The sequence below is a fragment of the Emys orbicularis genome, chromosome 1 (assembly GCF_028017835.1).
Source record: "Emys orbicularis isolate rEmyOrb1 chromosome 1, rEmyOrb1.hap1, whole genome shotgun sequence".
Classification (NCBI taxonomy): domain Eukaryota; kingdom Metazoa; phylum Chordata; order Testudines; family Emydidae; genus Emys; species Emys orbicularis.
In genome coordinates this window covers 305079504-305656219 of record NC_088683.1, presented here as the reverse complement: position 1 = coordinate 305656219, position 576716 = coordinate 305079504, and the positions used below count along the sequence as shown (strand labels likewise).

The following is a 576716-nucleotide window of genomic DNA, read 5'->3' as shown; positions in this document are numbered from 1 at the left end:
TGTGGGGGATAATCCTGAGTAAGCAGCATATAGGACTGAGAGGAGCAGTCATGGAGGAAGAGACAGGGAAAAGAGTAAGAAGGAACAACAGCATATTGAAATATACCAGCTTCTTGGAGATGCTCTGTGCTAACTCAGTCATAACGACGATTCCCTTGGCCTCTACATAGCCTTAGCCAAGGATACAGTTACCACCACATAACAACGTACATGTTTAAGCAATCACAACCTCTTGATGTCTATATGACTTGTATCTGAAGCTCTGTGTACTATCTCTCTGCAGCATATTCTTTCTTGCTTGCTTGCTTTCAGAGTTCTAAAATGCAACTTTAGGCAATCATCCTGTACTCTGGGTGCCTATTAAAATCACACTGTAATGCAAAATAGACTGCCCATAAATCTATTCACCCTCTCAGGTTTAGGAAAGAGAGAAAAGATAAATAGCTAATAAATAAATATGCACATGTCCTGCTGTTTGCAACTACCAATTCCCAACCAGTGCATTTCAATTCAGCCAATGAGTCTCCATTAGCCACAAGCTCTTTGTGAGGATGCCAGGCACAACCAATAGCCCAGCTAAATTTAGATAGTCTTTGAGAGCAGGTGATGGATTGATATAAGTAGGTCTGCTCCTCCAAACTCCACAAGGAGCAGTACAAAGCCACCTCCCACTGTTACTAACAATTTTTCTTCTCTCTAGTTCAGAGTTGCAGCCACTCTCTCGCAGTAAGAATAACTTCTCCCAACCTTCTTCACTGCACAGGATAAACTTAGCCTATCAGAAAACTAGAATCAATCTTATGTGATTTGACAGGTCACAACCAATCATTCCAGTTTGAACTATTTTAATGCAATGCAAACAAATCTGCCACTGAATTTTCAGTTCTCTAAGCAGCAAACAAACATTAGTATAAAAGTGAGTTGAAATTTTCTGAAATTTCAGAATATTGCTCTAATTTGATCAGAATTATGAAGTCAAATCCTGACAAAAAATATTTTACTGTAAATATTTTGCCCTACTACTTTTGAAACATGAACTATATTAAATCAGCAAAATACTAAAAGTGGAGTTGTCAGCTGATATGCTCTAAACGTTGATCACAATTTTAGGCATATCTTTCAGTTCAGATTTTTTAAAAATTAGCCAAAACTGTCACAAGTTGGTTCCAAAGTATGTTGCTTTAAAAATAATCTCTCTATACAACAGATGCATTTTATGGGATTAATTAAAATGTAACAGTACTTTTGAAATGTAAACCCTTTTGTAAAATGAGTATTATGAATTACTTCCTACAGAAATCCTGGTAGTTTTAAATATTTATACCTAAATGCAAAAACATACAGGCTCTCATACATACAAAAGTGAACAGCCAGTGGAATCACTTCCTATTTTGTTAACTATGGGGAAAAAACGGTACCTGGTATATGTGTTCAGTAATGACATGCATATAGCTTGGGATCTTGGAACAGTACCAATTTCAGCATCTTCCCTTTCTAGATGAGATCTGACCAACAAAAGAGCAGCATATCATGCCAAAAGAACAGCTCCTCACAATGGGACTTATCTTCTTATGTAATTGGTATGTTCACAGCAAAACCAAATAAGGCAATAGGCTCTGGGTAGAAAGTTTTCAGCTGATAATTCAAAGTACAAGCAAGCCATGTGGGACATATAGGGATCTATGGATCACACACAAAGAGTCCAGTCTGTTTTATCAAAGGTTGAGTGAAAGGACATTTGGAGAAAGGAGTGGATGGGGGAAAAGACCTAGAAAGTTCCAGCACAAACAGTTCTTTCTTTTAAAAAGAAAGTGGAAAAATCGAGGACAGCAAAGAGAGAAAGAGAATAGCAGTACTAACCTCTCACAATGGAGCGCCTAGTCTAGCTAAGTAATCTTACCACAGTAAAGGATTATAAAGTATCTGACAAATGAGTCAAATTAAAACCCTAGCTCTGCCCATCTGCAACCCTCACAGCTGAGAATGGAAAAGGACTGAAAATTGACCTCACCAAGTTTTAGTTTGCTTCCTGTCTCCATCTGCTGGTAGATCATATTACCTACGTTATGTGCTAAAATATTTGGCTGCTGGAAAACTGGAAATTAGATTTTTAAACTCATTTAAACCCTTCAAATGTTATGAAGTCACACAATGTAGGAGAGGTTCAGTTTCATCACTTTTCTTCTCAGCAGTTAGAAACTTTAGCGTCATAAGACGACTGACAAGACTATAAAAACATCTCGGCTCCCCGTCTGTAAACGTGTGCCACTTCCACTAGCATGAATGGAATTACAGTTGAAGGGTGATGAGAGAATAAACCCATTAAAGTTTCATCTTTAGAACCACAGTCAACATCACTTTAAATAGAAGAGGCAAAAATCCATGACTAAAACTGTAATGAATACATGGGGCCTCCAAACATTTCATTTAATCGCATGTAATGATGAGTTAGTTTTAAACCTGTAACGCAGGGGTCGGCAACCTTTGGCACGCGGCTCGCCAGGGTAAGCACCCTGGCAGTCTGGGCCGGTTTGTTTACCTGCCGCGTCGGCAGGTTCGGCCGATCGCGGCTCCCACTGGCCGCGGTTCGCCGTCCCAGGCCAATAGGGGCTACAGGAAGCAGCGCGGGCAAGGGATGTGCTGGCTGCGGCTTCCTGACGCCCCATTGGCCTGGGACGGCGAACCGCGGTCAGTGGGAGCCGCAATCGGCCGGACCTGCCGACGCGACAGGTAAACAAACTGGCCCGGCCTGCCAGGGTGCTTACCCTGGCGAGCCGCATGCCAGAGGTTGCCGACCCCTGATGTAACGGATGTTACTGGTATTTCCTTTGGCATTAATCAACCCTTTTTACCTTGCCAATTTTACTCTGTTTTTATCATTCCATTTAGACACAAAATTCTTTAAAAGAAAATCTCTAGTCTTTAACTCTGAATTAGGAGATGTTCATTAACAAATAGGAACTTTATAGGTAACAATGATGTTCAGTTATTAGTAAAAGCAATATATTTCCACACCCACAAAGTAATAACTGGGGTAAGGCCACCCCTTCTTCCCTTCCTGCTTCACTGTCACTACAGAACTAAACAACAAAGATAGAGTATTCTGGTCACTGGCTGCACCCATGTTGCTTAGCACATCCACACACATTTTTTCAGGATCAAGCATACCTAATTACAAACTTGTTCACTTCTTGGCTGTTCATGACTGTGTTAAATAAAACCTGGATTCATTTCATTCTTTAAAAGAGAATCTATTTTTGTCATAAGCACGTCTATAATTAACACAGCCTTCAATCATCCTTGAAGGTTAAGTGAGGACACTAAAAAAGAAAAGAAAAGAAAATCAATACACATTCACCCAACCACGGTGGGTCATTGAAAAAAAATCAGCTTGCCTTTAGCTTTCAGTTGCCAATGAAAATGTTAAGTTACTGTTCTCCAATAAACCTACTTCAAGTCAAACTAATGAAAAGCACTTTACAGGGACAATTATGGAATTTGGAAATAAATATAAAGCTAAGTAATTTATACCTAACTTCAACATATAACTACAATTCACATACATTTCAGCTTGTCTCTCAAGCCAAATTCAGTACATTTCCTATCATGGTAATAGGGTTTGTTCAATATTCCTTAATTAAAGGTGAACTGCAAGCAGGGTAGGATTTTTTGTTTGTCTTTTAAATATAAAAGAAACTTGTCCAAAGAAAACCAAATACGGTACTGATTTACAACAAGGTTGTCTGACAAAAATATACTGCCTCTGGCTTCTTGGGAGTCAGCACCTGGGTACATTGATGAACTGATGAATCCAAATTGAGGTTGAAAATAAAAAACAGCCTCCCATCTTAGTTTCTTTACAAATACCACCAAACAGTGGTAAAGCCTTTGGAAAGGCTGAGCACATAATTAGCCCCATGCATTCTTCTCCATGGGTAACACAGGGCCAGAGGTGAAAGTTAGTATAGTGGCAGACTGCAAAAAACCTCCATTACTCCATTACTAAGCAACTTATCTGATACAAGTCTAAAATTGAAAGGAAAAAAAAAAAAGCCTCTTTTGTGCATCCACAAAGAAAACAAGAGGCTTTTTTTTCAATTTTAGACTTGTATCAGAGAAGTTGCTTAGTCAATGACCCGAGATTTTTAAGTGCACATCCACAACTTGTTCATCAGCCAATAAGTAACTGAGTTGTCAGTTTTATTATCCAGACCAGGGTTTCTGGTTGTACCCAATGTAAGTTTGTTTGACAAGTGGCATTGCCTCCTTCTTTGGTTATGCTTATGAAAAAGTATTTGTTTTCAAATAGGAAAACTAATTAGTAGGTGCCTCAATCCCTTCCCACCTCCTCTCTGCAAACACATAGGACAGGGAAAGTTTTTGTGAGTACTTGCTGCTAAAATACCAACAGCACATCACTGCCTTGGCCTCCTATAACTCTCAGGGGAGATGTGGGTTCTCTAGGATGAATCCCCTTCCATTTCAGTGGGGCTTGGGAAGGGAAGAGGGAGAGGAAAATGTAACCCCTCTTCCCTCAAAAACAGAAAAATTTAAAGGAAACTGCAATGGAAATTCTTTATCTTCCTGTTCCCTCTACACAAAAAAACTACGTGTGAGGGGAAATTTGGCTGTAACACATTATATAGGGTTCAGCTTTGTTTGGGGCTCGAAGGGGCTGTTGTGGCAGAGGCTAATCAAAAAAATATTACAATTTTATTAATCTTTATTTACTACGGATATAATTGGTTTCCTTTGTTAATTAAAAATTAAAATATGCTCTAATGTAAAATTTAAGAATACACATAGAATAGATTTAGGGCCAGATTCCTCAACCCCAGGTTTCCTTTTTGCCAATAAATGTAAGAGTGAGCAAAAACTATGTATGCAGTTATTTATGCCTACAAAACTACAGGCACAAAGAGATGAACTAGGCTAACACCATGCTTCTGAAAATCAGGACCTCAAAAATATATTGCCTTAACAGATTGTTTTGATAGAGTCTCATGAATAATATCATTTGCAAATAAAATATCATTCCTGACTAAGCATAACTACTTGGCAAAATTCATTAAATTTTTTAACCCACTTATCATCTGTTTTTCATTTCTGAAGTACACAGTTTCATCCTCTTTTGTAACATTAAACCAAGAAAATTGCCAGTGGCAAAATAAACATAATGTTTCATGTAAGGTTTCCAAGATTCTGGTGGGAGTTCTGCACATAAAAAGTATTCTTGTACTCTGGGTTACAACATTCGGCTATTTAAATATTAAAACAGTGATGTAAACCACATTAGTAAACAAAACAAACCTTTTCAAGTAAGTTTATTTTTAGAACAAGTCCTAGTATTCTCAATTCAGCAGCATTTTCTGAACAGTGTTTTTCCCTTAAGATTTCTGACTGCCAAGGCTCTATAATCTACTCGGTGGTGGGAAGTGAACTTTTGTAGACAGAATATAGACAATTTAAAGGGCACCATACAACATTTCCAAAGGGGCAACCAAAAGGATTGTGAATGTCATGTATTAGTGTTTAACAGTGTTCAATTTAAGATTAAATCTAAAACTTTGCATTTTTAACATCATGAAAAGCTTGACTATCAGGAGTCTCTTCCAAAAGTTTATATGATAAATGTTAACGGATAAAAACAAAGAAACCTAATTAGTTCACAACGCAACAGAACACAGCTCCATTATTACAGTAATGATGATAATGTGAGTTCAACTTATTCAGCAGACTGATTCCAGCCTGAGCTGGACTGTACTGTCATATCTCTATGTGGAAAAAACCTCAAAAGCTGGTTATTTTGGGGGGAAAAAAATATTTCTGGATAACAGCCAGTAATACAGGGCTATGTCAAACTGATAGAACCTTACATTTCTAAGCACCATTGTCACAGGAAATAGAGGTCAAGGTTAAAATGTGACCTGTTGTGGGAAGATATGGTTAATCTCAGGCTTTATGTGGAACAAATTTGTCTTTTAAAAAATATTGCTAAGAATGGGGGTCAGATGATACTTATTTAGTAAGGAAAAAATAACCACTTGTATTTTCCTCTCGCTCCACACTTACATGAATGAGGCTGTATGCAGCTCTTTCACACACATTCTTTCAACATATCAGTTAGAAGTGAGGACTAGTTTTCATAGAATCGTAAAACTATAGGGTTAGAAGGGACGGCAGGGGTCATCTAGTCTACCCCCCTGCCAAGATGCAGGATTTGTTGTGTCTAAACCATCCAAGACTGATAGCTATCCACCCTCTTTTTGAAAACCTCCAGTGAGGGCTTCCATGACCTCCTGAGGCAATCTGTTTCATTGTCCTACTGTTCTTACAATTAGAAAGTTTTTCCTGAGATTTTATCTAAATCTGCTATGCTGTAATTTGAACCCATTGCCTCTTGTCCTGCCCTCTGTGGCAAGAGAAAACAACTTTTCTCCGTTGAACTTTGTTACTCAACAACATCTTGTAAACAATACCAAGGAAACATTGTTCATTCCATTAATGATTGAGCGAAGGCTCTACTATAGATTTCTTGGAAACAATATTTCTCTCATTGTCACCCAAAACACCTGCTGACAACAGACAGCAGGAATGTTATAACAATTAAAAATCTCTAATACTTAATACAGCACCTGCCATCAGTAGAACTGAAAACCCTTTAGAGCATTTATAGAATTAGTTACAATGAGCCTGTAAAACAGGCAAGTATTAGCCCTATTGCATTTTACGAATGAGAACACTGAAGCCTATAGGGCGTTCCTTGCACAAGGCCATAGAGGAAACCTGGCAGTCAGGAACTGAACACAGATCCCATGATTCCTAGTCCAATGTTTCAATAAAAACCTCCCCTGATGAACACAGCTTCTGTGCTGCTCATAGCTCCCACTTCTCCATGTGTGTATGTGAGTACACAAGCATGAACACAACAGGATCCAGTAAAATGGATCATAATTACATTTATGCTACAGTTGCAAAAAAGTGCAATATTTATAAATATTCCAAAATAAAAACCAATCTGTAACTAAAATGCAGATGTGCCTCCTCAGTGGCAAAATTCTGATCAATAAGAGAACATTAAGGACATTACTATTAAGGCCAAGTGGACAATCAGAAAGTGCCGAAGGCAAAAGAAAAGTGTCTGGTAGCCCATCTAATGGTCATGGGTCACATATCCATGGTGATTAAATTGATATGCAGAATTTTTATCTGCAGCAGCAAAGAAGGGGGTGGTTGTACTGGTTAAAATATGAATAAACCTACACAAAGAATCCTACGCATAAAAATAGGTAAGTTAGGACACACTGAGAGACTCAGAGAAAGCAGTTTATTAATTATTGTTATATTTTTTCTGTTTGTGGGTACATAAAAAATGGAATTTGAACATGGAGAGATCGGGTCTCTGATGCACAAATGAGAAAGGAAATACAAACAGAGTCTAAACTCACATTTAGCTAAATGTTCAAATACATTACTGATTACCTTAACCCAACTGCCTAATATAAAAATAACTGAAAACACGGCATCAGTAAAAATCCAGCGTATTTAACAAGAACAGCATGAAGATCCCCTAACCAAAAATACATGATCAAAGATGGGAATAGATTTCAAAAGCAGCAATATGGACGTACAACATAAAAGAGTCACGTCATAGGAAAATGTCTAATATTTGATGATGAAAATAGCTCTCTTTTCCCACACAGTAACCCCATACTAGGTCACATACCCATATGCATGCATAGCATCTACATAGCAGGGTGAAAAATAGCAACAGACTGTTCCTTCATCATAGGTCACGATAATTGGTAGACTAATGAGGACAGGGGCCTATGACAGGAATGAGAATTTAAGAAACAGACACAACACATGCTCAAGGGCAGCATTTAAGTTAATGACAGGCACATTTCAAACTCTAAGACTGGAAAGTGCTTTTAAAAAAAAAAAAAAAAAAGCATGTGTGCACACGCACAGCCTCCTTAAACATGAGACATTTGAGTAACTACAATCACCTGAAGAACAGCTCTGTGCAGCTCGAAAGCTTGTCTCATTCACCAGCAGAAGTTGGTACACTAAGGGATATTGCCTTACGCACCTTGTCTCTCTCATATCCTGGGACCAACATGGCTACAAAAACACTGCAAACAACAATCACTTTTGTAAGTGTTCTTTCAAATAGGACCACGTTAACACGAACTTAAGTTTGTGCCAACAGCGTTCACACAGGGCAGTTAGCTCACAACACTTTGGTGGGCTCTGCAATTCACACCCCATAGTCCACAAGGTGGTGCAGCATAGACAAGCCGTAAGTGGTGTTTAAATGTGTGTTCCTTAAAATATATTATTTAACACATTTTTAAAATACACCTCTACCCCGATATAACGCGACCAGATATAACACGAATTCGGATATAACGCGGTAAAGCAGCGCTCCAGGGGGGCGGGGCTGCGCACTCCGGCGGATCAAAGCAAGTTCGATATAACGCGGTTTCACCTATAACACGGTAAGATTTTTTGGCTCCCGAGGACAGCGTTATATCAGGGTAGAGGTGTATATCTTTTTTTCCCCTTGTTTAGACAGTGCTGTGTTTGAAAAACACCTATCACATTTTGGATTTTTCCACAGATTAATGAACAAAAACCAATCACCACCCCATTAGAGGCCTGACCATAAGAGGTGCTGGACATCCTCCACAGGATAATGGAAAGAGAGTACTTAACACTTTGTAGAAGCACTCAGCACTTTGCAGGCCCTGGCCTGTGTCTACTATCTTGTGCCACTTTAGATATCTTGTTTTAATCTTAAAGGGAAAGGACAAAACTGGAACTGAACCATTACTCACAACTCTGACTGAATCTTTGAGAGGTTCTAAGAAGTCTGGTTGATCTCTGTTGTCTTTGTCTTCACGTTCTTACACCTCTGCACATCATGGTTTCAGCCAGGACAGTGTTTCAAACCCAGAACTGGCAGTGTGGTTCTAAGCTCTCCTAACCTAAGAAAGGCTATTCAAGCAGAAAAAAAACGAGAAGTCCTTGTGGCACCTTAGAAACTAACAAATTTATTTGGGCATAAGCTTTCGTGCGCTAGAACCCACTTCATCAGATACATGGAGTGGAAAATACAGTAGCAGGTATATATACACATATATATACACATACACATACAAACATGAAAAGATGGGAGTTGCCTTACCAAGTGGGGTGTCAGTCTAACGAGACAATTCAATTAACAGTAGAATACCAAGGGAGGAAAAATCACTTTTGTAGTGGTAATGAGGGTGGCCCATTTCAAACAGTTAATAAGAAGGTGTGAGTAACAGTAGGGGGAAATTAGTATGGGGAAATTAGTTTTTGTAATGACCCATCCACTCCCAGGCTTTATTCAGGCCTAATTTGATGGTGTCCAGTTTGCAAATTAATTCCAGTTCTGCAGTTTCACGCTGGAGTCTGTTTTTGAATTTTTTTGTTGAAGAATTGCCACTTTTAAGTCTGTTATTGAGTGACCAGGGAGACTGAAGTGTTCTCCTACTGGTTTGTGAATGTTATAATTCCTGATGTCAGATTTGTGTCCATTTATTCTTTTGCGTAGAGACTGTCCAGTTTGGCCAATGTACATGGCAGAGGGGCATTGCTGGCACATGATGGCATATATCACATTGGTAGATGTGCCCCTGATAGTGTGGCTGATGTGGTTAGGTCCTATGATGGTGTCCCTTGAATAGATATGTGGACAGAGTTGGCACTGGGATTTGTTGCAGGGTTTGGTTCCTGGGTCAGTGTTTTTGTTGTATGTTGTGTAGTTGCTGGTGCAGTGTTTCTAATGTGGCCTTAGCGGTATCCATAGGGCCGGCAGTGTCGCCATCTGGAGTGCCTCGCTCATGCATCGGTATATTAGGTGCCGCCGGCCCTAAACCCTCTCAGTTCCTTCTTGCCGGCAACTACGACAGAGGGCATTAGGACGGGTAAAGGAATGTACATGAGCAACATATCTTGAAGAACAACAGTTACGAAAGGTAGGTAACCATTTTTTCTTCTCTGAGTGCTTGCTCATGTCAATTCCATTCTAGGTAACTCCACAAGCAGTATCCTTGGAGGTAGGCTTGGAGTTCAGTTCACGGTCGTGCAGCTTTCAATACTGCTCCGCCGAAGCCAGCATCATCCCAGGCCTGCTGGGTAATCATGTAGTGGGACGTGAAAGTGTGGACAGATTACCAGGGAGCGGCCCTGCAGATATCCTGGATCAGCACCTGGACCAGGAAAGCTGCAGATGAGGCTTGCACCCTAGTAGAATGGGTGGTGACAATCCCCAGTGGAGGCACCTTTGCCTCTTCATAGCAGAAACAGATGCAGGCGGTGATCCATTATGAAATTCTTTGGGCAGATATCGGACAGCCCTTCAATCTCTTTGCCACCGCAATGAACAGCTGCGTCGACTAATGGAATGCCTTAGTTCTTTTGAGGCAGAAGGCTAACGCTCTCCTGACATCCAGAGAGTGCAATCTACACTTCTCATCTGATTTAGGAGATTTCAGAACGAAGACCAGTAAGAGTATGTCCTGGCTGGCATGAAACTGTGAAACTACCTTAGGCAGAAAGGCCAAGTGCAGCTGCAGCTGGACCTTGTCCTTGTAGAACACTGTGTAGGATGGCTCCGAGATAAGTGCCCTAATCTCAGAAATCCTCCAGGCAGATGTTATTGCTACCAGGAACGAGACCTTCCACAAGAGTAGAAGGAGAGAACAGGACGCCAATTATTCGAAGGGGGAGCCGGGGAGCCTTGACAGTACGAGATTTAAGACCCATGGAGGGACTTTGTCATGGACGTGAGGGTCGAGTTGCCCCAGACCTTTTAGAAATCGGACCATCGTGTCATGATCGAAGACTGACCTACCCTGGAATGGAGGATGGAAGGCCGAAATAGCGGCCAAGTGGACCTTGATAGATGAAAGAGACAGACCTTGGAGCTTGAGATGCAGAAGGTAGTTCAGGATCGATTGCAGCGAGGCCTGCTCGGGCTAAATATCTTGGTCCGATGCCCAGCACATGAACCACTTCCATTTGGCAAGATAGGTCACCCTGGTGGAGGATTTTCTGCTGCCCAACAGGACTTGTTGGACAGAAGCCGAGCATTCCTGCTCCTCCGCATTTAAACATGCAGCAGCTAAGCTGTCAGGTGCAGCGCTGCCAAGTTGGGGTGCAGAAGACTGCTGTGGTTCTGGGACAGCAGGTCCAGCCACAGTGGCAGCTGTGGCAGGGCAGCCACCAAGAGGTCCAGCAGTGTGCCAAACCAGTGCTGGTGCAGCCAAGCTGGAGCTATGAGGATTACCTTCGCCCTATCCTGTTTGATTTTCATGAGGACTCTGTGGATTAATGGCACTAGTGGGATGGCATACAACAGAGCCCCCAACCACAGGAGCACCATGCCGGTTGAAAGGGGCACAGGCAGTTGAGGAAAGAATAGGAGGGTGGATCCTGTAATCTGACTGGGGTGCCATCCTCGAGCGCACTCTCAAAATGCCTGCCTCTGGCCCTCATGGTGTCTCGAAGGGCCGGGTTGAACACATGAGTGAGAGGACGAGAAGCATCGTCATTTATACCCTTTGTCTCTGTCCTTTCTCCTGTAGGCACCTTGCCGAAGAGGCCCCCAGGATCTAGGAGTAGGAGAAGGCCGGAACTGCTTTCTGGCCTACTGCTGAATGTGGATGCCCAGTAAGTGTAGGGTGGCATGAGAGTCTTTAAGGCCATGCAGCCTTGCGTATGTCAGCTCAGAGAAGAGCCCCGTGCCCTCAAATGGGAGGTCCTGAATGGTGGACTGTATCTCTTGGGATAAACCCAAGGTTTGCAGCCAAGAGCTGCACCTCATTAGCACCACCAAGGCAACAATTCTGACAGCCGAGTCTGTAGCATCCCAGGCCATCTGTAGGGCGCCCCTTGCTACTGCTTTGCCCTCCTCCAGGATCGTGGCAAATTCTTGGGAGAGGTCCTGGGAGAGGACCTCCTTGAACTTGCCAAGGGAGTCCCACAGATTGAAATTGTACCTGCCCAACAAGGCCTGGTGGTTGGACATAAGTAACTGTAGACTGGGCACTGAGTAAATTTTCCTGCCAAAAATTTTCCACCCTACAGTTCCTGCCAAATTTGTCTTCTTTATTCTTAGGCATGTTGCTCACTTGGCCCTGCCTATCCCTTTCATTGGCTGCGGACACAACCAGCGACCCAGCTGGTGAGTGAGTGTAGAGATACTCAAGCCCTTTTACAGGGACATAATACTTCCTTTCCACCCGTTTAGAATTGGGCAGAATGGATGAGGGGGTCTGCCACAACACTTTAGCGATTTTGAGGGCCCCTGGGTGGACTGGCAGCGCGACCCAAGCTGGAGTAGCAGCCGATATTACATTAAAAAGGTCATCCGACTGCTCTGCCAACACTTTATCCTCCGAGTTTAGATTGGAAGCCACCCTCTTGAGGAGAGCCTGGTGCTGCGTAAAGTCATCAGGAGAGCTGCTAGTCTGGGAAGGGCCTGCCACCGCTTCATCCAGCACCAAAGACAATGAGGGCATCACAAAGGGAGGGGTTGGTTCACCTTCTCCTTCTGAGGATGGCTCCCTTGGCGTCAGCACCTGCTGTGCTACCCGTGTCAGATTCCGCACCGTGCTCCAAGCCTGGTGGGGATGGTTTGTCCAAGGCGGCCAGGGAGGAGTGGTGAGAGTATGGCACTGGCATCCTGGGCATGCCCCAAGGGTTCCAACAAGGCCATTGTGCCGGCCACTGGCCCGGCTGCCATAGGTGACATGCCGGTCTCCAGAGCCGCCAGAGATCTATGCTTCCTTGACAAAAGGCTGAACTCGGACCAGTCACTTTCCGGGGACCAGAGTGGGACCATGGAAGCCTGCGGGTACGTCTTCACTACCCGCCATATTGGCAGGTAGCAATTGATTTATCCGGGATCGATATATCGCGTCTCGTTAAAACGCGATATATCGATCCCCAAACACGCTCACCGTCGACTCCGGAACTCCACCAGAGTGAGCGGCGGTAGCGCAGTCAACGGGGGAGCCACGACCATCGATCCCGCGCCGTCTGGACCCCAGGTAATTCGATCCAAGATACTTCGACTTCAGCTACGCTATTCGCATAGCTGAAGTTGCGTATCTTGGATCGATTCCCCCCCCCCCCCCAGTGTAGACCAGCCCTGTGTGTCTGCCGGCTTACTCTTAGCACCAGAGACTGATGCCTGGAGGGTGGGTACCGGCGCCTTTGCACAGAGCGGTACTGGGACAATGAAGACCGGTGCCCATGATGGTGAACGGTCTTGCACCAGTGGGGACCAATGCATGGAGGATCATCTAGATTATAGGGACCTGCACCGGGGTGATCACTGGCAAGAGGCTGGTCAGTACTGGGAATGCAGAGACCAGTGCGTCGATTCCGGTGTCCCATGCCGCAGAGAGGGAAATCGCGAGCATGGTGCCAGAGACCTGGGTAGTCTGGCCGGTGACCGAGGTTGCAAGGACAGGGTCCTAGGTCATGAGGATGTGGAATTACACCTGTGTTCTGGAGACCGGCAATGATCCACCGCCCTTTGGGGTGGCCCCATAGCCGGCTTGCCCTTGCGTTGCAGGGCCTTAGCCACATCCAGCGCCAGGCGCGGAATATGCAGCACCAGCAGGCCTTTAGCCATCTGGGCAGCCTCAGGCATCAAAGGCCCCAGTAGGAGCCGGGGTCCCCTACTGCTCCCAAGAGTTGAAGGCAGATCCCTGGTTGGGCTGGGGGTCTGACCGAAGCGGCACCCCCTTGCAGCTCCTATAGGCACCTGGTCTGAACTGGGTCTTTTGCCCAGAGCTCTCTTCCCCTTTTTGGATGGCGCCGGGGAGCTTCTTTGTTTCTTTGTCTGATTTTTGGTCACCGTCAAGGGGGAACAGTGCCAGGGGGAACCCGGTGCCAGTGGGGCGCTCTGCCCCGACACCGAGGTGCTGGGCATGAAGACCGATTGAGAAGGTTCTGACGCCGGATGAAGTGCAGCCTCCATGAGGAGGGCTTTCAGGCAGATGTCCCGCTCTTCCTGGGTTCTCGGACGAAAGTTCTTACAACAAATCCTGCACTTCTCCTTTGTGGGACTCTCCCAAGCACTTCAAATAGGTACTATGGGGGTCACTAACAGGCAAAGGCCTGTTGCATGACTAACACAGTTTGAAGCCTGGGGAACGGGGCATGCCCTGCCCCAGGGCAAAGTCCCTGCCAGGACTCTAATTACTAAACTAATACCTAACACGTAACACTTAATGACTGAGAACTATATCTGAGAACTATATACAAAGAAGACAGTCAATGGGCTGTTAGAAAAACTGCTAACACTCTTGCAAGGCAAGATAAGGCACTCCGACCAACCCTCAAGGGCGGTAAGAAGGAACTGAGAGGGTGTAGGGCTTGCGGCGCCTAATATACTGATGGATGAGCGCGGCACTCCAGAGGGCACCACTGCCGGCACTACAGATATCGCTAAGGCAGAAATCTCCAACGACTATGCACGTAGGCGCGCACACCTAGAATGGAATCAACATGAGCAAGCACTTGAAGAAGAAGCCTGTTTCTATTTTCAGGCTGAAACAGTGAAAATCCTATTCTGTGGGCACATCTAGACCATGGATTCCTGAATACATTCACATTAGCATCTGAACTTGTGGATGCCTATCTGCAATTTTGAGGAGTCACCCACCACTAATCTGTCTGACTCTATCACTTAACCAAATACCATCAAGCAGCAGCAATAAAAGCAAAAATAGCTTTTTAAATCATTATTTTTGGCTTGAAATGCTTTATTCAACATTTGCTGGCTTTCTATAGTAAGCTAAACTAGTACTCTAGTTTAAGCACTCCACAGCCCACAAAATGTTTAAGCCTATTTTAAATTTCAGATAATTTGGGTGGTTGAAGTTATGGAAAGAGGAAGTTAGTTTAAAAACAAAACTACAACGAAATAAAAAAATAACTTTCTACTAGGATAATATTCCAATATCAAAACTTTGGATAATACATGCTTCCAACAGTGACCAAGGCACCTATTAGCAGATAATGGGTTGTGTTGTATTTAAGATAGTGCATCTTTGTCCTATCACATCATATATGTTATACACCCAGATACTATGGCGATGAGCATAGTATAAAAACCCATATAGATAAACAATCCTGAGTAGATCTGCAAAACCTTTAAAAGGATATTCTTCCTAGCTTGAGTTCTCAAGAAGCGACAGCCTTTTCTTTCTTTTTATATTCATGTAGTACTCCCAAAAATAGGTACAGCAGTTTATCATGTAAGGGCCCAATCCAGTTCCCACTGACAACAAAGGAACTCTCTCATTGACTTCAGTGGGAGTAGGATTGGGCTCCCAACAAAGCTAACAATTCAGCTTCTCTCCTAAGCAACCCTTTTCATCCCAGGCACTATAAGGTCTGCAGCTGAGTTTTTTGTTTTGTTTTGTTTTTCTTTTCTTTTTTTTCATTCTTACTTGAACTATAAAAACAACAAGCCTTTTCTGTGCATGCTTCCAACCAAAAAGTGGGCACATTTGACTTAGATGCAAATTTCAGGGTACTCCAGAACTTTATGCTAACACAGATAAACATAAAGAGTGAATTGTCATTTACAGTAGTGTTTTTCCCCCATCTGTTTCCTACCGTATCTTAGATCAGTCCACAAACATGGTTTGGCACATCTCATTTCCTCATCACCTAAAGTCAAAATGCTTTTTTTATTATGAAAAACAATATCACAGAATAAAAAACATATATCCTTCTACAGTATTTTAGGTTCGGCATTGCTGACTCAGAGAACATTACCAGCATGTTTTCTTTGGCAACATACTGACTTGGGATTCACATTAAAGTGTTGGATTCTACAGAGTCTAACGAAAGAGGAGGTATTGTACATTAGACTAACCAAGAAGCTTTAATTTAAAAAAATGCTAAGCTTATGTCCTATTTATTATGCTTTCTTAAAATAAATGAATGCAAAAACCCAGCAGTATCATGTAAGTAAGCAACTTACAGCTATGGTATTGGCTATTTAGAAATACTCATTTCTACTGAGACAGATATGAGAGGATACAAAAAGTCCCTTTTTAATAGTCATCCTCATAATAAAATGCCGAACATTAAGGCGATTATATATCAGCATTATTACCCACTATATTGTTACACAGTTAACACTTTTGTTGGGGGGGGGAAAGAAAGAAAGAAAATCCACAGCATTGAACTAGAAATAGTACCCTTTAATGTTGTGCATAGTTTTGGCTTTCATTTACACAAAATATAAATAAATTGACTTGGGCTGTCGATTAATCGCAGTTAAATCACGCGATTAACTCAAAAAAAATGAATTGCGATTAATCGCAGTTTTAATGGCACTGATAAGCAATAGAATACCAATTGAAATTTATTAAACATTTTGGATGTTTTTCTACATTTTCAAATATATTCAATTACAACACAGAATACAAAGTGTACAGTGCTCACTTTATATTATTATTTTTTTACAAATATTTGCATTGTAAAAATGATAAAAGAAATAGTATTTTTCAGTTCACCTCATACAAGTACTGTAGTGCAATTTCTCTGTTGTGAAAGTGCAACTTACAAATGTAGGTTTTTTGTTACATAACTGCACTCAAAAACAAAACAAGCCCACTCAGTCCTACTTCTTGTTCAGCCAATTGCTAAGACAAACAAGTTTGTTTACATTTGCAGGAGATAATGTTGCCCACTTCTTATTTACAATATCAGCATAAAGTGAGAACAGGCGTTCACATGGGACTTTTGTAGCCAGGTATTTACATGCCACATATGCTAAACATATGTATGTCCCTTCAGGCTTCACCCACCAATCCAGAGGACATGCTTCCATGCTGATGACGCTCATTCAAAAATAATGTGTTAATTAAAGTTGTGACTGAACTCCTTGGGGGACAATTGTATTTCTCCGGCTCTGTTATACCCGCATTCTGCCATATATTTCATGTTATAGCAGTCTCAGATGATGACTCAGCACATATTGTTTGTTTTAAGAACGCTTTTGCTGCAGATTTGACAAAACATAAATGAGATTTCTAAAGACAGCTACAGCACTTGACCCAAGGTTTAAGAATCTGAAGTGCCTTCCAAAATCTGAGAGGGACGAGGTGTAGAGCATGCTTTCAGAAGTCTTAAAAGAGCAACAGTCTGATGCAGAAACTACAGAACCCAAACCACCAAGAAGGAAAATCGACCTTCTGCTGGTGGCACCTGACTCAGATGATGAAAATTAACATGTGTCGGTCCGCACTGCTTTGGATTGTTATCAAGCAGAACCCGTCATCAGCATGGACACATGTCCTCTGGAATGGTGGTTGAAGCATAAAGGGACATATGAATCTTTAGCGCATCTGGCATGTAAATATCTTGCAATGCCAGCTACAACAGTGCCAAGAGAACACCTGTTCTCAATTTCAGGTGACATTGTGAACAAGAAGCGGCCAGCATTGTCTCCTGCAAATTGTAAACAAACTTGTTTGTCTGAGTGATTGGCTGAACAAGAAATAGGACTAAGTGGACTTGTAGGCTCTAAAGTTTTACATTGTTTTATTTTTAAATGTAATTTTTTTGTACATAATTCTATATTTGTAAGTTCAACTTTCATGATAAAGAGATTGCACTACAGTACTTGTATGAGGTGAACTGAAAAAATACTATTTCTTTTGGGTTTTTTTACAGTGCAAATACTTGTAAACAAAAATAAATATAAAGTGAGCACTGTACTCTTTGTATTCTGTGTTGTAATTGAAATCAATATATTTCAAAATGTAGAAAACATCCAAAAATATTTAAATAAATGGTATTCTATTATTAACACTGCAATTAATCGCATAATTAATTTTTTTAATCACTTGACAGCCCTAAAATTGACATATTTATGGAAAAATTATCCTCACGAGAAGCACTTCAGATCTGAGATGCCATAAGAATCTCAAGTGTTGACATGTTATGTTATTAGCCTTAAACAAAAACATCTAAATTAATGCACAATCAGTTGCAAGTGAGAACAACAGACCTTCTACATCTACATCTCATTTCCTTAATCAATGGTGCAAAATTTCTGAGAGTCATTGCTCAAAATTCTGCTTATGATAACAAACATTGTGTGCACAAAAATATTAGGGTAAATTTAGATATTGATCACCAATGTGTCATCAGTTTTCCAATGATATTACCAGGCGCCCTTTAGATACAGATCATGGTACCAATGAGTAGGGGTACATTGGTCAGGTCATCTGAAACTCACTGTTAGATACTAGGGAGCCTATTGCTGACTGGCCTTGGGTTGCAATTAGTGTCACACTGTCTGACCATGTTTGTAAAGTTGATGGGGGCAGTTCGTTGTAGTATGAGCTGTTTTTTTATGGTCTTCATGTTTGTTTTCCTCTCTACTGTCTTCAGCGCACTCCTAAATTATTCATTTTCTTATTTTGTAGTGACTGACATATGAAGATTTAGGGCGGACAATTATTGTACCTAAGCAACAGGAGCTCATAGGCGATACACTAGCCCGCCTGATCATAGGACAGTGAAATGGCTCCTGGATCTACCACCCCTTTTTAGAGAAAATCTTTCATTGGGGTGAGAGGTAAGGAATGCAGAGGTAACTCTCTTCTGGGGACTGGCAGGGGTGGCGGAGGAGGGAAGGAGAGGGAACAGGGCTGGATGTGGGGTAGAAAGGGAGGGGGCAGGGCTTGAGCCAACAGAGAGGAGTAAGGTGTAGGGTGGAAAAGGCATCCCCCTCCAGGGCGGTAGGGGAAGCAGGGCTGGGTGTGGGGAAGAAAGGGAGGGGTAGACCAGTTCAGATATAAAGATCTGGGGCTTGATTCCTGTGACGGTTCTTACTGTGAGTCACTTTGTTACCCCCCTGCCTCCAATGAGAGGGGGGGCCGCTTGTGATTAACTGGGTGTCAGCTTGGGGGGAGGGATAGCTCAGTGGTTTGAGCATTGGCCTGCTAAACCCAGGGTTGTGAGTTCAATCCTTGAGGGGGCCACTTAGGGATCTGGGGCAAAAATCAGTACTTGGTCCTGCTAGTGAAGGCAGGGGGCTGGACTCGATGACCTTTCAAGGTCCCTTCCAGTTCTAGGAGATGGGATATCTCCATTAATTATTAATTATTATTATTATTATTATTCCTGACACTACCAGCCAGTTAGCCACCCAAACACTCTCCTCAGGGCTCTGCCAGCCCTCACACTGCCTTACAGGTTAAGCATAGGTTGACCCCAGTCCCATTTCCCGTTTGAAATGTTCCCCTATAGTGTCCAGGCCTTTATCTACTGAACACTCACAGAAATACCAGGTTTCCTGTCCCCAGTTTGTTTGAATGAACTCAGGATCCGCTCCTTGTATAACACCACAGCACTGAGATATATTTATAGTGAAAACAACAATAAGTTTATTATCAATGATTCAAGAGACAGTAAGGAAAATGGAAACAAATGCCTAGCTATAGGGTAACTGGACAAGTGGGGCCACACCCCAAACTAAAGAGACTTGTAGGAAGTAGCCACAGGAAAGCCGGTCTTGATCCCCCCTGCTGGGAGGGAGACCCATCTCCCCCTGACCTACACAGGGCCCTGGGCTGGGACCCAGTGGAGAGGGAGGGCCCGGGTCCCCCATCATCCCTTCTGGCCTACCAGCTGAAAGACCAGCGATCTAGCCACTAGGTCATGCACAGAAAACCCTAACACAGTTTCATTGACCAGTTCTGTAGCAGGGCAGTCGCCCCGCTCTGGCTAGGAAAGGGTTAAAAGCCGGCTCTTGGAGAGGGCTGGGGTTGAAAGCAGCCAAGGGAGGCTGATTGGGTAGGCAGCTGCAGGTGTGGCCACACCCAATTAGGGTCCAGCTGGCCCTGATAAAAGGGCTGGGAGCTAGGCAGAGGGAGTCTCACTCCAGAGGTGGAGTGGGAAGGACCTGGCTGCTGGCTAGAGAAGGATATCTCAAACAGAGTAGTGCTGGGAAAGGACAGGCAGAGCTGGGGAGCTCTGGTCAGGCAAGTCGCCAGGCTAAAAGGGCCCGTGGTGGTACTGAGGCTGCAGCGGTGCAGCCAGGCCAGGAAAATGCAGCAGGTCCAAACCCCCTTGCCAATGATGAGCGGCCATTTCAGACTACAGTTTGCCCCTGAGAAAAAGGGCTAGATGAAGACTGGCAGTCGGTCACTGAGGCAAGGTGGGCTTTGGGGAATTGGGGTTCCCCAGGGAGGGGAGGATCCCATAGTGTGGGGACACTGCTGTGGGGCAGTACCCCAGAGAAGGGCACCGCGGGCCAGGACGGATGTGTGGCCTGAACTAAAAAAGTGGTACTAGAAAAAGGGAGAAGCAGGTGGCAGCAAGGGAGACACTGGCCAGCAGGAGGCGCTCAGCAGGAGGCGCTCAGAAGCTGGAAGAGCTAATTCCCATACCAACCAGCAGGAGGCACCGCACCGGTGAGTGCTCCACCGTGCTACAAGTTCTGAGAGGTATTCCGTGTCAAAGGGTACGTCTTCACTACCCGCCGTATCAGCGGGTAGCAATTGATTTATCCGGGATCGATATATCGCATCTCGTTAAGACACGATATATCGATCCCCAAACACGCTCACCGTTGACTCCGGAACTCCACCAGAGCGAGCGGCAGTAGCGCAGTCGACGGGGGAGCCGCGGCCGTCGATCCCGCGCCGTCTGGACCCCAGGTAATTCGATCCAAGATACTTCGACTTCAGCTACGCTATTCGCGTAGCTGAAGTTGCGTATCTTGGATTGATCCCCCCCCCAGTGTAGACCAGCCCAAAGAAAGCATAAAGGTTCTGTTAGGAGACGCACACAAGTAAGCATTGGAGGACAGCATCACTGATAGAGTAGACTGAAAGCAGAAAAGGACAGGACTATGCTATAAAGGGCCTTGAAGGTAAGGATCATAGAATATCAGGGTTGGAAGGGACCTCAGGAGGTCATCTAGTCCAACCCCCTGCTCAAAGCAGGACCAATTCCCAACTAAATCATCCCAGCCAGGGCTTTGTCAAGCCGGGCCTTAAAAACCTCCAAGGAAGGAGACTCAACCACCTCCCTAGGTAACGCATTCCAGTGCTTCACCACCCTCCTAGTGAAATAGTGTTTCCTAATATCCAACCTAGACCTCCCCCACTGCAACTTGAGACCATTGCTCCTTGTTCTGTCATCTGCTACCATTGAGAACAGCCGAGTTCCATCCTCTTTGAAACCCCCCTTCAGGTAGTTGAAGGCTGCTATCAAATCCCCCCTCATTCTTCTCTTCTGGAGACTAAACAATCCCAGTTCGCTCAGCCTCTCCTCATAAGTCATGCGCTCCAGACCCCTAATCATTTTTGTTGCTCTCTGCTGGACTCTTTCCAATTTTTCCACATCCTTCTTGTAGTGTGGGGCCCAAAACTGGACACAGTACTCCAGATGAGGCCTCACCAATGTCGAATAAAGGGGAACGATCACGTCCCTCGATCTGCTGGCAATGCCCCTACTTATACAGCCCAAAATGCCGTTAGCCTTCTTGGCAACAAGAGCACACTGTTGACTCATATCCAGCTTCTCGTCCACTGTGACCCCTAGGTCCTTTTCTGCAGAACTGCTACCTAGCCATTCAGTCCCTAGTCTGTAGCAGTGCATGGGATTCTTCCGTCCTAAGTGCAGGACTCTGCACTTGTCCTTGTTGAACCTCATGAGGTTTCTTTTGGCCCAATCCTCTAATTTGTCTAGGTCCCTCTGTATCCGATCCCTACCCTCTAGTGTATCTACCATGCCTCCTAGTTTAGTGTCATCGGCAAACTTGCTGAGAGTGCAGTCCACACCATCCTCCAGATCATTAATAAAGATATTAAACAAAACCGGCCCCAGGACCGACCCTTGGGGCACTCCGCTTGAAACTGGCTGCCAACTAGACATGGAGCCATTGATCACTACCCGTTGAGCTTGTATTTAATGTGGTGTATAAGTAGAAGCCTGTGAAGGGATTTTAAAAAAGGGTGATATGGTCTGAATGATGGGGCAGAAACTATGCTATTCAAAACACTACTTAGTAGCATTTTATATGCTTCTTCCTATAAAACATCAAACCCATTCCCTATAGCATCTGTGGCAGAGGGCCAATTATTGGACAATGTTGTTTCTTGCAAAAAAGAAGAAGTACACGGCCTTCCCTTTCCCATCTCTTCATGTGTTTCTATAGAAATTGCCTTCCATATAAACAGCAGCATTCAGTAATACATGAAAAAACAAATAAGGTATGTAAACTTGCACCTACAGAACATTTTCTTTCTGTAGAAATTTAAATACAGTATAAAAAGATCCATTGCATATAGAATAGCATTAATAGTTTACCCCTTCTTCAGCATGAAACCACCAAAGCCCTTCTTTGTCTATCCTGGTCTCCTTTAAATAGCATAGTGGATTTATAGTTGTGGAATATAGGGTCAGTGTCTACTTGGTAGATTTGCTGCATATATAATGAATGCATTCCTCCTCAATTGATGAGTCTGTGACTTTTAGCAGGCAAGAGAAGCAGTTTTCTGCTTAAACCTGGGCCCACCTATGAAGGAAGAGGCAATGGGGCTAAGCTGTTAACATTTGGACTGGGATGAGATAGGTCAAATGAACACAACCCCCTTGTGTCAGGTGAGGCCTTGTTATGACTTGTCTATTCTGCTAGTTAAATAAAATACCTTTTGCTAGTAAAATTGTGGCCCTTCAATCTCAACTAAGCACTATCCACCACCAATTAAGCTTTCAAGTAGTGTAAACTATGAATGGTATTTCTAAGGTGCTTTTATAATTTTACATGGCATGTGTTTCACATACTATACGTCTGGTTTCTGTTGCCAAATGTTTACTTTTTATTGGAAACCACTGGAGCATTGTAAATGTATGGCAACCAGCTATAATTAAACAGTTTAGTTAAAAAGATAATTTCTCACTTTAAGAATAAGGAGGCCAGTATGGATTGAATTTCAAAGAAGTTTTAAATATTGTAAAAAGCCAGCAGATGGCACCTAAATGCAAGCAGCCAAGTCCTGGAGGATCAACAGCCTAGAGGGGCAAGAAGCCGGAGGATTCCATGACAGCCAGGAGGAACCAGGGGGCAGGAGTGTGTGCGCACACATGGGACCTCTGTGGAAAGAAGAAAGACTGTTTTTCCCTGAGTGCGGGTGTGCGTGAGCCCAGGGAAAAGGGCTGTGATGAACACTGCTAGCCTGGGACTTGTGGTAAGCACTTCGATCTGAGGATTGCATGTGTCCCAAGGGCAGGTGAAGGCCAAGAAGCTGAGGAACAGCACCCCACCAGGCTGGAGGTCCAGAATGAGCAGTCACCAAAGGAGCAATGAACTTCAGCAGCCTAGGGCAGCACCGTTTTATGTGTACATCTGGTGGCATTAAAGGCCTCAGGTTGGGGATAAAGGTTTTGGGCACCTCTGGAGGTGGGGGAAGGAATTGTGCTACTGGTTCACGGTCTCACTGTTCTTATTGTATTCCCTTAGTTTCCCATCCCTATTGCAGCCCTTTGGTCTGAACTTATTCCCTTGCCTCATATTCTTTTATATAAATGGTTACAAACTCTGTGTAACTGGGTTATATCTCAGGAGCTCCCATACCCATGTCAGCTAAGGGTGCAAATGCCCAACCTGGAGAGGAATAGGTGCAGGCTCGCACGCTTTACTCCAAGTGGTTGGAAGAGCTGGCTCAGTTTGACTCCCAGATTGTACATTGCCCAGGGAAGCAACACCAGAATTCCGATGCCTTGTCCTGGAGGCCTGATTTAGGAGAAAATGAACCGGAGGTGGAGGTGTGCCATTCTCTAAGGGTGGGGTGGGGAATGTCAATCAAGTTTGTAATGCTCAGAGATACAGAAAAGGTCAGTGGGTCAATAGACTGGCATAGGAGCCAGCAGAAAGATACTGATATAGAGAAATTTATAAGATGTGAAAAAAACTGGTAGCAGTGAGTTCCAAGAGGAAATTCAGCATCATCCTCACCTGAAAAGGTATCTGACTGTGGATGGCAACCAGCTATAGTTATACAGTTTAGGTAAAAGGATTTGGTAATTTCTCACTTAAACAGGGAGGCCAGCTCCCATTCCAATATGGTTGGCGTTTGAAAGAGGCTTTAAATATAAATCCCCCTCTGAAATCAAGTAAAACTGAGAACTTGATAAGAATGGATCTTTTAATTGACATGTGCCCAAGGGGCAAATATAAATCATAGTGTCATTGATACAATATGAGTATTTATTACTAATGTGTGAACTCTCATAATTACTGTTCACAGATTTTGAATTAGATAAAATTGGTAAAATATTACTTAGGTTTTGAATATGGGTGCTTTATCTTACAGTGATGTCACACACACAAGATGGTTTTTGGAGACACTCTCACGCATGACAGAATTACCAACTTGAGATTTCTGCGGGAATTATGAAATTGTAGCACTACATCACTCGATATAATACACAATTGGGGTGAACAGGAGAGGTTTGCAAACATTGTTAGTTCCACAAATTTGGGGGTGGGGGGAGCGGGGAGAGGGGTTTTTAGCATCATAGTAAGATCTGTCGGCAAAATGTGTTTTGCTTTTTCTGGTTTGTTTTGGGATAGACATGACAAAACGTTATCCTTTACTAACATTTGCTCTCACAAGAAAAGCAGAGAATTACAGAAAATCTGCAATTATTTCAATCAAGACTCCATTGATGCCAACTGGCAAAGGGTTTGTTGTTCTGCAACAGCAACTTCTATGAGGCCTGACAAACTCACTACACCAAATAGGTTGCTGTCCTAGTATTTATCTATAAAGAATATCATGTGGGATCTTAAATGAAAGCCAGGATCATGCTGGTTATTAATATAGTTTGTATCAAGGAGTAGCTTCCCACCCCCCAAAAAGGTAAAGAATTGATTTTGCCAGATACAGCAAAGTATATTCCTGTCTGCCTAGGTTCATATGGAGAATAAGCATTGTAAATCAAACAAAATGGGAGCTACACTTGCATGTCAAGTCAACAAGAGGATGTGAAGACAACCTGGAGCCAGCACACCAAAGAACAAACAACAGGGGGGCATCTTTATTCTGAGGTCAAAACAATGAATTTTTGGAAATATAAAAAAAAGCTGAAAGCCATTGTGGTATCCATTTACTGAGGAAACTCCCTGTAGGGTGTAGGAATATTCCTGAAAACTTGGATCCTGGTTTTGACTGAAAACCAGCAGCTTTGTCAACGACTGAATCCTTGGGAGAAAATTTACTTTATAAAATAGGAAGTGTAACCATTAATAAGTGTAGAGCTGTGTCATAAACAGATAGTTAAGGGTTAATGCCTCTTTTACCTGTAAAGGGTTAAGAAGTTCACCTAGCCTAGCTGACACCTGACCAGAGGAACCAATGGGAGGACCAGATGGTTCAAAGGGAAGGAGGAAAGTTCCCTTTGTCAAAAAAGTTTCACTTTGGACCGGAGTGGGAAAGCTCCAGAATTCAGCCTCTTATTAAGTAGTGAGTATTAGTGAAGGAAATAAATAGGTTTAGGTTTATTTCTTTGTAACCTGTCTTGTGCAATTAGAGGAATAGTCAAATTGGGTATTTTGGGGTATTTTTTTTTTGTGTAACTAAGGGTTTGCCCAGGGGAACATCCTCTGTGTTTGGAATCTGTTGTCTGTGAGAGTAGCTGGTATGCTAATCTCTCCCAGAGGGTTTTCTTTTACCTTTCTTTTCTTTAATTAAAAGCCTTTTCTTAATACCTGATTGATTTTTCCTTGTTTTTAGATCCAAGGGGGTTGGATCTGGATCCACCAGGAGTTGGTGGGAGAAAGGAGGGGGGATGGTTAATTTCTCCTTGTTCTAAGATCCAAGGGGTTTGGATCTGTATTCACCAGGGAATTGGTGAAGAGTCTCCCAAGCTACCCAGGGAAGGGAATTAGCACTTTGGGAGTGGTGGCAGCGGACCACATCTAAGCTGGTAGTTAAGCTTAGAAGTTTCATGCAGGCCCCCACATTTGTACCCTAAAGTTCAGAGTGGGGAAGCAGCCTTGACAAGCTGGGATTGCATTTTTTGTTTTGTTTTATCCGTTTCCACCCCTTATCCTTTCTCAGTATCTTTTAAATCATAAGAACGGCCAAACTGGGTCAGACCAAAGGTCCATCTAGCCCAGTATCCTGTCTTCTGACAGTGGCCAATGCCAGATGCTTCAGAGGGAATGAACAGAACAGGCAATCATCAAGTGTTCTATCCTGTCTCCCATTCCCAGATTTGGCAAACAGAGGCTAAGGACACCATCCCTGTCCATCCTGACTAATAGCCATTGATGGATCTATCCCCCATGAACTTATCTAGTTCTTTTTTGAACCCTGTTATAGTCTTGCCCTTCACAACATTCTCTGGCAAAGAGTTCCACAGGTTATTTTAATCTTTGAAAATAAACTTTTTGTTGCTTTCACTCTAAATATATTTAGTGCTGTAATGTTATAAAGGACCTGATCCTGAGTTGCACTAGTCAAGCTGCATGTACACTGTAACTGATAGTTACTGTAAGAGTCCTGTGATGGGGCTGGATACTGCAGTGAGTGTTGCGAGAATTCGGGGGTTATTATTACGCACACAAAGCAGAGTAATTATTCCAGAATCAACATCACTTTTATTCTGAAATAGTGTCAGCATGGGGAGCTACTCTGGAATATCTATTGCAGATGAGCTATGCTGGTCAATTTTCCCATGTAGACATGGCCTAAGAGAGTTAATAAGAAAATATAGACAGTTATGTCCTTAATATGCTGAGAACACTCAGCTTTATATAGCCTTTCCATCTAACCCTGAATGGGAGAAAATGGCAAGTGTTTACAAGAATGAAGCTCAATCAAGATAAAATCAAAGTACTCTCTGTGGGAAGCAACTGAGGCCAACAATTTCAGGAGCGACTACTGATTGTGGATGCCCAACCTGAGCTGCCTTAAAGGTACTCAATTTTCATAGAGTGACTTCTCAACACTTTCTGAAAATCGGGCCCTTCAATGTGATCTACATTGAGCAGATAAAAGCTGAGGTACTCAATCACTAGTTACTCTTGAAAGAACTGGTGAAATTACCTTGGTACCCTTGGCTAGGGGTGTGCAGCTGCCATTTACTATTTACAGTATTGCAGCTTAGGAGCCTTGTTAGCATCCAGGAGCATCCCTGGATTTCCAAGAGCATTTTTTCCATCTGTATCTGGCAAGACAATTGTGACGGTTACTTGTAGAAGTAGAGCTTGCTACCATCATCCATGTCTTTGCCATTTCAAGACCACACTATTGGAGAGGTCTGCTTGAGGCTACATCTTGACACAGCTCAAAAACTTAAGCTATGGGAGTATGAAAATTTCAGTGTTTAGCAGTGCCCAAGTGAAACCAATTAAAAGAAAGAGTTAGTCAGTTTATGGCCAGTCTATGGATTTGAAATTATTTGTTTCAAATTCAATTAAACTACCAACATCTCCATTTTCAAATATTTGGCTGTTATTACCCTTTATACATATACTTCTGAGTGAAACTATTTTAGGGATATTTATCCTAGCTAAAAATAAATGAGCATTTACTTCTCAGCAATGTCAACCTCTAATTAAAACCAGTTCTCTGGCCAGACATTACACTAAAAAGAAAAAGCCTCTAGTAACAAAATTGTCATTGTTAAAGCAGAGCTGTTCATAAGCAATTATACCTTGTCTACTCTAACAGTTAATCTAACCTCTTCAGTGACACCCAGTTATTTTTGCACTGAACATCCTGATACAAACCAATAATTATGGCCCTCACTTGCTATCTCCACTGACATTGATTTCCAGACTATAAAGACATAGGCACATAAGCTCATAACCTTAAGGATCATTAAGGTGTTATTTTTTTGAAATATGACATTTATTTCCGAAATGGTTTGACCATTCATTAACAAACATTTAAATCTTCTCCATGCTTGTATTTATTCTGCCATTTTAATAACTGCTACTAATAGACTGATACCAGCAATAGGAGACCTTTCCATTGTAAGTGTCATCTTTTCACTTGCAGTAAGTCATTTAAAAAAATAAATAAGTACCATAATGTATAAACCACAACAAAGGTACAACTTATTAGCTCCTAACTTGTTTTCTCCAAGGAGTACTGGGCTGTTTCTCACTAGAGAAAGGGGGCAGCACAAAATTGCCAATCAGGGGTTGTAGAGGTACGGACTACAGCCCCTCCCACCCTAAATTTACTTGTAGAATAGGTCATGTTACAAACAAGCATTAAAATCACCTTAAACTAAACTACTGTAACTACTTACATTTCCATTATTATACACACATTTAGAAGTAGAATGCTAACACAAAATTGGAAAAGACTGAAAGACACAGATCAGAAGAAATTAACAGTTAAGAAAGGTTTCCCTCTTTATTGTAGTACAGTAGAACCTAAGAGTTATGAAAACCTCGGGAATGGAGATTGTCACTACTCTAAACAAAACGTTATGGTTGTTCTTTCAAAAGTTTACAACTGACTGTTGACTTAATACAGCTTTGAAACTTCACTATGCAGAAGAAAAATGCTGCTTTTAACCATCTTAATCTAAATGAAACAAACACAGAAACAGTTTCCTTTCTTTTTTAAAAACTTTCTCTTTATTTTTGTAGTAGTTTACATTGAACACAGTACTGTTCTGTACTGTATTTGCTTTTTTCTTTTTGGGTCTCTGCTACTGCTGCCTGATTGCGTACTTCGGGTTCCAAATGAGGTGTGTGGTTGACCGATCAGTTCGTAACTCTAGTGTTCATAATTCTGAGGTTCTACTGTATGTCTGTCTATCTCCAAAATAGGGATGAATTTAGCTGTGAGTTATTAATAGGGAAGGCAAAAATAGACAACCCTGTATTTTTAAAGAAACAAAGATGGGTAAATTATGTATACTATTACTTTAAATGAGACTCCATAGGCTGGAAGACATTTCTCACAACAGCTGCATCAGAGGATGCTTGCAATAGACTTTCTAATGTTTAGCAAAGGTGTAAATGCCAACAAGTAGCAGCTTTGCAGATCAGCTTGAAATGAAACATTAAATTATTTCTGCTTATGATGCTTACGTTGCTCTGGTCTTGGATTCTTATTGACTATACACGTTTGTGAAATTCAGGCTTTTAGCCAGCTACCTAAAGACCTCTTCAAAAACACATATTTTAATGCTTCCTGATATCTGACACTATGACATGATTTTTCCAATGTGAACTAGGATTTCCTCTGCACTGTGGAAAAGAGAGAGTTGATTTTAGGACAATGAACTGTGACAAAGTTGTTTAACTGCCTTGATCTGACACACGGTGAAAAATGGAGCCTAAAAGTTCATCAAGCTCCTACCTCTTAAATTTTCCTAGCCAGTGTAATGGCTATAAGGAATGTCACTTTGGTGGTTAAGATGTATAGACATGGATCATCAGCTCTAAATAAGGCAAATGGAAGAAGCTGAAGGACCCATATGAAATCATGGAGGACATATTGTCACATTTTGGGGATTTAGCATAAGTTGCAGCAGTAGGTCAATCTAATCAAACTGGCTAGATGACTTACTGAGGTCCCTTCCAGTCCTACGCTTCTTCAATTCTATGATTCACTGCTCTTAAAAATGCATCTAAAAGTAATATGAATGGGCTCAAGCAGTCTCCCTTATCTCCTCCCTCACATACTTAAAAGTCCTTTTGACAGGTTTTCCCCATCATCTGATAAAGAAGGCAGAAAACTCCAATTAGAGTCATGCTTTGGACCTGTGGGGTGATTGACTGATTACATCCCACTCAGAGGGGGCAGAGCTAGGTAACATTTAAGGCTTATACGAGCCTGAGGGAACTCAGTAGAGGAGAGAATGCAGAGAAGGCAGAACTCCCCTGCAAGGAGAGAATCACAGAGAGCAAGACAGGCTCTTGTGAGGGAAGTCCTGAGGGAAGAATGACAGCCAACTTGGCAATCTTGATGTAGCCCTGTGAAAGGGCAGAGGACCTTCTTGTTTACCATTGATTGGATCTTATTATCTTGGCCTTTTGATACCCTGAAAGGAAACAAGACTGGAGAAGTGTCTTGGCCAAAGGACTAAGTCACAGAGTGCAAAGGCAAAGGACAAGCTGGTGCAGGACAGCAGAAGCAGCCAAAGGGAGTGCTAGAGGGGCAGATCCGTATAACGCCAACTTCTTATGCAAGGAGGCACTTTTACCAGGAGTAGAGACTGCTACAGTCCTTAACTCTTCTTCCTTTGCAAACAAAACTGATGCTCTAGGCCTGGGGTGGCCAACCTGTGCCTGAGAAGGACCCAGAATTTGCCAATGTACATTGCCAGAGAGCCACAGTATTATGTCAGCAGTCCCCATCAGCTCCCCCGCCACGCCTACCAGCTGCCCCGCTGATCAGTGCCTCCCCTCCATCCCTGTGCCTCACGCAGCATGCAGGAGGCTCTGGGAGGCAAAGAGAAGAGCGAGGGCACGGCAGGCTTGGGAAAGGGGGTGGGAAGGGACAGGGCCTTGGGGGAAGCGGGAGCAGGGCCTGAGGCAGAGGTTGAACAGTGGGCATTGGAAAGTTGCACCTGTAGCTCCAGCCCCGGAGTCGGAGCCTATGCAAGGAGCCACATATTAACTTCTGAAGACAGGGCCGGCTCTGGCTTTTTTGCCGCCCCAGGCAAAAAAGCCGCCCCCCGCCCCCGCCGGGGAGCGCGGCAGGGGAGGGCACCGAGCCCGGCCGCGGGCCCGCTCTCCCCGACCAGCCGGAGCGCCGGGAGGAGGGCGGAGAGCCCAGCCGGGGCTCCGCTCTCCCCGGCGGCCAGAGCGCCAGGGGGAGGGCGGCGAGCCCGCCGCGGCTCCGCTCTCCCCGGCAGCCAGAGCGCCGGGGGAAGGGCGGCGAGCCCGGCCAGGGCTCCGCTCTCCCCGGCGGCCAGAGCACCGGGAGGAGGGCGGTGAGCCCGGCCGGGGCTCCGCTCTCCCCGGCGGCCAGAGCACCGCGGGGAGGGCGGCAAGCCCAGTCGCGGCCCTGCTCTCGGGCCGGAGCACCGCGCCACCCCAAGCACATGCTTGGTGGGCTGGTGCCTGGAGCCGGCCCTGTCTGAAGAGCCGCATGCGGCTCCAGAGCCACAGGTTGGTCACCCCTGCTCTAGGCAGAGCTGCAAATGTTGCATCTAAGCAATGTTTCTTTAGTTTGTCTCCCATTATATACTGCTGTCTTGTCAACAAACTTCAGAACGATACATTTTCTATTAGAAATTTTTCCATTAATTCATTTTAAAAAAGAGATTGCAATTAGGGTTACCATCCGTCCGGGTTTCCCCGGATATGTCCGGCTTTTTCAGCTTTAAATGGCCGTCTGGGGGGGATTTCTAATAAAGTAGAAATGTCCGGGAATTCCCCCTTCCCCTCATGCAGAGTGCGGCGCAGCTGATTGGACGGCTGGGCCTGATTGAAAGCCGCTCGCAGCCACTGGGGCCTCTAGCAGCCAGAGCCCCTCCCCCTCCCCCACTCCCTCCTCCCCCACAGAGCAGCGTCACAGTGTTTGGCTGCACGTGGAGCTCGCATGTCTCCCTCGGCGTGGTGGGGGGGGGGCAGGCAAGGGACAGGGAACGGGGGGTTCGATTGGTCAGGGGTTCGGGGGGGCTGTCAGGAGAAGGGGGTGTAGAGAGCGGTTGGGGCAGGCAGGGGACAGGGAACGGGGGGTTAGATTGGTCGGGGGTTCGGGGAGGGCTGTCGGGAGAAGGGGGTGTAGAGAGCGGTTGGGGCAGTCGGGACAGGGAGCAGGGAGACTTAGATAGGGGGTGGGGTCCTGGGGGCAGTTAGGGTGGGGGGGGGTCTCAGGAGAGGGCAGTCAGGGGACAGGTAGGGGGTAGGGGAATTCTGAGGGGGGCGGGAAGTGGGAGGGGCGGGGCTAGGGCGGCACCCCGTGTCCTTTTTTTTGATTGTTGAAATATGGTAACCCTATTGCAATAGTCTTTATCAATGATTTAAAAAAAAACCACCTTCACACATTTGAAAACAAAGTCGATGGAACAGACTGCGACCAGTTAATTTTTTCTGTGACAGCCTGTTACATAGGGATAATGAGGAAGGAATGGAAATGAAGAATCTCTCTAGACCAGGGGTCAGCAACCTTTCAGAAGTGATGTGCCGAGTCTTCATTTATTCACTATAATTTAAGGTTTTGCGTGCCAGTAATACATTTTAACATTTTTAGAAGGTCTCTTTCTATAAGTCTATAATATATAACTAAACTATTGTTGTATGTAAAGTAAATAAGGTTTTTAAAATGTTTAAGAAGCTTCATTTAAAATTAAATTAAAATGCAGAGCCGCCTGGACTGGTGGCCAGGACCCGGGCAGTGTGAGTGCCACTGAAAATCAGCTTGCGTGCCGCCTTCAGCATGCGTGCCATAGGTTGCCTACCCCTGCTCTAGACAAAGGAAATCTCTAGGGCATAACCTTGGTATGTGTGGAGGATATGTATTCCACTAGCATCTTTTTTTATATTAATCTGGTCACTGCACTCCAAGATTTTGAACTATTTTATTCCCTTAATTGTTTTCTGGTCTCCTTCCCCACATCTACATTTTTGTAGTTTGCTGAGTCCCTTTTAGTGACCAAATTTTCACTGAAAAAAAGGATTACAGCAACCAGGAAAATGAAAGTAGGTCAGAGGCAGCAGTGATGGGGGCGGGGACAGCAAAAGGACTTGAGGGGGAAAAGGTGAATGGTTCTCTCGATTCCTCTTATAACGAGGATCTATTATATTGTTTGATTAAAGTGCCCTGATCAAGTTGTATTAAAGTTTTAAGACAAATTTAAAATGACAAAAAAAACAAAAACAAAAAAACAAGGAAACCCAGACACATGAAGAGAGCATTCTTCCATCAATGCAGTTTCAGGATACTGAATGATCTCTATTATAATAATCAATCCATTGTGCTCACAATTTTAGTCTTTCTGACAACAAAAATAAGGTGCCAAGTTTCACTCAAGGGCCCCGATTCTGCAATTGGGTCTGTACGGGCAAATCCTGCACTGATGGAGTGCCTCGCTGACTTCAATGGGGTTCCATGCAGGCGCAAGGATCCAAATGCAGAAATTTGATTGCAGGATCAGGGCCTCAGTGAAATATTAAAGCACAATTTAAATTAAAGGTTATGACATTTATATTAATGAGGTAAATGATTCGTTATTTTCCTAAATGCAACACTATTTTTTAGAAACTGATTAAAAAGACAGAAAAAACTAACTAGATCATCAAATACCATCCCTACTACAAACCCATGATACGGACTCCAACAATAAAAGGCATTCTCTTAAATAGATTAAACTGATAATTACTCTAAATCTCCACAAATATAAAAATAACCAGGTCATCAGTTTATAACTGGGAGTTGTTTTGTGAATTCTCATCCCAACTCAAATTCTGAGCTAGCAAAAGCCTTTTATGCTATTTCTGCTGTGCTTTTTCCTTAAAACAGGTGAGGTCTTGTTCTCCAAATAAACAGAAGATAAGAGAACCGATTAAACATTCACCATATTGTACATACCCTGTTAAATCAACTTGCATAAGGGATACTGTGGTAAATGCACATGAACTTTCCTTTGTTCTTAAAGCTCTCTAGGAACAACAACAACAAAAATACAAGAGTACACACAGACAGCAGAGTTATAAACAGGGATTTTTATTTCTAATAGAGTTATTGCCAGGATTTATGGTAAAGTTTTAGCTGAAACAAGCAGCTAAGCCTCGTGCAGCTGAACTCGACTTTTAGCCTTAACGTAGAACTGACAAGAAGAGGTGTGATATGGTACAAGATTGACCATAAGAGTCATGTAAAACAACATTTTTAATTAGGCTATACAGCATTCCATTTAAAAAATCTGACCACTTTTTCCACACACATTAATACTGGAAACCAAAAGTCCTAGTTACATGATCAGCATCACTCATGCAAGTATTACTATTATTCAGTAGCACCCGAGATATGCTAAACACTTTCAAAACACACAGAAACAGGAGCAAAACCAAACACAAATGTTCACTTATTTTGGCTTTATTTTTACTTCTACCTATATAATATTACATACCAAAACAGCTAAATTGAACGAATGGTATTTTGAGTGCTTGCCTTTGCAACCTGAAGTTAGGAAATGCCAGACTTCAGAATGCTCGTGCCACTTTAATTCAGCCCCCTTGCGCATATACATTTTGATTGTCTTTTAATTACATAATCACATACAGTAGAACCTCAGAGATATGAACACCAGAGTTACAGTCTGAGTGGTCAACCGGACACCATGTGAAATCGGAAGTAACCAATCAGGAAACAGCAAAGACCAAAAAACCAAAAGAAAAGCAAATACTGTACTGTGCCTGTATTGCATCTGGGCTGCCTGTCCCCACCCTGGGGTCTGTGCTGCTTTCACCCCTCCTTTCCCCAGTGAGGGGGACACGCTGCTTACAAACTCATGCCTGTGCTGAGTATGGAGATCACTTGCTGCTGAAACCTGGCCTGGGGTGTGAGGTGCTGGATCTGGAGCCCGAACTGCACTTTGTTCAGAGTTACGGACAACCTCCATTCCCAAGGTGTCTAACTCTGAGGTTCTACTGTACTATTTTCTCCACTGGACCCATTCCTCATTCAGTGCACAAGGTGGATGGTGCTCCACGAATGAGGCAGCTGTTTAATATTAGTTTTTATCCTCATCATGCAGTGTGCCTTATTTACTGCACATCATCCAAACCATGTACTGAACACAGAATTGTTCGTTTCCTAATGATCTATTCTAAGGTGCTCATCACGATAGAATCTGAGTGGCTTAAAAACACTAATTTTATCTGCATTTCTCCCCTGTGAGGTATTATTCTTCCCATTTTACAGATGAGGACAAAGAGACTTGCCTGAGGGGGTCTCAGTGAATCAATGACAGAGCCAGGATCAGACCTCGAGATATGACCTCTGGCTGCCCATCCCTGTGCTCATACCTCCAGAACACATGCCTTACTGCCAGAGCAGCCGAGCATTCACTGTTCCCACTGACTTTCGCTGAAGCTGCAAGTGCTCAGATCAGGACTCAGGTGTCTCAAGTTGGGCACCAAGAAAATGGGGGACACACAGTTAGTGCCTCCCTACCAAAATTTTACTTTAAGTGATTGGTTCAGCATCACACAGGAAGCCTCTGGCAGAGGCAGGAATAAACTGAGTTCTCTGCGTGGCATTCATCTGCCTTATCCACAAGAACATACTTTTCCTTCCTGCAATCCCCTTCCTCATTCTCTACACATCTGCCTACCTCTACAATGAAGGAAGCAAAGTTCCTACAGACAAGAGCCTCAATGACTACACAACCATAATTCATTCCCAAAGTAGCATCCATCCTTTGTTATCCCAGAGGACTGAAGGGCTACTGGGGCCGTTTAGTGAGTCAGAGAGATGGTTGTTGCGGAGCGCGCAGCCTGGCACTTCACACCTCATCCCTATTCTCCTCCCCAGCTTTTGGGCTGCCTCCTCCCAGAGTTCCCAGTGGTGCAGTGGGACAGCAGCACAGGACCAGCCTTAGATCAGAATGTGCATGTTCGGTCATAATTTTGACAAACTGCCAGAATGTTGCTGACAACATACCTTAAAGAAGGAAAATGTCTATTTTCAATAGTTTACCGTATATAGTCGATCATAAGCCGGTTTGTTTATAAGCCAACCTCCCGCCCCCCAAGATGGATAAGTAAAAATGGAAAATGTTTATAACCCGTTCATAAGCCGACCCTATAATTCAGGGGTCAGCAAACTTTGGCTCCCGGGCCATCAGGATAAGCTACTGGTGGGCCGAGATGGTTTGTTTACCTCAAGCGTCCGCAGGCACGGAGGTAAACCTAAGTAAACAAAGTGTCCCGGCGCACCAGCTGTTTACCCTGACGGGCCGGGACAGCAACTGGTGGGGAAATTTTTTTGAGGGGAGACCCCACCACTAGCCCGGGACCCCCACACTCTCCCCATCCCATCCCTTCCCACCTTATCTGGGGAGGGCCAGGGGAGGATGTCTCTGACCTGGCTGGAGCTGCTCCAGCAGGCTGGGCAGCGCGGCCGCAGCATGTTCCAGCGGGCTGGGCTGGGCGGTATGGCCGCAGCATGCTCCGGTGGGCTGGGCGGCGTGGACACAGCCTGCTCTGGGGGGCGGGGCCAAGCGGCATGGCTGCAGCCAGCCCCGGAGCTGCAGCTGCTTCGGAGGCTGGGGGGAGAGCAGCATGGCCAGAAACGGAGAGATTCTGGCCCCGCCTCTTCCCTTCTGTCTCTGCTGCCTCTCCTTGCTCCCTCTGTTGCGGGGAGGGGCTGTGTCCCACCTCTCTCTATATATACCTGTGCACCTTCTCTGGTGCTTCCCTTTTTTACTAAAAAAATTCGGCTTATGAACGAGTATATACGGTATATCTCAGCTAAACCTGAGTGGAATTGCGTAGGACAAGATGACAATTCTCTGGTCCCGCATGTCTCCCTGCTGAATTGCAAAGGCCTGTTCCAAATAATGGAGTTGACTGAGCTTTTTTTTTTTTTTAAGTTACATGATTCTTTTATAATGAAAAGTGTTAGGCAAAGTGAATATCAGAGTTGCTACTAGCTCCCCCTATAATAAAAGAATAACTATCCAAGACTCTTGGCATCCTTGACAAATTAAAAATGCAGTTCAACAGCAGGCGGCGGCAGCAGCAATCAAAGGCCAGACAATGCATAGATCTCAATCCCACCACAGTGAATTGGGTGCTCTAGCACCTATGCAGCACCCACCTCAGTCCTCCTCCACTTCCACAGACCTTATCCAATTAAGGTAATACACAGTGAGGCTGTATTCCCTTTGCCACAGGGCCCCTCATCTAGGGCAGCCATTACCCAGAAGCAAGAGGGAGCTGCCGGGGTCAGAACTAGTGTGGGGGCAGACTCCCACAGCCTTTACTCCCAGAGGCAACCCCTGCCTTTACCCTCAATGATACATGGAGATAAACTTTTCAAGGGAATCTTTGTGAGGATTTCCAGGGAGAATGTCCTTTTATGAAGCTTTACACGCTGTGGGGGAGGGTCAATGACCCCAAAAGAACATTTTTTCCCACAGTTTACAACTCTCAAATGTCTCCATTCAGCTCCTCAAAACCCTAACCCGACACAAACCTCAGCCATCTTCATGCCCAAATAGAGGCCTACACATTTGGACTACTTGGAATCCTAATTACTTCAAATGAGTGAATAATTCAGGATATAGTGCATCTGTCACATTAGCCTCTTAGTACTCATTAAATAACCACAAACAGATTGAGATTTCCTCAAATATTTTATATTTAATTTATTCACTAGGGAGTTTTTTTGGGGGGAGAAGGATTAAATCTATGGATTAATTGTACTTTGCTGTGAGAATTCAATATAATCTTTATTAGGTTTTTCTGTAACAACCATCAGTGTAGGTAAAAGCACTGACCAGGTCGCATGCCGACAGCTAGACTAGACTCCTCATCACCTTTTTCCAGTTCTAAAAATTTCTCCTAGGTCTGCAGAGTCACTGTTTGCTTTGGTTTTTAAAAAAGCACTCCAGCAATGGAGTTAGCAAAAAAAGGTGAGTCAAGCAGCTGCTTCAAAATCATTCGCATGTTGGCTCAGTCCAATCTCCTCTTGTAGCATGTGCCAAAAACCAATTCCCTTGACCAAGAAAAACTTGTTTATATTCTCATGGAATCCTTCCTGGTTATTAGCAGCAGATGTGTCCCACAGAACTGCAACTAATTTGGCGAGTCTTCCATAGAAGTCAGGCTCTAATGTAGCTATGTCTTGATCCATTAATGGCTTGGAAAATCATGCCCAGGACCTTCATTTGTTACCAGAAATGAACTAAAACAACACAGGACACAGAGCATAGGGGTGATGTGCTCTCACTGGCTAGTACTGCTGAAAAGACAGGCTGCTGGATTCTACACAAGATGGAGCCCTCTCTAACCCAAATACAATACACTACAGTAATCCAGTCTATAGTGGTATATCTTCACTGCAGAGTTAACCCCAGCTCTTACTCTTACCCTAACCTGGCTCCCCTCCACACACACAACCCAAGACTGGTGGTGCTTTCAATCCAAACTAGCTGGTCCATCTTTGGGTATAGACTAAAGCCCACGTGCTGCTTTCACTCAGGCGGGAAACCCGCCCACTTTGCAAGGAGGATGTAGACTAAACCACTCAAGTGCAGATAGTCTTCCAGTGCTTCCCACAATTCCCCCCATATATCCAGACAGACAAAACTTCTCCCACAATTCACTGGGAAAAATCATGGAGTGACACAGCCTACTGCAGCACTAAAAAACAAGAGATACGCCCCTGAAATTCCTACGACACACACAGGTGAATGCAGCACCGGTGAGGACACAGCAACTCAGATATGGCTTTGCAGTGTGGCTACTCGTCCCCAGGCTAGGCTAACCCTGAAGGACAAACACACAGATGACCGTGGCCAGAACCTCCTCTGGAAGGAAGGAGTGAAGTCTACTAAAAGAAGATGAACTTGGAAGAATCTGTTTCTCACTTCTGTTATTGCCTTAATCAGTTCCTCCCTACTTCTAAAACAGCTAGAACATGGCTTCTTCTCTGACTGGAATCTCTGTTTTGTGAATCATAAAGTTATATTCTGTGTAACTGGAATATCTGTGATTATACATATTTGGCTTTTGTTACCCAGAGTTAAAAATCCCTTATGAATACAGTATGATTCTTGGTTTCCCAGTATCGTCAGAGTTTTCATTCATACTTTCCACAAGCTCCAGAGGATTGTAACCAAAACCAATCGTCATTTCTGCTTTGTCTTTCAACCCAAAGATTTCACCAGCACACATCTCTGCTCTTAACTTTCTGGCATTGTAAATACTTTTTACATCAATATCTCTTCCCTCCTTTTTCTCTTCCTGTTTCTCCTGTACAGATTGTACCTCTCTCGGCTGACATTCTTGTGGGGATCACCACCACCAGTTTTCAGTATCACACCCTAGAAGAGAATTGCCATAGTTTAGTGAGAAACATGGACTGAGAAGGCAGTGTTTGGATCTGTATTGGATTTGAGCTAGATTTTAGGTTAGAGGATGAAACCAAGCTAGGGTTTGAGTTGTGATCAAGACCATGCTGAAACTTCATCTTGAATGTTGGAAATCACATTATATCAACTGTTCTTGCAAGATTTTGTGTGCATCTGAACTGAAAAATAGGCCTGATTTTGTATCAGATCCAGAGACTGGAAATTCAAAATTCTTCCTAACGTTCAATGAGCTTGAAAAAAAAGGTTCTGGTTTTATCAATTGCTAAGATACACTTTCGTTGTTCATGGTTATTTTTCATACTCCTTGCACTTTTGTATATACACTTTAGTACATCAATCAACTTATTCCTTATTCCGAATTAATCCATTTTATGTCTTGCTACATTTTAATTAAATGAAAGCTCCCCTTTCCCTACCTAGTTTAAAAGCAGCATTAACATGTCCCACTAGTTCAAAATCCAAAAAGTCAGTACTTATTCTAAGTCGAGACCATAAAATCCAAACTAGGGTTACCATATTTTAAAAAAAACAAAAAGAGGACACTCCACGGGGCCCCAGCCCCGCCCCAACTCCGCCCCTTCCCCGTCCCGGCCCCACCCCAACTCCGCCCCTTCCCCAAAGTCCCCGCCCCAACTCCACCCCCTCCCCTGAACGCTACGCCCCCCTACTCCTCCCCCTCCCCTGCTTCCCGCGAATCAAATGTTCGCGGGAAGCCTGAAACAGGCAGGCAGCAGGTAAGCTGGGGCTGGGGCGAGGGGGCGCGGCCCAGTCCGGCCCCCCCAGCCGAGCAGCTCTGGCCCTGGCATCTCCGGCCCGCCTCGGGCCCTGGGACGCCGGCCCCGGTTCCAGCCGAGTGGTTCCAGCCCGCCCCGGCGGCTCCGGCCCCGGCGACTCCAGCTCAGCTCGGGCCCCGGGGCACCGGCCCCGGCCGAGCGGTGCCGGCCGGCAGCCGAGCACCCCCAACCCCCAACTATGATTCTATGAACCCCGGTCCCAGCGGCTCCGGCCCGGCTCGGGCCCCAGTTCCGGCCGAGCGGCTCCGGCCTGGCCCCGGCCGAGCGGCTGAGCACCCCGAGCCCCGGTCCCAGCGGCTCCGGCCCGGCTCGGCTCCGGCCCTGGTTCCGGCTGAGCGGCGCCGGCCGAGTACCCCCAGCCCCGGTCCCAGCAGCTCCGGCCTGGCTCGGCTCGGGCCCCGGTTCCAGCCAAGCAGCTCCTGGCCGAGCACCGCCGGCCCCAGCGGCTCCGGCTCCGGCCCCAGCCCGGATCCAAGCCCCACGACCCCTCCCTATTTTCCCGGACATGCCCGGCTTTCTGGAATTTCCTCCCAGACGGGGATTTGAGGACCAAAAAGCCGGACATGTCCGGGAAAATCCGGACGTATGGTAACCCTAATCCAAACCAACTATTCCTCATACTCAGATTCTAGGAAAATTCTTTTATGAAAGTTCTTAAGTATTAAACATGCTTGTAAGCAGCTGAAGTACTGCACATATATAGCTTAGCAGTCAGATCCTACTAGACTATTCACACCTGCAGTTGCATGTTAACTACGGGAAGTACAGATCTATCCAATAAGACAGTGCTATAGTGGTCCTGATAATTACAACACGTAGCCAAAGGCTCATCCTGGGTTCACAAGATACAGAACATAGCTATTAAGGGGACTAAATTGTACCTGTATCTTCAGACACAGTGTTTTATATTTTACATGCTCAGGTTAAAAAAAAAATCATCTTAAAAACATTAAAATAAAGTTAGAGCTTCCTAATGTTGTCAAAAGGCTTATAATTAACAGATTCAGAAGAACTATTGGAAATATCAAGTAAACTTTGATCAACTATAGAAAAGAATAGGTTTTAATTGTTCTCTTTTTTCTGTTTAAATATTATAAAATGAGCCGAGAGACCACTCTGAGAGGTTGATGAAGATTCCAATCTGTTAATTGTGAAACCACATCCATATAATTTAGAACCGATTGCAAAATGGTAGAATATTACTATTATAAGTGTAATGCCCTTCAGAATATCAAATATTCCTTCTGCCAGAGACAGATGGCCTTTAATCGTGTGCTTCAGTTCACCCAAGGCATGTCCATAAGATACCTCAACCTTCAAATAACCCTCACAAACTATATACTGGACACATGGTTATGTGACAGAAAGATGAGATATCCTGGTGCCCAATCTGAAAGAGAGGTTAATAAATATGTATACCAGCAAAAAACAGCTGTTAATTTGGGAAAATCAAATATAACAGGATGTTTCAAATGTAGTGTTTGTGCCTTAAAGTAAATCACTGAAACATTAAAGCAGAACTTTAAAAATAGTCATATTTATCATTCTAGGATTTACATTTTCATGTCATTCCATGTTTATAACAAGCAGATTCTATACCCAAACAACAAGCTGACATCATTTCTTATTTTATACCATGTATATCAGAGTTGATCGCTAAAAACAAGATGACCTGGCAGCATTACTGAGCAGAAATGACAGGAAGAGGAAGGACTAGAAAAAACTATTTTAATAGATTTGTTGGGCAATTTAAGTTATACTTTTCCTAAGAGAAATTAACATTCATACTGCATTAATTACCTTCTTCCACTATGCTACTGGTTGCTAAGCAACAGCATCTGTCGCTATACAGTCCACCAAAAAAAGCAGACACAAAACACTATGTAGTAGAACACTAAGAAACAGAACACTTAAGTGTTGTGCTCAAAGGTTATTTTCAACCTGGAGAAAGCAATGTAATTTTAATGTAGTATACATGTAAGATTCAAAATCTGAAATTCAAACAGGAACGAGTTCAGGCCAAAATTTTCTGACATATTCCTAACTTTGTGCACTTCAGCTTTTGAGTGTCTAAGATGAGATATTTCAAGCCTGATTTTCATGAGTGTTGCATACCCACAGATCCCATCAATTTACGGTGAAAATAGGTGTAATCAGTAGCTGGGAGGGGGAATACTCAAGCAGTAATTGCACCAAGGGGAGCACCCAAAAACTGAGGTACACAAAACTAGTTGACACTTCTGAAAATTTTGGCCTCAGCTTTTACTGACAAATGTATAAAGGCTTAGTATATGGCATGTTCAAGCCATATCAACTTCAATGAATAAGGGTAATTACACAGCAGTTGTCAAATAAGAGCCTGGTTTTGACTCCCAGTAGGGGACGGAGAAACTGGCTTTCAAGATAATTAAGTTACACCCAACACTAAACTGAAATGAATTAAAATTAAACCGGATGACTAGTTTTACCTGTCTTGTTTGTCACTTATCCAGAGAAAGGAGATATGTAAAGGATATCTGAAAATTTCAAGAAGGAAAGCCACATGCTTCCTTCCTCTCTCTCTTCCTCCCAGGGCCTTGATGACTTTCCTACTAGAGAGGCAGATCTCTGGAGGTCTCAAACAGAAATGGGTTGTTATCCCATAGTGCAGGGATCGGCAACCTTTGGCCCACGGCCCATCAGGGAAATCTGCTGGCGGGCCGGGATGGTTTGTTTACCTGCAGCATCCACAGGTTCGGCCGATCGCAGCTCCCACTGGCCGCGGTTCGCCGTTCCAGGCCAATGGGGGCTGCGGGAAGCCACGGCCAGCACATTCCTCAGTCCGCGCCACTTCCCGCAGCCCCCAATGGGAGCTGTGATCGGCCAAACCTGCAGACGCGGCAAGTAAACAAACCGTCCCGACCCGCCAGCGGATTTTCCTGACGGACCGCGTGCCAAAGGTTGCTGATCCCTGCCATAGTGCCTCAGCAAAGGAGTGTGTGTTCAAACATCATTCACCTACCGCAAGGTCAGAAAGCTGAGAGGAAGGGGGACTGGCCAGTTACACAGTTACAGGATCCCAACCAAAGAAAGTGCAGGTGTTGGGAAAGGATTACAGGAAGGCAAACAAATTCCAGGGTAGATTGTTAGCAGGAGCAATATTACTGCGAGCTGCCATGGTTACTAAGAGTATTGACCAGGTTGTATAGAGACATAAACCATATCCACTAACTTGTGACAAAGTTATTTAAAAGTTGCAGTCTGGACGGGGCCTTTAGAACCAACATTCAGGGCCAAACAGTGTTATTTTTTCCCTTTTTTGAAGCTGAAACATGGATCACGCTACATTTTCCAAAAAAAATTCAAATGTTTTTGTGCTAACGGGTGAAAAAAATTGTGTACAGCTGCTGCCAGGCAACCACACCCACAATCATAGTAGTCTTTGTATGTATCAGCATATCTGCCTTTAAGACTTCATACACTGTCTGAGAACAATATTATGTCCACCATCCTTTTAGCTGAGAACAACACAATTTGTATTAATCACTTAAGGGGATTTGTTGGTTGTGAACAGATACTAATTCTAGAGGTCCAGATACTGACCATGGTGCATTCCCAGGTCATGTTTGGAATAACAGAGCAATTAAAAAAAAAAATCAAACCCTGTTACTAGCTGTATGGTGCCACATGCCATTATAATCCCCAACCAATATACATATCATGCCTTTTCCCCGTTTGTCTGGACATTCCCCTTCTCTGAAATGATGAGCCTGGAAAAAAGGAGTCCGAGTACTCTGTCTCCCACCAATAAGTGCGCCAACGACCAATGAGTGGTTCACAGATCACAGCTTGGGAACTTCCAATATAGAATATTGAATCTAAAACAAGAATCACCACCTCACTGTTAAGAATTTAAAGGCACATACTCTATTTTGAATTTTACATGTTGTTCACTGGCGCCTCTACACCACTCAAGATTCTCCCCAAACTCCTGCATCCCATTTCTTCAATCTGCAGTTAGACAGAAAAGGTATCAAAATGTACCTGTAGGAACAATTACAATACAATGGAAATTCAAATTGAAAATCACTTACAAACTGTGAGAACAAAGCTCTCTGGTTCTACATTTTCCTTACACTCCCTTCTTTTTCGTCAAAGACCTCTGTCTCATGCAAATATGCTGGTTTTACTTCAGGTGCCTCAACACTATTCACCTAAATTTCTTCACCAAGAACTTCATCAGGCTCAGAAAAGTGTATGAATAAGGGAGGAGAAGGAAGAAAGCAAGAAGAGCTAGTACAGAATCAGGTCATGTCAACCTATATGCTTCTGCAGCTCTCCAGCACAACGGTGTCTAAGCACTTGACAAGCATTAAGGTACTTATTTTCATCACATCACTGTAGGATAGGGAAGTTTTTTGTTTTTTTATCCTGATTTTACAGATGGGGAAAAGAAGCTGGTTTATTAGTGTGTTTTTTATGTTTATTGTTTTTAAGATTGATAAGTATTGGCACCTATTTTACTTATTCTTCTCAGAATATAGTCAAGTGGAGAATATGTGGATGCAATATAAGTTTATAGGAGGTGCTACTATACTATACAGCTGTGTTCATGCTCTGACTGAATAAGCAAATAGTTTTGATAATCTGTGTACTTACAGTTTAAATTTTAAATAAATCCTATTAGATATAATATATCCCAATGAACATATCCCATACAATATATATTCTTTCATTAGGTTATTGGGGTTTTTTTCTATAATATAGGGATTAACTTTTGCGAAATGTTTTAAATCTGTCATGTACAAGTTGGAAGTGCTTCATAGAACATTAAGGGCACACTCTCTATTCTGTTGTAAATAACAAGCATTGCTCAAAATAGGCTTCTGGAGGAAACAGAGGTGAACATTAACATTTGTTGAAAGACTGTTGTTTTTTCCCCAATGTACCTCAGAAAAAGAGTTATACTCACACAAAAGATACATACAGACTCCAGAAGCACTGGATGATTATATTGTCAAGATTCTGGAATTGAGGAAGTACATTGAAATATAACATACGTGTTTCCAATATCTTGAATTCTGTATTGCTAAAGTTATTTCACTCCCCAGATTCCCATATTATTTTGGGTGGAGATTTTAACCTCGTTATTACTTGAGTAATACAAAGGAGGGCAAGTTAAATCATGCTTTCTGTAAAGATTTCAATCTTTGGAATCAACAAAGCAGAAAGATTGTACTTTTTCCCCCCCCTTCCCACACAATTAATTTTCTACAAATGATTGTTTATTTTTAACTTCCTGGTATACTGCATATCTGTCAGAACTTGTTCAGCTATAACAACCAACATTGTTATGTCAGGTCACTTCATTCTCTCTCACACACCCATACCACCTTCCCTCCCCTTTAACAAAATGGATCTGGATTTTTTTTTTTTATTATTAATATTTTTTGCTGGAGACTTCGACATTCTTTTTTCTCTCTCTGTGATCCAATGTTCAAATAACTTAGTTTGTCTCAATAAGAGCTCTTCTATCTGATTGAAAAAAAATCCAAAAAAAAGTAACTACTAGAACTGAGTAAATACAGCAAAACATATATGCAAACATTTGGACCAAAAACTAAAATGTTTTTGGTCTCAAGAACATCTGTGGAAAGCAAAAGACTTAGTCTGGGAGCACATGTAATTCCGTGGGCAAGTTAATGATAGAAAGGCAAAGGTGGTCATTTGATTCATAAATATCTAAACGTCACCCTCTGCGGTATGGCAAGGGGACTTGCTGGTCTCTCCAGCTCCCAGTCCTCCAGTTGGTGAATAATAGAATTTCATTGGAAATGGGTTGTGTTGGATATCATTCAAAAGCCCTTTCTCCCATGAACACAATGATATCAAACATGACAAACCTAGAACAATTATGTATATATGCAAGGAAATGTTTAAAAATCATCTTTTTAAATTATACTTTAACATGGGTCTGTCAAACATGCAGCCCTCACAAAGTTAAATAGTGGCCCTCAACCAACAGTACTGTGTTATCTGTTAATGCTCAGAACATGATACCTGATTCATTTTTTAAATGTTACAATTACTATAAATGGAAGGAGTGTGTCAAGGGCAGGTTTATACATTTTGCTGCTGCGCACTTCAACTTCCTTGAAGATACAGCAGATGGCAAAGGTATTCTTCATACTACTGTTATGAACGGCTATCAGGAGCATATTAATGGGGACCAGTTCCCGCCTCAAGTGCTGTCTGGATCAGCAAAGAACATTTCCTTGAAGGAGCGTCCTGATTTCATGGCTCACTTACTTTCCTACCAATGTCCAAAAATATGGAAGCCAAGAAATCCAGTTTTCAGTGAAGCAGCAGTTAAATTGACTATAACAGAGCTTTCTATATTCACTAGCCCTGTCCTCACTTGTGCAAAAGTGGGATGCACTCCAGAGGTGAAAAATCACTCAGTACGGCTTCAGTTGAAGAGCTAGAAGACGGACCATCAAATGATCCAAACACCGAGGACATATCATACTATACTATTTCATGAGAAATGTAGTTCCAACATAATCAGCCTTTAACTCGGTACTACACAAAGTGCCAGAGCAAATTACCTGGGTATGCATCGTGACAATCATACCTGCTAGCCCCACTGATCACTGAGGTCAATTAACATTTCTTATGCAGTTGAAATGCATGAACATATACATCTGCGGAACTGAATCAAAATGTGTTGCAACACTAGATAGGCCTGTTCAACAGCTAATAATGTCCATGATGATCTTCGTGGACATTATACTCTGTGTCCTGGCGAACTACACATATTCTTCACAGCAATATGTGCAATTGGCTCCTTTGTTCATGGCACTGTTATCCCTGAGATCTGGGGGATTTTGTACAGTGACAGTACTGTGAACCAGATTCTTGCAGAGAAAAAGTTGTGACATGCTATAGATGCACACACCAGGGGTGAAAGTAGAAATAGGGACTTACCGGTACAGGGCTGGGTTGGGGCCGGCTCTGACCCCCGGAAGGGGAGGGGCCTCGGGCGGAAGGGGCGGGGATGAGGGGGGTCAGAGCCAGCCCCGGCTCGCCCTGTACCGGTAAGTGCCCTCCCCCTCCCCCGCTGGGGTAGCAGCGGCAGCTGGGGGCTCCGGCAGCAGTTTAAAGAACCCAGGGCTCGGCCACTGCTACCGCCCCGGGCCCTTTAAACTGCTGCCGGAGCCCCCGGCTGCCACTGCTATCCCAGGGCTCTGGCAGCAGGGCTCCGGGGGCTATTTAAAGGGCCCGGGGCTCCCCTGCCTCTACCGCTCTGGGCCCTTTAAATAGCCGCCGGAGCCCTGCTGCTGGAGCCCTGGGGTAGCAGCAGCGGGGTTCCAGGGGCTATTTAAAGGGCCAGGGCTCCCGCTGCCTCTACTGCCCTGGGCCCTTTAAATAGCCGCCGGAGCCCTGGGGTAGCTGGGAGCCCCAGGCCCTTTAAATTGCCGCCTGGGGAAGCCGGGGCGTACCGGCTTACTTTCACCTCTGGCGCACACCCAAACACTCATTGCCTTTCAACAATACTACCTAGACGTCGTCTTTGAAAAACACACTCGTGTTTTAAGTCATCTCCTAAAGGGTACAGGACTTGCAAGATAATTGCCACATATCCGCATGTTTTCCAAGAAGCAGACAAATGGAGAAGAATTACCACCACCAAGGAATGCAGTTATACCTGCTATAAAGGGCAAATTATCAAGCAATGGAATGGCTCCAGGATGATCAAGCACATCCAAAACAATGCTCCCCTATAGGGCATGGATAGGTCTTGGAGGATGGACTGATTTCACAAGTTATGTGTCAATCAATCATTCAGCTAATCAAATGCATGTATGCAAAGAACAGATGCTCACCATCCTGCAAATGTTTGGCCAGCAGCCTGCCTTGTACAGAGATGTGCAAGTGCAGTGCGGGCAATGGTCAGTGTGAAAACATGTCTACCGCTGGTGCCCTCGATTGAGATAACACTGATGAGGACTTTGATGAATAAATGTTTTCAGTCCTACATATGAAAGCTAGCTTCCCCAGGATTACCAAAAATCAGTGTCGTTTTTATGTAAGCAATGCATCCATATTAAAGTATAATTTTAAACAAAGTTGATTTTAAACATTTTCTTGAATATATATCTACATAATTGTTCTAGGTTTGTAATGTTTGGTACTAATGGTTCATGGTAGAAAAGGCTTTCAAATGATACCCAACTCAACCCATTCCAGACAAAACTGTATTATCAAAATTTCCATCGATAAGAGGACCTGGAGCTGGGGGGGCAGCAAGTCCCCGCTGCCATGCCTCAGAGGATGACACCACTGAAATTACGATTCTGTACATTTTTACAAGCCAAATGGCCCCTCCCTTACCTTTCTATCACTAATTCACCCCCAAAAGGAGATTTTACTACATTATGCTCCCAGACTAGCTAGCGAATATTCAGCCTTGCTCAAGTGTTTGCATTGCCATCTTGAAATCTCAAATTTCCCTGCTGTTTACAAAAGTTTCAGTCATGCAATCGGATAGGTTAAATTTAAGATATTAGTTGGGCTGGGACCTGCCTCTCTGGGATATTGTCACAGCTGTCATCAGGGATGGGACTGTTGTAATAGTTGGCGCCTAACAGGCCTACCCCAATTGTGAGCTCAACTGTGGGGAAAGTGGAACATTTTATAAACATGTATCCAATCAGCTATGTTAATGGGAAAAGGTACAAAAGGGAGACACACTGAATTAGCCCCCCAAAAAAGCCTACTCATATAACTCAAGGACTGTGTTAAGACCATGTCTGGTAAATAAAAGAAGTGGGGGACCGAAATTATGGACCAAAATTGGTATGTCGGAAATTAAGACTAACTGGTAGACAAAATAATAAAAGGATGAGATATTTTGAGGTCCGTAAAGAGACAGTTTAGGAAGAAATCATTACATTAGTTAATTAGATGGCTGGTTCAGAAATGGGTGAACTGCTTCACCATCATAGCTGCCATTCCCACCCCCACTATCTCCTGGGACTCCCGGATCCACCATGACTCCCCATTTGGCTTTCATTGTCCTGTCTCTGAGATATGTCCTGACCAAACCAGATCACATGGAAAGAGACACAGATGACATCACCACCTCTACTGGATCCAGCTAAATCTCAAATACTACCAAAGATGCAAGATGTGGGTTCCTGATACAGAGTCCTTTTCTTTTTCCCACCCTATTGCTCCTCTTTCTTCTATCTCTTTTTGTCTTCTGTTTAATAAGAATCTGGCTTAGCCAGCCAAAGCCATCTTGTTTGCAACACCACTGTAAGCCTGTGACCAGAAGGGCAGCCTAAAGTAATCTCCTAAACAACTTCACTCTGGTAAAAGTTTGCCAGGTCTCAGAGTGGCTGATGAAACCATGCACTGTTCCCGTGTCTCTCCAATGGTGAGGCTGCAAGAAAGAGTCAGCTCTTGGCAGGGGGCTCAGGGCTTCTGCCCCGCAGGATCACTGGGACTCAGCACTTTAGACCTGGCGAGGAGCGCTGGGACTCGGGGCTTCAGCCCTGTGGCTCTGCTCCTGGTTTCAGCCTCTCAGGGGGCGCCAAGGCTCAGGGCCTTAGCTACAGGGGGAGAGCTGGGGCTGAAACCAATGCTCCCCTCATACCTAAAGCCCTGAGCTCCAGCATCCCCCATGGGGCTGAAACCAACAATGGAGCCATAGGCCTGAAGCCCCGAACCCCAGCATCTCCCACAAGGCTGAAGCCCCAAGACCCAGTGCTCCCACCCTGTGTCTGCAGCTCCAAGCCCCTGGGGCTGAAGCCACAACTGTTAGCCCCAAGGCAGTACAGTATTCGCTGCTGTCTGATTGAGGACTTCTGGTTCCACAGGGTGTCCAGTAAGTCCATAACTCTGGTGTTCATATCTTTGAGGTTCTACTGTACTACTTTGATCGGGTTTAGCCCAAATTTGTTGATGTTATGGACATTGTCATAACTATAAAGGGAAGAGTAAAGCCCTCCTGTGAACAATACTATAAAATCCCTCCTTGCCAGAGACTCCAAAATCCTTTTACCTGTAAAGGGTTAAGAAGCTCAGGTAACCTGGCTGACACCTGACCCAAAGGACCAATAAGGGGACAAGATACTTTCAAATCTTGGTGGGGGGAAGGCTTTTGTTTGTGCTCTTTGTTTTGGTGGTTGTTCGCTCTTGGGACTAAGAGGGACCAGACATCAATCCAGGCTCTCCAAATCTCTCTGAACAAGTCTCTCATATTTCAACTTGTAAGTAAACAGTCAGGCAAGGCGTGTTAGTTTTATCTTTGTTTTCTCAACTTGTAAATGTACCTTTTACTAGGGTGTTTACCTCTGTTTGCTGTAACTTTGAACCTAAGGCTAGAGGGGGGTCCTCTGGGTTCTTTAAGTTTGATTACCCTGTAAAGTTATTTCCCATCCTGATTTTACAGAGATGATTTTTACCTTTTTCTTTAATTAAAAGCCTTCTTTTTAAGAACCTGATTGATTTTTCCTTGTTTTTAGATCCAAGGGGGTTGGATCTTGATCCACCAGGAGTTGGTGGAAGAAAGGAGGGGGGATGGTTAATTTCTCCTTGTTTTAAGATCCAAGGGGTTTGGATCTGTATTCACCAGGGAATTGGTGAAGAGTCTCTCAAGGCTATCCAGGGAAGGGAATTAGCACATTGGGAGTGGTGGCAGCGGACCAGATCTAAGCTGGTAGTTAAGCTTAGAAGTTTTCATGCAGGCCCCCACATCTGTACCCTAAAGTTCAGAGTGGGGAAGCAGCCTTGACAGACATGCTGCAAGGTCCATCTATTGACCCCAGCTTTTGGGAGAGAGGACATGGTAAATGTTGCTATTTGCAGTGAGGAAGTGTTTATTTGGTTTTTATTGGGTTTCTCGATAGTCATTTTCTGGTTTTGTGGTGAGGAATTGTTAATTTCTAAGATATGAAAAGAGATCTACATCTTAAGTTAGTCATTATTCCATCCTTCTCACACGCTGTTGACACATAGGGTGGAAACCAGTCTCTTCCATCCCCTTCTGCCATTAGCTGCTGTTTCCATCTGCATTGTTGTGTTGAGATCAACTATTCTGCCCTTCCTGATAAGGGTTCTTAAGGTTTCTCTTGAGTGCCATCATTGCCTCACACTAGTTGGTTTCCACTTGACAGTGTCAGGATTCCATCATAGGCAGTCAGAACCAAGGACCAGAGCAGGGGCAAACCTGAGGCAGGGAGTAGTGAAGCAGTGCATAGTCAGGTTCCAGGCCAAGGTCAATATCAGGGGTCAGAGTCAGGTTTTAGGGTCCAAATCAGAAGGTAAAGTCCAAATCAAGCCGAGGCCGAAGCCAGGAGTTCAAGAGCAAAGAATGGTTGTGGCAACTATAGGAAGTCCACACTGTTGTCTGGATGCTTCCTGGAATGCACCATAGGTTTAAATAGGGCAGGGAGCCAATTAGGGGCCATAGAGCTGCTGCCTGTCAGACCACTTGAGATGGGACGTCCCATGGTCTATGTCCAAAACAGGTTGTGGGCAGGGGAGTGCAAGCTTGTTACAGCTGCTGCTAAGTGACACCATGGTGATGTCAGCTAACTAGCAGCTCTGCAGGCCCAAGTTCTAGACCAGCTGGGCCTTACAGACAGCTTCATGTTGGAGTGTGCACGCTGGCATCTGGAGTACATGCTCCAAATACATCCAACATGTCCGTCTAATTCTAGTGGAGACAAGCTGCAGGTTAGTGATTCTTTGGATCTCTTTTGTTGGTGATAAAGTCTCTCCAATCAATGCCAGAATCTTACACAGGCACTTATTTTCAAAGGCGTCTAGTTTTCTAACATTTTTTCATATCATTTTTACAGATATCCAGCTCTCACAGCCTTAAGGAAATTCTCAGGGTTTTTTTGGTACAGTGTATCTTTGATTTCCATACATTGTTGAGTTTAGTGAATGCTGTGGATGCCTTTCCTCTCCTTTGATGTCACATGTTTCTTGAGGTCACTGTTGGCTAGTATGGTGCTTACCAGATAAATGAATTGTTCTACTTTCTTGATGTTTTTGCCCTCTAATATGATGTCTGGGTTTCAAGGATGTTTGTTTTGGCATAACTGATTTACAGCCTTGCTTGGCCAGCTGTTTTTGCTACGGTGCCTGTCTTTGTTTATAGCTTTTCAGGGGTATCACTCAATTGTGCAATATCATTGGCAAAGTCCCATCTTCTAGGCATTTGCCCTCAACCTATACTATACCAATGTTTGTGTTGCCAATACACTCCTCCTTTATCTAGTTTATGGTAATGCCAAAACAACAGCAGAGAAGAATACAGCCCTGTTTCATGCACATCTTAAATTAGGCACTTTTACAATATATATATAATAAAATCAAAATAACTAACATAAGTTATGTTTGCTCTAGTTTTCTTCCACACAGCTGGCAGAAGGCATATGCCCATATCCCTTCAGTTTGCTTTGTCTGCAAAATCATTAACTATTTCATTAAGTTACCAGCTGTTCTCAAAGGGCATGGAGGACACTTGAGAACCACAGAGAATAAATTGCCCAACTATGCTATTATTACTTGCATCTAATCCCAAATCCTGTATTCTACCAATAACAATCAAGTGACTTAGGTTTATTTGCTCAACAAATCCAAATGATTGCTCTGCTCCAGGCTGTGTGCACTTCATTTCTGCGTTAGCACCTTTCTCTGTTATTCTACACTTTGTTCATGACCCCTTCTCCTTACTTCTCCTTCCCTAAAGTCCCCTCCAATTTTGGAGTTGGACTGTTCTGTGTTCCCCAATTTACACCTAAGGTTTGTATTTTAAAAAGTGGCATCTGTCCTTCAATTTAGTGTAACAATACCGCTTCATGAAACAAACCTGCAGCATGCTCAAAGGAAGTTTTCTGTAAGCTTTATTTGGATGAAAACGTGTAAGTTATTTGTTACTATTTTTAGCTATTTTGCCATAGTTTAAAGTTTACTTCCTTAAATAGCAATCTGGATGTTTATCTACATGTAGCTACAATCTTAGGGATCACAGATGAAAACAAAGCCTATTCTCCATTTCATATGGATTACTATCTTAAAACTGCATTCCCCTTAAATAGGATCAGCTATAGTTCAGAAGTATTGAAAAACAACTTCACAAAGCAAAACCATGTGTCTTTATCTGCTTATTTTTATTAAGATGTGCTGCTCTTGCTGATTTTTTAATACGAAACTAACTTCCTGAGTTTTAGAGACAGGCTGTTGAGAATTACGGAGTGGCAGCATCAATTCTAATTAAGATTGCCACTGAATTTCTACTACAAGACTTATTCTGGTCCCTCTGCACTGCAATTGAAATAAATAAAAACTAGAATCAAAATTGATCCAGGTAAAGGGCAAAATTTTTCTAACAATTTTTATGTGCATTTAACAATAGGTTCTCAAGTTAATACAGAGATCAGGGCTAAAAATATATATATATTTTTGGCCACTTTGGAGCAAACGAAAGGAAAGAAAAAGAAACACCACAGGAAGAACAAGAGGGAGAGAGATAAAACTTACTTTACTGGATTCAATAGGTTGAAATCTAGTGTTAGCAGGGCCAAAGTTTAGTGGATTAAACTCAAATTATGAAGATTTTAAACAGTAATTTCAGAAGAGCTTGTCACTTCCTGAAAGCTCACACAACCGCTGGGGATCGAAGTATTTATCTGAAAAAACAATAGTGTCCAGATATCTTCCTTGAAAAATAAACTTGGTATAAAATAATTCCTGGGGAGGTTCCATCTCTTTTCCTGGTACAGCATAAATGGGTGGGATAGTAAATTTAGAAGAGATAATGAGGTAAAATATAGGGCAAATGAGTGAGGAAAGATGGAAGTGAAAGAGGATGGAGATTCAGGGTGTAATCCACAATCTATTGACTTCAATGGGCTTTGGATCAAGCCTAAAAGGGGAGGGGAGAATGGAAAGAACAGAGGATGAGACATGAGAAACAAATTTACATGTAACAAAAAGGAGAGAGAAAAAGGCAAACAGAAGGAAAAATACATAAGAATCAAAAAGATGAGACTTAGGGAGTAAACAATTTTATTGTAGTATAGGAAGTTTTGTGCCAAAATACTACATAAAGCACACAAACATATTTGCTACAGATGTCTAGGGACATGACTGCATAGGAGGAAGGGGCTTGCAAAACCTACGTTTAAATGAAGGATGAGTACAGGAACTTTGTTCTTATAGGGATGCATCCACACTAGGAAAAAGATGTGTTCTTAGCTTGTATTAACACATGGCTAACACAAGATAAAATTCTAGTGAAGGAAAGTTTGTAGTTTTCACGTGTTAGGTGGTCAAGGTAAATGTGTTAGCTAACACAAGATAAGAACATACCTTTTCTCCTAGTGAAATAAGGCTATGGACAGGACAGGAGATATATAAGACCAGAGCAGCTTGTTTTGGTAGCTTTGGTGCACATTTGGGATTTTAATAAAACCAAAAAGTTGTTTAGCCTGTTAGACACATTCTATATATGCGGACTATAAAAATCTTAATACCTAAAATACTGGAAACTGCATCAATTATCCAGGCAGCAAAGACCAAGCTCTAAGTTTATTTGCTGTATTTACATCAATACCAAACCTAGATCTTTATAAGGTCTTAATGTCAAGGGATATGCTCCTAAACCCGTATACTGCAAACAGACATGCATACTTTTTTTGCCTGTCTCTTTCAGATACAATTCTTCTCCTTTCACTACTCACTTCCGTACAGTGTATCCGAACATGACAAAATGATACTATGCTTCATCACTACACAGGAGACTTTGAGCAACCTGATGATGACTCTCTTATTTTGATCACCCATCCTTAAATACCAGACTTCTCCACTCGTCTAACATGAGCGCTATATATTCCTCTTATGCTGCCCATACCTTCTAGAACGGGGTGGGCAAACTACAGCATCTGGCACTTCAGACTTTTTAATCTGGCCCTCAAGCTCTTGCCAGGGAGCGGGGTCTGGGGCTTGCCCCGCTCCACATGTGCCGTGGCTCCGCGCGGCTCCCGGAAGCAGTAGCATGTGCCCCCTCCGGCTCCTACACGTAGGGGCAACCAGGGGGATCCCACCCCAAGCGCCATCCCCGCAGCTCCCATTAGCCACCCTCCGAACCCCTCCCACCCTCGGTCCCACACTCCTGCACCCCAGAGCCCACCCCCCCAGCCAGAGCCCTCACCCCCCCACCTCAACACCCTGCCCCAGACCAGAGCCCCCTCCTGTCCCCTAAACTACTCATTTCTGCCCCCACCTGAGCCCACACCCCAGTCGGAGCCCTCACCCCAACCCCCACTTTCATGAGTATTCATGGCCCGCCATACAATTTCCATACCCAGATGTGGCCCTCGGGCCAAAAAGTTTGCCCACCCCTGTTCTAGAATATCCTCACTGTCCCATATAAATCCTTGACTCTTTTTATAATTGTGGTTTCAGAGTAGCAGCCGTGTTAGTCTGTATCCTCAAAAATAACAGGAGTACTTGTGGCACCTTAGAGACTAACAAATTTATTAGAGCATAAGCTTTCGTGGGCTACAACCCACTTCTTCGGATGCATCCGAAGAAGTGGGTTGTAGCCCACGAAAGCTTATGCTCTAATAAATTTGTTAGTCTCTAAGGTGCCACAAGTACTCCTGTTATTTTTATAATTGTGATGATTTGGGGAAATCTATGTACAATTTACAAATTCTGTTAGAGATTATGAATTCTCTGTATGTTTAAACTCTTATGATTAACTTCACTGTATCCACCACGCCTCATACTCCTTGCAGTAAGGAGACAAAGAGGGGTGTCTTTCTGAACAGGACCTTTGTTAAAGACTGACCCCTGGCTAGATCTTGCCCAAACAGAACAATGGGATGGCTGCATCCTAAGTGAAACCAGTTTTCTCCAGTTATCTATGGATACCTAAAGTTTTAAGGAGTGGAAAACCCCCGGAAGAAAACAAAAATCAGATGATGTCAGAGCAGGGGTTAAAAACACAAAGGCTGTGAAGTCGAAGAGGGACTCACCAAGAGATTCAAAGGGGAAGATTGCCTGAGCAAGAGGGGGCCTGTTGACTGTGGGAGTAGCCAAGGCTAAAAGGAAGCTGCAATAGCAAAGTTACATAGTTATGATTGAGCATTCAACCAATTCTGTGCTTCTGTGCCTCTCTATTTTTTCAGACATTTATACCTTTCCACTAAAATCATCATTTGAATGCAAATATCTTAAGCTTGTTCTCTGTCCAAATGAGACATTATTATTATTATTATTATTTTTAAATGATGGTGGTGATATACAAAACATTTAAAATAGACCTTGTTCTTCAGGCGTTAGAGTGCAGACTATAATAAAAGATGTCAGTAAGTCAAGAATACAAGATACTGAAGACATAAGTACAATATTATGTTAAAATATGTCATTTATTCTAGAATCCAGTTACATTTTAAAGGATAAATAATATAATGTAAATAATAAAGTAGAATGGAAGAAAGCAAATATGAATTCAAGAGGCAGCCATTAGCAACTTAGCACATATATAGTGCGTTGAAAACAAAGTGTTGAACATGTATTAACTAATTAATCTAATTAGTACTGCATATTACTAACCATCTAGAGACAAAGTAATTGCCTCTCTGATACTGAGCAAAAGAACTGGTATACAAAGTAGATCAAGCATCAAGTTTTATTTGCGTAGAAGATACCAACTCGTCAGTCTTTTGAATCAATAACTTCAAACAGGATCTAGATCTCAGAAGTAAACTGTTCTCACAAGAACTAGCTGATCACATTAAAAAAAAATCTCATATCATAATTAAGAAAATGGACATATAGAAAGACCAATACAAATTGCTGAGCCAGGTTTCATCACACATTTCACATTGCATTCATCCACCAGATTATTTTTCACTATCTATTTAAGGTTCTTATTCAACCCTCATCCCTATAGTGTCTGAGCACCTCCATCACCAACATAGGATCACAAATATAATTCCTCCACAAGTATATTCTGCATCCTTTACAATGCTGACAGACCCAGTTCTCACACCAACAAGCTGCTGAGACTCTCCATAGCAAATCTTACAACTGGCTGGATTTTGGAAGGTTTTAACTCTTGCGGGGGGTGGGGGGGGAAAGAGTGTGGGGGGGGAGAGAGAAGCAAGAACTTCTGTAGAGCAGCATAATTTTAATGCTAATAGTGACAATGCAGTGAATGAGTTTTAGTGCAGCAAAACAGATCAGACACTTAAACAACAAAAAGGAGGACAGTGACATGAAAAAATGAGTGAGTCAAAAGAAACAGTAATAAAAACCAAGGAGAAAAACTTTAATGTTCAGGAGAGGAAGGATGAAAAACAAAATATGAAAGCCAGGTTGGGTAACTGAAACCTCTCTACCTGAACAGAAAAAAAAAAAAGCCAGAAATAAAGGGAAAAAAGACAAGAGAGGCTAAGGGAAAAATACAGTACTAAAATTCTGTCAGGCACTCTGATGGACTAAACCAATGTTAATATAGCAGTGGATTTAAAATATTTTAAAATTATATTTTAAAACATATATAAAATCCAAAAAAGACTAAGAACAAAAATGTAAACAGATGCAAGACCAAAAAGAAAATAAATATTGAAAAAAAAAAAACAGCTTTATTTTCTCCTGAAAGTGATCACTAAGCAATGGAAGAAAAGCAGCAGGAAATAGTGTCAGAAAAGAAAAACAGTTATAGAAAAGAAACTGAAAGAGGTGGTAACTGTTTTGAACAAGTGATCTTACTGAACACAAATTGAGTTGCTCATTTTTAACATAATTAAAAGCATGCTATTATTTTAAAATGCTGTTATGTCTAAGTTGCTTATGATTTTTCCTGAAGAAAGCTCTATTGCAAGAATTCATGACAAATAACAACATACATATCTTAAATGGTATTACACAAAAAAATCTGTTTTAATTCATTAAGCTGTGTAATATTTTATACAATACCTACTGCTTCACAGAATTTGAAGAGCCGGCTAACCCAAGTCTTTTACAGGATCACAAATAAATCTCAGCAACACTGCCCTGGACAAACGTGATAAAAAAGAGACCTTAAATTTGTAGTGTGGTTTCACTCTCTCTATATTCTAATATTTCCCTACCCCCAGTTATATTTATTGCTTCAATGTAATCTAATATTGGTAGAATACATCTGATTGGCTAAACTGAACAGCTGGACTAACAATAAAGTGTTTCTTTATAAAGCAATATTTTGAGCTTCAAGTTTAAGATACCTCACGAGCATACAACCTGCTTGGGGGGGGGGGGAATCCACTAATTACCAGTAAATATTGAATTACAAATTTTTGCATTTTTTTTCATATTTTTAAACATCTGCACCTGCCTACTAGCATCATGAGGTTCTAACTGCTTTCAGTTAATTTCAGACTAACAACAACCAGAGCAGCCGCTCACGGTGTTCCTCCTGCTTTCCCACCTCAGCTGTTCTCCTTGCCCCTGGAGAGTCAGGGAAGAAGTAGGGGCTGAATAAAGGGAGGGTAGCACACAGTACCCAATGCTGCCTCCTATCTCCCAGTTGGCACTAGCCTGTACCCCCACTTAATGCCTGCCTGCAGTGAGTATCTGGGGCTGTCCAATTCTCTCCTGTACCTCACTTCAAGACTGGGACATGGAGGACACAGGAGGACATGGGTGCAGACAAGAGGCACAGGTGAACACAGAAGGGGATGGACACAGTGATAAGGGGAGACAAAAATGGGAAGGCACTGAAACAGGCGGGGAAGAGCCACAGGGGGAAATTGGAAGATACAAACTGGGACAAGAGGAGATTGGAACTTTTGCTAACATCCTCAGACCCCTAAAGGAAACCAAAGGTCCCTGCCTCCCAGAGAGAGCTTAAGAGTTCACATTGAGCAGCTAACACCTGGCAACTTGCCTTATAATTAATTAATTAATTAATGGAGATATCCCATCTCCTAGAACTGGAAGGGACCTTGAAAGGTCATCAAGTCCAGCCCCCTGCCCTCACTAGCAGGACCAAGTACTGATTTTGCCCCAGATCCCTAAGTGGCCCCCTCAAGGATTGAACTCGCTGGGTTTAGCAGGCCAATGCTCAAACCACTGAGCTATCCCTCCCCCCTCCCTTCCACCCCCACCCCCGCTCCTCCCTCCTGTCCTCTCTCTCCTTTGCTCCTTCTCTCCCCCCCCTTCCCTGTTGCAGACTCTCTACCAACCAGCAGCAGCGTTTTGCCTGCAGCAGGACCTGATGCTCATCCATATTAAACCATCTGAGCCCTTGTCTCCACTAGAGTCCTCAAATGTTTTTGCCAATACATTTTAAAAAACACACCATTTATCCTAGTCTAGACAACCCCACCACCGCTCTGGGGTTCCGGCTGCTGCTCTGTTGCCAGCCGGGGTCCCGGCTGCCAGCCCCACTCAGCACCCGCTGCCGTCCTGGGGACCCCTGGCAGCGGGCTGAGCAGGCCGGCGGCTGAGACTCCGGCTGGCAGGAGCTGGCGGCTGGAACCCCAGAGTGGCGGCGGACTGAGCGCTCAGCCCGCTGCTGGCCTGCGGTTCCATTCACTCAGCCGGCAGCGGGCTGAGCGGGGCCGGCAGGGGGCTGAGTGGCTCAGTCCGCTGCCAGTCTGGGGTGCTGGCAGCACTCAGCCTGCTGCCGGTCTGGGGTTCCGGCTGCTGGCCCCTTGCCAGTCGGGGTCCTAGCCACCAGCCCCGCTCAGCCCGCTGGCTGTCTGAGTGAATGGAACCCCAGGCTGGCAGCGGGCTGAGTGGTGCCAGCGGCCAGGACCTCAAACCAGCAGCAAACTGAGCTGCTCATCCCGCCACCAGCCCCGCTCAGCCTACTCAGCCCAGACCAGCAGCGGGGCTGAGCAGGGACTGGGATCCTTGTCTGGGGTTCCATTCACCCAGACCAGCAGCGGGCTGAGCGGGGCCGGTGGCTGGGACCTTGACTGGCAAGGGGCCAGCAGCGGACTGAGCCACTCAGCCCCCCGCCGGCCCCGCTCAGCCCGCTGCCGGCTGAATGAATGGAACCCCAGACCAGCAGCGGGCTGAGCAGGGCTAGGGGCTGGAACCCCAGACAAGGATCCCAGGCAAGGATCACACTAAATTGATAAGATCTGCATTTTAATTTTATTTTAAATGGAGCTTCTTAAATATTTTAAAAACTTTACTTTAAATACAACAATAGTTTATTTATATAATATAGACATAGAGAGAGACCTTCTACAAACGTTAAAATGTAATACTGGCACGCGAAACCTTAAATTACAGTGAACTTGGCACACCACTTCTGAAAGGTTGCCGAACCCTGGACTAAGTAATTTCCTAATAAAGTATAATCTGTTGTATTATCTCTTTTCAGCATTTAGTCAAGGAACCGCGACAGCCTTTGCTCTAACAAAATTACTCTGATTTATTACAAATAGAAATTAAAGTTAAAATATCTCAAGCATCGAATCATATTGAGATGATAAACTCTTCCCCTATTTGGGGGCATCAAATTAAACTGCTTATGAAATAATATATAAAAGCCATTTAACCTAATGTGAAAGTTAGCCCCACACTGAAATCTTGTGTAAGTTCAATCCTCTGATAATTGACTTAGTGAATTACCGCTCCATGTCCTTAGTTATTTGGATCCATACTTTCAATAAAACCATTAACTAAGCAAATCACAAAACATTCACATTTTGTCCTTTTACCTGACAAGTTTTTAAACTGGAAAAACTGCCCTATTATTAACAGCTTCTCACAGGGTGGAAACTAGCATCAGCAAGAGGAGGGGCAGGGAACACTGCAGACCAGCTCTGGTTTGGACAGTGGCAGAAACCTGATCTTATGAACACTGGACAAAGGTGTTTGTGGATGAATAGTTTTCTTATTATTCAACCAGATAGCTATCTTGCTCAGGTTCTTATTCAACCTGATATTCTATAATGACTATCATTATCAGATTATTCTAAAAGATGGGAAAGAGTTGAAGGAAGTCAAGCAGTATATTTTCTTTTCTTTTTCTTAAATGCCAGGCAACTGGGCCACCCAGACCACCCCAGCACATTTCTGCCACATTACACGTGAAGGGTAGAATGTCCCTCAGAATCTCTAGCAAGCATGAAAACTAAATTACAGGGTAAAAAAGTGGCAATGCTACAAAAATCTCTAGCGTCTAGAGAAGACAGCTGAGATCAAGACCCCAACTCTATACTCCTTGCAACAGATAAACCCCTTATCAACTTCAGTGGGAGCTTTTCTTCCTCATGGGAGTATGGAATCAAACTCTGTGTCAGGGAAAGTTATCCACACTTGAATGTCAAGTGTTTAAAGCAGAGATCTACCTAGATAAAACTAAGTGATAAAGTACATCTATATAAGAAAAAAACAGGTGAAGTAATTGAGTGTGGGGTTCACAACTACAGGAAACTGAAGAATTTGGAAGGCCAGGAAGGAGCACGGAGTATTTGGGTGCTTGGGGTTGAAACGGGAATAGAGCATGACGAGGTTCATGGGACTTGATAAATTCTTAAACTAAACCAGGGGTAGGTAACCTATGGCACGCGTGCCAAAGGCAGCACGCGAGCTGTTTTTCAGTGGCACTCATGCTGCCCGGGTCCTGGCCACCGGTCCGAAGGGCTCTGCATTTTAATTTAATTTTAAAATGAAGCTTCTTAAACATTTTAAAAACCTTATTTACTTTACATACAATAGTTTAGTTATATATTATAGACTTAAAGAGACCTTCTAAAAATGTTAAAATGTATGACTTGCATGCGAAACCTTAAATTAGAGTGAATAAATGAAGACTCGGCACACCACTTCTGAAAGGTTGCCGACCCCTGAATTAAACCATCAAAGAAATCCAATGTACCCTATGTCAAACTCAGGAGTGACTTTATGCTGTGGTTTATGTTTTGCTGTTAATTTAATTTAACAATAAAAACACCAGGAAAGGGAAAGTTATGAACTTCAATCAAGTGTGTGCGCTTAGGATAAAACTTAAGACACTTCACAATATGAATGCTAGATTTTCACCTACTATCACAGTGATACCTGCAGACATGTTTACATACATTTCCAGCAAAGTAATTTTGTAACCAATATATAAAGGGAATACTTTTCAGACTTAATCTGTTTTTACACTGACAGGAATTATGTTCCTATTCTAAGCATGAAGGTTTAAAAAAAGGCTTCAGACAAGACATCTAATGTATTTGCTTGTATTATATGAGGTTTCTTAAAGGCACAGAAGCTGAATTTTGTAAACCTTTACACTGTATACCTTAACAGGAGTATAAATTCTTACTAAAAAAGAGAAGTTAATATGAACCAGTCAGAACACACCATATTTAATGTAACATTGAGGGGTTCAGAACAATTGTCCAGTGATTCACGATGAAATGCTACGTGGGTGTGAAACTTAATTGATCTGACCTACCACAGTTGAAGTCGTTCACATTGGAAAACCTGGAGAAAATAGATTTGATACCTAAAAGCAAAAAGTTACTTCAGCAGCTGCTTCAAATATTTTTCCATATTCTTGATAATGAAGTAGATGAAAACCTGTCTATTACTACTGTTTTCAGCAGAATTAATGGTTTTTTAAAGCATTTTTCTCTATTTGTACTGACTTATATTTTCACAGTTGTGGGAAATTGGGGCAGGGGGGCAGTCAGACAATAACTATTTAATGACTGCAGACACTGAGATTCAAAAAGTTAAAGCTTTCTAACCTTGAAAACAAATTGTCAACCTCACGTCAAAATATACAGAGAAAATATCCTTAAATCAAACTCTAATAAATTCTCAAGCAACATTTTTCTTATTTTGCCTACCTATAAATAGATTACCATCTACAGAAATATTTTTTGTCAGTTTGTGTAAAGTGAAATTGGTATTTACTGACATTTACTGATAAAAATCTAATCCTTCCAAGCCTAATTATTACCAGACACTTGTCCAGATGCATCTGCTATATCTCACTTCTGAAGTTTATTAGTTTGTGAGTTTTCATTAGGCAGACCCAGGAGTAACAATGTAAATGGGACGTGTTCATTAGCAGCTATGAACAAAATATACACTAACTCAGTGTTACAGCACATAAAATTAATACAATTTAGGAAAGCAGTTTCAGTTAATAGATGATCAAATATTTAAAATTTCATTAAGTTGTTTCCAGAGTCAGTCAGACAAAAAACAGAGACAAAAATCAGTCAGTCTTAATTATCTTTCTTTTAGATCTTTCAGATCAGATAGTCTGCTCTACTGATAAATTAATTCATTGCATTGATGTTGCTCTTACAGATGAGCAGAATTACCGTGGATCACTAATTATGGGTATATACAATTCTTCTGAAAACCGATATGTGGCAAACTGTTCAAACTCTGTTCAATAACCACCACCTTAAAAAACAGAATTTGAAGAAATAAACAGACTGTAAATATTAAAATATCAAAGTCTTACTGTAAGATCATTCTTGGGTTTATAATTGTAGGGTTCCATCCTCTCCCAGTTCACATTGCCGTGTACCTTGCAAAAATCTGCACACAACTATTTGCCAGTGTGTATTGTTAATTGGAATAGATGGTTAAGGGTTAAAAACTGGAATCTGCTTTATGCTAAATGCACCTGATGTAACAAAACTCATTACTTGTAATGTATAAAAATTTGAAAGCACAAGAAAGTAAGGAAATATACATGGGGACTCCCATACTACTGGGATTCTGGTGTATCAATTCAAAATACAGCACTAAATACAAAACAAAGTACATTATTTCTTGATTCATTATTTTTGACACCGCAAAACCGTAGCTGGGTTCTTCTGCTGAAACACACTATTAGCAGGTGTTGGAATTGAGCCCTGATAACTCACTGGAGCATGTGCAGCTCATTAACCTACCCTGGATATAAGGGAGGTGGAAGAGGCTCCTCTGGTCAGAAGAAGCTGAAATCTGGGGCTGAGCAGTCCTAAGGATAAACCCTAGGAAGTGTCATATGCTGGAGTTTGTTTAGTTAATTTGTTAATAAATCAAACCCCAGGAATTTTTGAATCTACAGAGCATGTGTTCATTGTTTCCGAGCAGGATAGGAATTCAATTTAAAAAAAGCTAAGGAAATCACAGACAATATTTTTTGCGATGCAACAAAGAAAAAGCTGACTGACACCCCTTTTCCCCCACGAACAGGAGAATAGTGTAAAACTACAAAAATACTGGGAAAATATACAACGCTCTGTGAAAGAACTACTGAAATGAAAATTCTCTACTGGATCCAGGGGCAGTTCTCTTGAGTATCCTTACTGACAACAATTCTACTACTTCTCAAACAGGCATTTCTGCCTTTTTTTTTTTTCCGTTTGTTTGTTGGTTTTTGTTCAGCTGTGTGTATGTGTGTGTCACATGACAATGGAACTCAAAAAAGACCCCAAAACATATGTGAATTGATTTCAAAAGTTTCACAAAGTACCAACAATGAAGAACTGTTTTATAGGCTGAGAAATAACAAGACCTTTCAAAAAGGATGTTGAATACTTGGTCTAGATACAATGGTGTAAAATAGGCTATTTCATTCTATTCCCTATGTTTGTGAAATCAAAGTTCTACTAGATGTAGCAGAGATCCGTGATATACTTTGCATACTCATTTCAATAAAGAAGTGTTGTTTTTTTAAAACTGTAGACTGGAACAATCCTCAGAGACCTAGCAAAGATAAAGAGGCCACATCCTCTTACCCTACGCTAACTACACTAATGGTTCCAGGCAAAATCTTTAAGTCTTTGTGCACATTTTGTCCAGAAAGAACTCCTATTTATATCATTAATTGAAGTCAATGGGAGTTTTTATGAACAAGGATTAAAGCTCCATGATTTGAGCCACTGAGGAAGATCAATTTCACTTCCAATCAATCCTTCAGTGAGAGACTTTACAGAAATACTGGCACATCTTCGCTTTCCCTCTGACAAGAACTCTCCTCTCTCTGTGCAACAGTTCAACAAGGTATGAGTTAGCAGCTATTATGATGAAGCAGAAGAGCTTTCTTTTGTTTCTCCAATGCCCAGGTCATAGGTTCACAAGAATTGTGTGTGCCAAATACCATTTCCATTTGACTGTTTCCCCCTCCCGCACTCCCTCATCACCACTGCTAAAGTTTCCTTCCTTCCTGCTGCAGGCTTCTTCTTTCATAAGTTATCAGATACCCATGGAAATCTGTGTGTTAATGAGAAGGAGGTGGATTCTCAGTGTAATAATTGTAGTTAATGACTGGTCACTGATTCACTAGAACTTTACTGCTGGGGGAATTCTGCACCACTGCGCATGCACAGAATTTATGTCCCCCACAGATTTCTTTGCTTCCCACAGAAAAATGACTGTCTGATGGGGAAGCAAAGGAAAGCCACAAGAGCGGTCATGCAACCCTTCCCCGCAGTATGTTTCAGGTGCCCAGGACAGCCAGCAGAGAGGTAAATCACTGTGGGGCAGGAGGAGGGCCTGGAGAAGATCCGACTAGTGGCTCCTACCCTGTGCTGGGCTCAGCTGCTAGTCCTCCCCAGCCCAGCCGGGATGGATGGGACTTCCTCTTCCCCTGTATGGCATCTGGGGCCGTGTCAGACCCATCCCCAGATTTCTCCCCCAGCTGTGGGAAGCTCTGCAAATTCCCACAGCGTGCTTCCTACACCCATCTTTCCTCAGCTGCAGGGGGAGGGATCTCTGTACAGGGAGCTGCTCTCCCATCCACCCAACCTCCATGCATGCAGACCCCTTCATACCCAGACCCTCTGGCCGAGCCTCACCCTCACACCCTTCCAGAATGCCCCCCCTGACCAATCCCACTCCCCCTGCACCTGGACCACCCCTACGAGCCACCCGCACCACCACCCAAACGAGCCCTAACCAGCTGCATATGGATCCCCACGCCACTGAGCCCCACTCCCCCAGCATCTGGACCCCCCACACACACCAAGACCACCCTGCCAAGCTCTATCCTCCCCACACCCAGACCCCCCTGCTGAGCCCCAACCACCTTCACGTGGACCCCCCTGCAGAGTCCCATTATCATTGCACCCAGAACCCTCCAACAAGCCCCTGTGCATCCAGATCTGCCCCACACCCAGATCCCCCACTGAGCTGCCTGCACCCAGATTTCCCCACACAGAGCCCTCTCAACCCACACCTGGATCCCCCCACACTAAGCCCCTCCACTTGGATCCTGCCTTGTTGAGCATGCCTGCCCATACCTGATGCACCTGACATGGAGGGGCAGGTCCCTGGGGTGTTTCTGGGGCAGGCCCGGTCCTTACGCTATGTCAGGGTTGGGTGCAGCCTCACTGCTGAGTCCATGTCCTGGGGTGGGGAGCTGCACAGTGATCTCCCACCTCTGCGCAGCCAGTGGCTTGTGCTCCCCACTGCCATGCTGTAGCCTCCACATTTATTTGACAAATAAAATTTGCAGAATTTTAAAATATTGTGTGCAGAATTTTTAATTTTTTGGCACAGAATGCCCTCAGGAGTAGATCTTCTGTTCCATGGTATTTTGGTGGTGTGCATTCACCTGGAAAGATGTTTTAGAATTTGACTGGAACTCATTAACTTCCTGGATTATTATGGTTGCTTCCTTTTGACTAGAAAGTGGGAGACTTCTGATCTCAGCCTGGAAGATGGGTTGGTAAATCCTAGATTGATGTAAGCAATATGAAGTCTGCAAATCAGGTTCAGGATATGACTGGATATGTGTGGAGGTGAAAGTACCTGTGAGAAACAGGGTAAAAAGCGTGGAGAGTAGGTTTTAGGTCACTATAGCAAAGGTGTTGTCAATATGGGTGTTGACGTCTCCCAGAACGATAAATCTTGGGAACTTAATTATCACACCAGACAACTTCTCAGTTAATTCCACTAGGAGATTTTTGCTGTTTAACAGCCTATACATTTGCAGGCTGTATCTGATGAATTTGTCCTTGGATTCAGATTTTTACCATCTCTCAATTTCCCATGCCTCTTCATCTTATTCCTTCCACTGTTAAATTTACGACAACTGAATGTTTTAAACAACATAGGCCAGATTTTCAAGAGAGCTTAGCACTATCCACTCCCATTTAGGCACCAAAATGTCACCAAATTGGAGTTGCTGGGTCCTGAGCAGTTCTGATAATCTGGCAGATATTTATTTGAACCACTATTTGCTATACCACATACTATGTTCTACGTTTTAGGATGTTTGTACAGTTTGTGAAAGATGCTATATAAATTTGAATTGCACTAAGTACAATGTCTTATAAAACTTTGTTTTCCAGGACTATTTTATTTTACAAAGACATTTATACAAAAAGTACAGTACTACTTTACTAAGAAATAATCTGTAAATTTTTATGTATTCATGGAAACTTTAGTAATGTTATATAAGTGAAGTGAATTATGTAATTACACACTGCTCCTTAACATCTCAGGACCTAACAGAATAAATGTTTATATTACTTACTTCATACAAATGTCAACACTGAAGTTAGTCCATGAAGATAAAATCAACTTCTTTAATATCCTATTTTCTCTGCACTTACACTTAAAGCTGTAACGCGATTATGGAATAGGACTAAACTTTTGTACTTTTATCCTCTCAAATGCACATGGATGTCTCTTAAGCACGTGCTGAGACACCAATATACCTCTGATGTTTCACTTAAACTCTACTCTTACTTTTAAAACTTTTTGGTACTAAAACTGAAACACTATAAACTTGACAGAACTTAATATTTACGGGTTGAAGAAATTGAATATGCTTTAGCAACTTGCAAAAACTTTTCTACCAAACGTTCCATTAGGAAGGTAAAAATTCATATTCTTCTGAAAAGTTAAGAGGCACAGACATTCCCAGTTGTTGTCATGGGTACAACTGCGGAGAAAAATGTCATTGTGTCCCTACAGATAAATGCATATGCCAAATGCTCAGAATATATTGTGGGTAAAACCACAGATGTTCAACATTTTCACATTAAAGAGGAGTTTCCTCTCTAAATATATATGAATACAAAGTTATTTTTAAGTAAAAAGGTTGTGGCATGAAAAAAAGAACAGACCAGGCGGTTTTTAAAAAAAAGTTGGCACTTTCATAGTTCATGATGTAATGGAGGAAAAAATATTATGGAACAATAGTATGAGTAAAGGATCGTCAAACCAACTTTGAGTTGTCTGGGTTTTGTCAGTCCATATACAAATGTGATGTTTAACTACACTGTAATTCTACTTCATAGGGTGGTGGTGGATATTTTTTTTTTTTTTTAAACTCAGATTGTAAAATGTTTAGGCCAATGAGTTGCTGACCGTGATGGGGTCTCTAGATATTACTGCAATACAAATAACTGTAAAGCTGTAAATACTTGCAGTATGTAGGCATTTTTATTTGGAGGAGAAGTAAGGTAAGTTGAATCACTCCCTACTCTTCCTTCCTCTCCACAGAGGTGCTCACTGCAAAGACAGATTTAAAAAAATTTGAGGAGATCCAAACATGAGGCATTTTTCCTCATGCCCTTTTCCCACAACCCGACTGTTAGGTATAGGAGGAAATAAGTTGTCTACACTCCCCATAGGTCCCTTTCTGCCTTAAGTAGGGTTACAATACGTCCGGATTTTCCCGGACATGTCCGGATTTTTGGTCCTCAAATCCCCGTCCGGGGGGAATTGCCAAAAAGCCGAACATGTCCGGGAAAATGCTGGCATCCCTGCCCCAGTCCCCTGCTTACCTGAGCGGCTCCGGCAGGCTGCGAGCTGCAGGAGGATTTCCCGCTGTGGCGGCGGCTGCTGCTGCTCCCCCCAGACACCTCAGCTCTGGGGGGAGCAGCAGCCGCCGCCACAGGGAATCCGCCTGCAGCTCCCCCCAGACACCTCAGCTCTGTGCAGCTGAAGAGCGGAGCTGCCCGAGCGCTACCGGATTCACGGTTTGCCGGGCAGCCCCCAGACCTCCAGATCCTGCGTCCCCGGCCGGGCGCTTCCCCTCCCGGGCTCTGGCTGCGCTGGGGAAATGCCCGGCCGGGGGCGCAGCGGGTCTGGAGGTCTGGGGGCTGCCCGGCAAACCGTGAAGCCGGTAGTGCTCGGGCAGCTGTTTCGCGTGGCTGGGAGGGAGGAGAGGGAATGCGGGGCGCTCAGGGGAGGGGGCGGAGACTTTGGGGAAGGGGCGGAGTTGGGGCGGGGCCAGGGCGGGGAAGGGGCGGAGACTTTGGGGAAGGGGCGGGGTTGGAGCGGGGCCGGGGCAGGGCCATGGCCCCGTGGAGTGTCCTCTTTTTTTAAAACCTTAAATATGGTAACCCTACCTTAAGTTTTGCTACACATTAGTTGCAACAACAGTGCTAAACGGAGTTCTTGGTATGAACCAGGTGGGGGAAGGCAGAGACTGTCCTAGCACAGAGAGACATTTAAGCTCCTTCTACCAGTAATGAACTAGGGACCAAACATTTTCTCTCCAAACATGTTACCACTACTATAAGTGCAAGCAGAACTAAAGGCACCCCGCTCACCTCAGTGGGCTCCTAATACAATATTCATGTGTTAACTCAATAAAACATCCTTCTTTAGAAGGAAGAACTGAGTTTCAAGCCAATCCACAACCCAACCATAATAAAAACACCATAACAGAGGCTCAAACTACACGTATACCCCAAATTTAACAACAACAAAAACAGTCAGAGGACCAAAAAAAGTCAGTTTAATTTTGCTCATTACACCAAAGTCAAAATAGATAGAATTGCCTACATTTCTAGAAGTTTGATTAAAAAATTCGTACTTTTTTCCTAACTGAAACAAAGAAGATATAAACCTCATACTTCAGGGCAAAAGGCAGATGCTAACAGTTGGGGATTAAGAAGAAACTTACCTTATGGCCAGTTATTCCATAAATGGGCACCACAGAGTTTCTGGCACATTTCTCTGAAGTTGTCAGATAGGATACTGAACTGGAAGGCCAATGTTGTGTTCCTAGGAATACTATATACATAATTTTCACTTTACATATTATGGAATTTATGCTTCTTACACATTTGTTCAATAATATGCTGTATAAGCAATACTTCTAATTACTGCAGCAATTTACATTCTAAAGGTTATCTTTTAAACCAGAAGAACCAGAAGCCTTTTTTGTAAATGAGTTAATAGTTTCTGCAGAAAATGATGTGACTGTGTGGAAAAAGGTGTTAGAACTCCCAAGTTGAAAGTGGCTGCTTTACATGATACATTGAACACATATACAATGCCTTCTGGGTTTTTTTTAATGTTTTATTGCTTATCCATTATTGTTATAAGGAAAATATGTTTTAGATTGTTATGATAGGGGAATAAAAATGATTGAGCTACTTAGTTTAAAATGTTTTACATTCTATTGTTTTTCTAAAACAGGTTGGTAGAATTTTGTATGTGAATTTCATTGTACACCAAATCAGGATACCAGGGCATAGTGATGTGTCCTGGTATGGTAAAGTTTCAATAGCCGCACACTTGGCTTGGATAAGTATTACTGCCTGTTGTAAAAGTGCTAGATAGGTAATAGGGTCAGAATTCTGTGCTAAAGCAGAACACCTGCTTTGCCTATTTGCACATCAGTACTTGGAATGCCCTTCCCTCTCTGTTAGCTTTGGGATCTTATCAAAATCTTTTAACACCTGTATGTGCTCTCAGAGTTCTTTTATAAAGTGTATCTGTAATTAACTAAAATTAACATTCCAATAACTTAACCATAGTACAGTGTGTACAGATCCAAAAGGTGTGCTGGGCAGTATTAAGTGTTCAGTTGATATCTTTACTTATCGGGGTAGGGCTTTACATTATTGTGCTCTTCTAAGCCCACCCGTATTTCCGATTCATTGTAAGCTGGAGAATCTTTTTCTGCCTGAGGGACGACTGCCTCTATGCTGAGCAAGGCCTTTTGCTCCATCCAGGGAGCCAGTCTTTTTTTCTGCTTTTGGCTCATTGGAGATCTTAGGGTGAGAACATAGGAACAGCCATACTGGGTCAGACCAATGGTCCATTGAGCCCAGTATCCTGTCGCCTGACAATGGCCAGTGCCAGATGCTTCATAGGGAGTGAACAGAAAAGGGCAATTTACTGAGTGGTCTACTCTCTGTCGTCCAGTCCCAGCTCCTGGCAGTCAGAGGTCTAAGGGTACCCAGAGCATGGGGTTGCGTCCCTGACCATCTTGGCTAATAGCCATTAATAGACCTATCCACCATGAATTTATCTAATTATTTTCTGAACCCAGTTATAATTTTGGCCTTCACAACATCCCCTGGCAAGGAGTTCCACCGGTTGACTGCGTTGTGTGGAGAAGTACTTATGTTTGTTTTAGACCTTCTGCCTGTTAATTTCATTGGGTGACCCCTGGTTCGTGTGTTAGGTAAATGGGTAAATAACACTTCCATATTCACTTTTTTTTTTTTTGACACCATTCGTGATTTCGTAGACCTCTATCATATCTCCCCTCAGTCATCTCTTTCCTAAGCTGAACAGTTTCTCCTCATATGGAAGCTGTTCCATATTCCTAATCATTTTGTCGCCCTTCTCTGTACTTTTTTCAATTCTCATAACTTTTTTGAGATGGGATGACCAGAATTGCACTCAGTATTTAAGGTGTGGGTGTACCACGGATTTATATAGTGGCATTATGACACTTTCTGTCATCTTATCTATCCCTTTTCTAATGGTTCCTAACTTTCTGTGAGCTTTTTGACTGCTACTGCACATTGAACAGATGTTTTCAGAGAACTATTCACGATGACTCTAAGATCTCTGTTTTGAATGGTAACATAATTTAGATCCCAGCATTTTGTATGTATAGTTGGGATAACATTTTCTAATGTGCATTTTTCAACGTTGAGTTTCATCAGCAAGTGGAATATGAAGGAGCAGATGAGCCCACAGAAAATCCAGAAAAGAAATTTGAGGTTGAATTTTTTAATTTGTGATGGATAAAGCAATATCTGCCGTTGATTAAAGGTTTAATACCTTACGAGCACATCATGAAGAGTTTGGATTTTTGTATGACATAACTAAATTCAACAAAATAGGAAAACAAGAGCATCTAATGACAAAGTGCAAGAACCTAGAGAACCTCCTGAAGCACGGTGATAGTTTTGATTTAAATGGACTTGAACTGTACAAAGAATTGAGTACATTGTCATCAATGTTGACACATGCAAAATCGATGATGGACATTTTACAGTTTATTCATACCAGCAAACTTGTTGACATATATCCTAATGTGTACATTGCCTCTAGTATTCTACTGACAATTCCTGTAACAGTAGCATCAGGGGAACGGAGTTTCTCAAAACTAAAGCTCATTAAAACTATCTCCGCTCTACAATGAGTCAGGAACGCTTGACTGGTCTTGCTATTCTTGCAGTCAAACAAGACATCACTTTGTCTTTGTCATTTGATGACATTATTAATGATTTTGCAGCCAAAAAAGCCAGAAAGATTGCTTTTAATTAAAAACATATCCTTGTTTCAATACCTCTTCATAGAAATTTCCAATAAAATGTTGACAAATTTAAAAAAAATTATTTGCATCATTCTGTCAATAAATCAGAACTTTTTCTATAGCACTACTTCTTTAGTGCAAGTACAGTGCATCAACTTTATAGTGTGCTTAATTAGTTTAAACTGGTTTTAATACAGTGTATGTGGCAAGTTTTCCAACACTGTAAACTTATGTTTGTGTTGCTAAGAGCAAGTCGGGCATAGGGGCACCAGTTTAATAATACTGCATAGGGCACCGTAAATCCTAAGGACGGCCCTGCTCACACCAAAGACAATGCTGACAACCAATTCTCTAGTAAACTAACTAAAGATTTATCAGCTAAAACAAGAAATGAATTATTGAGAGGTTAAAACAGGTAAAATACATTAGACAGGTGAGTTAAAGTTTGTAAGTAAAAAATGATAGCAGAGATGTAGTAATCTCTCAGTTTCCCAAAAACTTTTCAGGGAACCCAGATGTTTCTGGGGATCTCCATTTTGCATTTGGTATCTTCCCTGTAAGAGTCCAAAACAGTCAGAGATACAGGACCATTCCTTAAATCAATATTTATAGCTTCTTCTCCAGAAAACAATCTGAACAGTGTCTTCACTCAAGTGGGTTCGAGGAGTAGGAAATGCAGACTATCTGTGAATTTCCATTGTTGAACACAATGGCCCTTGATTTGAAGTTGGCGGATCTTTTTCATTTACATTTCCAAGGCTCCAATTGCATTTGATGGGTAATTTAATTACAAGGATATACACAATGTAATAGCAAACAATAATCTTTCCTGATTGGTTTACAATCTTGATTGGTTTACAATCAAGTACATTCTTCACCTTAACACTAGCACACACACTTAATATCAGGTTAACTAGTTACAGGGATATGCATAATGAAATGCAATAGAAATCAACAGGTTACAGATAAGTGAAGACAATACCATTAACATTTCTTTTGAACTAAGCTAACACACAAGTGAATTGGCCTGATTACACTACAATACTTTTTGACACTTCATTAGCATATGAATGAATTAGCCTGCAGACCTGTCCTGAGCTGGCACCAGGGTAGACAGCATCACACCCTACACTGCAGTTTGCTGTAACTGTGGTGTTCAAATTGCACTGTACCCATGAGTGCATCTCTCTATATATATATCCTGCATTGCTAAGCCCACAAGTTTCCAAGAACAGTCAGCACGTCTGTCCCCATCCTATTCCCAGGATGTTGGTATTTCATGTTGTGCTGTTTCCCTTGCCTTCTATGAACCTAACAAAAAGGACAGATCCCTCACTCTCACAGACCTTGGGAGACAGGCCAGTCCTCACTTACAGACAGCCCCCCAACCTGAAGCAAATACTCACCAGCAACCACACACCACACAACAAAAACACTAACCCAGGAACCAAACCCTGCTACAAACCCCGGTGCCAACTCTGTCCACATATCTATTCAAGGGACACCATCACAGGACCTAACCACATCAGCCACACCATCAGGGGCTGGTTCACCTGCACATCCAGCAATGTGATATATGCCATCATGTGCCAGCAATGCCCCTCTGCCATGTACATTGGCCAAACCGGACAGTCTCTACGCAAAAGAATAAATGGACACAAATCTGACATCAGGAATCTCTCTGGTCACTCAACAACAGACCTAAAAGTGGCAAATCTTGAACAAAAAAACTTCAAAAACAGACTCCAACATGAAGATGCAGAACTGGAATTAATTTGCAAACTAGATACCATCAGATTAGGCCTTAATAAAGACTGGGAGTGGTTGGGTCATTACAAAACCTAAACTTAATTTCCCCAATACTAATTTCTTCCTACTGTTACTCACATCTTCTTGTCAACTGTCTGTAATGGGCCATTCTCTTACCACCTCAAAAGTTATTTTTCCTCCGTTGGTATCCTGCTGTTAATTGATTTATCTCATTAGACTGACCTCACATTTGGTAAAGCAACCCCTATCCTTTCATGTATTTATACCTGCTCCTGTATTTTTCACTCCATGCATCCGATGAAGTGGGTTCTAGCCCACGAAAGCTTATGCCCAAATAAATTTGTTAGTCTCTAAGGTGCCACAAGGACTCCTCGTTGTTTATACTCCCCTGAAGTACTCAGGTTGCTGCTTGCATAGGCTATAATTCAGCGCAGATCACTAGGTTTTTCATACTGAGGGAGATTATAATGACTAACAAAATTAACTCTTGATTGCTTTGAAATGGGTTTTCACTCTAATATCAGCTCCTAAAGATACAAGTCCTTGGCTCAGTCCAGAATGAGTTTTTATAGCCAAATTATAAATCCCTAAGACTAGATGTTTGTAATAGAAATGTTAAGATGGTCTTTAAAAGAACAGGAGTACTTGTGGGACATTAGAGACTAACAAATTTATTTGAGCATAAGTTTTCGTGGGCTACAGCCCACTTCATCACAAAAGCTTATGCTCAAATAAATTTGTTAGTCTCTAATGTCCCACAAGTACTCCTGTTCTGTTTGCGGATACAGACTAACACGGCTGCTACTCTGAAACCTTTAAAAGAATAGTAAAAATGGTACTAGTATAATAAGTGATGTACTGCCAGGATACTGCCTGAACTACAGGCTTAGCCCTTGGTCCTAAATCTTAAAATTAAAAGGAACATTGCTGAGGATGTGAATACCCTCATTGCTGAGACATACAGTACATAAAAAGGAGTGAAGAGTTATGACAACAAGGAATTCTCTAACTGACAGCACACACAGAATTTCCCATGTAAGCTCCATTCTCTAGGGTAAAATTCAAGTGCTGCACTCAATCAGATTTAAGAGGTTGTTTAAAAAAAAAGAGAGAGAGAGACTAATTAGCACTATATTGTTAAGTGGTGTGTGACTTGCAGCCCTTCTACCTTAAAATAAAGTACTTTTGCAATTAAAACAAAAGCCATCATTAAATGTAACATGTCAGAACCCTTTTCTTTATTTATACCTCTGAGATGAATAATCATTTTGTACATTGCAGCTACCTAGGGGGAAAAAGCTCTACTGCAAATGTTTCTAAGACAGCAGTATTACATCCCTGTATGTATTCTCCAAATTTATTCATTTTATTTTAATCAAAACACAACAAAAACAATATGTATTTTTCTGCAGGTTTCAGGCATAATTTTTTCTATATTCTAGTCTAGACCATGCATAAATTACATCACATCTGCCTCCTCAATAAGGGAAGATGTAAAGATCATTTCCTGATCATTACAAAACTCTGCACACATCAAAATCTAGGCTTTTGGTATTACTTAACACCTTGGGGTTGACAGCTGGAGTCTGTATTTCTCCACTGCCATATGTTGTAGTAAAATGGATTAGTGATATTAGCAGCAACTCCAGACCCACCAACTTCAAGGTGGTTTAAGGTCAAATAAAAGCAAAGAGCAGGCTTAGGATCTGAGAGAAGGCAGACCTAATTGCAAGACTTCCTAACAGTTTGAGAAATGTTTTATTACAGCCTACATGAAAGACACAGCACTTAAAGGGAAGAAAATTAAGACGGAAATAGACAGAGTGATAAGTGTTAATGGGGAAAAATGCACCCACACACTACTGCACAGCTCCATGCTTTTGTGAAAGCTTAACAGGTTACCAAAAGAACCCAATCAAGAATGCCATCTAGCTTCTTTTTGGAGTTCTTACAGGAGGAGCTACTATTTTCTGTTCACCACAGAATGAAAGGATTCAAGGTAGGTAAGATGAGAGTAAATGGCACTGAAAAATTAAAAACAAGGAGACCCTTTAAGATCCCATCTACACTATGGTTGTGATTTTCAAGGGAACAGAAGGAAATTCAGTACCTAACTCCCTTCAGCTCCTTTGAAAATCCCAACCTACAAGTCTAACTATAACAGCATGCAACTGTCTGACATAAAAAGCATTACTGGAATGGGGATCATATTACAATATGGGTTTTTGATTGTAGTTTGAACAGAATAAGTTTATGGACCTTTCCCAGGACATAACAGGATTCCCTAGCACTGTCTTATAATCATGCCGTCTTATCTGTAGCACAAACAAACACTTATGTCAGAACAGTGACCCCTTATCAAGTAAGAACTGTGCAGTGGCACTCTAAAGGGGAAATGGTACATAAGAAGTGGTCATTCTGTGTCACTGTACTGTATTATATGAGTCTGTGGGTGGAGATGCTGATCTGCTAAAGATGTCTACTGGGGGCTCCCAGGAGCCCTTTATTAAAATTGTGCCACCAAATGGAAGAGAAAGTTAAAGTGATTACCCTCCCTCTGACGGAGTAGCCCAGTCTTTCATTACTGCTAAATCATCCCTATCAGGGATCATTTATACCTAGGAAATACCAAAGTATTTCCTTTGAAATAAATGAGACTGCAGAAGCTGTTTTTCAGAAAAGTGGCAAACATTCACACAGATGATATCTCCTGGGGGAGGACATCTCCCTACATCACTTATAAAATCTTTATTCTACAACAAATCTTTATCCCAACTCCTTTCTCTTCAAATTACTAATTAAGCTGTGTGTTATGCTATTGATAATACAATATATTTTTCAAGAATAAAGTATAGTTGTTGTTAGCACAAGTCAACATAATATGAGTTGTTTGCTGCCTCCTTCCTTGGTTGTGGTTATTGAAAGTATTTAATTCTAATGGGAAAAATATAGATTCCCCAAGCACTCCCCCCTCCTTTCTATCAGCACTCCGGCTTATCACAGGCTAAGTGGGTAATTTTATGTTTTATTTTAAGTAAGAGCTCTATATTATTAAATTATTGGCAGTACATCATTGTGCTGAAAGAGGATGGGAGAGGATTAGAATCCATGCTACAAATTCTTTTTTTTATTTCAAGTTTTCCTCTTAGTGACAGATTTACTTCTCCAAGAATCCCCCCATGTTTGCCTCTTTTTTCAATACAATATAAATTATTCTTTACGTTTTGTTTTATATATACACACACATACCAAAAGCATTTAATTACAGTCCACTTTATACAAAAAGTGTGATAATCACAAACCTACACTCAGTCATGATATTTGGAATGAAGTTGATATTGCAACAATTTGATCACAATTTCTAGAAAAACATCTTTCTCCATCAATAATGCATTCACCTAGATTTTTTTTTTTAAGCTCAATGAGACTACTCACTTGTATAAAGTTAAGAGTGTTGTGTAAGTGTTTGCAGGTTTAGGGTCTAAACTAGTAACATTTACTTTAAAATTAAAAAAATTAAAGGAAAGACAAAAACGTCAAATCAGTATGATGTATTCTGGAACACAATAGCTTAGATAACTTTGAAGTCATGAATTACTGTATCCAACTGACACAGAGTGACAACAGCTACGATCCAGTGATTATATAGAGAGTAGAAAAGACAGCACAGGAAGAAGAGAAAGTATTAGATGGTAAAAATGAAAAGAACAGAAGGATCTAGGAAAGAACTAGGGAAAACAAAGTTGTGGGGGGGCGGACAAACCCTGCTTAAGATCACTTCAGAAACCTATTAGCAAAGCAGTATCAGGCCACAGCCATTTTATCAGGTTCCGGCCTGGTTCACTGTTGTTGATTTTGACTGCTTTCAATGGAGATTTGAGAAAGTGTTAAAATCACTTGTAGGCTTTTTAAATAAGAAAAAATATGAACTACGTGGGAAAGAGAAATTATGACAAATGGTTTGGTTTGTAGCAGAAGGTGATGAAACAGAAAATCAGAAATCTCTGCAAGGAATTTTAGCAAGAAGCAACATTTTCTTGTAAGGTCAGTGTTATAACCTAAGAAGCAAACCTCCACTGAGATAAACTTCACTGCTCCATGGAAATCATACTTAAAACAACATGATAAGGACAGGAACAACAAACTATTTGAGAAAAGGAGTTTTAGTGGCATAAAAGAAGGAATGGGATTCAGCTCTCTTTGTGCTGCTATAAGAAAAATCAAATACACTTGGGACCAAAAGCGTTGAATAACATTCCTGATATTGCGAAAGAACAAGGACAAATTGTTATGATATAGCAGTCACAGACATGGAATATTGGCTTCTGATAGACTTAGAAGAGCTCAAAATATTTTTAAGAGTATAAGATTAAGAGGAGAAACCTGCCTGCTAGCAGACAACACACAAAAAGGATTCCAACTACAGTACTGTTAACAGTTTTAAATTTTGCATGGTCACACACTTTGCTCTCTGAAATTTTACAGATCACTGAAACATACATGCTTGGTGCCCTGACCTTGCAAAACACTTACTTATGTGAGTATTCAGGATCAGAGCTTATTTTTATATTGCCTAATGCAAAAAAGAAAAAGTTTATTTATTTATTTTTTAAAAATCACAGCTGTTAAGAACAGCATTCTGGGCGGACATCTAGCGAACAGGGGCAGTAAACAGGAAAGTTTTAAGAGGGAGTTCTCCAGGTGAAGGAGATCCCTAAGTGACCCTTGGGGTGAATTTGTTGTCTGTAACTGTGTTACTGCTTCATTGAAGTTTATAGTGTGGTCTGTTAGGGGACTGTGTGCTGAGCCTAATGGCCAGCTAGGCAAGGCAGAGAGCTTCCTAACGAGGCTCTAGCCTGCCATCCTTTGATCCCTAATCCCTTTAGGATCCCTTGATGAGGGGGTTCAGCTAACTCATGGAGAAGAGGGGTTTAAAAAGCCAGCTCGTAAGCAACCACAAAAGCTAGTGAACTGGAGCGGCAAACAGAGGAATTTTGGGAGTTTAGAGTGGGAGAGCCAGATACACCTACTAAACATTCTCTAAACTTAGGGCAATAACCCCACCAATGGAAAAACGACACACACAAAGAAAAAACAAAAAAACCCTTCAGGAGTAGAAAAATAATGCAGGCAGAAGTCCAGCAGCAGAGTTGGGGCACTCCATTTTACTGCACTGAATGCAGCATGTATGATTACCTGCCTTGTGGGCAGGTGGCGTATGTGTGCATCCGGTGCAAGCAACTCATGGTTCTCAGAGACAGAGATGGGTCTCTCAAGCCAGGGGGACTGAACTGGAGGAGCTAAGGGAGACAGAGAAGTACACAGATGAGACTTTCTGGGACACAGGAGAGCTGTCCCACTCCCACTCTGAGCGCTGAGGAGGATGAAAGTCTCAGGGAAGGAGAACATCCAACTGGAGCAGAGGGAAATTATCCCATAGTTGGGACCCTCCTTCCAGATGATGTTGTGGTATCCTCTTGCACTGAGGATACCCTTCCAGGGGAGGGAACCCCAATTATTAGGAAGAGACAGGTAATGGTAACAGGGGATTCAGTTGTTACAAATATGGATAGTTGGGTTTGTGATGACCGGGAGAATTGCATGGTGAATTGCCTGCTGGGTGTGAAGGCTGAGAACCTTTTAAGACATTTAGATACACTTATGTGCAGTGCTGGGAGGAGTGGTGGTTGTGGTTCATGAAGGCAGCAATTGCATAGGGAAAGGCAGGACAGAATTCCTGGAGGCCAAATTTAGGCTGCTAGGTAAGAGATTGTGCTAGGTAAGAGATTGAAGTCCAGGGCCTCCATGGTAGCATTCTCTGAAATGCTTCCAGTTCCACTCACAGTGCCAGTTTGACAGGCAGAACCGCAAGATATCAAGGTATGAATGAGACAGTGGTTTTTGGAGAAGGGATTTAGGTTTATTAGGAACTGGGGAATCTTTTGGGAAAGGTGGAGCCTATACAGGAAGGATGGATTCCACCCAACCCAAAACAGAACCAGATTGCTGGCATGTAAAGTTAAAAAGGTCATATAAAAGTTTTTAAACTAAGGGTTGGGGGAAAGCCACCACGTGCGGAGGAGCACATGGTTCGGACAGACACATCCTTTAGGGGAGGATTTGTTAAAAGGGATACTCTATATCCTAGTAAAGAGGAGAGGATAGAAGTTGATAAAGTACAGGTAGGAACTGAAGAGAAACAATTAAACAAAAAAAATCCCTTTCAATTACAGCATATGAAGGCAGACAACTAAATATTGACAAATTTTATAAGTGCTTGTATATAAATACAGTAAGTCTAAATACTAAGATGGGTGAGCTTGAGTGCCTGATATTAAATGAGGATATTGATATAATAGGCATTACAGAAACTTGAGGGAATGATGATAATCAATAGGACACGGTAATACCAGGGTACAAAATACTGTAGACTTGTGTTTAACCGAGCCTCCATTATCTGGATTTCCATGTTAACCACATTGGGGCTGACAGCCCGGGCGGTAGGGCTCCAGCTCTCAGCCCCAGTTTCATTAATATGTCTGAAGCGCGAGCCCTGCCACCCGGGGCTGACAGCCTGAGTCCCACCGCCCAGGGCTGAAGCTCTGTGCCCGTTCTCCGGATTATCTGATCAGGCCCCGGTCCCAAGACGGGGTTCCACTGTATATAGAAATGACAGAGTAGGTCATCTTCTGGAGGGAGTGGCACTATATGTGAAAAAAGCATAGAGTCAAATATAGTAAAAATCTTAAATGAATCAAACAGTACCATACAATCTCTATGGATAGAAATTCCATGCTTGAACAATAACAGTATTGCAGTAGGAATATACTACCGACCACCTGACCAGGATGGTGATGTGATTGTGAAATGCTCAGGGAGATTAGAGAGGCTACAAAAAACAGAAAACTGAATAGCTAATAGTTTAATAATGGGGTATTTCAACAATCCCCATATTGACTGGGAACATGTCACCTAAGGACAGGATGCAGAAATAAAATCTCTAGACATCATTAATGACTATTCTTGGAGTAGGTAGTCCTGAAACCCACGCAGGGAGAAGCAATTCTTGATTTAGTTTTAAGTGGTGCACAGGATCTGATCCAAGAGGTTAATACAGCAGAACCACTGGGTAATAGTGACCATAATGTAATTACATTTACTATCCCTGTAGGGGGAAAAATACCAAAGAAAACCCACTATAGTAGCATATAATTCCATACAGGGGAACTACACAAAAATTAGGAGGCTAGTTAAATGGATATTAAAGGGAATAGTCACAAGAGTGAAATGCCTGCTATCTGCATGGAAACTTTTTTAAAAACACCATAATAGACGTTTAAACCAAATATATACCCCAAATTTTAAAAAACAGTAAGAGGACCAAAAAAAATATTACCAGGGCTAGGAGTAAAAGAGATGGCTAGACACACAAAGAAATCAGGGCTTTGGAGCGGAGCCCGGAGCTGGAGCGCGGACCAGTAGGTTTTTGCCCAGAGCCGGAGCGGAGAGGAGCAATTCAAAAATTTGATTGCTCCAAATCCCTGAAAGAAATCTTAAAAATTGGAATTCAAATCCTACTGAAGAAATAAAAAGGAACACACTTCATTTGCCAGAGTTTAATAGTATACCTAGACAGGCCAAAAAACAAACAATTGGAAAAGCAACTAGCAAAAGACACAAACTAGCAAACAAAAATTTGTTTAAGTACTTCAGAAGCAGAAAACCTGCCAAACAATTAGTGGGACCACTGAACAATCAACATGCTAAATGAGCATGAAAGGAACACACAACCATTGTGGAGAAGCTAAATTAATTCTTTGCATTGGTCTTCACTGCAGAGGATGAGAGAGAGATTGCCACACCGGAGCCATTCTTTTTAGGTGAAAATCAGAGGAACTGTCCCAGACTCAGGTGTCAGTAAAGGAGATTTGGGAACAAATTGATAAGTTATACATTAATAAGTCACCAGGACCAGATGGTATTCACCAAAGAGTTCTGAAGGAATTCAAATACAAAATTGCAGAACTACTAATTGTGGTATTAACCTAACACTTAAATGAGCCTGTGTACCAGAACACTGTTGGATAGCTAATGTAATGCCAATTTAAGAAAAGAAAAGCAAAGCAAAGAAAAGACAAGACTCCGGAGGCAATCCTGGCAATTACAGGTCAGCTTGACTGAAGCTTGACTTCAGTACCAGGCAAACTGGCTGAAATCACATAAAAGAACAGAATAATCAGACACATAGATGAACACGATATGTTGGGGGAAGAGTCAACATGGCTTTTGTAAAGGGAAATCATGCTTCACCAATCTGTTAGAATTCTTTGAGGAGGTTCAAAAACATGTGAACAAGGATAATCCAGTGGATATAGTATACTTTGACTTTCAGAAAGCCTTTGACAAGGTCTCTCAACAAAAGCTTTTAAGCAAAGTAAACAGTCAGAGGATAAGAGGGAAAGTCCTCTGATGGATCAGTAACTGGTTCAGATATAGGAAATAAAGGGTAGGAATAAATGGTCCACGTTCACATGGAGAGAGGTAAATAGCAGGGTCCCCCAAGGATCTGGACTGGTCCCCCAATTCAACATATTCATAAATGATCTGGAAAAAGGGGTAGACAGTGAGGTGGCAAAGTATGCAGACAATACTAAACTTCTCAAGATAGTTAAGTCCTAAGCTGACTGTGAAGAGTTACAGAGGGATCTCACAAAACTGGGGACTGGGCAAAAAGATGGCAATGTGACTCAACACTGAAAAATGCACATTGGAAAATGTTATCCCAACTATACATACAAAATGCTGGGATCTAAATTATGTTACCACTCAAAACAGAGATCTTAGAGTCATCGTGAATAGTTCTCTGAAAATATCTGTTCAATGTGCAGAAGCAGTCAAAAAGCTCACAGAAAGTCAGGAACCATTAGAAAAGGGATAGATAAGAAGACAGAAAATGTCATAATGCCACTGTATAAATCCATGGTACACCCACACCTTAAATACTACATGCAATTCTGGTCATTCCATCTCAAAAAAGTTATAATAGAATTGAAAAAAGTACAGAGAAGGGCAATAAAAATGATTAGGGGTATTGAACAGCTTCCATACGAGGAGAAATTTAAAAAAGACTGGGACTGTTCAGCTTGGACAAGAGACAACTGAGGGGAGATATGATAGCAGTCTAGAAGATCATGAATGGTGTTAAGAAAGTAAATAAGTGCTCTTTACCCTTCACGTCACACATGAACCAGGAGGTTTAAAACAAGCATAAGGACATTATTCTTCCAAGCCTCCAGCATAAGGAAGTACTTCTCTATACAACTCAGTCAACTTGTGGTACTCATTGCCAGGGATGCTGCGAAGGCCAAAGGTATAACTGGGTTCCAACAAGAATGAGATAAGTTCATGGAGGATAGGTCCATCAATGGCTATTAGCAAAGATGGTCAAGGATGGAACCCCATGGTCTGGGAGTACCTAAACATCTGACTGCTAGGAGCTGGGACTGGATGACAGGGTGGATCACTCAATAAATTGTCCTGTTTTGCTCACTCACTCCAAAGACAGGATACTAAGCTAGATGGACCATTGGTCTGACCCAGTATGGCCGTTCTTATCTTGCTCACTTACCTCTACAAGGAATACCCTCCATCAACGGGACTGTAAGGCCCGCTGTCCTCCTTAAGACCCACTTCTATCAAAATACAAGAAACTGGCCAGCTGATCATGGCTACTTAGAATAGCAATGGGAATAGCTGATATTAAAAAAATAATTTAATTTTCTATTCCCTTTCCCTACCTTTATCTGTTGCTTGTCTTCCTAGGGCTAGAGTGTGGTCTAGGGTCGTGCAGTCGCACAGGGACATAAGGAGGGTAAGATTACACTCCTGTACAAAAGCTGCCTACCCAGGCCTCGGCTCCAGGTATGCAAGGGTGAATGGGTACTAGTCACACGCTACTCCCAAGAAATAGGTGGGCAGAGCATAGGCACATTTCCTTTCCCTGCTCCTGGAACAGCACAGCTACACATCACTGCATACACAGTATAGAGTACAGAAGCACAATATAACCTCTAGAGCAGTGGTTCTTAATCTGGGGTGCACGCTCTCCCTGGAGGTGCAAGATGCCCTTTCTGGGGGTGCGAGACATGCCAGATTTTTTTAGAAGGTAAATCATCGAAAACACAAATTAAGCACAGGCACGTAAGTACAACTACTTTGTTTCATCAAACCAATGTATTTATTAACATTATACATTTTTTTAACGATTACTGTAATATACAAACAAAAAATAGATCTAGGTTTAAGGGGTGCAAGAACATATTTTTTAGGTTTAAGGGGTATGCGAGAACATACTTTGATTTTTGATAAGGGGTGCGAGAATATATTTTGAGAACCAAAGGGGTGCAGGCTGCAGTAAAGGTTAAGAACCACTGCTCTAGAGGTTAACCTCTTTGAGACAGGGGACAGTATCTTGCGTGGCTATAGCTCCTAGACAGATTATGAGCACTACTATAATGCTAATAATAAATTCATAATAAAATAAAGGGGCTACAAAATTCTAAGCAGGGGATCCAGTACAGGGAGAAATCCTTTCATTGCATTTTAAAAGATAAAACCTGAAATAGACAGGAAATAGTGTCTTGCTATAAAACACCTTAAGTCCAATGTTCATTCATGACACAAAGAACAGGCAGCAGTCAATCAAGCTTCGTGAAGAAAGCTTCTTAACTTCAGTTATTTCCTGCAAACGTACATTATATTGTAATGGAGACTTCTATATTGTATGCAGTGTCTGCTCAGACAAATTCACTCCTGGGGAAAAATCAAATTTAACAATATAAAAGAGCAATAGGTCTGACGACTATGAAGGTTAAGTCTGTTTATTCTGCCTTTAATGAGAAGCTGTGTGAACTATAAAAATTCATTTTTGTTTCCTTAAAAGCTCTGGTTTAACCTGAAATGTTTGCTCTTCTTTGCTGACCCAAGTGACTCATTTCTCTGTTAACCTTCTATTGCAGATCTCTACCCAGCCTTCATTCCCGACAGAATTCATATATTAGAATACTGAAAATTAACACACAAAAGAAATTAACAATGTATGTAACAATTGGTACATCATAAACTTCCATTAATGCAACCCTTGCCTTCCATACCCTGGTCTTCCTAGTATGCTTTTGCTATCCTTTGTTGCATTATATCTAATTTTAATTGTCAGTTCCTTAGGAGAGAGACCTGTTAATGTTTGTCCGTAAAGCACAAACATAGTGCTGTGTGAATAGTCAAGTAATAATAAATGGTTACAATACTTCAGCAGCAGTAAGGAAGAGGTTTATTTAGCTTCCAGCGTAACAGTTTCACAATGATCAGTCTGAAATAGGTCAGTATTGATGATGCAGAAGAGAGTAGAGTTGCCTAGCACACATCACACAACAGTAGGGTGTGTCACCACGCAGGAGACAGCAACCACAAGTACCCAGGATTCCTCCAAATCTACATCCTCAACAGCCCTCCTTGAGCCCAGTCCCCTTCTCTCTCTGTGCAAGTTACCACACGAACCCTCACAGAGCAGCAGCCAGGAAAGAGTGGGGGGATGTCAGGATGCACAAGTTACTAAGAGAGATTCAAAACAAGTACAGGTGTGGCTGTGTGCATCTATCTCCTCCATGATCAACATTAGATGCATAAGTGGAAGGAGGAATTTCTCCCTGATGGGCAGCTGGGACTAACAACTGGCTACAATGACCCATTCAGACTTCCTCAGCTAAACCAGGGAAATCCCATCCTCCTCATTGCAGCCTTGTCTACACTACAAAATTAAGTCGATCTAAGTTAGGTTGACATACAGCCACCACGGTAATTACTATGATTTTTCATGTCTACACTACCCTCCTTCTGCCAGTGGTGTGTATCCTCACTGGCAGCACTTGCACCAACTGAAGCGGGGCAGTGGTGGGTGGCTGACAGCCTGAACTGGAGCTCCACCACTGGGGGCTGACAGCTCGGGGCAGGGAGGCTCCAGCTGTTAGCCCCGCGCAGGGCTGACAGCCAACAGGCGATGTAAGTAACACAGTATCTACATGGACACTGCGTCGTCCTAACTACATCGACCTAAGCACTACGCCTCTTGCAGAGGTGGAGTTATTAGGTCGATGTAGTGAGCGACTTACATCGGCGGGAGCAACATTGCAGTGTAGACACTCACAGAGTTAGGTTGATGTAAGGCAGCTCTGTCATGTAAACCAGGCCAGAGATTTGGGGTAGGCACTGCCCCCGCTGTTGTTCCTGAGTACAACCACAGCCGTAAGTGATGTCAGTGAGACAGTCACAAAATGAGCAGCTGGGATTAAGCAACCATGTAACAGTACGTAGCTATCCAATGTGGCCTGTAACCCCTTTGGATCTAGTTAAATCTCCAGAGATGTGGAACTTAAGGTATGGCTACACTTAAAAAGTTACAGCAGCACAGCTGCACCACTGAAGCCGGGCCACTGTAGTGCTTCAGCATAGACACGATCTACACCAATGGGAGCTGCACCACTGAAGCCGGGCTTCAGCGTTCTCCTGTAGCAGTATGTAATTCACCTCCCCGAGAGACACTAGCTAGGTCGACAGAAGAATTAAATCGACATAATTTTCTAGTGTAGACCAGGCCTTAGTCAGGTCATCTCAGCACAGAAGCATGCTAGATCTGCAAGATTACATGAGTACAGAGCATTGTTTTACAGGAGTTTCACTCATTCCTTTCAGGGAGGACCCACAGGATTGTGATGTGTACATCCTCTCAAAGCGTTTTCCTGTGTAGTCCTGGAGGGGGAGTAAGGGGGGGTTAACTTCCCATTGAACAAGTATGGAATCTCACAACCTCACAAAAACTAAATACTTAGTTTCAAATACCCATTAAGGTTACTAAGTGACAATAATGCACATCATTAATGCACAATATCTCTCACATCATTTACAAAACCCAAACACTTAAAAGCAGAGAAATGAATAGCTAAGGACATCATAAAGGCCACTACACACAATAAACATTTTTCTCATTAAATATAAAGTAATGTCTATTTCATCACAACACAACAATGTTAAAATCTCCAACAATCCCTGTAGGAGAGTTATGTTACTTTGGCTGCAGTATTTACCTAAATATTTTCTTTTTAAAAGAATACTGCTGAACAGTAACATTTATCAAATGACAATAAACTTATTTGAAAAATACATTATTCAAATAAAATAGCAAATATAAGTACTGTAACAGAGAAAAGCATAAGTATATACGTATGTGGACTTGTTGATCATCTTTTATGATCCTGATCCAGCAAAAGCACTTAAGCATGTGCATCACTCTAAGAATGTGATAAATATCATAAACATCAATTGGACTACTAACATGCTTAAATTTCAGCACATGATTAAGTGGTTTGTGGGATCAGGGCCTATGTTTCTTTTTTTAAGTATCTTGTGTAGTGTTTATATTTTGAGCTTACCAATGAAATAACAGCTATTTTGGGCCACCATTATGGTTGCTGCATTGTGATGAAACACATGCTTTATAAGAATAATATTCCTGTTTATCATGTGTGCAGTGTAAGACATACATGCCACGACTATGTGTTTGCTTGCCCTTAGTTTCTTGGCTTTAGTAACAATATGATAGCTAACTAAATTGTTGTCAATCAGCAACCACAATTGTTAGGGAGGTTTTTTAAATGAAGTTTTGGTTTTGAAATGTCCCTTTTTGGGAGGGAGGGGTGGAGGGTAAGGGGGGGATGTAATTTCCCCCCTTTTCCACAGGAAAAGATAGAAAGTTGTTTTTTAAATAAGTGAGATTGTCAGGTCACCAAATTATTAAACTGGGGGGGAGAGCGGGGAGAAGCAGACCCAGCCATGTTAATAATTTCTGAGGAAGCCAATCTCATTCATTACACACTTAACAAGATATGTATGTTCACCATACAGCTGAGCAAATAACACATGCAGGCACAGCACAGCCTATCCTCACTCCAAATACTAGTATGAAACAGTAAGCAAATCACAGAAAAGTAGACTAGAATCCAGTTCTCTTGATTCTAAATCCAATGCCAATTCCATGGGTCCATCCTGCCACGTCACTGAACCTCTCTCTGCCTTAATTACCATCAGATAACGTTAATACGGTTTTGCATTTACACAGTGCTGCTTCAAATCATATTTGGGGCTGCAGTCATTTAGTATGCCAATACCCTACTCTACATGACTTTCTCATTGAGCTCAGACTCTGCAGTCTCCATGCTATACATGCCTGGCTGAGATAGAATTCTGGATGAAAGCTAACTGTATGAAGCTTAGTCCAGACAAAATGGAGGTGATGCTGACAGATGGATGGATGCAGAAACCATAAGGAACGGGCAGTGTCTGCAATTTATCCCTTAAATGAGGAGTTATGCTCAGCCTCCATTTCAGAGGTTCATAATGATCTTATTGAAACCATCACCATTCCTAAGTCAAGTGACATTTTTTGTCTAGGGTGCTTTCTATCATCCTCAGCTAGCCTAGACAATCCTAGCCTTCCATTCTTATATAAACCTCATCACAGTAATCTATGCTCTGGTTACTTCCAGGACAGACTACTGTCATACTATGCATTCTACTATAGGCTACTATTGAAAACTACTTGGCTGTTCCAGCTAGTGCATAATGAAATGTGGCAGTCTGATGTGAGCAAATTAAACCTATGCTCTGCACTAGCTTCCTATTCACCGCTGGAAACAATTCAAGATGTTGATGGATTATCTATAAAGCCTTAAATGGATTGAGACCCAGCTGTTTCCTAGAGCATTCCATCCCTGTGCCTTGGCATGGCAGTTACAGTATACTCTTGCCATCTGGGGCTAGGGTTGGACACTTGAATTTGATGGTATAAGATATTTTTGTTAGAGGCTCTTTCTTCAGGAATACATTCCTTCTTGCACTCCATCAAAGCCAGAGTTTGCTGATCTTTAGGTCATACTGCAAGATAAACATGTTCAGTCTGACTCTTTAGCCAGAAGGGCATTCAGTAAGCAGAGGGGAAAGGTAGGAAGCAGTCTAGTCTTGAGGTCTTATTGTATGGCCATTAGGTATTATTTATTTTAATTATAATTAATAAAACATTCCATTCATAAAACACCATCAATTATTCTTACATGGAGTGCAAACACTTCCTAGTCACACCCATCTGAACTAACAAATAGCATTTGCTAAAACCCAGAAAAACTTAGAAGACGTTAATTTTAAATGTCAGTTTTCAAAGAAGCTTTAAACAATCTTCATTAGTCAAACAAACATAAGCCTTAACATTTAAATTTTCATTCCACAATTAAAAGGAAAACACATTGCAAGGCTAATAATTTGTTAGACCTTGTCGATTTTTCCCCTCCATATATATTACTACAAATTGCATTCAACTAATTGGAATTATCCTGATTTAAATAACTTGGCCAGGAAAGCTGTTTAAAGCATGTAAAGTGTTCCTTAAACCAGCACACAGGAATACTGAACTATAATAATGTGAGTCATATCACTCAATATTTAAAAGGCAGCACACCAATATACAAAGTAGGACCAAGAAAAAAAAAAAAGAAAGCTACAGTTTTGCCTTAAGGATATATTTACCAATTATGTTTCAGCAAATGCTGTCTTCCTCTTGGAAACAATCAACACATAAATAATAGATTATAACAACAATAAATATTAGAGATAAAGCCTTGAAAGATTTGTGGAAAAGACTTTCACATATAGACAGGCTATACAAACTTGTCTGCAGAGTTCTGTGGAAGTTTTACACGAGTGCATAAAACTGGGTAAAGATTCTCTTGACCTTTGTTCCCCAACCCCTTTAAAAAAAATTGATTCAGAAAGCAATAAAAAGAAAATTTCTCACACTAATCTAGATAAATGTTTGATTATCTTGCCTTTCTTCACATCTGTAGCTCACCAGCCAGCAGGAAACAGTTTCATTTCTGTTATTTTTCTAACCAAAATAGTATCAGCCCTTTCAAGAAAATATACTCCTCAAAAAACACCAAAAGCAATTAGTCTCTTTCAAGAACTACTTGTAGCTATCTACCATAGATTGTATAAGCACCTCCCTTTCCTCCCCCACTTCTGATATGCAGCGAGAAGCAGCATAAGTTTTGCCAATGTATATATGACCAAAAAAACCTCAATAGATTTCATTTCAGCTATACGAACATATATTACAAATTGAAGTGGCAATGACCACTATTCTTAAAATAGCATAACTTTTCCATTCTAACTGCACTCTCTCCTATGCTCCATGCTCAATAGCTCATAACTTTCTGAAACTGTCATGTTTTGGACTAAAATTTTCCAAGAGTGATTTTTTTCTGGAAAATTGTGTAATGTGGTTCAGTAATATAATTATGAGCAGAGTGGAGAAACAGTGCACTATTCCAATTATAAAAATAATTATTCTACCCTTTTGTGAACAAGGCTACAACTGAAACATCCTAAAGTGAAAAGCTGATTTTGAATTTACAGAACAGCCCCCAATGACAAGAGCTGCTTGAACTGAAAACTGAGTTTGAGACTTTGAAAAAAATCTCATTCTCAATAAGTTTCAGAAACATTCAGCTAAGGAGGATTGGGCTGTGCATGCCTGCATAACTAACTTAGTTGTGTAGTGAAAACGACACTGCTGGTACACATGGGTTGAGGCAAGCACTTCCGAGGCTCATTCCCTGTAGAGTCTGCAGACAGTGTCAGGCCAAAGAAATTAAGGAGGACCACTGCGCACTTTCTAACTTTAAATCTGCCCCTTGTGAATATGCATGACGATATAATTTAAAGATGCTACACGTGTTTCTATTATTGAAAAATAAATTGTCAGTTACTTTGAATTTGAGAATTAATATATGGTCATACGGACAACCGTAACACATACGCAAAGGGAACTAAGTTAAAGTTAGATTTGACACCTTAACATTCTCATGACAGTTTTTTGTACAGAAAATAATATTGTTTTGTCAAATTACCATTGGGCTTTCAACTGGTCAGCTGGTATCCAAGTCTGAAACTGCCAAATAAACCCTAGACAAAACAGACTACAGAAGAGAAAATAATATTCACTGAAATCTAATATTAATACTGTCATCAGCCACTTACTAGAGAGAAACCTATACCAGAAGCAAACAGCAACTGACTAAAGAGACTTAGAACTATGAAGCATGTGGTAGATTTTAAAGCATTTCTGAAAGTTCAGTTTCATAAATGGTTGGTGTTACATACTGAAGACAATAAAAATACAGTGTCAGTTTAATTATTTTATTTGTATAGCCCTATAATGATTGCTGACATTTCAAAAGCAAATGAGGAGCTTAGAAAAAGTATGATAATTCTAACAATAACTTTTATCGTTAAACTAAATAACAATGCAGTATCATGCTGACTTAACACATCCCAATTTCAGAACATCTACTTCTGTAAGTACAACAGTACTTGTGTAAAAGCAGCAGCAGAAATATTTGGTGTAGGGGGGAAAGGAAGAGACAGTCCACAGGACAAGGCAAGTTTATTTACCCCACTCCATTTTTATTTCTGTATGTGACATTGCACTCTATATGATTTTATGAAAGTATGCTGATGAGTGTGAATATAATGTAACTAAAATATGCTTCATGAAAAAGGTCTCTTGTAAGGTATCATTACAAAGCTTATAATCTACTGAGTGTGGTCATCCTATTTGTATAAATGCATCACTCTTGTATCTGAAACTAGAAATATGAAATATAACTCTGAGGGCCTACTGTAATTATTCAAAGTGTGGGCCATTAATGGTGGTTTGGAATCTTGATGGCGCCCATCAACCAGGACAATTGACTGTGGATGGCTCTGTTTGCAGGCAGGCCTTCCCGTGAGTCAGGCTGGGAGGAATGAAGGCTTGGGATCTTACAGTGACATGTGATCATGTCACCTGAACTGGAATCCATCTTTAACTTGGTGTTTTTCCATTGAGAAGGAGGGGTGGGAACCCAGAGGGACAAAGGATTCCCACCTTATGCAAAAGATATATAAGGAGGTGGAACAGAACAAAGGGGGCGGCCATCATGAGAAATCCCCTAGCTACCGCCTGAGCTGGAACAAGGGCTGTACCAGGGGAAAGGATTGTGCCCGGACTAGGAAGGTGTCCAGTCTGTGAAAGAAACTTATTGAAACATCTCTGAGAGTGAGATTTTATCTGTATTCAGTTTTATTACTGTACTAGGCTTAGACTTGCGTGCTCTAGTTTATTTTGCTTGATAATTCACTTTGTTCTGTCTGTTACTACTTGGAACCACTTAAATCCTACTTTCCATATTTAATAAAATCACTTTGTACTTATTAATTAACCCAGAGTATGTATTAATACCTGGGGGGGGGGGGCAAACAGCTGTGAATACCTCTCTATCAGTGTTATAGAGGGCGAACAATTTATGAGTTTACCCTGTATAAGCTTTATACAGGGTAAAACGGATTTATTTGGGGTTTGGACCCCATTGGGAGTTGGGCATCTGAGTGTTAAAGCCAGGAACACTTCTTAAGTTGCTTTCAGTTAAGTCTGCAGCTTTGGGGCATGTGGTTCAGACCCTGGGTCTGTGTTGGAGCAGACGGGCATTTCTGGCTCAACAAGTCAGGGTCCTGGAGTCCCAAGCTGGCAGGGAAAGCAGGAGCAGAAGTAGTCTTGGCACATTAGTTGGCAGTTCCCAAGGGGGTTTCTGTGATCCAACCCGTCACACTGTAGTTGCCTGCATTTTCACTAGAGTACATCTGATTCATCCCACAATAAACCATAGGCTAGAAAAACAACCGCACATCTGAGGAGCAAGGTCAGCTACAGAAGATACAAATCCTGCTCCTCATTAACCAAGTGGGTAACTACACTCATCTATCTAATCTGCTTCAAAGTGTTTCAGGGACCATTTCCCTGAGACAGGCAAACTTTTTAAAAATGTATCAGCTCTAAATTGAAACCTCTTTTCCCAGATAGGCTTCAATTCTTAAGAGCTGAAACAAGACCGTTACAGTTTTCTTAGATTGTAGTTTGCTCTTCACTAAACCCAGTTGTATTTTAAAGTGACTAGAACCAAACTGATTATGATAGGCGGATTTTTGGAACTGCTGCCTCAAACAGCTGGACTAAGCTACCTGTTCTGTTTAGGTAGGTACTGTCTACTTTCAAGAAACTTTTGAACTATCATCTTGAACGGAACTGAAATAGTATGCCACATTTAGTGTAAATAAGGACAGAATTTGGCCTTTGGACTGCAGAGTGTTTTCTGCTATTTTAGGTTAATTGTCTTGCATATAATATTGTTGGTACAGTACTGAGCATGCAGCTATAAAACTGTATAGCTGCTGTTTCTCAAGAGCCCTCATGAAAAGGAGATGCGTATTTTATAAGGTTATCCCAGTGAGCAACATTTTAAATATTAAATGTGTACTTCCTCATTCACAGTGAGGAAAAAAAAGTGAGGGAACTCACGTTACTTATGAATTTATTGCAATTCCCTCTATTTGGGACTGCAGCTGAAGACCTCTCAAACTTCAGATGATGCAGAATGTGGCAAACTTTATTTAGTGGCATTTTCTTCAGAGAGTATATTACACCTGTGCACCATAGTAAGCAGCAGCTTCCAGAGTAAAGATGCTGATTTTAACTTATAAGAACACTAAATGATTTGGGTTCTGGATAACTTATAGACTTTTTCTCTCTTTGCATGATACCCTGGCAGTGGACAGCAAGGTGCTTAAGCGAACAGCTCCCAAGTTTAAGAAAAGAGGATGCTTTCCCAAAGGATATTTTCAGTCTTCAACTTGCTCTCTCCACCTCTGTTTGTCAGAGTCCAAATTTGTTTGCTTTCCAGCCTTCTGGAGGGTACAAAGGATAATTGAGATTCACTGACAGAATTTTGATATGGACAATGGTCCTATTTGTACCATGGACGTGCCCTTAGAGTGTGGACAGGTGGTTTATTGTTAAGCTTGAAACTTTAGCCATCCAAGCCGAACTGACATGTAATACCACATTACTAAATTCACATCCAAATAAAATAGCTAAGTTACTTAAAGAGCTGATCCTGTCACTCTTACACATGTTGAGTAGTAACGTAGGGTGAAAGTAATACCATTGAAACTTGTGGAGAAAATGCTACTCCACATAAGTAAGTGGGGCAAAATTGGACCTTCAATAAATAATGCTGCAGCAGAAGTCTTAATTGAGGAGCAGTGCATAACTGAACAGTCTAATGAGGTCTTCAAAGGCAGTTTTCTTTCTTTTCATTTCCCATTTCATTTTTCTTTAGTCAAGTAAACAAGCTTTTTGTATTTAACTCAGGAGAAGAGCTGAAGTTTAGCGGTTCACTTTGAGCACTGCCAGTTTTAGAAATGACAAAATATATGTTTATGAAAGGAGCAAGACAGGCAGTCCTATTAAGATAAACACATTTGATTAACGCTATGATATACACAACATTAAAAAAATCCCCTACTGAATGATTACCATATGGTGGTTCTTTGCAGATGGAGTTTTCACTAGTGATCAACTGTACCAAAACATCTAAAAATAAAGTTGTCCTAAACTAAAACAAAAACAATTACCAGCAGAGGCTTTTGCATTCTAAGCTAAGGAATCAATACAAGCTGCAGAAATGTTTCAAGAAACTATGTAAACAAACACTTGAGAAAAATAGCAGTGTTAAACTATATTGCCCCACAAATTTGAACAATAAATGTAATATACCTGTTTGGGTCTCTTTCAAAAGACTATTCTTAGCTGCCAGAGGAACCCAATCAATTTAAGTAAAACCTTGGCCTACAAACACACTCACTGAGTAAGTGAATCTTAACAAATCTAATTTCAATGAAAGGGACTAGCTGAGTCAAAGAGCAGTCCCTTGGTGTTCTTTGCTCCAGTGGTTTCATGTAACCACTGATCACCAACCACTACAATAGCAAACATACAACACCCTTAAACTAAATGGGAGTTGTCTATCTAAATATAGCTACTTTTAAATAATGCATCATGAGTTATAAAATAAAGTGCTAGTGGAGTATTTATTACAACTCTTTTCTTTAACAAAGGTATATCACTTTTAAGTAGGTGGAGAGTTATTTATATTCTGGTTTGCATATTATCAGTGTCAGTTGTAACAGATTAAGCAAGAATCTAGATTTCCTAAACGCACACTACACAACAGTTATATCAGTAGTTAGTTTTTCCTATACAAATCTGATTCACACACACACACAAAAGGAACAAAAGATGCAAGCTAAGTTTAGAAAAAGTGACAATTCATTAGGTGTCTTTTTAGCATGCAAGACAATAGGAGACTTGTGCAATCTTATTTTTCACAGAACTGATTCTATCACATTCATATACTCCATAACATCTCTTTTTGTGATTATAAAACCTTTTCAGAGCTGCTTGAAAATTAACAAACACATTTAACATTGCAATATTAAAAAGAAGTGTTACACATTGTTACTTTTTAAATATTTTGAAGATAGTCACATGCAAGAGATGTCAAGACTGAATTTTTTTGTACGGTTTTAAGTTTAAAGAATATGAAATATTTGTCAAAAACAAAATGTTAAGTAATGCTTTGCTACAAGAATTTCCCCCAATGGGGAAAGTACAGATCTGTAATACTAAAACTGACTTTTAGTAACCAAAAGGGAATGTCACCCTATCTTCTTAACAGGGGATTCCTGAGTAAAATTTCTTTCTACCCTAAACTGTTGTATAGTGTTACTCTATGCTGATAAACAGTTGATGCTTTTCACCTGGAGGTGGCTGTACTTAATCTTTTACTAAAGTGAAATCCATATTCTGCCACTGATCCTCAAACTGCCAACAATAAGGAGAGTTCTGCAGAGAAAACAACAGTGAATGACCTGTTGTATAAACAATGTGGGCCTGCAGAGTCGTTTTGACCCTAAAAACTGACTCTATGATTGCTCAGTAGTACAATGTCTTTACTGACTTCACTACATCCATAGAAACGTTAACTTCGATGGGGCACTGGGCAGGCAGGCAGTTTCTCTGTGCAGATCCAGTTGCACGATCTGGGCATAGTTGTAAAGTGTTTTGAGAGCCTCCTGAGTAGGAAAGTATTTATCACTGGTTATCTAGAGCCTCAAGAGCAATCTTATCTGCATTCGTTTTACAGGAAAGGTGTGAAGTCGATAAGAATGAGAAAGTAAGCAATTCCCACCTGGGTGACTTTAAAGCCCTCAGACAGCCAGAAAACTTTCCCTTAGGCATTAACATTAAATTTTGACAGCTATTTTTAAGTATTCACGCCTAACCGGAGGAATGGATAGACGTTTCCTTCCATATTTCCAGCGTGGGCTTCAAGCGGAAATCATGTTTCCTTCGTGGCACTCCTGCTTTCAAAGAGGAATCGTACGTGCCCTTGTGGGCTTCAAAACTTGTGCCTGTACTTGGCCATAGGTAAGGCGCTGGTCATTGGGGCTAGCGAGCTCCCCACGAGCTGGGACACACACTGGACCCAGCCCTGCCTGGCATTCTCCCAGCGCTGAGGCCGCTCAACCGGGAGCCCGAGGGACATGCAATGGAGAGTGAATGGAGACAGCTCCGGGGCTGGGCTTCGGCCAAGGAAGAGGCGCTGGGCTGGCTGGCTGGCTGCTGCCCCTCTCTGCCCGGGACGCAGCGGGCAGGCTGCGAGCTTTGCAAGCAACTCGCCCCAAGCCCGGTTGCTCAGCCCCCTGCAGGCGGGGACAGAGGCGGGCGCCCCAGCTGGAGGGAGGCAAGAGGAGACCCCAGGCACCGGCGCGCTGTGCGGGGCTGAGGAGGGACGCGGCAGTCTCTCCGGCTCCAACAGGCAGAAGCTCCCCGAGTGTCCCGGGGACCGTCCCGCCCGGCCCGGCTCTTACCTTGCTGCGGATCTGGCCCGAGGTGGACACTTTCCGGATGAGTTTCTGGGGGCCCTCGTGCTCCCCCTCGCTGTCCGAGGACTCGTCTCCCGCCGCCGCCGTTCCCACCGCCGGGGGCTGGGGCTGCTGCTGGATCCCGGCTCCGCTCATCCTCGCCTCGGCCCCGGCCATCTTCTCGGACTCCTGCCGAGAGAGAGCACACGAGTTCGGCTCAGCCCGGGCTGCCGCTCCCCTCCCCGGGCAGGAGGCGGCGCAGGGGGGAGGAGGAGGCGGCGGCGGGGACAAGCCGAGGAGGAGCCCGCAGCCAGCGCTGGAGGAGCGGCCCGCCCGGCCGCCATCTTCCGCCGCCTCCCCCTGTGCTCCGCGGCCGGGGCAGGGCCGCGCTATCGGCTCCCACCTGAGGGGGGGGCGGCCGCTGCCCCCGGGAGAGCGGCGGGGACACGCTCCCCATTGAGCCGGATCCCCCTGCTCCGGCGGCGCCCGCTCAGAGCAACAGGCTGGACACCGCACCCGGGGCGGTCAGGATCCAGCCCGGGACGCTGCCTCAGGTCGGAGCTGGGGGAGCATCGATCCCCTCGGAACCGGGCCCCGCGACTTTGTCTGGCTGGCTCTGGAGCCGCTGCGGGGGGCTGTGTGTTCCCCTCCCCTGCTCGCTGCCCAGCCGCCCTCTGTGCAACTTGCCGCGCTACTCGGCTGTACAAAGGGACCTATGGCCGAAGGGGGGCAGCCGCAGGAGCCACGGCGTGCCTGGCCGCCGGGCGCTGCAGGCTGGGGGCGTGCAGGATGAGTGCATGCCCCCCGGCCAACACAAACACACACCAAACGCGGGCCAGTCCCACCAAGGCAGGCGCAGAAGCTTTAGGGTTCGCTGCTGGAGTCTCAGCTGCTGGCTTTACTCTCGCAGCCACACTCTGACCGCTGTGTGGGGATGCTGAGCCGCTGGCAAGCCGGGGTGCTGATGATGGAAACCATGCACGTGGTGTTATTACTACTTCAAGCTTGTTGCACCCCCAGTTCCAGCACCACTGCTGGTAAGAAGTCTAGTCTGTTCCCCTAGAAGTCAATGGCTATGTCTTCATTGCACCGCCAAACTTTTTAATCTGGATGTAAAATGTTAGTGGATCAATGTACAGGTAGTTCTCCATGTAGCTAGTGGGGGTAGAACCCAGGTGGGGGGTGTAGTGTTGACTTCAACTAGCTACACTGAGGTAAAAAATACCGTGCCCCTTGTCTCCACTAGGATTTTACATCAAGATAGCTATCTCTGGATTTAAAAAACAACACCACACCTTTATTGTAGTGAAGACAAAGTCAGTGACCTCAGTGATAGTGGGACCAGCATGGCCTAGCAGTAAGATAAACACTGTCTATCTGAAGGCTTGTCTACATTACAAAGTTTTGCTGCTTCAGAGCCACAGACTTCCTCTATTGTGTATCACAATAAAAGTGCTTTGCACAGGTATAACTTGTTCTGGTTCAGGAAGCATAATAATCTGTCCCAGCATAAAGCACATTTATACTGGCATAACTCCATATGCAGTGGGGTTTATAATGGCATAATATATAGGTGTGTTTTTTTAAATCACACTCCAACCAACATAGTCACGTTGATATAATTTTCTAGTGTAATGTAGACCTGCCCTAAGGATTTATACTATCACCCATCTCTGTAGAATCTGAGCCCCTTCAATGTAATATCAATTAGCAATAGTGAAGTCACTAGTGGATTTTATGGAGGTTTTTTTGTTTTTTCTCCCTTTTTGAGGTCTAAAAGATTGTTTGGGATTGGGTTATGTGTATGTAGAAAGCCTTTAAAAATAAGACACTATTTTGCTCTAGATGAGAAAGACCTTTGTTGCATTGGTTCAGTTTAAAGTTTGAACCTTAGCTTGTAAGCTGTTTGGGGCAGAGACTTTTTGTTCTTTGTTCAGTTCCTAGCACAGTGAGGTCCTGGCCCATGATTGGGACTTCTAACTGCTGCCACAATACAAACAATAAATAACAGGACACCACTAGTATCTTTTGTTTTTCTCCCACGTGTCTGAAACATTACACATCTGCAAGGACAGGCTTACAGTTATTTTCTCGTATTGTCTGTCCATCTCCCTAATGACCATTTTTGTTGTTTTCTCCATTTGCATCTTTTGCTTATTGTCACTCTTTTAGTCTCATGTTCTGCAGCTCAAACTTTTGTGACACACTGCCAGAGTGTTTCAGGTGTGAGAATCTTAAAAAAAAAAAAAAAAAAAAAAAAAAATCCTTGTGGCCTGTTGGTTTATAATCAGTGTATATGGATAAGTATTTTAATCACAGAAACATTTAAGAAAACATTTAAGAAAAACACACAGATGTTTGTCAGTGTGTGTATTTAACATAAGGCAAAGAAATATATATTCCATCCACAATTCCATTCATGTTTTTAGAAAGGAATCTGAAATCCCTAATATGTCACAGGAACAAAATGGAAACCACAGTTTAGGCCCTGCTCCTACAGATACTTATTTATGTCTTTAATTTCACTTACTTGAGGAGTCCCACTGATTTCACAGTATTTGCAGAATCGGGGCCTTAGTTTCATGTTGTTGTGTCAGGCACTTAAAGTCAGATGCTGCCACCCTTGCTCATGCCTTACTCTACTGGAAATATTTTAAAGGAATTTGCACATTATTTTCTGTGTCATTCATTCGAACAGTTATCTTTAGGGGCCAAATCCTGCCATAAGCACCACTTCACAGATATGATAACTACCTGTAATACAGCAGTTTTCATCCTAGCTTAATTGCCTTTGATTGTGGGTAACAAAAGAAGCTAATGGATGAATATGCCGATGTTTAATTCTTCTCCAAAGGGGAACTTATGTGAGTCTCCTTTTCTATAAACCTATGATATAATGAGATGACAAACTGCAACAAATCCTGACTCATTTACAAATACTTGATATACTTTAGGAATGTGTATTCAAACTGAATATTTGTGTGTGTGTTTGGTTAATATTGTTAAAACTAAGGTGACCTTACATGCAACTATATCCTGATCTTATAAACACTTGCTACTACATTAGTGTGCTACTACATTAGTGCTTACCACTGTGAATTGTTGAATTTAAGTCAGTGGAATATCTCACACTGGTAAGCACTACACTGAAGTTATTGGGACAACGCACGTGAGTAAGGTGGACAGGCTTTGGTCCCATATTTGCGAGTATGAAGCCTGATCATGCAAATATTTGTGAATATGAATATTATTTATTTATTTGTATTACAGGTTTGGGGTCCGATTGTGTTGAGTTCTGTACAGAACAAAAAATAAATGACATTTCTTGCTACAAAGAGTTCACAAATGGACTTCTGCTGCCATGTGGTGCAACACTGCAAGATTAGTGTCTACACAGAGCCAAGACATGACAGAAAAAAAGGCACATTAAGACCCCAAGTATGTTACAGGGTTGCATATTAACTAAGTGTACAATTCTGAGGTTGTATATTATAACTCAATGGGATTACACAGTTGGGTATAGTTACTCACCTGAATAAGTGTTTGGAAAAGCACGCCCTAGATATTTTTTTTCTAAAGCAGCATTTAGTTGCATGTAATTTAGACCCTGATCCTGCAAATACTTAGGTGATTAAAGTTAAGCATATGTGTAAATGTTTCCAGGATCAAGACCTCACATTGGAATTTTTACATTTTTAAATGAATAGCATCAATATTTTCCAGATCAGAATACTAATCTAATTTTCTTTTTCAAACCAGTTTTACTTTTTAGAGAGTCAGTGACTAATTTAAAAATACATATTGAATTTGATAAAATATTGGATCATGTAGCAATTGATTTTAAATATATTTTACCATATTATATATTAAACTTACAATATTAGATATTTTTAAGTTAAAAACCCCACTTCTGTCACATATCTAGAACCTGTGAGTAGTGGACCCTAGACCACGGGCAAGGGAACTACAAATTTAACTAGACAACTAACAGCTTCTTGCAGCCAGCCAAATGCAAAGTTATACATCTAGGAACAAGAAATGCAATCCATACCTACAGAACACATGGAGACTGTACTCTGCAAACCAGTGACTCTGAAAAGGATTTAGGGGTCATACTGGACAAGCAACTGAACATAAGTGCCTAGTGCGATGTGGCAAAAATGGCTCATGCAAGAGTTGAATGTATAAATGGGAGTAGTGAGGTGGAGCAGGAAGGTGTTAGCTCTGTATATGTGATTGATGAGACTGATACAGGAATACTGCATCCTGTTCCGGTGTCCACATTTTAAAGGATGTTGAAAAAATGAGAAAGGGGCAGAAAAAAGGATGTGGGGCTGGTGAAAATGCCTTTTAGGGAGAGACTTAAGGAGCTCAATCTGTTGAGCGTATCAGAAAGAAGATTGAGAGATTACTCGATTATGGTGTCTAAGAACCTTCATGGGGAAAAAATACTCCAGGGATCTTTAACCCATTAGAGAAAGGCATAATAAGAGCCAATGGCAGGAAGCTGAAGCCAGACAAATGCTATGAATTTATGAAACCCCAAGTAATTGGATGAAGTGCAGGAGGGCTAGGAAAACAGCCAGTGTGCAGGAATACAGTGTAGCTCCCCAGTGGCTGCTACACCACCCTTTGAGCTTGCGCAATAGTCCTAGATGCTCCTTGTACTGTGTAGGAATTGCTAGATGTGCTTAAATATGGATCTCATGATTCCTCCTGAGGGCTGTCCCCACTGCCATCCTTCACTCTACAGAGCCAATGCAAGACTCTGCCGTAGCAGCTACAGGCCTTCAGTTCTGAACAGGGCCATGGCCCTTCCCAAAAGAATGATTTGTATCTCCTAATGAAGATTTCAGCTTTACAAAATTGGAATGCTGGGGAAAGAGCTACATTGTTGGGGGGTGTTCTGTGCTAATATTTTATTATCTTAGTAGCAACAGTCTAGATCTGTCCAAGTGGCTGGATATGGCCCATAATTACAGATCATTCATAATATGGTTTCTTCAGAGTTTTTAATGGAAGTTTGTGTGATAATATGCTCTATATTCTGCAATTAGTTAATGTTTGTAGAGTGCTTTGAAGGTGAATAAAGTTGTGTAAGTGCTAAATCACTCTGAACTGTTCATTTATATGAATGTAAAAAGTTCTTATTGTAAAAGTACATATTGTGCCTGTACAGAGTCAATTTATAAAATATCAATGTTTCTACAGGTTCTACTTTAGAAAGGCGCTAATCTACGTAATCATGGCCACAGTCCTCACACAGGGAAAACTGCCAATGATATTTTCCTCATTGAGGACAACAGGTTCAGGCTCTCATCTTGCTAAACTACTACAATTATACCTTTGTTATTATACTTTATCTTATAACTTAATCAAACTGATTTAAGTCAGATTTGGTATAAGAAATTCTTTCCCAAGTTGAGATTTATACATCATGGTATAGCCAACAGTGAATTTGACTGTTAACTACAGTAGAATGAATGGTAACACTAACTGACTTTGCTGTCAGTTGAATTTGGTTCATGGTGCACATAGGTGAGACATTTATATGTACTTACATATGCAGCTATTATATAATATTTGGATATGTTTTTATTCTTGCTTTTTGTTTAACGTGTTTTTATATTTCATATTATTTTTAATAGTTGTAAACATTTTAATCAGAACTAAAGCAGATGAAGATTGGTGGAAAGAATAAAGTAAAATGTGAACATTTCAGTGCAGATCCTCAAGTGGTGAAATCTAGCATAGTCCCATTGAAGTCAATGTTGTTATAACAGTTTTCACCAGCTGAAGTTCTGCCCCTTCATATTCAAGGAACCCCAAAGTGCTGGACAAATCATCATCTTTTTTTAAACACTGAGATTTTAGCTGTACAGCTTTTAATATTGTCAGTAGGAACAGCATGACTGAAACCCATTTGCAATAACAGCATTAGATATTATAATTTGCTGTGAGAAAAAACAAGATTTGATCACAGAAACATGAGCAAAAAGTTCCAGCTCCCGTGTTGATTCTCGTGTTTTTGGGCAAGTCACCTGGCTACAGAAATTTTATCACCATGGTGGCTGTATTTCAGTGGTGACTGAGATGGCTCCATAAGTACAGGCTACAAAAGCCTATCAGTATACTTCTAGATGAAGAGCTATAGAATATCATGAAAAAGGCAATATTAGCCAAGACAAAGGGATTATTTTGAAAAGTACCAGTACTTTTGATCAGATAGAAGATCAAATCTACACATCATAAGTGGCCAGCATTAAGAGCCAATAACTGAGTCTAGACTCTTTAAAGTGTTACCAACCATGTGTAACACACATTGTATATATTTCTAATTTAAATACACACATAAATTGGCTGATCCTTCAGGCCTAACACAGACAAAACTATTGAATCTCTGCATGAGGACTGGGCTTCACAATCTTATGTATTACTTCTACATATTTGAAATTACTAAGGGCCTGATCCAGCTCTGCCTGAAGTCAGTGGGAGTTTTCCCCTTGTAAAAGTGAGCCCTAAATACAGAAAATAATTGCATGGAAGTTTGAAATTTTACACATATACATCCCAGATTTTAGAAGCAGGTGAACTTGTGTTTTCTGTTCCATGCCCATTTTTGGTAGTTTACAGAGAAGTAATATAGGAATAGCCATTCCATGTAACTGCGGACAACTTGAACGGGTATTAATATACACAGTTCTGGAAACTGCAATAAATGAAGTAGTTTCCCCTATAATGTTTGTCCCTCTCTATGGTTTTTCAGGGTCTGTGTACTTCCTAATTTTCCCTGCTGCAGTTTCCTCTATGAAATTATTTTGTTTCTTAAATAAAAAGTCAGCTGCAATAATAATGATGTGGCTCTTGCTGCAAAGATGTAACCGGCTAAAACAAAACAAAAAAAATTTGTTCTACAGAGGAGACATTAAATGTTACCTAGAGGTACAGGGGCAAATCTTGCCCATAATGAGGGGGGTGATTGAGAGCAGATTTGTTTCTTGTTTATTCAAGCCACTGGATGTGAGAAGGAAGGAAATGTGCCTCAATCCTTCAGCCAGAAATGACGCTAGGATTTCCAACCTGTGGGACTGAATTTGCTTTGTGTTCTGAGTTTTGGCTGAGTTTTAGATGGTGGCCTTCAATGTAAATACTACAGTTTAATAAAGTAACACATTAAATGGGAATCAGATTCGCCGTTTTCCTCTCATGGTGTCTAATCTCTTTGGAAGGCTTCCTTTCACATTTATTTAATCGGTTCGGTGTCAGCAACGTGTTATTGAAAAATGAATGCAGCTGTTTTCGCTATCAAAGCTGCTTCTCAAGTAGGGAATGGGTCGGGGGGGCGGGGGGTGGCACTGAACTTTCAAACAATACAGACAGAAAACATCCAGGAGTTAAGGGCAAAGAACTATAGAGCAACTGAACAAAGGTAAGGTTGACGAATCTTAACTGCTAGTATTTTAATTTAATTCACTATGGGTGTCTTCAAAGAGAGACAGTGTAAGACTACTACACTCTTGAAAATGCAAATGCAGAAACAACCAGCCAAAATATTATCCTGGGCCATCTGTACAAAACCGACAATAAAACAAAGTGAAATTTGCACATGCGGCTGGGGGTGAAGCTAAACCCCGGGCGGTGGAGACAGCAAGCAGGGGAGAGGAGAGCACGGGGCTGACACTTCAGCTTGGAAAGAAATCACACAGCCCTTCAGACACTAACTCATAATCAGATACAGCATAGCCTTGTATTTCATCCATTTCAAGTACAGTATCAGGTCAATATGTCAGAGAGAACACAGCCTCAGCAGCCTGAGATCGTATTAAATCCCACAAGTGACTTACCCACAGGCTATTTTTATCCTTCACTGCACGTTGTGCGTGTGTGTGTGTTTGCACAATACAGAAAGGCTCAGCAACGGAATCTGGTAACATTTCAGAGGGAAAATTGATATAATCTAGTGGCTATATAGGTGGCATGATTTCCTTTGATTGAAAGGGGAGACTAGGATTTGCCTAAACAAACCGACAAGCCCTCACTCAGCAGCTTGCCTCAAGTTTGTGTCATATCCTCATTTCATGTTTAACCAAATAAATTTGCCGTCAGCAAGGAAAGGCCCCATCCCTCTGAATGTTTTGCTAAGAGAATAGTTAAACCAAAGACATAAACAGCAATTTATTTCGATTAGAGGAATGATCTTCCTTTGAAATATGTGGAGAGATTCAGATTGTTTTCAGGACATAACCCCCCATATCAGAACACTGGTTCTCTCCCCTCCGTCTTTCCCTGCAAAAAAAAAACTGTTTACTACAGAGGGGATCATCTTATTTCCTTCCCCTTCCCCCTCCAGCAAAGTTGTACACTAGCCTTCCGAGCTGAGCCCAGGATTCCCACCAAACCAATTAAACTAAAACAGCAAAATAACTCCACTTCCCACGGAAGACAAGACCAAGAACAAACCAAACAGACATTATGGGGCACTAATAATAGCGGGGAGAGCGAGAGACCGCAGACAAGCTCTGGTGAGTGGGAAGAAGTGAAGGGGAAACTGATAAGGCGGAATGAGGACAACACAAACCCTTGGCTAAACAATAGCGGCAGGCAGGCGAGAAGGAAATGCCTGTGCAGTGCAGAGCGTGCATGTACCTACCAGTTCCTCCCAGGCAGGGCTGCGGGTGCTATAGGAAGGGTGCCCATGCTGCTCCATCACCCCCCACAGCAGGGCTCTCTCCTCCAGGCTGGGGAGAGCGGAGAAGACAGGGCACCGCCGGCTGCTGCTGTTGCTGCTTCTCCTGCTGCAGCTTGTGGCAATTAACCAGCTTTGCTGTTCTCTCTCCCGCCCCTGCACCGCGCTCCCTTCCTCCTCCTTCACCCGTCTCTTTTCACTCAGCCTCCTCCTCCTCCCCCGTCCTGTTTCTCTCCCCCTCTCCCACGGGCACGGCGCGCAGATCCCTCTCTCCAGGGACCCGGGGCTGCAGCTGCCTCGCAGCCCACATGACCCTCCTGTCATCCCATATATGGTGTTGAACCAATAGCGGCAGCTTTTGCAGTCACTGCCGCCTCAGGATCGGAGCCAGCGGGAGCTGCAGCGAGCGGCTTCCCCTGCTCCCCTTAGGGCTCTGGAGCACGAGCAGCTCGCTGTGGCACCGAGTCCCCCCGCCCCCTTCTAGGCTCCCCCGGGGAAAGGTGCTGGCAGCGCAGGGAGTTGGGTCAGCGACTCCCGATAACTGCTTACAATGAAAACTGCGCCTCCGTTCTGCTAAACTGGTGCCTGCTGTGACCTACATACATCGCCGGGTTTCCAGCGTGGAGCCTAACCCCCTGCTCCCCTTGAAGTCAGGAGGGGTTCGGCTACTGACTTCAGTAGCGCCAGGATCCGGGCTTCAGACCGTGCCCCGGCGCTTGGTTTGTATCCCCTCTCCTCTTTTGCGCCCAGCAGGTGTCAATTAACCACCCAGCCCCCAGTGGCACGGTCCGATTAATCTGCTGTCTGCCGCCCCGTGTTCCCGCTCGCTGCCACACACGCAGCACGGCACTACATTACCACATGCACCAGGGAGTACACGCAATCGCATTTGACATAAACAGGTTTAAAAATCGTATATGGGCTGTATTCCATTTTTCAGTGTGGGTACGGTCCAGCCGCCTGCTCCCGCCCTTTTGTTTCCTTCTCGAGGGTGCTGCAAGGCTAGCCCACTCCGTGTAGACTAGAGCGCTCCGGAATCATGTTGGGCTTGTAATTTTTAATTCCCGAAGAGCGTTGCTCCTTCTCCCTCCCGCAGAGCGCTGTCTTCTTGACCTAACGATGGAGCACGTTTCCGGAGCGGAGTCTGAACCGCAACAGGATCAGTCTGTACACACCCAGGCGGCCAGGCCTGCTTTAACACGAGCAAGTCAGATTGGTTGCTGCCTGTCGAGAAAGGTAAATGTGAAGGAAAGAGCGGGAGCTTCCAAATGCTCACATCACACAGCTCCTGTCTCAAGTACTTGATCGCAGGCTCCCTGCTAAATCGGGAACCTCTGGAGTTCTAGCTTCACAGTGAAGAACTCCAGTTGATGGATGGAGCCAAGATCCCGAGGGGGGAAACTTTGTCTTTAGGTCTCTAACCTCCGTCTCCGATGGTCTGGAGGCACTGCCAACGGTCCATCTTTAGTGGCTCTCGACACCCGCTGACTATCCCCACAGGTCTCCTGCAGGACGAAGTGTGGCTGGGTTGATTTCAAAAGAGTCCCGGGGAGGGTGTGTGCGCACATGTACACCCCTGTGTGCTTTTCATTTCCTGAGGCCAACCTTCCTTGTGGCGACTGGTAGGATTTCTTTGCTCTCCATCAAGCCCTTTATTAACGCACGCTGTGTATACTTTAGACTTCTCAGTTTACTAAGTTACCGGAACACCCTTGAACCACAGCCAATGTATTAAAACTGCTTCAAGTGGATGTTGTTGTGCCTCTTTATGAGCCTCAACACGTGTACTCTTTTGCCTCTGCCAGTTGCTGGAGAATTGGCAAAGTGTCTACAAGACAGATGGGAAGGCTTGGCACATTTGAAAGGCTGCATTTACAGAAAGACAGATTAAACACATGAAACTCGAAGAATTGTTGACGACAGCTAAAAACAATACTTCCACCATCTTACACGTACCTGTCCTTTCTGTATTCCTTTTCATTCGAGCGTGCCAGGACATGCCCTTTTGAATCTGAAGCAATGAAATCGGACTTTTTAAAATAATGTCAATATCACCTATTCGAAAAACTCCAACAATCAGAACAGGACTTACTATTTCTAAACTATAGTTGCCCTTCAAAAGAAACAGGGGGTGGGAATTTGTCTTTATGATGATACTTCAAAAGATAATCATTTTTACAAAAACTATCTTAATGTTTAAAACCTTTCCTTTGATGCTAACATTTTGGGAAACTACTATCTGATCTCTAGTTTTACCATTTTGTAAAATGTATTGAGAGTTTACAGAGACCCTACCCCATGTAGAGCCTTCTGTAACCAGAAAAGGGAGAAGACCTAGAGGACTAATCTACACGTGCGTTTTTGGATTTTAGTTAAATTGATGCAGTCTCATAATGTGGACCAGTTCTATTTGCACAGAGGCATTTATAGGAGTATAGCTTGTTTTGGTAACTGGTATAACTGCATCCACTCTAGGAGGTTGCACCAATTTAATGAAATTGGTTTTTCTATTGATTTGTTAAATCAATACAAAAACTATGTAGACAAGCCCAGAGACCCCATGAAGACCATCTACCATGAACTTCGCTATTGCCAATCTATATTATGTGGAAGGTACTCAGTTACTATATGGATGGGTGGCAGTATAAAACCCTAAGTGGGTGATAGATCAGGTCTTTCAGGTGTAGGATTCAACCTATTTTACCATCTTTTATTATGGTTTCAGCCTGTTTCATGGCATAGAGACAGATCTGCTCAAAGCAATGGATGGTCTTCTAGCAATGGATAAGGAAGCTATTCTTCTTGATAGTAGTAGATCTATCAGCAATCTGTTGATAGACAGGTGGTGGTGGGACTGTACCCCTGGTGGGAATAGACAAACTGCTCTCCAGTGGTTCCTCTTGTTATTGGAGGGGAAGACTCAAAAGGTGATGATGGGTGATTGCTCATCATTGCCTAAGAGTCTTGTGTGTGAGGGCCAACGAGCTTCTCTCTTGTCCCTCCTGTTGCTCATGTAGATAAGGTGCTGCTAGGAGATGTGATCGTATGAAGGGCGTCTTTACTAAGATACTAACTTTACACTGATGTTACTCAGCTCACCTCTTTTACTGGTGATCTACAGTAGGTTCTGACATGCCCATTGTTTGCACTTTTTGTCATCTGGTCTTCTTTGGCCTTGTCTACACTAGGCTTTTATGACAAAAGTGTCACACCATTGCTACCAACTAGTAGTAGCAACAGTAGGTGTGCTAGTGTAGAAAAACTGTCCCCCTGCTCTCCTTAGAAGACTGTTCCAGACCCTCACTCCTCTGATGGTTAGAAATCTTCACCTAATTTCAAGCCTAAACTTGTTAATGGCCAGTTTATATCCATTTGTTCTTGTGTCCACATTGTTGCTTAACTTAAATAACTCCGGTGTAGAGATGGTTTTGATGGAGTCTTGCCAAGACAGTGTGCATATGATGGTTGTGGAGGTCTTGATTCTGGAGAAAATTAGGATGTTATCCAGATAAATGATGAAAAATTGGATCAACGTGTCCCTAAAGATGTGAAGATGATGAAATGCTGGAAGATTGCCGGGGCATTGCACAACCCAAATAGCATGGCTAAATACTCAAAATGGAAATACCTGGTATGGAAGGCAATCTCCATTTGTCTGCTTCCTGAATCCTCACCAGGTGATAATCTTCACAGAAGTCCAACTTTGTGAAGACCTGGTAGAGCGGAGTCTTTCAAACAGCTCATCAATAAGTGGTAACAGATACCAGTTTCGGATTGTGAGCTTGTTCAGAGCTGGGTAGTCCACAAATGAAGGAAGGAGCCATCTTTCTTTACCACAAAGCAGATTGGGGCCCCCACTAGTGATCAGGAGGTGCAAATGAACCCCTTCTTCAGGTTTTCCTCAAGATAACTCTGGAGTTCCTGTAGTTTGGGTTTGGAGAGGGAGTAAATGGGAATCTCTGTCCCCGGCTGGAGGTTGATGGGGCAGTCAGCTTCAGTGAGGTGGTAGGGTGTTGGCTTTCTTTTTGTCAAACACAACAACATACTGTTGAGATTTAAGAGGAATAGGGAAGTCCTGGGGATTGTCAGGGTCACCTTTGAATCCTCTCTTTGTGCCTCTGAATTCTTTAGAGGGCCAAGTAAGCCACAAAGGGTTGCTGGTCCTGGGTTGGCTCTTGGGAAACAGGACTGTCTGTGAGACGGGCAGTCAAAGTGTATCGTGCCCGACCGCCAGTGGATGTGCGGATCACGGGTGACAAGCCAAGGGATGCCAAGGACAACTGATGAATGCGATGCACAAATTAGCTCAAACTGGATGACTGCTCAGTGACCTCAAAGGGTAGTTACCTCTAAGGGAGCTGTCTGGTAGATGACTAGTCCTGACAAAAGGATCTATGGAATCCACTAAGTCAGGAGAGGGGCGCCAACCCAGCCTGGCTGGACACCCCCAATTGGGGCTGAAGCTTGGTGTTTCCCGACCAGAGCACAGTTGTACCTTGGTGGGGCAGCTTGATGCAAAGTGTCCTGATTCTCTGCAATATAGGCATAGGTCTGATGCCTGACATCAATTCTTCTCCATGTCAGAGAGCTGGGCTGGACCTGATTGGCTTGCATGGGTTTGGGTAACAGAGGAGGGACAAGTTTTCCAGGAGCAGAGACTCCCAAGCCAGTGTCTTCCCAGTAAGCAGGCTAATAATCAACCCCACTGATCAGTATGACCATGGGCACAGAAGAAATAGGAATTGACACTGATTTAGAAACCCTCAACATGTGTCATGATCACCAATGAACTTGTCAGGCAGAGGGAACTTGCACTTGTGGAATGTGGGGGTCAGAGCTGAAGGCAGCGCGGCTTGAGCTTGCAGAACTGCATTCTGCACCTGCAGTGGGACAACCCTCTGCTCTATGGCAACTCTATGGCTCCCACTATCTCTGTCAGAGAGATATTGGCCTTTGAAGATCAATGTATGCTATATCATCTCTAGTCCCCTTATTGTTTGTGTTGGGGCTGCTCAAACTGTCAGTGACTGTTACAAGGGCATTCATTCCTTGTTGGAGTAGAAGTCAAGCCTTTTGATCAGGACAGGAGTTGGTAGCCAGGAATCAGAGCTCAGGGTCAGAACTGGAGTCAGTGGCCAGATGCTAGAGCCAAGAGTCAGAGCCACAGTCAGAGGTCAGGAATTGGAGCCAAGTGTCAGAACTGGGTTACCTGGAGTAAGGCAAGGCTGGAGTCAAAGCAAGACCAGGGGCTGGGTCCAAGGTAGAAGCAGGGCTGGAACAAAGCGGGAGTAAGGCTGGGAACAAGCAGGTGCAGGAGCTATCGCAGCCATGGGTGAATGCTTTGAGTTGTCACTGAACTACTGCTGCTGCTGGGCTTAAGAGCTGGTCTGCTGACCCTTCCAACCAATCAAGCAATGTAGCCAATCAGGCAGCTACAGGCCAACTGTGCTTGGTAGATTGCCCAGAGACTGGCTCTGCTGCAGGCCCTGATTCCTGGCACACTTTTAGGAAGAAAAAAAAAAACCTTTGCCCAGGTAGCGAGGATCAGGTCACCGGATCAGGCTTTTCCAAGCTTGCTGGTCCAATGCTCACTCCATATCCTCTCCGTCCTCCCATACGCAGTCTAGCCACCATTTTCTTGTCTATCCTCTTGTTCTCTGCTCATGAGAAAAAAATCAAAGGAACAAATACAAAATGGAGAATAACTGGCTAAGTGATAGTACTACAGACAAGGATCTAGGAGGTCTATTGGATCCCAAATGTAATATGAGTCAACAATGTGATGCAGTTGCAAAAAAGGCTAATATCCTAGGTTGTATTAACAGGAGTGTCATATGTGTCATATGTAAGACACAGGAGGTCCCACTCTGCTTGGCAATGGTGAGGCTTCAGCTGGAGTACTGTGTCCAGCTTTGAGCACCCTACTTTAGGAATGATGTGGACAAACTGGAGAGAATCGAGAGGGAAGCAACAAAAATGATACAAGGTTTAGAAAACCTGACCGATGAAGAAAGGTTAAATAAACTGGGCATGTTTAGTCTTGAAAAAAGAAGACTGAGGGAGGACCTAATAGCAGTCTTCAAACATGTGAAGGGCTGCTCCAAATATGTGAAGGCCTCTATAAAGAGGATCGTAATCAATTGTTCTCCATAGCTACTAAAGGTAGAACAAGATGTAATTGTCCATTTGTCGTAATCTGCAGTAAGGGACATTTGGGTATGTCTACACTGGCAGAGTTACAGCGCCAGGAGTTACAGCGCCGCTCAGAGAGCGCTGAAGGGAAACCGCTGTTGTGTGTTCACAATGTCAGCTGCCTGCGCAATAGCGTGTTCACACTTATGGCACTTGCAGCGGTATTCGAAGCAGTGCACTCTGGGCAGCTATCCCACAGGACACCTCTTCTTCTTCTGCCGCTAAGAGTTGTGGGAAGGCAGAGGGAGTCACGGGGCATCCTGGGTACTGTCCCAATGCCCTGTGATTCATTGCTTCACTTCCCAGCAATCCCTATGCTTCCGTCCACATTTTTTGGTGCCATCTTTCAACGGTTTGTGTACTGCATGCTCTGCTCTGCCTCTTCAGTCTGAAGGAATGGATCCCGCACTGTTGACCAATATGCTGCTCGCTCTCACTAACACATCACGAGTGGCAGTGGAGTTATTCCTTAAACCACTGTTTCCCAAACATGGGACGCCGCTTGTGTAGGGAAAGCCCCTGGTGGGCCAGGCCGGTTTGTTTACCTGCCGCGTCTGCAGGTCCGGCCAATCACGGCTCCCACTGGCCGTGGTTCGCTGCTCCCACCGGCTGTGGTTCGTTACTCCAGGCCAATGGGAGCTACTGGAAGCGGCGGCCAGTACGTCCCTCAGCCTGCGCCACTTCCAGCAGCTCCCATTGGCTTGGAGCAGCAAACCGCGGCCAGTGGGAGACACGATTGGCCAGACTTGCGGACGTGGCAGGTAAACAAACCGGCCCGGCCCTGCCAGAGGCTTTCCCTACACAAGCGGCGTCCCAAGTTTGGGAAACACTGCCTTAAACCAAAAAGGCAAGAGCAGTTTGACATTGATCTCGCCATGCATAGTAGCTACAACAAAAGATTGCTTGTGGCATTCTCGCAGGTGCTGACCACAGTGGAACGCCACTTTTGGGCTCGGGAAACAAGCACTGAGTGGTGGGATCACATCATCATGCACATCTGGGATGATGAGCAGTGGCTGCAGAACTTTCGGATGAGGAAAGCCACATTCATGGGATCATGTGATGAGCTCACCCCAGCCCTGCAGTGCAAGGACATGAGAATGAGAGCTGCCCTGCCATTGGAGAAGCGCGTGGCGATTGCACTGTGGAAGCTGGCTACTCCAGACTGCTACCGATCGGTCGCTAACCAGTTTGAAGTGGGAAAGTCAACCGTTGGACTTGTGTTGACAGAAGTGTGCAGGACCAAAAGACCATGACTCTGGCCAACGTGCGTGACATTGTGGATGGCTTTGCACAAATGGGCTTCCCTAACTGTGGAGGGGTGATAGATGGCACTCATATTCAATTCTGGCACCAGACCACCTAGCCACCAAGTACATTAATCGGAAGGGGTATTTCTCTATCGTTCTCCAGGCGCTTGTGGATCACTGTGGACATTTCACGGACATTAACGCAGGCTGGTCCAGAAAGGTGCATGACACACACATCTTTTGGAACACTGGCCTGTTCAGGAAGCTGCAAGCAGGGACTTTCTTCCAGGACCAGAAGATCACCGTAGGGGAAGTCGAAATGCCCATTGTGATCCTGGGAAACCCTGCCTATCCCTTAATGCTGTGGCTTATGAAACCATACATGGGGCACCTCGACAGCAGCAAGAAGCGGTTCAACAACAGGCTGAGCTAGTGCAGAATGACTGTTGAGTGTGCTTTTGGCCATTTAAAGGCCCGCTGGTGCTGCCTATATGGGAAGCTGGACCTGGCTGATGACAATATTCCTATGCTTATAGCTGCGTGCTGTACACTCCATAATATTTGTGAAGGGAAGGGTGAAAGCTTCACTCAAGGCTGGACCGCTGAGGCTCAGCGCCTGGAGGCTGAATTTGAACAGCCAGAGACCAGGGCTATTACAGGGGCACAGCGTGGGGCCATAAGTATCAGGGGTGCCTTGAGGCAGCAATTTGAAGCTGAAAGCCACTAATATTTATTGCTATGCTCAGGAATGCAGTGCTTATAATGCTAGGAGGTGATTGTGATTGGTGCAGATGATGCACTATGAAGGTTTAAGAAAATTGCCTGTTGCTTTGCAGGGCTCTATTTGCTTTCAAGTAATGTAATAAAGATTGCTTTCAAACCAAACAATTATTTTATTAAAAAACAACAACTGGAGGAGAAAGACAAACACAAAAACACATCAGCACTGAAGGGGATAGAGAAAGGGAGGGTCCCAGGAGGAGGTGGGGTCCTGAGACAATTAAAGATTTGTGTATGTTCAGGCAGGGCCGGATTTAAGCCGATTCGGCCGATTCCCCGGAATGGGGCCCCGCACCTAAGAGGGCCCCGCAACGTCCGGGGCTGCCGGCGGAGCGAAAAAAAAAAAAAAAAAGCCACGTCCTGCTTCTCCCCCCTCCCTCCAGCACCTGCGCCGCCATACAGCTGATCAGCACAAGCCTGGGAGGGAGGAGTGAGGAGGAGGAATGCGGCGTGCTTGGGGAAGAGGCGGGGCCAGGGCAGGGATTTGGGGAGGGATCCAATGGGGCAGGGAGGGGGCGGAGTTGGGGGGGGCACGAGACAATTCGCATCCCGGCGTGGGGCCCCGCACCTGCTAAAGCTGGCCCTGTGTTCAGGTATCATATCCAAACTTCTCCTTTGGAGTACAGCGCAGCAGGTACTGTATTTCAGCAGGGCTAAACTGCAGAGGGACGGGTGTTGAGTGCAGTGGGTACTGGGAGTCTGCAGAACTGGACTGTGAGGGTGAGGAGTGGAATGCAACAGGTACAGACTGGAGCCAGAAGGTTAATAAGAGTGTGTTGGCGGTGTCTGGGGGGCGCATGGGAAAGAGTTTTGCAACAGCGGCTGCAGGGGAAGGAGGGTGGGCATGGAGCTGCTGGGTTTGCAGTGCTAGTAGCTCCTGGAGCGTGTCCACTTGGCACTCCATAACCTTTAAGAGACGCTCCGTGGCCTCATTCTAGTGTGCCGCATTCTCCCTTTGGTCCCTCTTCTCACTGTCCCGCCACTCCTTCAATTCTTGTTTTTCAGCCATGGAGTGCATCATGACATCACACAGAAAGTCCTCTTTAGTTCTTCGAGGCCAATTTCTAATTCTGCGCAGACGTTCAGCCGGCGATAACAAAGAAGGACGATGGGCTCCCAAGGTCATATTTGTGAAGCCAAAATGCAACATTTTACAGAAGCAGTTTTGTTTGCAACACACAGACCACTGATTCAGTGATTTAAAACACAGCCACTATTCACATACCTATCAGTAACTGGCTGACCACAGGCAAGCACACATGAACCCCCAAACCCCCCAAATGGTGAGTAACCGCAGGGGCAGGGGAAATCAGTGTTCCAGGACCGTACTTACACTGGGCATGTGGCACTTGGGGAGAGCCAGCACTGTAGTGGGGGGGACTTATAATCATTACTGTCCCCACATTTTCCACAGGCTGTGTTCATTATGGAAGACATCTCTCTGCTGAGGGTGAGCAGGGAATCAAGGGAGGGTCTTCTCCAAGACTGCGGCTTCCGCCCTGGCCCTTATGCGGCTCACCTGTGTGTGCAGCAATGGTTCCCCCCCAGCCCCACCATGACGGCAGAGTGGCATGGGAAAGTTACCCTTAATGGGGCAAGAAACAAAGTAGCTCTGCCAAAGAACCTGCGGCAGTGGATTGCCCAGTATCTCCATGAGAGTTTCGTGGAGGTCTCTGAGGCAGATTCCCGTCAAGTGAGGGAGTCAATCAACACCCTGTTCCGCTGCTCAGACTAGGCATGTGGTGATATGCGCATCATACAGATACAAGCCTGCTTTCTGCAACCCTCATGCCCCCAACAACTTGCTTCAGCGATTACCCAAATCAAAGCCACTGACTGGGGGCCTCCTCTTCTGTTTGTGCTTCTCCAAGCTCCGACAGCTGTGACTGGCTGGCTTCCTCCAGGGTAGAGAAGAGCTTCTGGCCGCATGCATCTCTGACCTCCGAGTTGTCCTCCGCCTCTGGGTCCCCCTCCCACTCCACATCCTCATCCAAGATTTCCTCCTCCTGGCTCGGTCCACTCTCGATTAGCACGTGAGCCACCGAAGTATCCACAGTGGCCTTTGCAGTGGAGGTGGGGTCGCCACCAAGTATCGCATCCAGCTCTTTGTAGAACCGGCAGCTTGTGGGCACAGCACCGGAGTGGCGGTTTGCCTCCCGCGCCTTGTGGTAGGCGTTCCACAGCTCCTTCACTTTGACCCTGCACTGCAGTGTGTCCCGGTCATGGCCCCTTTCTGTCATGCATCATGAAATCTGTCCGTAGATATCATAATTCCTATGGCTGGAGGGCAGCTGGGACTGGACAGCCTCCTCTCCCCAAATGCTGATGAGGTCCAGCTGCTCTGCATTGCTCCAAGCGGGGGATCACCTGGTGCATGGAGCAGGCTTGGCCATCTGGAAAGATGCGCTGAGACCACAGCACGTGTCACCAAGCAAACAGGAAGGGGACTTTCAAAATTCCCAAGGTATTTAAGGGGTAGGCCTTACGGTTGGTCACCTGAGGGCAGGGCAGTAGAGTTCAAACCGATGACCAGAGAGGCAAGGACAGGCATTGTGGGACACGTCCCGGAGGCCAATAGCAGCGCTGTAGTCAACCAGGGTGTGTACACTGGCACCAGTGTGCTGTAGCCCTGGCGCAGAAAGCTCTACGCCTCTCGTTGGGGTGGTTTTTTTACAGCGCTGCAACTGCACAGTTTCTGCGCACTAAGTGGCTCGGCAGTGTGTACACCTCGGGAGTTACACCGCAGAAAGCTGCTTTACTGCGCAGAAACTTGCCAGTGTAGACAAGGCCTCAGATTAGATTTAGCAATAACTTTCTAACCATAAGGCTAGTTAAGCACTGGAATAGGCTTCCAGGGGAAGGTGTGGTATCCCCATCACTGGAGGTTTTTAAGAACAGGTTAGACAAAATCCTGTCAGGGATAATACTAGGTATACAACACAGAGGGCTGGACTTGATGACCTTCTAAGGTCCCTTCAAGTCCTACATTTCTATGATTTTATGACTTGGCCCCTAATGTGCAGATGACAACCCCTGCACTACATATTCAAAGAACATATTCCATTTTTTATATTGGTTTATGTTTCTTCCTGTTATAAACATCTATCTATTATAGCATTGGTGTGTACTAATTTTCCTCAGTCTATGCCAACCTGTTTCTTCTTTCTTCTTGGTATCTGGCACATAGTAACATATGCCCATTTCAAACAAATTCTTTACATACAGATTTCTCTTCAAGGAGATGTTACTGTTCATCCACCATTTTGTATATATGCCAGTTGGCTTTTCTTTTGTGTTTATAATTCTACATAACATTTTGAAATAGGGCTTAATCAACATGTTAATTAGGTCGTTCCTGCCAGAGCCCAGGGAAAGCCAGAATCAGAGCCAGGAATTGAAGCTGGGAGTAGGAGCCAGGGTCAGTGTAACAGAGCACTTCACTGCTCGTTCCAAAAATCAGTCAGAGACCGCTTAATATGCAAGCACCAGTACCTTTTATTCCTTATGTCAGTTCCCACCACTGTTTATATACAGTACATTCCAGCCAGCTCCCTGGGAGACAGCTAGCTTCTTCAGCCAGCTGGGAACTACAGCCACAGACTCCTCCCTTTCCTGTCCCCCCCCTGCTTCCTTCCTGCCGGCCAGCTTTCTATAGCCTCCTGGCTAACAAGGCCCGCAGGTGTTTTTCTTTAGGCCCTTTGGCGAGCCACACCCAGCCAGTACCAATTAATACCCCTTAATGGGAGCTGGGCTAACAGGGGCCTGGCCAGAACCCTGATACAGTCAGATATCAACTGCCCGAGCCAAGGGTCAAGACAGAGTCAGAACTAGGACTGGTAACTGATGGACAGAAGCAAGGCATAAGGGCAGGAACTGGAGGAGAGGAAAGAATCAGACAAAGAGCAGGAGCACTGTGGGAAGTAGGAGCAAAGGCAGGGGCAAGGCAGGAATCAGGAACTGACTTGGGTGCAGCATGCAGGGTCTAATACAGCAGCAGAGGAATCACCTAGTTGCTCAAACAACTTGCTATGCCTCCTTCTGGCTTATATAGCATGGTTGGACCAATCGGTGGAGCTGGGTGATCCTCCAATCAGGGCTCCTGTGGGTGGTGTCTTGGCTGAGGTTAGTCCTGTTAGCTTCTCGGGCTGTCAGTTTTCACTAGATATTGCGTGGTGGCCAAGATGCAACAGCTGTCTAAGCATTCTGTAGCCTGGGTTTTAGCCCTCGGATGTCACAACCAGCTCATTGTAAACCACAACAGTAGGCTGTAAAAATGATTGATCTGCAAGAATGAAGAGCATCCTCAGTCAACTAGTTGTATAATTTTAGAAACCATAAGGGTAAACTGGTTGGTGGTTGGGTCACACTGATTATATCATTTTCACAGAGTTGAAAGGGGGCATTATACCACAGAAACCCTTCTAAATTATAATGGGAAAGAAAATTCCATCAAAGCACCAATACATGTATTGGCACATCCTTTGACTATAACAATAAAGGAAGGGAAAACCAGTCATGGGTGATTGATTGGTAAGAGGAGCTGTTTTGGAGATACTGAGAAGTAATGCACTCAGAAATTAACAGTGCAAATTAAAATGTAGGTAGTGTATGAAGCAGGGATTTAAAGCCATTAGGCTAGATATTGTTCTCAGAATCAGTGGTGAAACTCGGGATTCACACCACTGACTTTCATGGATTTACTCCAGCCTCACACCAGTGCAAGTGAGATCAGGATCCAGCTCATTGTTTTACATTTTAAAATTCCAGAGTGAATTTTGAAAAGAGTCTTCAGGGCATGGAACAGATAAGCCATTTCTGTATAAAGGAGTGTTACTTTCTGATCTTCCAAATCTTCCAAGGCTTGTCTCACAAAATCTTAAACCTTTATAAAGAGCCATTGTCTGACCCAGGAAGCTCTTAGTGCCAACTGGCAAGGGGCACGGAGAGGGTGCATAGGGGTTACAGGCATAGGCACCGACTCCATGGGTGCTCCAGCCCTGGAGCACCCACGGAAAAAAAATTCTGGGTGCTTGGCACCCACCGGCAGCCATCTCCCCTTCCCCCCCACCAGTGCTTCCTGCCCACTATGATCAGCTGGTCCGCAGCATGAAGGAGGAGCTCGGGGGGGAGGGGAGCAATGGGGATGGGGTGTGCTTGGAGGAGGGGGCGGAACAGGGCATGAAGAGACGAGGTGGGGGCATAGCAGGGGCAGGAAGAGACGGGGCAGGGGCAGAGCAGGGGTGGGAGGAGGCAGGGTGGGAGTGGGAGCTTGGGGGTGGGGTGGGGGACAGGGCCTGGAGTGGAGCAGGGGGTTGAGCAGCCCCAGGGCCTGGAGGAAACTGGCACCTGTGGTTACAGGAATCTCCTGACTCTGCTCACCAAAAGAGTGTCATGTGAGGTCTTGAATAAAAGCCTGTGTCACTCTCATAATCAAGATAATTGTGAAATGCATGTACAGATACTATGTAAGACGTTATATAAATATACTGAAAATATGTTCTTAATGTCTGTGTCTGGGGGGGGTTGGTCACCAGCAAAGGTGAAAAACAGGCTCTGTCAGAGAAGAGATGTTTGTCTTTCCATCTGTTTACAAGTAAATTGGGTATTGTCTCATTCACAGTGGGTCTCCTGTCACCAATCTGAATGCAAATGAAGGGTTGTAAGAATTTCAGAAAGAAACTAAGGGCTTGTCTACACTGGCAATTAACAGCCCTGCAACTTTCTCGCTCAGGGTGTGAAAAAACACCCCCCTGAGCACAGCAAGTTGCGGCGCTGTAAAGCACCAGTGTAAACAGTGTCCCAGCGCTGGGAGCTACTCCCCTTGCTGGAGGTGGTTTTTTTAGAGCGCTGGGAGAGCGGAGAGCTCCCAGCGCTGTGCCGCAACCCTCCAAGCATGTTAAAGCGCTGCTGCAGCAGTGCCTTACCATTCCCAGTGTAGACTAGCCCTAAGAGCATGTCTACATTACAAAATTAAGTTGACTTAAGTTAGGTCGACCTATAGCCACCACAGTAATTCGTGGCCACACTATGTTCCTGTCGGCGGTGCGCGTCCTCACCAGGAGTGCTTGCACTGATTTAAGTGGGGCATTGTGGTGCACTGACAGTTGGAGCCCTGCTGCCTTAGGCTGTCAGCCCTGGGATGAGCGGGGCTGCGGCCATCAGCTCCAGGGCGGGCAGGGCTCTGGCTGTCAGTAGCAGCAACAGGAGATGTTGCTCTGTCAGAGAAGAGATGTTTGCAATGCAGTGTCTACACGGACACTGTGTTGACCTAACTACATTGACCTAATTGCTACGCCTCTTGTGGAGGTGGAGTAATTAGGTCGGTGTAGCGGATGAATAGCAAAAATCCTCAACTGCTGGACACTAGATGAGGAGGGCTCTGAGTTACCACAGAGAATTCTTTCCCAGGTATCTGTGTGGTGGGTCTTGCCCACATGCTCAGAGTCACCATGTTTGGGGTTGGGAAGGAATTATCCCCTGGGTCAGATTGACAGAGACCCTGGGTGGTTTTCGCCTGCCTCTGCAGCCTGGGGCACTGCAGGTTTAAACTAGTGTAAATGGTGAATTCTCTGTAACTTGACGTCTTTAAGCCACAATTTGAGGATGTCAGTAATTTAGCCAATGGTTAGGAGTCTATTTCAGGAGTGGTTGAGGTTCTGTGGCCTGCAATGTGCAGGAGGTCAGACTAGATGATCACAATGGCCCCTTCTGTTCTGACTTTAAAGTCTATGAGTTAAATCGATAGAAGGAACATTGTAGTGTAGACGCTTACACAGTTAGCTCACCATAAGCTGCCTTATGTAGACCTAACTCTGTAGTGTAGACCAGGCCTACCAGAAAGAGAAAACAGCAGAGGGAGAGAACCTTATCTTAAGGTGCACTTCAAAGGTATGCTATATTTGGGGGGCAGAGAAGACACCCAGGCACCCTTCTCTGCAGAAGTCAACAGGCAGCGAGTTTGCTTAATGAAAAAGAAGTCTCGACCAGGCTTGGTTGAAAACACTGGAAAGAACTTTGGGTGAGATAAGTTTCTTTAGACTGGAGGTTAACCTGTTAGTTAATTTAGTCTCTAGAAAGTGTGTTATGATTTTGTTTTTTATGTAAGCATTTGTTTCCAATATTCTTACTCACTATCACTTGAATCTCTATTCTTTGATAATAAACTTATCCTTGTTCTTACTGTAAGCAGGGTTTAAATAAACTCTCCCTGACAGGGCAGGTGGGAGGTCCAGGGCTCCCCATAGCAGCCCTGGCTCCCTGAGCAGCTCTTACCACAGCCCTGCTCTGCCTTCTGGCCTCACCACGGGGTCGGGCTTCAGGGGGAAGAGGAGGAGCAAGGGGCGGGGCCCTGTGGTGAGGCGAGGGGCTAAGGCCCACATCAGCCCCCCACCAGGAAGAGGCTGGTGCCACTAGTATGGGCTGTGATTCGTGGCAGTGGAGCTGATTACCCTATCAGCTCCCTCACTGCTCTGCGCAGCTCCTGCCACCGCCACTCTGCCCATGTTAAAAGGTGGGTGTGCATGACCCTCCTGCTTTTAAAAGTGGGGGGTGTGACACTGCATCCTATATTCTTCACAGTGATATTAATATGATATAATTATATCATAATTCTGATGTATTTTATTCAAGATAAGGCATACGAGATGTCATTGGAAAGGTTATGATTTGCCAAATATGATTATCCTATTTGCATGCATGTATCATTTTTCTATCTGAAGTTAGGAATATTGACTATGTATCTATATTTCAAATGTGTTTATACCTGGGGAATGCACACTAGAGAAGATGCTTTCATTCTAGATAGCTGGCTGGGAAGGGCCCGTTCAGGTTAATGAGCCATTAGAGAGAACAGTACGCCTTAGGAGAAACTTATCTCCTACCTGGGGAGCCTTCCTGAGCATGCTATAGAAAGCCTCCGAGTAATGGCTGCTGTGACACTACAGGGACAAGTGACCACGTCACCTGGTGCTGGACTCCATCTTGGGATGTCAGCATTTTTCCACTGACTGGCATGGGAACCAAGCTTTGAAACAAAGGGTTCATGCCCTATGCAAAAGCTATATAAAGCAGGGGAGTGACATCATCGTGGTTCTTCACTGACTCCCCCACCCAAGAAGACTCCTGGAAACACCTGAGGAACAAAGACTGAACTGGAGGGAAGTGCTGGATCCAGGCTAAAGGGATTTTTAGCCTGTGAATGGAACACTGGGGACTCCAAGCTGTAAGCAAGTGCAGCTTGCCCCTTAAGAATCTGCAGCCTGCTTGTGTCATCATTTAGGGTGAGAATTTGCTATTCATATCTGATCTATGTAGTATATTAAGCTTAGTTTGCGGTTTTTGTTTATTTGCTAAGTAATCTGCTTTGATCTGTTTGTTATCCCTTATAATCACTTAAAATCTATCTTTTGTAGTTAATAAACTTGTTTTTGTTTTATCTAAAATCAGTGAGTGGGTGTCATAACTCGGGGCACAAAGCTGTTGCATATTCCTCTCCATATTCCTCTTGAGGGAAGGGACGAATTTCATGAGCTTACGCTGTACAATTCCCTGTGCAGCGCAAGACAATATAATTTTGGGATTACACTCCAGAGGGGGTACATGCCTAGGAATGGGGAGTACCGTAGCTGGAGCCTTCCCATGCAGGGGCTGGTCAGAGCATCTGCATATAACTGCAGCTGGGTGTGTCCCTACCTGTATGTGTGCTGGTGAAAGTGCGGGGTAGAGCCTAGAGAGGGCTTGGCAGCTTGTCACAGCAGTACAGTGTAAAAGGGAGCCCAGGCTGATGGGTCAGGGGTCTCAGTAGTACCCCAGTTCCAGGTGGCACTGTGGGGGGAACCAGTCACATGGGGCCATGGCCCCCCTGGCCCTCCCAGTTTCTGCACCCCTGACCACAATGCCAGCCTTTTGCTTCCTGAAATCTCCTGCCTCATTCACTACACACCAGGAGTGATGGAAGCTATTTAAAAGTGTGGGGGGGGGGCATGGGTGCCCATACCATAGCCCTGCCCCCTGCACTGCCCTTTTCCCCAGAGGCCCTGGCCCTGCGCCGCCTCTTCTCCCCAAGACCCCAGCCCACGCTTGCTCCTCTCTGCCCCCTCCCCCCTGTTGCTCACCCTTAAAAGTGATGGGGCCATGGCCCCCTGTCCTCCCCTGTTCCGGCGCCCCGCTACACACCTTCCAACTTCTGTAGTCAACAGGTCTGACAGACAACAACTTCATTCACTAGACTCCTGATTTATTTCCTATTTGTTCATGCTGACTCATCCCAAGCTCAGCATGGCTCTCTCCCTTTTTGCACTTGCTCCAGTGGCTCTGGCAGGTTCCAGTTGTTCCTGGCAGGGCCGGCTCCAGGCACCAGCTTACCAAGCAGGTGCTTGGGGCAGCCACTTCGGAGAGGGGCGGCACGTCCAGCTGTTCGGAGGCAATTCGGCGGACGTCCCTCACTCCTACTCGGAGCGGAGGACCTCCCGCCGAATTGCCGCCGCAGATCACGATCGCGGCTTTTTTTGTTTGTTTGTTTGTTTGTTTTTGTTTTGTTTGGCTGCTTGGGGCAGCCAAAACCCTGGAGCTGGCCCTGGTTCCTGGTATGTGGACTGGAGTCTTTAGAATGTTTCAGAGATTTTGTCAGGCTGCCAAATGTTTCCTGAGGAACACAAGTGAGAGAAAGGAAGTAGTGATTGTTAACACTTTGCAACTCAGCTAAGGGCTTGTCCACATTGAAAGTTATGCCACTATAAAGGTAGAGTATGAATTTAAACTGCTCTAGTTACACCAGTATGACTCCCTATGTTGACTCTTATTCCAGAGTTCCTTTTTCCGGTTTACCTTATTTGGAAGTGGTTTAAACTAAGATGAAAAAAAATCCACAGTTATTCTGGAGTAAGAGTATTCTCATGGGGAGTTACACAGGTATAACTATAGTGGTGTAATTAAATGCTATAACTGGAAAAAAATCTGTATAGATGAGCCCTGTATCTGAACAGAGTTTCATTGGACAAAGAAGAGATGCTTCTGTAACTTGAAAAGACTCTCCCCGCTGAGTATCAAAGGCATGCTGAAAACAATAAATGTGTTAATGCTTCTCAAACAAAAGATCAGAAGAATCCTTAATAATTAAGTGTTTGAGGACCTAAATCTAAGGGTCACTCCCAGCTCCCCCTATAATACACAAATCATATCTCTCATGGTTGCTGTATGTTGAAATCCTTGATTCAGACTTCAGCAGTATCAACATACATGCCTGTGGCACGTCCAGGCAGCAGTGGATTATTTCCCCAAGGGAAGTATATGACTTCACTTCCTTGTGTGCCTAAACTCCTTGATTAAATCCTTGTCCCACTGTCCATGCCCCACTTGATTACTCAGTAGTGAACTCCAGTGTATTGACCATAGGGAGAGGCAGTTCTTCCCCCAAATCCCATTTCTGTGATTTTTTCCATTAGTTAAATTGGCTCTTCTCTGTGCCATGTTGCAGTGGGACTCATATAATTCCAAATCCTTGTAAAATAGAAAAACCTCTGTTTCATGAATCCACAAAATCAAAAGTTTAAAAATGTCAGAAGAACTACTGCTAAAATTAAGATACAGATTCATTAATCATTGTGTCTTAAGACAATGAGAAAGTTTTCCATTTTTCCATCAAGAGAATTACAAAGAATTTCTAACTTACCCATGGGATTCCTCTTATTCCTATGAGCCAATAATGTGGTCTGTTTTGTATAGATTACAAAATGTTCAGGAATAAACATGTTAAGGACATGCAGTACTTCCCCTTCAAATATATATATTTTTCTTTAGGAAAGACAAAAACTGCCAGACTCACTTAAGAAACCAAGCTCTATCCCTTACAGCAGCCCTTAGGCATTCTGTAGCAGTTATAGAAATCCTTCTGACTCACCTGTTTGGCCTTTGGAAGAGTTCAGAAAATCTTACTAATATCTTCCAGGGTGGAGAGGAGGAGACAAGTCCTAACAGGCTTTCCTAAATCCAATGCTTTAGAAGGAGCATAGGTTCCTCAGAGCAGACAGGGGAAGTTTTGCTCACCTTGGCTTGAATCAGACAGGGTATTCATTTTACCTAATCTTACAAACTCTCCAAACATGGCTTTGCCTAAGCCCATCTCAAGCGCTCAGCAGCCATACTAATTTTAAAAAAGTCTTTTTCAGAAGCAAATTGTTTACCATGGTGTGACACTATGCTCCATATTCTTTATGAAAATATGCTTATAATATGGATATGACATAACCAAGATATATTTTATGCAAGATGGCTCTTGTAAGGTATCATTGGAAAGGTTATGATTTACTGAATGTGATTATCCAATTTGTATGCATGTATCATTTCTGTATCTAAAGTTAGGAATATGGACTGTGTAACCATTACAACTGGATGTGTATTGGGAAGACACCCACCAGACAACAGGCCATCAGATTTGATGAGCCATCAGGAAGGGGAAACAAAACCAAGAAGATACTAATCTCTCTCCCTCCTGGGAGGCGTCCGGGGATGTAACTGTGACACTGCTAGGTCAAGTGGTCTTGTCACCTGATACTAAACATTATCTGGGACTTCTTGTAACTTTCCACTGAGAGGGGACGGGGGTCAATTTTGGGAAACAAAAGGATTCCCGCCTTATGTAAATTCTATTTAAGGGTGGGGAGGAAGGCAAACAGGACTCCTCCTCTCCATGGCCTGTCTGCTTAAGAAGAAAGACTGCAAAAGACACATGAAGGGAAAGCAAGGGGGGAGTCCAGATTGAGACAGGGGTCCAGTCTGAAAAGAAATATAACTGGAACTCTGAACCACAGAAACTTTACAACCTGCCTAAAATAACATTTGGGGTAAGAAATCACATTTTGTAACCTTTTTCTTAAGTATAGTGAGCTTAGCTTGCGTAAAAGCAGCAAAGAGTCCTGTGGCACCTTACAGACTAACAGACGTATTGGAGCATACCCGAAGAAGTGGGTATTCACCCACGAAAGCTCATGCTCCAATATGTCTGTTAGTCTATAAGGTGCCACAGGACTCTTTGCTGCTTTTACAGATCCAGACTAACACAGCTACCCCTTTGATAGCTTGCGTAGTTTGTTTTACTTGCTCAGTGATCTTCTTTGGATATGTGTGTTATCTCTTATATTCACTTAAAATTCACCTTTTGTAGTTGTTAAACTTATTTCTTGTTTATAATATAAACCTGGTTGCACAACTCACAATTGGGTGTGGGGTAAGAGGCTGTGCATGCCTTCCTCCACATTGAGGGGGGAGGCAGATTTCATAATATATCTTTTGGGCTTCACCCCAAGGGAGGTGGACACCTAAGTGTTGGGGGCAAGTCCCTTAAGCTGAGCCTTCACAGAACTGATCTCAGTGTCTGTTTCGTTCTGCAGTTTGGTGTGGCCCTGCCTGTGTGTGTGCTGGAGGAAGCTTAATAGAATAGCCAGCAAGACAGGTAAAAAGGGTATCCCAGGCTGGCATAATAGACAGGCTCAGTGGTATCTCAGTACATCAGGTGGCATCCTAAGCAGGGCAACCCATCGCACCTGGGACCCAACATTTCTGCTTACTTGAAACTGACTTAGAAGAATATGTCCCCCTTTCAGTGAAATTGTCTAAGGTAAGATGATTATCCATGTGTGTCTGTAGTCTGCACCTTGCTGAGGAGAAACTTCAGGGGCCCTTAATAATCATAAACGACAGGGATGACATTGGCTACTTGCTTGATCATTTAGCCCTTAGCCTGCTTACACCGCTCCCATTCAAATCAACATGATTATTACATGTGGAAGGATTAGAAGTTCAGGAATCTCTAATTGGAGGAGGGACTGCAACTTTTCTACATTAAAAGGACCATACCAACTCAAGTGTTATTCAATAAACTAAGGATGAACCTATAGTGAGTAGTGTATCTGACACTTCATTACACCCCATGCTCCCTTTCTCACAGCAGAATCTTCAGAGGCTTGGATACCTCATCAGCCAAGACAACCTTAGGAATGCAGCTACCCCCTCTACACCTGGCCAGCTCTTCTAGCTGGTGTAGAGGGGAGAAAAGGGCCACGGCCTCATCTCCTCCTGTGATAGGGTGCTGACCCCATACAAGGCAGAGCAGGTTGTTAGGATAATTAACCTGATAGCCCACACCTTGGGCCACCCAGGGACTGAAAGCCTAATTGATGATGAAACCCATAGCTGACCCTGTATAAAGTCAGCAAGCTGAGACCAGAAAAGGGCTGTAGGGGAAGTAGTCTGCAATCACTTCCTGGGACAAGGGAGGTGTGTTTGGGGCTACCTCATCTGGCAAAAACCCAAGAAAGGAGGAGTCTACACTTACTCCCTGGGAGGCAAGAGTTTGGGCTGGTAAACCCAAATGAGGGGGCCAGACAATAGAGAAGGAAAGTAGGAAGGAGTCCAGAGAAACAACAACAGGGTCTGGGAGCAAGCAGTCCATAGTTGCTAGACATAGGGCTTCTGGGCTGGAATCAGGAATAGTGGATGGACCCAGTTTTCCCCTGCCAGTCAGTTGGGAAGTAGCATAGGACCTGGCCTTGGAGCAGAAGACTGTCTGGAACAACATGTGGACAGCTGACCCAGTGGGACTTTGATAGCCCAGAAAGGGAGGAGTATATAGTGACCTGGCTGGAGGGCTGAGTCACGAAAAGGAAGCACTGTGAATTCTGTAGAGCGAGGAGAGATACAGTGTGAGCAAGCCATCAGAAGCGGGGAGTGTCAGACCTGAGCGGAGCTAACCCCTAGACACAGTCACAAGAAGGTGCCCAGTGGTGAGTGAATCCTGTGACAACCATTTTATGCCCTGAGGGGTGCATGGAGAGGTGGGTCCCAGCACTCAGGGAAATACATGGTTTGTCTATACTGCAATTAAACACCTACAGCTGGCCCATGTCAGCTGATTCATGCTGTGAGATTGTAAAATGGCGGTGTAGACATTCAGGCTCAGGCTGGAACGTGGGCTCTGGGACCTCCCCTCTCCCCTCCCCCATGGGGATGTCTACACTGCCATTTTACAGCCCTGTAGCCCAAGTCTGCTGACATGGGCCATCCATGGCTGCTTAACTGCAGTGTAGACCTACCCACAGGGGTTACCCAGCTGCTGTGCATAGCCAGGGAGGACTTGAATCCTTTTCACCCTTCCTGTGCATCTGCCCAATAGTCAGGCACTAGCTGGCCCTCTGCATGTTTCTTTTTCTTCCATGTAGCCTGTCATTTTAGATTCACAAGAGCAAAGAAGTCTGTGTCTGAGTAGCTGAGAGGATGCCTGGCTGGTGCATGAAATTCTTGAACTGGATTTGTCTGTTACTTAGTGATTGGGAAGTGGCAGCAATGAGAAGTTATGGAGTGGTGAGACTGAATAACAGAAGAGAGATGACATTTTACAGCAGTAAATCAGGATTTATGAGGCTAGTTATAGTGAAGGGAAGATGGAAAGCTGCACTAATGAGAGAATGGAAAGGGTGAGTAACATCCATCATTCTGCCTATTCATATTGTGGTAGGTGCTACTTTTTACATTCCTTTACTTAACTTTTTCATACAGAAAGAACAGCAAAAAAAACTGTTTTTTCTTCAGTACAGTTCCTTTATATAATGACTCAGCTACAAGATTTATACATTTACATGCCAAATATATAAATGAATACAAAGTAGAAAAAATAAATAAGTAAAAATGCAAGACATTAGTGCTCTTACAATTACTGGGTTAAACGTAACACTGGTGTAACTCCATTTAGGTCAACAGTTGAAATTAGCCATTATACACTGATTAATATACTATGGTATTGTACTATGCTTTTGGGGGAGTTTTAAAAGGAAAGTTAACTAGATCAGGGACAATGATTAGATTTTTTTTTTTTTAAAAACCTTTAAATAAAATCTAAACAAACGTCTAAGTGAAATTTAAAATTCACTGAAAAAAAGAAAAGATGCAGCATGTTGGACATAGAAGCAAAAAGCAAAACATTTGGAGAAAGCTGGGAGGATGGTTGAGAAAAATGCAACAAAAACTGAATATGAATGAGCCTGCAAGTCACAAAGTAAACAAGCCAAGTTATTATGAATGCTTTATTTTTGTAAGCCTGGAGGAGACTAAAGAGTTACACAGAACAGTATAGGCATGCTTGTCTGATGGGTAAATAATGAGAAAATCCAAGCTTCCTTATGAAGTAATCACCAAACCTATCACCTTTTCTGTTCCTTTAGGCTTTGCCTCATGTTCACCCTGACCACACCTGGAATCCACATGGCAGCTTTTGGGGTAGTTGCCACACTTCTGAATGAAAGACTAGAATAGATACAATTCTTATTTTCTCTTCCCTTGAGAACATTTTATTGCTGGGGGCACAGTTAACCTGGGTCTGCAGGGCACCCTCTAATGTCTTGTAGGTGTAGAATGGCCCTAGGCCATTGAGAACTAAGATTTCTTTGCTAGACAAGTTTGACCGTGACTGTCGAAAGTTCCATCGGGTTTTTTAAACCAGTGTCCTCTCCTGTTCGTGTTTCACCGTTAGAGTTATCCCACAGACTGGTCCAGGGTGAGACTTATCAGTCTGCTAACTGGAGAGGCATTGACCTGGGCCTCTCCGCTTTTGGAGAAATCTAGTTCCCGGACTTTGTCTAAGCCATGGCAGTGATTTCTGATGACCTGAGTCATACATATATGGCAGAAGCTGCACTCCAAGCACTGAGGCAGGGATGCCAGCTGGTTGCTAATTATGCCACAGAATTTCAGTGCTTGGTGGCAGACATTGAATGGAATGAGGCCATGCAGTGCTATCACTTCCAACTTGGTTTAAACAATGAGATCAAAGATGAGCTGGCATGGGTGGAACCCCTGACTGGGCTGGACGCCTTAATCAACCCAAGTATCAAGATTGACAATTGCCATTTAGAACACAGTCAAGAAAGGAGGATGGTTTCCTGACCCATGCCTATGTTGATGGAACCTGCCAGACAACCTCCTTTGTCCAGCCAACAACCTGAACTGATGTAGCTTGGCACGGCCCCACCTCTTCAATGCAGAGAAGAACCGATGTTGGGTGTCTGGTCTATATCTGTATTACAGGGAACCTGGACATTTTGCCTTGAGCTCTCCTGCCAAGGCTTGATCCACATCTTGGTCAGGAAACACCAGGCCCTAGCCCTGACAGGGGAGTCTGAGCTGGGATGGCATTTCTTTCCTTGCTCTCACCTGCAGCACCCTCACTTTACCAATGGTAGTCTGGCAGCATCTAACCAGCACCTGACATACATTCAGATTCTGCTTGGCTCTGGTACTCTTCCATGTCAGAGTCAACTGAGGCACTAGTGAACTTTGGCACTTCCAGTAATTTTATGGACTTAGAATTCACTTGAGTGAAGAAGATCGCAACACATTGCAAGGCTTTCTCTGATTTGAAAGAGTCCACTAATGGATCCCTTTCCTTATCAGGCCCAATCATGCGAGAGACTGTGTCCTTGGAGTTCAGTTCAGTTAGGTCTGCACCCCGCATTTCCCAGTTATTCTTGGCATCACCTGGCTCACCACTCATGATCCATGCATCCTATGAGGTGCATGCATGGTGCATTTTAGTTCTCCATATTATCAGTCTTGTCTCCCTGAACACAGTTCCAGGTTGGAGGTTCTCTGTAGTTCAACCTTGCATAAGCCGTGTGTGCCTAGGGATTCAGGGATGGAGGAGGCGAGTGCAAGAGCACTCTTATTAGCTACCACAGCCCTCCTAGCAGGCTTGGTGATCCCAGTGAAATACCAAGACTGTGCAGATGTTCTCAGTAAGAAGGCTGAGATCTTGCCACCTCATCATCACTGTGACTGTCCCATTGACCTCCAGTCTGGTGCCAAGTTTCCCTTGAGGAGTATCTGCTCCCATCCTCTCAGTGTCCTGAACAGAGCTTGGGTGGGCAGAGCAGTGATGGTTAGACCAGGAGTCAGAACCAAGGGGCAGGAGTCCAAGAGCAAACTGAAGGCAAGTCCATCACTACAGGTGGCGAGGGTGTCCACTTTGTTGCACAGACACTTCCTGGAACTCCTCTTGAGCTTAAACAGGGTCCCTGGACCTGTCAGGGGCCACAAGGGAAGCTGTCGGTTCAGCCTTCTGAGGTGGTACTTCCTGTGGCATTTACCTCCACAGGATCTAGTGGTAATGCATGCAACCCTACGATGGCTGCCAGGTAGTGACAGTGGAGGTGTTGGCCACCCCAGAGACCTGGGTTCCAGGCCTGTCCCCACGGAACCTCGGACTTGGAACCTGAGTTACAGGTGCTCCAAGACTATCTCTGAGACACCCTGAAAAAGGGGTTCATTTGTCCCTCCACAACCTCAGTGGGGGCCCTGATTTTCTTTGTGGCTAAGACAGACAGCTTCCTGTATCGTTGTGTGGATTACAAGGTAACTATCTGGAATAGGTACTCCCATCAATGAGCTCTTCTAGAGACTTTGCTCCACTAAAGTCTTCACTAAGCTCAACCTCCATGTGGCCTATAATTTGGTCTGGATTTAGGAAAGGAATGAGTGGAAGACTGCATTCTGCACTCAAAAATGAGCACTTTCAAGCACGTGGTGATTCCCTTTGGGATGTGCAACACTCCTGTGACCTTCTAACACTATTAATGATATCTTTGGGGGACATGCAGGATCAGTTCATTATCATATCTTGACAATATCTTCATTTTTTTCTAGAACCACACCCTTCATGACCAACATGTGAGCCACATCTTGCAGAGGCTCCACTAGAACCACCTCTATGCAATATTCAAGAAATATAAATTTGGATCAGAACACGATCCAGTTCTTTGGATATATTGTTTTCCCCCGAGGGCCTAATTATGGATCTGTGCAAGGTAAATGCCATCTATGACTGGACAGCTCTGAAAGATGCATGAGGGGTACAGCGATTTCTGGAGTTTCCCAACTTTTACTAGACATTCAGAGGGTTTTCCTATCTGGTAGTCCTGATGATGGCAATTCTTTGGAAGGGAGTCCAATTCATCTGATCCTTGAAGGCCCAGTACACTTTTGACCAACTATAAACGGCTTTTACCATGATGTCCATCCTCATCCATCACAATCTCACCAAGTCATTTACTTCACCATTAGAGCAGTATTATCTCAGCAAATGACCAACTTCAACTGTGTGTTTCTTTTATTCCCATAAATTGACCCTGGCAGAGAGAAACTATGATATGTGGGGAAAAAAACTTTAAGCAATCAAGGGCAGCTGAAGAATGGTGTCACCTGCTGGAAGGAGTCCAGTTCAGGTTCTTAAAGATCACAAAAAACTAGAGTATTTCCACACAGCCAGACGCCTCAATCAGCATCAGATCTATTGGTCCCTCTTTTTTGCCCAATTCAAATCATGGTGACCAACCACCTGGGAGCAAGAAACGAAAAAAGCAGATGCACTGTCTCACAAGGAGGAATGTCAAACATGGCACTGAACTTTTTTCCACAATTCTTATTCCATCTTTAATGGAACAGCAGACCGCAGTCTGTCCTCCATTCTGTCCCTGTTACCTCATTATCCATTTTCACCTGGATCCATCTTACCTTGAGTAATGCAGATACCCAGCCTGGCTCTGACTTCTGGCTGGAGGACAGGATCCTCTACTCTGGCCCACACATGGTATTGGCACATATGGTTACCTCAAGCTCACCCAAAGAAGCCAGATCTGGGGGTCCCTAGAAGGTGCCCTGGTGGGAGTGGGTACTGTCAGGAATGAGGGCCTGCAGGTGAGACAGGACCTACCTAACTGAGTCTCTAACCAGACTAATAAGCATGCCTGATTGGCCTACCCGCCTGATTGGCTGAAGGGATCCAGCAGGTATGCTCTCTAGACCAGCAGCAGCAGATTTCCAGCTGTTCAACACTTACACTCACAGCTGGAGTGGCCTTGTTTGGTGAATGTGGTAGGTGTAATAATCCATGATCTACATACATCCAGTAACCACCCCAAACACACCAAGAAATCTGTTATCTACAACCAGCGCTCAGATACCACAGGAGGAGAAAGTCCAGGATATACACCTTAACACACTCAAGACCACCTGCACCAAACAAGGACACTCAACCAGAGAAGTAGATCACATCATGGAATGAGCCACTCAAATACCACAAGAGAACCTGCTTCAATACAGAAATCAACTCCCCTCTGACCGCCCACCCCTAGTTGTCACCTATCACCCCACTGTGGAACCCATATGGAGAATCAAACAACTACAACCCATACTCAAGGGGGATCCCATCCTGAAAGAAATCTTTCCTGAACCCCCTCTTCTGGCCTTCAAACAATCTCCAAGCTCATCAGAAGCGAGCTCCCCACAGACCAGACACACCAACTCACAGAGGCACCAGACCTTGCCAGAACAACAGATGCAAAACCTATAGAGACATGTACACTGCTACAACACTCCCCACAACACACCTTTCAAGATCCATGGATCCTCCACATGCCTATCACAACATGAGGTGTACCTCATCCAGTGCACTGACAGCCCCAATATAACTTTGTGGGTGAAACCAGGCAATCCCTACACTCTTGAATGAACTCTCACAGGAAAATGATAAAAGACAAAAACACCTGTTTACATCACCTGTGGGAGAACACTTTTCATACAGCGATCACTCTATATCTGACCTATCAGTCCTCATCCTCAAAGGAAACCTGCACAACACTTTCAAAAGTCAAGTCTGGGAACTTAAATTCATAACTTTGCTAGACACTAAAAATCATGGACTGAATAGAGACACTGGCATTATGGCTTATTACAACATCTATAATCCACTAACAGTCCCGCACCAACTTCTTCTCCTCCCCCTCCTATGATGGGAGGGATGTTAATGGGCTACTTCACTTTGAATGGCCCTTGAAATGTGTTAACTACTTATGCTAAACAATCTGTTCCATCTTGTATTTAGCAGTGACACTCCGAGTAAGGCTGTCTACACTACAAAATTAAATCGACTTAAATTATGTTGACGTACAGCCACTGCTGTAATTGAACCGCTGTTGCATAGAATCATAGGACTGGAAGGGAGCTTGAGAGATTATCTAGTCCAGTCCCCTGCACTCATGGTAGGACTATATTATCTAAGCCATTCCTGACAGGTGTTTGTCTAACCTGCTCTTAAAAATCTCCAATAATGGAGATCCCACAACCTCCCAAGGCAATTTATTCCAGTCCATGTCCACACTAAGCTCCTTGTGTCGGTGGAGCGCATCCATGCTAGCAGCTCTTGCATTGACAGAGAGAGCAGTGCACTGGGGATAGCTCTCCCACTGTGCAACTGTCCGCAGGGTGTTTTGGGAAGGATTTGCAATGCCTCATGGGAGTAGGTTCAGCATCACATGATGCAGGTTTCTCAATCCATCATTCCATGGGCATCCTACTAGGTTTCCAACTGCTTTTCACCTACCCTGGTAACCTGCGAGCCAGGTATCTCTGTCAGAAAGCATGGATCCTGCATTGCTCTTCAGTATTGTGCTATGTGTTATGAACACAAGGGCATTGAGTTCAGTTTGAGGAGCTCAACAGAGGGGCTATTCTGCTGAGGGAGGCCTTGAAGGAGCATTTTAACACTGAGCCCCAGTAACGTGGATTGCTGTAGTCTGCTGAGCCTGGCATTGTTTGTTTGCACCATGCTATGAACATTGCAATGATTGCTGTGTGAGCCAGACTATAACAATGCACATGCGCCTATTTCTATTGTCTTGAATGTTAGCAGCAGCCACTATATGATGGAGAATAATAAAGATAAATTCAGTTTCCATAAGTAGATTTTTATTCCACACCCATGCAGATATACCTATGTAATGCTGAGGTAAACTTCATACATGCAGGGGAAAGTATCTTTAAAGAGGAGGTAACAGGGAATTCACAAGCACATACATCAACAAGGTTCTCACAGCTGGGTGTGTATACATCTGTCATTGTGTTTAATCTCCCACAGGGTGGACTGCCTTGGATACTGCTGCGGTATCTGCTACTACTGCTGTGGTGTCTGTTTTTACTTCTCCAGGGAAAGTTTGAATTTTATTTATTTTATTATTGAATTTTATTTCCTTAAAACCATGCCTTCTTTTCCCAGAGCCTGAGGCTAAGTATCCTGACCCACTACCTGACAGCTCCCCCCATATACCATCACCCTGACCCCAGCCCCCTTCCTGTAGAAGTGGCCTATCTGCAGCCCCACACCAGAGCAACAGTTTTTCCTTCCACTATGCCTGCCACAGCTCTCTGACTTTTACATGGCATTGCTGCATGTCCCTGTGACGTTGTGCAGTCTATATGGTTTTATAAAAACTTGATAATAAGTCAATATAATGTAACTGGGATAGTTTTAGAGAAAATACGGTAATAAGTGAATATAACGTAACTGGGATATGCTTCATGCAAAAGGTCTCTTGTAAGGTATCATTACAAAGCTTATAATCTACTGAGTATGATCACCTGATTTGTATAAATGTACCACTCTTGTATCTAAAACTAGAAATATAAAATGTAACTCTGAGGGCCTATTGTAATTATGTAAAGTGTGGGCCATTAATGATGGTTTGGAATCTTGATGACTCCCATTAACCAGGACCATTGTCTGCAGATGGTTGTGTTTACCTGTTAGTCTTCCTGTATATGTGTGTGCTGGCAAGTGGGCAATGAAGTCTTGCAGTGACATGTGATCATGTCACCTGAACTGGAATCCATCTTTAACCTGGTGCTTTTCCAGTGAGGGGGGGTGGAAACCCAGAGGGACAATGGGTTCCCGCCTTATGCAAAAGATATATAAAGGGGTGGAACAGAACAAAGGGGAGGGAGAAGCCATCATGAAGAATCCCCTAGCTATCACCGAAGCTGGAACAAGAGCTGTACCAGGGGAAAGAATTGTGCCCAGGCCTGGAAGGTGTCCAGTCTGAGAAAAAACTTACTGAAGCATCTCTGAGGGTGAGATTATCTGTATTCAGTTTGATTAGACATAGATTTGCGCATTTTATTTTATTTTGCTTGGTGACTTACTTTGTTCTGTCTGTTACTACTTGGAACCACTTAAATCCTACTGTCTGTATTTAATAAAATCACTTTTTATTTAGTAATTTACTCAGAGTGTGTATTAATACCTGGGGGAGCAAACAACTGTGCATATCTCTCTATCAGTGTTATAGAGGGCGAACAATTTATGAGTTTGCCCTGCATAAGCTTTATGCAGGGTAAAACGGATTTATTTGGGTTTAGACCCCATTGGGAGTTGAGCATCTGAGTGCTAAAGACAAGCACACTACTGTAAGCTGTTTTCAGGTAAACTTGCAGCTTTGGGGCAAGTGATTCAGACCCTGGGTCTGTGCTGGAGCAGACGGGAGTGTCTAATTCAGCAAGACAGGGTGCTGGAGTCCTGAGCTGGCAGGGAAAACAGAAGCAGGGGTAGTCTTGGCACATCAGGTGGCAGCTCCCAAGGGGGTTTCTGTGATCAAACCCGTCACAGTCCCTATCACAGCTCTTCTCCTCCATGCCCTGAGCAAGTTCCTGCGGCTGTAGTGCAGCTGTGCCTGCACAGTCTCCTCTCCCCACAGACCCAGGAGATCCATCACCTCCTGTGTAGTCCAGGCAGTACGTTTGCTGCTTGGAGCTGGCATGATCACCTGGGCAGTTGCTATGAGAGCTCTCCATGCCAAGCAAACAGGAAGAGCAATTTCAAAACTTCCTGGGGCTTTAAAAGGGGAGGGGTGCATGCCTGTATACCTGGCTGCAGGGCAGCAGAATTCAAACTGCTGACCAGAGCAGTCAGGATGGGCATTGTGGGACATGTTCTGGAGGGCACTTAGGGTGACATAAGCAATGCAGTGTTTAGACTGACACTGTGTCACTCTAGCTATGTCATCCTAAGCTAATAATAATATATGGAGATATACCTATCTCATAGAGCTGGAAGGGACCCTAAAGGGTCATTGAGTCCAGCCCCCTGCCTTCACTAGAAGGACCAAGTACTGATTTTGCCCCAGAGCCCTAAGTGGTCCCCTCAAGGATTGAGCTCACAACCCTGGGTTTAGCAGGCCAATGCTCAAACCACTGAGCTATCCCTCCCCCATAAAGCTCTATGCTTCTTGTCAAGGTGGTTTTATTACATTGGCGTAACAGGAGAATTAAATTGGTGGGAGGAGCATTGTATACCTCCACAGTTAGGTTGACATAAGCTGCCTTATGTTGATTGAACTTTGTAGTGTAGACACGGTTTCCCAGACCTGAAAAAGAGCTCTGTGGATGTCATTCCTTCTAAAGTAATTAACTCCTGTGTTACTATGTATCAAAACAGTGTCACAAACTATTTTGTATTATCTAGTGCTTTGTCTGAGCAAGCCTTCCTTTTTTAAAAGAACTCCTACAATATTAATTAACCTCCTCCCTGAAGAGAGTCTGAGCAAAGTTTCTGATGGAGCAAGTTTTAACATTAAGTTCTCTCTCACTCCTGATCTTATTTTTTGATTCAAACATTTGTACTATTTATAAAAATTGATCTCTCAGTTATAAAGCTAACATAAAATTCTAATCAGCTAGTAAATCAGACTGTCCCACCTCGGCAATGATGAAAAATAGACAGAATCTGAGGACTGCCACATTGCTCTCTCAAATTCTCTGACTTTTTTATACCTATTCACATGGTCTTAGGAAAACAAAATGCTGCTTTCAATTTTTGGTTTGATAAAAATAGCTTCATTGCTAAAGTTTCCATGATGTTCACAAAGCTGCACTCCTAATCTGCTGACCTTTTGAACTGTGTTCAATTTGCTTGGCATATCAAATAGTTCAGTACATCCCTAATAATTACTTAAAAAGAAAAGACTTTAAAAGGTGAAAACCCTTTTGAAGAGAACATTTTTCAAGAGATAAGATGCTTTACCCAATTGGAAGAATAAAAGAACAACCTAAATACATTTATTCTGCATGACTGCAGCATTTTGTCTTTGTTCACATCTTTTCTGCTAGATTTGACATACCTATAAATAAGACTGTGGGTCTGGTTTTTCTGCAACCTATTATGCATCAATGTGATACAAAAATATCTTTTGAATGTTAAGATTTAATGTAGGTGGTACAATCTATGTTTCATTTTGCATTGTTATTTTTAATTTAATCAAGATTTTTAAAAGCAGCATTGCTACTGGTGAAATACACAAATGTAAAACAATCTGCCTCCATGATGTTTTTCATTTCACTTCAAAGAGAGACTTTAAAATTAAAGTCAATAATCACATACGTATAACTGTCCCAAATATTAGGTTAGGTCTGTGACCCTAAGTGTCCCTCAATGCCTACTGGCCAAGGGTTCACTATCATAGTGCAGCAACTCCTATCAGGCCTGACCAGGCCAGCTGACGGGGGGCGGGGGAAGGGGCAATTGCCCAGGGGCCCCCAGCCGCCGCCGCCAGCAGCTCAGCGGGGCTAAGGCAGGCTTCCTGCCTGCCCTCACTCAACACCGCTCCCGGAAGTGGCCGGCACATCCCTGCAGCCCTGGGAAGGGGGTCTTCGCGTGCTGCCCCTGCCCCAAGCGCCGACTCCACAGCTCCCATTAGCTGGGAACTGCAGCCAATGGGAGCTGTGGGGGCGGTGCTTGTGGGTAGCAGTGCACGGAGACCCCCTGGGCCCACTGCCTAGGAGCCGCTGCCAAAGGGGTGTGTCAGTCGCTTTCGGGAGCTGCCCGAGGTAAGCGCTGACCACCTGACCCCCTCCTACACCCGTCCTGCGTGATTAGACAGTTGGCACCCCTACCTGGCGGGCATCTTGAAGCCCTGGCCATGCCAGAAGAGCACAGCCGGCAGCTTGCTGGGCACCAGCCAGCGCAGGCGAAGCACCGCCCAAATGTCAGGTGGACCGCATGCACGTGGGCGCAGCTTGTGCGTGCGTGGGGGCCCATTGACTGTTCTGCCCTGGGGTCTGGAATTGCTGTCGGCGGACCTGGGCCTGACAAACTCCCTATAGCTAATACACTGCTGTCATGTCACGTAAGTTTTCACATAAAAACTTCACACTAATATCATTAAAGCATTAATGTCATTAAGAAATTATGTATTAACACTATATCAAGAATATGGTGTAGACAAGTCCTTAGTAATTTCTGTGAGTGTCCAGTGACAGGGGCTGGATGCTGCAGGGCAAAGCTTTTCAAGGGGGTTCAGAAATGAATATGCACCAAGTGTTACCTACAAGACCAAGCAAGGGCTGGCAGAGTCCTGACGCATTTGTTGGGCTAGCTAACAGATACACAATTTAGCAGCTGAGGCAGGGGAGTAACAAGTTGATTTACAGTTCTGGACACCCTGAGAATTAGTTAACATACTTCAATAAAACTTAATATACATATAATAAAATGTGGTTTAAAAATTCTACTTTACAGTACGGTCATTCTTTTGTTACCCAAAAGAATAAATGTGCTTGAAAAATGAAGCAGCACGGAGAACTGGCAGATAAATGTTTAATATAGAGCTGGAGTAGATTCTGAAGTAGAAGTCAGGTTATTAGAGGGTAAATGTATCACAGTGATGATTGGTTCACAATCTACATGGACAGTGATTTACAGCCAAATAGTTTATATGACACTCTGACCTCAGATGAGCTATGTAGTAACATTGGCTTTGGTTACTTTAGGCTACTGACCAACAACTTCACTCCATCTGTAACTACAATGCTGGAAGGAGGTTCAGAAAGGTAAAATGAGACATAGGAAAAAAAGAGGTTGCTTAAAGTTGGATTCATAAGCAGAGAAATATTTGTAGAATTAAGAGATCATTAAGTAGTGTGACAAAGTTTTGTCCTTGACTCCGTGGGTCCTGCGTTTCCTGAAGGATTTTTGCTAGCCTCAGAGGCTCACTGTGACCCTCCACATAGCCCTTCTCTCTCTAGAGGCAAGGGTCACAGTCTACTGAGCCATTTTCATCATAAGCCAGCAAGGGAGGTGAGGAGAAACAACCCTCCCTCACACAGTCTCTGTTGTCTCCCAGTATCAGTGATTAATCAGGGAGTGGAGGGAGGAGCCCAGGCCCGCCCTCTACTCTGGGCTCCAGCCCAGGGACCCTAAACTTAGCAGCTATGAAAGCTGACTTTTTGGAAATAGGTCATGTACAATTCCCTGGGCTGCTTCCCCACAGCAGCCCCCACTCAATATCTTCTTCAAAATTACCTCAGGGCCTCCTTCCTTGCACCTGATATGGATTCGTACTACTTCATTCCTCCAACAGCACAGCTCCCTCCTATAGCTCCTGACACCCACACCACACTGACTAACTGAGAGGCTTTTAACTAGTTCCAGCCAGTCATTGATTGGCTTCAGGTGTCCCAATCAATCTAGCTGTCTCTCCTGCCTTCTAGAAGAATCTTAATTGGCCCCAGGTGTCTTGATTAACCTGCAAAAATAACAGGAGTACTTGTGGCACCTTAGAGACTAACAAATTTATTAGAGCATAAGCTTTCGTGGGCTACAACCCACTTCTTCGGATGCATATAGAGTGAACCATAACTATATGCATCCGAAGAAGTGGGTTGTAGCCCACGAAAGCTTATGCTCTAATAAATTTGTTAGTCTCTAAGGTGCCACAAGTACTCCTGTTATTTTTGCGGATACAGACTAACACGGCTGCTACTCTGAAACCTTGATTAACCTGGAGCAACTGCCATTTCGTTACCATGGTACCAGGGATTTGTTTAGCCTGGGGCTAACATACCTGTTCCTCACTACTTTACTGTAGCCATCTGGCCTTGCCCCATCACAGTAGTATTTATTAATGAACGTACCGAGGAACAGAGTGTCAGTTCTAGAATGCTTATTTTGTTAGTTTTGAGCCTTGTCAGCCACGTCAGTATAAAACTAAGTGGGGTTTAGAGAAGCGACAGGAATAGATTAAGGAATTTCACAGCCTTTTCTAACTGAACCTTAAAGAAGATGCCAGGTACTTGTTAAACTTTTGGAATAAAGTACTAAGGAAATATTTCAAAAATCACCCTCCCCCCCCGCAGCCATGGGTGAAACCTTGAACTTAAAGGCACCTGTATAGTTTAGGTGGGCCCTAGTCCTGCAAACAATTGTGTATATGATTAACTTTAATACCATAAGTAGTCCTATTGAAATCCTCTTCTATTTTCAGTTGGACATAATATTCTTCTTCATTTCCTGTTCTAAAACTATTGGATAGTGTTGCAATGTTGAACAGCCTCTTTGTTCCCCTCCAGAAATAGCAGCATTTCATTACTGATTGAAATTATTGCAATAGGTTGGACAAATATATATTGAATGCTAAACTTGAGTACCTATCAAGATAGATAATTATATATTCATGTATACACTACACTATCTCCTTGTCTTCCCTCCAGTCAGTAGGGACTGGATTTTCTTTGTTTGGGTTTTGTATTGCTCTTTAATGACCTGAATCAATCAGGAGCTTGATTTTACATCTCATCTGACAGAGTTTACTTCAGCAGCACTGAACACCATGTGGTAGTATTGGGTTAGTATGCACTCACAAGGAAGAATGCCTCCTACTGAAATACAGATACCAGCTCCTGTAGACTCTGGGTTTTTCTTAACTGTCTTCCACCCAAATGCTGATGAGGTCCAATTCTCCTTAGCCTGTGAGAGCAGACAAGGTAGAAGTCGCATGGGATGCAGTTTTTAAAGTATATATACGCCAAAATATTTTGTACAAATAGAGAATGACAGCTTAATTGAATATGAAGTGGGGAAGTATGCTAGAATTATTAAAACTTAGTTCTCATCCATGCTCTGAATGTCTCTAGCCTCTGTCTTCCAGAAGCTGGGAGTGGATGACAGGCAACCATCAAGTGATCCATCATCCCCTGTTCTGTTCATTCCCTCTGAAGCACCTGCCATTGGCCACAGGATACTGGGCTAGATGGACCGTTGGTCTGACCTAGTACGGCTGTTCTTATGTCCTTCTGCATCTAAAGTAATTATAAGAGATGAGTTGATATGCTTCTTCAAGTGTTCCTGGCAGCTTGTACAAGATGCTGTAACTAGTTACCAATACCACTGAAATTACTGGCAAAAGTATTTATTCTTAAAAATTGCATTGATTTCACCATATATCTGGTATATCAGAATATTTCATTCTCTAACCCCTTTAATTTGAAATCTCCAGTTTTTCTTAATTTACCCACATTCTTCCAATAAAACATCGTTCATATTTTATAATTAAAAAAGCAAAAACATACACAAATACCCTTTGAATAGAAAAATTCCTCCGAGCTCTATAAATATCCAGTAAGTTTTTGGAATGTATTGGTAACAACTTTGTTTCAGAAGGAGGAGGAAGTAACCAGGGAGGACTTCATTGTCACTAACGGAGGAATTGGTTGTTAATCTGAAGGTTGAAGGCTGTTTGGATGAGAGTGGTCATGAGAGGATAGATTTCATGATTCTAAAGAAAGGAAGAAATGAAAGGAGCAGAGTAAGGACAAATAACTTCAAAAAAGCAGACTAACAAATTCAGAGAACTGGTAGGTGAGGTCCCATGGGAAGAAAATCTAAAGAAACAAGAAGTTCAGGAGAACTGACAGTTTCTCAAATAGATAATATTAAACGTAAAACAGCAAGCTATCCCAAGGTGAAGGAAAAATAAGAAGAACAGTGAGATGCCGATATGGCTCCATCAGGTGAACTGAAAAAAAAAATGGAAGAGTGGGAACATAGATAAGTGATCTCTCTCCTGCCATCCAGCTCCACACTCTGACAAACAGAGGCTAGGGACACCATTCCTTACCCATCCTGGCTAGTAGCCATTAATGGACTTAACCTCCATGAATTTCTAGTTCTCTTTTAAACCCTGTTATAGTCCTAGCCTTCACAACCTCCTCAGGCAAGGAGTTCCACAGGTTGACTGTGCGCTGTGTGAAGAAGAACTTCCTTTTATTTGTTTTAAACCTGCTGCCCATTAATTTCATTTGGTGGCCCCTAGTTCTTATATTATGGGAACAAGTAAATAACTTTTCCTTATTCACTTTCTCCACACCACTCATGATTTTATATACCTTGTCATAACTATAAAGGGAAGGGTAACAACCCTCCTGTGTACAATACTATAAAATCCCTCCTGGCCAGAGGCACCAAAATCCTTTTACCTGTAAAGGGTTAAGAAGCTCTGGTAACCTGGCTGACACCTGACCCAAAGGACCAATAAGGGGACAAGATACTTTCAAATCTTGGGGGGGGGGAAAGTCTTTTGTTCGTACTCTTTGTTTTGGTGGGTGTTGGCTCTTGGGACTAAGAGGGACCGGACATCAATCCATGCTCTCCAAATCTTTCTGAACAAGTCTCTCATATTTCAAACTTGTAAGTAATAGCCAGGCAAGGCGTATTAGTTTATCTTTGTTTTTCTCAACTTGCGAATGTTCCCTTTGCTAGAGGGAGGTATCCCTGTTTTGCTGTAACTTTGAAACTAAGGCTAGAGGGGGTTCCTCTGGGCTCTTTGAATCTGATTACCCTGTAAAGTTATTTTCCATCCTGATTTTACAGAGATGATTTTTACCTTTTCTTTTTAATAAAATCCTTCTTTTAAGAACCTGACTGATTTTTCCATTGTCCAAAGACCCAGGGGGTTGGGTCTTTGATCACTTTGTAACTAATTGGTTAGGATATTATTCTCAAGCCTCCCCAGGAAAGGGGGTGTAAGGGCTTGGGGGGATATTTTGGGGGAAGAGGAACTCCAAGTGGTCCTTTCCCTGTTTCTTGCTAAATCACTTGGTGGTGGCAGCGTACCAGGTTTTAACCTGAGCTGGTAGAAATAAGCTTAGGGGGCTTTCATGCGGGTCCCCACATCTGTACCCTAGAGTTCAGAGTGGGGAAGGAACCCTGACATACCTCTATCATATCCACCTTAGTGTCCTCTTTTCCAAGCTGAAAAGTCCTAGCCTCTTTAATCTCTCCTCATATGGGACCCGTTCCAAAACCCTAATCATTTTAGTTGCTCTTCTCTGAACCTTTTCTAATGCCAGTATATCTTTTTTGAGATGAGGAGACCGCATCTGTACGCAGTATTCAAGATGTGGGCGTACCATGGATTTATATAAGGGTAATAAGATATTCTCTATCTTATTCTCTATCCCTTTTTGAATGATTCCTAACATCCCGTTTGCTTTTTTGACTGCCGCTGCACACTGCATGGATGTCTTCAGAGAACTATCCATGATGACTCCAAGATCTCTTTCCTGATTAGGGCCAGGCCGGTTTACCTGCCGCGTCTGCAGGTTCGGCCGATCACGGCTCCCACTGGCCGCGGTTCACCATCCCAGGCCAATGGGGGCTGTGGGAAACGGCGTGGACCGAGGGATGTGCTGGCCGCGGCTTCTCGCAGCCCCCATTGGCCTGAAATTGCGAACCACGGCCAGTGGGAGCCGTGATTGGCCGAACCTGCGAACGCGGCAGGTAAACAAACCAGCCCGGCCCGCCAGGTGGCTTACCCTGGCGGGCCGCATGCCAAAGGTTGCAGATCCCTGATTTAGTTTCTCCGCAATGACTTTATCGTCTTTAAGTGCTCCTTTTGTATCTCGATCGTCCAGGGGCCCCACTGGTTGTTTAGCAGGCTTCCTGCTTCTGATGTACTTAAAAAACATTTTGTTATTACCTTTTGAGTTTTTGGCTAGCTGTTCTTCAAACTCCTTTTTGGCTTTTCTTATTACATTTTTACACTTAATTTGGCAGTGTTTATGCTCCTTTCTATTTATCTCACTAGGATCTGACTTCCACCTTTTTAAAAGATGACTTTTTATCTCTCACTGCTTCTTTTACATGGTTGTTAAGCCACAGGTGGCTCTTTTTTAGTTCTTTTACTGTGTTTTTTAATTTGGGGTATACATTTAAGTTGGGCCTCTATTATGGTGTCTTTGAAAAGTGTCCATGCAGTTTGCAGGGATTTCACTCTAGTCACTGTACCTTTTAATTTCTGTTTAACTAACCTCCTCATTTTTGCATAGTTCCCCTTTCTGAAATTAAATGCCACAGTGTTGGGCTGTTGAGGTGTTCTTCCCACCACAGGAATGTTATTATATTATGGTCACTATTTCCAAGCGGTTCTGTTATAGTTACCTCTTGGACCAGATCCTGCGCTCCACTCAGAACTAAATTGAGAATTGCCTCTCCCCTTCTGGGTTCCTGTACCAGCTGCTCCAAAAAGCAGTCATTTAAAGTATCGAGAAATTTTGTCTCTGCATTTCGTCCTGAGGTGACATGTGCCCAGTCAATATGAGGATAATTGAAATCCCCCACTATTATTGAGTTCTTAATTTTGATAGCCTCTCTATTCTCCCTTAGCATTTCATAGTCACTATCACTGTCCTGGTCAGGTGGTCGATAATAGATCCTTACTGTTATATTCTTATTAGAGCATGGAATTACTATCCATAGAGATTCTATGGAACATGTGGATTCATTTAAGATTTTTACTTCATTTGATTCTACATTTTCTTTCACATATAGTGCCACTCCCCTCCCCCCTACACGACCTGTTCTGTCCTTCCGATATATTTTGTACCCCGGAATGATTGTGTCCCATTGATTGTCCTCACTCCATCGGGTTCTGTGATGCCAATTATATCAATATCCTCCTTTATCACAAGGCACTCTAGTTCACCCATCTTATTATTTAGACCTTCTAGCATTTGTGTACAAGCACTTAAAAAACTTATCACTGTTTATTTGTCTGCCCTTTTCTGATGTATCAGATTCTTTTTTATGTGAATGATTCTCGCCTGATCTGGCCCATAGTTTATCCTATTCCATCCTCTCCTCCTGACTATAATCTGGAGATTCTCTATCATTAGACTCTCCCCTAAGAGAAGTCTCTGTCCGATCCACATGCTCCACTGCAGCAGTCGGCTTTCCCCCATCTCCTAGTTTAAAAACTGCTCTACAACCTTTTTAATGTTTAGTGCCAGCAGTCTGATTCCACTTTGGTTTAGGTGGAGCCCATCCTTCCTGTATAGGCTCCCCCTATCCCCAAAGTTTCCCCAGTTCCTAATAAATCTAAATCCCTCCTCCCTACACTATCGTCTCATCCACGCATTGAGACTCTGAAGCTCTGCCTGCCTACCTGGCCCTGCGCGTGGAACTGGAAGCATTTCTGAGAATGCCACCATAGAGGTCCTGGATTTCAGTCTCTTCCCTAGCAGCCTAAATTTGGCCTCCAGGAAGTCTCTCCTACCCTTCCCTATGTCATTGGTACCTACTTGTACCACGACCACTGGCTCCTCCCCAGCACTACACATAAGTCTATCTAGATGCCTCGAGAGATCGGCAACCTTCGCACCAGGCAGGCAAGTCACCATACGGTTCTCCTGGTCATCACAAACCCAGCTATCTATGTATCTAATGATCGAATCTCCCATTACTAACACCTGCCTTTCCCTAATGACTGGAGTTCCTCCCCCAGAGAGGTAACCTCAGTGTGAGAGGATACCCCAACATCATCTGGAAGGAGGGGCCCAACTATGGGAAGGTTTCCTTCTGCTCCCGTTGACTGCTCTCCTTCCCTGAGCCTTTCATCCTCCTTAACAGTGCAGGGGCTGTCTGACCAGAGCTGGGACAAATCTACAGTGTCTCGGAAAGCCTCATCAACATACCTCTCTGCCTCCCTTGGCTCCTCCAGTTCTGCCACCCTGGCCTTCAAAGCCCGTATGCGGTCTCTGAGGGCCAGGAGCTCCTTGCACCGAATGCACACATACGCCACCCGCCCACAGGGCAGGTAATCATACATGCTACACTGAGCGCAATAAACAGGATAGCCCTCACTCTGCTGCTGGGCTTCTGCCTGCATTCTCTCCTACAGCTACCTAGGTTAATGATAGGGTTTTTGTCAAAATCAAGAAGTTTTGATTATGGTTTAGTTTAAAGGTTTTAAAGAATGGCAAGTGTCCCTCGCCCCCTTCCCACTCCCCTTCCAAATTCCCTCTCAAAACTTGCTGTTAGCCGTCCCTGTTAATAGATAAACTGTTAAAGATGAGAACAAAAGAACAGCATAAACATGTAGGGACAAAATCAAAAAGGTTAAGGTGCAAAATGAATTACACCTAACAAGGGACATAAAAGGCAATAAGAAGAGGCTCTATTAGGACTAAAAGAAAGACAAAGCATAGGTCCTCTACTTACCAAGGAAGGAAAGCTAAGAATAGAGGACATCAAGAAGGCTGAGGTGTTTAATGCCTCTTTTGCTTTGGTCTTCACTAAAAAGGTTAATTGTGAATATATACTTAACACAAACAATATTAACAATTGGGAAGGAACACAAGCCAAAACAGGGAAAGAACAAGTTAGAGTATTTAGATAAATTAGATGTATTCATGTCAGCAGAGTCTGATGATATTCACCATAGGGTACCCAAATCTTGGAATTGTTAATTATGTTTGAGAACTCATGGAGGACAGGTAAGGTCTCAGAGGACTGGAGAAAGGCAAACATGGTACTTATCTTTAAAAGGGGGGAAAACAGGAGCTGGGGAATTATAGGCTAGTTAGCCTCATTTTGATACCTGGAAAGATCTGGAACAAATTATTAAGCAATCAATTTGTAAGAGAACAGAGTTATAAGCAATAGCCAACATTGATTTGTCAAGAATAAAACATGCCAAAGCAACCAAATTTCTTTTTTCTTTTTTTTTTTTGACAGACTTACTGGTGAGGTGGATGGGGGGATATCTTGATTTCAGGAAGGCTTTTAACAGAATCTAACAAGACATTCTCATAAGCAAACCAGGGAAATGTGGTCTAGATGAAATTACTATATGGTGGGTGCAAAACTGGTTGATAGACCATACTCAGAATAGTTATAAATAGTTTGCTGTCAAACTAGGGGAACATATCTAGTGGGGTCTTGCAAGGATCTGTCCTGAGTCCAATACTTGTCAATATTTGTATTAATGACTTGGATAATGGAGTGGAGAGTATGCTGTGGATGTCACCAAACTGGGAGCACTTTGGAGGACAGAATTAGAATTCAGAGCAGCCTTGACCATTTGGACAATTGGTCTGAAATCAACAGGATGCAATTTAATAAAGACAAGTACTACATTTAGGAAGAAAAAAATGGGGAATAACTGGCTAGACAGTTATAGTGCTGAAAAGCATCTGTGGGTTGTAGTGAATCACAGGGGGCCATGGATCAGTGTTCACATTGCATTCCCCACCAGTACCTGGCCCAAGAGGGGGAGCTAATGATCCAACTAACTATAAGGATAGTTAAGCACTGGAATAGGCTTCCAAGGGAGGTTGTAGAATCCCTATCATGGAGGTTTTTATGAACCAGTTAGACAAACACCTGTCAAGGATGGTCATAGTATACTTGGTTCTGCTTCAGAGCAGGGAGCTTGACTCAATGACCTCTACAGGTTCCTTGCAGCCCTACATTTCCATGAATTAGTTGATTCGTTAATTAACTGAGTTAATTTGAATATTGAGCTGCCTTCCCTTAACTGCTCATTTCCATATTTATAAGTACATAGGTCTTTATTTAAAAAAACAAACCCTAATATTTCATTATGTATGTTCATAGCAGTAAACTTAAAGTCAATGGAAGTTTTGTCATTAACTACAATCAGGCCAGGATTACACCCAGTATTGTTTTTGAGTGTTACTTTCTTATTATGTTGATCAACTTGTCCGGTACCCATAGCTTCTAGCAATATTCCACAGGGTCTTCAATGGCACTACTCATCAGGGTGGACTGGTTTAAATCAAAGTGATGGTCAAGATGGTCCTTTTGACCTTAAAGTCTATGAGTCTAAATCACCAATTTCAGTCCTGATTTAAATCAACAAGCAGGAAACCTTGATTTAAGTCACTGATTCTAATCTCCTTTTGCATTTGTATCTTTTATTTATTTTCCTAAATAAATCTTTGATTCTTATTGGTTGGTAAACATTAAAACATGTTGATTTGCAACTAGATATAACCCTTACACTCAATTTGGGCTTCTTTTTGCTAACCAGAAGATACACATTTATATAACAATTATACAGCTTAACTGACATTTATTCAGATTCTTAATATTTACACTTTTATTACACTAGTGGTGAAAAATTAGTTTCTCCCTTAATAGATTATTATTAATTTTTGCTTTTGATTTGTTTCAAGCTCTACTTGGATGGAAATTAATATTCAATTAATGCACATATAACTTTTTTTTAGTTAAATAAAAGTACTTTACGTGTGCTGGATACATAAGAGAAGAGCTTATTAAAATATGTTTTACATTTAAAACTAACTGATTTATTAAACAAAGTATTAGTTATAGTTAATGAATGGACTGATTATTTTTGGTCACCACTGTCCTTCAGGATTTTAGAACTAGCAGCTCTCTTCTCAACCCTAGTTTTTATTCATAGATTCTAAGACAAAAATAAGCGTCCCTGCTTTTTCAACTCCCAGTTGATTTCTTAACTTTGAATGAACTGTCATTGAACTCAGCTAGTCAAATGAACTGAAGTGAAGAAAATTTTCTCTGTGCACCTGCAGAAGAGGCTACTATTGACAAAAGCTGGCTTAGCACTTCAACAAACTACTTCAAAGTGCTTAGCCAGTGACTTCCATCAGTTCTGTGGTTTGACTTTTTAAAAAACTTTGGCAGTAAACATGCTAATTAATATTTAAAAAAAATTAATTTAAATGATTTTAAGAGATTACAGTAAGTTTGTTGTAACAAAGGTTGTCAAATATATTTAAAATAAACTTTCAAGTTATTTTTAAAAATAAACCTGTATTTAAATAAAAAAACCCTGTTAAAAAAAAATCAATGATTTTAATCCACCCTGCTACTCGCAGTAGTAAAGATAGGCAAGTGAGTATATGCATGCTGGATCAGGGCCTTATTTTTAAATCTTCATTTTTTTCACCTCAAAATCCTCTAATTGCCAGTTATTTTCCATTTTTCTTAGACTTGAACCACTAGAATCACTGTCAGTGCTTAATACCATAAACCTACCAATACAGAATGCCTTGTTTTTCATAGCTTAGCCAAAATATAAAATACAATAGGGGAAATCTATTCAGCATTTGATTTGTGCTATCTTCTTCAATAAGCTTGTATTCCTATAGGGCCTAGCCCTGTAAGGTACTGAGCACTATCAACTTCCATTGACTTCAAAGGCAGCTAAGAGCATTCAACACCTGTCAGAGGCACAGAGACTATCTGGCAGGATAATGCCCTTTGAGCACAGTTCTGTCAGCAGCAACTTACTCCATGAGCAATATCATGGGTTTAATTGGAACTACTCACAGAGTAAGGTATTACTCAGGGTGAGTAATAGTGGAAGAATTGGGCACTTATAAAACAAAATGAATTGGTTCTAGCAAAAATCTATATACAAATTACAATTAAACAGTTACAAAAATTCCCGAGCAAATTAAGTTACAAAATCAAATATTTTACAAATATCCTCAGCAGTATCCAGAGTTGTGTACCAGCGGCAGAGATTATAACGCTGGTTTGAAAAGTTCACAATATTGTATCTAAAACTGCTCCAAACTTTGCTTCTAAACAAAATATATTTTTACATTACTTTAGCATTTGCTTTTTACACTACTTTTCAAGATACTAAATTCAGTCAGAATGTGTCCCTCTTTTCAACCAAGTATTTGCAACTGTGTTCTGCAGCTTTGAGATGAGACTAACATTTGGTTTTACAGATAGCATAGTTTAAATCAATATCAATCATAAAATAATCATATCTTTACAACACCTCCACAAATAATCAGAATAATGACATTTTACCTAAAAAGATTAGGGTACCTGTAGATTCAAAGGAGACATAACTCACTATGTGAGTATCCTGAGGGCAATCCTGTTCTCCACCAAGCCAGAAAGGAGGGAATGAACAAGAGAATTCATTTTAGAGAACTATGATTTAAATTATGCCTTACACATAAATCTAGGGTTTAACAGGATACAAGACCCAAAGCTCAACTACTTAATATTTCTGTATGCAAAGTAAACATAGCTGAGAATCTTAAGTATGAATGTTTGTGGACCATTAACTCAGTATATGAAGGAGCAATACAGATAATTAGAGAATGGAAATCTGTAGCATCCTTTAAATATAGCTTTTTTTCTCTCAAACACAAGAAAGCCCTGTTGTAATAACTGGATCTACAAATGTACCCTGATTGTGAGCTCAACTGTAAAAAGTGTGTAAAAGCTTATAAAATGTCATAATAACCTATAGTAACAAATGTTGATGGGAAAAGTATGAAAGAGACAAAAATCTATATTCGTCTAAACAAAAAGGGGACTATGTTAAAATCATGCTTGGTAACAACAGAATATGTGGAACCCACTAAAATTAACAAAGCATAGTTGGTGTATCAGATATTAGGCCTAATTGGTGGACTAAGGGATGGGCTATTCCATTCACCATTCTCCTTTTGGGTCCTTAAAGAAACAAACTTGGCGGGAAAATATGAGAAGAACAAAGTGAGGCTAGTAGAGCAAGCCTCATCATCATGGCTGCCATCCCCACCATTTTCTGGGATCCTAGACCTTCTTTGTCCTAATTCTGTGGGATGTGCTGACTAGACTGGGCCAGAGAGAGGGATCCAGATGACTCAAATTAATCTCTGCACATCAGAGAATTCTGGTTGATCATCTGAGCAGACATTAAACAGCAAGGATGATAGCACTGAACCATGGGGCAATCCATTCCACTAAGTACACCTTTGACTTTTCTGACCATCCATCTTAACGAAGAAACAAAATAAATTTAAACATCTGTGTAAGTGCTTGCAAGATCAGAGCTAAAGCCCAATTCTGCAGAGACTTGTACAGGTGTTTAAACTTTATGCACCATACGTGCAGTTCAGCTGCTCACAGTGAGTAAAGTTAAGCGCATGTGTAAATCTTTCCTGGATCAAGACCCAAGCCTTTATGTTGATTTCTTGTTCTATTCATGGTGCAGTTTCAATACTGACCTTAATTTTAAAGCCCTGAATGATATGATACCCAGACTTATCTCTTCACTGAAGATCAGCTGGGAGTATTTTGCTGTCACTTTTTGTGGTTAAACACTTTGGGGCTGATGGCAGAAGCTGCTCACTGGAGGAGGTCTCTCTGTGGAATTTGCTTCCGTGGGTGGTCAATTAGATTTGAAGCTTAGCAAGCCTCAGAGGATGGAAATAAAATATTTTCATTTGTTTTAGCTTATGTCCAATTTTTAGGTGTAGTTTTTTTCCTCATTTTTATTTTGCTTAATTTTATTCCTTAAATAAGAACAGCAATATCTAATCTAGGTTATTTTTTCATAATTTATTTACAGCAGTGAGGTTGCATGGGGTGTAAAAAAAGAGTAGAATTTCAACCTCTGTCTAACATTTGTCTCATAAATAAGTGTCTCACTGCTAAAGCTGATGCCCTTAAAAATCAATTAAAAAACCCCCAAACCTTATTTCTTCTGCAGGAAATCTTTTTTATACCACTGATTCTCAAAAATTCTTAAAAGCAGTAATATCAAAATACAGCATTCAGACAAATCTGACACCTTTATAGTAACAGTAAGTGTTAGCAAAAGGGGGTCACTCCCCTCTTCAGTGCCTCCATGTGTTCGGGTGTAGTGCTGCAGTCCTTTTCCTGCTCCTAGTACCCCCTGTAGGTTGTAAACCACACTGGGCAGGTCCATAGTGGCTTGGCCTCTGACCACTTCACACAGTCAAAATGAACCTCTTCCTGGGTAGCAAACAGTCAAAAAAATAGACAGTCTATCTGTCCCCTCCTGGGTCTTCAGCCCCAGCTCTGGGCCCTTCGTTTGGGCTTCCAAACAAGCTCTGTCCCCTTCTTGGGGCTTAGGTGAGGCATGCCCCCTCTGCTCTTAGGTTTACACCACTTTGCCAGTTGGGGAACCCAGGCCCACCCACCCAGGCTCCAACCCAGAGACCATATTACCAGCAGCAACATACTGCTCAATTTAATTCAATGCTACTACTTCCCTGGGCTTCTTCCCATCTGACCTCTTTATCTTCACCCTCAGCTAAGGGCCAAAGTTCTCAGATCCCTCTCTCCCTGCAAACCCAGCTATGCAAGTGTAGCCAGAGATAAACCCTGGCTTAGGGTGACCAGATGTCCTGATTTTATAGGGACAGTCCTGATTTTTGGGTCTTTTTCTTATATAGGCTCCTATTACCCCCCACCCCATCCCGATTTTTCACATTTGCTGTCTGGTCACCCTACCCTGGCTAATCCTCAGGCTCCTGTAAATAGATTTCTTTCTTTCTTTCTTCTTTCCAGTACCCAGCACACCCTCTATACTGGGGACTGTGAGGAGGACCAGTATAAAGCCATTACACTAGCTCTCCTCCATCCAGTGAGCCTGTCCATTTTTTGATCCCTTACACCACTGTGGTGTTCAGACACCCAACATAAAATGTTTCACATCCTTGCTCCTCATATTATTTGTTCTTTAATAGTAAATTTCCAAACATTATTTTCTGCTCACATTTTTCTCTCTAGTTTTGCTTCTCTCTCTTCCCATTTATTTCATGTATTTTGACACAATCCAAGAAAACAACAGATGGCAACTTCATTCAAGTGGGTGTTATCCACAAGGGACTGAATCGAGCTCTTGTATTCCAATAACATCCTGTCTTTCATGTTAAATGTTTCAGAGGCACCAATTCTGACTCTCTTGTATGTCTCCCGGTAAAAGGACCTGCTCCAAAGCCCACTGAAGTCAATGAAAAGATCATTCCCTAACTGAACAAAATTTTGGGAAAAAGAGAGAAACACGCCTCAAAATCAAACTCAAGCTTAGAAGATTTGGCTCCGGTGTTTCTTATGCACAATGCATTCTAGGGTGTAATTATAAGAGACAATTTCTAGATACATTGAAAATACAGTCCATAAAACCAGCAAAACAAACTGAAAATGCTGTGAGAAAAATGGAGGAGTGGGAAGTTAGGCTCTCTCCTACAAAATGTGGTTGGCAGAATTAAAAAACTGGCAAAAGTTGTTCTAGAATGCAGGAAAGAGCAGTTAGTTACACCAGCAATCTTGCTGAGTCCTGCCACCTACTTTTACTTGTTCTGTTATATAGGAGCTTCAGCTGCCAATAAGGCCTAGAAGCTGGGGGCAGAGGCGTAGCGAGCGCCCTCCGTACCCTCCGACCGGAGGGGGCCCCACAAGGAAGGGGGCCCCTAAAAGTGGCAAAAAAATGTAAGGTATAACTAGGTAAGTGACATTTATTGACGCTATTGCACAATCCATGTCGGTTTTACTGACAAAACCATGAAGTCATTATGATACATCATAATGCTATTGGCTACATCAGTTGTCTGTCGGTCAGTTTCAAATTTTAGTTGGACCCATTCAAAGAATGTGTATTTGCGTTCATAATGGCGGTCGGCGGATAAATGTTATTAATTTAGTTGTTTAATTTTTTATCGTTTGAAACTATTCTTTTCCAACGCAGAAGCGTGCTTTGTGATGTCTAAGAGAACGTATAAGAGCGGAGCTAGTAAATGAAAGGCAGCAAAAGATGCCGAGAAGGAACTTGAGAAAATTCCAAAGTTGTCAACGTATTTTGCGCTGCAATCCAACGTACAGGTACAGGCACATGAAATGGACAGCGCTAGCAGCGACGAATCGTATCCAGAAGTATCCAGAAGTGCTTCAAGTGAGGTCGAAGGTGAAGCCAGTCGTTCTACCAAACAAACTGTGACAGATATTCCAGCTGCTGCCGGGAAAGAAGTATCTGAATCTGAACCACTGACTGATGATCCAGGAGATTGGCCGTCTATAATATTGGACAGGCAAGTGTGTGACATTGTTGCACGTGGCCCACCGCAGCAGAATGAAAGTTACGAATTTCCATTTAACGAGGAAAGACGGAGGTTCACAAGTACTCATTTCTATCGAACCATGGCAAATGGCGAGAAAATAAGACGTTCATGGTTAATGTACTCAGTTCAGAAAGATGCCATTTTTTGTTTTTGTTGTAAATTATTTGGCACTGGCGACATACCGCTACGTCGTGGAACATCTGCTTGGAAAGCACTGTCAAAAAGACTTCAGCAGCATGAAACAGGCAAAGGTCATCAAGACTGTATGGTGAAATGGTTTGACCTTCGGTCAGGCATAGTAAACCGTACATCTATTGACCAACTCGAATTGCAGGCTTTTCTGAAAGAAAGAGATTTCTGGAGAAATGTTGTCAAACGCATGGTTGATGTCGTTATTTTCTTGTCCGAAAGAAACTTGGCATTTCGAGGAAGTAATGAAAAGCTCGGCGATCCTTCGAATGGCAACTTTTTGGGACTGTTTGAATTGCTTGCAAAGTATGATACTGTCCTCAGCGAACTTTTACAGAGGATTAAGAAGGCAGAGACACATGTTCAGTACCTCAGTCCACAGATCGAAAACAAGCTGATTCAACTTGTTGCCAGTAACATTCAAGAGGCCAACATAGCGCAGCTTAAAAAAGCAAAATATTATTCAGTTATTTTGGACTGTACTCCCGACGTGTCACATGAAGAACAGATGTCTGTGGTGTTACGCTTTGTTGAATGCAACGGTGAAGATGGCGTCAATATTCGTGAAGCGTTTGTTGGTTTTCTTAATGTTCATGATACAACTGGCGAGGGCTTATTGGAAGCGTTTCTTGAAAAGGCAAACAACTTAGGAATAGACATTGCTGACATGAGAGGCCAAGCTTATGATAACGGCGCAAATATGAGAGGAAAGAATAAAGGAGTTCAAGCCCGCATGCTAGAAATAAATGACCGTGCCTTGTATGTACCATGTGGAGCTCACACTTGGAATCTTGTGATCTCAGACGCGGCAAACTCATCGAAATATGCCGTTGACTTTTTTGGTCTGATTAACAGAATATACGTTATCTTTTCTTCTTCACCTTCACGTTGGGATATACTTCAAGAACATATGCCAATATCTGTTAAAGGGTTATCGGACACTCATTGGGAGTTGAGAATTGATGCTGTGAAGCCATTGCGTTATCATCTTGAAGAATTGTGCAATGCTTTGTCATCTTTGCGAGAATATGCGCTCGAAAAGAAAGATGGCAATACAGCAACAGAAGCCGGTGCGCTTTTAGACCATGTTACTACGTGGCCTTTTGTTCTGACTGTGTACACGTGGTACGATATACTATTTCACGTCAATAAAACCAGCAAATTAATTCAGTCACCAGATGTGTCAATTGACATACTGCAGGCAGAAGTCGGTGCTACAAAGAAGTTTTTGGAAGACTATCGAAATACAGGATATATCTCTGTGGTCACAAATGCACGTGAAATAGCAGAGCATATGGGTATTGAGCAGGTGTTTCCAGAAACCAGGGTGCGACGTAAGAAGAGAATGTTTGATTACGAATGTGCTGATGATTCGAGTCGTCTTTCTGCAGAAGAAAAATTCAAATCGCAGTTCTTTCTTGTTCTCACTGATCAGGCCATATCTTCTGTTTCGTCGCGATTTGACCAACTCGTGGAGTGGTATAAGTTGTTTGGATTTCTGTACAACGCTAACAGCCTGAAGCAGTGTCACAGAGAAAATGAACTGGAGAATCACAGCAAAAATTTTGAAAGAAAAATGGGAGACATTGATGCCAACGAACTCATAATGGAATTGAATCCTTTTATTTATGTCATCGAGAAAGAGAGAGGACTTGTCACGGCAAACAATTTTTTAACGTACATATACAAGAACAGCCTTCAGGAGATATATCCGAATCTTTGCATTTGCATCAGAATTCTTCTGACCACACCAGTTACTGTCGCTGGTGCTGAAAGGAGCTTCAGCAGAATGAAACTGATCAAGAATATCCTGCGCTCAACATGACAGATGACAGGCTTTCTGCGCTTGCAGTTATCTCAATCGAAAACAAGATTGCCAGATCTCTGGACTATGACGCATTGATTAACCAATTTGCGGAGAACAAGGCTCGAAAGAAGCGCTTTGCGTAAATACGGAATACATGTACACTGTAGGCCTATGTATACATAATATGAACCCTGTATATTGTATAAAATAAATACCGCATTCCAGTTTCTGCATTGTAAGGGGCCCCGCCCGGACATATGTTCTTTGTTGCCACGGAGGGGGCCACGTTCTTTGTTGCTACGGCCCTGGCTGGGGGATAGGTGCTGTAGAAATGCTTATAAATAGACAGGTTGGTCTCTCTCTACCTAGCAGGGCAGAAGGCCACCCATCCATCCTCCGAATATATTACCTGGGCAGGAAAAAGGGGAAAAGACTGCCTGTCCATCACTACAAAAGACCATCTCACTGTGATGGAAGAGTGGGCTACATATACCTTGGGGCAAATGTGGTAACAGGCCATGGAACTGTTAAGGAGAAATATGATCAACAAAGTGCAAAAGTTTACCTCAGGATATGGATGAAGGTTTTAGCTTTTTTTTTTATTTGCTTGAACTGTTTAGCCTATGTCTGACTCTGCTGCGTAGAACACTACATTTAATCTGATTAATACCTGCTGGTTAGCTAAGGAGCACACCCACTACAAATCATGCCAAAACACAGAAGAACATTGATTGGTTGGGTCTGAAGGTTGATGGGTTTATTGCTAAAGCATGGGGGAAGCACAGTCCTGTGGCGAAGGCACTGGCTAGAACTCTGATCTGTGCTGAAGCCACCAGGCGTCAAAAGATATGTGCAGCTAAGTATCATCAGTAAAAAAGTGGTAGTGAGGTGAGAGTACCCCCTCAGCAAATAAAGCACTTGAAACAAAATCTCCTCTATATTTAGACAAGCCAGAAACAGGTCTTTGAAAAACCATGGCCTGGTCAATCTTGTATAAAGTGAAATAAAAGATTGCTAAACAGCTGTTTGGAATTCCATATAGGCATAAAACAATCTGCAATTCTTCTATAAATAAAATGTTTTGCACTACACTTTTCTCTTGATAGTAAACTATTTACTACACTGGGAGCTGAAATGATGGCTCTTTCCCATGAACTTCTTAATAATCACAAACTATTCCAGGGCTGAGGAACAGTTTTTTAAAATATTTTTTTTTAATAGGAGCTGAATTATTTCTGCCTGAACTAATATATTTAGCAAGAAACTTGATATAATGAAATGTATCTCTCTTTTCTAATAGTGATAAGCAGGTAAGATGATAAGCAAACTATAGTAGTAAATAAATCAGTATTTTTGATGTTAAGGTTTGCTCTGGCTAGAAACTGATCTCCATGCACCCTTCTGTGTCTTTTTTCCTCATTCTTTGTGATCCTGATGTAAGCATGGTCTGCTGAATTCTTCCCTGACAGCCAGGGACGGCTCCAGGCACCAGCTTGCCAAGCAGGTGCTAGGGGCGGCCACTCCGGAGAGGGGCGGCAGGTCCAGCTATTCGGCGGCAATTCGGCGGACGGTCCCTCACTCCCGCTTGGAGCGAAGGACCTTCCGCCGAATTGCCGCCGCAGATCGCGATCGCAGCTTTTTTTTTTTTTTTTTTGGCTGCTTGGGGCGGCCAAAACCCTGGAGCCGGCCCTGCTGACAGCTAGCTGGGAGGGGAGAGACTTCAAGAGTAAACTGTATTAACATGAACACACATACTGTGCTAAGATATCCAGCAGATAGAGCGGTGTGTTGCTCCAAAGTGATCAGCTTTAGCTGGTGTTGGATTACAAATCACCTTAGTACTGAATGCACAGGTAGTGAAATGCTGTTACCAGTGTTGGCATTATTGTGAATAAAGGGGAGCAGAACTGTGCTTAACCTGTCCCAAATGAGGGGGTCACCCTCAGCTGAAAGAACCTCGTTAAACCAGGGGCTTGAATACCAGAGCCCTGTGGAAGTAAAAGGAGTGGGGACAGATATCCCAGCCAGGAGATGTGTGGCCCCTCCCCAAGGGTCCTGTCCCAGACTAGTTTAACCTGTTCCTCCCCACTGTTCAAAGAAAGAGCTAAATAGGCTTCATTAGGAGCCTTTTTGTTATTTTAAAATGCTCAGTCAGAACTGAAATCAGTTGTAGTGGGGTAGTGTTTCTGCCCTGCCGTGCTAAAAGCTGACAATTACTAAGAGACTGATGTGCAGAGGTCACAGCAGAGAGGCAGGTAGCAGCAGAAGGTGATTGAGAGCTGGCTGGCAAGGCAGTGATCAGAACGAGCAGCTGGCAAGGCAGCAAGGAACTGTGGCTGGCAGGACGGCCAGCGGAGAGACGCAGCGGCTGGCAGGACGGCCAGCGGAGAGGAGCAGCGGCTGGCAGGACAGCCAGCAGAGAGATGCAGCGGCTGGAAGGATGGCCAGCGGAGAGACGCAGCGGCTGGCAGGATGGCCAGCGGAGAGGAGCAGCGGCTGGCAGGACAGCCAGCAGAGAGATGCAGCGGCTGGAAGGATGGCCAGCGGAGAGACGCAGCGGCTGGCAGGATGGCCAGCGGAGAGGAGCAGCAGCTGGCAGGACAGCCAGCAGAGAGACGCAGCAGCTGGCAGGATGGCCAGCGGAGAGGAGCAGCGGCTGGCGGGGCGGCTAAGTGACGAGGAGCAGCGGCTGGCGGGGCGGCCAGCCAAAGCAAGTGCTCAGATGCTGGAGCAAGCAAGGTGCCTTCTTCCCTGGGTGTGAGGTGAACTCACACAGATGTGCCTCTGAACCCCGGGGTCCTCTCTGACCATGGATGACCACTGTGAGTGGGGTATGGTGAGGGAGCAGAGAGGGGCACAGAAAAGGAACTGTTGGTTGTAGGACTCAAGAACATGAAGAGGAAGACACTGCCCCACACACTCTGGGGTGGGTGTCCTGCTCACAGTTCTATGATTATGAATCCTGCTTGTGGCATTTTCCCTAATTAATGTTGGGTGACTTCCCTCCTTTCATTAAAAGTTTATTTTCTACACTCAGACTCTGTGCTTGCGAGTGGGGATTATTGCCTCTCAGAGGCGTCCAAGGGTGGTGTGTAATTTTCCCAGGTTACTGGGTGGGAGCTCGAGCCGGTTCTGTGTTGTGTCAATGGAAAGGAAGCCCTAGATATTTAACCCAGCCCTGGTTGCTGCTGTCTCCACTTGGCAGAAGGGTTACACGAATGCAGCCATTTACACTTTGTCGCTCTCCTTCTTAGATTGTCTGTGACAGAGTGAACCCCTGCTGGAGGCCTTGCCGTCCTATTACACCTAGCCCGGGGAGAGGAGCAGTGAATTTGGGTCCACCAGGCCTGCCTAGAAAGGCTGCACAAAAGTAGCCAATCAGAGCCCAGCAGGCTTAGCTAAAATGAGCTGCAGGGCCATAGCAGCTCATTTCCTGGCTGGAAATAAGAGGGGTGAAGATGGGTGCACCTATCTGTCCAAATGTGCTCCAAGCACTGTATGTACTGGACCTGGGAGAGAGAACCTGAGATTCTGAACCCTAAGTGTTAAGGGGACTGTTGGCCACTTACTAAAACTTAGTGGGGGGGACTTTTGGTTGGCTAGCTCCCAGTACCAAAAGAAAGGGGAAGACTCGATGGGAAATCAGGACCCTGAGACTGACAGTTCCCAGGGACAATGGGGAGAGGCTAATGATTCAGGTCAGCCTGATTGACAGGGTGGGCAGGCTAATGAGGGAGTCAGGAGGTCAGGGGGTTCCATCCTCCGTATGAGCTGGAACTGCCTGGGCCAGAGTGGGGCTGAGCTGAGCTGAGCTGGGGAGCAGAGCTGCGCCAGTTAGAGAGAACCAGAGAAGAATCCCAGGGAACAGGTCAGTGCTGGGAGCAGAGCCACAGAAGCAGCCCAGAGAGACCTGTGCTGGGAGGAGAGCTGCAGCAACCAGAACCAGAGGGGCCAGAAAAGCAGCCCAGAGCAGCAGCAGTGTTGGGACTGGAGCTGGAGCAGTCCGGAGCCAGGTGTGGTGAGTAGCTTGGGAGAGTGAGGGGGGACTCTGAGCAGCGGGCCCAGCTCAGGGAGACTTGGAGGGGGATCATAATCCTGATGCTGAGAAGAAGGGTCTTGCCACCTAGCGCCTAAAGGTGTGGCCACTGGCAGAGCAAGTGTCTGACTCGCAGCATCCCAGCAGCACAGCCAGGGCCTGGGCAGGAGACCTGGGACGTGTGAGGAACAGACTGTGCACTTCCCTTACATCCCAGAGACTGCTGTTTGCGATGTCCCCGTGCCACAGAGCAGGGTTATGTGTTTTCCTTTAACCTTTCCCATTTTTCCTTATTTATCTTAAACTGATTGCTGTTTAATCAATTGTATTTGCTTGAACTATATGTAATGATCAGTGGGTCAGGGAAGCATCCAGAGCAGAGCGAACACCCTGGAGTGGGGACACCCTAGCTCCTGTTCTAAGTGACCACAACAAGGGTGGGGATTGAGCCCCCCATGAATCCTGGGCCCAGCCTTGTTTGGGTTATGAGGACTCTGCCAAACAGGAAAGTTGAAGGGGAGCTCTCGAGGTCACGCAGGCCTCTGGGTAAAGGAAGTGGGAGCGAGGACTCCGATCCTTTTGCTAGCCCATTTCACCAGGGTAATTTATAAGCCAGAAACGTTCCCCACAATAGCGGGACCATTCCCCCACTTACATAAGGTAACAGGTAAAGGGATCAGGTGAGAAGAGGCCCAGGGAACACAGCAGCAACTAACTGAAGGGAGCTGTATGTGGCTGCTGTTTATATGGTCCCTGGATTGGAACCCAGAGTAGTGGGTGGGTCTGGGTTCCCCCATGGGCTGCTAGTAAACTGGCCTAAGCCCTGAGAAGGGGACAGGGCTCCTTTAGAAGCCCAAGCAAAGGGCTGGATTTATAGGGCCCAGAGATGGGGCTGGTGACCCTGGTGAGGGCAGACAGTCTGGTGAACTCTTTGCTACCCCAGAAGGGGTTCATTTTTGACTGTCTGACTTGGCTGGAGGGCTGAGCCACTGAAGACTTACCTAGTGAGATTGGCAACCTGGGGTGTATGTGCCAGGAATGGAAAAAGATTGCAATACCACACTCAACTGCCAGGAGGTGAGCACCCCTGTGACACTGCTGCTATAGCTATACAGTCATAAAACACTGGCTAAGTGTGTTTTGTCTGCCACTTGGTTGGACAGAAGATAAGAGTGTACTTCTCCTAATAGCTGATACAATTATTCTATTAACTCAAGTGGTAGAGCCCTGTTCTCTGCTACTAAAGGTCCTAGGTTCAATTGTCACTTGACAACTTGTATCAGGAGTCATTAAACACGCATCTCTGATTCATTGCTAAACAAATCTATGGCTTTGTATCAGTTTATTTCAGTTACATGTCTAAAACATATTCATTTGGGTAAAGGAGTATACCCAGGCATGACTCTGTCCTTATTTCCCATTTTAATTCACGCTTCCCGTTTGTCTCCACTGTCTGTAATAATAGAAAAATCATTTACCCTGAACTTTCCTACCCATGCTTCAAGTTCAACTCTAATGAAAACCTCATTCATGGTTACATTTTTATTTTATTGCCTCTGTGACAGTGTCAAGGGCTAGCACTCTGGCCACTATTAATACTGATTAGGTTCCCCCTGGAGAAGGCCTAATTGGACAGGTGTACCCGATTACCTGGACAGATAGGGGGCTAATGAGTCAATAAGCCAATCAGCCCATTAACAGGAAAGCTGTATAAAAGCTGAGTAGAGACACCTCACTCTTCTCCTTTTGGTGAAGGGGTTAGAAAACTGAGATACAGTGTAAAGGTGTGGAAATACTAATGTGCATCAGTGGAGGGATTAAAACACTGTGAATAAACTAGATGGCAGCGTTCACAGGCAAGAAGGCCTCAGAGCACTCTGTCTGTGGAAGAAGTGGGGGTGTGGCATGATGCCCCAACACAGCCCCAAGTTTCAACTGTCCAGATTCCAGTGTGTGCAGAATGTTCCTGATGCTCCTTTTCACGCTACCCTATTTCCAAACATCTCTTCTGTCTCCCTGTTCAGTGCAGAAACTGGATCAAAATGGATGACTCTGTGCCAGTTCCATAAAGCAAACATCAAGGTGATCCAGGAAGAGAGTTAGAAACTGTGGTGGAACAAAGCAGACTTTAAGCTGTCCCTAAGGGGTATTTCTGAGTGGCCAGAGCTGGCAGAGAGTTTATGCACTCCTATGTGAGTGGGATTTTGGGGGCCTAGGCCTATCTGAGTACCTGAAGGAAAAGTGACAATACAGTTCACTCTGGTTTTAGTGTTCCAATCTAATTTGGAGGATGATATGAATTTGATGATAAAAGGCTTGGGAATTCTTTCCAGCACACTTACTATTTGTATTGTTGTAGTGCTTAAGGGCCACAGTCATGGTTCAGGGCCCCACTGTACTAGGCATTGTACAAACCATAACAAAAAGCAGCTCACAATCTAAGTTCAGTACACGCAACAGGTGAATAGAACAAACAGAGAGTACAAGGAAACAATGAAACAATACTAGGCAGCCTGATAAGTAGTGGTCAAAGAATACCAGCTGCCTAACTATGATTAAGTTTTTCTTTTTTCTTTTCTTTTTTTTGGTAGTCATCTTGGCAGAGGAGAGTTTAAAGGTATACAAAGTGGATTTGAAGGAGGACAATGATTTGGCCATTGTTTACAGGTATCTCTTGCCATGTATAAGAGGCACACCTCCTATTTCTGTGAATGCGTTCAAATTCCGCCCCTATTTCTCTTTCCTTTATTGCTAATGTCGGATGGATACCACCATCCTATTTGGTCACGATATAGATTTTTGGGATAGTTAAATAATTAGATGCACAACTAAACTAGGAATCAGATCTATACGGCTGAGCATACAACATTTGCCTGTGGAGTGACAGCAGGGCCATTTGTTCCCTGTTCAGCTAGCCGCCACCCTCTCCTTATTTCAAAAGCCTCCTTAAAGCCCTCTTCTTCCACATGGCTCAAAGCGAGTTAACATTAAATAAATAATCAATACATGTATTGGAATTAGGAGATGCACACACCAAAACTAAGTAACTGATCTTATCACTGTAATTCTTGTCCTCCCTGACACTTCCTTTGTGTGTTATGCATTCATTGTGTCACATGGCCCAATCCCACTAACAAACATAAGAGTAACTTCACTCATGTGAGTACTCCTATGGATATCAAGGGGTCAGTTAGTAGTGCGTGAACTTGCACAGTCAAGCTCTTAGACCTCTGAGGGCAAAAGCCTGTGCTACTTGCTTTGTAATGCTCTTAGTACATTTTAAGTGCTGTATAAATAACAGTCAGACCTTTAATTCTACCATCACCCGAAGCCAATGCCAGAGATGGAGAAAGGAATTGTAAAGGGAAAGAATAACATCCCAGGTATAGATGAAAGCTCTATAATCCCACTTAGGCTATCTTAAGGAACATTAATCGGTTTAACGTATTAAGACAGTGAAAGCAATCCCCTTGGTCAGGATAGTGAGAGAAAACCTAAGACACTGTGCTGGGTCACTCCCTGTGGTAAGAACAAAAATAAATAAATATCTTTTTCAATTTTACAAATATATTCACATCAATTCGGGGAGGTGTGACAGGGTATACCAGACCCTTTGAGGCCCTCTGGAAGGCCCTGCAGTCCTGCCACACCCTGTCCCAGAGAGGAGCAGAAGAGAAGTCCTCCAAGCAGCCTAGAGTGGTTGTGGGGAAGCAGCCAATGAGGGAGGTCACAGGGAATTGCCAATCTGGAGCCAGCAGGTTCACATAAAAGTTGCTGCAGGGCCAAAGTCACTCAGTTCATTGCTAGAGCTAGAGGAGTGTACCTGGCTGGCTGAGGGAGCTATGGGACCTTGGACAGAGCAGTGCTGGCAGAGACCGGGGGAGAGGCGGGGTGGCGGCATCATCATCATGAGAAGGATCTTCACGCTGACTGCTGGGAGTCAACCAGAACAAGGCCCTGAGATAAGGGTGAAGAATGTGTTGAGGCTGTGGGGAAATGGCCCAGGGAAGTGTAGAAGCGATGCAGTTTAGTTAAAGGGATGTGGCAGATGGCTGCTATCTACAAGGTCCCTGGGCTGGGACCTGGAGTAGTAGATAGGGCTGGGTTCCCCTCCCCTTCTCCATGTTAGCCACTGGGGAAGTGGCCTGGACCTTGATGCACCCCAAAAGGGGAACTGAATTCTTTTAGTGGCCCAGTTGAGGAGCTGGGGCCAGAAAGGCCCAGATAGTGAGGACATTGCCTCCAGGGGAGAAACTCTGGAGTAGGGCTTGATACCAGGGCCAGGGCCGGCTCTAGGCACCAGCAAAACAAGCTGGTGCTTGGGGCGGCACATTTTTAGGGGCGGCATGGCCGGCGCCAGAATGCCGCCCCTGAAAATGTGCCCCGGCCGCCCTAGCTCACCTCCGCTGCTGCCGCCGCTCGTGCGCCACAGCGCGCGAAACAGCTGATTCGCGCGCCGCTGCTCCTCCTCCCTCCCAGGCTCTCAAACCTGGAAGGGAGGGGGAGATCCCGAGCGGCCGCGGCGTGCGAAACAGCTGATTCGCGCGCCGCTGCTCCTCCTCCCTCCCAGGCTTGAGAGCCTGGGAGGGAGGGGGAGACTCCGAGCGGCCGCGGCGCGTGCACCGCTTCTCCCCCTCCCTCCTAGGCTTGAGAGCCTGGGGGGAGGAGGCAGGGCTGGGGATTTGGGGAAGGGGCGGAGTTGAGGCGGGGCCGGGGGGTGGGGTAAGAAAAAAACGAGGGGGGTGTGTGGCCAAAATTGATTTTGCTTGGGGCGGCAAAAATCCTAGAGCCGGCCCTGACCAGGGCTGAGACCATTGATAGACTGTGGGACTACTTAAGGACCTAAGCCCAAGGAGGGCTACAGGGAGAGAAAGTGCAGGCACACACACTCTGCTAAGAGGGTGCTCACTAGATGTGAGTGCCAACCTGTTACAGGAAGGAATCTTGATTTGAGAAATCTGTAAATGTCATGGATATTCAAAGCCAATTCTGGTTTAAATGTTAAAAAAACAGAACAAAACAAGCAATCCAACCCTGAATGTAAAACCATCTGTGCTAACCCTTCTGTGTGCTGCCTCAATCAAACTTCCTTTGCAATGAAAACTTGCACATTGTTTCACTTGTCATAAAATTGACTCTTCCTTGATGGATTATCTGATTAAAATTATATAGTGAGCTACTGTACATTGTAGAAAAAGGGTGAAAGGAACCTGCATGTTCAAAGATCCTGAACTTCAGACTAAACCAAAAAAGTGGTGGTGTTGTTTTTATTTATTTAAACATTCCATGCACCTTCTTTTAGAAGCTGCCCTCAGTTAGTTACAGTAATATTACTAACTTTCAGTTTACATTGTTTCACCTGAACATAACGAAGCAGAAAAAATAAGTACAGAAATAATCCAAATGAGTATGGTTTGTCTTTGCTTAGTTAGTGAATGAGAGTGCTGTATTAATCAAAATATTGAGGGAATTTTAATCAACTCAGTTTCCCCTGAGGTGCTGTATTAAATACTCTTTATCCAGAAAGAGTGCAGATTGTACTTGGCTCCAGTGATGGACTTTACAAGAGTTGAATTTCAAATATGTTCAAGGTCTCTCTTTAGAAGCAAATCCTGGCATGTCCTCATAGGGTTCCCCCCCATTTTTCAAAGATAATTAATTCGTAGTCTATTTTGTAAATGCAGGTTTAATTAATTTTCAGTTTAAATTCCTGGAAAAAATACACCCCCCACTTCAAATGGCCCTGCTCTCGTTAATTTATATTCAGTGCAAAAGAATACATGAATACAACATTGTTTGGGATTTCAAACACCTGGAAATTCAGAGCAAATTTAACTCCACCCGTTTGTGCATGCCTACTATAAGAAGATTTGTACATTCCAAGTTCATGTAGATATGTCATATAGACTGTAATGGCTCTTCCTGCAGGTGACAGAGCAAGAGGCACAAGTTTGTTTCTTTTATTTTATTTGGAGTGACAGGATTGAGGGGTTAGGCAGCGGAGTATGAACTCTCTTCTGCTTTGTAATGCCGACCAGGAAACACATGCTAAAGGGGTTCTCATCAGCTACTCCCTAAAGCAGGGGTCGGCAACCTTTCAGAAGTGGTGTGCCGAGTCTTCATTTATTCACTCTAATTTATGGTTTCGGGTGCCAGTCATACATTTTAACGTTTTTAGAAGGTCTCTTTCTATAAGTCTATAATATATAACTAAACTATTGTTGTATGTAAAGTAAATAAGTTTTTTAAAATGTTTAAGAAGCTTCATTTAAAAAAAAAATTAAAATGCAGACCGGTGGCCAGGACCCGGGCAGTGTGACTGCCACTGAAAAACAGCTTGCGTGCCGCCTTTGGCATGCGTGCCGCAGGTTGCCTACCCCTGCCCTAAAGCAAGGACTCTGGATATTACATTGCCTAAATGGAAGTTGGGTGTTCACCTAACCCTCCATCCTGGGCTAATTTTTTTTTACCATGTGTCACCAGCAGCACTACCCTGTGGCCAGCTAGGAGGGCTGACAATTTTTAATGAAATTAATGCCTGTAGAGAGGCAAGCGTTCAGGAATAATACAATACATATTCTCTTCCTCTGGGTTTGTGTAACCTCCATATTGCTCTCAGGCCTACTGGCCTATGTTGCAAATTCTAAGGCTAAACCAAAACTAAGTTTTGTACATTGCTCTTCTCTATTAGCTCCTCCACTACCTTTTTAAATGTTAAATTACCTTTGTGACACTTCATCCTGTATCAATGGGATCAGGATTAAGCCCATATTCAAAAAACACCATATTCACTGAATACATTTTATTGAAGCATCTTTCCAATCTGCATCTGTTCTCAGTGACTAATAGCTTTTCTTGTGACTTTTATTCTATCTTAAGCAACTTTCACATTATGAAAGCAGTTAAATCCCTTTCCTCACCTGCCACAAGTACAGTAGTTTAATCTTTTGTTAACTGCAGCACAGCTGTTACACTAACAGCTTTACAGGCACCTTTGTGGCTGCCTTGTCAGCTTGTTATTCACTTAACTGGGCAAAGAACCCAAATATTAGTATCACACAAATGTTGTGGCAAGAAGCTTAAAAAAACAAGACTGCTGCTAAACCATATCTCCGAGCTCACTAGCAAAATTTAAGATGGTATTCAATGAGCATAATGATGGAATCAAATGTATATAGGAGATTACTGACACTATATTAAAGTAACTAGACTCATTTCTAAAAATGTCCAAAAAACATGAAGAAAGGAAAGAAGCCAACGGAATTATATAATTCATCTCTAAAATAATTCTATTGTATGAAATGTGTATTCAAGAATCACAAAACACCCACTTAAACAAATGCTTAAAGGTTTACAAGGACTGTGATCCAGCTCCCACTGAAGTTAATGGAAATCTTACCACTTTGCCACTGAAAGCAGTGGGAGCAAGACTAGGCCTCAGAACCACTAAGATCTGGTAGCAAACTTCAAGACATCTCACTTAATCTGCTAGGAAGTATTTCTCAAGATGTTGTTCTGTACAGCTGCACCCAGACTAAATTTATATACAATAAACTACATTAAAATAGCATTAAAGTTGCAAGTCAAGCACTCAAAAGTTAGTAAATGCCACAATTAAGGTTGTCCATTCAACCCCTTGTGCCTATGCATTATAATGGCCTTTCATTACATGATCACATACTCTTCTTTCCCCTCCCCCAGTTCCTAACTCTGATTTAATGCACAGGATGGGCGGTACTCACTTCAGTGCATAGCCATATGCCTTATTTACTGCACACTATTCAAACCCCACTGAATTGTTAGTTTCCTCAGGGACTTTTCTATGGTGCTCAACACGACAGAATCTGAGTGCTTCAAAAACCATATTTTTATTTTATTTTCACAGCAACCCTGTGAGGGAAAGCAGTAAAATTATTCCAATTTTACAGCTGGAGAACTAACAAAAATTAATGTCAAACGTAACCTAATTTTGGATGCCCAAGGTGAGATGCTGAGGACTTGATTTTTTTCAGCATACTTACCATTTTATAGCACTCTGTGTTCAAAGCACAGCTCTCGTTGCCTTCAGGTGCAGAAGTAGTGAGCACTCCCTGCTACAACTCAAACCCTATGGTATCAAGTTAGGCACCCAGAAAATGAGGAATACTCAATTAGTGGCCACCTGGAAAAAGGTCTATGTAAATGACTTGCCAAGCATCCCACAGGAAGAGGCAGTGATAGATGCCTCCCAGGAAAACTGGATTCTGACTGCCTAAAGCACAAGTCCCTCCTTTTTCTCCCTGAAATCTGCTGCCTCATTCACTATCCACCTGCCATCCCTTGCAACAAATGAGGCAGGAGTCCTACAGCCTCATTAATTACAAAGCCCTGATTTATTCCTTGAGCATGGTCCATCCTATGCACTGAATGAGGCATGGCTCCTTTGTAAAAGCAGTGAGTGATTGTGTAATTAAACTGTCATAATAGATGTGACAAAGGGTGCCAAATTAAGAATACGCAGGAAAACTTAATTCTGGGATTTCCTAGATTTTGCAACCTTAACATTTTCATCTAGCGTTTTATATGTAGTTTCTGAAATTCAAAACAAACAGGGTGGAAAAAAACAAATTCCATGATGCTGAATCATGTTGACTCCCACCTGGTTCATCACTGGAGTTAGAATCTTTAGATCAACATCACAGTCCTCTGCCACTTGCACTAATAGAGTAAGTGATAGCAGTAGTAGGTTGTCATCCTCTCTGTGGACAAGTCACTAGAGTGAGCTGAGGCACCCTCTTTGCCAGTAGGTTTCACAGCTATTTGATGACAGCAGAGGACTGTTGAGACTCGGGAATCCTTAGTTCTGTTCCAGGTTCTGAGGGGAGTGTATTCTAGTGGTTACAGACGCTTCTGCTTCTGTCCCCCCACACCTGTCCTTGCCTTGTTTCCTTAATCCCCCAGGCCTCTACATCCCAGAGCCCCACTACCTTGGATCCACATCCTTGTTTCTAACCCCATTCCCTCTTGGACCTTTGTCCCAGTACCTCACCCCCAAGTCAGTTCCTCACTCCTCTGCATTCCACTCAGCCTGCTTGCTTCCTCCTCCTTACTGCCTGGGCACCAGCAGAACACAAGAGACAGGCTCCCTTCTCTGTTACTGTGCCAGCTGCCACAGTGGCCCCTGGCCGCTAGGAGGAGCAACTGCAGGGAAAATCTTGCTCAGCCCCTGCAGTCCTGGACTGGAGTATGCGAAGACTTGGAAGGATTAGATTTTTAACGGTAAATGTCGGTAAACATCTATTTCACCATATACACCAACAGATAAAGTATTTCCATAGAAAATTATCAAAATTTACAGGTAGGCAAAACAAGATAAATGCAGCTTAAGACCTTTAGTTTAGGCATATTTACTTTGTATTTTGACATGTGACAACTTGTTTGTTATAAAACTTTAACTCTTTGAATCTCAGCACCTGTCATTAAATAATTGTCTGACTGCCCAGCAATTTCACACAACTGAAAATTTAAATCAATAAAAATAAAATGCTTAAACCCTATAATTTTGCTGTAAAAATTTAAATTGATAAATGTTTATTTTTAAGTGATTAAAAATAAAAAATTCTGCCAAGCCTAAGTATGCTCAGTTTTTAATGGCAAAAAAAGCACATTAACACAGAGTTATGGTTGCTTGGTGGTATGTCATCCCCTTGCAGAACGCTGAGTTGAGCAAAACTCAAATTTCTGAAAACCAGGAAATGAACAATTAAGGTTGCCCGTGTAACCTTAACTCTTTCAGCAATGCCCCACAAGGTAAGTCCCATTTACACACATACCTTTTCTCTGCTATCCCCACAGTTGCTGAAATGTACAAGCTCTTTACTTCCTACAGTCCATTCACTCTCATCCACAGGATTCCATCTAACACTACAATTGTACATTTCTTAAATACCATTCCCGATTTGGGACTCTTAAAGATTTAGTGGGTCCAATGCACTATGTTGGGTAAAACTTGCCAGAGTGAGACCATTTTGACCTGTTTCACATCAATAGTTTAAGCTCTAGCTCTGAGCAAAAAACAAAACCCCAATTAATCAAAGCTAGAAACTTTTTGAAAAATGGCTCTCTTTTCAGGGCTTTTATCTCTACAACCCCTACATCAAATGACCCCAAATGGGTTATGGGTCACTAACCCTATGTTATTTCTGCCTGAAGCACACCAAATTTCAAAAGAATACAACTAATCATGTTGACTTTAAAGGTTGACCTTTAAGTCCTCTAAACAGAAGTTGTGATGCAACCTTAACTACAGTGGCACTGCTATGCTACTGTAATACAGACAATTGTTAGAGGATTTAACTACCAAAAACTCTAACAAATCTCTATTGACCACGTGAAAAGTATGATTTTCAGAGGCTCATAACTCAGTCAAATTTAAGCAGACTTTCACAAGGGTAGCAAAAAACACTCCTGCCATTAAGATAAATCCTCTGCCAAATTTCAAATCCTTGCTCAAAAGCATTGAGGCATTAGAACTTATTAATGTTCAGTGATCTCTAATGGTCCCATGTATTGGTGATGTAACTTGGCCACAGGCTGGGGGGGGGACAAGAGATTTTTGAATTGATCTCCAGATCTTGTCCCCAATAGCTAGTTTAGGTGTGGCTTGATGGCCTTTATCTGAATACTTCTTGTAGAGCTTTTTAGCTGCTTATAGGTGTTCTATGAGCTCTTGTACATAATGCAGATGGGTGACCAGGTCCACTGCTGGAGTGACCGAGGAGCTCGTAGGCAGCCCTGTGTGGAAGTGAGGGTGGAAACATTGGCATAAAACAGGCTCTGCTGAGAGGAGGCCTGGATCATGTTGCTATAAGCAAATTTGGCATATGGGAGCAAGGAGATCCAGTCATCCTGGTGGTAATTCAGAAGCACTGCAGGTACTGTTGGATAATCTGGTTCACTTGCTCTGACTGTTGGTTGGTCTGTGGATGATATACAGAGGAAGTAAGGCATTCTGTACCCAAGAGTTAAAACAGTTCTTGCCAGAAGAAGGAGATAAACTATGAGCCTCAGTCCAACAATGCCCCACAGTAGTAGTCCATAGAGCCGGAACACAGGTTCGTGAAAGAGACCAGTGGCTTCCAGGGTGGCAGGAACCATGATAGAGGGGAATAAAGTGTGCTATCTTGGTCAAGAGATCAACAGTGACCAACACAACTATACATCCACAGGAGCAGAGTAGTTCTATTATGAAATACAGGGACATAGTAGATCAAGGCTAAGAAAGGGTGGGTAGGAGCTGAAGAAGACAGAATGCCCTTTCATGTCTTGGAACACAGATCACAGGAGTCAATGTATTTCCTGACATAGGAGTGTATATCTGGCCACCAGAAATTTTGCAAAACCAAGTTCCTGGTTTTAGTTTGGCCAAAATGGCAGCGATCTAGGAGTCATGACTTAATCCAAGAGCTTTGCGTCTCAGCTGGCCGAATGGAACATAAATGCAGTCTCCATGGTAGAGAATTCCATCCTACAACCAAAACTCTGAACCAATCTGCCTACATCACTCAAGGTCTCGCAGGTCTCGCAGGTCTGATGACAAAGTGCTTATGAGGCAGAATTGAATGAGTGACATTAGGTCCCTGTCTGCTGTTCCAAGAGTGAAGTTGGATGGCTAAGGATGGCTGAACGTGGTGTTGTGCATGACTCAGCAAGTTCATCCCTGCAGAACAGGCATCTGCCTTCCTGTTTCTTGCACCTGGGCAGTATGTAACAATTAAATCAAATTGGGTGAAGAAAATAGACCAACGGGTCTGGCACTGGTTTAGGTTTTGGGCTGTACAAAGGTATGCCAGGTTTTTGTAGTCTGTAAGGATCTGAACTGGAAATTGGGCTCCTTCAAGGAGACGATGCCATTCCTCCAAGCCTCCTTGTCTCAGATGTCATAGTTCCACTCACCCAGGCTGTTTTCTGGAGTAGAAGGCATAATGGTGGACTTGGTTACAGGGTCCTACTTATTGGGAGAAGACAGTTCCTATAGTGAAGTTTGATGCATTGGCCTCATGACGAAAACCTTGTTAGGGTCAGGATGGACAAGGAGGGGAGCAGTAGTAAAAGTCTTCTTCAGCTGGTTAAAGGCAGATTAGGTCTCTGGACCAGATAAATTGTCTCCCCTTTCAAAGGAGTGCTGTAATGAGAGCTACCAGGTGGGAAAGCCTCTTGATGAAATGCCAATAGAAGTTGGCAAAACTCAGTTATGATTTTACCCCATGCATGTCACTTGGAGCAGACCACTAAGAGATGGCAGACACTTTGTGGGGTTCCATAGTTAACCCACCTGGGGATAATATACACCCAAGGAACTTGAACATGCTATGATCAAATTTGAATTTCTCTAATTTACCATAGAGGTGGCTCTGGTTAAGCCTCTCCAGAACAAGGTGTACATGTTGATTATGAAGGACCTGGTTCTCAGAAAAAGATGTCATCTAGATAGATCACTAGAAACTGGTCAAACATGTCCCTAAATGTGTTGTTGATAAAGTGCTGAAAGGTTGTGGGAGCATTATATAGCCCAAAGGGCATCATTAGGTATATGAAATGCTTGTCCTGGGTGTGGAATGCCATCTTCCATTTATCCCCTGCCAAGCTATGGAATAGGTTGTAGGCCCCACAAAGGTCCAGCTTGGTGAAAATCCTTGTGGAATGAAGTCTCTCAAAGCTCATTAATGAGGCAAAGGGTATCTGTTCCAAGCTTGATAGTCCATGCAAGGGCACAGGGAGCCATCCTTCTTAGACACAAAGAAAATGGGTTCCTGCTGGGGAGCTGGATAGGCAGATTGGATTAATCTCTTTTTTAGATTCTATCCAACACAGGCTCCAAGATGGAGTAAATGCTGCCAAATGAAATATGGGCCCCTGGCTGGAGGTCTATGTGGCAGTCACAGCAATGATGGGGTGGCAGGGAGAGGAGGGGGGAAGTATGTCTGACTTCCTCTTGCCATAAATATCTGCAAGGTACTGGTGTTTTACCAACCTTGTTTGGGTAGCCAATATCTGGGGTTTCACAGTCCATCCCTGCTGTTCTGGTGCCCCCAGAGGGGCAGTGTGTCCTTGGGGTTGAACTGCGCATTGCTTCTAATTTGAACCCAAGTTTGAGGAGGCAGGACTGTTTGTGGCAGAATGATGAGCAGAACTGAACCTTGCCAGCCTTCCAGAGGATATATAGGTCACGGGTGGAAAGACAGGTGACCTTGAGGATGACCAGCGAATGTGGGGAATGTACCAGATCGAACTGAAGGGTTTCATGGTGTCCCTGAAGAGGTGATTTGTAAGCTTGCCATCTCACACATGACAGAATTCCAAGAGAGGAGAGATCTGTCAATGGATTCAACCAGGTGAGAGAGAGAGCCTTGTACTGCATCTGAATTCTGTGACCAGAGCAAAATCTGAGTCCATAAAACAACTGGATGCACCAGAGTCTATTAGTGCTGTCAAGTTGACCTCTGACATGGCCGAATGTCTCAAAGTAGAAGGTTGATTGGCTGCTGCTAGGGTACTGGTGGACAGGTGCGGAGGCCATTTGCAGTCTTGAGGGGAAGATGCCGAGCCCCCTCTATTTCCTGACTGAGGTGCAGACCACCTCTTCCTGTTCAGCAATAGGCCAGAAGTTGGCCTGATGTCCAGCATCACAGAGACAAGGCCAGGCTATGTCACCTTTCATGGGTTTGGTATGTGTGCATGTGGAGAAGGTTACTGGAGGTCAGCAGACCAGGGTTGGGGGAGCAGGTATGGGTTGAGTGGTTCTTTCTTTCCTGGTGATCTGATAGCCAGTCATCAATCTTAATACATGGGTTAATAAATGCATCCAGGCTGATTGGGGATTATATTTGTGATAGCTCGTCCATGGTGTCATCATTCAAGCTGAGCTGGAAGTGGTAGCACTGAGCAGATTCATCCATTTGATGTCCACCACAAAGGTGCTGAAAACCTGCAGCATAGCTGGCTACCAGCCAGGGTCCAGAGTGTGGCCTCAGTTGTGCACGTATTGTACAGGTCATCAAAAGATTACTGATATGGCATGGACAAACTCCTCAAACTGATCCAGGAGAGGATGAGGCTAGGAGCAGGGCAGGCATAGGAGAGATCACAGCTGCAGGCACATAAGTTGAGCAGCCAGGGGCCAGTGGTTACTGTTTGACCACTCTGGCCGATAAGACAAAGAAACTTATCAGGCAGCCCTAATGTGGCTCAGCTGTGCTCACAGGCAGTCTGAGACCAGGCAGGTGTAACTGCAAGTCCTCATTCCTGACAGGCAGCTCCCATCTAGCATACTGGCTTTTTGTGGATTGCATTCTTAGGTGCCTGTCTCTTCAAATTCACCGTATAGGCTGCCTATGTGCCCAACCCAGGCTTTGTTGATAGCAATGTTGTTCCTGTGATTTTTCTAGGTGTCTAAAAGTTAGGCATTGCTATGCTGAGCGTCATAGCACTTAAATCCCTATGTATCCAGACCATATTGATCACTATCCTACTGATCAGCTTGCATTGTCAAGACTATATGTGTAATGAAAGGGCTAGGACCTGATCCTGCAATAACTTCCATGCAGGTAGAGTCCTGAATCTACATGGAACCCTACAGAAGCTAATGGGAGCCTGCTGGCATGAAAGCTGTTGCAGCTAATCCTAGACACTTATTTAAAATAAATAAATAAAAAATTGGCTTGACATTTCTAGGTCTCCCAAACTGGGAGAGTCATACCAGAACAATGGGGTTTGTAGTCCCCAAAAGGCTGGCTCTAGCCATGACCCTGACCATGTGGAATAAGCATGGCTTCTGTGGGGACCAAATTGAGAGAAAGCATGCAATGGAACTCTTTCTATTCCCTACACACTTATACCACCTTTTGGTGCCATCCACATACTTATGGAAAGTGGAACACTGGAACTAAAATGTTCAGAAAGAAGTTTTGTGTTTACAATGACTTCCATTAACTATATTTAGCTGCTAGGAAATGACCAGTGTAATAAATTAAAAAGCATCATTCTGCAATCACCAGAAAAGACAAAAGGAAAAAAACAAAATACCTTGTTATTACCTTGTGTGCTTAAAAAAAAAATCACAGTATTTATGCCTGCAATAAAATTATCTTCAAAGCAGGCATTTCCAAGCAATCAGATACTGGCTAGGTAAACCTCAACTCTTCCAGTCAGCCATCAATTGCCAAGAAACTCCTGACCTAGATGTCAGTATTGCTTAAAATTTGATAATGTTCTTAGTTACTTAACTGTTCAATTTAGATAAAGGGAATAAAAAAAATATCTAAAAAATTCTGAGCAAACACCAAGAAACAATTTTACGTAGTGAATGTTTGCTTCTTGAGTAAAGGCCTAGTACAAAGAGTTAAACAAACCCTCAACTAATTAGGAGACAATTACATGCTATTCTGGGGAGCAATAATATGCTAAAATACTTTTTGTGGTAGAATAAATAGCTTGATTTTTAACCCTAGATTAAAGCATGAAGTAAAAAAAAAAAAAAAAAAAAAAGTAAGGCCATGTAACGCCATATAGAACTTAAGAAAAGAGAAACACTAGAGATGGTTACTTGTATCTAAGGGGTTGTCTAAACAGAGCAGTAAAGACTGGGGGAGGTGTAATTTCCAAAGCACACTAAGGCTACATCCTCACTACGGGGGGGGGGTCGATTTAAGATACGCAAATTCAGCTACGCGAATAGCGTAGCTGAATTCGACGTATCAGATCCGACTTACCCTGTTGTGAGGACGGCGGCAAAATCGACTGCCGCGGCTCCCAGTCGACGGCACTTACACCCACCTCCGCTGGTGGAGTAAGCGCATCGATTCGGGGATCGATTGTCGCGTCCTGACGAGACGCGATAAGTCGATCCCCAAGAGATTGATTTCTACCCGCCGATTCAGGCGGGTAGTGTAGACCTAGCCTAAGGTGTTGCACATTAATTGGTCCATGTAGACCCTGCTGGTACTACAGTAGTACCTCAGAGTTACAATCTGACCAGTCAACCACACACCTCATTTGGAACTGGAAGTATGCAACCAGGAAGCAGCAGAGAAAGGGTGGGGGAGGGAAAAGGTGAAAATACAGTATTGTATTAAATGTAAACAACTTAAAAAAAAGGAAAGCGGCATTTTTCTTCTGCATAGTAAAGTTTCAAAGTTGTATTAAGTTAATATTCAGTTGTAAACTTTTGAAAGAACAACCATAATGTTTTGTTCATAGTTACAAACATTTTAGAGTTACGAACAACCTGCATTCCTGAGGTGTTCATAACTCTGAGGACATTCAACTGTAAACGTTTCCTAGTGTGCTTTAAAATAGTTCTTATTGAATCAGCGCTAAAGTACACTAGGGAACATTCCAAAAAGATTACTCATTGCAGTATATACTGTAGAGAGAGAACCCCTGATTTTTGGACATCTACAAACTCGAATTAAAAAAAACCAGAATGAAATTAATAAACTCAAAAAAAAAAAAAAAAAAAGCCCTATAGATCATAACAAAATGGATTTCCTTTTCCATCTTCTGTATATGGCTTTGAAAGATCCTCTATACAAAAGATTACTAGCAAGTAAAGGGTTATTTATCTTTGCATATATGGCAGATGGATCAATCAGAACATCAGGTGTTAAATCCTGGCTTCATTGAAGTCAATTAAAGTTTTGCCATTGACTTCAGTGCAGCCAGGATTTTTCATCCCAAGTGTCTGCTCTCTTTATTGAGTGCTAGAATTGACTGGGAACAGGTCAAAGATGATATATTGTTCTTTACAGCTTGCACCTGTATCTAATTAATTTAGTCTGGAGATACAGCTGTGCAGCAAAGTAGCTGACAGCTACTAGAGAGAACAGTCTGGAAGCTGTCAGAGAGCTGCTGTTTGATCTCTCACTCTTTGGAATATCTTTTCTCTGTTTAAAAAGAGTAAAGCATTTTGTTAAGAATCTTCAAGTTCCAAACAGGAATGTATTAGTCTGTTAAGTCTAGGAAATGAAACTATGAAATATGTTTGTTCCTGGTGTTAAATCATCTGTGGAAAACCACCCTGAGCATCTGCTCAATCCTTCCACTCCATCACAGGAGAGAACTACTTAAGGAGTCATTCTTCTAACAGAAGAGGAATGATTGAGTGCAATGTATAGAAAGTAATACAGATGTAGAGCTAAGTCAGTTGTGATTAGCCAGGAAGCAGAAGGAATGCTAAAGCAATAAAAGAAAAAGATTTATAACTACACACAACCACTGTCGCCATGAATGTAAAGAAATCTCCTGCTCAAAGGTCATTGGATAATAGTGTGTTGTCATAGTATTCATGGTAGTTGCATTCAGCTTTCTATTATATACATTTTTCTTTGAAACTTTCCATGTTTCTTCTTAGCCCAAAGATGGCTTTTTTTAATCTGAGCAGTTTTGAAGATACAAAAATGGAAAAATATATACTTCCGAGCTTAAAAAAGACTTTTTTTTATATACACAACTCAAATGACTGAACTTTAAACTTCAAACTTTACAGGTATACATACACAATTAACAATGGGTCTTGTACATTCACAGTATGAAACAGTTGCCATTCTTTACTGCAGTAGCGTCACACAGTTTTATAGTTGTGCATCTTAATTGTTTCCTGCTCTACAGGGTGGTTTATTATCTGTATTAGTTATGCCCAGATCCCTCTTACCAAGGTCAAGTCCTTTTGTACAATTACAGGTGGTAGAGACCACCTCTTAACAAAGCTGATAATCTCAGGTTCTGATTCTGCAAGCGTTTTTACATGTGCTAAACTTTATAAACATGAGTAGTCCCATTGTTACCTCTCTTCCTTGGCCTTTTAGTATACTCTCCCAAGCCTTCCACTCACCTCCATATCATTATCAACACTCATGGCCTGTGCCTTGTTGTGTGTCCTGGGCTCTGGAGCTATCCTCTTATAGGTGGTTGTGCCCCTGCCTATCCCACTCCCCAATTGAACTGTGTTTGTATAATGGCATATTCTACTTCAGGAATAATTCATGTCTTCTTAGCTTCTCCAGGACCTGATGATGGTTTCAGAGATTCATAAATTTCTCTAAAATTAACTCTTAAATCTTCCAAATATATTTAAATATGAGTTTTAATTGAGGCAAGCTGAATAGAACTTGCACTTTCTAAACCAGGCCAGTTTTGAAATGCAACATTCCAAGAACCTTAGACTTTTTTGAAAGTGTAAAACCTGTTAGTATGCAAACTCCTGTACAGAAGAATGTAAGAATTAAGGACACCACGGGAATGGAGGTTGTCCATAAATCTGAAATGTTCATAACTCTGAACAGACCACAGTTCAGGCTCCAGATCCAGCAGCTGACACTCCAGGCCAGGTTTCAGCAGCAGCTGAGCTCCCTATTCAGTACTGGCATGATCGTGCAAGCTTGTCCCCCTCCTGGGTGTGTGTGTGTGTGTGTGTGAATACAAAACGGTGCATCCCCCTCCTGGTGGGGAAGAAGGGGTGAAAGGAGTGCTGCTTCTGCTTTACTGGCTCTGGCTGTCTTGGGCTGGAGCCCCAGCATTTTGCTGTAATTGGCTGCCCCACATGTGGGGGTGGGGACAGGCAACCCAGATGTGCCTATCTTTAAGCTGCAATACAGACACAGTACAGTATTTGCACTTCTTTTTGTCTCTGCTGCTGACTGTTTACTCCTGGTTTTACATGGTATCCAATTGACTAATCAGTCTGTAACTCTGGTATTCATATCTTTGAGGTTCTACTGTATGTGCAAAAGGTCTCAGCTGAGCAATCTAAAATTTTGGGTAAATTCTTCTTTGGCTATAGAAAGAGAAGGAATTTCAGCACTGAAACTTTTTTATTTTAAAGTTGGGGTTTGGGGCAAGAGATCACATCAAATCACACTTACAAGGGCAAACTAGTTAAAACTACCTATGGAGTCATAGCTTCATAATATACAGATACACAACATAAATGACTGCTTCTCGAAACCCACAAGGGGTGAGGCAATTCTTGATTTAGTTCTAAGTAGAGCACAGAATCTGGTCCAAGAGGTGAATGTATCTGAACTGCTCAGTAATAGCAATCATCATGTAATTTAACATTCTTGAAGGGCAAAAAATACCCAAGAATCCCACCACAGTAGCATTTAACTTCAAAAAAGGGGAATTACACAAAAATGAGGAAGCTAGTTAATGAGAAATTTAAAGGAATGGCCCGGCAGGTGAAATGCCTGCAAATGGAGACTATTAAAAAACTCTGTAATAGAAGCTCAAACTAAATGTATATCCCAAATTAAAAAAAGGACACCGTGGTTAAACAGCAGAATAAAATAGGTGTTTAGAGGCCAAAAGGCATCCTTGAAACAGTGGAAGTCAAATCCTACTGAGGAAAATAGACGAGAGCGTAAACTGTGGCAAGTCAAGCGTAAAAGTATAAGAAGACAGGCCAAGAAAGAATTTGAAGAGCAATGAGCTACAGAGACACAAATTAAAAAGCAACTGGTTTTTTTTTTTTAAGTACATCAGAAGCAGGAAGCCTGTCAACCCGGCTCTGGAGCCACTGGACGAGCGAAGTGCGAAAGGAGCACTCAAAGAAGTGCATTGGTCTTCCTGCAGAGGGTGAGGGGAGATCCTGAATTTGTCACCTAAAAATAATGGGTCAGGTATGGGGAACTGTTCCAGACTGAGGTGTCAACAGATAAACAGTAATAAGTCAACAGAAACAGATGATATTCACAAAAGAATTGTGAAGAAATTCAGATATGAAATTGCAGAACTATTAACGGTGGTATGTAATGTATCAGTCTCTGTACCAGATGACTGGAGGATAGCCAATGTAATGCCTATTTTTACAAAAGGCTCCAGAGGGAATCCTGGCAATTAGAGGCTAGTAAGCCTAACTTCATTACCAGGCAGATTGGTTGAAAATATAGTAAAAAACAGAATGATCAGACACACAGATGAACATGATACATTGGGGAAGAATGAGCATGGCTTTTGTAAAGGGAAATCACGCCCCACCTATCTATTAGAATTCTTTGAGGGGGGGGTCAATAAGCATGTGGACAAGTGTGATCCCCTTGATATAATGTAGTTGGACTTGCAAAAAGCCTTTGACAAGGTTCCTTACCAAAGGCTCGTAAGCGAAGTAGGCAATAATTGGATAAAAGGGACAGTCCTCTCATGGATTAATAACTGGTTCAAAGATAGGAAATAAAGGGTAGGAATAAATGGGTAGTTTTTGCAATGGAATGGGTAAATAGTGGGGTCCCCCAGGACCTGGAGTGGCAGCTGTGCTCTTCAACATATTCATAAATGATCTGGAAAAGGGGTTAACGAGTGAGGTGGCAAGTTTGCAGACCATACAAAATTACTCATGATAAGTCTAAAGCTGACTATAAAGAGTTACAAAAGGATCTCTACAAAGCTGGGTGACTGGATGATAAAATGGTGGATGAAATTCAATGTTGATAAATGCAAACTAATGCACACTGGAAAACAAAATCGCACTATAGTTACAAAATGATGGGGTCTAAATGAGCTGTTACCACTCAAGAAAGAGATCTTGGAGACATCCTGGATAGTTCTCTGAAATCAGCCACTCAAGGTGCAGTGGCAGACAGAAAAAGTTAACAATGGCAAGAACCATTAGGAAAGTGATAGATAACAAAACAAAACATTGTAATGCCACTATATCATTATATCAATGTTCCCTCACCTTGAATACTGTGTGTAGTTTCGGTCACTCCATCTCAAAAAAGATATATTAGAATTGGAAAGGGCATAGAGAAGGCAACAAAAATGATTAAGAGGAGGGAACAGATTCCATACAAGAAGCGATTAAAAAGACTGGGACTGTTCATCTTAGAAAAGAGATGACTAAGGGCAATATGATAGAGGTCTATGAAATCATGAATGATAGGGAGAAAGCAAATAGAGAAATACTATTTATCCCCTCATGTAACTCAAGAACAATGAAATTAATAGGCAGCAGGTTTAAATAAAAAAAAGGAAGTATTTCTTCACAGAACCCATAGTCAACCTGGGAAACTCATTGCCATAGGTTGCTGTGAAGGCCAAAAGTATAACGTTTCAAAAAAGAATTAAGATAAGTTCATGAATGATAGATCCATCAATGACTGTTAACCAAGATGGTCAGGAATACAATCCCATGCTCTGGGTGACCCTAAAACTCCAACTGCCAGAAGCTGGGAGTGGACAACAGGGGATGGATCACTCAAAATTGCCCTAGTTTGTTCATTCCCTCTGAAGCATCTGTCAGAGACAGCATACAGGGCTAGATGAACCATTGATCTGTCCCAGTATGACTTTTCTTATGTCCAGTGAGGAAGTTCATGTTGCTTTGAGATCTTGAGCTTTTGCATTTCCTGATTTTTAATGTCTTTAAATTTGCAAACTTAACATTATCTGTACATAGTGTTTTGCATGTAATATCTAAACATTGTCTGTACATGAAGTGCATGAGGAATCATAACTATATTCATCCACACACACTGCATTCTAAGTGAATAAATGACAAAGGATAGTCAAACAGAATTAGGTTTATTTTTAAATAAAAAATCATCCAGTACAAAAGTGGAGGTGGTTCAAGGTTTGCCTTTTTGCTCCCAAGACCAGAGGCTTGAACTTCAGATTAGGAACATAACTAGATAGACTATCCTCACAAACTAAAGAAAGGAATAATACATAGATACAGGAAGGCAGAAAAGTGAGACATGCATGTTAAGTTACAAGAAGGCAGAAAAGAAAAAATACTCCAATGACTAGACGCTCTTGTTCATAAAAGAAATTAGGTCACTGAGGGCTTTTATCTAGGGGAAGAGAATAGAGTGGAAAGATGGGGTGGGGGTGCTAGGTTACAGAGAGATAAAATGAGGCTAACATCCGTGAGCCTGAAGCAACAGTGGAGCTACACTTTTTTTAGTCTTTGCAGGAAAGATAATTTAATTTATATAACACTCTTCCTTCAGAAGGATCTCATGGATTAATAGAAATTAAAAATGGAGAAAATCTTTTAGGCATCATCTCACTGTACTGTTCCCATCTCACTGGGTGTTCCTTATAGTTTAATTTCTAGTATATTTTAAATATCTCCAATGATGGGCTGTCTCAGGTTCACTTGTACTAGAAAACAAGCCCACCTTAATTTTACAACAACATATTGATATTTAACTCAAGATAGCCATTGGGATTTTAAACACTGAAAAGCAATTCTTCACTGACTCAACCAAAAAGGTATAGTCAGAGTGAGGCCCAGGATGAGGCCAGGCCTCTTGGGTTAAGATGGGGGACGTGCTTCCTCCCTTATCCCAGCCCCACCCAGAACTGGACCCTAGAAGAAGCAGCCAGCCCTTTTCATCTTACCTGCTGGGCTGTGATTGACTACTATGGAAATGGGGGCATTGTAAGAACCAAGGTAGATATTTTCATATTTAGTTATTTTATCTCTTTCCTCATAAATTAGTCATTTCTGGCCATATTCATTTGGGCCCCAATCCTGCATTTTGCAGAGCCTGTGTGGAGCCTGATTGCCTGCACACAGTAAATTGCAGGATTAAGGCTTTTGGTCTTCTCCAAATTCCCACCAGTGAGTTCTTCTCTGGTGATGCAATACATGCAAATGGATGCAACATCACACAAACTGTATGCCTCTATGCTCTGTCATGTCTCTGCAACCCAAAATTACATTGACCTTTCTTGGTGTCATATAGAATTGCAAAAATCACCTCTAATTTGCTATCCACAATCATCCCAAAGCCTGTTTTGGCATCACCGATTTCCAGGATTCTGGTCTCTCATCAAAAATGTTTCTGATTATTTTTCTCAAGGAATATTAGCTTATATATGCCCCAGTTGTATCTCATTTTATTGTTTTCTGTCCATATTTTTAACCTCTCTTGGACCCTGTCAAGGCTGTATCCCTACTTTGAACTTTAGGGTACAAATGTAGGGGCCTGCATGAAAACTGCTAAGCTTATCTACCAGCTTAGCTCTGGTCCCGCTGCCACCATTCTCGATGGATTCCCTCCCTGGGAAGCCTTGAGAAACCTTTCACCAATTCCCTGGTGAATACAGATCCAAACTCCTTGGATTTTTAAACAAGGAGAAATTGACCCTTCCCCCCTCCTTCCTTTCACCAACTCCTGGTGAATACAGATCCAAACCCCCTTTGGATCTTAAAACAAGGAGAAATCAATCAGGTTTTTTTAAAAAGAAGGCTTTTAATTAAAGCAAAAGGTAAAAATCATCTCTGCAAAATCAGTATGGAAAATAACTTTACAGGGTAATCAAACTTAAAGAGCTCAGAGGAATCCCCTCTGTCTTAGGTTCAAAGTATAGCAAACAAGATAAGCACTCTGGTAAAAGGTACATTTACAAGTTGAGAAAACAAAGTAAATCTAAGACGCCTTGCCTGGCTTTTACTTACAATTTTGAAATAAGAGAGACTTGTTTAGAAAGATGGGGAGAACCTGGATTGATGTCTGGTCCCTCTCAGTCCCAAGAGCGAACAACCCCTTAAACAAAGGACACACACAAAAGCCTTTCCCCCCCCAAGATTTGAAAGTATCTTGTCCCCTTATTGGTCCTCTGGGTCAGGTGTCAGCCAGGTTACCCGAGCTTCTTAACCCTTTACAGGTAAAAGGATTTTAGAGTCTCTGACCAGGAGGGACTTTAGTACTGTACACAGTATGGCTGTCACCCTTCCCTTTATAGTTATGACACGCCCCCCAAATCACAGATAGTGTTGGACGTTCGGTTCCACACTGGCTGTGATTTCTTCCTGGAGTTCTAGGAGAAAACAGAGTTAACAAGACACATGTACCTTTAGACATACTACTGATTATATAAAAACTAACAATATGTTTCATTACAAGAACAATTGTTAACCAGTTAACTCTGGGAAACTTTCCCGGGAGAGTGCATCAGCCACTTTGTTAGAAGCTCCCGAAATGTGTTGTATTTCAAAATCAAAATCTTGGAGAGCTAAACTCCACCGAAGAAGTTTTTTGTTATTCCCCTTGGCGGTATGAAGCCACTGTAGCGCAGCATGGTCTGTTTGTAGTTGGAAGCGCCGTCCCCAAACATATGGGCGTAGCTTTTCCAGCGCGTACACAATGGCGTAGCATTCCTTTTCGCTGATTGACCAGTGGCTTTCCCTCTCAGACAGTTTCTTGCTGAGAAACACGACAGGATGGAATTCTTGATCTGGTCCTTCCTGCATTAAAACTGCTCCCACGCCTCGCTCGGAAGCATCTGTGGTTACTAGGAACGGTTTGTCAAAGTCTGGGGCCCTTAGCACAGGGTCAGACATGAGTGTTGCCTTAAGCTGGTTAAAGGCCTTTTGACACTTATCAGTCCACTGAACTGCATTTGGCTGTTTCTTTCTGGTTAGGTCTGTCAGCGGGGCGGCGATTTGGCTGTAGTGTGGTACAAATCGCCTATAATATCCGGCCAAGCCTAAGAAGGATTGGACCTGTTTCTTTGACTTTGGAACCGGCCACTTTTGGATAGCATCCACTTTGGCCTGTAGGGGATTTATAGTTCCTTGACCCACCTGGTGCCCCAGGTACGTCACTCTGTTTTGGCCTATTTGACACTTTTTAGCCTTAACAGTTAGTCCTGCCTGCCGGATGCGCTCGAAGACTTTTTTCAGGTGCTCCAGGTGTTCTGTCCATGAATCAGAAAAAATGGCCACATCATCGAGGTAGGCAACTGCAGATTCTCCCAATCCTGCTAGGAGACCATCTACAAGTCTTTGGAAGGTGGCGGGTGCATTTCGCAACCCGAAAGGGAGTACATTGAATTCATACACCCCTGCCTGGGTGACGAAGACTGACCTTTCCTTAGCGGGTTCATCTAGTGGTACTTGCCAGTACCCTTTGGTTAAGTCTAAAGTAGAGATGAATTGGGCATGTCCCAATTTTTCCAATAGCTCATCTGTGCATGGCATTGGATAGTTGTCAGGACGAGTTACAGCATTTAGCTTACGGTAGTCCACGCAAAAGCGTATTTCCCCATCTGGTTTGGGAACTAGAACCACTGGAGATGCCCATGCACTGGTAGAGGGGCGGATTATACCCATCTGTAGCATGTCCTGGATCTCCCTTTGTATAGCCGCTTGGGCATGAGGTGACTCCCGGTAGGGTGGGGTTCTAATTGGGTGAGCATTACCTGTGTCAATGGAGTGGTATGCCCGTTCGGTCCGCCCTGGAGTGGCTGAGAAAATCGGTGCAAAGCTTGTGCACAGCTCCTTTATCTGCTGTCGCTGCAGACGTCCCAGGGTCGTGGAGAGGTTCACCTCTTCCACGCCACCATTCCTTTTTCCTTCATAGTAGACACCTGCAGGCCACTCCGCGTCATCAGTTTCCTGGGCTGTAAACTGGCAAACGTTTAATTCTCTAGAATAAAAGGGCTTAAGAGAATTAACATGGTATACCTTAGGCTTTATGTTGGAGGTGGGGGAGGCTATGAGATAGTTAACAGCTCCTAGGCGCTCCTGGACCGTGAATGGTCCTTCCCACGACGCTTCCATTTTATGGGCCTGGAGCGCCTTTAAGACCATGACTTGGTCTCCTACTTTGAAGGACCGTTCTCTGGAATGTTTATCATACCAGGCCTTTTGCTCTTCCTGAGCATCCTTTAGGTTTTCTTTAGCAAGGGCTAAAGAGTGTCGGAGGGTGTTTTGTAGGTTGCTTACAAAGTCTAGAATGTTAGTTCCTGGAGAAGGCGTAAACCCCTCCCATTGCTGCTTCACCAACTGTAATGGCCCCTTAACCTCGCGGCCATACACAAGTTCAAATGGTGAAAACCCTAAACTGGGATGTGGTACAGCCCTGTAGGCAAAAAGCAACTGCTGCAACACTAGGTCCCAATCATTGGAGTGTTCATTTACGAATTTACGTATCATGGCCCCCAAAGTTCCATTAAACCTCTCCACCAGACCATTGGTTTGATGGTGATGAGGGGTGGCAACCAAGTGATTCACCCCATGAGCTTTCCACAGGTTTTTCATGTTCCCTGCCAGGAAATTAGTTCCCAAATCTGTAAGTATGTCGGAGGGCCACCCTACCCTGGCAAAAATGTCTGCTAATGCCTGGCACACACTTTTAGTCTTGGTGTTGCTTAAGGGTACAGCTTCCGGCCATCGGGTAGCAAAATCCATGAAAGTCAGTACGTACTGCTTTCCTCTGGGTGTCTTCTTTGGGAAAGGACCCAGAATATCCACAGCTACTCGCTGAAATGGGACCTCAATTATGGGTAGTGGCTGGAGAGGGGCTTTAACCTGGTCTTGGGGCTTTCCCACTCGTTGGCACACCTCACAAGACCGGACATAATTAGCAACGTCCTTGCCCATTCCCTCCCAGTGGAAGGACTTCCCCAACCGGTCTTTGGTTCTGTTCACCCCAGAATGGCCACTGGGATGATCATGGGCTAAGCTCAAGAGTTTTACCCGATACTTAGTGGGAACTACCAGCTGTCTTTGAGGATGCCAGTCTTCTTGGTGCCCACCAGAAAGAGTCTCCTTGTATAAAAGTCCTTTTTCTACAACAAACCGGGATCGGTTAGAAGAGCTGAGAGGCGGTGGGGTGCTCCGTGCCGCTGCCCAAGCTTTTTGAAGGCTGTCATCTGCTTCCTGCTCGGCCTGGAACTGTTCCCTTGATGCTGGAGACATCAGTTCCTCCTTGGACTGTGGACTGGGGCTTGGTCCCTCTGGAAGCGATGCAGGTGCTGGGGCTTTTTCCATTGACTGTGAACCGCTGTCCGCTGGTGCACTATGTGGTATTTCAGGCTCTGGCTGAGCCTCTTGGGTAGGGTTATCTGCTGCTTCCGCCAGTTTAGGCTCGCTGGTGCCCTCTGGCATTGGAGTTGTAGACGGGGTTGCAAGCGCTGGACTCAGTGCTGGCAATGGTTCTGGTGCTGGTTGCGTTGCCAGTTCCGGTTCTGGGACTGGCTTTGGCTGGGTCTCTGGGATTGGATCCACTACGGCTGTTGCAGTCGTTGGCAGGGAATCCGGTTCCACCACCTGGTTTTGGGTCTCCGGTAACACAGACGGGGCTCTGGTGAACAGCTCAGGAACAGGGATGGGGGTGAAAGCTTGCTTAGCCTGGCTGCGGGTGACTATTCCCACCCTCTTGGCTAGCTTCACATGGTTGGCCAAGTCTTCCCCCAGCAGCATGGGAATGGGATAATTGTCATAGACTGCAAAAGTCCACATTCCTGACCAGCCCTTGTACTGGACATGCAACTGGGCTGTAGGCAAGGTTACAGACTGTGACACGAAGGGTTGAATTGTCACTGTAGCCTCAGGGTTGATGAGTTTGGGGTCCACTAGGGATTGGTGGATAGTTGACACTTGTGCCCCAGTGTCCCTCCAAGCGATAACCTTCTTTCCGCCCACTCTCAAGGTTTCCCTTCGCTCCGAGGGTATGAGAGAGGCATCTGGGTCTGGGGTTCTTTGGTGTGATTGGGGTGTAATGAACTGTAATCGGTTGGGGTTCTTGGGGCAGTGAGCCTTTATATGCCCCAGTTCATTACATTTAAAACATCGCCCTGCTAAGGTATCACCGGGGCGATGTTGGTTGATGGAGACTGGTGTGGTGGGGTGAGAAGGCATCTGGGGTTTCCCTTGGGATGTGGGTGGGGCCTTGGGTTGTCCCCGGTGATAAGGTTTTGTTTCGGTTTGCCCCTTCTGATATTTGCTCCAACTGCTACTAGCTTTTTTCTTTTCTGTCACCTCCACCCATTTGGCTCCAATCTCCCCCGCCTCGGTTACAGCTTTGGGCTTCCCATCTAGGATGTACCTTTCTATTTCCTCAGGAACACCCTCTAAAAACTGCTCCATTTTTACTAGGGAAAGCAGATCTTCCAGAGATTTAACATTTGCTCCTGATACCCAGGCATCACAATTTTTGTCAATGTGGTAGGCATGCCGGGTAAAAGACACATCTGGTTTCCACCTTAGGGCTCTGAACCGCCGACGGGCATGCTCGGGTGTTAGCCCCATTCTGAGTCTGGCCTTGTTTTTAAAAAGTTCATAACTGTTCATGTGTTCCTTAGGCATTTCAGCCGCCACTTCTGCTAAGGGTCCACTGAGCTGTGGCCTCAGCTCTACCATGTACTGGGTTGGAGGGATGTCGTATCCAAGGCAGGCCCTTTCAAAATTTTCTAAGAAGGCCTCAGTATCATCGCCTGCCTTGTAGGTGGGGAATTTCCTGGGATGGGAAGTGGTACTTGGAGAGGAATTGTTAGGATGGTCTGATGCATCCTGCTTAGCACTTGCTGCTTCCAGTTCATGCTTCCTTTCTTTTTCTCTCGCCTCCTCTTTGGCTTTTTTCAGCTCCATCTCTCTCTTGTGGGCCTCCTCTTTGGCTTTCTCCTCTCTTTCATGGGCCTCCTGTTTGGCTTTTTCTTCTCTTTCATGGGCCTCCTGTTTGGCTTTTTCCTCGAGTTTTTTAATTTGAAGTAGTCTCTGATGTTTTTTCTCATTTTCTTCTGCTTCTAGTCTGGCCAGTTCTAGTTTGCTAGCTGCTTCACTGGTAGTCATTTTCCTGGTTTTCTTGTGCTGGGTCTCACCCTCTGCAGTTGACTGAAACTGGGATGTATTTAGCTCAGGCTCCTGCTGAGTGCTGCTGAGTTAACAGAGAGTTTCTAACTAGCTACTTCCGAGGATGTAAAAAAGAAAAAAAAACACAATTCAGCTTGTAAATTATCTTTACCAGTTGTTTGCTCATTAATTGAACCCTTCTCTTAACAAAGGACCTTGTTAAAAAAACTTAACACCTCTGCCTTCAGGCAAGGAGAGATAAGATATGCATCTACCTGCAGCTCTGCTCTCCAAGCAGCTAGAAGGGAAAAAAAATCTCTTACTGGCTTTTGGGTTTAAAACGATCCCACCGCTGTGCCACCATGTCAAGGCTGTATCCCTACTTTGAACTTTAGGGTACAAATGTAGGGGCCTGCATGAAAACTGCTAAGCTTATCTACCAGCTTAGCTCTGGTCCCGCTGCCACCATTCTCGATGGATTCCCTCCCTGGGAAGCCTTGAGAAACCTTTCACCAATTCCCTGGTGAATACAGATCCAAACTCCTTGGATTTTTAAACAAGGAGAAATTGACCCTTCCCCCCTCCTTCCTTTCACCAACTCCTGGTGAATACAGATCCAAACCCCTTTTGGATCTTAAAACAAGGAGAAATCAATCAGGTTTTTTTAAAAAGAAGGCTTTTAATTAAAGCAAAAGGTAAAAATCATCTCTGCAAAATCAGTATGGAAAATAACTTTACAGGGTAATCAAACTTAAAGAGCTCAGAGGAATCCCCTCTGTCTTAGGTTCAAAGTATAGCAAACAAGATAAGCACTCTGGTAAAAGGTACATTTACAAGTTGAGAAAACAAAGTAAATCTAAGACGCCTTGCCTGGCTTTTACTTACAATTTTGAAATAAGAGAGACTTGTTTAGAAAGATGGGGAGAACCTGGATTGATGTCTGGTCCCTCTCAGTCCCAAGAGCGAACAACCCCTTAAACAAAGGACACACACAAAAGCCTTTCCCCCCCCAAGATTTGAAAGTATCTTGTCCCCTTATTGGTCCTCTGGGTCAGGTGTCAGCCAGGTTACCCGAGCTTCTTAACCCTTTACAGGTAAAAGGATTTTAGAGTCTCTGACCAGGAGGGACTTTAGTACTGTACACAGTATGGCTGTCACCCTTCCCTTTATAGTTATGACAGACCCTTTGTCCTTTTATCCTTCTGCTGGTCTCCTTGAGACCTTTTCTACTCCTGGGGGAATTCTGCGTCACTGCATGGGCGCAGAATTCACGTCCCCTGCAGATTTCTTTGCTTCCCTGCAGAAAAAATGACTTTCTGATGGGGAAGCAAAGGGAAGCCACAAGAGCGGTCATATGCCTCTCCCCAGCAGCACGGGTGCATTGTTTTGGGCTTTTGGAATAGCTGGTGGAGAGGTAAATCACTGTGTGCGGGAGGGGCTGCTGATGCCCTGGCTGGTGGCTTCTGCCCTGAGCCAGGCTCAGCTGCTAGTCCCAGCTGGGCTGGGGAGGACAGGACTTGCTCTTCCCCTGCAAAGGAGCGGCTGGGTCAGACCCACTCCCAAAAACCTCCCCTGGCTGCAGGAAGCTGTGCATCTCCCTCCTCCTCCTCCCCCCGCTTCTTGTCCCCATTGCTCCTCAGCTGTGGAGGGAGGAGTCACTGTACGAGGAGCTGCCCCACCCCTGATGTATGGATCCCCCATACCCAGCCTCCCCCGCTAAGCCTCACCCCCTGCACCCAGAACCCCTCCCTGAGACACCCACACCCAAACCCCACCCTGCCAAGCTCAACTCCCTGCACCTGGAGCCTCACTGCTGAGCCCCCCCCACACCTCCACCCCTGCATTCAAAATCCCTGAACCCCCTGCACTCAAACTCCCACCCCAATGAGCCCCACTGTACCTGGACAACCCCCCCACACCTAGACCCATCCCCCCACACCAACACCCCCCGAGTCCCAACCACCTTCACCTGAACCCCCCCCTTGCACATTGCCCCTGGACCTGGAACCCCCCAACGAGACCCTGTGCATCCAGATCCTCCCCACACCCAGATCCCATCCCCACTGAGCCCCAACCAGTTGCACCCTGACACCCACCCCAGCAAGCACCCACCCCACTCCCCCCAACACCCAGATCCCTGCCCACTGTGCCCCCCATACCCAGTCCCCTCTGTTAACCTCAACCACCTTCCCCTGGATCTCCTGCAGAGTCCCATTGCCTCTGCACCCAGAACCCCCCAATGAACCCCTGTGCACCCAGACTCCCCCACTGAGCTGCCCAGATTGCCCCACACAGAACCTTCTCCCCCCACAACGGCAACCCCCACACTAAGCCCCTCCTAAGCTGGGATGAGCCTGCCTGCCTACACCTCGTGTACCTGGTGTCGAGGGGCAGGGCCAGACCCCAGGGGTGTTTTGGGGGCAAGCCTGGCCCTTGTGCTGTGTCAGGGTCAGGTGCAGCCTCACCACTGAGTTCATGCCCCTGCACTTGGAATCCCCCAATGAGCCCCTGTGCGAGGGGGACTGCAGGGTGATCTCCCACCTCCATGCAGCCAGTGGCTTGTGCTCCCCACTGCCATGCTGGAGCCTCCAAATTTATTTATTGACAAATAAAATTTGCAGAATTTTAAACTATGTGCAGAATTTTTATTTTTTTGGTGGAGTATTTCTGTTCCCTTCTTTGACACGTTGTCCCCTCATATACTTTACTCTGGTTCCTATTAATCTTATCTCACTTTCTGGGGTCCCTGTTTCAATTAGCTCCTCAGAGACATGCATTGCTGTCACTATGCCTTCTCCGGAACTTCCCCATTCTCCCTAGCTGTCATCCGAGCTCAGTACTGTACTGCATCCCTTTTCCTGCTAGTGGAACATCACCCCAAACTTTCTTCTTGCGGTTTGAACAGAAGTGGAGCGGGAAACATATCGCTACTATACATATACACTTGTACTGATACAGAAAAGCGAATGATAGCCCCCCAAGTGTATTGTGACTCCAGGAGGCACAGAGGCCAACAGCTGTCAGTAGCTCCAATTCACAACCCAGCATTTCAGCACAGGTTAGATACTCGTCAAGGCTACAGTGCAATTGAACTGTGCAGTTCACTGACGGGTGGTTGAAGGCTGATCCTGGCGCTGTCACACTCATAGAGCGACCCCCACCCCCTCTGTCCTACAGAGAGAAGCGGAGACTGTGGCACCCACAGAACAAAATCCCCCTGTGCCCATCCCCCCGCAACCTCTCCCCCCACAGGGCAGGGGAGAGACGGACCCGCTTGGGGCAGGTTCACTCGGTCCCTGCCTCTCGGGGCCCGGGCCTGCTCCCATGGAAGCTGATGGCGGAGCGCTGGGACCCGGGGCAAACGAGATCACAACCACCCGCCAGGGCGGCTCCCAGCGCCGCGCTCCCTCCCCGGGCAGCCCGAGCCCGGCCGGCACCAGTTTCCGGTGGGACGCTGTGCCTCGGCGTTTCCCTTCCCCCCGGCCTGCCGCTTCCCCAATCCCCGCCTGCCCGGTGCGCGTCTCCGGCCCGGCCTCCCCATGCAGTCCCGGCTTCTGTGCTTCAGCGGCGGCCCCGCAGCGCGGAGAGTCCGGCTCATTCTGCAGCAGGTGGTGCGGGGCCGCCTGGCTGCGGAGAGGCAGCTGCAGCCGGAGGTCAGGGCGCTGCACGGCCCGGGAGCCGCCGCAGGTAACTCCCCTCCCCCCCACGGGTTAATGGGGCTGTGACTCCCACCCCAAACACTAGTCACTTCTACACCCCCGTCAGCTCCCAGTGCCCCCAAACTCCAGCCCCCCATCAGCTCCCAGGGACTCCAAACGCCAGCCCCCTCCACGCCCCCGATCCAACCATCAGCCCCACCGTCTCCAAATTCCAGCCCCCTCCACACCCCACTGCCTGCAAAGCCAACTACCATCAGCCCCCACTGTCCCTAAACTCCAGCCCCCTCCACTCCCAAACTCCATTGCTCCACACCCCACCATCAGTCCCCACTGCCCCCAAACTCCAGCCCCTTCCATCCCCATCAGCCCCCACTGCCTGCAAAGCCAACTACCATCAGCCCCCACTGTCCCTAAACTCCAGTCTCCTCAACCCCCAAACTCCATTGCTCCACATCCCACCATCAGCCCCTACTGCCCCCAAATCCAATCACCATCAGCTTTCACTGTCCCCAAACTCCAGTCCCCTCCATGCCCCCATCAGCTCCCACTGACCCCAAATCCCAGCTCAACCATAAACCCAAATTCTAGTCCCCCCCCATTCACCAATATCGCCTCACTACCCCATATCCAACCACCATCAGCCTCTAATGCTGCCTTTACACCTCACTATCAATCCCCATTACCCCCAAATCCAAGCCCCCAAATCTAATCCGCACCAGACCCTGCTGCTCCCAAAACCCAATCTCACCTGTCCAGATCCAGTTCTAATTCCCTCCCTGCCTCCCTCATCCCCAAAGGCTCCATGATTTTAACCTCCTCTAGTCTTAATCTCCTCTCCTCCTCACACACTAGTGGTATCTTCCATCTCATGCTAGGTGCGTTGGGTTTTGTTTTGGTGGATTTTACTTTAAAAATTTCTCAGGGTCTTGTATCCCTTTTTCCTGTCTGGAAAGTCCAAAACAAAAGTAACTGGGGAATAGGAGCAGGATAGTTCCCTGCTCCTCTCCATCTAAACTCCACTGGGTGTAATAGGCTTTGTAGTAAAGTTGGGAGATGTTGACACATTTTAGGGCAACAATTCACCATTTTTTCCATTCTGAGAAGCACCTCACGAGAGAAAAGGCTCCAAAACACTTGCCTTGTCTGTCCATTGCTTGTGTTTCAAAATGCTTCATTTTATGGATCATCAGGAAGACTCTGCAGCCTATATATAGTTTGAGAACCACTCCTCTGGGACAGAGTAGTGATACTTGTATTGTTACATTGCATAGGATTGCCACTTTACAAAGGCAGAACCCCACTAAATTCAGGGGTCCGATGATACTGATCTATTTGCAGGATTGGACTTGTCTGTAGAATATACTCCTCCTACCTTGAGGCAATTTTACAGGTTTAAAAAATGGTCTCAGAACCTGTATATGTTCCCTTAAGCAGCACTATTAGGACATACAATTGACCTTGGTCCTGCATATATTGGGTGAGTGGGACCGTGTTCCTTGAACAATCCCAGAGTATCTTATAATGATGTTCAAAACATGTGACAACCTTGCACAAATTAGAACTGGCTCTTAAAACAATGACATACACCAACAGTAGGTGACTTTTTTCTGGATGTGTGCCAAAGGAATCACAATTCCTAAATATAGAATGAATAATGACCAAGTATGAATTATGGAGCTAGAATCCTTTTGAGAGGTCCTGATGGTCTCTTAAATTTATGTACTTGTTTTAATTCTTACTTACAGCACTATTACTCAGTTTTGCTGCCAGATAATGAGACAATCAGTCAAACAGGTTTGAGTTAATCAAGGAAGGAGCTAGTTTGAGGAATGAATATAATGAGGTCTTATAATATTCAGAGGATGTTTGAATAGGAAAAAATGTATAAAAATGAGATTGAAAAGATTGGGATTTTTTTACCGTAGAAAGGAAATGCATAAGAGGGGGGCGTGATAAAAATTATATAAGTAATAGTATCGAGAAGGTAGATCAGGAGCTTTAGTTCTCCCATCTCATAACTCAAGAACAAGAAGGCGTTCAATTAAATTAAAAGGTGGAAAATTCAAAACTGATAAAAGGAGGTACTTTTTCTCCCCTTGCATAATTAGACTGTGAAACTTTTTAACCCAGTGCACAATTAGATTACAAAACTCTGTGCCACAGGATAACATTGAGGTCAAGAATTGAGAGAAATTCAAAGAGAGATGGGATATGTCTATGGATAACTCCGTTCTTGTTATCAAAATTAATGATGATAATGTTGGAAGGAATAGTAAGCCTTGTGCCTCAGGGTTTGCACGTCCTCTGAAGCCACTGTCAGAGACCGGCTACTGGACTAGATGGATTTTGGAGCTCATTCAGTAAGGCAATTCTTATGTTCCTATGAATTGTGAGGTCTTGATATTAGGAATACTATTTATTGCCCATTCTCCTCCAGTGGACTCCATTCTCCTTAGGTCCTCCTCACATCCTCTTGCAGGACCCAGGTCTCCTATACCTTTGACAACTTCGGGTGTGCAGTCGGGTAACTTGCTCCTCCTCTTTTGCAACAATGGGTACTTTTGTTACCTTCTCCATGGGCTTTCAGGGGGCTGCCCCCACTAGGAGGCTTCTTGATATAGTGTTTCCTCTCTTCCCCTATGCAAAAAGAGATTTTTGGGAAGGGCTGGAAGCTGCAGCCAGCTAGGTAAGCAACAGTCAGTCTGGCTCCCTGATTGCCTGAAGCTGAGACACATCCCAGATTCTGGTGTGGCGGTAGCTCCTCAGTATTGAAACAGAATGGTTGCCGGTCACAGTTTTGTAAAATGTGAAGTGGGGGCACCCACCTCCCCCTAACTTCCTTTGCAATAGGGAGTAGAGGCCTCCTGGCACCTTATGAAGAGCTGTGGAAGAACAGACGAAGGCAGCCAGTGACAGAGAGTTATGAAGAGTGGGGTGGGGAAGTCATAGAATTATGGGAAGAGAAAAGGGGTTACTAAAGCTTCATGGAAACACTTGTGAGAGATTTGCACTTGTGCAGCTCAAATCGGAGATCCTATTTTTTTCTGATTGTTATTTGATTTCTTGAATAAAGTCCAAGAGTTGGTCCATTTGAGAATTTTTATATTCAGGTTGCATGTTCCAAGCCAGTAGAGTATAACAGTCTGTTACTTTTCTTCAGTGAAGTGGTGGTGATGAAAATTTTTAAAAAATTGTATTTACTTTGTTGGCTGAGCTTATGAACAATGAAGTGTGCAGCCTTTTAGTTGGCTGAGCGAAGTGAGGCCTACACTCAATTCGATGGCATTTCTCTGCTTGTGTGTCTGGGCATAAGTCTTGAACACCACAGCCGATCAATTCCAAAATTGCAGGATATGTTCTACACAAAAATGGGAAGAATCCTGTTGATTTTTGGTGAAAACCAGAAATGGGTGGGAGGGAGACAGAGCTCTTGGTATTTGGTTAGCACACCCACAGCTTTAACCACATATGTTGTTGTCTAGAGAGTTTTAAAAAAATGGCTGCCATCAACTTTTTCTTTTAACGCCTTCCAGTGTAACAACACACCCCATCTCAGCTCTGCCCATCGTTCCAAAAGTGTTTAAAATGTTGACAGCCTGAATGACTTATATCCCAGACAGAGAGAAAAGAAATAATTTTATAAATTCCAAATTAGGGGGGAAATGGAGGGCAGCAAGGACCCCCTTGTGTGTGTAAGGAGGTTGGCAACCCTCTAGATGTAAGCAGGCTAAGACGAGCAGTCACAAGGAAAATGGGGAAGACTGTGAGTTCCTGGCATATGGTGAAAGGGAGAATTTTTTGGGGTGCATACAGAGCCTTAGGCATGAGGATGGGAGTAGGGGAATTGCAGGGAGTCTCTGAAATAGAGGAGGAGGGTGGCACACAGGGAGTTTGTGGGGAAAATTGCAGGGATGCTTGTGTGTACAGTGAGCTCAGACCATGCAAGCTACAAAGTGTGCCACTCTGTTTTATATGACTTTTGGAGGATTAGGATATAAGACAGGCTACATCTACCCTGCACTTTCGTCGGTAAAACTTTTGTTGGTCAAGGGTGTGAAAAAACACACCCCGACCGACAAAAGTTTTACCAAGGAAAAGCGCTGCTGTGGACAGTGCTTTGTTGGCGGGAGATGCTCTCCTGCTGACAAAGCTACCACCCCTCATTGAGGGTGGTTTTATTTTGTCAGCAGGAGACCTCTCCTGCCGACAAAGAGCGGCTACACTGCATACTTTACAGGGCACAGCTGTGCTGCTGTAAGGTGTGCAGTGTAGACATAGCCATGCACTGCTCAGCAGACTATTAACGCTTAATAAACATGATTCTTGGTCATTCTCTTTGAGTAAAATTCAGTACAGGCTGTGAGATTCAAAATCTGGTAATTGTTTTAAATTTAACTTCTAATATTTAGTAAATATTTAATTATAGCCACGGTTGTTTGTGGGTTTGTTTTGCAAATATTTTTTGGGTTAATACATAAACCTTGTCCTGAAGTTGAACTTGTTTAGCCAATTCAAGCACTCTGCAAGGACTCTTATTAAAAGTCACATAGGAATTGCCAGGGTGAATTTTGAAGGGTGTTTCAACTAGTTTTCAATAAAAGGAAGTTCTTTTTAATAAGTCTTTTTGATTTTCAGACATGGTTTATTTTCTTTTATTGTGTCACTGAAAATATACTAATGATCAATTATGCTTGATGTTTAAGCTAATTTAAAAATAGGCTGACAGCTTGGATATTCTACTTTGAACAAACTGTACTTTGAAAACCTTATTTTAGTATTGAAACACTAAGTTAATTTTACATATTACAGTACAGTACTGACAAGCCGGACAGCTTAGCACTGATAAAGCACACTAGTGGAAAGTGCCAACTACCTAATTGGTGAACAGGACAATTCTTAAGTGTTCAGCCCAGGATATCATCCTTTTTGAGCCAGAACATTTTTGGCCATTAAATTCATGTTTACTGGAAAAACAAAGCAGCTGGCATATACTCCCTCCACATCACTAAGATTCAGAGAATTCCCTCTCAATTGGGGGCCTCAGAGAACACAGCTGAAGGCCACTCATTTTTTGGTAGGAATTAATATTTTTGATAAAAATCTCTTGTAGCCAATTTACACAACACATTGTAAATACAGGGCAAAACTAAGGTATACACAATAAGTACAAAGTTTAATTATCCTAGTGTTAAAAATATTTAAACTGATTTATCACAAGAGGTGTACAGTATATTAATTGAGCATTGTCAATCATTGCATACTAACAGTGCATACTATTTTCACAAATTGCCAAGATGTATAATGCTTTCAAATTATAAAAAGCTCTGCTTTATGCTGGTTTCTTTAATCCCATAAATGATTATTAGGTGTCCAGGGAAGATTCCAATGCAGAAATAATATGCTCAGAAAGGGGGAGAAAAAGGAGTATAACAGTACTTGTTAGTTCTCCAAGAGAAGACACTTGATGTTTTGAAGCTCAGCTTGCTTTATCATTGGCTTTGTAATCAATCCTAGGGTAAATACAAATATATATTGTCTTTATTGACATTGTAGACTTTAACTAGTGAAGAAAATCATTAGTCCATAGCAGGTCACAGAAGAAAATCAAGCCTTAGCCAAAAAACATCAGAACTTCTCTGGTTCTAACACAGCTAATGTTGATTGGAAATTACATTATGTATTATGAAAACATTAGATGCTGAAAGTCAGCACTGTGTTTCCTTTAGGGTGACCAGATGTCCCGATTTTATAGGGACAGTCCCGATTTTTGGGTCTTTTTCTTATATAGGCTCCTATTACCCCCCCACCTCCTGTCCTGATTTTTCACACTTGCTGTCTGGTCACTCTATTTTCCTTAGAGGGAAATGCGGCACCACATATTTTGTCCAGAAGAGTATTGGTTCTCACTTGAAGAAATGTTGCTAACTAAGGCAGGAGACTTTTTTGAAACGTTAGTAGAATTTCAACGTAAATACCCTTATTTGCTAACAAGTAACCCCCAACTCTGCAGACTGTTTAATGCAGTGGATATAGAGCTAACTTAATCAGTTAACCCAAAAAAAGGAAGCAGCGGAACAAACTTTTGCTTGTGATACTGTTTTCCTGGAACACGTAAATAAAAAAACAAAACAAAACACCCCTAGTACTCCCAAGACCACAGTTATCCTTCAGATGTGTATAGAATAGGCCTGCGAGCATGAATACATTTATAACTAAAGACTACAATGCACAAGCCAAAATGCAAGCACAGAACTATTTAAATAAGTGTAAAATCATGCATTTAACTCAAAATACATGCTTGCTGTACTTTGTAATAATTTATTAAAAAAGGCTGAGGAAAAGGAAAAAACAAATTCTTAATAACAATACCATTACCCTTTTCAAGCTTAAATTGGATCTCTAAGGATGAGTTGCCATTCTCTCTGCTACATGTCCTTTTGTAAAGGTGTTTTGTAAATGACATCAGTTGGAAGCATTTATTTTCCTTTCCTTCTCTTTATCATGAAATGAGGATCTAAAAATATATATACAGATGTAATTTAGCTGTTGAACTTTTCTCAAACAGATGTGGTATAATCACACAGAAATTAGTGTTAGCAGTGCATAACACCACAGTTTTAATGTGTTTGTGCTATTAGTTGAAGAGAGAAGATGAATATTTTATAAAAGACTGAATTATAGATATTTTGAGATCACTTTTTCAGTATGGTAATCATATAATTTCAGACCTAAAGAGTCCAAAAGAGAGAATTCTTAACCACCCAATAAGAATGCATTTCAAACCTCCCAGTGTCTCATTAGGGTCCCGATCCTGCAAAGACTGACATATGTGCTTGGAATTATTTATATGCATAATGTTACCGACCTCAGTGGGACTGCTCACAGTGAGTAAGGTTATATACATGTGTACATCCTTGCAGATAAGAGTCTAAAATTAGAGGGGATTCTTTGTTTTAAAATGGCCATTTTAAATTAATTTTATTTCTTTTGTTTTTCATGATGTGTTATTTCACCATAAAAAGTAGCTAATAGAAAAATGTAGGAAAAACTATTTTCACTACTTTTTTTTAAATTGTGATTAAGATATAATCCAGTGTTTCTCAAACTTTTGTATTGGTGACCTCTTTCACACAGCAAACCTATGTGTGCGACCCCCCCTTATAAATTAAAAACACTTTTTTTGTATTTAACACTGTTATAAATGCTGGAGGCAAAGTGGGGTTTGGGGGTGGAGGCTAACAGCTCGTGACCCCCCATGTAACAACCTTGTGACCCCCTGATGGGTCACGACCACCAGTTTGAGAATCCCTGATATAATCTATTTATCTGTCTTTATATATATGACTCATACCATTGTTGTGTATGAGAGTATGTCTACACTACGGAGACCATACTGGCATAGTTATGTTGCCGTAGCTATGCCAGCATAACCCCACAGTGTAGATGCAGCCTATTGCAATGTAAGGGCTTTTTCTGTCCGTTTAGGAACGCCACCTCTCTGAATGATGATAGCAAGGTCAACAGAAGCATTCTTCTGTTGGCATAGGTTGGGATAGCTGTCAGTCAGGTTTGTGGATTTTCCACATCCCTGAGCAATGTGAACTATGTGAATCTAAATTATAAGTGTAGATCAGGCCTTTGTATCTCACAATTTTTAAAAATAGATATAACAATAGCTCTTTATTCACCACTTGTAGGAAAAATAATTTGATGGGGTGGAAAAAATATCAAAGTAATATATGAGCTTTTAAATAAGATGTAAATCTAGGTCTCCAATCCTGTGATTGTGATCCATGTGGGTGGACAGCTGCATGAAATTCTGTTATCATGTGGGGTTAGGCATGGGCTTGATAGTCTGACTGATAGACCTAATTCTTAGCCACTTCTGATCATATGAAGAACCTATGATCAGCCTCGTCTACACTTAAAACTTAGGTCAACATATGTATGGCACTCCGGGGTGTGAAAAATCTAAACTCCAGACTACCCCAGCTATGCTAACCCCAAACCGCCATGTTGTGGCAGTTAGGTCAACAGAAGAATGCTATTTACTGTCACTTGGGTAGGTGGAGTTCCTACAGCAATGGAAGACCCCCTTCCGAAACGGTAGTCTGTGTCTGCACTATGGGGTTATACTATGGCTGCAGTAGCAACCATAGTGTAAGACATGGATTTTGTCACTTCTTGTAGGAATAGGGGTGTATTAAATGTGTTATCCACTCTAAATTGCAGTTCTAGAAAAATAGAGGGTGTTAGTTTCCATGGGTTGTCACATTTTTATTAGCTAAATTATCTCAAGATAAGCAAATATCTTTATTTAGAAGCTCACTTTCCAACAGTTCTGCGGTGTCTGAGTGAAAGTTAAAAATTGCACAGCTTTAGGAAAGTGCTACTGAGCTATTGTGTTAAGGTTCAGTTTTAAACTAGCACTCCCTCCCCCCCAAAGCTGTCTGTTCAGCTGTGGTTTTCAGGACTTCATCTGTGCTCATTCTAGGGTCTGGTCTACACTAGGAATTTACATCGGTATAGGTATGTCTCTCAGGCGTGTGAAAAATGCAGACCCGAGAGATGTAGCTATATCGACCTAACCCCCGGTGTAGATAGTGCTAGGTCGACGGCACAATTCTTCCGTCAACCTAGCTACTGCCTCTCGGGGAGGCGGATTACCTATAGCGATGGGAGAATCCCTCCCATTGGCCTAGGTAGTGTCTACACCAGGGGTCGGCAACGTTCGGCACGCGGCTCGCCAGGGTAAGCACCCTGGCGGGCCGGGCCAGTTTTATTTACCTGCTGACGCTGCAGGTTCGGCCGATCGCGGCCCCCACTGGCCGCGGTTCGCCGTCCCGGGCCAATGGGGGCGGCGAGAAGCGGTGCGGGCGAGGGATGTGCTGGCCGCGGCTTCTCGCCGCCCCCATTGGCCCGGGACGGCGAACCGCGGCCAGTGGGGGCCGCGATCGGCCGAACCTGCCGCGTCAGCAGGTAAATAAAACTGGCCCGGCCCGCCAGGGTGCTTACCCTGGCGAGCCGCGTGCCGAACGTTGCCGACCCCTGGTCTACACTGAAGCGCTACAGTGACACAAATGTGCCATTGTAGTATTTTAACTCCGTTTTGATGGGGGTAGTATAAGGAGAGGGAAAGTTTGGAATTCTCATAATATAGGTTTGTAATTTTTAAAAAAACGTGTGTCAATAGACAGAACCCTAGTAATATACTTGATGATGTTAGAAGGACAGGTGAGGTCCCTTTGTATATGTACCATAGAGATAAGCATGATAGAAGAACCTAGACTAGAGTTGCACACTGTGGTGTTTCTGTAGGCTGAACTCATTGCACACACCAGAAGCTCCTTGCGTTCCTCCATTTCCCCACAATTTGTAATTTGTAAAATTATTTATTTTCTTTCTGTCTGGGCGATAAGTCATTCAGGGCATCTTCATTTTAAATTCCATTGCGATCATGAGCAGAGCTGAGATGGGGAGGAGGATGTAACCTGGACAATGTTAATGGATGTCATCAACTGATTCTTTTTACAGAGCTGGCTAAATCTGATATGTTTTCTAAACAGATGCCAGGAGCTCTGTATGTCCCCTACTTCCACCTTCCTGTTTTCCCCAAATGGGCACTGTATGGGCCTGATTTTAATGGAATTTCAGGCTTTTCTGATTTTCTGATTTACATTAAAATCAATAGGCTCTGCACTTTGATACCTGGAACAGTCCATGACAGGATGTGGTTTTCAGAATATATCATGTTACAGAAAGACAGACAAACGGAGAAATGCCATCGAGTTGAGTGTAAGGCCTTGCTTTGCTTGGTGAATAGGTAGCCTAAAAAACTGCTGTAGTTTCTATTGTATGCAGTGTAGTTGTAGCTGTGTCAGTTCCAGGATATTAGAGAGACAAGGTGGTCGAAGTAATGTCTTTTATTGGACCAACTTCTGTTGGTGAGAAAATGGTCAAATAAAAGTAGTTTCTGTTGTGATCCTAAAGCTTATAGTGTCTTATTTTTGTATACAAAAAACATCAAAAATAGAAGGGAAGTTGCTTTGGTTTTGGTTTTCTTTCTTTCTTTTTTTTTTACTTGTCTGCTCTTTGTCTGGTATAACACATCTTGTCCTTTCAGCCCATGTCTCATTCCTTCTGTATTTTGAACGAATCATGTGTATAGGGGAGAGAGACAGTATGTTTACAACTTGAATGTAAATAATTTAAGCTATAAGCTAATTAGTCATATACACTTGTTTTGTCGCTCGTTGGCTGGAGGAAGGCGAGAAAACAAATTGACACTAAATTCCTGAGGCAGACAATCAGACAAATCTGTTTTAAGAGGAATTTTAGCATTTAAGAAGATGACCTGAAGAAGGGGGTTGTGGAGCTTCAGGCAAGCAGTGGACCCCTCGGGACACTTGCTGAAATTTCAGATGTCTTCCAGCCTGCTCAGGATCCTACTTGGATCCAGCCTGCTCAGCCCTTCATTATCACCCCAGTGAGCAAGAGACATTAGAGCTGCAGACACATAAGGGGAGTGGGAGGGGAGCTTTGGTGTAGTTTTCAGCCCTAAAGTGCTGGCTTACTACATTTTTTTGCAGCCTACGGAGAGAGTAAGTTTTAAAGGGATCCTGAGCTTAAAGGTACAATGACCATCAACTAGCCACAGGGAAAGACTGACCTATTATATTGATGTAAGTGGAGTTACTGTAGGAAACACTGCATACGTTGTTTGTCGATACAGTGCTTCTTGTAGACTGTTAAAGGGTATTAAATAATGAATGTTAGATTTGTTCAAGCATTTCTTAGGAGCCAGGATTCAGGAAACAGCAAGAGGAATATGGTATTAAAATACAGTAGGATGAAAGGATGCTACAAAATATTATAATTCAGACACATTACATTACTATTGATCCAGAAATGAAGAGTGTAAGGAGAAGTAGCTAATGTGGTTTTTTGAGGGATTGGCCAAGGACTGGAAGTTGATATTAAAATACAAATCTGTACTGGAAATGGAAAATTGACAAGTGCAACTTAACAAGAATACAGCCAATTAAGGGGTGCTGGGAAAAGATAAAGGCAGCAAAGTTGGAGAATGAGCTAATGCTAGTTGAGAGAGTCAAGGGGAATAATTAGGGTTTTAGAATTTATCAGGGAAAACTTGTAAGGCCTGAGAGAAGTCCATTAATAAGGACTAGTTTATGGGTTTGCCACAGACCCTGGGTAAATGGCAGTACAACAAGGTGTTGCCCAAGGAGAACCTCGGGTGTCACAAAATGGTCCCTAATTCCTCTCTTGCTCCAAGGAGGAAGTAATCTGTGCCAGCTCTATACCTGGTCCAAATACTTTCCCCTCTATGCTAGCTCAGCTGTGCTCACTGTGAATTTTTGGGGGTATAAGAGGTATAGTGAAGGCTTCACCCACTTCCCTTCCCACACACCTGTGCAAGAACAGGAGAAGTGGCTCTGTGGAGTCTGCTCTCATTCGTCCATGCTGTGATATTTTTATGTCTCCTAATTCCGCTGCATACTGTGGTCCCTAATGGGGCTTAAAATAAGGAAGGATGTGTCTGTATCAAATAGGCACAAAATATCTGAAGTAGTGAACTTTTTAAAATGTTTAAAAAAAAAAAAACACCTCCTAAAAATACTGTTTGAACTAGAAAAAGGTTGGTGAGAAAAATCACCTGGTCAAAAAAGGAGGAGAAAGACCCTCTAAAATAATCATAGATAAGGGATACTTGAAAACCCTGAATATATACAATCCATGTCAGACATTTTACATACATGTTAAAATAATGAGCTAACACATTTAGCTCTGTAGCCTCTTGTGAGCTGCTGAAAACAGGGAGCTGTGACCAGGATCCTTTTGAAGCACATGGGCTGAGCTGGGGATTCATGAGAGGGTTCTGGGTGCTAGCTCTGACTTGCAGGCCATATATTTGCCACCCCAATCTCTCAGAAAAATATAACCGTAAACTAAGCTACCAATTCTAAAACTTCACAAGAGCTGATAGGACTTAGTGTTTTGCGACATCTTAGGAAGACACCAGATTCTGCAGGTGTGCAACCATTGAGTTGATGGGGCACTGATTGAAATGAATGGGTCAATTTTCACAGCTCAGAGGTATTGTTTCAGGCTGTCTACATACTCCGGAAAATCACCACTCCATTAAGTTATGCTCATGTCACATTTTCAAGGTTCTGCAGTCATGAGGGCTAGAAGATTAATTTTTAAAAGATGAAAGCTCAGATTCTGTAGCACAGCTCTGTGGCGAAGAGTGAATTCCATAGCTGTGGAATACAGAGGGCCCTGGCTATAACAACAACGAAAGTACACTCTATGGAAGTGTTTCTTAAACCAAAAATATCCTGGTGCTTGAACCATTGGAAAGTGTTAGATGCTAATACATTAATAGTTCTGAAACTCAGCAGAGGCTGTTCCCTGAATGTGCAGTCATACCCTTCTTCACTTTTAGGCCTCCAGTGTCAGCATTATTGCAAGCACATGTATGCTTTTTAAAAAGTGTACAGTATATTTTAATATTTCTTCTTTTTTTTTTAGGGGATACTGTTACTATTGGAGATGTGTCATTTAAACTCAAAACGCCAAAGAGCCCAGAACTTGTGCCACTGAACTACAGTAAGAAACCTCTTTCCTTTGGCTAGTGAATGTATAATGTGTCTGGAATATTGGAGCCCAGTCCTACAAACCCTTACTCTCACGCAAGCAATATGTCTTAACTTATCCTTCAATATTTTAAAGAAGAAATATATTTTTTAGAGGGAGGCTGATTAAAATTGTAATGGGCATTCACCCTCCCCTGCCATTCCCCTTGAGAGAGAAGCTGGGGGAATGAGAATGGAAATGCTTTTTGTGGTGGGCCTGTTGCTGGTGCTAGGCGAGGCAGGCACTGCTGTGGTAGGACTGTGGTTGCATTAAAGTTGTTTGGATTTTTAGATAATATGGTCTTACCTCATTCCTTCAGATACTCCTGATGTTACAGTACTTTCAGGATAAGTTACTTACGTTCATTACTGTTAATACCTTAGATTAGTGTTTCTCAATCTTCTGAGGTTGGCAATCCCTTTATTTGAAGTAAAACATTTTCACAACACTTTTACACATTTACTGTAAAAGTCAAAGTACAAATGTATTGGTAACAATAAACCTATATAATTTAACTGTGTATATGAATAGAGAGGTTGATAGAGTGGATTTGACCTTGAAGGGTAAGGGTGTGTAGGGAGCAGGGAAGTGAGATTTCTTTGCTTTAGCTTGTAATAACTCTCAATGCCTTGTGACCCACCAACTGAGAAATACTGCTTTACATCATTTAAAATTCCTAAATATCCGATTTTACTTTACACCATTTGTGCTGTACTTTTACTTCTGCATTTCACCCAATTTTAACAATGAAAATGCACTAGTCCATTTCACTTTTGTTTAGTCAGTTTTCTCATGCACTAACACAAATGCTCTCATTTCAATAAGAACAAATTACAACATTTTAATTCTATTAGGTTTGGTAAATCTGTATGGGTATGTATTTATTTTCTGTAATCTAAATTTGAGGCCTGAATTATTGGATAGTGTCTCTTAGTTTTTGGCATAGAATCATAGAACTGGAAGGGACCTCGAGAGGTCATCTAGTCCAGTCCCCTGCATTCAAGGCAGGACTAAGGAGACCATCCCTGACAGCTGTTTGTCCAGCCTGCTCTTAAAAATCCCCAGTGATGGAGATTCCACAACCTTCCTAGGCAATTTATTCCAGTGCTTAACCATTCTGACATGTAGGAAGTTTTTCCTAATGTCCAACCTAAACTGCCCTTGCTGCAATTTAAGCCCATTGCTTCTTGTCCTATCCTCAGAGGTTAAGAAGAACAATTTTTCTCCCTCCTCCTTGAAAACTGTTATCATGTCTCCTCTCAGTCTTCTCCTCTCCAGACTAAACAAGCCCAGTTTTTTCAAGCTTCCTTCATAGGTCATGTTTTCTAGACCTTTAATCATTTTTGTTTCTCTTCTCTGGACTTTCTCCAATTTTCCACATCTTTCCTGAAATGTGGTGCCCAGAACTGGACACAATACTCCAGCTGAGGCCTAATTAGCGCAGAGTAGAGCGGAAGAATTACTTCTTGTGTCTTGCTTACAATACTCCTGCTAATACATCCCAGAGTGATATTTGCTTTTTTTGCAACAGTGTTACACTGTTGACTCATATTTACCTTGTGATCCACTATGACCCCCAGATCCCTTTCCGCAGTACTTCTTCCTAGGCAGTCATTTCCCATTTGGTATGTGTGCAACTGATTGTTCCTTCCTAAGTGGAGTACTGTGCATTGGTCCTTATTGAATTTCATCCTATTTACTTCAGACCATTTCTCCAGTTCGTCCAGATAATTTTGAATTTTAATCCTATCTTACAAAACACTTGCAACCCCTCCCAGGTTGGTATCGTCTGCAAACTTTATAAGTGTACTCTCTATGCCATTATCTAAATCATTGATGAAGATATTGAACAGAACCAGACCCAGAACCGATCCCTGTGGGACCCCACTCGTTATGCCCTTCCAGCATGACTATGAACCACTGATGACTACTTTCTGGGAATGGTTTTCCAACCAGTTATGCACCCACCTTATAGTAGCGCCATCTAGTTTGTTTATGAGAAGGTCATGCGAGACAGTATCAAAAGCCTTACTAAAGTCAAGATATACCACATCTACTGCTTCCCCCCTATCCACAAGGCTTGTTACTCTGTCAAAGAAAGCTCTCAGGTTGGTTTGACACGATTTGGTCTTGACAAATCCGTGCTGACTGTTACTTATCACCTCATTATCTTATAGGTGTTTGCACATTGATTGCTTAATTATTTGCTCCATTATCTTTCCGGGTACAGAAGTTAAGCTGACTGGTCTGTAATTCCCCGGGTTGTCCTTATTTCCCTTTTATAGATGGGCACTATATTTGCCCTTTTCCAGTCTTCTGGAATGTCTCCCGTCTTCTATGACTTTTCAAAGATAATTGCTAATGGCTCAGATATATCTTCAGTCAGCTCCTTGAATATATTAGGATGCATTTCATCAGGCTCTGGTGATTTGAAGACATCTAACTTATCTAAGTAATTTTTGACTTGTTCTTTCCCTATTTTAGACTCTGATCCTACCTCATTTTTACTGGCATTCACTATGTTAGACGTCCAATCGCTACCAACCTTCTTGGTGAAAACCGAAACAAAGAAGTCATTAAGCACCTCTGCCATTTCCACATTTTCTGTTATTGTCTTTCCCCCCTGATTGAGTAACGGGCCTACTCTGTTCTTGGTCTTCCTCTTGCTTCTAATTTATTTGTAGAATGTTTTCTTGTTACCCTTTATGTCCCTAGCTAGTTTGATCTCATTTTGTGCCTTGGCCATTCTAATTTTGTCCCTACATACTTGTTCATATTCATCCTTTGTAATTTGACCGAGTTTCCACTTTTTGTAGGACTCTTTTTTGAGTTTTACATCACTGAAGATCTCCTGGTTAAGGCAGGGTGGTCTCTTGCCATACTTCCTATCTTTCCTACGCAGTGGGGTAGTTTGCTCTTATGCCCTTAATAATGTCTCTTTGAAAAACTGCAAACTGTCTTCAATTGTTTTTCCCCTTAGACTTGCTTCCCATGGGATTTTACCTACCAACTCCCTGAGTTTGCTAAAGTCTGCCTTCTTGAAATCCATTGTCTTTATTGTGCTGTTCTCCCTCCTACCATTCCTTAGAATCGTGAACTCTACCATTCCATGATCACTTTCACCCAAGTTGCCTTCCACTTTCAAATTCTCAACCAGTTCTTCCCTATTTGTCAAAATCAAATCTAGAACAGCTTACCCCCCAGTAGCGTTCTCCACCTTCTGAAATAAAAAATGGTCTCCAATACATTCCAAGAACTTGTTGGATAATCTGTGCCCTGCTGTGTTATGTTCCCAACAGATGTCTGGGTAGTTGAAGTCCCCCATCACCACCAGCTCCTGTGCTTTGGATGATTTTGTTAGTAGTTTAAAAAAAGAGGACAAAATATGAGGACATATGGTTAAGTTACAAGATTTGCTAAACATGTGAGCAAGACATACCAGCCAGATATCTAAGAAAGAGGATTCTCTGTACTATCTCAGAGCACTGGTCCACCCTGTCTGGTATCCTGTCTCCAGCTGTGGCTAAGCCCTGATGCTTCAGGGAAAACAACACCCTCGAATACTTTTGGCATATGGTGCATCAGGAAAAAAAATTCCATCCTGACCCACACAGATGACTGGCTGAATCCCTGAAGCGTGAGATTTGATTATAGCCATTGTCTTAATGCAGAGATGCAAGTGTTATGAGCATGTCGAGGACATATAGAACTTCCTGTTTTCTCCATGGTCCATGAAGGGAAGGAATGAACAGGGGGTTCAAAAACCTCCCAGGGACCACCACCACTATCCAATCTGACCCTCCTCCCCAACATACGGGCCACAAAATTTCTCCTAGAAACTGGATTAAGGCATGTCTTTTAGAAAGAGATCTCATCTCATTGTAAAGACTCCAAGTGATGGTGAGCCCCCCACCTCCCCAGTAAGCTGTTTCAATATTTTATCACCCTTACTTCTAGGAAATTGCATCTTATTTTGTGGTTGAATTTATCTAACTTCAATTTCCAACAACTGGAACTTGGTAGGCCTTTGTCAGCACGATTGAAAAGCCCTGTACTATGAGATCTCTTCAATATGTAAGTATCTATAGACAATGATCAAGTCATCTCTCAGTCTTCGTCCTTGATAAGATGAATAGGTTGAGTCCTAAAGCCTCACCTCATAAGGCTGTTTTTTCAGCTCCTCTGTCATTTTTGTGGTCATCACTTCAACTCTCTTCAGTATTTCTGTCGGAAGACAGGATACTAGGATAGATGGACCTTTGGTCTGACCCAGCATGGCTGTTCTTATGTTTTTATTTCCACATCCTTCTTCACGTGCGGACAGCAGAACTGGACACAGTATTCTAATAGGCCCTGAAACTAGCACAGTCTTCCCCAAGGTTCCCCAGCGGCTGTTGCTTCTTCCCCCAGAGTCCCACCGAAGGTGTTTAGCCTTCTGGTTTACAGTTTACCTTTTCAGGGGAACACCGTGCAGAAAGCCACCAGACACCCAGACGAATACACAATTTTAAAACAGCACTACTCATTACTTAAGTAGCATGATAGATACCCAGATCTATACAAAATAATAAATACACCTCTATGTATTTCCCTGCCTCAGATTCCTCACCAATCTGGAGACTTGTTGGACTTGGGCAGAGCCCTGTGAGGTGTCCAGTATTTTTGCCTGCAGCTCATGGCTTCTCTTCAAAATCATGGAGCCTTTTCTAGCCCCACTAGCCTTCTCTAACCTTGACTGGTCCTGCAGTTAACACCCTCTCCCCACGACGAAAACCTGCCTAAACTTCCTGTGCCTCTTTCCAAAATACTCTGTTTTAAGTTTCTTATAATTTTGCTATACTTAAACTGTTTGCGCTGAAATTTTCCAAGCCAGGTGTCCACCTAAGACTGATTTTGTGTGTGTGTAAGTTTCAGCTATAATGGTTCAGCAATTTTCAAGAACAAGGCTAGGGAAAAACAAGTTATTTGCCCAAGTTAAAAAAATTCTTACGAGTATTTAGTTCAGGCACCTCTCTGGGATAATGTAGTCAGATTTGGCAAATTTATAAGCCTCTGAAAAATCCCAGTTCACACATGCTCAGTACTGAGCCTGTTCCTTCCTCTCGCAACTCCTACACACTGTTAGAGTTTGGCTGCTAAATTCACTGAAGATTCTATTTGTATTGAACGTGTTCCATCCCCATGTAACTCCTACACGCTGACTGGACATGCTCTAACCCATGGCTGTAGAGGCTGAGCAGGACTTCTGCTGCAATCGCTCCTCCTGACAGCAAGGGCCACTGGATATGGGGCACACAAACGTTCTTTAGGACATGGGGCAAAATCTGAAACTGAGGCCCCCAGTCCTTCCAAAAACATTACCACTCAGGGGAGGTTGATGGAGAGGCTGGAAAGCGAGCCTGCACTGTGCTCATCCCACAGCAACAGCTCTTGTCCTGGGTTTGGCCCAGCAGACCCTCCATTTTGACAGAGGGGCCACCAGGCCAAATTCCAGTTAGTGGTGTTGCAACCCAGTGCACGTTGTTGTAGTGCCATGCAGGTTTGGCCTGGTGGCCCCTCTGTCACAATGGAGGGGCCACTGGGTGCATATTTCAGTAAGGGGTTCCTGCGTGATGCTAGGCAAATCAAGTAAACCAAAATTTTCACAGAGGTCACTGAGTTCTTCATTTTCTGGGTGCCCAACTTGAGCTGAGCACTCAACTGCAACTGAGGTTAATGGGAGCTGTGCACTGAACATATAAAGTGTTATAAAATGTAAGTACTCTGCATAATCGGGCCCTAAGCTTCTGAAGTTAAGCACCCAAAATTAGATGACACTTTTGAAAATGTTGGTCTGAATTTCTCTGCATTAGTTCCCCATGTGTAAAATAAGGACAATAATATCACCTTACCTCAGACAGGGTTTGAAGATAAATTCATTAATGTTTGTAAAGAACTAAATCCTGAAATGAAAACACCATAGAAAAGTCCCTAGACAAGTATAATTCTGTGTTCAGGATGTAGGCTTTGCATGGTGTATAGTAAATAATGCGTGGGGGACACACACTGAAGGGTGAGGACAAAAAATAAATATTGAATGGCTACTTATTCAGTGAGTACCATCCATCCTGAGGACTGATTGCACATGGATAAAATAGTACATTACCATGTAATTAATAACAGCATTATATGCATATGCACCCTCATTTTGGTATTTTCTAATTTGTGTGTGGTTGACTTTGCAACCTTAACATTCTTTTAATGTAATTTTCTTGTACGCAGTATATATTGTAAAATCAGATTACCCGAAAAAGACTTTCCACATATTGGATTTTAAATTATTATAATTTAGTATTCGTAAATACAACTGTAAGTCTCTGTCCAGTGGATGAGCATCTTGCGGATGAATAGCATACAGAAACCATGAGTTGAACTTTCTGTAGCAGTATTCTATTAATAAATTAAAGTATTCTTATATGGTCCCCTCTATTTACTTCACAATATAGTATAAGTAAAGCAGTAATTCCTACTGATGTTGACTGCAAAACAGAGCCATCTTGTAGCATTGATCTTTAAACAGAATTCCCTATTGAAGCTAACTAACAATTCTGCTTAAAAAGTCTGTGACATTACTAGGCCCATAAATGATTAATATGTGTGTGTTAATAGTGGGATTTACAGCAATAACTGCACTTAAAGTAACATAAGCTGTGTTTTTCAGGTAGTCATACATTTCTGAAACTTTCAGCTTGCAGGCTGAAATTGTCAAGGCTTTTTTCTGCTCAGGGTTTGTTTATTTGGTAGTTTGAGCAAAAATTGTTCAGCCACCAGTGTTTAGGAGGAGAGTGAGGAAAAGTTATACTTCCTCCTTTAAATAGGATTCCCAAAATCACAAGGAAGTTGCAAAAAAATGTTGACCAGTTTAGAAATAAATAGTTGGATTAGAAATATCAGAAAGCAGATACTGATGTGTCAGAAGAAGAGGTGGTGGAGCAAACTGATAATTTAAAAAACATGAAATCCATAACAGTGGTTTACATCTAAGAATTTTGAAGGAGCTTAAGCATGAAATGGCCAATCTGCCTACACAACTATGCAATTTCTCTTTTAAAAATAGCCACTGTTCTTTTTCAAGTAGTGTCCCTGTAGTTGCTCCACTTCAGGTGTGCATGTGCCCTTTGCCTTTGGTCAGAGATTTTTAGTAGCAGTGCTTGTGCCCTACACATCCTCTTCATGTCCCATGTCAAGACTATATAGGGCTGTGCATGTTAAAAACCCATAGTTCCTTCTCAACCACCTTCGTCCAGTGACAGAATTTAGTGTGTGGCTGTTTTTCTTTTTAGCATTAGAATATAGTATATAGTGTTAGTTCTTTAGTTAGTTTATAGGCTACTTAGCAGTTTATAGTTGTTGGAATTGTTGTTCCCGTTTTCTTTTTTCCTCCTAAAAAAGAAAAAAAAATGTTTCTCCCCTATTCAAGGGTCAATTTTCTTTTCTTGTGTCTGGGATGCTGGGTTCCCTGGGTTTTGAAATGTGCCTCTCCTGCCAAGTCAGGCATTGCTTGGGAAACTTGAATATCCCCTACAAGTGGAAGATTTACACTTCTCTTAAGGGAAGTTCCCATAAAAACAGGAAAATTAAGTACAGGCTATTAATGATGGAGCAAACCTTAAGACTGGCTTCAGGCCCAGGTACGGAGAACCCCCCTGTACAGGAACCCCCCAGTTCTGTTAGTGCCCCGTCTACTTTAAGATCATGGTCACCGAGAGCTTCCACGTGAAGGCAGCATTGAGACCCCGGTCTTCGAAACTCTCTGTGAGTGAGGTTACCACATAACAGCTCCATCAGTTCTGAACTTTCCACTCAAAGACTAAGGAAGGAGATAAGAGGAGCAGGACTAAGAGTTCCTCCTCAAAGAAGATCCAGTCCCTGGAGACTTCAGTCTCTGAAAGGAGTGCTGTTGAGGCTCTGACTACTTCAGGTACGGTAAAGCACTCTAAGATTTTCTCTCAGTTCTATATCTTGGCAGTAAAAGAATGGTACCAAAGATGACTACTACTATCATCAGAGCCCACAATAGCAAGAAAAACAGCCTCTTCGGACTCTGTGGTGCCATCGGTGTTTTCATCGGTGCTTCAGACAGCAACATCAGGAGCCTATATCAAGTTCTATCATGTTCCTGGTGTCTCAAGAGTTCCGGTGCCCTAAAGTTCTCATGGTACCGAACAAGCCTGCTTGTGACTTCCAGACACCTCTTAGTACCGAGATCTGCTGTGTCTCCAAGTGCGCATTTTGTATTGAAACGTACTGCTTTATAAACTTCTACCATTCAGGGAGAAGGTTTGTCACCCCCTTTACAATATATGGAGGAGCACTCAGACTCAGACTTAGCTTTCTGTTCAAGGGTCTCCAGTTTATTCGAGGAGATGTTATTCCCCTCTGCAGATGAAAGAGAGGCAGCATAGAAGACCTCTGCCTGTTAATTCTTGGGAAGACCAGTGATGGCTACCTTCCTCCATGCCTCATGGTCCTCCTCATTGGCTTTATTGGAGCCCATTGATAATGTACTGCAAGTAGTTTTGAGGGGCTCTACTTGTGGTCTCCTTAGTTTTACACTATACCACTGTGCATGACTGCTTGATTAAGCTCAGCCACCCTTCCTTGCCTCCCAATGCCTGGCTATTCAGCTCAGACTCCATGTCCCTCCTTTATCCTTTTCATAGTCTCAGAAGGCAGTGGGGTGATGGCCCAGTGGGCTGGGATTGCTGGAGGTTTTCCTAGATGATTGTCAAGGGCTCCTTGGCACACTCAACCAATCATAGCCTGTCTGTGTGTTGGGCTGCACCTTCTCTGGCTCTAAGGATATTTTGACTGAGGCGGAAGGAGCAGCCTCCTTCCTCCATCTTTAGTCTCTCCTGGGGAAGGAGCCAAAGGGCAATTCAAGTTCTTCTGATATCGCAAGGTTTTCCCTCTGACCCCACCCATGCACTGTAGGCAGGGCTCAGGGTAAGCCATCATCCTTTTCTCTTGAATGTTCTATTGCATGTTATTGCTGAATGTATCCTGACTAACCATTGCATTTTCTTTTCTGTTTTTGCCAAGGCAGTTTGGGTTTCTACGTGATCTAGTATGTTATGTTGCTCCTTTGGGAGTGGATGTTATCTTGTTGGGGGTAAATTTCTTTGCCTGCCTGCATAAAGATGGTAGATATGAAGGAAAATGTATCTTCCAGAATTATGGAATTCACTGTAGCTGGAACAGAGAGACTTACCAGGAGAGACTGCCTGGAGTCTCTTTCAGTGGTGGCTTTCACCCTTTCTGTGGGGGCAGGGTTGGTACACGCTGCAAATCCAAGCATTAGTGGGCTGGATTGTATCTTTGGCTGGGTAACCATTTTGATTTTGACATCTGCCATTTAGGAAGAACAAGCAGCGACAGCCACCCTTTGCTGCAAAGACTGTATTTGAAGTGTTTTGGAGGATTCTCGGGCTCAGGCTTGACTGCTTAATTTATAAGCAATGCATGCACATTTTGTAAGGTGTTGGCCTGCTTCTCAAATAATACAATATAATATCATACACTTTCTTTCCACCAGCCTAGATACACAAGCGTAGCAACTTGTAATACTGTGTACTATTCCGTGTGTGCCTGATGGTTTTTTAGTGTATAACTTAGAGTATACTGCAAACTGTTCTTTTACAACATCTTACAGACTCAAAATAAAAATATAGTGCCAGATCCTCAGCTGGTGTTAATCAGCTTACCTCCATTGAAGCCAATAGAGCTACACTGAATAATAGTGAACATTTTGTGGCATATATATGCAATCTAACTTTAAACTAGTTTGCCTCAACCCCTAAATTTCACCTTAAAAAAAGGTTTACTATTGGCCATAAAATAAATGTATAGTACTTCTATGATGGTGATAAATAAGAGAATATAACCATATAAAAAGTGTAAGTCAATATAGATATACTGGGTCATTGTGACAATGAAAATAGAGTAAGTACACAACAAATAATATAAGGTAGATGCACTTGTGCAGTATAAGTTGCTAAAGGAAGTGTAGAAAAAATGTGATCACCTAATTATGGACTGAACTATAATGCATAGGTACAAGGAGGAGAGGAGAGGTTGTATATACAATCATAATTTCCTGAATTATTGAGTGCTCAACTGTGTAATTTAAACATAGTTAATATATAGAGTATATGTATCGAGAGGATCAATGATGTATAGAAGTTAAATTTTAGTATAAAATAATCTCTGGAAAAACAAGAGAGGTAGTGTCATGAGAAACTATCTAGGAGCATACTTTCCTTGATGACTTTTCAGCATTTATTTGAAACATATTGCTTCTGACTGATTTTAGAAATAGTCAATGTACTGACTTTTGGTACTTTACAAAATTTATTTTAACTGATAGAACTTTAACCTGCATGCTAACTGAATGATTTGGAAGGAGTAAGCAAAGAAACATTTTCCCAGCTGCTGGCTACTAAATATGTCAGTAAGGAATTCTGCCTATGGTGTCATTATCCCTAAAAAGGGAAATTATGAAATTTTGTAGGAATTTAAAAACCAGTATTTCTGGATATTAATACTCCAGGGTAAATATTACGACCAGGAGAACATAAGTGCACTGGAGTACATTAAATCCGTGGGGGAATGCCCCAGAGCCTTTAGAATTTTCTTGTATGCTGTACAACATTTATGTTCTGTTCTACATGACAGTTTGTTTTGCAGATGTTGCTGTACATTCTTAAATCTTGTTTCTATTTCTGGCACTGCTTTTAAGTCTGACCCAAGTTTTTTCTTGAGGCCATCCTAAAAATAGAACTGGCTACACGTATTACTGTGAAATACACCAGAGGCATTCACAGTCACGCTGCATGACAGCTGCCTTAGCCATGCTTTTAATGCATGATTTGTGAAATCGAAGAGTTCAGTTTTACAGCAAGATTTCCTACCTACTTAAAATGTTATCATATATGGATATTGTAACCCTCTTATTGAAGAGCAGTCATAATAAAAACGCACAAGGGACAAGTTAATAAAAGAGGTTAAAGGACGTAATTAATGCCTTTCAAGGATGGTCTGCATCTTACAATTTTTAGGATAGGTTTATTTATTAAAACAATTTTACATTTGTGGTTATATTTTTAAAAGCAAATATTTGTTCAGCAATTATAAATAACAATCTCTTGGTAGTGCAGTCTTTCTGATTTGCTGCATGAGCCCTCTCTTCTTGAACTATGTGTTATAATGAAGCTTTTTTTAATTTCCCAAAGACTCTCTCAGAAAGTTTCACACTATTAAGAACATAAGACCAGCCATACTGGGTCAGACCAAAGGTCCACCTAGCCCAATATCCTGTCTTCCAACAGTGGCCAATGCCAGGTGCTTCAGAGAGAATCATCAAGTGATCCATCTCCTGTCGCCCATTCTCAGCTTCCGGCAAACAGAGGGTAGAGATGCCATTTCTGCCCATCCTGGCTAATAGCCATTGATGGACCTATCCTCCGTGAATTTATCTAGTTCTCTTTTGAACCCTATTATAGTCTTGGCCTTCATAACATCCTCTGGCAAAGAGTTCCTCAGGTTGACAGTGCGTTGTGTAAAGAAATACTTCCTTTTGTTTGTTTTAAACCTGCTGCCGATTAATTTCATTTGGTGACCCCTAGTTCTTGTGTTATGAGAAGGAGTAAATAACACTTCCTTATTTACTTTCTCCACACCAGTCATGATTTTATAGACCTCTATCATATCCCCCCTTAGTCGTCTCTTTTCCAAGCTCAAAAGTCCCAGTCTTTTTAATCTGCCCTCATATGGAAGCTGTTCCATACCCCTAATCATTTTTGTTGCCCTTTCCTCTACCTTTTCCAATTCCAATATATCTTTTTTGAGATGGGGTGACCACATCTGCACTCAGTTTTCAAGATGTGGGCGTACCGTGGATTTATTGAGAGTCACTATGATTTTTTTTGTCTTCTTACCTATCCCTTTCTTAATGATTCCCAACATTCTGTTATTCTCCGTGGGGAATTTATTTTTCAGAATTCCACTGTGTGTATGTGTTATGTATGCAATGCATATTGAATTTGAAGAAAATGTTTTTCCAGCATAGATATGTTTGTATGGTGACACCAGATGGAATAAACAACATGTTATCATTTATGTGTCCATAAATAATCTGTTGTTTAAAAGCACTTACTTGAATTGTCTGTTCCCTTTGGTTGTTAATACAAATGTGTACATTGTTTTAAACAATTTGTGCTTAGGGCCCAATATTGTTCCCATTGAAATCAATGACGGGAATCTGGTCAACTTCAGTGGAAGCAGGATCAAGCCTTTAGTGGTTTTCCTGGATGGCAGGTCAAAATATCCAGCTTAAAATGTTGAAGTTTTTTATTCTGCACTGAGAACCTTATTTGAACAACATGCAATAGTTTTGTATGCTGCATTGTAGTGTACCTGTCAAGGCTGTATCCTCACTTTGAACTTTAGGGTACAAGTGTGGGGGCCTGCATGAAGACTTCTAAGCTTAACTACCAGCTTAGATCTGGTCCGCTGCCACCATTTCCCACAAGCTAATTCCCTTCCCTGGGAAGCTTTGAGAAACCTTTCACCAATTCCCTGGTGAATACAGATCCAAACCCCTTGGATCTTAAAACAAGGAGAAATTGACCCTTCCCCCCTCCTTCCTTTCACCAACTCCTGGTGAATACAGATCCAACTCCCTTGGATCTAAAAACAAGGAAAAATCAATCAGGTTCTTAAAAAGAAGGCTTTTAATTAAAGAAAAAGGTAAAAATCATCTCTGTAAAATCAGTGTGGAAAATAACTTTACAGGGTAATCAAACTTAAAGAGCTCAGAGGACCCCCCTCTAGTCTCAGGTTCAGAGTACAGCAAACAAAGATAAACACTCTAGTAAAAGGTACATTTACAAGTTGATAAAACAAAGTAAAACTAAGACGCCTTGCCTGGCTTTTTACTTACAAGTTTGAAATATGAGAGACTTGTTTAGAAAGATGGGGAGAACCTGGATTGATGTCTGGTCCCTCTCAGTCCCAAGAGCGAACAACCCCTTAAACAAAGAGCACAAACAAAAGCCTTTCCCCCCCCCCCCAAGATTTGAAAGTATCTTGTCCCCTTATTGGTCCTTTGGGTCAGGTGTCAGCCAGGTTACCCGAGCTTCTTAACCCTTTACAGGTAAAAGGATTTTGGAGTCTCTGGCCAGGAGGGATTTTATAGTACTGTACACAGGAGAGCTGTTACCCTTCCCTTTATAGTTATGACAGTACCCTCCCCACCCGAATACTTGAAACAGATGCTTTTCATACAAGAAATGTGATTAACTTTAAAGTTGAATTCAAATGCTTTTAAAATGAATAGTGTGACAGACCCAGACCAGTGGGGTACAGGAGTCTGGTAGAGGGCAAATATACTGGTCACTGGATGAGTTGTTTTCTGTTCCCTAAGTGACCAGAGCAGGGGCTGCACTAGAGTAATCAGGAACCTGCTAGAACCAGTTAAGGCAGGCAGGCTAATAGGACACCTGGAGCCAATTAAGAAGAAGCTTCTAGAATCAATTAAGGCAGGCTAATCAGGGCACCTGGGTTTTAAAAAGGAGGTCACTTCAGTTTGTGGCGAGAGTGTGAGGAGCTGGGAGCAAGAGGCGCAAGGAGCTGAGAGTGAGAGGGTGTGCTGCTGGAGGACTGAGGAGCACCAGCGTTATCAGACACCAGGAGAAAGGTCCTGTGGTGAGAATAAGGAAGGTGTTTGGAGGAGGCCATGGGGAAGTAGCCCAGGGAGTTGTAGCTGTCATGCAGCTGTTACAGGAGGCACTATAGACAGCTGCAGTCCACAGGGCCCTGGGCTGGAACCCGGAGTAGAGGGCGGGCCCGGGTTCCCCCCGAACCTCCCAATTGACCTGGACTGTGGGTTCTTCCAGAGGGGAAGGTCTCTGGGCTGTTCCCCAACCCACATGGTGAATCTCTGAGGCAAGAAAATCCGCCAATAAGCACAGGACCCACCAAGATAGAGGAGGAACTTTGTCACAATAGGTACAAAACGCTATCTTTAGGGCAAGAGATGATTAGCAGAATATCTAGGTAAGCTGAAATGATAAATAATTTGTATCTATTTTTAATTTATTGCATTTATTTAGATTAATAAAACATATGCTCATCTTGTGCTCTGGGTGTGCATATAGAATTAATTTTTCATAACAATATCAAAATGGCTGGATCATCCCCCCAGCCAGTAAATACACATAAAATATAATAAATAAAAAATGAAAGCCAGACATTAGAAAATCACTTTGTATATTACTTATCTTTCAAGATCTGATTTCTTTGTTTCTTCTGCAAGGCTTTGGTACATCACTAGCATCTGAAATTGTCTAAGGGATATCCCTCTGAAGCTTTAGGCCAGAGATCGGCAACCTTTGGCATGTGGCCCATCAGGGAAATCCGCTGAGCCTTTGCAGGTTTGACTGTTCGCAGCTCCCACTGGCTGCGGTTCACTGTCCCAGGTAAATGGGGGCTGCGGGAAGTGGCACGGGCCGATGGATGTGTTGGCCGCCGCCGCTTCCTGCCGCCCCCATTGGCCTGGAACAGTGAACCGTGGCCAGTGTGAGCTGCGATCGGCTGAACCTGTGGACGCTGCAGGTAAACAAACTGTCCCAGCCCGCCTGCGGATTTCCCTGATGGGCTACGCGTGCCAAATGTTGCCGATCCCTGCTTTAGGTCCTGATTCTGCAAAGACTTTCACACAGCAATTATCTCAGAGGACAGCAGATAGCTCTATTCTGTGCCTCTTACTGGGCCTGCATAGAAAAAAAGTGGTCCTATGTATTAGTTCCTGCTTCTTACTGACCGTACAGTCTAGTTTAGTTAGTACCCATTACGCCTCTGGTGTTTAGAGCAGTGACGGAGCTCCTCCACTCATGTCTGTTTCTGGCAAGTCTTTCAATGGTTCCCCAGATGTGCCCCAGATTTTTCAGCTCAGCTTCACCATGTTGTTTTTGGGCGGCCTCATTTTTGCTTGCCTTCAGGTGTCCATCTTATTGCTATTCTGTTGATGGAATCAGTTTCCATCTGAAAAACATGGCCAATCCATCTCCAACGCCTCCTGGTAATGATAGTGCTCATATCTTCTTGGTAGCACTGTGTGAATAAATCTTGGTTTGAGATTGTTCTGGGCCAAAAGATAGGGAGGATTTTTCTGAGGCGGATTGTATGGAATGAAGATAGTGTGTACAGCCTAATATCTTTTTAAGTCAAGGGAGATGTGGTAACCCTTAGATTTTTCCAGAGCTCTTACTGCTTCACATCCTGTTTTTTCAGAATGTTTGATTCCTTGTTCTCTTTGAGGGCCCACTCTGAATTCATGGTTCAGCTTAACCATCTGGCTCAGACCACGCCCTTCCTTAAAAACTCGGCAATCTACAAGAATCGTCTGCCTCCATGGATGGAGACAGTGGAACCTGTGTGAAAAAAGTTATCCCAGTTGGATATGTGACAGTCTTTCCACATTTTGGGAGCTTGTATAAGGACAACATGAAGTCTTCGGTGTGTTCAGTGTCAGACTCCCAAGTGCTAAAGGCCCTGGGAGGAATCCTTGCTTCATTGAAAGTCAATGGCTGAATTCTCATTGACTTCAGTGGGGCTAGGATTTCACCCACTGCCTTGGAAGGTCCTCTCTGATTAGAAGGAAAAGGTGAAAGAACTTTGTTCATCCCTGCCTTATTTCTGTGTTCCTTCATTGCCTCTTCTAAACACTCTCACAGTCTGCCGCAATGGCATGTCACAGAGGAAACATATGCTGTACCTAATGGCTAATTATTTTGTATGACTCAGTGCCAGTAGCTTTCCCAACACTTAGGATCCTAGGGGAGTTCTTTAGTGGCATGCGGGAGATAAAGAATAGGCTAACTTTTATATTGCTTTTGCCTTGGAAGCTAATTTGGGAGTATGCTGAGGTGAGAATTGGATGTGCTGTGGAAGGCACAAAATCTTCTGTGACAGTTTCTGTCTACAAGAGAGATTGACTGGTATAGTCGGTGGTGGTATAACCATTCATAGAAACCATTTGCTTTTGAACGTATTTTTGTTTTTTGTTTTTAATTTTATCAAATGTTTTGGGCACTTTTTTTGTTCACAAGTCCATTACTATCTCTAGTAATGTATTGTAAGCAGATTTATGACTGTTTGATAAAAGGCTGCTGCAAAACATATAGGAAGAATGAAAATAAGACACAGAAGAATCTTGTTAATTTTTATTTATGATTGGGAAATCTATTCCGAATTACCAAATTTTGCATATCAGAGAGTAAGCATAAACACACAAATCAAAAACTATATCAATTGTATCGATTTATGCTTTGAGCAGTATACTGGAATGTAAATTAACAGGATAAGTAGTATTTTTCTGGTATACTTCCATCCCTGACTACAGCAACTCTAATGTAGAGCCAGTGGATCTGCTTTGAGTCTGTTAACTTTCAGTCTCTCTTTGGAGACAGCATATTATAGAAGACTGAAGTACTAAGATTTGACTATACTTAGAATTTTTAACTCTGCGTAGCCACTTATCTGTATTATAGTAGATTAAAATGTATAGAAGAATTTGATTAAAAAAAACCCTAGCAAATTAGACCTTATTTGTCACTACAACTTAAGCTACTTGATCTGGTGCAAACATTTATTAAATATCATTTTGTATGAAAGCAATGACCTATAGGCTAGATAAGTCCTGTTTCTCTACTAACAGTAATAATTAATTTATTATTACAGTAGTCAAGACTGGGGCCACATTGTGTAAGGTACTGAACCAAACTCATAATAAGAGACAGTCCCTGCCCTGAAGAGTTTAAAAGCTGATTTGAGACAAACTGTGACATGAATTTAACAAACAAATGAATGGATTGAGGCAGTGAGAATGAGGGTATGTAGGGTAGATATGTGGTTACAGAGACTATGTGCACAATTAGCTGCTTTTGAGTTATTCAACTTTGGATTAATTTATTTATGTATTCAATTTTAAAGTCTAAATAAACAAGGAGTACGATGTCAGTAATCCCTACTGGCCATCAACCTCATTTAATAGTATTTGTTTAAAGCTGCATAATTTAGACTAGAGTTAATTTTTTTTTTTCTTTCTTACAGTGTCAGACAATTTGGCCCAATCTGTAGTCCAACATCTAAGATGGATAATGCAAAAAGATCTTTTGGGGCAAGATGTTTTTCTTATAGGGCCCCCTGGACCCCTTCGACGCTCTATTGCCATGCAGTACCTGGTACATTTTAAAACTTTGTTTATATTAATGGAGAATTGAAGTAGTTAAGATTATTTAGTTGTTATTGTGTGTCTGTGTGTGGCTGTGCGCGTGCATGTGTGTGTATATGTGTGTGTGTGTATGTATTCTATTACTTGTTGAATTGTAAAAGGTAATATTAGAAAAGCTTATATGACTTGTTACTTAGTTGCCAAAGAACTTAATTCCATGCACATGCTTTTCAAAGTTTGATTTTTATTTTACAATGAATAAAAAGTACAAACATTTAAGTGAATATGTTTTTTGCTTAATCAATTAAACATTACTAAGAAAAAACAGTGGAAAAAGTGTTATCATATGTGATCACAAATGGAAAAATAGTCTATTCTTTGTATTTCATACCTTTCAGAATCAAGATCTCTGCATACTGTGTTAGAATCATAAAATATCATAGAATATCAGGGTTGGACAGTGAGCCACACTGCTTCCTCCGTGGAAAAACTGAGGGAAGGGGTTGAGGGAAGGAATACTCTGAGGTTTCCCTTGCAGATTTTCCTCATAGTGTTTAGATAGAGGTGTGCATTTATTTTTATCCCTCTGTCCCCCGGGGAAAAGGAGGAAGTGTGGCACCCACCCACTGGACCTAAAAGATCTGCTGGAGGTCTTGTGACTGCACCATGTGTGAGGTTTCCTGCCCACCCCACTATGATCCATGGGTGTGTGGCTTCACCCATTAGCTTTGAAATCTACCACAATGTGCCTTTTTGTGCTTCCTCATGTTGTATAAAGAAAGCCTGCCTGCATTTTCCTTGCCATATATTTGTTGTTTGTTTGTTTTTTTACATTAGAAATGCAAATTGCATCTGTCCTGGGAGATTGTATGGACCATGAGAGAACTGGAATCATTATAACTTACTAGATGTTAAGGAAATGAAATGTAATTAAATGGCAGTTATACATAAGAACAGCTATACTGGGTCAAAACAAAGGTCCATCTAGCTCAGTATCCTGTCTTCCAACTGGATAAGATTGCGTAAAAATCTTTTATGTTTGTGTGATCGGTTGCCCCCCTTCGAGATGCCACCTGATGTGCTGAGATACCACTGAACTTGCCTGTTCTGCCAGCCAGTGCACCCTTTTTACCTGTCTTGCTGAGCCAGGATATTAAGCCTCCTCCAGCACATACACAGGCAGGGCCACACCCAACTGCAGAACGACACAGACCCTGAGATCAGCTCTGAGGACCCAGCTTAAAGGACTTGCCCCAGCACTCAGGTGTCCACCTCCCTTGAGGTGCAGACCCAAAGGTATATTATGAAATCCGTCTCCTCCCTCAATGTGGAGGAAGGTATGCACAGCCTCTTCCCCCCTCTCTACCCCACCAGTTATGAATTTCACAAACTGGGTTATATTATAAACAAGAAATAAGTTTATTAACTATAAAAGGCAGATTTTAAGTGGTTAAAGGGGTAGCAAACAAAACAAAGCAGATTAATAAGCAAATAAAACAAAACATGCAAACTAAGCTTGTTTCACTAAAGAAATTGGTTACAAATTGTAATTTCTCACCCTAGATATTGTTACAGGTAGAAAGTCTTGAAAGGCAGCTGCACTGGCCTGCAGCTTGAGACTTCAGGTATTTCCACTCACAGACTGGACACCCACCCAGCCTGGGTTCAACCCTTCTCCCCTCAGTTCCATTCTTGCTTCTAGGTGGTATTCAGTATCTCTTTGGGTGGGGAGGCAGAGGAGAACCACGATGATGTCACTCCCCTGCCTTATATAGCTCTTGTGTATGTCAGAAACCCTTTGTCTCCCAGTGGAAGAACACTGGAATTCCCAGGGGTGGGTCCAGTACCAGGTGACTCAGACCCATGTCTCTGCAGGGCTGTGGCAGCCATTACTCGTAGGCTGTCGGGAGTGTCCACAGGAAGACTAAGCTCTTTCACAGCCCATTGTCATCGCTAATGGGCCATTAGCCCTGTCTGGCTTTTCCATTGTTGTACCTGAAGGACTAGTTGGGGGTGACACCCAAAGTAACACATTTAAAATACAGATACATAGTCAATAATCCTAACTTCAGATACAGAAGTGATACAGGCATACAATTGGATAATCACATTCAGTAAATCATAACCTTTCCAATGATATCTTACATGAGCCATCTTGCAAAAAGTATATCTCAGTTATGTCATATTCATATCCTAAGCATATTTTCATAAATAATATGGAGTGAAACATCACAGCTTGGTTTGCTTACAAATGTTCAAATGAACTGTTTGGGAAGAAAGTTCTGGTAAAGATGCAACACACTTTCAGCTAAGAACTGAGAGCATTCTTGGTATGTAGATCTGAGTCCCCACTGAGGCCTACAGAAGAACAGGAGACCCGCCAGGCTTGACATTCTTGCTATTTCTAAGGTTAAAAAAAACCAAGTAGGATACAAACATAAGGGGGGGACATTCAAACCTATTTCATAAAACAGGAAAATGGCACAAACCCATTTTTTCCCTCTTATAGAGGTAATCCTGTTAATTTCCAGATTTAAAACTTCAGTTATTAATGTAAATAATAAATACCATAGTACCCAGGAGCCCAGTCATGGATTCGGACCCCATTGTGCTAGGTGCTGTATAAACATAGAACAAAAAAACAGTCCTTGCTCCAAAAAGCTTACAGAAAATAACAGCATGATTCAGTAGGAGAAAAATGTAGTTCTTCAACATACTCACAAGGATGTTTAAACTCAGTGGTTATTTTTCTGAGTAACAATATTAACATCACTGAACAGAAGCAGGGTGGGAACTTATAAGACTCCTATTGAACTTAATAGGAAATGTGTGAATTTTTGCTTATGTGGCTCATTGGTTTTTAGTGGCCACTACAAGAAAGTCAACTTGGAGATAAAGCATTTTACAGAGCTCAGCTGTTCAGGTTAGAGAATTTATAGCTGGTTGTTATGATTTTTAGAACAGGTTTGGGGAGTATAAAAAATTTATTGAGCAAAAATTCAAACTATTATGTGTGAGGAAGAAACACACTGTAAACATCTTAAAGCTAAGAGATATTAAATTTTTGTTCAGAGTTACTTTAAATGACTGTGCTGCAGCCTAGGGCTCTATAATAATTTCTCACTTCTGCCCACAGGAGCTGACCAAACGAGAGGTTGAGTATATTGCACTATCAAGGGACACCACAGAAACGGATCTGAAACAGCGCAGAGAGATCCGAGCTGGGACTGCTTTTTATATTGATCAGGCAAGTTGCTATCACATCCCAAACTTCTTACCGTTTACAGCTAGTCCAAAGGAAATTGCAGTCTGAAAAATCAAAAAGAAATGCATTTGAAGTTGTAAATTAGGATTCTAGAAATATTGATTTAAGATGCTTTTTTCTATAGACAGAAAGGCTTATGTAGTTCACTTGATTTTGGTGCCTTTGAAAATGCTTCATCACTGAGGCCTTGTCTACATTACCACGGTAAGTTGACCCAAGTTATACTACTCCAGTTAAGTGAATAATATAACTGAAGTTGATGTACCTTAGGTTGGCTTACAGCGGTGTCTACACTGTGCTGTGTCGATGGGAGATGCTCTCCCGCCAACTTACCTTACTCTTCTCAGGAAGAAAGAGTACCGGAGTCGACCGGAGAACGCTCTGTGATCGATTTAGCGGATCTTCTCTAGATGCACACCGCTGCATTGATTGCAGCAGTGCCGATCTACCGATAAGTGTAGACATGGCTTGAGACCCTAAATTAGCAAAGTACTTAAGCACTGAATTTTAGTGGCACTGCTAATATGCTTAAAAGTTACACACATGCTTAAGTACCACATTTCAGGCCTTAAAGAGAAATGAGATGAACTTATTGGTACATGGATACATGAATTTTAAATAGAACTATGTTCATTAGGAGCATGAATTTAGATACTGATGTTCTACCTACAATAATGAAGCTTTTGTAACCTAAACTTTAATTGATGGTAAGTAAATGTATGTGCCGTGTTACTGTGTATAAAACCATAACACATCTAATGACCTTTTAGTAATAAAAATATTATACTCCTCGCACAGGTGCATTAAATCTTAATTTATATTTATAAAGTGCTTTTGAGTTTCTCAGATGTAAGGTGCTATATAAATGCAAAACATTATAGAAGCCAGACACTAGTTTTCTGTAGTTTGTGTGATCCACGAAGTATGGATTGTTTCAAAATAGAGGAGGCTTTATGTAGGCTGTCTTGAAATATACCCCAAAAGGAAGATATAAAATAATGTATACAATAGACTTTGGATTTGAATTACTTCCATTGGCACAGCTGAGCCAGAGTTGAGATGCACCCCTGGGGGCAAGATTATAGTAGATTCCATCAGCAATACCAGGAGGGATGAGCTGGAGTGTCGATGAGAAGCATAGTCAGGAAAGTAACAAATACTTCCCTCATGGATTGTATTTTCTAAATGGGCAACCAACCTAATTTTCAATTACTGAGGGACAATCTCCACTCATTGATATATTTCGCTTTCCACAATCAAATCTCTGTAGAACTTTTCATGAGTGAGGCACCCGAGTATTCGGATTCTAATATCTAAACTGTATTGTTAAATCTATTCACCTAAATTTGGGTTATTGCTGATTATGTATTCTATGTATCATATGACTTTTAAAAACTAACTTTACATTTGTGGATAATCTAAGTACAAATACTCTTTTCCCAACCTATGTATTATATAATTATTTTAACATTAGCTTTAATAACATTTTTAATTCTATTCTATTTAAGGCCTCGTCTACACTAAAAAGTTAGGTCGAAGGAAGCTGCCTTAAGTCGACCTGTTAATGTATGTGTCAACACTACCGGGTCCTTTACGTCGACCTAAGTCGCCTCTAATGTCGACTTCTGTAATCTATCTCTGCGAGAGGCATAGCGCTTAATTCGATTTTCCTTGGTTGACTGCGAGGTAGTGCAGATGCAGTGTTGTGTAATTCGACTTAATGGGACTCCAGGTGATGTCACACAGTGCTCATCTGTGACCGCTCTGGAGATCATTCTCAACTCTGCTGCACTGCAGCCAGGTACACAGGAAACAGCCCCGGCCCTGCTAAGGCCCCGGGAATTTTTGATTTCCCATTTCCTGTTTGATCAGCATTGGGAGCATGCCAGCTTGAGCACAGCTGATCATGGAGACTACATGTCCCAAATGCGCTCCAGCCTGGTCTGCACAGGAGATGGTGGATCTCATCACTGTGTGGGGAGAAGAGTCTGTGCAGGCAGAACTCCGATCCAGCAGAAGAGACGTTGACATCTATGCAAAGATTGCTCATGGAATGGGGGAGAAGGGCTACACGAGGGACATACAGCAGTGCTGTGTGAAAATAAAAGAACTTCGCCAAGCGTACCAGAAGGCAAGGGAGATGAACAGTTATTCTGGTGCTGAATCCCACACATGCCGGTTCTACAACGAGCTGCATGTGATTCTCGGGTGACCCTAGCAGCAGCCCCACAAGCAACGTGGACACCTCACAGGTGTGTGAGTCTAGGGACAACAAGGAGGACGATACGGTGGATGAGGAAGAGGAGGAGGAGGAGGAGAATGGGAGGTAGGCGAGTGCTGGATCCATTCTCCCCGAGAGCCAGGAAATATTTTTAACCCGGGAGCTCTGTGGGTCGCAGGACATCACGGTGGCCAACCATGATGCAGGGGAAGTTACCTCTGGTGAGTATACAGGTACAATCAAAGTTCAGTTAAACTTTAGTGGGCTCACACATTCAGTGGTATGGCAGGTTTACCGTGAAGAAAAAGGGAGGTGCTGTGGCTCTCTGCTTACAAGAGGCCGCTCCAGCTACACAGAGGGTGGCACCTGGAAAAGACTATTTATGTGAACTGGAATAGCCCGGGAACCCTCCATGGATATCTCTAGGAAACTTTCATGGAGGTACTCTGCAATCCTTTGCACAAGGTTTCTGGGCAGGGGAGTCTTTGTTTCTTCCACCATGGTAAGACACTTTCCCACACAACTCCTGAATTAATTCTGTTGGCATCATTGTGGTACACAGCATAAGGACCGGGTCTGTATCCAGACGCTTGCAGCATCCCCTTCCTTTCTGCCCTTGTTACCCTTAGGAGACAGATATCACATAGGGTTGCCTAGGGGAAATGGGGGAAGTTCTCAGTAAAAGTGCTCTTACAAGAAAAAAAAGGGCATGTAGCACTCCCCCCCCACACACATTCCGGATCGCCAAACCATGCGGCCGCTAATGTGCCTTTACTGTGCTCAGCATGGATCGGCAAGTAGTTTAAAGTAGCTGATAGGGGACTGGGGCCCCACATGAGAGATTCCGCAATTTGGGAGTGAAAACGTTCCCCCTCCCCACCCCGTTAGTAAACAGCTTCTCTTGGTGCTATGGGGAAAGGCCATTGTTCATCTAGCTACCTCTGCTCCTGAGATTAGCCTGCCATAAACTTAATGAAAAGTGCGGTCACCCATTACCCAGGGGGGCCTACTCACCATGGCTGGAGCAGCAAAACAGCACAGTGAATGGTTACGGATTCTGATTATGTTATGGCTTGCACCTACTATAATAATTTTTTTTTTTTTTTTTTATGAAAATGGCCTTGCTATGGAAACATTTTATTAATGTACAATGGCTCTGTCAGGGTTCCTTCCCCTCTCTGAACTCTGGGGTACAGGTGTGGGGACCTGCACGAAAGACCCCCTAAGCTTATTTTTACCAGCTTAGGTTAAAACTTTCCCAAGGCACAATTTCCACCTTGTTCTTGAACAGTATGCTGCCACCACCAAGTGATTTAGACAAAGAATCAGGGAAAGGACCACTTGGAGTCCTATTCCCCCAAAATATTCCCCCAAGCCCTGCACCCCCTTTCCTGGGGAAGGCTTGAGAATAATATTCTCACCAGTTGGTACAGGTGAACACAGACCCAAACCCTTGGATCTTAAGAACAATGAAAAATCAATCGGGTTCAATTTTAATTAAAGAAAAGGTAAAAGAATCACCTCTGTAAAATCAGGATGGTAAGTACTTTACAGAATAACAAAAGATTCAAAAACACAGAGGATTTCCCCTCTAGGCAAAACTTTAAAGTTACAAAAACAGCGATACAAAACTTTAAAGTTACAAAAACAACCTCCCTCTTAGCACAGGGAAAATTCACAAGCTAAAACAAAAGATAATCTAACGCATTTCTTTGCTATTACTAACTATTTCTGCAGTACTAGATGCTTAGTCCAGATATGCTTAAGGAGATGTATTTTTCCTGTCCTGGTTCCTTACTGACTCGCAGAGAACGAAAACAAAAACACAAACAAAAACCTTCCCCCACAGATTTGAAAGTATCTTCTCCCCTTATTGGTCCTTTTCGTCAGGTGCCAACCAGGTTATCTGAGCTTCTTAACCCTTTACAGGGTAAAGAGGGATTTTATGCTACCCTTAGCTGTATGTTATGACAGGCTCCTTTATTTTTTCCTCTGACTGACAGCTGGAAATGTGTCCTTTGGCGTGTCATCAATACCTGAAAGCAGACTTTCGCTGATTAGAAGGACGAGAAAGAGAATGTGGGAGGACATGTTCACCGAGATAATGAATGCCTCCGGGACAGCTGAGACAGAGCTGAGAGCGTGGAGGATTTCACTGTCCGAGAAGTTAGACATGGACATGGAGAGCAGGAAAATTTCCAATGAGCAAGAGCATGTGGCGCAGGATGAGATGCTTCGGATTATGAGGGACCAAGCAGACATATTGAGGCGTCTGGTTGAACTGCAGGAACAGTAGCAGGAGGGTAGAGTCCCTCTGCAGACCCTGGTGGACAGCCAGCCAGCATCGCCTGGCACAGAATCACCCTCCCCCATGTGTTCCCTGAGGCGTGGCCGAAAAGTCCATTATCCCTTTCACTTAACTCAGGTGGAGGATACAAGGAACAGAAGGTGCCCATTCACAGACCTTTGATGGTCTGGAATGTGGTATTATGTTACACAGCTGAAAATGTTTCTCCTGTTTCAACTTTACAACCCCTTTTCCCCAAGGTTACCTTTATTTTCTGTTCTCCCTTTTTACTTATGTTTGTTAAATAAAGTAAATGGATTTGAGAAATAAATGTTCTTTATTGAGTAAAAGCAGTGGGCTTGGGTGGGGGGACAGTGATACATGGGCAGTGATACAAGGCAGGTGAAGATTTGGGAAAGCACAATGCAGACAAGCAGCTCACATTACTGTGATTCATTATTGAAACGGCTTTTCAAAGCCTTGCGGATACGCAGCACCCCTTGCTGTGCTCTTCTTATTGCCTTGATCTCTGGCTGCTCAAAAATGGCTGCAATCTGTCTCAACTGCCCACCCCTGCGGAAAATTTCCCCCCCCTTTTTTTCACAGATATTATGGAGCACACAGCAAGCAGCTATAACCATGGGGATGTTCTCTTCACTAAGGTCCAACCTTATTAGTAGACTTCTCCAGCGCCCTTTCAAACGACCAAAGGCACATTCAGCCACTATTCTGCACTCGCTGAGCCTATAGTTGAACCGTTCCTTGCTGCTGTCCAGATGGCCAGCTTATGGCTTCATGAGTCATGGCAGCACGGGGTAGGCTGGGTCCCCCAGGATAACTACAAGCATCTCAATGTCGTCGATGTTCATTTTGTGGTCTGGAAAGAAAGTTCCGGATTCAGTCTGTTCAAAAAGTTCAGCTTTTTGAACAGACCCGAGTTCCTAAAAATGCATGCGTCATGAATCTTTCCCACCCATCCTACGTTGATGTCGGTGAAACGTCCCCTGTGATCCACCAGAGCTTGCAATACCATTGAAAAGTATCCATTTCAGTTTATGTACTCTTTGGCAAGGTGATCTGGTGCCAAGATGGGGATATGCGTGCCATCTATCGCCCCACTGCAATTAGGAAACCCCATCACAGCAAAACCATCCACTATGTCCTGCACATTTCCCAGACTCATTACCCTTCATAGCAGAAGTCGATTAATGGCCCTGCACACTTGGAGCACAGCAGCTCCCACGGTTGATTTACCTACTCCAAATTGATTCCCCACTGGCCGGTAACTGTCTGGCGTTGCAAGCTTCCAAATAGCGATCGCCACTCGCTTCTCCACTGTCAGAGCAGCTCTCATTTTTGTGTTGCTGAACTGCAGGGCAGGGGAAAGCTCTGCACAAAATTCCTGGAAGGTGGCCTTCCACATTCGAACGTTCTGCAGCCACTGCTCGTCATTCCATACCTGCAAAACAATGCAATCTCACACTCTGCATGTTTCTCGGGACCAGAGACGGCATTCAACAGAGTGCAGGTGCCAGCAGCAACTGTGAATTGTTTTTTTCAAATGCTTGCAGCAGGGCTGCTTGCAGGACATTTCTGTGTTCCATGCGGCAGACCCTACTTTGGGTCTGGAAATACTGCAGGAGAAGGTGTGAGGTGTTTGAGATGCTTACAGCAAGAGTGCACTGAAGAGGCTCCATGCTTCTGGGGTTGTGGCGTACGCGGGATGGTTTTAAGGTGCGAAAATCACTGGCTTGTTTGCCATTGAGCACAGTGCATCATGAGGTGCCGATGCATTGTTCCCATTCTCCCTCGCGACAATGTTTTGGTCCCATGAGGCATTGCACAAACTTCCCAAAACACATTGTGGCAAGTTGCACTTCGGCATAGGTACCCACGATGCACTGCTAGTGAGGACACACTCCATTGAGACAGTGTGTGTGGCCACACCATGCTCAATCGACTTAATTAATTCGGAGGCTCGAGGTTGAATTAGATAAAGTCGACTTAATTTTGTAGTGTAGACAAGCCCAGAGTTCTTACACAAGGCCCATCACCATGGTATCTGAGTGCCTACTGCTTATGACCCCCTGGAAAATGGAGAGCAGCTTTAAATTCTGAACATTAGGGAAGCCTGTAGCCTGAATTCTGTTGGTGGAATAAAGCCCTGTGTATTTCTCAGCTGCTGAAGATAAGTGAGGCTCTGCGTAGCACAGCTCATGCCATAATGACATCACTGAACACTGACATTTTTCAACATTTAGTACTACAATCTTATATTGTAACTAAATACTGTACTGTAACTAACGCTGGCATGCTGTTACCAGAAATTATTTTAAAATAGTGAATCAGGATTAGGCTCCATGATCACTGAACTACAAAAGTTTGCCGAACTTCTGTCTGTAGACTGTTGATAAGATAATGTTCTTATTTATAGCTCTAAGTTTATATATGTGTGTATATATATATATATAGAGAGAGAGAGAGAGAGAGAGAGAGAATAAATACTGTAAACTGACATCTTAGTTGTTTTGGAAGCATACATATTTGAATGTAGTCATTTTACATGGCGTATCTGAGTATGAGGTTCTAATCTTAAATGTAATTTTTTTAAATATAGGTTTGAGAGATCTTAATGGATCAGAAATAGTAAACTTAACCGCATATTTTTATTATGAAACAATGGGTTGAATATTTTTGAAAATTATGGTATCTATGGGTGCATTTAGGAATGGATATTTTTGACGGGTGAAAAAGTATTTACTTTTGGACAGGTAAATTACTTCAAAAGCTGAGACAAGTAAGCTATGGTGAAATTATGGAAAACCTCAAATTATGTGTTATACTTAATTTCTGTTTTAAATTGTGTAAAATAAAAAAAATTATAATGGGTTAATGACCACCTACTTGGCTTCTGTCAGGTAATGAGAGTCAAGTATTGTTTTCTTGTCTTTGCCATGGCCATTAATTTCTCTATTCAGTCATTAAATGACTGTTACAAGCCTCCAGAAATGCCATTATTGCTGTTATGAAGACAATTAAGTATCCTCTTGACCTTCTGTAATTTATTACATGTGTTAATTATGTTGCATGTAAAGTAATTAGTCTGAATTTTTTTGTATTACTTAAACATTCAAATGGCCTCTTCTTCATATTTGGTTGTTTTTATAGATAGAGGAGCTGGTCTCCAGAGAATTTTTGTACCGCTTAAACTATATCTGTTTAGAACCTGTCAGGGCATACTGCCTTCTTGGTGCCCCCTCACGGTCAGGGGTGGCTTTGCAACATCCTGCCTCAGTTTTTCCCTTCCAGGGGCTCCTTACCTAAACTCCACACACAGGAGTACCATCCAGTACCATCCCTCCTTGGAGGTCTGTTTTATTAATAAAACCGTTCAAAATAAAGTTCTCAAATCCATTCATTTACCCTGTTATTAGGTCACGCTCAGGCCTCTTTTGCCTATATTCTCACTTGTCTGTAGTCTCATTCCCAAGTTCAATTTTTTTCTGATGGAGCCTACTTGCTCTCAGCAGCCTTTGTACTCCCGTCTGGTCTCCCTTAGCATCCCCCCCCCTGGAACTTTCTGCTGCTCTTTATGGGATTGGGAACCAGCTGATCCCTGCTCAGGTATGTGTCCTTAGTACTAAGGTTGCTAGCCGCAGGCCTTTAGCCCTTACAAAAACAATATAGTTAAATCAGTGCAACACCTTAAGCTATGGCTAGGTCTACACTACCCGCCTGAATCGGCGGGTAGAAATCGACCTCTCGGGGATTGAATTATCGCGTCTCGTCGGGATGCGACAATCGATCCCCGAATCGATGCTCTTACTCCACCAGCGGAGGTGGGAGTAAGCGCTGTCGACGGGAAGCCGCGGAGGTCAATTTTGCCACCGTCCTTACAGCGGGGTAAGTCGGCTGCGATACGTCGAATTCAGCTATGCTATTCGCATAGCTGAATTTGCGTATCTTAAATCGACACCCCCCCCCCCCCGTAGTGAAGACCTGCCCTAAGTCTACACTACCATGGTAAGTCAACCTATGCTACGCAACTCCAGCTACGTGAATAACGTAGCTGGAGTCGACATATCTTAGGTTGAGTTACCACAGGGTCTACACCGCGGGGAGTCGATGGGAGAAACTCTCCCATCGACTTACCTTACTCTTCTCATTGGGGGTAGAGTACAGGGGTCGACTGGAGAGCGATCTGGTGTCGATTTGGCGGGTCTTCACTAGACCCACTAAATTGACTACCGGTGGATCGATCTCAGATCGTCGATCCCGGCTGCAATGTAGACCTGCCCTAAGCGTGGATGCAGTTAAACTGGTATGAAGTTGCTGATACAAGTATAGATTATTTTTGTAAATTTACAGGATTTAGGTCTAATTTTTTGTCTGTGTGTGTGATTGCACTGTTCCCATTCTTATTTGTCTTTTTACATGTCACATACCAAAGAGCAATATATACATCAACTTAAATTTGCATCTAATGCAAATCATTAACAGTGACCTCATATGCTTTGGTATCAATTATTGTATCCCAAAGAAACTATACGAAAAGAATGTTGAAGTCTCATTCACCTCAGTTGAAACTATGGGTGTCATTCCTTTTGCAAATGAGAAACTAGGTCTGCCTCACATGGGGGGCCCAGAAATAAAAGGACTTTACTGTTTTTTAAAAATTCGCTATTTAAATTTTGTCCACAGAGCAGTTGTCCATTTTGTGTGTGCAAATACATAGCCATTAAAGTCTGGTACATGTGCAAAATATGGGAGCACAGTATTTTTAATACACAAGTTTTGTATCCCTATGGTGCATCTTTATGAAGCACCTGAATCATAAGCTGAAAAATAAAATATTTGCAGTGTTCTGATTGCCTAGGCAGCAGAAAGATTTTCTACCATAGGTTGCAAGATTTATTGTAATAATCAGTTAATTGTCAAAAATGACAGCTAAGCTATCCTGTCTAGAAAATGAATGTGACAAGAAGTCCCTGAAGATAGCACCACATAGAACTGAGTTTGGTTTCTGTTAATCAGAAGAGATCAGAAAGCTAATTAAGAAAATGAAATGAGACATGGAGTTAATTACATGAAAGAGTTGAGATGATTGCATTTGTTTGAGTGCAAATAGCACAAAAGTACTATGTACTGCAATAAAAGGAGTTGGGCAAGAACAACCCAATTTCTTGAAATTCTTGGTTAAGGATGCAAATTGTTTCTCTCCTCTATCTGCCATTTAATTATGAATTAGTTGCTATGCCAGTGCCTGCCTGTAGCTCCTCGCTAAATCTTCATTACTTTAACTAATTTGGGACTCTGACTAAATCTGGATAATATTGTATGATATACTCTAGATTCTCTGCCATCACCTAAAATTTGAGTCATAGCAATATTGTTAAAATCAAAACCATAACCTTTCAAGTTATACTCCTAGCCCTTTTTTCTTTTGGGGCTCATAGTTCACATGTACATTATTTTGATGTTCAAAAAGGGTAAAATTCACACAGCTGCACATAGCTTATGCACACCCTTCCACAGACGAGCCTCATGAAGGAGCTGTACTACGGGTGGAGTAACAGAGGGACTATCTTGTAATCCTTGTGGACTGTCCCTCAAATGAAAGCATTTTTTTACCTAAGAGTCTGATCCTACTCTGCCACTTGCAGGCGAAGACCCTAAAATTATTGGCATATTTTGTAACAGGGAGAAAGGACTATACCTATAACCACCGTTTTCATTTTTCAGTATTCAAATATAGATTTATTTTTCTCATATGTGTCCTGCTTTCTATGTTTAATGCAAATTTTCTGAACTATTAATGACACCTTAGTAACCATTTGGTTTTTGCTGCGATTAGTTGCTTCCCTCCATGGCTAAGCAGTAGGAGTTGTAGAGTCAGTGAGAGCTAATGCTGCTTTTGAGTAGTGGTGATGCTGAAGATACGTTTGATTTTCTTCTGGCTATAAATTATTTCATACATCCCTAACCTCTTCCAACAAGGATACCACCCATCTGGTAGGGTGGAACCTAGAAGACTTATTTAAAGATATTGGTTAAAATTTGTTATGTGTTAACTAGGCAGCACAGGAAAACTGTTTATTATAGGTACTGAAAGAAAGAGTTCAGTTTAACTTGCTCAGATATGAACATTGGAATGAAAAGAGAACAGTCAGTGATCAAATAGAAAAATAAAAAAAGGAAGAGAACATGGACTCTTTTAACAATCAACTAAGTGCATGAAAATAAACTCCAGCAGCTGTTACATTAACCTCATGGGAGAGGTTTATTTTAACTTATTTTATTTCAGTCCAACTCTACGTACATGTTAAGAACCTTGTATCATAAATATATAATTATATATTCTGCATCTTTAAGGTTTAGCAAAGGCAGTGTACATAAAACTGTGCACCTTGAATGGTAATATAGTTTGTGTATATCATTAAAATAAAATTTTATGCTAAGAAATTACCACTTGAATGATGCATTAGTGTTTATGAAGAACTTGCTTAAGTAATTATGAAAATGCTTTTGGTAAACTTTGCTCAGCCATTCTAGATTTTGGAATGTGGATTTTTCTGCTTTCTTACAAAATTATTAATGTTATAATAAATATTTGGCTGCTTACATGCTATATTTATCAACTAAAGTATTACAGCATTGTAAATTCTACCCAAGAATGTTTGGATTAGCAACAAAAACAAACCAATTTTAAAACTATATACCAATACATTTTTGCCTTTTTTTTATGCCTAGCTTATTAAAAGTTAGAAGCAAACCAATCTGAGTATGTGCAAATGATGCTGTTGGCTGGACAAGACTGCAGGTCTTTTTAAAAATTAATAAAAATCTAGATTCACCTGGATTGTCTTGTATTATTTTTACTTCCATAATTTTCACCATTGTAATGCTACAAATTGTAACACAACCTCTGTGGCAAAATAAATTTAGGGTAGAAATCGTGAGATTCAATTTTAACTGCTAAAAGAAAAGAAAGGAATTCAATTTTACTTTCCATCAACCACATTTCAGCTTCTTTTTTATGCTGGGCTCAATTTATGACCTATATAGTTGTGATCAGTCAGTTTGGCTAAGTAATAGACAAGTTCTCTGAATAATTTTTCAGTTTTGTTCTTGTGTGTTTCCAGGGTTTTTGGCTTGTTTTTCATTAGATCAAAACAGGTTACCGTTGAGACTGACAGTAGTATGATCCTCTTGTAATCTGTCAAATTATTCCAAGCCATCCCTCAGTTGCTTTTGTATGTCTAATGCCTGTGTCAGGTTTCAGAGTAGCAGCCGTGTTAGTCTGTATCCGCAAAAAGAACAGGCTGTAGCCCACGAAAGCTTATGCTCTAATAAATTTGTTAGTCTCTAAGGTGCCACAAGTACTCCTGTTCTTAATCCCTGTGTAGAATTCTTGATATGCTTTGAGCAAAGTCCTCCTTGTCCTCAGTGCAAATGTCAATATATTTATTGTTGTTGGATGCAAGTGTAGAGATGCACAGTCTTCCGGACAATTCCATTAAGCCTTCTTGGGAAGCTTTCAATTAACATAGGGTTGATTCTGATTGTGGAAAAATGTTGAAGAGGTGGTGAAGGTGTTGAACAGAGACTTAAATGATCATTCATGCTATATTTCAATGTCGTTGATTTGTTCTGAAAAATTTTCACGTGCTCCAAAATTCTGCTATTCCACTTCAATAGACAAAAGTTTCATTCAATGGAGAATCTGAAGAAATCTGTTTTGTGTCGATTATGGGAAGAGCCTGTCTCTATCTTGCCACTTAACAACTTTGGATAATGTTTACACATTTGACTTTAAAGGAAGTATATATTATTATTACTTCAGTTCATTTACTCATTTGTTTCCCACTAAAGAATCATCCATTTGCAGTATTGCTTAGTACCTTTCCCATTGTAACTACAGCAAATGTGAAACAATCACCTGGTAAATTCAATGCTTTTGAAGACTCAAAAATAAGATGAGTTATCCAGTTTTATTTAGAATCATTTTATCAGATGCCTTCCTCATCTTTCAGGTATTTATAATTACTAATATATTCTCATAAACTAAGGATTTACAGATTCTTGTAGTTGTCTTACTTTGTATTGGTCATTTGGTGATGCACAAAATTGTGTGATTATAGGAAAGACTGTAAAATAATTTTTTCTGGGATTTTTGAATTTAGGAATTCATGGCTTTAATATTAACATTATTTTTTCAGTTGTGGAATGGACTGTAATAAGCAATATTCATAACATATTTGCTCTATAAGCCATTACCTGCCAAATAACATTTTATTAAAGGTTTTTGTTTTCGGACAACAAATCAGCCTATTTTAACTGCTGAATCTTTACAGCGTATATCCCCCAGGGCAGGTATCCAGGTAACCATGCTGTCATTGCTTCTGGGCACAGGTGGGTGGTTGGGAGGAAAGAGCTTATTTCTATCTGATGAGCAAAATAGTCCGTAGCTACAGCTACAATAAACTAGAGACAGACATTTCACAAATTCCCCTCTCCCTTTTAACAAGAACAAATATTCAAAATCAGGATTATCAAGGTGATTTGTTGCATAATTTCAAAACCTGTTGATTGATATTTTATTTTGAACATGTTGAACAAATATTACAATGAGCCTTGGTTGGAGGCTGAGAAACCACAACAATCTCTGTATTTTTATTATATAACTAAGAAGACAGTTTCGTGCAAACATTTTAAAAAAGATCTTCAGAGAGAGATTTCAAACTTTTTCTGTCCCTCTCTCCTCCCCCATTTATTTTTGTCAATTTTTTTTTTTTTTTTTTTTGGAAACTAAAATACATATCCTGATGCAGAGAAAACTGAAATAGTGGATGTTTTTCACTGTATCTAGTTTATTGAAAAGACTCTAGTTGTGAGCCATCAGAATGTATAAACATTTTTTTTCAAAGGAAGATTTATAGCTGTTTTGCTTTCAGGAGCAACCTACATTGGATATAATGTTAATACTACTTTCCATGAGTTCTCTAGAGGTAGATAAATGCCGTGTGCATATTTCATAGGATTTTGGAGAGTGATTTCTAATATTTCATAGCTGTACTGTAGAAATCCATAGAGAGCATAATCAGATGAATATCATAGTGATAAAATTAAGACCTACATATTATGGTGATGGGTGCATTATAAATAATTTTCATGGATGGTGAAAGAAATTGGCTATAGACAAAATAATTTAAAAATAAATAAAATTGTAATCAGGACTTTGGAGCAGAGCCAAGAGCTGGAGAATGGACCAGTAGGTTTTTGCCCAGAGCCGGAGCGGAGCAATTCAAAAATTTGATTGCTCCAAATCCCTGATTGTAATAAATGATAAGCAAAAGAAGATATAGCAATAATATTTGGAAAGATATTATATACAGCGAAATGTATTTTTAAGGCAAAATCTTAAATAATTTGTCATGTCCAGGAGAACGGGTTATAAACAGAGTTTTAATTAATTGTTAAAATTTGGTCCTTCAGACTCATTTTCAACTAAAAAAAAAAAGTTAATGTAGGAAAATATGTTTCTTATGTATTAAAATTCTGATCATACTATGCATAATTTACTCAATAAAGAACATTTCCTCCAAGTTAGTGAGAGAGACTTTGCACTGATGTTGGTAGGACATAAATTCTGCAAATCTACATCCACAGTATGTGTGTCTTAACTAAGGCAAAAAGATACTATGGATACTCAAAATATTTTGAAACTATAATGAGCAGTTTGTGTATTTCCCCTAGTAAAACTCAGTCATAAAGTCTTTATAGCTTTATAGTATGCAAATCCTACTAAGTTGGCAAATTAGTAGTTTGTTGAAGTTTATTCTGGCTTTCTCCACACTTCCTATTTACACAAAGTAGGAGTGTTTTGCTCATGCAAGCTCTTGGATTGATAACTTTGGAGACTAAAGTTTTCTATTAAGCTAGTTGGAGCATTTTATTGACTTGATCGATGATCTCCCTAAACAAGAATGTCAAAGTAATTTTCCTTTGATACAAGAATTGTATAGTTGGGGATGGAGGGTAGGAGATAGGACATTTTATGCTACGTGTTTGAAATAGTGGTATGACAGGGATGTTGTTTTAAAAACATTTTTTGCTCTGAGTCAACAGAATAAAACTAATTTTGAAATCTTTTGCTTTTGGAAGGAATTAATTTATGTCCACCCAGAGATTCATTTTAAGGGAAGATAACATGAGGGCTGCTTGTTATTAGATTCCTCAGATGTTTATTTTGAAGCTAGATATTCAATCAGAAGTTTCTGTAGAATTTATTTGCAGGTGCAAGAGAAGTGGATCTGATTTGGAGGCAGGTACCAGGATATTCAGGTTGCCTTTCTCTTCTAAGTCACTGGCTTGAATCCAGTTTATAGAGGATAGTATTCAGGAGTCCTGAGCATCTGATGATTCTTTAACCTTTGTGAAATGAGCCTGTGGCCTCTGTCCATTTGCTAGTGGACACATATCACAAAATCACTGTCACAATTGACTCACTATTTGCAGTCTTATCAGAAAAGCCAAGGATTTAAACAGAAATGATCTTCCACACTGTCTTTAGAAGTGCCTCTGCCAAAACAGGTTTTAGACATGCTATTTTACTAGTGATATGGGAAGCTTGCTTGTGCTGTATCTCTGCTGTGCATAAACAGAACTAAGGTAAGGGGTTCAAAGTCTTCTCAGGTTGGAATTCCCTGTGCCTCTTGTGAGGGACCTGCATTTGATTGTCATCATATCCACAGTGCTACACACCGTGTGTGGATGCATCTCACTTGGTTTTGGTCCATTCTCTCTCCCTGTCTTATTTTTGTTCTTTTTTCCTTTTCATCTCAATTCTCTGTGTTTTTGTGAGTTTTGCTTTCCATTTTTCATTCTTATTTTTGTTCTTTGTGCTTCTTCCTCCTAATAACTTTTTCCTAGTTCTCTTCATCTGAGTCTTTCTGACCCAGTTCTTGGCCTCCCTCCCTTTCTTCCAGCTGCAAACTCTTCTGGTTTTAAATTTTCCCAACTTTCCCTCCTAGTTGTTTCCTTATTTCCTCTCTTTTCCTCCTCCTTCCCTTCATTCTCTTCCAGTTCCCCCCTCTCCCTTTTCTCCTAGTCCACTTTGCGTGCTATCCTCTTCCTCTCACTTCAGCTCCCAGCCCTTGCTTTGCTCTTCCTTTATTTCCCTCTCTTATTTAACAATGCTAGGAGGACATGAGGTGCTCCTGTAGGGGTTTAGAAGAGACATGCTGGGAAGGGACTTTGGTAATTTTTCCTTTGCAGCTATGTCCTTATGTAAAAGTGCTTTAAGGAAACTTCTGCTAGATGCCTTAATGTAGGTGTTTTAATGGAGTTACATTGGTGTAAAACTCTTTGATCTGGTGCCTTAAGAGGCTGCCTATGCCTAAATCAAGCCCTGTTGCTACCTTCTAAACATGTGTGATGAGCCACCCCATTGTGTAAATCAGTTATTTGTAAATAGTCTAGTATTAGAATTCAGGAATCTTCTACAGGATGGTAATTGTGAATATTTGGGTATGAAGTACTGTAAGTTTATAGGGACTAAGATGATGGGCAATGAGGAGGTTGCATGTAATTACTGGCACTAGGGCTCAGTTTTGACCATTGGCTCAAATTATGCACTATAAATCAACACCCAATGATAAACAATCCTCCAAACTAAACTACGATGAAATCTAGATAAGAGAACATCATTATGAGGCAGCCTTCAGTTTCAGAAAAAGCTCCAAAACATCCCCAAATGTTTTGAATATAATTTTGCTCTACGTTTAGTAGCAGCCTATTTCAGTTAACTTAACAGTTTTTTTAAAGTATCAGAGGGGTAGCCGTGTTAGTCTGAATCTGTAAAAAGCAACAGAGGGTCCTGTGGCACCTTTAAGACTAACAGAAGTATTGGAGAATAAGCTTTCATGGGTGAATGCATTACTTGCGTCTCATGAAGTGGGCATTCACCCACGAAAGCTTATGCTCCAATAATTCTGTTCGTCTTAAAGGTGCCACAGGACCCTCTGTAGTTTTTTTAAAGTAACTTGTTATTGTTTTAAAGTAATACTGGGCTTGATTCATCATGGCACTTCAGTTTTACTGTGGGATGAACAAAGAACCTTTGGTCTTAATGGAGTTACATTGGTGTAAAACTGGAGTAGCAAAGTAGTGATGTAGTTACACAGTCATAAAACTGGTGATTCAGTTTGTAAACTTCTGTAGGATTATTATAAACATAATACTGAACTTTTATACTTTTTTTTTTTTTTTTTTTTTACTTTTAAATACCTTTGTTCCAGAATTGTTGGGTGTGCTAAAAGTAAATGAAAAATATAGGGAAAAAATCAAAAAGCATAAATCAAAAGAAGTAAATATTCATTGGCACATGTGAATACCTAATATCCAATATTCACTATGTATATTTAAAAAATAAATGACAGCAAAAGGATTTTACATCTTACTACACTGATACAAAGGCACTCAAAATATCTTTAAGTAACTGATTTTGTTGGTCCCTTGAGTAGTTGCTTAAGATATATTTCATTGAAGCAACATTTCACTGCCCAGCTCAGTAGACAGGCCTGCTAGGTGTGGTTCTCTGTCCCCTTCTATGGGCAGTTAACCCAGCTAGAGATTAATGAGCCTTAGCTAAGCGCCATGTGGCTTTTAGCTTATGCAGCAGAGGCTCATACTTCAGAGGTCCCAGGTTTGATCCCGCCCGGCGACAACCAGGTCTGTCAGCATTACAGTAAGAGGTGGTTTGAGTCTTGTCGCCGTGTGCTTGATTGTTGCTTATGTGCTTTAAGGGCCTGAACCTACCACTCTGGCGTATGCAAAGTAGTCATTTACTACACTGATTTCAATGGGACTACTTGCGTTCAGTGAGGTACCACCCAATGTGAGTGTCAGAATTGTGACTTTCCTTCACTTCGACTCAATAAAGGAATACTTTGTGAACATGGAACAAGTTAACCATATTTGGAGTTTTTATTGTTTTAACTTTTAATATTTAGTTTTACATTCTGTGCTTGAAATATCAGATTTTTAACAAAAATATATTGCACAAAAAATTTCCAGTGTTTGTTTTGATGCTGTTTTGTTTCCTGGATTAAATAGTTTTTTAGATAAACAACTACGATAACTAATTCTTTCTACAGAAAAATGTGTTCAATTTAATTGTTATATAAGGGTAAGATCCTCCAAATGCTTCCCAATGGAAATAGTACTTACTACCATGCTAAGTCCCATTGACTCAGATTACTTAAGCATTGATGTGTGCAGGATTAAGCCCTTCATTTTCAGTTGGATTTCATGTGCTATATTATGCTGTATATGTCACTTAATGTTGTTGTTTTTGTTGAAAAAGTGTGCAGTCCGTGCAGCTACAGAAGGCAGAATCCTTGTGTTGGAGGGTTTGGAGAAGGCAGAGCGGAATGTCTTGCCTGTGTTAAACAATTTGTTGGAAAACAGAGAAATGCAGCTTGAAGATGGGCGCTTTCTTATGTCTGCAGAACGTTATGACAAGCTGCTACAGGTACAGGAAAGCATTATGTTGTTTTGAATTTTTGTCTGTTTTTGACAGAGAAGTGATCCTATTAACAATATAAGAGCTGTCCTGAGATAAACAGGGTACATCCCATGGAGGTGTTTCCACCTGTGTGAGGATGTGACTCAAGATGATAGCTGGCTAAGTGAAGGTCATGGGTGAAATCAGCCACTCCGTCATTTAAAAATAATTTTAAAAAATGTCTCCTGAATGTCCTTTATTCTCATAGAGAGAGACTGGTTACTAATTCTGAAGTGAATTCTGCTTACTTCAAGCAAATGCATGCTATTCTGATTCACGAAGAAAAACATTTAGAAAGCCCTCTAAAAATCAATGAATGTCTGAAAACAAATGATTAAGGGATGCAATGCATTCCTTGCTGCCATATAATCCTTCACTCAAAGGTGAAAGTAAGCCGGTATGGGCTGGTTCGGCCTACCGGTAAGAAAGTGGCTGCTGGTATGGGCTGGTACACAGCTGACATTAAAGCGCTGCTGTGGCAGGGCTTTAAGCACTGTACTGGCAGGGCTGCTGATCGGGGGGGAGGGGGGGCAAAAGGAGCAGCGGCCCTGGGGCTCCCTTTAAAGCGGCATCTGAGCCCCGGGCGGCATGGGCTGGGCAGTGCTGAAGGGCTGGCTGGGGGAATCTGGCCCCAGCCCCGCCCCTTCCACTCGAGGCCCCGCCCCTTCCAGGGGCCCAGAGCCGCCCCCACCTCCACCTTGCCCAGGACCCTGGCCGCCCTGCATACCGGTAAGCCCTTTAAGTTACTGTCACCCCTGCCTTCACTCATCCTATAATTTGCAAAAATATGTGCAAAAGGCCAATATAAATTACAGGGAGATTATTGGAAATTGATCCCTTGAATAGGAAATGGGATTTTATAATTTCCAACTGATGAATTTGAGCTTTGGTACATTTTTTCAAGTTTTATGAGGCAAAGTTAAGTTTGAGCAGGTTGTTTGCCAGTCCTTTGTACTCTACTTCCATGCCCATGGTTTCCTGTCCCATACCCTGTCAATTTCCTACCATCCACCTGACTCTGACCTATCCATATTTCTTCATATTATATCTACCCCCATCAGCCAGATGAGCAGTAGCTTGTCAGTTTATAATCATTTTTAAATAATTTTAGACTTTTTGGTCTGCATATTTCTGAAACACCTCTGTATGAACAGGGCCAGTCTGTAACTCCAGGGGACAGAAAAGCTGAGGTGGGAAATACAAACAAAACATTATAGCTTCTCATGTAGAGGTGCACATACCTCTGTACGAAGCGTGTTTCCACCAGGCGTAACGTACAGGGAGTTAGAACTGGGGCTTTCTTCTACCAGGTTCAAAAAACCCAACAAACAAGAAATAGCTTAAGCTTGCTTAAAGCAAAGTAGGGAAAAATACAACCCTTCATTTCAAGTCTCGTAAGTAGTGTGTATAGTTCATTGGCTTCTCAATTCTTCATTGCTTCCTGTCCCTGTAGCATGGCCAAACTGGGCAAGTATTCTGTTCTTTCTTTTCCCCTCAGCATTTCAACTGCTCCTTTTTCTAACCCTGTCTTAGTGTGGGATATCAATTATTATGAGCTAATACAAGTTAGAAAAGTTAACTTCAGATCAATTTGAAAAACGTGACTTTAAATGTCCTTATTCTAATCTTTACTAAACTTCCCATAAAACTTCAGTGCTGAGATGGAACCTCATCAGGCTCAGCCTTACATGAGTCATAGGAAGGAAAATCGCAAATAGAGCTCTGTGAATAATTGATTTTTCAGTTCGCTGGCCAAACCAAAAAGTTGAAAAGAATAATTTCGGATCAATCTGAAACAAAAAATTTTTGGTCCCTTCAGCAAAACAGGAAAAAAAATTCAGGTCTAGCAAAATTTTCTGTTGCACCAAAATGTTTAATGTAGATTTGGGGTGTTTTTAACTGCCTTTTTAAATAAAAGGAAAGGCAATTTGGGAACACCATTCACAAAACCACCACAGGATGAAGAGATGGTGTCTTTGCCCTGATACTATATAGTTCTATGGTTAGAGCACTCACCTGGGATGTAGGAAACCCAGGTTTAAGTCCCCACTCTGTCTGATTCAGAGCAACATCTTTAACTTGGGTCCTTCCACTTTGCAGGTGTGTGTCCTAACCACCAGGCTATAGGGTATTCCAGAGTGAGTCTCGCCCAGTTTCTTCTGTTGAAGCTGTTTCACTTTGTATTAAATAATTAAATATTCATGGGGCCAGAGAGAGAGAGAGAGAGAATGGTGGTTAGGGGACTCACCTGGGAGGGGGAGTCCTGGGTTCCAGTCCCTGCTCCAATGACTATTTAAGTATTTTACACAAAGTGGAACAGCTTCAATAGGAGAGATTGAGAGAGGGCTATTCCAGAATACCATATATGGTTATGGTATTCATCAGGGACAGGGGAGATCTAAGTTCAGGTCCCTGTTCTGAATCATGCAGAGCAGGGCCTTGAATCTGGTCTTCAGCATTCCAGGTGACTGCTCTAACCACGAGGCAATAAGGCGTAAGAGGGCCCCCACCCCAAACTCCTTCTCCTTCAGTTTCATGAAACTACCTTGAAAATATTTTGGCAGAAACTATTTGGCAGATTTGTGTTGAATTCATGAATAGTTTCAGTTGACCTAAAACTGCATTTTTCAACAAATAAACTTTGTCCAAAATTTTTGCGCCCTACTCCAACTTAAATACACCCACGCTCCTACATATTATTGCACAACATTGCCCACTGAGCCATTAAATACTGTAACTCATTTCTGAGACATTTGTGGTTGGTGGTTATGCCTTTTTTCGCTTTTAGAGTAGTTCTGATCCATTCCAGTCTGTTTCGGTTAGGAGAGGTAACTTATGAAAATGTAATTAACATATTGAAGTACAACATGTGGTTATTTATCATAGCTACATTTAAGGAGGAGACATGAAAACTGACCTTAAATTCAAATAGGAATTGATTGAGATTGTGCAGTACGTTTTTTGTACCTTGCTAATGATAAAATGGCTCTAAATTGGCCCCTTAGGTATACTGCTAATGTTATCTGATTTGAATAAATCTCACAGTGATACTAAATCTAATATTGTTGTTTTGTTGTTTGGGGAATATTGTATTACATAAGTTATGGCTCATTTTCTGTTCTTCTATGTGAATCATTATTCTGGCATTGGGTCTGCACGAAGTAGTCATGTACAATTTCAAGCAAGACTTGATTGTAATGTGGGAAGACTGCAGAACTGTCTAATTTGTCCGCGATGAGTCTTTTCCTGGCAACGTGATTGAAATATACAATATGAAATAGATATTCTCTTCAGAAAAGAGTACAGTGATAAACCTGTATTGTTATTACTTGTGGTAGAGCATATTATATACAAACAAAATGTTCTCTTATTCAGAGGAGCATCCCTTCATTATAGTTAAAAAAAACCCAAACTTGCTAAAGTTAGACTTTTAATTCTATAGAAGAAAATACATAACACAGTTTCATTGTTTTTTCTCTTCTTTATATAGAGAAAGATATTTGTAACTCTAATTCATAGCTTCCAAACTTCGAGCATCTGTGGAAATCCATCATTAGTTTGCCTGAAGGCTGAACTCAGTGAATCATATTTCAGCCAACCTTACCTTAGAAAGCCTCGATTATATGATCTACCAATTGAATACCTTAAATCAAGATGGAACATTTCATCCTGGCCCCTCTGTGTTAAAGACGAGGGAAGTGGAAGACCACTCTTTTAATCCCTCCCCTATAGGTCTTCAGTCTGTAGCTCAGGCATCAGGGCCTTCATTAAAAGATGTCATTGCATTCTAATTATTACTTTATTTTAATTGATCCAGGAACATACTAAAACTGAGTTAGATGCATGGAAGATTGTTCGAGTAAGTGAAGATTTTCGTGTGATAGCACTGGGCCTTCCAGTACCTAGATATTCTGGTAACCCATTGGACCCTCCTCTTCGTTCTAGATTTCAAGCAAGAGATGTTTATCATCTACCCTTTAAGGTAAGTGCAATTGTAGATCAATTAGAGCTTGTTTACAGAGCAGGACAAATTGACATTTTAATCTTGTATTTTACATATTATACATTCAAAAATTAATCATTGAACATGAATAAAACATGTTGACCCTTTTTTGGGATGGAGTCCTATTGATGCCCAGTAATTACTTAAAAGAAAGAGATAATCTCCAAAGGATAAGTTCATGGAGGATAGGTCCATCAATGACTGTTAGCCAGGGTGGGCAGGACTGAAAACCATACTCTGAAGTGTCCCTAGCTTCTGTTTGCCAACAGGGGATGGATCACCTGTTCTGTTCATTCCCTCTGAAGCACCTGGCACTGGCCACTGTTGGAAGATAGGATGCTGGGATAGATGGACCATAGGTCTAACCCATAGGTCTGACCCATGGCTGTTCTGATGTTTTTATTTTGTAACTAAAATTAATTTCAATAAAACAATATAATCCTAAAACAAAGATATGCTAACCTTTTTTTTTCTTTTAGAAAATTAATTGTGTGTGCCAAGACCAGGCTCTTTGCTACAAAAGGCTCTGTGTCTAATTAGATGAGAAATAGAAAACATCTTGCACAATATGCACTGTGATCCATGGTATAACCAGAAATTAATTTGATATGTGATGCTATGTTCTATTTTCAGGACCATCTTAAGCTATTATACTCAGTTGGATCAAATGTTTCTGCACAGAGGTAAATTTTCATAATTACAAAAAAGTAATGTTGAGCGGCTAAATGTTATGTCCTGTCAGGAATGTTTGCTATTTGACCAGAACTGAGTGAATTTTTAGTAAGTATGGGAATATGTTTAAACAGTTTTTCATATATAATTACAGTTTTCATATTGTGAGTCCTTAATTCTTTATAACTTTATTAGATAAAATTTACTTGTATTCAGAAGTTGCTTCAACATCTTAAGCTGTGTTTAGCTTCATAGGGCTTAAAATTTTAAAGTATGTTTTGCAAGTATAAAACATTACAATTTCTTGTTTATTTTCCAGAATCTCTCAGCTCTTGTCTTTTGCTACAACTCTCTGCTCCCAGGAATCTTCTATGCTGGGACTTCCAGATTTTCCTTTAGACAGTTTGTCAGCTGCAGTTCAGATTCTGGTATGTGCACGTAACTGTGAAGTGAAATTTTAAAAGTGAGGAATTTCCTCAGATACAATTTGAACGGTTCATATCTTATTACAGTGTCTTTGGAACTACTAGATTAATAACACTAAAAAAATGTGTCTCTCTCTTAATTGGATCTCTTTGGACACATCCTTAATTGGATCTCTTTGGGCACCATAACGTCTGCAGTGATCCAGATGTAAGATCAGGAGCTAAATTAGTATGAATCATGAGACAAGAAAGATTTCAGCAGAGCTTCGTGTATCTTGGTGTATTGAACAATGATTAGATTCAGTGAATTCATTAGGTGTTAACCAGTTAGGATTAGGATTAACCAGTTGATTTAGAATTGATTTAGGTGTGTTTATTTGGGGGGGAGGAATTTGTGACAATTTCTCTCAAAGAAACTGACTTATTGATACCACATAAAAACTACGAAGTGATAAACACAGAAATTAGACCAATTTATAGTATGCTTTAGGAAGGGAATATATGTTGGATTTTTAAATACATTATAGCATTTTATTCTTCTAGCGCTGTAGTGAAAATGACTTTTAAATGAATGTCAGACTGCTTCCAAAATAGTGGAAATAAAATGTTCCCTCAGCTATTTATCTGACCTGAGGGGTGAAGGAAGAATTTTATTTTATGTTAAAAAATGTAGTGTGTTATCATTGTGTGCCAGTTTCTGGTCTATTTATAGCTTCCTAAACCAGGTTCTCAACTTTTTCCATACTGTGGCTCTGTTCACCTCTGGGACCTTGGGTTCCTCCCCTCATCTGGCTGGGACCATTAACCATTTAGCAATATGGGAAAGGCAAGGTGGTTGCTTGCGCACCACCTCCCAACACATGTTTGCAAGCTCCTGCAGGGCCACGACTCCCAGACTAAAAACCCCTGTCTGAAACAGAAGGCTTTTTCTAGTGTGGAGTGATGAGGAGGCTAATCTCATCTGTGCCATTGTAATTATGTTCTCTTCGAGATATTGTAGGCAAAGTATATGGTGTCCCTTACACAAAGAGCTTTTTAAATGCAATAAAGCTAAGTGAATGGCTGATCACCTGAGCAGTACATTTTACCTAGAATGTGCTCAAATGGATGATTTTTACTACATCCATTTATAATGCTCCAGATTCAAGGAGCATCACTGAATAACAAAATGAGTTGAGTTACATATTTCAAAAAAATATTCTTGTGCCAGGATAGTTCATTGCTGTTTTGCCCATATACATTGGGGATATGTGCAAACAAAAGGAACTAGAGAATTTTGAGTGAAAAATCTATTTTGTTTTATTTAGGGCTTGATTATGCAACCATTATTCACCTTGGTGAGCACTTAAACAAGTAGTTCTTCGAGTGCTTGCTCATGCCAATTCCAAGTGAGTGTTCATGCACAGTCGTTGGAAGGTTTTTGCCCTAGCGGTACCCGTCGGGTTGGCTGTGGAGTCTCTTGGAGTCGCGCCTTCATGGCAGTGTACGTAGGTCTCTGCCTACCCGCTGCCTCTTCAGTTCCTTCTTACCGCCCGTGACGGTCATTGGAGCTGCTTCTTCTCTCTTGCTACGGGAAGCGATCCTCTAGTGATCTTTCTCTTTGTACCTGTAAATAGTTAACTTAGTATTAGTTAGTGTTTCAAGTAGTTTTTATAGTTGGTTAGATAAGTTTCTGTTAGGGTTTCCCCACACTGCATTCTTTCCCTCCTGGGGACTCTCTCTTGGGGACGCTCTCCAGACCGACAGGTGCAAGATCTGCAAAGGCTTCCGCCCAAGATCCGAAAAGGAGAGAGATTTTAGGTTAAAACTACTCATCATGGAGTCAGCTCTCTGTCCCCAGCCGGCACAGCCTGCGTCAGACCCAAAGTCCAGCACTTCTATGCGGAGCGCACCAGCTTTGGTGAGAGAGATTGTGGTGCCGAAAAAGACTCTGGGTCCAGAGACCCCTGGCACTGCCACTCCCTGGCACTGAAGAACTCCACTGTGGCTACCCGGCACCGCTTGCACTCTCCAGTGCCGCACAAGAAGCAGAAGAGAGCCAAGAGGGGGCGTTCGCTCACAATTAGAGCAGTGGAGCATGAAAGCGATAGCGGAGTGCATCCCGCGCCTGGACACTCAGCCCCTGCTCCGGCTAAACCGGTACCATCAACTCTGGCCTTGCAGAGAGATCTGTTGAGTCTGGTACTGGTGGACTCCCCTGTGCGGGATAGTTTGGTCAAGGATCTGGATCTTCCGTCCACCCCAGACATATTCGAGGCGGCCAGGGACTTCATAGCTATGACAGCTCAGCAGGCACCAGCACTGCAAACAAGCGCCGTGCCATCCAAGGGCAAACCAGCCATAATGCAGCACCGATCGCCCTCCCCTCGACACCACTTCCCGGCACCACCCCATTTGGCACCCCTGTGGTCACCGAGATCGGACTAGATGACCTCCTGAGGTCCCTTCCAACCCTAATATTCTATGATCGTAGTCATTTGGACTCAGAGCCAGAGTCGTATGTCTCAAAATGTAGTCGGCAATGTTACTCCCACTTAGAGGATAGGGTTCATTGGAGCTCTCCTAGACTCAGGTCAAGCCAAAGCATTCCTTCCAGAATCGCGTTTTTTGACCATGGGCACCATCATAGAGGGCTTACAATGATACCCCACTGCTATGGCACGAAATTGCCTGAAGCTGCTCAGTCATATGGCTGCTTGTACATATGCATTTCAGCACGCGAGACTGCGGCTCCGATCTCTTCAGGCCTGGCTAGCCTCAGTATACAGGCCAAACCGAGACCGCCTAGACAAGATAGTCACTCTTCCTTCTCCAGTTATTGAGTCCCTCCTGTGGTGGCAAGCGGTGTGTGCAGGAGTACCCTTCTCCAGGCTCCAATCCTTGCTGTCTCTAGTCACGGATGCATCGGCGATGGGATGGGGAATGCACCTTGGACGACTCAGGACTCAAGGTCTCTGGTCCCAGGCAGAACTTTCACTGCACATCAATGTCAGGGAGCTAAGAGCGGTTCGCCTTGCTTGCCAGACATTCCAAACCCATCTGGAGGGCAGATGTGTATCGGTATTGAGCGACAATACAACAGCGATATTCTATATAAATAGATAGGGTGGTGCTCGCTCCTCTCCCCTGTGCCAGGAAGCCTTCAAACTGTGGGACTTCTGCATTGCCTACTCAATACATCTAGAGGCATCGTACCTTCCAGGCTCTCAGAACGAGCTGGCCGATCATCTCAGCAGGTCCTTTCACAATCACAAGTGGTCACTCCGACCGGATGTCGTGATCAACATCTTCCAACGATGGGGATTTCCCCGGATAGAGTTGTTCGCAACAAGGCACAACAGGACATGTCAGCAGTTCTGTCCCTTCCTGAATCAAAGCTTGGGCTCGCTTGCAGATGCTTTTCTTCTCCCTTGGAAGGATCACCTGCTGTCTGCATTCAAGCCCTTCCTGCTTGTACACATGGTCCTGCTAATGGTCAGAAGAGAGGGTGCATCAATGATCTTAATAGCATTAGCATGGCCATGTCAGCACTGGTTCACCACACTCCTAGACCTGTCGGTGGACATGCCCATAACTCTGCCACTGATCCCGGACTTGATCACACAGGACCATGGCCAGCTCCAGCATCCTAATCTAGAGTCTCTCCCCCTCACAGTGTAGAAACTCCATGGCTAAACCCCTTGGAGCTCACATGCTCACACCCTGTTAGGATGGTTCTCCTTGGCAGCAGGAAACCATCCACTAGAGCCACTTATTTGGCTAAGTGGAAGAGATTCTCTATTTGGTCATTACAAAAGGACACTCCACCTTTGCAGTCATTGATTCCCTTTATCCTGGACTATTTATTACACCTGAAACAGCAGGGCCTGTCAGTGTCATCAGTAAAGGTGCACCATCTCAGTTTTCCATTCGGGTTCGGCTGGCTGGTTGGTTTTCGGCAACCCTATGGTTTGCCGCTTTCTCAAAGGACTAGATAGACTGTACCCTCAAGTAAGATCGCCAATCCTCCCAGGGATCTCAACCTGGTACTCTCAAGACTGATGGATCCTCCCTTTGAGCTCTCTTGTCTACCTTTCCTGGAAAGTAGCGTTCTTGGTGGCTATAACTTCAGCCAGGAGGGTGTCTGAGTTTAAGGCCTTAACTTCTGAGCCCCCGTACATGGTCTTGTATAAGGACAAGGTGCAGTTGCAGCCACACCCAGCTTTTCTCCCAAAGGTAGTTTCACAATTCTACGCGAACTAGGACATATTTCTTCCAGTATTCTTTCCTAAGCTGCATGCTAGCCACCAGGAGCGAATACTCCACTCCTTGGCTGTCAGGTGAGCGTTAGCCTTTTACATCAAAAGAATCAAGCCTTTTTGGAAATCAATGCAACTCTTAATTGCGGAGCAGATGAAGAGGCTTCCAGTGTCATCTCAAAGAATCTACTCCAGCAAGAAGGAACTGAAGAGGTGGCGGGTCGGCAGGGACCTATATACACTGCCACGAAGGTGCGACTCCAGGGGCTCCACAGCCGACCCGTTGGGTACCATTATGGAAAAAACTTTCTGACGACTGTGAATGCGGCACACACACCTACTTGAAATGGACATGAGCAACATATCTCGAAGAACAACAGTTACGAGAACGTAAGCAACCGTTTTTTTCATTCATCTGTGTAAGAGTTGCACAATCTAACACTTAATTATGTAGAATGCCAACTGTAGAGCAGGTAAATTGAGCAGTGATTGGGATTTGAATTTTCTGGAGTTTCTTTTTCTCCCATTGAAGAATATACATATATAATACCTTTTGTGATTCCCAATGACATTCATAGCTATGATCAGCTTTTTATTTCTTTTTACTTTACTACCATAACTCAGTTATTTATTGGCTTGCCTAGTACAAAAACAAAAAAACAAAAACAGGGAAACAGAGACATATCAGTTATTACTCACACTTAGTAATCAAATTCTTTTAGACTGCTAATACAATTTATTTTTTCTGCAAATAATTGGAAGTAAAGTGTAGTAATTTTTAGTAACCTATTTCTAAGCTAAACAATATTAACTGAACTATTCAGTAATTGAATTATGAAGTAAAATGTGTACAGTGTAATGGAATCAATATTTAATTATTATAAATTGCTCTGAATGGCTAAACCATGCTGCAGATTTCTGTAATACAGATATTTATTTATTACTTCAACGAAACTACCCATTGCATTGCATTTCTTTGCTCGGAGATATTTAGAAAATATATGTAAGCATGATTTATAATATATTATAGTGTGCCATACACATAATGATTCAAGTAAGTGCAGCAGTCGCAGTAAAACACGGCTTAATTTATAAATATCTTGTAGGGAGGGCGAAAGAACCGTTTTAGTCCCAAGTACCTAATAGCCAATATTGCCTAAACTTAAATGTCATAGCTGAGTTTCCTCATAAAAAAACCTTGCTTTACTACAGTTATGGCTGCTGTTAGTTTTAGTTCCTTTTTGAGAAGTGATTAAAAAGTATACCCTTAAGGACCGCAAAACATTAGAATTTAACAATGTTAACATTTTGTAACCAGTAACTCTTCTTGAGAAGTCCTACCATCACTGTATACAAAGTTAAGTCTCTACGCCCAAGAAAAGCAGATTGCAGGTATCAGAAGTGACAGAAATGGGCCAGATCTCTCGACTTGCATATGAAAATGGATCTAAATAGAAAATTGAAGATAAAAGAGAAGTGTGAAGGGGCAAAGTGTCACATTGGTTTCAGCATTAAAATGTTTCTAAACTGCGTCCACTTTTAATAAATCTTGTCTTGCATGTGAGTCTTCTCTGTTCTTTTTATAGTTTCACACTCCTATCTACTTTTATGGGAAAGTGTCTTTCTGCAGTTTAGTGGCATCAATCTCCAGTAATTTTTATTGATCTCGCTAAAGTAGTTCTGTTGTTGCCTTGTATTCTAAATGATTATCCTCCTGTCGGCCTTCAACATGCTGCAGCGAAAATGTCTCTTCCTTTCCTGATGCTTTAATTGTTGCCCTACTGGCTTCCTGTGTTTCCACACAAAGTTCATACTCCTCCTCACTGTCAAGACTGTGTTGCATCGCTCTTGTCTCTATTTTTGACTTTTTTTCCTATTACACCTTCTTTTATGTTTTATTCTTTGCCAATCCTTGCCTGCTTTCGCCCAATCTTTCACCTCTTTCTCCCACTCATATCTTCATTCCTTTCATGTTACCTCCGATACTTGAAACAGCCTCACTGTCTAGTGGGCCTCACCACATTGCTCTCTTCCTAAAAGTGCCTTTTGTCTTCCCTCCCACCATTTATGACTTAAGTAAAAAACAAACAACCCCCCCAACCTAGTAAATATTTATATTCTATCAATTCTGTTGAAATCCAGTCAAATTCTGTTAAGATCCAATTACAAGATGCATGCCTAACCTCTACAATGTATATTGATGTAACTGGTGCATCTAGACCCTCCTTCTCACTTTGTCTAACCTGGATTATAAACTCTTGGAAGCTGAGATTTGTCTTTTTAGCACCATTCACACCTATAGTGCAGCAGAAACAACAAAAACAAAATCTTATCTGCTCACAGACTGTCCAAGTGTACTGAATTTCTTGGTTACAGCACTTTTTAAAAAACATACCAGATTCTGACCACTGGCAGTCTGCAGTGGAGGCCAGTATATGCAATAAGCAACTGCAACACTCTTTACTTCTCCCTGATGTCTTCCAAGACCTCAAGGGAGTCAAGTAGCGCAGAGCACCAGAAGGAAAGACAGCAGCTGTCATATCTTGAAACTACCCTGCCTCCTCTGCATGATGTTAGAAATCAACAGCTGGTGGCTCATTCTTCAGTTCATATCGAGATTCTTTAGATTCTGCAGTTTCAACAATTGATCCTTCCCTCCACCATCAGAAAAGAACATGAGACCCAGTGGGGTGGAGGTGGGGAGGTAGGCAAGACAGCTATTGGGGAAGCATGGATGAAGTGTCCCTGGTTTTGTCTCAAAAGCTGAACGGTGCACTTGTTTGTTATCATTCCTCTTTTGCAGTTGTCAGTATAATGTGTTCCAGGTTAATGGATAATGGAATTAATCTTTCCTGTATTTTTATTTCTAATTAGGATTCCTTCCCTATGATGTCAGTCCAGCATATAATCAAATGGCTTTACCCTTATAATGTTCTACTAGGAAAGGAAGGCAGGACTGCAGTAGAAGATGCATTAAAAGTGAGTACTGTGCATTTTATATACAAATCCCAGAGAGCAGTGAGTTACTACAATAGCCCCACTAAATTATAAGAAGACACCGAAGCAATGCTAATTATTTAAATAATATATGTTAATGCCGATATTAAAAAAAAGTTTTTGAACAATACCTTCATGAACCAACAGATTTCATTAGATGATGAGTGTTTTATATCTTCTAGTGAATTTAGGCCACAGTTCACAGGTTCTTAAACACATGTATAACTTTAACAATGTATTAGTCCCATTGATACAATGTAACTACTCACATGTTTAAAGTGAGGCATGTGCTTAAGTGCCTTACTGAATCGGGGCCTTAGAGAGAAGATATTCATGAGGTAGGTCTTTGTCACTAAAATGGAAAATAATAATTTTCTAAAATTCATAAACGTCTTATAAAATTAATTGTAATTAAATTATTTCACATGAAAAATATTGAGTGTCTCATGATAATTCTACTAGTTTGTTTATCTTTATGGGCATTTGTGTCTGTTAAACCTTCAGTTAATCTATAGAGCTTTCTGAAATAATGCTGAACAAAAACCATCAAACGGGAAAAAAAAAAAAAAAAAAAGAGAAAATGCTTATTTTATCTCTCTTCTTTTCCCTGCCCACCTTCTCATCCCTCCAGCATTTTCATAGATTCATAGTCTTTTTCAGAGTCATTAGTTCCAGATAGAATTTCCCATCTTGTAAGTATGCCCTACATTCTTTTTTACTTTACATTTGGCCATATTGAAAGGCTTATTGTTTGCTTGTACCCAGTTTATTAAGCAATACAGAATCTGTCCTCTTCATTATTTACCACTCCCCCAATCTTCGTTTAATCTACCAACTTTATCAGTAATGATTTTGTTTTCTTCTGGGTCATTGATAAAAATATTAAAGAGCATAGGGCTGAGAATCAATCCCTGCAGAACTCAGCTAGAAACATACCCGCTCAGTGATGTTTGTCATTGACTGTTACATTTTGATGACATAAATCTGTTATCCAGATTTTGATAAATTTGCTGTGTGCCATATTGATTTTGTATTGTTCTAAGTTTTAATCAAAGTGTTGTGTGGTACCAACACAAATGCCCTACAGAAATCTAGTTGCATTGCATCAGCACTGTTACCTTTATCACTCAAACTTGTAATTTCATCAGAGAGTATCAAGATTGTTTGACAAGATCTATTTTCCATAAACACATGTGGTTGGCATTAATTATATTACCCTTTTTTAATTCTTTATTAATTGAGTCCTGTATCAGGTGTTCCATTATTTTGCCCAGGTTCAGTGTCCGGCTGACAGGCCTATAATTACCTGGGTCATTCCATTTGCCCTTTTTGGCACAACATTTTCCCAGTCATCTGGAACTTCCCCAGTTTTCCAAGATCTATTTAAATCAATATTAACTGTTCAGAGAGGTCCTTGGAGAGGTCTTTTAAAACCCTTGGGTATAAGTAATGTGTACCTCTTGACTTTAAAATGTCTTAATTTTTAATAGTGGGTATTTAATATCCTGCTTAGTTAATGCTGGAATGGAAAGTATTTCATCATAGGATATGCATACATCATCTGGCTTTTTCCCATATATGGAACAGAAATATTTATTGAACACGTTTGTCTTTTCTGCATTATTATTGACCATTTTACCCTTTCCATCTCATAATGGACCAATACCATTAGGGTACTTTTGCCCTGATACACTAAAAAAACATTTCTTATTGTCCTTAGCTCTGTTAGTTGTAGATATTTCCTTGTGTCCTTTTGCTTCCTTTATCAATTTCTACAATTTCTAGGTTTAATTTATATTCATTGCTATCAACCTCTCCTTTCTTCCACCTTTTAAATTTATTTATTGCTTCTTTCATGTCCCTAAGCCAGTCTGGTTTTTAACCTGCATAGTGTTCTTCCTCAGTTGTGTTTTTTTGGGAATTCAGTAAAATGTATTTCAACATCTCTCAGTTAACAGTTATATTTTTTCTGTTTAAATTCTCCCAGCTGATTTGGCTCATAATTGTTTCCAGCTTTGTGAAACTGGTCCTTTTAAAAGTGCCCCGTATAGATATTACTGGTTGGAACTTTATTGTGTTTGCACATAACAAATATAGTTAAATCATGATCACTTGCACCAAAGCAACCATTAACTTTTAATTCTAAGATCATTTCCTCTTTATCTGACAAGATGAGGTCTAATATAGAATTCCTTTTATATTAGATGCAATGCTTTGTGAGTTAGGTAATTGTCATTTATACTACTTAGAAATTCCAAAGACGTTTTACTGTTAGCAGCTTAAGACTTCCGGTTGAGTCGGGCAGGAAATGGTTTTTTCCTGTTTCTAATTGGGACAAAAAGTCAATCTTGGACATTTTTGTGAACTGAAAAATCCAGGAAAAAAATAATTAATTCAGATCAATCAGAATGTTTCAGTTTTGGCCATTTTTATTTTTTATTATAATTAGCTTAGATTTTGATACAGAAATTCATTTCAAACTGGAAGACTGGAATTTTTCATGTATAAAATGTCAAAACATTCTGAAACTATTTTCAACATTTTTTCGAGTCAAGAAATTCATTGAAACTGACCATTTACTGTGAAAAGTTTTGGTTTCTATTAACCTATTCGCTGATGAAAAGAAATTTCATTGAAAAATTCCCTACCAGCTCTAACCTCCAGCATTGTTACTCAGATTGAAGTCACACACGATAATGCTTTTTCCCCCCCTTAAACATTATATAGGTAGGTCCTTAAGGAGTCGGTTACCTTATTCTTGAATGTGATTTGGGGGTGTGTACCCATTTTGAGCTTCATCTGTTACATAGTCAGTATTCTCTTTAATTTCAATAAATTTTTTGAGTAATGATTGAAACTTTAAGGAGTCTGGTGATTGAAACTTTAATATATTCATGGCCAATCCTTTCTTTATGTTGTGATTTTTAATTTATGCTGTTGGCACCCAGAGCATTAGATAGCAATCTATAGTTGTATTTGAGAAATGTGAAGAAATAAAACGTTTCCTTCCCTTGTTATAATTGTACCTGGAAATGATGCTGTAATTATAAGAGTTTGTCAGCATTGCATGTGGAAATAGCTTTGGACCTGATCCAAAGTCTATTGAACTCAATGGGAGTCTTTTTGTTTACTTCAGTTAACTTTGCATCAGGGTCTCTAACTTGCCAATTAAAATCTTAGTTCAAGATGAAACTCAGAATGCACATTCTCAGCTTTTTTCTGTTGTTCTTCCAATGTTTAGTGATGGTTGAAATTGGTTCAGCTGTTAAAATAAAAATAGAATTGTTGGCAGTTTTGCACTAAAGTACACTTATGCTTTTTTTTAAAAAAGTTCACGTTTAAACATGAAAAATTTGTAGTCTTTTAGTCCAGAATGTGAATCTATGAGAGTGAAGAGCCAAAGTATGTGTCTGATTATGTTACAAAAAATAATTGTGTTTCGAACCTTAATTTACAATGCTATGGTATCTTGTACAAATAAAGATACATCAATTTTATTCTTTGAAACACAGTTTTAATAAAAGCAATCGAATGCACCTAAAATAATGTGAAGCTTACTTTAATGTTTTCGAGAGACAAAGTGTGTGAAGTAATACCTTTTACTGGATCAACTTCTAGTGGTGAGAGAGTTTAGCTTACATAGAGCTCGAAAGCTTGTCTCTCTCACCATGGAAGTTAGTCCAATAAAAGATATTACACAACATGGCTACAACAACACTGCATCAAATGTTTTCATCACAGCAGCAATCTTCATTATCTGAATTACCAGACAGATATTTATCATGATATTTGAACTCTGAACCTTCATAACCTAGTTCCTACGGAATATCCTTTCACCTGCATGGAACATGAGGCTATGGCCAAGATGGCCAGCCAAATTTAAGATGCTCTGGAACCAATTTTTTAAAAATGAGTTAGGGTCCTTTTTGCTTCTTGATTATGTAGAAAAAAGACCAAAAATCATTTCCCAAATAAGTGTGGGTTAGGTTTTTTACTTGTTTTTTACCTCCGAAATAGCAGGTTTTATGGGAGGACTTTTTGGGGAGTCTTAGGCCTGGTCTACATTAGGAAGTTAAGTCAGTTTAATTACTTCTGTCAGGGATATGAAAAATCCACACCTCATTGTGGCTTAGTTAAGCTGACCTAAGTCCCTGGTGGAATCATTCCGTCAGCCTGGCTATTGCCTCTTGGGAAGGTGGATTAACTACAGCGATGGGAGAATCCATCCCATCAGCATAGGTAGCATCTACATTAAAGCCTTACAGTGGCACAGCTGTGTTGCTGTAGTATTTTAAGTGTAGACAAGTCTTTGGATATATGTGGCGAACGCTCACACCTTTATTGAAGTGTGTGTTTGTGCGCGTGCGTGTTGAATCTTTCACATGGACATATCCTCTCTTGGAAGTGTTCATTAGGCACTAGAGTTAAAGAGGTGTTAAGAAAAAAACAAACCGTAGTTTAAAAAATCTGACTCAAAATCCCTTGCTCTCTATTACTTAGCTTTCACTCCTGCATACAGTGTAGAGTGATGGAGGGCAGAGGTGGTGGTAAAATGGGCAAAAAGGCAATATTTTTTCCTTGGCCTATTAAAGGCTATATAATAAAAGTGTCTTGTGTGCTGGGAGCCCTCAACTTTCATTACACACAAGGCTGTTAAACTAAATAAGCATCTTAACTTGATGCATATTTTTTTTTAAGCTGGATGTTTCTAATACCCAAGTGGTCATAATAGTCCTCAAAGATAAATGGTGTGGGAACATAAGTGCTGGAGGCTTGGAGCTTTATTTCAGTCTGTCTGACTTCAAAATCAACAAGTCAGCAGTGGGAAGTTATATCGTTAGGGCTATCTTGCAATCAGAATATCCTAGATTTTTTTTTATTTAGAAAAGAAACTTTAAAATCTATATAACAGAAAATTCTATACGAAGATCTGGAATTCATGGATTTTTCAGAATTCACGGATTTCTGTTGTCCCATCTCATGACTTAGTTTAATTTGTTTGACAAGAGGAGCAGCAAGCTAATAGTTGAATAGAGAACACTTAGGGTACGTCTACACTACGAGGGTAGTTCGATTTCACTTAAATCGAATATGTGGAATCGATATTGCAAAGTCGAACGTGTGTGTCCACACTAAAGACAGTAATTCGACTTTGTGAGTCCACACTAACGGGGAAAGCGTCGACATTGGAAGCGGTACACTGTGGGCAGCTATCCCACAGTTCCCGCAGTCCCCGCTGCCCATTGGAATTCTGGGTCGAGCCGCCAATGCCTTCTGGGTAAAAAAAATGTGTCGAGGGTGCTTTTGGGTAATTGTCGTCATCCGTCCGTCACTACCGCCCTCCCTCCCTCCCTGAAAGCGCCGGCGGGAAATCAGTTCGCGCACTTTTCTGGTCAGTGACAGCGCGGACGCCACAGCACTGCGAGCATGGATCCCGCTGCGACCATCGCTGCAGTTGTGGCCGTTGTCAACGCCTCGCAGCTTATCATCCACCTTTACCAGAGGCAGATGCAGATAAACCAGGCGAGGAGGCTACGGCACCGCGGTGAGGGCCTGAAGTCTGAGAGTAGCACAGGCCTGTCAGAAAGCACGGGACCCAGCGCCGAGGACATCACGGTGACAATGGGTCATGTGGATGTTGTGGAACGGCGATTCTGGGCACGGGAAACAAGCACGGACTGGTGGGACCGCATAGTGCTGCAGGTCTGGGATGAATCCCAGTGGCTGCGAAACTTTCGCATGCGGAAGGGGACTTTCCTTGAACTTTGTGAGTTGCTGTCCCCTGCCCTGAAGCGCAATGACACCCGGATGCGAGCAGCCCTGACTGTCCAGAAGCGAGTGGCCATAGCCCTCTGGAAGCTTGCAACGCCAGACAGCTACCGGTCAGTCGCGAACCACTTTGGCGTGGGCAAATCTACCGTGGGGGTTGTTGTGATGCAAGTAGCCAACGCAATCGTTAAGGTACTGCTCTCAAAGGTAGTGACCCTGGGAAACGTGGAGGTCATCATAGATGGGGCTATAGATGGAACTCACATCCCTATCCTGGGACCGGACCACCAGGCCAGCCAGTACATCAACCGAAAGGGCTACTTTTCAATGGTGCTGCAAGCACTGGTGGACCACAGGGGACGTTTTACCAACATCAACGTTGGATGGCCGGGCAAGGTTCATGACGCTCGCGTCTTCAGGAACTCTGGTCTGTTTAGACGGCTGCAGGAAGGTATTTACTTCCCGGACCACAAAATAACTCTTGGGGATGTGGAGATGCCTACAGTGATCCTCGGGGACCCAGCCTACCTGCTAATGCCCTGGCTCATGAAGCCCTATACTGGCACCCTGGACACTGAAAAAGAACTGTTCAACTACCGGCTGAGCAAGTGCAGAATGGTGGTGGAGTGTGCTTTTGGCCGTCTCAAGGGGAGATGGAGAAGCTTACTGACTCGCTGTGATCTCAGCGAAACCAATATCCCCATTGTTATAGCAACTTGCTGTGTGCTCCACAATCTCTGTGAGAGCAAGGGGGAGACCTTTATGGCGGGGTGGGAGGTTGAGGCAAATAGCCTGGCTTCTGATTACGCCCAGCCAGACAGCCGGGCGATTAGAAGAGCCCAGCGGGACGCGCTGTGCATCCGGGAGGCTTTGAAAGCTAGGTTCCAGAGTGAGCACGGTTACCAGTGACTTTTCAGTTTGTGTACAGAGAAGCTGAACCTGCCCCCGTTTCTTTACCCAGTTAATGTTGACTATCCTCTCCAGTTACATACCCCCTTCACCCCCTTCCAAAAAAATAAAATCAGTTTTATTTTGTTAATGAACCTCGTTGTCTTTATTACTGTTTTTGCGGGAATGTTTGAAACCTGGGACGCAGACTGTGGTGGGGAGCGGGTGTAGTGTACTGATGCAAATGATGCTTCTAAACTCCAGGAATGACAGGATTCGCAGTGGCGGACTGGTTGTTTCAACGGAGCCTGCCAGCCCTCCTGAGCGGGACTGCGTGTATGTGGGGGCTATGTGACTTTATGGCAGGGGGAGGAGGGTTACAGATCCCCTGCTGCGTGGCTCTGTGATCCAGGAAAAGGACCGCTGCATAAGATCTGTAACTGCCCTCCCCCGCCACAAAGTCACAGAGCAAACCCCTCTCCCCCCCCCCCCCCACAGAACATGAAAACCACCTCCCAGACTGACCAGGGTAACTAGTCACTGCACTGTGTATGTGCCCTGCTGCTGGACCTGCCCCCGCCTCTGTACCCTGCTAAAGGTGACTGTCCTGTCGAATTACCAAGCCCCTTCCCCCCCTTCAGACAGACTCTCCTCCAAAAGAACATGATGGAAACAGTAATGAACAGAAACGTATTTTTTATTAACAACCACACATGAAACTGGGGGGTGAAACTTGGACGGGGGCTTGGGTGAGGCGGGAAGGAAAGGACTTTTCAAATTTTGGGGAATGACAGCCTTCTGGTGCTTGAGCAGTCTGCAGGGGTGGAGTGAGAGTTTTCACGGACTCTGCCGCCCCTCCTCCTTTGGACTTTGGGCGAGGGGGGTATGGGACTTGGTGGCGGGGGAGGGCGGTTACTGATAGACTGCAGCGGGGCTCTGTCCTCCTGCCTCCGTTCCTGCAGAACATCAACAAGGCGCCGGAGCGTGTCCGTTTGCTCCCTCATAAGTCCAAGCAGCGTTTGAGTCGCCTGCTGGTCTTCCTGCCGCCACCTCTCCTCATGTTCCATGTGTGTCCGGTGCATTTGGGACAAATTCTCCCTCCACTGGTTCTGCTGTGCTGCCTGGGCTCGGGAGCAGCCCATTAGTTCTGAGAACATGTCCTCTCATGTCTTCTTCTTCCTCCGCCTAATCTGCGCTAGCCTCTGGGAGTGTGATGCCAGGCTGGGTTGGGAGACAGTCGCAGATGTGGCTGTGGGAATGAGAAAAAGGTAGTGAATTCCTCCGAAAGATAAATGTAGTTGTGAACAAAGAACATAGTCTTTCTCTGTGAACAAGACCATGCACCGCACCTATCACATGCGCACTCAGGACAAGGTCGAATTTTCGGACCTCGCCTTCAGTGCCTGGGGTCTTGCACTGCCGATCTGGGAAGCGGGGCAGGACACCGGAATTTCTGTAGCAGGCAGACATGGTAAGCCGTAGACTTGTGGCTGCTTAAAACTTTAATAGTAGCACTGGCCTCTTTTCACATTGAAAGCAATGCCAGTCTCTGCTGCCAGCAATCGGCCAAGCATGAACTCTGGCCCTGTCCCACCCCCTCGCGGCTGTCCCAGGGAAAGATCCCTGTATGCTGCCCCTCTCCCGCCTCCACCGCGTGGCTGTAAACTGGCGGTTACAGTTCTGTAAAGGAACGGGCAAGCAGTCCCAATACTAACAGTCCCCTACCTAATTCAAAGCAGGTCATCATGAGCGACATCACAATCATGAGGATCTCAGACAGCGATAAAGAACGAATGCTTCGGGAAAGCCTGCAAAGTCCAGGGCGTATGCCGCCATGCTGTGCAAGGCTATGATCCCGGAGTACTTGAGGATCTCCTGGCGCGGAAACGTCTCCTACTTCGGAGGACCCAATAAGGCCGCTCTCCCCAGGAACCTGATGCACAGGCTTTCCAATTACCTCCAGGAGAGCTTCCTCGAGATGTCCCTGGAGGATTGCAGCTCTATCCACGGACATATAGACCGCATTTTAATATAGCTGCACTGGCAGGGACTAAAGAGTGGAGCGGCTTGGGCAGCAGAATCATGCAAAACCGGACATTGTTAGATTTTTTTTAAATAGTTGGGACTGAATAGTTAAGCGCCTAGGGCAAACAAATCATGAAAAACACATTGTTGTTATTGTTAATATTCCAGTTCTGTTAAAAATAAATGTTTAGATGTTTAAAACACTTACTGCTTGATCCTTCCCCTGAATCTGTGTCCGGGTTAACGGCTGGGGACGGTTGGTAGGGGATCTCTGTAAGGGTGATGAAGAGATCCTGGCTGTCGGGGAAATCAGCTTGGTAAGCGCTGTTGACTGCCTCGTCCTCCTCATCTCCTTCCTCATCTTCCCCGTCCGCTAACATGTCCGAGGAACCGGCCGTGGACAATATCCCATCCTCAGAGTCCACGGTCAGTGGTGGGGTAGTGGTGGCGGCCGCACCTAGGATGGAATGCAGTGCCTCGTAGAAACGGGATGTGTGGGGCTGGGATCCGGATCGTCCGTTTGCCTCTTTGGTCTTCTGGTAGCCTTGTCTCAGCTCCTTGATTTTCACGCGGCACTGCGTTGCATCCCGGCTGTATCCTCTCTCTGCCATGGCTTTAGAGATCTTCTCATAGATCTTTGCATTCCGTCTTTTGGAGCGCAGCTCGGAAAGCACGGACTCATCGCCCCACACAGCGATGAGATCCAAGACTTCCCGATCAGTCCATGCTGGGGCCCTCTTTCTATTCTGGGATTGCACGGCCATCTCTGCTGGAGAGCTCTGCATCGTTGCCAGTGCTGCTGAGCTCGCCACGCTGTCCAAACAGGAAATGAGATTCAAACTGGCCAGACAGGAAAAGGAATTCAAATTTTCCCGGGGCTTTTCCTGTGTGGCTGGTCAGAGCATCCGAGCTCGGACTGCTGTCCAGAGCGTCAACAGAGTGGTGCACTGTGGGATAGCTCCCGGAGCTATTAGCGTCGATTTCCATCCACACCAATCCTAATTCGATATGGCCATGTCGAATTTAGCGCTACTCCCCTCGTTGGGGAGGAGTACAGAAGTCGAATTTAAGAGACCTCTATGTCGAACTAAATAGCCTCATGGTGTGGACGGGTGCAGGGTTAATTCGATGTAACGGCGCTAAATTCGACATAAACGCCTAGTGTAGACCAGGCCTCAGTAGATACATACTGATGTTAGCATCTTACAAGGTCCATTTTAACTTTTCCAGTATTAAGGTTCTTACAGCAAATGGATATTGAACTTCAGAAGAAATTAGTCTTGCATCAATTTCTGCCATGTTTTTAGTGGAAACATTTAAAAACACAGCACTATATTAAATAATTACTACTTTCTCAATTTTTACAGCGTTTTGAGCTCCAGGATTCAGAAAGCCCTTTGCTTCCCAGTAGGATTAAAAAAGTGGAACAAATACATGGAAGCAAGACCTTACAGGCTGATGTAACTGTCCAGATTGCTGAAAAAGAAGTGAAATTCCAGGTAATGATTTACAGGTTCAACAAGCTATATCGGGGTGGGCAAACTGGGAATAGAAATTGTATGGCGGGCCACGAATGCTCACAAAATTGTGGTTGGGGTGTGGGAGGGGGTGTGGGCTCTGGTTGGGGGTGTGGGCTTCGGGGTGGGGCTAGAAATGAGGAGTTCAGAGTGCGGGAGGGGACGCTAGGTTGGGGCAGGGGAGTGGGGTGCGGGGGGGGTCAGGGTTCTGGCTGGGGGTGCTGGCTCTGAAGTGGGGCTAGGTATAACGGGTTTGGGGTGCAGGAGGGTGCTCTGGGCTGGTATCGAAGGGTTCAGAGGGCAGGAGGGGGATCAGGGCTGGGGCAGGGGGTTGGGGCGCGGGGAGAGGCTCAGGGGTGCAGGCTCTGGGCGGCACTCAAAGGCTCCTGGAAGCACTGGCATTTCCCTTCTCTGGCTCCTACGTAGCTCTGCATGCTGCCCCGTCCGCAGGCACCGCCCCTGCAGCTCCCATTGGCTGAGGTTACCGGCCATGGGAGCTGCAGGGGCAGTGCTTGAGGCGGGGGCAGTGTGCAGAGCAGAGGCCTCTGGCTGCCCCTACATGTAGGAGCCGGAGCGGGGCCATGCGGCTGCTTCCGGGAGCCACGTGGAGTGGCCCCTGACCCTGCTCCCCGGTTGGGGTGCTGGAGCAGGGCAAGCCCCAGACCCTGCTCCCTAGCGGGAGCTCAAGAGTTAGATTAAAATGGCTTGCGGGCCGTATCCTGCCCACGGGCTGTAGTTTTCCCACCCCGAGCTATATTCTTGGTTTCATATCACTACTGCAAATTTGTTACGCTACTTTCTGTTGACTCTCACCTACATTTAATGCTCAAAGTTGATAAGGAATTTGACTGAGAGCCTCAATGAATATCCACTTTTTATGGTAATTTTTTAGCAAATGTCATTAATGAACTGGAGAGTATTCGATTATGGAAAAGTAAGGCTTTATTTTCAGGTAACTCGTGCAGTTTTCTATGTGGTTATTTTTTCAGCAACATGATCTATTTATTTCATCAATTACTAAAGTGTTGGTGGAAAAGTACTTTCTTGATTCGTTATTTTGGGTTGTGCCATGGAATAACATAATACAAAGCATATGTGATGCTCTTGGGGGTATCTTCTATATAGTTACGTTTTTCTGAAAGAATCATTTTTTTCACTATATCTTTAAATAAAAACAATAGTAGTTTCTTTCCTTTTGTCCACCACATCAAATAAAATGTGCTTAGTAACATTATTCCAATACAGGATGTTGAATCAGAAAACGGAGCAAAAGTCTTCATATTAATCACATCAAATACAGTTAGTCTGAATTTCTTCCTGTGAAGCTTATGGTCTGTTGGGTGGAGAAATAAGGCATTTTTTAAGAAACGCATGTTGATCTGAGTTTAAAGTAGGGGTTGAATTCAGTGAGACTGAGGTATCTGTGTAATAGAGGAGAGTTAGTAGGAGGCAGAGAGAGATCTGAGTCACACTGGGGAGGGATGACTTCAGAGAGTTTGTACGATGGAAGTGAAGAAGGAGGTTGGAGAGCAGGAGCAAATTGGGTAGAAGCTGATTGGAGAGCTGCTCTGAAGGAAATAGTTAGCTTCATTAGGCACTGTGGTGAACTGAGAGTTGATTGAGGAGTTTCTCTGAGGAATGAATGGCCTCTTTGGGAACAAGGGTAGAGGAGGAATTTGAGGGGAAGCAGTGACCAGTGTGAGTGGGGAAAGAGCAACAGAATGTAGTAGTTTAAGCAGGGGTTAAACTGGAGGAAAAACAAGTGTTTCTATTCTGCAAAGCTCTGCCCACTTATAACACCAGAGTGAGATTTCCCTCCAAGTGGATTGTTCATATCTTCACCATAGATCATTTCTCCTCTTTCTTACCCCCAATCTGCAATAAATGATTACAGGGCTCACTTCGTAATTGGGTTTCAGCGTTAATACCCTATTGAGGTGAGTCAGAGTCCTCGCAGGACTATTGATTCATGTTGCCTGCAAACCAAATCCAAAACCGTTGCGTTAATTTACATTTGATTCCTATTTCATGGCAGATTTATTTATTTATTTATTTATTTATTTTGCAACCACAAGCCATAAAGGCGATTTTTTTTTTAAAAAAGATTTAGATTCTGGAGCACAAGAATGCAGTCACCAGTGAAATGTTACAGGGTTACTGACCCAGTGTAAACCAATCTGCCCCCAAGCCTAAACCACTTTCATATAACTTGTTTATCTTTTGTCTCCTTGTAGGTCCCAGCTGGGACTAGACCATTAAAACTGTGTTCTGGATCAGACACTTTCATAAAGACTTCCAGCCATAAGCAGCTGTTGGCAGAAATGATGCAGTCACATATGGTTAAGGATATGTGTTTGATAGGCGGAAAAGTAAGAACTGTAAATTTCTTTTCCTTTTTTTCCCCTTCTTGCAAGATATTTTGAATCTAATTCCTTAATTTTTATTTCATTTTATTTTTTACTTTATAGGGCTGTGGCAAAACAGTTATTGCTAAGGAGTTTGCCAATATGTTAGGATACAACATAGAGCCTGTCATGCTGTATCAGGTAAAGTAAATTATACAGTGGTGCGTATGCCTTACAAATGGTCTGAAACATGAAATACATAGGTTACAGATGAAAGAAACTAGATGGAATCTCTGTGTAAGTTACAGCCTTTGAAAAATCATTCATCTAAGGAAAGAAGCAAAAGTAATATAAGAATGAAAGGAAAGTAGTTCTTGAGATACTTTGCTCACTTGCTGTCAGAATACTGAGCTGGAGAGTCTCTTCCAATTTGCAAGACTACATAGAGAGATTATTATATAGAGTGTAGTATGAAAATCTAAGGTAGGTTACTATGTGTATAGGGCCGGATGCTAATTCCCATGAAGTCAGTAGCACAGCTCCCACTGACTTCACGCTCTTAGTAGAGATAGGAAGAGAGAACTTAAGTGAGTGGAGTGTAAGGAGATTTGTTCAATAAAGTAAATTATGATATTCCTTAGTTGCAAAGAGCTGACAGCTGGTGCTGTGAATTAGCATAACTTAGTGTTATGCTTTCTTTCTAGTCTTTGGATGTTGTTCTCCTAAGTGTGTTTCCTGCCTTTGGGTCTAAATGGTGGCCAGTTGTTTTGTCATATTTAGAGGCCCTGGCAGACCTTTTCACCTTCCTTTTTTTTTGTCCGTCTGTATGCTATACAATTGTGAAATGGAATTCTCCACCATCTACATTTTTGTATTCTGGAAGGCAGCTTCTTTATTGTGCTGAAAATGCATAATTGCTTTTATGTTTTGATGAGCTTCTTTTTTGTGTTACTTTTTATGTTCTATATACTTTGGGGGGAATTCTGCGATACTACACATGTGTAGAATTCATGTCCCGGGTAGAATTTTTTTTTCTCTGCAGAAAATACATTCTGGTGGAGAGGTGCTGCAGTTATGCCTTTTGCCCACCAGGGGCGGCTGTGTCGCCAGAACAAAGAACAGCCGCACCCGGGTGGGATCAGCCCCAGCGGCAGGTAGGGAAGAGAAGCAGCTGGGTTCCTCACAGCACCCTGCTTGTAGGGCCAGTTCAGGAGGCATGGGATATGGGGGGTGTCAAGGCTGTATCCCCACTTTGAACTTTAGGGTACAAATGTAGGGGCCTGCATGAAAACTTCTAAGCTTATCTACCAGCTTAGCTGTGGTCCGCTGCCACCGTCTCAAGAATTCCCTCCCTGGGAAGCCTTGAGAAACCTTTCACCAATTCCCTGGTGAATACAGATCCAAACTCCTTGGATCTTAAACAAGGAGAAATTGACCCTTCCCCCCTCCTTCCTTTCACCAACTCCTGGTGAATACAGATCCAAACCCCCTTTGGATCTTAAAACAAGGAGAAATCAATCAGGTTCTTAAAAAGAAGGCTTTTAATTAAAGAAAAAGGTAAAAATCATCTCTGTAAAATCAGTATGGAAAATAACTTTACAGGGTAATCAAACTTAAAGAGCTCAGAGGAACCCCCTCTGTCTTAGGTTCAAAGTATAGCAAACAAGATAAGCACTCTAGTAAAAGGTACATTTACAAGTTGATAAAACAAAGTAAAACTAAGACGCCTTGCCTGGCTTTTTACTTACAATTTTGAAATAAGAGAGACTTGTTTAGAAAGATGGGGAGAACCTGGATTGATGTCTGGTCCCTCTCAGTCCCACGAGCGAACAACCCCTTAAAACAAAGAGCACACACAAAAGCCTTCCCCCCCCCAAGATTTGAAAGTATCTTGTCCCCTTATTGGTCCTCTGGGTCAGGTGTCAGCCAGGTTACCCGAGCTTCTTAACCCTTTACAGGTAAAAGGATTTTGGAATCTCTGGCCAGGAGGGATTTTAGTACTGTATACAGGAGAGCTGTTACCCTTCCCTTTATAGTTATGACAGGGGGGATGGACAGCATGGGGTTCATGGGATTGCTGGGGGGTCACAGACTGGGGTTCACAAGGGCTAATTGGAGGGGGACAGACTGGGAGTGGGGTTGTGGGGACATGGGGGAGGGGGTAGCTGTGTGGGGATTCAGGGACACATGGGGATGGGGGAGGGGCGCAGGGACATATGGGAACAGGGGCAGATGTGCCTGACAATGAGAGAGGCTAGGGATCAGTCAGGGTCTGCATGGGGGAGGCTCCCTAACAACCCCTCCCCCCTAAAACCTCCAAAACTTCCATACTTCTCCCACTCACACCCAACAACCCTCCAAGTTCACACCCCAGCTCCTTCCCAACAATTACTTCCCTCTCCCTCAGCTCCTCCGTTATCCTTGACTCTCCCAAGCATTTGCACTGCCTCTGAGTGGTGTAGGAAATGCGTTTATGTATTGTAGTTTAAATGAATTATTACTCAGAGTTCTGTATTAATAGGCCTAGTAAGGAATCTATTTGTCAAAAAACATTTTCTGAATCTTTTTTGTTGTCTGTATTGTTACAAGAACAGGAGTACTTGTGGCACCTTAGAGACTAACAAATTTATTAGAGCATAAGCTGTTCATGCTCTCTGTATGTGTGTATATATATCTCCTCAATATATGTTTCACTCTATATGCATCCGAAGAAGTGGGTTGTAGCCCACGTAAGCTTATGCTCTAATAAATTTGTTAGTCTCTAAGGTGCCACAAGTACTCCTATTCTTTTTGCGGATACAGACTAACACGGCTGCTACTCTGAAACCTGTATTGTTACAGACATACTTGCTGACAGGTGTTTTGAAATAAATTACCAAAATAATTGAAACCGGCATGACTATATTGTGTTGTTTTTGACAAAATATGCAGAATTTTGGAGCATTTTAAAATATTGTGCACAGAATTTTTAATTTTTTGGCACATAATTCCCCCAGGAGTATGTTTCTTTGTTCAGATTCCATAATCTTCTCATATTGTCTTACATATTTACTTTAAACCACTACTATTTGATTTTTGTCATGATTCTTGTTGTTTAAGGTTTATATTAAATATAATACAGATCCCAGTCGGGATTGGGGCTCTGTTGTGGTGGGTTCTAGAAAAACACATTCAAAGATACGGTACCTCACTCTCAGAGCTTAGAATCTAAGATGAGAAGTGACTTATGAAGTGTAGGGGAAGGGAGTAGAGAAAGATTAATCAAATATATACAATTTTTATAGAAATTTACATTTTTTCATTGTAAATAGATAATGTAAGTGCCACTCTCTCTTTCAGTCCATCAGCCTAGCCATCATTAATTGACTGATTACCTATGTGTTGTGTCAGAGGTGGGTCTTGAGGAGAGATTTGGAGAACAAGATTGACGATTTACAGAGCAGTTCAGGGAAGGGATGGAAAAAGGTACAGAGACATTTTTGCAAGAAGCTGACAAATGGATGGCTTTGTTGGTTGACTGTAGGAGGCATGGGACAATGATCTCACTACACGTTAAGCAGTGTCTGGCTTGCAGGAAAAGGTGTTTGGCCAATTTAAGGGGTAGAGAGCCAGACTGACTAGCTGCGATAGCGTTAGACCGGGTCATGATGGGAACACTGACCCATTCCCCCTGCCAGGTGGCCAGAAGAGAGGAGGGAACAATGCAGGTCCGTACCGGTGCAGGAAAAGCACACCTTTACCTGGACCATGCAAAGCAGCACCCACCGTCCCTCCTGTGAATGTAGTTAAATATCAGGTTTTGTCATGATTTGCTGCAGGTATTATGTTAGTTGCTTTTTTCTTGGGGGGCTGAGAAAGGCTTTTTCTCTCACCGTCAGATTGGCCAAGACAAGGTATGGGGTGGGTTTTGCCTTCTCTATAGCAGGTTGGGGACTTAGTTAGGGCAAACATGAAACGGGGATTGCAACTAAGATGTTGCAACTCATTATGTCAATGCAAGGTGGATTTAGTGCAAGTACTTGCTGCAATTTAAGCCCATTGCTTCTTGTCCTATCCTCAGAGATTAAAAGAACAATTTTTCCACCCTCCTCCTTGTAACAACTTTTTATGTACTAGAAAATTGTTATCATGTCCCCCATGGCCTTCTTGTCTCCAGACTAAACAAACCAAAGTTTTTCAATCTTCCCTTATCAGTCATGTTTTCTAGACCTTTAATAATTTTTATTGCTCTCGTCTGGACTATTGCTCCAATTTGTACACATCTTTCCTGAAATGTGGTTCCCAAAACTGGACACAATACTCCAGTTAAGGCCTTATCAGGGTGGAGTAGAGTGGAAGATTTACTTCTTGTGTCTTGCTTACAACACTCCTGCTGATACATCCCTGAATTATGTTAGCTTTTTTTTTTTTTTGGCAACAGTGTTACACTGTTGACTCATATTTAGGCCTGGTCTACACTACCCCCCAAATTCGAACTAAGGTACGCAACTTCAGCTACGTGAATAACGTAGCTGAAGTCGACATACCTTAGTTCGAACTTACCGCGGTTCAGACACGGTCCACACGCGGCAGGCAGGCTCCCCGTCGACTCCGCGGTACTCCTCTCGCCGAGCTGGAGTACCGCAGTCGACGGCGAGCGCTTCCGGGATTGATTTATCGCGTCCAGACCAGACGCGATAAATCGAACCCAGAACTTCGATTCCCAGCCGCCAAACTAGCGGCTGGGTGTAGACCTGGCCTTAGCTTGTGATCCACTATAACCCCAGATGTCTTTCTGTAGTACTGCTTCCTAGACTCATTTCTCTTTTATCTTCATCCCCTTCATCTCCAACATTCAACAGAGTGCTGGGCAGCCAGCAACAGTCACTCTTCTTTGTCACAGGGACAGTATTGCCAACATCAAGTAGTCAAAAACCATGAATCAGGCCCCCAAAACCATGAGATTGGCTTAAAAATCATGATATGTTAACAGAAAAGATGGACTTTTTATTTGTTTTCTGGTTTTTGAGCGTTTAAAGTTCATGTTTTCAAGTTTCTTTCTGCAGCCATGAGGGCTAGAGATTTTTTTTTTTTAAGGAAGCTGAGATTCTCATAATCATGTGGCTAAAAGAGTTGGGGCTTTAAGAAGAATGTCAAATATCACAAGACTCTTCATAACATAGAGGTAGTTGGCTGTGATAGCAGGTGATAGCAATAGTGGCAGCTTGTATGGAGGTGAAGGGAGTGAGGGTGAGAAGGGACTTTTGAGCTTACATAGGGCTGTCAAAGTTGGTCAATATAGGAGGGCCCATCCACAATATTCCTTCCCAGAAGTGTTCTGCCTCTGCAGTAGCCATGTGTGGCAGTTTCTGAGGTCCTACTTTTTACCTACCACTGTTGCTTCTTGCTGGGGATCCCAGCAGTACCTTTTCCTTGTCTTCTCTCATTCTCTTTATCTTCATTCAGTTTTTCTCCTTCCTTTATCTCTGCATCTCTCTCTCTCTCTCTCTTTTTCCCTTCAGTACAGAGTGCCTGAGCCTCTGGCTAGGGAGTTGCTGCAGCTGGATTCCAGATGGTAGGTTGTAAGAGACTCCTGCCAGTGTAACAAGCATGGGGGCAGTTTTTTTCCCTCCCTCAGTGGATGGACCCAAATGTGTTTCTTGCTCACAGGCCCCCAACCCCATCATGGCCCTGCTTGAGCTTGGTGAAGAGGAGAGCCAATGACCTGCCAAGTGTCCCCCGTGGGAATGGAGGGGAGGAGGTGGGAGAAAAGGTCTCAGTAGTGTCTAACTTAAATTCTCTTTTCAAATGACAGTGAAATAAAAAGAAAGAGATTTTTTATCTTATTCCAGAAATAATAAATCTCTCTTTAAATTGCTAAATTATAGTCAGCAAATCTCAAATTACAAACAGTAATTTAAAAAAGAATATTTACTCCTGTTAGAATGGATATATGTGTTATTACATCCTGAAATCTGACTATGTATTCTCAAATAGCTCTCTATTTGAGCACATTTGGTAAAGTAAAGAATCATTAGACAAGTAAATATTATTATAAAAAAGAAAAAGCAGCTCACGCAAACCCTGTCTGAAGCTGAAATCTGGCATATCTCTGCCTACGGACCATACTTAAATTTTAGATCTTTAACATAGAAAGGTTGACAGGAACATATTTGGAAAAATTGCAAATCCACAGCTGATGTCTGTTCTGAGTCTGACAAGTTATTCCCTGGTCACCATCTTTTGTCATTTTCTGTCACATAATTTTGCAGGATAGAAAATGGCTGTGGGGTATTTCTCAGTGTTAAGGTTTGATTCCCCGTCCCCGCACTGTATTTTTTCTTGTCTATAAAAATAGGCCTTAAATAAAAGAATATGAAAAATATATCTTCCTTCAGAAGGAAGGTATTCAGAATCATCTGAAGGGCTCTGCTTTGAATGAGACACAAGTCAAAATCAACCTGTGGCACATCAACATCTTCAGGGCATTCCATATCTTCAAGGCATTCCATATGTTCAGGCATGCCAGTAAAGGAAATGTGATGGGAGAAGACTTCCAGCACTGACCAATATCTGAATAAAACTAAAAACACTAAACTCTATAGAAAAACATTTCCTGACTAAATATTTTTCTACAAAATACTATTAGTTTAGTTCTATTCACATTTATATGTGAACATTTAAGTGATGAATAGATCAACTTGTCTCTTCCAGTATTTACCTCAGGATTAGATGATGAGGTTCAAACTCCTCTGAAGATAGTTATTGTGCACATTATTTCCCCTTCCTGTACAATTCTTCACTTTCAATGGGCTTATCTAGTATATACTTCCCAGGGGATTGGTCTTCTTTCTCTGCAGGATGGCTCAGAGTTTGATACGAGAACAGGTTGAGAATTTCAGCTAACTGGCAACAAAGGAATATGTGCTCTTTGGGGCTTGACAAATGAACCCACGCATGACAGATGAACCCTTGTTATATACGAAGGGAAATCTTCATTATTTGTGTACACAGTGTCAGGATATTTACTCATCACCAGTATAGGAAGCCAGTTGGTCTTGGAAACTTAGAAATATGGCTACAAATACCAATGATTCAGGCAAAACATTTTCCAGGCCCCATCTCTAGCCTGTATGGATCTGCAGAAAGGCAGCTAAGGACTTCCCATTTGGGAGCCCATGACAGATAAAGCTGAAAATGAGCTCAGTCACTTAATAAGATAGCTAAAACTTTCACTTTCAAAAGGGTATCTGTGATGCCTACACAAAAGGGCCTGATCCAACTCCCACAGAAGTGAATGGGAGGCTTTCCATTGATTTCAGTGGGAGTAGATCAGATTCTAAGGAAAGAGAGTTTGCAAAGACATTTCTTTGACTTTTTGGAATTATAAAGCTATATTTAAGTGATATTAATAAGGTAAACACATGACAATTTTTAAACTTGTTATTCAGTATATATATATATATATATATGGCCTCCCAGAATAGAGACATATTTATTTTCTGTATAAAATAATTTTTAAAATATATACTAATGTTTTTATATAACATCAACAATTTTATTATAGAAATAACATAAAATCAAGACAAGATTAATGTAAAGGATCAGAACCATTAAAACACAAATTGTATCTAATCTTTCCAAGCCTAATTATAAGTACATCTCCAAAATATGTATCCAGTTTTTGCTGGAAATTACTAAGAACTTATAAACTAAAAACTAAAAGTAGGAAATATCTGGTTTCTACAAAAAAATTAAACTTATGATATTAAGTAATTAGCATTGTATATCAATATATGCAATAATTTAATCTGATACTAGAACAAATATTAACTACATGCATTAATTCAATAACTAGGCAATATAGAGTTTAATAACTCTATCATATCTAGTTTCGCCTTTTTGGGTCAGGAAAAAAAGTCTTTGTGGCTTCTTTAAGAGGCCAAAATCTCTTATGATAATCCTAATCCTAAAATTCAATAAATTTTTGTGTCTTCAGAGTCAGTTATAATTTAGCAAGTAATAATATAGGCACAGAAATATGCAATGAAGTAAATTCAGCTGAAGAAATAACATGTTCCCCCCCCTTCAGGTTTAACTAAGTAGCCTTCAGGAAAATGTTCTGGGAAGAAATGAAATTTCCCATATTTTATTTCCTAAAATATCTCCAGAAAGAGAGCGCGCAAAAAAAAAAAAAAAAAGAGAGTGGGGGTAGGGGGAGCATGTTTTTACTTAGTAACCTTTGCATGGCTCCCAAGGATCTAATGAAAATGACAAGTATTATGTCCCTTACATCTCACTCCCCTTTAGCAACTATGGCAATAGAAGCCATCCCACTTAGCCAGTTCCCATTGCTTCGCCAACAGTGATCATTTTCTTAGCAATTTAGAGGCTAGAGACTCTAGGTTTCTTACTTTTGATGCCAAGTTGGACTCTCATTCTGCTAAGATTTCTCAAACAGAAAATAGGAATGAAGTAATAGAGAAAATTTTGAGATCACATAACAACAAATGGCTGGTTTAGTGAAAGACACACCTTAGTTTTAAAAAAAAAAGTATTAATATGCTTATAAAGGATAATTATTTTCTGAAAAAAAATCAAAATGAGAATTGTGTTAAAGCTACTACTATTTGAATATTAGATTTTTCTGGAACATCTGCAGGAGAGGAATGTTGTTTTTTGTTGTTGTTTTTTAAAGTAATTTAGACTAGTGTTTCCCAAACTGTTGTCCCCAGGAAAGAGCTGGCTGGTCATATGGTACTTAGGCTGCTGCTTCTCCTCATTTCCAGTTGCTTAAGTGCATTCAGAGAGAACTAAAAATAAATTAAATACTTTCCTAAAATTACTTTCCCATGTAAGCAATTGCTGTAGTTGCTACAGGGATTTTATGCAATCAGAAATGGGAGAAAAGGTGGTACATGAGAACAAAATGGGAGAGGAAGGCCTCCATGAGACAATCTCTGCATTAAAAGACAGTTTATGTAAAATTTTGGGAATCGCTGCTTTAGATTATTTGGATCCTCCTCTTTTGATATAAAAGGTTTTCCAAATCCTTAATGAAAATCTTTCTATTTGACATTCACACTATAAGAGTAGTTATCAAATCACTTTTAGACAGAGAAAGAGTAATTAAGCAAGTATGAAGAATAAATTGAAATATTTGGTGTAAAATAAAACAAAAAAACCCCCAAAGAATTAACCTCCTTAAAACACAATGAAAGCTTGAGTCCAAAGGGACATAAGTCCAAAGGGAAACGGAATAACCTTTCTGTCTTATAACTGAATCAGGCTTTACAAGGACTTGGCTCAAAACAGAATTTTTTTTTTAAATGCAGTTGTTTTTCAACTTCAGAGTATGACAATATGAAATATATTACTAGTATAATATTTAAATAAGTAATCAAGGTTAAATAAATATTAATAAAAAATCTTTGGACAAAAAACCAATAACTTTAACCACAGCACAGAAATTGAATAATTGAGAGAATTGGTAACAAGATAGTTTTTCATCTCTACATAACCAGATCAAATCCAATTCAAGTCATTTAGAATATGATGTGAAGTTTGATTTTATTTCTGAATTATACTTTATTGCATTCTGCTCTTCTGATTTTCTATCTTCAGCAAATTTAGGTTTTCCATTTGGGCTATTGGTATCTGTCTTTGTTTGCTTTCAATGTTAGTCTTAGCTTAATGAATTCATACTATGCACAGTTAATTTCATTCCCAAAGAGGAGTCAGGTATAAAGTGAAATTTAATTTAATTTTGAATTATAATACATTTTCCTGTGCAGCATTTATTAACTACAGAATGTATAGAGAATTTCTGAAATAAGTGGCAGTTCAAGGGCACAGAAACATTTTTGGTATATTTTCCTTTGTTTTGATAAAGATATGTTTCTCATTCTATGTGTAGACTGAGTATTTCAGTAGTAAAGCAAAATGGTGAATAAGTACAACAGTAAAAAGATGTGTTGTTTTTATGGTACTAACGGTGAAACCTTAAGTTACATATCAGTGGAAGCATCGAAGGAACAAGACTTTGTCCTGTTACTTTAAGACTGTTAATGAAATGCAGAAAGAGGAAATGATCCAGGCTATATGATGTAATTTATTCTATTTTTATTGTTTAAAGTTCAAAGGATTTACCATTGTAAGAAGAATGTATGCAAAAGCTGCAACTGCAGCAACAGATATTTTTCCCACCTCTGATTTTTAGGCCAAATGCTGTTCACTGCAAACAACCAAACAGGGTGGATTTGATTTAAATCATGATCTAAATCACTAGTCAAGAAGACTAGATTTAATCATGGATTTCTACATAAAAGTGCATTCTTGTTGGTTGTTACCAAATGTAGTAAGAGGAGGCCCTGAGATATAAACCTTGGTATCAGAGGCCTGGTATGAGGCCTAAGGCCTGAACTAAAGAAATGGTCAAGACTTTGCTAACATAAAGCAAAGTTAAGCTGTGACCCAGAGGCAGGCCCTGCTCACAGAAGCTGGCAAGGAAAGGGCTGATGCTGCAGAAAGATACATACCTAAAAAGTACTGAACACTAGATATCAGAACACTCCAATACTGGAACATTCCACAGATAACATGGAACAGGCCGACCCATCCCAATGACAGGGGCAAAAGGGTAAAATGATGGATAGAGTTGTTTTGATCGAACCAACATGTACAAGGTGAGAGGTGGCACCTTACTACGTAGAGGGGTTGTACCTTGCTACGTAGAGGGGTTGCACCTCAATACGTCAGGAGTGATGTGTAACTTGTTTGTACCTGTGTATAAGAATGTATCCCTGGGATGGTGTCTTTGTCCGGCCGAGGGGGCAGTGGAAAGTCCCGCCACTGACTGAGCCGGGTCCATTGCCAAGAGGCACTTTCTCGTAGTATGCCCGGTAGACTAAGTAATCTACGGGGAACTGCAATTGTGTCCAAGGTCGCAATAAACCTAGTCAACATGACTTTGCATCTTACTAGACTCTGTGGTTATTGGGGGTTCTCTTCGGGTCTGCTGTGTCAGCTATCTGCGCAGAGCTGGGGCAGCACACAGAGGGAACAGACGCACGCAGCCGAGTGATATCAACATAGGAGAAAGCAGAGCACCACACCGGTAGCATCTGACAACACTTTACAAGAGCAGGTTTACTATAACTTTTAAAAGCTCTGCGCAGATAGCTGACACAGCTGGAGCCCGGGAGGGGAAGCGCCCAGCCGGGGGCGCAGGGTCTGGAGGCTGCCCGGCAAACCATGAAGCCGGTAGCGCTCGGGCTTCGGGCAGCCCCTATGCCTCCGGACCCTGCGCCCCCGGCCGGGCACTTCTCCTCCCCGGCTCCAGCTGCTCTGCTCCTCCCCGGACTCAGACTTCGGCTCTGTTTAAGAGCCAAGCTGCCTGAGCCAGTGCTACCGGCTTCGGGCAGCCCCCCTTGCCTCCGGACCCCAGCCGCCGGCCGGGCACTTCTCCTCCCCGGCTCCAGCTGCTCTGCTCCGGCGGCGCAGGGTCCGGAGGCAAGGGGGGCTGCCCGAAGCCGGTAGCGCTGGCTCGGGCAGCTTGGCTCTTAAACAGAGCCGAAGTCTGAGTCCGGGGAGGAGCAGAGCAGCTGGAGCCGGGGAGGAGAAGTGCCCGGCCGGCGGCTGGGGTCCGGAGGCAAGGGGGCTGCCCGAAGCCGGTAGCGCTGGCTCGGGCAGCTTGGCTCTTAAACAGAGCCGAAGTCTGAGTCCGGGGAGGAGCAGAGCAGCTGCGGGAGAGGAAGTGCCCGGCCGGTATTTTTCCCGGACATGTTCGGCTTTTTGGCAATTCCCCCCGGACGGGGGTTTGATTGCCGAAAAGCCGGACATGTCCGGGAAAAACCGGACGTATGGTAACCCTAATATATTATGTATTTATTTATTTTAAAACATTTTTGCTGTTAACAAGCATGTTATCTCTGGAGACACAAATCCACAGTTGGAGAACTGCAAAACTACGCATCTCTGATGGTATCTTCTAGACTGAACACTGAGTCCCATTGGGTAGATAGAAAGATTAACCTAAATAATCTATACAGAAGCCCCTGGAACCCCATAAGATTGGGTCCCTAATCCATGAACTGTTGGAACTCATTTACAAAACTCTTCTTAAACATTACATGAATATATTGTCTCATACTATAGAATTAGAATTTATAATCCCTATTCCATGATGAGAGATATTTGAGCTATCATGTATCTTAATTAAAACTATCTTTAGATAGGTTTTTCCTCAAAAAGCATTTTGTCAAAAACATCCAATTTAAATAAAAAAAATCATTGATTTTTATCCACTCTTCAACCAAAGTTAGGGGGCTATGCCCTGGTTAGATCATCTGCATTGAAAGTGCAGGAGGAAGGAATTCATCTTCCAGGCAACATGGTGGCCACTGCAATTTCCTCTATCGCAATGGGGAGCATCTCCTATGAGGGAACACCCAAAGAATATATATATGTGGTGACTGATATGCTGGCCCCCTCCTCTGATTTGCTGTTGCGTTGTCTACAAAAGTACCTTCTATGCTGAGGTGCAGAAAGTCCATATGGAACTCTACTCCATTTTGTATGGGGGCTCCTGGTCCCTCTATTGCTTTACCCTCTCTTCCCCCCTTAAATATCTCAGTTGTATTTTATTTTGCTGGATCTTAGAAATTAATAGAATTTTTTACCTGTGTTTCATTCACATCAGTGAAATCAGTATCTGATTTAATTATAGTTTCTGCAGAGTCTTACAGCTGAGTGACTTCAGTTGATGCCAGGTGACAATTGCTGTTCCCTTCTATACTCAAAGCTTTGTAGTTCTCAAATACACGTATTGCATACAACAAAAATTCCATTTAAAATGCTTTTAAAAGTTTCCCTTTTGTTGGAGTATTGAAAAGGCAATGTTAATGTGTGTAGAAACTAAAATTTTATTTAAAACACTCTGTATGTATACATCTAGAGTTCTGTGGGAAAGTGGTCAAAGATTTCTTGCCTAAATCTATTTGGGTATTTGCCCCTTAAAAAAAACAAAATACAGTACTTGCCAATGAAATCAAGCTCTGATAGATCAGTATAATATAGTTTAAATTAGGGCAGTCAACTCATGTGATTAACTCAAAACAATTAGCGGTAATCGCGATTGATCGCAGTTTTAATCGCACTGTTAAACAATAGAATACCAATTTAAATTTATTAAATATTTTTGGATGTTTTTCTACATTTTCGAATATATTGATTTCTTTTACAACACAGTATACAAAGTAGACAGCACTCACTTTATATATTTTTTTATTATAAATATTTGCACTGTAAAAATGGCAAACAAAAGAAATAGTATTTTTCAATTCACCTAATACAAGTACTATAGTGCAATCTCTTTATGGTGAAAATGCAACTTACAAATGTAGATATTTTTTGTTACATAACTGCACTCAAAAATAAAACAATGCAAAACTTAAGAGCCTACAAGTCCACCACTGCAAGGTATTTCCATGCCAGATATGCTAAACATTCATATGCCCCTTCATGCTTCGGCCGACATTCCAGAGGACATACTTCCATGCTGATGATGCTCGTTAACTAAATAATGCATTCATTAAATTAGTGGCTGAACTCCTTGGGGGAGAATTGTATGTCTCCTACTGTGTTTTACCCACATTCTGCCATATATTTCATATTATAGCAGTCTCGGATGATGACCCAGCACATGTTGTTTCTTTTAACAACACTTTCAATGCAGATTTGACAAAACACAAAGAAGGTACCAATGTGAGATTTCTAAAGCTAGCTACAACACGCGACTCAAGGTTTAAGAATCTGAAGTGCCTTCCAAAATCTGAGCAGGACAAGGTGTAGAGCATGTTTTCAGAAGTTTTAAAAGAGCAACACTCCGATGTGGAAACTACAGAACCCGAACCACCAAAAAAGAAAAACTACCTTCTGCTGATGGCATCTGACTCAGATGATGAAAATGAACATGCGTCGGTCCACACTGCTTTGGACGATTATCAAGCAGAACCTGTTATCAGCATGGACGCATGTCCTCTGGAATGGTGGTTGAAGCATGAAGGGACATATGAATCTTTAGTGCATCTGGCACATAAATATCCTGCGATGCCAGTTACAACAGTGCCATGTGAACGCCTGTTCTCACTTTCAGGTGACATTGTAAACAAGAAGCGGGAAGCATTATCTCCTGCAAATGTAACCAGACTTGTTTGTCTGAGTGATTGGCTGAATGAGAAGCAGGACTGAGTGGACTTGTAGGATCTAAAGTTTTACATTGTTTTTGTTTTTGAATGCAGTTATATTTTGGACATAATTCTACATTTGTAAGTTCAACTTTCATGATAAAGAGATTGCACTACAGTACTTGTGTTAGGTGAACTAACTATTACTAACTACTGTTATTTTTGTTCTTTACAGTCAAATATTTGTAATAAAAATAAATATAAAGTGAGCACTGTACATTTTATATTCTGTGTTGTAATTGAAATCAATATATTTGAAAATGTAGAAAATATCCAAAACTCTTTACGTAAATGGTATTCTATTATTATTTAACAGCGCGATTAATCGTGATTAATTTTTTAAATCATTTGACAATCCTAGTTTAAATGCATTCTTTTGATGATTGTTACTCACAGGATATGACAGCTCGAGATTTGGTGCAGCAAAGGTATACTCTTCCAAATGGAGATACTGCTTGGAGACCATCTCCACTTGTTACTGCTGCCTTGGATGGGAAGCTTGTTATTCTTGATGGTATTCATCGCGTCAACTCTGGCACCCTAGCTGTACTACAAAGGTTGGTATGGGAGCCCTGTTAAGCAGAGTGCTTGAGACTTGTTTATTCAGGACGTTCATGCTCAGAAACTGTGTCCTGTTCGCAAATACACAGCTGTGCAACTCCAGGTATATTGTAAAATTGCAGTCAAGGTATTGGATTTTTACAGAATACATTATGTTGGGATAATGATATAGGGATACAGATATTCAGAGCAGAAGCAAGCCCTGAGTGTGTTATGTAAACTTTTATTAATATTGGAAATTGCAGCTGTTTGTTCATGCTGTACTTCTAACTAAATTAGAAAATGTATTTGTTTCTATCCTAGTCAAAACTATGAGGCCTAAACATTAATAAGTTAACATTTATTAAGTAGTAAAGACATTATAAATAGTATTTGAAAATGCATTCCGCTTCTAAACGACTGATTAATTATACTCACTCTGAAAAATGCTTTCTTGGAATTGTTTAGTAAATTGATTAAAGGGATCTGAAAAAGGGGGTGAACAGTGAGGTGGCAAAATTTGCAATGATACAAAATTACTCAAGGCAGTTAAGTCCAAATCTGAGTGATAGAGTTACAAAGGGATCTCACTAAACTGGGTGACTGGATGACGAAATGACAGATGAAATTCAGTGTTGCTAAATGCAAAGTAATACACATTGGAAAATATAATCCCAGCTATACAAACAAAATGATGGAATCTAACTTGGCTGTTACCACTCAAGAAAGAGATCTTGGAGTCATTGTGGAGAGTTCTCTGAAAACATCTGCTCAATGTGCACTGGCAGTAAAAAAGCTAACAGAATGTTAGGAACCATTAGGGAAGGGATAGATAATAAGTCAGAACATATTATAATGCCACTATATATCTCCATCGTACACCCACACCTTGAATACAGTGTGCAGTTCTTGTCACCCCATCTCAAAAAAGATATATTAGAATTGGAAAAGGTGCAGAGAAGGGCAACAAAAATGTTTATGGGGATAGAACAGCTTCCATATTAGGACATATTAAAAAGACTGGGACTATTCAGCTTAGAAAAGAGATGACTGGGGGAGCATATGATAGAAGTCTATAAAATCATGAATGGTATGGAGAAAGTGTCTAGGGAAGTGTTTTCCCCTTCACATAATACACGGACTAGGAGTCACCCAATGGAAATTAATGGGCAACAAGTTTAAAACAAACAAAAGGCAGTATTTCTTCATCCAACGCACAGTCAACCTATGGAACTCACTGCCAAGGGATGTTGTGAAGACCAAAAGTATACTCAGTTAAAAAAAGAATTGGATGAATTCATGGAGGATAGGTCCATCAATGGCTATTAGTCAGGGATACAACTCCATGCTCTGGGTTTCCCTAAACCTGTGCCAGAAGCATCTGACACTAGCCACTGTCAGAGACAAGATACTGAGCTATATAGATCATTAGTCTGACCCAGTATGGCCATTCTTATGTTCTTATGAATTAAAAACAAAAATCCTAAAAGTTACACATAATAATGTAAACTGTATTATTAGTTAATAATTACTACTCATATAAAGCCAGATTTTGACACTTGTGTTCATGTTGAATAGTAATACCCTTCTCCATGAGTGATCACGTTAATGGGGCCACTTGTGAAGGAAAGTGATAATCAGGAGTAAGGAGGTATCAGAATCTGCACCATAATAAGGAGCCCAAAACTGCCTGTAGGAATGAAAATTTTCTTTTTACTTGGAACAAGTAAAAATATCACTTTTGAATATACATATCTTCAGTTCTTTTTGGTTTGCACCTCATAAAATCTTATCATGTTTTAAGTTTTATTCCAAATAAGACTTTCATCATTGTGCTTACATATTTGATATAAACATATGACAGCATTTGTAGTGCATAAACTATAAAATTCAGTTAACATCTGAACTTTCTGAAAACCTAATAATCTCTTCTGATCTTCAGTTTTTTATTAGATACCAAGGTGATCCTTGCATTAAACATAGCTAGCCCATTTTTTTTTCAAACTGTATTTGTACTGTAATATGTAATTAGGAAGATGGCAGTTTCAAATTACTATTGGTCAAACCCTGTTAGTTTCACTATAATTTGATAAATATGAAAAGTGTTTCCTTTGCTTTCTGTTCCTCTTAATTTTTTCTTTGACTGAAGCGATCTGAAAAAGAAAAACCGTAGGTTTGTGCTCTTTTTTGCTTCTTTATGATTTGTTGTACAAAGACCCGAATAGTTTTTCTCTCTCTCTCTTTTCACACCTCCAAAAATATTCTGCTTGTCTTGTTTTTTTGTAGGAATAACAGGAATGCCAAGTCTTGTCTTCCCTTTTTTGTTGTTGGTGCACCTCTTGGATGACTCAGAAATGTGTATAGGGAGTTATTAGATACAAGGTGGGTGCGGTAGTATCTTTTATTGAACAGAATTCTGTTAGTGAGAGAGACAAGCTTTTGAGTCATACAGAGCTCTTCTTCAGGTCTGTGTGGCTCGAAAGCTTGTATCTCTCACCAACAGAAGTTGGTCCAATAAAAGATATTACCTCACCCACCTTGTCTCTCTAATATCCTGGGGCTGACATGGCTATACAACTACACTGCAAATAGGGAGATTTGTCAGCCCATTGCTAACGGGGAAGTGGTGTTGAATCCTTAGCACAACGAGCTTTTCACCCAAGTTTTGTAGTTACATAGCTGTTAGCAAAACCAACAGTCTAAATAAAAATAATTTCCTCTCTTTCAACTAGGTTTCACTTCCCTGGTACCTGTGCTGTCATACTCCCTGTTAGTTCTCCTTTCATCCAAAAAGTGTTTGAAGTAGACCAGACCTGAAGTTCTGATATAAAAACTTAAGCAGAACCCCATCTATAAGAATAAACAGACTTGCAAAGACCTTTCATGCCTTCTTCACACATTACAAAAAAAGCAGGACAAGGTAGTGCAGGGCCAGGGATAAGTCCATTTTTTTCTCTTGTGCATTTTGTTCACCTCTGATTCTTTTCATTTTCACTAACAGAATATATATCAGTTAAGATGACTCCTAAAATGTATTGCTTCTAGGAGCAAAATAGGAGTACCGCACTGTGTACCAGTCGGACAAAAATATTCTGAATTTCACGCCATACACAGTGAGAGTATAATAGAAAATCTTCATGTATGGTCTGCAGTGGTTTGTTTATTTCTGGAAAAAAAAATCTGTCATAAATGGTGTTATGTACTGTACTTACTGAAAATAAGTTCTTTCTTGAGCTTGCCATTTAACTGGCATTTTTCTCATCATAAGGTCCTTCACTGAAAGCTATAGGTCTCAACTTTTGTTAATAACTCAGGCATTGAAATTAAGAGTTCTTGGATGGAATTCCTCATTAAAGTAACATTGGTTGAGATAACTATAAAAACTAAGACAATTAAATACTAGATTTTTGTTCTCTTTTGAATTACCGAATAGGCTAATCCATGACAGAGAACTGACTCTTTATGATGGCACCCGATTACTAAGAGAAGATAGGTATCAAAGTTTAAAAGACGAACTGCAGCTCTCCGATAAGGAACTACAACAGAGGTAATTTGTTAGACACTAACATGGTATGCAAAGTAGTTTGTATGTGATTCAGGTTGTAAAGAGTTTTCTATTTTATTGCTTGCTGTTACTAAGGTTTCTTGCAAGATGCTTGCTTTTTAAATCAGTAATAGAATCTGTTTTTAATACTGCTATCCTCAGTACTTTTTGTGTTAGCATGAGAAGAAAAATCTTAAAAGAGAATATTAGAGCAGAAACATTAAAATATCCTAGCTGAGAGAGATTAAAGAAACAATATAAATACATAAAAGTTTAGACACATAGGGTATGTCTAAACAGCAAAGAAAAATCTGCAGCTGGCCCATGCCAGCCAACTCCGGCTCACGGAGCTCGGGCTGCAGAGCTGTATTATTGCTGTGTAGACTTCCAGGCTTAGGTTGGAGCCCTAGAGTCTAGGTCCATGTGGGGTAGGAAGGTCCCAGAGTTTGGGTTCCAGCCCAAGCCCAAAAGTCTACACAGCAGTGAAACACCCCCGCTGTCTGAGCACTGTGATTCCAAGTTGGCTGGCACGGGCCAGGTGCAGGTTATTTTTTGCTGTGTAGACATACCCATAGATGCACTGCATTGTTTTGAAGCATTTTATTAAGAGACATTGAGAGTTAAACAAAAAAAAAGTTGAATATTATAATTATTTCTTTCAATAGATTAGCTAGAAAGCTGGTATGTAATTTAGAATTAACATGAGGCAGGAAATCCTAAGGATGGGCTGGGGCCTGTCATGCTTATTCTTCTTGCTTTTTCACTTCCAGTTGTCTGCTAGAAATTTTCTCTGTGTTGAAATATTTCAAGTCCTTTGATGGCCAGACAGATACACAGTCATTGTACTGACTGATTTCAGTTAATGGCCAAGATTCTATTTTATGTTACTCAAAACAAATATAATCTAATATGTAATACTATCTTTCATAAATTCTGAAGAGATGAAACTGTTATTCTTAGATGACACATCAGTTTAAATAATGTGGGTTTTATACTTATTATATTGTGATAAATAACAATATATTGTTTTACAGCGACCAAGAGCAATAGCTGATTTTTACAATATACAAGGCATTATGGATTGCCTGTAATTAGAACAGAGTCTTGTGTGTAGCAGGAGAACACACATTAGGGATTGTATATCAACTATATAATGGGTACAATTGTATGGGTCTTTTGTATAATATAATATTTGGATTCTGAAGTAAAATACAAAAAATCTTCTGTTCTTCTCTATATTTCCTTATAACTTTTACCTCAATGACTCTTGGTAGTAAATTAGGTGAAATAAAACACCTCTTCAAGGCAAGTTGATACTACTTTTCTTGGTTATCCAATTAGACTCTGTACTATATGAATGTTAAAACTGAATTCCTATTTTTAATAAAACCTGTTTGACCAGTTGATATAAGACATGGGAGAACAGACTCCAACCAGTGATCCAAAACTTTTGCAAAAATTCTCAAATCCAAATTAATTGGGGAGATTGGATGATATGGGGCAAATTCCTTAGGGTTTTCCCTTTTTAAGAATGAAAAGAAAAGGCATTTTTAGAGGAATTGTAGAAGGTATCCTCTTCTAAAGAAGCAAGAAACGTTTGAACAAATCTTTCAAGTGATCTTTTCATCTGTAAAAGGATTAATAGCAAAGTAAACATGATGGGAAAGGTTATACCTGCTTTCTTTTAGTTACTTTAATTAACTATTAACATATTTTTGAAATCTGGGCACCTATTCAATAATAAGAACACAGATGCCCACCCAGAGTAAATCTGTAGTATTTTAGATACTTTATAACCCAACACTTAATAAAAATTTCCAAAGCTGATAAGATGGTTCTTCTGACAGAATAACAACTGCTTTATTTTAACATCACTTTATTTTATTTATTTTTGGAGGAGAAGGGAGAATTACACAGGCGTTGTTATGACCCAGAGAAATTACATGTGTTCCTGAGAGTCAAACATTTTTAATTAAGAAGGGTAGAATTTGAGGGATTGAGTGGAGTGGTGGCATGTTATTTGTTTAGGTTACAAAAATCAAATGAGATAATATTACAATATTACTTCTGGTTTTGCAGGCTAAAAATAATAGTTTTATTCTTGAATTAAAATTTTTGGAGGATGTATGTTAAAGCTGATAACTTCTCTGAGAGCTAATAAAATTTATTTCTGACTCAAAAGATCTTACACGTGCTGTCAGTTACATTTTCACTTGATGTTCCACCACGTTACTACTTCCATAGTCTGCATTAATTTTTTTAAACAAGGATTACGTGCTGCGCGGGTGGGTGGGATGACTCTGTCAGACATGACAAGAGCTCAAGAAGCTGATTTGCGGTTATGGGGATGGAGGATACTCATTGGCCAGTTGAAGGCCTTTTATCTATGAGCTAGCTAGCTGCCTGCATTGAAAATTGTTTCCACTGGCCTTCTCTTTAGCCAGTTGTGCGGTGTTATTATTCAACAGTCCAGGTACAATGGCATCCAGTCACATGGGGAAATTTTATTTTGTAGATTATGGATAATGGAGGAAGAAATCTATGCTGGTGATGAGGAAGGGACTTAAAAAGACCCTCTACGTATAGAGAAATTGTTGCTGCACAGTTTTAGCTATTAATAGAATTGTATGATTCACTATGTTGAACTAGTTCTGAGTGAAGAAATGCAATCACTTAAAATTGATTCAGAATGTATACGCAGGCTTTCTGTGTAGAATTTTCCTACGTAATCATTTGCTGAGGCAGATAGTGTGAAGGTGGCATTCCATAACTATAAATACAGTTGGCAGACATAGGGCAAAGCACTAGTTTCTCTATGAAACAGTATTTTAACCTGTTTGGATGGTTTTGTTTGTTTTGTTTTTAGACTTTTCCACATATTAAACATTTAGTATAGTAAACAGAAAGGCAGCTATTAGAGAAAAATATAGAAATGTTTATATAATCAGATTTGCTTCAAAAGCTGAAAGGAGCCGATTATAATGCATGGGTGGGTATTCTTAACACCCTTAAGGCAGTGAATTACTGTCCATGTGACTAGGCTAAAAGAGAGCATATACAGCATATGAGACAAATATAAGCAATGTTGCAGAAGGTGAATTTTGTAGACAATAGAAGCTCCAATATTGTTAAATTTTAACTGAATATATTCACCACCCTTTAGTTCTGAGTTGTTTATTTTCACTTATTTTTATTTGTTCATTCAGTTTTAGTGTATTTGAACATATACTAAAGCAGTTAGTTAATTTAAAAAACCCAATAATCCAAGCCAGTGTGTTATACATTGCAGAAAAGTAAAAAGGAAACAGATGCTTGATAACTTTTTATTCTGGCAGGGATACGTGATGGAATATTTGAAAAGATGCAGCATAGTTTTTCCCTTTAATTTAAATATATGTCCTCTATCTTAAGCCCCTTTAAATTATAGTTGTATAGTTAAATTTATGTTGTCAATACATGAACTACAGAATTATTTCATATGCAAACACCTAACCTTCTGACACATAATTATATTCTCGTGTGGCGATACGCTTTTGATCACCACTTATACATTCGTTCTCATTTTGATTGCAGTATTAAATGATGGTTTGTGAAACTGTAGAAGAGGAAAAGACAAATAAATGAAAAATTTATGTGAGGCAGCAAGGGAATGCTATTTGTGTGCCAAAGACAAGAAATCAGTCTTTAGCATTGTACTGGTGGGACTGCATTCTCTACTCAAGCTTCAGTGAGGTTATTTTCTGTAAGGACTTATCCACACTTACAGAGGGATCAACGATCGATGCATTGGCGGTCGATTTAGTGGGTCTAGTGAAGACTCCTGTACTCCACTGGATTGAGAACAGTAGGGGGAGTCGATGGGAGACGCTCTTCTGTTGACATCTCGTAGTGTGGACCCCGCGGTAAGTAGGTCTAAGCTACGTTGATTTGAGTTATGCTATTCACGTAACTCAAATTGCGTAGCTTAGATCGAATTTCCCCTGTAGTGTAGACAAGGCCTAAGATTCTTCTTACCCCTTGGTGGAGAGAAATAGGGTCTCATGATCTCCCCTACTTGTCTGACCTACAGATTGAACAGGCAAGAGGAAAGAATGAAGATGTCTGGTACTCATCATTAATAAAGTATTGCAAATCCCTCCAGTAAGTTTTATTCTAGGTTTTAGTGTGTTAGGCTTTGGGGTTACTTACATGGCTTCTGTCTGCAGAGTGATCAAACATGGCATACACTTAATGAATATAGCTCCACAAAGAAACAGTGGCTATGATGATTTAGAGCAACCTTTGGCACGCGGCTCACCAGGGTAAGCACCTGGCGGGCCGGGCCAGTTTGTTTACCTGCTGCGTCTGCAGGTTCGACAGATTGCGACTTCCACTGGCCGCGGTTCACCGTCCCAGGCCAATGGGAGCTGCGGGAAGCGGCGCGGGCTGAGGGATGTGCTGCAGGGTACTGAACAACCTCATCTCCAGTTGACGTTGGATGGAGGATTCTCTCCAGCTTGCAGGATTAAGCCCTTTTAAAAATAATAATTAAATATTTGGCTTTACATTTTCAAGAGATTGAACAAACATTAATCCAAACAACACCTTGTGAAGCAGATGAATGTTGTTCCCATTTACAAACTGGGAAACTGAAACAGATGTTGCACCAGGCCACAGAGCAAATGATGAAGAGGAGAATATACAAGTAAAGTGCTCAGTAGATTGGTTAATGAGAACAAAAAGAGAAATGCATTTGTAAATAGCTTTCCAAAGTGCAGTAGCTTTTAATGTTAGAAAGCTTTCTTTTTTAATGTTAGAATAGCTGGTTTATTAAAAGTTCCTTTGCCAGGGAAATTTTCTATTTGTAAGTTACTAAAATATGCAATTCTAAAAATTCAAAGATTTTTTTGGAATACTATTGCTGGTAGCTAATTCAGAAATAATGGATTAAATCCTCAGATGTACTCTTTATCCCTGAGAGGAGTGGGGGGCAATGGGTGTGCTGTTTGTGTCTCCCCACTCTTGATCTTTGGCTCATCTGGGGGCTTGTTTTTCAGAACAGCTCAAAACTGTGCCTAACTGGCTATTCCCATAAGGGGGATTGCCATAGTGCACTGTGCTCTGGCTGTGTTACCCATCTCATCCACTCCCTACCACATTAATGCATGGCACTGGGGGAATCCCCAGCTGAGGAAATCTGACTGAGTTTTGGATCCTTTATGACACAGAAGCATTGTGAAAGGGCCAGGGCCAGGAGTGAGCTAAATGTATGTTTAATATTTTTATTACTAATGAAAAGAAGAGGTTAATCGAAAATTAAACATTCCTTCTCCTATCTTCAAAACAGATTCTCCTATAATAAGGTTGGTCACTGTTCCCTGACCTTTTCTGTGCGTAGAGATAATGAAATACCCATTGGTTCCTATTTCACATGATGCTTTCAGACGTTTCTTTCTATTTTTATCAACCAGGGTGTAGCTTCTGGGCTTATGACTTTAGGCTGAGAGTAACCGATGCCACCCACTTTGTTTGCTTTGATTTGGGAGTTTGATACAGCACAGCATATTCAGTGAACAGTTTTTCAAAGGTGTTCCCTGTATATGCTGTGCTGTATCAGAATCCTTGTTGTATATACCAGATCTGCCTGCTAAGCTATACATTGTGTAATTTAAATGGAAGGGTCAAATTCTATCTTCGGTTACCCTCTTTACACCCATAATTTCCCCCCCAAAATAACCAAAGATGGAATTTGGCCCAAAATATTCTAATTTCAAACAGAATTATGTGCAAAATAGCATATGAAAATAGGCAGGATAAATATAAATGATTGCATTACAATTTTCTCATTTTTGAATACTAAATTATTTGTCTGGAATTATAATTGAGGTGCTGAGTAAATATTGCATGCCATATTGCAACATCCAACTAATTTACATCTGAATTGCTATTATTTACTTGTATAAATAGTTGCACCTGGAGACCCCAAGTGAAATCAGGGTCACATTGTGCTAGGCACTGTATAGAAACATATTAAAAGAAAATCCCTGCCCTAAAGATCTTATAATCTAAATAGAAAAGAGAGACAATGGATGGGAGATAGTATCATCCCCATTTTACAGATGGGGATCTGAGACACAGACAGTTTTAACTGATTTGCTCAAAGTCACACACAAAGTCAGTCTGTGACAGAGATGAGAATTAAACCCAGATCCTCCCTAAGTTCCAGTCTAGTGCCGTAACTACAAAATTATCTTTCCTGTCTGTCTAATTGAGTAGAAGAAGTTACCCATTGTTGATGCTTCAAAAGATATTGTTGCCTCCCAGATCTGCCTTTTAGTAATACTGTTTTAGGTGATACTCTTGGAGAATGTTTCAAAACCATCACATTTGTAAATTTTGTGTATTTCATACATACAAAAGAGTAAACAAACGGTAGCGTGGTTAATGCTATTTGCTCAACTTGAAGCATGCAGGTAATGCTGTAGATGAAGCCAAAACTTGGGTAACGTTGTAGGCATTACAACTTATGAGAGATATATTTAGTTTTTTACATTGCTAGTTACATTATGCAATTTTTGTCAGCTTTGATTTTTTTTATGTTGCATTGCGAATGTCCTGAAATTGTGGCTGTGGCTTAATACAATAATTCACTTGATTGATTGATTGTACCTCAGGTGGAGTTTGTAAGTTCAGATTTGTTACTTGCTGCTTCGACCAGGTAATGCATTTAAAAAAATATTTTCTTGCAGGTCCATCTTTCCTATCCATTCCTCATTCAGAATAGTTGCCCTGGCAGAGCCTCCTGTCATAGGAAGTAGCACAAAGCAATGGTTGGGCCCAGAGTTTTTAACTCTGTTTCTGTTCCATAATGTTAAGTCTTTCACCAGGAATGAAGAAATTCAAGTTATTAAAGAAATGGTAAGCACTTGCAATGCTTTGGCCGTTATTAATATTGGTTTCTATTTAAAATGCTGAATATGATTACGAACTGGAATATTTTAATATACAATAGATACTCCTTTTTCTTATATGATGTGAAATCCTTTCACACAGCATAAGTGACTCCTTGATTTTTAAGTCTAGGGTATCTTCTACTGTAATTAGTATAAATTCATCTTGGTAATTTTCTATTACCATATATCAGGGGTGGCCAACCTGAGCCTGAGAAGGAGCCAGAATTTACCAAAGTACATTGCCAAAGAGCCACAGTAATACGTCAGCAGCCCCCCATCAGCTCCCCTGCTCCCAGCGCCTCCTGCCAATGGGCAGCCGCGCTGATCAGTGCCTCCCCATCCCTCCCCGCATCTCCCGATGAGCTGTTTTGTGCAGAGGGCTCGGGGGCTCAGGGGGAGGAGCAAGGGCACTGCAGGCTCAGGGGAGGGGGTGGGAAAGGGTGGAGCGGGGGCAGGGCCTGCGGCAGAGCCAGGGGTTGAGCAGTGAGCACCGCTGGCATATTGGAAAGTTGGCACCTGTAGCTCCAACCCTGGAGTCGGTGCCTATACAAGGAGCCGCATATTAACTTCTGAAGAGCCACAGGTTGGCCACCCCTGCCGTATATTCTTATATTTTGTGACACAATTATTCCTTTTTGGTTATTTGAAATAAATGTATATGCACTACATATATGCAGGCTGTGTTTATGTAGGTGCATACGCGTGTGTCTATATAAATTACATATGCATACATAAACATGAAATATATATCAAATACTTTTTTTGTCTTTCAAACAGATTCCAAATGTGCCCACGGTTGCGGTGGAACAGTTGTTATCATTAACACACAAGCTTCGGGAGACAAATGACCCCACAGTGAGTCTAGTTTTTCAGATTTGCATTCTACGTGTCATTATATGTGTAGCTGTTTTCAGAGTCAGGGTTTTATCTCTGCACAAGAAAGGAATTATTTTCTCCAGCAATGTGAGGATGCTTCCTATTTCCTTAGGTTCTTGCCTTATGCTGACCTATCTTGACCAGTGGAGGCTGGATTAGGCTCATTCTGGAGCCAATCCCTTCACTTCTTGGAAGTGGCCACAGGAGCAGAGTGTGCTGCCAGCACAGTATTCTTAGACTCTGCTTGAATGGGATTTGAGAAACCAGCCCTGGAAATCAAACACTGGTTTCTTGTGTTATATACATGTGGCAACTTTTTTATTTTTAATAAACTCATTTAGGACCTGATTAAGCAAAGCATTGAGGCATGTACATAATTTTAAGCATGTGTGCTCAAATTCTAGTGAAGTCATGTAGTATTACATGTACATTGTAGTCAGTATAACTTAAGCAAATGCATAAAATAGGAATGGGACTTAAAAGCACGTGCTGAAGTGTTTTATTGAATAGGGATGGACTAAAGAATGTGCTTAAGTTGTTTGCTGAATTATTTAAAATTGCCTCCCCTTAATAATTACTGTTATGTGTAATACAATATTTTAGTACTGTAATTTTAAATTTGATACCTGCATTTGTTTTGGGATTACTTGGGCAGGAGGACTATCTAGCAATTAGAAAATACAGACAGGGAGGTAGAGAGATGGGGAAAAGAGGAAAGGACTCAGAACTGTTAGTAGTGTTACTATAGTAGGCAGTTCTACTAAAGCAGTAATGTAAAAAAAAAATTACTACTGGCACAAAAACTGCAGAACTCTTTTAAAACTGATACAGTCAAGACTCAGTTTTAAAAATTAATTTCAATGACAGCTAACATAGTGTATTGATGTTTTTCTTTTTGCAAAAAAAAAGTTTAAAATATTTTTATTGGCGTCACCCAGCATAAGTGTATAGATGTGCACGTGTAACTTGTGTTAGGTTAGGTTATACACAGAAATCTACTTTCCTCAACTCTCAGGAGTTTAGCACCAGTAATAGTTTTCCACCATATTACTGTTTAGATTTGATTGGCTGCATTTCAGGAAGAAATAAAGTGCACTGTCCACATCTTAGCGGACAGCAATTTTGTTTCACATGAGATGAAGTATTTGTAGTCCATTAGTAACCCAGGACGACGTTAGAGATCAGTCTTTTAAAATCAGCAGATCTGGATAATTTCCACCCAAGAGTCCTAAAAAAGGTGACAGAGGAGATCTCTGGTCTGCTATTATTCATTTTTAATAACTCTTGGAATGCTGAGGAAATTCCCCAAGACTGGAAAAATGTTAATGTTGGGCCAATATTCAAACAGGGCAAGTGGGATGACCTGGGTAAGTATAGGCAAAATAATGGAAAAGCTGATACAGAATTCAGTTAATAAAGAACTGAAGGATGGGATTATAATTAGGGGCAGTCAACATGGTTTTATGGAAAAATAGGCCTGTCAGAAAAAGCTCATTTCATTCTTTGATGAGATTACAACTTTGATTAAGTAAAGTGCGGAGAGGTAATATACTTAGATTTTTTTGTCAGGCATTTGAGTTAATACCGTATGACGTTTTGATTTAAAAATTAGCATTATACAATGTCAATAAAGCAAACACTAAATGGATTAAGAACTGGCTAACTGACAGGTCTCAAAAAAAGGAGTTGTCAGTGGGGGAATCATCACTGAATAGAAGCCTGTCTAGTGGGGTTCCTTTGGGGTCGGTACTAAGCCCACAGCTACTCAGTTTTTTTACCAGTGATCTGGAAGTAAATATAAAATTTGTGGATGGTAACGAAGATTGGTGGAATGATAAATAAGGATGAAGACAAGGTGGTCATCCAGAATGTTGTGAATTGCTTGGCTAGCTGGGCCCATTCAAACAAAATACATTTAATATAGCTAGGGCTTTACCAAATTCATGGCCATGAAAAATGCTTCACGGACCTTGAAATCTGGTCTTTTGTGTGCTTTTACCCTATACTATACAGATTTCATGGGGGAGACCTGCATTTCTCAAATTGGGGGTCATGACCCAAAATAGAGTTGTGGGGGCTCACAAGGTTATTTTAGGGGGGTCGTGATATTGCCACCCTTACTTCCGCACTGCCTTCAGAGCTGGGCAGCTGGAGAGCGGCGGCTGCTGACTGAGGGCCCAGCCCTGCAGGCAATAGTGCAGAGGTTAAGGGTGGCAATACCATACCATGCCATCCTTACTTCTGTGCTGCTGACTTCAGAGCTGGGTGGCTGGCCAGTGGCGGCTGCTGACTGATGGCCCAGCTCTGCAGGCAGCAGTGCAGAAGTAAGGATGGCATGGTATGGTATTGCCACCCTTAAGGTTAAGGGTGGCAATACCATATCATGCCATTCTTACTTCTGCGCTGTTGCTGGCAGCGGCTCTGCCTCCAGAGCTGGGCTCTCGGCCGGCAGCCACCGCTTTCCAGCTGCCCAGCTCTAAAGGCAGTGCTGCCAGCTGCAGCAGTGCTGAAGTAAGGGTAGCAGTACCAGAACCCCCCTAACAATAACCTTGCGATCCCGCCACAACTCCTTTTTGGGTCAGGACCCTACAATTACAACACCGTGAAATTTCAGATTTAAATAGCTGAATTAATGAAATTTATGATTTTTAAAATCTTATGACTGTGAAATTGACCAGAATGGATTGTGAATTTGGTAGGGCCCTAAATATAGGCAAGTGCAAAGTTATTTATCTAGGAACAAGGAATGCAGGCCATACCTACAGATTGGGGGATTACATGCTGTATCGTAGGGATCATAGTGGACAAGTGACTCAACATGAGCTCCCAGTGTGATGCTGTGGCAAAAAGAGCTAATGCCATCTGTTGATATGCAAACAAAGGAGTGAGTAGGAGTGGAGAAGTGATTTTTACCTCTATATATGGCATTGGTGAGACCGATAGTAGACTAGTGCCTACAGTTCTGGTGTCCACATTTTTAAAAGGATATTTAAAAGTTAGGGTACAGAGAAGCTTTTCAAAAGACATTTGACAACCTGCACAGACATACGTTGTGGAATAGTCTTTAGTCCAATGGAATACCAGCTAAAGTTGTCAGTGCGGAGATAAAGGAAGAAGGAGGCACGCGTCAGGACCCTAATTGGGCCCTGGGTGATCACTACTTCCCACCACCCAACACAGATGTAATAAGGTTGAGTAGTGTCCGTATAAAAAAAATTAAAACTACTGATTATTCCTGAGAAAAGGTTTTTAATCACTTTAGACTATAAAAGCAACACAGACAAAATAAGAAAAGCAAGAATAAAGACCAACACTGAATAAGAATTAATATAAATGGCAAGTTATACTGAAGACAAGCACAAGTATATGTAAAGTTATTATTCATCAGCTACTTACTACTATTCTTAACACTATAGTATCGATACAGACTTGAGATCAAATCAGCTCAAGCAACCAGACTTCTTTACTCCATAAACTTACCGTGCATTCATCCGAAAATATGTTATCCTTCAGTCGGCCGTTTTCCGCACTGGCCAGGTATGGAGAGTCAAGAAGTGCACGTCCCTTCGGTTCAGGGGGTGTGGGTCAGATTTCCCTTATGGCCGAAACACTCACACAATCCCATGCCTTCGTACTTTTTATCTGATCTGTCGGCAGTGTTTTAAAACAGACCAACCAATTAGGGTCGGCCAAATCTTTAATGTGGTTAGATTGTATAATTTAGGCTTATTTATCTTCTTGTAGCCAGTTATTTTATAGATTATTTTACCACATAGGAGTCAGCATAGATTGTTATCTGGTTGCAGCGCATTTTGACCACAAGTTTTAGCTTGCTTCTTGCTTTTTACCTCTGCAAAGCGTGCCCTTTTTACTTCTGGAAAGCTTGCCCTTTTTACCTATGCAAAGCAGAAGTTTGAGGCCTAACATCAACAATATCTTTGTTCATTTCAAGTTTGGCAATACTTTTTGTTCACAGATTAATCACAGTCAGCATCATCAAGGCCATATACAGAGATGAGAAGTGCTCTGTTAGGTTGACAGGTTTCAGAGTGGTAGCTGTGTTAGTCTGTATCAGCAAAAACAACGAGGAGTCCTTGTGCCACTTTCAGATATGTTATTGAGTAACCAGGGAGATTGAAGTGTTCTCCTACTGGTTTCTGAATGTCCATGCATCTGATGAAGTGGGTTCTAGCCCACGAAAGCTTATGTCCAAATAAATATGTTAGACTCTAAGGTGCCACAAGGACTCCTCGTTGTTTCTGTTAGGGTGAACAACCAGACAACAGAGTGGTTCAGTGTGGATACAGGTGTGAAACAGGGCTGCATTTTATCTCCGCTGTTTGACATTTCCATAGACTGGATAGTGAAGAAGTTTATTAACAAGACAAACAGAGGAATGGAATGGGTAGATGGCAAATGCTTAGAAGACCTGGACTTCGTTGATGATATTGTGCTACTGAGTGACACCTCAAAAAAGTTACATACAAAGACAGACAACCTGCCAGCAACAGCAGACCTAGCAGGCTCAGAATTAGTTGTGCTAAAACAAACGTCTCTGAAACTCATACCTCAAGCGGTAACATCACATTAGAAGGCAAAAATATCAAGTGAGTAGAAAAGTTCATCAACTTGGGCAGCACCTGTCACAGTTCAGGGCAGTTGCACCTGTATTTCCCCCCTGTGATCCAGCAAGGTTCCCCTAGTTTCCCAGCACCTCAACCATCACCTCTCTTGGCTGGAGACCTGCATCTCTCTCCCTCCTAACCAAGATTTTTCCAGACTTCACAATTCCCTGCCTACACTGTGAGTTCCCCAGCAAGACAAACTGCCTAAGCAAGTCTGCTTTGCTTTCTCCTCAGAAGCTATAAACAGCGTAATTGCCAACAGTTATAGTTTCCACACAGCCCTTTCTACACAAGCATATTTATTCTTATGGTGATAGAATTACAGAGCAAACATATTAAAAATAATAAAAGAACCTACACACATTCTAATAACTTAGGCGGGATCTCCTCTATTCCCCCAGCTCCAGCAAGGGCTATCGCAGGTGATTAGTCCTTCAAATCCCACCTAGGGGCTTTTCCATGGTTGCAAGTTCAAAACAGGTGTTAGCTTAGAACAAGTACATAGCCTGCACCAATCAACCTGTTTCTTTGTACATCTTGTGCCTTTGATCTTGCCCTCATGTAATAGGTGATTGGAAGACAGTGCTCTCTCCTCAGGGTATATCTTCAAAAGGCTGGGATTTTGCATATCTGGGTGGTGGTACATTTGCATTTACTCCCCCCTAGAGATTTCTTGGGAAACCCACTTAATTTTGTTTGTCCCAAAAGTTCATTCATGTCTGGCACATGGTTTAAAATAGTCCTTTGAAGCTCATAACACTTCCCAGGGTTTAAGTTGGTCATTGGGTACATCCCTCCCCCCCAACCCACCCACCCAGACATTACATAAACTTTGCATTTTTAATATAATGAAATCCAAAGATATATAACCTTAACACAATAAGGGTTTTCAAATTTATTGCAGGAAATTGCCGTATCTGTCTCAGTAACTTACTGGCCAATGGAGAGCTCAAAAAGGAAGTGACATCAAGGATAGGAAAGGCATTCACAGCATGTACTAAACTTAACAATGTAGGGAAATCAAATATATATATATATCATCAAAACAAAACTGAGAATTTTCAGTTCAAACATAATCTCATTGATAACATACAGCTGTGAGAGTTGGAGATCTACTAAAACTAGACACCTTCAAAAATAAGTGCCTAAGAAAGATTCTGGCCATTGGTTGAAAAGATTTCATTACAAAGCGATCTGAGAAATCACAGACCAGCAGCTTGTTTCCACCACGATCAGCTGGACATATTTGGGGCATGTACTCCAGATGCCAGCACACAGACTCCCATATGAAACTGTCAAGTGGAAACCAAGTGGTGTGAGGAAATGAGTACCCCCAAGAGAAACCATGAAGAAGAACTCTTAGGGAGGGCAGAACAGTTAATCTCAACACCAGAGAGCATATGGAAGCAGTGGCACATTACATAGAGGAGTGGAAGAGACTAGTTTCCATCAGGGGGGCCAACATCGGTGCAGGAGGGATGGAGTGGACTCTAATGAATTACTGAGAAGAGCCACAAAAATGATTTGAGGGCTGGAGAAAATCCCTTATGGTGTGAGACTTAGAGCTCAATTTATTTAGCTTATTAGAAAGAAGATTGAGAGGTGACTTGATTAGTGTAGAAGTACATTCCTGGGAGAAAATACTGGGTACTAAAGTGCCCTTTAGTTTAGCAGAGAAAGGCATAGCAAGAACCAGTGACTGGAAGCTGAAAGCCAGACACATTCAAATTGGAAATGTGACACACTTTTTTAACTATGCAGATGATTAAGCACTGGAAAAAATTACCAAGGGAAGTGGTGGATTCTCCATCTGTTGATATCTGCTAATTAAGACTAGATGCCTTTCTGGAAATTATGCTTTAACCAAACACAACTAAGGCTTTAGTCAAACACAAGTAATTAGACTCAGTAGTTGGTAATTGGATGCAACTTAATGGCCTGTGATATACAGGAGGTCAGACTGGATGATATAATGGTCCTTTCTGGCCCTAAACTGTATGAATCTATGAATGAATAAAAGCAGGTGAATGCCGATTCTTATTTATGGCATATTGGTATTTACGTGGTTCTTTTACAATATATATTACAAAAGGGAATGTGTTCATTTGTAAAGTGTTTGGTGTCTGAACAGAGTGATTAAAAAAAGGGTCTCTCTCACATCCATAGCATTCTGAAATATACAGAGAAAGTGTATGCTATCAGACAAATGATTCACTGTGGGAAGATACCTGCAGAGCAGTATGATGTGAGATGTGCATATATGTATATAAAATAATCATACACATCACAGGTTAGGATATATATATATATATAATATAAATAGCTTGCCTGTGCTGTGCATTGAAATGTGTGTTTCCGGTCAGTGGTTCCTTTTATTACTTTCTAATTATCAAAATGAAACATTTTGATTGACCCAAACCAAATTATTTTTTGGACTTTTGGTTCATGAAAATTTTTGAGATTTTTCATTTTTCATTTCAATTCGAGATGGGAAAAAATTCTGAAATCTCAAAAATTTTAACATGACAGGAAAACCTTTTCCTGCCTATCTCTACTATTTAATTAACAGTGACTGACACTTTTTGTAAATGGTCTCAGCAGAGACTCAAGAATGAATGGGCTTGGCTCTTGAACTGTTATCTTGCTTCTACAGGTGGCCTCAGTCAAGCAGAGTTTAGAAATATTGGTAGGACGGTTTGGAGAAGCTTGTATTTTTGTCACCCATGCTATGTAGTTATTTTGTGGATTCATAAATTAGGCCAGAGGATACCATTATGATCATCTAATCTTTACTGTTGCATAACACAGGACGCAGAATTTCACCTGATAACTTGTGGTTGAACAAAAAGATTTATTTTAGAAAGATCTTCAGTTTTGATCTAAAGACTTCAATTTGTTCCAATAGTTAATTTACCCTCATTATAAAATTTTTATCTTATTTCTAATGTGAATTTTTCTGACATCAACTGTTAAACCCTTTCAGACATTATTGTGTCTTTGCTGCTAGATTCAAGAACCCAATAGTAGTTTGGTCACCATAGCTACTTCTGTCAGGGTCTGAAAAAACTACATCCCTGACCAGCATAGCTGTGCTGACCCAGCCCAACATAGATGCAGCTATGTTGGTGGGAGAATGCTTCTGTCAACATGATGACAGGTTTCAGAGTAGCAGCCGTGTTAGTCTGTATCCGCAAAAATAACAGGAGTACTTGTGGCACCTTAGAGACTAACAAATTTATTAGAGCATAAGCTTTCGTGGGCTACAACCCACTTCTTCGGATGCATATAGAGTGAACCATATATTGAGGAGATATATATATACACACATACAGAGAGCATGAACAGGTGGGAGTTGTCTTACCAACTCTGAGAGGCCAATTAAGTAAGAGAAAAAAAACTTTTGAAGTGATAATCAAGATGGTTCAGTACAGACAGTTTGATAAGAAGCAAGTGTGAAAATACTTACAAGGGGAGATAGATTCAATGTTTGTAATGGCTCAGCCATTCCCAATCCCTATTTAGCCCTGAGTTGATTGTGTCTAGTTTGCATATCAATTCCAGCTCAGCAGTCTCTCGTTGGAGTCTGTTTTTGAAGTTTTTCTGTTTTAAGATAGCCACCCGCAGGTCTGTCAAAGAATGGCCAGACAGGTTAAAGTGTTCTCCCACTGGTTTTTGAGTATTATGATTCCTGATGTCAGATTTGTGTCCATTAATTCTTTTGCGTAGAGACTGTCCGGTTTGGCCAATGTACATGGCAGAGGGGCATTGCTGGCACATGATGGCATATATCACATTGGTAGATGTGCAGGTGAACGAGCCACTGATGGTATAGCTGATGTGATTAGGCCCTATGATGGTGTCACTTGAATAGATATGTGGACAGAGTTGGCATCGGGCTTTGTTACAAGGATAGGTTCCTGGGTCAGTGTTTTTGTTCAGTGATGTGTGGTTGCTGGTGAGTATTTGCTTTAGGTTGGGGGGTTGTCTGTAAGCGAGGACAGGTCTGTCTCCCAAGATCTGTGAGAGTAAAGGATCATCTTTCAGGATAGGTTGTAGATCTCTGATGATGCGCTGGAGAGGTTTTAGTTGGGGGCTGAAGGTGACAGCTAGTGGTGTTCTGTTATTTTCTTTGTTGGCCCTGTCTTGTAGGAGGTGACTTCTGGGTACTCGTCTGGCTCTGTCAATCTGTTTTTTCACTTCAGCAGGTGGGTATTGTAGTTTTAAGAATGCTTGATAGAGATCTTGTAGGTGCTTGTCTCTATCTGAGGGATTGGAGCAAATGCGGTTATATCTGGCCACTATGGACGTAGAAGCCCTCTACACCAATATTCCACACACAGATGGACTACAAGCTATCAGGAACAGTATCCCCGATAATGTCACAGCTAACCTGGTGGCTGAACTCTGTGACTTTGTCCTCACCCACAACTATTTCACATTTGGGGACAATATATACCTTCAAGTCAGCGGCACTGCTATGGGTACCCGCATGGCCCCGCAGTATGCCAACATTTTTATGGCTGACTTAGAACAACGCTTCCTTAGCTCTCGTCCCCTAACGCCCCTACTCTACTTGCGATACATTGATGACATCTTCATCATCTGGACCCATGGAAAAGAAGCCCTTGAGGAATTCCACCATGATTTCAATAATTTCCATCCCACCATCAACCTCAGCCTAGATCAATCCACACAAGCGGTCCATTTCCTGGACACTACTGTGCTAATAAGCGATGGTCACATAAATACCACCCTGTACCGGAAACCTACTGACCGCTACACTTACCTACATGCCTCCAGCTTCCATCCAGGACACACCACACGATCCATTGTCTACAGCCAAGCTCTAAGATATAACCGCATTTGCTCCAATCCCTCAGATAGAGACAAGCACCTACAAGATCTCTATCAAGCATTCTTAAAACTACAATACCCACCTGCTGAAGTGAAAAAACAGATTGACAGAGCCAGACGAGTACCCAGAAGTCACCTCCTACAAGACAGGGCCAACAAAGAAAATAACAGAACACCACTAGCTGTCACCTTCAGCCCCCAGCTAAAACCTCTCCAGCGCATCATCAGAGATCTACAACCTATCCTGAAAGATGATCCTTTACTCTCACAGATCTTGGGAGACAGACCTGTCCTCGCTTACAGACAACCCCCCAACCTAAAGCAAATACTCACCAGCAACCACACATCACTGAACAAAAACACTGACCCAGGAACCTATCCTTGTAACAAAGCCCGATGCCAACTCTGTCCACATATCTATTCAAGTGACACCATCATAGGGCCTAATCACATCAGCTATACCATCAGTGGCTCGTTCACCTGCACATCTACCAATGTGATATATGCCATCATGTGCCAGCAATGCCCCTCTGCCATGTACATTGGCCAAACCGGACAGTCTCTACGCAAAAGAATTAATGGACACAAATCTGACATCAGGAATCATAATACTCAAAAACCAGTGGGAGAACACTTTAACCTGTCTGGCCATTCTTTGACAGACCTGCGGGTGGCTATCTTAAAACAGAAAAACTTCAAAAACAGACTCCAACGAGAGACTGCTGAGCTGGAATTGATATGCAAACTAGACACAATCAACTCAGGGCTAAATAGGGATTGGGAATGGCTGAGCCATTACAAACATTGAATCTATCTCCCCTTGTAAGTATTTTCACACTTGCTTCTTATCAAACTGTCTGTACTGAACCATCTTGATTATCACTTCAAAAGTTTTTTTTCTCTTACTTAATTGGCCTCTCAGAGTTGGTAAGACAACTCCCACCTGTTCATGCTCTCTGTATGTGTGTGTATATATATCTCCTCAATATATGGTTCACTCTATATGCATCCGAAGAAGTGGGTTGTAGCCCACGAAAGCTTATGCTCTAATAAATTTGTTAGTCTCTAAGGTGCCACAAGTACTCCTGTTATTTCTGTCAACATAGCTGCTGTTGTTTGCAGAGGTGGTATTTCTGCATCAATGAAAAAACTTCTGCCATTGGTATAGGCTGTGTCTACATTAGGGGATTATGCCATTATGGATAATGCTATTATTATACATTATAGATTATACCTGCACTAACATAGCTATGCCAGTATATTCTCCATTAGGGTGACCAGATCAGCAGTCCAAAATATCGGGACTGGGGGGGGGGGGGGGGCAGGGGGAAAAAAGGGGGGGCGGAGCAAAAAAAGGGGGGGCGGAGCAAAAAAAAAAAGGCGTTTAAAAGGGGCCGGGGGCATTAGCAGGCCCCGGCCCCGCGCGCTGACCTCTCCGCGGAGCCTCCCGCCCCCCGGCCCGCCACGGGCATATGCGGCACGCGGTGGATCCGGGCGGGGGCAGCACGGAGCGGGTGGGCGGCAGGGGCCGAATCCCCGCTGCTGCCAGGGAGCCCCGCGCCTCTCCCGCCCGCTCGCAGCTGCGGCTCCTTCCCGGCAGGACGCGCCTCCCGCCGCCCCGGCCACATGCGGCGCGCGTCCCCCGCGCCTACTCTTCCTCCCGCCGGGAAGGAGCAGCTGGACGTGTGCCGCATGTGGCCGGGGGGTGCATCCTGCCGGGAAGGAGCCGCAGCCGCGAGCGGGAAGGAGAGGCACAGGGCTCCCTGGCAGCAGCAGGGATTCGGCCCACGCCGCCCAACCGGCCCCCGCCCGCTCCGCGCTGCCCCCGCCCGGACCCACCGCGCTACCCCGCGGGCTGCAGGGATGGAGCAGCCTCCAGGCTCTGCTCCCGGTCCCGGGTGCAGCGGCCCGGGCAGGAGCCCTCTGTCGTGGCGGGGGGCTCAAAGCTGAGCCCCCGTCTCCCTCCCTTGCCAGCCCCCCTTTGCCCGCCGGGTGCCCGGGTGCCGGAGCTGACTCACCAGCTCCAGGATCCAGGCACCGCCGCCGCCACCCCCTCCCTCCCAGGCTTGCGCCGCCATGCTGCAAGCCTGGGAGGGAGGAGGAATGCTATGTGGTTGGGGAAGAGGCGGGGCCAGGGCGGGGATTTGGGGAGGGAGCCAATGGGGGAAGGGGGGGGTGGAGCCGGGGTGGGGGGGCGGAGCCGGGGCGGAGCGCAACATTTCTTTTTTGTCCAGTGTCCCGACCAAACATCGGTCGGGATGCAGGACAAAGAAGCAAAAATCGGGACAGTCCCGATAAAATCGGGACGTCTGGTCACCCTATTCTCCATAGACATACCCTCAGATGAATCAGATACCTTCTTCCTGTGTAATTACAGATTGCAATCAAGTAGTCTCTTAAAGAGTAATCTCTCTTTGATAAATTAAATAGATTGAGCTCCTTTAGTGCTCATTATAAGGCACATTTTCCAGACTGTGAATCATTTTGATAGCTCTTCTTTCAATCGTCTCCAACTTTCAATATGTGGACACCAGAACATAAGAACAGCCATACTGGGTCAGACCAAAGGTGCATCTAGCCCAGTATCCTGTCTTCCGACAGTGGCCAATACCAGGTGGTTCAGAGGGAATGAACAGAACAGGTAATCAACAAGTGATCCAGCCCCTGTTGCCCATTCCTAGCTTCTGGCAAACAGATGCTATGGACACCATCCCTGCCCATACTGGCTAATAGCCGTTGATGGACCTATCCTCCATGAATTTATTTAATTCTTTTTTGAACCCTGTTATAGTCTTGGCCTTCATTACATCCTCTGGCAAAGAGTTCCACAGATTGTTCCACAAATACTTCCTCCTGTTTTAAACCTGCTGCCTATTAATTTCATTTGGTGACCCCTAGTTCTTGTGTAATGAGAAGGAGTAAATAACACTTCCTATTTACTTTCTCCACACCAGTCATGATTTTATAGATCTCGATTGTATTCCCCCTTAATTTTCTCTTTTCCAAGCTGAAAACTCCAGTCTTCTAAATCTCTCCTCATATGGAAGCTGGTCCATACCCCTAATAATGTTTGATGCCCTTTTCTGTACCTTTTCCAATTCCAATCTATCTTTTTTGAGATGGGGTGACCAGATCTGCACGCATACATACTGTGGGCATACAATGGATTTATATAGAGGCAATATCATATTTTCTGTCTTATTATCTATTCCCTCCCAAATGATTCCCAACATTCTGTTCGCTTTTTTGACTGCTGCTGCCCATTGAGTGGATGTTTTCAGAAAACTATCTACAATGAATCCAAGATCTCTTTCTTGAGTGGTAACAGCTAATTTAGATCCCATCGTTTTATAAGTATAGTTGGGATTATGTTTTCCAATGTGCATTACTTTGCATTTATCAACATTGAATTTCATCTGCCATTTTGTTGCCCAGTCACCCAGTTTTTGTGAGTGTTCCAGTAATGTCTGCACAGTACTGTATAAGTAGGTAATACAGTCTCCCTATTCTTGCCCATTATTCCCTTGTTTATACATCCAAGGATCATGCTAGCTCTTTTTGCTAGAGCATCACATGGGGAGCTCATATTCAGCTGGTAATAAATAGAAGACTTCAATTTCCAGGATGTCAATTCTGTTACAAATGCTAAATTCATTTAAAAATAACGGACGCGAGATGATCTGAAATCAGGATACTGTATCTCTAATATATGCAGAGGCATGTCATATATGTTGAGGCGCTGCCATAAACTACTGCAGGAAACTTTCAAATAAATCAGCTTTAACATAAATAATTTAATTTTCACTTGTTTTTCTTTTTGCTGTAATTCCTAATAATAATAATAATTAATAATAAATAATATAATGTTAACACAACTTATATAGCACACATCTGTTTTATCAAATACATTTTTCTTCCTGTTGGCTCATTCAGTGAAATCATAATGCTGACATTTTGATGACACAATGATTTCCATGGTAGTAGATTCCTGCCACAAACACAGAATTCTGACTTCTGAAGGATTAAGCAGTACAAACTGGGATATGAGGACGAAAGCACCTGTTTAAGACCAAAATTTTGAAATAATTGCTTTCAATGTAAATAGTTTTTTTCCACGTTTGTTCTGGTTTAAATCCAAGAGGACTATTAATAAAATTACCTTTTATTTTTGGCAGGCACAGTCACTGGCATCATCTTTGTCCACACGACAGCTATTACGAATTTGTCGTCGGCTATCACAGTATCCAGATGAAAGTCTCTACCATGCTGTCAATAAAGCCTGTCTTTCCAGGTAGCCATACTAATTTTACTGTGAAAGTTTAAGGCTCTGTGAAACAATTGCTAATATGCTAAAAAGATGGTTTAATTTTTTTAAAGGAGTTAGACATTAAAAGTAGAAGTGCTACTATTCCAATCCTCCCTAATCAAAGAATGTTAGATTTCACTTCTATGGAATTCCCAGATTTCAAACATTATTTGAAACAAATCATTCAGCACTTCTTTCTAATCTGTGTGTGTGTGGCATATGATTAATGACTTAATAGAAATAGGTCTTCAGAACTAATGATTGTCAAAAGTGTGATGCTGTCTCAAAAAAGATAAAATATTACTCAGGGTTGTATTAATGGAATACAATGTGGTTAGGTGTCAGTTAAAGGTTTGTATTTAGTTTTAGGCATTGCATTTTTAAAAAAAAGTTGTAGACAACTTAGATTTTGCAAAGGAAGGCAACAGCAATTATGAAAAGTTCTGAAAATATGAGTGACGAAAGTCTAAGGGCCAAATTCTCCAAGGTACTGAGAATCTTCAGCTGTCGAAGCCCAGGGCCTGTATGATCTGGGATCAGTCACAGCTGAAGGATCTTGCTCCCATTAACTGTGGAAGGAACAAGGTCATCGTCCCCCCCAGCATCCTAACTCATTCGTCATTATAGCTTCTTCACTGGAATCCCACATAACAATGTAGTGCTTTAAAATGAGCATTTATATTAATATAATTTTTGGTCTGAATTTTAGATTAAGTCTAAAGAATACGTGGCGGCTACAACTTTCTGTATGTTGTGATTGTATTTTTTTTTTACCCATATAACTTTGGAATTAGGAGTTATTGATGTGGGGGGAGGAAATCGGACAGTTTCCAGTAGCACGAGGTCCCATTTCCTTTGCTAAGCACAGATAGAGTAGGTGAGGAGTTGGAAACTGTCAGTGGGGGACAGGAATTGACATTATTTAGGCATGGTCAGGGTGAAGTGTCACATTGATTTTGGAAGACAAAAAGAACCCTGAGCAAAGTAAAAACTGACCTTTTTTCCCCCCCTCCTTGGTTTAGGTTTTTGCCAAATCTTGCAAGATCAGCTTTACATAAAAATCTGCTGGATTCAGGGATTGAGATAAACCCAGATGATATTAGGAAACAAGAGGAGAAGGATTATAGTTGTAAGATTCTGTCACCTTTTGTTTTTTATTTTTCATGAACATTACTCAATTGTTTGAACACAAAAAGATGTATTAAATGTTCCCTTAATTAAGTGTGCCCTGCTTTAGATACATTCTTTAGCAAGACAACAGCTAAGGGATGTATCTGTATTTCTCTACATACGTTCTCTAAATTTTCTTCCTAAATTTAAGTGATTCTTTATCGTAGCCTGGCCCATGGAATTTTGTGTGTGACTGTTACATTTTTAAGTCTCCCAGATCAATGGGGTCCTTGTTCACTTTGCTTTATTGGGTCACTTTGCTGCTTTCCTCCATTAGCATTCTTGTTGTCCAGGCTTACAATTTTTGTGTGATTGAGTCTTCCAGATCTTTCTTCATTGCAGCACATCCTCCACCTCCCCAGTACTCTGTGCTTCCTCTTTAATATGACCCAAAAAAGCTCTTTTCGTTCATTATTGTGTTTACCCCCAATTTACTCCTCTCTATCCTCCGGCCTTCCTGCTTCCATCTTTTTTTCCTCACACTCAGCTTCATGTTTTCTGTCATGTATCACACAGTCTGTCACTTCCTGTCCACTAAATCCTTCTTTTCAACTTATTTCATTTCCTTACAGCCTCACCAGTACTCTCTTTGCTGTTCTTCTCCTGCACAGTTGTTGAGAGTTTTGTTTTCTGTGTGTTTCTTGTCTGTTTTCATTGCTAGATCTTTAAAACAGGGGACATGTCTTAACATATATTTGGAAAATGCTGTACCAGTAAAAATGTCTACAGCTACTGTATCTAGTAATGCAGGCTCTCTTCAGTTTCAAAACATATGTGGTATAAATTGGTGCCAAGTAATAACTTCATATAGGTAGGATAGTTTGAATTATAGTAATATGACTTAGAGAGTCATTCCATTGCATACAAAGTTTAATTTTTTTGCAAAACTGACACTAATATGCAAACTTTATATTGCTTTATAAATCTGATTGAACCTGATTCATTAACAATGTGCAACATTAGAACTACCAAAAATACAGCAGATTTAGTAAATTAATGTTCACATTACCAGCAGTTTTGTAACTCTGCCATTTGCAAAACCATAGCAGAGTTAAACTAAACTAAAAATAAAAACAAACAATGGAGAGCAGTTTCTCAGTATTACAGTTCAGGTTTATCGAACCCAACAGGATGTCTGAATAGAGGAAAAGGGCAAGCATCTGTGGGAGGCAGAGTTGACTATCTGGAACTGCTGTGTTGTAGCATAACTACTTGTAGCAGACTATTGTGGTTAGCCAGTATAGTGGTTTTAATTATTTTTCTCTCCAAACTACTTCTGAAGGTTTTCCCAACATATGCAAATGTAGCCACTTTTCATTGACGTTTTAAATGTGCCTATTTTTTGTTATTAACCCATTTGTATAAAATGTGCTGAATGGAGAAACCAGCAGTGACTTTATCTTGCCTAAAGTGTAAAGGAAGTAACTGGCATGCTGTTTCTCCAAGAGGTGAGTGCAGTCAAACAGTTTTAAAGGCACTCAATGATTAGAGGAAGGGAGTACCAAGTTAAGGCTTCAGCCAAAGCAGCTGTCACAATTTGCAATGTTCTTTCTGATACTTATCCCCCTAACATCACCAATTTGTCACACATTGTAATGGAACTCATTTTAAGCCTTAGGGCTTTATGCTATTCCTTTTCTGTCCTCTTTCTTCTGAAAGCTTTGCTGTACCCATAAATTGCAACAAATGTATGTATTATCTCATTACCAGTATTCTTGACCACACATCTGCAAATCAGTGTTGTAAGTAATTCCTTGTTTTTCATAAAATGTATAGGTGAAATACATAATGGGTTTCTGAGGATTGGCTCTGCCACTATGCCTGTTTATAACCCCAATGAGAAAATGAAAGTGCCTGATGTTCTGTTTTATGAGAACACACAGGTAAGTGCACTTCTCTGACCCTACAGATGCAATAGAGTTTGTTAAACACCGTAGTAAAGTTTTTTTTAAAGAGCATGTTTGTGAAGTGGTTGCATCAGGCTGCAACAGTGATCCTTGAAAAATTGTAATCTTGTTGGTAAGTTTGGTGCTCATTTCAGATGACTAGAGATCAAGCTTCTTAACCATCCCTTTGTGAAGAGATTATAAAAATCTTGTAGAACATTCATAAAAAATAACGAACAACTATTGAACCTGGATTTTGTTTATAGTGAATCAATAAAATACTGTGTTGAGAGGTTTTATTATTGCAGCTTGCCTAAGTCACTATTGTTATAGGTAAACAGTTCCTTTCTAAGATCCTATTTTTAGAAGTTTATAACTTGAAGTTTTGCAGCTTGCAGTACACAATTTAGATTAGGAATTACTCATATACATTTTTAAAATCCAAAACAATTGAATTTTTGAAAACCTATCACTGTTCATAGTAATTTTATTTGTAACACTTTAATACACAAACAATATGCTTATTAACAGCATACTGAGCCGAATCATAGACTGATGCACTCCTGTTTAAATAATATTCAGTTATTATTCTAAAATGGAATCTCTAGAGTGCAGAAATACAACAAAAGTCGCTGCAGCATACAATTTCCCTCCAGTTATGTAGTCTATGCACTCTCATTGGTTCTGAGTGTCTAATTTGCATAATCACTGTACAGTATTCTTAATAACTGTATTATGTGCAAATCCCAGGATTCTAATTGGCTGACAGACATCTTGAGCTAATCAGAGTGCAAGAATTGCTCAAGAACTATGCTGTATATATGCAAATCTCTAATATGGCTACTAATGGTTAAAATCTCTGCTCTGTACTCACAATTATCATGCTATTTGGTGTTAATAGAAATGTTACTTCACCCTCTCACATTGTTCAGCTGACGTAGAGAAATTCCAAAATGTATATGAAGGGAAAGAGAATAAGAAAAATAACAGAAAGCAAAGAAGTGGGTCTGTGAACATGCTATGAAAGGGGAAGTGTTCTAGCAAAGGCAGGTCCACTGCTCTTCACTAGAGACGGTAGGTTTCTGGTCACCACAGCACTGAAGTGTCAGTTGTCAGTCCAGGGCATGCTTAGCCATAGGACCTGCCCACTGAGTGAATCTCAAGAATGCTTTGCCTTTCATAGGCAGCACAGGCAGCTAGAGCACTCCTGTGAAGTGTTTGCCTATTAGTGCTAGCTTTTAGAGCCTGGCAGGGCCTCTTCCTTAGGGAGTTTCCTTTCCTTCATTTTTTCATATCCTTTTCTTTCTTTCCCCCCTCATTTGCTGGTCCTCCACAGAGCAGAGAGTGCAGCCTCCACTGCGTGGGCCCTGCGGGCAATGTGAATTTGTGAGAATCTTCTTAATTTTCCCTAGAAAAATTCGATGTTTGAGGTTTTGTTCTGTGCTGTCATTTCAGTAAAGTACTTTAACTTTGGGACTCTCACAGATGAAATCCTAAACCCTAGAATAATGCCCTTGTGCTACTCTTTCCATCTTCTTGTTTAAGGAGACAGTAATTGCAGTGATTGCAAATTGAAAGCACTGCAAAAATCGGAACCTGACCTATGTTAGAATATTATTTATTTGCTTTGTTTAGGCGTCGCATTTTTGTTAAACATGTTGGCTAAAGGAAATTGCCCCAGATCTATCAACAATAGCACTGTGTGTTTGATTCTTCCTAAAAAACGGTCAGAAAGTAGCATATTGCCAACTAAAAATTAGTTTTCTTCTTTAGTCCTGCATTGCCAGCTCCCACCCCAGTGTGACACACTAAAGTTCTCTGATGATGATTTCACAACCATAAAAATCTGCTGGAGAATGAAACTGGCCTATGGGTAATAAAGCGATTATTATTGTGTGGTGTCATTAAAAACCCAGCATTTCGTTATGCACACTCGCCCCCAAAACATTTCATGTTCCAGTGGGGTTTCAGCATTGCTGTGAAATCACAGCATGCTGCAACTGAAGATGTAGTACCAAAGCGGGAGCCAGCTATCTAAACTGGGCTGCATATTGTGAGACTCAAAAGAAGAACAATGATTTTTAGATATGTGCTAAATGCCCCAATTAGCCTAGCTATTGGGGGGCATTGAATATGTATTGACAAAGCCAGTGGAATTTTGACATTTCCATTTGCAAATCTCTTATATGAACACGACATGATTGTAAATGTTCTCTGTATATCTTACTACAATACTATCTTGGACCCTTTTGCTAGGAAAATTAGACAATTTCTAATGAGTACTTGCATTTATTGTGCAAAAATAGTTGTTTGATGGAAACAACTTGAGCACAGTTACTTATACAATTTAGGATTTGTTTATTTACATGACGAAATGTGAGGAAGTACTCCCATGTTTTTAGCAATTAACTCAGAAAATGTAATGGACGTGGCTTGCTGGGATACATGATATTAAATCTAGACTAAAACTAATCTGGTCAGCTGTAAATTTACAGTGTATATGTATGCAAGAAAATAAAGTAATTTGCCTTGAAGCTTTCTCCCCTACTCCTCAAAAATTATGGTGCATTCGATAGTCTTTTGACCTGGGTAGTTAGGATTTTGCAATATTAAGCTTTGATTATAAGCCTCATTAAAATATTGCCTTTTGTTATGGTCTAGAGCAGGGGTCGGCAACGTTCGGCACGCGGCTCGCCAGGGTAAGCACCCTGGCGGGCCGGGCCAGTTTATTTACCTGCTGACGCGGCAGTTTCGGCCGATCGCAGCCCCCACTCGCTGCGGTTCGCCGTCCCGGGCCAATGGGGGCGGCGGGAAGCGGCGCGGGCTGAGGGATGTGCTGGCTGCGGCTTCCCGCCGCCCCCATTGGCCCAGGATGGCGAACCGCGGCCAGTGGGGGCCGCGATTGGCCGAACCTGGCGTCAGCAGGTAAATAAACTGGCCCGGCCTGCTAGGGTGCTTACCCTGGCGAGCCGCGTGCCGAACGTTGCCGACCCCTGGTCTAGAGCGATTTGGAAAATCAAAACAGCTTTTGCAGTGTTATAAATTGAATATTTCCATATACTCAGTAATAATGCAGGAGTTACTGATTTCAAGAAGCAAATACCAGTGATGAGATGATGCTGAAAGAAAATATAGTATTATGTTACATTTATGTAAAGACAGTCATTCCTTTTTCTGAGTACCCTGTCTGACCTACTTACAGATGACCTATTTTCACTAGATACAGAGGATACACAAGATTTTGATGCTAGTAAAGCAGCCTGCATTTTTCATGTTATCAAGGTCCTTAGATAATTGCATTATTTTTATTTGCAACAAATCTATTTGTTTGGAGCAAGTTTAGGTTGATTTTTGTTTTCAAGTACATTACTAATTGTACATGTTAGAATGTTTTATAACATTTAGTTAGTATTAAATATATCACAAGTATTTTAACAGTGACTTTGATTAGTCAGTCTAATTCCGAGATTGTGAGAAATGCAGTATGGCCACACACTTTTGATTTGGGATGGATTTTCTTTCTTTTTCTTGAAAATAAACTAATTGCAATAGGAACTTGTATTTGAGATGAAGTCAGAGTTAACTAGTATTAGAGATCAATGTCTCACCTCCAAGTGATATAAATGTGTGTAATTATAAACATATTGGATCAAATTCATTTCTTGACTTCAGTGGATGTGTACCAGAGACAAATTTGACCATTGGGACTTTTCTTCACATCATATAAAAAAATGTTCTTATTAGTTCTTGATTATTGTAGTTTGCTGTAATCTATTGCAATATTATTATTGTAATAACTTGAGTGTGCATCCTGTTTTATGTGGTGGTAATATTTTGAGCTGAAGAAATTTTGAGGTCTATAGCAAATAAGCCCTCATCCCCACAACATAGTTAATACCAGGTCAACAGGAAGCACTCTCAAATTATTTATTTATTTATTTGAAAATGTAAAGTATGTATTCAGATATTAAATGAAAGACGATAAAAACCAACCTGCTAAATGTTAAATTGTTTCTAATAATAATAATAATATAAATACATACCTTGGAGTTTATACATACAATGCAATTTATACCTTCAAGTCAGCGGGACTGCTATGGGTACCCGCATGGCCCCACAGTATGCCAACATTTTTATGGCTGACTTAGAACAACACTTCCTCAGCTCTCATCCCCTAACGCCCCTACTCTACTTGTGCTACATTGATGACATCTTCAACATCTGGACCCGTGGGAAGGAGGCCCTTGAGGAATTCCACCAGGATTTCAACAATTTCCATCCCACCATCAACCTCAGCCTGGACCAGTCCACACAAGAGATCCACTTCCTAGACACTACAGTGCTAATAAGTGATGGTCACGTAAACACCACCCTATACTGGAAACCTACTGACCGCTATACTTACCTACATGCCTCCAGCTTTCATCTAGACCACATCACACGATCCATTGTCTACAGCCAAGCTCAATCGAATTTCTCCAATCCCTCAGACAGAGATCCTGTAGGTGTTTGTCTCTATCAAGCATTCTTAAAACTACAGTACCCACCTGGTGAAGTGAAGAAACAGATTGATAGAGCCAGAAGTGTACCCAGAAGTCACCTACTACAAGACAGGCCCAACAAAGAAAGTAACACAACACCACTAGCTGTCACCTACAGCCCCCAACTAAAACCTCTCCAGCACATCATCAAGGATCTACAACCTATCCTGAAGGACGATCCCTCACTCTCACAGACCTTGGGAGACAGGCCAGTCCTCGCTTACAGACAGCCCCCCCAGCCTGAAGCAAATACTCACCAGCAACTACACACCACACAACAAAAACACCAACCCAGGAACCAAACCCTGCAACAAACCCCATTGCCAACTCTGTCCACATATATATTCAAGGGACACCATCGTAGGACTTAACCACATCAGCTACACCATCAGGGGCTCTTTCACCTGCACACCTACCAATGTGATATATGCCATCATGTGCCAGCAATGCCCCTCTGCCATGTACATTGGCCAAACCGGACAGTCTCTACGCAAAAGAATAAATGGACACAGATCTGACATCAGGAATTATAACATTCAAAAACCAGTAAGAGAACACTTCAATTTCCCTGGTCACTCAATAACGGACTTAAAAGTGGCAATTCTTGAACAAAAAAACTTCAAAAACAGACTCCAACGAGAAACTGCAGAACTGGAATTAATTTTCAAACTGGACACCATCAAATTAGTCCTGAATAAAGACTGAGAGTGGATGGATCATTACAAAAACTAATTTCCCCATACTAATTTTCCCCTACTGTTACTCACACCTTCTTGTCAACTGTTTGAAATAGGCCACCCTCATTACCACTACAAAAGTGATTTTTCCTCCCTTGGTATTCTGCTGTTAATTGAATTGTCTCGTTAGCACTGACCCCCGCTTGGTAAGGCAACTCCCATCTTTTCATGTACTGTGTATATATGCCTGCTACTGTATTTTCCACTCCATGCATCTGATGAAGTGGGTTTTAGGCCATGAAAGCTTATGCTCAGATAAATTTGTTAGTCTCTAAGGTGCCACAAGGACTCCTTGTTGTTTTTGCTGATACAGAGTAACATGGCTATCGCTCTGAAATTTGTGAAAAGTGTTTACCACAGGTGATAGGTTGTTTTTGTCTTTTATCATTTTCCTGTGTGAGTTCATTCAAGAATATCGTTTCACCCACACAGCTGTTATTGGGGCATTTAGTTCACTGGATGAGGCACACCACATGTTGTGATAGGCATGTGCCGGATCCATGGATCTTGAAAGGTGTATTGTTGGTGGAGATATGTCTGCAGGTTTTGCATCTGTTCTGCCAGAGTCTGGTGTGCCTTGAGTCGGTGTGTCCTGGTCTATGGGGAGCTTGCTTATGATGATGAGTTTGGAGAGGTTTGGGGGGGGGGTGTTTGAAGGCCAGAAGAGGGGGTTCAGGAAAGATTTCTTTCAGGATGCAGTCCACATAGAGTGCGGGTTGTACTTGTTTAATGATACCCTGTATGGATTCCAGTGTGGAGTGGTATGTGACAACTAGGGGTGTGCGGGTAGCAGGGGTTTTATTTCTGTATTGAAGCAAGTTCTCTTGGGGTATTTGGGTGGCTCATTCCATGATGCAGTCTACATACATACAGTCTTTATATCAGTCCTTGCACTGTGGCTGACAAATATTAGCCCACCAGACTAAAAGGAAATTCATTCTGAACAGTTATTGAGAAATATAGAAATCAGACACCTAACGCCAGTCAGAGTGCAGGATAGTATATCAATGGAGTTAAAAACTGTTTCAGTTACTGAATAGATTCCCTCTGCTCTGATTGAGACAATTCTATTTCATTAAAATACCAAATAAATAGATATAGATAAATAGATAAGGGTTCTTGTGAAAAATACTTTAAGTAATAATCTTGCATTTATTTTGTGTGTATAAGCACAGTATTTAAAATTCTTGTTTTCTTTGTCTCTAGCATATGATGGTGATGGAGGATATGCTAAAAGACTTTTTGCTGGGAGAACACCTTCTTCTAGTTGGCAACCAGGTAAGTTAAAACATATATCTCTTTACAATATGTGAACCAAATTCACCATTGGTATAAGCAAATGAAACTCTCTTTTGCTTCATTGAAGTTGCATCTATTGTGCCATTGATAAATCTTCAGTTTCATGTGCCTACATCTGAGAATGTTATTGGAATCTAATTTTAGAATAAGTAAATAACTACAGAGAAATCTAAACCTAAAAAGACAAATATACTAGTATTGTACATATATAGCCTTATTTGAAAGGTACCTTAAATTACTTCTGTGCAGCAACATAGAAAACTGATTGTATATCAGATTCAGTCACTTCATGTGTTCTTAAGAGTTGTTAAGGACTCTTTCTTTTTGTCTGGTTAATTCTGCTCAGAATTCAGGATGTGTTTCGTTTTTTGTGTCCATAAAACACAGCTTGTTATCACTGCCACCACAGAAGTTTAAGTAACAAGAGGCTAGATATTAGGAATTAATCCAGTTGACATATTAAAAATTTTTTTTAAAGCAGCCACATTAAGATAAGCCTGCTTTCGTGCCATGTATGCTATTACTTTCCCATTCAAGGTGCCAAGGTTTTCATCCTGTGCTTGCTTGCAAACGTTGTAATTAAAAAAAAAAAAAACCTATCCTTTTCTGTTCATTTATCTTAAGTTAAAAGTTTGAGTCTCGGGATCCACAAAACATTCTTTATCACTTCATAGCAAAGGCAGAGTAGTCATGTTTTAGATCTTATCTGTCCTATAGTCTTGTTCAGATTATTCACTGGTTCACATAACTGAAGTTTCAGAGTAGATGGCCAGACTCTCATGTACTCTAAAGTCAATTTATACCACTTTGCTTGACTAAACACACTGACCGTGATGTACAGTGCACTTACGCAGTTCTCTGCCTGCATACACTGTCTGTAATGCAGTCTGTACCACTGTGCAGCACAGCAGGTAGCATAATGGAGAAAAGGGGCATGGCCAGAAGGAAATGGGGTGGTTGTGTGGGTATTCCCAAAATTATGGGTATCCTCTTCATTAATGTGCCCGTAAAGAGGACAGAAAACCACAGCATGAGTTAAAGCAGTTAAGCCGCTGTATGTGACTGAGGAGTGGGACTCAGAGATGCACTGGAGAACATTCCACACCAGCCCTGCTCACCAGTGCTATTCCTTGTTCGTGACCGCCAGACACACGTGCTCCCTGCTCCCTCCAGGCCTTTCATTTTCCCACTCCAGTGTAGTTTTCATTGCTGAAAATTTTCAAATCAAAGTTGCTGTTTCTGAGCCTGTGGTGGCTGCCCGCCTCTTGCTGAAAATTGACAACACTTTTATCACCAATAGAAATCATAAGCCAATTTCTATCCTGCTTGTATGCTCATTTAACTGGCATAAAAAGCGATTTTTAAAATAAAAATGTAATGTTTAAAAGCATACCTTCTCCTTTAAACAGTTATTAATGTAATATTTACAAGCATACCTTCTCCTTTAAACAGTTATCTTTTAAACAGGTATACCTAGACTTTAGTAAGGCATTTGATATGGTCTCGCATGATATTCTTATCGATAAACTAGGCAAATACAATTTAGATGGGGCTACTATAAGGTGGGTGCATAACTGGCTGGATAACCGTACTCAGAGAGTTGTTGTTAATGGTTCCTAATCCTGTTGGAAAGGCATAACGAGTGGGGTTCCGCAGGGGTCTGTTTTGGGACCGGCTCTGTTCAATATCTTCATTAACGACTTAGATATTGGCATAGAAAGTACGCTTATTACGTTTGCGGATGATACCAAACTGGGAGGGATTGCAACTGCTTTGGAGGACAGGGTCATAATTCAAAATGATCTGGACAAATTGGAGAAATGGTCTGAGTTAAACAGGATGAAGTTTAACAAAGACAAATGCAAAGTGCTCCACTTAGGAAGGAAAAATCAGATTCACACATACAGAATGGGAAGAGACTGTCTAGGGAGGAGTACAGCAGAAAGGGATCTAGGGGTTATAGTGGACCACAAGCTAAATATGAGTCAACAGTGTGATGCTGTTGCAAAAAAAGCAAACATGATTCTGGGATGTATTAACAGGTGTGTTGTGAGCAAGACACGAGAAGTCATTCTTCCGCTCTACTCTGCTCTGGTTAGGCCTCAGCTGGAGTATTGTGTCCAGACCTGATTAAAGGTCTTGAGAACATGACCTATGAAGGAAGGCTGAAAGAATTGGGTTTGTTTAGTTTGAAAAAGAGAAGACTGAGAAGGGGACATGATAGCAGTTTTCAGGTATCTAAAAGGGTGTCATAAGGAGGAGGGAGAAAACTTGTTCACCTTAGCCTCTAAGGATAGAACAAGAAGCAATGGGCTTAAACTGCAGCAAGGGAGGTTTAGGTTGGACATTAGGAAAAAGTTCCTAACTGTCAGGGTGGTTAAACACTGGAATAAATTGCCTAGGGAGGTTGTGGAATCTCCATCTCTGGAGATATTTAAGAGTAGGTTAGATAAATGTCTATCAGGGATGGTCTAGACAGTATTTGGTCCTGCCATGCGGGCAGGGGACTGGACTCGATGACCTCTCGAGGTCCCTTCCAGTCCTAGAATCTATGAATCTATTATTAAAGCAGGATGGAAAATGGCTTGGTACATTTTATACTGGACTTTCATAATGCTAATGTTCACTTTTCAGCAAGCAGCAGGATGGTGATGACCAGCAGGAGGCTCAGAAATGCTAAACGTAGTTTAAATGATTTCTAAATACAGTTAGCAATTTCAACATTTTGAATTTCCTCAATTCACATTTGGACTTTAGGATTTGCTAGTTAACTTTTGTACACTGGGTCTACTATTATTATTTTCTCCTCAGAAATGCTAGGCACCTTGCATATCTATAAGATAGGTTAAATAAATTAATGGAGATATCCTATCTCCTAGAACTGGAAGGGACCTTGAAAGGTCATCAAGTCCAGCCCCCTGCCTTCACTAGCAGGACCAAGTACTGATTTTTGCCCCAGATCCCTAAGTGGCCCCCTCAAGGATTGAACTCACAACCCTGGGTTTAGCAGGCCAATGCTCAAACCACTGAGCTGTCCCTGACCTAAAGAGTGTGCAATCTAAATAAACAACTTATAGACAAAAGAGGAGGAGGGTAAAAGGTACAACGTGTTTTAAAGATGTAGCATACTCTAAAAGTGCTAAATATCATTGTTAATAATTTAAACGAAGGCCATCACAAGCTCACTTGGTAGCAATTTCTATTTCTCTTGCACTTAGTGAGAATTGCAAAGTAAGCCAGCAGTAAGTAGGTAGTTCAAAAATGTATTAATGGTTTTAAAAATGTAACTGCCTGTAGAAAAAATACAGTAATTTGTCTTCCCTATGAAACTAGTATTGGCATCCAGCCTTATGCAAGGCCTTACTTTAGCTGATGGAGATATGAACTTAGATTACTTGAAAAATTATGCTCTTACTAGAAATAAATTTTAGTGTGAGGAAATTAATAAAACAAATGATTGACTCTTTCTTTAAGGTATTTCAAAGGCCGTGTTCTATAGAAAACTTGACCACGTTTCCTTCAAAGATAATATTCTTCTTCCAATCTAATTACATACACACTTGTGGAGAAACCAGGAGTACCACAATAGCATGCAACACTGAACAAAACTCAGAATATCAAATGTATATTGTTTACCTGTTTTGTGGAGTGTGACAGGGTGCTGAGCAGAAAGACTGCAGAATCAGCCCCCTGCCATGCCAGCCCAATTTAAGTGAATAAAGTGGAGCTGGCTGGAAAGAACCTGCCCTAATTGGGAAATAAGACTCAGCTGCCAGCCCAATTAGCCCAGGGCTATATAAGAGGCTGGGAAGAAGGAAGCCTGGGTGGTGGGATGGAGGAGAGCAGGCAGGGAGAAAGCCCTTCCCTCCTGGGTTCAGACACAAGGAACCCAGAGCTGTGTACACTGTATGGTGAGAAGGTGGTGGGAACACAGACTTGTAAATAAAAGCACCAGTAGTTTCAGAACCAGAGGGTCTCTGAGTGACTTTATCTGAGCCTAGCAGAGGCAGGAGCCAGAAGGGCCAGCTGCGCTCTGCTACATGGAGCAATGTAGAGGACTTTTTTTTTTTTTTTTTTTTTTTCCCCCCTTCAATCTATTGCCTGTGAAGGTGGGCAGCTTCCTTTACAAAGGAAGAATGTACCACCTCAAAGAAGGCCTTGCCATTAACATAAAGATGTGCTGTATAGTTCAGGTGTGCTATATTTCTCTCAGAATAGAAGTAATGTACTAATGCTTGCTTTTCTCAGATATTTTTATTTGGCTTAGTCAAAACTTCAATACAACTGTTATTTATTCATCCTGATTTGCATATTTCTGTATTTTTGATTAATGCATATTTTTAAGCTTATATAGTGGAAATATTTCATACACAAGTGCTATGCAGATATCTCTGAAAAGAAGAACTAATGTATTCTTCTAGTGCTTCTGATAAACTGATTAGTCATGGTCCTTGTGGGCGGTGATGTTAAATCTGGCCGATCCATGGGGGCAAATTACATGAGATTGCAGAAATTATTTGTTACCCCAATCTGCCCATAGAACAACCCAATATTTTCAGCATTTTTATATGAAGTGTGTAGTTAAATTGCTCATTACTCTAGATATCAGTGTGTATATAAGAAAGAGAGCTTAATTCTTGACTCTTTAGTACAAGACTCAAGGAGTGTGGCTTTATGCCATCCTTATGCTCCTTGATCTCCACAGCTACCACCGGCTTGTTTCAGGGTTGTTCTAACTTGGATCCACTGGTAACTTCTCCTAAGAGGCTGTTCCAACATGCAGCAGTATTTCTTTTCCCTGCCCCTGTCTCCCACACATTCTTTATACCAGGGGTTCTCAAACTGGGTGTCGGGACCCCTCAGGGGGTCACAAGGTTATTACATGGGGGGTTGCGAGCTGGCATCCTCCACCCCAAATCCCGCTTTGCCTCCAGCATTTATAATGGTGTTAAATATGTAAAAAGCATTTTTAATTTCTAAGGGGGGGTCGCACACACAGGCTTGCTATGTGAAAGGGGTCACCAGTACAAAAGTTTGAGAACCACTGCTTTATACCATGGAGGCCAGGTTAGGGTTGTGTAGAGCTAGCTATGCTGGCTCTTTGTCAGTTAGGATTTCCTCAAGAAGTTAGTTAAGCTGGCGTTAGTGGTCTCTTGATGGCACAAAGAAGCCTTATAATGGGCCTGGATCTGTCCCAAGTGTTTAATTAAATCATTCCCTCTTGCTGGAATGTTGTTCTTAATAATAACAATAATTTACACTTACATGAAGCTTTTGCATCCAAAGAGCTGATTTACAAACACTGTGTTAATCACTGAAGGACTCTGGTGAGATATTCCCATTTTATAGATATGAAAATCTGAGGCAGACAGAGGTGGTGACTTGTCACAGTGCGAGTCTGTGGGAGAGCCAGCAATAGAATGAAAGAGCTTTGACTCTGATTCCCTAACCATTTTTGCCAAGCATTTTGTGTGGTACACAGCAAATTGTGTGGTACACCACAATATCTGTGCAGGCACATACTGTACTCCTTCAAGCAGCTAAGTTTAAAAGTTGACCAACCTTAACATTTTAATAATAGTTACGAACTGGTGAGGAATGCCTATTTCTAAATATTATATGCATATTTTTAAAATACATCATTCTCACTGGACTTAAAATAAAGCTACAACAAAAAAGGGACTGTATTTGATGAAACACACACAAAAAAAAGTCTAAGATGAAATCCTGGCTCCGCTGGAGTCAATGGCAAAACTCCCATTGGCTTCAAGGGGCAGGATTTCACCGGTAGTGGTGTTAGCACTACTCACTCCATTCCTTGGTGCTTTACAGCACCCATTTAGCATCTGAACATTCTTTCGGAAGCTAGGCATATTCTTACTCTCATCATTGGCAATGATAGCTTAGAAAGAAGTAAACAAAAGGCAGCCATGTGGTCCTCTATTTCATTAGAGAGATGAGGGGAAAAAACATTATTTAGTAGTTGGGAAATATCTAAATTGTGCGTGTGTGAGTTCCTAAGACAGTATTACAAACACACAGACAAACCACGCTCTCTTTCTCAATACAGATGAAAGCCAAAAAATCTTTCTTCTTCTAGTAGAGTATCCAGTTTGTTTGATATTTGATATGTTCTGTACTGAGTCCGTATTTTGATCTGTCTCTCTGCAGCTTGGTTTTTGCCACAGTTGGCTCGAGTCCCATTCTGCAGAGAATTAGGCATGGAATCTACTTGGGATTGGCACACGATACTGACTAACCATCTGCCATAGTTTTTGAAGGTCTTTTAAAAAAGTGCATTATGCAGTTCTGCCTCTGTGTAGCTGTGCTGAAACTAGGTGGAACATTTCAGTGTATCAGCCCATTTATGCTTTTAAAAATCTTACAGCTGCAGTAACAGCAGCGTATGGAGGTGTACCCATCTCCATATGTGATATTACAGGTTTCCAGCTATGTTCTATTTCTACCTGATAAAAGGTGTGTTCTTTGACTTTGTAGAAGAACTTATGATTTCGCTATATTATGTCTTGTTCCAAATACTAGAGAATTTAAAAAGTCCTATAATTCTTCAAGCATGTGATTACAGGATACTGGCAATTATTGAAAATAAAAATACCAGTAATACGAAGCATATCTTACCATCACATTTGTATATAAAGGTTTGACTCCATTGGGAAATTCTGATGTCAAGAAATCATGAAAAACTTGACTTATTTATGTAGTATAACCTAAAGCGTGAAATATAGAGATATCATAGAAATGTAGAGGTGGAAGGGACTGTGAAAAGTCATCAAGTCCAGCCCCCTGCTCTGAGGAAAGACCAAGTAAACCTAGACCATCCCTAACAGAGGATTGTCTAACCTGTTTTTAAAATTGTGGGGAATCCCCCAATGCTGGGGATTCCACAACCACCCTTGGAAACCTGTTCCAGAGCTTCACTACCCTTAGTTAGATTTTCCTAATATCGGACCTAAATCTCCCTGGCTGCAGGTAAGCCCATTACTTCTTGTCCTATTTTCAGTGGACATGGAGAACAATTGATCACAGTCCTCTTTATAACAGCCCTTAACATATCAGTTGTCTTTTCTCAAGTCTAAGCATGCCCAGTTTTTTAACCTTTCCTCATAGGTCAAGATTTTTTAAACCAGTCATCTTTTTTGTTGCTTTGTTCTGGACTCTTTGCAGGTTGTCCACATCTTTCCTCAAGCGTGATACCCAACATTGGACACAGTACTCCATCTGAGGCCTCACCAGTGCCAAATAGAGCAGGACCTTTTACCTCCAGTGTCTTACATAGGACACTCCTATTAATACACCCCAGGAAGATATTAACCTTTTTCACAACAGCATCACATTGTTGATTCATATTCAATTTGTGATGTACAATAATCCTTGCATCCTTTTCAGAAACCTCACCCTTTATTCCTCATTTTGTAGCTGTGCATTTGATTTTTCCTTCCTAATTGAAGTACTTTGCATTTGTCTTTATTGAATTTCAACTTATTGATTTCAGAACAATTCTCCAATATGTCAAGGTCCTTTTGAATTCTAATCCTGTTCCATTCCTTTATCCAAGTCATTCAGAAAACATTGACTAGTGCCAGACCCAGGACTGATCCCTGCAGGACCCCATTATATATATCCTCCCAGTTTGACAGCAAACCATTGATAACTACTCTTTGAGTATGGTCTTTCAACCAGTTTCATACTCCGCTCACTGTAAGAATACATTGTGGTTCTATTTGGTCACCAGCTTTTTTTTTTTTTTCTCTGTTCTCTCTTGGCAACCTTATATGCTTCCATGATTTCAACTGCTACATTTATGTGAATGATTCTCAAATCTACTTTTCTACTTCTTTGCTCAGTCTTCCATTTTCAGTTGTCTCTTGAAGTGTCTTAGATGTCTCATCACAATGTCCATATTTTCCAAAATTGTAAACTTATCGTTCCTCCTGATTTCTTTCCTTTGTTTCTTTTCTCTGGCTGACAACTCTATCATCTTTCCCATCTATCAATCTTGCAACCACTGTGCTATGGTCTGCATAAGAGAGGAATTGTTTCACCCTCTGAGTGATAACTTTCTCCATCTATCACTGGCCTCCACTGTTGTCTGATAGTCCAAGAGAAACAATGGATCAGCATGAGCCATAACTTCAGTTTGTGGACTTTTGCCACTGATTTCAGTAGAACAGGGTTAGAAAATATTGTACATGACATTGAACAAAAGGCAATGCTCTAACCCCAGCCAATTGCTCCTAGATGTTTCCCCTGACTACCAAGTTTACTACTTTGTATATGTATTTAGTGTAAGCCCACCATCCGCACCCCTACTGTACTTCTGTCAAATGCTGGGAAATTAAAGGGACTAGAATACTAGAAATTAGTTAAGGAGATGTAGATTTCAGTCATCCAAATACTGGTAACACTATTAGATAAAGTATGGTTGTAGATTATATTGGCATTCTCCTTTGCTTTGGGTACTACATGTTAGTCTGCTCTGTTATTAAACCAATTGCGCTGAATATGAAATAAAAACTACAAAACTAATAATCATATTTCTAAGAGGGAATGTACAACTGGTAATATGAAAACTGCTGCACATGTATTTCTATACAGCTATTACGTGTGTGTAATGCTCCCTCATTCTCCCGGTCGGAGGCAAGCCACTCAGGCTAGTCCTGTGGGGTCAGGACCAGAGTCCGTAAGACAGGCAAAAGCCCCAATAGGGCTGCGCGGTAAATAGTCAATACCAGGCTTTAGCCTGGACTGGGGTAGCTCAAGTAGTCAGCCCTTAACTACAGCCTATCAGGGCTGGCTGGGGCCTGGGCAGAGCTCAGGCAGACAGCAAACACACAGCCTCTAAGGGCTGGCTGGGGCAGAGCTCAGGCAGACAGCAAACACACAGCCTCTAAGGGTTTGGCTTTAGCCTGAGTGGAACTCAGGCAGCCAGCAAACAAAGAGTCTTTTTGGGGTTGGCTTTGGCCTGGGCGGAGCTCAGGCCGCCAGCAAACAAACAGTCTCTAAAGGTGAGTGGCAAGGGAGCTCCTGTCTTGGGCTAGAGCCTCCTTGCATCGTGTAAGGGGTCAGCCGCACCGGGTGGGGTAGCAGGGGGACGCGGGCCCACCCTACTCCACCGCGTCCCAGCCCAGGGCCCTGACAGGGGCAGGATTGGCTGCCCCTGTGTCGGCGGGGATCCAGCCGCAACACGCCGACTGAGCCACGCCGGGCTCTGCAGCCGGCTGCTCCATGGCTGCCCCTGGGCTACTTCCTGCCTCCCTGGGGTTTGGTACCTGTGGCCTCCAGGCCTCTTCCGGCTCTTTAGGGTAAACTGCAGTGGGTACTCCGGGCCAGTCGTCGTCCAGGTCTGGGCATTGGGAACAGCCAGGCGCAGACTCCTCTCGGGGCCTCTGGAGAACAGGCCAGGCGTCGTCCTCCGTTGCAGGCTCTCCCCCAACTGTGCTGCAGAGCCGGCCTCTTATACTTCCGGCCACGCCCTGGTACTTCTGGCGAGGGGGGCAGGGAGATACAAAATATGCAGTTACAAAGAATATCACTTCTCTTTTTCAAACTAAACATTGGTGTAAACCTAATATAGTATTGTAATTGCGATCAAAACTTTTGTATCTTGTGAGAGATTTTACTAGATTGTAAAGGAATTCTGACCTTATTCTCTCGACAATTCTTGGATATTAAAGTACTCTTCTTTGTCTGTAATGTTTTTAATATACATTATTTCAGGGCGTGGGGAAAAACAAGATTGTTGACCGATTCCTTCACCTGTTAAATAGACCCAGAGAATATTTACAGCTGCATAGGTAAGAATGTCACTTTACATGATTTGTTTGTTTCAATGTCATCTTTATTTTCACTGCTGAGCTTTTAGATGTTTACATCTCATATTCCTGAAGTTTTATTTATTATTGTTTATTATTTGTATTACTGAGTGCCATAGTTAGATCGATCTAACTCCTGGAGTAGATGCAGCTATGCTGACAGAAGAATTTTTCCCTGGACCTAGTTGCCGCCTCTTGGAAAGATGGATTAACTACATTGACGGAAAAACCCCTCCCGTCAATGTAGGAAGCGTTCACACTATGCTGCTGCAGCAGCACAGTTGCAGCGCTGTAGCAGTTGTAATGTAAGCATGCTGTAAGCTCCATTTTCAAAAGCATCTAATCCTGTTGACTTCCAATGGGACTGAGGGCTTATCTACACAAACATTTAGTTCTCAACAAGCTGGTATGTGAATCTACCCCATACTAGCCTGCCACATACTAAGGGTATGTCTACACCACAGCGGCTACAGTGGTATAGCTATGGCGCTGCAGCTGTGTCACTGTATTGTAGATACGTCCTACATTGATGGAAGGGATTTTTCCATCAGTGTAGGTAATCCAGCTCTCTGAGATGCTGTAGCTAGGTCGTTGGAAGAACTATTCAGTTGACGTAGCTGCATCTACAGTGCGAGATAGGTTGACCTAACTAAATTGCACAGGGTTAAAAAATGTTCACATGGCTGACCAATGTAGCTAGGTCAGTCTAATACTTATTTGTATTAAGTGTCTGTGTAGACCACGGCTCAGCAACCTTTGGCACGTGGCCCGTCAGGGATATCTGCTGGTGGGCCGGGACGGTTTGTTTACCTGCAGCCTCCACAGGTTCGGCTGATCGCAGCTTCCACTGGCCACGGTTCACCATTCCAGGCCATAGGGGGCTGCGGGAAGCGGTGAGGGCCGAGGGATGTGCTGGCCGCCGCATCCCGCAGCCCCCATTGGCCTGGAATGGTGAACCGCAGCCAGTGGGAGCTGCGAGCCACTGAACCTGTGGATGCTGCAGGTAAACAAACCGTCCCGGCCCGCCAGTCGATTTTCCTGAAGGGCCGTGTGCCAAAAGTTGCCGATCCGTGGTGACCCTGCTGACGCGCATTAACTGTTCATTAATGCTCTTTGATCTAGTCCTGTTTGAAATGGGATTTATGTAGTTTAACTAATCAATCTCAAATTCATACCTTTTATTAATTTAGATTAACTTTCCTGCATGTCCCCATGTAGACAAACTAAGACATTTTTTGAAAATTTTACTTTCAGTAAATAGTACGGGGGAAATAGAAAAAAAAATAAAGTGTAACTGTAGTAGGTCCTATTATAAGATATAAATATACATTATGAAAGATTCCCCCAACTCTTTTCTCAGCAAATGGGTACCTATCCAGCTAAAAATGCGGTTGAAATATTCTTTTTTGTTTCATTGGTACAATATCAAAAGGAGTTCTAATGATCTACCCAATATACATATCCAAAAGTTAATTTACATGGTGTAAATTGAATTTTGAGGGATTATTTAAATGATAGAATATCTATTATTCGAGCATCAGAGGACACTTTCATAATCAGAGTCGGTGAGCTGATACCATGAGTAATTTTGAAGTCACATTTCATAAATAGATTTGTACATGATAATGATGAGGGGAACTGAAAGGCGGAATAAGTAGGATCCCTTCTGACATTTGGATGTATTTGTATTAATCCGGATTCACATGCAAGGGGTAATACAAATAAATCATAAATCATTCTTCCTAGACTTTCTTACCATTCTTAGCTGACTTTTCTTACTTTCCTGAGTGTCATCTTTACATTTTATGTATTTTTTGTTCTCAGACACTAAAATTGGTACTCACAACATTATGGGGAAACAGATACAGTTAATAGGGAAGAACCTCCAAAACATGTTTGACTAACAAAATATCACTTACATTTCCTTCAGTGTAAGTTATTTCCTGTATTTCAAATGTATTTTAATGCCTCATAACAAGTATACACATAAATAATCACATTTATTTATAATTAGAAATGAAATTCTAATTAAAGACAGCTTCTAGGGGCTGTTGTATAACACATCAATGAAACCATACATTTAAAGTACATAAATCTCATAACCTCAGTATGGCAGTGTAACAGGGTGGCTCACCCTTTAATGGCTGGCAGGCTGGAGCTACTCTGATTACAGAATGAGTCACACCTGGGAGAAATCAAGGTGATTGCCCTATAAAAAACAGGGCAGGGCTGCAATGAAGGGGAGGGGCTCAAGAAATTATAAAGAACTAACAGAGTATGAAGGCCTCCTCCGTGGAAGTCCCCAAGACCAAAGGAGCTGTGACAGAGGAGCCCAGGAGGCTCCTGTGGGGAAACTTGAATGGAGTTTGGGCCTAGAAGAACTGGGAAGATGGACTGTGAGAACAGACTGGGAGAGAAAGAGCTGCAGCTGTGAGAGAAGACAGCAGAATGAAGTATGGACTGTTGTGTGGTGATGGACTGTATTTTGGGACCCTGAGAATTGTTAAGAACTGCTGCTGCTATTAAACCAGCCCCAGGGAGGGGGTGTTATTATCCACAGTAAAGCTCGTGTGCAGTTATTAAAGGACCTGCAAGAAGGGGCTAAATGGGACAGGGTGCCTGCAAAGTTACTCTGGCCATGAAGGTGCTCTCAGTCAATGGCTACCCCATTACAATCAGACATACAACCTCTGGCTTTGAACTCATAAAATAAGTATGGCTGGGCTAAGTATGGGAGACCTCCAAGGAAAAAAATTATTTGCAGTTAGTGGTGAATATAGTAAGTGGCACTCTTCCTTCTAAGGCAGTATTGAGACATTAAGGACCCCATGGCATTTTTCTTTACGAGACTGGGAAGTGTGTAGAATACTGGCCAAATTGTTATTTGGATAATTACATTCTGCCTATAGTTCCAGTTGCGTATTTTATTTTTTTACTCGCTGTCCTAAACTGTTTTGTAGTGTTGTTTGGTGCTGGTTAACGGTTGTCACATTTCTCTCTAGAAGAGATTATACTTAAGTTAATGGTGAACTGATTCTTATATAGAGATTAAAAATCCACTGGTAAAGTTAATACGGAACTTTGAGATCCCTCTAGATGAAAGGCACTATATAAATGTAAATTCATAGTCAAGTATTTAACATTTTTTTAAAATTATAAACTGTTGGTAGTAGTATTGTTCTTTTAATAGTCTTTGTCTTATCCCTTTTGACATTGCTAACTTTTATGGTCGGTTATATTAGTAGTATAAAAAATTGCCATCACGTGAAGAGAAATGAAATATTGTGTATTAAAAAAAATTGAAGCCAAAGTTAGTAGAATGAATGACTCTAAAAGTGCAGTTTTATTTAAATGGGGGTTCTGTGTGTGGAAAAGCCTTCGTTGGTTTGAAGAAAAATTGATGTGACATTACTTATTTAAAAATTACAAAGCCTTTCATGGCAAAGAGATTTTGCAATGGAAAAAAAATTAAAGCTTTTCAGAAGACTCAAGGAAAAAACGTGCATTGTTAGACTATAAAACCCTTCTTGGCACTGATGAAAGTAACAGATAAGAGTAAGCTCCCAGCTGCTACACAAAAACAGCATAAGAAGGTACCATCAAGTTCAGTTGGCTGGCTCCCTTGATGTAATAAAATGGAAAAGAGTCATTTTGCTTCTCTTCTTCTATCACGTTAGATGCTAATTATATATGGAGAAAGGCTTTTGCTGGAGTACAAATATCTTCTGTCTATTATTTAATAATTTGGTTCTGCATCTCTTAGTTTTAAATATATTTCCACTATCAAGCTGCTTTTTAGAGTTCACTTGAGACACTGATTCTTTCTGAAGAAGAGCTTTGTGTAAGCTCGAAAGCTTGTCTCAGGACTATTTAGAAAAGCTGGATGAGCACAAGTCTATGGGGCCCGATGCGCTGCATCCGAGGGTGCTAAAGGAGTTGGCGGATGTGATTGCAGAGCCATTGGCCATTATCTTTGAAAACTCACGGCGATTGCAGGAGGTGCCGGAAAAAGGCTAATGTAAGTGCCCATCTTTAAAAAAAGGAAGGAGGAGGATCCGGGGAACTACAGGCCAGTCAGCCTCACCTCAGTCCCTGGAAAAATCATGGCGCAGATCCTCAAGGAATCAATTCTGAAGAGAGGAAAGTAGTGATCAGGAACAGTCAGCATGGATTCACCAAGGGCAAGTCATGCCTGACTAACCTAATTGCCTTCTATGACGAGATAACTGGCTCTGTGGATGAGGGGAAAGCAGTGGACATGTTATTCCTTGACTTTAGCAAAGCTTTTGACACAGTCTCCCACAGTATTCTTGCCACCAAGTTAAAGAAGTATGGGCTGGATAAATGGACTATAAGGTGGATAGAAAGCTGGCTAGATCGTTGGGCTCAACGGGTAGTGATCAATGGCTCCATGTCTAGTTGGCAGCCGGTATGAAGCGGAGTGCCCCAAGGGTTGGTCCTGGGGCCGGTTTTGTTCAATATCTTCATTAATGATCTAGAGGATGGTGTAGACTGCACCCTCAGCAAGTTTGCAGATGACACTAAACTGGGAGGAATGGTAGATATGCTGGAGAGTAGGGATAGGATACAGAGGGACCTAGACAAATTAGAGGATTGGGCCAAAAGAAATCTGATGAGGTTCAGCAAGGACAAGTGCAGAGTCTTGCACTTAGGACGGAAAAATCCCATGCACTGCTACAGACTAGGGACCGAATGGCTAGGCAGCAGTTCTGCAGAAAAGGACCTAGGGGTTACAGTGGACGAGAAGCTGGATATGAGTCGACAGTGTGCCCTAGAAGGCTAACGGCATTTTGGGCTGTATAAGTAGGGGCATTGCCAGCAGATCGAGGGACGTGATCATTCCCCTCTATTTGACATTGGTGAGGCCTCATCTGGAGTACTGTGTCCAGTTTTGGGCCCCACACTACAAGAAGGATGTGGAAAAATTGGAAAGAGTCCAACGGAGGGCAACAAAAATGATTGGGGGCTGAGGCACATGAGTTATGAGAGGCTGAGGGAACTGGGATTGTTTAGTCTGCAGAAGAGAAGAATGAGAGGGGATTTGATAGCTTCTTTCAAGTACCTGAAAGGGGCTTCCAAAGAGGATAGATCTAGACTGTTCTCAGTGGTAGCAGATGACAGAACAAGGAGAAAGGTTGTCAAGTTGTAGTGGGGGAGGCTTAGGTTGGATATTAGGAAAAACCTTTTCATTAGGAGGGTGGTGAAGCACTGGAATGGGTTACCTAGGGAGGTGGTGGAATCTCCTTCCTTAGAAGTTTTTAAGGTCAGGCTTGACAAAGCCCTGGCTGGGATGATTTAGTTGGGGATTGGTCCCGCTTTGAGCAGGGGGTTGGACTAGATGACCTTCTGAGGTCCCTTCCAACCTTGATATTCTATGATTCTATTCTAAAGTTGAGTGGAGGCGATAAAGCCTATCAAACACCAAATTGGGAAGATAGATGAAGCCAGAGTTGCCATTATGGAGGATAATGCTATGACAGGAACTGTTTGTGGGAGAACAGTGGCAGAGAGAAATGGAATCACCAGAAACATACGTAACTTCAAATTTTTGTGTGGCTTAGTGTTGTGGCATGACATACTGTTTGAAATAAATGTTGTAAGCAAGAGACTGCAAGGTGTCGACCTTGATATATCTGGAGCAATGGAACAACTGGACAAAGCCAAGTCATACCTACAGTCTTACTGGTCAGATAAGGGATTTCAAAATGTTCTGAAGAGTGCACAGAAGTTGGCAGAGGAACTTCACACTGAAGCTATTTTCTCACCCATTCAAGAATACAAGAGTCACCGAAGAAGAAGACATTTTGATTACGAGGCACGGGATCATCCCAGAAGAGACTGCAAACAACAATTCAAAGTTGAATTCTTTAACCAGGTGCTAGATTGTGCAATACAGTCAGTTGAAGAACGTTTCATGCAGCTCAAGGAACACAGCAGTGTATTTGGGATGTTGTATGATATTCCAAAACTCCTCACTATACTTGAAGAAGACCTACACCAGCAATGCAGGGCACTAGAGACAGTGTTGACACATGATGACATGTGCGATATTGATGCAAGTGATTTAGGTGATGAACTGAAAGCCCTTTCAAGATACATTTCAGCAGGATCAACTCTAAAGGCTGTTCTGGAATATATGTGCACAAATAAGATGACCACCCTCTTTCCAAATACCTTTGTTGCTCTATGCATACTTCTAACACTTCCTGTATCAGTTGCCAGTGGAGAACGCAGCTTCTCCAAGCTGAAGTTAATAAAAACACATCTATGCTCCACAATGACACAGGAGAGGCTGGTTGGCCTTTCAACCATCTCAATAGAGCATGAGCTGGCCCAGACTGTGGACCTTCAGGAAGCAGTTCAAATCTTTGCAACTAAGAAGGCACGGAAAGCACCACTTTGATTATTCAAACAGATAAAAATGCCAGTGTTTACTATGCAGACAAGAAAAGTAACATTTGCTTTTGAGGCGTTTGAAAGTTAAGTGTTGCTTAAAAATTTTGAACAAGGCATTTTAAGTTGGTGGGTAGCAGAGCAGTACCATGAGAGGAGTAGAACAGGAGCAAGGCAGAATTGAGACCTTTCAAAGTTTTGGCCCAAGCAAGGGGGTATGGAGGTGTCATTTGAGCTCCCCGCCTCAGATGCCAAAAAGTTTTTCAAATCTAGCAAACCAGGAATTCTGGATTTCTGTTAAAGAAGGGTACGAAGAATTCAGTGATGAATGGAAGCACACTTTCATAGCTACGTTTTCAGTAATAGATTCAACCAAATTGAGCAACTATGCAATTTGAAACCGGTCCATTCTTCTCACTAAAATCTTTGGCTGTGTCTGACCATGCCAGAATATCCATATTTCCAAAGTATAGTTTTAAAAACCCATTTTAGATCAGATTATAGGAGTAAAGAAACTCTATGTAGTTGAATATAGTTGCAAAACCATAGAAACCCTGGTGTTCCTCTTTTATCTACTGTCTTGAACTCTTGAATATAGTATCCTGAGTCATGAAAAAAAAAAAAAAAAAGGGTGAGAGGTATATGGTTTTGGGGAGACACCACGTTTTAAAATATCTGTAGGCTTGGAAGCATTAGATTTGTCAGTAAGTGTCTATAAACATCGATTTCACCATACATACCCTAATTGTTGAAAAAATATGTCTTTTGATAATCAAAATTTACAGGTAGGAAGAGTAAGAAAAATGCTGCTTGAGAACTTAGAGTGTCTGGCTGTCTGTCTTGAGAGAACTCTCCCTAAAAATATCTTCCTGGAAAATTGAAATGAGTCAGTACCCAGAAAGGGGGGGGGGGGGGGCTCTGAAAATCCTAGCTACTTCATGCTCTTGCCTTTAGTTTGGGACATAGTTGTTCTCTATACTCCCCTCTGGAAGGCTGTCTTTGAGAATATAGACTACTGTACCTTTTCATGGAACTAGAGGTTGTAGAATCCCTCTCTCCCTCCCTCCTTTTAACTGAATAGAAATATAGAAGCAGGTTTAGTCAGGGTGCTCCTTTAACTAACCATATTAAGATTTCAGTTCATTCTTTGCTATCTATTAACTGAAATTTCAAAAAACTTCTTTCTCCTTTTCCCCCACTGTTTGTGTGTGGATGTGCTAAGGTGCATAGTGGCTTTGCTGGTAAATGATTTAACATAGTATATTTGTCACTGGTAACAAAATACCAATATTAGATGGATATAGCAATGTTAGGTATTTGGAAGACGTTCTTACTATTATTTAAAATGACTTTCACTGCTTTGTTGCTGGCCTTCCCTATTTTTGAAGGGTTGTTTTTTTTTTGGCTGAGAATCTACACTGCTACTACTGCAACTCCCTGTCATAGCTAATATATTTGTTTTAGGGATTGATGATTAAAGGGATGATATTAATTCCTGTTTTGAAAAGCTATACTGTGTTTTGTGCCTTTTCCACTTCACTGATAAACTGCTGAAGTATGCCAATTTTAAAAAGAAGAGACTGACTTGACACACATGCTGTCTTTTTCAAAATAAACATAATTATTTTGAGATCTTTAACAATCAGATGAATGTGGGGGGGAGCTTTTGGTGTCCCTACAAGCAACACTTAGTATAAATTGTGTGTTAATCTTTTGATGTTAATTTTCTTTCCCCTCTTTACAGATCACATAATCATTATAAATCTAATTATCTGCGTTCCCAGTTGGGGTAATTTAAAATTACCCTTTAAGCTTTGACTTCAGATTTTTTTTAAATTTTAAATTAAAAAGTTGATTTAAGAAAGAAGAGCTTTAGTGGTCCAAGACAGCTTATATAGTAGAATTAAGATATAGCTGTTCTTGCAAGCTGATGTTTGATGGGCATCTTTCTCTTACCGGGGTAGTTAGAATCTAGGACAGCAGGGAACACTTTAAATGGCAAAATATATCTGCATGTTTACTTGAGTTTGGCAGGTCTGTCCATTTTACAAGTACTGTTGGTGAGAGAAACAAGCTTCCAAGCCACAAAGAGCAGCTCAGTGGGGCTTGAAAGCTTGTCTCTCTCACCAATAGATGTTGGCCCAATAAAATATACTACGTCACCTATCTTCTCTCTTCTTCTCCTGGGACCAACATGGCTACAACTACATTGAATTTTTCAGGTAATCAATCACAGAAAAAACATTTTTGTACTAATGTCCCTGAGAATTTCTTAAATTGTTCTCTTACAGAGTTTTAGGTTTTGGGTTCAGTTATATACATTTATAGACAATTATGCCAAAGTGAGGAAGAAATGTTAAGTGACAATATTATACTTGATGTACCAGTTGAAAGTGTCATTGTTGCTGTAATCTATGCAGACAAAGAATAAATATCTGTTCTTTGTTATGAATTTGAGTAGTAGAAATGCATGTCTAAACTATTATTATATTTGTTCATGCATCACTGAACAAAATAGCCTAAAACTGTGCTTTATTCTTTGAACAATTTATGAGATGGGAAATAAACATTAACAATAGTACCTTTGTGATATAAATTTCTCTTCATTTCTCTTCACTGCATTGAAGCAGTGACTATCATGTGACTGTTATTTCCATTTTTGTGTACGTTTTCAGTCATTGTAATGTTGCAGTGTAAGACTTGCAAGCATTCGTCCAAGCTTATGTTTTCGATTCCCATCACTAGCCTTTCATAAACTGTCTGACTGACTGGCACTGAAATTGGCAGATTCCAGCTGCTAGAGAGATTATTTACCTTGTTAGAAGCTGAATTCGGCTTGAATTTGCTGCTGTTTGGCAGTCATGGAGAAATACAATTAGGATAGAAAGGCAGAGATATTCACTTTCCTCTCAAGTTGATCTAAGTGTTTCCAGCTGTTCACTGTGTGAAACATGTTCTTACACACAGTGTGGGAGTTGTAGAAGGACATCTCCCTCATTGAGGAGTTAGCAATTAGGGTGAGATGATTTCATTATAATTTAATAAAAAAATGGCAGGGAGGGGATATATAATTTCCCCATTTGAAGATGGCACATTGATTGGAAAGGTTAATTTGACATATAGTTTCTATGGGCTTGTGTAAGAGGAGCCGACTCACCCCTGCGGCGCCTCCTGCTGGTCGTCCAGGGAATTAGCTCTCTAGCCTCTGGAGCGCCCTCTGCAGGCCGGTGATCCACCTGTCCTCTCCTTCCCGGCTCCTGTGTCCCTCCCAGGACCCCGGTGCCTCTTGCTTTGGGTGCTGCCCCCTGGCAGTACCCACATGCTAGGTCTCCCCTCCCAGGGGAACCCCCCACCCACTATCCCCACCTTGCCTCAGCACTAGGCCACTGCCAGTCACCAACTAGCCCCCGTTCCCTGGGGCAGACTGCAGTATAGGCCACTCATCACTGGCAAGGAGGGTTTGGACCTGCTGCCTTGGCCTAGCCCTGGGCTGCCCTCTACAACCCCCAGTACCCCTTGGCCTTCCACTAGGCCGCAGCCTGGGGCTATCCAGGCTGGAGCTCCCCAGCTCCTCAGCCTGTCCCCAGCCCTGCTCCACTCAGGTACGCTATCCCTAGCTTGCTGCAGCCAGGCCCTTCTCTCTCTGCACTCAGAGAGAGACTGCTGAGCTTCTGGCTGCCCTGGCCTTTAAAGGGCCAGCTGAGTCTGTTTGGGGCGTGGCCCCAGCTGCAGCCACTTCCCCCAATCAGCTCAGCCTAAAAGCTGCTTTCTCCAGCCACAGCCCCCTCTGGACCGGAGCGGGGTTACCACCCCGCTACAGCTTGGTTCTGCCACCTTCCTCATGCTGAGTTGTACCTTTTATAGCACAAGTAGTTCTGCTGATGCCAAACAAGTAAAATGTGTTGCTGAAATAGTGATAATAGCCTGGCTGAGGAATCTTAGGGATATAATTATAAGTGCACACAGAGAACGGGGTTAAGGTCACACAGGCTCCAGAGCATCAACTTCCCAGAGAAGACAGCAATCGGGGGACACTAAACACAAGAATGGAGTAGCTTAGCCCTCAGCAATTAGACAACTCAAAACAGTCCCTGACCTAATAAATATTTCTCCAACCTCGGTCACCCCAGAATGACTTATTTGTGTTCAGCTGAAATACAACGATGAGACTATTATTAATCATGAAAGCAGACCAAAATACACTGGAAGGAACATACATTCTGCCTCAATAAATGGCCGAATCAGGTCCTCTGCTTTCTCCCCTTTCACTACTAGGAAATGTGATTTGAAAGATAAAAAAGGAAGAAACAGTGGTCAATCTCATCACCTCCAGCTGGAGAGGAGGCAGCTGTCTGAGAGGCCTCCCTTCCATCTTCCTAGCAGGCTGGATCTTGAATCACATGGCCTGTTCCTGTATCTAAATTTAGTCTACCTGAGCCTAATAATTTGACGGTTGAGCAGTAGATCCTAAATGATAAGGGATAATTTCCCAAAGAGATTCTCCTAACATTCCACCCTCTCAGCCTACACAAGGATTTGGACAAAATTCTCCTGCTGTTTTCAAGATAAAAGGATTAACCCTAGTGAAACCAGATGTTTGTTCTGGATTCCTTACAACATACCCTCAACCTCTGACTCTCCCATCTCAGTTAAACAGTGTCATATGCTTATTTTTCTGTTAGCTGAATGTAAGCCAATTATAAAAGGGATCAGAGCTTGTTCAAACACTTCCCTGGTAATGTCCGAGGTGGAAAATACATCAGCCGCTACAGAAGAAATCTAAAGCTGTCACCTGGACACCATCAATGCTTCTATAAAGCATTACTAGCTTGACATTCATTCCTCTGTGGAAACATCATTCAGCAAGAAGGTGCTCAGAATACACGAATAATACCAGTTCTAGGGAAGAGGGAACATTATTCTTTTGTCCTACTTCTCTCTCTCTTTCCCTCCTCCTCCTCAACTAATTTTTCCTTACATTGCATATGTCTCAGAATGGGGAAGAGGTCAGGATCCAGAATGGAAAATTTGTTACTGAGGCTAGGTCTACACTACAGCGGGGGTCCGACCTAAGATACGCAACTTCAGCTACGTGAATACCGTAGCTGAAGTTGCGTATTTTAGGTCGGCTTACCTAGCGGTGAGGACGCGGGAAAGTCGACCGCTGCCGCGCTGCCGCCGACTCCGCTGCCGCCTCCTGCCGAGGTGGATTTCCGGAGTCGACGGCAGAGCGATCAGGGATCGATTTTACCGCGTCTTCACTAGACGCGGTAAGCCGATCCCCGATAAACCGATTGCTACCCGCCGGATCGGCGGGTAGTGAAGACAAAGCCTCAGTGATACCCCGTCTGGGACTGATCTCTCCCCATAGCCTTGCCCACTCAAGTTAAGTCTTTTACGTGGCTCCTTCAGGTTCCATTCCTATAGTTTAATATTAAACAGTAATTCCTTATTCATCTATTAATAAGGATTTAGCATTTCCAAACAGCTGTAGAAATATTCATCTGGAGCGAGGGTGGAAGGAATGTGGCTAAGCCACAGACCTGATGAACAAATCTGTACTGCCCCCGATATTTGCAGTAAGAGAGGATCAACCCAGTAGTCTTGCAGTGGGGGAAGAAGTTAGTCCCAGAAAGTAACAAATTTTCCACTTATTTTCAAATAAGTTGCTTAGAGGACTTAATATCTTGGGGAAATTGGAAATTTGGAGACTTTCTCTAGTTGACTGATTTGAATTATGATCCAGATTGGTAATGATGACCAATATGGTTGGTGACCTGTGTGAAATAGGTAGTCATTTTGTTCCAGTCCTTTGGTGGCCTGTTTGAGATAAGTAGTGATTTTGATCCAGTCCCTTAGTGAAGGAGTCACTGCATTTAAAAAAGGCAATATTGCATTTAGCACTAATTGGCGCCCTGGTTAGTCTCAGTGCTTAAATTGCCAGCAGGATTGAATGGGCATGGTAATTGCATTAATTAAGGTAATTAAATATACCCTAGCAAGAATCTCTTTTTTCCAAAATAGATTATTTTTGTAAGACTTACATAGTTTTAAAGAAAATGGTCAGAGAGTCAGCAGAGGGATTACCTCTTTTCTTCTAACCAGTACTTGATCAAACAATCTGTTCAATAAGTGCTTCTGCTAGTGGGATTTTCCAAGGTCTTACAGCTACTCCACTGGATGCTAGGAATCAAAATCAGGATTGTAACTAATTGCGACAAGTTAGTGTTGAACAAATGTGTAAACTCCAGAAAAAAATCAATCTGGGCTAAACAAAGCACCAGCAGCAATGCTTAGCTACCAGAAGGAAAACATGTCTAGGCAAAACTCAGTGGGATGGAGTAAGGAAAAAAATGTCCACAAGAGTTTTGGAGACACTGTCATGAACCCAGCAGCATCATGATCGAGAAGAGCTGATGGGTTTTTCTTTTTGTAGAGGCAAAAATAAGCCAGTAGGAAATGACACTACATCATTTCAGTTTCTGCTTTTAATAGGACAGAACTAATTGTCTCAGTTAAACAGGATGACAATTTATTAGACCATTTTTCTCACCTGCTCCTATGTTCCCACTTCCTTGCTTCTGTGCGGAACGTGATGAGGCTGCAAGGCTCCGTTGCTCATGTCTCTGTGAGAGCCTGGCTAATGTTGAGAGGTACTAATTAGTAAACATCAACTAGGGAAACTGCGAGTTTAGCTCATTTGATGTGAGGAGTGAAATTCTGCAACCTGGTGACAGGAATGCCAGTTATTCATAGTTTTAGCTTTAAAAAATCTAGTCAGCGATGTTGAGAAGTCTCAAATATAGCATACAGTAGAACCTCAGAGTTACGAACACCTTGGGAATGGAGGTTGTTCATAACGCTGAACTAAACATTATAGTTGTTCTTTCAAAAGTTTACAACTGAACATTGACTTAATACAGCTTTGAAATTTTACTATGCAGAAGAAAAATGCTGCTTTCCCTTTATTCTTTTTAGTAGTTTATATTTAACACAGCACTGTACTTTTTGTTGTTTGGTTTTTTGTTTTGTTTTGTTTTTTGGTCTCTGCTGCTGCCTGATTGTGTATTTCTGGTTCCAAATGAGGTGTGTGGTGGACTGGTCAGTTTGTAACTCTGGTGTTTTTAACTAAGGTTCGACTGTAGTCACTTAATGTGTATGTCTCTACCTTAATGTAGTTAAGTACAAGATGGAGATTTTCTGAAAGACTTGAGTCAGTTTTGTATATGTTTTCTGTCATGTAATCCACATTAAATTTATTGAAGAAAAGTGGAAATTATTGAAGCCTAACTGCATATTTTATGTTTATGAAATGAAAGACTAATGCCAGCAGACTGACAGGTTGTTAATATCTACTGCACCTGGTATGCTAAGAAAATATTGGATTTTGGCATACTGGATTTGGTTATACTGATCTGCGGGACAGGAGGGAAATCACTAGAATTAATTCTGGGCTATGCCAGACATTTAGCTTTCCTGATTAACTGCAAGTCCCCAAAATACTTTTTGAAAATATTGCGAAAAGGGAAGGAATGGAGAATAGCCAGGGAATTGAGAAGAGGTTTGGAAATTGCTTTGTGGCTATCCTGGGTACTTTCTAATGCCATGCAAACTATCTTTCTTCAGATTTACTTTTTTTATCAGGAGATACTGGAATGTGTTATGTACATGCTATAACTCCTGCATGCCAGTAGGAACAATTCTACAATTATTTTAGAATCATAGAATCATAGAACTGGAAGGGACCTCAAGAGGTCATCTAGTTCAGTCCCCTACACTCAAGGCAGAACTAAGTATTATCTAGACCATCCTGGACAGATGTTTGTCCAACCTGCTCTTAAAAATCCCCAATGATGGAGATTCCACAACCTCCCTAGGCAATTTATTCGAGTTCTTAACCACTCTGACAGTTAGGAAGTTTTTCCTAATGTCCAACCTAAACCACTCTTGCTGCAATTTAAGCCCATTGCTTCCTGTCCTATCTCAGAGGTTAAGAAGAACAATTTTTCTCCCTCCTCCTTGTAACAACCTTTTATGTACTTGAAAACTGTTATCATGGCCCCTCTCAGTCTTCTCTTCTCCAGACTAAACAAATCCAATTTTTTCAATCTTTCCTCATAGGTCATGTTTTCTAGACCTTCAGTCATTTTTGTTGCTCTTCTCTGGACTTTCTCCAATTTTCCACATCTTTCCTGAAATGTGGTGCTCAGAACTGGACACCAGTTGAGGCCTAATCAGCGCGGCATAGAGCGGAAGAATTACTTCTCGTGTCTTGCTTACAATACTCCTGCTAATGCAGTCCAGAATGATATTTGCTTTTTTTGCAACAGCATTACATTGTTGACTCATATTTACATTGTGATCCACTATGACCCCCAGATCCTTTTCCGCAGTACTCCTTCCTAGGCTGTCATTTCCCATTTTGTATTTGTGCAACTGATTGTTCCTTCCTAAGTGGAGTACTTTGCATTTGACCTTATTGAATTTCATCCTATTTACTTCAGACCATTTCTCCAGTTTGTCCAGATCATTTTGAATTTTAATTCTATCCTCCAAAGTACTTGCAATCCCTCCCAGCTTGGTATCATCTGCAAACTTTATAAGTGTACTCTCTATGCCATTACCTAAATCATTGATGAAAATATTGAACAGAACCGATCCCTGCGGAACCCCACTCGTTATGCCCTTCCAGCATGACTGTGAACCACTGATAACTACTCTCTGGGAACGATTTTCCAACCAGTTATGCACCCATCTTATAGTAGCTCCATCTAGGTTGTATTTCCCTAGTTCGTTTATGAGAAGGTCATGCGAGACAGTATCAAAAGCCTTACTAAAGTCAAGTTATACCACATCTACCACTTCCCCCCTATCTACAAGGGTTGTTTCCCTGTCAAAGAAAGCTCTCAGGTTGGTTTGACATGATTTGTTCTTGACAAATCCATGCTGACTGTTATTTATCACTTTATTATCTTCTAGGTGTTTGCAAATTGATTTAAGTATTTGCTCCATTATCTTTCCGGGTACAGAAGTTAAGCTGACTGGTCTGTAATTCCCTGGGTTGTCCTTATTTCTCTTTTTATAGATGGGCACTATATTTGTCCTTTTCCAGTCTTCTGTAATGTCTCCCGTCTTCCATGACTTTTCAAAGATAATTGCTAATGGCTCAGATATCTCCTCAGTCAGCTCCTTGAGTATTCTACGATGCATTTCATCAGGCCCTGGTGAATTGAAGACATCTAACTTGTCTAAGTAATTTTTGACTTGTTCTTTCCCTATTTTAGACTCTGATCCTACCTCATTTTCACTCTGATCCTACCTCATTCACTATGTTAGACGTCCAATCGCCACCAACCTTCTTCTTATTTCACTTTGGAATTACTTGGTGGCACCTCTGCCATTTCCACATTTTCTGTTATTATCTTTCCCCCCTCGTTGAGTAACGGGCCTACTCTGACCTTGGTCTTCCTCTTGCTTCTAAATGTTTTCTACATTTTGCAGGCTCCCTGATGATTAAAACATTTCTGCCCTATGTCACCTGATTCTGTTTCCTCCCACTACTTTCAGTGTTGATTTCCTTGTCTTCACTAGAAAATTAAACTGAAAATTATGTTGTTATGAGGAGTTGTGTTAATTAGCATGACATAAAGCATGATTTGAGCACTCTGTAGATGGGGACCATTTTTTAATATATCAGATGATGTTTCAAACTGGAGCCATATGATTAACTACAACCAGCTGATACACTGTTCTTATTTACACTGATTGCACTTATTGGTCTCTTGTCTTTCCTCTTTTCCAGTTCTGCCCATACCCTCTTATGCCCATTCATAATACCACTGTATATCTCCCCACCTCTTTTGTCTTTGCAGTGGTTCCCACTCCTTTTTTATGAAGGTCAGACTTCAAAGCCTTCTGTAACCGCCTCCCCTGTGCCTCATGTTTTGTCCAGGCTTTCCTCCTGATTGCTCAATTTGTCTCCTGTTCCCGTGGTGCTCCCATATTTGTGCCTTTGTTGTGTACCCTTTTATGCTTTGAACAGTCCTGTTAGTATATAAGTATCTTCCCTTTTATCCTTCAAACAACTCATGAAAACTCATTTAATTGATCACTGGATGTGTGTGTTCTAGTCCTTGACTGGCATGGTTTACGTGTCATAAAATGCTTGTACCCTTAAGGCACTATGGGTTTGGACTAAAGATTATAACTTCAATGGATTTATGCCAAATTACAGCATCTGGGAATTTGGCCTATATCACAAGTAATCGGTGATCAACCAAGGAAATATTATGGAAACCTTTTATTCTTTGAAGTTGTTGCTGCATCTAGTATTGATTTCTCTGTGCAAGACAGAAATGGGTTAAGGTAGTAGGAAAGTGATGTTTCATGTTACGTTTATCTGTAAAAAAATACCCCGCTGCAAAGATTTAATTAGCAGTTTGTGTTTTTATTATGGTCTTGCTTGGGGTTTTTTGTTTTGTTTTTAGCAGAGACCTTAGGGCAGATCAATTATGATCTTTGTTAAATAAGGCAGTAGTTGTTGGGGATAGAAATGCTACTGACAGATTTGGATGTTAACTACTTCCAGATTTAAGCTATAATTGGATGCTTTCCATTTTACAGTTTACTACAAACAATGCTATATTTGATTTCCTGTGTCTATGAAGCCTATCTGAGTTCTTGCTGGTTTTTACAAATGTGTTACAAAATCTGAAGATAAATCTAAGGTTGAAGTTTTGAGTGACGAATAAACTTAGGTTAAGCAAATAATTCTGGTTCAGTAGATGGCTATGAAGGTGAGCGTGATTTTTGTTAAATCAGATCTCAAAATAAGGTTTGTGGTTTAATCAGATAAAGAGATATTGTGTTTGACCTTCCTGAACTACAACCTGTTCTTCATTTGCTACACATTTAGTTTTAATTGAAGTCGATTGTACTAACTGAAATTAAAGGGTATACTCTCCACACATTTTCATCAGACTGTTTTAAAAAAAACCTCCCTAAATGTATGTGATTTTGGAAAGAAAGGAACACTAAACATTAAAAAGCAAAAAACAACAACTAACTTTAGCACTTTATGATACAATGATGTATCAAGTGCTAGTAAATAGTTATTCCATCTGGTGCAGTTCAGATAGTAAAAATTGAAAAATGAACTATTTTCTGGTCAGAACTATTTTTTTCTAATCTCACTTCCTCTTGGAGATAGTAGTATGGAGCAGGGCAATTAAAATATTAACTGGACTTCACTTTGACACTGCTAAGCAGTTTGCTTTATCTGATTGGATTTCTTTGACATTTGGAAATGTTTTTCCTGAAAATTATAGTTTAAAACATGCATGCTTTACCCAGAACTAGTGGTAGCACGTTTCACTTCCATATGGGAGAGGTGGGGTTCAGTGTTTAGATTTCTCACTTCCCAGGTTCAAAGGGGCAAGGAATTGCTATGAAAACCTTGAGTGAGGAAGAGAGATTGCTAAACAGTAACTTCTCTGACCAATTAGGGATCATGGCAATGGTCTCTCTAATCATCCTCAGTACACTTCTTCTTATGGGTCTTAGAAAGTGGAGTGGAAAAGTCAGGCTCTCTGGGGCACCCAGGCACCTACCACTTTGGTACCTCATGAAGTTTAAAAATAAAATTACTCTTCGTACATGACATCACTATGTTACTCAACCCTGTACATTGGTTCCATGAGTTTCTGTACTCTGGTGCATAATGGTTTGTGGGCTTTTCATTTATCGTTGCTTTTCCTGTTACAGGAGAGAAAATTCTGCAGTATTGCTCCCAAATAGGGCTTTCAATTTTATTTTTTTTCCTTTTAGTTTATGACTAAAAGTCAGTTTTATTTTGTTTCTAATTGCATTTTTTTAAATCTCAGGGATACCACTGTACAGAGCCTTACTCTGCAGCCTTCCGTTACAGATGGCCGTATTACATATGAAGACTCACCACTGGTCAGTATTTAAATTATATTTGTAGATTTGAAAATCTATTTTCATTTATAAAACAATGTTAAAAAATATATTGGAGGCTCCACAAAGGCCAAGGAATAATGGTTATAACATTCTTATCCCTGTGGTCTGGGTACTGTAAACTTTCATGAGAATATTATAATTCAGCAACAGAATCAAATATGGCAAGACATTATTGGCAGTATTGGACAACTTCTTATTGTTTATTTCACGTACATTTTGTGTGTCACAAGCCAATCAGTGTAGTATTCTGGGATCTTGGTGTATCTGATATGCAGAAGGAGCATATTATTTATTTCATTTTGGAATTACTTGATGCACTGAAATTTTCCGATGTTTCCCTTCCAGTTTCTAAACACACATCCTACATACCCAGTGACTCAGCCTCCTGACACCTGTGCCCCACTCCCTATGCCCTTTACTGCCTTCTGCTCCATCCTCCCAAGCAATCAGGACCCAGACTGCTTATGTTAGCTACAGTTTTCATCACACCTCACCTCCAATCAGCAGAATCTGGTCCTGCCGAACCTCCCCATCTCCCTCCCAGCTGCAGCACCCCCTTCCGCCTGGTTCTGCTTTAACAGTATCACTCTTGTCTGTCACGGCAGCTTCACCTCACCCTCACCCCAGAGCAGTGGCATCTCTTCATCCTCTTCTAGCATTCCTTCTTCATTTCAGTATCACCTGCTGCCCTTCCTCCATACACGCCAATGCATTGCATGTTGGCAAAGCCTTTTCCATGTGTGCACAAACAACCACCATTCATGCACAGGCACATGGTGTGCGCATATGCAAGAGAATCTGTTTCTGCATGTCATGCCATTCACAGAGTTCGGGTTCTGGTATGATAGATGAGGCCTTCTCTCCCAGCAGCATTTGCCCACACATCCACTCCATTAGCTAGACAGAATTCAGAGGTAGTCTTCAATAATATATATGTTAAAAAAAATTTTTTACATGGGAGCCTGTAGTTAGACTTCCAAGTCCATATTCACACACCAAGATCAGTAGTTTAATTTTTCAAAATGCTGAACACTCAACAGTTTCCATTGACTTTCTGTTGGAAGAACACTGGAAGTTAGTGAGAGTTGCCGAGAGTTCAGCTCTTGAAAATCAGGCCACTGATTTAGGTGCCTGAACATGGATTTAGGAGTCTAACTTTAGGCATCCAATTTTTAAAATCTTGGCTGTAATTAAGGCTACGTTTTAGGCATGGGTATTTTTAGTAAAAGTCATGCACGGGTCATGGGCGTAAACAAAAATTCACGGCCCATGACCTGCCCACGACTTGTACTATATACCCCTGACTAAATCAGGCGCTCTGGGGCAGAGGGCAGCCCTGGGGTGCCACGGGTGCTCGGGGGGGCAGCCCAGGACCCCCACTGGTGCTGGGGGGACAGCGGTGCTGGCAGGCTCTCTACCACGCTCCGCGCGGCTCCCCGGAAATAGCGACATGTCTCTCGGCTCCTAGGTGGAGGCGTGGCCATGGGGGCTCTGCACGCTGCCCCTGCCCTGAGCACTGGCTCCGCAGCCACCATCGGCCAGGAAACGTGGCCAATGGGAGCTGCGGGGGTGGCGCTTACGGGTGGAGGCTGCCAAGGGAGGGACATGTTGCCATTTCCAAGGAGGTCCATGAGGTAAGCGCTGCCCAGAGCCTGCAACCCAGAGCCTGCACCCCGACCCCCCTCCCGTGCCCCAACCCCCTGCCCCAGCCTTGAGCCCCCTCCCACACCCAAACTCCTGCTGCTGGGGGGGGGGTGCCTGAGCAGCGGCCGGTGCGGCTCCCTAGGGGCTGCCCCAGCTGCTCAGGTGGCCCTTGCGCCAGTCGCACTGTCCACTGCAGAAGTCACGGAGGTCCCAGAAAGTCACGGAGTCCACGTCTTCTGTGATCTCCATCACAGATTCACAGCCTTAGGTGTAATATATAACTTACCTATTTTTAATTAAAAAATACAAAGGAAAACAAAGCTGGGGTTCATACACAAGACTAAAATGTGTTTTATTTCAATTCATTGTGTTTGTGTATACACATACATATAGCTACATATGTGTGATTGTGCATGCACGCGTATACATATTTAAACAGAAGTAAATCTGCAATAGTCAATTCTCAGTAAACTATACAGGATTGGGGCTTATTAAAGGAGTATTGTAGTACTTTTCTCAGAGGTTTGCTTCCATTCTGATGACGGGTTCGGCTCAATAATGATCCAAAGCAGTGCAGACTGACGCACATTCATTTTCATCATCTGAGTCAGATGCCATCAACAGAAGGTTGATTTTCTTTTTTGGTGGTTCAGGGTCTGTAGTTTGTGCATCGCCGTGTTGCTCTTTTAAGACTTCTGACAACACGTTCCACATCTCATCCCTCTCAGATTTTGGAAGGCACTTCAGGTTCTTAAACCTTGGGTTGAGTGCTGTATCTATTCCTAGAAATCTCATGTTGGTACCTTCTTTGTGTTTTGTCAAATCTGCAGCAAAAGTGTTCTTAAATCGAACAACATGTGCTGGGTGGTTATCTGAGACTGCCTCAACACAAAATATATGGCAGAATGCGAGTAAAACAGCAGGAGACATACAATTATCCCCCAAGGAGTTCAGTCACAAATTTAATTAATGCATTATTTTTTTTAATGCATGTCATCAGCATGGAAGCATGTCCTCTGGAATAGTGGCCAAAGCATGAAGGGGCATATGAATGTTTAGCATATCTGGCATGTAAATATCTTGCAGTGCTGGCTACAAACGTGCCATGTGAATGCCTGTTCTCACTTTCAGGTGACACTGTAAATAAGAAAGTGGGCAGCATTATCTCCAGTAAATGTAAACAAACTTGTTTCTCTGAGTGATTGGCTGAACAAGAAGTAGGACTGAATGGACTTGTAGGCTCTAATGCAGGGGTCGTCACCTTTCAGAAGTGGTGTGCCGAGTCTTCATTTATTCACTCTAATTTAAGGTTTCGCGTGCCAGTAATACATTTTAACGTTTTTAGAAGGTCTCTTTCTAGAAATCTATAATATATAACTAAACTATTGTTGTATGTAAAGTAAATAAGATTTTTAAAATGTTTAAGAAGCTTCATTTAAAATTAAATTAAAATGCAGAGCCCTCCGGACCGGTGGCCAGGACCTGGGCAGTGTGAGTGCCACTGCAGATCAGCTCGTGTGCCACCCCTGCTCTAAAGTTTTACATTGTTTTGTTTTGAATGCAGTTATGTAGCAAAAAAAATCTACATTTGTAACTTACACTTTCATGATAAAGAGATTGCACTACTGTACTTGCATGAGGTGAATTGAAAAATGTTATTTCTTTTGTTTACCTTTTTACAGTGCAAATATTTGTAATAAAAATAATACAACAAAGTGAGCACTGTACACTTTGTAGTCTGTGTTATAATTGAAATCAATATATTTGAAAATGTAGAAAAACATCCACAAATATTTATAATAAATTTCAATTGGTATTCTGTTATTATTTAACAGTGCGATTAAAACTGCAATTAATCATGATTAATTTTTTTAATAGTGATTAATCTTTTTGAGTTAATCACATGAGTTAACTATGATTAATTGACAGCCCTACTGAAAACACACATTTTTGGTATTAACCGTGCCCATTTCTTTCATCAGTTTTTTAAGCAACAATTTATTAATGCTTTAATATTATATTAGTAATCACTTACTGTCTGTTAGTTTTTCTATATTAACTTATAGAGGGCAAATGCAAAATGTTACTACAAGAAACTGAGAAATCAATATTGCAGTGTGTGTGTGTGTGTGTATGTGTATTTTATATATATATATATATATATATATATATATATATATATATATATATGACATTTCATTTCTTCTGTCTTCTAGGTGAAATCAGTCAAGTTGGGGCATATTCTGGTTATCGATGAGGCAGACAAAGCACCTACAAATGTTACCTGTATTTTAAAAACGCTTGTGGAAAGTGGAGAAATGGTTCTGTCGGATGGAAGGCGCCTTGTTGCCAGTAAGTTGCTTTTATAGTCCATGGTAAAACATAGTATGTTTCCATATTCCAGCAATTTCATTTGTTAAGCCATAACTACAAAAGAGTCTAGTGGTCGAAAAAATGTTTGCTGTGCAAACGTTAGCAATTAGAGTTTTAAGTGTGGTACTTCTCTACAGAGAGACTCCGTAAACATGCCCATGAGACACCTCGTTAGTGTTTCAGTTATTATTGTCATGGAAAAGTTGTTATTTTACATGGGAAAAAGGGGTTTTTACTAACTGGCAACCCTCTCGGCTGGGGATTCAAAAATCAAGTTGAGCTCTGTCTTCATCACTTCCAGTAATAAGGATGCATTTGACCAAATTGTGCTCTTGGTTACATCTGTGCAGTCCTATTGCTCAGAACGTATTTTGGCCTGCCAGATCTGTATCTTAGGTTTTGGATCCCAGGTTGAATTTTTTCAGGGCTGGCAGTTAGCAAAAATCTTTGTGTGTTTTTTGTTGCTGTTGCTGTTTTACTTGTAAGCTGAGAAAATTTCATCATTGGAATTTCATCGAGTGGAAATCATTGGAGGAAAAAACTGAAACATTGGAATTTTTACAGTTACTTTTCAGAGCAGAGCTGTGCTTGAAGTGCATCTTCACTGTTAGTCAATACAATGCTATATGTGTGATGAAAATAGAGGTGGTGTTTTTCTTTTAAACAGATTAGGAGCACAGATTTAAGTGTGAATGAAGTAATTATTCAGTATTCAAGTGATATAATACTAGAATTATGCTGGGTGACCACAAATCTCTAGGGTGTCATTTAAAAGAAATAGTATCGAGTTGTTTAAATTAATATCCTGGTTGTGTAATTGTGAGAGGTTTCCCTGTGGTACCAATGAAGATATGCTTCCAGAGAGCAGGTGGAGAAGCCCAGCCTGAGCCAGTTTGCACATTCTCTGCACACGTGGCTCTGGCTTCTCACAGATTCCCGGGGGTCTTCAAGTTTGTTGACAGCGTTTTCTGTAGGAGGGCAAGCCTCAGATCTCTTTCCCTGCCTCACACAGGGCAATGTGTGGAAATCTCCACAAGGGGTGTTTCTTATGGATATATCTTGTGCTATCAACCTTATCAAGTTTTACTGAAGGCATAAGTTGTTCTGGTCCTGAGATATTCAATGCATCGTTGAGCTTGGAACGATTATTCCTCTAGGTTTATGAAACAAAATAATTATAGTGCCTAGAGCTCTCATAGTGGAGCAACATGCTGATAAAGACTTCGGTGTTTTTTTGAAGATGTACAGATTTCTATTGTTTGGCTCATAAATGGCAAAACTAAAACATTTTTTAACAATCTGTTTTCCAGATCCTGCTAATGTAGATGGGAGAGAAAATGTAATAGTAATTCATCCTGATTTTAGAATGGTAGTTCTAGCAAATAGACCCGGATTTCCCTTTTTGGGAAATGATTTTTTTGGCACACTAGGTAAGTGATTTGTATTAAATGGGAGCACCGTAAATCAGGTATATTTAATGGTATTGTGTGTGGGAGAACATTAGCTTTCTTTCTTTTACTTGATCTCATGGTGAGAGGAAGAGTGGGGTGGTTGGGGTGGGGAGAGGATCCCTAAATCTGTTACTTCCGGGTCCAAGGCAGGACGCTCATTGCCTCAGACATGACCCTGTTTGGGATGGACATCTGTTCAGCAAAAAAGTAAGTTCCACATAGGTCCTGTGGGCAAGGGTAATCCAAGGTCCTTCCGGGAAAGTGGTCTTGAAGCGCAAATGTTTTGCAGCCCTAATGGGGTGTCTGTGTTGTAGACCTGTTCTCAGTGAAATTCACCCAGCAACACTGGCCCAGGATGTCTTTACTATTCCATAGAACTTCCCCATGGTTAAATATTTCCTCTCCTCTTGCTCACATGGAGACTCCTAAAGAAAACTGCATTTAGTCATAATTGCCCTGGACTAGCCAAAGCTTAGTTCTACCTTTTAATGCTATTTCCAGGGGTCAAAACCCCTCTGCTTTCATGTCAAGGTCATCTTCAGCAGGGCCCAGTAATGACCCTACATCCCTATGCTCTAAGCCTCTTAGGTTTGAATCAGAGCACTCCTGAAAGAACTTATCTTTCTCCACTATTCATTTAGCTCCCTGATGCCTTGAGTGAGTTATAAAAGTGATCCTCCTCAGGTTTTGTGATCTTCTGTTCAAGCATCCTGTAAGACTGTATCGTGTCCCCAGCCCACGAAGAATCGACACTTTTATTTCCCAAATATAAGCAAAAAGAACAAAACAGTTCTTGAGCACACCATGAGCTCCTGGGGACATTCCCCTTTGCCTTTGTCTCTCCTGCTTCAAGGCCTATGGCAGGATTCTCCTGTACTCCTTTAACAGAGCACCTCCTAAGGCTTTCTTCTTGGAGGCTCTTTTTCCCTCCAATAGGTTCCCACTGCCTGTGCCTGCTCCTGCTCCCTGAGCAATCCCCCTTCCATACTGAGAGCCTGGCTCATTTTAGCCCTGGGGTGCCCCACTCTCATAATTGGTCCAACTGGGAGCATCTGTTTTAGCACAGGGGAGCTGAACTTCCTTCATTTCCAGGACCCAGACACCCTGTGACACTTCTTCAGTCAGACAATTTGTGCTGCTTCTTCTTGAAGTTGGTTTCTGGCTATTGATCTCCTTAGCCAAGACAATGGTAAAGCTCTCCATACTTTCCCACAACTGTGCGTATTGGTTCTTCATAGTAACAAGTTGGTCCTTTACACATGTCCTAGTTTTTGCCAACATTTTGCCCCCTTTTCACCTAGGCAAGATACACTTCCCTTCTGATTTTCCCAGTTCTGAACCAGGAATGGAAAACACCTTGTCTCTTTGACTTCAGAACCATGTTCACGGTGCAGTTAGATTAGAAGCAGGGAAATAAATCCCCTTTTTTCCCCGTTCTCTTCAAGAGTTCAAGGGAAGACTTCCAGATGTTCAGTTATGCAATGGCCAAATGGATCAGGTATGGTTTCCATAGGCCTTCAGAAATTATCTGTGTACTGAAATTTACTGTCCGGTCCACCTCCTTGACTGAGGGGAGGTGGTAATGGACAAGTTTTGCAAAGCTACCTCCTCTGGTCTAAACAGGCATTTGTGGAGACAGCACTTATCTGCAGAGTGCTTAGAGCAGGACTTCATGAAGAAGTTCTCCTTTCCAGGGAACTACAGTGACGGGTCAGAGGTTCCTGTTCCATCTTTTTTTTTGGGGGGGGGGGGGGGCAACCTTGCCTTCAGGCATTTCTAATTCAGCCTTCAGTCTCTTTATTCAGGAAGAGTGACTTAAGAATTTTGTATTTAAAGAGGTGACTAGTGATTTTTGAATGCCTCGTTTTTGTGTGACCAGCATGAGATGACTTCAAGTGGCCTGATTTTTCAGTGGGTTGGTCCTCAGTACTTTCTGAAGGCTTTCAGGGTTTTTCAACTATACTAGGTGGATACTAAGATCTAAGTATTATTAGTACACTGTCTTTTTATTAAGGCTTAAATGCATGCTATATATATTTTTTATTTTAGGGGACATTTTTAGCTGCCATGCAGTTGATAATCCCAAACCACAGTCAGAACTGGCTATGCTTAGACAGTATGGACCGGATGTTCCTGAGCCAATCCTTCAGAAACTGGTGGCTGCTTTTGGAGAACTGAGGAGCTTGGCTGACCAAGGAATTATTAACTATCCTTATTCAACCAGAGAAGTTGTAAATATAGTAAAACATTTACAGGTACAATATGCATTATCTTGAATTCAAAAGAATGCAATAAATTAAATGAACAGTAATGCAATATACTCTTTGAAAAACCTTCAAGTGTTGTAGATAAAGATTTTTTTTTAAATAAGTAATAAATCAAATTTGTGGATGGAAGGATTTGTCCAATAACTGCTTTTTAGAAAGGGTAACAATATCTAGATGCTCAGATAGCACGGTGATAGGGGTCTTATATGTATGTTGGTAATTAGATCTTTGTTAACATTTATTCATAAGTGTGTACAATGCATACAGTACATTTTTATCTTTCATTATGTTCTTTGTGTGTGTGAGAGAGAAAGTGAACCTATTATGCATTGTTGATATTGGTCTTTCTGATAGAATTCCCTGCGCTTTTATAAGAATAACATAACTTAATAATTTACACTTTTGCCTGCTGTTTCGTTTTTGATTTACATTTCCTTTATGGGAAATTGAACACTGTTGCTTAAGAATAATAGATCAAAAATCATATTGTATTGTCAAAATTGTACATGAATATGTCCTTGGCAAATAGTTGCTCATGTACCTTGATTGCCTCACACAGTCAAAGTGCAATATCCTGAATTCTGATTAAATAATAAAGTTAAAAGGTTAAAGTTAGGTTTTGATTTGTGCTAATAGAAGAATAGCTTTATAACTTGAAGAATATTTGCTGCTTATTTGAATACGGAATGTTTGTATTTTCTACTATTTATAATCTGTGATGTAGGTAATTTAATTATTATAGTGCTATTTCTTAGATTTAAGATCTTAGTGTTAAATTTATATTTCTTACAAATATTGTTGTAATAATTATTTTAATATAATATCTGTTATTGTAAGTTCTTTGGCAAAAGTACCATTGCTACCTGTATGTTCATACAGCACAATGGGGCTGCATGGTGGTGGGCTCAGAGAGGGAGGGGTGTCAAATTTGTGTGTGTGACACTAAGATGGTATGAGTGAGAAATAGTATATTTTTTTTTTAATTACAATGATACTTATTCCTAGTAATTCTAGATTTCTGGAGCAGGGACTTTGTCATTCTGCAGTTTTAGTTGTGCCTAAGACAATAGTTCTTGAATGCAGATGTGGCCTTTGGGTGCTACCGTAATATCAATACAGCATAATAACACTGATAATTTGAATGTTTATGAAGTAATAACTATCCTGGGCTGAATGAGCTACAGGTCTGAAAGCTGAGGTGTTCCCACCAAATAAGAAAGGGGAATACTTTATTGGCCAGGTCATAGTGATTTATCAGATTAATAGAAATGAGTATTATGTTATTAATAATATTAATAAATTAAAACAAATAATCAGATTTTAAATGAAAGAGAAAAAACGGCCAAACTGCTGAAAGGCAGATTTGTTTAGAATTAAAACTACCCTTTTGGTTCTTCCTTCCTAATGCCACACCCCCAAATAATCTGTAATTAGAATATATGTTGTAATGTCAGATGTCACCAAATGACAATGTTATACCACCTTATAAGTTATTTTTCGTAGTCCACAATAAGTGTACAATATTTGAAGAAACACTGCTTTGTTAGTTTTCTGATAGAGGTTGTTTGGGGAAAGCTGTGGCAAACAGTATGAGAGTTGGTTCTCTTCCTCAGTTTCCCTCACTGGAGTCAATTAGTGCAGAGTTACTTTCTGGGAACAGGGTATTGGTGTGTGGGCTGAGATTTCCGAAAGAGGCCTGTGTGCCTTTTGTGCCCACTTCTGTAGAAAGACTAATGTATGTAGTGTAAATAAACAAGTTGCACTGATTAAATATGCAGATTGCATCACTGAGTTCTCCTTCAATGCAAACCGATCTCCAAGGCCCTCACATCTGCTACTGCTTAGCAGAGAGCCGACAGGTTACAGTAAATTGTGTTTCAAAACTGACAAGTAAAGAAGGGGGTGGGATTAACCTAATGTAAACAATTAGTGTAAACAAAAATATAATAGTTATTCTGGAGTAAGGACCTTGCCAGCCTTCAGGGAGGGAAGGGTGAGGAGGAAAGGAAGGAGGGAAATGAGTCAATGAACAATGCTGGCCTGCAGGAAGGAAAGAGGTAATTTAGTCATATGGTTAAACAATTTCCTTTACAGCAGTTACACAGCCTCACTTTCTTTGTACTCATGTTTTTGTTTTCTTTCATGTAATTTTGGAATTTTTTTGCTTCTGCAGAAAGGGGTTAGAACAGGGTCGGGCAAGCTTTTTGGCCTGAGGGCCTCATCGGGTTTCAGAAATTGTGTGGAGGGCCGGTTAGGGGAGGGGGTCATGGCCCGGCTCCCACCTCCTATCTGCCGCCCCCCCCCCGGGACTCCTGCCCCACCTAACTCCTGTTCCCTGATGCCCCCTGCCCCATTCACACACACACCCCCCCGCTCCCTGTCCCCTGACCGCCCCTGGATCCCTGCCGCCCCATCCAACCCCTCCTCTCATTCCTGACGGCCCCCCCGGACCTCTGCCCCATCCAACCACCCCTTCTCCCTGTCCTCTGACTGCCCCCGGAACCTCTTCCCCTGACTGCCCCCTGCTGCCCCATCCAACCCCCCCTCCTTCCTGACTGCCCCCCGGGGATCCCTGCCCCCATTCAAGCCCCTATTTCCCCCCCCCCCCAACTGCCCTAACCCCTAACCACACCCCCGCCCCCTGACCACCACCCCGAACTCCCCTGCCCTCTCTCCAACCCCCTGCCCCGCTCCCCCGCTCTGTGTCCCCTTACCACGCTGCCTGGATCACCGATGACTGGCGGTGCTACAGCTGCGCCGCCCGGCTGGAGCCGGACCACGTCACCACCGCCACCACGGAGCACAGAGCACAGAGCACCAGGTCAGGCCAGGTTCTGCAGCTGCGCTGCCGCAGGAGCTCACAGCCCCGCCGGCATTGCGCCGGCAGCAGGGCGAGCAAGCTGAGGCTGCAGGAGAGGGGGGACAGCAAGGGAGGGGCCGGGGAGGAGCCTCCCGGGCCAAGAGCTCAGGGGCCAGGCAGGACGCTCACCGTAGTTTGCCCACCCCGGGTTAGAAGCTAAGGCAATATCTTTGTTTTTGGCAGAAAACCTGAAAATTTTGAGTGTATGAATCAGAAGTAATAGTACAAGTGATTATTCAAATCTCTGCATTCTGACTGTCAGCCAATCAAAGTACAGCGATATGCATACTCTGTCATTATGGAGACATAATCCTATAGAGATTATGAAAATAAGTCACCCACAACCAGTCATAATACAGGGATTGCAGAATTGAGGGAAACTGTTAAGCTGTGTTCCAATAACAGTTCAGCATCTCTGAGAAAACTCATGCTGAGAAAATCATTTCAGTAAAATGTTTTAGATTGAATAATAGAGTACAGTGTTAATAGGTTGCTACTGTGCTTGCTGTTTCTTCAAAAAAGTAGTTTTAGCAAAGTATTTGGTAAGATGTCAAGCTACATGGAATCTATATGCTGACGTGAACAGAAAATCCATCTAATCTTCTTTATTTTTGGGAATGGCCATGGGAGTGGTTTAAAGTAGATTACAATAGTACCTGTATTCACATTTCACATAAGCTTAGATTCACATAAAGTACTTTTTTTTTCAGCCATACTATGTAATGACTTTAAGCATAAAATATATCCAGTATGAAGCTGCTAAAAGCAAAAACTGTTTTTGTTTTCAAAAATAACCAGAAATCTAGGAGTAAAATGTTAAAGTACTCCAAGACATTCATAGAAGTGTTACTTGTAATGGAAAGACTCAGTGAATGAGAACTGGATGTACTGATGGGGAATCAATATTTTGTCTGCTAATCTGGTTTTAAAAATCAATATCAAGTAAATGATTTTTAAAGACAGACAAAGTTTGTGCTTCAAGTAAACTGTCAGTTCCATTTTTTGATAAACAGTTTTCTAGCCAGATATTAAAAAATTGCTGAATTTGTACCTTTTGAAGCAATAGAGCTCAATTTTTAAAAATGTAGTTAAGTGACGAACCTATTGACAAGTTCTCTAGTTCAGAACAGTTTTTGTGAAAGTGAGGATCATCTGCCTCTAAAGAAATAAAGTTCATATAATATAATATTGGTACAGGAAGCACAGAGATATCAGTTTCAGTGACGTGAGGGATGTATGTCAGAAGAAACAAAATAGTTCAAAAGAGAATAAAGAGACTATTGGGTGGCTGGATAACGTTTGAGTCAATTTATTAAAGCTTTTGCAGTTTCCTCTGTAAGCTACATGAAACAATAAATGTAGAGCAAGTGAGGCTAATCATTATCCTCTAGCGTATTCAAATACTGTAAGTTACTAATTAAATTGGTGAAAGCTTGTTGGTTACACTTTGTAATAGAGGGGAAGAATGTAAGTTATTACTAAGAAATGCTATATAACCATAACTATTCATCATTATTACTGTTTTATTATTCAAAATATACTCACTCTGTGTACTGTTAATTACATGATAATTTGCTTTACTTTTGCAGAAATTCTAAAGTTCAAGATATATCACACCATGTTTTTCAGTTACATTTGTAGTGTATACAAGTACAGATAAGTTCTATTTCCTACAGTATCTATTAAATATATCTTGCAGAATATAGAAGTTGTCCAAGTATAATTTTGTTGCAGGCAGGATGGTTTTATGTGCTAAGTAGTAACAATATAAATAGATATTTGTGCTTTTAATTTTGGATAGTGTGTGCAGTGGATCTGCCTGATATACATCATGATAAATGCATAGATTATTTTCTGTGCAATATATTTATTTTGATTCCAGGATAGTGAAATTATTTAGTGCTATAAGTCTTATTTGTAGAAAGGAGTTTAGTAGTTCAGAAATGTCAATTAACTTTTTCAACAGGGATTTTATCTAAAATGTTTCAACCAACTTAACTTAGAACATTTATCAGAGGACTTTTTTATATCTTATTCAGTAAGGAATAGCCACATTAAATGCGTTGGGGGCAGCTAGAGAATGACTTGTACAATCCCGCAAATAATTAGCTAAGTAATAATGCAACCTTTTCTATAGATTCCAGATATGCAAAATTTGTAGGACATATTCCTGCAATAGGTGTATGTACACCTCTCCCCCGATATAATGCAACCCGATATAACACGAATTCGAATATAACGCGGTAAAGCAGTGCTGCGGGGGGGCGGGGCTGCGCACTCCGGCGGATCAAAGCAAGTTCGATATAACGTGGTTTCACCTATAACGCGGTAAGATTTTTTGGCTTCCGAGGACAGCGTTATATCGGGGTAGAGGTGTATTATATATATGAGTGCTGTAGTATTCTGTGGTACACACATGAAAGGGCTTGTCTATACGGCGATTTAGTGCGCAGCAAGCAAGCCAGGGTGTGAATGTAGAGTGCACTAGCTTTTCATGCACTGACTGATCATGTGGACCCTGCCACCATTCAGTAAAAATTCCATCGTGTGCTTTGATGTACCACTGTTTCAAACAGGAGTATGTCAAAGTGCGCTATGGAACTTTTAGCATACAGTAGCAGGGTCCACACAGTCGGTTAGTGTGTGGCGTGCCAGTGTGCTGTATTTTCACACTGTGGCTTGCCACACACTAGATCACCAGGTAGAAAAACCCAAAGAATGAAATGATATACAGCTACCGCTACCTCTGCTACTAACGACATCCTCATCTACCATAATATATAGTTGGGTTTAGATATTGTATGCATAATGTGCATGTTATTTTAGAAACTGGAGATTTCAGGAAGCATGGGAAAGCATTGAATGCCTGGATTTTGAGTAAGATGATGATTGGGACGACTGACCAAAACATTAATGAGAATTTTTGGTGTGGGGGGTTATTCTAATATTTGTACATACTTAGTTTGAATCTTTTTAAAAAATTTATTTAAACATTTGTTTTAAAATTATCTCCCAGATTTCTACAGTTACTAAAATATGATCTGCACTAGTAATGTGGCTATGGCAGTCATTTGGGGCCAGACTGTGAACCCCTTATTCCACTGGTCTGCGGTTACTTGCACAATTGAGACTCTTATGCGAGTAATTGCTACCAAATAAGACTGATGGGTTCACAATATGCCCCTTGGGAATTTTTTGTCCCTGAAAACACTTATGCATGTGCTTAACTTGACTACTATGAGTAGTCTCACAATGGTGGTAAGGTTAAACGTGCATACGTGTTTGTAGGAATGGGGCCATGGTCACTTAAGGATGGGTGAGATGGGGTTTACAAACCCCATACTGAGCATAGACAAAAGGAAGAGGAGAGTCGTCCCTGCTGACAGGCTATCAGGCTGCTCGCACCCCTGCCCAGCTGCCAGAATTGCCAGTCGTGAAGGTATGCACCCGAATCTGTGACCGATAAAGAAAACAAGCCCAGCTATAAAGGAGGGAGAACAGAGAGGGAAAAGGGAGGCAGAAAGGCCTGCGATAGCAGAGGGGGCAACAGCCCCATGCCAGGCTGCCTCTAAGGAACTGATAAGGAGACCAAAGAAAACTGCAAGCCTAGTTTAAGTTAAGAATTCATGGACTGGTCAAATTGAAAGGGACCACTTAGGAGAAAGCTGGGACCCCTAGAGAGACAGCACCCAGAACAGCCAACAATGGGATTTTCAAAAAGTGTTCAGTGCTGGCATGCCTCAGCTCCCACCAACTTCAGTGGGAGCTGTGATAGGCCAGCACTGAAAACTTTTGCAACTCCCATCCTAAATTAACTTTATTATTCATTCTTTTATTTTTTAAAGTATGTACTTTATAAGTTGCCAATAGTTTGCTAAGCATTTTACAGACATGTAAGAAGATAAGGTCCCTGCCTCAAAGATCATACAATCTAAATAGATAATATATAAAGAAAGCATGAGAGATGCAACAAAAAGCAAAGCAATAGGGCAGTGAAGTTTAGCATGCATCTTGTTACTTCTGCAATTTTTGTTAGTTGTTTCTGTTGTATTCTATCTAGCAACTCTATGAAGATGACTACTAGAGCTCAGTATTTAGATGTAGGAATCAGATGTTTTGTTTAATTTAAACAGAAGTTGTCTTTCCGGGAAATAAATATACCATTTGTTTTATTGCTTCATGACAAATAAGCATAACTTTTCTCTCTCAACTGGCTTTAGCAGTTTAACAATACAGACTAACTACAATATAAAATATTTTACTACGTGCAATAACTTAGATGTGTGTAATATGATACATGTTGGGGTTTTGTTTCTGTGCAGAAATTTCCAACTGAAGGACTTGCAAATGTGGTTCGAAATGTGTTTGACTTTGACTCCTACAACAATGAAATGCGTGACACTTTGATCAGCACTTTGCACAAACATGGGATACCGATTGGAGCAAAACCTACCAGTATACAGCTGGCCAAGGAGTAAGGCTAACCTAATGTATATTAAGAACACTTATCTGTGTCAGCCATTTTTCTCTTTCTTTTATTTTGCTGCTAATTGATTAACAACACCCTGGGATACTTGAAGCTAAATACTTGAAGTTTTGGTTTCTGCAATAATGGACAATTATATTTTACCAATAAATTTAGTAGTTATAAATTACTAATTTTTCATCTCTATTTAATGTCCATGTAAATGTTAATAGTATGAAAAACAGATACAAACAAATAAAGGGAAATATTTGTTTCTTTCTCCGTCTGTGTTTTTTTTATTGAATTACTACAGATCTTTTCCTATTTGCCATTAAACTCAGAAGCAAAACAAATCCCTTTGTCTTCAATGGGAGCAAGAAATGGTCCTTAATCCTTAGCTCTATAAAAATACATCATCATAGCATGTCAGAGCACTTAGGCAGGCAACAAGAAGGATTTTAAAATATGCTTATTTCCAGATCCCAATTATTGTTTAATAATCATGGCCATTGACTGAACTTGTTATACTATGTACTATTTGAGAGCTCAGAAAAAAAATAGCCATTTTTAAAATAAAAACCTAAATTGTAAAATCACAGCTGATTTAGCTCATACTTTGCACTTCACATGGATGCCTGTCTTTTTCTGCCTTCTGATAATATGTTATTTGATAAATAAACATAATTAACATTTTTATTTTTATTTTTTAAACTTCCTCTGAGATGTTTTGAAAAATCTAATATATCTTTTAAGGAATCTCAGAAAAAACAAACCATTAAACCAGTCAAGTAACTGTTTATGGAGAAACAAATATTTCCCTTTTATAATAAAGCAAAGGATGGGTTATGGAAAATTCAGTTTTACATAGGATTATACTACTTTTATGTTTGCTTAGAAGCAGCTGAATTGACTCCACTGACAAAATGTCTTTATCGGTTGTCAGTGTGTAGATTTCTCCTGCAGGAGCACCACTATAATCATGCCTAGCAACCTACATAGATGTTTTGAAGAAGACAGGCAGTCTAATGACTATGGCATAATTTTTCCTCTGGATGTCTGAGGAATCACGTGTCTGAGGAACTCAATGCCTGAGTAACTACCATATGCATCAAGATGACAATATACCCCTAAAACTGGTGCCACAATCTCCATAATTTACTTGCTAAAAATCAGTTGCTGAATTCTGTTTGAAGGACTATAAAGTGGGTCTGAGTTAGAATGATAGTTTATATTTGATAAGTTGGCATTTTATTTAATTTAAATAAGGATTTTAGAAAAATAAATATATGGTTTGTTTTTATTGGCTATGGTCTTACAAGGCCAATTGTTTTTATTGGCCTTATGCTAACGAGGCCAATTCAAGTAAGCACTGACCCCCCCCCACACACACTTGGTAAGGCAACTCCCTTCTTTTCATGTGCTGTATATATATACTGCTTACTGTATTTTTCACTCCATGCATCTGATGAAGTGGGTTTTAGCCCACGAAAGCTTATGCCCAAATAAATTTGTTAGTCTCTAAGGTGCCACAAGGACTCCTCGTTGTTTTTGCTGATACTGACTAACACGACTACCACTCTGAAACCTGTTGATGCATTGTTTCACTGGTACAGGAATTCTACTGCATATGTTAATATATTTGATACAACAGTTTGTGAATATTTTATTTTATTTTATTTTAATATACTGAGCTTTTCATATTTAGCAGAGGTGAATCTTTGTATTTGTTCCATATCACTTTATCCAAAAGACATCTACAAGCAGGAATTATTTAATCTACCACTGAACCAGAGTGGAATGTGATAGCTGTTATTTATCTATGTAGGAACAAAAGCATGCTAGGCACACGAACAACACACAGGGGTATTACACAGCAGTTTAGGACAAGAAACACAGAAGAAGACTGTATCCAGTTAAACTTCAGGTTGAATTTAGGTGGGCAGAATGTAGTTGTCCATTCTGGAATTTTTGCTTGGACTCTAGAATGAATATGCCTATTCTTGTGAAAAGGGTTAGGAGATCATTAATGGCCAGTAAAAAGGGATTCCTGCAATATGAGTTGTTTTATGGAAGGGATCAGTGTAGCCTACAGAATCTCACTCAATGTCTCCAAAGGTAAATGAATTATAATAGATCCATGCTCCATGATTTCAGGCTTTGGCATGAGATTTTGGAGCAGGTTGTCAAGCTTAAAAGAACCAAGAACCCTCAGAGAAATCAGTTGTGTTCAGAGGCCAGCAAACAAAATTATAAACCTCCAAAAGCCATTTCTCCACAAGAGAGGCTGACTAGGTAATCACAGATACTTTTGAGGAAATGCATCTAACTAAACAATACTGTAAGATGGGGAAAATTCAGTGTGATTCTCCAGTTGGTTATCAGTTGCCCATACAATATTTTTCTTAGCTAATTTAACTGCAGATGTTTTTTTCATTCACATATATCTTATATTTTTAAATTGTACTAAGCTATTTTCCTCGATAATATACTTTGCGTTTCTTAACAGCCCTTAATTCAGTGATCTCAGTATACTTTCACAAACATTAACTAATCAATTTACAATATCCTTGTTAAATAGTTATATATAAAAGATCACTTCACATGCCACTGAGAGTCAATCACTTCTGCAGCAGTTGTTCAGGACAAGAAGCGAAGGAAACTATCATAGTTAATTGAAACCGCCAGGAAAACATAAGACCTGAGATGGAATTTGGCCAGGACACCAGATTAACTCTACTAAATTCACAAATGCTGTGAGGTCTTTAACTGTTCTGGACATTTGTTCACCATTCTAGACATTTGTTCACGACTGACACAGAGGCTACTTACCGAGTCATCAGCATCACATCTTGTAGCATATTTGTTCTTTGGAGCTTGCTCCTGTCCAAGTACTGAGTAATAGGACTCTCTGTACTTTGAGATCTTGTCTGATAACAGTAGAACAGTAAGCATGAGTGTCATGTGTTACTTTGAAAAGTTATTTTTTGTACATTTTCTGTTTTTGCCTTTTTTATCATATCTTCTCTAGATTTCCAATTTTCCAAGCCAGAAAATACATCGCCCATTCCCATTTTAAAATCATCTGAACCTTTTTCTAATTGAGCTGGTTTGAAAATATCTCTGTGAGGTTAATCTGTGGCCAGATAATAGATTATGGGCATGTCCTGGCTCCCAGGATCCTGTGAGTTAGCTGAGGTTTTTTTTGGTATTGCCTGTCAAGTAAGGAGTGGGAGAGTATAACTCCGTTCTCTCTGCTCCCCTCTATTTAAGTCAGGGTATCTTTATGAATTTTACAATATCTTTTGATAAGCTTAGTGTTGTAGAATTGATGTTTATAAAGATGAGATGACTTACCTACCTATCCTGTTCTTGGAAGGTAGTGATTATAATTGGTCCCCACTCACCCACGCACACTGGAAAGCTATTGTTTTTATCTATTAGTTTTCCTTTTGATTGATATCTGATGCAGCTGGAGGCTGTGTACGAAATAACACACATCAGGTTGTGCACTGTTCATCAGATCTCCACACACCTTAGGTATGCTGAGGCCCATGCAGCAGTAGAGTGCCTCAGTTCACATTCACTACTTGTGCACACCATGGAGTGTATTATTACACCTAAAATTGGGGGAAAGCAGTTTGTAGGAATTTAAATATCATACATGTAATATTTAAGCCCCACCCTGCCAGAAAGCACTCCGTTGTCAGTTCTAACTCTAGGAAATTACTACATTGAGCTCTGTGGTGTTTACATGAAATAGGACTGAATAAAGAGAGACTGAAGCCCTCTGAATTTAGTCCTGACATAATTTAAAACAAACAGCTGGTGTGAGGATATCTTGCACATCTTCCTTTTTCTTCTTTACTGCATACCTTGTTCCCCATTCCTTCCCTCTCCTGCTATTGGTGAGTGGGTCTTCAGTTGCTAAGCTGCTGCTTCTGTTAACTTGTCTTGTTATTGTGATCCATTCCTCAGCAGTTCCCTCCCTGCTTTGTGTATCACTGAGCTGATCTGTGGTAGTGAAAACGTAAAGAGCTGGGTAGGGCTGTGCAACGGGGACTGTATGGAGAGACAGGGTGACAGTGACTTCCTTCAAGCCCTATTCTTCTCTGTTGAGTGACTGGTCAGGCTGTTCCCATAAGGGGAAGGAGGAGAAAGGAAAGATGGGAAGAACCATTTAATTTTTAGTCTTCACTCATCAAGTTGGAGGCAAGGGCAACTTCAAGCTGCTTGAATTTTTTAATGTCTCTTTTTTTTCCTTTGTGTCTCACAGATAAGAAATAGGAAGGTCATTAAACTGAAATCTTAAATGATACAAATAAGACTTTAATCAAAAGTTGTTTGTTTGAAGTGCCATGATCTGGTTAGCAAAGAACATAAGAACAGCCATACTGGGTCAGACCAAAGGTCCATCTGGCCCAGTATACTGTCTTCTGACAGTGGCCAATGCCAGATGCCTCAGAGGGAATGAACAGAACAGGTAATCATCAAGTGATCTATCCCCTGTTGCCCATTCCCAGTTTCTGGCGCAAACAGGCTAGGAGTATCATCCCTCCCCATCATGGCTAATAGCCATTGATGGACCTATCCTCAATGAATTGATCTAGTTTTTTTTTTAACCCTGTTACAGTCTTGGCCTTCACAGCATCCTCTGGCAAAGAGTTCCACAGGTTGACTGTGCACTGTGTGAAGAAATACTTCCTTTTGTTTTAAGCCTGCTGTCTAGTACTTTCAGTTGGTGACCCCTAGTTCTCGTGTTATGAAACATTCCATCCCACCTTTGATTCACAAGACTGTGAGTTCCCCAATTTGTTAGTCGCCTTTTATAACTCCTGCCTGAGTTATAAAAGGTATATATCAGTTATAAAAAGTATATATCAGTTCTGATAGCTACCTTCAGAAAACACAAATTACAAGTAACTTGATTCCTATAAACTTAGTCTCTTCATTTTTAGTGGACTCAAAAACTCCATTTATATTTTGCCTCTAGATAATTATTTTCTGACAAATTCTCCCATTAGACTACTGTACATGAAGAAAATCAAACTAAATAACAATTTTGTGTAGAATTTTGTGTAGAATCACCATGTTGACTAAAGGTTTTGGGCCAATCTCCTCCTCTTCACAAAGACATTACTTACATAACCGCCTCATACTCAGTAGTGAATCCTGGATCTAGAGCCCTCAGGGTAAAATAGTCAAAAAGTAACAATTTAAACAAAATGGATCTAAAGGATCTGACAGGTTGATTGTCAATCAAAGAACTGATACGGAAATAATTCAGTGGAATTGACTGTTAGGTGTTGGTCCTTCTTCCATATGATGTCACATTAGGGGTCTCTAGAGACATAAAAACAAACAAGCTTTAGCTTTTGATGAAGAGTGTGAATAAGAGTTCTTGTTTGATACTGTAGATTATCATTCCAGAGAATGAAGGAGTTTGTGTAGAACTTTCTTTCTACATCTTAAACTCACAAGTTCCAACTACCTCTCACACCTTTGCCAGTCACTCAGTGATAAGAATGGCCATACTGGATCAATGCAATTGTCCATCTAGCCCAGTATCCTGTCTTCTGACAGTAGGCAATGCCAGGTGCCCCAAAGGGAATGAACAGAACAGGTAATCATCAAGTGATCCATCCCCTGTCGCCCATTCCCAGCTTCTGGCAAACAGAGGCTAGGGACACTTCAAAGCATGATTTTGCATCCCTGCCCGTCCTGGCTAATAGCTATTGATGGACCTATCCTCCATGAATTTATCTAGTTCTTTTTTTAACCCTGTTATTGTCTCCTCTGGCAAGGAGTTCCACAGGTTGACCGTGCATTGTATGTAAATACTTCCTTTTCTTTGTTTTAAGACAGCTGCCTATTAATTTCATTTGCGGGACCCCTAGATCTTGTGTTATGAAAAGGCATAAATAATACTTCCTTATTTACTTTCTCCACACATGTCATGATTTTATAGACCTCTAGTCGTCTCTTTTCCAAGCTGAAAAGTCCAAGTCTTTTTAATCTCTCCTCATAAGGAAATTGTTCCATACCCCAATCATTTTCGTTGCCCTTTTCTGAACCTTTTCCAATTCCAATCTATCTTTTTTGAGATGGGGCAATCAGGTCTGCACGCAATATTCAAATGTGGGCTTACCATGGATTTATATAGAGGCAGTATGATATTTTCTGTCTTATTATCTATCCCTTTCTTAATGATTCCCAACATTCTGTTTGCTTTTTTGACTGCAACTGCACATTGAGTGGATGTTTTCAGAGAACTATCCACAATAACTTCAAGATCTTTCTTGAGTGGTAACATCTAATTTAGACCCCATCATTTTACCTGTATAGTTAGGATTATGTTTTCCAATGTGCATTACTTTGCATTTATCAACATTGAATTTCATCTGCCATTTTTGTTGCCCAGTCATCCAGTTTTGTGGGATCCCTTTGTAGCTCTTCACAGTCTGCTTTGGATTTAACTATCTTGAGTAGTTTTGTATCATCTGCAAATTTTGCCATCTCACTGTTACCCCTTTTTCCACATCATTTATGAATATGTTGAATAGGACTGGACCCAGTACAGACTGTTGGGGGACACCACTATTTACCTTTCTCCATTCTGAAAACTGACAGTTTATTCCTACCTTTTGTTTCCTATCTTTTAACCAGTCACCGATCCATGAGAGGACCTTCCCTCCTATCTCATGACTGCTTACTTTGCTTAAGAGCCTTCGGTGAGGGACCTTGTCAAAGGCTTTCTGAAAATCTAAGTACACTATATCCACTGGATCCCCCTTGTCCACATGCTTGTTGACCCCCTCAAAGAATTCTAGTAGGTTGGTGAGGTATGATTTCCCTTTACAAATGCCATGTTGACTCTTCTACAACAAATCAAAGGGACTAAACCAGTCAGAACTTGGGAAGAGAATAAAACCTCAAGAATTTAGGAGAAAGGTGAACTTATTCCCCTTAGTGGAAAAGAAAAGAAAAAAAGGCACTATTAACAAAGCAAAGCTCCAACAAGACATCATAAAGACACTATAATAGAGGCTCAATTGAATGTATACCCCAAATTAGAAAACATAGTAAGGGAACCAAAAAAGTGCCACCGTGGCTAAACAACAAAGTAAAAGAATCAGCAAGAGGCAAAAATGCATCCTTTAAAATGTGGAAGTTAAATCCTAGTGAGGAAAATAGAAAGGAGCATATGGTATGACAAGTGAAGTGTAAAAATATAATTAGGAAAGCCAAAAAAGAATTTGAAGAACACCTAGCCAAAGACTACCTCATATCTCACCAGTGTACTAGAATTCATTTTTAGGAAGTGTGGAAATAGAGGATTTATAAACTCATGATATTTTCATGAATTGTCTACATCTCAGATTTAAAACAAAGGCTCTAATCTTTGACATTTTCTTCAGGACATGACCCAATTTCAAACGGGTCTGGTATATCTCTCAATTGATAAGTTCTAATTGCCTCTCAAAAGGAGCATGTAGCTTTTCCAAAGACTGGAGAAAATTGTAAAATTTCATAAATAGTCATAATTATTAGTAGGTTCATCGATCTATAGTGCACTACACGTGAGAGTTATGTGTAAGGAGTTCAAAACTAAAATCTAAGTCCTTGTGAAGTTGATGCTACTGTACCCACAGAGAAATTTAAATTCATGTACTTCCTTCATAACCCCCCAAAAATGGATCAAACTCAGGCTTTGCCAGAAAATCATTTTGAAATCCAAAACAAAACTCTTAGTGTGAAATTTACTTTCATTAATAAAACCAACATGTCATTCTAGTAACTGACTCTATACTCCTCTATGCATAAATGCATCTATCTTCGGGTTATATTGCATTAAAGAGTATACCCTGAATAACTGTTAATGATTGGATTGGATGTCATAACCTGAGCTGTGTTATACTTGCATTTCTTTTGGGTCTGACTTAATTTTGACTCCTGACGTGGGAGAAAACTGGCCAGACTGGTTAGGAAACAGATGAAAAAGGTTTAGACACTGTGAACAGATTCATTCAAAAATATTAATCTTTTCCAGTCAATGTTAAAAACAGACCTCACACTGCAAATAATTAAACAAGGGGAAATTGAAGATAGGAAGCAATTACAAGAAATATAGTTCTCAAACCTTGGTATTGACTGATGTTGTAAATAGGTGTAGGGTCATAAAAACTGTCTTCTCAGAGCTGGTTAACTAGGGAATTAAACGTAATGGAAAACACCGCCTGTCAAGCTAGTTTAAATTCAGCCCAGATTGCATCACCAAAAGTCATTACCATTTTATGGCTGAACATTGAACTATGTGAAATGCTTTGGTGGTTTCAATCCATTTCCTAATTCAATATCACAAAACCTATCATTGGCAACTTTATTGAGAGTCTCAGCAAATGGACCGAGGACTGAATCGGTATGGAGACTGAACTACTCTCTCACCCCAAAAGGTGGCCCTTCCAGGTTGATTGAGGTACATGGGCAGAACAATTATTAGAATATTTTAATTTATTTTTCTTGTGCTATTCAGAAAGATTAGCAAATATAATTGTTCATTCCTAAATGGAATAGAGAGAGAGATTAGAGGGGTGCTCAGACCTAGGGTTTTGATTTGGGCCCCCTCTCTGCCCAAAATATCTAAAAGAAACAAACCTCCTTTAATTTAACAGAGCCTATTATTTTTAAAGAATTCTGATTGTAGGAACAGACACAGACAAATAGAACACGAGAGATCAAGCACAGACAACAGTCTTGGAGAACTTACTTAAAATAGACTTCAGAGATGTATTTTTAGAAGGAGGGAGAGGGTTGTCTTCTATTCTCATGCCAAGTTTTGTAGTTGTGCAATAACGTAAGAGGTTTAAATAGTGTTTAGAAATATCTTGCACACGCTCTCAACTTTCTTACTCTAGAAGCAAATTAAATACATGCTACATGCCAACTAGTTCCAAATAAGAGAGATCAAAAGGAAATGTTCTGATACTGTGTCTTAGCATATCAGTTCATTGGTTTTAATGTAATTATTCTGCATTAACAAAACTTTAAATAATTTTATTAGTAGTTGCACATCACTTGAGAGAGAGTAGAGGAAGAACAAAAATGTGTACTATATTCTATGAAATTACTTTATCATATACCAATATTTTCAGTTATTACAGAAATTATCTTTTACAGTGGCCCACATGTTTTCTTCCTGAATGAAAAACAAATGGAAAAAAAATGAGGTCAAGAACATCATTCAAGTTTAGGCAAATTAACCCCGTCTTTTCTGTAGGATTGGCAAGGGTTGTGTTGTGAGCAGGTGACCATGAAAAGTGGAGTCTAAGCATCCATGGGAAACCCTACACCTGCCATATAGATACCCTTAACAGGGCATACAGAAGGACCATCCTTCTGCACTTTCTTGTGATACATAAGAACGGACATACTGGGTCAGACCAAAGGTCCATTCTAGCCCAATATCCTGGCTTCCGACAGTGGCCAATGCCAGGTGCCCCAGAAGGAATGAACAGAACAGGTAATCATCAAGTGATCCATGCCCTGTCGCTCATTCCCAGCTTCTGGCAAACAGAGGCTAGTTTTGGCAGCATAGGCAATTAGCATATGGTCATTGTCTGTACTGTGTGACCCATCCACTGGGTGTCAGAGAACATACAACAGCAATTAATGCTCCTTCTTGCAGCAATAAACTGATGCAACATTTACTGTACTCATTATGCAGTTTTCCTAGAGGAACATATCACTCAGAAGAGCACCTCCCACTCATTCTGGCATCCTCTTTGAATTGAGTTAAGCTGATCAAGAGAGCACTGAATATGCTTCGCTACATAGCTCAGACAATACAGACTTTTAAAGCTTTTCAGAGCACGGTCTTTTAGATCCCGAGATTACTTGTGTTTCAGAAAATTTTAATTTTTGCCATTTAAAAAAAATTGAATGTTTCAGCAAGGGAGCATTTTCAACAAGAAAATCTTTAAAATAGCCTCTTAGAAAAACTCTATGGTTAAATGACATATCCCTTATTCATTGCAAATTAACAGGGATAAATGTTTCTTTGTTCATATGTTGTTTGACAGGCTACCCTTGCCAGACCATAAATTTATGGGCTACTGGAGAATCAATCAATCAGGGAACGCACGGCGGAAACTACTTTGTCCAACAGAAACTCATCAGTTAAATATAAAGGTTTGTATCTTTTTTAATGCTTAAAAATATTGATTACCGGTAGTCATTTTTTCTTTACAGCAATAAATCATCACCCAGATTATGATTTAATAAATGTTCTTACATTTTACATATTATAAATGTCACTCATTTCCTGCAGAAAGAAGAATCTGAGTTGATTTTTGTAATGAAATAAATACTGTTAATTGTACAGATTAAAAAAGTAGACTATTTTGTGTTTCACACTGCCAGCTGAGTTGCTGTGGGGTCCTATCTTGTGAGCCCTCCATATGCAGGACATATACTGAAAGGAGTACTGGGGACGGGGGAGGGAGGAGGGTGGACTTTGCAGGGTTGAGTTCAAAAGCTCTTGCAGAGTTCTTGCTATGAAGGTGACAATGCCATTTTTAGAGAAGCCCGGAAACAGGCAAGGATACATGGGGAGGTCCAGTTTCAGTCCCCAGATCACAACTCATCTGGATGAGATATAAAATGGGAAGGAGCCTGTTTTCCAGTTTCATTTCACATGCAGCTGAATTCTTCTGAAATTTTCTCTCTCTCAAATCTGAATCTGAACCTTTGGTCTGATTTGGCCTCCAGCCTAAACCTAATCCACATCCTCTACAAACCCAATGTCTTGTCCTGTCTTTATTATTACTTGAGTGGTGGTGGGGAAACTGTTAGTGTAATGTTGTTTGATATTTTAAACCTTCCATAATCAAGAAATTCGGTATTGTTTCCTTGCACAAATGCACTGTGCGCCAGTCTTTCATTATTGATCTAAAACACTCCAGGCAATGTGACCTCTCCTCCATGAGATTAAGGATCATGGTTCCATACTAAGTTCCATGGAGTCCCCCATGACTAGATGGATGTAATAGTTGAAATACGTAGCCTCAAGGGTGGGCGACAGCCTGGCTTGTATATTTAGGAGGAAAATGGTGTCAGGATCTTCAGGGCTCCAGGTCGGATGCAGAGGGCTTATAGAAAAAGCAATCTGGTTCCTTCCCAAATATAAGCCTTCCTCTTTTGTTTATAATGCTTGGTCTGGCATTTAGTGTTAAAAGCAATAGAAATCTTTAGGAAAACTCCTAGCGTTTATAAAGGTTGGTGAGTGAAATAAAATACCTAGTCCTCATGGTTATCATTTTCTTTTAGGGTCCAGTATATTTAAATGTTCAGGGATTTCCACTGGAACGGCATGAAGCAAGGTCCCTCAGTTTCACAGAAGAACTTGCTTTTTGGACACTGCCTTTGAATGAGGTTAACTTAGTCTGTGATGTTGCTGTAGCAGAAGGTACAGTAAAATATTTGTAATTTTTGTAATGATCCCCATTATTGTATGATATAAATTACACTGGAGATAATGAGGAATTGGACAGATGAGATCATAGCTGTTCATTAATAGTCAGTACTATGTAGTTTGTATTCCCTTTTTTTGAAATATGCAAGAGCAATATCATATTTTTGTAATTGCAATAAAAAAGAAACTACAAATTCTGTGCTGAGTGTACGCGCAGTAACACAGAGAATGCATTTCTGGGAACCTTCACTGCATGAGATATAGAAAAAATATTGCTTGCTTTTCTCTTCTTTATATTTAACTTTTTTTTTAAGTCAAAAAAGACAAAATGCAAAAACAATCAATCATGAAAGGGGAGTATAATTCCATTAAAACATATTGGTGATAATGTAAACTATGAAGGAAATTTGGCTCTAAAAGGAAATATAGATGCGTAATTCAAAGTGTTCCTAATTTTTATATTATATAATAGATTGTTTCAAAATTAATTTTAAAAAGTCTTTGCCTTTCCCTAATTAAAACCAGTTCTAATGCAAGACTTGTAGCATGCAAAGTTCTGTGCTTTCTTTTTGGTGCTTATGCTGATAAGTGCCCTTTCTTATTGAATCAATCCTGCCTTATTTAACTACATTATATATATAGATATGTGTCCCAATGCGCATCACATCATTATTGATACTTGTGACCATTACTTATGGTATATTATAAAATGTAATAAATTTTGTGGCTGTAATTTATTTTACATTGTAAATACATTAAAATTATGCAAACTGACAACGCTGCCTTTTTCTGATTGTGGCTTCACTTTCTAAGCATGTTCACAATTTTTTGATGACACTAATAGAAATTGCAGTTTTAATTTGATGCTCAGAAACGTCTAAAGTGAGTCAGTTGTAGTGTTTCTCTCGCCACATGAAACTTCCTTCCTCTTGTCTATAATTATTAAATGACCTGGTGTTTTAGTTCCAGAGAGTGGACACATTTTTAAAAAGTCTGTATCTGAAAACTTTTACTATAGTTTTCTCTTTCTTAGAAACTTTTCTTTTTTATAAGTAAACTTGCGTATGCTGTACAAGTTTCCGGTTATAAGGATTCATATAACACGAATCTTTAGCAGTTGATTTGGATGGCAAACCAGCTTTATGTCTTGAACTTCTACTCAAATATCTTTTGGAATATTTGTGGGAGGGAGTTACTAGTCAGTGTGAAGCCGGTAACAACTTGTCTGTTAAAAGTTTAGTTTACATATAGGCCACATCGCATCCTTGATTTATGTACAAAATTCCCTTTGTCATCATGGGAATGCTGCCGTAGGTTAAGAGTAGCATATAGTCCTACATGGATTGATTGATTGATATATGTGCCATAATAGGATAAACTTATTTTAAATTTGTTGCTGTATTCCCACAATAGCATCATTCAGTTTTCAGTTAATCTGATGGTTAACATGATTTTGGATCATGACAGAGTCTTTTACTTTCATTAATTTTGCCTTATTTTCCTATTTCAGAAGATGAGACTGAAAATATGCTCTATGTGGCTACATGCAATCCAGTTTCCTTATATTTCATGAATGTATCTAGTAAAAATGGATACTTTGTGGATTGTTATGACATCTTCCCAAGAACGGCTGGCAGCATATGGCAACCCTTTGTGACTGTGGCACCTCTAGGAAATCCACTCAAAGGGCAAGTGATTCTTCATGAAGAGCAGGTAAAATAAATAAATAGATATCCTCCTGTTTCATGTTTCATTGTGAGGAAAGTAGTACAGCAAGAGTAGGATCCCTGTGGTTCCTCAATCTCTGTAGGTTGTGAGATACTTTGGGATAAATATGCATACTTCTGGATACTTAGTCTAATTGCACAATAAACCTTTAGAGAGGGTCTCTCAGCTCTACTTTTTCTTGCGGTGTTTAGGCTGATTTACTGTATGTTTTTATGTACCTTTGCATTATTAATGCTGAGATTTGCCTGTTTATCCTGTTAGTGGTAAACGTACACTGAGAACTATTGGAGGGGGGAAAGGGAGATTATGATTTGAGTTTGGAAGTCTCAAATTAGCGGAGGAAACGTATTAAGTCTCAACTCCCCTATTTTAGCTGTGTATTCAAATCCAAGCCCTGCTCATCCCTGTTCTAGTTTTTGAACTTTTAATAAAAAATAAATGCCTTCTGAATCACAATTGTTCATGCCACCATTCTTTTTTTTTAATTAAGTATCATGATGTTTCCCTTTCCATAGCATGAGTTTTGTGGGAACACAAAACTGAGAGTAGGATGGATGGGTAAAACAAGATGGTGGTGTAAACCACATTGTAGAGATGGATTAGAGTTGCAAAGTTTGGATTTGGATTCTAACTTTCTCAGTGTCAGATCTGTTTGATTTGGGCCCATCACTTCAATAGTCTTATTTGGAACTGCTATTAGAAATTGATTAGAATATTTTCAATTTAACACTTTTTTACAGGGGATGGGGGAGCAGCCACCAAGATGCTGACATGAGTAAAAAAAGAATAAGTATTAATATGAATTATAATAATAGCCTAATAAATATGATCATGTCCCATTAATGCCTGAGGGGGATAGACACCAGGAAGGAAGAAAAGTTATTTAAGCCAAATAGCAATGTTGGAACAAACAAAAATGGCCATGAAAACATTTAGGCTGGAAATTAGAAGGTTTGAGGAGTTAGGTTCTGGAACAGCCTTCCAATAGCAGTAGTCAAGGCAAACAACTAATTTTAAGATGGCGCTTGATAAATTTATGAATGGGGTTATATGATGGTGTTGCTTGCGATAGCAAGGGATTAGAATGTATGGTTCAGGGGGTCCCTTCCAGTCTTACATCCTGTTTACATTCCTAAGTGATATGAGACATAGCATTAACAATTATCATTATTGTTGGTCACCAGCTTCCCTCTTCCTTTTCTTGTTTTTTTTTTTTTCCTTTTTTTCCCCCTTACTGGTTCTTGGTTACTTTCCCCATTTCCCAGTGTCTATTTGCTAGCTCAGAGGAACCTTTCCTGTATTTAGTAGAGGGAATGAGAAATTTCCATTAACAACACAGCTGATGAGGTGTCAAATATCTCATACACATTTAGCATCCCAGGAAGCCATGCATATTGTCATAGCCTAAATATAGGTATGTTTTACTGGTCTCAGACTTATGACTAAATTCAGTGCATACGTAAGCAGGGCAACCTGTTACTGATCTCAGCAGAATTGCATTTGCCTATATCCATGTTGAATTGGGCCCCTAGAAATGCATTTTCCCAATTTTCATCCAAAAGCTAACTTCCTTCACTGTGCCAATAGAGTTGTCTTGATCAGTTGTAAAAGTACTATTTGAGCTATTTTGGGAAGCTCATAACAAGTTTGTTCAGTTCAAAACAAGGTTTTGCCCTCTATGACTAAAGTCAGTACAGGAAATTGTAAAACAGATGGCACTCGATCCTCTACTTTGAGTGCCTGAGACCGTTTAGAATACTAGACATTTTCTGAAGGCAGATCCGAGCAGTACACTCCTATTAAACTTCTGAAATTCCTAAAATGAAAATAATTGTCTTGTTGGTATTATTTTTAACAAAACTGCAATAGCATTGAATCTCTTTGGGGAGGAGAGGGAATATTTTATCAAAGGCTTCTGTGACACTTTAGGCAGTTAACTCAGTGATTGGTTTTACACTGTGATAATGTCTGTCCTTCTAGGATACGTTTTTCAATAAAAGTCTGAATTAAAATCTGATATAAAGATTGTACTATAGGTTGGCTACTGTGGTTCAATGCACCATTGCTGTCGACTTTTGCTCAGCTGTAACCTTCTTTTCTTTCTCTGACCATAAGTTTGAATATTGGCAACTTCGGTCTTGTCTTTCTCAGCAAGTGCCACAGTTGGGCAAAGGCATTCTAAAAATAAACCTAATTATCATGCTGGAAAATAATATACTAACAATAATATTACTGCATGTTTTGCATTATCTTAGGATTTCATATACAAACTTAATATTAAAATAGATCTTCATTGATTCTTAAAATATACTTCATTAAACTGACAGTTTAGATTTACAGAGCCTGCATATGTTTAGGATCACTTCAAAAATGACGTGACCTTTCTATAACAATCAGTTTCTTGCACTTTATGTGGAAAAATTAAGGAATATGATCCACTCATGTAGCATATTATTAATCACCGTGGATTGTTGCCTATCATTCTATTTAATTTTTCACCAGTTGAAGGCCAGGTTAATAATTTGCTCGGTGCAAGGCCCAAAATGAGATACCAAGGAACATTTATCTGGTGGGCTGGACCCTGGCGTAGCCCTGATGGCCACTGCTGTGTGATCTGAAGCTTTGATCTGGGCTGTCCCTTAGTTCACAGCTCATTTAGTCTGTTTAGTTTCATATCAGGCAGAATAAGCAGAGCCCAGATTACTGCTAACATGCAGCCTGTTGCTTCCAGAAGGATGAGGAAGACCCCTGTGGTGCAATTTCCTCACCTGACTTTTGACATGGGAAGGGGAAGGAAAGACAGTATTGTCCACTTCAAGAGTTCAAAAAATCAGGAGATTTTAGAAAATGGTACATTTGGAGTTCTTTTTATTTTTCCCGGGTTTTTGAAGGCTAGAGGTGGGCAAATTGGACAAGTCAGGTAACACAGCTTGTACTTTTATCCAGAATTTTAACTTGAAATGAAATAATCCTTCCTTAAGGCTTCAAAAAATAAAAAGTAAGAGAGGTTTTTTTCTCTTTTTTTATTTTTCTTCATGTTTTGAATCTCTGCACTTCTGGTCCCTGCTGAGAAGTGTAAAAATACAGAACTTTGAGAATCCATCTGATCTTGAAATATTTCCACTTGTAACCATAGGCCAGAAGGCTTGACAGTATTGCTGGCAAGCCAGTTCAGCCTTAATTTGTAGAATCAAAAATGTTGTATAGTTCAAGTAAAGTTTAGTTAAGCATTCAAACTTTCAGAGGGCAGATGTAATCTAGTGGACAAGGATGACCGTGAGGTTAAAAAAATGGACTAAAAATCAGGAGACCTAGGTTTTATATCTAGCTCTGCAACAGATTTACTAGGTGGACCTGGGCAAGTCTGTGCATTTGTAAAATGGGAATGATGCTATTACTTACCTAAATGAGGCCAAATGTATTGATATTTGTGAGGTGATAAGCACCATGGAAGCAAAAACAAATAGTGAACCAAGCACAGGATTTCTGAGTGCTAATCTGAGCTCTGCCACTGACTCTCTATGGCCTATGGCAAGTCACTTAATTTTTCTTTTTTGCATCTTCCTTGTGTCTGCATAGGGAGAGTAATAACATACAGTACCTACCTTACAGTAGGGTTACCATACGTCCGGTTTTTCCCGGACATGTCCGGCTTTTCGGCAATCAAACCCCCGTCCGGGGGGAATTGCCAAAAAGCCGAACATGTCCGGGAAAAATGCTGGCCGGGCACTTCCCCTCCCGCGGCTGCTCTGCTCCTCCCCTGACTCTTCGGCTCTGTTTAAGAGCCGAGCCGCCCGAGCGCTATGGGCTTCAGGTAGCCCCCTTGCCTCCGGACCCCAGCCGCCGGCCGGGCACTTCCCCTCCCGGGCTCCGGCGGCACAGGGTCCAGAGGCATGGGGGCTGCCCGAAGCCGGTAGCGCTCGGGCAGCTCGGCTCTTAAACAGAGCCGAAGAGTCAGGGGAGGAGCAGAGCCTCCGGCCGCGGCGGCTCTGCTCCTCCCCTGACTCTTCGGCTCTGTTTAAGAGCCGAGCGCTACGGGCTTCGGGCAGCCCCCATGCCTCCGGACCCTGCGCCGCCGGAGCCCGGGAGGGGAAGTGCCCGGCCGGGGGCGCAGGGTCCGGAGGCATGGGGGCTGCCCGAAGCCCGAGCGCTACCGGCTTCATGGTTTGCCGGGCAGCCTCCAGACCCTGCGCCCCCGGCTGGGCGCTTCCCCTCCCGGGCTCCGCTGCGCTGGGGAAGCGCCGGCCGGGGGCGCAGGGTCTGGAGGCTGCCCGGCAAACCGTGAAGCCGGTAGCGCTCGGGCAGCCCTTTTCGCGTGGCTGGGAGTGGGAGGGAGGAGGGGGCGGAGTTAGGGCGGGGTTGGGGTGGGGAAGGGGCGGAGTTGGGGCGGGGCTGGGGGTGGGAAATGGGCAGGGCCAGGGCCCCGTGGAGGGTCCTCTTTTTTTATTTGTTAAATATGGTAACCCTACCTTACAGGGACATTGTGAGGATTAGCTACTGCTGGTAAAGTGGTTTGGAGACCAAAAGTGCTATAATAAATACCAAGTATCATTATGTAAGCCAGACCTCCAGTTACGAGTATTCGAAAAAAGGGTCAAAAAGTGCTAAAATCTTGAAGGAAACAAAAATCACTTTAAAAATAAAATAAAATCTCTGCTTCCCCGTTTGTTATTTTTGTTTTAAAAATATCCCAGTACTTAGTATCACAGAGTAGTGACTTTCCAAATAGCTGTTCTAATAAAACATTTTTTTAGATGAACATTTATGACTCAATTACAAAACACACTTAAATAGGTAATTATAGTGGAAAGGATGAGACAACTATATCCATGGCTGTGCAGACGAACTGCTGCTATTTGTTTTTTCTCATATAATGTCCATCTGGATTGAATCAAGAGCATTGCACTAAAATAAAAGTCCTTAATTTCTTCTTCCTCCCTTAAGTAAAATTTTACTAAAGTGTACTTTATTGGGGCTTTAACTTAATTGCATATTTGTGGGGATTACCAACTTTTAAGCCACCCCATGTTTGCTTGGGAGAGGGAAGGGAGACTCACATTCTACTGAATGGCTTGAAGACCTCAGTGCTGAGCGTGGCCCTTTTTTTATCCCTCCTATGTCAAACGCTTCAGTTGGTAACTTAGGAGGGCTTCCCCTTTACCACCTGAATCTTGGTGGTAGATCCATAATGGCTCTCATGTGGGGGGAAGGAGTTCAGAGTGCTCAGTAGGGGCTTTCAGCTCTTCAGGGAAAAGCTTGGTGGCGGTGTTCCTTGCCACCACACTGAACTGCAGGGTACCCTCCCCCTCACAGACCAAGTGTTTCCCCTCTGTATGCACCCAATGCTGTTGGCCAGTCTAAATGGTAACACGTAGATAGTGGGTAAGTTTTGTGGAGTTTAGTGTGTGAAGCAAACCACATGCAAATTATTTAATTAGATAATTTGCATATTTAGAACCAATGTATCTGTAACAATAAACTTCCGTTTTAGAAAAAATTGTGTGAATTTAGTGCTGGTAAAAAGTATTGATTCGATAGTCCTAGTAAATGAAGTTCCTGTTATCAGCAGGACAGGCTGTCCACACACCGTGCCCTGCCAGCATACTTTGATCTTTATCTGGAGGATGCTGTGGAAGAAACTTGCTCTATGGGTAGCAGGGGTAGTTTAGTCTCTGTGGCCCATGACGTTTTTGACCCCTCTGCTGAGTCTGCCAACCAGTGCAGAGTATAGTGTGAGTTTGTGACATTGGAGCTGAAACTAAAGCCCACCAAACTCCTCACATAATGGGGGATCACCAAACATCCATTAGATGGGAACAGTTTTTAATCCATAGTAATCTGGTCTGGATTAAAATTGGTGACCTACAGACTGGAGGGTTTGCAGCCCATAAGCAATGCTCTGAGGCATCTGGTCCCCCAGTAAGATCTGATGCTACACCTTCATGAATGAGATTTGTTTTTTTGAAAGATACACAGATTAAATCAAGTTCTGACCTTTTTGGATCTTACGCAAGGGGAGGACTTCTGCTCTGTTGACACAGAGACGAAAATCTCCCACACATTGTTCTGTACTTCCGTCCCATATTGTTCTTAAAGGGACAGCTCCAATTAACTGAAATATAAACTGTAGAAATACAACAGTAAAACTGATATTAACCCAGCATAGTAATTTACTGTTAAGTATAACATTTTGCAATATAAAAGCATTTTAACAGCTAGAAATATTCCAAGGTTCTCACACTATATTTTACAAACAATAAGTGTTATATAAAAGCCCATTAAGGACTTGTCTACATGGTGAGGTAATGCACTCTACAGGGGTGTGATTCCTAAAGCACACAAAAGGATTGTACATTAATTGGTCCATGCAGACCCTGCTGGTAGGAACTAAAAGTTCCTGTAGAGTGCATTGCCGCACAGTGTAGACAAACCCTAAGTTTACAAGTATAAACATCCACTATTTGGGAAAAAAACAGTTTTCAGTTTGCTACAGTGAACCTTGCTTCTGCCTCCTTTTGTGTATGCATTGTGATTGTTACATGTTCATATACTATTTTTTTCCCAGCTCGGAGTTCAGCAGAGGTGGAACCCAGGAACTTCACTACACAGACTTCTTTCACTTACTTTCTCTACCTCTGTTTTACGGATATGCAATGACAAGGTTGCTAAATGTGTCAGTGTCACCTGAGATCTGCAGGTAGCAGTGCTAGGAGAAGCTGCCTGTGTAAGGGAGGCATTGGAGCACACACTGTAGGGAGAGGTTTACTTTGCAAGGCCCAAGCGCCAGTAAGAAAGTCTTATCTATAACTGAAAGGGGAGGAATATTTGAATTTGTTGCATATATGTGTTTCCAGGAGGTTGGGCATATAAGACAAGAGAGGAAGAAACTGCATGTGTGAGCATGGTTGTGTCTGGGAGGAGGCATATAAGGGAGAAACTGGGAATGGAGTTAAGGACCAAGGGACAGGAAATTTTGTTGTGGGCAAGAAAGATGGTTAAAAAGGAGGAAGTAAGTGAGGGTTAAATATTTAAATTATTACTTTTATCTGCGGCCGCTCCCCCCTACTCCTCACTATGCCTGCAAGAGCATTGAGCACAACTTCTCCACTCAGCAGTGAAATCACAGCCCTGTTTGGTTTAAGGACTTTTAAGAGGAAAATCCTAACTCAAATAAAAGCAGCAGTAAGGAAAGGAAAACTGTTCAGACACTAAAAATAAAAGAACGCCACTCATGAGGCTGGTTATTACATCTGTCCAAAGTTTGGAATTCCAGACATCAGGGTCATGAGGTCACCCAAAGGTTACTTTTCTCCCAGTCGAGAACAAACATAACGGAACTGCACATCAGCATCTTTTCCCATCCCACTTGAAGGATTGCCAGAACTGCAGTTGGATGTGTTCACAAGTGACGCAAAATTCTATTATTAAACACAGACAGAATATGCCATCGGTCACTTAGCACAGAAGGAAACCATTAACATCAAAAGGGGTGGAGTAGAGAGGCTTTTTATACTGCCAACTGCACGTATAAACTTAATACTAAGTAGAAGAACATAACTGATTCATATGGGGTTTTTTGTGTCTTGGAAGGCTAATGCATTTCTTCAGTTCAGCTATGCTGATGCAGAAGTATATAAATACAATGTGGCAGAAAACCAAAATCCAAAACAAACCCTCTCCTGGGCCACATTTCTATAATTTGGGTTGGAATACGTGAGCATTTAACAAATTCTTCTTTTATTAGAAGAGTTGAGCTGCAGCTGAAGTTTTCCAAATGCTACAGATGTCATGATAATATTATAAATGTTTTACCATATTTAGCTACAATAAGCTCTCATTCAAAATGAAAAGTTCATTCCTCTAAAATAACAGCCCTAGAGAAAATCTGAAGGTTACCCGCAAAAACTGTGACTCAGATTGAGTTAGTACATATTTTATTTAGGAGAATCTTGTGGACTTCACCTTTTTAGTCCTTTATCATTCACTGTGTATTACTTCAGATGTTAGACACGCATACAGTTGACTTTTAATATGTCCTTAAAAAAACCCCTTGAAGAACGTAGCGTTTCACTGAATGACAAAGATTTAGAGCCAAGACATTAATGAAGTAATGAAATACAAGACTTAATTAGCTTATTCTTTTGTAGCTTTTAAAATTTAATTTAGAGCAGTTAAGGTTGGCTGTGTGTGATCATTTTCCCGAGTCCTTAAAAGTTTAATGCCTTAGGAACAACTTTAGAATGTTTTAAAAAGAAATATTTAAAGCGATGCTACAGGAGCCACACAATAATATCAAATTATAGCTTAACCTTTTTCCATATAATAGTTTTTCAAATTCCATATGATTTAAATGTTCGGGGGTGGGGGGTTCTGTTGTTCTAGCATAATGTTAAGGAAACACTCAAGAGTTGCGGCAAATCTTTTAGTAAGATGGAAGAAGCAAAGCTGGTAAGACTTTCCTGTGTAGTTGAATGCAAATGGCTGCCACAGATGATTTAAGCCTTAACTGCATAAATCATATTAGACCACTGTAAATTAACATTAGACTTTCACAATTCCCTCTAAATATTGATGTAAACTCTACAAACAAACAAATTTGATTTTTTTCAGCATGAATAAAACATTACAGAATTTTAAAATAGCACCATTCATCTGGACCAGTGGGTCCCAACCCTGGGGGTTCGCGAAATGTTACAGGGGGTTCTCAGGAAAAAATTCCCTAATGGCGGACAGAGCTGTCCCTTGGACTTGCCAGAGCTATGCAGATCAAAGCAAGCATATATGTCACACTGAGGAGATTTAAATATTCAAGACTCCTTATAAGAAATGGAAAGGGAGATGGATATTTTTTGCTGTTTTTAAAATTAAATAGACACCTAGCACTGTTTTTAAAATTATTATGAAGAACATGTTTAAGCTTTGTAACATGCGTTGTTTGCCTGTAGTTGTTTGACTACTCAAGACCTGAATGCTTGTGTAGGAGGAACTTTAAGAAGCTTACTCAAATACCTTCATGCTGTTTCACATCTGATACTCCTTGATGAAACAGGCTTATTCAAAATGATACAAGCTACGAAAGTGAGATCTTGGAAGAATGTTGCCGTTTTCATAATGTAATAAAAATACTGTAATGATAAATAATAATAGTGTGAATAAACATGTCATAAAAACAAATTTTATATTTCCAAGATCACTGCTTTTATAATTTATACTCAGGTAAAAGAGAAAATCCCTGGAAATATTCATTTTTAGGAGGGGTTCGTGAGACTTGACATTTTAGTGAAAGGGGTTCACAGGTTGTTAAAGTTTCGGAACCACTGATCTGAACCAACCATTGTCAGTTAAATTGTACCTTTGCCTTACTTCATCAGTTCTGCACTGAGATCAGCTTTGCTAGACCAGAGGATCCAGTCTGCAATTTTCCAGCAAAGTAAAATCCAATTCATACTTTCAAAATTAAATTTCCTTGTGACATTAAGTAGCTTCAATTGCAAAGAACAAAGACACTTCATGTAGACCTGGTGCTGTGAGCTTTAAGAAGACTGGGCGTAATGCTCTCTTTTCTGTTTACAGAGTAATGTTGTCTTGTTGCTGGATACGAAAACTGGTGCCATTCATAGACTTTTACTCTCACCAGATACCCAAGAAGTTCCAAAGAGAGCATCCTGGTGGGGCAACAAGGAGGAGCCGGTGAGGAACAGCAACTTCCTGGCTAGACTATACCAGACCTATCAGAGCTCAGTATTACAGACATGATAGCAGGATAGCTTCCTTTCCATCTTTTATGGAACAAACAGTTAATTGTGTACTGATATATATATATATATATATATATATATATATATATATATATATATATATATATATATATATATATTGAATTCTCAGTTTTGTACCAGCAGAATATATCATCATTACAGAATAGAAGGGCAATAAATAAGGGATGCTGTCTAGGGATATGTAATTTTTACAATGAAACCCTTTCAGATATTTTGCTAAGAGTTACAGAACATTTTGTTGTGGTTCTGTTGAGCCCAGAGCAGCGTGATCTGTAATTCATTATACTATGATGCAATTTATGAATTTGGAGTAGGTGGAAAGGTGCTTTGAGATGCGGTTATCATAGTGAATTACTTAATTAAAGAAAAACTAGCAAATTTGGTATGATTCAGTGGTTGCTGCTTGATTCTCAGCACTCTTGAAAATCAGGCCACCTAGTTACGTGCCTAAATGTGGGTTTAGAAACCTAACTTTAGGCACACTTTTTTGATCACCTTGGCCAAATATTTTAGTTTCTGACTTTTCTAACCAGAAAAAAGCATAACTATAAATATAAGGAGTCAGGTAAACTATTGGGGACTGACCTGACAAATTGTAATTGATGTGTAATGTATTTTTTTAGATCAGTCACAAAATGTGCAGAGAGTTTTCACATAAAAACTGGCTGGTGTTCTACAAAGAAGAAGGGTGAGAGTTAACTATAAATTACATTGCTTTTGTTTAAAAAAATAGATTTGTCATATACGTTCTCTGCCTCATAATTGTTTTCTTGGTTTACATTTCACAGAAACTACCTTATTGTGCTGGATGTACTGGAGGGTCGAACTCATACTATCTCACTACCTATCAATCTCAGATCCGTTTTCCTAGTGGCTGAAGACCGTTGGCTCTTGGTGGAAAGCAAAACAAATCAGTAAGTTAACCAAATTCATTATTTGTTTGGTAGTGTCTAGGAGCCCAAGTCATGGATCAAGATCCCCTGTGCTAAGAGCTATACAAATATAGAACAAATGGAGATATTTGGCAATATTTGCAGCTGCATATCAGTATTTGTGTGCATCTAACCTACCTGCACAAATGCCTGATGTGCACACACAAATTTACTGGTTTTGTTTGTGTCTATGGTTAGGTGCCTATGGTCAGATTTCTTAAAGGTGCAGATTTCCCCATGCCCAAATTGCACTTGTGAATCCAGAGTGGTGAATGTGCAAGATGAGCTTATGTAAATTTGCACCACTGAAAATCTAGACCAAATTTGGCTATGTCCATATTCAGACCACATTATACACAGCTGGTATTTATGCCTGTATAAATTAGGTCCTTGCCAATATTAGTGTGACTAACTGAAAATCTGGCTCATTAGTCTACTCTCCTAGTTACTTTGATTCATAGTTTAATGGAACAAACAGTGCTCCATTTTCCAGTTTCTGTTTAACCTCACAATAAATAAAAGTGTATAAATAGTTACCGTAAGCAAATCTGCCTCTCTATGGTTTACTTTCTCGACCTATAAACTAGAGAGAATAAATGCTTACCTACCTCATAGATGTGTTGTGAGGCTTAATTAATTTTAAGTAAAACATGTTGAGATCCTTGTTATATAAGTATAGAGTATTTTTACTATTTAACAAATAAATATTCTTGTTACACCATTTTTTAATAAGTCTGCATTATTTACAGGAAATTTCTTTTAACCAAGCCAGCGCATATGGTATCTGAAGAGAGTGGAGTTTGCCAGCTGCATGCATTGAATGAAGACCCAGTTGACAAGGGTTTTGGTTTAACAACAGGTACTCAGTGTAAACCTGTGTCGTTCTTTTTTTTAATCAACTCTGTGTTTGTGCCTGTACAAACAACATTCTGGTACTTTAGATGTTTGAGTAATTTCATGTCTGATTCTTTTCCTGTAGTGTATGATTCATACCATTGTTTCAAAAAAGATGGCAAAGTTCTGTACATGGGCTTGGAATTGTTTGAATAAAATGCCTCCGAAATTTTGAGAACTGTACAGACACACACACATCTATTATAGGGGGCGCTGGTAGCAACCCCTTTATTTAGATTGCCTATCACTTTCCATTACAAGTGATTCTTGCAACCTTTCGTTTGAGGAGCTCTCACACCTCCATTGTTTGTAGCAGACTTTGACATTCAGGAGGAAGAACCCTTTAGGCTTCTGAAGTTCCTTTTCTATATCCCATGAAATTCCATTCAGATTTGACTGAGATATTGAGTTAAAACGTGCCGTTTTCCTTCTCTCACTTGCATTCCTCAGAAAAATGTTGCCAGCATGCCACAATTATTGAACATTGTCAGTAGAGGCAGGTTTGGAACAAATTGATAAATTAAACAGTAATAAAGCATAAGGACCAGATGTTATTCACCCAAGAGTTATGAAGGAACTCAAATATGAAATTGCAGAACTACTAACTCCTGTATGTAACCTACCACTTAAATCAGCCTCTGTACCAGATGATTGGTGGATAGCTAATGTAACGCCAATTATTAAAAAAGGCTCCAGAGGAGATCCTGGCAATTACAGACTGGTAAGCCTAACTTCGCTACCAGGCAGATTGGTTGAAACTATAATAAAGGACAGAATTATCAGACACAGAGATGAACACGATATGTTGGGGAAGAATCAACACGACTTTTGTTAAAGGAAATCATGCCTCACTAATCCATTAGAATTCTTTAATGGGGAGGAGGGTCAACAATTATGTGAACAAGGATGATCCTATGGATATAGTATCCTTGGACTTTCAGAAGGCCTTTGACAAAGTCCCTCACCAAAGGCTGTTAAGCAAAGTAAGGAGTCATGGGATAAGAGGGAAGGGTCCTCTCATGGATTAGTAACTGGTTGAAAAATAGGAAACAAAGGATAGGAATAAATGGTCAGTGGAGAGAAACGTAAATAGCAAGGTCCCCCATGGATCTGAACTGGGCCCAGTGCTGTTCAATATATTCATAAATCATCTGGAAAAGGGGATGAATAGTGAGGTGGCAAAGTTTGCAGAGGATACAGAATTACTCAAGATAGTTAAGTCCAAAGCTGACTGGGAAGAATTACAAAGATCTCACAAAACTGGGTGACTGGGCAATAAAATGGCAGATGAAATTTAATGTTGATAAATGCAAAGTAATTGGAAAATATAATCCCAACTATACATATAAAATGATGTAGTCTAAATTGTCTGTGACTACTTAAGAAAGAGACCTTGGAGTCATTATGGATAGTTCTCTGAAAACATCTGCTCAATCTGCAGCAGCAGTCAAAAACCTAACAGAATGTTAGGAACCATTAGGAAAGAGATAGATAATAAGACAGAAAATATCATAATGCCACTATATAAATCCATCGTATGCCCACACCTTGAATACTTGTGTGCAGTTCTGGTTGCCCCATCTCAAAAAAGTTATAATAGAATTGGAAGAAGTACAGAGAAGAGCAGCAAATGGGTAAATACTTGGGGCCAGAGTTTTCCCAGGGCTGGGAGTGGGGGCAAGAGAGATCCTCGTTAGGCTGGTCATCCCCCTGACCAGTCCCCAGACCCAGCACCTGCAAACGGCAACCCTCCCCCCACATCAGAAAAAAGCCTTCTGTTGCTGCCAGCTAACATGGTGATTTCTGTAGTCCTAGTAGCATCAGTCTCTGCTGCAGTGCAAAAGGTTCCCAGTTGAAACCATGCTGATGATTCATTATTGGGTGGGGGAATTGTTACAGTTGTACATAATAGAATTTGATTATATTTTTTCCTTAAAAGAAAAAAACTCATAAAAATCTAGGAAATTATATATACAAAAATCCTATGTTAAAAGAAAGTTATTTAGGTTGAAAATTAGGATATGGCATATTCCGTGCAACTTTAATTTTGCTCCCATGGGACAATTTCACTGTTGTCTCATTCAATGCATACGAGGACACAAGTTGGCAGAATTAAGGCTTTCCTAACTTTTGAGTGCTTGACTTTGCAACCTAAATAATGTTAATTTAATGTCATTTTTTTGGATGTAGTACAATATAGCATAAACAGATCTTGACTTCTTTTCTTCATTTTATTTCTGTTGAATTATGATAAAAAGAATAATAGTAATTAGTGCTCAGTGCTTGTAAAGATAATTGGTTCCTCTTGCTTATCTGGATTTAATGCATATCATTTGATTCCCCACTTTAGCATCTGATTTGTGTGTGCCGCACACAGTTTCAAGTGACCAACTATCTTCAGAGAACCTAAGCGTAGCTGTGGAACAAAAGATCAGCTCTCCCAACAGGATTCTCTCGGATGTGCATAATTATGCTACTATTGTTGTTGGCTTCCCAGAACTTATGGTAAAACCAGTATTATTAAATTGTAAAATAATGATCATTACATTTATTTCATAACCAGTTAATCTAAATAGCCATTAACCTAATTATTTGCAAGAGGTAGTGAATAATGAGGTAATAAAATTTGCAGAGTATGCAATGTTTGTTAGTGTAGTCAAGTGTAGAGAGATTTCAGAAGGACTTGACAGTGATAGGAAATTGGGTGACACAAGGCAGATGAAATTCAATGGAGATAAGTTTCATACACTACGCATGGAAGAACAATCTTACTCCTCATACACATAGAAACGTTTTAAATTAAATGTAACTACTCAAGAAAATGACATAATTGCAGACAATTCAGTGTGAACATCTGCTCAGTATGCAGCAGCAATCAATACAGCAAATGAGATGCCAAGCTGTAGTTAAAAAAAAAATTAAAAAAAAAAAAAAAAAAGTCTGGAGAGTACTACAGAAAAATACTATTATGCCATTGGCTGAATTGATGGTGTGCCTGATCATGAATACTGTGTTTGATTTTGCTCACCCTGTTTCAGAAATCTTATAGCAGAAATAGAAAAGATCCAGAAAGGGAAATGAAAATGATTAGAGGCATATGAGGGGAGAGTATATCGATTAGAGATGTTGCACAGAATGAAGATGAACAAGAGGGACATGATAGGGGTATATTTGGTATTAAGAGGGTTTTTAGGATAATTCTATTTACTATCTAATAATAAAAGGACAAGGGGACACCTGCTGGAATTAAAAGTCATCAGATTTACAACTGATAAAGGGAAATACTTTTTGACATAGCACATAACAACGTTGATCCATTGAACTCACTGCTATAGCACTTGGAGTTACAGAGCTTACTAAAATTGAAACAAGGATTTAGACCAGGGGTCGGCAACGTTCGGCACGTGGCTCGCCAGGGTAAGCACCCTAGTGGGCCGGGCCAGTTTATTTACCTGCTGACGCGGCAGGTTCGGCCGATCGCGGCCCCCACTGGCCGCGGTTCGCCGTCCCGGGCCAATGGGGGCGGCGGGAAGCAGCGCGGGCCGAGGGATGTGCTGGCCGCGGCTTCCCACCGCCCCCATTGGCCCGGGACGGCGAACCGCGGCCAGTGGGGGCCGCGATTGGCCGAACCTGCCGCGTCAGCAGGTAAATAAACTGGCCCGGCCCGCTAGGGTGCTTACCCTGGCGAGCCGCGTGCCGAACATTGCCGACCCCTGATTTAGACATTTCTAAGAATAATTACAATATCAGCCACAGTTACACTAGCTAGGCCTGAGCCTAGTATAAGCCAACCAATACCTCCCTTGGGTTAGAAAGAAATGTTAGTCAATATTATTGAATAGCTTTCCAGTATGGGGTTTTAGTACATTTTATGAAGTAATTCATACTTGCCAAGATCAGAGACAGGATACATGACTATAAGGACCATTAGTCTAATGTTTTTCTGGTCATATAATATGTCAGGGTAAATAAGAGAATGTAACCATTAGCTGGCATTAGAAAAAAGCTAGTTAGTATTCTGAAATCCAAAATAGATTAGGAAAATAGCAGGTAAACCTCCCCCTATACTTTTACAGGGTAGCATTTCAGTTTGATTTGATTTATATTTAAAATACTATATAATTAGACTAGGTTTGTTTTCCATGTGTATATTATACATTTGTTTTAACAATGTTCTTGAATGTTGAGAAATGGACATTAAATAGTTTTATACGTAATGCAGACCTAATGGCTGTTGCCAGTATCACATGGTTGGGGAAACAGTTTGTAAATAAATCCCTTTATATAGATTGGTTACAGATCAAATTGTTGAAATGTTTTCTCCTCCTAGTTGAATGGCCTCAGGGCATAAAAATCTTTTTTGGCATCATCTTAAGAATGGAAGTGCTTTTATTGAAAAGGCTTTAGAGAGTCAACTCTGATGCCTACAGCAGCCTGACCTCTCCTAAACAAGACTTGTGTGCTTTTGGCCTCTTGCTTGTCGTGGGCAGGTGGCATATGTATGCGTGCAGTGCAAGCAACTCACAGCCCCCAGAGACAGAGTACAGGCTCTTGAGGCCAGAGTGGCTGAACTGGAGGAGCATAGGAAGACAGAGAGGTACATAGAAGAGACTGTTAGGGACATAGTAGAGTGGTCTCACTTCCTGTCCAACAGCCCCTGTGCTGTTGAGGAGAGTGAAAGTCTCAGGGCAGGAGAGCATCAAGCTGGAGTAGAGGGAAAAGATCTCATAGTTGGGACCCACCTTCCAGATGATGTCATGATATCCTCTTCTACTGAGAATATCCCTCTGGGGATAGGGACCCCAGTTATTAGGAAGAAACAGATAATAATGGTGGGTGATTGGATTATTAGAAACATAGATAGTTAGGTTTGTGGTGACCTAGAGAACTGCATGGTGAATTGCCTACTGGGTGTGAAGGTAGCAGATCTTACGAGACATCAAGATAGCCTTATAGGTAGAGCTGGGAGGAGCCAGTGGTTCTGGTACATGTAGGTACCAGTGACATAGGAAAAGGCAGTAGAGAGGTCCTGGAGGCCAAATTTAGGCTGCTAGATAAGAGATTAAAGTCCACGACCTCCACGGTAGTATTCTCTGAAATGCTTCCAGTTCCCTGCACAGGGCCAGGAAGACAGACAGGACTGCAAAAATCTAAATGTGTGGATGAGACCATGGTGTAGAGAGGAGGAATTTAGGTTTATTAGAAACTGGGGGTACCTTTTGGGGAAAGAGTAGCCTATACAGAAGGGATGGGCTCCACCTAAACCAAAATGGAAGCAGACTGCTGGCATGTACAGTTAAAAAGGTTGCAGAGGAGATTTTAAACTAAAGGTTTGGGGAATGCTGATAGGTGCAGAGGAGCACACGGTTTGGACAGAGATATCTCTTAGGGATGAAATTATTAAAGGGGGAACTCTATATCCCAGTATAGAGGATAGGACAGACGTTGGTAAAGTACAGGTAGGATTTAGTGAGGAACAGCCAAATGTAAAAGAGATCCATTTAAACATGACACATGAAGGCAAGCAGCTAAATATTGACAAAATTATATACAAATGCTAGGAGTCTAAACACTAAGATAGGTGAACTAGAGTGCCTGACATTAAATGAGGATATTGCTATAACAGCCACACAGAAACTTGGTGGAATGAAGAAAATCAATGGGACACAGTAAATACCAGGGAACAAAATATATAGGCATGACAGAGTAGATTGCACTGGTGGGAGAGTGGCACTATATTTAAAAAAAAAAAAAAAAAATGCAGTCAGATAAGGTGAAAATCTTCAGTATGACAGTACCATAGAATCTCTCTGGATAGAAATTCTATTCTTGAGTAATAAGAGTATAGCAATAGGCATATACTATCGACCACATGACCAGCATGGTGACGGTGATTCTGAAATGATAGGGGATGTTAGAGAGGCTACAAAACCAGAAAACACAATAATAATGGGGGATTTCAACTATCCTTATATTGACTGGGTAAATGTCACCGACAGGGTGTGATGCAGAGATAACATTTCTAGACACCATTAATGACTGCTTCTTGGAGCAGCTAGTCCTGGAACCCACAAGGAGAGAGGAAGTTCTTGATTTAGTCATTAGTGGAGCACAGGATTGGGCCCAAGAGCAACTTTCCATAGCTGAACTGCTTGACAATAGTGACATAATGTAATTAAATTTAACATCCTTATGCGGGGGGGGAGATAAAAAGGAAAACCCACCACTTAAGATTTAACTTTAATAAGGTGAACTACACAAGAATGTGGATGCTAGTTATACGGAAATTAAAAAGAGCAGTCACAAGGGTAAAATGCTTGCAAGCCGCATGTAGACTACTTAAAAACACCATAATAGAGACTCAGACTAAATGTCTACCCCAAATATATTTTTTTAAAATAGGAGGACCAACTGCAGAGTTATGGAGGCCGTTAGAGGCAGTAAGGCATCCTTTAAAATTTGTAAGTCAAATCCTATCACTGAAATCAGCCTCTGTACCAGATGACTGCAAGGTAGCTAACATAATGCTGATTTTTTTAAAAAGGGCTCCAGAGGAGATCCTGGCAATTACAAGCTGATGAGGCTAACTTCAGCACCTGGAGAATTGAAGGAAACTATTGTAAAGAACATACATAGATAAACAAAGTCAACATGGTTTTTCTAAAGAGAAGTCAGGCCTCACCAATCTATTAGAATTCTTTGAAGGAGTCAACAAGTATGTGGATAAGGGTGATCCAATTTATATAGTGTACTTGGATTTTCAGGAAGCCATTGACAAGGTCCCTCACCAAAGGATCTTAAGGAAACTAAGTAGTGATGGGATAAGAGGGAAGGTTCTCTCATGGATCAGTAACTGGTTGAAAGAAGGTAACAAAGGGTAGGAATAAATGGTCAGTTTTCACAATGGAGAGAGGTGAACAAGTGGGGTCCCCCAAAGATCTGTACTGGGGCCTGTGCTGCTTAATATATTCATTAATGATTTGGAAAAGGGGGTTAACAATGAAGTGGCAAAGTGTGCAGATGCTACAAAATTATTCAAGATAGTTGAGTCCAAAACAGACTGAGGAATTACAAAGGGACCTCATAAAACTGGGTGAGTGGGGAAGAAAATGGCAGGTGAAATTCAAAGTTAAGTGCAAAGGAATGCACAATGGAAAACATAATCCCAACTACACGTATACAATGATGGGTTCTAAATTAGCTGTTGCCATCCAAGAAAGAGATCTTGAAATCACCTTGGATAGTTCTCTGAAAGCTTCTGCTCAATGCCTCGCAGCAGTCAAAAAGGCTAACAGTATGTTAGGAACTATTAGAAAAGGTATAGAAAATACCATAATGCCACTATATAAATCTATGGTATGCCCACACCTTTAATACTTTGTCCAGTTCTGGTCGCCCCATCTCAAAAAGGATATAGTGGAACTGGAAGAGGTTTAGAGAAGGGGGGGGGGGAAAGATGATTAAAGGTATGGAACGGTTTCCATACGAGGGGACACTAAAAGGACTAGGGCTGTTCATCTTAGAATCATAATCATAGAATACCAGGGTTGGAAGGGACCTCAGGAGGTCATCTAGTCCAACCCCCTGCTCAAAGCAGGACCAATCCCCAGACAGATTTTTACCCCAGTTCCCTAAATGGCCCCCTCAAGGATTGCACTCACAACCCTGGGTTTAGCAGGCCAATGCTCAAACCACTGAGCTATTAATAGGCAGCAGGTTTAATACAAACAAGGGGAAGTACTTTTTTGCACAATGCACAAATAACCCATGGAACTCATTGCCTTGGGATATTATGGTGGCCAAAAGTATAAATGTGTTCATAAAACAACCTGATAAGTTCATGGAGGGTAAGTCCACCTATGGCTATTAGCCAAGATGGCAGGGACGCAGCCCCATGCTCAGAATGACCCTAACCCTCTGACTGCCAGAAGCTGGGAGTGGAAGACAGGGGTGAATTACGCCATAATTGCCCTGTTCTGTACACTCTTCTAAAGGTCTGGTACAGAGACAGGATACTGGGCAAGGTGAGCCTTGGTCTGACCCAATATGGCAGTTCTTATGTTAGTAGAAGCTCACGCATCTTGTCAGTAGAAGCTCCCTCAAAGACAGACACAGCCAGCTCTTCTACCTCTCGTGGCATGAACTGAGAATTGTTCAAAATGGTTAAGTTTGATTTGAAATGGGAGCTTATCCAGACCATTTGTTTAAAGGGTGCTTTATACAAGTCTTTGCTCACTGAAGTCCTCAAGTTACCTTCTCTCTCTCTCAGTCTCCCAATGAGGTGTACAGCTGGAAGAGAGGCTCCTCGCTGGGCAGCCGACATGCTTCTCCTTCTGATCCATTTTACTATGGGAGGCGCAGTAAAACCGGAGTTGCAAAACAAATTAATTGTGTGACTTTATTAGCTACTAATCAAATAGTCAGAATTTTAGCACCTGGAGACATCCCGTTGAAAGAACTTTATCCAAAAGGTAAGAGATTACCTTATTTCAGCTATATCAACTGTAGATAAAGGCTTTGTTTTAATTGTAGAGTACTCATGCCGTATGTTTATAACGTGCTTTAAAGAATCAGAAAGCAAACATTTAAAATCCTAACTGGATTTGGGGAGAAAGAGGGAAGTTGCACACATTTTACCAATTCTAGAATGAATTTAGTGCACATTAAAGATCCTAAATTGCAAGATTAGGGAATTAACTCATCTGTCTGCCCACAGAACAGGTATCCTAGTGGAGTTAATCCTAATGGAATTAATCTTAATTGTGCCTTGATTAACTTGACTCTCTGGCCATCTGTGCATGTGCATGCTCTAAGGTAGAAGGGATGTTCGTGAGATTCAGGCACAGGTAAATCTGCTACAGATTCCTTGTGTAGCCTTTGGCAAATCACTTCATTTCTCTGTGCCAGTACATCTTCGGGGCATTGTAAGGCTTAATCCACAATGTTTGTAAAGTGCCTTCGCATCTGTGGATGAAAGGTGGCATAATGGAACAAAAGATTTTTATTATACTGAGCATGTGCAATTCCTGAGTCTAACTGCTTTTCTTCCACTGATTTACATGTTGCCTTGGGAAATCATTTAACGTATCTGCCTCAGTTTCCTCATCTGCCAAATGGGATATTATTGTATTTCCTTATCTGCTTCCCAGGAAAATCACATTTGACTATTTATTATATTTTGTGGATGAATGATGGCACTATTTATATATAATTCCCCTAATAAAAACAGATTGCTTTAATGTAATCTACTTCTTTTTAAATTGATTAGTGTTTTATTTTAAGTTATTATTTAAGTGTATTTTATTTTTAAACCACTCAAATGATTAAAATGCTTTTATTGTGGCTGACTCACTCATTCTGATGTGTGAAATCTACTTTGATTTCAGGGATAAAATACATGCCTCTTACCTTCTTGAACTTGTATGAGTAGCAGAAGGTTGCTTATTCACACCATTTATTCTGCGAAACTGAGTTGTCATGTGAAACAGAAGAAAGTTGCATATAAAACAATCATTAATAATCACTGTAAGGTTGGCTTTATGCATGAGCAAATGCTGATGCAGCAACTGTTGCAATTTGTTATAATAAAAACCAAAAAATGTTTGCTCTAAGTATCAAGCCAAATTGGAATAACTTGAATTTGGTGTGTAGCCCTACTTTTCCCATCCTCCCCAGTAACTGGTCAGTTTTGGCACACAGCCTTCCGTTTCTATTAAGAATGTAAAATACTTCAGCCAGATTCTAACACAGTGCAATACATTTTGTCAAGATTGTTCCAGCAGTGGCAAACAAAGAAGTCGTTCTCTATTTTATTGGAACTGGTAACTTGGATAGTAGCTATATATATTTTAAAAAGAAAAATAGCAAATAATTTACTCTCCAAAGAATACCAAATAGATCTGTACCCTCAAAATATAAACATAGGTAAGGGATCATGTCATATTTCAATAATATACTTATTAAGTCTGAAAGCAAGGATGTGTAAATTAGGGTTACTTGAGGGCAAACATGCACTTGTGCATTCATCATTTATTGGGTATGGATTTAAAATAACTGCTTACTTCTACCACATCACATGAAGGCAGACAACTAAATATTGACAAATTTTATAAATGCTTGTATAGAAATACAAGTCTAAATACAAATATGGGTGCAGATGAGGGCCTGGTATTAAATTAGGATATTGATATAATAGGCATCACAGAAAGTTTTTGGAATGATGATGATCCATGGGATGTGGAAATACCAGGGTACAAAATATATAGCAATGACAAAGTAGGTCAGAGTGGTGGGGGCATGGCACTATATGTGAAATAAAGCATAGAGTCAAATATAGTAAAAATCTTATTTACATAGACTCTCTATGGATAGAAATTCCATGTTTCAATAATAAGAGTATAGCAGTAGGAATATGCTACTGACCACCTTACCAGGATGGTGACATGATTGTGGAATGCCCAGGGAGATTAGAGAGGATACAAAAACCAAAAACCCAATAATAAGGAGAGATTTCAACTATTCCCATATTGCCTGGGAACATGTTACTTTGGGACGGAATGCAGAGATAAAATTTCTGCTTCTTGGAGCCGCTAGTCCTGGAACCCACAAGAAGACAGGCAGTTCTTGATATAGTCCTAAGTGTAGGCAAGATCTGGTCTATAGCTGAACCACTCGATAATAGCAACCATAATGTAATTAAACGTAACATCCCGGGGGCGTGGGGAACGAGAATACCAAAGAAATACACCACAGTAGCATTTCACTTCAAACAGGAGAACTGCAGAAAAATGAGGATGCTAGGAGAATGAAATGCCTGCAAGCTGCAAGGAAACTTTTTTAAAACACAGTAACAGAAGCTCAAACTATATGTTTCAGATAAAACAAAAACAGGGCCAAAAACTACCAGCGTGTCTAAACAGAGTGGTTAGAAACAAAAAGACATCTTTTAAAAATTGAAAGTCAAATGTATTGAGGAAAATAGAAAGAAACAGAACTTTGGCAAGTCAGGTGTACAAGTATAATTAGGCAGGCCAAAAACGAATTTGAAGGGCAACTAACAAAAGACACAAAATCTAACAAGCAAAAAACTAAGTACATCAGAAACAGGAAGCCTGCCAAACAATCCATAGAGCGACTGAACGATTTGAGATGCTAAAGGAGCATCGGTCTTTAATGCAGAGGATGTGAGGGAGATTACCACACCAGAGCCATCTTTTTAGTTGACATATCTGAAGAACTGTCCCAAATTGAGGTGTCAGTAGTGGAAGATTTGGAACAAGCTAAACATTAATAAGTTATAAGCACCAGATGGTATTCCCCCAGGAGTTCTGAAGGAACTCAAATATGAAATTATAGAACTACTAACTGTGGTATATAACTTATTGCATACCAGGAGATTGGTAATAGCTAATGTGACGCCGATTTTTAAAAACCTCTAGAGGCGATCCTGGTATTTATGAGCTGGTAAGCCTAACTTCAGACCCAGGCAGATTGGTTGAAACTATTGTAAAGAATAGAATTATCAGAAACAGAGATGAACACAATATGCTGGGAAGGAGTCAGCCTGGCTTTTGTAAAGGGAAATCATGCCTCACCAATCTATTAGAAATCCTTGCTGGGGTCGATAAATATGTGGACAAGGGTGATCCAGGATATAGTATACTTGGATTTTCAGAAAGCCTTTGACAAGGTCCCCCACCAAAGGCTCTTAAGCAAAGTAAGGAGTCATGGGATAAAAGGGAAGGTCTTCTCCTGGATCAGTAGCTGGTTAAAAGAAGGAAACAAAGGGTAGGAATAAATGGTCAGTTTTCACAACAGGGTTCCCCAAGGATCTGTACTGGGACCAGTATTGTTCAACATATTCATAAATGATCTGAATAGGAGGAGAGACTTAAAAAAATTAGGGCTGTTCAGCTTAGAAAAGAGACTACGGGGGGGGGGGGTATGATAGAGGCCTATAAAATCATCAATGGTGTGGACAAAATGAATAGAGATGTGTTATTTACCCTTTCACGCAATACAAAAACCAGGGGTCACCCAATTAAATTAATAGGCAGCAGGTTTAATTAAAAAAAATTAGCTCACAGTTAATATGTCCTTGCAATTTTCAAGATTTTTAAAAGCACTGTGTTTTGGAATGCTGCCCAAATGTACTGTCAGTGGGATGAACAATATGCATTATCTTCAATGACAGGTAAACGAAATGAGGTAGAGGTTGCAATAATGCCTGATGGGCATTTTTGTGACCAGGACTTTATTTGTTTTGACATCCACTGCACTATACAACATTGCTCTTTTATTATTCTAGCATCCTAATTGCTGACTATTAGTTCAGTAATAAAATTCAATAATTGCAATGTATAGACCTACATTTAATTTGAAAGTTTATCATTTTCTGATATGTCCTATATAATGTATGTTTAAATTTAATCTGACAAGTGTAATATTTTATTAATAATACAGCTAAAGTAATTTTCTTTAACAAATTTATTTATTTGCAGATATCACTCCTCCGCAAACAGCTGGGTATCTGGAAGTAACCGACCTTAACTCAAAGAAACTTAAATACATTCCTATTCCCAGGTATCTGATTTCCATCAGTAAAACAGCCTCATCTTGTAGGAGTAACAAATACAATTCATTAAGCTCTCTTAGTTAGAATAGATATTGGCTTTTCTTACTTTTTTTATGTGACACATGGGTGGGTTTTCGGTGCACTGTTTCCTTATTACCTGTTGGATTACTTAATGTTGTGAAAGTAATTTTTACTCCAATATGCAGAACTCTTCAGCAGTGGGTATGGTGTACTCCTCTATTGAAAAGTTGTATTTATCCATTAGCTGGTACACAGGAAAAAATTGGTGTTAGCAATTAATATTCGAGGTACCTTCCACTTCTCCTTTTTCTCCCCTCCCCGTTTTCTCTCTTCCCTGTCTCACCCTTTCTCTCCTCATCTTCCCTGCTTCCTTCCTTCTCCCTTTTCATCTCTCCTTTCTGTTCTTCATATTTCTCTCTCTAGGGTCTTATATAGAGAGGAAAGACAGTCCAGTGGTAGAAGGACCTGGGCTCCAAGTTCCTGCTCCACCAGACTGCCTCTGTGATCTTGGGCAAATCACTTAAGTCTGTCTCTGCCTCAGTTCCCAGCATGTAAAATGCAGTTTCTTGCCTCACAGGGGTGTTGGATGATAAATATCTTAAAAATTGTGAGGCCATATGAGTACCTTAGATAGATTGTATGGCCTCCACACTACAGTATCTGACAGCCTACTTCAGCAAGTGCAAAGTATAATTTTAAAAGCATACTTTGCTTATGAATTGACATTTTTCACAATGATAAAGGTTTCCTTAAATAACAGTCTCCCAACTTTTCATTGTTACTGCATGTGTGTGTAACCAAAAGGTATGAAATATTGTATTATATTGATTTTTAAAAAACCTGTCTCATTCCATATGATCTTTAAGGGCATGTATGGAATGAGGCCAGATTTTAGATGTGTTCTGCTTCCTTCCACTTGAACTTTGAGGGTACATATGAAATTGTTATTTCCTGAATTTTGAATGCTTCATTTTGCATCACTAACATTCTTTAGTGTCGTTTTTTTAATGGAATCTACTATGTAAATGAGCAATCTACATTTCTATTTATAGTACAGTGTAGTTTTATCTAGAAGTGATTGTTCATCCATGTTTCTCATGGTTTGCATAACCTAAATGTTCTGAATATATTCAGCCAAAGAGCAATTCTGCAGCTCGATCTTTTGTCCAATCAATTTGTAGGGCAAGCATTTGGCATGGAAATGCAGTGTTTGCAGGGCCTCAGCACATAGGTTAAAAGGTATGAATTCATAGTAATACAGATGAAAGTCCTCTTTGGGTCTTTCCTCCAAATCTGGGTGGGTAGCTTATATTCAGAACCTTTTTGATTCCAGAGGTGCTTCTTATTATGGAGCAGTGATAGTTGCTTCATAAGTGAGATTGAAGCTAGTTTTCCATTATAAGTCCTATTTTCAAACTCCCAAAATGTCCCCCAAAAGGTAATTTCGGCAGAATATTACCTATACCACATGTTATGTCAACATTAATTCTGCCTGTTAAAGTTTTCAAAAATATGTACAAAGGTCCAAATAGATTATAAAATTCCATTTCCTTTTTAAGGGTTCATTTCTAATACCCTATAACACAAACGTATACATATACTAAAACATTCCTAACTACAGAAAGCTAGGTATGTTAGTTGCTACACCATATATTTAATATAGTTAAAATAACAAACTTTATTGCATCACAGGTACAGTGCACTGAAAGTCCTGGAGTTTAGCTTGGCATACTACGATTTCAAGTAGTAGTAAGCCAAGCTGTACTTTAAGACTTTCAGTGAACTATAGCTGTGTCTACACGGTAAGTTACTCTGCGGCAAGCTGGTATGCTGTAGATCACACCCTGGCTTCCCGCGAAGTAACTTGCCATGTAGACAAGGCTTACATCAGTTTAACTTCACACCTTTAGTTACATTGGTGACACTTAGTGTGTAAATCAGGTCTTAGAGAAATTTTCTGTGTTATTTCAAGTTATTTTCCAAAGTTGCTAGTTTGTGTTCTTTCCCGTTTATTTTGTACGTTTGTGTTTTCCCTTGCCAAATATTTAAATATTTTTATAATCATAATTTTATCATATCTTTTTATTTCTCTTCTCTGAGCCTTCCTGTAATTCCCAGCATGATAAGTTTAGGATCACTAATAAATTTGCTGCTGGCACCTGAATGAAGATCATTCATAGAGGTTATAACAGTCAGGATACAAATGCTCTTTTGGATTTCTGCTCAACTTCCCCATTTTCCAGTTTTTCTGTGTTGCTTGCTTCCTGTTTGACCTGGTTATCCCCCCTTGTTCTCTCTAAAACAGGGGTGGGCAAATTACTTCCCCGGGGGCCACATTCAGCCCTTCAGACGTTTTAATCTGGCCTTCGAGCTCCCGCTGGGAAGCAGGGTCCGGGCTTGCCCCGCTCTGTATGTGCCATGGCTCTGTGCAGCTCCTGGAAGCAGCAGCATGTCCCCCCTCCGGCTCCTATGCATTGGGACAGCCAGGGGGCTCTGCACGCTGCTTCTGCCCCAAGTGCCGCCCCCGTGGCTCCCATTGGCCTGGAACCATGGCCAATGGGAGCTGCAGGGGTGGCACCTGCGGACGGGACGGCACGCAGAGCCGCCTGGCTGCCCCTACGTGTAGGAGCTGGAGGGGGGACATGCTGCTGCTTCCGGGAGCCGCTTAAGGTAAGCACTGCCTGGAGCCTGCACCCTTGATCCCCTCCTGTGCCCCAACCCCCTACCCCAGCCCTGATCCCCCTCCCGCCCTCCAAACCCCTTGGTCCCAGCCTGGAGCACCCTCCTGCACCCCCAACCCCTCATCCCCAGCCCCACCCCCGAGCCCACATCCCCAGCCAGAGCCCTCACCCCCCTCCGTGCACCCTAACCCCCTGCTCCAGCCTGGAGCCCCCTCCCACGCCCTGAACTCCTCATTTTTGGCCCTACCCCAGAGCCCACACTCCAAGCTAGAGTCCTCACCCCCTCCCACAGCCCAACCCCCAATTTCTTGAGCATTCATGGCCCGCCATACAATTTCGATACCCTCGGGCCAAAAAGTTTGCCCACTCCTGCTCTAAAACGAGAGAACTGATCTCCTTAAAATAGATTGGAGATAGAGGTTATTTATACAGCATATTCTGTGCTACATTTATCTTAGCTATCTTTTATTCAGCTATCAGTATTATGCAAACATCTTTCCACCCTATCTAGTTCCAGTATGTGGTGTGCTCTGGGTAATATAATAGGGCTGCCAGGTCCAGTCTTGATCTCACTTGGATTGTTGATGGATCATATTCCCTAGTGTACACCTTTCTTTCACCTTGCTCCAATTTCCAGGGTCTTTTTTTAAAATTGGCACCATTGCTACAGAAATATTTTCTCTAGTGTCAATTGTGACTGTTAGATAAACCATATGTGGCTTTATTTTTCAGATCAGTGTCTCTCTCTCCATATACATCATGGCTGTCAAAGATCTCGGACACAGATGTTCTGTTGGCGCCACTGGGCAAAGTAGGTTTGGTTACAGTGGATATGGGAGGCAGTGTCAGGCTTTGGGAGACAGGACTTGACAGCCTACAGCGTTCTCTGCAGGACTGGAGAAACATGATTGGACAAGAGGATGGTAGACCTGTGCAGGTAGGACTTTAAAAATCTCAAGTTAAAAACATTAACAAAATGTTGCCAGTGAGTTGAAGTTTCTAGGTTGTTTAAAAAATAAATTATGATGAAAAGTATCATGAAGTAGAATTAGGCCTAGACCAGCAACAAAAATCAAATAGATCTTTTTGTTGAAAAGTCATGTGGTCCTTTAAGAGCTTATTATAGGTGGAGCTGGTAGTAGGCAGCAGATTAAAACAAACAAAAGGAGGTACTCCTTCATACAATGCACAGTCAACCTGTGGAACATGTTGCCAGGAGATGTTCTGAAGGCCAAAAGGATAACTGGATTCAAAAAAGAATTAGATAAGTTCATGTAGGATAGGTCCATCAATGACTTTTAGCTGAGATGGACAGGGACAAAACCCCATGCTCCAGGTATCCCTAAACCTCCAACTGTCAAAAGCTGGGATTGGACAACAGGGGATAGTGCATTTGAAGTTGCCCTTTTCCGTTCGTTCCCTCTGAAGCATCTGGCTCTGGCCACTGTCAGAAGACAGGATGCTGGGCTAGATGGATGATTGATCTGACTCAATATGGCTGTTCTTATGTTCTGGTAGTGATGCCTGTTGTTACAGCTGCCTAACATTTCCAGGAAATCCTCCTGTTTTCAGTTTGCATTTTTACTAGACTTAAAACCATTTGGGCTGAAATTTTCCAAGCTTGCTTTCTGCCTCATGATAGATTTTTTTTTTTAAAGTTTCAGTGAAAATATTTCAGTCATTTCCAAAATAGGTATTTTTCCAATATTCAAAGAAATTATTAGAAATTGTTTTAAGAGCTGTACCCCCTCCATACTTTGGAAAAGGGATTTGAAACTTTGCAGGAGAATGGTCCAGTTTCGAGAGTGCTATCTTTTGCTGTCCCCATGAGAATCTAGGCAGATTGGGCCAAATTGTAAGTGTCTGAAAAATTCCATTGCTGAATAGATTTGTAGATAATGACAATATACAATATGTAAATAAAAAAATATATAAATATCTGTGAGTACTGTGTGTGTATAGGCATGCATGCGCACACATAAAATATATATACATGTATCAGCTAGTGTGTATGTGCACTACAGCAATATAATGGACAGAATCAGCACTATTCAAATGTCTCATAATCTGTATACTCTTAACAGTTAAAAGAAGTTTTCCTATACTTGAATCAGTAGGACATGAGGTTCAGGAGGATTTGAGTTCTATCCCAGCTTTTGTCATAAATTTCCAAGTGGCCATGCTGGGCGGTATATATACCTCTATATAGCCCCATGTGGCCATAAATATGTTACTCCCTTTTTGTCTCTTTGTAATCTTTATATGTAATTATAACTATTTCAGTTTTTATCAATCTGTATAACCCCTTTTCCAGCACTTTCAAATATGACAGTAGATTTAATATTTTCTAAATAAAATCTTTCCACATTATTTTCAAGAGATCCAGTAGCCCAAAAGTATAAATTGGATGTAGTAGGCAGAAAGTATAATTCTCCTTTCACTCTCTCTTCCTACCCCCAACTCCCATTCCACAAGATCAGTGGTTCTCAAACTTTTGTACTGGTGACCCCTTTCACGTAGCAAGCCTCTGTGTGCGACCCCCCCCCCCTTATAAATTAAAAACACTTGTTTACATATTTAACACCATTATAAATGCTGGAGGCAAAGCGGGGTTTGGAGTGGAGGCTGACAGCTCGCGACCCCCCGTGTAATAACCTCGTGACCCACTGAGGGGTCCCGACCCCCAGTTTCAGAACCCCTGCACAAGGTGTTCTGCATTTATAGAAATTTGTGCAACCACTGACCTGTTCTTGTTACTGGAGCTCAGCAAATGCCTTTCATAAAAGTCATGAGAAAAGAAAACACTCTTCCAGTACCACATTTGTGTTATTATTTATTTAGGGTTACCATATTTTAATAAAAAAAAAAGGAGGACACTCCACGGGGCCCCGGCCCCACCCCAACTCCACCCCCAGCCCTGCCCCGCCCCCTCCCCAAAGTCCCCGCCCCAACTCCGCCCCCTCCCCCGAACGCTCCGCCCCCCTGCTTCTCCCCCTCCCCTGCTTCCTGCGAATCAAATGTTCGCGGGAAGCCTGAAACAGGGAGGCAGCAGGTAAGCTGGGGCTGGAGCTGGGGCTGGGGCGGTGGCGGAGGGCGCGAGGAGGCACGGCCCAGTCCGGCCCCCCCGGCCGAGCGGCTCCCTCCGGCGGCCAGCCGGCCCTGGCCAAGAGGCTCTGGCCCCGGCATCTCTGGCCCGGCTCGGCTCGGGCCCTGGAGTGCCGGCCCTAGTTCCGGCCGAGCACGCCAGCCCCGGCCGAGCACCCCCGGCCCTAGCGACTCCAGCTCGGCTTGGGCCCCAGGGCACTGGCCCCGGCCGAGCAGCTCCGGCCGGCGGCCGAGCACCCCAGCCCCGGTCCCGAGCGGCGAGGGCCCGGCCCCGGCCCGGCACCGGCCCTGGTCGAGCGGTGCCGGCCCCAGCAGCTCCGGCTCCGGCCCCAGCGGCTCCGGCCCCAGCCCCAAGACCCCTCCCTATTTTCCCGGACATGTCCGGCTTTTTGCAATTCCCCCCGGACGGGGATTTGAGGACCAAAAAGCCGGACGTGTGCGGGGAAAATCCGGATGTATGGTAACCCTATATTTTATTGCTTTACCAATGCCAGACATTTTCATTGTCAGTAAAGTAGTGCTAGCGCCATCTAATGGCCAAATGTAGTCGGTTTTAATCAGAGCATTTTGGTTGATGTGTATCAAGTATCAGAGGGGTAGCAGTGTTAGTCTGTATCCACAAAAACATCAAAAAAAAAATCTGTTAGTCTTTAAGGTGCCACCAGACTCCTCGTTGTTTTTGGTTGATGTGATTAATAGCAAAATATCACTGTTCTTATCTTGGAAGAACAGTGTCAGGATTACTGGCTTTAATTAGTTTGTTCTGTAGTGCTCTTTTGATTCAGTCTCATCGAATTACTATAATTTCAGCTGAATATTTTAAAAATATCTACTTTGTGCTTGCGAAGTATACTTCATCTGAAAATGTCAAAGCACATTACAACATTGAGTAATATTTATTACAGAAAGGCTACAGGATTTTCCCAAACTCACAGAGTAACTCAGTGGCAAGTTAGTCATAGAATTTAGTTCTCTTGACACCAAATCTTCCTAACTACCAGACACGTTGCCACTTTTTTGTTGGCTATAAGATTCTAAAAGTTAGAGATAGAAAAGTCCTCTTAGCACATCTACTTCTTCTTTTTGACCAGGCAGGAGATACGTCTCCTATCAGGGCACTGTCAGATTTTAAAATTATATAACATTGATTTGAACTGAAAGGCTGAGAAGAAACCCCACATTTTGGTCTGCAAACTCAGACCATATTCATTTCTGCACATTTTTCAACTTTATCCTACTTTTTTTTAAAGGTCAGGATTTTGAGATATTACAAATCAAACTTTCTGCAAAATGCATTATTTTCAGCATACAGCATTTTATAGAGCCGCAAGTAAATAATTTAGCATTTAGCATTTAACTTATCTTTTAAAAAAAATGTTGGCACACAATATGTGCACATTGTGAAATATAAATTTACCTGATGTGGGGAAGTGAGAAGGCACTTTTTCCATATGAGGTTAGCCTTTTAATGGACATAGACGTAATAGCTTTGTTTTATACATGGCATTTATTTTCATAAGCTAAGGGATGATATTCAATGCATAAATATGTTCTCAAGTTATCCCCTATCAAAAGTAAAAATTATTACCCTGTCTGAAAGTAAGCAAGAAACAAGAAATGTGAATTTAACCTTGGCCTCAGGAGATACTGACAAGCTGCTCTGCTAAAAAAGCTGCATCTAAATATTGCTTAATACACACATGTGAAGAATCAAAAGTGTCTTGCAATTGTTCAAGTTGTTGGACTTTTCCCAGGTATTTAATGAGATATTTCTGACCCCTCCACCGAACAACACAACATGTCTGCAAGGCTTCTGTCCTTTGAAGCAAAATGGTTTGAAGTCTTTGATAGGAAGTTGTGACGATGCGGTTCTGGCGGAACCCAACTGAGAGTGCCAACTCAGGACAAATTGCTCAAACAGGGCAGTTACAGCCCAAGGCTGGGGTTTTTTCCACCTCTAAGGCAAACCAAACCAGCCAGACTAGGAGGACTTCGGTCTCACCCCACTGGCTAACCGCAAGTCTCACAAGCAATCTCCTTAGACGCTCCAGTTTCCCAGTATTACCACCAGTGCCACTCGTTATGGGGACAAATGGTTATGAAAACCAATACCCCAGTAAAAGAAAAAGGTTCTCCTGATCCCAAAGGACCAAGCCCCAGACCCAGGTCAATATACAAATCAGATCTTACCCACAAATCACGCTGTTGCCAATCCTTTAGAACCTAAAATCTAAAGGTTTATTCATAAAAGGAAAAAGATAGAGATGAGAGTTAGAATTGGTTAAATGGAATCAATTACATACAGTAATGGCAAAGTTCTTGGTTCAGGCTTGCAGCAGCGATAGAATAAACTGCAGGTTCAAATCAAGTCTCTGGAATACATCCCCCGCTGGGATGGGTCCTCAGTCCTTTGTTCAAAGCTTCAGCTTGTAGCAAAGTTCCTCCAGAGGTATGAAGCAGGATTGAAGACCCAATGGAGATGAGGCATCAGCCTTATATAGTCTTTTCCAGGTGTAAGAACACCTCTTTGTTCTCACTGTGGAAAATTACAGCAAAATGGAGCCTGGAGTCACATGGGCCAGGCCCTGCGTACTTTGCTGAGTCTGAAGGCATATTGGCCTTCTCTCAATGGGTCCATTGTATAGCTGATGGTCCTTAATGGGCCATCAAGCAGGCTAGGCAGAGCTAATCCCAGCTTGTCTGGGATGTCACCCAGGAGCATAGCATAAGTTTGCCATACAGACAGTATAGAGCCAATATTCATAACTTCAACTACAAAACTGATACACACATATAGACAGCATAATCATAACCAGTAAACCATAACCTTGTCTTAGACACCCCATTTGACCCCCTTTATACAAGATTTGGGTGCCACTACAGGACCTTGGTTGCAACAATGATCTATATGGTCCCAGTTTATGTCAATAACGTCACAGAAGTATGTTCTGATAGCTGGGGACAGGCGTCCAAACAAGTTTTAGTTTTAGCTTCTGGACTTGTGCTTTGGTTTCCACAAGCAGGCGTTAAACCTCAGAAATAGGCAGTATGCACATAAACGGGCAAACAAATGGAAAGCAAACAGTATTTAAATAAAATGTCAACAAGGACTTTCTCTGAACTTTCTTTAGATACAGCAGTCCACGAGGCTAAACAAATATGGATAGGTTTTAGGCAAAAACACAACTGTTCCATTTGGCCTCATCAATTGGGATCCAGTGGTATAATCTTTTGTTAGCCTTCAAGTCTGTCAATATTTGTTTTGTATTGTATATACACTCAACAGTGTTCAAGCTGCTGAAACTGTGAGGCTACAAAAAATAGTTTCTAAAAGTACAATTACTTGTTAAAAGTAATTGTAAATTGTCCCTATTTCATAAAATGTTTGGACTCTGTGTGTGTCAGGGATTTTATATAATATGCCAAAATGTTTACATATGGGTGTCTGAAGTTAGGCTTCTACGATCAGATTTAGGCACCCAGTAAAGTGGCCAGATTTTCAAAAGTGCTGGACACCCATTTATGTCAATGGAGTTACTAGATGTTCTGCGAGTCCAGCACTTTTGAAAATCTGGCCACTTTAAGGTGCCTAAGTATGGGCTTAAAAGCTTTCCTTTAGGCACCCATTTTTAAAAGAAAAAAAACTTACCCTAAATATTTTAGGGCAATGTACATAGAACCCTCAGTAAGTTTAGTTGGTTGCTATTAGAGGGCAAACCTAGACATTAGAGATAGAAAAGACCTATTCAATTCTGCCAGTGCCTGTTTGTCTCCTACAGCACATTATTGAATCCTATGTCCCATCTAGTTTTCAATGACTTCAGAATTGAGGGTTCCTCCACTCACATCACAATATTTATATAAAAACAAGCTTTGAGATACATTTTAGAAGTTGCGCAGAGTTTAATAATCTGTAATTATACATCAGATACTTTATATACCTGAAACATTCAGAGCTAGCTTTCCATCTCCAAATACAGAATTAAAATAAATTACTCATTTTTGATAAGTTGCCATCTAGCAACATTCCCTGTGGTCAGTACTCTTCAAATTTTACTGTTGTAAATTGCTGCCAAAACTGGAACATGAAACTTGCTTTACTTAGACTCAGGGTCAGAATTCCATGTGTAGAAAATTATAGTCAAAATGTTAACACTTTCAGAAGCCCAAATAAAACATCTGAAACACCAGTCCCTGGTGAATACAAGTGCAACTAAAGTGCTTGGGTTAAAAAATTGCAAAAGATGTGTACAAAATTTCCCACACATTGCAGACCACCAAAATCCAAAACCACGCTGCCACTGGTGGCTTACCAGAGACGTCCGGCCAATGCACTCTCATATCTCCATGGTATTTTCATCTTTGTAGCTGTGCTGCTAAGTGATCCATTGTGAAATGTGGCTAAATTCTCACAGTCTCAATCTATACAATACCACCATAAAAACTTGTCCATTAGATTCAAGGCAGTTTCTGTGCTCTGGGCACCACGAGTGGTTGCAGGAGTGAGCTGCTCTATCCCAAACCAGAGCTTTTGCCTTTAAAAACAGTGGTAGTTGGAGAGTAGCGTTGTTTTTCTTGAAGTATGTGGTCAGTGTGCATCCCATCGTAGGTGCACATGCATCTCATGCACACAAGATCATAGTCTTCTGAAAAGCAGTTTCTATTGGAGGGCACAAAGCGCAGAGCAGCCACAAACCTCCCTTGGGTCCCTCTTACCGCCCATGGCAGAGAGGCCAAACCAGGCGAATGTCCGACACTCAACCAGTGTTCCCACAAAACATGAATCTGGCTGTGCCCTTACCCAGGTAACTGGGAAAGTTAATGCTTTATCCTTATATAATACTCTTCACATCTCAGAGAACTTTACAGACATATCTACTCTTCACGAGATCTATGTGAGGTAAGTATTATCACCACTTTGCATATGGGGAGACCAAGACAAAGAGAAGTCAGGTAACTTGCTCAAGTTCACATCAAATCAGTAGGAAAATTTGAAATAGAATCTAGGAGTCCTGACATCCTCACACCGAAGAAACTGAAAATGCCTGCAAAAGATTGCCTAAGACTTTGGATACTAAATCTTTATGTTGTAATATGGCCAGATCTGGGGTATCAAAACCAATTAACTCAGAGCTAGAGCATAAAGCACATGCTTGCTATTGTGAAGAGTACAATATAGACAGATTGAGCAAAATTCAAGGTAACTGAGTAAATTGATTTTTTCTCAAATTAAAATGCAGCAAAGCAAAATGGCTTACTTCACAGCTCTCCTCGCAGCACTCAAAAGAACGAGTCAGAGAACGTGATGTCTTTTAAACATAGCCACATAAAACATCAACTAATTTTATCATATTGCCCAGCTCAAACATTAAAAAGGACAATATGTTTCTGTTCACAATAATTAACAATCCCCTCCACCAATAACTAAACAATTTAATGTCCTTTGCTTTTATGTGCCTAGAGGTGCACATATACTGTGATTAAAAAAATCCTGTGTCTCAGAATCTCAGAGCCCAGGTTAATTGACTCGGGCTCAAACTCGCAGGATTTCAGAGCCCGGGTTCCAGCCCAAGCCCAAATCCCAAGCCCAAACATCTACATTGCAATTTTTAGCCCCTCAGCCCGAGCCAGCTGACCCCTGGATTAGCTGCGGCTGTGCCATAGATTTTTTATTGCAGTGTAGATGTACCCTAACTGAGAAATCATCCAATAATGAGAGAGCTTCTCTTGATTAGACAGCGTTTGAGTGGGTTTGGCAGCATTGCATAGTGAGATTATGGCCCCCAAGATTCAAGCTTTCTTCTGCAAACAATTTATTGACGTTTATTAGATTTGAGGAAATTGTGAGTGAACAAATAGGGATGTAAGTTGTGTACTTAGAAACATTTAAAATATATATACTCTCAGATAAAAACCGTTAAACTGGAGTTAAAGTTGAGTAACATCCGTAATTTATTATCCCAAAAATAAGCATTATAAACCCAGGAAATTCAGAGGTAGGGATAAACTTACAAGAAATCCAAACATGTTAAGGTATGGAAATGTACAGGTAAGGCATCCAAACAATCTTAGCTCTGCCATGTAGCAATGCCACGAAATAGCCAGACAGTTGTGATTAGTGTATAATACTGTTTGTAGGCCCACATTAGTTGAGACTGATATTTTTAAAGGAACATTAAAATTTGTAGAAGATAGAGATAGTTACATGAAAAATAAATATACATCTGTTTTCCCTTGCAAGAGTTAACTCCTAGTTTATTAAAGGTCAAAACTCTGCCAATGGGCTGCGCACTGTAGGGTTTTATAGAGTACCCGCCAGTCACCAAAAAGAAGAGCCTCATGACTGCAGTAGCCCCTTAACCTCCTGTTCTCCTCTCCCAGGGTTGTTTGATTCTGAGAGCCGTGCAGTTGTGATCCACTAGCTCCTTTCCCAAGTCCCTCTACCCATTAGGGTGCACGGAACACTTGAAGGCTCCCTCCATCCTTCCTGTCTTCCCCTCAGCCCACCAAAACTAAAGCACTTTTTTCCCTGCCTTTAGGACCTTTTGCATACATAGTGCAAGATTTAGCTGCAAGTGAATAATAAGCCATAAATTAGTTTCGCCGTATAACATTTAAAACATATTAGAAAATGTGAGCGCTAATAGAGACTCTCCTTTTCATTCTGTAATCTTCACATTTTGCACTAAAATATGCGGCACAGTGCATGCAGACCACTGAAATATGCACCCCAAGTATGGTTGAATTAATCTGTGTTACCAGTAACACGTCCAAAGATATAAATTTACTGCAACCTCCCAGAAAAAAAATTAATTATTGTAGCTTTTACTCAGCACAGCTCAGCCATGCCTCCGCTGCCTCTCCCAGTACTACCGCGGCTATGTTGCTATTTATACTCATGCTAGTTCGATGAGAGCTAGCGTGGTTATATGTACACGAGCAGGGGAAATCAAACCCTTAGCTCGTACTGTAGACATAGCCTTAAAGAGGCCTAGTCTTCAGAGTCAGGAGAACAAAAGTTCTAGAATTCAGCAACAATATCTAAGACTCGTAATTATAAATAGCAATAGTTCAAACTGCAGGGAGGAAATGGGAGAAAAAAGTGAGGGGGAAAAACCTAAAATGAGAATTTTCATAGACTAATGATTGATCAGCAGAGAAAGCAAAGCCTTAACCTCGTCGCACATTGAGGAAGGATTAGTTTTACGGGTCTTGAGTCTTGTATTCCCAGTAGAGCTCGTTGGAAATTTTCAGGTGAAACAGTTTCATTGAAAAATGCCAATGCCTTGTAGTAAAATGTTTCACTAAATGTATTACAGATTTGACAAAACTTTCATTGCAACACAGACTGGTTTCCATTGGAAACCTGCTGGTGTTTCAGGCTTCACAGCTCCTCAGGAAGCCAGCCAGTGCCTGGAGCCCTAGCTAGAGCCAAGATTCAGGGGTCTGGTAAGATCCCCACTCCGTGGCAGCATCCCTGGGAACCCCAGCTGGAGCCTGGGGCCAGTCATTTAAGTAGTCCGTGCTTCGGTATCCTCATCTGTAAAATGGGCTTGGTAGCTACTTCACCAGAGTGCTGTGATGGTATATTTATTAATGTTGTAAAGCACTTGGAGATCCTCAGACGGGCAACACTTCTGCACATAGTTACAATGCAGTTCAAGGGAGTTACTCTTAATTACTTTGGAGTAAATCCAAAGCAACATTAAGTTCAGAGTATTATTTATATGTCTGAAGGAAAAGGATCCTGGAAGGTTTTTTTGTTTTTTGTTTTTTTAATGGCAGTTTCTTTTCCTTTATCCCCTGAGATGTCCCCCTTTCCTCTCGTGTAGTCTGAGGGCAGATAAGTTGTAGTTGCTTACTCAATTCTCCATAATTTTCAGGCAGACCTGGAGCATCCTTTTTTCCTTCCTCTCTTCAATTGTGCATAAGCGACTCTATAGTAAGTTATTCACCCTTTAAGTGGGTGAATAACTTACTATATTTCTTTTTATCCAACTCATTTATTATTTCCATTAATTTCCTGCAGCTGTAAAATACTATACTGCTCGAGGAAGTTTAGCACAAAAAAAGCTTAGTTGCTCAAATTTACTTCTAGAATTAGGTGTTATTGAGACCTAATGACTGTTATATGATTGCAACTTGCACATGCTCTACACCCAGAAAAGACATCGGTTCAATCTTGTGCTCACATGCATCAACTCAGTTTGGAACACAGATTGTTGAATTGGGGTAAAATTATAAAAAGCTCCCAAATCCTTTCAAAAGTGACTTTGGCGTTTGGAAGCTGAAGTCCCATTTTCAGTGAGACTTAGGGTCCTAAGAGCTTGTAATACTTTTGGAAAGGACAGTTAGGGTGTGGAGTCACTTAAGTGCTTTGGAAAATTTTATCCTTTGTCTGAAATATTTTTCAGTTAGTGTTGACGGGGCAGAGGGGAGTTTTATTCTTTAACATTGCCTTGAAAAATGAGCCTATGACATTAAATGCCATATTTGTCATGAAGTTTGTGCGGAACATGGCTGCAATCTTTCGTATCTGATAAAAGGGAAGATATTTAAATGACATCATTTACTACATGTATCTACAAACTTTCTTGTTCGTTAATTGAAAGGGTAACATTTTCCATATTTTTCTTTTACGAGAATAATTGCTTATTCTCACCACATGAGGGTATCAGTGAGCTAAAAACGCTAACGATTCTCATCTATTAAGTATCCATGCATTTGGAATAATCATATTTGTGAGAGTCAGACCAGGTGGGGAGAACCCCAAATTCCTGCAAATTTCACTCTGTGGACTAAAACAAGGGACTCTGAAAGAGATGAAGACTGGGGATTTTAGAATTAGTCAGACTCTCTGAGTGAAGGCTGCACAGTCAATGTCTGGAATTCTCAGTTTCATGAGCTCCAGGTATTCCAGCTCTGACCCATCCAGGATCCTCCCTGATTCTCAGTGATGGGAAGTCTCTGCCAAACATGGTGACTGACACCACTCTGGCCCTGTGGCCTCTCCCTAGCCTGGGTGATTGGCTGTAAAGGAGATGCGGGAATAGCTGATAGGTGCTGTCCTCTGAAACAGGTCACTGACGTATGTGGAGAATGAGACTAGAAAGCCAACAACCTAGACACCCCGACATGTTCATGACTTCAAAACTCACTGCTGGGTGAAAGCAGCTCAGCTCCTCCCTCAGTTCATTATCATCATCACTGAGACAGATATTGCAACCCCATACAATGTCTTGCCCCGCCCCTGCCCTGCCCCTTCCTGAGGCTCCGTCCCTGCTCCCTCCATCCCTCCTCCCTCCATCGCTCGCTCTTCCCCACCCTCGCTCACTAACTCACTTTCACCCAGCTGGGGGTTGGGGTGCAGGAGGGGCTGAGGCCTCCGGCTGGGGGTGCGGACTCTGAGATGGGGCCAGGAAATGACGCATTTGGGCTGCAAGAGGGGTCTCCGGGCTGGGGATGAGGGGTTTGCAGTGCAGGAGGGGGCTCAGGGCTGTGGGTTGAGGTGCGGGAGGGGGGTGCAAATTCTGGGAGGGAGTTTGGGTGCGGGAGTGGGCTCAGGGCTGGGATATGGAGTTGGGGTGCGGGCTTTGGGCGGCAAGTGCCTCAGGCGGCTCCCAGAAGCGTCTGGCATGTCCCTCCAGCTCCTAGGCGGAGGGTAGGCCAGGTGGCTCCACGTGCTGCCCCCGTCCACAGGCGCCACCCCCGCAGCCTCCCTGGCCGCCCCTGTGCCTAGGAATCAGAGGGACATGCCGGCTGATTCCGGGAGCTACGCAGAGCTGGCAGCTGCAGTCAGCCGGACTTTTAGCAGCCCGGTCAGCTGTGCTGACCGGAACCACCAGAGTCCCTTTTTGACTGGGCGTTCTGGTCAAAAAATGGATGCCTGGCAACCCTAGCAAATGAACATGCCATTCTGTCCATGGGGAGGTCCCAACCCTTGCTGAAGGGTTGGAAGGGATGTTGGTCTGTCAGACTCTCCATGTAGAAGATGGGTGATTTCTGGGTGTTTAGCGTGTGGATTTAAATCTGTTTGTTGTTTTTTATATGTTTTGTCTGTAAAGCTTTTTGCCCTATGAATTAATGTGTTTGCTTGGAAGAGCTGTGTGGCCTCTTGTAAAAACAGTCATTGTCCTCTGAGAGAGTGCCTCTTTTTAGAAGGGAGTCGGTCAAAGTGTCCCAATCTAGACACAGGTGTTGTCTGGAAACCTGAGACCTGACTGGCACTCCTGGAGTGGATCACAGAGCGGGGGAATACAATGACATCATCATCAGGGCTGCCAACTGAAATCAGAGCCTCATTGTAGGCACTGTAGAAACGCGTAACGAAAGACAGTCCCTGCCCTGAAGATTTTACAAACTAATTAGAGAAGACAGACAAAGGGTAAGTGGGAACAATAATCCCAGCTTTCTCCTAGAGCAGGCAGATCCGGTACAAAGTGCCTCTTTCTTTCCTCTAGAAATGTGGGAGACCGTAGCTCGCAAAAATAATCTGTTGCCCAAACAAATCATCCTTTAGTGCTGTTGCTCGAAGTGTCTGCACCAGTGAGTGCTGTGGCCTTAGATTGATGACACTGTTATCAAACAAAAATAATAGTTCTGCCATTATTAAACTTACTCTGTAATCACTGTAAAGACACAAGGTATCAAAATGTTAGATCACGTAATATGTTATAGTAATACTAGACGTAGGTGGCTCACCTGTAAAACAAAGCCAGCAGTTCAGTCTGTTCCACAAAGCTGAGCTGTAATATCTCAGATCTGTACTTTCTAAAGGAAAATTTGACATTTGGTCTAGCTTGCGGGCCCCAAGGCTGTGGAAAATTATCATCTTTCTGCTTTCATATGCAGTTCTTTTCAAGTTTTCTTCTGCAAGTAAATCTCCCTATTGTTTGCAAATCAGAAACTTTGGCTTCCCTTCAGCTTTGTTCCCATTATTGACTCTCTGGGCTAATTTAAAAGAAACTGTATTCTGAGATATATCCAAGTTAGTACATGAGATGCTCATTTTTCAAGTAAATCAGTCCTCATTTCAGCTTGGTGAGATCAGAAATATAAAATGGTCAAACATTGTTTTCGAATCTGGTTAAACGTTTCACTCTGAAAGCCTGAATTCAAATCCTGGTTAGATCCCAAATGAAAATGACTATGGTGGACTCATCTTTGTCTCAGATGTTTGTTCATGTCGCTAAAAGTCACAATATATCTTATCATCGGCATTCTGAAGATAATCAGGACTGGAATAGCAGCGATATTGTGTCCAAGAATTGATGTACATTGGCAGATCTACATGAGCTCACATAATGCTGTCCCACACAGTGGATAAAATGTATATGAGTGCCTAAGTCACAAGTAACAAATTAAAGTCAATGGGACTTAGTTCCTAAGTCACTAGATGCTTCTGAAATTTTTGCCCTGTCTCTTTAAGCAGTACTGTCACTCTTTCATTTTTTATGTAACAGATTCACCCAATAATTTTAAAAGACTCAGCATTAATTTAGCATGGTTTCTTTTGCATGTAGTAAAATAAACTGCCAAACAATGTAATTAGAAACTAATTAGGAGTTCTTTGAGAAGAAAATGAGAAGTACTTCTGCCACAATCTATATGTTGTAGTCGTTTGTTACTTGGTGGAACAGCATGTTAGGAAAGCCATGACCTCATAGCTTTCAAACAAAAAAAATGCTTTGGAAACTTGTGGTGATGACAGATTAAAAAAATGGAATTTACACAAGTGTTAATAAAATACAGAACATGTTGCAGTAGAACAAGATGCCTGATTCCGTGTCTTTTCAATGTTTCAGTGTGTTCAGCTTGTGATAGGGTTAGGATGATTATGAGGGAATCAAAATACTTTTTTTAGTTAATCCTGTTTTATTTATGACTGACCAATATACTGTGTCTGTACCAAACCATCATATAATAGAGGAAACGTGCTTTCAGCATTTTCAGATCTGTGTGGGTACATTTTTCAGAGTTTATGCAGCTTTCTTACTAGAGACATAGTGCTTACGTGTTGCTAGAATTTCATGATATAGTTTAAAGAATTAAAGGGGTTGTGCCATTTTTGCAGGAACACAAGATAATTGTCATCACTGTAGGTAAATCCACTACAGAGATGCAACTATCAATGTGCTAGGACTGGCAATATCTTTGACTCTTTAATTCTTACTATTACAAGGAGAATAGGTAATGAAGGAGAAATTAAATGTTTCTGACCAGTAAGATTATTTGTGTAGACTCAGGAGAGAACAAGAAAGACAGGAACTGAAGAAAGGAGCAATGAAAGTTGTAGATGGAGTTGTATCAGTGAAACTGTTTTTGTAGTATGAGAAGATGACGTGTTGTTTCTGCAGTGATAATATTTGATACACTCTGACATAAAAAAAGATGTATTAGGAGAGATGATGTGAGTACTGAAGGCCAGTTTGTAGTGAAGGCCTCGCTGGAGTCCTAGACATGGCAAACGGTATAAACCAAAGGTGGTGAACCAAAGTAGGCCTTAATAGACTAGCAATACTGGGTGTCAACTTGAAACGCCACTTTCATGTGAAAATTCACCTTTGTGAATTTGGAAAAAGCATGAGAACCACATGATCTAGTGGTTTAAATACATTCCTGGAAGCCGTTTTTTCTATTCCCATCCATGTCACACTTATATAGTACTTTCCAAACATTTAGCAGCTAGATATTATTCTCCTGTTTTACAGATTGAAATGCAGAGGTTCAGAGAAGATACATGATATGGTCAATGTCATACAACTGCAACTGCAATAGGGCTGGGCTTTTACCCAGGAAATGTAGGTTCTATTCCTGATTTGTATGACCTGGGGCATGTTACTTAACAGAATCTCCGTGTATACACGCAATAATATGTGTTTACTAAATTAATGTTTGTTGTAAGTGTAAGGTAGTATTAAGACCAGAGTTGGGATAGTACTTGGGGACTTTCTGATTCCATCTGTGGCTTCTATGAACTTTGTCTCCATTTTACCTCCTTATCCTCATAGTAGCTTTTTACAAACTGGTAAGGGTAAATTTTTTAAGCAAAAGTGTCTTTTAGATATTTTCACAATCTTCAGATAGTGAAAAACATTTTGCATGAACTATTATCTAATCATTTTGAAATTTTGCAAAAATGCCTCAGTTTTACAGGCATTACACAACATCCAAACCAGGCAAATTTCAACAGCAACAATCAAAACCATTCTGAGTATTTCACCCATCACTAACACTAGTACTATAATGATGGTTAGTAGCTTTAGGGCAGTATTGAAAGCACACAGAATAACACATGCATTAGTGTTTTCTTGATTGATAACTATGGATAGCGTTGACCCTTTCCTGTGGGCTCAAGTCAGCACTATCGACGTCAATAGAAGTTTTCCTATTAACTTTAATGAAAGCAGGATAAAATCCCATAGCTACAACAATAAGAACAGTGAGGGGTTTTTTGTTTTTTGGGGTTTTTTTGCCTGAGTCCCTCTCCTGCCCAATAGTTTTCTACTCTCATGCTGATTATAAAACATTTTCTTCATATCTTCACCAGAAACTGTTTTACATTAAAGAGAAAGAGCAGCACAGAACACTATTCTGTACTTAAATAGCAACATGCATATAGCAACTTTTGATATCAATTTAGCCTGAGTAGGAAATTCAGTGCATTTTTGAATATGTATTCACTATAGTGTTGATATAGAGAGTGTTCTGGGAAAAGATGTTGTTATGAACTGTTAAATGTAGCCTAGGGCAACATTTTTATAAATCCTTTTTACAGTTTAAACAGTTTAGGTCCAGGAAAATCCATAGTCTTGTACACAAACACTGAAGGAGACACTTCATTCTATGGGGAAACATAATCCTTCATCCTTTGAGTCATCTTGTTTTTGATAGTTTATTATTTCTTTCATATCAAGAATATTCACCTCCCAAAATGACATATGGGAAAAAGTCCCTTAATAAATTACTGATGTTCAAGTACAATCTGGATTTTATTAATTTTTCAATACTGAAACATTACATTTGATAGAAAAGGAAACATTCTCCTTTGACTATGATTATAAATTGCAGGGCTTTGGAGCTGTGCTCCGGCTCCGCTCCAGCTCCAGGCAAAAACCTGCAGCTCCACTGCTCCGGAGCTGCTTCGCGCTCCAGCTCCGGACTCCACTCCAAAGCCAGATTGTCCCATTTACTTGTACTGTATGTTACTAAAAGGGCAAAACATTGGGCTAATTTTTTTCCTGTGGTGTACAACTGTGCTAGGAGAGAGAGAAGGGTAAAATGAGCCTTCTCTTTGCACCTTAGCAGGATTCCTACTTTGTGGTAAAGACAATTCTAGGAAACTAAGTGTTAGGAAGGAGAATGCGCTTTATTTCTTTTTAAGGAGCAGTAAGAAGTACCTTGCAGTTGATCCACCATTTTTAGTCTGAACTTCAGCCCTGTGTTGGTGGAATGACTCTAATTAAACATGCAATTGCCCAAGCTCTACGCTTCCCCGTCTTTCCCATCCCTGTCACTGCCAGCATTAAGGGTAGATATTTACCCATTAACAGTTTGAATGAGTGCTAGTGAAATGAAACAAAACTTTGGTACCTCAGCTTTTCATGTCTAATATACTAGGTGTAAATCATTCCAGCAACTGTATATACATCAGCCTTGGCACTGTTCTTTCAAGGTATTATTTAACACACTGATGTTGTATTTTAAGTTAAGAGAAGCATGTAATCATGTTATTTCCAATGGTTTAGCAAATGTGCTGCACCTGGCATGTCTTGGAAGTTCCATAGGGTGCTGAATAAAGGCTTAAGGAAAATTTTACTTAATCATTTGTCGCCGCATACAATAAAGAGAGGTTCATGCACTTACATTCTGGAGATATATACCAATGAAATCCTGTAAGGAATGTGCCTCTGCTTTAATTCCTTTACTTTACTTTGCTTTAAAGAAGAGGGGAAATGTAATTCTGGGAAACTTTGAAATGGGTAACTTATTTTAAAAAAAAAAAGTGTATAGCTTAGGCCTGGTCTACACTAACCCCCAAATTCGAACTAAGGTACGCAACTTCAGCTACGTGAATAACGTAGCTGAAGTCGACATACCTTAGTTCGAACTTACCGCGGTTCAGACGCGGTCCACACGCGGCAGGCAGGCTCCCCGTCGACTCCGTGGTACTCCTCTCGCCGAGCTGGAGTACCGCAGTCGACGGCGAGCGCTTCCGGGATCGATTTACCGCGTCCAGACCAGACGCGATAAATCGAACCCGGAACTTCGATTGCCAGCCGTCGAACTACCGCGGTAGTGTAGACCTGGCCTTAGACTCCTTCATACTGCTGGAGGCTAAGCTTGGGAGTAAAAAGCTGAACAGACTAATATTTCCCTTCAGTTTTCTCTTGTTTTTTCCTCTTAAGAATAATTCATTTAGAATAATATAGTTTCTTAAAAGTATGCAGAGTGTCCTTTAAAAGGACAGAGACTAGATATGAGTGCGTACATTTGTAGGGGTACATTCACTAAAGTTAACGCAGTGAGATTATATCTCTCTGTGCCTGTGAGGATTCACCTCTATTGGAACCAGCATTTCCTCCACCATCCTCCTTAGGGAACTGGCTTTTCCGTCATAAGAGGGTTCCAAAGGAGCAACTCTGGCACCAGTTGCTGAGGAAAGGCCGTGAATCCTCTCATTCCTTCTGGACTTGTAATAAAACTAACTGAACAAGACTACAAACACAAACTGCTGCGTAAAAGTCTGTACACTCTCTAAACATCTTACTATGCTGAACAAAAATGTGTCATCTCTAGATAGTATGGTGACAGGAGTACTAGAAATGCCTGTGATAGACAAGGTGGGTGAGGTCATATCTCCTATTGGACCAACTTCTGTTGGTGAGAGACGAGCTTTTGAGCTTATGCAGAAGTTCGTCCAATAAAAGATGCTACGTCACCAACCTTGTCTCTCTAATATCCTGGGACTGACATGGCTACAACAACACTATATATCAGGAATCAGTAACATTTGGCACGCGGCCTGTCAGGAAATCCGCTGGCGGGCCGGGATGGTTTGTTTACCTGCAGCGTCCGCAGGTTCGGCCGATCGCAGCTCACACTGGCCACATCCCTTGGCCCGCACCGCTTCCCGCAGCCCCCATTGGTCTGGAACGGCCAACCGTGGCCAGTGGGAGCTGCGATCGGCCAAACCTGCGAACTCTGCAGGCAAACAAACCGGCCTGGCCCTCTAGCAGATTTCCCTGATGGGCCGCATGCCAAAGGTTGCAGATCCCTGCTATATATGATAGATAAATCCATCTACATCAAGAGAGCACCCAGGTCTACGTCAAGGGACAACGAAAAAAACCTCCACACTTATTAATTAGTTGCAAAACTTGTTGATCACAGAAAGGGAATCACTTGTCTACTACTTTCCATCCAAAGTTAGATGTATCTTCATCCTGGAGTGACCTTCACATATGTGGTCTGACCTTTTACCCCCTCTCTGAACGAAGATTTCCCAACTAGTTACAAAGTTCTTTTCACCTACTGTAAAATCTAACTAGATGTTCTGCTGTTGTTGGAAAGTCACTTTGTTTTAGGTAGAAATGACAGAGAAAAGGGTAAGTGACAGGAACATCTCAGGCTGAGAGAAGTGTTGGCTATATCACAAGTACAGATGAAGGTTAGATCTCAAATGCAAAACTCCCATGGATAATGGTGAATCTGGTTTTGGGTGGAAAGGTAGAACAATGGAGGAGAAATTTTTCTCTGGGAACAAAGATGCTCTCTTCATTTTTTGGTCCTTGATTTAATAAAACAGACCTGTGAAACAGAGGAATGATATGTGGACTAGTTGAAATGTGTGTGGGGAAGGGAAAGAAAGGTGTACACAGGAATTTTGATTGTGTTAAAATGACCAATGATTCACCTGATTTCATAGATGCTCACTTGGTCATAATTACCAATATTGTCTCTTTGTGCTTAAACTGTGCACATTAATAAATATTCTAACAATTAGAAGGGTCCAAACAATATATTTATTCAGCTAAAAAGTGTCCTAAAGAGTTCATTTTATCCATCTTTTTAAAAGGCCGCCAATAGGATGGTTTTATTGCTCTCATGTGGATAATTATGACCTATTCAGAGTTTAGGCTGCCTGTTGTACCTTTTGCTTTATGACCCATTTAATGTTATGGAGCACAAAATCTAGTTGGTTATTCAGTAAAGAGTCCCTACCCTCCATCACAATTTCTCTCTGCAACAGAAATAGCAGTGAACATGATGCTTACATAGAGTGCTTCTGAGTCTGTCAGGAAACAGCCATTTATTTATTTAACAGAATACATATTAGGTATCATCCCAATGAATAAATCACTGTACGCATGAGTTTTTAAATATCCTTATTGTTTGCCTGAAAATTGGGAAGTGAAGAAACAGTTCCTGCCCATCAATTAGTGTGTGTGTCTGTGTCTGTGTCTGTGTGTGTGTGCGCATGCCTAAATAAAAATCTGATAAAATGAAGTTAGGGTTGAGAGTACATATCAGTAATTTAGAACAAAGTATCTTATATTTAGGGTTGATGTTATCCAAAACAAGCACTATAAATTCAGAGTAAAGATTAAACCTAACCTGTTTGGATTCCTTTTAAGACATGGAAATACACAGTTAAAGACCCAAACAACTTTAACTCTGCCTTCTAGTGACACCTTTTAATAACCATATGATTATAAGAAGACATTTTCGTGTTTATGGTTCCAAATTAAACAAAACTTATTTTTAAAGACTTTTTTCCTTTTTTTCATCATTGTGTCACTATAGAGCAGCGTTAAGATTGTTTGAGTGTCTAGCGGTTGTTAAGATAATTAGGAACAACAAGAAAGATCTGAAAGGATCTATATTTAAAATTAATTTAACTCATAAGCGAATTAACAAATGTACTTTCTAACAAATGTAAAATTCATTCTTACTCAAAAGGTAAGTGCTGTAATTTTGGGGGAGACACTCTTATTTTTCATAAATGGTAAAGTAGTAGAATCCCTGAATAAAGTGCAAAACTCAGCTTACCTTAGCTACAGAGCTACAACTGGTGTCTCCGTAATTTATACATGTTTTTAAAAAAAAAAACACATTTCACAGTGGGTTACTGAAGACACATCCTTCATCTTCAATTGCTGTAATTGCTCATAGAGATAATGCACTGTTTAATGCGGTCAGCTCTGTAGGTCATAATAAACCTTTTTTCAGCTTCTTTCTGTCACCATGAGGGTATAAAAATCACAAAACTGGACCTTGCATTTAATTGATGCCGCTGATTTCCAATTTATTGCTGTAGTTACTGTTTATTAATTTCTTTCATTAGATTTTATAATTTCGCGGCAGTAAGTAAAACAGTCATATTTAATAATATGTAAGCAGTGACACATTTACACAAGTACTGTTGTGAATGTAATTCTGGACCTACTTCCAAACATATTTAGCTAGCTGAGACTCAATTAACACATGACAGAGAACCCCTTTCATAGATTGCCTGGCCAGCGTAGGTCTCCAAATTGCACATTACAGTATAGCATAAATTAAATAGCTGATTGGCACAAATGTAATACAAAAGACCTAATTTCATTGTGGTGTTCTGTAAGTCATATATCTGAGCTCTCTGAGCCTATATGTCTACTTCACATTTGTATATATGAAGAGTGATGTGGTTTTTCTTCTTTGTTAGTTTCACTCCTAGTATTGGGAGTATCTACTGTAATCAGTAAGAGGAAACACAAATATATATCAGTCCTGTAATACAATGAGATGTTTAAAAAGCCAGAACTGTGTGATCGAGTCAGTTGGGGTCTTATCCTGTGAGTTGTGTCAACCCTTTAACTCCCTTAGAATTTGAGGGCCCTGGACAGCTTGTCCAGATTAACCTATTAACTTCATTGGAAATTGTGTCTTCATAGGGACTCAGGATCAGGCATATATGCAGCATAGTAGAGGATGACAATTCTGCTCTTTCTGGATAGGAAACCCTGAAGAAGTACCTAGCCCTGGGGTCAGCAATCTCTGGCACGCCAGGGTAAATACCCTGGCGGGTCGGGCCAGTTTGTTTACCTGCCGCGTCGGCAGGTTCGGCCGATCGCGGCTCCCACTGGCCGCGGTTCACCGTCCCAGGCCAATGGGGGCGGCAGGAAGCCACGGCCAGCACATCCCTCACCCGCACCACTTCCCGCAGCCCCCATTGGCCTGGGACGGCGAAACGGGGCCAGTGGGAGCCACGATTGGCCGAACCTGCTGATGCGGCAGGTAAACAAACTGGCCCGGCCCGCCAGAGTGCTTACCCTGGTGAGCCACGTGCCAGAGGTTGCTGACCCCTGACCTAGCCAAAGAGAGGCAGATAAAATGGAAAAATAAATCCATTTCTAGAGCATGAATCACTAACATGTAAAAAAAAACCTAGACACACACAAAAGAAAGACATGCCATGGTCACTGCAGAGCTTGTGGTTGTGGTGGAAACCAGTCCTCACAGAAGGAAATCTTAAAAGAAAAATTTCAAAATATTTTCCAGCTATTCTGCTGTCACCCTTACCTCATAGCTACAGCTCAAAAGACTTCTTGACTGAATTCATCTGTTGTTTCACTTAACTGTGATATGAACAGCATACTATGCAAAATCTTAACAGTAATGAATAAAGCTTTTCACTTTCCTACAGTTATAAGCACATAATGAAATGGCACAAGTTTCACTTCAAGAAAAATTGAAATTTCACTATAGTTAAAACCTGACTAAAACAATCAAATTATTTAACTAGTTTGATAAAGGCATGCAATGAATTCAAAAGGAATCTAATCAGAAGGGATAGTTAGCACTTGAACTGGCAAATTATCCATGTATTTCTAACGTGCCTAACTAGATCCTTCCCTTCTTGCATCTTTCAATTTTCCTGACTCCAAATACATCTCCTGAGCCCCCAGTTGACTGCCTAACTTTTAACAGTCCATTACCTCAAGATGACTCCCAACCTTTGGCTGAATTTTGTTGAGGGGTGTTCTTAGCTCCCGCACACACACTGTTGCGTTTCACCTAACTCTCCTTAGAACTCTCACACGGTGGAGAATCCAGTTAACCAAAGGACCCACACATTTTCTCTCTCCCATCATAAAAAATCCAGCTTTGATCCCATCTCCCTTCTCTGCTACAAACTCATTGAGCGTGCAGTCTACCACCTTTGTCTTACATACACCTTTAATTTCATTCAAGATCCCCTCCAATCTAGCTTCCACTCCTACAGTCAATTGAAATGACTCTCACCAGTCTCTGAGGACCTCTATCTGCCATATTTCAGGACCTCCTCCTCCTCCTCCTTGAAATATCAGTTGCATTTGGTGTCATAGACTATTCTTCTCAAAATTTTGACTTCCCTGACTCTGTTCTCTCCTGGTTCTCCTCCTTACCTCTAAGATTGCTTCTTCAGAGTTTCATTGGCAGGGGGATCCTCTTCCTCTCTCCCACTTACTGTGGAAGTCTCTCAAAGCTTTGTCATTGCTCACTTCCCCTTTCTTCCTCTCTGGATGGTGTCATTCACAATCATGGCTTTGACTATTATCTTTATGCTGATGACTCACAAATATACTCTGGACCCTTCTTCTTCTGCACCTCAACCAGGTAATATGTCTTCTTCCAGACAAATAAAATTCTCAACCTGTCTTTCTGACTTCCTCTTATGGATGTCATAGAATCATAGACTTTAAGGTCAGAAGGAACCATTATTATCATCTACTCTGACCTCCTGCACAACGCAAGCTACAGAATCTCACACACCCACTCCTGTATCAAACCTGTGTCTGAGCCATTGAAGTCCTCAAATCATGGTTTAAAGACTTCAAGGTGCAAAGAATCTTCTAGCAAGTGACCCGTTGCAGAGGAAGGCAAACAAAACCCAGGGCCTCTGCCAATCTGCCCTGGATGAAAATTCCTTCCTGACCCCAAATATGGCAATCAGCTAAACCCTGAGCATGTGGGCAAGACTCACCAGCCAGACACCCAGGAAAGAATTCTCTGTAGTAACTCAGATCCCACCCCATCTAACATCCCATCACAAGCCATTGGGCATATTTACCGCTAATAGTCAAAGACCAATCTCATTATACCATCCCCTCCATAAACGTATCAAGCTTAGTCTTGAAGCCAGATATGTCCAGCCATTAGTTGACCCTTAACATGACCAAAACTGAGCTCTTCATCTTCCCTGTAACGAGGCGTTCGCTTGCCCTCGCAACAAATCAGCCAGAGACCTCTTCTGAGTACAATCACCAGTGCCTTTTTATTTTCAGTGTCAGCTCCCACCACCATCTATTTACAGTGTGCTCCAAACCAGCCACCTGGGGGACAGCTTGCTTCTCCAGCCAGCAGGGATGCACAGCCCTTGGCTCCTCCCTTTCCTTTCTCTTCCTCCCTTCCTTCCTTCCTGACAGCTTTATATAGCCCCCTGACTAATAAGGCCCCAGGTGCTTCTCTTCCAGCAATTAGGCATGGCATACTCAGCCATTAATACTTCTTAATTGGAGCTGGGCTAACGGGGGCCTGGCTCAGGACCTCCTGGCCAGCACCCTGTTACATTCTCCCATAGCCTTCTCCTTCCTCCTTGTGTCTGTCATACCTTAATATTCGAAGTTGCTCAAGTCCATAGTCGTGTTTTCATCTTTGATTCAGTCCTTCCTTTTGATCCACATGTCCAGGCCACTGTAACAGTTTGGTGACCTGAAATACACATCTCTGTTGTTATATACCATACTAGCACTTTGAGTATTCCAAATATTCAAACAAAAACATCTGCTAATTAAATATAGAGAATTTAGTAAGGGCAAGTTGCTAAACTAAGACTAATTCTCGACCTCTCGCTCGCTCTTTCTTTCTCTCACTTATTTTTTTGTTTTGTTTGTTTTAATTTTTTAACAAAAAATAAGATTATATTGAACATTTTGCTGTGGTTAAGAGCAATAAGACAGATTGCTAATCAAAATAAGAGCAATAGTGGTGCTAAATTATTAGGAAAAGCTAATGTATTAATTAAATTACCACCGAGTGTAAGGATAGGTCTGCACTTGAAAAGTGGGTAGATGCAGCTTATGCTGACAAAAAAGGGCTTTATAATTTTATGTTAATTTTAAAATTGCAAACACTAACTAGTACACAATTCTGTCTCAAACTATAACTTTCCAATAGTAATATGTCCAAAATGGCTGTCTTTCAAAACAATCACCACTTTGTGAACTTTGCTCAATGGAAAAATAAAGTACCAGCTGAATGTCACTAAATACAGCAAAATAAGCTCCATAAAGCTTCCCTTTGTAGGATTTTTGTTTATTTTTCAATAGAGAAAGGGTCCATGAAGGCCAAAGTGCAGTGAATTTCCCATGTTTTTAATTTCTTTTTAAAGAATAAATATTTTCATTACATCTTGTAAGGCCTACATTCATTATTTTTTTTTTAATAAACTCAGCAATTTTGGTGTACCCAGTGACTTTGGTATGTTTAAAATGCTAGTCAAGCAGTTACATTAAAAGGTACTGTTTACTTTATCCCTAAAGGCACCCACTTAAAAAAAAATTATACAGCCCATTGAAATAAGGACAAAACACTGTGGTGTGCTTTTGAAAGTCTGTTTTTAGTGTGCAAATGTTAAATTAATGATATTTATCAGATTAGATCTTTATTTACCTTTATTTCACATTGATGACATGTTTCACAGAGGGTGTATTGTACCTTTATGAATCAATACAAATAATGTAAGGATGAAAAAAAATATTCTTTGAACGGTTGCCAATGCACTGTTTTTATAACATGTTTTCAGATCATAGGAATGTGTAGAATTCCTCTTAGTGTTGTGTTGAGCCTGCAGCACACAATGAATTCAGGGATTAAATTATTCTGCAGTTCTGAAGGAAACCCTGCTAATGCCAGAGAACTTGTTCCTTAATGGACTGTAAAATTGTGTACTCTCAGAATGCCTCAATTTTACAGTAAAATAAATGGAAAGTATGTATATGGGTGGGAGGAGTTCATTCATAGAAGCTTGATCAATGTTATTACCGACAGTTCTGTGTCATTATATTTCAAGTAACAATAAATAGCATTAATTTATACAGAATTATTACTATAAAGAAAATGTATACATTAGGAATTGAGTCACTAGATGACTCAGAGGAGCGGTAATGGAGAGTCATTCTTTTACCTAAATGTCTCCAATTTGATGCTGTCATTATTATCGGACAGCTGTTTGGTGTTTTGTATGTCCATTGAGCTGGTGGACAAAGTCCAGCCCCCAGTCGACAGGTGTGCATATCAGAAAACCACCATTACAAACATCACCTTTGTTGGCAGTCTTGGCAGGGAGGCCAAGGATTAAATGAGTGTGTAACTTGAACTAATCTTTTATTTAAGAACAGGGTTCAAGCATGTTGGTAGAGAGATGCAGGAAATTTGCCTATTTGTGAGTGAAGAGAGGAGGTCAGCCTTCAGGTCTTTGAAGCTGGCATCTTGAAACAGGTCACTGAGTTGTAGTTTTAACATATTACCTGATTGAGGTGACCCTTCAGCTTCACCTCAGCCAACCAACACGTGTTAAAGCTATTTCTTACCCTGTCTGTGTTCGGATTTTAAAAGTGTTAGTTATCACATATTAAATAAACACCTTTTTTCCTAGTGTGTACAAGTCCCAAGACTGCTCCGTGGTTTGGTTGGTTTGCAGTATTCTAAGAGCCTGTGCAACTCTGACCTTTCTCCTCCTGGCAATTTTTTTTACATGTTTTGTATTTATTGGCCTATGAAATAATACATCTCTTGAGTTCACTAATGGCCTATGGCTCCTAGGTAGGACACAATGTATTAGCATCATGCCATCAGGATGGTCATAGAATTCATGCTGGGTATAATAATAAGAGATATTTTCAACTTACCTTTTTTTTTATTTTCACAGATAACCATTGAGAGAGACAGTGGTTTGGAAGTGAGCTCCCCTAAGCATGGAAAGACAGATCCAGACAACATGCCCCATGTTGGCGGAAACACCTGGGCTGGTGGAACAGGTTGGCATTCAATGTCTTCTCATGATTTGCATGAGTCTTTGAAGGATGTCTCAGATAACTTTGGTGACGGTTCTAAATTTCAAAAGTCTTTTATCATTAAATTATTTTCCTGCTGGCAGTTTTTAATCCACACTGAATGCATTTTGTGGAAGGCAAAAAGTTCTTCAGAGTCATATAAACATAGATACCCAGGACCAGGCAAGTAGATATTAGAAATCTTTATTTCTTACATTTGGTTAAGGTTGTTAATATCTGATTCCATCCATACAAAGCGTTCAGTGTCTCCTAATTCTAAATTCTGAATGATATGACAGCAGTCACACTATACACAGTAGTGAAAACCATAGGCATACTATCAACAAATTCTGGAGTTACATTGTTAGTTTACAGTAACCAGAGTTAATAGTTTTAAGGGCTAATAGCTTTGAGGACTTAAAGTAGTAGTTAAGTGGAGTGTAAGCTCTCTGCACAGGGGTGAATTTCACCTTTGAAGAATAAAGGGCCTTATTTTGATCGCAAAACAATATAAAACTGGAGTCAGAATTCTGCTTTACCATGGTATTACTTCACTTTTGAAAGTAGACAGTTATTTGCAGATGCAAATAAAGTATTTTCTATGGGACTCATGGAAACTTTTTTTAAAAATGTACATGCATTGGGGTGATAGTGGAGGTTTTAAAAGAGGAGGATTTATGTGATAGTTATGACACATTCTTGATTTTCATATCATCTGTTCTAGGTGGGAGAGACACAGCAGGGCTGGGCGGCAAAGGTGGGCCCTATAGACTGGATGCTGGCCACAAAGTTTACCAGATATCTCAGGCTGAGAAAGATGCTGCTCCTGAGGAGGTGAAGAGAGCTGCAAGGGAGATGGGTGAAAAGGCCTTTAAACAGAGGTTAGTATTCAAATTTTATTTCGGCCTCCATTCTGCCCCACCCCCACCTTGCCAAGAAGAGTAGATGAATGGAAGCATTATAACAAAGATGTCTGAAATTGTTTAGATGAAATTACAATAATCACAGAAGAGCTCTATGTAAGCTCGAAAGCTTGTCTCTCTCACCAATAGAAGTTGGTCCAATAACAGATATTACTTCACCCACCTTGACTCTCTAACATCCTGGGATCAACACGGCTACAACAACACGGGGGAGGGATAGCTCAGTGGTTTGAGCTTTGGCCTGCTAAACCCAGGGTTGTGAGTTCAATCCTTGAGGGGGCCATTTAGGGAACTGGGGTAAAAATCTGGCTGGGGATTGGTCCTGCTTTGAGCAGGGGGTTGGACTAGATGACCTCCTGAGGTCCCTTCCAACCCTGATATTCTATGATTCTATAACACTGCATACAGTAATCACAGGTGCTTAACAGTACACCTCCATATTGTTTAACAGTTTAAGACAGGAAGTGAAGAAAACTATATCTAATTGAAACCACACTGTTAAAATGATAGGGTGATTTGTGTGGGCAGTTTGTAATTACCTGAGTGAGAATTTGGCCAGGTCATTGATGTAAATTCTCCTACTCTTATGAAAAAATGTCATAATCATATACAAATTCCCATTTAAATTATGAAGAATTCAGATTATATACAGATGGTAAAAATACACCATTGTAAGCCTCAGTATCCAACAAACATTCCCTTTAAACTGCTTTGAAAATGATCCTTTAAAAGCAAAATGGCTTATTTTTAAAGGATCTAGGGCCAAGTCTTTGGCGCATATAAATTGTCTTAACTCAGATAACATTCTTAAGAGGACCAGAGTTCTTGCCAGCATTAGCATGATGTGTAGTGTCTTTTAGATGCATACTGTGCCAGGTTCTAAGACCATGCATAGAAATTCAGCACTTTTCTGCTGACTCACCACTGGTGTCAAACTGTGGTACCTTGCATAAAGATGCAGAGTTCTTCTGCTGACTCATATTGGCAGCCAGACCAAGTGGGTTCTATTATTTCCTGCCCAGGGTATAAGAGAGTTTGAGAGTGTCACTGAGACAGAGGGAACTACTAGATGGAGAGTGAAATCCTAGAAACAACCCAGTTCTGGAGAAGCTCCATCAGGAACTGACATTTGCTGTTATTTAAGCAGGGTGGGAATGCCACTTGCTTACGCAGATATATAAAAAAATGTATTCTTGTTTTTCTTGGGGGTATTACATGTAGATTGTGCACTGCACTGTTGAATCACTAGATTTTTGTTTAATTAACAGAAACCATTTAGCTCTTTAACACTCAGCTCAAAACTTTATTTTCAGCAGTATTTTATTATCAAATTGCCTGTAGTGTTCTATGATCATCAAAAGGGTTAACAATTAATTCAAAGCAGTTAACACAAAGAAAATATAAACACTGCATGAGAGCTGCACAGAAAATGATCATGGAAAACAAAAGGAATTGGAGAGAGTCCAACGGAGGGCAACAAAAATGATTAGCGGGCTGGGGCACATGACTTATGAGGAGAGGCTGAGGGAACTGGGCTTATTTAGTCTGCAGAAGAGAAGAGTGAGGAGGGATTTTATAGCAGCCTTCAACTATCTGAAGGGGGGTGAGGGTTCCAAAGAGGATGGAGCTTGGCTGTTCTCAGTGGTGGCAGATGACAGAACAAGGAGCAATGATCTCAAGTTGCAGTGGGGGAGGTCTAGGTTGGATATTATGAAAAACTATTTCACTAGGAGGGTGGTGAAGCACTGGAATGGGTTACCTAGGGAGGTGGTGGAATCTCCATCCTTAGAAGTTTTTAAAGCCCACTTGACAGAGCCCTGTCTGGGATGATTTAGTTGGGATTGGTCCTGCTTTGAGCACGGGGTTGAACTAGATGACCACCTGAGGTCTCTTCCAACCTTAATCTTCTATGATTCTATGAAACAAAATGGCTTTTTAGAAAAACTTAGTTCAACTGGCAATATATACACCCACCCCAGCTTTATTTCCTTTTTCTACAACATTTTACTCATTTATTTATAGAACCTGATGTTGGTAAATATTTTTACCTCACTATATATCTCTGTTCTTCAAAATGACTCAACTATTGCGGTTAGCTATGAAATATTTTGACATTTTGTAGCTTTTTGTATTATACATACAGATGCATACACACACCCCTCTCTCCCTCCCTTCCTCCCTCCAACATGCTTTAATGTTTTTTCCCTTCCCCCGGTCACCCCTTTTCAGAATGTTATCCTTCTTACCGGGGAAGGCTAGTGCCTACTGATAGATGACATGGGAATGTTGCAGCTGCCTGCTATAGAACCTGAACATCTGCACCACGACATCTCCTCAACAACTCATGCATTATTAAAGTCCCAGGACTTATACCAGTGGTGGGCAACCTGTGGCCCACGGGCTGCACGTGGCCCGTCAGGGTAATCCGCTGGTGGGCTGAGAAACAGCGTTTACATTGACTGTCCACAGGCATGGCCGCTTCCAGTGGCCGCGGTTCGCCGTTCCTGGCCAATGGGAACTGCGGGAAGCGGCGGCCAGCACGTCCCTGCAGCCCGCACCGATTCCTGCAGCTCCCATTGGCCGGGAACGGCAAATCGCGGCCACGGGGAGCTGTGGGGGGCCGTGCCTGTGGATGGTCAATGTAAACAAACTGTCTCACGGCCCACTAGTGGATTACCCTGACGGGCTGCAGGTTGCCCACCTCTGACTTATACACACAGTACTGTATGTGGCCCACTCTGGGAGCTTGAAGCCACATTGACTCTGTATAACACTACAGCTGTCCTCCTTGGACTCTCCTCTCCCCTCTGAGATAGCTGGGCCTCTGTCCCCTCTGACTGATGCTGACGAGTTGGACTGCTTACTTGGAATTTTGTCTGGAACTTGGCCTAATTATCCTTCTCGAGCAGTTAAATCAGCTGTGCCTTGGTTAGCTTTTCCAACACTTAACCTTTTGTCACCAAACGGCTGTATAAACTTCCTTATGGAGCTGATTAAACACCATTTTCCTTACTGTTTCTTTGACTAACCCTGTTTTAGCTGTTGCAGTCACTTGTTGCAAAATACTACTGTTGTATCCAGTACCTGACAGTCTGTCACCAGCTATCATAGATCTACAGGGGGTTTGATGCCCCAGCCTTTAGAGAGTCCCTTTCGGTGTACTACTATTATTGCCAGACTTTCTGTTTAGCTTTTACAAGGATGATGCAGTCTCATGACTCCAAGACTGGGCCCTTTGGGTCACAACACCCTTGTTTGTCATAGTGCACTCTCTAGTAAGTCCAAATGAATTCAGACTCCTGTTAGAGACTTTACCCCTGCAGGGAGCAATGCATGGCAGCCCTTTCAAAATAAGCCAGCATTTATTAGTTAACTGAAATCAACCCTTTGAAAGTCCTTAAGTCTGCATGGAAAAAGCCAAGTTTAAGTCAGAGTCTACATTGACAGAAGCAATTGCTCCAACTTTCCATGGTTTGCTGGAGTCCATTGTCTCTATCTGTGTGCAGCTTAAGCCCCGGTTTGTTCACACCTGATCCCTTTGGGTACGTCTACACTGGAATGTAAGTCTGGACTCAGACTCCAGCCCAAGCAGGATAGATGGTGATTCCTCCTTGTTGCTGGCTCCAGTTGCCAGGGGCATGCAAAACATGGCCCCACAGGATGTATTAGAGGCTGCAACAACTTCCTGTAAACTACCATGGGAAGGGCAGTCAAGTTTTCCCACAGTGCACCACAAACAAAGGGCTAGAGTGGCTACAGCTGGGGAGGGCGCTAGGAAGCCTGGGATAGGCTGGTTTGACTCGGGCCTGCGAAGTACACTGTAGATCAGTGGTTTACAAACTTTTGTACTGGTGACCCCTTTCACATAGCAAGCCTCTGAGTGTAACCCCCCCCACCACTTATAAATTAAAAACACTTATATATTTAACACCATTATAAATGCTGGAGGCAAAGCGGGGTTGGGGTGGAGGTTGACAGCTCGCGACCCCCCATGTAATAACCTCACAACCCCGAGGCGTCCTGACCCCCAGTTTAAGAACCCCTGCTGTACATCGACTAGCCCCTAGAAGGGGGTCAGAGCAACACTGTATAAACGGGGGTTACACACTGAAGAGAAGAGGAGAAACATGAGGAGAAACAGCATAGGAAGGTCTCCCTCAGTCTGACACCTCTCCTTCAGAAGAAGGAAATCAAATGGAAAGTGCTTTCACAGATTATTTTATTCCCACTGGAGCATACATCTGATTGGGAAACTTCACTTAGCCTCTTTCTCCTTTCAACAGGAATCTGAAAATGGGGAGAGAAGTCCTGTCCGGCCTGGTTCTTGCTTCCCTCTGTCATCTTGAAGTAAGAGAGAATGAACACCAGTGTGTGCATATCTCTCTATGCTATAAACCCAGGCACATTCGAGCAGGCCGGGGGGGAGGGGAGGGAGAGGTTAACAGGGTTCCCAAAGGGGAGGAATTGAGATCTCCAAAGCGGGGAACTCTCATACTTCTATCAATGCTTCATGGCTTTGACAGAGATACCTCTGAGCTGAAGAGCTGTGCCTGGTCCAGCAGAACAAATACCATAGAATCATAGAATATCAGGGTTGGAAGGGACCTCAGGCGGTCATCTAGTCCAACCCCCTGCTCAAAGCAGGACCTAATCCCCATACTTGACAGGCTCCCTAACCTAGAAATACTGGATGTGCTGGAATTATTAGGTAAGGACGGACCCTACAACCCACTGCCTAGTTAGCTCACTCAACTGTCCCATCTCATTAGTTGATGGAGAACTAGAGTCCCCCACCCCATCTCCCTGGTGCATCAGAATGAGATGAGTTGTGGGGGAAAACAAGTCCCCATTCTCTACCGGTACCCATTCATCCCTTTTCCAGCATGGCTTCCTCTGCCTCATCAGAGTCTCGGGGATGCCAGGGTCCAAGACACATACCAAGGTGTTCTTGTTCTCCAAGCCTCCCTTCTCCACACTATTCCCTCTGATCATTCTCTCCCCTGATCTCCACCTCAAACATCTCCAGCTACTTCCATATTCCTGTACACCTCAGGGGAAGTCAGGGTGGGTTCTTGACTCTGCAATATAGAACCATAGAATCGTAGGACTGGAAGAGACCTTGAGAGATCATCTAGTCCTGACCCCTGAACTCATGGCAGGACTGAGTTTTATCTAGACCATCCCAGGTTTGTCTAACCTGCTCTTAAACGACTCCAATGATGGAGATTCCACAACCTCCCTGGGCAATTTATTCCAATGTTTAACCACACTGACAGGAAGTTTTTCCTAGTGCCGAACCTAAACCGCCCTTGTTGCTTATCCTATTAATTGTCCTATTAAAACCCTAGGAAATTCTCATTAACAAAAACTTCATTAAGTTTCCCATCCCCCCCAAAATAAACCCTAAATAGCAAGGAAATGCTATGGGGGGAGGGATAGCTCAGTGGTTTGAGCATTGGCCTGCTAAACCCAGGGTTGTGAGTTCAATCCTTGAGGGGCCACTTAGGGATCTGGGGCAAAATCAGTACTTGGTCCTGCTAGTGAAGGCAGGGGGCTGGACTCAATGACCTTTCAAGGTCCCTTCCGGTTCTAGGAGATAGGATAATTTATATTTCCACTGACAGTAAAAAATTCTGCACTTCACAACAACTCTCTTCTGCTTCCAACAAATAAAGAAACACTACATATTAATCTTCCTCACAGGATAATGTAAAACCCCATACTTCCCCCACAAATACATAACACACCACGCACTTGAATGAGGCACAGGTCCCGTGGAAAAAACAGCATAAGATCACATAACTAAAAACTGTATCATAATGCACAGGCATGTGCAAAGGCCAAATTAATGTTGCACAGGCACCTTTATTCTGGAATTTCTTAAATTTTGATAGGCTGACTTTATAACTTAATAACATTCTTTAACTTAGTTTTGTGTGCATAATTCCTAGGTTTTTAAAAAAGAAAACTAAAAAAAAATCCATCATGTGGTACCATATTGACACCACCTGGGTCACTAGCAGTGTTGAACCTTATGATCCACCAACACAGACCACTACCCACTTTAGTTAATGGAATAACTCACAGCAGTAGTTTGTTGTCATCTTCTAAATTGACCAGCACTAGAAGGGGATGAAGAGATGCTTTGCCAGTGGGTTTCACAGATATTTGGTGACAGCAAAGGAATGGTGAGACTAAGGAATCATGGGTTCCATTTCAGGATCTGGAGAGGAGTGCATTCTAATGGTCACAGACCTTTCTGCCCATCTCCCCTCCTCCTCCCTCCCAGTCCTACTCTCCTTGCCCAGCCAATCCCAGTTCACTCTGCAATCTGGCTCCTCATCAGATCTGTCCTCCTTCCCCTTCACCTCCTTCCATTTGCCTCACTAGTTCCCAGTCCCAGATTCCTTGCCCACCCAGTCCCATTCGCCCCCCAGCTCTCAGTCCCAGTCTCCTTGCTGAGCCAGCTCCCGCTGCCTTCCTCATCATCCTCCAGTCCCAGTCTCCCACCCCACAAGATCCTTGTCACAAGCTACTCCCCCTCAAGTCTGGCTCTTATCCCCTCTGCATTTGAGTCAGGCAGCTTCTTTCTCCAAGCTGCCTGGGTGTCAGCAGGAGGAACACAGGAGAGAGATGCTCCCACCTTCTAGTGCCCAGAACCAGCCCATACTGGGGTAGTAGCACTGCGTGTTATTAAGGCAGCCCAACCCTTTCCATGATAAGCAACAGAAAGCAGGGTCTTATAACTTTACCAAACTTCAACCATTTGGGCTGAAATTCTCCATGTTGGGTATCTTCCCCTGGACATCCAGGGTATTCATCCCCTGGATGAATTTTTGTGGAAAATTTCAGCCAAAACGGTTCAGTTTCTGAGACCAAATGTAGGGAAAAATACATTTTGCAATGTTAAAAAAAAATTCGATGACCTTTTCTTTGGATAGCTCTAGCTTTCAGACTGCACTTGTGCCATTGTCGCAGAGCAACTGAGCCTGCCCCATCCCAGGGCTAGGGGTGCGAAGCCGGACTTTCCCATAATTGCAGCTGCCAGCTGCTCTGGGCTATGGTGGGGTTGGCACTTGAACTGAGGTGGGGAGCCTGTTTCTCCTGTGCTCACAGTGACCCCTCCTGCTGGCATCCAGGCGATGTGGAGCAAGAAGCCACCTGGACAACCACCAGGGAGAAGTAGACCAGTGGTTCTCAAACTTTTGTACTGGTGACCCCTTTCACATAGCAAGCCTCTGAGTGTGACCCCCCATATAAATTAAAAATACTTTTTAATATATTTAAAACCATTATAAATGCTGGAGGCAAAGCAGGGTTTGGGGTGGAGGCTGACAGCTTGCGACCCCCCCCGTGTAATAACCTCGTGACCCCCTGAGGGGTCCCGACCCCCAGTCAGAGAACCCCTGGTGTAGATGCATGAGTACAGGTGGGAGACCCGGATCCAGAAATTCTAAATCAGCGTGGACTCTCAGGCCTGGACTTGCAAACACAGAGCCTGCATGCTTCAGCCCCACACACCCTGGGCTTACGTTGCAGTGTAGACATACGCTTTGTCTCCAGACACAGCTAAGCTGTGTTCACAAGTTAATGTCCAATGCTTGGGTCTTCCATTGTCTCTCCATTTATGTGTATTGATTCCATTCAGTTCTTGATGGTGCATTTTGGTCCCACCCAGATAGGCCGACACCTATATGATTCCAACATCTCTCTCGTTGCTCTTGTCCCCGAGTAGAAATTAATCTCTTCACACTCAGTGGCTAGACATACAAAGTCAGTGGGTAAACTGAATAATGCTTCATAAAAATATTACAAAAATTCCCCCACTCTCCACATCTATTCTCCCTTTAAGAACAAACTGACCGGGATTACTCCCAGTGATCTAGGGACATTCAAGCCCTTCCTTGGGACAACACATCAGCAATAATATTTGCATTTCCCTTAATATGAATTACTTCCATAATCATAATTATGGAGGGTTAGACTCCATAACAACCTGGCATTAGAACCTTTCATATGATTGAGCCAGGCAAGTGATCCATATACAGTAAAGTGCCACTCATACAGATCTTCTTCTTCCATACATATTCTTACGAGCCCACATAGTTACAAGACATTACTTTTCAATAGTTCCATAATTCTTTTCCCTGGGGAGCAGTTTTGTACTCAGCTGTGCAACTGGATGTCTCTCTTCCTAAGCATTAGTCTGCATCAACACAGTGTCTGAGGTATCTGTGAAGACCATAAAGGGTTTGTCAAAGTCTGGGTTTATCAACACTGGATCTTTGCTTAGGGTTTCCTTCAGTTCACAGAAAGCTGTTTGACACTGTTCCATCCAGACTACTTTGTCTGGCTTATGCTTTTATAATTCAATGATAGGAGCAGCTAGGGAGTTAAAGTGGGGTACAAATCTCCTGTAAAACCCCACCATCCCAATAAAGGAGTGGGCCTTTTTTTGTTTTTTTGTTTTTTTGAGAGCGGGTCAGCTGCAAGATTCACTGTTTATATGTAATTATCTGAAAGGACTACTTAAATATAGTGCAGCCTGTTTAGCAGTTCTGAGTGGGAGGCTAGGATTTAAAATTATCACTCCTGAAATTTCCTGGCTGAATACTACTGGCTATGGAAAACACGTCAAATCACTGACATTATCAGTTGAATAAAAGTTGCCTCTGTTTATTCTGCTACTCTCCACACCAACTTCAACTTCTAGAATTCCGGGAGTTCCTCACACCTTACAAGAGATTTTTTCAGAAAGCTGGTACAACCTGTCATATTATTTCCAGATTTCATCATAACTAAAATAACACATGGTGCATTTTTATGTGTAATGTGATCATACTATTCAGCCATACCTGTAAGCACAATGTGTTTTTTGAGCTCTCAAAGATCAGACAACTTATGCAAAACCTCAGATATTGCATAGCTCTTTTGTTGAACTGTTTTTAATTCTAAACTAAGCACTGTCATTTTCTTATTAATCTTGCAGTATAATTCCCCTCTGTAGGGAGAGGATAAATGGTGAAACCACTGTAACTGTAGACATCAAACTAATAGACTGCAGTCTGCTGATTTTATCATTTTTCATTTAGCATCCACCTTGACATTTGAGACAATCCTTTGTAAATATTTGGAGGGACATGTGAATGTTAACAGTAGTGTAATCAAGCTACTTCTGGCAGGCGGACTTTCATAGTGGATGGTCACTGTTGTGATAATTGGGCCTCTAAATTTACTCTCGTGAGCTCAACTGTAAAAAGCATGTGAAAGTTCACAAGATGTCACAATAACCTATACTAACTAATGTTGATGGGAAAAAATACAAAAAGGAGATAGAAAAGTTGAATTAGTCTAAACGAAAGGGCCTACTCGTATTGTTCAAGGACTGTTAAATTCATTGTTGGTAAAACCAGAATATCTGGAACTGGAAATTAATGAACCAGAATTGGTGTGTCTGATATTATGCTTAATTGGTGGACAAAATAATGAGGGGATGGGCTATTCCACCCACCATTCCCTTTGTGGGTTCTTAAAGAAAGACTTTGGGTGGGTGGAATAGAGAAGAACCAGACGGAGGCTACTGGAGCGAGCTTCTCTATCATGACTGCCTCCCCCACCATGTCCTGAGACCCTAGACCCTAGCTTTGTCCTAATTCTGAGGTGTCTTGACCAAACTGAGGCAGAGAGAGGGATCCAGATAACATCACCACCCCTACCAGCTCCAGCTGAATCCTAAACCCACCTGAGGTGAAACAGGATCTATCAGACTTTAGCAGCAGCCGCAGCAACAAACAGCTCCAGCTCATGTCAACTAACTTCTTCTCTTTTCCTCAAAAGGACAGATTTACCATCTTCGGTACCATCTTAGAGACCGTCAGACGGGGTTTTTTCCCCTTCTAAAACTCTCTCTGGCTAAAGGAAGACGGAACAAGGATTTAACACTATTTAATGTTGGACAGTTATGTTCGCACCTTGGCCCATTTATTCCATCTAAATTAATGCATATTTTTGGCAGCCCAATGTGGGACTCTCTCAGAAGATGGCACTTCAGCAAATAAGCAATTGTTTTCAAAGTTAGTTTCAAACAAAACTTTGTTTTAATATTTTTTATGTTTAATGTAAGATTTGAATCCAGCTGAATCCCAGCTGTGTCCCAAACACCACCTGAGATGAAACGGTATTGGACTGTAAAACAGCAGTAACAACAACAGCTCTAGCTCATCTCAACTAATTTCTTCTCTTTTCCTCAGAAGGACAGTTTTTACCTTCCAAGAGACTCTCAAACAGTGGGGATTTTCCTTCTAAAAATTCTTTCCTGCTGAAGGGAAAGGGAGCAAGAATTGTTGTTAAAATGAAAGCCTTACTTAATACTTTACATTTCAAAGGTTAAAAGGATTTTTAATAGTATGTTTGCCATTATACTGAGCAGGCTGAGGTCTCTGTATACCAAACTTGAGACCTTTAACACTGTTTAATGTTGGGCAGTGAATGGATTATGTTAACACCTTTGGCCCATTTATTGCATTTAAATTAATACAACAGCACATAGACTACTATAGTAAAACATGATCATTAGGAGGTACATTTTCTCTGTGTTGTGAAGGTATTAAACTCAGATTCCAGGAGTCACCAAGGTAAATGCCAGTGCACAATATTGTTTGCAGTAGCCGTGTTGGTCCCAGGATATGAGAGAGACAAGATAACTCTGCTACACACTAAAAACCATGGACTCAGCAGAGACTGGTTTTATGGCTCATCACAACACCACACATGCCCTCGTCTCCGCTTGCTAACCAATAACTGCCTACTTCATTTTAAGTGGTCTCTTTCAGCATATATGAGCCCCTTATGCTTTACAATCTGTCCCAACTTGTATTTAGCTTAGACACTCTGGTTACCTTCCCCACACCTGAACAAGAGCTCTGTGAAGCTTAAAAGCTTATCCCTTCCACCAGCAGAAGTTGGTCCAATAAAAGATTTTACCTCACCTGTTTTGTCTCAGTGCACAATGTTGAGAATTTGCCTCTTCCTAGCTATGGTGCTGTAATAATCTTCTGTAACGACTGTCTCACTAAGTGTATAATTCAGTGTAGAAAAACATTAAGATCATAATAAATAAAACAAAGTTGTAATCTTTGTTTCATTATTCATTAATGACAGGTTTCAGAGTAGCAGCCGTGTTAGTCTGTATCCGCAAAAATAACAGGAGTACTTGTGGCACCTTAGAGACTAACAAATTTATTAGAGCATAAGCTTTCGTGGGCTACAACCCACTTCTTCGGATGCATCCGAAGAAGTGGGTTGTAGCCCACGAAAGCTTATGCTCTAATAAATTTGTTAGTCTCTAAGGTGCCACAAGTACTCCTGTTATTATTCATTAAGGGACTGATCCAACTCCCACTGAAGACAATGGGAGTCTTTGTATTGCTTTCAGTGCGAGTTGGATTCTGCCCTAATGCATCTGTAGAATTCATGTTACCATGAATTAAGTTTTACCTCGTCTGGTCTACCCGCAGTTTTTGTACCACGTTAACTATATCTGATTAAAAACCAATATTGTTAAAGCAGTGCAGCCTCCTGGAGTGGATGCAGTTGTACTGGTGTACTTCTACTGGAAATAAGCTATACAGATATAAACACCTTTGTACCAGTATAACTGCATCCACAGTAGAGCGTTGCACTGCTTTCACTGTATTTGCTTAGAAACAGATAAAGCAGTAGAACATCTGTGTGTAGACCAGCGCTACAGGGAATGGTATAAAATATATATACCAGTATCAGCAGCTCAGAAATAATTCTCTATTTTAGACCTCCTAACAACACTGAGCTCTGTGTTCTGTCTTCTTTGTTCAGGACAATTCTTGTAAACATTTGTTCAAAACTTTCCATTTGTTCTGAGGTTTCTTTGTTTTGTAGAGAGTGTTTAAAAGGTACTAACTAGTTATAGGTCTATGGGGACAGACTTGCAGAGCACTACTTGACCTTATCTTTGTGTTAAATGTCAGTTACCCAGAATGTTTAAAATGCATTGCAAATGAGGTAAAAAATACACACCCTAACAACTCCCTTTATGTACATATAGCAACACCAGAGCCAGCAAACGCTTGTGTAATTTTATCACAGTTGTTGAAATATATGACTTGCAGCCTAATCGCTAAAACAAAAGGATCTGAGACTGCTAAAGGATTAATAGCCTCAATACATTTTAAATGTGATGTAGGCTTTGTGGACATCCGTTATTAACTGTCTCTTCAGAAGTCAATAAAAGCAGCTGCTACTCCTCAAAGTCTGTCCATTCTTGTTGAGCTTAGCCATTATCAACAAATAAATTTACCCCTGCCTGTAGAAATGGATTAGATGCTTTTTTGCATGATTCCATTCTTAATTTTTTAGCCTCTTTCTTGCTTCAGATTAAAGGAGATCCAGATGAGTGAATATGATGCATCTACTTACGAAAGGTTCTCTGGAGCTGTCCGAAGACAAGTTCAGTCTCTCCGAATCATCCTAGACAATCTGCAGGTAACGCTTGATTTATTGGTAAAGGGAACTGTCAACTCACTAGATTAGGGCCAAAATATTACCAACTGTACTTCAACATATATCACTATTTGATTAATAATATCTTTGAGAGTCGAGAGCAAATTGAGGTCCTACCTGCAATTAGGGCAAACACAGAAATATGTGACCATTTCAAAAGCAGCATTAAAGTGGACCTGTATTCTGGCCAACCAGACAATCAGTATTCCCACACAGCTCACCACAGGGATGACTTGTTTAGGAGCACAATTAAACCGAGTGAGAAAAGAGACATTAGGGCAGGCCTGCACAACATGCGGCCCGCGGGGGGTCACTGTGAGGCCCGCGGGGGCAGGGCCGGCTCTAGGCACCAGCAAAACAAGCTGGTGCTTGGGGCGGCACATTTTTAGGAGCGGCATGGCCGGCGCCAGAATGCCGCCCCTAAAAATGTGCCCCGGCCGCCCTAGCTCACCTCCGCTGCTGCTGCCGCTCGCGCACCGCTACTCGCCCTCCCTCCCAGGCTCTCAAGCCTGGGAGGGAGGGGGAGCAGCGGCGCGCGAATCAGCTGTTTCACGCGCCGCAGCCGCTCGGGGTCTTCCCCCTCCCTCCCAGGCTCTTAAACCTGGGAGGGAGGGGGAGATCCCGAGCAGCCGCGGCGTGCGAAACAGCTGTTTCGCGCACCGTTGCTCCCCCTCCCTCCCAGGCTCTCAAACCTGGGAGGGAGGGGGACACTCCGAGTGGCCACGGCGCGGGCGCCGCTTCTCCCCCTCCCTCCCAGGCTTGAGAGCCTGGGGGGGAGGAGGCAGGGAAGGGGCGGAGTTGAGGCAGGGCCGGGGGTGGGGTAATTAAAAAACGGTGGGGGGGAGGGGCGTCCAAAATTGTTTTTGCTTTGGGCGGCAAAAATCCTAGAGCCGGCCCTGTGCGGGGGGATTCCAAACCCCACGCACACAAAGTCCCGAGGCTGGCGTGGCGGCGCTTCCTGGGGCAGCTCCTGGTGGCGTGCCTACCCGCCGACAGGAGCCAGCAATGCGGGCGGCTGAGTCCAGCCCAATCAGAGCTGCGGGGGCGGGGCTTTCAGGCGCCCCCCACCCAACGCCCGTGCCGGCGCAAGGATATTTTTGCGCCCTCGCGCGCCACCGGCCCCCCTGCCCCAAGCGGGACACGGGCAGGGAGCCCTCGCGCGCTGCCGCCCCCCCCCCCCCCGCCCCAAGCGGGACACGGGGATGGAGCCCTCGCTCGCCGCCGCGCCTCCACCCCCCCACACACCCCAAGCGGGACACGGGGATGGAGCCCTCGCGCGCCGCCGCGCCTCCACCCCCCCACCCCCACCCCAAGCGGGACACGGGGATGGAGCCCTCGCGCGCCGCCGCGCCTCCACCCGCCCCCCGGCCCCAAGTGGGATACGGAGCCCGCGCGCGGCGCCGCACCCCCCAGGCCTCAAGCAGGACACGGAGCCCTCGCGCACCGCTGCCCCTCCCCACTGCCCCAAGCGGGACAGGGGCACGGAGCCCTCGCCCCCCCCCCCCCAGCGGGACACGGGGCTCAGCCACCGCCCCCGTCCTGAGCACTTTTTGCCCCCCCCCCCCCCGGACTCCTGCCCCATCCAACCCCCCGCGTTCCTTGATGCCCCCCCCGGGACCCCTGCCCCATCCACCCCCTTCCCTGTCCCTTGACTGCCCTCCGCCACCCCATCCAACTCCTCTCCTCATTCCCTATCCAACCACCCCTTCTCCCTGTCCCCTGACCACCCTTGGAACCCCTGCCCCTGACTGCCTCCCACCGCCCCATCCAACCCCTGCTCCTTTCTGACTGCCCCCCGGGACCCTTGCCCCCATTCAATCCCCCTGTTCCCTGCCATCTGACCGCCCCAACCCCTATCCCCCCCCCCACCCCCCTGAACTCCCCTGCCCTCTATCCAACACCCCCTCCCTGCTCCCTTACCGCGCTGCCTGGAGGTGGCTGGCGGCACTACAGCCGCGCCGCTCGGCTGGAGCCGGGCCACACCACCACCGTGCAGTGCCTGGAGCACCAGGTCAGGCTGAGCTTGCAGCCCCCCTGCTTCCCGCAAATCAGCTGTTCGCGCAGGAAGCCTGGGAGGGCTGAGAAGCAAGCAGCGGCTTCGCGCTCAGGCCCAGGGAGGCGGAGCAGAGGTGAGCTGGGGCGGGGAGCGGTTCCCCTCCGCGCCCCTCCCCCCGGGTTACCTGCTGTGGCGCGGGCGGCTCCCCCCACCCCAGCTCACCTCCGCTCCATCTCCGCCTCCCTGGGCTTGAGCGCGAAGCCACCGCTTGCTTCTCTGCCCTCCCAGGCTTCCCGCGCGAACAGCTGATTCGCGGGAAGCGGGGGGGGGAGGGGGAGAAGCGGGGCAGAGTGTTCAGAGGCGGAGGCGGAGTGGAGATGAGCTGGGGCCGGGGAGCGGGGCGGAGAGCTGGAGCACCCATGGGGTCGGCTCCTAAGGCGCCACTTTTGGATAATGTGCTCAGGGGGAGCAGCTGCTCCCTCTGCTCCCCCCCAGCTATGGTTCTGGTCACTTCAACTTGCCGGTTGTTAAATTTAGAAGCCCTTTTAGAACCGGTTGTCCCGCGCAGGACAACTGGTTCTAAAAGGGCTTCTAAATTTAACAACTGGTTCCCGCGAACTGGTGCGAACCGGCTCCCGCTCACCACTGGAGACTCCCCTTGCCGCTCTCACCCTAGGAGCCAGAGACCTCCCAGCAGGGCTGGTGAGTGCGGCCAGGGAAGGGGGAAGGATGTGGTGGAGTGAGTGTCTGGGAGATGTGCGGGGGGTGCTGGGCTGTGAGGGTGTGGAGGGCGCTGGGCAGTGGGGGAGGTTTGTGTGTTTTGGGGTGCTAGGCAGTGGGGGCCTGTTGGGGGGTGCTGGGCAGTGAGGGAGATCTGTGTGTGTCAGGGCACTGGGGGTCTGTGTGGGGCATTGTTTAGTTGTGGTGGTGGGGCTGTGGGGAAGGGCACTGGGAGGGAGGGAGGAGAAATCTGTGTGTATTGGGAAACTAGCGAGTGGGGGGTTCTATGTGGGGTGCTGATGTGTATTAAGAGTTACCAGCTGGATTGAGGACTGATAGATCTGGACAGAGTTTATATTGAATGGGCAAATGAAAAAGATCGTAGGGAAAAACAGTAAGGTTCATTTAGCCGTCTTTGACATTTCGACCAATAAGGAAATTAAAATGCATTTGTAATTACATATCTTATTCTTGGCTGATAATCATTTATTGATATTTTTTAGGAAAATTTTCAATTTAAAACACAAACTTTTGTTTTTCTTTTTTTACTTCTGATGTCTATCTGAAAACCCATATAAATTGACACAAATTGCATATTAAAACTTTTTAAATGTATAAGCATTTTACTCACTTGGGCGCATTTGCCTCATGGCACACAAATTTGAACTCTGCTTCAAAAATTTGCACAGAAGAAATTTTTCTTTTACCTTAATTATACTATCTTAGGAGATTTAAGATAGTAAATCTCTCTGCAGAGATTTATCTACAACTGCATTGATTGACTGCTGTGTGCAGTAATATAGTGACCCCTGGACCTACAGGCTTCCACACACCGTCAGTGCCTTGCTAGTGTGCCATGCGCCGTGAGATATCTCTTCTCTTTGTGTGTGACTGTGAGTGTTTCCCTTGTGTGTGAATTTATTCAACAAAATCTTGAGCTTCATAATGGATACCATGAGTGAAAAGAAAAAGAGAAAAATAGAATCAGAGCACAGAGTTTTCAACACTGAATGGATGAATAAATACTTATATACTATTTCCAAAGACAAAATACTGTGCCTCGTGTGTCGCGAAACGTTAGCCGTTCCGAAAGAATACAACCTTCGGTGGCACTTTGAAACTAAGCATCCCAATCTCGCCAAATTGAGCCCAAATGAAAAAATAATTAAAGCAGCCAGTTTAGCAAAAAACCTTAGTAGAGAACAGCAAATTTTCAAGAAAGTGAGCACTGAGAACGATACAGTTACTAAAGTAAGCTTTAAAATTTCTAAGGAAATTGCTGCTGCTGGGAAATGCTTGACAGAAGGCGAGTTATTAAAAAAGTGTATGTTGATTGCTGTATCTGAGTTATGTCCAGAAAAGAGGGGAATATTTGAGAATGTCAGTCTATCACGCATGACTGTACGGAGAAGAATAGCTGACATTTCTACCAATTTAAGTGATCAGTTAAAGCAGAGAGTCAGTGAATTCTGCTTTTACTCCCTAGCTATGGATGAAAGCACCGATTTAAAAGACACCGTCCAACTTCTTATTTTTATTTGAGGTATTGATAAAAACTTTGAAATTACTGAAGAACTTGCTGGCATGTGCTCCATGACGGGTCGCACAACCGGAAAAGAAATCTCCAGTAAAGTGATAAAGTGCACGAATGATAAGTCGGGATTAGATTTCACAAACTTGGTGGCCATTTGTACTGATGGTGCTCCAGCTATGTGCCAAAAAAATGTTGGAGCTGTTACTCTTCTTGAAGAATTTATCGGGAGAGAAATAACCAAACATCACTGCATTATGCATCAGCAGGTTTTGTGTAGCAAAATCTTAAAATTTGAGCATGTAATGTCAGTGGTAGTTTCCATTGTAAACTACATCCGTTCTAGAGGACTAAAACATAGGACATTTCGAGTCTTTCTTGAAGGGGTAGACACCGAGTGCAATAACTTAATCTACCATACAGAAGTGAGGTGGTTGAGTCGAGGAAGAGTGCTCCAGCGTTTTGTTGCTTTGAAAGAGGAGGTAGCAAAATTCCTAGAAAATGGGCCAATAAAATTCCCAGAGCTTGAAAATGAGTCCTGGAATCAAGATCTCTTTTTCTTTTGTGATATTACAGCACACCTGAATGATCTCAACATTCAACTTCAGGGAAAAAATCAACTTATATTTCAAATGTGTGCAGCAGTGAAAGCTTTCAAAATGAAATTGAAACTTTTCAGAAGTCAGCTGTCAAAAGGTGAAATGTGTCACATTCCCACTTGTGCACAGCGTATCCCTCAGCACAAACACGCCGAGTTAGGAGAAAAATACGCAAAGCAGATTAATCTTTTGATTGAAGAATTTGACAGAAGACTTACTTTGTCTAAAGAAGAAGACGTCCAGTTGAAGCTGATTGCAGATCCCTTTTCTGTGGATCCAGAGGAAGTGCCACTAGATTTGCAGTTGGAGGTTATTGAACTTCAGTGTTCAGCAGTTTACCGAAATAAGCACAGAGAAAGCAGCTTGCGGGACTTCTACAAAAGTCTGGACAATGAAGTTGCACTGAAAACGTTCAGCATTTTTGGACGCACTTACATATGTGAACAAACATTTTCCATCATGAACATGAATAAAAACAAGCAACGTTCTTCTCTGACTGACGACCATTTGGAAGACATTATGAAAATATCCACTTCAAATATGACCCCCAAATGCGACAAGCTTGTTGCCGAAAAGAGATGTAATATTTCTCATTAAATTTGCAAGGTAATTATGAAAAGTACAAATGTTTTCTTTCAACGGAACAGATGTTTTTAATTTTTCCATGATTAATAAAAAAAATTAAAATAATTTAACAAATTGTTTGATTTAATTGAAAAATTCTTAATAAAGTATCACACACCCTCCCCCCCAAACCTTAGCTGTTTCGGCGGGGCGGTGCTGGGGAAGGAGGGTTTGTTTCCGCGGGGCTGTGCGGTGCTGGGGGGGAGGGGGGTTTCCGTGGGGCCGGGGGGTTTCGGCCCTCAGCTGTTTTCTTTGGAGTAATATGGCCCTCGCCACTTTACGAGTTGTGCAGGCCTGCAGGATGAGGTGGATGTGTGTGACAGTGCATGGATCCCATTCCGTGTCCCTGATTCTGTCCTGGAGCCCCCCGTGGCTCAGAAGTGTGAACAAGGCAGATTTTCATAGGGGGCCCATGGCTCCTGCCTGGTCATAGCTTTTCAGGCATCCAACTGTGTGTAGCAGAAAGCTTAAATTTATAAAGCTTAAATTTGACTCGGTTTAAAAGGAACCTCTCATTGGCACATTTAAAAATAAAAATAGCTGCTCTCTTTATGTAGGATATAACCAACAAGAAAGTTTGTCCTTTATTGCCTTTGTTTGCTGTATCATCAGTTAATTAACCATAGAACTGTGCTAGCTTCCAGCAATGCTGGTACACAAACACTGTAAACAAAAACAAGTATATTAATTTCAAGATGAAAGTGAAGAAAGTGGGGAAAAGGAAAGAATTTTTACATTTTTAATGGGAGCGGGTGGGGCTATCAGTAGAGATGAGAAAACATAGAACTAGTAAAATTATCAGGCAGACATTCCTTATTTCAGGAATATTAAGTCAGTGGTGCAATTAAAAGTGATGTCACTCTTAGGTCAGATTTTACTGTGTAATTATGGTTTTGAAAAATAAGCTCCTTAAAAATCCTCAATCACTTTCTAACTGCAATAACTAGACATACAAATTCATAACTTTTCAAATTACATTTGAAATAAAGGCAAATTTAAACTTACTATGATTGCATAATGTGCGCACATTGTTTATATTATTCAGACCCTAATATTTGTTTACTTGTCTCTTGCTTTACCGTGAATCCTTTAAAGACATCATTTTATTGACATCAAAATAACTGAAAATCATTATGGAAAAATTGTTTTTTCCTTAAGAGTTTTCAGGCATAGTTTTCTCTTTCTATTTTAACAGCATCGCATGCATTTGCAAAATACATTAAAAACACTTCTGGGTGTTTTTGTTTTGTTTTTACTGTATAGATAGACCGGAAACTGTATGCAATTCTATGTGGAAGGGATAGTCATTGAATATTCTAAATAATTTAGCAGTATTTTGGAGAAGAAACTAGTTCAAATTTAGCAGGAAAAGAACAATGTCAACTCAGTTTTCCCTTAAGATATTTACAACTCAGATACTTTTAATTAATGCATAATCAGAATAGCAAATATACTTCAAGGAGAAGCTGTCATCACTTGAAACACATCTCTGAAAATGACTTAGAGAATAAGATTAGTGTGAACCATGCCGCTAGTCAAAACATTTTCTTCCCACACTTCTTTTTTGAATATCCTCAAAGCTATAGCTTTGTCAGTGTAAACAATAACTAAACTAAGGATATGCTCAGTGAAGCTGAAACTTTATTGCCTTCTGCTGTTTTTCCCTTACTGTCTACCAAGAGGAAGCAGATCACAAATACTTGAAAGAACAGTCGTCCTCAGAACTTGGTGTGTTAAAGACCCATCCATGCTCAAATGCTTGTAGTCAATGCTGTGAACAAAATATCATCTCAGCCCATTCTACTGTTCCTTTCACGTTTGTGGCTCTCCATGCGAGACAGGGCAAACTGGCCATCAGTTGTGAAATTTTGGTAGGTGTGTATATATCGTCTGAAAGTTAAAACAGTCAGAAAAGTAAAGGAATCAAGGCGGGATGACAGACTGCAAACCTATTGACCTAAGGCAACATCAGAGGAAGATGAGACTTCCACTTTGTAATTTTTTATGAATGAGAAGAGATGCCCAAATCATTTGCTTTGCAGATTTCCTCATATTCCTCTCTGCTCATGAAGTGGAAATAGATCTTGTAGAATGAGCTCTTGAATAAGAAGGATGAGTTCTGCCCATTCTCATACAAGATTCATAATGCTGCCCCATCCCGTATGAAGATGGTGGCTTTCACGGTTTTAAAACCTTTGTCCTTGCCCATCTGGGAAATAAGACACTTGTTTTCAAGAAAGATGTTGTTCTGTCCAAGTAGAATTTAATCACTAAGCAGGTAATGGCACTTCACCACCTTATGGTGAGAAGGGTTGGGAAAAAGGAAGAAAATATTGTATCTTGATTTAAAGGATAGGAAGAAAAAACTTTGGGTAGAAGTTCTGATGTCCATAATCCCACTCTGTCAGGGGGGGAAAAAGGGTATTTGTTTCACTGATTCTTCTTGCAGACGTAAAGTTACTTAGACAAGAAAAACAATGAACTAATAGCGATTGGTCCAAAGGATTGTTTCATCAGTTGTTTCACTATGAAATTCAGCATCCAGTTGGCTATGTGGGCTTGAAATGGAGGGTGACATTTTCTCACTGCCTGGAGAACTTAGAAATGGGGGTGTAAAGCTAAATCCCTTTTCCTGAGTGTAAACAGAAGACTTCTAACAAAGCCACCTGGACATGTAAGGCTTTAAAGCTCAGACCTTTAATGAATCCATCAATTAAGAACCAAAGGTAGGTTTTGCTAGAACTGATTTCAAACTGAGGACCTGTTCAGAACACCTACATTTGAACACATGCCAGAGGCAGTGGGCTGGGATGTAGAATTCTTTTGTGGACTGTAGTTGGTCATCAAATAGCTGTCCAGAGTGTACAAAGTTCCAGAGATCTGTCCTCTCAGATTCCAGGCATGCAGTTTGAACTTCTCTGGGATTGGCAAAGCATGGTCCCTGCTTCAGAAGATCTCTGATGAGAGGTAATTTCAAAGGAAGACAAACTGAGAGAACCAGGGTCTGTGAGGCCAATGAGAGATCACTAAGAGGAAACTTAAGCCCTGTTGTCTAAGCACCCAATTCTTCAGTCATCAGAGGGGATGTATTCAGTGGGAGTATTACTAGCGTATAGACAGCAGGACTGAGCTGTAAAGAATGGTACATCAGTATTAAAAGTCAGAGCACAAACACCCATGGTAGCAAAAAGTGCACTGTCTTGATTATTACTATTTGCAATGTTTTGATTGTAAATTGCATACAAGATTATTATGAATGCTGTTGTAAAAGGAACCACGCATAGACCATTAGAATCATAGACTTTAGACTTTAAACTTTACGGTCAGAAGGGACCATCATGATTGTCCAGTCTGACCTCCTGCATAACGCAGACCATTGAATCTCACCCACCCACTCCTGTAACAAACCCCTAACCTATGTCTGAGTTACTGAAGTCCTCAAATCATGGTTTAAAGACTTCAAGGTGCAGAGAATCCTCCAGCAAGTGACCCATGACCCACGCTGCAGAGGAAGGTGAAAAACCCCCAGGGCCTCTGCCAATCTGCCCTGGAGGAAAATTCCTTCCCGACCCCAAATATGGCGATCAGCTAAACCCTGAGCATGTGGTCAAGACTCAGCAGCCAGACCCCCAGGAAAGAATTCTCTGTAGTAACTCAGATCCCACCCAGGGCCGGCTCTACCATTTTTGCAGCCCCAAGCAAAAAAAAAAAAAAATCCGCCCAGACTGTGCCACCCCAAGAATGCACGTGCTTCCTCCGCTGGTGCCTGGAGCCGGCCCTGATCCCACCCCATCTAAAATCCCATCACAGGCCATTGGACATATTTACTGCTAATAGTCAAAGATCAATTAATTGCCCAAATTAGGCTATCCCATCATACCATCCCCTCCATAAACTTATCAAGCTTAGTCTTGAAGCCAGATATGTCTTTTGCCTCCACTGCTCCCCTTGGAAGGCTGTTCCAGAACTTCACTCCTCTGATGGTTAGAAACCTTCGTCTAATTTCAAGTCTAAACTTCCTGATGGCCAGTTTATATCCATTTGTTCTTGTATCCACATTGGTACTGAGCTTAAATAATTCCTCTCCCTCCCTAGTATTTATCCCTCTGAGCAATCGTATCTCCCCTCAGCCTTCTTTTGGTTAGGCTAAACAAGCCAAGCTCTTTGAGTCTCCTTTCATAAGACAGGTTTTCCATTCCTCGTATCAACCCTAGTAGCCCTTCTCTGTACCTGTTACAGTTTGAATTCATCCTTCTTAAACATGGGAGATCAGAACTGCACACAGTATTCCAGATGAGGTCTCACCAGTGCCTTGTATAACAGTACTAACACCTCTTATCTCTACTGGAAATACCTCGCCTGATGCATCCCAAGACCGCATTAGCTTTTTTCATGGCCATAATCACATAGGCGGCTCATAGTCATCCTGTGATCAACCAGTACTCCGAGGTCCTTCTCCTCCTCTGTTACTTCCAACTGATGCTTATAACAAAATTCTTGTTATTAATCCCTAAATGAATGACCTTGCACTTTTCACTATTAAATTTCATCCTATTACTATTACTCCAGTTTACAAGGTCATCCAGATCTTCCTGTATGATATCCCGGTCTTTCTCTGTATTGGCAATACCTCCCAGCTTTGTGTCATCCACATTAGATAGGGTTCTCCTTCAGTGTAGGTATTTTTACGTAATACTGTTGAGTTTTGCCTCTGTTTTAGTCATCCAATACATTTTCTCACAGTGCCTGGATGGAAAACACTTCTGTTGTGCCTGTCCCTCTAGCTCTATGGATTTCTGCATAGATTCATTTGTGTACCATTTTCCAATATATTTGCAATTAAAATGCAAAGATTACATGGTCCGTATTTCAAAATCTCTATGTGAAAAGGCTTAGAAGTGACAAAAATTGTGGGGAAAATATATTCTTTGTCAGCAATAATTAGTCTCTCAGCAAGAGATACCCGGCATTTATGAAAATGTGTTCGGATTTCACCAACTTGTGCCAGAGCTGTCAGATAATTACAAAGAAAACCCATATTTGTGTCATGTTCTGTATCTCTTAAACAGTGTAAAATATGCCAGCAGCACTGAATGAATTAAGGATGCTTTTCTTTTGTAGGCCAAGGGTAAGGAAAGACAATGGCTGAGACACCAAGCTATTGGAGAGCTAGATGATGCCAAAATAATTGATGGATTAACAGGAGAAAAAGCTATTTATAAACGACGGGGAGAGCTTGAGCCAGAAGTAAGTATTCCATAAATAATGGGTGCAACTAGCAAGTTTACTAGTTCCTTGAGCTTCATTATGCTAGCCTAGTAAAGATGGTTAACAAGTTCAAATAAAATTAAATGACTATCACATGTCTTTCCTCACTAACACACTTTATCATACTATAAGAAAACTTTCAACACTCAGGTTTTTGGATTTGCAAATTAACAATTCTGATGTGAAATTAATGAGAAAATGAGTGAATAATTAAAACCTAAATAAAAACTTTTAAAAATCTACTATTTTATGACTACTCATAATTTTGGACGTTCGTCAGAAAAAAATTTTTTAGAATTATATGAGTCATTGAAAAAGAAACCAGTTGACACACACCAACAAATCAACTTTAAGGCTAGTTGTCTAGATCAGTGGTTCTCAAAGCCGGTCCGCTGCTTGTTCAAGGAAAGCCCCTGGCGGGCCGGGCCAGTTTGTTTACCTGCCGCGTCTGCAGGTTCGGCTGATCGCGGCTCTCACTGGCCACGGTTCACCACTCCAGGCCAATGGAGGCTGCGGGAAGCGGCGCAGGCCGAGGGATGTGCTGGCCGCCCTTCCCGCAGCCCCCATTGGCCTAGAATGGCAAACCGCGGCCAGTGGGAGCCACGATCGGCCGAACCTGCAGACGCGGCAGGTAAACAAACCGGCCCGGCCCACCAGGGGCTTTCCCTGAACAAGCGGCAGACCAGCTTTGAGAACCACAGGTCTAGATCATCATTATACACCTCTACCCCGATATAACGCGACCCGATATAACACGAATTTGGATATAACGCGGTAAAGCAGCGCTCCGGGGCGGGTGGGGCTGCGCACTCCGGTGGATCAAAGCAAGTTCGATATAACGCGGTTTCAACTATAACGTGGTAAGATATTTTGGCTCCCGAGGACAACGTTATATCGAGGTAGAGGTGTATTGTAATAGCCAGATTTAATATAGCCAATTATTTTTAATTTTAATTTTTAATGTTTACACGTGAAGGAATTTTATTTTGCAAACAATCATTTAGAATAGCTTTCTTCTCAGTAGCTAAATACATATTTGATACAACTCTCTCTCATTTATTTTTCATATTACATGGTCTCATTATTTGTTGTTTTGAACAGCTTATGCAGCCTAGCCATCCTACATCAGAGCTCAGTAAGGGAAAAGCTATAATATCCTAATTTCCAGTACTCTTCAAAGTGCTGGTTTTGTATTTTTCAATACATTATAAAAAGAGCTTACCTAGTGAAAATGCTAAGGAGGCAATTTTACATTTTGAATTAAAAATATATAAACATGGGCTTCAATGGGATTGGGGAGGGGGGAGTTGATATTGCAGTCATTTGCATTAATAATAAAAAGAAGAAACTAAACTAAAAATTCTCAAATGGTTGCTGAATGAAAGAGAAATATTTGGAAATCAGTTACAGATAAACATTTTAAATATTTGGTTTTTTGCCAAACCATCTTTTAATAGCCTTTCATTTGAATCCAGACTTCTCTCATTGCATATGGGGTAAAATACCTTTCCAGAACCTAGTATGCCAGAAATTGTTAAAACAGACATTTAAGGGTGAGGAGGCAGAGGGGATGAGGAAAGCTTTACAGTCAGAATGTACAAAATTGAGGAGTTAATCAGAAAAAGACTTCACACATTTTTAGAAAGATATTAACTTCAGCAGACAAACTTTATAATCTTATACAAGTCCCCTTTAGTACCATAATTCAAGGAGGCATTACCCTTATGACTCTTGGCAAAAAGTGGAAATTTGAGATTCCTTTTATTGTAATAAAATGTTGTTAATTAGAAATCTAGCAACAAAGGTATTTTCCTTATAAATGGGTGGAATTATCGTATTTTGTTTCCGGTCATTGAGTATATAAAACAGAGAAATAGAGAGACTGTATCCAGGTATCTAAAATAAATTTTTCTCAACTATTAATCAGAAAAATTCAAATAATTTCACCTTTTTTTTTTAAATAATCTGAACTTGCTAGAGAGAGCTTGCCTGCTAGGACAGAGTTTTTGTTGTCTAGTGTTTTGAAAAAGTGTGCGATGACTCCTTTTACAGTGTTCTGTTCTTATCAAAAGTGTAGCTTTCCCATTCATAAAGTTATTTCTGGTACTTTTCTCTCGCAGCTTGGTAGCCCTCAGCAGAAGCCTAAGCGTTTGCGCCTGGTAGTGGATGTTTCTGGCAGCATGTACCGCTTTAATGGGGTAGATGGTCGACTGGAGCGTTCCATGGAGGCTGTCTGCATGGTCATGGAAGCTTTTGAGAATTACGAGCACAAGTTTAAGGTAACTATAGCTGGGCCAGGAGTTTAGTGGTAATGAGTACTTGCACAGGCTGCGTACAGGCAGTGGAAAAAAGTATTTCATTACTCTGTCTAGCCAAAGAGTATTATTCATCCATGTAAGGAAATAAAGACTTAATTAAATCTGTTGCTAGCAGCCTGAAAATAATACCAGTCCATGGATAGGAAGCATTGAACACTATGAGTGCAGATTATGATTCAGTTTAAGGGTTATAAAAACAGACATACAAAAATGGAATACAATTATTAGTTGTGAAAATTGCCACTCTTGTAGAGAACTGTAAGGCTCGTTTTATACTTAATAGCAGTGGATAAGATATTGGAAATTTGTGGCACACCAAGGCGGCATTCTCCTCTTCCATTATGTCTGCTGCATTTGAGTTGGACCTTAGCTCAGTTCTCCCGTGCATCAGATCTCTGTTCAGTACAGGAGAAGGGAGGAGCTGTCAAGGAGCTAGATATAACTCCCTGATTCTGCATTAGCTGGACCCATCTTGAATTAGAGCAGCCTAGGTGATGATCTTATCTGGGGGCAAGTGAGATATTATTCTTTCTCCATTTCTCTCTCTCCTGCTTCATAAGGACTAGACACAATTGGAGCATACGGTCCGCAGAAGACCAGTGTCATCACTAGTGCTGTTCTCTATAAAGTTGGCAATGAGGGTATATGGCCTCACATTGCACTGACCAGCAGAGTTGACCCAAGTGGGCAATGGGGGATCCCTGGACCCAAGAAATTGTAGGGCAGTGGGTGCACCCAGCCAAGTTGCTCTCAGAGCGCCTGTTGAGCTAACTGCTTCCCCCATACATTACTATCCTTTTATCTCCCTTCCATGAGACAAAGGCTTCCTTGTTATCAGACTAGTCTAGTATTTGGGAATTGTAGCCTGACTTACTGATTACATGCTAAATGAAGTAGACTCACAGTTTTTTCCCCTCTGCTACTTTACTTATCTAGAGGCAAGAGTTAAATGACCCTCATTCTCTTCTCTTCTCTCTTATCCCTCCACCTTTCCCCACGCCCTTCCCATAACTTGATTTGACAGAATTTGTTGACCTTCGGAGATACTTGCTGATACCTCTTCCTGTTGTAGACTAATGCAATGGTTTTCAAACCTGTGGTCCCTGGGGTTTCACAGAGTATGTCTAAGATTTCCAAAGGGGTCCGCACCTCCAATTGACATTTTTTAGGGGTCTGCAAATGAAAAAAGGTTGAAAACGACTGGACTAATCTCTCAGAGAAGCAGCCATTTAAGGGCAGATTTTAAGAGTTTCTGGTGCAAGGTCTGGTGGATCTGTGAAGCAGCATTATAAGCAAAACATTCAAAACTGATTACATATTGAAATTCTCTACTCCTGTCATTAAAGTTCTATTTTTGACTGCTTAAAACCACTCCCCAGCCTATGTTCTGGTGCTTTAATTAGTTCTCTGCTAAAAAGGGGACTGATTCAGGGAACTTTTTTTCCCTTCCTCACTGTGCTTTCTCACTATATATTACCCTTTTGGTCATCATCCCATGAGACTTTCTTGTTGTCAGATTAGTCTTTAGGGCCTGACATATTGATTACATGATAAATGAAGTAGACTCACATTTTTTTTCCTCTGCTACTTTACTTATCTAGGGGCAAGAACTAAAAATGTACAGTGTGGTTGCTCTAAGACGGACAATATGGTAGTGATCCATTTAAGGTTAGAAGAGTGACAGTGGACATTTCTTGTCTGTCTGTACTCCTTTATGCCCAAGGTGGCTATTTGTTTCCAATTCTCATAGGGACAACCTTGTTCAGAGAGGGAGAGAAGGGAGACTCTTTCTACAATCAGGGAATCAGTTGGTCTATATTAACTGCCATCTTTTAAATTCCTCCTCCAAAATCACTTCTTCCATGCATCTCACAAGGGCTTAACCTCTAACTCAGCATATTAAAGGAGTGGGAGAGAGGAGAATGAAGTTCTAACACTGAACCTTCTTCCAAGTCTCTCAATGCATTCTGTGCTGTCTATTTAGATTCTAAGTTTCTTGGGGAAGGTAACATGCATCGTTCTGCGTCCAATTGTCCTGTAAGTGGCTGAGCTCCTTGTTGGCGTTTAGTAAATGTTACTACCACTGCTAACTGTGTTGTATTCCAGGAGCTCAAATTTTTAAAGGCTACTCCTAAATCATGCATGCAAAAGGTGCACCTGCATATCCATCTACCCTTTTCATATGTGCAAATGGCAGGATACACATTATAATAACAGTCATTCTGCAGATTTGAAATTATTATAGCATCTTTTCTAGTGTTGTCCATCTTATATGCTGAACCTATTTGAAAATGCAATATCTCCTAAAATGGAAGTTAGTTCTGTGCTTTACATAAAGTACAAAGTCCTATGGTTTTAGATCAAGAGCCATAACTTAGTTATTAGACTATGTAGCAAACGTTTTATGAGGGTTTCTAAAAACTTCAGAAATGGTTCCATGAACTACAAGCTATATAATTGTTGTGAAAATCCTTACGTTTTTGATTTATAGTGATATTAAAAGGGAGCATTACACATTTTGTATACACAATTCAGGAGGCCACAGCTGAGAAGCTGTCGTTAGAGGCAGTGCCATTTAAATGGAAGTGGAAGAGGAAAAAGGAGAAATGTTTTGTAATGCTTGGCAGCATAATTTCTTTTTTAAAGTCAAGCAGATGGCAGGCTAAATACAAATATTAAAGGGTATACTTAGTGTTGTCCAGAACAGGAAGGGATTTGGAAGCTGGTATCCCTTCCAGCGAAAGCCTGTCTGATTCATAATACATTTTCCATTCATCACACATGGCCTTTCATTTTGCCTTATTGCTTTGAAAAAAGCAACATCTTGGTGCAGAGTGTGGTAGCAGCAGTGGAAGATGAAATTTTTCTCATTTCACGCACACTTTCTGAATTGCACAGTAGCAACAACACAGTATGTGCTGTATTTAACAGCAGAGTGGAATGAACTTTTACTAACGTCTCAAGAAAAGTAATGAACTGAAAGATAATATTTAGGGAAACTTGTGTTTTACAGTTTGTATACCCAGAGCTTTAATAGAGCAAAATCTTTCACAGAGCATCTGATGCTATTAGAAAATTCAGCACCAAGTAGTGCAATAATCAACTAAGAAGCTTGCACCAATTTAAGCATAACTGGGCTGTTTGATTTGTGCTGTAACACAAATGGGCTGTAAGTCAGCTTTCAGGAGAACATAAGAATGGCCATACTGGGTCAGACCAATAGTCCATCTAGCACAGTATCCTGTCTTCCCACAGTGGGCAATGCCAGATGCTTAAGAGGGGATGAACAGAACAGGTAATCATCAAGTGATCCATCCTCTGTCACCCATTCTCAGCTTCTGGCAAACAGAGGCTAGGGACACTTCAGAGCATAGTTTTGCATCCCTGTCCATCCTGGCTAATAGCCATTGATGGACCTATCCTCCAGGAATTTATCTAGTTCTTTTTTGAACCCTGTTATAGTCTTGGCCTTCACAACATCCTCTGGCAAAGAGTTCCACAGGTTGACTGTGTGTTGTATGAAGAAATACTTCCTTTTGTTTGTTGTAAATCTGCTGCCTATTAATTTAATTTAGTGACTCCTAGTTCTTGTGTTATGAGAAGGAGTAAACAACACTTCTCTATTCGACTTGTCCACACCAGTCATGATTTTATAGACCTCCAACATATCCCCCTTTACTTGTCTTTTTTCCAAGCTGAAAATTCCCAGCCTCTTACTAATCTGTCCTCATATAGAAGCTGTTCCATACCCCTAATCATTTAAATGCCGCTGCATATTGAGTGGATGTTTTCAGAGAACTATCTACAATTACTCCAAGATCTCTTTCTTGAGTGGTAACAGCTAATTTAGACCCTTTTTTACATTGTATATGTATAGTTGGGATTATGTTTTCCAATGTGCATTACTTTGCATTTATCAACATTGAATTTCATCTGCCATTTTGTTGCCTAGACACCCAGTTTTGTGAGATCCCTTTGTAACTCTGCACGGTCTACTCAAGATAGTTAACTCCAAAGCAGTTTGGTATCATCTGCAAATTTTGCCACCTCCCTGTTTACCCCTTTTTCCAGACCATTTATGAATATGTTGATTAGGACTGGTCCCAGTACAGACCCCTGGGGGACACTACTATTTACCTCTCTCCATTCTGAAAACTGACCATTTATTCCTGCCCTCTGTTTCCTATCTTTTAACCGGTTATTGATCCATAAGAGGACTTTCCCTCTGATCCCATGACAGCTTACTTTGCTTAAGAGCTATTGGTGAGGGACCTTCTCAAAGGCTTTCTGAAAATCTATGTACACTTTATCCACTGGATCCCCCTTGTCCATATGCTTGTTGACCCCCTCAAAAAATTCTAGTAGATTGGTGAGGGATGATTTCCCTTTACAAAAACCATGTTGACTCTTCCCCAACAAATTGTGTTCATCTGAGTGTCTAATAATTCTGTTCTTTACTATAGTTTCAACCAATTTGCATGGTACTGAAGTTAGGCTTGCTGGCCTGGAATTGCCGGGATCACCTCTGGAGTCTTTTTTTAAAATTGGTGTCACATTAGCTATCCTCCAGTCATCTGGTACAGAAGATGATTAAAATGATAGGTTACATACCACAGTTAGTTCTGCAATTTCACATTTCACAAGAGTCCTTCAGAACTCTTGGGTGAATACCATCTAGTCCTGGTGACTTATTACTGTTTAGTTTATCAATTTGTTCCAAAACCTCCTCTAATGATACCTCAAGCTGGGACAGTTCCTCAGATTTGTCAAGTTTGGAAATCTCCCTCACATCCTCGGCCATGAAGACTGATGCAAAGAATTCATTTAGTTTCTCCACAATGGCCTTATCTCTCTTAAGTGCTCCTTTAGCATCTCAATCATCCAGTGGCCCCACTGGTTGTTTAGCAGGCTTCCTGCTTCTGATGTACTTAAACATTTTTTGCTGTTACTTTTTGAGTCTTTGGCTAGCTGTTCTTCACGGGGGTTTTTTTTTTTTTTTTTGGCCTTCCTAATTATATTTTTACACTTCATTTGTTAGAGTTTATGCTCCTTTCTATTTTTCTCACTAGGAGAACTTCCACTGTTTAAAGGATGCCTTTTTGTCTCTAACTGCTTCTTTTACTTTTGTTGTTTAGCCACGGTGGCACTTTTTTGGTCCTCTTACTATGTTTTTTAATTTGGGATATACATTTAAATTGAGCCTCTGTTATGGTGTCTTTAAAAATTTTCCATGCAGCTTGCAGGGATTTCACTTTTGGCATTGTACCTTTTAATTTCTGTTTAACTAACCTCCTCATTTTTGTGTAGGTTCCCTTTCTGAAATTAATTGCTACCATGGTGGGCTGCTTTGGTGTTCCCCTTCCCCCAGGGATGCTACATTTTGTTATGTTAGGGTCACTATTACCAAGTGGATCAGCTATATTCACCTCTTGGACCTGATCCTGTGCTCCACTTAGGACTAAAACAAGAATTGCCTCTCCTCTTGTGGGTTCCAGGACTATCTGCTCCAAGAAGCAGTCATTTAAGGTGTCATGAAACTTTATCTCTGCATCCTGTCCTGAGGTCACATATACCCAGTCAATATGGGAATAGTTGATATCCCCCATTATTATTGATTTTTTTTTTTATGTTTATAGCCTCTTTAATCTCCCTTGTGTGTGCAACCATGCTTGTGAGGCTAATGTGTGAGGCTAACTTGCACTGTGTTTAAAAAAAAATAAAAACTTCCACCAGGATCACACCCAAAGTCCTTAATTCTTACTTAATCTTTACTCCCAATGGAACTCATGAGAAAAAGCATTTTGGGTTCTACTTCTGCTGCTAGACATTGAAAGATAAATGGAAGGCCAAGATATTCTGCATTTGACTTCTTTTTATAATAGTTGTTATTTGGGAAGCTGCTTTCTTAAACCTTTCCGTGCCAATGATTCTTAAAGTGTGAGACTAATAGCACTGATTAAGTCAGTCCTACTGCAGCCAGGTGCTCAAGCTTCCAAGTAGTTTTTCAGATACCTTTTAGCCTTGGCCTGCAGTTGCCCATATACACTAGTTGTAGACCTCTCTCATACAGGGATGAGAAACATAACAAACTGTGGCTTGGTTTTGTGATGTATGGACTAGAACAGGGATCGGCAACCTTTGGCCCGCGGCCCACCAGGGAAAGCCCTATTGTGTCTGCGGCACCATTCCAGGCAATGCGGGCTGCGGGAAGGACGACCAGCACATCCCTTGGTCCGCGCCGCTTCCCGCAGCCCCCATTGGCCTGGAACAGCGAACCAAGGCCAGTGGGAGCCGCGATCGGCTGAACCTGCAGACAGGGCAGGTAAACAAACCGGCCCAGCCCGCCAGGTGCTTTCCCTGGCGGGCCGCATGCCAAAGGTTGCCGATCCCTGGACTAGGAGCTACTCAAAGCCTATTTTCACAAGTCACCTAAATTCAGTTTGAACCCAGTAGCTTCAGAGTGAAAGGCTCATTCATTATTGTCTTGTGCTAAGCAGCAGGGTGGTATTACCAGGCTGCAAAATATGGAATACCCCCTTAAAGTTGGTACACTAACATCAGTGTCAGAACAGCTATCCGGAGAAGAAATCAGAAGGTCCAGATCCAAAGAGATAGCACATTACAAAAGTGTCATACAACTTTAAACCCAAGAGAACCTCATCTCTGCACTTTACGTAATTTAGAAAGTAACCCATATTGTTTTGGACAAAATATATATAATTTTTGAAAGCGATATAGTATTGAATGGTTTTGTATTGCTTTCACCGTGTGACCATTACTGTACTGGATTTGTTCCCCTACTAAGCCCAAAGTATGCTGAATGCAATCCTATTATTATCATTATTAAAAATCAGAAAACATAATGGGGCTCTTGGAATTCAACCCTCTGTGTATTTTCAGCCATAGTTTTGATCTGTTGTGCAGACCTAAAAAGTGAAGGATGGATTTTAAAAAATAGTGTGTAACACTTTTTTTTTTCCAGATCAGAACGAGATCACATAAACAGCTTGTCAAACCTCAGAGCTACACTTTAACAATCCACTTCTTGTGTGCCAGATTGCAGGGAGAAGAGAGTAAATTGTAACGCTACAGATAAAATAGGCAGTGTGAAAAGCTAAGATTCTAATCTCACTTAACACCACTGTAAAACTGGTGGAATGAGTCAGAATCAGACGCTAGAAATATAATGAGTTGCTGCTGCTTATTTTAATTAGTTTGGGCAATTTTATCTTGCAAAAGTGTTTTAGTGGTAGTGAGAAATTGTAGTCAGTTCCTTTAAACTGATCATAAATGTAAACCGCCATCAGTATTTATCTTTTAGTTAAAAGCAAATTGCCTTTGATCAGACTTCATGTCATTCTGAGTCAGCAGTCACTCCTTATTCTTAACAGATTACTCTTTCATTCTCTTTCCTGCAGTACGATATCGTTGGACATTCAGGAGATGGCTTCAACATTGCATTGGTTGGGAGTGACAAAGTTCCCAAGAACAATAAGCAAAGATTAGAGATTATTAAGGTAAATCCTGTTGATAAATAGCTCTGAATAATCAAGGATTCTACAATGCTGAGGATAAGTTCCTACATGTCACAGAATACAAAAAGTAAAGAGAAGGAAGTTGCTGGAAGGGAGGCGAAGGAGGGATATGAGGAGCCATGTATGTACATGAAGCTGGGGAAAAACCTTTTAGACTTTTAAAAATAGAATAGAATAAGGATGCATCTCTCTTGAACTGTCCTAAACAGTCCATTAATGATCACAGGAAGTTCCATACACACTGATCAGTTGGTACAGCTATATGGAAAGCTCTCCATTAATAAAAAATATTATTGTTAACATGTAGCCACTGATGAGGGAAACTCTGGGGGTGATCCTTAATACTTGTTTGTACAGTCCTTGGAAGCCATAAAGTGCTGTAATAGCAGTAAGAGTATGTAAACTCCTAGACTGAAAAGATGTTAAACCATCATTGCAAAGTGAACATGTACTGTAAATGTAATAGGAAACCTTTGCTACATCAAAGCAGCAGGAAATCTGACTATAACATAGAATTTAACTAATTAACAGAATGGTGCTTTGGAACTGTATATTTAAGCTGACAGTTTCATGGGAAAATCTTTCTTTTCTAAATCAGTGTGTCTCTTACTAAGTGGGGTTTTTTTTTTTCCAGAAATAGGCCGTTGTATTAGACTAGGAGAACTGGGTTTTCCACTGACCAAACTCCCTAACTTTTTCATAAGAAATGGCTTTGTCCTCCACATTCTCCAATGCAGAATAACACATTTCTCTCTTGTTTTGTAAACCATATGTTTAAATAACGTTAAAGTCTATATCGTCACCATGAGCAGGCTCAGATTAACCAATGTTCACTTGGGGCACTTTCACGGAGCCCCACTGAAAGAGGCCCCCGACCGCCAAACAAAAACAAAACTGAGTGTTGCAGCCACCCTGTGCACCAGATCACAACGTCACTCACTCAGATTTGGGGTGTACACCCCTCTGTCATGATGGAGGAGTGGCTGGGCCAGACCTGAGCAGTTCGAGGCCGTGTGCACGTGGGCCGGAAAAGGAGAGGAAGTGGAGCTGGGCGACTGGGAATGAGAAAAGCTGCCCTAGCCTGGGAGGGAGCACTGAGTCGGGGGGGCAGCAGTGAGGAGCTGGGGAGAGTTGTTGGTGGGGTGAGTGCAGAATATTGGGGCCTGCGGAGTGGGATGTATGTTAGGGCTGCTGGGATATGTGGGTGGCTGTCAGAATAAGTAGGGACTGGTGTAGGGTTGTGGATATATGTGGAATAGGAGACGCATTCAGGGGTCTGTGTGTGGGGTGGGGAGAGAGGGGCATTCTGTGATCTGTGGGGTGGTGGCATGTATGGAACGAAAGCACTTTAAGAAAGGTGGGGGGAGCCCATTTTCCACAGTGCAGAGGGCAACAAAATTATTTAATCTGATCATGAGTCTTATATTTGGTAATAACACTTCATACTGAAGTCCATTAGTCCAGGGGTCGGCAACCTCTGGCATGCGGCTCGCTAGGGTAAGCACCCTGGCGGGCCGGGCCAGTTTGTTTACCTGCCGCGTCGGCAGGTTCGGCCGATCGCAGCTCCCACTGGCCGCAGTTTGCCCCTCCAGGCCAATGGCGGTGGCGGGAAGCCGCAGCCAGCACATCCCTCACCCGCGCGGCTTCCCGCAGCCCCCATTGGCCTGGGATGGTGAACCACAGCCAGTGGGAACCGCCATTGGCCGAACCTGCTGACACGGCAGGTAAACAAACTGGCCCGGCCCGCCAGGGTGCTTACCCTGGCGAGCTGGGTGCCAGAGATTGCCGACCCCTGCATGAGTCTAATATACATTATGAACAGGTGGGATTTGGTCAGGGTATTCTCCCTCAGATCTATAGCAATGTGGAAACCCAATCTCCAGCCTACTAAAGTGTTTTACTTCTTCACTCTCTAGTTCTGAAAGCTAAATTCCCTCCTTGTGATTTTTCCAGTTCTGACATTGCAAATTGGATTTTAAGAATTTATGTTTGTATTGAGTGAAATGAACCTTTGAACCCTAAAATGCTGCATATTCTCTAAAATAAGGAGCAAGATGAACATTTCTAAATGTGTTTCACTTAATATGGCTTAGAAGAATGTTTGCTCCTTTTCATACCAACTAAATGTGTGTTTTATTTGGAATAGTTCTCTCTGTACATTTCCTTTTGACTTTGTTGTGTACCCAGATAATGCATGCCCATGCTCAATTCTGTATGAGTGGAGACCATACTCTGGAAGGGACGGAGCATGCTGTTCGTGAAATTGCCAAAGAAGAGGCTGATGAATATTTTGTCATAGTCTTGAGCGATGCAAACCTTGAACGATATGGTATCCCACCAGCAAGATTTGCCCAAACCTTGACCATCAACCCTCAAGTTAATGCTTTTGCCATATTCATAGGATCCTTAGGAGACCAGGCAGACAGGTAAATATATTGCTGCGAGTAGTGGTGGCAGCATAGGCTTTATGTTACTTAACAGCAACTTTTTCCAGCAAGTTCAGGGCATTGGTGGCATCAAAAGGGTGTCCATTCAGTTCTCCAGCTCCAAGGTAGGGGCTTTCAAAGACATAAATCCAGCATGGAATTAAGGTTTTGGCCACAAATCAGCACCCCTGGACTCTTCCCTAAGTGGGAGTTAAAAATACGTGTACATAGTCTAATCCAAAGTAGATTAAACTGAAACTCGGGAGATGTTTAGCAATGTGAGGGATGCCTAAAAACTAACTATATTTCTGATTATGGCTCCATAGCCTATATCGGGTAGGCAACCTATGGCACATGTGCCGAAGGCGGCACGCGAGCTGATTTTCAGTGGCACTCACGCTGCCTGGGTCCTGGCCACCGGTCTGGGGGACTCTGCATTTTAATTTAATTTTAAATGAAGCTTCTTAAACATTTTAAAAACCTTATTTACTTTACATACAACAATAGTTTAGTTATATATTATAGACTTATAGAAAGAGACCTTCTAAAAACGTTAAAATGTATGACTGGCACGTGAAACCTTAAATCAGAGTGAATAAATGAAGACTCGGCACACCACTTCCGAAAGGTTGCCGACCCCTGGCCTATATCATAACTAGGGCCCTACCAAATTCACAGTCCATTTTGGTCAATTTCACGGTCATAGGTTTTTAAAAATCATAAATTTCATGATTTCAGCTATTTAAATCTGAAATTTCACGGTGTTGTAATCGTAGGGGTCCTGACCCAAAAAGAGTTGGGAGGGGTCTCAAGGTTATTGTACAGGGGGTTGTGGTACTGCTACCCTTTCTTCTGTGCTGCTGCTGGCGATGGCGCTGCCTTCAGAGCTAGGTAGCTGGAGAGTGGCGGCTACTGGCTGCGATCCCAGCTCTAAAGGCAGAGCCGCTTCCAGCAGCTGCGCAGAAGTAAGGATGGCACGGTATGGTCTGGTATTGCTCCCCTTACTTCTGTGCTGCTGCCTGCAGAGCTGGGCCCTCAGTCAGCAGCCGCCACTCTCCGGCTGCCCAGCTCTGAAGGCAGCAGCGTAGAAGTAAGGGTGGCATGGTATGGTATTGCCATCCTTACTTCTGCGCTGCTGCTGGCGGGGCACTGCCTTCAGAGCTGGGCACTCAGCCAACAGCTGCCATTCTCTGGCAGCCCGGCTCTGAAGGCAGCGCAGAAGTTATAGGTGGCAATACCCCAATCCCCCTAAAATAACTTTGCAGCCCCCCCGAAACTCCCTTTTGGATCAGTATCCCCAATTTGAGAAATGCTGGTCTCCTCCCTGAAATCTGCATAGTATAGGGTAAAAGCACACAAAAGACCAGATTTCATGGTGGGAAACCAGATATCACAGTCCGTGACGTGTTTTTCGTGGCTTGAGATGGTACAGGGAAGACAGAGAACTTCTATACAAACCAACTTTCTGCATCTGCTGCCCAGTCGCCGGTACATACAACGCAAAGCTATTATCTCTATCGTAAACATGTGCCAGTTACCACTAATGTTAAAGGGCCAATTCTGCTTTTAAAAAAAAAAAGGTCATTGACTGAAAGGGTAGTAGGATCAAGCCCAGAAGGAGTTAGGTCATAGCATGTGGTATAATCGTAAAAGGTTTGGAACGTGCGCAGTGCATTGAATTTCTGCAGGTTCCATCAATCTATTGTTTGTGTTCCCCATAAAGAACTCCTAGTTTGAAATATTATTGGAGATTGAGTTTTATTTTTCCTACTGGAAAAATGGGTTCATCATCCACATTCATCCATGAGGAAAAGAGGTTATCAATTTGCCCAATTCACTAGATATAGAATATATATATATATACACATGACACAGTACCACTGAAATACAACTGCATGTATGTGCATAATTAAGCAAAGCTTTCCTTTCAAATATAATTTTAGGGGGGGAGGGGAGTTACTTTTATTAGTTTTTCTTTCCACATGGCTTGCATATTTCCACATGGTTTATATTTTCATTTCAAATGGGAGATCTCTGGGATTGAGTTTATAGTCTATGGGGAAATGACAGTGGGACACAAATATAAATTAAAACTTGTTTAAAAAATCAGTGAAACAGTATACACCAAAACTGCTGATTAAATATTAGTGATGTGAATTTTGTAATGTGTATCTTTTATACTATTAAAAGCGTTGAATAAAAATGTACAAGGCTGACTACCTTAGGCCTCGGGCTAGCAGCTGTAGTAAACCTTGAATTCACTTTAACCTATTGTAGGCTAGAAACTGAAATATCAACAGCACATTTATAGCCAATATATAAAACTTCAGATAAAATCCGTAGTTTTTGTGGGGTGGAGGAGTTAAGGTTTACCAAACACTTAGGTTAGTACAGTAACATTTTTAAATGAACTAAATGATCCCCCTACAGAGAGTGAGTTTTTAGTTGTTTCTAGAAGATCAGCTATGCTAATACTGTACCTTGTTTGGTCACTGGTACCTTAATCTCAGCAGAGATTTTCACACATCAGAAATAGGGACAATAACAAAGGAATGGAAATCTGTAGAAACAGGTCAGTTGTCTTGCTGAAAAGACCTCTGTGACATAACCCCTTTCAGTGTTTCCTTGCGCTGCTGCTTTCCCAAGCTTTTAATTGCATAGTGACAGCAGTGTGAATGGCATGTATCAGCAAGGTATTCAAAAGTAAAAACATCCTTTCTTAAGGAACTCTCAGGACTCTTTGGTTTGCTGTCAGGAACATAATTTGCAATGGTAATTCTTTTTCCCTTCCCATTCTGATCCCTAGGCTGCAGAAGATGCTACCAGCAGGCCGGTCTTTTATTGCCATGGATACCAAGCAGATCCCCCAGATCTTGCAACAGATCTTTACATCCACCATGTTGTCCAGTGCCTAAGAAGTTCCCGTTACTATTAAATAATTGGACATTGTAACAAGCACAATTGAGAAACAAGCTGGCTGGTGAAAGACAAAATCAGCGCCTGATGAAGATAAGAACTATAAAACTGATAAATATAATTTTCATATTGAAATATTATAGTCCCTTAATTGAAATGCCAAAAACAACACTGTAGCTTAGATTTTTGGTGAAATCGTACAGCATAGCCATCAGGTGACTTAAAGTTCTGCCTTCAGAGGGATAAGAGAGTTCAAGGGGGTTGATGTAGTGCACAGGATATCTGTGTCAAATGAACAGAGGGACAGATAACACATCATTTGTGATCACTCTGGCTGATACATTGCCAGCAGCTCTTTGGGACAGCATCATTTTACTCAGTTTTATTAGCAGTGTTTCTTGGGGTTGAATACCAAGTTATACAGCAATGTGCAAGTCAGACCCAGCTAATCTGCCCCACTGCTGTGTGTGCTGAGTTCAGAATTAGAAATGCAAGTAACTGCACTTGGAACAAGACTGCTCATCCTGATCTGCATCCGACCTTTGCTCTTGGATGTCAGGAACAATAGAATGGTGCGGAAGCCCAGAACATTGCAGTATAAACTTACATTATTGGATCTGGAGCACAGCTCAGAGTAGTGAAAATCCCTAGAAAAAAGTTAATTTATTTTTTCCTGGAAAGACAGAGCTGAAAGGGGTCAAAGTGGTCTAAGACCCACCTATGAAGGGTGCACCACCATGGCTTTCCTACTGCATGGTAGCTGATGATATTGTCTAGTTTCTCTGTTGCCAGGACTCCTAGGAAAGGGCCTCTTCCCCCAGAGGCTGGATGTGCTCATGGTTTTTTACATTTTGCTTCCATTTCAAGAGCTCTTTGCACTTTCTGTTTTGGTTTCTAAAATGTGAAGCTGGAGGGCAGATCTGTGTGTCAGGAAATGACTTTTAATAAAGAAGAAAATAAGTAAAGAGGAAAAATAGATCAAGAGAGTAAAAGTATGTGGCTTTCGTTTTGGTAGGAAATCTGTGTTTGGGGGTCTTCTTTTAATGCAGAACACTCTCACTCTGTGCATCTTTTCTATTGTAAGTATTTTCCTCCCATTTCCACATTCTCAAACAGGAACTCTTGCTTTAGAATTAAATTGGTTGAAGTTTGTACTGCACTCTGAAGATGAAAATCCCTAGGTAGGGGCTAACTAATAGTACTTTTGCAATCACTGTGCTTCAGGAACACTGGAATACTTAATAAATTGAATTCACCATCCTACCGCGAGTAACTGTTAACTCTCATCACCACCAATAAAAAGACTCTTGCCCCATGGTTGATTATTATAAACTATTATAAAGAGATGAAAGGTGAAAGAAAGAGCACTGTCTCCAATCATGCTTAGAAATTGTGGTACTTCACTGCGAAAACAAGTTTCCTGACTCCTACAAGATTTCTAACTACATTAAAGATGCTGTTTGGGTGGGATGAGGGGTGGAGAGAGAGCATCTGTTTGTTCCTTCATTTCTACAAATCCATCACAGTTTTTAAATGCATAATGCATTTTTGCTAGTCTTGCCATTTTCCACCGTGTCATAAGAACATAAGAGCGGCCATACTGGGTCAGACCAAAGGTCCATCCAGCCCAGTATCCTGTCCTCTGACAGTGGCCAATGCCAGGTGTCCCAGAGGGAGTGAACCTAACAGGTAATGATCAAGTGTCAATCCCGCAGCAGCATTATGGACCCAATCCTGTAAGATGATGAGAACCCTCAACTTCCATTCAAGTACAAAGGCAGTCGAGAGTGCTCAGCAACTCAACGAATGAGGCGTTCTGGCCTCGATGCACAAAAGGAGCTAGGTGCTAAGTGCCAGGGATGGCTCTACTGCAGTGCACAAAACTCCTGCCTAACTCTGTAGGTGCCTAAACTCACTCAACACCTAACCTTTCAGGGTAAAAGTTCCCAAGGCACCTATGTTTATGCCTCTGGGCATGCGGTCAAACCCAGATTTCCTGCCTGAGTCCCAGGGAAGACGGATTCAGCCGTCTAAATCGTGTGCGGGGTCTGCTGCTGTAGGAGTGCTCAAATGTCCCATTCAAAAGCCAGCCGGAGGAGGCGGTGGGCATGGTTCCCACTATAACTTTTAGCCCATTGGTTAGAGCACTCACCTGGGATGTGGGAAACCCAAATTAAATTGCCCCCTCTGCCAGATACCTAATACCATGGCAGTAAGTCTTGCCCCAGTATTGTGAAGTAATTGTTCAAACTAAACTCCACAGATTCAAAATGAGTTTAAAAACTGGCCAGGCAATCAAAGCAACACCCAGCTGGACTGTCATGCTTCCTGGAGAGACGAGAGCATTGGGATCCTACTCTGTGACTGGATTAAAAAACAAACCATACAATTGCTGCCTGTACATGTCAAAATATGATTATATAAGCTTCTTAGACCTATAAACACATTTATTGTATTTATAAGAGACCCCTAAGTAGAATAGTGCTAAACTGAGTTATTACTCCTTAGCACTCAACTTTTTGCAATTTCTCAAAACTCTGCTTTTATCCTTAAAGATTCTTACAGTTAGGAAAATACTTTCCCCTTTAAAATAACTAAAGATTTTATCATACTTACTGTACTGTAGACCACTTGATTGTACAGATCCATCCCTGGTGTAACTCCATTTACTTCAGTGACCTCGTTAACTTTACAATAGAGATTAATGGGGTATTTCTATTGGGGACACAGTAGAGTAGTTTAGATTAAATTTTGAACTAATATTTTAAAAAGGAAACTGACAAGGGTAAATATGTTTACAAAAAGTATAGAACATATCACCTCAGATTATTAAAAATGCTTAAATCTAGCGTACTAATTATTTATGCTATTTATTTAATTATGTGCAGTTCTCTCACCTGGCACAATGAAAATACTTGTTTTATTTTGTTTCCAGCCAGTGTCTGTTCAATTTTACTTTCAGATTCCATGTACTAACAGCATGCTGCAGCGATTACAACCCAAACACTTCAAGGGAATTTTTTTTAAAGCATTTTCCAGTGGAATTTAAGACACTCCCCCTCCTCACCGCCCCCCCCCCCCAACCATGAAATGATTTCAGGTGGTTCTGGAAGGGTCTTTACTTATGTGCCTCACTTCTGGGACATAGTTGACCTGACAGCGTCCCTTTACATTGTTATAATATGATGAGAAATTCTGTCTGGACTCTCTATATCTCACCTGCTTTAATATCCATCACTCTGGCATTGAGAAATCAAAATAGCAGCTGTTCTTCCCCTCCCTCTAAAATCTACAAAAAGAAATTCTGCTGCTCAGCCAGTTAATAGAAGAATTTAGCAAACTCACACTGGTCTTCTGTGTCCTTAAGTCATGACAGAGCTTTCAAATATGCATTTAATTAAAACAGTTATGAGAAACATGTTGATTAGCTGTTCACTTCAGCACTGCCTGTTTAGCATCTGTATTTGTTAATATTCCAGAGTCCACCAAAGCATATGTACAAACAACCCCCTTAAATTGCCATTTGATTTAATAAGACTTATTGTATCTTAAAAGGACATATGACTTCTCCTTTTCTCACTGTTTATTATACCATCTTAGAAGTTTGAAACAAATCTATTATTTACTGAACTGTCATTGCTTCATTGCATGGGTATTATTGTTTGTTATTGTAGGGTTCTGATTTACTGCAGCTGATGTAACATTAGCACCCTTGCTTACGTAATCTTAACTACCTCTAATAATGCAATTTTTTCAATTGGTTTTCATTAAAATCATTAAATGATTGTGTGTATAAAGTGTAATCATACTGAATATTTGTTGTTTTTCATTTCAAGCAACATGAGATAGCTTGATGTATTTATTACCATCAGGATTATGATGCATACTGCAGCAAATGGTATAAATAGAGTACAGAATGTATTCTGTTGGAATGTGAAAAGTGCATTAGACAAGCACATTTAAAAACTTAAAGCAGCCTTGTATGGTTACTTGTAAAATGCTCTGTGTTAGTATAAGGTGCCTAAATAAAGTGTGAAAGATTAAGAGCAGGTTGCTAACCCTTGACATTGACTCCAGCAGTGTTGTTGTAGCTGTGCTGGTCCCAGGATATTCGTGAGACAAGGTGGGTGAAGTATTATCTTTTATTGGACCAACTTCTGTTGGTGAGAGAGACAAGCTTTTCTTCAGCTCTGTGTAAGCTCGAAAGCATGTCTCTCTCACCAACAGAAGTTGGTCCAATAAAAAATATTACCTCACCTCACCCACCTTGTTTCACTGACCCCATCACTCATTCAGTTACATATTTTGAAGTTTATGTAGGTACAATTTATCATCTCTAGCTTAGTTTCCTTTGCAGACATGCCTGGAAATCATTATGTATGTAATGCTATAGCTCAGAGTCTTCCATTGTAAAATTTAGAATACATTTTTAATTTCTTAATTTAATACACTGATGTAACAATCAATGGAAAGACAAACATACAACAGGAACAGTGCTGTTGAATTGCAGTATGGCTTCTGTCTTCAAAATTGGGTTCTTATCCAAAAGTTTATTGGGCTACTTTGTATCTGTAAAATAAACTTCATTGCTGCTGTCAGGTTGGGGACAAATGTGAGAGCTCTAGAAGTTGTGCTTTTCTTGCAGGGACTACGCGTTTTAAAGCCATGGATCAAAACTGTTTGAATACTTGTGTTACAGATGTGTTTAAGAAATCACTTTTTGTTATGTTGTTCATTGCAAGTATCTCTTTGATTGTTAAATTTTCTACAAAACAACTGAGAACATACAAGCTAATTTACCTGATACCAATAAAATTCACTAACTTGTACCGAAGGCAGAAAGATATACCACCACCAATAGTCTAATTTATTTGTGTGTTTGTATTAGAGGGGCTTGATATTTTTTTTTAGTTGTTTTATTTGTAGTTTGAATATAGAGTTTTTCATCACTGCTATAAGTGTAGTAACAGCTAGCAGGGTGCTGTATGGCTGTGAGATAACCCATTCCTAGAAGCACTAGAAGTGATTGGATTTTGGCCTCAGCCTTACTTTGCCTCACTCACCATTGCCTATTTTTCTTTTCTTCTATAATTTCGAGAGGATAAACTGTCTTGCTGACATTGACAGAGAACTGTTCAAGAAAGGAAAGGCAACGTTTCTCACTTTCAGTCTCTGCCCAAATTATTATAAGAGGGGCACTCATGGCATTCAAGTGTTTTTACAGCTGAACAGACATTTTCCATTAAGAGTTTAAGATGAAATTCACTCAATGTGGCCTTTCCAAGTCCCTAGTCACCACACAAACTCTGTTGGAGGCTTTAAGCTTCCAGGGACACTATGCACTGTAGTGTATCTCCCTGTTAATAAGGAAGGGGGTATATACACACAGTTGCCAAATCTCTCCTATGAAATGCTGAGTGCCCTCAAGTGCCAGAAAAGTCAATGGGACTTTAACACCTTGTAGGTTCATGCTGTTAAGGAATGATAGTTTAAAGAAAATCTATAAGCAAATCTCTTAAGTGACTAAACGCTATTCACTGAGAATGTTGCCGGACCTTTCTATTCCTATGGAACAATGTGTGCTTGTTTATTTTAAATGGTTTAAACCCTATTAAACAAAGCAAACTCAACTGGAGAAGGACTTGGGAATTTTTGGGAGCCAAAACCTTTGGGAGTCTTAACCTTTAAACAGAGAAAGTGTTCTCCTTGCCACTCACACAATGATTCATAAACAGATTATTTTAGAATGCCAGTGTTGCATAACTGCTAAGTAAGTAAATCAAATTTTACATGTGGTATTTTTCTGGCTAGTATGCACATTGCTATGAAATGAAGCAGTGTTATGTTCTGATAGTAGAAGTGTTATTACTTGGATGAACAATACAAATACATATAACCTTTAAAGTGAAAAGAACCATAGTCCACATTATTATCCAAATGAACAAGTAACAATCTACCTAACTTAAAATTTATGCTTTTAAAAATGACCCCATTCTCATCTTCCATTTCTCACTGGTTAACTTTTCTGAGTTGAGGTCACATTCTCTTTCATATACAGGTTAGATCAGTTTTCTTTCTAAGGACCCACAATGTCCTATTAAAAACTCCACAGTCCCCTTGTGCCTCAACAAGTGTTTTTCTGCATATAAAAGCAAGGACCAGCATTAGGGGGTAGCAAGCAGGGGAACTGCCCGGAGCCCCATGCCACAGGGGGGCCCATGAAGTTAAGTTGCTCAGGCTTCAGCTTCAGCCCCGGGTGGAGGGGGTTCGGGCTTCTGGGCTTCAACCCCATGCAGTGGGACTTTCTGCCTTGGGTCCCAGCAAGTCTAACACTGATCCTGCTTGGTGGACCCCCTGAAACATTGCTCACAGCCCCGTAGGGGGCCCCGGACCTCTGGGTGAGAACCACTGGTTTAGATCAGATGATCACATAAGTGGGCTTGAAAAGGAGACCGGGTGTGACACTAAATATTCCGGGTGAACTTTTCAGCAGCTAAAGGAGTTTCGCTCTTTCACTGACTTTCGAAGAGCCTTTGGAAATTCCAGACAAAACCAAAAGATGTTATAATGTCAGAACTATTTTACAATCAGATTCTACAACCAAACTAAGAAAGATAGATTTAAAATATATGAATTTTGGCTTTCTGACCTTTGTATACAATTTTTCATTTTGACACAATATGCAAGCCTGTGAAGAGCTTTCTATTTATCAATCACATTTTGTTTCAATATTGTGCACAACATTCTCATGGTGTAACTCTGCTACAGGTATTTTCTGCAGCCCAGCGTCTCCCACAATTCTGATATGGCTGGGCTGCTCCCCTCTACTCTGCAGTTCCCAGAGGCCGTGCAAAGCTGCAGTGTAGTGTGTGCTGACCTTGCCTCCTTTTCCTGCTTGCCAACTGGTCTCCTGCCTCCGCGATAGCAATCAAGTGTTGTTTCATTTACGTCCATCCCTTTCTGTTATCTTTATCGCCATTTCTGTGCAGTAACCAACGAGCCTTTTTTCTCTTATCTTACTCCTCCTTCGGGAGCTCTGCAGCTCCTTCCTACTGAGCTCCTCTGCCCCATTACAGGCATGACAGCGCCACTGTGCAAGCACTGGGCTAAGTACAAATGGGGCTCTAGATGTGAGGGAGCTTTCCCAGGAGCAGCTTGCTCCCACCCAGTTAACACTATTGCTGCTAGGGCACGAGGCTCTAGGTCAGATAGGCATGTTGGGGCCCCCTATCCTTTCCAAGTAGCCATGATTGCCCCAGAAAAAACTGACCAAGAGCAGAACAGAGACTCTGAGGACAACCACTACATCCAGATAAGCCAGGAGTAAATCCTGGGCTGACACAGGACCATAGACATAAGTCCCTTGCATAGTTACCAGTCCTCTCTGCCCTCTACCCACCCCCTCCCCAAGTCTGGAAATAGGTCTCCGGTAGCCTTGGGAGAGAAGCCGGCCTTATATCCAGCCCCCCTTCCTCCCAAAACAAGCCAGAGAACTCTGATTATCAGAACATAAGAATGGCCATACTGGGTCAGACCAAAGGTCCATCCAGCCCAGTGTCCTGTCTGCCGACAGTGGCCAATGTCAGGTGCCCTAGAGGGAGTGAACCTAACAGGTAATGATCAAGTGATCTCTCTCCTGCCATCCAGCTCCACCCTCTGACAGACAGACAGGCTAGGGACACCATTCCTTACCCATCCTGGCTAATAGCCATTATGGACTTAACCTCCATGAATTTCTAGTTCTATTATAAACCCTGTTATAGTCCTAGCCTTCACAACCTCCTCAGGCAAGGAGTTCCACAGGTTGACTGTGCGCTGTGTGAAGAAGAACTTCCTTTTATTTGTTTTAAACATGCTGCCCATTAATTTCATTTGGTGTCCCCTAATTCTTATATTATGGGAACAAGTAAATAACTTTTCCTTATGCACTTTCTCCACACCACTCATGATTTTATATACCTCTATCATATCCCCCCTTAGTCTTCTCTTTTCCAAGCTGAAAAGTCCTAGCCTCTTTAATCTCTCCTCATATGGGACCCGTTCCAAACCCCTAATCATTTTAGTTGCCCTTCTCTGAACCTTTTTCAAATGCCAGTATATCTTTTTTGAGATGAGGAGACCACATCTGTACGCAGTATTCAAGATGTGGGTGTACCATAAGGGCAATAAGATATTCTCTGTCTTATTCTCTATCCCCTTTTGAATGATTCCTAACATCCCGTTTGCTTTTTTCACTGCATGGACGTCTTCAGAGAACTATCCACGATGACTCCAAGATCTCTTTCCTGATTAGTTGTAGCTAAATTAGCCCCCATCATATTGTATATATAGTTGGGGTTATTTTTTCCAATGTGCATTACTTTACATTTATCCACATTAAATTTAATTTGCCATTTTGTTGCCCAATCACTTAGTTTTGTGAGATCTTTTTGAAGTTCTTCACAGTCTCCTTTGGTCTTAACTATCTTGAGCAGTTTAGTATTGTCTGCAAACTTTGCCACTTCTCTGTTTACCCCTTTCTCCAGATCTTTTATGAATAAGTTGAATAGGATTGGTCCTAGGACTGACCCTTGGGGAACACCACTAGTTACCCCTCTCCATTCTGAAAATTTACCATTTATTCCTACCCTTTGTTCCCTGTCTTTTAACCAGTTCTCAATCCATGAAAGGATCTTCCCTCTTATCCCAGGACAACTTAATTTACGTAAGAGCCTTTGGTGAGGGATCTTGTCAAAGGCTTTCTGGAAATCTAAGTACACTATGTGCACTGGATCCCCCTTGTCCATATGTTTGTTGACGCCATCAAAGAACTCTAATACAGTGATTCTCAAACTAGGGCCGCCGCTTGTTCAGGGAAAACCCCTGGCGAGCCGGCCCTGTTTGTTTACCTGCCGCGTCCGCAAGTTCGGCCGATCGCAGCTCCCACTGGCCGCGGTTCGCCGCTCCAGGCCAATGGGGGCTGCAGGAAGCAGCGTGAGCCGAGGGACGTACTGGCCGCCGCTTCCCACCCCCCCCACCCCCCATTGGCCTGGAGCGGTGAACCACGGCCAGTGGGAGCTGTGATCGGCCGAACCTGTGAACGCAGCAGGTAAAAAAACCGGCCCGGCCCACCAGGGGTTTTCCCTGAACAAGCGGCAGCCCTAGTTTGAGAACCACTACTCTAATAGATTAGTAAGACATGATTTCCCTTTACAGAAACCATGTTGACTTTTGCCCAACAATTTACGTTTTTCTGTGTGTCTGACAATTTTATTCTTTACTATTGTTTCAACTAATTTGCCTGGTACTGACGTTAGACTTACCGGTCTGTAATTGCGAGGATCACCTCTTAGAGCCCTTTTTATATATTGGCATTACATTAGCTATCTTCCAGTCATTGGGTACAGAAAGTGATTTAAAGGACAGGTTACAAACCATAGTTAATAGTTCCACGATTTCACATTTGAGTTCTTTCAGAACTCTTGGGTGAATGCCATCTGGTCCCGGTGACTTGTTACTGTTAAGTTTATCAATTAATTCCAAAACTTCCTCTAGTGACACTTCAATCTGTGACAATTCCTCAGATTTGTCACCTACAAAGGACGGCTCAGGTTTGGGAATCTCCCTAACATCTTCAGCCGTGAAGACTGAAGCAAAGAATTCATTTAGTTTCTCCGCAATGACTTTATCGTCTTTAAGTGCTCCTTTTGTATCTCGATCGTCCAGGGACCCACTGGTTGTTTAGCAGGCTTCCAGCTTCTGATGTACTTAAAAAACATTTTGTTATTACCTTTTGAGTTTTTGGCTAGTTGTTCTTCAACCTCCTTTTGGCTTTTCTTATTACATTTTTACACTTAATTTGGCGGTGTTTATGCTCCTTTCTATTTACCTCACTAGGATTTGACTTCCACTTTTTAAAAGATGCCTTTTTATCTCTCACTGCTTCTTTTACATGGTTGTTAAGCCACGGTGGCTCTTTTACTGTGTTTTTTAATTTGGGGTATACATTTAAGGTGGGCCTCTATTACGGTGTCTTTGAAAAGTGTCCCGCAGCTTGCAGGGATTTCACTCTAGTCACTGTACCTTTTAATTTCTGTTTAACTAACCTCCTCATTTTTGCATAGTTCCCCTTTCTGAAATTAAATGCTACCATGTTGGGCTGTTGAAGTGTTCTTCCCACCACAGGAATGTTAAATGTTGTTATATTATGGTCACTATTTCCAAGCGGTTCTGTTATAGTTACCTCTTGGACCAGATCCTGCGCTCCACTCAGGACTAAATTGAGAATTGCTTCTCCCCTTGTGGGTTCCTGTACCAGCTGCTCCAAGAAGCAGTCATTTAAAGTATCGAGAAATTTTGTCTCTGCATTTCGTCCTGAGGTGACATGTACCCAGTCAATATGGGGATAATTGAAATCTCCCACTATTGTTGAGTTCTTTATTTTGATAGCCTCTCTAATCTCCCTTAGCATTTCATCGTCACTATCACTGTCCTGGTCAGGTGGTCGATAATAGATCCTTTCTGTTATATTCTTATTAGAGCATGGAATTACTATCCATATATTTTGTACCCCGGAATGATTGTGTCCCATTGATTGTCCTCACTGCACCAGGCTTCTGTGATGCCAATTATATCAATATCCTCCTTTATCACAAGGCACTCTAGTTCACCCATCTTATTATTTAGATTTCTAGCATTTGTGTACGAACACTTTAAAAACTTGTCACTGTTTATTTGTCTGCCCTTTTCTGATGTGTCAGATTCTTTTTTATGTGAATGTTTATCATCTGATCTGGCCCTTACATTATCCTCTTCCATCCTCTGCTCCTGACTAAAACCTGGAGAATCTCTATCATTAGACTCTCCTCTAAGAGAAGTCTCTGTCCGATCCACATGCTCCTCTGCAGCAGTCGGCTTTCCCCCATCTCTGCAACCTTTTTAAATGTTAATTATGAGACCCCCCACTCTGGAGAAATTAGATCCTGAAGTGGAGGACTTCCAGGGAGAAATTTCTAGAGGGCTCTGCACAAAAGGAAGCTGCAAACAACTCTGCATCAAAAAAGTCAAAAAAGAATAAAGAGGGGAAGAAAAAGTACATAAAAAATCCAGAAGGTTCTCCGCCTCTGATTCAGACTCCACCTCTGCCAAGGAAGGCGAGCTTTCAGGCTCTCAATCTGAGCAGATGAGAAAAAAATTGTTGCAGTTTTTCCCAAATCTGAGTGCAAAAAGGTGGTGGCCACAATACAGATTCAATCTGAGCAGGCTCCCGAAGATAAGCCTCAAAGCAAATACTCTCACTCCAAATCCTCCCCTGAGCCAGCAATGCCCTTGTACTCCTCCTTTGAGGACATAATCAGGGAAGAATCGGAAAAGCCTGGCACAGGTAAACTGAGCCGCAAGCAGGAGGTTAGCTTCTACACGTTGCAAGACCCAAAGAATGTTCTTACTGAAGTCCCAAAGGTTGATGCTGCAGCAGTGTCCCTAGCTAGAGACATGGTGGTTCCTTCAGAAGAGGAATTCTTTCCTACAGGACCTAACAGGAGAATGGAAGCCACCCGTAGAAGGGATGTCGAAGCTTCCTCGGCCGCCCTGTCAGCCATGTGCTTTGCGAGAACAACACAATCCTGGCTGGTAGACTTCAGGGCCCGACGGACAGAGACCACCCCGACACTGGCGCCACACTTAGGAAAGATTCCCTGGCAGCTGCATTTGTGGCTGAGGCCTTGCTGAACACAATGAGATTCTCAGCCAGGGTCATGGCATCCTGTGCAACAGCCAGGAGGCTCTGCTCCAGGAAAGTAGACACTCACTGCAAGCACGTCCTATGCTCCTGCAAGTTCACAAGATCTCTCCCCTTTGGAGAAAAGCTGGACAAAACAGTGGCAGAAAATGCTACAAAAATCTAAGCAGGCCCTCCCCTTTCTGCCACGTGTTCTACGAAGGGCATATAAACCCACTTTCAGGCAGAGACGCTCCTTTCGCCCCTCCTCCTCACAGACGTATCACAGGAAGGATACCAGAAACAACTATGGTAAGTCCCGGGAACGAGGCTGTAGTGGAAAGTTCAGGGGTGGTCCTGCAGCCCACAAGAACCCAGCATGACAACGACCAGATCTGGCTCTGCCCAGATCTGACTCTAGAAGGCAGGATTTTCCCACGTTTCAGAGGAATGGTCTGTCGACCACAGACGAATGAGAGAGAGAGTGAATCAGGGATGCTCCCTTGAGCTATAGGCTCCATGCCATCCCTTCTTCATGCAGTCGCCCATATCCAATGACTCCATGAAGCATGAACGTATCCGGAACGAGGTCTCCCAGCTCTGGGATGCAGGAGCAATAGAAGGAGCTCCCTTAGAAGAAAAGTTCTCAGGGTTCTACTCCATCTTTATTGTTCAGAAGAGCACTGGGGCAGTCAAACCCATCCCAACCTCAAGAGGCTCAACAACTGGATAAAGACTATGAGATTTAGGATAGAGTCCCTGGCCTCCCTGGTGTCATCTCTATCCCAAGGGGCACTCCTAACTTCAGTAGATCTAGCAGATGTGTAGCTTCATATTCCCATACACCAATGTCACTGCAAGCTTCTGAGGTTTGTTTATGGCACAGATCACTACCAGTTCTGAATGCTCCCATTTGGGCTCTCATCATTCCCCCCGCCCAAGTCTTTACAAAGACTCTTATGGTGATCGTTGCCAGATTCAGGTCTCAGGGGGAACCACCTTTACCCCTTTCTGGGCAATATCCCAGTCAGAGTTCTGACCCAGACTGCAGACCTCCTGCAGGTGCATGGTTTTGTAATAAATGTAAAGAAAAGTTCACTGATTTCCTCAACAAGGATATCACACCTGAGAGTGGAGGTGGACACCTCGATGATGCAAGTCTGTCTGTCACTGAGAGTGCACAAGGCCAGCCATAGCTCAATGTCTTCAGCTTTTGGGCTTCCTTGTGTTTTGCATGGGCAAGATCACACATCAGATGTCTCCAGGCCTTCCTGCTCAAAGTATGGAACTGCTTCCTAGAGTGCATGAAAGAGCAAGTGCTGGTCCCAAATCAGGTGCATGATTCCCTAAAATTGACAGTCCCAGGCAACAGCTGCAAGGACCTCCCCATATGCCTTCCAGACCCTCTGGTTCTCACAACCAGCACTTGCCTGATGGGTTGGGGAGCTCATTTAGGAACCCAAACTGCACAAGGACTCTAGAGCCATGGGAAGAGGAACCACAGCATCAATCTCCAGATGAGAGCTGTCAAAGTAGCCTTTTGAAGGTTCCAGAGCCACCTCAAGGGCAATAATGTCCTGGTTCTGTCAGACAAAATGACCATGGTCACATACATAAACAACCAAGGAGGGACAAGGAGCCCAGTGCTACATACAGAAGGAATGGAGTCTCTTCCTTCCCTAAAAGAGGAGCTGAACCAGAAGGCAGACTGGCTCAGCAGATGCAGACTCAACAACTTGGAGTGGTTTCTAAACCAGGAAATTTTCAACCTGATCTTGCAGAGCTCCAACTTTCCACCAGCTGACTTGTTTGCAAACCACAAGAACACGGAGTCCCAAATACTTCACCAGGGAAACAGATCCCAAGTCCACAGGAACAGATACCCTGTTGCTCAGATGGCCCCAAGGCCTGTTATATGCATTTTCACACTTTCCACAATTAGGGAAAGTGAGGCGGAAGATAAAGCAGGAACAAGCAAGTTAACCTTATACTGCCTGAGGAGACCCTAGTTTTCTGAGTTGATGTTGCTGAAGCTGGAACCACTGTTGCAGCTACCGTTGGGACTGGACATCCTGTTCCAGGGTCCATTTCTCCATCTCTCTTTCTCCATTGTCTCCAGCTAACATCCTGGTTATTGAACAGGAAGCACTAGCAACATCTGGCCTCTCTTCCAAAGTCATCAAAACTTTGCTGTCATCCAGGAGAGTCTCTGTGCTAAAAGCCTACTCCTCCAGCTGGGCCAAGTTCAGTGTATGGGGCCAGGAGCACAGTGTAGACCCTAGAGATCCAGGAATCCCAGCTATTCTGGACATCCTACAAGAAGGTGTGGAGAAAGGTCTTCAGCCCAGCACCATAGCACTCCAGGTATGTTAGCAGGATCCTGGGCAGAGAATCCTCAGTATCCAGGTTCCTCAAAACAGTCAGACTGGCCAAGCGAGCAGCACGGCCACATGGGCATTGGCTAAATTCTTTATAAGATACTCTAAGGTGAATTTTCTGTCTTCTGCAGAGGCAGCCTCCAGCAGGAAGGTCCTGCAGGCAGTAGCCCAGTAATAGTATTGCCCTTGAGCAAGCTTTAGAGGGAATTTCCTTTCTATCTCATTCTGGTTTTTTTTATGGTTTCTGGATCCCTCCCTGCTTCTGTTTCACTGCTCACCACTGCTCACCACTTCCCAGACATAGCAGAATTCTGGGAGACACTGGGTTGCAGAAGGGAAGCATCTCCCACAATTCTACTCTTCCTGGATGGCTTGTTAGCCTAACGGTCAGCATTTGATTTGGACTATTACTATGCAGACAACTGCCTGCTGTACATAGTTCATAAGATGGCTTTGATGTTGTTGTTAATAGTATCTATGAGTATTTACACAGCTTGGGAAAGACTCATCTGGAAGCAAGCAGGAGAAGGAGGCATGGCCAGCACATGCTCACATTGGCTTTGAACCACCTCTGAGAACTATAGAATGGAGGGAGGCAGCCCATTCATATCAAAATTGTGGGGGATGCTGATAGCGGAAAGGAAATGATTGGGTAAGAAAAGTTCTGTGTCCATTGCTTTGCTATCTAATGACCTGGAAAGGCGACCTTCTCAGAAAGTAAATATACAAGGAAAGAGAAGAATTGTTTTAGTCCCTAACTAGAAATGATAGGCTGAAAATATCCAGAATAGCTGAAGATCAGAAGGCAAATTCTTGTAGACAGTCTTGCACAGGAAATGGTGAGAGCCCATCACTTCAGACAGTTACTCAGCACTAGGGACTGAGCATTTTTGAAAGTTCCAGTAAACTGGGTAAAACTCTCATTGACTTTGATGGGAGCAGACTTAGACCAGTGCTGAGTGCTTTTGAAAATCCCACTAAATGGACAGGATGAACCCGGACTCTAGAGCTTAAAGCTTCTACTCTTGCTCTCATGTAGCTGTAACTGAAGCATGACATTTACAAAGATGTTAAAAAGTTGGTAGAAGTTACCTCCTGCCAGTGTCTCTCACTTCCTCCTAGTTCATTGCAAGCTTCCCAGGAAAAGCAGTACCCTGAACTAGCAGAGTCAGCCTCTCATTCTTCACAAGGACTCCTTCTGTAAAGAAGTTCATCTCTTTGTATTTTCTCCTGGATCCCAAACATGTTGGACTATTGTCTCGAAATCTCTGATCTGTGGACACCTGTCTGAACATGATCCTCAATCCTCACAATACGAGTGCACTTGGAGAGTCTTCCTGTGGAGAGAACCTATAATGTCTCAGTGAGCATTAAAGCACATTTTACAAGAACACAGATATTCAGAAAGTTATAACTATGATAAGGTACATCATCCAATACAGCTTCATGGAAGAAGTGAGTTTTAAAGAAAGGATTTGATTTAACAGAGCAGTGGGATTACTTGATATACAACAGGAAGAGTTTGCCAAGCATAGGGAGCAGCATGGAGGAAAGAGAAAAGGTATCTTAGCAATGGCAGTGCTAAGACGAAAAGAGTGCAGAAATATAGGTAATAAGCTATAATCGGGTGGAAGCCACTAGAACAGTTTGAGAGGGGAAGATAGCATAGGCACGGGAATTAGGGGTGCGGGGGGGTGCTGCAGCACCCCCAGGTTTTACACAGGGCTCTGCTGCTGGCCCCGCATGTGGGGTCCCAGCTGCCGCCCTGCGCCCAAGGGGCCTGGTTACCAGCCCCACGCCTGAGAGTCCCAGCTGCCAGCCCCAGCTTTGGCCCCCTTACCTCTGTCCGGGTCTTCCCTCCCCCCCCCCCCCCGAGACACTGCCCTGCACCTGGCCCCAGCTCGGGGGGGGGGGGTGCGGACAAGGGCAAGAGGCCTGGCTTTCAGCACCGCCACTCTTAAAAGTGTTCCAGCGCCACTGGAAGACAGGACAAATTTTGAACATGATTCATTTAGCATTACTGTAGCCCAGGGGTCGGCAACGTTCGGCACGCGGCTCGCCAGGGTAAGCACCCTAGCAGGCCGGGCCAGTTTATTTACCTGCTGACGCGGCAGGTTCGGCCGATCGTGGCCCCCACTCGCCACGGTTCGCCGTCCTGGGCCAATGGGGGCGGCGGGAAGCGGCGTGGGCCAAGGGATGTGCTGGCCGAGGCTTCCCGCCGCCCCCATTGGCCCGGGACGGCGAACCGCGGCAAGTGGGGGCCGCGATCGGCTGAACCTGCCGCGTCAGCAGGTAAATAAACTGGCCCGGCCCGCTAGGGTGCTTACCCTGTCGAGCCGCGTGCCAAACGTTGCCGACCCCTGCTGTAGCCACAAGGTTGAATTTTGTTAGGAGACAACAAATATTCCCAGGTTTGGGCACACCACATCCTGTGAACTATTACATAGGTGGAAAATAAGCTACATTTACCTTTTGCTATATCATGTTCCTTGCTTTATATTGTGTGTTAGATTGTAAGCTCTTCAGAACAGTGTGTGTCTTATGTTCTGCAAAATGTGGTGTACATCTATAACACTATAGAGATGCTTCATAATAAAACAAAGCTAGAAATCATGAAAAGTAATGTGTTTTCTATAGCACTGCATGCAGACTCTTCTAGCCATCTTTGAATGGTGCTAGACTATGTTTGATACAAAGCAAATTCATGAGGATATCAGGCTACACTTAAAAAGTAATCCAGAGAATTGAAGGACCTTTGAATAGAGAACCCAGCAACTTACACCTTACAGACATTAAGTTAAAAATGGGGAAATCTCACTGTTTCTTTAACTTGGGCTCTGTCTGTTTTGTATTTTTCGTTGTAATTTATAAACTTTGCACCATAATAGTTTGAAAGGGGAAAAAAGTGTTTTCAGGGCTTATTCTTTCTTTTGCACACTAAAATATTTAGTTTAATGAAAATGGAGTCATTTCCATCTGTCACTTTTTAAATGGACTAACACAGCCTATACAGGATTGTTTTTTAAACTGTCAATTCAGTAGAGGGGCACCAGGGATAAATTTGGCCCTAAGTGTTTATCAAGATCGAAGGAAGGATGAAGACCTAAGAATTTGAAGAATTGGGTTCTATTCTTAACCTTGCTTCAAACTTCATGTATGTGACCTTGGGCAAGTTATTTAATCTCTATGCTTCAGTTTCCTCACCTGTAGCATGCAGATAATAAACTACGTCCCTACTCAAAAGGTTGTTGAGTCTAAATTAACTAAAGTTTGTTAATATCCTCAAATAAATACAAATGTTTTGGATTAAGATGAATGTATCCTCTTAATAATAAAGTATTGTTCCCCTAGAGCAAGCACATACAATTCAGTGCTTTCTAGCACAACTCAAAATTTAGCAATCACTGTAATATTTTACTTACAGTGGAAACTTTCATTCAGCTCCTCTCAATGTGATGAAAAATCCTTTTCTGCTTTGGACAGATATTAATCCCATTTTTGCCAATGGTCTTTTCACTTCAGCGCATTTTATGGTAATTATCTTGACCAGTTTATTAAGCGACATGATAGAGTATTACAAGCAGACAGTGGTTTGGATAAAGTCCAAGGATAATATTTACTTGGTTGGGCAAATGTGTTACACTATATAGTACAGGCCTGCAAACCAAGGATGTACCATCTTTTTTTCCTATTATGAATTAATCATGTTGGATGTGGTCTGAATATAGTATATAAACAGCTGTAATTCAAGCTTGGATTGGTTTCATGCCATTAGGGCCATCTACAGAAGTTTCCTAATTGAGAATAATAATAGAATGAGGCTGGATTGTCCCTATATGGGGTACTATCATATAATATATTAACTGTATTTTTCCATATTTGAGTTATATTGGAGACTTCTCGTAGCAGAGAAAGTGTCTTCATATTTGAACAGTGCCAAGCACAATCAGCATTTAATAAATAAACTATAATAATAATGATGATGCTGAGGCATAGGCCATTAACCCACACCCTTTTCCAACAATTTACAGCAACAGAAAAGGAAGAACATACTTTCAGAGCTGAGAATTAGTCTAGCCTGTCAGGTCTCATTTTGATTACTTTTCTCTTGAACTTTCCTGTATATTCAGATACTCCGTGCGCTACTTCTCCCGGTGTCTAGCCTTACAACAGTTTTACCCTCTGCAACAAAAAACACAATGGAAGTTTGGTAAAACAAAATAGAATCATAGAATATCAGAGTTGGAAGGGACCTCAGGGGGTCATCTAGTACAACCCCCTACTCAAAGCAGGACCAATCCCCAACTAAATCATTCCAGCCAGAACTTGGTCAAGCCAGGCCTTAAAAACCTCTAAGGAAGGAGATTCCACCACCTACCTAGGTAACCCATTCCAGTGCTTCACCACCCTCCTAGTGAAATAGTTTTTCCTAATATCCAACCTAAACCTCCCCCACTGCAACTTGAGACCATTACTCTAGTACTCCCGGGGGGCTCTGCATTTTAATTTAATTTTAAATGAAGCTTCTTAAACATTTTAAAAACCTTATTTACTTTACATACAACAATGGTTTAGTTAAATAGATACACTATGTAATAGGCATCTCTTTCTGGACCACACCCCCCAATCCACCTTATTCAATGTTTCTTAATGCTGTTCAGCCTTTCAGTGTCATGATGCCAAGTGCTGAAGACCAAATGGGAAACACAGAAAATCAAAGTCCTCTTTATCTGCTAACCAACCCCCACAATGAGAACTTTCCTCCTCTGCCCTGTGGGTAACTTCAAGCCTAACCTAAAGGGACCACCCTGAATAGGAAGGGAGTCAGTAGTTCAGGGCTTCACTTTAACCAGAACCAATTACACTTGCCAAATTGTGCATAATTACATGTGGCAAGTCTAGTTTAGGTATTTTTTGCTCCCTGACATGGCCTGATTTGACTTAGCTCAATTCTAATATTTCACTTTCACTAAATGTAAGAGGAAAGACCAGGGCCTTATGCACTGACTCTGTCAATAAGTTTGCATTTTTAAGTCTTCTTGACTATATTTATGTGTAAGCACATTATCAACTCTTCAGACGTGATCTGGTTAATAGACATGCATTGTGTTTAATGAAAGTCTGGAAGCTCTTGTGATGGGCATATTAAAATGCTTACGTGTGGCATATGGGGTAGGAGAGAGAGAAAGGACAAAGCAGCCAGCCTAGATGTAAGATTGTATGTAGACATCTTGGTGTTCTGATGATACTATCAAGAGCAATGGCAAAATAGGCCCTAATCCTGCATTCATACAGACTCATTGACTTCCGTGGGACTCTGCTCAGGCAGTAGGCAGACTATATTAGATTGCTGCATCAGGGCCACAGTTTGTAGGACCAGCAAAACCTCAAGGTCTTTAGTGGGCCTTGTCTCAGAGTTTTCTAATTTCACTGATAAGAGTGAGAGCCAGGTGTTGTTTCCACAGAAGTCAATGACAAAAGTCTCATTTCCCCCATTTTGGCGTCCCCTTGGGAGAAAATTGCCTTTGTTCCCTCTACTGGAAAAAAACAGTTTTGAGCTGTTGCTGGGCTACACGGTGCCTTTGATTGGTGCTCAATGCAGTTATACCATAGATCAGGGGTAGGCAACCTATGGCACGCGTGCCAAAGGCGGCACGCGAGCTGATTTTCAGTGGCACTCACACTGCCCAGGTCCTGGCCACCGGTCCAGGGGGCTGTGCATTTTAATTTAATTTTAAATGACGCTTCTTAAACATTTTTAAAACCGTATTTACTTTACATACAACAATAGTTTAGTTATATATTATAGATTTCTAGAAAGAGACCTTCTAAAAACGTTAAAATGTATTACTGGCACGCGAAACCTTAAATTAGAGTGAATAAATGAAGACTCGGCACACCACTTCTGAAAGGTTGCCGACCCCTGCCATAGATGGTTATGGTCGTGCTGAAAAAGGGGAGGACACTTTCTTTTGAAGTAGAGTGACCACCTCTGGGGCTGTTGTCATGGCAACAAAAAAATTCTGGCTGGAAGAGCCATCAAGTGTCAATGTCTGGCAAGACAGCCACCACTGCTCTGTCCAGAGGCCAGAAATAGACTGCTGAATCAGCAACCTCCATGGTACTGTTGGAATAGCTGTTGTAATTCATTTATGACTAGTTCAGTGGTAACAAACTCTCTCTGTGACAAGTTGGTTCCAAAATGGGATACTGTGAGGCACCAGCATCATCCGTTGCCTTAGGTTTGCAGCTCAGCACCGCAGAATGGGAACACCTACAGCTCGGCTTTATAGGATGGTTTCTAAGGCAGCTCAAAGATGTCTATGCGTTTTTTAAAATATATTCTCTTATAAATAAGTATAACAGGTCAGAAGAGTAGGATTAAACATGAGATTAATTTACTTATATTCACAAACGCAAAATGTTACACACACCCATGAAGCAAGAGTATTCTGTATAAGATATTTAATGTTAGCACAGGAAAACTATATGAAAATCAAACTTACCTCTTAACATTATCTCAAGAACTGTGACAATAATTAAGCTCCTCGGTGCCCCTACATTTGCCCACTGTTAAGTGTACCTCAGACCAAGTAAATCCTGCCCTCTCCCCAGGAGCGGCGCCAGGGTTTTTGCCGCCCTAGGCGGCAGCGCTCCTCCTCAGAGCATTCGGCGGCGGGGGTCCTTCCGCTCCACGTCCTCGGGGCACTTCGGCGGCGGGTCCCAGAACGAGTGAAGGACCTGCCGCCGAAGCGCCCCGAAGACGTGGAGCGGAAGGACCCCCACCGCCGAATTGCCACCGAGGACAGCAAAATGCCGCCCCACAAATCCTGCCGCCGTAGGCCAGCCCTGCCTCTCCCAGATCACCTTCCCTGGTCTGTTATTGGCGGGAAGTAGAACTTCAGTGAGATCTGCATGGCTGCTTCTGATTCACATGAGATTAAGTGAGAGGAGAGTTGTCTGGTGGAGAGGAGAGTTGTCTCCTCTCACTTACTCTCATGTGAATCAGGAGCAGCCATGCAGACCTCACTGAAGTTATATTTGTATAAGAGGAAAGGAGAGTCGATATATAGTGAATAAGTCTGTGTGTGGATCCACGTGGAGTTAAATTCTGTTGGCAATTACCACAGTGTAAATTTAGAGTAAATCCACCACAGGCAATGGATTTATTCTGAAGTTGCACCAATGTTAGAGCAGATTTGGGTCCATGGGCCAAGATTTTGGGGGTGGGAGGGACTAAAGTTAGCCTCCTAAATCCACATTTAGATGCTTCAATAACTGTCCTGTTCACCTGATTTCAGAAAGAGCTAGGCACCCAGAAGCTCCTAGGCCCACCCAGATCCACAAAGGCGCTTAGGTGCCTAACCTCAAACTCAGGCGTTTAAGTCCCAGTTTTAGGAGCCACTGCAATCCATAAAACTCCTGCTTGGCCACTGCCTAACCCTGTAGGTGTCTACATTTTTTGCTGTAAAAGTTCTCTAGTCACCTATGTTTCTGCCTCTGGGCATGTGCACTGCTACTTCACTCTAGGCATCCAGATACCTTGCTCCAGCAGAAGCCCCAAAGTGATCCAAGAACCAGGGGAAGATAGATAGAGGAGCATCTCACTCACCTGTGGGGGGCTGATCTAATAGGCCTGCTCAGAGGCCACCCACAGGATTGGGTCCCATTCAAAAGGTGGCTGGAGGAGGTGGTGATGCTGCTGCTACCCACCTTATCATGTTGAGTGCAGTGATTACAGCGTTCACCTGGGATGTGGGAGATCCAGGTGCAGTTCCCTTGCCAGACAGAGAGAGAAAATTTAAACAGGGATCCACCCCCACCCATCTATCAGGAGAGTGCTCTAACCACTAAGCTATGGGGTATTCTGCTGTGGGGTTCCCTCAGTCTTTCATTATTTATCCACAGTGGAACAGCTTCAACAGGAAAGAGTCATTTGGCCAAGGAGAGAAGGATTTTGTAGCCCGGCAGCTAATGCACCCACCAGGGAGATGGGAGACCCAGGTTTTGGTCTCCCTTGCTCCAATGACTGTTTAATTATTTATACAAAAGGAACCGGTTCGACAGGAGGGATTGAGGGAGCCTCACATCAAAGTATCTGAGTTTTCTGGGCAGTGGGAGATGCGTGTTCAAATTCTTTCTCCCTATCAAGAAGAGCGGGGAATGGAACCTGGGCCCCCACGTCCTGGGTGAGGGCTCTAATCACTGGGATAAAAGCTATAAGCTGGCCAGCCCATCACTGCTACCACCTCCACTTTGTGAGGAGTGAGGCAGGCACCTAACTCATTCTCACAAGAAGTGACTTAGGCGCCTAAGCCCCACCTGACTCAGGAGAGTGGTTCCTGAGTATGGATCCCTAGCAGAGATTGACACCCAGTTCCATGAGGGGGCAGGGTTTAAAACACATTCCTCTCACTAGCATCTCCCATTGGCTAGCTTAGTCTCCCCATCTAGGACATTCTTAGGTGCCTCTCTCTCTCCCCATTCAGTGGTTAGGGAGCCGTGGTGCCTAACTCAGGCTTTGTAGATACAATTGTTATGCCACTGATCTTCTAGGTACACTTCTACCCCGATATAACGCTGTCCTCGGGAGCCAAAAAATCTTACTGCATTATAGGTGAAACCGCGTTATATTGAACTTGCTTTGATCCGCTGGAGTGCGCAGCCCCGCCCCCCTGGAGCACTGCTTTACCGCGTTATATCCGAATTCATGTTATATCGGGTCACGTTATATCAGGGTAGAGGTGTACCTAAAAGTTAGGTGTGGGGCCAGTGAGCATTGCAGCACCTCTGTCTATTTGTGGATCCAGGCCCTATTGGCTTCAGTGGCAGTTACTGTTATACAACTCAGCTTCTTCATTCACAGTACAGCACCAAGCCTGTACTCTTAGGCCCTGAGCCTCTGCTCCACTACAATTGGTTTAGGCTACTATAATGCCATTTAAGTCAGTGGCATTGCACCTGTGTTGTAGACTAGAGAATCAGGCAGGAGACCTGTGGAAGTATGTGAACACACAGTTAAAGGCAGTGCGCCAGAGCCGGGGTTGCACCTGATCTGCCGAGTGCATGTTGGAAGGGATGATACAGAGGTGGCTTAAAGCTCATCTTTGCACTCCCCTGATCTTAGTGCCAGCTCAGTACAGGGTTACTCCTCCCCCCATGTACAGTTAGAGAAGCCTGAGGCCTGCTAACAGCCCAAAACTGCAGCTGGGGAGGTTGTGTGGGACAGGGACACACCAACTGTGGCCCTGTTCCCAAGCAGCAGGGACAGGCAGGGCCAGCGCAACCCATTAGGCGACCTAGGCGGTCGCCTAGGGCGCTACAATTTGGGGGGCGGCGACCGCGGTGGTATTTCGGCGGCGGGACCTTCCGCCGCCTCTGTGGGGGGTGGCATTTTGGGGCGGGACCTTCCGCCGCCTAGGGCGGCAGAAAAGCTGGCGGCGCTCCTGGGGACAGGGCATGTCATAAAAGCCCTTGCAACAATTCTACAGCAGAGTGAGCTTCCATTGGCTGATTATGCCAAATTTAGAGCCACGTTATTATGGCAGTGTGCCACAAAGTAGCTGCACCACACCAGAGAACTAGGCCCTGCATTGTTAGGAACACATAAAAGGGGGCAGAATTAAGGATTGCTTGTGCCACCTAAACTTTGGCTTTGCTGACTTGAGCCTTTCATTCTGCAAACTTAATGTTTTTTAAATAGGTTTTTAGTATGGAATATTCTCGCTTCAAAATCCTTAGCGTCAGGATTAGATTTCGTTGTGAAACTCAAGGGTAGTTCTCCTTTCGCCTGACTTTTTCATGAAAGCACAAGTTGCCGATTTACATCCAGTTTTGAAAGGCTCTATCTCAAAATGTGTGATTACAGAACAACTAGTCACTGCCATACGAGTGAGATGCAGTAGCATTAATGAATTTTTAACTCGGTTAAATGAATAAAAGATAGTTGCAAAATGAAATTAAACAAAAATGATGTAAGTGTGATAAAACAGCACAGCAAATTATGAAACATATTGCACCATTCCAACACTTTAATGTGTTGGCAACAGGTAAAGAACTAATTCCAGACTTATTAGCCTGATTCATAGTAATCCTTTTTACCTTGTTAATGCACCATCTGTTAACTGAATCAAGACTGACAGGCAGACGGACTATTACTTTAACTTCAAATTAAATCCCTGTCATTAGTATTCTTAAGTTCTTAGATGCACCACCTTTTCCTAGTCAGCCATTATAAAAGTGATTTGGAAACCAAGACTTCATACTTGATTTTTTAAAGAAAGTTAAAAATATACCCAAAATAGTTTATCTATCAATGGCATTGTAAAACCACACCTCATCTTTTCATGTAAGCACTGGTCTTGTACAATTCACCATCACATCAGCTTGCTGTGAAATACTCTGTAAACTGCAGCCCTACATTGTATAAACACCCAACCCCCATCTATGATGGTAATAGCCGTGTGATAAATTGCGGTTATCCTAGACCTTTGACAGCTTCCCTTGGACTGCTCTAGCTCCTAGCATAATTTAGGCCTTGTCTACACTGCACTTTCATAGTTAAAACTTTTGTTGCTCAGGAGGGTGAAAAAAACACACGCCTGAATGACAAAAGTTTTAACAACGAAAAGCACCCGTGTGGACAATGCTTTGTCAGCGGGAGACGCTCTCCTGCCAACGAAGCTACCGCCCCTCGTTGGGTGCCATTTTATTTTGTCATCAGCAGAGCTCTCTCCCAGCGCCAAAGAGTGGCTACACTGTGTGTCTTACAACGGCGTGGCTGTAGCACCATAGCCACACTGTTGTAAGGTGTGCAGTGTAGACATAGTGTGCTCTGCTACACTTGCAAGTTAGAGCACATTAAATCAGCCCCGGGCACCTAACTCCTGGGGTGTTCACACTAGCAAAGCATGTAGAGTGCTGGAGCGCTCCTGGCAATCCACCTCCACGAGAAGCATAGAGCTTTCTACACCCCGTCTGGAGTGCCGGGGTGTCAGTGTGGATGACGTGTTGTATTACTGCGCTGTGATTGGCCTCCGGAAACATCCCATAATCCCCTGAAGTCAAGTGGGCACTCTTCTCATTGTTTTGAACTCGGCTGCAGGCATGCAGATATCCCCTTTCAAAGCTCCGTTTCTGAGTGTGTGTGTGAGAGAGAGAGAGAGGCGGGGGCTGATGTCGGGTTTTCCCTTCCCCCTGCCGCTGTCTGAACTTACAAGATAGCATGCTGACACACTCTGCCCCCCATGCTTTGCAAACCCTTTCCAAAACACATTGCAGCCATTTGCACACTGGGATAGCTACCACAATGCACTGCTCTCTGTGGCATTGCAAGAGCTGCTAATGTGGACATGCTCCACAGTCACAAGGAGCACAGTGCTTTCCCGGCTGCTGTCTCCGAGGGCTGATTTAACTCCCGGTGCTCTACATCTGCAAGTGTAGCACTGCCCATAGCCTTACAGCAGCCTTAAGGTTGTTAGGTAATGAAGAAAGATCTGAGAGCAGAGTTGCTAGGGGAAATTAGAGAAAGTGATTGGAAAACAAAGTGGCACCAAAGTGAGTGGCAGTGAGGTGAGTACCAGAGTGTAAGACAGCAAAGAGAGATGCCAACATGAGTCAGCACTAATTCATTTCTTTGCATCTTTATTTGTGGCTATAGCACCTGAACTAAGGGTAACTCACAGGTGTTCTGCATTCTTCCTCTACAAGACCTTAGACTCTGCCAGCCTAGTACAGACTGTTCAAACCCAGCATTCCGTTGTATTTTTCCAGACATTATATAACAAAGGGAAATCTAAAAAAACCCACTGCATCCAGCTCTCAAAGTCCCTGTATTGTGAAGAGTGTCTGAAATCATGGCATGTGGCTGCCGTTTACTAGTCTGCAAATTCCAACCATAATCGGGTGGAGCTTAGAAGAAAGAGACAGCTAAGTTGAGGTCATGAAACCTTTTCCCATACTGTAGCAGAGACTTAGGATATTTAAGGACAGCCAGTTAGGTTAACAAAAGACACTTTGTTTCTCTGGATGCTTTTTTCTTAGCAAAAGCATGCGTGCAAATGTGGGAAACTCTGAGTCTACAAAGCAAGTGAATGTCAGAGTTCAGTCAACTTCTCTCAAAATAAAAGTCTAGGGGGTTGATGGATTTTTAAGTTAAAATATGTTTAAATTGCTCAATTTTTCTCATGCCACTGAAACTAGATGTTTCAAAATTGCAGCCATTTATTTGGACCCTTCTGAACTTCTAGTGTAGATGCAGCTTATCTCAGAGTTCTTTGGCTGGTGTTGCTAAAATACTAGATTTTGTCACACTCCCAACCAACATAATATGCCAGCAAAACTTCTTAAGTATAGACCAGGCCCCATTCAGCCCAATCTGGCATTTGCTTCTGTTCCATTTAAGGTTCTTTTCTCTGGAATTCTGCAGAATATTATGCAGTCTCTTATTGGGTTGTTGATCATTTTTATCCCAAATAATCAATAACTTCTTCCATCACAGTGTCTTCATAAATCCAGGACTTGATGCTGCAGTTTACCTCTGAAGAGACATAACTATCCCTGGCACAGGAAGAACTTTTACATCAACTATTTTTGACAACGTTTTTTTTGAGGGCACTGAACTGAGGCTGTGTAGTATTAGATTGTCAAAGGACAATTATTAAGAGCTTAGTAATAGACTAGTAATTAAAATAGTTTTGACTTTAACAAGGGTTTGGGACTAGAAATAGTGCAATGTAATGTTCCTAGATAGTAGTTGTCATGTTACACCCCACATTCTTCATAGAAATATGATTATGATCAGACATGCCAAACCCGCAGAAATTGGGCTTGTTTTTGGCTTAATTGGCTTGTGAGTTGCTTGTTGGCTAGTTTTTGGCTTGTTGCTTGTTGCGTGTTGTAGCTTGTTGCTTCTTTTTTATGATTGGCTCCCAGCAAGCAGGGGCAAGGGCCAAGCAGGGGCAAGGGGGGAGAGAGTCGGGGTGCACAGCAGGCCCACCACAGTCCCAGACTACACGCCGGGGGGATCTAGTCACACAGAGTGTTGGGGTTCTTAGGGATTGGCTTGTTTTGGCCTTGTTTTGAAATGGGATTGGCTTGATTTTTGGCTTATTGTGAAAGTCGGCAACTGTGGTTATGATATGAATATGGCATAACTAAGCTATACTTTATGCAAGAGGGCTCATGTAAGATATCATTGGAAAGGTTATGATTTAGGGCTTGTCTACACTGGCACTTTACAGCGCTGCAACTTTCTCGCTCAGGGGTGTGAAAAAACACCCCCCTGAGCACTTCAAGTTTCAGCGCTGTAACGTGCCAATATAGACAATGCACCAGCTCTGGGAGCCACGCTCCCAGCGCTGGTAGCTATGCCCCTCGTAGAGGTGGGTTTTTTAGAGCGCTCTCCCGCGGCAGCGCTTTAATGTTGCCAGTGTAGACAAGCCCTTACTGAATGTGATTATCCGGTTTGTATGCATGTATCATTTCTGTTTCTGAAGTTAGGAATATTGACTATGTAACAATTACTACTGTGTGTGGACTTGGGAAAACGCTCACCAGACAGTAAGCAATCATCCTGAATGAGCCATTTAAGAAGGACAATAGAACTCTGAAAATATTAATCTCCCACCTTCCTGAGGAGTTTCCTGGGATGCTGCATTGACACTACAAGATCCGGTGATAATGTCACCTGATGCAAAATACCACCTTGGACACTGCTGGTACGTTTCCTCTGTAGGGGGATGGGGATCAGACAAAGGTTTTCCGCCTCAGGTAAATCCTTTTTAAGGCTGGGGAGGGGATTAATCTGCACTCTCCTCCATTGTCTAGCCAAGAAGAAAGAGTGTTGAAAGTACCTGAAGAGGAAAAGGAACTAACTTGAGGGGAAAGGCAGGGTGAGTACAGACTGAGACAGTCTGTAAGAAGAAATAAGTGGAACTCTAAGCTACAGAAACTCATCAACTTGCCTAAAACAACATTTAGGGTGAGAAAATATTTCTTGAAACCAGTCTCTTTAAGATCTTAAGTTTAGTATGCGTGTTTCGTTTTATTTGCTTGGTAATCTGCTTTGTTCTGTTTGCTATCCCTTATAATCATGTAAAATCTGTCTTTTGTAGTTAATAAACTTATTTCTTGTTTATAACATAAACCAGTTTGTGCAATCCATAACTGGAGGGGGGGGGTCAAGAAGCTGTGCATATCTCTCTTCACAATGAGGGAGAGGGCAAATTTTATGAGCTTGCACTGTGCAGATCTTTCTATACAATGCAAGACAGTATTATTTTGGGTTTATTCCCCAAAGCGGGTGTGCACGTGAGTGCTGGGTGAATCCTCTCACACAGAGCTGACTTCAGTCTGTGTCTGCAGCTGGGTGGGGCCCTACCTGTGTGTGTGCTGCAAGAGGCCGGAGAGCCTAATTCAGCAAAACAGGGAGAGGGAATCCAGACTGGTGGAGCAGGAGGGGCTCAGTGAAACCCCAGTACATCAGGTGGCATCCCTGAAGGGAGTCTAATCCGTCACCATTGTAAAGTAGTAAATATGCCATACTCTTAATTTGTAACTAGGATTACAGTTGACCTGAGCATCTAGTATGAGATTTTTCCAGTGTTTGCTTTCTCTGGCAGACACAATAGCTACATGTCAGATCAATGCATACGCCATACATTTTCCTAAGAAACAACCAATAGCATTATTTTAGGTTAGCTATATTTAGACTATGACTAACTCCTGTGCCATTTTCCCCAAATTATCAGCTGATCATCTAAGCTTGTGCTAACACTAACAAGCAACAAGATTAAACAAGTGCTCCAGACAGGCAAAGACTCAGAGAGCTATTTTCAATAAGCAATAAAAGAACTAAACTATTCCCTTGATTGGCCTTAAACAAAATAAAATCAATTCTGAAAGCAGAGCTGCTATTCTGGTGCAATTGTATTATTTCTCTGGGATGTGAGACATTTTGGTTCTAACATTCCTCCTCTATCTAGGTCATCTTTACATGAATTGTGTAGAGAGAGATGTGTGAGGGGCATTTGCTTGTGGGGATGTCTTACCATGCAGACTTGTCATCAAATTCACACATCTGCATTGCAGCTGGAATAGGATACTACTTATATGTCGTTGTTGGAGCAAGCTAATACTAATGTATTGTCTGTACTAGAAATAGGTATTGACAAGATATGGCAACAAAATGGAGTCACATGGCCGTTTGGGGGTGGGGTGTGTGTGTGTGAGAGAGAGAGAGAGTGGGTTGTTTTATGTAAACCATGCAAATAAAAAGAGGAGAGAGTAGTCTAAGGCTTTTGATGGGACAGGTGCCCTCTTTCATTAAGTCTCCCTGCTGTAGTGCTAGAACATTGGCCAATATCGGGCAAAGGCCTCTCCTACCAATATGTTGTTGAACTACAGTACAGCCACTGTGCTTTTTGGGGCCAGCCTGATTTCACCTACACTGGTCTCACCCCAGTCCACTGACTTGCGATACCATGTGAAAAACCTAGAGAGAGACAGAGAGAAGGAGCTCAGTACTCAAGGGGAGGCAAAAGTGGCTCTTGGGGTGTGTGTCATGGATGGGGTAAAGGGGGCATGACCCTGAAAAGTTTGGGGACCACTGTGTTGAAGGATAGCATTACTAGCCCTGGGTTGTCTTTCCTCAATTTTATACTGCGCACTCTTTCTGCCTAGTACTGTCCATTACAGAACTGTTTGCTAACTGCACATCCAAGTGAATTTATGTCCCCTGTAATTCTCCCAAAGTCAGTAAGGCTGAATGGTGAGCTGCTGAAGAAGTGCTGGTAACACACTTGAAGCTGTCTGGAGGCAACTCACCAAGGGCTTGTCTCCATAGCGTGGGAAGGCTCATTGTGGGGGGGGAGGGGGAAGGAGAGATCTGTAAAACGCTCCAATGTACAGCACTCTAATTGCCCCATGTAGATCCTGCTGGCACCAACTAAAAGATACCTAGTTTGTGTTTAATGTAGGCTGATAAATGACTACATTAATGCAAACTAGGTACCTTTTAGTTCACACTAGTAAGGTTTACACAGGGCAGTTAAAACGTGCAGCACATTAGAGAACTTTACAAATCACAGCCCCTCTAATGCATTGTGCAGACAAACTAAAAAAAAAATGGATTGATGTAGCTCGCATTCAGGCTAGAAATCACCCTCCCCCTCCATTTTTCTAAAATTTCCTCAAACCCAGGAAGTATCAGTCATCAACCTCTCATTATCTTAACACCAAATCCACCTCATACTCTCCAGTTTTGGAAATATGCCCAGCTCCTTCTTGAGTTACTTATTTAACTGATGATTTTGGCAGTTTGCTCCATGTTTTTCAGGTACCCTTCTGTGAAGAATTCATGGCTAAGTTGCTTATACTGTGGCGAGATTTGTCTTCAATATTGACTCTGTGACCTATTTATTCTTGCATTAGTAATAGATTAAAGACTCAAGCGGAGTGAATAATTAACAAATAATGTACTTGACAGATGCTAGTGGGCATCCTAGAGCAGATTGTAAATTTATCTCGCATATGCTCATTATTTCACAAATCTATTTTTTATCTATTTTCATTTTTTCTGGATCGACTACATAGAAATTTAATATTGGAGCTCTGGTGTCAAGCTTAAATTTAAAACTTGGTTTCACCAAATCCGCTCTCATGCAGCATTAAAATCTCCTTTCCCTCTCTCCCAGTAAAACTATGTGGCGGCTTAGTCTGACCCATCTCTCTCTCTCTCACACACACACACACACACACACACACACACACACACACACACACACACACACACACACACATGATTCAGGAGAGAAACTGAAAAATGTCTTTTGAATTGAAATAGCAGATCAGGATTGTAGCAACATGCATAGAAATTGAAGTGAGAAGCACAGGTTGCAGGAGACGAGAGTTTGATGAAGCATCAGGAGGTTAATCTGTGAGCGAAGGGATAGAATGCTAGCTGCAGTATGTCTGCAAACAGTTCTCTTAATAATGAGCCAGATTAGTTTTTACAAGTGTGAAGTCTTCTCGTGTTATTACCCAGCACATGGTTTATGAAACAAGATCAGATTAAACACCTTTCTCTGTTGTTAAAAGTATCACATAGTCTTTGCTAACCAAAACTGATAATTTGAGCACCCTCAAGACACAAGCTGATACAATAGGCCAGTTTGTTAAGGTATTTAGATGCCTCAAGATGCAGATGGGTGTCTAGTGGGATTTTCAAAGGTATCTAGATACCTAACTCCCAGTGATATCAGGCCAGTGTCATGTCATTCTTTATACTGTTAGTAGGCTGGCCAGGTGTCCGGTTTTCAACCAGAAAGTCACCCGCGCCAGCATCTACTCAGCCAGCCCCAGCTCTGCAGGCGAGTACCTCCTGACCCAGGCAGAGGGGAGGGGGAAAGAGAGTTAATGGGGGCATGGCCTTGGGGGGAAAGGCGGAGCATGGGCAGGGCCTTGGGGGCAGGACTTGGGTGGGGCAGTTCTGGCACTCCTGCTGGAGTGTCCGGTTTTTAAATATTATAAAGTTGGCAACCCTAACTATAAGGTGCCTATTTTTTACAACCCCAAAGATTAATTGCTAGAAAGATCTGTTGTTTTAGCTAATCTGGCACTTGAGCAACATATTCCCTAATCTTTTTCTGTCTCTGATCTAGTTTGTGGTCCCAGTATCATCATCAGTAGGTGAAATGTTTGGGCTTTTATGTTCTTTGCATTTGGACACTTCACTTACTGAGCCTCTTTGTAATGATATTGCCATAACATGGAGACTTCAGTTAGTCCTAACAATAATCACCTAGTATCCTGTTGGTCCTTTTCCAATGCAGCTGCACATTGCACTGAATAGTTTAAGTGTGACGGTAGAAGTTTAAAAAAATATAATAACCCTCAAATCTGTTTCCTGGTCCATGTCCTGCAGCCACCCCATCTGCAGCTGGTAGATGAACGCACATACTGTACAGATATATACACTGATGCACCGGCTTCTGCATTTCACTAATGCAAAACTGGAAGGCAAGGTAGGAACCTGTGCGGGGGTTGTTTGAGAGAGGCTTATTTCCTTGTAAAAGAAAATGGAATCTCTCTTCCCTCCCAAGAAGATATACAAGACATTATAATATTTTCAGGGTGTCTTAAATAATATCCCCTCTCAAATTTGACTTCAAGGCACATTCTTTATCTCATCACTCATCTCTTCAGAGCTGTAGTTTCCTGTTAGTCCAGATACATTAAGTGGTAATGCAAATGATCCAAATCTCAACTCTTTCTCACTCATAGTTCATCACTATTCCCTGTTCTTCCCAAATTAGCATCACTGGGAAACTTGGAAATCTTGTTTTAAATACCCCATCTGCTGTATAAACAATGAAAACCTGTGTTCCCAAGCCTGACATTTGAAAGCAGTACAGTAATCTCTTTGTAGCCCAAAAATCTACAGCTCTGTTTATAGCTCTACTTGGGCAATTTTACATTCAATGAGAAACATCCTTCTAATTTCAAAACATTGCACAAACCACAGATAAGAGATTTGTGAAAAGCTCTTTGGAAGCCTTTAGAAGATAAACTCACATGACTTATAATCAGATTTTACATAGATAAATATTTTTAATCCCCAAATAGATTTTTTTAAAGAAATACCTGCTGCAGCCATAATATTTCTGTCGTAGAATATGGATGTGCCTTTCATCAATGACAACTATCATTTTGGGAGGAAATGCACAGCGTAGGACTAGCAGAAACTCATTCTGTATTTCACTGAATGGGAACAACAGGATACTTTGAAGGCTCTTTGACAGTTACTGAAGAGGATTTCAAGTTTGCATGGAAAGCTGTTTACACATTCCTGTTGTCCCCATTCATGGAGTAACTGAGGGCATTTATTAGTTCTGCTATATGTCACTTCCCCCAAAAAATGTTGGACTCCAGGTTCTTTAACCTGACCCTCTGATCCAGACAGTGCCCTTGACCTGGGGCTGGAGTGGAACCAGCAGCCCCTGGAAGGCAAAGGGCCTGCATTCCATTCCCAACCCCAAGAGCCAGTGGTTTTAAAACAAAAACTCCTGTGATTTTGAAGGACTGACAGCACCAAAGTACAAGAGTGTTTTGTTGTGGGACAGTTATTGTTTAAAAACAATGGGGCTTTAATTTATGTATACCAATACCAGAGATGTGCATTCAAATGACAGATAGACTTCAAACTGGCCATCGGTGCCTGCTAATACTGAATGTCCTCTACCCTCACAGGATCTGCATATGCACATTAGACATGCCTTGTCACGTGCAGCCAAAAACAGGCCCTGAATCTGTACTATTGCTATAATAAAAGAGTGAAATGACATACGTTCATGCCAGTTTGGTTTGGGCTAAACCATTACACTGAGTCATCTTAAAGTCTTAATTCCTGTTTCTTTAGGGAAAATACTGTGAGTTTATGCAATTTATTTTCAGGCTATGAAGTTTTAACTTCAACAATGCCCCTATGTACTATGATTTACATGCACTGCCCAACTTTCACTCGTGAACTGAGTGGACAGTTTACTCCTCTGCTTTAGTTGTTGAATGTATTCAGTGGCTAAGAAATAAGCAACTAGTGGTCCTTGTCATATGAAGCTGATGTGGGATTTTTGAATCCAGAGATTTACTAAGGCCTTGCCTACACTGCACAGTTTTGTCAGCAAAAGACACCACATATATATATATATATATATAAACAAAAAAGTTCTTGGTGGGAGAGGAGGTACAAGGGGAGGGCTGACTTTCAGAGTTGTGCATAAGTCCAGCTATCATTTGAAAAGGTGTCCATGGGGGTGGAGTGAACGGGAAAGTGAGAAGTCCCAGATAGTGGAAAGGAATGAGCGGGTGGAGCTTGAGGAGGGCATGGGAAAGAGTTCTGAATGTGCTGAAGGGGAGGGTGGGCACACACCTGCTCAATCTGGCGCGTTATGAGGGCCTTGAGCATCTCAGTTTGTTCCTCCATAACTTTCATCATCCTCTGAGTACCTTCCTTAGCGAAGGCCTCATTTTCTTTTCTGTCCTGCCTTTCAATTTCCCTCCACTTCATGTGGTCCCTCTTTTCTGCATCTGAGTATTGCAGCAGCTCCCAGAACATGTCCTCCTTGCTCCATCTCAGGCACTTTCTTATCTGGCGAAGCTGCTGCGCCAGTGTGTAGGCGGTGCCTCTGAAGGTCACATCTGCAGAAGCACAAGGAACAATACACAGAAGCATGATTGTTAAGTGCACGTACAGCATTGAAACAGTACAATAAAATACACCTCTAGTAACATACCAACATAGGCGGGGAAATAGATGTACGGGGGATGCTGCAGCACCCCCAGGTTTTACGCAGGGCTCCGCTCCCGGCCCCACACGTGGGGTCCCAGCTGCCGGCCCCGTGCCTGGGCTCCGTTCCTGGCCCCGCAAGTGGGATCCAGACCCACACCCGGGGCTACTCTTCTGGACCCCCACGCGGAGTCCTGGCTGCTGGCCCCATGCCGATGGGTCCTGGCTGCTGGCCCTGCACCCGAGGGTCCTGGCTTCCAGCCCCACGTCCGAGGGTCCCAGCTGCCGGCCCCATCCTCAGCCCTCTTAGCCCTGTCCGGGCCACCCCCCTCCCCCAGACATGGCCCTGCTCCCAGTCCCAGCTCTGGGGTGGGGGCCACGGACAGGGGTAAGGAGGCTGCCTTTCAGCACCCCCACTATTAAAAATGTTCCAGAGCCACTGCATACCAATCACTTTCTCATGGACTCTTGACAAGCACACATGTTGGGGAACACCCCAAGCATGGTGAGTTTATCCCGGGGCGGCGAGCATGCTACATGGGGAGAAAAGCAATAAGAAAGGATCACAGTGCAGTCGACTAGGGACAACATTCTAAATTTTCCCACACTTTTCCACAGGCGGGGGTCATTGTAACAGATATCTCACTCCTGAGATTAAGCAAGGAAGCAAAGGTGCATCTATCGCATGCTTGCCGCTTCCGACCCAGTCCCTATGCTGCTTGCTTGTGTGCCTCTTTGGTCCCTGCATAAGTGATTGCAAAATGGCATGGGAAAGTTTCCTTCAATGGGGAAGGAACAAAGCAGGTCTGCCAAGGAACCTTTGGCAGAGGATTGCCGAGTACCCCCAGGAAAGTTTCCTAGAGATCGCTCTGGAGGATTCCCGTGAAATCTTGGTGTGCATCAACACTCTGTCCAGCACACAGAAACACAGCCAGCCCTGCACATTTCTATGCCCTCAACCACCTCTGCACTTCACAAAGCAAAACCACTTACCGGGGTCTCCTCTCCTGCTTCTTGCTCGACGGAGTGCGACTGCCGAGACTGGTTAGAACAGCTCCTGACTGGACGCACCACCAGGCGATCCCACCATGGGCTCCATGTTGTCATCTAACTCCCACCTCTTCATCAATGCCTTCGTCCTCTAGGTTAGGTCCACTTTCTGCCAGCTCCAACCCCCAAAGTATCCACAGGGCTCTTGGTGGTAGAGATGGGGTCGCCACCGAGGACAGTGTCTAACTCCTTATAGAAACAGCATGTCTCAGGTCTTCGGCGCAGCATCAGACTGAGGGTTTGGCTCCCTTGCCTTCTGATACGTCTGCCTCAGCTACTTGATCTTTGCTCTGCACTGCACCGTGTCCCGATCATAGCCCTTTTTGCACAAGCTTTGAGAAATGTGCCTGTAGGTAGCAAAATTCCTACGGCTGGAGCGCAGCTGGGACTGCACAGCCTCCTCTCCCCAAATACTGAGCAGATCTAGCAGCGCCGCAGTGGTCCAAGCGGGAGAGCGTCTGCTGCGTGGAGCCGCCATAGTCAGCTGGGAAGATGCAATGGGAGCGCTCCATGCCAAGCAAAAAGGAAGTGGAATTTCAAAAATTCCCAAGGCTTTAAACGGGGAGGGGAAGATGGTTGTTTACCTGGCTGCAGGGCGGTGGAGTTGGAACTGCTGACCAAATTGGTCTGGATGGGCATTGTGGGACACCTTCCAGAGACCAATTAAAGCAATAAAATCAAGGCAGTGTCTATACTGGCACTTTGTCGATAACCCTTTTGCGCAAAAAGCCCTATATCTCTCGTCAAGGTGGTTTTGTTACCAAAAGTGGCATTGTAGTGTGTACACCTCCACTGTTTTGCTGCCAGAAGCTGCCTTTTGCCGAAAAAACTCTGCAGTGTAGACAAGGCCTTACAGTAGATGGTAGATAAAACTTGTGCAATGAGAGCAAAGCAAGAGTTTGACATAGTCATGGAAGCCAACCTGCTGCAAAGAAGGGGTTTAGAAGACATGAATTGCGGCTGCATACAGTCCACAATGGCTCTATGTAAATGGGACTAGGTCTAATTGAAGGGAACAGTATAAACTAAACTGGGGGGGGGGGGGGGGAAATCAGGGATGTAGATCAGGTAGAACACTTATGGCCCAGAATGACACGGTGAGTTTTGGTGCCTCTCTTTTAAACGTAGAGCTGAGCTAGTCAGGAAATCTCTTCCTGGAAATAGCTTTGCCTAAAGCAGAAGGCAAATTAGACAATGAATGTCTGAAGGGGACAGTGGGGACATAGGCCTAGTTTACACTAGAAGCGCTACAGTAGTGCAGCTGCACCGATGCAGCTGAGCTGCGATAGTGCGTCTGGTGAAGCTGGTTTCTGCCAACGGGAGAGACCTCTCCTGTCGGCATAATAAATCCACCTCCGCAAGAGGTGGTAGCTATGTCTTCAGGAGAAGAGCTCCCGCTGACATAGCGCTGTCCACAACGATGCTTAGGGTGATGTAACTTACATCGGTCAGGGGGTGGCTTATTCACACCATCTCTTGCAACAGTGCAGCCTGCTTCTCCAGCACACTTGCCAGATCTGCAGGCCAGTGCAGAGGAGGGCCAGCGCCAGGGGCCCACCTCTTCCAGGGTGGATTGTTCCCCGTGGAGCTGGCTCTATGCTCCCTTGAGGGCAAGGACTGTGACTAATTAGAGAGAACCTCTTGCATCCTCCACCCCACCCCCACATTAGGGCCAGAGCACTCTGATCTATGCTGAAAGATTCTGGGGTTCAGCTTATTTCTAACTCACATTAATGAGTATGGATACACATCACAGTCCCCTTTCCACTAATCCACCAGGTGCTAGCAGACAAGGATCCATCTCACACTGGCAATCAGCAGCACTTCCATCTTTCCTGGACCGTGTCTAAGCCAGATGGCTTTCATTCAGGATCCCCTCGTGGGGGAGGGGAGTGCGCGGAGGGGGAATCCTGAATGAAAGCCATCGGTCTCACTTGAGTGAGATAGCTGTATGGCAGACTCATTAACTATGTGACCTTGAAGGGCTTAATGTTCATAGTAAGGCACCTTTTATGTACAAAGTCAGACACAAACATTCCCTTCTACACCTTACAGATGGCCAAGATTCAGTCCTGCACCATTAATAGCTACTCAAAGCATAGAGTCAGGAGAAGTCCATTATCTTGTGGCCCTGTAGAAACAGCAGTTTTATCCCACTGGGTAAGGGAGATACTCAGTGTCCCCATGGAAACGGTAGTATTGCTTTTGACCACAAGTTAACCATCTTTAAAGACATGACATTTCTAACGCCTAGGAAAGACATTTTAAGTAACCTCTGGAGAGGTTTCCCTCCCCACCCCCCACCTGCCCCAGCCCTGTCGAATTGAACTCATGGGAACTAAGGAACAGGCTTTAACGCAGAGGGAAATACGAACTAGTTCTGGTAATTTTTTTCAATACACCTTTTGACACATTCCAAAGGCCTTTGCTTCTGTAACCTGTATGGCCTGTACAAAACACCTGACTGTGTGGTACAAAGGTGTTATCAGCATTTGTGTAGGATGACTTGCATAATGCACCCCTGGCTACATGACTAGTGATTGACAACCATCCCTATCGCATGCCCATATAACCTGTACTTCACCGCTGTATTAGTCCAATACACCCATCCAGCTACAAGGCTGAAAGATGTCTGCATTCTAAGGGTTAAGCTCCAGTGAAGACACTCGGGTTACTCCTGTGCTAAAAGTAACCAAACATTAGTAAATGTGTCCAAAGAACTGGGGATAGTGCAGAAAGTGTTAATTAAGTCAAGTATCAGAGGGGTAGCCGTGTTAGACATGCGTCTGACGAAGTGGGTATTCACCCACGAAAGCTTATGCTCCAATAAATTTGTTAGTCTATAAGGTGCCACAGGACTCTTTGTTGCTTTTTAATTAAGTCAGTGATGCTCATTCCTCCAAGTCAGTAAGGCAAGGTATTATGCAAGGCTCCGGGTAGGTATTAAGAGGACACAATTACTGGAGGGTCAGTCTTTGAGATGAGCCACTTTTTCATTAAAGATCCCATGGCTTTTTCTGTAAAAGCATAGAACTTTTAACCCTAATGTCCCAGCCAAACTCCTATTCTGGTGATAGCATTCTGCCTAACCAAGTTCCCCTTGGAGTTTAATTGGATACATTTTTTTATTTCCTTTCCTAAACTGATGTGTAGTGTTGCTATGTGTTAAAATGTTGCCTCTACCTCAGGGATCAAATATGGTATTTTCAGTGGCAGATAAAGTGATACCTGTGGACAGATTGTGTATCAGGCCTTGTCAACACTCAGGGAGAAGTCAATCTAAGATACACAATTTGAGTTATGTGAATAGCGTAACTCAAGTCGATGTAGCTTAGATCTATTTACTGCAGGGTCCATACTATGTGATGTCGACGGGAGACGCTATCCCATCGACTCCCCCTACTCTTCTCGATCCGGTGGAGTACAAGAGTCGACGGGAGAGCGATCTGCAGTTGATTTAGCGGGTCTCACCGTGCGTCGATCCCCTGGTAAGTGTAGACAAGCCCTCAGATTAAGGGCCCAATTTTTGCAAGATTGAGTCCTATATGTGTAAAGTGCTTTGGGATCCTTTGGGATACAAGATATTGCTATTCTATGCATGAAGCTGCAGCTGCTACTTCAATTAAAGACCAATCTAAACCTAAGACTTACATTTTCAGCACAGCACTTAGAGATTTAGCCTCGCAACTGTCATTAACATTAATAATAATTGGCTGGAAGGAATCCTGACTCACCACTCTGAAAATATATCCCATTTGTAGGGTATGTCTGCTTTCCAGATGTAATTTACTGCTAAAGTTCTCGTAGTCTGGGAGGGAGAGAAAAAGCCAAGCTTATCCTGGCTTCTCTATACCATAATCAGTGAAGCGTCGCTTTTAAGCATTTTGTGTGCTTAGGGGGACAATAAATTCTGCAGTAACAGAGGCTTTCTTGACTAAAAACATAACTCTGCTTAATAGTTTACATATTAGAAGCTTCTTCACATACTGGGGAAGTTGTGTGATCAGCTACTACATTAAAGTAATACAATTGTAGATATGGGCCCTAGACTCAGAGTTTAGCTATAGATAACACAAATTATCACAATCACAAGTTATAGGCTTGATGTAGGAAATATTGGATGAAATCCTATGGCTTGTGTTATGAGGATCAGATTATCGTAATGGTCCCTTCTGGCTTTAAAATCTATTATATGACCTTTATCCACGTTTGAGGGGGTTGGATCCAGGGATGTTTTTTCAGTCCACTCTAGAGAGGCCAGGCTCAAAAATCAGATCCTCATCTGGATCTGAACTTTCCCAAAGTTCAGGTGTTTTGATCCTGGGCTTGGTTCAGGCCCATCTCTATTTAAATCACATCTATTTTACCAGAAACACCATCTACATGGATGTTGAGGCCTCCCAAGACAATTAATCTTGTGCACTTCATTGCCAGATCAGACAGAGTCACTATTAGCTCCTCTAGAAAGATTTTGGTATTGAGAGGTTTATAGACCAGCAAGATGCCAGAATTGCCTCTAGGCTTACAGAATAAATGAGCAGCCTCAATCCTGCATTTGGAACTCATAGCATGGAGTCCCACTGACTAAAAGATCAAGGTGTATTCCTTTAATTCAGCCTGCTCTTACCTTTCTACCAATTATTTGATAACTATCCGTTTAGAGGACTGTACTCTGAAGTTTTAGTTGCAGGGTCAAATTCTTCTCGGTTACACCAGTATAAATTTAGAGTAACTTGCATTGAAACCAGAGGAGAGACTCTAGATTTGCACTAGTGTAACTGAGCAGAGTTTGGCCCATGATATCTAAATATCTCCCCGAAAGTCACAGCTATCATGATCTGTTGACTGTCTGTTTCAGGGTAAAATGAATAAAGTAAGATCAGGTAGCTCCCAACTCTCAAAATATCTTGCCAACTTGAACAGTTTATACACCAGCTGAGTGACAGCAGCAGTTACGCAATGGATGTCTCAGCCCCAGTCTACAGAAGCCAAATTATTGCCAGAAACCAGCCCTTTCATATACAGGAGTAAATAGGCAATCTCTGATGAGCGATGCAGTGATTTACATAGTTCTGATCTATGGTTGCAAGACATTTTGATTTAAGAGAAGTCACTCACAAGCAATACTGGACTGCCAAAAGTGAGGATGAAAACATATGTGAGGATTTCCCACACAGGGTCTGTGGCAAACTTTCTGTGCTCCCAAGGTTCACATCTGGGTGTGCCTCTGTGCATGCAATTTATCTGCCTCATTTAGAAGCCATTTCCATCTCCAGACACTGCTGAACCATCCCAAATAGGCTTGACATGTCCTAGATCATGAATATACTTATGAAAAATCACGGAACCTTTTTTTTGTCTTTGGAATGCCTCCAATAGCGGCTTTGTTCTGTTTTTAATTCCCAGAGGAGGACACAACTGGATCGCCCCCTTGCAAATGAGTCAATCACCCAGACCACTTTGCAGCTGCCAAAGACAATCCCTGAAAACCCCAGCCACAGCCCGAGCCCTACCACATTAGAACCCGCAAGACTGGCGGAGTGCAAAAGGGACAATTCTAGTTATGGTTAATATGAGCATCTGATTGGGGGAAGGGTAGTGGGGGGTCTGAATTTTGTGAAAAAAGGATCTGAAGGCTCAGCAAAGCGGAGAACCACTCACGCATGCTACATCCATACGGGATATTTTCCACTCTCCTAATCGCTTAATGAACCTGAGGACAAACCCTTCACCCAAAGAGCTGGGCAGTGGGGTGATAAATGGCTGAAAGCAGAAGGCTTCCAAGAGCACAGAGCAACTGCAGCGCCATTCCTTGGAGGCTGTCTCGGCCCCATGACTGAGCACCCCTAATGTGGCTACACTACAGATGACGACCAAGACCAAATAATCAGTGCAATGGCAGATCTTCTGATCCAGTGCCTGTCCCTCTCCTCCACCCACTCCTTGCATGCCACAGGGCAAGGGGAAAAAAATCTATGGAGCAGAGCAGATCACTGACCCACAGAAAGCAGCCCCCGTCCCCTGGAATCCCTTGTGCAGCAGAGAAGTCCTAATTCCTGGGGGAAGCTTCATGGTCAGAGAGGTAGGGGGTAGAAGAGGATGAAATCCATCCCCCTTCCATTGCGAAACTTCTTACCTTTCTAACTTGCAGGATGCAAATTCACTGAAAGATCTCTGTAAGAAAAAACACCCCTCATAGAGACATTTTGAACTTGCTTTAGTATTGCCGAAGAAGCAGAAATAGTCCACTTGGCTTTGTTTCCACAGTAGGATGAACCCTTAAATGAAGTGCTTCCAAATCGATGTGATTTCACCAAGGATGTGCTACAATACATTAAGGCCATTTAATCTTAAAAAGACCCATACACATTTGTTATTGCAGTGCTGTGTAAAGAACCCTAATAGCTTAAAATGACTATGCCGAACTGGCAGCAACAGCAGTAGGTCGGGATTTTTAAGTCACTTCAGCTTCTCAGTCAGATCCATAAGGTTTCACAGTTCAGGGAATAAGCAGCTTGCTCAGCTCTGAGTTTTGAACAACCCCGGCTCACTACAATTTTACCAATAAAATCTCAAATATTACAGTTCAAATGCTATAGCTTATCAGGTGTCATAAAAGCTGAAAAGAAATTTTCCCTGTCTTTCCTTTACCATCTATGAATCTGTTGTTTAATGTATTATTGTGCTTTACTATACATTTAAAGGGAAGTGTCACAACATCACCAGCCACTAACTGTGTTTTTCAAAGTTATTTACGCCCTATCCTGCAATCTGATCCACACCAGTGAAGCTTTATGCCTGTGCAGAGTCCTACTGAAGTCAACAGGTACACAGGGCCCCTTGTGCAGAACATATTGAAGGATTAGAACCTGATTATTGTTGAACACTTTCTTTTAAAGTGTTTATATTACAGGTTTAAATATGTACGATGGTAGTGACAATCTTAGGGGAGGGGTCTAGTTTCACTTTTCCGACCATTGAAAATATGTCTGTCTGTAGGTTGTAACTGAATTTCATTTATCAGGGGTTCTTAACCTGGGGTGGGAGGAGACGGTCAAAACCAGGTTTCAGAGCAATTGCAACCACCTGCCCCGTCCTCTCGTACCATTTCATTTAAAATGAATCAGTTACGTTTCTAGCCCCTCGTCGTTGCAGAGACAACTTCGAAAACACGAGCCAGGTATAAATGGATGCAGTGATGTCTGCCTGGATCTGCAAAGAGCCTGAAATAAAAACTCTAAGACATGGAGTCTCCAACCAAAGGCCACACCCTCGAAGGGGGTCACAAACAGGCAGTAGGTGGTCATGATTACCCTGCCCTTCCCACATTGTTCAATGAGAGGGGGGATCCCAGAGAGATGGAAGGAGGGCCCCAGGGGGATCTGGAACGGAAAAGGTTGAGAACCTTTCGTCAAAATAGTTGAGCATGAAACAAAGATTTAGAATATATTTTCCCCCTCCTCAGAGTACATAAAAATATTAATATGAGCTTAGATAATAAACTTTAAACTAGGTTCTGTGTTACTGTGGCTTAAACAAGCCAAGAAAAAAAAACCACAACATACACTTGGGATGTTTGTGGATTTTCCATTTTTACTTCATAAGGAACAGCAGGAAGCTGTAATTTTGGCATTCAAATTAGTTGTTGCATTAGTGCTGCTTTATAAATCTAAATCATATTAGCATGATTATGTGAAAATAAAATTTGGATAACGCTGAAACTAAAGAATATCCAAACAAGACTGAGTACAATGAAAGATTAACGGTAAGCTCCGGTTCTTGCAGAGTACTGTGGGGGAGAGCTTGGTTTCACCCACACATGTACTAATGTAAGCATTTAAAAAAAAAAAAACAGACGAGCAAAGCCTGGGAGGCCTGTGGGGTTGCTAATTTGGATTTAACAAGAACAAATGATTAACATTTATCTTGGAAAAGTAGAAGTTATTCCTAAAGGCAAAGCTATGACAGCATTGACCCTTGCCGTTGGGAAATGGTCCGTATACCATAGAGAAAGCCACTTGAAAAAAGACCATTGGCTTAACAATTACATATTGATAATGTATATATAAAGCATGCATCATATGGTGCTCATTAAAACAATTAACTAGAGACAGAGCAAAATTTCCCCACCCAGTGTACCTTGAAGTCTAGCCTGCTGCTTCTCTGCAGTTCCAACTCTGGGTTTCTTCTCAGCTAGTCAAGCCAAATCCTGGTTTTGTAATGGGAACAATCACCAAAGAACTAGTTCAACAACACTCATTGCACTTGCGAGCACAGGTTTTCAGAGGTGCAGGGCTCTCTGTGGAGGAAGGACGAGCTCAAAGCCACTTTCCTTGTTGCAGATGTTTCTGTTGCCATCTCGCCTCCCTCCCCCCCCAACCCTGACATTACCTCTAGGGGGAAAGGAGAAGAGGCACAGTGCCAATGATTAGTTTTAGTACAGACCCCTATTTATGTCATCTTGTGAGGAAGGAGGAAGCACAAAGCCAGCTCTATCTTTAATAGGCAGCAGGTTTAAAACAAATACAAGGAAGTTCTTCTTCACGCAGCGCGCAGTCAACTTGTGCAACTCCTTACCTGAGGAGGTTGTGAAGGCTAGGACTATAACAGCGTTTAAAAGAGAACTGGATAAATTCATGGTGGTTAAGTCCATTAATGGCTATTAGCCAGGATCGGTAAGGAATGGTGTCCCTAGCCTCTGTTTGTCAGAGGATGGAGATGGATGGCAGGAGAGAGATCACTTGATAATTGCCTGTTAGGTCCACTCCCTCTGGGGCACCTGGCATTGGCAACTGTCGGTAGACAGAATACTGGGCTAGATGGACCTTTGGTTTGATCCGGTACGGCCGTTCTTATGTTCTTATGTAGTATTAGTTGCTCTTACACATTTCAGATTCCAGACAGGTTCCTCCTGATGACATCTTCTTGCAGAGCATGGGGGGGATGAGGGTGTTAAGGAAGGTTTGTAAGTAGCTTCATTGCTTGGTTTTCTTATTGGTTTTTGAAAGTCGCTTTGTTGACATAGGCAGTGTTCAATATTTCCCTTCCCCCCTCCAGAGTGGTGGTTTCTCTCATTTATTCTTCCATTTCAACATTAGGCCACAAAAAGAGAACAGAATACCACGAAGTATTAAGGCATCCCAAGGGATGGCCCATTTTCTCAGGTCAAGCTTCCCCATTAGCAAAAGGGGAGCTGCCAGTTAGATTTTTCCTTGAGGCAATTCCATGTACCCCACAATGCTTAGCTCATTAATAAGACAATATTGGGATTACTGGGGGTGAGATTACTTTGAATGGATTGGGGGGGGGGGTTCCATGCTGTGAAAGAGAAGCAAAATTAGTCACCTATATCTCCAAACATCATCTGGGTAGTAATACAGCTGCTCATGGGGAGAGGTTGCAAATAATGAGGACAAACAAGACATTCAGAATGGGCAGCCCCACCGATCAGCTTCTCCCCCTCTCCCCCCCCCCCAGCGCCTCCCGCCCACCGGCGGTCCCATCAATCAGTGCCTCCTCCTCCCTCCCACTGTCTCCTGCCCACCACGATCAGCTGTTCAGCGGCGTGCAGGAGGCGCTGTGGGGGAGGGAGCAGAATGAGGGCAGGGCACGCTTGGGGGAGGGGGCGGAATGGTGGCGGGGCGGGGGGAGGGTCTTGAGGAAAGGGGTGGCGTGGGGGTCAGGGCCTTGGCTGGAGCGGGGGTCGAGCTCCCCCAGGGAAAGTGGAAAGTCGATGTCTCTGGTCTCTTATGCTTGCTAAAGAAAAATTTAGTTTTTGGCAAAAGAGTGGAATCTTCGGAGAGTTCCCAGCAGAACAACTCCTTGTCATTGAGACTGCTGAGTATATGGGGTGGGGGAAATGAGGGGATAGTAGTAATTGAAGGGAAAATTGGTTCCAGTCTTAGAAATATATAAACCTGTAAAATCTCTAGATCAGACAAGGAGTCCAGAGATTTCACCTCCATTTGAAAGTTACTATTCTAATTGGGCATTTTAAACATTTCTCTGATAAGATTTCTTTTTTTTTTTTTAAACAAAAACCGACCAACCAACCAAAAGGGTCTATTATGTACTGGAAACAGAATTAATGTATTTCTGGATTTGCCCTGGGCAATTTAGCAGCATATCACAGAAAGAAATTATTTTAATTTTTTTAAAGTGAATTCCAATAGCTTGGAGTGGAAGCAGATATCATTGGTTATAGTTCCAGATGGGAGAAAGTACTTTTTTTTAAAATGTAGGTCATGATGAAGCTAACTGTTTATTGGATAATAAATTATTTGTTGAATGGTCTGAAGATGTACAGAAGCCAAATCAGGGTGATAATTATGTTGTTATTCAATTTGCTCGGGCTGTTTGATCATGCCCGCCTATAAAACAATTATAGAAGAAGCCAGGGGAGATCTTTCCACAAGGTTCTCTTAGAAGATTTCTCCCCAGTTGTTTTGTTAAGGGAAGGGAGGAGCAAGATTCACAGATTTGTAAGGCCAGAAGGGACCATTATGGTGATCTAATCTGACCAGTTGTTCTCAAAAAGGGGTACGCGTACCCCTAGGGGTACGCAGAGGTCTTCCAGGGGGTACAGCCGCTCATCTAAATATTTGCCTAGTTTTACAACAGGCTACATAAAAAGCACTAGCGAAGTCAGTACAAACTAAAATTTCATACAATGACTTGTTTATACTGTCTGCTCTCTATACTATACACTGAAATGTAAGTACAATATTTATATTACAATTGATTTATTTTATAACTATAGGGTAAAAATAGAGAAAGTAAGCAATTTTTTCAGTACTAGTGTGCTGTCACACTTTTGTATTTTTTGTCCGATTTTGTAAGCAAGTAGTTTTTAAGTGAGGTGAAACTTGGGGGTACGCAAGACAAATTAGACTCCTGAAAGGGATACAGTAATCTGGAAAGGCTGAGAGCCACTGACATAGACCATGGAATTTCACCAGAGAGATTCCTGCATCAAGCCCATAACTTATGGTTGAGTTAGAACATGGGTGAAATCCCAGCTTCCTGGAAGCCAATGACAAAACTCACACTGACTACAGTGGCGCCAGGATTTTATCTCATATCTTTTCCGAATACTTCCAATCTTGATTTAAAAAGACTTTAAGTGATGGAGAATCCATCACATCCCTAGGTAAATTGTTCCAGTGGTTAGTCATCATCATTGTTAAAAATGTGTGCCTTATTTCTAGTCTATATTTGTCTAGCTTCAATTTCAGCCACTGGATTGTGTTATGTCTTTGGCTGTTAGATTACAGAGTTCTCTATCAGAGATTTCCTTCCCATGTTGACACATAGACAGTGATCTCTTGGATCCAACCTTCTCTTGGATAAACTAAAGATCTGCCCAGTTCCCTGAAGAACTGACAATGATATTGGTCCCCCAAGCCTGGTATCCTGGAAGGTGGGCAGGGCTGTATTTACATCTTGCGCGCCTCTAGTACCCCTGGTGGCTGGGCAGCTGCGGGGGGCCGGCTTCAAGCTCCTCCCCACTGCCCGTAGGAGCTCAGAGCTGCGGGGGGAAGGGGGCTACCACCCTCAGCGGCTGGGAGCTGCAGGGGTCCCCCACCACCTGCACCGGCCGGGAGCTGCTGTGGGCGGCGAGTACCCTGCCACTTTTAACTTTTAGGCACCGTACCACACAGCCCACAACTACCCAGTGTCCCGCCTAGACCCCATTGCCCAGCGCCCGAACACCCGCAGACCTCCTCCACTACCCAGGACCCCCCACAAGCCCCCCACTTCCCAGTGCCTCCCACCCCTTCACTGCCCACCCGCTGGGAGGTGACTGTGTCTGCCGGGCATCACTCTGGCCCCTCGGGAACAGTGCGATCAGCCAGGTTGAAGCAGGAGCAGGCCCTGCCCAGGCCAGACTCCCTCAGGACCCACTTGCCCAGCAGGGCCCCCTGCATTGGACTGCTGAGTTCTTCCCCTGCCACAGGGGGCTGTTTCACCTTCCCTATTGGCAGGAGTGCTCCAGCAGGGCTGCGTGGGGCTGTCTCCCCCTAAGCCGGCCCTGGCCCCTGCCCATAGGTGCTGGAACTAGAGGTGCTGGGGGCGCTGCAGCACCCCCTGCCTTGAAGTGGTCTCCATCGGATCCACGGGTTTACAGTTTTGTTCAATGGCTCTCAGCACCCCCACTGTACAAATTGTTCCAGCACCTCTGCCCCTGTCGGGACCCGGGAGCAGCAAACTTTGAATTTTTAGGCGCCCCTAGAATGCCAACACCCCTAGGCACATACCTACTGTACCTAATTGGAAATCCGGTCCTGGGGGCGGAAGGGGAGATCAATGGGAGGCTAGGGCCACTAGAGATTACATACCTGTGTCATCCACTGACATGGCTCCCAAAGGCAGTGGCTTCCCCGAGGAGGGCAGGGGGAGGAACAATCTGGGGTGGGTTTGTCGCTGTTGAAAGATGACAGCCTTGGTCTGTATTATCTTTCCTCCCTAAACTATACAGGATCCTCAGAGGGGAAGGCAGCATGTGCATCCCCTAACCTGCCTGCTCCCTCTATGCAGACTGCAGAGCCTTATTTGAGTCCAGGAAAAGGGGAGGGCCCTAGCATGGAGGCAGATGACACATGCATGTATTTCCCCCGCCACATGGATGAGGGGGAAGATCCCTTCCACCCATGGGTCTATGGAGGTATGATTAGATTCTTAGTTAATGTTGTTTTCATACATTCTTGGGTATACTTTTTAAGAGAGAAGTTGAAGAGTCTGAAAGTCTTTAACCAAGCTATTTTTAATCTCTTAGGCCAGATTTTAAGAAAAAGGGGCCTCACTTTTTGTGTCTTCCCTTTGCAGCTAGGAAACTGAGACAGTGTATTGAGTTGTAGCAGGGTGGTCACCCACTCTTGGCCTGAAAGGGGCTAAAAGCCAGCCCTTGGGGAGGGCTGGGGCTGGGAGCCTTAGGCTGGGCTGATTGGGAGGCAGCCTCAGCTGTGGCCACGCCCCAAACAGACTCGGCTGGCCCTATAAAAGACAGGGAAGCCAGGGGTAGACACACAGTCTCCTCTAGCTGTAGAGGGAGATGGGCCTGGCTGCTGGGGAGCTAGAGAAGGGGCAGCCAGGGTCTCTGAGGGACACGGGGGCCAGCGGTAGGGGGACACCAGCTGACGGGGGCACTCCGGAGGCTGGAAGCTAATTCCCTGAGATGACCAGCATGGGGTGCCGCTGGGTGAGTCTGCGCCCGGTTACATGAGTTAAATCATTCACATTTTAAATTCTTCCCCTTTTGCTTCTCTCTAAAACTAGGAACTGCTCCTCCTTTATAAAATGATTGGGGTTTCTTGCTGTTTTCTTTATGTCTGGGTTTATCTCATCTTTGTCAAAGCATATAGGTTATGGGTCTATACTTAACTGCCTTATGTCCGCTCTGAAGATTTTATAATGTTGTAAAGTACTTTAAATATGAAAAGTGCCGTACAAGTGGTAAATACTAAAGAAGCAGGGTGGTTCAGTGTACAGGGCACTGGATAGGGACTCAGAAGACCTGGTTCTGCTACCAACCTGCTGTGCAACTTTGGACAAGTCACTTCACCTCTCTGTGCCTCTGTATTCCTTTCTAGCCTTTATCTGTCTTGCCAATTTAGATTGTAATTTCTTCAGGACAGTGATGGTCTCTTACATATACATACAGCACCAAGCACACTGGAGCCCTGATCTTGATGATTATTATTAAATAAATAACAAACTATACAACAGCGAGAGAGCCTTACACAAAGCATAGAGACCAGGAATAAAGGTATGTCTTCCCTCGGTGCTGGAGGTCTGATTCCAAGCCTGGGGAGACATTCCCACGCTACCTCTGATCAAGCTAGTATGCTAAAACAAGAGTTTATCTGGGGGAGCAGGAGCAGCTACCCTAATGTTTCGGACAGGTGTATTCTTGGGGCAGCTAGCCCTTCCCTCCGCTTGCACTACCACAGCTACACTAGCTCAACCAGAGGGAGAATGAGTATGTCCCTCAAACTGGGAATCACACCCCCAGCTCAAAGTGTGGATGTACCCCAAGTAAAGGAGAGGCGAACATTTGTGACTTCATCTTAAGAACTAGATACAATGTTAGAATGCACAATATTTGAAGTTATTATATTGTGTGTATTTTATTTATTATCTATTTAGTTATAGATATTGCTCCCATCACAGATGACCATTTTTATTTTTAAGAAGTTGGTTTAGTTTAAAAAGTCCTTAATGAGTTTCGAATGGAGACAGTAGAGAGACATTACAAATACAAACTGCAATGCATGTGTTGTGCATCACTGAAAGATTATTTCTCAGATCACTCATCCTTGTGTAAGTAAGAACTCTAGCTGTCAAGTTCAGTTACCTGTAATCCTAGAGATTGTACTTTGGTGGGGCTGCGGGGGCTCCAGCCACCAAGAAGAAAGAATCAAAGGGGTAGCCGTGTTAGTCTGGATCTGTAAAAGCAGCAAAGAGTCCTGTGGCACCTTATAGACTAACAGACGTATAGGAGCATGAGCTTTCGTGGATGAATACCCACTTCTTCGGATGCATACCGAAGAAGTGGGTATTCACCCACGAAAGCTCATGCTCCTATACGTCTGTTAGTCTATAAGGTGCCACAGGACTCTTTGCTACAAGAAGAAAGAAGTGAAAGCAGAATCTAATTGAACTTACACATGTTTTTATCATTTCAGGAGGAACAAGTGCTTCCCTCAAATTCTTATTTTTGTGTGCGCACAGAGAGAGAGAGAGTTACATAAAGACAAAAAAGTGAAACCCTGACATTTTTTACCAGGTACATTGAATTAAGCATGTGTGACTGGAGATGGAAACTTCCTTTCTCCTACACAAGAGAAGTGTAAAACTTAATCTTTCCTCACCAGCATGAAAGACAGTGTTAATTAAAACTGTGGTTAAAACACCATACGAGAGGGGGGGAAATGAGAGTGTAGGCTAGAGGAGACTGTATGAAATCCAATCTCAAAAAGCCCCAGCAAATAAAGCCCCTTTCTTATTTTATTGCTTTTCAGTGCTTAATGCTGGACTAGTGCACCCAAAGAATAGACAAGGATAAGCCTGTAATTCACCAGGACACACTGGCAGTCAAGGAAGGAAACAGTGAGAGCAGTGTGACTCCACAGCCACATTCATTCACTGAGGCACTATGTAAATAGGAAACTGGGTCATCGTCCATTATACAGCAAGGGGCCAACATTATTGGGGAAGACTGGAGTCCGGAAAGCAAGAGTTTAAAAGCTTGTTATATATGCACTGTATTTACTCGTGTACCTTCCCGTTGTACCTTTTCTGAGAGCAATGTGTTCAGTGTCGAATGCTAGCCAGGATGAGAGGGGTAGAGTTGTGGGGAGAATTTGGTGACATTTTGGAACTCTCCCCTTGGTCCAAGATAGCCTAAATTAGCTGGACTGTAGGGCAGGTTGTGAAGCTTGTCCATTTCCACAAGCTTCCACAAACTGAGGATTCATTTGTATTGATCTTGTTAAATACAAAGGAAGGGAGAAAAACCAAACCACTTAAGGAGAATATATGGATATCATCTTGTAATAGCAGCTACCTCAAAGGCAGGTGAGAATATTTAATTAGCATTTACAAAGCCCTCTGAGGCCCCCTAATATGCACCTGGAGAAATAGTATTAATGCAGTTTGAAGTGATTCTAATAGGCCTGATTTTCAGAAGTGCTTCAAGTCCACGGGCAGTGGGGGTACCCAGCAGCATCTTCTGGAAAGCAGCCCCCCCAGTTTGCGCTGTTTAGTTTCACATGCCTGTGACTCATAGAGAAGTAAATCAAAGAGTTTTCTAAGGGCAGGTCTGCACTACTGGTTAAGTCAATCTAACTTACATGGCTCAGGGATGTGTAAAATTCCCCCCCCCCCCCCACCCTCGCACCTCCAAGCTACACAAGTTCTGTGCTGGCCACACTGGCACTATGTTGGCTGTTGGCGGGAGATGCTCTCTTGCCGATCTAGCTTCCGCTTCTCGCTGAGGTGGAGTAATAATGCCAATGGGAGAGCAGTCTCTCGACGGCACAGCGCCACAGGTGCTGGAACAGTTTTTGTAGTGGGGGTGCTGAGAGACATGAAACAAAACTGTAAACCCTGTAATGGTGCTACTGCAGCCCAGCACCCTTAGTTCCAGCACCTATGCACAGGGCATCTTCACCAGATGGTTTAAATCAGGGGTCGGCAACCTTCGGCACGCGGCCCATCAGGGTAATCCGCTGGCAGGCTGCGAGACATTTTGTTTACGTTGACTGTCCACAGGCACGGCCCCCCGCAGCTTCCAGTGGCCGCGGTTTGCCGTTCCCGGCCAACGGGAGCTGCGGGAAGCGGCGCAGGCTGCAGGGACCTGGTTTAAAGACTTCAAGTTACAGAGAATTCACCATTTATGTTAGTTTAAATGTGCAAGTGACTCATGCCCCATGCTGCAGAGGAAGGAGAAAAACCCACAAGTTCACCACCAACAACCACTTCCTTAAGACTCAGCAGCATTCTGGTCTCCTGAGGGGAAGCACCGAGAACTAGATCCACAAAGGTACTTAGGCACCGCAACACCGAATACCCCAGCTGCCCTGCTGCACAGTAGAATCCTTAGCCCTGCGTTAGGGCACCCAGGCGTCCCATTCAATGCATGGGGGGAGCTAGGTCCCCAAGAAAGGGATCCTCAGAAGCCAAAAAGCTGATGGGGGGGGGGGGGGAGAGAGGAGAGGCTGCCTAAAGTGGCCAGGAGTGAAATGAAGAGGGAAGAGGCGGGGCTTAGGCCCAGATCAGCAAAAGATATTTAGGTACCTAACTCCTATTTATCTGGACCTCTAGGTGCCTGACTGATGGGCAGCACCTCTCTCCACTCAGGATTCTCAGCTGCGAACCCTCTCCTAGAGTCAGATGCCTGAGCCAGGTCAGCCACTTAGGTAGCCTATGTGCTAGAAGCCAAAACTGAGGCCTTTCTCATGAAAAACCAGGGAAAGAGATCCACCCCAGAATACCCCATAGCTTGCTGGTTAGGGCACTCACCTGGGATGTGAGAGACCTCAGTTCCAACTCAGACAGAGCAGGGATTCAAACCCAGGTTTCCCATATCTGTGCCCTAACCACTATGCCAGGACAGACAGATGCCTGCCAGCACATGCTTGCCCCAGCTGTCTTCAGTGGCAGGTATTAGGCATGCTCTGAGAACAGCTATGGATTGAGCCCCACTGGCGAGATAGGCAGAGGAGTGCCTAGTTTGAGAATCCCTCTTTGGGGCCACCAGGGATTTGGCTTCAGCGAGGGCTCCAAGCAGCTTCTTAGCTGTGGGGCAGCATCAGTGCTAAGGTCCATGCCTGCCGATAGCGGCGGGGACAGAGTGAAGGCAGCCGGCTTCAGCAGGGTTACTGAGCATGCTCAGTCCATGTGATGTGAGCATGCTTAGTACAAGCCAAACAGCAAAAATGGGGGGGTGGCACGTGACCCTATATGTGCCACCCCCCCAAGCCTGCTTGGACTTTGCGCATGTCTACCAGTGGAAACTTTGGTACCTAAGGCACCTACAGCAGCAGCTGAGTGGTGGTTTTGAGAATGTCAGTGGCACCTAAAGGGTGGACTTAGGTGACTAAACACCTGTGTGGCTCTTGCCTTTAGTGACTAAGGCCCAGATCATTGGCCTAAGTGACTTGCCTAAAGTCACGCAGAGTCAGTGGCTAAATAGGGAACTGAACCTGGGTCTCCCTAACCACTGGGCATCTTTATTCTCCACCAGAATTCAAATCTGACACCCCCCCTCCCACACACAATTCAAATTCTAGTGAAATAGTTTTAGGCAGCTTTTCACATTGTTTTCTCCCCAAAGTAATTTTCTATAATCAAGAAACAGTGTTGTTTCTTTACTACTGTGCTCACCTAATTTTAGCCACATGCTAAGAACTGAGCGAGGGGGAAAGGGATTTTAAAAATAAAATGCTCTCCAGTTGAGCATTCAACTCTCATAACTGTTCCTGTCGTAAACTGCAGAAGGTCCCTTTGGAACTGGCTTTCTATCGACTGGAGCTGTTTGGGGCATGCAGTAATAACAATCGCTATGTTTCGTTAAATTGCTGATCCTCCTCCAGCTATGAACACTGGACTCATCCAACATGGAAAAGAAAAATCTGTTTAACAAGCTGTAAAACCAATATAAAAGCTAGTATTTCACAGCAAGACAGTAAAAGGGAGGGACATTAAATTTCTGATATAGAAACCAAGTCCCGCTAAACCACATCTTACTTTCCTAAGGGACTTAAGATCTAAAAGTCAAAGACATATTAGAAAAACAGTACAGTGCACTAAAGAGTTTAGAGGCTATTGTGATGTGCCTGCCATTATATATTATAGTAAGTACATATTGTTCTCCATTGTGCAGAAAATCATTATTTGGCCCATTTGAGAGATTTGGAAAAATGAAGGCAGTATACTTTTAACAAGGTTGTATACTTTATTTCACCTAATCAAATGTCTCTGCATGTCTCATTTTTCCAAGTGGGAAAAGCTATGAACAAAAAATAGCATCTGAGGGTCTGATCCTACAAATGCTGTGACTACTAAGCCTGGCACTTACTACTGTGAGTAATCCCACCAAAGTCACTACTCCAAGTGGTAAGTGTTTGCAGAATCAGCTCCTAAGAGCCTAGTACTGCTCCCATTGACTTCTGTAAACCATAAAATAAACCATATAATTTCAATAATCATTTCACCGCTCATGGAAGTGCGGGTGCACGTCTAACAATTTAGGAATGGACATGAAGACTATATTAGCTATGACTTGATGAGAGAGGACTTTAGTTTGGCAGAATGTAATTACTCAAGAACATAAGAATGGCCATACTGGATCAGCCCAAGGGTCCACCTAGGCCAGTGTCCTGTCTTTTAACAGTAGGCAATGCCAGGTGCTTCAGAGGAAATGAACAGAACAGGTAATCATCAAGTATCCATCCTCTGTCAGCTATTCCCACCTCCTGGCAAACAGAGGCTAGGGACACCATCTCTGCCCATCCTGGCTAATAGCCATTGATGGACCATTAACGTATCTAATTCTTTTTTGAGCCCTGTTATAGTCTTGGCCTTCACAACGTCCTCTGGCAAGGAGTTCCACAGGTTGACCGTGTGTTGTGTGAAAAAAATACTTCCTTTTGTTAGTTTTAAACCTGCTGCCTATTAATTTCACGTGATGACCCATAGTTCTTGTGTTATGAGGAGTAAATAACACTTCCTTATTTACTTTCTCACATCAGTCATGATTTTATAGACCTCTATCATATCTCCCCTAAGTCATCTCTTTTCCAAGCTGAAGTCTCAGTCTTATTAATCTCTCCTCATACGGCAGCTGTTCCATACCCCTAATCATTTTTGTTGCCCTTTTCTGAACCTTTTCCAAGTGAAATATATCTTTTTAAGATGGGGCGACCAAATCTGCACACAGTATTCAAGATGTGGATGTACCATGGATTTATATAAAGGCAATATGATATTTTCTGTCTTATTGTCTATCCTTTTTTTAATGATTCCCAACATTCTGTTCACTTTTTTGACTGCTGCTGCACATTGAGTGGCTGTTTTCAGAGAACTATCCACAATGACTCCAAGATCTTTCTTGAGAGGTAACAGCTAATTTAGACCCCATCATTTTATATGTATAGTTGGGATTATGTTTACTCAGACTGGAATTTAGCCTGGGAAATAACAAATAACAAAAAGTGTTACAGGATCTTAAATAAGTACAAGTGGCCAGGACCTCAGATTTATGTCTTGTGTGAAAGATGATCACCTCAAATTCTGGGAGGTTCTGAAACACTGAACAAGCTGTCAGTCTAGTTACATGTTTACAAAAGGTTCAATCCGGACCCCAATGAAGTTAATGGACATTTTGCCATTAACTTCAGTGACACGAGAATATGGTCCTCTGTAAATAAGCCATTAATTATGGTTATCTATAATTAAGCTACTAATTAACTATGTGGAGATCTACAAAGCACTTAAAAATAAAGTTCCAAACAATTTGGTATGTTTGAAGATTGGTGAACATGCATGTGTCCCAAATCAGACCAGACAAATTTGGTGGGTTCAAAAGTTGAATTCAAACTCGAACATTTTAAGGTTCATATTCCATGATGTGAAAGAAAAAGCAGAGAGGAATAAATGAACTGACTACCCCTATCTCTACTACAAATTTCTTGTGTGATGCTGGGCAAGTCACCTAAATCAGACTTTTCACAGATGGTCACTACTTGTTTTCCTCATTTTCTGTGTACCTAACTTAATACCCTGGTGTCTAATTTACAGAAGCACTGATTATAGTGGGAGGTAGAACAATCTGGTGTGAGAAAAGTGGTTGGTTATGATCCAAAAGTACATGATGCTCAAACTAAATGTTAAAACAATTAGCACTTCAGCTATTATACTAGAAGGATGGGTTATATAAGCTACTTGTTGCACTGTTACTGAACTCAGATAGTTTGAGGTGTTGGGGATGAGACTTGTTCCTTATCGCTGGACCCTCAGATCACATTTTTTGTTACCCAATCTCTTACAGACTTTGGGCCTGGAATTGAGATCCAAAACTGTCTCGCTCCATTTCCTTGTTTATGTATGTAGTAATTGAAATATTTTAGTTATACTTGTTAGAGAGACACTTTGCTAGGCACCTAGATCTGTAAGGCTGGATTCACATTCATAACTGCAATAACACCTCAAGAGGAGTTTAAAATATAGTCCATTCCTTACCTCATATTTATGTGAAGTTAATCTGCAAATTTGGGGCTAAAATCAGACAAAGACTTGCTGGTATGCCTATGTGTGTCATAACATTCTTCCCAGCCTAGGCTTTGGGAGCATTAGAAATGCTTTATCTCTATAGTACCTAATTACTGAATATTGAGCAACTTTCTTAGGAAAAAGAATACTGCATTGGCAGATAAGTTGTGCATAAAAGAAAAACAGACTATTACTTACTAAACTCAGTGCTCAAACTGAAAAATGTGTTTGGAGAACAGAAGGTGTGGAAGTGAACCTCACTTATGCTCTCCCTCCCATCTGGCCATCACTTGATGGAGTGGTGTAGGATAAGTCAGGGCTAGGAAAATAAGTGTCTTCAATTGAGCAGCTACAAGAGGATGCTTTCATACCATCATTTCAGGATGGGGTCCCTTCAAAAGGAAGGACTGGTACATAGTTAAGCCCTGTTCTCAGAAGCGGATGTTTGCAGAGGTAAAATACACACAGAAAGCCCTCTAGAAGGCAGAAGCAATCATGTCTGCAAATAATGTTTTTAACTGCCAAGCTCTGTGTGGCTTGAAAGCGTGTCCCTTTCACCGACAGAAGTTGGTTCAGTAAAAGATACTACCTCACCCACCTTGTCTCTCTATTATCCTGGAACCAACACTGCAAACATTAATGTGTCACTTTAAAGTCTTATTGTCCGCTCCTGGCTTTCAGTATGAAGCACAAGGAATTTAATAGTAAAATGGGGAATGTTCCACCTTATGCAGAACTCTGAGGAAGTGTGGAGGGTTTGCTAGATGCAAACAGCTGTTTTCTAAAACTGACCAGCTCAACAATCAGAAAGCTATTCCCATCTCTGTGGAGTCTGAGAAAAATGGCTGTCTTATGTAAGGTTCATTTAATCAAAAGGGCTTGGGAATGTTAGGACATCTGCTAGACTGTTGGAGTGAAATTTTCAGTAACACAGCTGGTGGTTGTGCTTGGAAACAGTGAATATTATAAAACCAATATGGCTGCAGCAGCTCTTGAATTAAATCCAATATTAGATATTAGCATCACAAACTGCATATGCTCCATGGGAAAACTCCTGTTTTCTGTATGATTTTACTGATTTCTTTTCAGCTTGGCTTGCAATTCTGCCAGTCTAAATGACAAGATAAAAATGATGTAACCTAATATTGTTTGTTATTTCTCATTAGTTTAGCATTTCTGTTATTTTGTAAAATAGAACATTTTGGGCTCCCTTCTTCTTATGGCTCCTCAGTCATCAATTAGTTAGTTAGTACCCATTACGTCTCTGGCATTTAGGGAAGCGACAAAGCTCCTCCACTCCTGTCTGTTTCTGGCAAGTCTTTCAATAGTTCCCCAGCTGTGCTCCAGGTTTTTCAGCTCAGCTTCCACAGCTCTTCACCATGTTTTTGGTTGGCCTCATTTTCGCTTGCCTTCAGGTGTCCATCTTAGTGCTATTCTGGTGATGGAATCAGTTTCCATCCGAAGCACATGGCCAATCCATCTCCAACACCTCCTGGTAATGATGGTGCTCAGATCCTCTTCGCTGCACTGTGTCAATAGATCTTTGTTTGAGATTGTTCTCGGCCAAAAGATATGGAGGATTTTTCTGGGGCAGGTTGCATGGAACGAAGACAGTTTGGGCATGTCATGCTTTTTCATTCCCCAGCATTCTGCACTATAAAGTAGTGTTGAAAGTACGCAGCTTTCATAAGTCTTAAGTTTGGTTTTGGTGTTGTATTTTGATGATTTCCAGACTATATTTAAGTTCATGAAGGTGTTCCTGGATTTATTGATTCTGTTCCGGATGTCCTGGCTTGTTCCACTGTCTTGGCTGATGGTGCTGCCCAAGTATGTGAATGTTTCTACATTGGTGAGAACGTGATCTTCTATACATACTGGTGATGGTGAGTCAATATTAAGGCTGAAAGCCTCAATCATCAGGTAAGCGTTTAAAGCTGATTTGTCAGCATCAGACTGGGGCTGGCCATATCAGTCAGCACAGAGCACTCTTACAGGAGGTCTGTTCTGTTCTCTAGAAGAAAATTATAGATCACTTCCCCCTAAAAAAATCACAAATTAAAGACCTGGTTCTCCATTCCACGGAGGTACACACATCGCATTGGTATCAGTGGGAGACTTGGGAATACCTGGAATATGGGATCAGGCCCTAAACTTAGGAGTGAATACATCTCTGTCAAAATCTTTGTTTTTCTATAGCTAATGTTGCTGTAGTACTAAGCATTTAAATATTTGGCTATGGTCTTTACTTTTTAATATGAGAAAATATTGTTAAGGCATGTCCACATCTTGATGGTTCGGAAAGTTCTTGCTAGTGTAGAAACATAAAAGGTAGAATTTTGTAATTGTCCTAACGATAGAGTAGTGAATAACAACTTCATTGGCCTGGGTTCTGTACCTGTCCAGGTTACATAGTAGATATAAATAATTGAGAAATTACAGTTTGATGGGACCTAAGGAAACTCTGAGGATAGTTGCTAGGACTGCAGCATGTGGATTGCAGGCAGCCTATACCCTAAAAGGGCTAAATTTGCAAAGAATGTAGAGGCTTAGCTGCAGAAATCTTTAACTGAAGTTATACAGCACATCACACAATGCTACCAGACACAGCTGTAGGAATGAGAGAGAGAGTGAGTGTGTGTGGGGGGTGGGGGGGGTGTCAGTCTCCATTTCTGGGTCACCAAGCTTAGGTGAAGTCAATGAAGACTTAACCCCTACCATGTAACAGGGATATCACTTTCTGTAACCCTGACCCATGTCAGTTGACTGAAAATAAAGACCAGTATCTTATGAGCATTCGTGTGTCACACTTTTTATTAAATAAATAGTCTGCTCTGCAGGCCCTCTGCCACTTTTGAGAGGCCAGAATGGGGACAGTTCTACTTCTGGCTGCACTTTTTCTGCTTTTGCTTAGGCATGGTGGCAAGCAGAACTTGGTCCAAAATATGCAACATTTCAAATGTACATACTTATAAGAGGTATTAGTATACAAGTATCAATCCCTTAATGTGGTGTTCTGGGCAAGCATTGTTTGTGCAGTGCCTAGCATATTTTGGGTGTTACCATATTACACACTAATTAAACACAAAAAACTACATTAAAAGATCATTATTAAGGTTGCAAAGCCAACCCTCCAAAAGTTAGGACATTCCAGTGTGAGGGGGTATAGACCTCACACTGTCAGAGAAAGAGTTAACTAGAGCAAGAGAGCAATTAGTGCAATGGGTTGCACCTGGAAGGTGGGCCAGGCCCTACTTAGGATTAGGCCCAGATGGGGAGGAGCTGGGTGATTAATAAAGGAAGAACTTCAGGGCAGCAGAAGGGAGGCCCATGGGGAGAGTAGGCCTTAGGCTATTCTCCCAAGAAGGGAATTCTGATGAAAGGCCAGGATGGATACTGGGAATCCACAAGAGTGGTGCAAGCTCCTGTGGTGAGCCTTGACAAAAGGGTAAGACCCCAGGAGGAGGCAGTCTGGGGGCTGGGTTTCTGGAGGAAAGAGACATGGATATGCAAAGTGGCAGACAGGAACCAGGCCTCCAGGGAAAAAGTGCTGGGAGGTGTTGCTCAGTACAGGAGCTGGAAAGAACTCTGCAGAGTCGGGGCTGGCAAAAAGGGCCTAGAGACAGGCTAAGGTAGGAAGTAACAAGGAGTCTGAGGAAGTAACAAGGAGTCTAAGGAAGCAGACCTTATCTGCTTGCTACAGGGTCCCTGCACTGCATCCCAGAGTAGCAGGGGGAGGGCCTGAGGTCCCTCTCTGGACACCAAAGAAGGTTGTATGAATGCCCCTTGATTAATTATTTAATTAAAGTAGAACAACTTCAATAGGAGAGATTGAGACATCCACATCAGAATAGTCCAATCTCTCCTATTGAAGTTGTTCCACTTAATTAATTAGTTGAATAGCTAGTGACTAGGACACTCACCTGAGAGGTGGCAGATCCCTGTTTAAGTCCCTTTCTCCCCTTCTGGAGGAGGAGGAGGGACTTAAACTGGAAGTATCCCACTTCCTTGGTGAGTACTCTATCCACTAAGCTAAAGGTTACCAGGGAGGTCCTTTGCTGGCCATTTTGTGACTTAGACATTTTGCCACATTTCTTCCCCAGGCTCCTGGATCACAAGCAAAATCAGTACTTGGTCCTGCTAGTGAAGGCAAGGGGCTGGACTCGATGACCTTTCAGGGTCCCTTCCAGCTCTATGAGATAGGTATATCTCCATATATTTATTATTTATTAATTATTATTATTTTAAGCAGAGAGGTGCCTCACTGAAGCCTGGATTTAGGTGCCTATCCCTGTGAGAGGGGTGGCCTTTCCTCAGTGTCTCCCATTGGCTAGTCTAGGTTGCACGTTGGCTGTGGGGAGTCTAAAGTGCCTGCCTCTTCCCATCAATTGTACAGGGAGCCTAGGTGCCTCACTCAGGTTTTGTGGATCAGAGTGACTTTTCTAGACAGAGTTGCAGCACTCAGGATTGCAGCACCTATGGCCTTTCATGGATCTGAGCCAGAGAGATTAAGGTCAAAAGAAGCTGCTAATGTAGTGTGCTGCAAATCAGGGTGCAACCTGACTTTTTAGAACACTTGGCATTCTATAGTGCTTTATCTTCAAAAGCTCAGCTCCTATTGACTTCAGTTGTGGCTGTGAGTAACCAGGGAATCAGTGACAAAATGGACATGGTGACACTGATGTCATTTTTTCAAGTTGTGTAAATCTAATGATATTACTTAAAATAAGAAAAAAAAGTCTTCCCTTTTTATTTCTGTTATCATCTGCTAAAGGCACAGAACTTCTCCCCAAAGACAGCACTTTCAGATTCAGCCAAATCAAGGAATCCCCTTCACTGAGCATATTAGAAACATTCCCTTAGAGTTGGAAGACAGAGCCTCACTAGGATTCAAGAATTTAAACTGGACGGGCCATATTTTCCTCTCAGTTACACTAGGGTAGCCAAAAGGAAAATTTGCTCCTGAAGGTTTGAATTTTCATATTGTTCCTCCTTTGCCAGAGCAAGCCTACCTAATGCCTCAGCTTGATTTTTTTTTTTCCCCCTACTGTACAGTAACCAAGTGAGCAGATATTAGAAGATCTTAGGCATAATTACAAGTGTGTTACTTTCCTGAATTGGATTCTTTTCACCTTCACTAGGTACAGATTTTGAAATTCCTTAAGCGCAACAGCTAAAACAATTCTTCATGGATTTTGTTGCTTCATGATCTGCCTGGAGTTGCATGCTAACCTTCCATTTTAAGTTTCTACCTTAATTGTTTCATCTGTCTGAGTTTAAATTCTGCTTCAACGCCGTTGAAACCAGTTTTCTCCAATTTACACTCCAATGGGAGGATTACCTCTCTAGTCTGCAACAGAAAATTTAAAGGGATGGGCTTTTAAACAAACACCATCTTACATTTACTTTTAAAGGGCGTTTCCAGGTTTTAGGCAGGGCTTTTACCTGAGCTAGTAGTGAGATAGTAAATCAAAACTCTTACAAGGGAGGTGGGACTGGCAAATGAAAAGAACTACTCCTAACTCACAGCATGACAGGAGAGTCTGTCTTTGGTGAATGAGTGGGCAAGGAACCCATAGTAGGAAATCATGGGCACAGGACTTTATCAAGACAATGGGCCTGGGACAATAGACCTCACACCAGCTTTACTCCATTGACTTCAGTTTAATTACATCAGTGTGAGATCAGGATCAGGCACTATCGATTTTAAGGGACCAGTTCATCCATCCTCCTGAGCTGAGCTTGAAGCAGAGATTGCATCTTCCCTGTCCAAAATGCCCCTGGCAAGTCCCAGGACACCAGTGCAGTTTACAAAGAGCAGCCTGCACCTTAACTGGCACCCCCCACCTGCAAAGGCCCCTGTGGGCCCATTTCCACCCCTGGGAATAAATTGAGATATAAGAACATTCTAGCATAGGTGGGTGGTGAAAATATTCTTTGGGGTGCCAGGGCTGAGCCTGCCCTCCACTCACCCTGCACTGGCAGCTCCTGTCTGGCTGGGCTGGGCCCAGCTCCCCCTCCAGACCGTTGGCTCTCAACACTTGCAGATTCAGAGGAACCTGCCAGGACCACCTGACATGTGCCTCTACACGCAGGCAGGGCCATATCCCTGCGATGCCATGCCCCGTCCCCTCTCCTGGTACCACTGAACACAGGGTTTCAGGAGCTCCACCATCCCTCGGGACTCCCCTTCCTCCCCTGGGACACCCCTTTCCATCCTTCATCTCAGAATCCCTCCTTCCCTCAGGACTCCACTTCCCCTGGGACTCCCCCATCACCTCCCCAGGAACTCTCCTTCTCCCCCAATCCTTTCACAATCTTCTCCCCTTCCTCCAGTTGCCTCCAAATCTCCCCCCTCCTTCCAGGACTCCCTTCCCCCATCACCTCAGGATCTCCCCACTCCCTGGACTCTTGCCCCCATCCCAGTGACCCTTTCTGGGAAATGCCACTCGGGAGCTAGGAGCCAGCACCATCTACCACGAATTAAGTTTGCAGGTAGGGCCTTCTTCCCATGAAGGCCTGTCCGCCCCACCGCTCTCCAGGGCCCTGGCACCACTGGATGCGGGGCTTTACCTGCTGATCTGGGTATGTGCACAGGTGGCAGCGTGACTCAGAAAAATAGAGTGGGGGAGACTGAGCCCCCTTTAATCACTCGCCGCCTATGCATCCTGGTCATAGCCTCCCCTGCCCCCAACACATCCCTGATATGCCTTTTGCCTCATGGGCTGTGGCAAATGGGATGTTGAGATAGCCATGCCAGCTCTGTGCTTGCCAGGAGCCCCCTAAGTCCAGGAAGTCATTAGGGTGGCTTTGCAGCCTCTTCATGCTTTCATAACAGAGAAACATCACAGTACTGAAGTTGAACTTAAGGTCACATTTAGATTTTTTTCAAGGTATTTCTCCACTCAGCATTGTAAGGACCTGATACTTAAAGGTACTTACACATTTCTCTGCTCAGCATTGCAATGCCTAGACCTGTCCCTGCCGCCTCATGGAATCCTCAGCCCAGATTTAGGTGCCACATGGGGAGAGAGGCACCTGAGGAAGGGATCCTCAAAAGCCAGCTAGCTGAGTAGGGTGCCAACTAAGCTAACTGGGAGTGAAATGAAGGGCAAGGGGAGGGGCTTAGGTCCAGATCCTCAAAGGTATTTAGGTGCCTAACTCCCATTGATCTGGATCTTTTCCAGCTAGCTGAGAGGTAGGCACCTCTCTCCTAATCAATAAGCCTGGTGTTTAGATTACTGGGAGAAGGGATTTGAATCCAGGTCTGCCATATTGCAGGGAAGACTGGGCTGGGATGTTCAACTTTGTTTGTTAGAGGGCTTGAACCTAGGTCTCCTATATCTTAAGTCAGTGCCCTAACCACAGGGCTACAGCATCAGGCCAGCTCTAATTTTCTCTGGCCCAACAAATGTTTAATTATTTATATAAAGTAGACCAGCTTCAACAGGAGAGGTCAAGAGTCATCTATCCTAGAACAGCCTTGCATTTAGGGTACTCAGCTGAAATGTAGCAAACATGGGTTCAAGTCCCTACTCCAAATCACACAACCAAAGGAGTTAAACCTGGGTCTCTCACATGAGTGCCCTAACCCCCAGAAGAAGAGAGTACATACTGAAAAGATTGCTATCTAGTAGGGCTGTCAATTAATCGCAGTTAACTCAAGTGATTACCTCAACAAAAATTTACGACATTAGAAAAATTAATTGTGATTAATTGCAGTTTTATAATAAATATTTTTGGATGTTTTTCTACATTTTCATATATATTGATTTGAATTACACCACAGACTACAAAGTGCACAGTGCTCACGTTATATTATTTTTATTACAAATATTTGCACTGTAAAAAGATAAAAGAAATAGTATTTTTCAATTCACCTCATACAAGTATTGTAGTGCAATCTCTTTATCGTGAAAGTGCAACTTACAAATGTAGAATTTTTTTCACATAAGTGCACTCAAAAACAATATAAAACTTTCGAGCCTACAAGTCCGTTCAGTCCTACTTCTTGTTCAGCCAACAGCTAAGAAAACAAGTTTGTTTACATTTACAGGAGATAATGCTGCACGCTTCTTATTTACAATGTCACCTGAAGTGAGAACAGGCATTCTCATGGCACAGTTGTAGCCAACATTGCAAGGTATTTACGTGCAAGATAAGCTAAACATTCGTATGCCCCTTCATGTTTCGACTTGTAGATTGCACTTGTTTATCTTTTTTACAGTGCAAATATTTGTAATCAAAAATAATAATATAAAGTGAGCACTGTACCCTTTGTATTCTGCATTGTAATTGAAATCAATATTTTTGAAATATAGAAAATATCCAAAAACATTTATAATAAATTTAAATTGGTATTCTATTAACAGTGTGATTAAAACTGCAATTAATCACGATAAAAAATTTTGATTGTTTGACAGCCCTACTGTCTAGTTTTCTCTCAATGCTTTAAGCATGCTCAGAGCATGCTTAAAGAATCAGTCCCTGCTGACAAGCTAGGCATTCCCCCCAGGGCTGGCGTTGGACTTGCTGGGGCCCAAGGCAGAAACTAAGGAGTGGGTCCCCACCCTGCCGAAGCCGGAGCCTCACCTTCTGGGGCTGAAGCCTGAGCCCAAGCCCCTCTCCCCCACTCGTAACTTAGTTTTGTGGGGGCCCCCTCTGGTGTGGGGCCCTGGGCAATTGCCCTGCTTTCTATGTCATAATGCCAGCCCTGATTCCCCCATCCACTTTGAGAATCCTACTTGGGGCCTCTTCTTCAGTAAGGGCTCACTAGCTGTGGGGAGGCATCAATGCTTAGGTGGCTTTGCGAATGCTGACAAGCAAAAAATTAAGGTGCCTACAGGCAGTGGCAGGCACAGGCACAGGTTTTTACCCACGAAAGCTTATGCCCAAATAAATCTGTTAGTCTTTAAGGTGCCACCAGACTCCTTGTTGTTTTTGTAGATACAGACTAACACGGCTACCCCCTGATACCAGAAAGGCAGTTACCTAAATACCTGTGTGGATCTGACCATAAGTGACTTACATGGCTAAGTCACACTTTGAAAAGTGACATAGGTACGTAGGAGCCTAAATCTTACTGAAAGTCAATGGGATTGTCACTTAGGCATTGCTCCACTCCGCCTAAGCACCTTTAAATATCTTGGCCTAAGTGTGTTGGCTCCCAATCAGTGTTTGATTTAGAGTGGTGCATTCAATAATATTAACATTTAAATGACACCACCAAAGCTTGGAAGTTCATTAAGGGGGTCTCTTAGATAGGGCTTGAAAGCTCTTACACACACACACACACACATTATATATATATATATATATATATATATATATATATATATATATACACATCTAAGGGGTATTGAAGTCCGTAGAGTTATACCAGACTTATTCTAGTGTGAGATCAGCATTTGGCTCAATTGATTCTATTCCCTAGGCATTTAATATGTAATACTCACATTTAACCAACTTTGGCCCTTTAATTGAGAAAAATGTAAAGTTTTGCATAAAGCCTGCATTTTGTTATTTTGCCTATCATGAAATAAGTTATCAGACATTTTAAAATCTGATGCATGATCTCGGGAACTGAGATGAGTTTGAAACTTAATAAATTAATCTTCTTAAACCCACAAAGAGATTTTAGACAGCTAGATTTCAGTTCAGGTTTTATTTGTATACAAAAATATATTAAAAGCATTAAAGTTTCCAACTATATAAAATTACAAATATATTTTCATAAAAGCAATTTTAAATTAAAATTTAAGCTATATTTTTAAGAAAAAAATATAGTATCAGCACATTTAAGTTATCTGATCCTGCCTGCTGCAAAGTAACAAAACTGATGTCATCAGTTAAATGCTTAGAGAAGGTGACTATTGTTATGTTCAGAAGATGAATATGCTGGATAGCAAAGTTGACAGTTGTCAGACATGGCAGCGGCTTTCAGTGATCCATATCATTAGGTCTTCATTGCATCTTTCAAGGAATTATCTGTAGACAGGGGTGATGCCAAAAATCCCTTTGCTTCACATACCTGTAAACATGAAAGATGAGAGATCCCAAATGCTACACTTAACAAGATTACGTTTCACTGACAAAATGTCATATTTGATGTCCCGTTTCTTAAACTGTCTGCTGTTTAACTGACGTGAAAGAGGGGAAAGCCAAAAAATATATATAGAAGCCAAAAAGTTATAAAAATTGTAAAGTTGTAAAGGTTTAAGAAAATCACTGTTCTAATGTATCCAAAGGCATCTTAGGTATCCAAAGGCATCTGCACAAGTAAGTGTAGGTTGTTGCATAACCCCAACTATATAGTAGAACTCAAAATATGTGATAGTAATAGACTGAAGTTGGCCTTTTTCACTGCATTTAATCTCACTGGTAAAGAATGAATAGCTCTAGAATGGATCCATTGCAAAAGATAGTAAATAAGAAAATACTTAAAATAAGTGAAACTAGGCCAGAATTAAGATAAAAGTGAGAAGACAGCAAGAGCTAAACACAAATAAGCCAGATCATAACACAAGTTTACGATCATAAAAGAAGTTGTCTTGAGTTAAACTCAAGGCAAATCAACTAAGGCTTAAAAAATACAAAGAAGGGGAAACAAAGGATTTAAAAACAACAAACAAACAATTTGTGTTACACCTTTCATTCTTTGTCTGTACTGCCTATTTAGGCCCCAGGGGGCCCAACACTCTGTTTGCATGCAAAGGAATACAAGACCATGGCCCAAATGAACAGCACAGGCAAACTGTGAGAAGGGGAATAGATGTAACACAATATTTAAAAAGAGAAGTGTTTTTCCATAGCCCGATGAAGAGCCAAAGAATAGTGTAACTGAATAATACATTGTCAGGTAGTGACAAATTTGGTCTGTATTTAATGGAGACTAGATCAACTGATTTTTTTTTTTTTTAAATTTAAAGTATAAGGTATGGACTTCCTTTCCATAACCATTTTGTAAAGACAATGATAGCAGTCTAATATTTACATTTATACCAGTCATTCATAGTTATTGGCCAGTTATTTAGACTTACAGGACTATGAAACACAAGCCTGTTTTTCACTGTGTTGAATCAGTTTTTGAAGAACTCTTGCTTGCATAATAGGTGCACTATCAAAGCAACTTCATGATATATGGTATGTCCCAAAAATGCTATATGTAAGAAAGTGCTAGTCAAAATCAAGTTGAATTTGGCTGCTAAAAAGCGGGAATATATACAAGGAGGGATGGGAGTAGATAAATGAGAGCATCTACGTAGCAAGAAAAGGAGACTAAGGAGACCTAAAAGTACAAATACATGGACTAAGGCAGATCTGTCCCCATGTTCTACCCCATTACTTCTCCCACAACAAAAGACACAAAAAGAACTCTAATATTTTAAAGGAAATTATGTAAAAATACTGTTCCCACCCCCCAACCCCATCTCCACTGATATTTTGTATTGTAAATACTTTGACTTCCATCATTTTTAAGGTACCATACAAAGTGAATCTACTTACTTGCTAATGTCCTGTCAAGATCAGCAATAAAGTCTTCTAGTTCTTTTGTGTCTCCAAGCTTTGCTGCAAAATAAGAGTACGGTCAGCACTGTTTATAAGTGAAAAATGTAAGTCTCTGCCACTGAGGCAAATAAAGGCGATTAGAAACCACTTGAATTTTGAAGGACAACTCCCAACATTATTCCCAGTAGTATCTAATCTCTTCTTGATTATCTTCAGAGAGGATTCCTTGACCTCTTCCTTTAATAGTCCTACTGCAATGTCCAAATGCTTCTGAGAAAAGACTGTCCTGATATCTGGCCTAAAATTTTGATTCCTTTATTTTAGGGAATTATTCACATAATGACATTAGAGCAAAACTCATTTTGTTTCCTTCAAAATTAGAAGTTAAGCTTTTTCCATCACTGTTAGATGTCCACTGCTTGCTAGTGAAGAATTGTTATTTATATATAAATTCTAGTATTCTAGAATTTATACATAAATCCAGTTTTTTAATCCAGTTTTTTAATATTGCAAGTGGCTTCTATCACTTCCTTCTAGAGAGTATTCCACAATCAGATAAACCTTGCTCTCAGAAATAGCTTCTGGATAGTCAGTCTAATTCTTTGCTGAGTCTCTGCTGCCAGCTTAATTGGATCCCATTACTTCTCATTATTACCCCCTAATACCAAGTTAAATAGTTAATTCTTCTCTTTGTTATTTACAACCTTCTGATATTTGTAAGGTTATGTCCCACCTTCCCTTAGATGGCTTAATCAAACTGTACATATGTAGCTTTTTATCTTTCCTCCTAAGTAAATCCCTCCACATTCCCTGAAATGGGTGCTCAATTGCACAGCCTTAATATTGCCTTAGCTTAGTTTATGTAAGGAATTTAAATTAAATATATGGCATGTCAGCATATGTGTTCACATATGGGTAGGTGTAACCCTGAGCACCTCTGTATTCACACCCTACACACTATTGAATTAATCTTTCTACAAAATATGCCTTGTGAGGTACAGTAACTCCTCGCTTAACGTTGTAGTTATGTTCCTGAAAAATGCGACTTTAAGTGAAACAATGTTAAGCGAATCCAATTTCCCCATAAGAATTAATGTAAATAGGGGGGGTTAGGTTCCAGGGAAATTTTTTTCAACAGACAAAAAACTATATATTATATAGATATACACACAGTATACATTTTAAACAAACAATTTAATACTGTTCACAGCTATGATGATTGTGAAGCTTGGTCGAGGTGGTGAAGTTAGAGGGTGGAAGAGGGAGGGATATTTCCCAGGGAATGCCTTGCTGCTAAATGATGAACTAGCACTCAGCTGAGCCCTCAAGGATTAACACGTTGTTAATGTAGCCTCTCACACAAGACAGCATGAACACGAGGGAGGGGAGACAGCATAGCAGACAGAAACAGACACACACCTTGTGTGTGGGGGAGAGAGAGAGAGAGAGAGATGCACACTGCCCCTTTAAGTAAACTGACCCACTCTTAAGTGCATTGTCTTTTTAAGTGGATCAGGAAGTTGAGACAGCAGCTGCTGCCCCAAGCGCTCTCTGTCTGTGTCCCCTCCCTGCTCTATATGGAGAAGGGGTAAGTGGGGTGCAGGAGCAGGGGGGAGGGGGACACCCTGACATTAGCCCCCCCTCTTTCCCCCCTGCACAGCAAACAGGAGTCTCTGGAAGCAGCTCCAAGGCAGAGGGCAGGAGCAGCACATGGCAGTGGGGGGAGGGACAGCTGAACTGCCCCAATCGATAGCCTGCTGGGCAGCTGCAGCACAGGGAATTTAGGGGAGCGGGGAGCTGATGGGGGGCTGCCGGTCCACCCTGGTTCCAAGCCCCCACCAGCTAGCTGCAAGGGGCTGCTCTTCCTGCAAGCAGTGGACAAAGCAGGCGGCTGCCAAACGACGTTAGAAGGGAGCATTGCACAACTTTAAAAGAGCATGTTCCCTAACTGATCAGCAACGTAACAACAAAACAACGTTAACCGGGACGACTTTAAGTGAGGAGTTACTGTATCATTTAAAAACTAAAAACACACTGATCATTTATATTCTTGTGTAATGTGTGTATGAAATGCGTACTAAGAGTTATGAACATAAACTGAAATTATGACTACAGTGTGTTTATCAGACAAGTCAAGGAAAGGAGTAAACTGGTTTCTCAAATATAAAGGACAAGCTGACACCTCTAGCCAGGTGTCATCAAAGTTGATTGGCAATCACCTGTAAAGTAGCTATTCTTTGGCAAATGAAGGGAAGCGGGAACAGATCAATCTGCCTTTTAGCAAACAGCAGCATAGAACTTCTTTCACCATGAGACTCCATGTCTGCTTCCTCACAGCTGGAATGAACTTTATCTATGGGTAATCCTCAGACATTTGCATTTCAAAGGGTGACTGGACTATAAAAGTGAGGGGCAAAAACACCCCAGACTCTCTCTTTCACCTAAGACTTTGCGGTGAGATCCTGACCTGAGAAGTTGCTCAACCATGTTGCTTGGAACCTGTGATAAGGATTTTACCTTAAACCAAGTCTAGCTTGTTATGTTTTAGCTACTAGAAAGCGTTTTATCTTTATTTCTCTAGTAACCATTTCTGAATTTAATACCATATATTTGTACTCACTTAAAACCTCTCTCTTTGTAGTTAAATGAACTTGTTTTATTTTTAATCTAAACTAATCCAGTGTTGTGTTTAAACTGAACTGTTTGGTAACTCCAGGTAAAGCAGTAAACTTTAATATTGACCGTTACAGGGGCAACAGACCTTTAATATCTGAACTGTCCAGGAGAGGTTTGGACAGTGCAGACCACAGGTGTCTGGGAAAATTCAGGTCTGGGAGTGTATTGGGGATGCAAGTAGTAACCACGGCTTGTGGAAGCCAGAGTGTGACTGACAGGCTACTTGGATCAGAGCTGCTGGACCAGGGCCAGCACATCCCTAGGCCCGCGCCGCTTCCCGCCGCTCCCATTGGCCTGGGACGGCGAACCGCGGCCAGTGGGAGCCGCGATCGGCCGAATCTGCAGACGCAGCAGGTAAACAAACTGGCCCGGCCCGCCAGGGTGCTTACCCTGGCAAGCTGTGTGCCAGAGGTTGCTGATCCCTGCTATACACAAACACTCAGGGTGCGACTTGCATGCTGGCAGACTGTTTGTGAGCAGCCCAGGGGCAGCTACAATAGCTAGCATTGTGAGGCACCCAAGGTTGTGGGGCAGGTGGTGACAACCCCTCACGGGTCTGGATTGCACCCCGGAATGTGACAGTAGGTCTCCATACATGTATGCAGATAATATAAATGAAGGTGGGAAAAATACTTGAGCAAGTACAGTAGAACCTCAGAGTTACAAACACCTTGGGAATGGAGGTTGTATGTAACTCTGAACAAAACGTTATGGTTGTTCTTTCAAAAGTTTACAACTGAACATTGACTTAATATAGCTTTGAAACTTTACTATGCAGAAGAAAAATGCTGCTTTTAACCATCTTAATTTAAATGAAATGAGCACAGAAACAGTTTCTTTACCTTGTCAAATCTTTTTTTAAACTTCCCCTTTATTTATTAGTAGTTTACATTTAACACAGTACTGTACAGTATTTGTGTTTTTTTTTTCTTTCCTTTTTTTTGGTCTCTGCTGCCTTATTGCGTACTTCCGGTTCCAAATGAGGTGTGTGGTTGACCGGTCAGTTCGTAACTCTGAGGTGCTACTGTATGTGAAAGCTCTGTGTAGCATGAATATATGCCTGTTCCTTTCATTGGCTTAGAGTATGTCTACCCTGCAGTTGGGAGTGTGCTTCCCAGCATGGGCAGATTGATCCATGCTAGCTCCGCTCGCTCTACTGCCTTAAAATAGCAGCATGACCATGGCGGCATGGCTCAGGCTAGCCCCTTGAGTACAAACTTAGTTGGCCAGCCCGAGCCACTAGCTGGACCACTTTGGCACTCTGCTATTTTTAGCATGCTAGCACGAGCAGAGCTAGCACAAGTCTGCCTATCCCCACTGGGAAGCCTACTCCCAGCTGCAGTGCAGACATCACTCTTCAGAAAAGACGTAAGGTAACTCGAGTTATCTGCGCTCAAGTTAAGGCTTCTCAAGTTAGCCTAGGTCAAGTGAGACCAGTGACACTGCAAAGAGTGATTGTGTCAGCAGCTGACAAGTTAGGCTACAGCTTGAGTTAGCACATCTGCCATGACTGGCCAGACAACTCACATTAAAAGCACCCCTGCACTCAAGTTAAGCGTTTTTGTGTACATTCAAGTTGTAACATGAGTTCTCTACAGTGAAAATAAACCCATTCAAGGAAGTATTTAGTAAAACACATCACAATTTTAGATCAGCCAAAAACTAATGTTTCCTTTGATGCTGTAGATTCATAGCTAATACAGTTAGCAGGCCCACCTATGAACCACTGGTTATTGCAGACATTGCACCTAATGTGCCATTGTGTTTAGCACAGATACTAGTAGGACATATGTTTGAAGTAGTCTTAATACTAACACTCAGGAGTTTGTTCACATCTTAAATATCAGTAGATTAACATTTTACAGAGATGAGTCTGCACCACTCAGAGTTCAGAAGAAACTTAAACACTTAAAATAAAGTTACTATGAGATTTACCTTTACAAGGAGTTACTGCTGGAGATGGTAAAGTTGGAGTTGGAATTGACATTGTTGGAGAGTTAAGTTTTTCATCACTGAAGCTAAAACTGTTTCTGTAGAGTGAATCTGCACCTGTAAGACAAATTCTAAGCATTAGAAATTAAGACCAATGCCCATGGCAAGTTTATAACAGTAACAAAACAAAACAATGTAAACATCATAGGTGGTGTTTGGGGGGGTATGGCTGGGGCATTGCCCCTCCCCCCCAAAATTGCAAGCCTCAGGCTGGCAGCCAGAGTGTGCAATGCAATGAGTTCAGCAGAGGAGAAAGGAGATGTGCTGCTCCCAGCTTGCACCCCTGAGGCAGGGAGTCAGAATTTTGTTTATAAAGAGACTGATTAACAGGCGATTATGATAAGAAAGGGCTGTTAGGGTGTTTCCTAAAGTTAAATGATCTGTTCCAAGTTTGGTGAACTGCAAAAAGTAAGCCTAAATGATAGCAAGTAATAGGCAGCAGTTCTGCAGAAAAGGACCTAGGGGTTACAGTGGATGAGAAGCTGGATATGAGTCAACAGTGTGCCCTTGTTGCCAAGAAGGCTAATGGCATTTTGGACTGTATAAGTAGGAGCATTGCCAGCAGATCGAGGGACGTGATCATTCCCCTCTACTTGGCATTGGTGAGGCCTCATCTGGAGTACTGTGTCCAGTTTTGGGCCCCACATTACAAGAAGGATGTGGAAAAATTGGAAAGAGTTCAGCGAAGGGCAACGAAAATGATTAGGGGGTTGGAGCACATGACTTATGAGGAGAGGCTGAGGGAACTGGGATTATTTAGTTTGCAGAAGAGAAGAATAAGGGGGGGATTTGATAACTGCTTTCAACTACCTGAAAGGGGGTTCCAAAGAGGATGGATCTAGACTGTTCTCAATGGTACCAGGTGACAGAACAAGGAGTAATGGTCTCAAGTTGCAGTGGGGGAGGTTTAGGTTGGATATTAGGAAAAACTTTTTCACTAGGAAGGTGGTGAAGCACTGGAATGGGTTACCTAGGGAGGTGTTGGAATCTCCTTTGTTAGAGGTTTTTAAGGTCAGGCTTGACAAAGCCCTGGCTGGGATGATTTAGTTGGGGATTGGTCCTGCTTTGTGCAGGGGGTTAGACTAGATGACCTCCTGAGGTCCCTTCCAACCCTGATATTCTATGATTCTACAGTTGTTTCAATTGTTGTATTCAGGAAGTAGTAACAAAGTTACTAAAATATTTCTTTGAGAAGATAACTGATTTTTTTAGACAAAAGAAATGCAGTAGATCTAATCTACCTGGATGTCAGTAAGGCACTTGATACAGTTACACATGAGAAATTATTAGTTAAACTGGAGAAGATGGGGATTAATATGAGCACTGAAAGGTGAACAGGAACTGGTTGAAGAGGAGACTACAATAGGTCATACTGAAAGATGAACTGTCAGGCTAGAGGGAGGTTACTAGTGGAGTTCGTCAGGGATCAATCTTATTTAACATTTTTATTATTGACCTTGGCACAAAAAGTGGGAGTGTGCTAATAAAATTTCCGGATGACACAAAGTTGTGAGGTATTGCCAATACAGAGGAGGATTGAAATATAAAAGAAGATCTGGATGACATTATAAACTGGAGTAATAGAAATGGGATGATATTTAGTAGTACAAAGTGATAGGTCATGTACTTAGGGATTAACAACAAGAATTTTTGCTATAAGCTGGGGACTTATCAGTTGGAAGTGACAGAGGAGGAGAAAGACCTGCGTGTGCTGGTTGATCACAGGATAAATATGAACCATCAATGTGATGCAGCCTTGAAAAAGGCTAATGCGGTCCAGGTGTTCTTCAGGCGAGGTATTTCCAGTAGAAACAGGGAAGTGTTACTACCATTATACAGAGCACTGGTGAGACCTCATCTGGAATACAGTATGCAATTCTGGTCTCCCATGTTTACGAAAGATGAATTCAAACTGGAACAGATGCAGAGAGAGGCTACTAGGATGATCTGAGGAATGGAAAACCTACCTTATGAGCGGAGACTCAAAGAGCTTGACTTGTTTAGCCTAACCAAAAGAAGGCTGAGGGGAGAAATGATTGCTCCCTATAAATACATCAGAGGGATAAATAGGAGGGAGGGAGAGGAGTTATTTAAATTAAGCACCAATGTGGACCCCAGAACAAATGGATATGACCTGGCCATCAACAAGTTTAGGCTTGAAATTAGGCAAAGGTTTCTAACCATCAGAGGAGTGAAGTTCTGGAGCAGCCTCCCAAGGGGAGGAGTGGGGGCAAAAAACCTATCTAGCTTCAAGACTGAGCTTGATAAGTTTCTGGAGGGGATGGTATGACAGGACTGCCTACAATGGCGTGTGGCCCATCCGTGGCAGCCTGTAACAAAAATCCCCAACAGCTGGAGAAGGGACACGAGATATGGAGGGCTCTGAGTTACTACAGAGAATTCTTTACCAGGTATCTGCCTGGTGGGTTTTGCCCACATGCTCAGGGTCTGACTGATCACCATATCTGTGGACAGGAAGGAATTTTTCCCCAGGTCAGATTGGCAGAGACCTTGTGGGTTTTTCTCCTTCCTCTGCAGCATGGGGCATGGGTCACTTGCACATTTAAACTAACATAAATGGTGAATTCTCTGTAACTTGAAGTCTTTAAACCAGGTCCCTGCAGCCTGTGCCGCTTCCCGCAGCTCCCGTTGGCCGGGAACGGCAAACCGCGGCCACTGGAAGCTGCGGGGGGCCGTGCCTGTGGACAGTCAACGTAAACAAAATGTCTCGCAGCCTGCCAGCGGATTACCCTGATGGGCCGCGTGCCGAAGGTTGCCGACCCCTGATTTAAACCATGATTTGAGGACTTCAGTAACTCAGCCAGAGACTACAGTTCTATTACAGGAGTGAGTGGATGAGGTTCTGTGGCCTGCAATGTGCAGAAGGTTAGACTAGATGACCATGATGGTCCCTTCTGACTTTAGTAAGAGTCAGCGGCGGCTCCAGGCACCAGCGCACCAAGCGTGTGCCCGGGGCGGCAAGCCACGGGGGGCACCCTGCCGGTCCCTGTGAGGGCGGTAGTCAGGCAGCTTTCGGCAGCATGCCTGCGGGGGGTACGCCGAATCCGCGGGACAGGGGACCTCCCGCAGGCAAGTCCCCGAAGGCAGCCTGCCTGCCGTGCTTGGGGCGGCAAAAAAGCTAGAGACGCCCCTGGTAAGAGTATCTGAGTAAGAATATACATTAAAAGTTTTAAATCTAACCAGTGTCCCTTAAGTGACTTGCCACAAAATGTCAGAACCGGCATCTCTCCCTGCTGGCCCCAGCACGGACTTGCTCCGGACTTCCCACAGCTGGGAGAGAGGAGCCCTCAGCCCAGCCCAGCACCGCCGGAGCTGCCTGGGAGTGGGGCCCCTTCCTCAGCCCAGCCCAGCCCAGCACCGCCGGAGCTGCCGCAGCTGGGGAGAGCTGGGGGGAGTCCTCTCTCCCCACCACAGCCCCGGGGCAGCCTGCACCCCAAACCCCTCATCCCCAGCCGCACCCCAGAGCCCACGCCCCACTGCACCCTAACCCTCTGCCCCAGCCCTAAGCTCCCTCCTGCACCCCAAACCCCTCATCCCAGGCCCCACCCCAGAGCCTTCACCCCTAGCTGGACCCCTCACCCCCTGCCCCAACCCTGTGCCCCATCCCTAGCCCAACCCCAGAGCCCGCACCCCAGCCAGAGCCCTCATCCCGGAGCCCTCTGCCCCAGCCCTGAGCCCCCTCCCACACTCCGAAACCCTCGGCTCCACCCCCACCACATGAATTTGTTATGTGCACCAATATGAAGGTGCACCTCCATATTGATGCACATAACAAAATTCATTCCGCACATGGTCGTAAAAAATTAGAGAGAACACTGGTCAGAACACATTAGTATTAGAGCTGAGTGGGTCTAATATTTATTTAATTTTCTTTCTTGATATAGGAATTAGATACAGTGCTCCTGTCAGATAATTTCTAAGTTATTATCTGCCAAAATACAAGAGTTTTCAGTTGCCTAAGTAGCCCCTGGAATTACAGTTAAAATTGACGCTGCCCCCCCCCCCCCCAAAATCTGAAATGGCACCCCTGTGGGCAGGCACGGAATTTGCCACACACACACAGGCGTCCCCGTTGGCCTGACTGGAGCTGCCCCTCCTTAAATATAGATGTCAAACTACACGTATGGTAAATGTCTGCGCCCTCAGACAAATAATTTCTGGAGGAAGCATCAGACACAGTCCAGAATAAGCGCAAGAGAGAAATGTCACAGTGTGCCAAATTTATCCCTTGTTTAATTCCATCAAATTCAGTAGTTACCCAACCTAATTTGAAGTCCTCATGTGCCTTGCCTGATTCACAATGGCCAGAAAAAAATGTTAGACTGAACTGTTTTAAAAATACCATTAAAAAACGTGTAGCAAACTTGTGGAGCAAACAACGCCCCACAAAAGCAGGGTCAGGGTGTAACACTGCAATTGCAATGTCAATGCTGAATAAATACAATGTGTGGTAATCTAAGGCAGTATGCAAAATTACGTTGAGAGAAGAGATGCACATCAGCCACTATTATTAGCAACAGCCGCTTCTGACACTTCACACAATCTGACCACCACAGGGGAGTGAAACGTCATTTGTTCCTACCTCTGACAAATTTCTTCTCCCTCTTTCTGCCTAATCTACTCTACCTTTATTCAAAATTCATCTATAAACATCTCATTTCCTTTGCCTATAACTCTTGATATTGCGCCTTCTGCTTTTTTAGATCTTGTGTCTTTGGATAATTTTTTTAATAGAGTTCTTTTATACAGGGCTCTGAGATGCCAACCCCATGATACCTCCTCCAGAGATGATTTCTGCAATCTTATTTTATGACTTGTGGAGAAAGGCTGAATGTGTTATGGAAAAGCAATAGGTCTAATCCCCTTATAAATGTTATTTGGTTTGGGATGTGGGGCAAAGCTTTTAGTTTTTTTCAATATCAACACTTCTCTAAGGCTAGGGGACCTGTACTTCTTTTCATAATAATGGCCCCATGACACCCAGTTCTTGAAAAGTATTAGTCACAGTTCCAGTGAATGGAAGAGTTGTTATTGTGTTGAAGATACCAAGAGCTGCCAGCTCCCACATTAGGAGCCAACAACCTGAAAAATGTAGTTCTACCAAACTAACATTTTAATCTGAATTCAGTAATGCACTTCATTTAATTAGGACATCTCCCAGGAAACAAATTTAAACCTCATTTTGCTTTAGGGCAATGCTGCTCAGTGCAGATGGTGATTCTGCTTAAGTGGGATGCCTATAGATGATTTAGTTGTGCTTGTTTTTTGGTGTTTCCTTGGGCATGACTGCACTACAAGCACTACAGTGCCACTGCTGCAGCTACACTGCTGTAGCATAGACACTTGCTAAAGCAACAGAAGGGGTTTTTATGTCACTGTAGTAAATCCACCTCCTTGAGAGGTAGTGGCTAGAAGACCCTATGAAGAATTCTTCTGTTGACTTATCTGCATCCATGGTGGAAGTTAGGCCAACCTAGCTATGTCACACAGGGCACAAAATTTTTCACAGCCCTGAACAATGTAGCTAGGTCAATCTAAGTTTTAGACCAGGCCTAAATCTCATGCTGGTTCTGTCTGCTTGCTCCTCTGATGGTAGCTTTAACTCCCTCCTCTGCTGAGGTACATGCAGAGAAAACACATGGAGGGCTCCCAGCATATTTGCTTGCTCCTCTTCCACCAGCTACATATTCCTGGTGTCTCACAGCTGCCACTCAGGAGCGCCGCCAGCTTTCTGCTGCCCTAGGCGGCAGAAGGTCCCACCCCGAAATGCCGCCCCCCACAGACGCAGCAGAAGGTTCCGCTGCCAAAATACCGCCGCGGTCGCCACCCCCGAAATTGTAGCGCCCTAGGCGACCGCCTAGGTCGCCTAATGGGTTGCGCCAGCCCTGCTGCCACTGCAGTGCAGGCTGCCAGCTCAGTTCCTATTCAAGGTAGACAAGGCCTCCTACCAACTCCATAGGCTGGTCCAGCAATGCAGTGCAACAGGCTCACCACAGTTCTCTCCAGACAGCAGCATTCAAACAACATACGTTAAGTGGGAATGCAGCTTACCAGCATGAAAGTCATCTTCGGGGCTTCCCCATTCAAAAGGCTAGGGATAGTTGCTTATCTCTAGCCCTCTTTTATGATCTCAGTTTGACTTCTTCACTCCTATACTTCCACCCCAACTTTTCCAAATCAAATGCAATCCACCTGAAATGTCACAGTTGTGATTAGAGAAGAGTTCTGAGATGCTTGCAGCAAAATTCTAAATGCACTATTTAAAAGGTGGGCCATCAGACACCTTTTTTAAAGTTATCCAATCTAAAAAAAAATTCAATTGACATTGCTCCTCTAATTATGTGAGTCTTCCTGGTGTTGTACTGTACATCAAGTAAGGCCCAATAGATTGTAAGTCACATTTAAAAACATTACATGTTTCCTCCTGAGATCAGCCTGTAGACAAAGTTTCAACTAAAACAACATTTTTATAGCCAAGTTACATGCTCCATGAGTAGGATATTTACAGTGGAAGATACAGACAACTTTAACTATGGCAGCATAAACACTGGCATTATAATAAAGTCGAATAACTCACAGCACCTCAAATAAACAGCACTGAGGCCAAGAGTCTAGTCCATTGAAACACTGGTGAAGAAGAATGCCTAAATACACCTCTACCCCAATATAACGCTGTCCTCGGGAGCCAAAAAATCTTACTGCGTTATAGGTGAAACCGCGTTATATCGAACTTGCTTTGATCCGCTGGAGTGCGCAGCCCCGCCCCCCCCGGAGCACTGCTTTACCACGTTATATCCGAATTCGTGTTATATCGGGTCGCGTTATATCGGGGTAGAGGTGTACCAACACTTTCAGTACACTACAATTGGAAAGAATACCACAACTAATTTCAAGCAATTTTCTGTTTTAAAGCTTTTAGAACCAGCTGAATTGAATGGGTTATATGTATTTTTCAAACAGTCCTCATTTTAGTATCCTGGCACCAAATACAATGATAGAGGATGTTATATTTCAAACCAGGGCTTAAAGCATGTCAACTCACAAGCTTCTGTTCAGTTTATAGGTAACTAGATCGAATAACATGCCCCTTTTGCTGAATACTTGCAAGGGCAACTTGAATAAATTAAAAAGCTTTAATTAAGCAGGAGCTTTAGTAGTTTGTAAATTGATCTAGGGCTATTCACACAATTATTTTTCTTTATAAATATATACTGATCTGAATTTTTAACAACCCTCTTTGACTGATTAATTATAAAACAATTTCTGTAGTTTTCTCTCTCCCCATTTTCCAAGCAGTCAAAGTACTGACAACCCATTCTGCAATGGTTACTAACTCGAGCTGGTTGGAACATTTTCACTAAAATATGCTGTTTCATGGAGCTGTATTGGCTTCTACAAAGCTTTAAGGGTTTGGGGGTCCAGCACAAAGAGAGAAAGAGAGAGATTTTGCATAAACATTTTAAAGATTTTGGTTTTGTTCCCAAATGGAGCAAAAGCAAATTTTTAAACCTCAAAAGTTGCCACAAAATGGAATTGTCATCCTCCAGTCATCTCAAGTACTATCATGACTTGTTTCTTCATTAAGAGTTCAAGTTTTATCATTCTCAGTAGGCGAAAATACACCTGCCCATTCACCGGTGGAAAGTCAAGTTATTGGCCAGATGAGTGCATTTCTCCTACCTTGAAAACCATCCTAGCCATTTTAGGCAAAGCATTGTTAAAAGAATACTTCTAATACTCACTTGTATTGATTCAGATTCCAAGGTTAGAAGGAACCATTGTGACCATCTAGTCTGACCTCCTGTATAACAACTTCCCCAAAATAATTCCTAGAGCATATCTTTGAGAAAAACATCCAATTTTGATTTACAAATTGTCAGTGATGGAGAATCTACCACCACCCTTGGTAAATTGTTCCAATGGTCAGTTACTTTCACTGTTATTTCCAGTCTGAATTTGTCTAGCTCCACCTTCCAACCACTGGACTATGTTTTACCTTTCTCTGCTATACTGAAGAGCCCATTATGACATATTCGTTCCCCATGTAGATGCTTTAGACTATAATCAAGTCACTCCCTAACCTTCTCTTTGTTAAGCTAAATACACTGAGCTCCTATCAGGCATATTTTCTAATTCCTTTAATCATTCTTTGACTCTTTTCTAAACCTTCTCCTATTTTTCAACACCCTTCTTGAATTGTGGACACCAGAACTGGACGTGGTATTCCAGCAACAGTCACACCAGTGCCAAGTACAGAGGTAAAATAACCTCTCTACTCCTACTTGGGATTCCCCTGTTTATGTATCTATAGCGGAACAGCCACTTACTGAGCACAGGTCACTGTGACACAGAAACCCCTTGGCAAAGGGTCCCCTGTTCTTTGTAAACAACTTTTGGCTCAACCCTGACAAACTCACTACACCAAACATGGCTTGCAGAGTATTTATCCATAAGGGGTATCATGTAAGGTATCTACAGAAAGCTCTTGTTAACCCGCAAGGCATAGACATGACTAGCATAGCCCAATGGAGAGTGCTTGAGTGGCTGAAAGGCTGGTGGTGTTAGGAGCTGATACCCTGTTACTACTCCCTCATGTTGAGGGCAGGGGCTAACAAGGTGACCCACAGTCCTGGGTACCCAGAGATCTGTCACAGTCACTTTGTAGGCATCTTGGCCTTGTTAGCCTCCTCTTGCAGGCCCCTTAAGCATTTCACACAGTTTCTGTTGTGACTCGCAGCACCCCTAACTGGGGCTGGTTTAACATCAAATAGAGTTCACACAGTCTTCAGAGTCCTTAATCACAAAATAATCCAAACACTCCTCAATGACTCCCCAATATCAAGTTCATACTCAGAATTCTACTAGAATTCTTTATGGGGGTCAACAAATATGTGGACAAGAGTGATCCAGTTGATATAGTGTATTTGGACTTTCAGAAAGCATTTGACAAGGTCCCTCACCAAAGGCTCTTAAGCAAAGTAAGCAGTCATGGGATAAGAGGGAAGGTCCTCTCATGGATCAGTAACTGGTTAAAAGTTAGGAAACAAGGGACAGGAATAAATGGTCAGTTTTCACAGTGGAGAGAGGTGAGTAGCAGAATCCCTCAAAGATCTGTACTGGGACCAATGCTGTTCAATATATTATATTCATAAATGATCTAGTAAAAGGAATAAACAGTGAGGTGGCAAAGTTTGCAGATGGTACAAAACAACTCAAAATAGTTAAGTCCAAAACAGACTGTGAAGAGTTAAAGGGGTCTCACAAAACTGGGTGACTGAGCAATAAAATGGCAGATGAAATTCAATGTTGATAAAAGCAAAGTAAAAAACACTGGAAAACAATCCCAAATATACATACAAAATGCTGGGGTCTAACTTAGCAGTTACCACTCAAGAAAGAGATCTTGGAGTCATTGTGGATAATTCTTTGAAAATATCTGCTCAATGTGAAGCGGCAGTCAAAAAGTTAACAATGTTAGGAATCATTAGGAAAGGGATAGATAATAAGACAGAAAATATCATACTATATAAATCCATGGTACGCCCACAACTTGAATGCATGCAGTTCTGGTCACCCCATCTCAAAAAAGATATATTGGAATTGGAAAAGGTACAGAGAAGGGTCACAAAAATGATTAAGGATATGGAACAGTTTTCATATGAAGAGATTAAAAAGACTGGGACTGTTCAGCTTGGAAAAGAGGCAGCTAAGGGTGGGATAGGATAGAGATCTATAAAAGCATGAACAGTGTGGAGAAAATGAATAAGAAAGTGTTATTTACCCCTTCACATAACACAAGAACCAAGGGTCACCCAAAGAAATTAATAGCCAGCAATTTAAAACAAACAAAAGGAATTACTTCTTCACACAACACAGAGTCACCCTGTGGAATTCATTGCCAGGGATGTTATGAAGGCCAAAAGTATAGCTGGGTTCAAAATATAATTAGATACGTTCATGGAGGACAGATCCATCAGTGGCTACTAGCCAAGGTGGTCGGGGATGCAACCCCATGCTCTGCATGTACCTAAGCCTCTGACTGCCAGAGGCTGAGACTGAATGATGGGATGGATCACTCAATAATTGCCGTGTTCTGTTCATCCCCCTGAAGCATCTGGCATCAGACACTGTTGGAAGACAGGATACTGGGCTAGATGGACCATTGGTCTGACCCTGTATGGCCGTTCTTATGTAATTCAACAGTTCATACTTAGCTCTGGTTCTGCTGCCACACCCAGAGCTCTTCCTCTGTCAGTCTGCTCCACCTAAAGCCACAAGTCCTAGCACTTTTTCACTGGAGCTAAACCCATTTGGTTTGGCTTCCTTCTCCTGTCAGTGTCTCCCTTGTTCTGAGGAAGAAGACAGTCTATATACTGCCCTCCTCCACAGAGCTCCTTTCGACTGGCTGGAAGAGAGGGGAGCCCTGCTCCACCCTACACAACAGGGCTCCTGATCTTGGGCCCTTAAAGGAACAGTATCCTGGGGTTTTTACCCCCTGCCCTCCACCCCCCACCCAGGATCCAACTCGTAAATCCCCAAGACAGCTTCCTCTCTTCCACGATCATGCTATTTTCTGGTCTCTTGTTCATTCCAAGACCTGGAATGGGGCCTTCTGGACCTCTTTATTCTTAAAAGGTCTAGTACACCCCACTACAATATCCAAGGATCGCATTAGCCTTTCTGCCCACAGCATCATACTGAGAGCTCATGTTCAGCTGATTATCCAAGATAACCTCCAAATCTTTTACAGAATCCCTACTCCTTAGGATAGAGTCCCAGATCCCTTAAATATGGCCTACATTCTTTGTTCCTAGATGTATACATTTATATTTGATCATATTAAAACACATGTTGTTTTATTTGCACCCAGTTTACCAGATATCTCTGCAACAGTGACCTGTCCTTTTCATTATTTATGACACCTCCAATTTTTGTATCATCTGCAAACTTTATCAGTGATGATTTTATGTTTTCTTCCATGTCAATGATAAAAATGCTAAATAGCCTAGGGCCAAGAACCGATCCATACAGCAGCCTGCTAGAAATGCACTGCTTGTTAATGATTCCCTGTCCACAATTACATTTTGAGACCCATCAGTTAGCCAGTTTTTAATCCATTTAATGTGTGCCATGCTAATTTTACACAATTCTAGGTTTTTAATCAAAATGTCATGTGTACCAAGTCAAATGCCATATAGAAGTCTGGGTATATTACATCAACACTATTATCGTTATCAACCAAACTTGTAATCTCAATGAAAAAAAGATATCAAGTTAGTTTGACAAGATCTATTTTCCATAAACCCATGTTGATTGGCATTAATTATATTACCCTCCTTTAATTCTTTATTAATTGAGTCCCATTCAACCACTCCATTCTCTTGCCTTGGACTGATGTCAGACTGACAAGCCTATAATTAACCTGCGTCATCCCATTTACCCCATTTAAATGTTGGCACACTAGCTTTCTTCCAGCTTTGTGCAACTTCCCCAGTGTTCTAAGACTTATTGAAAATCAACAGTAAAGTCCAGCCCGCTCATCAGGCAGCTCCTTTAAAACTCTTGTTCAAATAAGTTACCTGGACCTTCTTTTTTAAAAATATCTAATTTTAGTAGCTGCTATTTAGCATCCTCCTGAGATACTAGGGCAGGGATTGGCAACCTTTGGCACGCGGCTCGCCAGGGTAAGCACCCTGGTGGGCTTGGCCAGTTTGTTTATCTGCCGCATCCACAGGTTCGGCCGATTGCGGCTCCCACTGGCCACGGTTTGCTGTCCCAGGCCAATGGGGGCTGCGGGAAGCGGCGCGGGCTGAGGGATGTGCTGGTCACCGCTTTCCGCCGCCCCTATTGGCCTGGGACAGTGAACCGGGGCCAGTGGGAGCCGCGATTGGCCGAACCCGCAGATGCGGCAGGTAAACAAACCAGCCCGGCCCGCCAGGGTGCTTACCCTGGCGGACCGGGGGCCAAAGGTTGCCGATCCCTGTACTAGGGAATGGAAAGAGTGTTATCATAATCATATGATATCATATCATCTGGTTTTTTCCCCAAATACAGAACAGAAAAATGTATTGACCACTTCAGCCTTTTCTGAGTTATTATTGATGATTCTACCAGTTCCATCTAGTAATGGACCAATACCATAGTTAGGATTTTTTTTGTTCCTAATATACTTAAACTCATTCTTATGGTCCTTCACTCTGCAGGCCATAGATTTCTCCTTGTGTCCCTTTGCATCTCTTATAAACTTTCTACAATTCTAAGCTTCTGATTTATATTTATTACAATCAACTTCCCATTTCTTCTATTTGTTATGTATTATTTTTATGTTATGAAATATCAGCCTTTGTTTAGTCTGGATGTAGGATAGAGAAACGGCTGGGATAATGAAGCTTCAATCTTTGCCCTCCCCTAAACATCCTGTCCAGGGCAGTTTGTGTATTTTGGGCATCGTTCAAAAGACACACTCCAGAAAGGGTGTAAGCCTTAAAATCCTCACCACCACCACCATCCTGGAAGCAGCACTCCTAACACATCCTGATACCCACTTTGGCATGCGGCCAGGGGGAGCCACGATCGGCTGAACCTGGGGACGCGGCAGGTAAACAAACCGGCCCGGCCCGCCAGGGGGCTTACCCTGGCGAGCCGCATGCCAAAGGTTGCCGATCCCTGAGCTAGAGGCTGATGTCACAGTTCTATCACATGGTTGCTCCTACCCATGCCACACACTCCTAGCTGTGACATCCGTCTTATCACTAATTTTTTATTATTATGGCTTTCTAGTTTTATTCCTCTGGCAAGTCAGTGTTTGTTAAATTATGATCCCTGAATGACTATCTTTTAAGAAATAACCCAGTAAAAGCCTTTGCCATTTTATAAAGCTGCCAGCTGAACCCAAGTCAGTCTGTTCAGTTGATATACTTAGAATAGGATGAAGAAATAGCTGCAAAATGAAGGGTTTGGAGTAAAGATGGGTGGGTTGTATTTTGGTGAAATAATTCAAGGTTCTCACTGGCCTTTGCTGTCCCAGAACACAGTTAAACCTCAAAGCATAAAACCCACTGTAAGGCCATGTAAATATACAATATTCCATGAGATAAACAATTGAAACTTTCTGGATAGTAATTAGCTGAAAAAGGAAATCTTCAGACCTTCCCTTTTAAAACGGGCAATGATATATTCAAATATTTTATAAAAATAATATTCATCATACTATTCTAGAAGAGGCAACTTAGGGTAAGATTTTCAAAAGTGCTTAGTGTTGGCCTAGCATTGCTCCCACTGAAATCAAGGGGACTTTTAACCAACACTGAACATTTTTGAAAATCTCATCCCTAAAGTTTTCACAGGGGAAATTTTAAAGCTTCATTTTAAAGCCTCTTTAAATCATATATTTATTATTATGCAGTTCAAAGGCTCAGAGCTTTTACTCACAGATTGCACAGCTCAGCCCCTACTCAACATTAACTGCTCTAGAAGTCCGTGATTTAAAAAAAAATGAAGTCAAATACTTAATAGTTCTAATGCTGCAGTTAAAAATGAATGTTAATAAGTCTTGGAAGAAATAGAGCTGTCACAACCAGAGAGAGCACGATTTACTTTGGACATAAACATGCTCACACTTTACTGCTTTGTTTACTCTATCAGCCTTCTGCTCCACATGCTGACACTCTCTAAACAAAAAACCAAACCAAACCAAAAAAGGTGGGAGGCACACCCTGAGACAGCTTGCACAACCTGCGCTTGAATATTTGAAGAGCTCCAAATCTCCCTTAACTCTCTGGCTGGAAGATATCAGGAAGGGATCATGGGAAACCAGTAGCTGTATTTTTTAATGTGTATCATGGTTTCTCATTACATATGTTTCCCATATAGTCCCCATCAATCTTGCTAGTTGTGAGGTAGTGTTTTTATTTTAAACCTTCCCCTGTTTAATGATGATTCCTTTTCCTAGAGCAAAAATAGTGAAAGGAAAAGAAAGTGGTATGCAGGAGAGGCAAGGGCAGGGCAGAACAAATCCAGAAGTGATAAGGTATTTTTCATTAGTCATTTTATTGCTCCCTGCTGATTGTAATATCTTGTTGTAGGTTTGAGGCAACAATCTATTTCCTTAGAATATTTTTCTCCACCATATCTACCTACTGGTTTGTTACTGCAGGATTGCTAATGAATGCTGCCTTTTCATGACGAATATAGCATTATTAACTGGGTTATTATTTATAAAATAAATAAAGCTAAAGCAGCATGAGTGGGATTTGATTTTGAAAGCTAAGAGTTGACTGACAAAGAAGTTTACTTCTTAAGTCAAGAATGATATCAAGTTACAACATTGTAGCCAGTGTCACTGAAGGGTCTAAATCAAATGTATTTATTTTATAAGATTTTTATAACATCAATGGCAATATGAAACATTTTGAGAGCATGATAGCGGATTATGGCTTATATTGTAAAAAGATTTTTTTTGGGGGTGGGGTGCATAAAATGATATAGTTATGGTGAAACATTTCTATTCTCAAGCTCCTAATTAAGGATCAGAATTTAAAGAAGCAAAATGAAAGGAGAGATAGGCAAGGTCTACACTAGAATTATTTTGCCAATATAGCAATAGTGGTGTACTGTACCGGCAAAGAACTCTTAGGGCTGGTCCACACTAACCCCCCAGTTCGAACTAAGATACACAACTTCAGCTACGTGAATAACGTAGCTGAAGTCGAAGTACCTTAGTTCGAACTACAAAGTACTTACCGCGGGTCCACACGCGGCAGGCAGGCTCCCCCGTCGACTCCGCGTACTCCTCTCGCGGAGCAGGAGTACCGGCGTCGACGGCGAGCACTTCCGGGATCAATTTATCGCGTCTAGACAAGACGCGATAAATCGATCCCAGAAGATCGATTGCTTACCGCCGAACCCAGAGGTAAGTCTAGACGTACCCTTAGTGTGGACGCAGCTTATACCAGCAAAATTGTGCTTTTGCCAGCATAGTTTATTGCAGTCCCACCCAACCACCAAGTGAAACAAACTATACAAGATACCAGCAAAAAAGCAGTTCTATTAGTATAACTGGATCTGCACTAGAAGATTTTGCTGGCAAAGCTATATCAGTCACAAATTGCATATCATCCTACCCATGGCCAACAGAGCTATGCTGGAAAAAGTTTGTAGCTGGCCTAAGAAGTTTTATTGTAAGCACTAGCTTTACATGAACAACTACCTAATGCCTGGAGCTTTTATACTTGTACTTTGACCCTACTGAGGGCTTCAAGCTGAAACATGTAGGTACTATTTATCCTGGTAGTTCAGCAACTAGTCAATATGTGTCCCGTTTATTACTATGGGGAATAAAGAATTGAGTTTTGATACGGCACTAAGCCACCAGTTGTGTCATGAGTGCCAGCACAAACCCACTTGAGTTAAAACTGGGACTTTATGTGCCTAAGTCCCTTTGTGGATCCAGGCCTAAGATCTTGATTAATGTTTGTTCCTGTCAGAATTCTTTGTATTATAGTAGGGTCTAGAGCCAATTGTTCTAGGTGCTGTATGTAGTTTGGGGCAAGGTTTGTCTCTAAGACCATACTATCTAAAGTAACATGACAAAGATCACAAAATGGGAGAATTTTCCAGACAGGGAAATAACTTTGGACTCTAATTCTAAAGTTTTCAAGAAGCCTCCCATATATGGTATAAGATCTTCAATTAGTCCCTTTGGTGTCCATTTCCTTAAAAGGGGACTTTTCAGACAGAAGCAATGTGTAAAGGACTGTGCTTTCTGTCTTAGCAAGATGATATGGGGAAGAGGGGAAATGCAAGCTTTTCCAAAAGGAAAGTGGCTTACCCTGCTGGCAGAAGCGCTAGAAAGAGGAATGGATTTACACACCCTACTACAAAACAATAGTTTTCAGGGGAGGGCATTTGTTGCCAGTTACATTGAATGTTAAAGTAGATCAATAGTGCAAAATTTGCTATAACTACATTGTGTGTCTTTCCATCTTTGAGCCTGACCCTGGCAAACACTCACTAATAGACTCACAATTTTTGAGAAGTGCCACTGATTTTGGGTAGCTCAGATTTGGTATACCCGGCCTGTGCATGCTGAGTACTTGCAGTTCCCATTAACAGCTGTTAAGAGTGGCTCAGCACCTTTGACAATCAGCCCAAGATGTCTCAGGTTGGGCACCCCAAAACTGAAGTACACAAAAATCAGTGGCCCTTTTGGTTATGTCTTGGTGTAAGCCAATTGTGGTTCATGGATAAGGATAAGATTTTGTCACAGAGATCATGGATTTTGTGACTTTCAGAGATCTCTGTGACATTTTCTGCTTCAGCCCCAGGCCTTGGGGCTGGAGCGGTCGGCCGCTGTGGGCAGCAGGGGCCCCGCAGCTCTTAGCAGTTGGCAGGGACCCCAGAGCTATGAGCTGTGAGCCCCGCAGCGGTCAGCCATGGTGGGGTCCCCACAGCTATCAGCCACTATAGGCAGCCCCCCCATTATTTTTAGTAAAAGTCCCAGACAGGTTGCGGGCAATAAACAAAAATTCACAGAAGCCCGTGACCTGTCTGGGACTTTTACTAAAAATAACTGAGACAAAATCTTAACCTTATTTGTGGTACAATGGCCCATACCAAGCACTTGTAGGATCACGCCATAAAAACATGATCCTGTAGCTCTTATACACAGAGTAATGGCTGTGGAATTGACAGATTTATGAAGATGGAGAGAGTTTATACAAATTACATTTTTCAGCAAAAGCAGTTCAGAAAAAACACTGTCAGCATTTCTTTTGCTGTTGTTGCAGATTTGTGTTTTAAGAATTTGTCCCCACACAGCCCAGCTACGTTTAACGTAAGTGTTGCCACGGGAATAGTGAGGTCACTACAACTTCACTAAAATCAAAACTTCACTAAGATCAAGTTAGAAGAAAAGCTGGGCTGAGGGAAGAAGCCTGTGTTTGAATAGAAATAGCCTGGAAATTAGCACACGTAGTAAGAGGAGTTATGAAAGACAAGGGGAATGTAACTGGATTTATGTTTACATCCGATATTTGAGCCTCTCTCTGGTATGAAAGACCCTCTTTATTAAAAACTGCCATTCATCTCTGATTTCACCAAAATGGTACAGGGAGGTTTGGAGAGGGATTTACTATATTAAATGATGTCTTCAGAAAGAGAAACAAGTTTTGCTGGGTATTTTTAGGAGAACTAGATCAGAGAGTCAAGGAAAAAGAATCCAGGCAGAACATACCAGTATAGGCTGGTCTCTAAGTAAACTGAAAGTACCTGACTGCAGGCTTGCAGTAAATCTGAAAATGGTGGAGAATTTTATTTATTTATTTATTTTTAATGGATTAGAGCAGGGATCGGCAACCTTTGGCACACGGCCCACCAGAGTAAGCACCCTGGCGGGCCGGGCCAGTTTGTTTACCTGCCGCGTCCGCAGGTTCAGCCGATCGCGGCTCCCACTGGCCGCGGTTCGCCGCTCCAAGCCAATGGGGGCTGCGGGAAGCGGCGGCCAGCACATCCCTCGGCCTGTGCCGCTTACCACCGTCCTCATTGGCCTGCTTACCCTGGCGGGCCGCGGGCCAAAGGTTGCCGATTCCTGGTCTAAGCTGTTCTTAAAAGCCTTCAAAATGGGGATTCTACAATCTCCCTTGCAAGCTTAACTATCCTTATCATTAGAAAGTTTTTTCCTAATATCTAACGTAAATCTCTTTTTCTGAAGATTAAGCCCATTACTTCTTGTCCTATCTTCAGTGGACATGGAGAACAATTGATCATCATCCTCTTTATAACAGCCCTTAATGTATTTGAAGACTTAGCAGGTCCCTCAGTCTTCTTTTCTCAAGACTAAACATGTCCAGTTTTTTTAACCTTTCCTCACAGGTCAAGTTTTCTAAACCTTTTATTATTTTTGTTGCGTTCTTCTGGACTCTTAAATTCATTCATGTCTTTCTTGAAGTGTGGTTTCCAGAACTGGACACAGTACTCCAGCAGACGCCTCACCAGTATCAAGCAGGACAGGACAATTAGCTCACGTCTTACATACACCACTCTTGTTAATATACCCCAGAATGATATTAGCCTTTTTTGCAACTGCATCACATTGTTGACTCATATTCACTTTGTGTCTGCTATAAGCCCCAGATCCTTTTCTTCAGTACTGCTACCTAGCCAGTTATTCCCCATTTTGTAGTTCTGCATTTGATTTTTTTCTACTTAAGTGTAATACTTTGCACTTATCTTTATTTCATCTTGTGGATTTCAGACCAATTCTGCAACTTGTCAAGGTCGTTTTGAATTCTAATCCTGTCCTCCAAAGTACTTCCAACCCCTCCCAGCTTGGTGTTATCACAAATTTTATAAGCATACTCTCCACTCATTATCTGACATTAATGACAATATTGAGTAGTAACAGACCCTGCAGAACTCCACTAAATATACCCTCTGATTTGACAGCAAACCATTGATTACTACTCCAAGTATAGTCTTTCAACTAGTTTTGAGCCCACCTTATAGTAATTTCACCTAGATCGCATTTCCCTAGTTTGCTTGTGAGATTGTCATGTGGGACTGTGTCAAAAGCCTTATTAAAATCAAGATATGTAACATTTACAACTTCCCCCCATCCACAAGACCAGTAACCCTGTCAAAGAAGGAAATTAGGTTGGTTTGGCATGATTTTTTCTGGACAAATTCATGTTGGCTATTACTTTAACCCAGGGGTTCTCAAACTGGGGGTTGGGACCCCTTAGAGGGTCATGAGGTTCTTACACAGGAGATCAGAAGCTGTCAGGCTCAACCCCAAACCCCATGTTGCCTCCAGCATTTATTATGGTGTTAAATATATAAAGGAGAGGGTCACACTCAGAGGCTTGCTATGTGAAAGGGGTCACCAATACAAAAGTTTGAGAACCTCTGCTATAACCTATTATCCTCTATGTGCTTACAAATTGACTGATTATTTGTTCCAGTATCTTTCCAGGTGTTGACATTAGGCTGACTGGTTTTTCCCCCCTGCCTTTTTAAAGACAGGTACTATGTTTACCCTTCTCCAGTCCTCTTGGGACCTCACCCGTGCTCCATGTTTTCTTAAAGAACTAACAGTTCCAAGATTGTTTCAGCTAGTTCCTCAAGTACCTTAGGATTCAGTTCATCAGGTCCTGCCGACATGAATACATCTGACTTGTCTAAATAGACTTTAACCCATTTTTTCCCTATTTTGGCTTGTGTTCCTTCCCCTTTGTTGTTAATATTAATTAAGTTAAGTATCTGGTTACAATTTACCATTTTAGTGAAAGAAACATTTTCATTACTAGAAATCATTGGAAATCAGAAAGTATAAGTTTTTTTATAAGGCAAATTCTATGGAATTTTTTTGAGGAGAGGAAGTTAGCAATTTAAAAAATAGGTTTTGCTTGTGTGGGGTTTTTTTTTAAAACTTACTTATGACAACTTAAACATTGATTCCATGGATTTTTAATGGGAAAGCAGGTTCTTTCAGTCCTCCTAATTACTATTAATTTTGGTATACTCTCCTTGACAAACAAGAACAACCAAGATATATAATTTTTAAAAGAAATGATAACACTAACAAATGTATGCTAAACTTTATTGCTCAGTTACCTTGATTTTGGATATTCCTGATTCCATATCCTTTGCTTGTATGTTGTCGGTATGCTATCTGTATTAATTTAATACTCTTTTGTACAACTAGCACTCTTTCTGCACTGTGCAAATAATGTTTTGCCTCAATCTGGAACTAGTGATTTACATTATCTTTAAAATGGCAACCTCCAAAACCAGAAGACAGCACCATTCACTGAAGGGAGAGGAGGAAGTGGTTTCCGGTATTTCTATAAACCTCTTGTGAAAATACTTTTAATACAACATTCTTGTTTAGTAAATATTTAGTTAACTACAGGATGAAGAAGTCATCAGGAGTCTTCCTGCTAGAATGGACTAGGGTTGTCTTTGGCTTTTCAAAAATGGAGTGCCTCTATAGTCATCTACCAGCCAGCTGGGAACTCTTTCTTCTCTGACACCTTATTTTCCAGCCTCTGACCTTATCCACCCCAAGTACCATTATGTTTCTCTTTGACTTTTCACTTTTGTATAGCATAGCAAGATTCTCCCCAGCAATCATCAACATTAAGGGAACCCACAAAGGAAAAAAAATGGGCTTTTGTCCTTGTCTGCATCTTTATGATTGATCAGTTAAGGCAGGGGTGGGCAAACTACGGCCCGCGGACCAGATCCGGCCCCTCAGGGCTTTGGATCCAGCCCGCGGCGCTGCCAACACCATATCCCTGCGGCTCCCGGGCAGGGGGGGGGGGGGGGACACAGGGCTCCGTGCGTTGCTCTTGCCTCCAGGCACTGCCCCCCACAGCTCCCATTGGCCGGTAACAGGGAACCGCGGCCAATGGGAGCTTTGGGGGAGGTACTTGGAGGAGTGGCAAGGGCAATGCACGCAGAGCCCTCCGCCCCCCCTCTCCCAGGGGCCGCAGCACTTCCTGGAGCAGTGCGGGCCGGGGTAGGGTGACCAGACAGCAAATGTGAAAAATCGGGTCAGGGGGTGGGGTGGTAATAGGAGCCTATATAAGAAAAAGACCCAAAAATCGGGACTGTCCATATAAAATCGGGACATCTGGTCACCCTAGGCCGGGGACAGGGCAGGCATGCCGCTGCCACCCTGGAGCTGCTATAGGTAAGTGGTGCCAGGCCGGAGCTCGAACCCCTCCTGCACCCTGCCCAACTCCCTGCCCTAAGCCCCCTGCCTGCACCTCGCACCCCAACTCCCTGCCCTGAGCCCCCTCATACATCCCACACCCCTCCTGCACCCAGCTCCCTGCACCCCTGTGCACCCCAAACCCCCTGCCCTGAAGCCCCCTGCCGCACCCTGCACCTCAACCCCTGCCCTGAGCCCCCTCCCGCAGTCCACACCCCTCCTGTACTCTGCACCCCAACACCCTTCCCTGAGCCCTCTCATACACCCTGCACCCCTCCTCTGCCCCAATCCCTTGCCCTGAGCCCCTTCCTGAACACCGCACCCCCTCCCACACCGCACGCTCCCTCCCGTACCCCAACCCTGCATACTATTTCCCCACCCAGATGTGGCCCTCAGCCCAAAAAGTTTGCGCACCCCTGAGTTAAGGTGTGAAAATTAACAAGAAATGTCTGCGACTTCCAAGAAGACAAAACCAGAGAAGACCAGACTTGACATTCTTGATATTTGTGAGGGGGAAAATAAGAAGAAAATTATTTTAAAAACATAAATCTTTCTGGATTTATTTATGTCTCATAAAAGGAGGGCAAAAAAGGACACAAATCTAATTAAAAAACATTGTCTGCAGGTCACCTTCAACAAGCTGTTTGATAGAAGGAACAAAGAGTAAGGTGCAGGAATGCTTGGAGAAGACAGCAAAATTAAATGCATAATAGTTTTAATTTTTGGCAAGCAGGGGACAAAAGTAAACGGTATAAATAGTGCTAGATAATCTCTGCCTTTTGTAACAATAAGACACCTGTTTCTTAAGAAATGTACATTTAGTTTAGATCATAGAAACTGGTACAATGTCTCCCCAAATGCTGCTGAAAAGACTTACGTTCCAGACACCAAAATACAAGGACAGAAGAAGAAGAAAAAGCCACGCAGTGTTTTGCTTTCTGAAGGGTGGGGAGAGCTGTGTCAAGTGTCTAGAAGTCAGAGCTATTTTTACCTGTCAGCTCTGAAAGTTCCTCCCCCTGGAATAAGCTGTAGAAACAACTGGTTTGCTAGCCAAAGCAACACTGAACTGCATGCAGATGTGGTGCAGGAGACGCTAACTGGAGGCCAGCTGCCCTTGCCCGCTGCGCAGGTGGGAGGGGGAGGGGAAGGGGAAGCGTGCGGGAGGGCTGGGGAAGGCAGAGCGAGGGCGGGGGTGTCTCACTCTCTGAGTCGCTCATGCCGCTGCTGTCGCTGACGCTGGCGCTGCTCCGCCGTTTCATCCGCGCCAGGTGCTCCTCGTACTGGAAGTGGCGCTTGCTGACGGGCGAGGAGAAGTCTTCTATCACGGCATCGAACTCGCCCAGCACCTCCGCCAGCTCCCCGGCATCCGCCCGCAGGGCGGCAGGGCCCGGGGCCGGCCGGGACGGGAGACCGTCACCGGAGCCTAACGAGAAACACGGACACCCTTAAAATCCCCCCGACCCTGGGAGAGCAGGGCTGGAGCACAAGAGTGAGACCGAGCCACCACCCCAGCGCCACCCCCACGTCCCCCACAGAGAGACCGGTCACACACCCCCAGCGACACCCCCACGTCCCCCCAGAGAGACCGGTCACACACCCCCACGTCCCCCTAGAGAGACCGGTCACACACCCCCACGTCCCCCCAGAGAGACCGGCCACCCCCCCCCCCAGCGACACGCCCACAAAGAGATAGGCCACCACCCCAGCGCCACCCTCACGTCCCCCCAGAGACATCGGCCATACACACACACCCCAGCGACACCCCCATTCCCCCCCAGAGAGACCGGACACCCCCCATTTCTCCACAGAGACCTACCGACCCCCCCCCCCCAGCGACACCCACCATTTCCCCCCACAGAGAGACCGACCGACCCCTCCAGCGACACCCCCATTTCCCCCCGCAGAGAGACCGACACCCCACCCCCCCGCGAAACCCCCATGTCCCCGGAAAAAGCGGGACCGACTGGGGAAACAGAGGGAGCCGGGAGCAGCCGAGCCTCAGTCGCTCGCCGGGCCGGGGTCGGGTCCTGGCCGCCTCTGCTCCCGGCAGTAACGGGAGTTTGCACCGAGCGCTCCCCGCGGCGGCTGCGAACACCGCTCGGCTCCGGTGACAGCCTGGCCTGGGGGCGGGAAGCGAAGGACACCGAACCCGCAGCCCAACGGCGGCTGCCGCCTCCTTCCCTCCCGCCAGCCCCGACGGTGGCTCTCGCTAGGGGGCTGCAGCCAAGCGCCAGGGCCAGCCGCGCTCACCTTTGCCGGCCGCGCTCTTGGTTTGCGGGGACTTCATGGCCGCAGGTTCTCGCCTCTCCCCGCCGCCTTCTGCCTCCAGCATCTGCGGCTAGCCCCAGCCGGAGCTTCTTATAGCCCGTGCCCCGGGGAGCGGCCGCGGCGCAGCCAGACGTGGAAGGAGGCGGGCGTGGGAGGGGGCACGGCCGAGTCCGGCTGCTGCTCTCGCGCTGGGGCGGCGAAGTGGGAAGGATTGTCCCCCCTGCCTGTGTCCAGCCTCCTGCCGGTCCCACAGAGCCCCGGGCCGGGGCCTCCCACGTGCTCGCCTCGGGCCTCACTGGCTGGACTTCCGAGCCCCCCCAATCCAACCCCTCTGGCGCGGGGGTACAGGCGTCTAGCCCCTGAACATCAGTCTGAAATTGTCACTGCGCGGGAGGAGTTCCCTCCCGCGTCCCCCGCAGAGACTGTGCGAGACAGACGGTCCATACCCGCCTCCCCCCGCAAAACAACATCACGGTTCCACCACAGAAATACACCGCAGTGCTGGTTGGGAGGCGTTTGCTGGCTGGAGTCACTGCAATGTGCTGTTAGAAAAACGCAGCTCCCGCTAGAGTGGGACAAAGCACTAATGTCTGGGGCAGATAGGCACTGAAAAGCCTTCACAGCTCCTGCCTCAGTGCGGGGTTGAGTTAGGGTGGTTTGTGGTCAAAGCTTCCTACTAGCATATGAAGTGCCTGGGCTATAACCTGTGCTACAAAGTAGAAGACCTGCCTTGTTTCCTTTTACTACCCAAAAGCAACCTGAGCCTGCAGCAGGAACATAGAATCAATCATAGAATATCAGGGTTGGAAGAGACCTCAGGAGGTTATCTAGTCCAACCACCTGCTCAAGGCAGGACCAATTTCCAACTAGGAGAGTTTAACTACAACTGAGTCTGGGTTTTTTGTTAGCAATAGATATTTTTTTCTATTTATCTCGCGCTCTGTAAAATCAAGGCAAAACCTCTTAAATGTTGATTTAATGCACGAGGGGTGAATGGGCTGAAGAACCTTGTGTGAATGAATATAAATTGGCTCAGCAGCACACTTCATACTAGAAGAGGCATTGCAGCATGCACTCCTTGCCCCTGGGACGTTACCTTCTGGTTGGTACCGGCCAGAGGAGATCCAAGAAATGCCATGTTCCATAAAATCAGAGCAATGATGGAATATTCCTCAGCCTTTTGACTTCCTCTAGTGGGGGTATTTGTGTCAGCAGAGCTCCCGGCAGGCTCACAGTCTAGTAATGACGTACCTGGAGCAGCAGCACCAGGTTAAGGCACAGTCACTCCAGCAGGACACTGCATAGCAAGACAGTTCCAAAAAATGCTTGAAAGCACTAATGAGAGAGAAAAACTATAAGGCTGAATCTACACTAGGTAAATTGGGGACCTGTAATTCTCGACAGTACAGCTCCAATAGCATTGCCTGTTGTCTAGACAAAATGAAGGCATTTTTATCACAATCTTTTTATTGGTTTCAGAGTAGCAGCCGTGTTAGTCTGTATCTGCAAAAATAACAGGAGTACTTGTGGCACCTTAGAGACTAACAAATTTATTAGAGCATAAGCTTTCGTGGGCTACAACCCACTTCTTCGGATGCATATGCAATAATCTTTTTATTACAATCTTTTACCACGGGGATAGAGCCCATCTAGCCCTGAAGATAACTTTCAGAAAGCACCTAAATGCAATGCTTTTGAGGCTGTAGCCACACTGAAAGTGGGAAAGTCCCCCATTTATCACGTGGGTGTTAATGTTATGGCCGAATTATCACTAGTGTTGTTTAAATGCTGTAACAATGTTAGCAGTTTCACTTCGGTTTCTCATATAATAAACATCCAACTTCTGCACCTACTCAGGGTACTTACCTGCTGATGATGCTTCATTCCTTCAAAAGGAATTTGCATGGGAAAAAGGCTGAAAAGCTTTGAATATCCAAAGAGCTGAATAAATCAGATAACCATCTGGGATGTTTTGAAATATTTTAGAGTTATTTGAATAAGGGCTTGTCTTCACTGCAGTTAACTCTGGCTCTTACTCATGTATTGTCCCTAACTCAACTCCAATTCACACACAACCCTCTCCCCACATATGGTGATGCTTTCAGATCAGTTTCAACATAGCTAGCCAGCCTGTCCAAGATATAGGTTAAAGCCTGAGTGCACCCTATCTCCAGCTGCTAACCCAGCACATTTTGCAGAGAGGACACAGCTAAAACACTCCAGTGCCATTCCATATTTCCCCCTATGTGCACAGAGGGATAGACAAGTTCTTCCAAAGTTCACTGGGGCTTACTGCAGTTCTAAGAACCATGGATATGCCCTCAGAAGTCCTAGCACCTCACACAGGCAAGTGCAGCACTAGTGTTGAGGTATGTGGCCACTCACATCCAAGTTAGACTAATCTGGGTGCTCAGACCCAGGTGCTGATCATTTGGGGTAATTGCAGTGAAGACATACCCTAAGAAAGATACTTGCTCTTGCCTTTAAAGTCAGGGTAAAACTGGTAGAATAAAAAAGAAAAATTCCATTGTAGAATTTGCCCAGATTCGAGTAGAACATATATATATATATATATATATTGCAATCAAAAATATATTTCTTTTGACACAGAATTTTTTTTTACTGATCAATTATAAACCCAAGAAATTAGACTTATAATGGAAAGTACCAGAGCTTTAAATATAGCTGAATTATAGTAAACATTCATCTATGGGGATACTGTCAACTTGGTTTAACCCTAAAATTTAGCAGATATTAAATAAGGATTTTATAAAGGTTAGAAGGGTTTGATTTAAATTTTACCTTGCATTACTGAACCCAAAAACTACAGCATTATGTTAGTGTATATGACCCAGAAAATGGACCTGGTAGAAACTAATTATAAACAAAAGTAAAACTGATATGTCATTTCATTGGCCAAGAACAGCGAAATACATAAGGGTTCCTAATGGAGTTAACTGATTGTTATGTAATGAGGATATTATATGGAAACTCTCATTTCATTGTTTCAAAAACTGCCTTGAATATTTATCACCTATAATTAAGGCTACGTTTTAGTCATGAGTATTTTTAGTAAAAGTCATGGACGGGTCACGGGCCATGATTTTTTTTTTTACTTCCCGTGACCCGTCCATGACTTCTACTATATGCCCCTGACTAAATTGGGGGGGGAGGGAGTGCTGGGGGCAGGGGCGCAGCGGCACATGGTCCGTGACCCTGCTGGTGCTTGGGGGGGCCAGCAGGCTCCCTACCTGGCTCCGCACCTCCCCGGAAGTGGGGACATCCCCCTCGCTCAGCTCCTAGGTGGAGGCATGGCCAGGCAGCTCTGCACACTGCCTCTGCCCAAAGCGCTGGCTTCGCAGCTCCCAGCCAATGGGAGCTGTGAAGCCAGCGCTCTGGGCGGAGGCAGTGTGCAAAGCTGCCTGCCCATGCCTCCGCCTAGAAGCTGAGCAAGGGGGATTTCCAGCTTCCGGGAAGCCTGCAAGGTAAGCGCTGACCAGAGCCTGCCTCACCCCATCCTGTGCCCCAACCCCCTGCTCCCTCTCACACCCAAACTCTTGCTTCTGCTGGGGTGCGGTGGCTCTAGACTGCCCCAGCAGTGGCTGGTGCAACTAGTGCAGGGGCTGCCCGAGCTGCCCCAGGACCAGGTGCACCGGCTGCTGCAGAAGTCATGGAAGTCACGGAATCCATTACTTCCATGACCTCTGTGACAAACTCGCAGCCTTACCTCTAATAAAAGTTTTAATTAAGTATAATTTGTAAATATAGGCCTGAGCAATGGATTGCCACGTAAGTCCAGGGCGTTAAAGTAGCATGGCTGAACTATGTCTCAATGATTTATTATTATTTATTATTCATATTGTGGTAGCACCCAGGGCTGGATTAACTTTTTGTCGGCCCGGCCTCAAACATATATTGTGGGCCCCCATTGGGGAAATAGGGCATGTGATGGGGGAGGGCGCGGTCCGCAGAGCAGGGGGGCGGTTGGGGGCAATGAGGCACAGTGGGAGTGGCCCCACTCAGCCCAGCACAAGGGCACTGTTTACAAACCCAAAACTGCTAGATGCACACTGGTCCACCCAGCCCTGAGCTGCCAGCGTGCCCCTTCCACACTGCCCCCCCCACCCAGTGCCCTGCCCTTATGCCAGCACCCCCTCACCCGGAGACTTCCCCCACAGATCCCTATGCCCAGCACCCCCTGCCTAGAGACCCCTCCCACTGACCTCCCACCACAACTGCACAGCACCCTGCACACCATACCCCCTGCCCAGCTCCCCCACCCACAGATCCCCTACTGTCCCACCATCACAGCTGTACAGTGCCCCATATTCCTGAGGGAATTCTGCATCAAATTCTATGAATATTTTAAAATTCTGATTTTTTTTTATAATAAATAAATGTGGAAGCTCCACCACGGCAGTGGGGAGCACAGGCCACTGGCTGCATGGAGGTGGGAGAATACCCTGCAGCCTTCCCCACCCCCTGGGACAGGGACTTGGCAGTGAGACTGAACCTGACCTTGACACAGCACAAGGGCCATGCCTGCCCCAGAAACACCCTGGGGTCCTGCCCCTTTTGCGCCAGGCACACCAGATGTGGGCAGGGAGGCTCAGTCCGGCAGCAGGATCCAAGTGCAGAGGGACTTAGTGTGGGGGGATCCAGATGGGGGTAAGAAGGTTCTGTGTGGGGCAGTCTGGGTGCAGGCAGCTCAGTGGGGGATCTGGATGCACAGGGAGGTGCCAGGTGCAGGGGCAATGGGAGTCTGCAAGGGGGACCAAGTGAAAGTGGCTGGAGCTCAGTGGGGGGGAGGGGGCGGAGAGTCTGGGTGCAGGGGAGGTGGGGTTGTTGAACTTAAAGTACTGCACAGGATCTTTTCAGGGGGAAATAAGGCAAACGCCACATTCATTGGTAATAGATGCATCAATCAACAATGTATCATATGCATATGATCTATATTACACTCATGCACTCACATACACAAACACACTCTGTCTTGTTGTTGTTACCAACTAGTTGCTCCCCTTAACTTCACTGGCCAGGTGAGTTAGATAGGGGAGGGGTGGAGCCGGGCTTCTGCCGATCCGGATCGATGCGCCGATGTTGACAAGACGAAACCCGGGGTCCTCTGCAAGACACCTCACATTTATAGCAGCTTCCCTCTCATGCAAATCTGTACCAGATTCAAAATCTGTGTCTATGTCAGTTGGTCGTTTGTGCTGCTTCCTTCTGGGTGTTGTCCCACTGCTGTTCAAAGAGGGTGTTTCCAAAAGAAGGTGCTTGCTTCTAATTCCCCCCCCCCCCCCCCCCCCCCCCGAGGCTGTCAATATGTCTGCTCTTCTTTAGTGAGCCCACTTGACAAGTTTTATTGTCCTTGGGTCTGGTTTCCATCCCCTCTCCAACGAGCTGTCTGGAGGTGCTTGCCTTCCATGCCTTGCTCATTCACACCTCATTCATTCAACACGGCAATTGATTGGGTGCGGGGGGGGGGGGGGGGAGATCTTATTCTACTCCTAGCAAAAAGACATTTTTCTTCTACTTTAACTATCCTTAGGGGCTATAACATTATACCAAGGCTTAACACAAAGTTTTCTATATAGGGATCTGATACAAAGTTCCTATATCAAAGGACTTAATACAAAGTTGTATGAAAATAGCTTAATACAGGGTTATATGAAGAGGCATAATACAAAGACATATGAAAGTTAGAGATTATATATGGATAGGCTTAATACAAGGTTATATAGAGAGGCATAATACAAAGTCATAAGCATCTTCACATAACTTTCATAATACAGAGATTTATCTACAGGGTTCATTTGGGTTCGGGTCTAGGTGTAGGTGGTTGGGGCTCAGTGGGGTGCAGGGTTGGCTTTACCAGGTGCAGGGCCCCACGCCGGGACGTGAATTGTCTCGCGCCCCCCCCCACCCCAACTCCGTCCCGGCCCCACCCCCTCCCTGCCCCATTGGATCCCTCCCCAAATCCCCACCCTGGCCCCGTGTCTTCCCCAAGCACGCTGCATTCCTCCTTCTCACCCCTCCCTCCCAGGCTTGCGCTGATCAGCTGTATGGCGGCGCAAGTGCCAGAGGGAGGGGGGAGAAGCAGGATGCACCTTTTTTTTTTTTTTTCCCCGCTCCGCCGGCAGCCCTGGATGTTGTGGGGCCCTTTTAGGCGCGGGGCTCCATTCCGGGGAATCGGCCGAATGGGCTTAAAGCCAGCCCTGGTGGGGAGGGTGTCTGGAGGGGCTCATCGGGGTGATACAGATGCTGGGGAGGTGGGGCTTGTCAGGGTGAGGGTTTGATGGGTCTGCTTAACAGGGGAGCCCCAGCTGCTGCCAAGGGGATCCACATGCTCGGCCCCCGTTTCCCCTATCCAAGGGATCGGCAACCTTCGGCACGCAGCCCACCAGGGTAAGCCCCCTGGTGGGCCGGGCCAGTTTGTTTACTTGCCGCGTCCGCAGGTTTGGCCGATTGCAGCTCCCACTGGCCGTGGTTTGCTGCTCCAGGCCAATGGGGGCTGCGAGAAGCCGTGGCAAGCACATCCATCATCCTGCAGCCCCCCATTGGCCTGGAGCGGCGAACCACAGCCAGTGGGAGCTGCGATCGGCCAAACCTGCGGATGCGGCAGGTAAACAAACCGGCCCAGCCCGGCCCGCCAGGGGGCTTACCCTGGCGAGTCGCATGCCGAAGGTTGCCGATCCCTGCCCTATCACCTTCTTTTCCCCATCCCATGCCCCTTCCCCACCACTCCATCTCCTCCCCATCCCACCCCCTTCCTTCCCCACTGCCTCTGTCCCCCTGCCCTGCCTGCCCCACCACGGGCACTCACTGTTGTACAAGATGAAGGATGGTTCTCAGCACACAGACCGGAGCTCAACCAGCACTAGGACCCAGAAGATGGTGTCCAGCTGCAAAGTCCCCAGAGCTGAGCAGCACCTTCTTTTTTCAGCCTGGCTGTGCAGCTCTACAGTCAGAGTAGGTATGCTCGTTCCACACACACACACACACACACACACACTCACCCACCCCAAGGCCCCACCCCCGCCTCTTCTCTGCCTCCTCTCCCCAAGTGAGCATGCTGCAGCCCACCCTCCTGCCAGCAAACAGCTGATCGAAACAGCTGATCAGTGGCAGGGAGGGGGAGGACAGGAACGGAACAAGCTGTGAGTGGAGGCAGGGGAGGGGGAGTTTGGCTGCCCTACTGCAGCAGGAGCCTCAGTGCCAGGAGCACCAAGCTTCTGCCCCCCACAGGAGAGAGCGGGGGCTGGAGAAGAGTGGCCCTGGCCGGGGCCCCCCTGGAGTGTGGGCCCGGCGCCATGGCAAATCCGCTACTGAGCACCCAAAGTTCCCAGTCAGAACAGAACCCCTTTGTATTAGACACTGTATTAGCACATAGGAAGATAAAGTCTCTCCCCTGAACAACATAGATGCTAAAAAGACAAAAAAAGAGAACAAAACCAAAAACAGACAAAGGGTGGGAAAAAGGAATACAGCATACAAACAAGTGGTGAGGGTGAAGTTTGACTAACGGCTTGTTAGGTGGATTCTTTCATTCCATTTGTAATAAAAGAGACATTGCAAGTGTTTATTTTTGGGGGGTGATATAAGTGGAGAGTAAAAAGACGAGAGGGATGAAGCTGTTAGAGTGGGGGGTGAAGAATGAGATAGAAGGAGGTGAGAGGAGGCAGCAGGAGACTTGAGCATGTGATTGGAAAATAATTCATAGTTCCAAAACTCTAGGGCCCAGATCCTCAACTGGTGTAAATTGGTAGAGCTATGCTCATTTAAACCAGCTGAGCATCTGGCACCAAGTGCAGACATCCATTGTGATGTCAGGGGGTTAAAAATCTGAACCCTGCTCTTGTTGCTCTTTGGGGCATGTGAGAGGTGTGTAAGAGAGTTTAACACAAGCACAACAACCACTTGTGTTACAAACAGGGCTGTATGGAATTATGGACTATTTTTCATTAAATTTTCCAGTTTTGTTTCACTAATTTTTGTGCTTACAAAGTGTTGCATTTTTTGTAAAATTTTGCAAAGAGTTATTTAAATTTGAAACATGTGAAATGGGAGACTTTTGCTTTTTTCACAATGAAAACATTTTTTTCAAATAGAAATATTTTTGGATGGCTATTGAAATAAAAATAATCAAACTATCTACTTCTAGTGACAAGTAACATTGATTATTAAAATGGAAAACTTAAAAATAATCTAGGTTTCACTATTTGGGTAAAATTTTCAAAAGTGTCTTAGTCACTTAGGAGCCTAAGTATAACTGAAATCAGTAAAATGTAGATTCTAATAACCTAAATCACTTTTGAGAATAGGACTTAAGCTCCTAAGTCACTTAGTAGGCACATTTGAAAAATTTGCCCTGTATGTTTTTGCATTTCATCAAAGTAAAGTAAACAAAGCAAGAGCAGTCATTTTCTCTTCATAAAATAATAATCACACTTTGTCCATCGATAGGGCCTTTCATCTGAAGTTCTCAAAGCCTTTTACAAACATTATAGAGCCTCACAGTTCGTCTGTGAGAGAGGTATTATCCCCATTTTACAGAAGGGAACCACAGTTAAGCCAAGATTTTCAGACTTGGGTGGCTATAGTTAGGTTCTTGAATCTATATTTAGCTACCTAAAGGCATGTCCTAGTTGTAAAATGTGCTGAGGACCCAATATCTCCCATTGGCTTCAGATGTAATTGTAAGTACTCAGCAGTGCACCTCTGAAAATCAGTCCCAAGGTGTCTTAATTTGGGTACCCAAAAACGGAGGCACCAAAAATCAAGCACCACTTTTGAAAATTCATCCGTAAGTAACGTGGATAAGATCACATAGAAAGTCGATAGCTGAACTGCCAGGTTTGTGTCTGACCCCCCCATGACCCGCCTTTTTCAGTCCTCACAGTTATTCATGCACTATCTCCTGGTTCTTCTCTTTGGATTTCCAACACTACTGGATGGTTTTAATTTTTTTAAAGTGTTTTTAACACTGACATTTTAAAAACTTCAATTTTAAAAATTTCAAAAACATTTCTATGCATGCAGTATAAATGGTTTCATAATCTTCCTCTCCTCAGTCCCGGAACTGTTGTGTACACTTGTCTTCTTGAGTCTTTTCTTTTCAGAAAAGACCCTAAATATAGGGCTTAAAACTACTTGACAGTGTCCTTTTAAAGGTTTAATTGTTTTCTAGGCAAAGGTCTTAATATTTCTACAGACAAAACAACATTTCCTAATGTCTATGTTAGCTGCCTACAACAGTTTCTACTGTCTTTGAAGCAGTCTGAAATTATACTGAATGCAGCTGTGATTCAGCTGGTGAATTTTAATTTTCAGTGTGGTTCATAGGCTTATGCATGACAACAAATTAAGAAATCAATTTTATGCCCATCCATTCTAAAGAAAGGGTTCGTATTAATGACACCTATCAACATATTGGCTGCAGCTGCATAAATATTGTTTAATGACCTTACCCTGCTCTCACTGAATTTGATGGAATTTTTGCCATTCATGACAACAGGAGCAGATAAGGCCCTACATTTGGTCAGCTGAAAAAAGTAGCTTCTAAAGCTTCTGGCTATCTGCTAATGGCCTCTGTACTCTCTGTACTTGTCCTTGCAGACTGACAAGTATATTGGATATTTCTACTGAAAACAAAAACTAACATGACTTGTAATGTAAACCTCAACTACTGAATCCCTCCCTTCTTCCAAGGAACAATCCAATGTGTATTTAAAAAGCGTACTCCTTCCTGAACATTCCCCATAGCGTCTCCAGCTCCTTGATGCAATGTTTACAATCCAACCTATGTTTTTCTATTACATTTTTAACCTTGCAAGCTGAGCCATGCAGCTAGTTGAAGCAGCTCTACTGATTTGGCATGTGTCTGTAAAGGACACAGCAGGGAAAGAATTTAAAAACATTAGCAGGCATTCTTCTGTTGCCAAATAGCATGAGGTACTACTGTGCTTTTGACACACATGTGGGCTCCCAACTTTATGCACCTACTAGGGTGATCAGATCGCAAGAGTGAAATATCAGGACACATTGGGCGAGCAGGGGTGGGGGCGACACAGGTGCACAGCCCCAACCAGAGCCAGAGGCACACTGGTCCACCTGGCCCTGTGCTACCAGCGTGCCCCTTCCTGTTGGGGGTGGGCCATGCTGCACCACACAGCTCCCCTGCCCAGCGCCCCCTGGATCCACTATGCCCAGAGCTCCCCTACAACCCTTCCACCACAAATGCACAGTGCTGTGCACATACATCCTGCCCAGCGCCCCCCTGCCCACAGCCCCACCACAGTTCCCCAGCACCCCCCACAGAACCCCCCACTCACGTTTCCCAATACACACAGATTTCCCCTCCCTCCCTTCCAGTGCCCTTCCCCACAGCCGCACCACAACTACACAATGCCCCACACAGATCCGCACTGCCCAGTGCTCTGACACACACAGATCTCCCCCACTGCCCAGCACCCCCCAACAGGCCCTCACTGTCAGGGCCAGCTCCAGCCTTTTTTGCCGCCCCAAGCGGCAGAAAAAAAAAAAAAAGCTGCGATCGGTGGCAGCTCTACCGGTCCTTCCCTCCAAGAGGGACTGAGGGACCCACCACCGAATTGCCACCGAAGAGCCGGACGTGCCGCCCCTTTCCGTTGGCCGCCCCAAGCACCCGCTTTCTGCGCTGGTGCCTGGAGCCGGCCCTGCCCACTGTCTAGCACCCCAAAACACAGCAAACTCCCTCACAGCCCAGCACCCTCCACACCCTCAGAGCCCAGCACCCCCCACACACCTCCCAGACACTCACTCCATCACACCCTGCCTCATTCCCTGGCCGCACTCACCAGCCCTGCTGGGAGGTCTCTGGCTCCTAGGGTGAGAGCAGCTAGGGGGGTCTCCAGACTCTCCACGTGCTGCGCCCACCACAAGCGCGAGCTCTGTGGCTCCCATTGGCCGGGAAAAGCACCAATGGGAGCTGCCGGAGCCGTGGAGCGGGGCTTGCAGGCGCTGGCAGCACGCAGAGCCCCCCCACCCTAAGAGCCAGAGGGACCTGCCAGGGGGTGAGGTGGGGAGTCCCGGCAGTGCTTACCTGGGGCGGCTCCCATCCTGGGAAGCATCTGGCAGGCTGGTCCCTCTGGCTCCTAGGGTCGCGGGTCGGGTTGGGGGGGGGGGTGGAGGACTCTCTGCCCGCTCCCAGCGCCTGCAAGCCCCGCCCCTGCAGCACACGGCGCTCCTGATGGCGGGCGGGCGCTGGGAGCTGCCCCAGGAAGCGGTGAGCGGTGGCGCCGCGGTTGCGGTGCCGCGGTCCCGACGGTCCCCGATATTGGGACAAAGGGCGTCCCAACTGATGTAAGGTTGGGACGTGGGACAAGTCCCCTAAAATCGGGACTGTCCTGATAATATTGGGACGTCTGGTCACCCTAGCACCTACATTTAGAAGAACCCTAAAATTGATGCACACAAGTATTTGTGTTTGCAGATTGTGAAGTCAGTTGTCTAGTTTCACGGTCTGTCTCTGCAAATCAGAGATGAAGAGGTTACTTACCTGTACAGTAACTTGAGTTCTTCCAGATGTTTTATCACTATAGATGCTTCGAGCAGAGATTGTGACGCACTGTCTGTGGGCCAATGGCTGCACAGAGGAGCTCCTCGTGTTCCCATTTGATGGCATATATGGTGGCATGGACCCACGCCACTCAGTTCCTTCTCAACCACAAAATCAGAGACTCCACAGTGGCAAGGAAGGAGGGCGGGAGGTGGAGCACCCCTAGGGGAAAAAAAAATCTTGAAGACCTTAGGTTAATGTACAGGTAAGTAACCTCCCATTCTTCTTCAAGTATATGCCTTATGGGAGCTCCACTGTAGTATACTCTCAGCCAGTAACTTAACTTGGAGATGGATGCTGAGGAGGCAGAGCCAAGATATTCCAGCAGTCTCATAGCACATTAAGATGCAACCCGACATCCACTCTGACAGTCTGTGTGTGAAAACGGGCTGTCCGCTCATCCTCTCTGCAAAAGACACAAATAGTCTTGGGGTATGGCTACACTACGAAATTAGGTCAATTTTATAGAAGTTGATTTTTAGAAATCGATTTTATACAGTCGATTGCGTATGTCCACACTAAGCGCATTAAGTCGGCGGAGTGCGTCCTCACTACTGTGGCTAGCATCGACTTACGGAGCAGTGCACTGTGGGTAGCTATCCCACAGTTCCCACAGTCTCCGCCGCCCATTGGAATTCTGGGTTAAGCTCCCAGAATTTGCCTGATGGGGCAAAAACATTGTCACGGGTGGTTTTGGGTACATGTTGTCAGTCCCCCCTCCCTCCGTGAAAGCAATGGCAGACAATCGTTTCGCGCCAGACACCAGGGCGATTAGAAGAGCCAGGGCCGGCTCCAGCGTTTTTGCTGCCCCAAGCGGCGGGGGGGAAAAAAAAAAAAAAGCCACGATCGGCGGCAGCTTTACCGCCGCCGCTTCATTCTTCGGCAGCAATTCGGCGGCTGGTCCTTCCCTCCGAGAGGGACTGAGGGACTTGCCGCCGAAGAGCCGGACGTGCCACCCCTCTCCGTTGGCCGACCCAAGCACCTGCTTGCCGGGCTGGTGCCTGGAGCCGGCCCTGAGAAGAGCACAGCAAGGCGTGCTGCACATCAGAGAGGCTTTGAAAACCAGTTTCATGACTGTCCAGGCTTCGGTGCGACAGTTGTGTGTGTTTCTCCTTGATGCA

At 42.5% G+C, this 576716-nt stretch overlaps 2 protein-coding genes across 2 annotated transcripts; one reads left to right on the top strand and one right to left on the bottom strand.

The window, feature by feature from the left end:
• The first annotated feature begins 205633 nt into the window (after positions 1–205633).
• VWA8 (von Willebrand factor A domain containing 8) lies at positions 205634–468638 on the top strand. The gene is made up of 44 exons (XM_065414163.1): positions 205634–205649; positions 222828–222958; positions 226085–226195; positions 244088–244255; positions 248106–248270; positions 248925–248974; positions 249283–249391; positions 256501–256605; positions 266673–266804; positions 269057–269191; positions 269291–269368; positions 283789–283949; positions 287366–287479; positions 294205–294373; positions 295186–295263; positions 308939–309054; positions 310092–310198; positions 312016–312122; positions 318610–318681; positions 328441–328517; positions 346832–346907; positions 350789–350924; positions 352256–352375; positions 354446–354651; positions 361846–361997; positions 372065–372173; positions 373311–373449; positions 374969–375168; positions 384757–384873; positions 385586–385650; positions 385751–385876; positions 386644–386753; positions 389139–389293; positions 395058–395259; positions 399289–399370; positions 402797–403001; positions 429123–429231; positions 429971–430127; positions 442580–442688; positions 453298–453423; positions 455565–455723; positions 463181–463279; positions 465485–465723; positions 468530–468638. Coding segments are annotated over exons 1-44 (5493 nt in total). The 5' UTR covers positions 205634–205648.
• A 65827-nt stretch (positions 468639–534465) lies between these two features.
• Positions 534466–564134, bottom strand: RGCC (regulator of cell cycle). The gene is made up of 5 exons (XM_065409089.1): positions 563979–564134; positions 562930–563151; positions 540938–541051; positions 536324–536386; positions 534466–534848 (listed from the first exon to the last, which is right to left on the bottom strand). Exons 1-5 carry the CDS (start codon positions 564058–564060, stop codon positions 534841–534843), a joined length of 489 nt encoding a protein of 162 aa, XP_065265161.1. The 5' UTR covers positions 564061–564134; the 3' UTR covers positions 534466–534840.
• Positions 564135–576716: the final 12582 nt, after the last annotated feature.

Coding starts and splice junctions, on each gene's coding strand:
- VWA8 (XM_065414163.1), top strand. Junction 328,518..346,831: donor GAATATTTACAGCTGCATAG/GTAAGAATGTCA, acceptor TTTAAATCTCAG/GGATACCACTGTACAGAGCC. Junction 354,652..361,845: donor ATATAGTAAAACATTTACAG/GTACAATATGCA, acceptor GTTTCTGTGCAG/AAATTTCCAACTGAAGGACT.
- RGCC (XM_065409089.1), bottom strand. CDS start 564,060: ATGCTGGAGGCAGAAGGCGGCGGGGAGAGGCGAGAACCTGCGGCCATG. Junction 541,052..562,929: donor CGGCATGAGCGACTCAGAGA/GTGAGACACCCC, acceptor TTTGTCTTACAG/GTGCAGATTCACTCTACAGA. Junction 536,387..540,937: donor AGCAGTAACTCCTTGTAAAG/GTAAATCTCATA, acceptor CTTATTTTGCAG/CAAAGCTTGGAGACACAAAA.